The 576,716-nt window shown below is 32.3% G+C and overlaps 11 protein-coding genes across 16 annotated transcripts; 3 read left to right on the forward strand and 8 right to left on the reverse strand.

Moving 5' to 3' along the window:
- Nucleotides 1–55,396: 55,396 nt before the first annotated feature.
- Nucleotides 55,397–62,444, forward strand: LOC126856808 (uncharacterized). 2 transcript variants are annotated; one of them, XM_050605685.1, is made up of 4 exons: nt 55,397–55,689; nt 57,422–57,962; nt 58,277–58,458; nt 58,755–62,444. In XM_050605685.1, exons 1-4 carry the CDS (start codon nt 55,631–55,633, stop codon nt 59,194–59,196), a joined length of 1,224 nt encoding a protein of 407 aa, XP_050461642.1. In that variant the 5' UTR covers nt 55,397–55,630; the 3' UTR covers nt 59,197–62,444. The 2 variants fall into 2 exon arrangements, with proteins under 2 accessions (XP_050461642.1, XP_050461650.1); XM_050605693.1 differs by having other exon boundaries at nt 58,779–62,444.
- Nucleotides 62,284–68,350, reverse strand: LOC126856626 (dynamin-binding protein-like). Its single transcript, XM_050605314.1, has 9 exons — nt 68,116–68,350; nt 67,851–68,028; nt 67,541–67,659; nt 65,997–67,445; nt 65,745–65,894; nt 64,859–65,479; nt 64,565–64,747; nt 63,891–64,490; nt 62,284–63,826 (listed from the first exon to the last, which is right to left on the reverse strand). Exons 1-9 carry the CDS (start codon nt 68,203–68,205, stop codon nt 63,614–63,616), a joined length of 3,603 nt encoding a protein of 1,200 aa, XP_050461271.1. The 5' UTR covers nt 68,206–68,350; the 3' UTR covers nt 62,284–63,613.
- Nucleotides 68,351–69,597: 1,247 nt separating this feature from the next.
- LOC126856701 (G-protein coupled receptor Mth2-like) lies at nt 69,598–75,720 on the reverse strand. Its single transcript, XM_050605459.1, has 6 exons — nt 75,611–75,720; nt 73,167–74,867; nt 72,642–72,720; nt 71,337–71,515; nt 70,989–71,154; nt 69,598–70,337 (listed from the first exon to the last, which is right to left on the reverse strand). Exons 2-6 carry the CDS (start codon nt 74,788–74,790, stop codon nt 70,127–70,129), a joined length of 2,259 nt encoding a protein of 752 aa, XP_050461416.1. The 5' UTR covers nt 74,791–74,867; nt 75,611–75,720; the 3' UTR covers nt 69,598–70,126.
- A 1,151-nt stretch (nt 75,721–76,871) lies between these two features.
- On the reverse strand, nt 76,872–84,213 carry LOC126856706 (G-protein coupled receptor Mth2-like). Its single transcript, XM_050605472.1, has 6 exons — nt 84,084–84,213; nt 81,641–83,375; nt 81,069–81,147; nt 79,439–79,617; nt 79,101–79,251; nt 76,872–78,474 (listed from the first exon to the last, which is right to left on the reverse strand). The coding sequence occupies exons 2-6, from the start codon at nt 83,268–83,270 to the stop codon at nt 78,273–78,275; spliced, it is 2,241 nt and encodes a 746-aa protein (XP_050461429.1). The 5' UTR covers nt 83,271–83,375; nt 84,084–84,213; the 3' UTR covers nt 76,872–78,272.
- Nucleotides 84,214–88,283: 4,070 nt separating this feature from the next.
- LOC126856694 (G-protein coupled receptor Mth2-like) lies at nt 88,284–94,439 on the reverse strand. Its single transcript, XM_050605446.1, has 6 exons — nt 94,307–94,439; nt 91,841–93,568; nt 91,289–91,367; nt 90,477–90,655; nt 90,137–90,299; nt 88,284–89,432 (listed from the first exon to the last, which is right to left on the reverse strand). Exons 2-6 carry the CDS (start codon nt 93,465–93,467, stop codon nt 89,135–89,137), a joined length of 2,346 nt encoding a protein of 781 aa, XP_050461403.1. The 5' UTR covers nt 93,468–93,568; nt 94,307–94,439; the 3' UTR covers nt 88,284–89,134.
- A 2,107-nt stretch (nt 94,440–96,546) lies between these two features.
- On the forward strand, nt 96,547–98,764 carry LOC126856787 (putative GTP-binding protein 6). Its single transcript, XM_050605642.1, has 3 exons — nt 96,547–98,070; nt 98,167–98,356; nt 98,446–98,764. The coding sequence occupies exons 1-3, from the start codon at nt 97,045–97,047 to the stop codon at nt 98,670–98,672; spliced, it is 1,443 nt and encodes a 480-aa protein (XP_050461599.1). The 5' UTR covers nt 96,547–97,044; the 3' UTR covers nt 98,673–98,764.
- Nucleotides 98,765–145,727: 46,963 nt separating this feature from the next.
- Nucleotides 145,728–361,510, forward strand: LOC126856600 (plexin-A4). Its single transcript, XM_050605251.1, has 12 exons — nt 145,728–146,064; nt 182,944–184,274; nt 293,981–294,163; nt 354,501–355,232; nt 356,459–356,584; nt 356,849–357,310; nt 357,541–359,219; nt 359,302–359,515; nt 359,592–359,775; nt 359,866–360,576; nt 360,656–360,801; nt 360,893–361,510. Exons 2-12 carry the CDS (start codon nt 183,069–183,071, stop codon nt 361,064–361,066), a joined length of 5,817 nt encoding a protein of 1,938 aa, XP_050461208.1. The 5' UTR covers nt 145,728–146,064; nt 182,944–183,068; the 3' UTR covers nt 361,067–361,510.
- Nucleotides 361,511–364,944: 3,434 nt separating this feature from the next.
- LOC126856638 (NPC intracellular cholesterol transporter 1-like) lies at nt 364,945–370,945 on the reverse strand. Its single transcript, XM_050605341.1, has 10 exons — nt 370,787–370,945; nt 370,446–370,595; nt 370,113–370,359; nt 369,937–370,013; nt 369,217–369,661; nt 368,351–368,590; nt 367,960–368,262; nt 366,853–367,420; nt 366,128–366,610; nt 364,945–365,571 (listed from the first exon to the last, which is right to left on the reverse strand). The coding sequence occupies exons 2-10, from the start codon at nt 370,559–370,561 to the stop codon at nt 365,204–365,206; spliced, it is 2,847 nt and encodes a 948-aa protein (XP_050461298.1). The 5' UTR covers nt 370,562–370,595; nt 370,787–370,945; the 3' UTR covers nt 364,945–365,203.
- A 3,155-nt stretch (nt 370,946–374,100) lies between these two features.
- On the reverse strand, nt 374,101–377,610 carry LOC126856861 (uncharacterized). The gene is made up of 2 exons (XM_050605780.1): nt 377,402–377,610; nt 374,101–374,582 (listed from the first exon to the last, which is right to left on the reverse strand). The coding sequence occupies exons 1-2, from the start codon at nt 377,534–377,536 to the stop codon at nt 374,211–374,213; spliced, it is 507 nt and encodes a 168-aa protein (XP_050461737.1). The 5' UTR covers nt 377,537–377,610; the 3' UTR covers nt 374,101–374,210.
- A 1,570-nt stretch (nt 377,611–379,180) lies between these two features.
- LOC126856794 (PI-PLC X domain-containing protein 1-like) lies at nt 379,181–383,760 on the reverse strand. Of its 3 annotated transcripts, XM_050605663.1 has the most exons (7): nt 383,177–383,760; nt 382,928–383,080; nt 382,179–382,361; nt 381,352–381,583; nt 380,664–381,017; nt 380,099–380,286; nt 379,181–379,617 (listed from the first exon to the last, which is right to left on the reverse strand). In XM_050605663.1, the coding sequence occupies exons 2-7, from the start codon at nt 382,974–382,976 to the stop codon at nt 379,256–379,258; spliced, it is 1,368 nt and encodes a 455-aa protein (XP_050461620.1). In that variant the 5' UTR covers nt 382,977–383,080; nt 383,177–383,760; the 3' UTR covers nt 379,181–379,255. The 3 variants fall into 3 exon arrangements, with proteins under 3 accessions (XP_050461620.1, XP_050461612.1, XP_050461629.1); XM_050605655.1 differs by having other exon boundaries at nt 382,928–383,760; XM_050605672.1 differs by lacking the exons at nt 382,928–383,080; nt 383,177–383,760 and having other exon boundaries at nt 382,210–382,353.
- A 2,650-nt stretch (nt 383,761–386,410) lies between these two features.
- LOC126856719 (palmitoleoyl-protein carboxylesterase NOTUM) lies at nt 386,411–413,217 on the reverse strand. 3 transcript variants are annotated; one of them, XM_050605517.1, is made up of 8 exons: nt 412,636–413,217; nt 390,060–390,429; nt 389,367–389,427; nt 389,046–389,275; nt 388,022–388,231; nt 387,637–387,928; nt 387,151–387,473; nt 386,411–386,941 (listed from the first exon to the last, which is right to left on the reverse strand). In XM_050605517.1, exons 1-8 carry the CDS (start codon nt 412,651–412,653, stop codon nt 386,613–386,615), a joined length of 1,833 nt encoding a protein of 610 aa, XP_050461474.1. In that variant the 5' UTR covers nt 412,654–413,217; the 3' UTR covers nt 386,411–386,612. The 3 variants fall into 3 exon arrangements, with proteins under 3 accessions (XP_050461474.1, XP_050461464.1, XP_050461455.1); XM_050605507.1 differs by lacking the exon at nt 412,636–413,217 and adding an exon at nt 396,361–396,477 and having other exon boundaries at nt 389,367–389,424; XM_050605498.1 differs by lacking the exon at nt 412,636–413,217 and adding an exon at nt 396,361–396,477.
- Nucleotides 413,218–576,716: the final 163,499 nt, after the last annotated feature.

The following is a 576,716-nucleotide window of genomic DNA, read 5'->3' on the forward strand; positions in this document are numbered from 1 at the left end:
AAAATTTAGGCTTTTTATTAGAAGGTTCTACGATTTTCTTCCGAAAGATTTTTCACATTTAATTTAATAAGTAAACATAACTATGATATTTGCAATGTTTATTACATTTTTGTATACACAAAATTTGATGTAATTAAATAAAAAACATAGTTCTTTGGAAAATATGTGTAAGAACAATATTGAACATATTTAGCATATAAATACAACAAAATCTAAAATTGTAAGATTGTCAAAAATTCACTAATAAGAGAAATATGTTAAATAAAATCTAATTTTTAAAAATAACTTTTGAAACAACTAATGTACATGTTAATCATTCTTTTCGTTATTTATATTAATTATATGTATATAAAACTTTTTGACAAATTCAATATATATTTTTTTAAATACAATTTATAAATATATTTTTAACATAAAATTTTTAAGCAAAAATATCAATATTTTTAGCGTGAATTAACTAAAATAAGTAAATAGTAGCAGTATAATTATTTTTTAAATTGATGAGTATGAATTTGCATGCGTGAAGGCGCGTAAAGATATGCATAAATACGCTTGAATATATCTAATTTTTCAAATAATGTTTTTCTTACAATGTTTGCTTTAATGGCAATGTATCAAATAAAATTCTGAGACAAATATTTATTTGTAATAAATTAATATTTAAATGCAACTTTATTATGATGTTTCAATATCTCATATTTATTTAAAATAATTTAGTTAAAATAAAAAAAAGAAAGAGATTCGCATCTACAATAATGTTTTAAAAAACTAAGTTTTTACAACATACATATACATCAATATGTACATAAGTAGTAGTTTTATTTATAATATATCAGACACTTTAATAAAAGTTTTTAGTTTTAATTTATTTTTAGACGATTTTCTTTTTTAATGACAGATTTACGGATTTAAAACGAATTTTTAATACTTTAATGCTAAATTTAATATTAAAATATAGTTATTTATATCAAAATGAAATGTTTAAGAAGAAAAATTTTAAATAAAAATTATTTGAAAAATAAATATTTACATAACATACTATTGGGAGATAACATAACATGCTATTTGGAGATTTTTTGTATATTAAACGCTCGACATGATATGACACTGCCATTCATAGATGTCATCTGAAATCAATTTTTCGGCGTCGACACGTCAGCATTTTTGCTTCCGGTCGATGCTTCGCACAGAAAAAAAATAGAAGAGATTGGTTATTTTTGGGAATTCTGCTGATGGGCATCAACACGTAGAGAAAAAAGAATAAAGTGCGATTGCATTTCTGTAAATATTATGTGTATATGTATGAAGAGAATAGAATAAAATTAAATTAACGTTATATATATGTATACTAGGAATTGAAATAGTTTATTATCAAATTAAATAAATATACTTACATTCTTTTTTACGTAATGTAAATGGAAAAATGTTTGTTTTCTATATCTTATTAAAAGAAAATTAAAATAGAAATATTTTTCTTTTTAAAATAAATAACACAAGTAGCATCAGATTTTTATTCTTTTTGTAAAAATATTTTTTATATTTTTTAAGACAATTTTAACTCAAACTAGAAAAATTGATAATTTTATCTATTATATTTCAAAAATATCTTGTTGCTATTATTAAGAAAAATATAATTTTTTTATTGATTGTTTTCATTTATTAAATATTAAAATTGTACATTTATTAATTTAAAAAAATAAAACAACAATAGATATAATAGATAAGTAGATAAAAATATAAGTATTAATTATTTAATATATAATAGTTTTTTGTGTATATAGTTTATGAAAATAAAACTAGAATTTCTTTTTACAAAAGTGCTTAGATTAATAAATGTAGAAAAATTTAAAAAAACAAGAGAACATGATATAATGAATTTGAAAAAACATGAAAAAATTTATATCTAAATATATATTTAATATATTTATATCCATTAAAGTGACACAAATATATACAAAGTCTGGTTACGTCAATTTTAAAAATATTACTAATGACAGACACTCTGTAGTAAGTAAAACTAAATACATAAATAGATTAAATATATATAGAAAAAAAGTAGATAGAAAAACATATAGAGATAGTTTATTTCTCTTTCAGAAAAATCTTTCTTTTTTTAAATCTGAAAATTTCTAAGGAGAATCCTGCCGGCGCTTGCGTCGGCGAATACTATCCGCTTGAACGCCATAGGGTACATAAATCAAACTCGAGTGTCTGCGTAGGGCGAAGCCGCGTGCCAACTACGGTCGACTGTGAGCATGACGTAACGCACAGCCCTTCGAGGTACGCGGCTGCAGCTGAGCAACATCTCAATGGTGCAACGCTGAGTTAGGGTAGGTCAATGCGCGGGTGGGTGAGATACATTGAGGTCGCGATGGAGCGCGTCGAGCAGGCGGGCGGCCTCAATGTTTTTGTTTCAATCCGTGTGTAATCGGATATCTATAACATTTCGAACGCTTTACTTGAGATTAATCTCTGATATTCGAATATTTCGATGAGCATCGATGAAAAATATGTGATAATTTCATTGAAATTAAAAATTATATATATAATGAATTGAATTTCAAAAAAGTAAAATTTAATTCTCTCTCTTTAATTTAATTTTTTTTCAAATATTATTTAGTACTGTTATAGAATACAGATATCAAGTAAATGTAAGCAAGATTAAAAAGATTATTTTCCCGTAAATATCACGTGAATAATTAAATTTTATTTTTTTTAACTGCTTTAAATCAAAACGGTACTTTAATAATGGTTCTCATATTATTGTTCATAAATTTTATGCTTTACTGCAAATGTAAATTTGAGAAGAAAGAAAATATACTACTGCGGTAAAGATCAAAATAAGTAGTAAAGCCGAGATTTGGTCAGACCATTCTATCATTATTTTACATATACAAGGTGTCCCGTACACCTGTACATCTCTTTTCTTTCAAAAACTAAGCATTTTAGAGAAAAACGTTTTGAACAAAAATTGTATGGTTTTGAGAGGAACATAAGTTCCTCTAGGAGGAGCTTTTTATTTTTTTTTTTTTTACATTATAAGGAACATAAGAGAGGTACATAAAAGTATTACGATACAATTATCGAACACTAAATAATTTTCGAGATATTTTATATGTTATATTAAAATATGTCAGATTAAGTTACAAAATAACTCAAAAAAATTCTTAATGAAAAAATATTTTATTATAATGTTTTGGAAAGCTCTCGACATAAGCTATAAGAATATGCAATAAGAAATAGGGGATTCCATTTAAGAAATTAAAGGTGTCCTTGACTTGATCTTAACGATGCCATCCAAGGATAAACCAATGACACCATCTTATGTTCCTCTCAAAACCATGAAATTTTTGTTCAAAATGTTTTTCTCTAAAATACTTAGTTTTTGAAAGAAAAGGGGTGTACGGATGGTCTAGGACACTCTGTGTGTGTGTGTGTGTGTGTATATATATATATATATATATATATATATATATATATATATATATAAAATGTTTGATTAATTTATTTTGCACATTTGTCCTTTTTTTATTCTGATCTGATTTACACTAATAAGTTTGGAAAACTTAATTTCTTTAAGACATTTTGCGGTTTAGTAGATTTTAAACCAAAAGTAAAATAATTTATTTAGTAGAGTTTTATTCAATGCTATATTATATTATATAAATTATAATTGTGAAGTCGTCAACTAATACATGGAGATTCCATATTTTCTCTAACATCGTATAATTTGCTGAGTCAATTGTCCGACGTGAACATTTAAACTAACGCTGCCACATACATAGCGCGCTATCTAATACCGGTATCATCACTGGGATATGCCATGTTTGCTTGCTACACCTACCGTGTCCCTCTATCAGCGAACAGGTTCTCCAGAACGTTATAATTACGACTATTTTGGAAATCCGTGTCGAGATAACCGACCGACTTGTGTGACAAGATTGTCTTTGCGCGAAACCGCACTCGCATTCAGAAGAGACTTCCTTATCTTCTCATTCTAACTATCAATGCTATCACTACAGAATACAATATGTATAACTTCGATATACATTGTCGATGAGAGTCTTCCGTTCAATAATAAAATTATAATATACTAATATTAATAATGTAAATAAATAAAATAAAACATTTTTTGACAGATTCTTAGTCAAATATAAGGTATATAAATATATATATATATATATGTTTAATGTGTGATAATGTTATGATAACAAAAACTATAAAAAATATATTATAATTATATAATATAATTCCGGTTTATCGACCCAATTTATACTATTAAAACATTTCTCGTAAAATTCCTTTTGTTTTCAGCCATTAAATGAAATACCAAGCTATACTATTTATGCAAAATAAACACCTCAGCGTATGTCGTATAATTTAGAATTTATCATCCTCTCGCATGATTCCACGCATTCCATAAAGTAAGTAACATAGTTTATGTTACGAAATTAATCTTCCTATATATAATCGTACGTTCGCAATTTATTTATCATATTGATACTTCTATCTTATGGTCTGTTAATATGTCTTATAAATAATATTTTGTTAATTTTTATTAAAATTCTATTTTTCAATATCATGTTAAAACCATCTCTCTATATATCTCTATATAAATAAATGTTTTTATAATCCTATAAGCCCTCTCTCTCTCTCACACATAATTTCATGCGATACCACTTCGCAAAGTTAGAGTAAGCCGGTGGAGATAAACAAATTTCAACAGTGTTTCTGGTATCGGAATTGTTCTCGGAGGGTAAAACTTTCGAGTAGACTTCTGTCAATGGTCTCTCAATTCCGCGTCCACTAAAGGGTTGTTCCCCTCTGAAAGCACAACTTTCAAGTATGGACACCCATTGAGGATCACTCTCAATTCTGCGTTGAACGTGAAATTTCTGCGACTAGGAGTTGGTTGGCGAGAATACACGCATTCCGCTCTCGGGACACGTTTCTATATTAACGCTTCGTAAATCGTCAACGCGGAGCTTCTCTTATTGTTAGTCACGGCGCTATGCAAAGTATTTTCAATTTTCGCGTACGCACAAGCGGCTATAATACGGCTGCGGTTGCAGGATCATGCGCCTCTTTTCATGCCTATCCAACCTTCTTTCTTCCGGCGCGGCGCAGCTTTTCCGCATCGGCGGACTCCTGCCTCGCGTTCGCTTTATTACGCCGCAGACACCGCGAAGAATAAATAGTTTGCGCGCCTGCACCACTCGCATCTGACTGGCGTATCTCTACAACACGAAATACCCGGAAATTGGCGAACTCTGTCTTTACTCGCTACGAGACTACGTAAATTTACGCTTTCTTTGTTGAAAAAAAAAAAAAAGATACACGGTGTACTTATTGCACGTGTAATTATTGCGGAATATTGAAATGCTCACATTATGAACATAATCGTGTAATCATCAGTGAATATTAGATAATCGGGAGGATTAATATTGCTACAATGAACAATATATCCTCAATAATCATCAGTATGACAATTGACATATACGTACGATCGATGTACATGTGATTATTGTCGAAATTGGATTACTCATGATAATATTCTCATGGAAACACTTCAACTAACACAATATTCGATGTTATCCCAGATGAATTATTCGATGTAGGTGTGCGTAAAGCTAGTATCTCATTTCGTGGAAATTCATTAATTCTTGAGAATTCTACCTTTATTTTTAATAATTCTAGAGTTCTTGATAGATTAAATAAATATTTCTGATCATTAAACCAAACAAAATGGCTCAGAACAAACTGAGACACCACGTTCATCTTACTTGTGCTCCGAAAATTTTTTTACCACTTCTTGTCCGATTTTAAGCACTTGAGAATTCTACAATAGGTCTATACACAGACTTCTATGCGTAAAAATGATTATAATATTTATTAATCAAATTAGATTACCGAGACGTCTTACTTATAAGTATCGAAGTGAGACACTGATTCTATTTCGATTATAAGTGAACCGCAGAAATTATAAACGCGATTAAAAAAAAGCGTTAAACGACGATGTTATTAATAGAGATGTATGCTATCTACTACGCGTAATACAAATTTTCTTTCGTCTTATATACATAGTTGAGCGTTCGTATAATGGTGAGTACATATCTAAGCGCAAAGATCCATGCGAAGTTAACTTCCCCAAATTTTTTTTAATAACAATTTTTTTAGAAGAGTGTAGACAAAAAAATGCAGACAAATATATGCAGACAATCACTGCAATTAAATGACGTATAGAAAATTAATTTAATTTTTTCGAATATTGAAGGGCTAACTTTATACCGGGTAGCGCGAGGTGCATTCTGGGATGGCGGGGAAACAATGGACAATTAATGCATGCCATTCGCTGGGTACATTCCGTGAACTCTGAATTCTCGCGGTAGACCCCGTTGTCGTTCGTGTTGTCCCAGAAGTTGCACAAAGGCTCGGTGAAATGCCTCGCCGTCACTTAAGGTCTTAAACGATCCTCTTTGACTTGTTTCGCGTTTCACATCTCTGCCTCCAAATCAAGATTGAAAGTCGTATTTAGACCGCACATTCGGTATTAAACGTGAACGTATAATTCTCGGCTCATGATAACGTATTCCTCATATTAAATGAGCAATACATATTCATCTACATTAAAAAACATCGCTTTAATTTGTATTTAACAATGTGTCGTTTGCATTTGACACGATTAAATTTTATTGAATTTGAAAAAATTAAAATATCACGATTTTTTTTTTTAAATATATTAACACTTTAATTATTATTATGTTTAATTGATGTTTAACACTATTTTAATTCATTAATATAACTTGAAAGAAATATTCAAATTTTTATGTCTTATCGAATAAAATATTTTGATTACAATCTTATAAAATATTTATTCTTATAAAGTAACATTCCAATCATAAATGTAAATATGTAAATATAATTATTATCTTATAATATTAAAATTTCAAAAATATTTTTTTTTTTCTTATCACAATGAAGCAGGTATTCATAAAGCATTGGATCATTAATGTAAACACAAGCATTTTGCAAATCAAATATGAATAAAACATGAACATGTTTAATGTCTTATATCGCTCAACTCTATAACATTTTTAGTTTAAGATAACAAAATAATAGTTTCTTATTTAGAATATTTAATGTTTGCAAACATACACTTTCTTGATATAAGATATTTTGGCGAGATGGAGAATTAACGGCTGATATTTAATACGCACCATTTGCCGGCTTTGAACTTTCGTAAAAGTACAGATCTGCTTATTCGTAACACGAGACACTTCCTTTAGTGATACTACAAAAACCTTTCTTTAATTACTTGGTCTTTAAAGAGCCCTTCTCGAGAGAAAGAAAGAGAAGGAAATAAGCTTACTGCAGAGTCAGAAAGAGCTGCAATAAAAATAACAAAAATGCCGAGGAAAGAAATAATGGTAACGTCTCAAGAATCTCTGCAAGTATCTTGTAATCACTCTTGAAAAGAAGTACATATTTCATCACTTTTTTACTCTATTACTATAAATTAATAAATGGGCTGGAAAGAGAAATAAGAAACTACTTGATGTGTGTCTTTCAAAGAATTTTTTTAATTTTCATAAATAAAATTATGTTTGAAATTAACAAATATTTTATATATGTATGAGATGTTTATCTTAAATTTATTTATTTCATCTAAATCTCTCATATTAACTTTATAATTATGATAAAGGATAAAGAGTGTGTATATAAAGTGAGTGTTGTGTATAAATAAATTAACATAAAATTAAAAGAAAATTTTAGAGAAATTTTTGAAATTTTTGAAAAATTTATAATTTATAGTTTATAATTTATAATTTATAATAATCAATAATATTAATTAATATATTTATGTATTGATTAAACTTTCGCGCAAATAAAATAAATCCGCGGTTTAAAACTAACTGCCTTAAGTTCGTACTTTAAAATCCTGCTTCAAACTCACGGTTTAAAATCACGTTAACCTTCCCTTTCTTGTAGCGTTAGGATGCAATATGCATGTGTAACGACTAAGCTAACGGAAAACCGCATAATAAGTAGTGGTTCGGCCGCATGTGTCCAGTCCCATGAGGGTCGCCGAACATTTAGTTTCGCGGCGCGGCCAACTTTACCGAAGTGTTGTCAAAAATTTACATAATCGTGTAAAATCTATCCGATGAGATTTTGCGCCTGCCTGCTCTAGAAAGCGCCAACTTGTCGTCGGACTTCGCGTGACGCCGCGTCATCGTCCTTCGACATCCCGGTCTTTTCTCCTTCTAACTATCGAGTATCGTAGTTTGGTTGCCGGCGAGGTAATTCGTGCCTAACTTGATGAGATAGGAACGCGATTATTTAGGCCACGACCCACTAATTGACGAAGTTTCCCCGAGTACACATTATCCTTGCTTTAGACACAAAGTATTCCATTGTATCGAAGAGCAAATGCTTCTTCGCACTGCGCCTTTTTAGCTGGTCTTAGAAATCTTTGAGTCTACACTCGATCAATATTGTTCGAACAATTAGAAATGTCTATTCATATAGCAGCAGTTTTAAATTGGCATTCTTATGATAGAATAAAAATTGAATTTATCAAATTTTGTAAATATTATATTTATAAAAAATTACATTTATTTATCTAGATATATAGTTTTATTATTTTTTTTTTTTAAGGACGATATTAAATTATATATACATATGTATATAATTTTATTTATACACATATAATATATACATATTATATATATAAAATATTATATATTATATTATAAATATATTATATATATATATATATATATATATATATATATAATCTTTTTTTTGCATTGAAAAATTTCAATTAATCCAATCTCCATTCTCAGATATAAAAATTTCAAAGCAATAAGAAGTGCTATATTTAATGCATTTTATATTTGCATTTTTAATTATTTAATTTATTAAAATGAATTTCTTGTAAAAATTAAAATGCGTGTGTGTGTATGCTGAGTATATAAGTATTAATACATTTTCAAAGTTTAATTTAAATCCTGTCATTCTTTAGTAAAAATTTCGATGCTGTAGAAACAATAAATTTCGAGACATTTTAATTTAAGTGTGCCTCACGTATATATCAGTGATAGTAATTTAACTTTCAGAAAACGATTTGCTATCGACTACGTATATCTCGTGACTCAGCGTGCAATTTTTTGCACGTTGCGATATGCGAATCCAATTTTCTTCCCACTATTACAGGCGGCTTCATTGAATTAAAGCAGATCGAACCGCACTGCAGCTGCGTCACTGGACCGTTAATTCCCGTTTATTGCACTCTAACAAGTCAGTTAAATGCCGTCAGATCATGATCGTCTTAAGAATTTCCGATTTCTAAGTGTCTTTTGCATTTTGAAATCAATCTACTCGCAATTTAACATTGCACGCGCGGTATAGTTTCCAAAATCGCAAACCTCTTACGTGCAAATAGGAGGTATAATATGGGGAGCGTGGTCTCCAATGAGGACGTACACGCGCACTCGTGCGTGTAGATTTACCGAGACGTGTACATAGAGGAGATCCGTGTCTAGTGTATGAATGAGGAAAGCCAGCTACCACCACGGAAAGAGAAGCACATTTTTGCAAAGCCGTTTTCTTTCACAGTTAGTACGTACTTTGCATTTATGGCATTTACACACCGGATACGCGTCCACCTTAATATAATAAGGAAAACGTGCCTCCGTCCCGGGTAATTAAGACACTTGTGCGACTCTCGTTCTACGAAAATGCTCTTCGTGTGTATATAAGGTGTGTAAAAATCACAGAAATCAGTGGAAGTATTAGAACTTAAGAGTTTAAGGACAGTGCTATTTACGAATCAGTATATCAACGATTTGATATTACAGGAGGAGATGCAAAATTTTACGATATTAGTAAATAATGAAGTCTCTCTAATACATTTACGTTGTATTTTGCTTTTTTATAATATCTAATTTAGAACAATCAATTATATGATAATGATAAATAATAATTGTATCTAATTGATACGATTGTGAGATGTGGTTTTTGCTAAAAGTAAAACCAAAAAAATTCAACTGGTCAATGAATTATAGCTAGCAAAAAGTGCGATTTCTGGTACACCCTATAGCAACATACATCCCTTTCACGTACGCGACATATATATATATATATATATATATATATATATATATATATATATAATATGTATATACGGGCTTGCCTTCCAGCAAGCGAAATCCGGCATTTTTGCAGGCCATATTCGCGTGTTCTGAGCGCACGTGCTGACGTAAAACGAATAATTACTGCACGTCGCTAAAAGGCGGAAGAATATGATTCGTTAAAGGAATTATTGCATGTTTTAATACTTCGTCCGCCGATTACCAGCCTGCTTCTCTTTTTCTACTCTCTACTCCACATTTTTACTCTCTTCTCATATATTCGCTTCCCGTTATTCTATTTTGCTCCCAATAAAATTAATAGCATTTTTTTTTTTATTAAGATGATATTTGTGTCGAAATTATTTGATGATATATAAACATATTGACAATAGAAGAATTTGGAAATTTATTGTGAAAAAAAGGATTGACTTTTTTTTGTATAAGATACTAGTTTATAATTATATGTATAGTTTAGGATTTTTTAAATAAATCAATTCTTGTTGGCAGATTGTATTATTTAATTTCGATTATTATAATAATATCTAATATGAGGGAAGGGAGGAGAAAAGCGATATAAAAATATATCACTCATATAATGTGTATCTTAATTATAAAGCAACTCTGCATTGAACTTGAATAAACTTGAATAAATATTGCAACGAAGTTATTAAAGATACGTACATGGAACTCTCTCTTTCTCTCTCTCTCTCTCTCTCTCTCTTTCTCTTTCTCTTTGTCTCTGCTTATATGCCTCATGCCGAATATGTCCACGCTTTTAATCACTGCCGAAAATACGACACGCCGGCGTCGGTATTCATAAAGGAGCATGTACCATGTCGTGTTCTCGTTAATCACCGACATATCCCGGGACGTTAATCATGAATATTCAGTGTGAGGATATGTAATCTTCGAGGAGACATAACAATTTAAGATCCGATATGCGACTGTTTGAAACGCGATACGTGCACGATGATAGTCACTCTATGTATATACATTCTGAATTATGCATATCTATTGGTAACTAATCGGGAGGATTTTTATAGTAATATTTTGAGGATATTCTTTGAAGATCGCAACAAATCTGGTGGTCTTCGCTAGAAGGGAAATCTTTACGATTAAAAGAAATAAGAAGATATTTGTTTCTATAAATTATATATATGAAATTTACACACCTTAATTTAGTCTGAGAAGGTGCACTTCTAAAGCACTATCTTGATTTTCACAATACATTGAAAGTTTCGGACGCTTATCAGGAATGATTATCAGCAATTTGAACCTCTTGTTGTACCTTATTATAAATACGGTTTGCATTAAATATGACGAGAGTGTGAAATTCAGTGGAGATGACGTTACTGGAACACACCGAGACGTCATTAAAGTTGGATACGCGAGAAATTCAGGACGCTTTATTGCAAAATGCACCTCTCGCATACAGCGCATTTGCAATGTGCATACGTGACAACTTCGCATAATTTTTTATGCTTTTTATTGTCATGCACTTACAGAGCGCCGCTTCTTCATCCACCACCTTTTAACGGTGTACATTTAAGGGAATATTATTTTTTTTTTCTCCCCACGCGTGTGGGTCCGCGGAAACTTCGCGTGACAGTTTGTCCCTCGTAGACATATAAGATTAAATATATATCTCTTTCACGCGCATTAAATTGTGCCATGTACAATAATTATATTATAAAAACTAATTAAACATTATATTTGTTAATGCGAATATATTTATGTAATTGAAGAAAAATAAGCGCTCACAAAAATTGAATAAAAGCGAAATAAAATATTTTGCTACATTAATCGAATGTAGATCCTGATTTATCAGAAAATGGATCAACAAAATTATGGATGCAAATAAAATAAAGCGAAGTTTAAATCATTGTACGATATAACATGTAGATTTCTAATATAGTTATGTGCATATTCTATTTTCATTGCAAATCAACGCGATGCATGCATTAAAAGAACGTTGTCATATCACGTTTTATTTTTGATATTAAATCGAAATATACTATACAAATATGATTAAGTCAATCATTGCCAGAAAACTATTCTACATAATACAATTGAAATAAATTCAATATTTAAACTGATTTTTTAACAGAATATTTAGATTTAAACTGATATGTGTTAACGAGAGAAAAAAAATTTCCTTTCATAAAAATAATTTATTAATTAAAATATCCTAGAATATATGCTTGGTTATTCTAAGTAGATTCTATTAATAATAATAAAGATATCATTGAATACGAGAGTTATTGGATATTCTGATTTTATCAATCAATAATTTACAGTTTTTCCGATTAACATTTAATAATTAAACCATTAGATTTATTGCACATATCATTGTTTATTTCCATTAATTTTCTCTGTCATAAGAATCATTTATTCTGCAATTAAAATGCTTATCAATAATCCATTTGCATAAAATGATATCAGTCGTCAGTTAACGACGAAACATTTGAGCAATTCATATCGAATCTTTCAATCACGTGCTCGTTTACGTGCATAAATTTTTATATCACATTATCACCTTAAAAAAATGCGAGCTGCACGTCGCAGACATCGTGATATCGCGATCGGTTGCGAGATAGATTATGAAAATTTAACGGGAGGAAATTGCGAGATAATTAAAACCTTAACGGCGCGATCGCGACCCCCCGCTGCGTCGTCGTCGTCGCCGCACTCGAATTGAAGTTTCGCACAGCACATATTATTTAATGCGGAACTCACGCGAATTGTAACGCCAGCTGTGCCGCTGCCGTTGACTCGCAAATTGCCGCGGATTTTACGCGTGAAACTTAAATGCGTCATACATCGACGCTTTCGCACGTGCTTGCGCATCACGCGCTCGCTCGACCACATTTGTTTACAACGAAAAAAAAAAAAAATTAATCTTCTAGTAGACCGAATATCAGAGATTTTCAACACATGAATAGAACTTATTTTTACATCTGTTCTTTAGATTGATATATCATAGATTATGCTTGCCTATTTTTATAGATAATGACATGATTAGTCTTAAATCAGATAACATTTTTTTTTTTTTTTCCAGAAAATATCTTAATAATAATTGTTATTATAATGTAATATTAAAAATAATTGTTAAAATGTAACTGTCATTAAATTTAATTAATTCTTCCACAATAAAAAATTCGATGGTATATATTTAAATTTTCTGTTGTACCTGCTATCTGAAAGCAGAATATCTATACTTTGGCATGTATTCTTTATGTCAAATGTGAAAGGTACGTCATAAATTGCGTCACGCGATACGCTGCAACCATAAAGAACCACGATTTATCGCCATGGGAATCGCGCGCGCGCGCGCGTTTGCCCCAATTTCGCTACACCCAAATTCTTCGAGATCGGGCTGTTTCGAGAAGCCGGGCCAAAACCACGGAATGGATATAATTATTTTCGTGCCATGCAGCCGGAAGGGAAGCTGTGAGAGAGATATTAATAATAAAGCGGCGGTGCGGGCGCATAAACTCCGCTCCGGGAAAGCAGGTGCAAATTATCCGATCGGTCAATTGCAGACATTTCGGGATTTTGTGCCAGCAGTTTTACACCTCTTTGAAAAAAAGCATGACTATTTTTAACTATCACAACTTCTAGTTGTGGACATGCTGTCTATAGTTTTTGTACGATTTATTAACAGAATGCAATTTGCAAATCACCAGCTGTTTTATTCAACTTTTTGACCGGAGAGAGTCGCGGTTGTTAATGTTAACGCAAATAAACTTGCATTATTATTTAAATTATTTGATCAAAAAGTGCTGCTCCCAAAGTGAGTACAGAATATTTTAATATGAATTTTGAGCAAAAAAGATGGGCTATTACATGTCTATCTGTCAATTTCATCATCATTTTTTATTATCTTGGAATAATTTTATAAGTTATAAAATAGGAATATAGCCTGATCAAACATGTTTGATTAATAATTTTTATTTGTGAAAAAAATGTTTTCCATTAAAAAAATCTTATATAAATAAATGTTGAAACATTACTGTGTTAAGATCATATATATTATATACATATGTTATTTAAATCAATAAAAAAGCTAAATGGCTATAGCTAACGCTTCAATATTTTTTTTAATAATTAAAAATAATTAAAAATATTTAAAAATAATTAATTTAAAATAATTAAAGGACTACATCTGTATGTGACTTTCAATTATTTTAATATTCTATAATGGCATTGAAATCAAAAGTATTCGCAAATGTATGAAACATAAGAATTAACGAATAAATATATATGTGCGTGTGCATCATGCGTACGTGTGTGGGTATGTGCATGGATGTGTTTAAAGAATATTTCCTGAATAAAAATTTTGTCTAGATCGATCGTCAATATGTGGCCAGCGTGAAAAATTGAAAGGCAGCTGTGACAAATCGACATGATAAAATGGCGAAATGCAAATCACGGACATTGCATTGTCGACTTTTTCCAATTCTATACGAATAGGAAAAGCGGAAAGGTTTTCGCAAGAAGTCAATTAGCCATTCGTTCGTGAATCTCTGTACTGAAGCACGAAAGCGAAGCCAAAAAGTATATAATGTTATATATAAATATTCGTGTGCACTTTACAGATAAAAACAGTTTTACAGCGTATGCCAAATTTTAGCTAATGTTTCTCGCAATATTTATTTATACGATTTTTTCAATTTTTAATATTTATAATTTTATTTATGCAATTTAAAAAAATAGTAAAACAATTTTTTATTTGTAATTTTTTTTTAACTCAAAACTTAACGTCAAATTGATACAAAAATTCTCATTTTATGGAATATATATATGCTAAGCTAATATATCTATTGATGTTTTTTTTTTTTTTTTTAATATCTGCATAATCTTATTTCTCAAAATAAATATATTTATCTTTGTGTTATGCAAAAAAATATTTATTTTTAAAAGCTCAGTTATATAGAAATGCAGACTCTACATATATTTCTTAAATAATTTCTTTTTTCGTATTCTGTCTATAAAACTTAAAATGATGTCGCGAAAAAATCTTGTTTATTAAAGTGACATAATAGCATATAATGTCATTTTTAAATTTGAATGTTTGAATTATTTTATTTTTCAATTTTGATCAATATGTTCATTGCATTGGCAGAAATACGATAAGACGAGAGAAGTTAGGAGGCATCCGGATTCGGGGCTGCTTGAGAATGCACGAACGCTTTCGTAAAGTTTTAGCTGCAAATTTCGTCGACTCGTGCCGATGGCGTGCGTCGGCTTATCATCACTTTATTGCACTGGCAAGCCCTCTCATCGGTGATGTCTTGGAATAAATTTCTTCGAGATAAATAGGAGTTCCAGTTTGTTTGGGATGAGCAGAAGCGACGGTTAAAATCTAACGATCCTATAAGATTTTACTTGGCAGAAATTTATCTTTAATGAAGAAGTAAGCGAAGATAAAGATGATGACGTTTATGGTGTTAAGATCATCTATTAAAGCTGACCTAATGAAAGCTAGAACACATCTCCAATTTTTGCTTGCAATTTTATTTTATTGAAAGTTACGGCTCTATTAAATTAATACGGAAAATAGTAGTTAGAAATTTAATCTCTCTTCCTCTTTTATAATCCTAAGCATCTTATATTATTAAGTTAAGATACTCAACAGTCAAAATATACTCTTTATAAATGAAGATTTCGGAAATCTATATAATTATAAAACAGAGAAACAACTTTAAAATTATCTCAATCATGTATTGAGAAACTCATGTATTGAACTCGATGATTTATGAAAGAAATCTTTATTTTCAACATCCATGTTTTCAGTTTCTTCTAATTTATTTGATCAATTCATCAATGACAAAACCTAATATTTGAACAAATCCCTAAATTCGACTAATGCGTTCTTCACCTAAAATATCAATATATACTTGCACTGATAATATATATTATAATATATATTTCGATAATATACAGGGTGTTCTAAAAATTTTGACACACCCGAAGTGTGAAGGTAGATTGGGCCAAACTGAGTCGAAAAGTCCTATACTATTTTGCAAAATTCGCAATAGTTTTTGCGTTATTAATTAAAATATGTGAGCTAATGAGCGCGTTGGAAAGCAGTAGGCCGATATCGGCAGGCGTGTACGACGAATTACTTGTGTACGTCTCTTAGTAACAAAAGCATCATCTAAGCGAGAGGTGCAGTCACGCTGTCACCTCTTGCTTAGATGATACCTTCGTTGCTAAGAAACAAGTAATCCGTCGTATATGCCTGCCGATACTGGCCTATCGCTTTCCAACGCGCTCATTAGCTCACATATTTTAATTAATAATGCAAAAACTATTGCGAATTCTGCAAAATGGTATAGGACTTTTCGACTCAGTTTGTCGACCCAATCTACCTTCACACTTGGGGTGTGTCAAAATTTTTAGGACACCCTGTATATAGTTGTCATGGACAACTCAAGATCCAAATATTTAAAAGACATGAGAAGGAGAGAAAAGGCAACATGGCGAGAAAATTTAAAGCTTAAACGCAAGTTTCGCGGAATTCTCGACTGCATATCGAATACGCGCGAGATTGCCGAGGAAAAGTTTCTACCTACCTGGAATCTCGTTGTCTCTCGCGACGAGATCTTGCCGTTGGAGTTTCATCGTCGATGTCCACATGTATATATTTTCCCTGCGATAAATAAGGTTGACCCATTTAACGGGAGGCGACTCTACTGAAGAGGGTGGTGTTGCAAGGGGTCAAAGTGCATTGTGTATTCCAACGCAGTGTCGGCGCAGTTTATACAACGGGGTCGCAGCAGCAACATACCAATTAGCCGTTTTGCATGGCGACTCACGCCGGGTACGCGTCGCGTCCGTTTTCCGTGTTCGTTCGCGAAAAAACAAGTGCTTGGCTAGAAAAAAAAAAAAGTTGGCTAGCTCGCAACTAGTGATACCGCTCACACCGAACTATCGGAATCCTTCTTGTAGCATGCGTATCGATCTTCCCGAACTTTGCCGGCGAGCAATCTCGCACGAGATATTAATTTTTATATGTTGCATATATGTTTCTTGATGCAGGGTATATATCAATGAATGTCACGTCGCGATCGATAAGATAAAGTATCAAATAGCTTAGGCAAGATATATCAAACTAGTAAACGCTTGTATTTTATTTGTTTTGTGACAGATTGATTTCTTACTTTTATTATGAATTACGTAGTATATACATATAAAGGAATCTTGCAGGAAACATTTTAAAATTACACGGTACAAGTTATTATACAAGCAAGAAATAATTGAATTTTTTAATTATTATTTTTCCTACTTTTTAAAATTTTTGCACAAAATGCATATATAATATTAATATAAATAATATTAATAATATATATAATATTAATATTAATAATATTAATATAAATGATATTAATATATTATATATTAATATATATAATAATAATATAAATAATATTAATAATATATATAATATTATATATATATAATATAAATAATATTATAATATATAATATTAATATAAATAATATTAATATATATATAATATTAATAATATTAATATAAATAATATTAATATATTAATATATTAATATTAATATATATAATAATAATATAAATAATATTAATAATATATATAATATATATATATTAATATAAATAATATTATAATATATATAATATTAATATAAATTCTGCAATCTTAAACCAAAATATATATAAATAAATATTAGTTTTAAAAATATTTGCATTATCTCTAGCGCTATCTCATTTCACGATAAATATTATAATTCATAATTCTAATCTACCTTGGGTTTCACATGCGTATTACTATCAGCGCTCTCGAACATCACGCAGAGGTCTCTGAATGGGATTTTTATTTTTAGTTGTCGCGACCGATTTGACGAACGAAGAAGAAAATGATGGTCGGAAGTGCAGTCGCTTCTCTGTGTTTTGCGCCCGACAGGTTATCGATCTTTGCATTCCCGCGCTCTAGCTTCAATAAATTGACTGACAGTAATACGAGACATCATGGTTTCAATCGTTAAAGTTAAATATTAAGGAGAAAAACAAGTCTAAAGTATTTCTACTTTAATAAATAAATAAAGATGCAATATAAAATTTTTATGTTTGCTTGCAAAAAAAATGCGATCAGGACTCTTCAGTGTTTTGACTCCTCAAATATTTTATAGAATAGCTTAAAATAGGAGACAGCCCATCGAAGCTCTATCTCGATATATTTCATATTGATGAAATATCATGGAAACCCCAAGATACACAAGGAAATATTTCAAATAAGAGTCTTATATGATATATATAGAAAGCACTTCGCACAACCATGTATTTCAATTTTTTGAAAACGTCAAACATGTTAAATTCAAAAAGAAAACACTCGACTTTTCCAAGATTCAGTCGAAATGTCAAGTTTATTTCGAAAAAAAAAAAAAAAAAATTGTCTTTTGATCTTTAAATCTGTCAAGAAGCACATAAAGGACATTTCTTTTTGTTTTACTTTTACTTATCTGTTTTTATTTTTAACTTTCTGAAAAATAATTAAATTTTATCAAATTATTATTGTAATTAAAAAGAAATATTTTTTGGGAAAAATTATAAGTTTTCTATTTAAATATAAATTTAATTTTCTGTCACAGTACAGCTACTTGTCAGTACGCTATATTTTTGGCGCGATGATTTTTTGAAAAGATCAATAAAGGATAAAAATCTTGTCTCCGTGTATCGAATTGCTGTACCGATCGGTGACGGGTTTTAATCTTTTTGCAAAGTAATTAAAGACTCGTTGCACAAAATGCGCGCCTGTGTCCGAGGAAGGAATATTCGGTTTCGCATATTTAACGCGCAAGAAAATCTTGATGCGCGTGCTGTGAAAGCGAATCATTTGGAAGGATATTGCATTACAAGAGGTTCTGTTCATGCAACGCGAGAGATGGCTCGATCTTCGGTGAAGTCTCGATACGTTCGAAGAGTGAGAGAAAGGGAGAGGGACAGAAAGAGAGAGCGTTGGTAGGCTACGGAATGCAAAACTAGACGATCTAAAATGCATGGAGCCTTCGAACGCCGTTCTAAAATATTTACACCATCGGAGCACAATCCCGAAGCCACTATTCACCGATCGACTTTCTCGTTGCAAAACTCATAGTTCGTAATTATGCAGCGTCGACTCTATCGTTCTATGGTGTAAATATTTTAGATATTTAAATAGACGACGTTTATCTTTTTTTCTTGTGAAATTTGTGCGAGGATTGCCTCTGTAATATAGCGAATAATTTTTATAATTTTTATAATAACTATATGTATTGTGCAAACATTTAATCACGTATCAGTAAAGCTAATCTCAGAAAATCCACGAACAAATTTATCGGATAAAACGTATAAATACAGTTGAAAATAATGACTTGCAATTAATTTTATTTTTGAGAAAAATAAAATATTTGATTAATATATTTTTTTTTATTTTTAACATTTTATTCATATAAAACTTAAATATTTTTTTTCATGAAAAATAAATGTAGCGGGATGCGTATTATCGCGTGCATACACAGAAATACAGTAGAAATACAGAAAGCTTCAACTCTGATATAAAATTCTCTCAGTTTCGCTAGAAAACCAAAAAGAATTTAATTGTCTTCGATTTCAGTGGTAAATTTCAAAGCTTTTAAGTCTCGGATGGGAACAACATCGACGATCAGATGCTGTCTCTAAATAGCTGTGATGGTCACGTTTTTGGCATTCTCGCACAAGAAAACTCTCCTCTTCTCGCCGGGAATATTCCCCGCAAAATACATATTCCTCGTATTTCGTGTACCGGCGCAAATGTATCCCGCGTGCAGGCTTCGGGATTGACAAGTCGGGATGCTGCGCGGCTTCCCCAGGCGCCCACACGGTGTGCTTATCCGTTTTCTTCTTCCCAAGACAATTTTCACTCTTCCGGCAATGTGATTTAGCGGACCAAAACCACGCTTCCTATGCATATTTATCGGCAGAAAGTTGCGGGGGAGAGCTTTATCCGCGCAACGTTCAGTCGCTGAAAATTAAAACAGCTGTGTAGGATTAGGATGAAGCGCCTTGAGCAAGTGGGGAACAGCTTTCACGAACCTCCGAATAATAAAATATCTGTTTTTTTTTCAATTACAAACGATTACAAACGATATAAACTGTTTTCTGTCCTTTATAATTGAAAATAGAAAAATATTTTATTTTCTCGCTCTTATATTGTGTAATTTTTCTATTCATTTGTTTTATATTGCTTTATTTCGCCCCTAATATTTTATATATTAATTGTGAATTGTGCCGGGATTAGATTTCAATATATTATTTCGCTAAAATTGCGTTATTACATGAAACATCGTACAAATTTATAGAAATTCTCTTCAGTATTTAATTACATTTTACAAGCGCAAAGGTTCTAAAATTTAAAAAAAAAAAATTTATTTTTTGTATAAAAAATGATTCAAGTGTCAACTCAGTTACTCAACATTTAAAGATTTTTATATCAGAAAGTATATAAGGATTATTACATATAAGCTAATCTAGGATATAAATGTAGATACATATGCGTTATTTATTTTAAAATTGCTGCATAAATTGCAAATTTGAAAATTTACAATTAACTAAAATCTTAGATCATTAATTTTTATCAAATATAATTTTTTTTATACTTTTTCATTAGACAAATGTTGTCGTTATAACTTTTATTTTTATAAATATATCTACACTTTTACACATATAAATTAATTAAGAGAACAAATTATTTAAATAATTTCTCGGACTTCCCCAAATCTGTAAATACGGCGCTAACCTAGTTCGCTCTATACCTTTGGCAAAAGTTTTTATGCGACATGATGCTATCGCTGCGAGCATTTCGCCGCGGTGCCCCGTTAGCCGCTTGCAAACGTAAAAGTTTGCTCGAAAACAGCGAGGCCAAGATATAAATGTCGCCGCGAAACGAAGAAGCTGCATTCGTATCGGCGATCGTGCTTTCGCGAGGAAATTGTAAAATGCAAATGGCCAAGAATTTTAATCCGCGAGAACCAGCGTGGCAACATCTATAAGCCTCCGCTTGTCACAGAGAAATAGTGAAAATGCGACGTAACAGTGAAAATGGAATGGTAAAAATAAATTTTTACGAAGTAGCTTTGAGTAAAATTTTATATTTTAGATATACGAGAGAGAGAGAGAGAGAGCAGCTTTTCTTTTCCAAAATAACGCAGGCGCTTAACAATATTTAATAATTAATAAAATATAAAATAAAGAGAGAGTATCTCGAAGACACAACATGTATTTTCCATTGAATTTTTAACTATGCAAAAAGTTTATTATAAGTTTTTCTTCTATGAATATTTAAATAATAGTTGCGCATGATAGTTTTGGAATATTGTAAGTAATTAAAAATGTAAAACTTTTTACATCACTTTTAAGTATCTTTTTTTTTTTTGCATTTTGTTCTTTAAATTATTTCCAAAAGTTTTACGCAGTCTCTTCTCTTTTCATTTAAAAGAAATGAAGATGAAAACTGCAAATGATCGAATGCACGCGAATTGAAGTGCGCACACATAATGATCGCATGAGAAAGCCTATGTATACTTCCGCGTCAAATAAAACAGACTTGATGTTACTCTTCGGGGGAGATTTGCTTAAGAGCAGCGACGTAAAGTATTCCGGCTCCTCTTTTTCGTTGAAGCCAACGGGAAACAACGCGGACGGTATAAAAATTCGCGTGCGGGCTGCAGCTTCGGTCGTTAAATATTTATGAGACCTGGTTCTCTATTTCCCCCTTCTCTTTTTTTCCCCGACCATAACCCGAGCCCGAAACTTTACAGTGGCGGCGTGGGTATTTGTCCGTGCCCGTCCGGCACAGCATCCGGACCGACGGGTCATCTGTTATAAAAATGGCGCTACGTTATAACAGGGGGAGGATGAGGACGCGAGGGAGTGTTCCCTTGCCCTCTGTTTTTGCTGTCGACGCGCGACGATTTCGTCGAGTGATGAACGCGCTCTTTACTTCGCGCGGCCTCTAGCCATTCGACAGAAACGGCTCGCTAATTACGGCCGCCGATGATCACGATATTTCGTCGCTGTTCGATAAAAATTGCTAATCTATTCCGACCATCTTATTATCGTTTCTTCTCGAAGAATCGCGAAGATCGAATGAAGTTAGTCTTAGTTAATTGCAATTTGCACCCTCTTCGATTCTGTCTCTCGCTAACGTGCCCTCTTTCTCTTTCTCCCCTTTCTTAAGAGTATCGGGCTGCCTGCTTAATTTTATATTCCGGGCAGAAAGATTTCAGTAATAGCGCGCGGCACCCCCTCATCAGAGCATACTTCACTTAATGGGTTGCTGACTTGGTAATTGCCAGTAGAGTACCACGTAATTTAGTCGTCCGTAACAAAGAGAGGAGAATATATTACCCCCTTTAAGTTAGGCCCTGCCCTCCAGTTTAATGGAAATGCGAGTAAGAAAAATAAGTGCACCCCTTAGTAGCGCGCGCTAGAAGAGGAGGTAATGGTTGTTTGCCTATGAATACAAATGCACCGAATATCGCGCGTGCATCTCGCATTTTCTCGTATGAAAGTCCAAATCGCAGTAGTGTAGCTATATAACCGCTGGGCGAACCTTCTTTACCGCGAAGGAATCTTCGAACAAAGTCTTTTAAGTCTTTTAAAAAGAGACAAAAAGAAAGAAAAAGGAAAATGCATACACATTCCAACATCGTTTATATGATATAAAAAATTATTTATGGAAATCTGACGCCGAAAAATATGTTGTAATAAATGTTTAATAATTTTTTAAATAACTTTTAATATAAGATCTGAAAAATTTATCTTTTGATCGATTAAGAATCTATTTTTCTTATAGACAATGTTAAAGAATCTAGCTTTACTCAAAAATAAGCTTTAGTGATAGCTGATAATGCAATCTTATCTTTGATTTAACTTCAAGTAAATCTTATTTTAATAGAGTTTTTATTTTAAGATAAATTAACAAAATATTTAATATTGAAAAAAATTGCGAATAGAATTTACTGAAATAAATTTTTATTTAAATTTATTGTGAAATAATTTTGACATGTAAAATAATGTAAAAGATTCTTTGAAGGGTATTTACTTCTCCTAAACATTAATTTAATTTTCTAGTAATATAATTATGTAAATTCGGTCGTGTTGATGACATGAAAAGTATTCTTACAATCACAGAGATTGTAATGATTTTTATATCTCCGAAGACTTTTTTATCCCTCATATACACTCTATAAACTTATCAATTGTTCACGAATGATCGAATGTGTAGTCTGAAAAATATATATCCAAAATAATTAATATAAATACAGGGTGTCTCTCTGGAAAAACCGGAAATTTTTGGGGAATTTTTTTTTACCTTGAAAATCCGGGAATTCTCATGGAATTTTATTGAGACTCAAGGAATTTAAAAAAAAAAAATTGTGTTTTTAATCATTTTAATCTTATATTACAAGCAGTAGATAATCTGTTGATTGATTTCTTACGTTGATTTCTTACGTTCATGGACATAAGAAATTTTCGTCCATGGATTGGTCAAGTTTTTATTAAAATTTTATATGATTTTATTGATGATTTCTTTTTAGTATCTATCTTTTTAGGTATCCATAGATCTTATATAAGTTTCATAGAAAATTGTTTAATTTTTTAAAATAATTTTAAAATATTTTAATAAATTAGTATTCTTTAAGACGTGTATAATAAATTACTTTTTTATTTTATATGTTTATTTTATACTTTTGCATATCTTTAGCGTTTTGATATAGTGAATATTGCTTTGTTATTGTCCAAATTAATTTTGCGATTAATTAATCAATATTAAATGCTAGAAAAATTGCATATTTGGTAACTTCTTTTGTAATCGTATATATAGAAAACATTAGAAAACACATTATAACAAAGAAACTTATTTTAAAAAGCTGCATCTATAAATTTTCTTATTTTACCTGGAATTTCAAACAAAAATATCTGAAAAATCAGGGAATTTTCAAGGAGTTTTTTTACAAGATTTGAGTGGACATCCTGAAATATGAATCATATTTCCGAAATTTCATGAAACTTCAAAAATAAAATGAGCAAAAAAAATAATTTTTCTCGTGCTCTTTAAATTTCACTTGTCTCTTGATGTGTCTCAAGTTATTCTTTTCTATATGAATTTAGCTTGATATACTTTAATAGGAAAGTCATATATATATATATATGTAATTATCGTGCAAAAATTTCAAGTTTCTATCAGAGCAAGTTTGTATCTTGCGCATTCTTGCGATGCGCAGCGTTTCAGGATGGTTGATTAATCGGAGAGCTCCCAACTTCCGATACGGCAAATACTATGGGTCTACATACCGATAAAGCAATAAATGGTAATTAAATCCGACATAGGAATTATGTTGCGCGATTCGTAATTGGATCGCATTGAACATGGAATTTCTCGTGAAGATAACGCAATGTAACAAGAAAAATACGATATAAGTACTACGAGTAGTAACTACGAGTAACAAAGTTATTATAATTACATAAGAGTCTGTTTTATATTATCTATATTGTTGACAAGCGAATTATCTATGTAGAAATTGTTTAAAAATGCAGAAGATAGTTTTGAAAATGTTGATATAAATTAATTGAAAATTTTTGAAAATTGACGTCACTAGTTTTAACTTGGTTATGTGTTTTTTGTTAGCAATTGTAGCAAATTGTCTTTTTGATCATTAAGGATAGATCTCTCAACGAAAGATCTCTCAAAATTAAAACTTTAATCTTGTTCTCCAGTTCTTGTTTCTGTGAAAGAAATAAAGAAATAATTAAATAATGTATAGATAATAAATAAGATATAAATAAATAATTAAATGAATAAATAAAAAAAAACAAAAGAAAAACTCTTATTAAAATTAATATCTTTATTTATTCATTTAATTATTTATTTCTAATCATATAATATATTATATCACACATATTATCTATATATTATTTAATTATTTCTTTATATCTTTTTTAATAAATATTGTTATATTTTCAAAAAGCCATTTTAAAAGAAAATGTAGGAAGAAAATAAAAAAGACAAGAGTTTCCTTATTCGCTCTAATTGCGTCGACTCTTCGCATCACCTTTAATTTAAATAAAAAGTTATTATCCGTAGTTATCATCTTCATGTATAAAATGAGATACTAAATAGCGCAGTCAATTCCGTACCAATTTAATTATTAACAATGATAGTTTCTCCGCTGGGAAACGTCTATTCTATACACGTATGTGACCACCGGAAGATTAATAATAAAGATTAGATAGCTTTATCGGTTTATACCACAAGCTGTTGCATATATGTTTATTGTACATCGTGCATAAATCGGGTCTTTTCTTTTTTACATTACTTTTCTCCTGTTTATGTACAATTTTCTTTTTTTGTTTCCATTTTTATTAATTTTTAATGTCCATGCGCCGTATCTAAGGGTAAGTATTATACTCTCCGTGTCTGAATTATTTGGAGAACATGTCTCATCATAATTTTCTTGAATAATTAATTATTATGTGTAATGAATGAACATATGCAAGAATTCGCATGGCATGCCAGAAATATAAATATGGCACTGAATTGCATTATTGAGCTATGCTATTAATTGCATAGCAATGAATTTTTGAGTGATGGTAAAGACAAAAGAATTAATCTCATTTTGCAAATATTAAATTTTACACATTTTCTCTCTCACTCTCTTTCTTTTTCTCTCTTTCTCTCCTCCGCTTTATTTCTTTCCATTTTCCCCTGTCTCTCTCCCTTCCGCTCTTAGAATATATTAACATTTAATCACGCATTAATGCATGCGTGCATGTATGTAATTTACATTTCAAATCTAGCGTACATTTACGACACATTCGCAACGCCTTTATTGTGTTCATTGATAACTCTTTTAGTATTGTTTTGTCCTTTTCGTATATGTGTCGTGCTATGAAATTTAATTAGCGTTTAACATCCTGCATGACGTTTTTGTCAAATAAGAAAGCGGAGATGTATCTTTTTTTTTAACACGATAAAATGCGAATATTTGGCATGCAATTGATACAGATTTGAAACATCAAACCGGCAATTCTATACTATGGCAAAAAACTATACACGAATTATTTTTTTCTTAAAACTTTCATATATACTGGGTGTTTTAGGTCAAGCCAATGAAACTGCAGGGTCTTATAGGAAATTGAATTTAGAACAGAAAAGTTCCTATAAACATAAGTCCGGAAATGCTTCGCCAAAAAGTTATAGCTAATAAATTCTCTGTAAGTAATTAGTTATGATCAAAATTAAATAAGAACGTCTTTATGTTTGCATTTGCAATATTTGCACTACGGATGTAGTGTTTACACGAAGATCAAAAGAGATGTTTTCACAAAGATCGAAAGAGGTGTTTCAAGTTTCTGCTTTTTTCGTTTTTTTGAGCTTATTTTTTTTTAATGTCTTATCAAAATTAAAAGAAATTGATATAATTTAAAATTTGTTATTTAATTAGATTTATTTCTTTTATTTATTTATTTTTTCAAATAAATGAAGGATTTTAAAGTTGTTTTCAAAAATCATTAAAAATATGTAATTTTTTACAATTTATTATTTAAAATTTATTAGCTATAACTTTTTAACGAAGCGTTTCAGATCTATTGCCATTGTACATTATCATATAACTTCACATATTATTGAAACATTTTAGAACAAATTAATAAATATAATTTATATTTTTTAAATTTCTAAATTAGTAACACATATATGATATCAAGATTTTGTTGCCACTTTATTGGCGATCTTTAATTTTGCATTGCATCATATCAGAATTTAATCATAACAAATATATATGTATACAATGGTAATCATTAATTCATAAATTTACCTGATAAAAAATTTATTGATAATTACTATCTGTATAATATTTTGTTAAATAGTTAACAAGACATTTATTTTTATTTTTATTTATTTTTTGCCGTATTGTTTTTGTTTTTATTTTAAAGTTTGCAAATATTTTATTCAAGTTCTCAAACATTTTTAGAGGATTTAAAATTTAAATAATATTTAAATCGCATATTTATAGTTCTTGAATGAATTTTTGTTGTAATAAAATAAACATGATTTGTTACATGAGTACGGAATGGAACACATAGTATTCTCGTTATCCAAACGATTCTTTCTCGAATAACTACTGGTACGATGTAGCACTCACTCTTTAAACGTTGTTGAAATAATACAGGTTGAAATGCTTGATAATGTAATACTATCATTCTTTAAAACGTTTCAATTTGTATCATTTAGCCTATATTCAATTAACTGAAACGTTCTTTTTCTGAAAGCAATTGGAATTTTTCAAATATTTAATTCATAATACTATATCAGATTTCTTACTCATATAGAAATAAAATTAATATTTTAAATTATAATTACCATACTTTTTAATTGACACAAGCTTAGGTATTTTCAATATATTTTTATTCAGAATATACTTACAACAATAAAAGTTTATACCAGCATTATATTTAGCTCTTATTAATCTCGATTATATTCTGTTCCATATTGTGTGTAAATATCAAGATTGACAATTGCTTAGAAAGTGAGGGACCATAATTTTCTCATAAATTTATCGTGTATCTTCTATCGACCTCTCGGCGCGGAGATGCATTTATTGTTTGTAATATCGCGCGTACACCGCGACGAACCCGCTGCGTCATACAGGAAGTGCTTCGCTTTTCCCTTCCTTACTTACGGAGGAGGAGGAGACGGCACCATGTGACGCGTATTCCATGCAAAGTCATTTTCACGGAGGCTTAACGCGTATTTCATGTTTTGTCGTAACGACGAGTAAGCCCTCTCATACTACCGTAGTACAGTCGCGCTTTCGACTGTTCATTCCGCGTAATCCGGGTCTGACTGGACGAGAAATATAGCGCTCCTCTTGAAAAGCGCAATGAATAACATCGCTCGCGGTTTCAGCTGGTCTCGTTTAGCATTTCGGCCGATCTGCATGCAGTTTATCGTTGTAGAAAGGACCGGAGACAGATGTAACAATTTTTTAACATTAATTGTTTTTTAACGTTATATATAGATGCCGCTATTTTTAAATAAAAATAATATTTTATCATACTTTATAAGCATTTGACTAACAAATTTAATGTAAAATAAACGCGATATTCTGGTTTACGCTTGGCACAATTTTCATTGCATTTATGTAAAAATACGTCCATATATAATATATATATATATATATATATATATATATATATATATATATATATATACATATGTACAAGGTGGCCCCGAATGTTCCAGCCAGATTTTGAGATCTTTTAGGAAATTTAATTCTGAATAAAAAATTTCCTATAAACATGGGTCGAAGAATGCTTTTTTAAGAAGTTATCGCTCAAAAACCTGTGAGATTATTTTACATATTTTTCCAAATATCATGGAAAATGTGCGTCTTTAAACAAATGGTACCAAAACAAAAGTTGTAGAAAATTAAATTATCATTTTAAATGAGATTAAAATGATTGTAGTACGTTCCATAGGTTTTGAGATAACCAGTTTCAAATGTACAAAAAAATTTTTTTTTTTTGCTTTCGACATAGCATTTTAAAGATACTATCCATTTAAAAAATATTCTGCTATTTTAATTTAAAAAGAAGAATTACTTTATTTTTATGAAAGAAAACGATTTTTATTTTTTATTTTTATTGATTTTGCTCCCAGAAATTTATTAAGTTTCATCTTCTTCTTATTTTATTTCTCAAAACTTATGGAACGTACTATAATCATTTTGATCTCATTTAAAAGATAATTAATTCTCTACAACTTTTGTTTCGGTACTTTTTATTAAAAAACGCATACTTTTCTTAAAATTTGTAAAAACATATAAAATAATCGTGATTTCAGGTTTTTGGGTGCTAACTGTTTAAGGAAGTATTTTTTGACCCATTTTTATAGGAAATTTTTTATTCAGAATTAAATTTCCTATAAGATCTCAAAATCTGGCTAGAACATTCGGGGTCACCCTGTATATATATATATATATATATATGTATTTATATGCCTCACAAATATAATCATTTAATACGCGCATATGTGTACTTTGCGCGTGTGTTTGTATGTGTGTGTGTGTGTGTGTTTTGCGCGTGTAGAAAATTGTAATTATTTATAAAATCTTAAAAACTAGAAAGGCCAAGCCGCTTATGAAAATAATTTTAAGATAAAAGGTTATATATATATACCTCTTTTCACGAAATTCCCAAATTCTATAGGCTTCACAATTTGTTCGGCTTCTGAAAATTAACTAAGACACTCTTAAACTCTCTTATGGCAGTCTTTGTAATCACTTGGCCACAAGAGAGCGCAAGCAAATTTTAGATAATTATAACGCCCCACCTCTCTTCCAGTTATAAGCTTACCGCCTTAATCCTCGCTTACGACCGTAAGTCCCGCTTTAACTTCTGTATGCCGTCTGGAAAAGGTGGAAATCAAGTATTACGTGAAGATTAAATTTTGTTAACGCATCGACTTTAGTTCTGATAACGAAGCTCTGCGAGTTATATATGTTTCTTGAATTAACAGTCAAAGCAGAAATTTATCTCTTGAAAAACCGAAAATGCAAATCTCTTTTGTAAAATTATTTCAAATTCTCGGAAACAAAACTTTGTATTTTTCAATTTAAATAAGTTAAATTTTAGAGTCTATTATTTTATCATAATATCTCTCTCTTTTTCCTATATACATTAAAGTGTACAAAAATCCAAGAGTAAACAAATTTTGAAAAAAGTATTTATTATTATTATTATTATATTCATTTATGATGAAAACTCTCTAGAAATTTTTATATGAAAATATATCAGTACAAATAAATCATGTAATAAAATTTTATTTTCTATCCAAAGAAGAATATCTCAAATAAATAACACAAATAAAATTATATTAATACACACATATTCGTAAATATTGCAAAATAATAAGATCTTTAAAAATAAATATATTATTATATACATATATCGACTTTTTATATACATATATCCTGCACGAATTCTTATACTTTTCAAAGATTATTAAAGAACGTGTGAGAAAATTCGATAATCCGCCAATTGAGCCAAGCGTCAATACCAGCAAATAAAATAGCTTCAGGATAATCGCACGTTATCGCATTGCGACGGAAGTATTTTCCGCAAGATTACCTTCGGAAATTTTAGGAAACCAACTGCCGCGGTGCTTTCAAAGAGTGCATCCACAATGTCGATATACGCTGCTTTTGGCTGCAAGAATTCTCGCTTGAATGCACAATTTAGTATATAGCCAGTGAGGACGAATGAAAGCGCACTTTAGGCAGCCGTATTTGCATCCTCTGATATCGATCATATATAACAGCAGTCGGAGGATGATTATGCATGTCTTAGAAACGATATTAAATGCGGATTGCACGTACAGAAAAATATGTTGGCGCGTATTGCATTTTATCAGTTTGCTACGGAAAATATTTTTTTTTTGAAAAAATTTATTTTCACATACACATGTATAAGTATTATAAATTAATATAAAGTCTTTTTTTGTATTGTCAATTTTCTTTAATTCTAATTAATGTAAAAATAATTTAAAAATGTACAGCAAAGTGATTATTTATATATTTTTGTTTACATTTATAAATAAAATAATGCCAGTTTCTATATTTATCCAAATCGTAGAAAATTTTTAAACATCTTTTTACCTTTTCTCTCCGTGATTCTTTAATTTGTTCTTTGCTTTATATTATTATTAAGGTTTGGCAGAGTTTTCTTGCACTATCAAATTATTTTTGCTTTATTTAGCGTCATCAGAGTTTTATTATTCATTAGAATTGAATGCTATTTAGATTATCTAGATTATTTTTGCAGACATTAACAAATGTGCTTGAATCATACAATATCTTATTAAAATTATGTCAACAAAATTAGAATATTAAATATTATATGGCTATATTTATCGGTTGATAATCGAGTAATAGATAATTGAAATGAATCATTGTAAATTATAAATTATTACATAACGATAATATAATAATCGTTCGCCGAACTTCACAGTGTAACTCACAACTCACCGCAAAGCCGATCGTGGCTTTTGCCAATTTGTTTATGTCAGTAGTGACAGATAAATTACACGAATAAACCAAAATTAATTTAACAGAGATTCAATTAAATAGTATAATACGCGGTCAATTTCTTTGTCTCTCTCTCTCTCTCTCTCTCTCTCTCTCTCTCTCTCTCTCTCTCTTTCCTCTTTCTCGATGAATGTTTACAATAAAAGATTTCGATAACTCGTTTTTCTAGCGATGCGCATCTATTCTTTTTTTTTATATCTGCAAATGTTTGTTTTATAATACCGTTACGCTAACAAATAAATTGTATTACATCGCGCGCGTTATTCTCTTGCTTGAAACATAACGGAAAACATTCGTAATATTGTTACATTTGTTGTCTCCCGTCGTGGAAAAGCTGCAACTCACTGCACGCACTGCTTTTAATTTCACCCGCTTCGCTGTGTCGACGCTTTCAGTTTACCTTTTATTCATTGAGTAAATAACTACGATACGAGTATAACGTATGGTAGATCAAAGGATGCGCTCACGCATGCACATCATCACGTACACGCATAAACATTATAACCTCTTGCCTCGAGTAATATCGAGATCTGGCGGTTTTTGCTTCGACATTATTGACTGCATTTCTCCGCCAGTCGTCTCGTACCGTTTAACGAGAGCTATGCGAGCTTTCAAAGATACGCTCGGAGTATATATACGAACTCCTTTGTAAGGATCTTTCATACGATGGAAACTGGGAATGTATGCATTTCGGTATACTTGTGTACATCATTGTGTACAACGTTAGCGTAAATATCAATTTAATACCGTCAGAATTCGGCGAAGATCGCAAAAATATTTTCCCCCTATGTCTTTTTTGTCTTGGAAATCCTTCTCCATCTTCAAATTGTCACTTTGTTAATTGTTTAAGTATTGATTCGACATTATGGCTCCCAATATTTTTTATAGATCGACTTTTTATCAGAATATTCACGATTATATATAGGGTGGCCCCGATGTTCCAGCCAGACTTTGAGATCTTATAGGAAATTTAATTCTGAACAAAAAGTTTTTGTTCAGAATTAAATTTCCTATAAGATCTCAAAGTCTGGCTGGAATTAAAAATACTGAATAAATATAGTTGATTATAATAAAGAAAAATAAAAACATATAACTTTTATTAGAAATACTTTTATTGGAATACTATATTACGATAAGTCAAAGAAGGGTAATAAAAAAAATTTCAGAAGAAATATATATATATATATATATATATATATATATGTATAAGTATATATAATATATATAATATATAAAAGTAAAGTATATATAATATATAAAAATATGTTTATATGTATAACGTGGCAATTATTTTTTTTTTAAGAGGGGAGAGACTTTTATTTTAAATTATTAGCCTGTTTTTTTTTAAAAGAGATACACACTATTTTAAAAATAGTTTTACTTTCTATAAAGTCAATTTTCTATTTTTTTCAACTGCAATCTTTTTTTTTACATTTATTTCATGTAGGAGCTGTCAAATATAACAAGTTAATTAAACCTTCTTGGCAATGTCATTCAAACATTAATATATTAAAATTTTATACATTATATTTTATTAAAATAATACACTCAGAAATGACTGAATATAGATGCAACATGAACGCGCAAAGAACATATACATGTATATAAATACACATACATATTACGCGTAGATATTGAGAAATTAAACAGCTGATTTGAAATTCTCCGCGAGCATTGAATTATTAAGTACCTGACGAATTAAATGGAAAGGAAAGAAAAGAATGTCGTGCCATAATTCGTCTTCGGCGGTATTATCAATCTTATTCCATCCGTGAAATGTAAATGTAAGTAACCGCATCGTGCGTGCGTTGAAATCGAAAGAGAGTCAATTCGGCACGAAATAATCGGTGACCGTACTCTGTCACATCCTGTCTATCTGCGTTTTCTCAATTTTCCTGCCTTAACTGTAAAGTATAAAAATTGAAAAGCGACGAACCATGTGAATCCTATCTTATCGAAGATAAAGAATTCCAGATACACCGAATAATCACAATCGCACGTTTGTTCGCATTTTTTTATTTTGTTTCATCAAACGGCGTATATTTTATGTATCTAATTCAATAGAGCATCCCCAAAATAGGATAAAGAAAAAAAAATAATAATATAGCAAAATTATATTTTCTATCAAATTGAGATTTTTTTTTTTAGAAATTTTATCTAGCTACCATTATTTGTAAATTTTTATCACTAAACCATATATATTAAAAATTAAAAAAATATAATATTTTAGAGAACGATTATATAATAAAATAATTTATAAAAAAATTCATTCTTTTATTTTTAGCACGCTATATTTGCTTGTTATTAATGATGCATTGCATAATAGTATTACTTCTAATAATATTTACTGAATAAACAGTTGAGAGATTTTATATTGTGATCTATATGTGATCTTACGCTAATTAAATTTTATTTAAAACACGTATTACGCGTCTACGCAATTCGCTAAAAACTAAATGCATTTGGCGCATGCTTCTCACAATGCAGGAAGTTACAGAAATGTCATGCATTCGTTGCAATCAATACACCATTATTCTTGTTGGTTATCCTCCCGGGAAAATTTATTGATAAACAATAGCAACCGTTGGTTGCGGCGTTGATCCGCGAACACTATTGCCAGAGCGCATCGTCCCGATCGACGACCAAGCCGATTTCATAGCGTCCATGCGAATTCGGTATTGCTTAAAATTGGCAAAAAATAGAGAACACTTTACCCGTACGCGCGGACCTTTAAGCGCATTTCGTTAATCTGTTCATCTGCCAGTCCCCACGCGCGAAATAACCGGCCGTTGACGATTCCGCGCTTTTAAAACACATTGTTCAAGTTTATCGAGACATATCGTGAATTTTTTCTTTTTTTCTCTCTCTCTCTCTCTCTATATATATATATATATAAAGCACTGAGAAATTACGAGCTTGCGTATGAAAAAAAACATATGGAACCAGAATTGTATAATAAAGAGTAGAGAAGAAAATAGCTTTCACATTACATGAAACTTTAAATTGATTGTATATACTTTTAATTGGAAATGATAGAAAGAGAGTATCTTTTTCTTTTGCTTACTGCTTGAAAAATTTATATTTCTGTGGATATTGATTTTTTGTCCCGCATCTATATTTTTTAAAATAGAAGAGATAAATTCAAATTTATATATCCAAGAAATATAGTCATTCTTCACACATTTTCTTTTTTAATAAAAAATATTGAAATAGTCCTATATTGTATAAAATAATTTTATTATTTTACAAACTTCTATTTGTGTAAATTTTTTTCATATATTTATATTTGTATTTATTTTCTTTGTATATAGATATTTCTACAAATTTTTACTAAAAGAACTTGTGTGCATATGTTGAAATTTATATTCTTCTGTTTTTGCGGAAATACTTTTTACTTTTCCCTTTTGCAAGTGAGACATTTTGCGAAAAATTGCGCAAAATTCCGTCGTGTACAAGTGAAACGCGGCGAAATGAAGAGATGATTCGGAATACGTCGAATAATCGGCGTTCCGGTACAGCTCGTTCATTCGTACTGCGTTTCTTCGTTTCTATTCCCTTTTTTTTGCTGCTCTTTCTCCGCGCCATTGGATGGAGTGCGAACCAGGCACGTAGAAATAAATGCGGCGATCGCGCGGAATAAATGCCTCACAAATCACACTCATCCCCGTTAGCTCGCGTTTTCAACGATGGCAAACTCGCTATCCCGTGTTTTTTTTCGTTTTATAAAGAAGTAACTATATATAGAAATGAAATTTTGGGAGAGGAGACATAAACGGACGAGATCAGTTTAAAATCTTTGCAGCTATTGCAGATTATATATTAGTAATATATTATACAGGGTGGGGCCCCGAACGTTTCAGCCAGACTTTGAGATCTTATAAGAAATTTAATTCTGAACAAAAAATTTCCTATAAATATGGGTCGAAAAATGCTTTCTGAAGAAGTTATCGCTCAAAAACTTCTGAAATCGTGATTATTTTATACATTTTTCCAAATATCATGGAAAATGTGCGTCTTTAAACAAAAAGTATCGAAACAAAAGTTGTAGAAAATTAAATTATCTTTCAAATGAGATCAAAATAATTGTTGTCCATAAATTTTGATATAACTAGTTTTAAACAGGAAGCAATTCTTCAAGCGACTACATCGGTCATTACTTGATGCCAAAAGTGTATTGGAGCTAGGGAAGGGGAGGACATTTTAAGAACATTTAGTTTTTTCACGTCTTTATTCATTTTCTACTATTACGTGCTATTCTAGTTTAAAAAAAATTATTGCGTAAATATTCGATCGTAAAATGATTAAATATATATAAAAATTTGCGAATGTCCTAGTTTTTTTTATTATTGTTTTAGTCGCATAAAAAATAGTCGTACTACAGAGTTAGTACTTTGGAAATAGAAAGGATCTAGGCGAGAAAAATTCACGTCCATTGCTGTGAAACGAAGAATGATTGCCGATTACCGTGGCGGCGTCCTGTCTATTTCTTACCTCGCCATCCTCGAAAGTATCCTCGAGTACCTTCTCCCTTTCCAGAATTCAATGCGCTTTCAAACCTTCTTCTGTTACCAGCAATCCGATGCATTCTGTCACATCCTGACAGAATTACGGCGATTGGTCCTCTCGAGGGAGAATCGATACGTTATCTCTAAAGGGACGCAGTGTGCTGGAAACGTTGACATAATTAGCAACAATTGCGTCAGTAATGGATACATTATACTCGCCCAATTAATAACGTAATTCTGTCACCGGCTGCGATCGTGATAATCGATATGCTGTCATATATAGTATAAATAAAATTCGAATAATATATATGATAACATTGACTCGATCGATATCTTGTATTATTAATTGAATCCTTTTATTTTAGATGTATATAAGAGAATCATCGATAGAGTTGCTTAAAAATTGTAACAATTAGTTATCGAATAAAGTTCTTTTACAATGAATATCACCCTATTATTTAGAATTTGTAGAGGGTAATGAGATTTTCATTAAAAAATATAAAGAGATGATTTGTATATTGAAAATTTTTATCTACATGTCATATTTTCAGATAGATAGCAAACTTATTTTGCGAAATTATATTCGATATGATAATGTGATAGAGATTCACCATTATTTCTATATATCCTGTTGAAAAATAAATTTCAATACATTTATTACTTTTCAAGTCGCGCATTCATCTCGCGATATATTTTATTGTATCGGAAAATAATAACGTTATCGTTTCTTCTCGAGAAACTTCTTCCGAAAGAGCAAATTACCATAAAAATATGTAGTTATGTCAATGAAGCATTGCGTGTTTGATTAAAGAAAATTCTCATAAAGAGAAAGAGATATTTTCTAGCAAAAAACATATATTATTTTAAATTATATTTTAAATTATGTATTTTTATAAAAATAGAAAAAGAGAATATGTAAAATCTCTCTCTCTCTCTCTCTCTCTCTCTCTCTTAATTATTCTTCTGACGCGATAATTGCACATTTTTATTAATTATATTAAAATACATATGTTAAAATTATTTTTAATAATAGTAACATAAGTACACATTATTATGTAACATATATATATATATATATATATATAACATATATTAATTTTACTCTGAGATAATATGCTTAAATACCGAAATATCAGAAATCAAAGACAAAGAAATTGAATTATATCTTTCCAAATGCACCAAAAAAAAATTATGTAATAATTTTTATTGTCTAATTTAAAATATCAATATTCTCAATAATCTCACAATCATTTTTAACATTAAATTGTCTTTCAAATTCAACTTCGTTTTAGAGGTGATTTAGAAATAAGCTCACACGATTAGAAATTTTGCAATGCTGCGGAAAGATCGCAGGATGGATGAGCTTGGGACGAAGGAAAAATTAAGTGATTTTACCGAATAATCAGTATTATGAAATTTAATAATGATTTGGTAATCAAATTTCGAAAAATTTATGATTACTCATCACGCATTTCTCTTCGTAAACGAGAAACGCTTGAATTTTACGGCGACCCGACTTTACGGGCGTGGCTTACTGGTTACGCATATTTCCGTCGAGAATCGGCGAGAAAAATTATGCAGTCTAATCTTTTTTATGCGTTCGTATTTTTGCCGTAAAGCCCGCGGAATATCAGACCTATGCCATTTGAAGTACGTGCGGACGAAGTACGTGAGCGTATCGCTCGTTGATGCATTCTTTCGATTGCATGATGCATCATGCGTATCTTATTCCTCTATGAGGTTGCATTAGATTGTGTGCTACGATAAAAATGGGAATGGTTGGTAGTAAAGCATATTTGCGAACGGATCGACGAGAGTCAGAATTTTGTATCAGTGGGTCAGTATTCTTCGTCATAAATTCTCCGATAAAAATATCGGGTAGATCGGGAAACATAATACAATCGAATAGAAGATAATTTTTCATGCAAAAATAAGTCGTTTCCCCTGTGATCCATCTTTTCTATATAAATCGTCAATTTTTCCTTTTTTTAATATTTATACAAAGAAAGTATATATACACATGTATAATATTTATATTAAATATTTATTTTATTACACGTATTTAAACCGATAATAAAATGATTCATAAATAATGTCATTTTTCAAGATATTTTTAAATATTAAAAAAAAAACAAATTTGTTAATATTAATTATTTTTTATAATTATTTTTATTAATTATTCTTATTAATAGTAATTTTTTTTTATAATTGTTTCTAACAATATGTGCGCTATCTATCTATTAATTTTTCAATTATTTGTTTAAAAAATTGATTTTAAAAACTGTTTAATCCATTTCAGAAATCGATATTATATATAAATATGATTTGATATAAAGAAAATATTGACGATAAACTTGACATATTTATTTCATAAATAATCTTATCAAACAAGTGTCACGAATAATAGAGGTATTTTATTATATTTGTAGATGTGTTTTCATAGAGTAGAATATTTTTATGCTGACTGACTGCAATAACGCTGAAAATGAGATTCGACTTGTGAACAATAAAGATCTTTATTCCGTCGACACAAAAGTTTGCACTATTGTGTTGCATAATGTTGCAAATATGCAAAAGATTGCAAACAAGTCTTAATATTGAATCAAGCATTCTTATTGAAGTTAACTTCTCGTTAAGCTCGTCGATTGTAAAGTTTTTCTTGTCGTTTTATTGCGAGGAAAATTGCGAATTTCTAAGAGATGCTGTCACTAAAGATTGCATAAATTAGATAGCATATAATGGAGAATAATACCTTTAAACTGAAAGACTTCTTTCAATTTTCTCGTCTTATTTGCTTTCTATATCGCCTTATTTTTTTTCTAATAAAATCTTATAATGTTATAATTTTATTATAATGAAAATATAATTATGTTATATGCCTTGCATGTTTTGTCCTTTATAATGTTGCGTCTGTAAATTTTAAATATTACTTATTGTTAACAGAAATAGAAGCTACGAACACAGTTTATTTCATTGCAATATACTGATTAAATCTATTGTCAAATTTCTGATTATTTTATTCGTCTATTACTATATGCAGGTAACTCCTCATTAATATACATATTTTTTTAAGTTTTAAAATATATGCACACACACAAATTGAGATTTATAATTCTTTTAATATATATATTTTTGTTATATTAAAAATATAACTAAGTGTTGAATAAATATCGTAAATTACTTATCGCTTGGTATGTTTAAGAATCATATCTCTAACATACCAAACGAGAACTCGGTCGGAAGTAGGTTTTCTCTTTTCTCTACCATCGCTATATAGTTTGTATATAAAATCTATCTTTGGTAACTTATCATTATAACGATTTATCATTGCTAAAATTTATTGTTTTATCGAAAGTTAAGTTATAATCTACTGTTGTTATAAAATCATGTACTTCTACATAAACATCAATAAGATATATCAATAATGTGTGATAATTTGTAAAAAACCTATGAAGATTTAAACAGTATAACAAATTTAGGTGAGCAAGTAAATTTTATATTTTTCAATAAATTCTATAAATTAAAATTTTATAATTTAAATTCTATAATTATAATTTTATAAAATTCTATAAAATTCTATATAATTTAATAATATAATTCTTTATTTCTAATAATTATTCTATGTTTAATCCTATAATTTTTATAATTTTATAATTTAAAATTATATAATTTAAAATTTAATTTGATAAATAAAAAGTGACATGTGTCAAAAAGTTCTGTCAAATTTATTAGAATTTTTTAAAGATGAATTAAATAAGTTCAATGAACATTCAGCAAATAATTATGATTTTATATTTTTATATTAATTAGTAGTCGTTATTATATCAACGTGCATTCCATGAAACCGTCAAAATAAAAAAATTTTTTTTATAATCTGTTACTTTAAATTTTCACGTTATCGTTATAATCATCTCTAATTGTACATATTATATCCACGACTTCTTCGACGATTCCTATTTTATTTTATATTTTTCCAGTATTTCTAAATTGCTTCTCATCATTAATGACATTTTATCTTCTTTCACCAAATTAAAACCAATTTTTCTTAGCAATAATTAAAGTACAATATAACAACTTTCCTCAAATTTTTTTCACATTTAACTTTAGATATTTTTATTTCATTAATTAACAAATTGAATTCTCTAAGATGAGTGTAACATTTATCTAGAACAAAATAAAAAATATAATTTCGCGACTTGTTTATATTCCGAGAATTTAATTTACCGTGGAAAATCCTACCTAGACTTTTCACAACCTTAATCTAAAAACTATTGATGCTCTCATATTTTTATTAAGGAAAAATTAGCTTTAAATTGGTCAAAGGATTCATGGATAGAACAGAAAATTTGATTGATAAAAATAACAAGGAAACGATGTTTATGTTACCTATATTTGCCGCTAGAAATATAAGTTCTCGTATACATATGAGGAAAAGGGATCTAGTAGTTAAAGGCCGTAGACCTCACCTTATACGAACGATCGATGGTACATCCCTTCCATGGGACATCCGCGAACCAACATCAGCTTTGCAGACTTTTCGGAGTCGGCGCGATGGTGCGATCCCCTTGAGGCGCCCTCATCTGGCTGACCGTCCTCCATCAAACCCATCAGAACCCCACAAAGCCTGTTCAGCAGCAAGCCGACACGCAGTTAACAATTTTCGCGAAGACGCGCGAGCTCGCTTCGCCGAGTGTGACGTATATCGCTTTTCGCGTACCGCTTCCTTGTGGTCATCGTTTACCACCGGCATCTTTAACGTAATCGATATTCAAGGTGAGAGCTCGACCTTGATTTCTTCTTTTCTTCTTCCATTCGCTGTCCGAAAATGCTCGACCCTCAAATGACATTTGACATTTTGTGAAAAATCAGCTCAATAGATGCTCGACTTAGCATGACGCATGTTTATACTGATAGGATTCTTTTGAGTACGCTCGCGTATAAATGTTTTATTAAAATGAGTCTGTTTATGTATACAAATTGTCCGACTATGAATTGTTCAAAATTGAGAAATTTATCTCAGAAGATTTGTAGTATAATTTTATGATGGAAGAAAAACATACATATGTGGAAGTATTTTTTAAAAGAGGTAGAAAAATTTTTAAAGCGTTGTTACAATGCAAAAAAAATATTATTTAGATTATCAACTGTACAATGATAATGATAATCAGTATAATTATTGTTTATTTATTAAAAATAGCAATTGATTACTATAAATAATAATATGTGTACTGATTACTAAAAATAACAATTTATTGATATTATTGACATTATTATGTTACGATGAAAATGGTTGCTTTACGTGTTTACAGAATTTTTTATTGGATTAGAAATGAATTGGCTTAGCGTATCTTGGATTAGAAAACTGATTTAAATTTAGGTACCAAGAAACTTATCAAGCATTAACAAATTTTTTATTATAATACAAACTACTAATATGTTAATGTATTATTAGTATTATTTTGACAGCTTTTGATAGTCAGTTGTGATATTAATAACCTGATAAGACTTATCGCATGCATTTATAAAATCTCTGCGATTGTGGAAGAACAATCAAGAACAATCATTCTATTTTTATCTGAGGATCATTTCGGACATTATTATGATTGCAAACATTTTTTAATAACGTAATTATTACACTTTATTATCTTATTGTTTAATAGCTGCGATATAAAATCTTGATTAACGCTAAAGGATTTCTTTTCTCGTTGACGAACCGACGCAATATATTGAGGGAATAAATATTGACAAAAGTGGACGAACACTTTAATTATGTTATTCTGTTACGTTACTTAGAACACAATAATGAATCGCTAATAGATGAGAAAATATTGTTTACATTTTGCGCATAACGTCAGAGGTATTGCGACTTGGAACACTTGCCTGTTGTCAGTTTGCGAACAGCTGACTGTCAGACTCGCACATATGTGCGCAGTGCATGCGTCACGCATCAGTTAACGATCGATACGTATTACCTATCTACTGACACAGAACAGAAATACAGTAAACAAGGAAAATAAGGCTACTACTATGATTCCCAGATAATTTTTATCTCCGAAGCAACAGTTTTATTATTTTGAGCTGTCTAGGCATATGTGTAAACAGTGGCCGGGCTATGACATGCGCATTTGATTCACTTCTCAAGAAAATAATTCGATTGACGTAATGATTGATATATTTCTATATTTTCCAAACTGATTATCCTTTAATATTTACATAATTAAATTTGTGCATGGCTTATTTATGATGAGATATTAATTGATCTTGAGATAATAATATACATATAATATTAATATGTAATATAATAAATAAATATATTTGTGTATATATAGGGTGGCCCCGAATGTTCCTGTCAGACTTTGAGATCTTATAGGAAATTTAATTCTGAACAAAAATTTCTTATAAATATGGGTCGAAAAATACTTCCTTAAACAGTTAGCAAAACCTCTGAAATCACGATTATTTTATATGTTTTTACAACTATCAAGGAAAGTATACGTTTTTTAATAAAAAGTACTAAAACAAAAGTTGTAGAGAATTAAATTATCTTTTAAATGAGATCAAAATGATTGTAGTACGTTCCATAAGTTTTGAGAAATAAAATAAAAAAAAAGATGAAACTTAATAAATTTCTTGGAGAAAAATCAATAAAAATAAAAAAAAAAATCTTTTTCTTTCATGAAAATAAAGTAATTCTTCTTTTTAAATTAAAATAGCACTATTGAATATTTTTTAAATGGAGAGTATCTTTAAAAAGCTATGTCGACAGCAAAAAAAAAATATTTTTTTGTACATTTGAAACTGGTTATCTCAAAACCTATGGAACGTACTACAATCATTTTAATTTCATTTAAAAGATAATTTAATTTTAATACAACTTTTGTTTCGGTACTTTTTGTTTAAAGACGCACATTTTCCATGATATTTGCAAAAATGTGTAAAATAATCATGATTTCAGAGGTTTTTGAACGATAACTTCTTAAGAAAGCATTCTTCGACCCATGTTTATAGGTAATTTTTTCTTCAGAATTAAATTTCCTATATGATCTCAAAGTCTGGCTGGAACGTTCGGGATCACTCTGTATATAACATTAATAGATTGGGAGAAATGATATTATATAATTTTCATTTTTCTTACTAATATATTATCAATTTAAAAAATATATATAAAATTATGGAAACATTCGAAAATATTATAATTTTTTAAATGAAATAAGAGAGTAGTTTTTCGGCATCTACACAAATTTAATATTATCTATGGGATCTTGCTATATTAATAGATATTAATAGTTACACAATACAATGCAAATCTTCTGTACTTAATACATAACAATAATTGTTATGTATTAAGTACAGAAGATTTGCATTGTATTGTTTTCTCTTGTACCTAATACATAACAATTATTATGAACGAATAATGATACACAAAAATTAAACAGTGAACTAAGTATTCTTGAAATGGAAAAAATCTGATAAGTTTTTATTTAAAATGACTGGATAAATAGTTTCACTTTTATTCAATATCTGTTCTTGATATTTAAATTTTTCATGATTTTTGCTTTGTCTAAATAAATAAATTATTATTATACATTTTATAAAATAATAATACACATAAAATTATTCTATTATTTTGTAAATTAAATATATATATATATATATATATATATATATATATATATATATATGTATATTTGAAAGTATATATATTTATTGAAATCGAATATTTTTATTTTAAACTTAATACAATTTAAAATAATATATTTAATTTTTATATCCAATTAAAACATATATAAAATATATTTTATTTTAAATATAATCAAAATGTATTGAGAGAGAGAAGAATTAAATTATTAAAAATACGATATTTATTTAATTTAAGATAGCACAAAATAACGTGCACAACATTAAGTATATGTGCGTGAGATCAACTGAGAGAGAGAGAGAGAGAGAGAGAGAAGCTCCAATTGAACGTAACTGGTACAAAGTTCAAAAGCAATCATTCAACAAGCTTAAAATTGCTTATTATAGTCAAACTCGCTTGTTACGTCATTGTCATCTAATTGCTTACTGTCTCCTAAGAGAACTGTTGTTTCAGAAAGAAATATACATTCATTCGTAATTACATCACCAATCAATTGATTCTTTGATCGATTATTATCGGTGAAAGTACAAAAAATTAACATCATAAAATAATTAATAATTATGGCTTGCAATATTTTTATTAATCACTACATATATAATGTTTAATAAAAACTTTTTAAATCATGATTATTAATTATTTTAAAATATTTATTGCTATATTTATTTTTTAAATTATACATATATATAATTTAAAAATTAATATATAGTAATAAATATCTTTCATTTCAGTATCAGTAAAAATGATTTATCAACTATTTGAAAATTACTTTAATATTTATTACATTTAATTAAAATAAACATGAATAAAAATTATCTTTTTCGTCCAATATTGGCTACAATTATGCGTGTTGAATGTATTTAATACAAAGATAATAAACATTAATACTCTCTTTATTAAAAGAACATTATATTATTTTTTTAAAAATATGAATATTCATGAAGGTCTTCTTTAAGCATATTTTGTAATATTGGTTTCAGTCGAATTCGACAGCACGTGTGGAAATAAATAGATAACACAATTTGATGGGAGTGTTTTGTAATTATTACGTATACGTTAATGTTCTTTCGTCTATTATTTTCGCATGCATGTCACATGTTTTCCAGAGATATTACAATATTGATATAGCCTACTATTGTTGCGCCGAGTTATTTTAGCTAGCTTATTATCTTATCAAATAAAGTCGCAAAATGCAACAGACAAGTATGCAAAGCGGTATTCAATTCAAGATATTTTTTACGTGTTAAAAACAAAAGAAAGTAATGAAATTTATTCGTTCATTAATTAATTGTTCCTTACAAACTTTGTTATTATCAAAACAATATTTTATTGTACACATTTTATCAAAATTCTTCTTGTTAATTTTTTAGTAAATATTTTTAAAACATTTTAAAAATATGTTTAAAAATAAATCAAGTGATGAAGTGTTTTTAAAATAAAACATGAATTTTTAAAATATCACATTTATAATTAAAGAAATTATAATAAAAATATATAAATGAAAAAAAATCTTGTAGATGGATATATAAATATTGCAACTTTTCCTTTCTCTTACTTTTTCTACGAGCTATAAATTCAAAACTACATAAATATAATATTTTTTTATATAAGATGTAAAAAGTATTGTGTATAATATATAAAATATGTATAATCTTATAAAACACACACACATACACATAAAATTATTTATAAAATATTAAAATAAAAGATATTAAAAATATCAAAAAATATTAAAATTAAAAGTAAAAATTATAGGAAAATTACCGCATATATATTCTTCTAGAGCAAGCTTGGCCAAGACTTTGTCGCGTTACGATAGGTCATCAACCTCAAGATATAGAGTCAACAAAGGTGAAGCGTAATGATGCTTATAATGAAGCTGTTTCTCTCATGTTTTGGAATTAAACTTTATTATCGTACCGCTATATAAAGGGGTCGATATCAGTTATTTAATACGTAATGGAGAATTTATACAGTACGTGATCACTGTCACAAGAATGCTACGCATAGAATTATGTGTAGAGCTACATGTTGAAAAAAGTTTAAGTTCTTTGTCGACATCATTAAGAAATGTGTATCAATAAAAAACATATAAACAATACTATTCGTTAAACTGTCAATAAGATCATTATGGATAAACTGTGAGATGTGATAAGATTAATTGATTTACGTGATATATAACAAATATGAAATATTTTAAGAGATAAATATATTACTCGAGAATATTAAAAATTAATTTAAACAATTGATAGAAGAGTTTGATGAAAGATAAGAATTGATAAATTCAGAATAATTGATCATCAATAATTGATTATCGTATTTAAAATGGATTATTTATTTTGTATAAAGAGGAACAATGTCATTTTTATCTGTAGCATGTGAAAGAAATCACACTCGGCTATTATAATTTTAACATTCTTCGTCTTACGATGCTACAAATAGCTATAAACATCTATGGTCTTGTTCGAGCTATTGATTAGTACACATCAATGATATAAGCAGCATTCGTCAAGCTGTTATAAATGTGACGCACTTTGTTTTGATGTCTCATTATCAGAATAAGTAACCGGTATTTATAAAATCATTTATGAACTTATGTAGTAAATAGATATTATAGCTTATTGTCTATATATATATATATATATATATATATATATATATATATATATATAACATTCAGCTTTTGCAATAGTTGCAAAAAAAAATAAAAATAAAAAATACAAATAAAAAAAAGTTTAAATGAAAGTTTACGAGAAGGCGAAAGGTTACGAGTTTACGTTTTTCATGTCAACGTATTTCAAACTAGAACTGTTTTCCATTATCAAATTTTTTCAGTTGACAAGTTCAAGAGATCATCTGTTTATGCAACGTTAAAAAAGATTTTTATTTTTTTGCCAAAATACTCGCGTCTAAATCTCTGAAAAGAAAAATAAAGTAAAAAATATATCCAATTAAAGATTCAATTATCTTAATTGTAAAATAGGACAAATAAATGATATCTCTTTAAGGATTAATTGGAATTCTATTTTAAAATTATTTTAGCTCTTTACTAATGCAAACGCTGTTCTTGCAACAAAGACGCGTATGCAACTGTACGCGATTATCATCATTCGTTTCTTTATCTTGTAAAATGAAGAGGCTCATGACCTCACGCTTCAAATTCAGCGAAATCGTCAAACTCTTAGACTCGTTGTCAGCAATTAATACGTTCTGTTACACAGGGGATCGTGCAAACGAATAATGGGTACAAGGTTAATAATCGATGCAAACAGTGATACAAGCGCGCATTATTTAAGAAGCTATAGATTTATCATGAAAAAGAAAAACATGCATCATCTCTGGACTTTGTTAAAGGCGAGTCGTCAGGTGTTGACGCCGTGATCATAGCCTTGACAAAAGTCACCGTGTACGGAGAATTACGAAACGATGCACGGAGCAACAACGTGAGAAACAAGTGCTTCTTTCAAGAATGCCTGACAGTGCACCATTATCAAATGTCAATGTCCCTGCAATGCAACCGTAATTGGTACATCGTTTATGTAAATAGAGTGCATGAAACGTACACTTGAGATATACACCTGTTAATTATTTTGTTATGTCAAACGCTAATATTTAATCGTCTAGGTCTCTAGACTGTGCCACAATTTCGAAACATCATTTTCTTTTAATATATATATATATATATATATATATATATATATATATATATATTAATATATATATATTTTCTTTTAATATATATATGTAGTATATAAATTTACTATATTTTTATATATAAAACTTATTATAGTATTAATTTTTGAGGAAATGTGACGAGACTTATCAACAATTCTTTTATTGACAAGACTTTTATCCCTTTTATATTTAAAACTCATAAACAGTGTTGAATGATTCAAAATGTGACTCAAAGCATGACTACTACAATAATGCTATCTCTAGCCAGTCATACAAATGCTTGCACATTTCAAAATAAGAAGAAGAAGCATGTTCTGAAAATTCTGTCAGAAATTTAATCCAAGTCTTAAATATGCAACGTATTTCTTCGCACTGAAGATATTGAGATGGTGGGGGTTGTATACACCCTAAAAGATCGCGAGCATCATGCTTGGAGAAGCTGAGAGCTTGGTGCTCCGAATGGATCGGAACGGCTGAACACGCGGATGTCTGCTGATGTGCACGTGATTCCAGCGTGCCACGGTTCCGCGGCATCGACCGACTTCCCCCTCTTTTGCGCACCTACACAACTGACGTATACACCCACCGGTTTGCCCAACACCTGCGACAGTGCATGAAACGTATCGTCTACAGATTTCTTCCTGAGAGACGCTATTCGGGCTACACGGGATAAAAATCTATAGCATTTTGAAAAAAAAAAATTGTATAAATATCAATCTAATAAATAATTATGAACAATATCGCTTCTGTGATATTCGCGACAAAATTCGAAACAGAAATCTCTTTATAAATTTATATATCTTATTATTATCTTAATGTATGTGTGCAATGTGATTTATGATTTATATTTTATATATGTGTATCTTTTGTTTATTTAAATGTTCTCTTTATATTAAATACATAAAATTATAAACATGATGCTGATATTTTGTCAGAAATCATAGATTGTTTAAAATATACTTTATGATGATTTCGATGAGGATAGATTATATCTTCTCGAACTATTCTATCCGTAGCCAAAATATTTACATAGAATTTAATCAAATATTATATATTGTATTTTTGCTCACATTATCATATTAATCGGAATAAAATTGTTTTGTAGTTATTTTATTTTCATGTTTTATTCTTTCTATCAAACGAAAATTAAAAAAATTAGAATTAAACAGTGGTTTCTCCTTCCATTCATTATTTATCATGGAATTTTAGGAATTAACTCAATTCTAAAATTGGATCTCCGCAAGCGGATAGCGAGATCGCTTCGGAATATCTGTGACGTATATGCAGCGTAAAAAGGGGTCGGTATGTCCTCGAGAGAGGGAGGGGGAGGGGCTCTCGTGCATGTGTAAGATTACAAAGTCAGCGTATGAAACTGTACTTTGCAATGCTCAACCTGCAACATTGTGCAATATTGCAATATATGACGAACAGAAGTACAGTAAGAAAATTTTATTTAAACGTTATTTGAAATTTTAATTAAAATTTGTTTATTTAAAAATTTAACTTAATATTGCCGCAATAATTTTTTTTTAATCAAACTTTGTAATACGTGTTGTAGAGTTTAATATACATACATATTTATTAAATATTATTTATTTTATAAAATTATTTATTAAATACATATATATATATATATATATATATATATATATATATATATGTATACAATACATATACAATACAAACCGATACAAAAATAATAAATAATAAACCTCTTAAATACAATATTAAACGCGAAAGCTTTCAGAAAATGAAATCTTGTCAGTCGCGCGTCGCGAGCGTTTTCTCCTCTTGAGCATTCACCATAAGGCATTGTGCTACACAATCAGCTGATTCTAATACAGCGCACTACGAACGAGCGAACAAAGGCTAAGCATCGTTACGGTGGGTGATTTGACCTGCTTTTGGGCGATGAAATTATGTAGAAAAAAACAAGAATATATACAATCCAAGTTTTTTACAAATATTTAATTTTTTTTAAATCGAGATTTTTAAATTATTATTTTTAAGAATTTTTCATATACAAGAAAAGTACAATAAAAAAATTTATAACATACATTGCACATATTTTATAATATACTCATTACAATAATCGTTTGTGACAAAGCATAGAATATTCAGATCAATTTTTTTTATAATAATAAATTTGAATTCAGGTAACATAAACACAAATTTCGATTATATTTTATTATAAGTTTTTATTTATCGTAATTAATTACAGTTTTCAGTTTTTTGCATAAGCATCCGGCAACATTCTTGATTTTTGCATGTCTACCCGACGAAATACAGCGATCTATTTTTGAAAAGCACCAATACGAATCGAATATGCGCTTCACATGTCGTATGCTCTACAGGAAAGTCTATAGCTTTGTATTCAACGTCGCTGCAGACACTGCATGAATCTCTTTGTTTGCTGCACCTGCTATTGCATTGTCAGTTCCTTTATATTTCCTTATGAAATGCGAAGAATCAATTAAATTGATATTAATAAAAATAGGAAATGTTGTATGTAAAACTCTTTTTATTTAATGTTAAATAATAATAAGAAAATATATTATTTTTCATTAAACTTTTTAAGCAAAATTATTTAAAAAATCTATACATGACAAAAATAATATAAAATTGTGCAATATGTTTTTAATCAAATATACATAACATTTTTTTAATTTTAACCGTATTTTCTGCAATGCTTTAATTCTTTTAATTATATATATTTTTTTTTAATTTTTATGTTGAGTTCAAAGTTTATCACGATTATCTAAGCACATAAATTCTTTATTAAAGGGCTTACTTATCACTAGTATTTTTCATTAAAAAAGGTCAAGTGATATAAGAGCTTCTGAAGGCTATATCTATTTGTTCATCGTTAATAGAGATAGTTCCAAAAGTGACAAAGAAGAAACATAATGTAACGCTTGCACGATATTGCCAAAGATCAACTTTGAATAAGATTTAAAATATTCGTATAAATAAGTAATCAGAAAACAATTATTCATCGCGCTTGGAAATTCTCAATACAGTAATCGTTAAATTACTTTGATAATTATCAATTACAACATTTTTAGCAGAAAATATTAAATTATTATGATCAGATTTTCAGTAGTATTTGTGATTATCAAGTGTTATCTTCAATAGTATTTGTTATTGTTATGCGATATTCAGAAAAACATACGAGATTTGCATATCAAAGCATTTCTTTCGAATTATTAATGCAGTAACGCAATAAAAAATTTTAAAAATAATGAATTATGCATTTAATATATAAAATATCTCAACATACTTAAATATGTGTACTATTTAATCAAGTTTCTTCATCAAATTAAAATTGACTTTTTCTTGATAAAAATATTAAAATTATAAATAATTTCAAAATTACAATAATATTAATTTTATTGATTAATGCAAAAATAAATATTTAACAATTTAATCTGTAGGATTAATAATAATATTATTATAATATTATTAATAAACAAAAATATAAACAATAAAATCATAATTTTCAATTTAATGAAAACAGATTTTATTTTTGAGGATTTTAATTATGGTCCTATTACCGATATTTAAAATTGCGAAAAGGAGTTTAAACACATTATTCGTTAAACATTAATCTATAAATATTTGAACAACCTATTATTGATAACATCACGGAATGTGGATGTATTATATAAACTATATTACTCGTTTAATAGGCATAATTAATCTGTATTATAGCTTTTATACACATGATTAATTAAAATGAAATGAATAAATCAATAATATTATCGATCATACTTATACCGCTAATGTTTTTCTCGTCGTTGTTGCAGAATAAATTTTTAACGTATCATTGAATTACTGTGCAAGAAATTTTAAACAGATTTTAGATTAATTAATCTTGCACATTCAAAGGATTTTAATTGTGTGTACTTTCCATAATTTAAAACATTTCGAATTTGAAAATGTCCACATGTGAGATGAATATTCCTGGACATTTATTGAAAATATGATAAGAGCAATTTTGTTTTCGTAATAAATTAATTCAAGCCAAGGTGGGAAAATCTGATGACGTGCGCTTAGAAATGTCAAGAGAGTAATTATTCTCAGGAAACAGAATCCAAGATCTTATGAGTAATGCACGTATCTCTCAGTATTATCACTTGTTTACAGATAATTCACGTGATTATAGAATACATAAATAATTTAACAAATTAAATTTTTGTAAACACCGATAATTTTCATACTTTTACTGAAACATTCAAAATAGATTTGAATTGCAAAATAAAAATTTTCTTTAAAATTGTTTTAATATAAATAAATAACTTGTGTACTAACTTGATTATCGCAATGCTGTGCATTGATCCCTATATCATTTAGATTGATGATAGAAATATATAAAAAGTATTTTCTAACTGAGCTATCATGATATCATGATATCAATTCCTCCACGAGTTTATTTTAAATTTACTTTGATATATTGAGTCTAGGTTTATCGCAAATAGCTACCAAGATCTTGTAATGACCGTGAGGCAGTTAATAACAACTTGTATGTGTTTTTCAATTGCAGTGATAACATTAATTACCTGTTATATAGATAGAAAATCGTATATATATATAGATAGTTATATAGATAGAAAATTTTTTAAAAACAAACAATAGGTCTATTCTTTATAGCTGAACTGGCTGCATTAGTTTAGAGCTTATCTTTATTCTTTCAATGTGAGGAGAAAAACTTTGAACTAATGCAGCCAGTTCAGCTATAAAAAACAGATCCAATATTATAAAATATGCATGTCGCAATCAATTTTATTAAATTATAAATAGTAAAGTCTTCCTCATTTTTTATTAGACGAGAAAATATATAAATAACAATCAAAATAAAGAATAAAATTCATCCTTTATCAAACATTTCAAAATTTTACACATTGCTAGGGAAGAAACGCAAGTATAATTCTATAATGTCTGCAGAATAAATTATTTGGATTTTATTAGATCCCGCTTACGTACAGCTTACGTCAGATCGTAAACAGGATCCTCATATAAGGGAGATTGAGAATTGATAGAGAAGAGAGGAGTCTTTTTTTGTTCCCCTTCAGTAATATTAATTCTACAACACGAAGCGTAATTATAGTTAAGTATCTTCACGCAGTACATCTGTTATTTAAAACATTTTAAACTGTGTATAAAGAAATCTTTCCTTGTCAAAACTTAAAAAAGGTTCCTTTCTCTAATATTCACTGTATATAATTTAAATATATTATTTTGAATACTTTTTTTGATTATATTTAAACCTTCAATGTATATGAAAATATGATGTGAAACATTTAGATAAAAGAGAAAGGAAAAAGTAAAAATTTGAATACATATTTCTCATTATGTTTATAGTTAGCCTCGATCAAAGAGAATTTTTTAGCATGCTCTAATATCGAACATAGAACGAGTAGTAAAATAACTTTTATGATATATACATACGTACATAATACGTATAAATATACAAACGTGCACACATAAATATATACAAATAAATAAATATATATGTGTTTTTATTTTTTATGCTACATATAAAAAAATTTTGCCAAACATTTAACTTGTTAAAATTAAACATAAGATGTCTTATTGTTAATATTTTCGGTGTTTGAAAAATATGTATTGCAATGTATCTTTTTTTGCGAAGATATTCAACAGCTGTCTTGACTTTTCAAATATCTTTATATGTGATTGCGTGCCTTAATAAGATTTTTTTTTATCACACTATTAATTAATGCCTGTGAAGTGATCGTAAATTTAGAATTTCTCTTTATATCTCGAAATTTAGCACGTGATAACGTTAACAGCCACACTTCCACCAGAACTGATAAATGTGTTTGTTGTATGTTTAATTTCTATTGAGGTCAAGCTATGATCACAAACAGTGATTCGATCATTGCATAATGCTTATATAACGAAAAAACGCTATATTTTTTATTTTGCGGACGCCTTTAATATTTGCTCGAATAATGCAAATCATCATAAGTGTTATAGTTATCAATTATATATACTAATTATATATATGTATGTATGTATATAAAATTTATACGTATATAAAATTTAAGCAATAAAAATTATTATTTTGCAACGTTTCTGGAAAAGATATAATTACATATATCGTGATTACTTATTTTTTCCCCCAAAAAAAGAAATATAACATCTTTATTATTTGTATATTGTCAATTGTAAATTTTTGATTATTCAATATCTCTTTTGTTAGAAATACTTCTTTATTTTTTTATAAGATATTATCATTTGTTTATTTGAAAATAAATTATATATATATATATATATATATATATATATATATATATATATATATATGTCATATGTATATACACGTATATATAAATATATTTTTAAATTGTTTTTAATTTATGCACACAATTATTTATTTAAATATTTCTTCTAAATTTGCATAATTATCATATTTCAATTATATTTTTATTTATTATTATTATTATATAAATTCGGTTTTTTAGCTTTCCTAAAAATTAACAATTGTAAATATAAAATGTATATAAAAAACAATAATATAAATTGAATTTTTAATTAATGATATTCAAAGTATTTCAATCGTTTTAGAATTGTAAATATTTTATATGTAATCACCGTATAACTGCGATATAATCATGGATCTTAATGCTGACCTCAATTCATGGTTATTTTAATAATGCGTTCAATCATGCACTTCCGGAATCTCAGACAAATCGCCTATTATTATGTGCAAAACGATGAATGTTTTATATAATCAATCTAAATTTATACGAGTAAATTTGTAAAAACTATTAACAATTAGCTTTCGCATAAAATAATAATAACAGTCGATGTGTTGAAAATAGCGCATTGCCCTTTTCCCAGGAGGTTTAAATATCCAGCAAAGATAAAACTTGGCATTGAAGTTAGTATTTTCTCGATAGTATAGTAAATAAATGTTATCTGTTGTGTCACGCACAGATTAAAAAAATTATAGATAAACCATGAATCAACAAATGAATTATTATAGCCAGATAGAAGCTGTATCTATAGCCTCTCTAATGAAAAATGTATTAAAGTAACGAGGAAACTTCGTTTGTTTTTGTATGCAAAGAAAAAGACCTTTGACGTGACGACAAAATGATCTCTGTGTGTGTGTGTGTGTGTGTGTGTGTGTGTGTGTGTGTGTGTGTGTGTGTATATATTTTATAAAATTGAGTAACTTTTATTTTTTTTTTTTTCAATAATGTTTATGATTGATATCTTGCTTAGATTTGCATTTTATTTTTTCAATCCTGCTTAATACATGAAAATGAAAAGATCATTAATTCCATAAAAATCTGAGAACAGTTTCTCATTGAAAATATTTTTTAATATCATATTTATTATTATATTTTAATTAAGATCACTATTGTAATTAATTGATCCCACAATTTTATTATCATCGCTATATATTTTCGTATGAGACGCGTAATTAGCATTCATCTTTTCTTATCGTTAAAGAAGTTAAAGAATGACAGCAATATATTACGATAAATTGGAACTAATTGATGCTATAAGCAAAATAAAAAACAATTAAAATATGTAATGACATATATTTGTAAACACATAAATATTCTTTATCTTAATGTCGTTAAAAAGATAAAATACCTCTCGCGTTAAAGAGTCATTGTTATTCTTGTACTATAAAAACATATTTTAATGTGCGTAGACATGTGCATGCTAGTTGAAAAATTGCGCGATTATATGCCAAACAATCATACTGCAAAATAATGTCATGTCAACACATGTCAAACAGTTAACGAAACGAATGACTGAATAAATCGTTAATAATTCAAATGATGAATGTACGTATGATTCACTATTCTTTCGCACGATATAAATTTTAAGGAAAAATAAAATAAAAAAAAAAAATAAATTTATAAACTATAACGCACAGAATATTTTACAACGATCCACTAGATATTTTCGGACATATCATATCTATATTTTGCATCATAATTATTGATCAAATAATTTAAAAATTTTATAATTTTATTTATTAATTAAACATTATTATCCGTAATAAAGTGTACAGTGGTATATTTCTAGCATTACATATAAAAGCTTATCTCGTCATTCATCTCGTTATTCTCGGGACAAACACGAGCGATCCCCAGCAAGGCGATCGTGCTTCAAAGACGAGAAAAACAGACGTTGTGCGTGCACGTGGTCTGCGAGTGCTGCGCGTGTCTTCCACTATTCTCTGCGTTCACTTTCCCTACCACTTTGCCCTCGGCTTGCAGTATAAAAACGAACGCGCGCTGACGTGACGAGTTAGTGCGTCTCTCGCGTTGTATGGGATAAATAAGTCGAAGTTGTTTTTGTTCTTTCCTATTCTCTATTGTATTGCAATCTCTTTGCAATTATAAGATTTAAATTTATATTTTCATCGCAAATTAAAAAGAACAATATATTTGATATCAAGCGCGATCTCGTGAATCTACGTAGTGCCAAAATTTTTTGGGTGAATAAAACTGCAGTGACTTTGACAAATATATTTAATTAAAAGATCTTGTTATGCCGGTGGAGTTGGAATCGATGGCGCCTATCGCTCATAAAACCATCTCTCATAGCGGGTAGGCAATTATAAGATTTTTATTTTTTGATATTTGCTTTAATTCTTAATTATTTGTTTGTATAAGAAGGAGTAAGTCGCGTCAATTATTTATGAAGATAATAGTGCACACTGTTATACATCTAACAATAAGATTTAGCAAATTGAATTATTTATTACGATAAGAGATCATATTATTTTTAAAAAAGGATTCTTGTTTATATTTTATTTATAAATTAAAACAATTATTTTAATTATAAATTTAAACTTTTTAGAAAATTTTTATTGTAACAAGATTTGATAAAATAAATAATTTTAATAAACTGTCATAAGTCAGTCTTTTATAAATTAAAAAACGTTATTGACAAATTTGAAATATAAATATTTAATATATCTTAATTATATAGTATGTATTTGGCAATTTCAATATTTATTTTAATACAATATTAAATATGCTACATACGTAGACTTAAGGCTATGATGATGATATTATATATATTAGTGCCAACAAATTTTGTATGTTATTCATTTTGTGCACATTGGTATATCTACAAGGATTATTTAAATCCACTAATTTGCTTTTAATGAAAAAAATACGGTTATATATTATTCTACCTCTTACACAACATTTATAAGCACTTCATGCGAAAACATGCTTTCAAGTATCTGACTAATAGAGATTGAAACAGCTGATTCACGTCTGACAGGTTTCCAGCCCCAGGCACATTAGCACTAATGACATAGTTCCGTTAATTTTAGCATCAGCATCATACTATTGTCTACGTAATTTTAGAAAAATTCATCACTGTTGGTTAAGGGAATAATAATTATTTATAACTGGTTTATTTTGTTACTGGAGGAAATTACTTTAATAAAGACAAATCATATATCACAAAATATATTATTAATATTCACTCCTTCATATACACTTTCTAAACTCTTTCTTATTAAGTTCTATCTATTAGAATTAAATATAATTAATACAAAATATATATTTATTTAATACATAAATTTTAGAAAATTAGAAATAAAAAATTATTAAGAGAAAATCTTGTGTTTAAATTTGCAATTTCAATTTTATGTTATTATTATATCTTTTTCGTGAAAAAGAAAGTAATGCTTACTAATGCTTTTTCTCATTTAAACATTCTGTAAGTAATGCCATAATAAATAAATAAATAAATAAATAAATAAATAAATAATAAATTTCTGGATGAAATACATATTTTATCTCTACATAAAATTTAAAAATAAGCTTTATAAAGATTATTGATTTAATAATTATTATTTATAATTATAGTCTGTAACATCAAATAAATTTGCATTAAATGTATATTTTTATTTGAAGATATTTTATAAAACGGCATCTCTTTTTTTATCTGCTAAAAAAATTTAAATCAGATATTTAATCTGAGATGATGTCATTAAAAAATCAATAAAACATTCTAGCAAGACAATATTTCAAAATGGAATTGAATTTTAATCACAATAGATTTTTTATATATTATAAGTTTGTATTACAAATATAAATATATTGAAAACATTGAGATTTATGTGGAAAATGTTTAAAATTTTTGTTTTGTTTTTAAATGAAACATAAAGACTTATATCCCTTTTGCATCAAATATATTATATATAATATCTTCAAGTAGTAACAAGAATAATACAAGAAAATAATTATAGGAAAAATAGCTCTCTCCCAGATTTCTTATATATGTTTTGCCAATACAAAAGTTGCCAATTTTACGTTACAGAGAGAAGATGAATAAGCTGTGTCGTCAACTCTCGATCGAGAGCCCGAGTGTGACCGGTCGGGAATGCGTCTTCAGCTTCGATGTGCCCGTACCGGATGTTCCGGCACACGGTGCCCGCATCCGGGTGATGTGCGCCGGTGCATGTTACCATCCCCGACGATCGTCAAGTCTGACCAGTTTGACCTCGGTCTCGAGCGGCAGCAGCCTGGCCGCTGACATGTCAATGGAAAGCGACTACCCGGTGTCCCTGCCGCATCATGGGGTGCGCGATGCTGCCCTGTTCCCCGGCTATGAAGTAGCCGGCGTGATCGAGTCGTTCGGCACTGAAGTGCCCGAGGATTGCGGACTCGCCGAGGGCGACCGCGTTATTCTTTATCCCTACGAGGGCATTCCCAACGGCTACGTCGAATACCTGGTGGTGTACGATCTCAAGTACCTGATTAAGATCCCGGATAATATGTCGCTGAGCGTTGCAGCTATGCTACCAGCTGGTGCGCTCCTCGCTATGAACACCGTCTTCGCTGCGCACGAACACGTGCAGGTACGATTAAAATATAGATTATTCTATGTATTATATTTTATTATCATTTATTAAACACATAAATATAAAAAGGTTAATAAATAAGCCAACAAGTTAAATAAAGAAAGCGAATGCTTTAGAAGCAATGGCCTTCTCTTTAAAGTTGGAAAAAGGCTTTTGATATGATTATAAGTCAATTTGACTGATTGATTAAATTTAAGTTAAGAAAAAAAAAGAAAAATTAAGAAAAAAATTATTTCTAAATTAAATCTAATTTTATATATGTATTATAAAAAGAGGAAACAAAAACTCAGGTATGTGATAAAATGTTGCAGGCATTATTGAAGGAGAGAGGAGAGAAGAGTGTGTGCAAGATTCTAGTAGTTGGTACGGGTGGTCTTGCTTTGTGGGCCCTCAGAATTGCGTCGTATCACTTCAGCAACATGAGAGACAGAGTCACTACCACGGTAGCCACTCTTAAAGATGACGGTCTCCTCATAGCTCAAGAATTCCAACGGTAAGTTTCATTCAATTATATTCACATGCATGCATTAGAGGTCAAATAGAAATAATCAATTAATTAATTAGCCAATATAATTGATAAATTGTAATTCAATCGAATGGATGAAAAAAGTAAAAAATTTTTTATTATAAAAATTAACTCTCCCTGCATATTTGATATCAATTTAAAAGAATTTTTTTTTTTTAATTATATATCAAAGAAATACATTTTTTTTAATTTTAATGTTCTTGTCAAGAATGACTTGGTACGTGTGTATTAAATTCATATTCATCATTATTTGATTTATTTAGAAGTAGTCGGCATATCGATTACAGGGTAAACGTAGTACAGTGGAATGAAGATCTGTACGAAAAACAGCTGATCGAGCGCACGATGGATGCTTGCGGCGGTCAGGTGGACGTGGTGATTGATTTTGGCACAACGTCGCGTAATCTTCATCGTAGTATGCAATGCCTCAGCAAAGGCGGCGTAGTATTCGTGATCAAGGAGGTCGCCGATCGGCTGTTACCCAAGTTCAGTCGACGAGCCGAAGAGCGACAACAGTCCATCAAACCAGTAGAATTGGGCACGCTAGAGCAATTGCGCGAGCTCGTGCAACTGGTCGCTTCCGGCGAGATCGAACCGCCACCGCACACCGTCTATCCCGCCGAGGAAGCCATCGATGTCGTACAAAAGCTTTGCCACTCGGAGATCCAAGGCCGTGCGATTCTTCGCTTCTATCCCGCAGATTAGAGGACTTTCCGCTAAGAGATTCTCCGCAATCGCGCGGATTAGGAGATAGATTCAATGACGACGACAGAAGAGTCAAGATGCCGGCCCCGGGTGATAAGAATTGTATGGTATTAGTATGATTGAAGTCTGTGCGTTTAACTTGACAAGTTGGACTATCGTGAAGAAATAATTATTATTTCGTATTGATGGCCGGAGTTTAGATTAAGCGTTGACAAAATGCGTACGTCCATGCGAGACGATAGTTCGCAAATATAAGAATAGGGAAGGTCTTCACTGATTGTGAGTGAAAGCGCAAGTCGATGCGTTAATTCGAGATTCTACCGTAGATCTCACAGGAGTCACGCAAGAGTTTATAGTACATCTTATTACGTATGAGAGTTGAAAAATGATCTCCCGGTTTATGGTTGATTAAACATTGAACCATTATCATTAACTCGATAAATTATCATTTTATATTAATAATGACACGACATAACACGCGACTTATTTTTGACCTTGTCGAGTATTTCGCGTGTCGTTCTTTTTAAAGTTGCTATCATCTTTAAAAAATACAGATCTCATCATATAATGTGTGAACCAAAGAGTCTTTCTCAGAGAAATTTATTGATGAATGATGAAATGAAGCAGAATACAGCTTTCGCTTATCATTTAAATTGATGCTTGATTAACGTCTTTTTTAAGCAACGAGTAATTAGCTCTTATAGGTAGGCCAAGATTACGCATGAGTCAAGCCGAGATAACAATTCACATAAAAATATGAAAAAACAGTATGAAATCACCGACGACAAGAAAAGAGCATCATTACCGAAGAAATAATACTTTCTATGTCTTATTAATGAGTCTCTGATTGAATATTTGTTGTCTAACGTTTTTTTGCGCAAAATCAAGGATGACATTATGATTTACGTGTGTCGAGCACTTTAATGAAGTGTGCGAGTAAACAAAAAATCTATCATTACGGATTTTTAAGCAAAAATTATTAAACACGGAAACAAAGCAATGCACTCGGAAACAAAGCAATGCGCTCGATGTGTGTTTGTTCAATATGCATATAAAACTTCGGCATTATGCCAAAAATCTTTGAGTTTGAATAACACGCACGATAAACTGATTTCATTTCCATCGATGTGTATTGAAACTTTTATGAGTTTCTTTGTAAGTACCGGCACTTGCAAAGAATCATATTATAGCTAATATGAGTATTTAAAGTCGTTCATGCCTAGAAATAATGATAGAAGAGTCACAGAATTAGGATGACTTTAAATAATCATATTAACTATACTATTCTAATATTTACATTAGCTATAATTGTGGCTATTTAAAACCGCTAATATATCTATAAAAATGTCAACAGCATCAGAAGGATTGAAGCGAATATTTTTTCTTGAAACAAAACGAATGTTAGAAAGTTTTTTTATATAAAATGCTTTTCATTGGTATCACTGCTCCGTGTGCGTTAAAGAAGATATATATTTCTCGCATTAGAGTGTGTAATTTCAAAAGAAATTTAAATAATTCTAAATCTTTGTTTACATTAAATGTATACCATATCATTAAACAGCTTTGTTGTATTCTATATATGAACGCAATAAAAGGATTAGTTTATATGTATATGTTAATATATAAATTTGATGTAAACAAGGAATTTTTAATTTAGGTAACAATTTAACGATTTAATTATTCAATAAGACCGCGAACTAGCGATTTTTATGCTCGAATGCATCATTTATTTTAAGCGGTAATCTTTATATTAGCCGGCATTTGGTAATATTTTTTTAATTATTGTCTAACATCGTGCTTCTTACAATTATTTGAAATATATAGAGTTACTACTTTATAATTGTTACAAAAGATGTTTTTTGATAATTAAACAACGCATCGACGAACACCGCTAATGTAGTAAAAAAATCAAGTCCCAAATAAGTTCGATATTTATGAGCACATTTCAATACATACTGCAGTGATATCATAACACAAGATCAAACATATGTGTATAGCGTTAATTCAGAAATAATAATCGGGGATATCTGTATAAGCTTAGAATAAGTTTTCCGTTAAGATAAAAACAAAATACTTTCTCTGCTGTAAAGTGAAATGTCACTGTAATAAGATATAATCCTAAAATGACATAAAACTTGGTAAATAAACGTATCTAAAGCTAAGAACGTGAGAGATAAGACACGAAACTGTTTCGTAAGATGTGAGAATATAACAGAAATTAAATAATTGTTTCGTAAAATCTCGTATCTAGACTTTATTCCGATTCTAAACTATAGACATTATTAAAATAAACTTCTTCATAATATATCTTTTAATGAGTGCACTTCTTCAGGTATTGCTAGCCTTAAAAACTAGAATTTTTTTTATACGTGCTCATGCAAGTTAGTGAATTAAATAATATTGGCGGTATGTTTAATTATGCGCAAGTATGTTTTCTAAATCGACTGAATAAAAGCAAGTTAATTATTTTAATACATTATCTTTAACTATATGTGATTTTTCTATTTAATCTTTTCTTACAAGATCTTTCTAAATGCGTGCTAAATGATTATAACATATATGGTTAATGCGTTATTTTATGTTACTGTGGAAATATTTGCATAAAAATTATATTATTTCATTAAGATTATACCTGATACATACTAAGATCGTATTTAAATTATAGTTGCGGAAGAGTTATATGCAAGAGTGCATATTGCATTCCGAGGACAAAGAAAATTTGCGATGTTAAATGGTGAATGATTCTATACTAATCCAGATCTTACTGTCACATCTACCGATAGTCGTGTTTTGCTAAAACTAAAGCACGAAATTGCAGAGCTTTATTATTAACCGACATAAGAGCATAATAAAAGTTTGTATCTAATTCAACATTTACTCGCGTGAAATAAGATCAATTTCAGTGATCTTATCTCACGCGAATTAAATATATAGTCGCATCCGAAATATCTCGTTAATCGTTAGATTAATATTCGCTTTTCGTTTAGTATAAGTAAATTCATTCGCGTTAATTTGCGCGAGCGCGAACAATGATAGCAATGCAGTTGCAAAGTCGTTGCATCTCAAAAGACTGTTTTGTTTATTTCGAACGTATCTTCCCTTATTTTGTATCGTATATGTTTAGGCGACAGTTTAATATCATAGTACACGTATCCCGTGTTACATTATTGTATCTACTGTTGATTGTAAATGCATTATATTATAGTAATAATATAGTCAATATATATTATCTTTTCTTTTTTAAATAACTTGTGTTCTTTTAACAAAGTATACTAATTTGTATTGAATATTTCAGGTCTCTCGCATACGTAACTTAAACTGTTGCTTATAGATTTGATAACAGAATGTTAATTAAAAATCACAAACCATAATTAAGAGATTATAGTTAAAATATGGCGCTCATTGTGATACTAATTGTTTAGTTTACTTTAGAACAATTTCAAAAGAAGTAGTATGATTAATAATTTATTCTTCATGAATGGATTCCATGAATAATAAATATTAATTATTTTGCAGAAATCATAAATATATTTTATTAATAACTAATAATGATGCCAACAAGCTAGAAAACATTAAGTAGTTAATCTTAATTAAAAAATTGACTTATTTTCTTTGTTGTAACATTTTTATTAATCTCTTTATCGTAAATTAAAAATAACAGTTTTTGAAAAATTTAACATATTAACAAATATACATTAGAATAATACATATAAAAAATCAATACAATTAAATAATAGAAATATGATAATGAAGTATAAAAATATATATGAATGAAATGATCACAATATATGTATATATCTCATGTGTATAGGCAAGTTATATATATTAAAAGTTGTAGAAATGTTCCATTGAGACATGATTTTGTTTTAAGAATAAATGTGCAACTTTCTGTACTATAATATCAGCTTATAAAGCTAATTAAGCTTATACAATTGAAAATAATTTAACTATCAATGAAGAAAATATTTTTTCGATAAAGCATTATGTACATTTATATACACATAACAATTACATAATAATATTGAACTCTGTCGAGTATGTAAAAATTTTTAAAAATGTATAAATCCTTTAAGCGAGTGCAAATTTAAATATTAACAACAAATTTAAGAAAGTCAGTTATCTTGAGTATTTCTATGATTATATCCTAATAGATCAACCTTTTTTTTTTAATTCGAGACTTAATCATGCTGAAATAGTTTCTTTTTGTAAACTTCAATTATATAAAAAGATTTTGTAAACTATTATTAAAACGAGCTCGTTACTAATATATATTTTCTTATAAAACAAAATTCTCAAATAATGACAGATCAGTATTATATAATCAATTCCTCAGATCCTTAGATCCTTAGATCAATTATCATGATTTTACAATGAAAAACTAATATAATATTATAAATGTAAAACGTGTGGCCTAATTTTATTTTATTTCATCATTATGGCTTTGATTTAATCCACGAGCTCTTAAATAAGTCCGCGGGACGTAACCTTGTTTACCGTCGCGATTCTCTACAAGCCACCATTCGTCATTTCCTTTCTCATCATGATGTCTAAGGAGTCGAAGGGCTTGGCCGTTAGTAATGGGTAACGTGCCCGGCATGTTTCCAGCAAAATCGTACATCGCGTAGTAAAACTAAAAATCAAGTTTCATTAATAGAAAAAAGTTAGAGCGCATTCGAGGATATTAAGATACTAACTTCGCTATATATATTTTGATAAACTTGAACTCTCGGCCTTTCTGGCACGTTGTCATAATTATGATTTATTTTTGATTCTTGTTCTAACGAGAGCAAATCTTGCAGGTGCGATTGAGACGCTTTCTTGATCTCTTTCTCTGGAGAATCTAGCGACATTAAATTTGGAGGACTGGAGCTCTTTCTTCCAGTAGCAGCGATATCCATCACATTTTGATCATAGTGCTGATTTTGCCGCTGAACCGGTCTCAATTTTTGAGAGGGTAGAAATCCTTGAGTGACTCCAGTATCGACATACCATCTTGCCGCATTTCCCATTGGATCCTGTTTCTTTATAACTGCGATTAATGTACCTCTCGCTGCACTTACGTCGAGCGTGGAGCTACTGACAATGTCCTCAATCACTACATACAATTTGTCCATCGTATATTTCTCTCTAAGCAGAAATTTCTGCTGTTCCGTTTGCTCACAAAATTGCGATTGAACCTCATCTATTTGAGGATTCGTGCCAACAAATACGAAACGCGTTATTTGATTCCATATTAAATTATGATTTACGAGAAATGATTCCAGCACATCTTGCGACGATAGATGCGGCGATGTCTGACAAATAAAAAAATTATTTTTTATTCACATACTTTCCTATTCAAAATTAAAAGTCAAATTTATCCAAATACCTCGCAAAGAGTCAGATATTGCTTTGTAATTTTTCCATTTAATAACTTTCGCGCGCTTGCGAAAGTATTTATGCAATTAACTAAAATATTCGTCGCCGCGTCCAATAATATGGGTAACTCCTCGAGCAATTGTTGATTCAATGCTTCGTAATTATTCTTAGCAGTAAATAATTCCTCTTGTATCTGAAACAAAAAGTAAAGACAAATCATAGTGAAAAAATGTGTAAAAGAATCAACGCGCATCGTGCTCTAGTCGTTTACAACAGATAAATACTAAATTATATAAACAATTACAATTTTTGATTCTTTATTTTTCTCACTCTTAGAAATAGCAGCATCATAATCCAGTAGCTTATCGTGTCTCTTCGCTACCAACATAGTCGGTCCTTCTAATAGCGTCGCTAAGGAATGCAGCGGTGCGCTGACTCTTTTTTCGATACAGGATTTAAATTCCTGGATATATTGAGACCAAATTATGGATCTTATGTTTTGGAGTTTTTTCACCTCGACAGTCGGAGTTTCTTGATAATAATGTACCAAGAATTCGGCTATGACTTCACCGGATATAGCTTCATCGCTCAAATATGCGGTACATTGTTCAATATCTTTAATTAATTGCCATGTACATTTTTCTATAGATCGAAACTGCTTTTCAAGCTCCTCAAACTCGGAATCGCTCGCAATATTTGTCAATCCCAGACTCGCCGACAATCTTGTGCTTAGTCTTGTAGACATTTTCGCTACAGAGTGCATATTTAATTTCGACATTTTGCTAATTAAAGTATTATCATTTTCTAAATATTTTGACACAATATCTCTTCTGCGTTTATATTCATTGATATAACTGGCTACATTTGTCATAGCTTTCCATGCTTCTTCTATAGCTGCTTTATCTGGATGATTATCTTCTGTACACTAAAAATAATTTTTATATGAAATGTTATGATATAATTTTGATCGTATACATATATATACATGAGCATCTATTTTTGGAAAGTAATCTGTATTATTTTTGCTAATCTTTAAGAAATTGATATTGAGTTTATTAATATCCCATTAAATGTGTAACATTTTAATGGGATTTTATCATTCTCTATAATATTTACTTTACTTTACTTTACTTTCAAAATAATTTTCATACATTTTCTTATGCTTTATTATATTTAATGCAATTACTGACCTTTATTAATTCATATAACATTAATGGATATTTCAAAATTCTTTGAACTGGTTTTATCAGAATAGAGCTCATATCAAAGCAAGCAACTTGATGGCGCAATGTCTCAATACCTTTGTTAAATACTTTCATGATTTCTTCATTATTTTCATACTGAAATATAAATGATCATATAAATTTTTCATATATATTATATGTCGATAGATAAGCTTAATTAATTAGAAAAATTACATTTATTTTATAAATGTAAAATACCTTTTTTAACAAAGCTAATGCTGCTTCATGATTTCCACAATATTTAACATAAACATTTTTTAATTTTTCGGACATCTTCACAAAACAAGGTCCAACTGTTTGCAAGTTTTCATCGCAATCTTTCATAGCTTTCAAAATCATATCCAATAACTCTTCGGCAACATGAATAACTTCCAAAATATTCCCAAACAAGGTTGCAACATCAATGCCTTTCAATCCGAGAAAACTTGGATCATGCAAATTAAACGTTTCATATGTTAATTTTAAATCGCGAACATATTCTTTCTCTGTTATAACCAATTCCGATATTACATTTTGTCGTTGATCTGCACGTTTTTGTTTTATATCGATTGTATTATTAATTGTAGATAGGTTTTCTTGAGCAGACACTTCTACATTTGCAATAGCTTCCTTCTGTAATGGCATTCTACCTGGAGCTGGAGCTGGCGGTGCTGGTCTGTGCGGTTGCGACATTCTCTTCGGCTTTTGTTCCTCATTTACAACATCGTCCGTTTCTTTGTGTCTAATTAAAACAAAATCTTCGAATTCTTCCAAGTTCGATTCCTGCAGATCATCTGATGAATGTACAGACATTGAGCTTAAATATTCTCGTGGACATAAACCGATTAAGCCACTTTTGTTCTTCACATTAACCCAATCTTCATTAGCCATTTCTACCACAGTGACAATTTCATTTTCGTGAACACTCAAATCACCATCCATTTGCGCGTCAAAAGTAAACAGTACTTTTACAGTAACGCCCGGTTCTAGAGCATCTTTTTTTGCAGGCATAACTTCAGACTGAACTTGAGTCTGCTTGATTTCTGCACAATCAACTATAATATTAACATAAGACGATGGAAATATGCCTTTAGTAGTATCGATCATACCCTCCATCCATTCAGAATCAATGTGTCTAGTGAGATGTACTACTTCGCCCACTCCAAAACTCAATTCGTTTGGAAACTGCGCATTAAATGGATATAATGTTATGGCGTACGGTTTAACATCGATAAAATTCGCATAAGTGTTGCACTGTGTGTCTTTTGCATTACTGATTGTTGATAAGGCCTCTGGGAATAAATCAAAATAGCTTGGAGCAGGTTCCTCAGGCAGATTCATGTAAGAGTTTGTGATAGAAGTTTCACCAAAATCTTTATAAATTGTATTATTGTAAGATGTCGAGGAAGATGCAATATTATTCTGTGTTGTGCATGTCGTTTCCCTTTGATCAACTTGATCTTGATCTCTGCCTATGTATGATATAAATCCTTCTGGAAATATGCCTTCTCTACCATCTTCTGTAATTCCACGACACCAGCCGTCATCTAAAATTTCTGTAACAATGACAACTTCTCCTGCATTTAAGTCCAATTCTTCGTCAAGTTGCGCTTTCAGTGTTGTTTTAACCTTTGCTTTTCTTCTTATTGATTTCTTTTTTAATGTTTTCTACAAAAAAGATATTTCTAATAGTTAGCGATATGATATATTCTATTAACTGATATATAGACAACATTGTGTATAAAAAAATTTTTTTAAATTACCTTTATCAACGTTGTATCTAGTTCCCATGTATGTGTTGTTGGAAAAATACCATTTTTGGAGCTTGTCCTGCCCATACACCATCCTGGACTTATATCTCTTGTTCCAATTATAATTTCTCCTATTTTAATGGAAAAAAAATGTTTTCAATTGTCATTGTCAATCACAATATATTAAAAATTAATATTAAAAATTATTGCTTTTAAAGTAGTCGTATTAAAGATTCCTAATTAAAAATTCTTTAGGAAATTTATGATTTTATAATAATATTGAGAGAGAGAGAGAGAGATACAGCATCTTTGTCAATTTTACCTTGCGCAAAGGACAGATCTCCAGTTTCCTGTCCAGGAAAGCCAGCTACAGCGATAAATAATCTTTCTGTCTCACCAAACTCAGGGAGTTCCACTTTATGTAAGTGACTCAAAGGAAACTTGCCGACTCTGTCTTGAGATTGACCAAAACACCAATGCTTGTCTATAATTTCATATACCTGAAACAAGAATGACAAGTCATTCTATTATTTTAAGCTGTTTATTTGATTATTTATCAGGTTATGTGGACAAACATTCGCAAATACCAAGAAATAATGTCCTTTGGAAAGGCTCAGCTCTCCATCAACGGTGGTAAGGAAGTCGTGCAGCACCCTCGCCAATGTTCCTGGTTCCATTTTCGTTACGAAATAGCAGTCGTTGATCTCACAACATTAAAGTTACTACGTCTCATAAGCGTAGGCGTACAGCTTGTCAGTCGCTGTCAGCTGAGCCAGTGCCTCCAATCTCCGATTTCCGATAAGTCTGGTGGCTGGTCCGCTGGTGGCTGTCAGCTGTCACCTATCACGTGGCAAGTGGCATACTCTTGTGTGTATTCTATAAGCGCGTTCCATTTAACGACCACAACGCTCACGATATTATTTCATACTTGTTGTTCACCGAAAGTTAAACAAAGACAAATGAAACGCTCGCGAGCGTTGCAATCGTTAAATAGAACGCTCTCTATGTATGTGAATCAAATATCTATTTTTTTACAATTTTTTTTTGTACATTAAGAGAATGAAACATTCCCTTAAAAGAAATCGATTTTTAATTTTCTAAGAGCCAATATCGTCAAAATAACGAAAGATATATATGAATATTTTATAAACAAAAATTTTACAGTTCAAAACGAAATTTTTTATAATAATGTTATAACTAATATTAAAACTTTTTAGAAATGTAAAATGTTAATTTTTTATAATTATTTTTCTTTTTGTTTTTGTTTGAAAAATTCTGAATACGTCATTAAAAAAATATATTTAAAATCATAAAACATTTGTCTTTTTAAGGGGAACATTTTTGATCTTTTCTTTGTAAATCACAGATAAAAAAATATCATACGAAATAAATATCAAACGAAAAGAATACCATAGCCATTTTTTTATGGACGCTATCATCCATTATAGGCGATATCGAATGTTCGTCAATGTCGTAGAAATGGTATGTATTAGATTTATATATTTTAATTTTATTATGTCTATAAAATATAATTATATAATATAATTATATTTCTTAGGTACTTTAAAATCAATCGCATATAAAATAAATATTTACGATTCGGTTAAAAAAGAAGCATATTGGCCTGTGGACTGTCAAAAATTATTTTATGATGAATCTACTATTATCTCTGACTCTTCTTTCCCGAGAATAGGTATAAACTAATTAATGATTACTATTTATGTTTTATGAATAAAATTTGATAATATTACTTTTTTCTAAGCATTTAAAAAACGCAGCATTAGAAAGATTATTTTATAATAAAAAATTATATTTTTTTATAGAACACTCAGATTGTCCTCGAGGAAAAATTGGATCACAATGTTCAATTTCTTGCGAACATGATCTACAAAGCAATTCTGAATGTCAAAATATTACAATGTATAATAAAGATGGTTGCACATGTCCTTTAGATTTACTGGGACCTTCATGTTATCAGCGTAAGTAAATTACAATGTTATTAAATTATTAATTCTATTTGATTTGTGAATTAAACATATTTGATTATGGTTGTGATATATAGTATAATATATGGTTAAAAATATATATGTTTTATGATTCAACAAAAACTTAATGTATGCACAAAATTTATGTAACGATGTAAGTAAAGTATGTGTTTGTAATGACAAAAGTAGAAATCAACTCCATAGTCGATTTGAGCGCTCAAGCATACTACCAAACGGATCATTGATGTGCGTCCAACTGAAAGTTGGTGCTGATTGATCAGATTATACTCAATAATAACTCCTATGTTAAACATTATACAAAAAATGATTTAAGAGTTTTTGACTCAGTTTAATTCAATCTACATCTACCTTTGATTTGTTTACTTAGTTGTCGGACATCCTGTATATATGTGTATGGATATCTGGCGACTTTTGACTTACGACAGAATCTTTTTGCCAAGCATAGTAGCACTGAAGATCAATCAAAGTAAACGAATTATCTGCGTGAGCGTTTGTTTTTCCGTAAAGATTAATTTCTTTCTTCATAGAGAAATTATCCTTGATGTGTAATTGTTTAAAGATGTGATAATTTGCTGAATTTCGAAAATATACTTTAACTGTGGCAACCAAATCGCTTCAGTAATAACTGTTTGATCTCTTTCTTCCATACAAATATAATAAAAATGGAAAATTGCTGTAAGACGTCCAGCATGAAAAGAGTATATAGAAAGGTACATGACTCATCGAAGTTCAACACATTCATGGGCGATTTAATGCAAAAGATGATAAATAAAATTTTAGTTGCCTTCAGATATAGATTGAACCTGTAAAATAATAAAATAATAAAATAATTAATTAATTAAATAAAATAATTAAATAATTAAAAAAATAAACATGTTTTTGGTAATTATGACAATTGATAAGTTTATGATTGAAAACATTTCAAGTTATTTATGTTTAATAAAGATAAATATTTTTGAAAAATCCTAAATATCAAAGTTTCAGATATTTTTAAATAATAATATAAATATTTTTAAATGCTTAGAAATTAGACTTTAAAATTAATAATATTAGTTTTAATCTTAAAAAGTAAAAAAAAGGTCAAAAAAAAATGTGCAGTAAATTTTTATTAAAAATATTTAAAAAATGCAATTATTGCTATTACAAAATAAGAAACATTCACACTTTAACTTTATTATTACTATTGTTTATCATCTTTACGAAAATTATAAATTTCCTCGAGAAAATGCTGAAAATTATTGAAGCAGAAGTGATGTATGCACCATATTAAAATTAATTATCAAAACACAACAAAATTGCAGCACAGAAATATCGTTTCAAAATGATAATCTTTTTCTTTCTGTTTCTCTTTTCTTGAAAATGAATATAATTTGTTGGTAAATGTTTTTTATTGATGTCTCGGTATATATCATTAATGACATAAATTATGACATGCAAAAGTATTGTTTAAATACCATTGCTTGTTGTTTTTATAACGGTAGCTCTCCGAATCTCTCTGATGATGAGCAATATCTTTTTCGTAGTGTGCGATTTTTCGTGCCGAATGGATGCACAACCAAATAATACTGATAATACAAATAGCTACAATTCCGTAAACGTATAACATGCGAGTCATATAACCTGAGAATGTAATGCGTGAAATATATTTTTTATTATTTTTTATATTAAATCGTGTTTTGTAAGTGCATAATAAATATATTCAATTTTAAAACAAAAAAATATTTTGTTTTATAAATATATTATTTTTTATTTTAATATTGCTAATATTAATTAAATTATTTGTTAATTTTGCATTTACTTACTATCAAACCAACATTCTTTATCAAATTTTGGTCGAAAATTTTCCGCTACACCAGAAACAAAATCCATGATGCCACAAATGATAGCGAGGATAAAGGGGCTTCCCCAACCGTAAACAGAATAATATATTAACTTCTTTTTTTCTTGTTGTTTCACATCTTTTTGTAACGAACGTAATTGACTGCAAAAAACAGCTTACACTTTAGATTTTATCGGTAAAAATAGAAACAATCGCGATGCAAATGCATTAAAATAAATGCGTTTAATAAAAAATTTTAAGATACTTTCTCATATATATATATATATATATATATATATATATATATATATATATATATAACTATAGAAATTAATTTACATTATTACCAATATTACAACGTGACAAAAATGTGCACATTACAGATCCTACAGTAGCAACTTCGAATTTAAATTTTATGTAGCAGATCAAATTTTAATAGAAAAAGAATTTTAATGTGTTCACGTTTGTTTACGTTGTTATGTTAAAAATAAAAAAAAAAATTAAAAAGATATTAACTTTAAGTTCCTCAAATACTTAAAAAAAAATTGAAAAAAGCATGTAATGTAATATCATGAATGAAACAAAAAATGTTAAAAATAAATAAAATTTAAATCTAAAAAAGGCTTTATATGAATCTTAAAATCTATGCCTTCAAAAAATCACTATTGTTTTGAGTAAGTTTGAGATTTTTATATATAGAAATATGCGAAAATGGGGAATTTTCTTCTCACTTTATAAACTTGTCACGTGTCCAAAAAAAATCTGTCAAAGTTTATAACTTTTTAATGCGAAAGCTTAAAGTTGTCTCTATAAAATCCATTTTTTTAAATTTTTCTAAGATTTTTTATTTTAGTAAATTATAATCGATTAAATATAAAATGAGAATTTTAATTTTGATTGTTAAAAATTATTAATTATAAAGTAATTATAAAGTAATCCAAAAATTGATACTTAAGACTAAAATTTTTCTCTATCAAATAGTATAATTGCTAAAATTATTTTAAATATATGTAGACATGATGCAAATGCAAATATGTAGAAATAACATAAAAATTAGCCAGAAAACAATTGTGTAAAACAATAACAAATTATTCTTTTATTTGTATATTTAAGTAATAAAATTGTATATTTAAGCTGAATTAAAAAAAAAAAATGCTGTCCAGCTATAAGATTTTTTCATAATAGTCTATGATTTTATTGAGCAAAACATACAAGAAAATTGGCTAATTTTAATGATAAAAAGAAAATGAAAATGAAGTATTATAATATGAAATATATCGAAGCTTACCTAAATGTAAGCCACATATCGATACTCATTACATTTAACCAAAACCAGCTTGCTATAAAGAAATAGTATTTGACAAAAGCTGAAACAATAGAATAAATAACATATTAATTAATAAATTGCTGCAAAATACGGATGAAATAGATATAATATATGTTTGCGGAAAAAACTTTACGTTTGTGCATTAAATATTATATAAAAAGAAACCTTACATTTAAGAAATATATGCTAATGTTAAATTTAATATTTTTTTAATTTCAAACATAATTCTGTAAAAAATCTTTGTAGCAGATAAATATATAGATAATTTTAACTCGATGTTAAAGTGCAACAAAAACTTAGACTTTAACTTTAACTTAAAACTATAACTTTATTTATCATTAAGCCTCGTCTTTTCGAAGATTTAAATTATCGTATAAATTAAACAGCTAACATTAAGATATCAAAAAGTATTAAACTGCCACACATTAATAATTCAAATAGATGTAGACGATGCATTGGTTGTTTTGTTATACAATTTGAAATTACCATATGCAATACAGATGAAGTCCCCTATAGCATCCCTTTTGATGAATGTCTTTACCAATTCAATTGTGTTCACGATAGCTATCGAGCCGCTATATCCACGCAATATGAAACCGTGTATATTACGGAGCTCTGGTATTATGGAATACACTATAAACATCATCAATGATAACAGTAGAGATCCTAGAAAGCCGCACATAGATATGATTGTACTTGCACGAAAAATGGCACTTTTATCTTGGTTTATCGGGATATTGATATCTTTTATGAACTTGTTCGCAATGTCAAGGCAAACGTTCACAGTAAATTCGTACACAGGATTATCTTTGTTGGTTTCCACGATCGCGAGACAATAAGATGTTGATTCGATAGTTACGTTGTGTTCATTTAGGTACCAAGAGCCATCATCAAAAAACATGTTCTCATATTTGGGATAAAAAAAATAATGTCCAGTCTTCTGACATGGATCGTCAGCGATTAGAAGAAATTGTTTGTTTACGCTTTTACTTTTGTTTTGCGATGAATCACTAACGTATCCAAACATATTTTCTAGAAAAATAAAGTTACCCTGTCCAGCAATGCATTTTTCATTAACCAGGCGATTACCGAAAGGACAACATAGGCGTATGCAGGTAATATTGTCGCACATATTTTCCGAAACAATAATGGTTTTATTATTATCTCTATTGGAATTGTCTTTGGTATATAACCAGTTTTTATTTATATATCCTGGATCAATTGTATTTTTATTGTGGTTTTTGGCCTTATTCATGATTTCTTTCATAATATCAAAACAAACGTTCACAGCAAATATATTGCGATCCACAACTGCGAGGCAATAAGATGTTGATTCGATGATCGTGTTATAATAAGGTAGATACAAAGAACCATTGATGAGAAAAGTATGCAGATCGGGACTAAGCAAATAATGTCCAGTCTTTTGACACGGATCGTGAACGAGCAGATAAAATAGTTCGCCTACTTGTTTACTTTCGTCTTGCAACGAATCATTAACATATCCATACATCCTTTCCAGGAAAATAAAATTACCCAGCTCGGCAATGCATTTTCCGTTAACCAGACGATTACCGAAAGGGCAGCATAACCGAATGCAAATAACATTGTCGCACATCTCGTCCGGAATGATATTGTATCTATCGAAATTTTTAAAGAAATCGTACGTAGAATTATTTTCGCCTTTGATCTCTTTCAAGTTTCCATAGATTTTTCGTGACATGAAATTTTTCTTTATGCTAGCTTCTGTTAAGTTTATGCGAGACTGCACTGGCGTTTGACTATAATTCTCATATTTCTTTGCGGCATGTATTTGAAATTTATATCGTATCAAGTCGTCATTCTTGCGGTTGTTATTCGTAAAATTGATACTGTACTGATATGTGTACTGCGTGACATTGCCATCTTTGGTAGAATTTTCGTGCAAATTATAACGTATCGAATCTTCTTCATTGTCATAATTTTTCATGGTGTTTGCATCAAAATGATATCGCATCGTCGAATAATTTTTTTTCCTGTCGTCACTCGTGGAACTTGGCCAAAGTAACGAAGAAGATGAAGTGATGAATGGAAACATGTAACACCAAAGTGCGAGACTTTTCCCGTACATCATCGATTATTTGGCACGTTGAATTTACTTGGGACAAAATTCCTTTGGTTTCTTTTTACGACATTTTCATAGATAAATACCTAATGATCACAATAATAATATTCACAAGCTTTGAAAATAAGAAAATGTGATTTTGATAATTGAGAAGATTTGACGATGTTTTAGCTGTAGCTAAATATACGAATGCATTTTCAAATAAAATGTCAACAAACATATTTAGATTATTTTTGAAGCATTTGAAATGATGACAGTTTAGTTATTTTAGTTCGCTTCCGTTAGGCTCGCAATTTTGAAATTAATGATTTGTAAAAGCTTATGATTTATGGAAGTTTATGATTTTTGAAATTTATTATTTAAAATTTAAATAATGCACGGCATGATAAATGCTCTTTTCGATTTATTTGGCTAATTTGACACATTTGATAATTTTTTGATTATCTAATAATAGCTTAATTTAGACAATGTGCATCTAATATTTCCAAATAAGTGTTTTACATTCTTATTTTCAATGAAATGTAATTTGAAAATTTTGAAGATTTAACGGTATTAAAATAATTAAACATTCAAATCAATATAACTTATAATTAATCTTAATCATTTCTACATTATTAATTATTATGTATATTTCCAATATTATACAGTTGGATAGTTCTATATTAATTTTATGCGTATTTATCTTGGAATTATGTTAGTTAAATGAAGAATGCTACATTACGCAAATGTATGAATGCAACAAAGTCAAGTTATTGCGAGTTTTTTTATTCTAATAAATCATTGAAAGATTTTTTAAATTGAATTCAAAATTGTTTACGTTAACACTTACGAGAACATTGCAGCAGATTTTTAGTTCTTTCACTAAACTCGATAAAATCGATATTGTATATCGGTTTTGTAGCCGAGATGTTTTTGTTTTCGAGATGTATGAGAGCGTAGGAGAAACGTGATGAGACTATCGGACGAGTCGAAGAAGCGCTCTATCTGCTGCTGTACAATCATGTATATAGGGTGGTTCGATCAAAATGCTTTATTAACAGTCTTCTACAAATAATATCTTTTTTAATCCAATGACAAATTTTTAAGTTTTTAAGTTTTGTTATTTATACTTTGTTGGTAATCTTACGTTTTCGAAAATCTACGGTAATTAAAAGTAAATTTAAATACACGCTTAGTTAATGCTCAAAAAAAGATTTTTTTATATTTTTACCAGATGCATATATATATACATGGTGAAAAACTCTTATAAAAAAACAAAAAATTTATATTATAAATACAACAAAAAGTTTATTTATTTCGCCAATTTTTTTTTATTTAGTTTGTTATTTTTTTGATTTACAAAAAAATATGCATGAAGAAAAAGATGAAACTATTTCGAATATATGAGTTTATCCATTAATATTTTTATTCAACTTTATAGATAATGATTTTTATAGATATTTCTGATCTACAAAGAAACGCAATTAATAAATGAAATTATTTCAGATATATCAGTGCTTTCGATAATATTTTTGTTCAACTCTGTAGATAATTACTCTATAGACAATGGTTCTGTTATTATAAAACCTGTTTCCATTCTTTGAAGTCTTATTGGTTACGTCATTGACATTCAAAGAAACATAAAAATAACTTGCGCTAAGTTCCAGTAATAAGGAAGAATCATATATTATATCCATTATATTATTTGTTGTCGCAGTTTATTTTTTAGTTAAGTAGTATTTTATTGATTGCACATATTTATTTATATCCACATGCATGAATGCTTCAAATAAAACTATTTGTTAATGTCAAAATTCAAATTTTGATCAAGGAGTAATTACGCGTCTGCTCCAAAATTATATATAATTTTGATATATAAATATAAACGGACAACAATTTCTTATTTTTTCGAAATAATAAATAAATAACATTTGTTATTATAACTATTAATTATTTCTCTATAAAATTATGATTCAATTCAATAAAATTTGCAATCAATATTTGAAATCTAATGCCTACTAACATTCGAAAAAGAAAAAGAAGTATACAGTTTTACAAAATGCATTTTTCAGGGAAAAGTAGATAAATATAGGCATTTGTTTATGCGACATGATTTATTTATTCTACGATATAAGAAACAAGATCTTCATACGACGGAATTGGTAGAACATTTTGAAAACTTAAAATACTGTACGGCTTGTACAAGATTTGTTGCAACATAATTTCCAGAATATCAAGTAAATAATATATGATATATGTTATTAAATAATATATGATTGAATAAATAAGTTATGAATTTAAAATATATATAATTGATTGTCTTTTTATCTTATTACATAATATATTATATTTTAAGTATAAAAATAATTATTGTCATTTTGTACTATCATGCACAAATAATAGTTTGCTTTTTGCAAAAAACGATAAAATGCTTTATAAAAAAAGAAATATTAGGAAATGCAAAATATAACATAGAAAATTAATTTTATGCTAAATAATTTGCTAAATTAATTTTTATTTTTTTCTAAATTAAAATAAAATCTTTTATTGCTTTTTATCTACTTTTATTTGTATTGTACAATGCTTTCTGTAATATTTCTTTTTGCATGGCTTAATAGCTGACAACTTCAATATATCTTTACAAAAAATTAGTATGATAGTTGATTGACGGAAAAATGCCAAAGTATATATATATTATATTTTGCTATCTATATTATTTACTAATATAAAAAAAGTGTATCTCACTTTTGCAACTAGTAATATTTGTAAGATATTATTGTAATAATTGATAATTTAAAAAATAATAAAAATATTTAAGAAAAATAAAATAAAATAAATAATTATTGTTAATAATAATATAAATAATAATTTTTAATTATATTATTAATATAATTAATAATTATTGCAAAAATTGTAAAATGATAAAGAACTTTTTTGTTCAGTTTATTGTGTTCTACCCGGTCACGAGCCGTGGCTATAGTACTTTGGGACCCTGTATATGTATATATACATGTTATTTGCCTTATTGTTAGAGATGATCATAATAACTAATGATAACATGCAAATATAGGATAATTCAATAATATTGGTACAATAAATCAAGGACATGTTTCAACAATTTTTGATAATGCTAATAAAAAATGTTATCAAAAAATTAGAAAATACAAATTGTAAAAAAAAATTTAAGAAAAGTCTTACAAATACATATTTGAGTAGAGATCAAGACCATCATTCCATCAAACAAAACGATCAATGTAATGTAAGGATAATATAAAATTAATCATTGATTAAAAATTATTTTAGCATTGTAATTAATCGTTGAATACTTGGCGACTTTTGACCTATGATAAAATTATTTCACCGTGTATAGTAGCACTAAAGATCAATCAAAGTGGACGAATTATTTGCGTGAGAATTTGTTTTTCCATAAAAATTAATCTTTTCCCACAGAGAAATCATCCCTGATATATAATCTATAATTTAAAGATGCGATAGCTTGTTGAAAATATATCTCAACTAAATCGCTTTAGCAACAACAGCCTTATCTTTTTTTTCCATACAAATATAATAAAAATGCAAAATTGCTGTAAGACATCTAGCATAAAAAGAGAATATAAGAAGGTACATGATTTTTTAATGCTTAACACATTCATGGGTAATTTTATGCAAAAGATGATAAATAATATTTTAGTTGTCTTCAAGTACAGATTGAACCTGCAAGATAATTAAATAAAATAATTAAATAACTAAAAAAAAACATTTTTTATATTTTCGATGGTGATGACAATTGATAAATTTATAATTGAAAACATTCGAAATTATTTATGTTTAATGAAGATAAATATTTTTGAAAAATCATAATTATCTCAGTTTCAGATATTCTTAAATAAATATCTTTAAATGCTGTATTAATAAATTTAAACTTTAAAATTAATAATGTTAGTTTTAATCTTAGAAAGAAAAGAAGACAAAGAAAAAATGTGTGTGTGTGTAGTAAATTCTTAAAAATATTTAAGAAATGCAATTATTGCGTTTACAAAATAAGAAAAATGCACACTTTGATTTTATTTTTACGATTATTTATTACACGAAAGTTGTAAATTTTTTTGAGAAAACGCGAACGTTATCAAAACTGCAGTGATGTATGCCCCATTTTAAGATCAATTATCGAAATACAAAAATTGCATGAAAACATAGTTTTAAAATAATAATATCTCTTTGTCTATCTTTTTTCTTCAAAATGAATATAATTTGTTAATCATTTTTTTTATTAATAGCTTGATACATATCATTAATGATATAAATTATGATGCATTGATGCAAAAATATTGCTTAAGTACCATTGCTTGTTGTCTTTATAACGTCGTCTCTGATAAACAATGTCCTTTTCGTAGTGTGAGATTTTTCGTGCCGTACAGATGCATAACCAAATAATACTGATAATACAAATAGTTACAATTCCGTGAACATACAACATGCGTGTTATATAACCTGAGAATATAATGTGAAATATATCTTTCATTTTTTTTTATATTAAATCGTGTTTTGCAATAAATATATATTTAATTATATATTTAACTTTAAGACCAAAAGAACATTTTGATTTATAGATGTATTTTTTTTTTATTTTAATATGCTAATATTAATTAAATTATTTGTTAGTATGGCATTTACTTACTATCAAACCAACATTCTTTGCCAAATTTTGGTCGAAAATTTTCCGGTACACCAGGGACAAAATCCATGATGCCGCAAATAATAGCGAGCATAAAGGGGCCTCCCCAACCGTAAACAGAATAATATATTAACTTCTTTTTTTCTTGTTGTTTCACATCTTTTTGTAACGAACGTAATTGACTGCAAAAAACAGCTTACACTTTAGATTTTATCGGTAAAAATAGAAAAAAATTGCGATGCAAATACATATTAATATAAATGCGTTTGATCAAAATTTTTTAAATAATCTACCATATATGTAACTATAAAAATTGATTTGCATTAACATTGTGACGTGATAAAAATGTGCACGTGACAAACATTACAGTAACAATTTTAAATTTAAATTTTATTTAGTAGATGAAATTTTAGTAGAAAAAGAAGTTTGATGCATTTATGTTTGTTTACGTTATTAAAGAAAACGAAAAAAAAAAAAAAATTAAAATGATATTAACTTTAGGTTCTTCAAACATTAAAGAAAAAAATCAAAAAGGTGCCTGTAATGTAATGTCACGAATTAAAAAAATATATATGTAATTATATTTCATAATTAATTTAGTAATCAATTTCATAATATTATTTTACTTTTAAAAATTAAATATAATTTCACAAAAAATTAACTTTCAACAATATAGAAATTTAAGAAAATATATAAAAAACTATACACATTATAAAAGTCTAACTTATCATTTCTACTGTATTAAATTATACTGAGTACTAAATTATAGCTTCTTACAAAAATTAAAAAAACACTCAATTTTTCTTAAAAAATGCAAAGTTCAATAAGCTATAAGTTTGTTATATATATATATATATATATATATATATAAACAAAATTTAAATCTAAAAAGAAAGTTATGTAAAGCTTAAAATCTATATTTTTAACAGATTACTATTGTTTTTAAGTTTCTGTAAATTTCAGATTTTCATATATAAAATTATATGTGCTAGATAAAATGAAAAATTTTTTTCTCATTTTGTGGATCCGTTGTAGACATGCCTCGAAAAAATTTTAAAAAATTTACAACTTTCTAATGCAACAGTTTAAAGTTTTCTCTACAAAATCCACTTTTTTTCAAATTTTTCTAAGATTTCTTATTTCACTGAATTATTGTCGATTAAATATAAAAGGAGAGTTTTGACTTTGATTGTTCATAACTCAATTAAAAATCATGGTAATTATAAAAACAGATTCTTAAAGCTAATACTTTTCTCTATGAGATAATATAATTGTCAAAATTATTTCAGAAACATGTAAACATAATGCAAGTGCAAATGAGTAAAAATATCGTAGAAATTATTAATTTTTTCTTTTTTTTATTTTGAGCCAGAAAACAATTAAATAAAACGACAAAAAAAATTATTCTTTACTTTTATTTGTACATTTATTTATTTGTACATTATTCTGAATTTGAAAAAAAATTGCCGAATAGCGATGAGATTTTTTTCATGGTGGTCATTATGATTTTATTGGATGAAACGTAAGAAATTGCGAAAATGGCTAATTTCAATAATAAAAAAAAAAAAAATTGAAAATAAAATTTTCATTAACATTATAACTAAAATATAATATGAAATTCTTTGCAGCTTACCTAAATGTATGCCACATATCGATACTCATTACATTTAACCAAAACCAGCTTGCCATAAAGAAATAATATTTGAAAAGAGCTGAAACAATACAATAAACAACAAAATTAAGAACAGAATAAACAGAATGTACAACAAAGTGTCAATTAATAAATTTCTGCAAAATACCGATAAAATTCAGTTATGTTATATGTGTTTGTGAAAGAAATTCTACATCCGTGATGACTTTCTGCAAATTTATAAAAAAAAAAAACTTACATTTATAAAGTATATGCTAATGTTGAATTTAATAACTTTTTAATTTCAGACATAATTCTGTAAAAAATCTTTGTAGCAGATAAATATGTAGATAATTTTAACTTGATATTAAAATGCAACAAAAATTTAGACTTTAACTTTAACTTAAAACTATAACTTTATTTATTACTAAGTCTTGTGTTTTCAAAGGTTTAAATTATTGTATAAATTAAACGGCTAACATTAAGATATCAAAAAGTATTAAACTGTCACACATTAATAATTCAAATAGATGTAGACGATGCATTGATTGTTTTGTTATACAATTTGAAATTACCATATGCAATACAGATGAAGTCCCCTATAGCATCCCTTTTGATGAATGTCTTTACCAATTCCATTGTGTTCAAGACGGCTATCGAGCCGCTATATCCACACAATATGAAACCGTGTATATTACGGAGTTCTGGTATTATGGAGTACACTATAAACATCACCATCGAAAACAGTAGAGACCCTAGAAAGCCGCACATAAATATGATTGTCTTTGTACAAAAAATTGCATTTTTATCTTGGTTTATCGGGATTTTGACATCTTTTATAAACTTGTTTGCTATGTCAAGGCAAACGTTCACAGTAAATTCATATTGAGGAACATCTGTGCCGGTATCCACGACCGCGAGACAATAAGATGTTGATTCGATAGTTACGTTGTGTTCATTTAGGTGCCAAGAGCCATCATTCAAAAACACATTGTCAGATGTGGGATAAAAAAAGTAGTGTCCAGTCTTCTGGCAGGGATCGTCAGTGATCAAAAGAAATTGTTTGTCTACGCTTTTATTTTCGTTTAGCAACGAATCACTAATGTATCCAAACATATTTTGTAGAAAAATAAAGTTACCCTGTCCGGCAATGCATTTTTCTTTAATCAGGCGATTACCAAAAGGACAACATAGGCGTATACAAGTAATATTGTCGCATATATTGTTCAAAACAATACTGTTTTTATTATTAATTATATTGGAATTGTCTTTGGTAGACAACCAGTTATCATTTATAGAAAACTGGTTGAATGATTGAATAAAACTTGGATCAATTGTATTTTTAATGTACTTTATAGCCTTATTCATGATTTCTTTCATAATATCAAAACAAACATTCACAGCAAATATATTGTGATCCACAACCGCGAGACAATAAGATGTTGGTTCAATGATCGAATTGTAATAAGGTAGATACACAGAGCCATTAACGAGAAACGCATTCTGGTTGGAACTAAGCAAATAGTGTCCAGTCTTCTGACACGGATCGTGAACGAGCAGAAGAAATAGATCATTTATTCGTTTATTTTTGTTTTGCAACGAATCATTAATATATCCATACATTGTTTCCAGGAAAATAAAGTTACCGTGCTCGGCAATGCACTTTCCGTTAACCAGACGATTACCGAAAGGGCAGCATAACCGAATGCAAATAACATTGTCGCACATCTTGTCCGGAATGATATTGTACCTATCAAAATTTTTAAAGAAATCGTACGTAGAATCATTTTCGCCTTTAATAATATTGTTCCATTTTATATGGATTTCCCGTGACATAAAATTTTTCTTTTCGCTTATCTCCGTTGAGTTAATGCGAGACTCCACTAATGTTTGACTATCATTGTCATATTTTTTTGCGGTATATGTTTGAAATTTATATGGCATCCAATTGTCATCCTCGCTGTTATTACTCGTGAAATTGATACGATACGCATACTGCGTAACATCGTTATTTTTTGTAGAATTTTGCAAATTATATCTCAAATCCTTTTCGTCGTCATAATGTTTCATGGGGTTTGCATCAAGCTGATATCGCAACGTCGTATTTTTTTCTCTGTCGTCATTCGTGGAATTTGGCCAAAGCATCAAAGATGAAGCAATGAGTGGAAACATGTAACACCAAAGCGCAAGATTTTTTCCATACATTGTTGATTATGTGGCGCATTGAATTTATTTGGGAAAATAACTCTCTTGATTTCTTTTTACGACAGTTTCATAGAGAAATAATGGCCACAATGATAAATTCACAATCTAAAAATATAAGAAAACAGGTGATACTGTGTAATTGCAAATATTACGAAATGTTTTATGCATTTTCAAACAAAATGTCAATAAATATAAATTTTGATTATTATTTGAGCATTTGAAATGATGACAGTTTGATTATTACATTTGTTTACTTATGTTAGGTTCGCGATTCTGAATCTAAGAATTTATAAAAGCATGTGTTGTTTGTAGAAACTTATGATTTATGGAAGTTTATGATATCTGAAATTTATGATTTAAGTAATGCGCAGTATGATATGACTACTGATTTCGATTTATTTAGCTAATATAATACATTCGTTTACGTTTAGTTTATGAAATAAGAGCCTAGACATTGTGCATCTATCTTCAAATAAATATTTTACACTTTTTTCAATGAAATGTAATCAAAAACTTTAAAGATTTAACGATATTAAAATAATTAAGCATTTAAAACAATCGAGCTTAATCTTAATTATCATCACATCATTAATTATTAATGTATATTTTGAATATTATAGAGTTGGATAGTTCTATATTAATTTTGTGCGTATTTATCTTGCAATTATGTTAATTAAATTAAAAGTGCTACATTAAGTGCAAATGTACGAATGCAATAAAGTCAAATTATTGCTAGCTTTTTTTTATTTCATTGAATAATTGAAAGATTTTTTAAATTGAATTTAAAATTCTTTACGTTTATTTAACACTTACGAGAATAACATTACAGCAGATTATTTATCACTGAACTTGATAAAATCGATATTACAGTTTCGTCGTAACTTTTGCTTTCGAGATAAGAGAAGACAAAAATTGTGAGAGAAGATCGTAGGACAAACAGGATTAGACTATCGGAGTTGGCAAAGCGCTTGAAGAAGCGCTCTACCTGCTTCTATAAAAGCATGTATATAGGGTGATCAGTCAAAATACTTTATTAATAATTTTCTACAAATAATATCTTTATTTATTCCGAAAAAAAAAATAATTTTAAATATTTTAAATATTTATATGCTTTGTTGATAAATTTACGTTTTTAAAAATCTACTGTAATTAAAAATGGATTTATATGCAGCGTTTAACTAAAGTTCGAAGAAAGAAAATTTTTATATTTACACCAGATGCAATCATAATCAAAAAATTTTTTTAAAAAGTAAAAAATATATATTATAAATGCAGAAAAAGTTTATTTATTTCGGCAAATTTCTTTCGATTTAACTTATTATCTTTCTGATCTACAAAAAATACTCAATTAAAAAATGAAATTATTTTGAATATATTAGTTTATTCATTAATATTTTTATTCAACTCTATAGATAATGATTTTATAGATCTTTTTGATCTACAAAGAAATACGCAATGAAAAGATCAAATTATTTCGAATATACCAATTTATTCGTTAATATTTTTATTCAACTCTATAGATAATGACTATATAGATTCTATTATTATATAATACCTGATGAAGAAATATGATTTGAAAACCTGTTTGCATCCTGAAGTCTTACATGGTTACGTCATTAACATCAAGAAACACGTAAGTAACGCATTAAGTCCCAGTAATAAGGAAAAATCATATTATGAGCGAGTATTTTAGATTCTCGAATTTTATCTATTAGACTATCATAATAAAAAAAAATTATGATCAACGAATGGAAATGTTGTATTAATTAACAAATATAAATATTGTATTGTATTAAATAATATAAATAAGTAAAATAAATGAAAATTATTATAGCAGTATTAAGTTTTTTGATTTTAATTTATTTTTTTTAATTACTTTAATCATTTATTACTAAAAACAGCAATAAATCAGATATAGAACTCAATCTTATTTTATATTCCATTCTAACTTTCATCATAGGAACTATGTGTGCAATAAAATCACATATGCGACTCCATATGTCTATTTATATTTCATATTAGTCAAAGAAATAGAGATAATGGCCCGTATTCTGAGCTCACATTTAGAGGTACATTTAAAGTGCCACATTTAGAGACGCAGATGTGCTAGTAACACGACTAAAGTTGGTCTTATTCTCAGCGCACATTTATAGCGCCTCTAACTTAGAGATACATTTATGACTTTGTGTTATATATAATGCTTATTACGCGCCTATAGCATTGTGATTGACCGTCAAATAGTTCATTATATCCATATGTTAAATTAGCAAATTTCATTTTAATCTCTTTTTTGATGCCACTGCAACACAAAATGCAAACGCGCATATAATCCCAATAAACAAACAATATTATTAAAAATGTTTTCAAAAATGTTTGAAAAACATTTTTAGAAATATTATTTTGCTCATTGAAATTGTAACAGCATTTTTTAATTAATCGATATTTTTGTCAGAACTCGCAATCATTATAAACGTCAAAAACAACTATTCTGTTTTGAAATACTTGTAAGTTACGATTACGCACACTGCATTTGCTTCCCAAACTTTAATTTTTTTATCAATGATCTAATTTACATCGACATATTTTAATATATAAAATAAATACTATATTATTCAATCACAGCTGTTCCATTCTTTGGAGAAATAGTTATGATTGTGACCAGTAATACGTATTAAAGTATATCGGTGTAAACTATATTGTCAAATACATCCATAATATTGCAGTTGATTGTGCTCATTTAGGCTAATTTCACTTCAAAGTGCAAGATTTCTTGTCCTAATTAACTATTTGGATTGAAAATAGTGTTGAATAATATGTATATTTTATTGCATTTTATACAACTACTTTAAAAAAAAATTTTAGGATTGACCAAATATCATTAATATTATTATGTAAAACAAGTTCTATTATTTATAAAAACTTGATTTATAATAATTTTATTAATAAAATTAATTATATAACAGTGACAGAATTAATCAAACTTGCGTATAAATGTGCCCTCGGGCACATTTATTAGTACATTTATCGAAAATGAGATAAATGTGCTATAAATGTGGTTCAAAATACGATTTTCACTAAAAATACGATTTTCACTAAAGTTGTGCATTTAAGCTAAAAATGGAGATGTGCCTCTAAATGTGCCGCTAAATGTGCTCTCAGAATATGACCAGATTTATCGTCACATCTAAAGATAGATGTAAGCTCAGAATACGGGCCAATAATTTTTACGATGTGATAATGTATCTTTATATATTTATTTGATCAATTCAGCTGTTATTGAAGTATTTCGATAATGTAAAATGCAAGATATTTTTAGCTAGCCAACTCGTATGCAGATACAAGAGATGCCTCGCTGTTCTTGACGCGAGATACTACCGTCTATCTTGACTGTTGTTTGCAGATGCTTGTCATACAGATAATTTATTTCTTTGGTACTACTTTCGCGGCCAATTTATATTTTTTATGAGAAATCTCATCTTGTTTTTTTGTATAATTATAATTGCAAATCATTATTTATTTAATCAAAATGAACGAATTTGTATCATAAAATTCTTTGCTTGTAACAATTATCACAATTAATTTCTCAAACAATATCACAACTAACTCATTTTTTTAATAATTTTAAAAAATTATTTTAATTGCTTATCATAATCATTTAATAGCGTGCTAAAAAGAAATTGAATAAATATAGAAAATACTTCTTCATATAATATCTAATCAAAGTTCTATAGCAACAAAATACTTACAATTTTTTTAATAATATTACAAACAATTTCAAAAATAATTTTTTTATTTTACTTTTGCTTAAAATTATAAACTTTTTTTTTAAACAGCATTACTTGAATGATGTTAAAATTATATTTATATTTGAAAGTTGACTATAAAGCTATACTAGTAGCACTTTCCTAGTTAATTCCAAATTGTACAAAATTTAAATGAATTGTTACAACGTGTTTCTGTCACAACTTGCTCCGTTTTCCCCTTTTTTAATATCTAATAACAAGAACAACTTGACAGAATGAATTAAAAAACAAGTAAATAATGAAGATTTTTCATTTATATTAAATACATATTCCATATATAATCGAAAGATTTACATCGAAAAGGAATTAATCAAGTACGTACGCAAAAAAAATCTTATTTATTCTTTTATCTTATTTTATAAATGTTATTATAATGTCTGTTAAGATGGAAATTAAATATTATATAAAGCCCAGTTTGCAATTTCATTCTCTATCTCATATCACGCGTATCAAGAAATTTATTAACTCTAGTCCACTGCAAACGCGCGCTACGCGGGCGCCATTTATTTTATGTGTAAGTGCATATAATTTTTATAATTGCTTACATATTAATTCTAGTTTTTCACTTTTTCAAAATAAATGAAATAAAAATTACATACCCACTTAAGAATGTATGTGACATATATCGAAATACTAACAAAAGCATTAAAATTTCATAGATTGTTCTTCTATTTCTTCTGAATATTTGTGCAAAAACTAAGCACAAATTCTCAGCAATTCTCTTAATGGTTTGGAAGTTATTTAAATTTAAAGTTACTATTGATTTTTATGGAAAATTGCCTATTGTAGCACTTATTGACAAATTTGACAAAAAAAAGAAAAATATTACCAATTAAATAAAAATTTTCACATATATTAAGGAAATTCTAATAAATATTTGTTCAAAACTTGACTTATATCCACTAATTTGTTTAAAAGTTATTTACTAAAAATTGTAGACAAATATTATCTGTCTCTTTTTCTCTTTCTGCAAATTACTCGTTTTTCATTGTTTTTTGCAGTTGATTTTAGAGATTAATTTATTTATGATCAAAAGTTTTTGCCATAAATTAAAAATATTAATTACAACTATTTTTTTTTATGAAGACGTCAAAATCCATATTATTTTGTGATACTTTAATTTTTTTCATAACTCGAACTTATTTTTTTAATTTTTTAAACAGTATAAACAATATATAACCGCTCCTCGATTCTTATTTCTTCACCTAGTGTTTTTTTATATCAACGTGTTTATTATATAATATATACATATATACATTCGCTTATAATTCGCTACAATCATAAAACTAACATATATAGTATGTATATTAAGTCTGCCTTCATTTTTATTAAAAAAAAATTCACATTAAGAGAATATTCAATGTGAGATCATATCTTTCATGTTATATAAATTAAAATTAAAGTAAGTTTTATTACAATAATTATCAACTTTTTCTCTTGCTCTCTCTTACACACACATGCATGCACACATACTTATGTTAAACGATTTCAACTATTCAAAAATAAAAAAATTTAATTTATATGAATTTGACTGTATATATGTATGTATGTTAACAAAAACATCTTGTATACATATATATAAATAATATCATGTACTTATTGTTAGCAATCGATACGCTTAACATAAATGTTTCCATTACATTTCTAATAATAATTTTGATAATGTTAATAATGTTAATAAAAAATATTATCAAAAAATTAGAAAAAGCAGATTGCAAAGAGAATTAAAAGCAAAGACAAATACATCATTCAAGAATAAAAATTAGAGGACAAAAAAAGAGATGAGAAATAGACAAATAGACAATATATAAGTTTATAGACGATAATATAATAGAGACGAATATTTGACAAGCGGAAAGCACGATCATATTCTGTTACACGAAACGATCCAAATATGATACAAATATAATATTAAATTAATCATTGATTAAAAAATTATTTTAATACTGTAATTGTAATTAGTTATTGGATAATTATCGACGTTGATCTATGATAGAATCCTTCTGTTGCACACACTAAATTGGACGAACTCTCTGCGCGACGGTAGAGATTGACTTTTTCCTATAGAGAAGTTGTTTCTGTCGTATTGATGCAACTACTTAAGGATGTGGAAATGCGTTGACCTATTAAAGACAGACCGTGATTTTGGCAATTGAATCGTTTCAGCAACAATTGCCTAATCTTCTTCTTCCATACAAATATGATAAAAATGCAAAACTGCTCTATGACTTCCAACGCAGCATACATATATCGGAGAGAAGGTGTCCATTCCTCACAGAACGATTGTGTAGCGTACATAAAATGTTTTACGCATATAATGATAAATAGGACTTTAATTGCCTCCAAGTACAACCCGAACCTGAAAAATAATTGAATAAAATAATTTAATAAGATAATAAAATAATTGAAAAAGTAAATAATTTACATTTGATAGTTATGATAATTATTGATAAGATTATGATTGAATATATTCTGTTCTTTTTATGTTTTAATAAAGATAAGTATTTGCGAGAAATCATAATTATTTAGATATTTATAAATAATATTAATAAATACTATATCTATATTAATCAAATAAAGTTTAAAATTAAAATGCTTTTAAACTGAAAAAGAGGGAAAGAAAGAAAAAGATAAAAAAAGAATAGTAAATTTTTATTAAAAATAAAAAAAAATGCGATTATTGTCTTTATGAAATAAGAAATATTTATACTTTAACTTTCTTTTTGTTATTCTTTATTTTTAAAATTCTAAATTTTTTGAAAAAGCAAATGCCTTTGAAGCAGTAGCAGTTTTTGCCTTTTTAGATTAATTATCAAAACACAATAAAACTGCAGCATAGAAATGCCGTTACAAAATGATCTCTCTTTCTCTCTCTCTCTCTCTCTCTCTCTCTTTCTGTTTCTCTCTCTCTCTCTCTCTCTCTCTCTCTCTCTCTCTCTCTCTTTCTGTTTCTCTCTTCTTGAAAATGAGTATAATTTGTTGTTAAATTTTTATTTATTAATATTTATATATCATTAATGAGATAAATTATAACGCATTAATGCAAAAATATAACTTAAGTACCATTGTTTGTTGTCTTTATAACATCGGCTCTCCGAATCCTTCAGATAATGAGCAATGTCCTTTTCGTAGTGTGCAATTTTTCGTGCCGTACAGATGCACAAGGAAATAATAACAATAATACAAATAATTACAACTCCCAGATAGTAAAATAAATATGGATAGCCTAAAAATATGACATAAGAAATAAATTTCTCATATTAAATCGCATGGTGTAAGCACACATTTAAGCTCATAGTACACATTTAATGTTAACAAAGATACATAGAATTATAATCATATTATTTTTTATTTTTATCTGCTAGCATTAATTGAATTATTTATCAGTATGGCATATACTTACTACTAAGCCAGCATTCCTCGCCAAATCTCAGTTGAAAATTTTCCGATACACCAGGAGCAGAATATATGATGCCACAAATAATAGCAAATATAAAGGGGCCTCCCCACCCGCACGCAGAATACATGATTAACTTTTTTCTTTCTTGTTGTTTCACATCTCTTTGTAACGAGCGCAATTTTCTGCAAAGAACAGCTTATTATATTAGATTTTACGATAAAAATAGAAACAATCACAATCGAATGCACATTAAAATAAATGCGTTTGATCGAAATTTTTTAGATAAATTTTTAGATAATTTTTTAGGTAATCTACTATATATGTAATTATAAAAAATTGATTTACATTATCCAACATTACGACATGACAAAAACTATACTCGTATATTCATATATGTGCATGTAACAGATACTACATTTTGAATTTAAATTTCATTTAGCAAATGAAATGTTAGTAGTAGAAAAAGAAATTTGATGTGTTCGCGTTTGTTTATCCTTTTCTATTATCTCTAAAAAAGGAAAAAAATTAAAATTATATTGACTTTAGATTCTTCAAACATTAAAAAAAAAAATAAATAAAAAAGAGTCTGTAATGTATTATAATATCACGAATTAAAAAATGTAAATATATTTCATTAATAATTTAGATTTTTTAGAACTTTAGAGATCATTTTTATGGTGGCCACTATGATTTTATTGGATAAAACATAAAAATATTGTAAAAATGTTTAATTTTAGTAATGAGAGAAAAAAATGACAAATAAAATTTTGTTAACGGTATGATTGAAGTATAATGTTAAATATTTTGAAGCTTACCTAAATATTCGCCATATATCGATACTCATTATACTTAACCAGAACCAGCGTGCCAAATAAAAATAATATTTGACAAAAGCTAAAAGAATAAAATAAACAATTAATAAATTTCTGCCAAATACCAATGAAATTCGCAATTATATTACATGTTTCCTTAAAAAAAAAAAACAACTCGATATACGTGAATTAACTGTAAATTTATAAAAATTTAGAACATTTAAGAAGTAAATGTTAACATTAAATTATTTTTTAATTTAAAACAATTCTATAAAGCTTTTATAGCTTTTTAGATAAATATATAGATAATTTTAAGTTGATGTAAAAGTCTAACAAAAAGTATAATTTTATTTATTATTAACTCTTGTTTTTAAAGTTTTAAATTTTAAATTTAATTAAATTAATTTAAAAATAAATTTTAAATTAATTTAAATTAAATTAAATTAAATTAAATTATTTAAATTATCAAGAAATATTAAAACGCAGTATACATTAATAATTCAAATAAATATAAACGCTGCATTGTTTACTTTGTTACACAATTAGGATATGTACCATATGCGATACAGGTGAAGTTATCTATAGATATAGCATCCTTTTCGATGAATATCTTTATCAATTCGACTGTGTTCACGATGACTATCGAGCCGCTGTATCCACGCAATATGAAGCTATGTATATTACGAAGCTCTGGTACTATGGAATAAACTATAAACATCATCAATGCAAATAGTAAAGTGCCTAGAAAGCCGCATATAGATACGATCGTTTTTGTAGGTATCGGAACATATACATTTTTATTTTTATTTATCAAGTTCTTAATCTCGAAACAAATATTCACAATAAATTTGTATGGAGCCACACTAGCGAGACAATAAGATGTTGAGTTGAGAGTAATGTCGTGAGACTGAAGATATAAAGAGCCATCAATGAAAAACACATTCTTTTCTGAGAATGAAAGCTGATCGTGTTTAATTTTTTGGCACGGATCATGAACGACCACAAGAAAAAGATTGTCTATGCTTTTATTTTCCTTTCGTAACGAATCATTAAAAAACCCACCAAACATGCTTGGTAGGAAAACAAAATTACCATGTCCGGTAATACATTTTCCATTAACCAGGCGATTACCGAAAGGACAGCATAATCTAATGCAGGTAATATTATCGCACATTTGATCCGGAACGATATTGTTTTTATTATAAACTTTATTGGAATTTTGTACCAAATCATGCGATGTGGAATCATTCTTGCCTTTCGTCGGCTTCCAATTTTCAAGTATAAACTGTGGATCAATTGTATTTTTATTGTATTTTATAGCCTTATTCATGATCTTCTTCATAATATCAAAGCAAACGTTCACAGCAAATATATTGTGATCCACAACCGCGAGACAATAAGATGTTGGTTCGATGATCGAATTGTAATAAGGTAGATACACAGAACCATTGACGAGGAATATATTTTGCTGGGAACTAAGCAAATAGTGTTCAATCTTCTGACACGGATCGTGAACAATCAGAAGAAATAATTCGTCTACTCTTTTACTTTTGTTTTGCAACGAATCATTAATATATCCATACATGTTGTCCAGGAAGATAAAGTTATTCTTCTCGGCGATGCATTTTCCATTAAGCAGACGATTACCAAAAGGACAGCATAACCGAATGCAGATAAAATTGTCGCATAACTTCTCGGGAACGATATTGTGTCTATCAAAATTTTTGAAGAAATCGTATGACGTAGAATCATTATCGCCTTTGATTCTCTTCAAGTTTTCATGGATTTCCCGGGACATGAAATTTTTCTTTCCGCCAATCTCTCTTGAGTTTATACTAGATTGCATCAGTGTTGTTTGATCATCTCTTCTATCAATCTCATATTTTCTTGCGTATATTTGATATTTATACGATATCAATTTATCATACTCGCTGTTATTACTCGCGAAATTAATACGATACGCGTACTGCATGACATCGCTATCTTTGGTAGAATTTTCGTGCAAATTATACTGTATCAAATCCTCTTCATAGTCATAGTTTCTCATGGAGTTTGTACCAAGCTGATACCGCATTGTCAAATTTTTTTCACTGTCTTCACTTGTAGTTCTTGGCCAAAACATTGAAGATGAAGCGATGAGCGAAAGCATGTAATACCAAAATACGAAACCTTTTCCATACATCGTCGATTATTTGAATTTATTTGGGAAAAATACTTCCTTGGTTTCTTTTTACGGCAGTTTCACAGAGAGATACATAATGGCCACAATATTAAACTCACAAACTAAAAAATAAGAAAACAAGTACACATAATTGTGAAAATTTGACATTTTATTTGCAACAAAATATGCGAATGCATTTTCAAACAAAATGTCGATAAACAGATATTTTGATAATTTTTAAATGTTTGGAATAATGACAATTTGAAAAGATATATTATATTTGTTTATTTCTGTCAGTCTCACTATTCTAAGACTTATGATTTATAGAAGCATGTAATTTGTAGAAGCTTATGATTTATGGAAGTTAATGGATTAAGTAATGAGTGGCATAACATGAATGACCATTCTGGTTTATTAAGCTAATTTGACACATTTATTTTCTTTTGATTTATTTAATAATAGTATAGTTTAAGCATTCTAATCTGTCAAAAAAAATATTTTACATTCTTATTTTCGATGCAACGTAATTCAAAAACTTTGCAAATTTAACGATATTAAAATAATTAAGCAATCAAAGCAATTGTAAGTAATGTTAATTATTGTCACATAATTAATTTATTATGTAGAATATATGTATTTCGAATATTATACAGTTAAAAAATTTTACTAAATTTTGCTAATTTTATGCATATTTATCTTGTTGCTATGTTAAATGAAAAATGCTTAAACAAAAAAATACATTAAGTGCAAATATACAAATGCAATAAAGTCAAGTTATTGCAGGTTTTTTTATTCCAGTGAATCATAGAAAAATTTTCTAAATTAATTAATAATTTAAAATTGTTTATGTTAATACTTACGAGGACAATTGTAGCAGATTTTTAGTAGCAGTTTTCTTACTCAACTCGATAAAATTGATATTATTTACGGTTTTGTCTTCAAGATGTATGAGAGTAGATTGCACGAGAAACGTGCTGAGACTATAGGAGATGATGATTTGTCGAAGAAACACTCTTTCCTCTTACTATAAAGCTATGTATACAAGGTGATTCGAGCAAAATGCTTTGTTGATAATCTTCTACAAATAGTATCTTTATTAATTCATCGACAAAACAGTTTTAAATATTCTGTTCTTTATGCTTTGTTGGTAAACCCTTACGTTTTAGAAAATTTATGGTAATTAAAAATGAATTTACATACAGCACCTCGCTAAAGTTCAAAGGATAAAAATTTTCATATTTACATCAGATGCATATACACAGACAAAAACTTTTCCGGAAAAATAAAAGAAAAATTCATATTAGAAATACAACAGAAGATTTATTTATTTCGGCAACAAATTTCTTTCGATTTAACTCATTTTGATTTTCAACACTTTTTGATTTACAAAGAAATACGTAATTAAAAAGATAACATTATTTCGAATATATCAGTTTATTCGCTAATATTTTTATTCAACTCTGTAGATAATGGCTATTGTAAAATCGGATAAGGAAATGTTATTTAAAAACCTGTTTACATCCTGAAGTCTTACATGATTATATCATTACTCAAGAAACACGTAAGTATTCGCGATAAATCGCAATAATAAAGAAGAATCATATAAATATACGAGCATCATATGAGTATTTTAAATTCAAATCTCACAGATCTATCAGAATAAAGAAAAGTTATATTCAACATACGTATCATATTAAATAATATAAATAGTAAAATAAGTCAAAATTATTATACCGCATTCTATTATATCCAATATACCCGTGAAATATTAGCTAAAGAAATACACGCTTCTCGTGTAAGAAACTTTAGAATTCTTTGACGATAAATCATCTCGCTTGCTCTTAATTCTCGCTTTCGCTTTCAATGATATCAGAGACCCTTATTTATCTATAATAATTTGTTTATAATATTTAAAAATTTTATAAAATAAAAATTATAACATTTTTTTTTATTTTGGAAAGTAATTTTTTGAAAATAATTTTATAGATTATTAAAATGAACAGATAAATAAAATGAATGATTTTTATGATTAAAATGACATCAAACGCATAATACGGATAATTTTTATTATGATAAAGAAAAAAATTTTTATTTAATTTTTAGATTGATATTTAATTAAATTTATTCAAATAATGTCGCGTTTAATGTTATTTCATTCATAAAAATCTTATTAATCAAATAAAAATATGTTAAAAGAAATATAAAAAGTATAAAAATTTTATGAAAAGTTTATAAAAAGTTTTTATTCAATAAATGTACTTTGTTTGACACTATTTTTACTCTGAATCAAACATTTGGTGGATAAATGAGGGCGAAGAATCTCGTATTCTTCGAGTGAAAATTGCGTTAAGCGGAGCATATGTATTATTATTATTATATTGTGCATATATGTTTTCAAAAAACTTGTAATATTAATTATTATAATATATATTTTTTATTGTTTTAATTATTTTTGCATATATAAATTTATAAATAATAGCTTTTAATGTGCATCAGTGCTCACTCAGTATCCAACTAAATTTATAAATTCAAAAATTAATTAAATAATATAGTTAATAAAAAATTAATTAATAATAAAAAGCTATATAAATTAAAAACTTTATTTGATATTAAAATGTTACTTAAAATGTTTGACACTTTTGCAGAGAATAAGAATTAAAAAAAAAGTGAAAGCAATTTATTGTAAATGTCTTCTACATATTATATTTAAAAATTAAGAAAAGATTATTAAGAAAATAAATTTAAGAAAATTTATTTTATTTTATATGAGCGCATGTATGTAAAAATATACTTCAATAATAAAACTTACTATTGCTATCCATATTATATACTAAAATGACAATGACATTACGCGCAGTTAATAAAGCATTAATCATTCATAATAGTTTTCCGCATTCTTGATCTGCAATTATGAATCTAGCACGGACATGCACCAATCGACCGTTTTATTACCGTAGCATCAAAAAGTGAATTTGGCCATGTAGTTCTGCTGATTCTAAAATACATCTAGTTAGCGCTACTATACCATCTAGAAAAAGCATCTTATGAAAAACGGCCTCTCTCAGGCTTCTCTTTCTCTGCAACAATCAGCTGTGTTTATGATACAGAGATGCCGGAATTGGTAGTGCGGAAAAATCATTTATATATGTATATTTTTATTTATATGCATAAAGTACTATTAATTTAAACGAAATACAGTCACAATCAATTGCAATTAACTGATGAAAGAAATATTAATCGCCTTCTAAAATCTTCTCATTATTGATCGATCGTGCCAAAAATGAAGTTGGAACGATTAACATAACCTTGCATAAATAAACGTCAGAGGATAACACAATTGTAAGTGGCAGTGTAATTTCCTACTATTTATAATTCTCTAAATGTACTTAATATAAATTATTTATATTTGGTATGTGTAATTATTATTTGCTTCTATATGAATAATAAAAATGAAGTGAAATATTAATCATCATCAATAAAGTTAAGTGATTTTATATAAGATATAATAAAATTATACTAATATTGAATATTTTGTATAATTTATACAATTAATAATTATTATATTAATTATAAAATCTAATCACTTTGTAAATGTAAAATGCATTGCATACGTAAGATTTTAAATATTGCACAGCACAGTTTACAAGTGCATAACAAAGCCAATACAATCTGTAAAAGATCAGGAATATTGCTCCAAGATATAGTTTGCCGCTTTAATCATGATTCCGAAGAGTATATACCTGCAGATGAAGAGAAAGACCAAGAGGCGTATACACAAATCTCCAACCATTATTTAGGTATTGCAGTTGGAGGACATAGAACATTTATTTTACAGCCATACATAAAATGGGGTAAAGACAAGAAGAGAAACACTTCGCCAGAGTTACAAATGGCTGAAGCCATAGCACTCATAAACACTCTATCTAACTGGTGTGTAGTTGGAACAAAGTATGCCCCATTACTTTCATTGCAAAAAAAAAGTTTGTTAGGTACTGGTGCGATGGAAAACCTGAAAAAAGAAATAAGTAAATGCGAAAATCCAACTGCCATATTCGTCAGTACTAATCTGTTAAAGTTTGTTCAAATTGCTGAATTGGAAAAAATTCTTGGTCTACCAGTATATGATCGTTACTCTATAGTTATTCACATATTTCGTCAGCATGCAAAAAGTGTAGAAGCAAAATTACAAGTAGCTTTAGCGGAAGTACCATATGTTCGAAAAAAAGTGCTTGAAACATCTGTGACTCGCAATGGCATTATAAACTTGACAGAAAAGGCAAAACTAATCTTTGACAGTAGAGAAAAGAAATTAAAAAATGAATTGAAAAAATTACAACAACATCGAAAAAATATCAGAAGTCAGCGTAAAAAACATGGTTTTCCGACAGTTGCTGTAGTTGGTTATACAAACGCAGGAAAAACTTGCTTAATAAAAGCACTTACAGATGACAAATCTCTTCAACCTAAAAATAAATTGTTTGCAACTCTTGACACAACTGCGCATGAAGGGTTTTTACCCAACAAATTAAAAATATTGTACATGGATACTATTGGATTCATCCAAGATGTGCCAGAAACTTTAGTTGAACCATTTGTTGTAACATTGGAGGATGCTATGATTGCTGTACGTATTACATATATACATAAATTTATAATTTGACTTATCATTATTATTATTTTTTTAAAGGAAAATTTTTTTTTAATTTAAGACTTTTCCTAGGATGTTATAGTTCATGTATATGATGTCAGTCATCCTGATATGAAAGCACAGTACCAACATGTTCAGCAAACGATAAAACCCATGATAGACGAAACTCGTCCGATAATCGATGTCGCCAATAAATGCGATCTCGTTCAAAACGATTGCATACCAAAAGATGCAATCGCCGTTTCTGCTACGAATTTAACAGGTGTGATTAGAATTTATTATTATTGTTAAAGAATGGAATAAACACTTTTTAAGAAGGACAGTTTCTGGAGACTATTTAAATATTTACAGGGATCGATTTGTTACGTTTGAAAATACAGGAAGTTCTTTTGGCCGTCACTGGATTATTACGCACACGTATAAGGGTAGAATCGGGTAGTCTTGCAGCCAGCTGGTTGTACAAAATGACGACAGTAACGAATGCTCTACCAGATCCTAATGATGCTCAATATTTAATTCTGGAAGTGCTCGCTACTTCGGTCGATATACAAAAATTCAAGAAATTTTTAAGGCAATAAAGTATTCTATATTATATATAGTATACTTTATTTGCAATGTTTTGTTAATGTTTATGCATTACTTATTTAATAAATAAACATAAAGCATTTTATATGATTTAAAATATTTTAATATATGAAAAAATATTTTTTTTTTGTGATCAGTCTGATTCATTTTCTAGGAAATAATTTTTTCATTGTAAGAAAGCATTTTATATTCTTATATATCATATGTATGTATGTATATATATATATATATATATATATATATATATATATATATATATATCAGAAATTTAATATGAAATAATTCATCATTTTTATACATGCAGATAAATAAATTGTACATAAATAAATTTTCCAAACGGAAATTGTTTCAAATGGAAATTTCAAATTTGCTTGATTTTAATTAACGAAATATAGAAATTATTATATTTTATGGAATTTTTTAAGAATGTATAACAAGAAACCATTATTATTCAAACAAGCATATAAATTTGCACGTAATTATTATTTTAAATAGTTTTAATTATAAGATTATTTTAAATAATTTTAATAAATCAAACATACATATTCAAGGAAAGAAAATTATCACTCTATATATACAGAAAGTACAATACTTAAAAATCTGAGGGGTATCCTTGAGCACGGCATGCTGCCAAGAATCATTGCTTTTTACGACCTAGCATGCACACGTGCTCCACATGTGTTTCCCTATAATCGGCGTTTCTGAATGCCAGATGCACGAGACACGAGTTAAAATTTTGACTAGATATTCGTTAGGGTTATTAACGAGATTAAAGACTTTATTTTACGGCGTCAACGAAGCAAGTATACAATTTATAAAGTGTTTACTCACTCTCTAAACAGTATTTTTTGAAGCGACAAGACTAATCGCTTGTATTTTGAATTTCGTATTATATTTATAAACTTATCATTGATTAGAAAAGAATAAGATTTATGAAAACTTTTTTGTCCCACCATGTTTTTACGAAAATATAAATAATTATGCAGAAATGCTGAAAATAAATTTAATATCTTGAAAATATAGGAATAACTTCTTTTTTTTTTTCTTTTAATATAGTATATTCTTTTAATATAGTAATATAGTATAGTAGTAACTATATATTATATAGTTTAATATAGTATATTACATTAATATGTAAATATTTGTAAAAATTGCAATTTTCATAAATTTAAAATCTAAGCAAAATACCATAAAGCGTTTACTTTTATCTCTAAAAATTTTTGCTTTTCCATGATTAAGAGATTTCCTTTTGTGAGATTTTTCATGATTATATACATATATGTGTAAATTTGTAAAAATGAAATTTGTCAAGGAAAAAAACAAACATTTTTAATAAATAATATTTTTATCTTTTTTAAATAAAGATTGAATATTATTAAAGATGTATTCATCATATCTATTAACTCCTTTTTTAAACACAGGAAAATATGATTATTTCATTCACAGATGTATAAAATTAAAAACATTAAGTTGTGTATTGAGAGAAAAGGAAAAAGCAAAAAGCTTTTAAAAGAAAATGTGGCCTATTTGGCAAACGATCAACCCACGTTTAAATCGTTGCACAATGAAAGAAGTCGCCGCTCGTTGCTCGGTATTTAATTGTATCTTTTTATTAAGAATTCCGTTTATTTGTCTTCTCTCTCCACTCGCGTGCCATCGATTATCCACCGAGGGAGAAACTTTGCGATGAAACCATATATTGTGATGCGATGTATAATTCATAGCTCGATAGCTCTCCACTTTTCTGTATATATGAAGACTGTTTCGGAAAACCTCCATGTAAAACAATAGTAAAACAAAATATTATATATATTTTTTTCAGATATTTCCCTTCTTATATAAATGAAAGATTTATATTGTCCACATGTCCAATTTAATTTTACTTCCTTTATCGAAATTATTAATTTAGTACAATTATCTCGCCCAAAATTCAAAAGTCAAGGGAACATGAGATAAAAACAAATCAGGTGAATCATGCGAACGAGTCTCGATAGTTACGCTATTATGCGGGTGATTTCCCGACCGTAAAACTTTTTAGCGTTCGCTAACTCGAGTATCATTAATATCCGGTGACACGGCGGGACACCCTGTGTATAGCTTTATAAAGTATCCCGCAGAATTAATCGCGTTGCGCACGCGGGAAAAGTCCTGGACCGCGCATCGTCCTTCGGCTCTGGGAATTAATGAAGGATTGATATCGCGATTATGTTGTAGCAATAGCAGAGAAGAGCGGTCCGACGGTGTGTACCGTGTGGGCCGATTGGCAGTACGGACCGCGGCGATAATTAATTGCAGGCGTGACGGCGCTTTAACGTCGTTAATTTTCATTATCTCGATCGGAATCCGCTTGTAGCGCCGAACCGCCGCCGCTTTGCAGCTCGCTAATTTCGCGCGCGCGTTCGCCTCGTAACCCCGCTTCCGGGAAACGCATTAATAATTCTCTGGACGAGAGAAGCTTTGCGGAGAGAGGGGACAGAGGGTGGGGGAAGGGGGGTAGCTCTTGCAAAATTTGTCACCCGCTCGCGGCTACGGTGACGCTAATGTCACGGCCGCTCTCATGCGGCCGGGATTCGCGGCATGCAAGGCAAGGATGCGCGCGATGCACTTTGCGTACTGTTTGGATTATTAAAGCGAGTCAAGTTAAACCTAATTATCACGGCGTTTGGTTGAACGACAAATTTCGACATCACTTGCCGCACTTCCTATCCGCTCTATTGCGTATCAAGGCAGCCTAATACAACCAAAATGCCGCCATTCACTGTTTACTCTCATGACCCGCATGACAAACTTCACATGCGCATAATTTTTTTATTTTTCGAGAAACGCTATGTCACTAATTTCAGATACAAAAATGCGCTAATCATAATTTTTATATCTCGAATAAATGTCAATTTAATTTAATTTTTTTTATTAAATAAACAATAAGCTAAATAATTAAAACAAAAATGTATATGATTGGATTAGGTGATAAAATAATATTAAAATATATAGCTATTTTATTCGATTATGTAAAATATGTATTTTTAGAGTAATTATATTAATTATATTAAATTTGTTTGTGTAAATTGAAAAAAATTTTTATATTCTTAAGTTATATAGAAATAGTTCGTAGTTTAAATATGCATAAGAATTCTCAGGCATTTAATTCTACAAATATCACTATTTGCCCATTGTATCTCTTATCGTGAAATCGATTTAAGAAGACTGGGCGTATACGTGTGTAACATCACATTCCTTCTTATTCCTCGAGCAGAGATCCGTCAGGAAAATAGCAATAATAATGAAGGTTTATAGCACAATGGTCTATTAGATCTCGCAGTTATCGGGTCAGCGAGGCCAGGCCCGCGTTTACTTAACGCTTTAAACACAAAGCTGCGGCTTAACCGGGACCTATTGTGCTTGCCCCCGGCAATTACACCAACGATTGGCTAACGAACGCCGATCGCCTCGTCGAGTGTGCGACTCGTGTAACGTAATGATCGCCGCGCTGATTTGCTCGCTGTTACAGATTCAATTATGGACCGCGCCACGCGGCATGCCCCGCTATTTCGCACGACGCGGCACGGCCGAATGTTCCGAGATCAACGACGGAAATTAAATTAAATCTAACGCCGACGCTGTTATTTATACGCGCGCATAAATAACAAAAGTGACACCGCCATCAGCCCCGGCGACCTAACGAGCCTAATCCGATACTACTTGCATTGTTTTCAGCGTCGTTTGTTCGCCGCCTGCATACACGAGTTTCCGAACGATAAGTGTGGCGAGCTGTGTGAATCTACTAATTTAAAATCAAGTTTAGACCAAACAAAGGCTAAATTGACTTTGACTGAAAAACAGACTGATTATTATCAATACCTTCTGTTCAATGTAACTTTCAATATATGTATCTGTATTATTATTTCATCGTATTGCATCCTTTTTTGCATTCTTCCGTTCGCGTTTGTCAAGCATTACATTAGAAGCTTTGAAATTATAGAAACTCGTTTCTTTTTGTAGCTTTTTCAAAGATAAAGAGAGAGAAAGAGGAAAGGAGAAGGAAAGAATAGTTTTATTACTTAATTTATTTAAAAAAAAATTGTATAAATTTTCTTGTCTTATTACATGTATATTTCAGATTTCTTAAGCCCTTCACACAGATAAAATTTAAATAATAAATGTATAGAAAATTAAAACATATGTGAGATAAAAGATGACAATATTAAAATTGATATTTTTGAAACTATTACTTGAGAAAATTAATTTTTTTTTGAAAATATAAGTATTGTACATCTCACAATCAGAAGAATGCAAAAAATGCAGTGGGCTTAAAAGCACACGCACACACACACACACACACACAATACATTTCATCGCATAAATTTTCTTACATCTAACTGTCACATCTGGCAAGTGTGTATTTGAAAAAAAAATATTAAGTTCAAGAATTTGACATTTGCAAACGCAAATTTTCTTTTCAATTTCTTAGAGGCGACACATGTCTATAAGGTGTTCAATTGATAAAGCAAGGTGGGGTCTCTTTTGCAGCCGATATTCGCGGCTCGGTTAGTAGCTTTCGAGTTTTAGCGGCTTGACTTCAAAGGGATGCGAAAAAATTTCTACGCGACCGACTCTCTACACTCCGCATAGGAGAATACCTTCGCGAAACTATCAACGCGATTCCCTCCGTCGCGAATTATCCTTTTCTCCTTTCTGCACGTGTTCCTCCCCGTTTCTTTCATCTTTCTCTTTCGCGTATCTACTCGTGCAAGAGGTCGAACGTCGAGCAATGCGCGCATTTGCATACGCGCGCCCGTTTCCCCTCCCCGCTTCGCTCACATCCTCATCATTGCGCTTTAACGCGTGTCATCTCGCGCGTGCAGTCATTTATCGCCGAGACTTTATAACGGGTGTCTCCTGCCACTATCGCTCGTTAATGCTTAATGAGATTCAAAACCGGTCATTGTTAGTTATTCAATAATTAACGACTTAGGATAAAATTATGTCTGAGATTTATCTCTCTCGTGAATTAAACTTTGAGAATGCAAATAAATAATAACATTACTTTATTATTTGTAAAATTTTCATTCGGAACTTAATTATAAAAATATATAAAGCTGAGAATATTGGAAAATCGCGAAGATAATGAATAAAGTTTTTTGATATTCCATTGAGGAAAAACTAACTAAGGAATTAATTAATTAATGTAAAAATGGAACATTTTGTGTATGCATATAGTATGTATACATTAATAGTTACATATATGTATACATTAAAAGTTATAGAAAGTAATGTTCCAAAAAAATCGAAGAAGGATATTAAATCAAATTTTTTATATAACGTATATTCACATAATATTTGTGTATTTTTTTATTCTATCCATTACTGTCTAAGATTTCTATTTTATACAAGTAAAATAAGAAACATTACAAGAGAAATAAAGAATTTATTCCTAAAAAAAAAACATGTAAAAAATTACTTAAATTCAATTTTAAGATTTTTTCTACAATGAATAATAATGATTGAATACTTTATAATAGCAATGAGAGAAACAAAAATATACAATATTCATGTATATTTCCAGTCTATCTTTCGAATCGCAGAGCTTTTGTAATTTGTAGTCAGCTTTTTCCATTTCCCATCATTGTCGGTCTCGACTGCGAAACACGTCGTATACAACCCTTCTAGCCTTTTTATGAGATACATCCCTGTCACTGGTGGATCGCGCGATTGGGTGTCCCGCGGGCGTGGGAGCTCCGTTCATGGTATATTGTACGGTTAGTACAACTGCGCTGGGGGTGAATCGAGGCGCGCGAGACGGCTAGTAACCGTCATAGAGCGAGAAGGGGGTAGAAGCGATAGCCGGTCGGCGCAAGCGCGACGGGGAGTCGGCGGGGGTGAGGGGCGTATCGCGGCCTGGCGAAGCCCAGTCGAGTCCCGTGAGTCCGGGCAGGTACTGCTATCGTAGGTGGCATCGTGGTGGTGGTGGTGGTGGTGGAGGTGGTGGTGTTAGGCGTCGTCCGGGACCGAGGAGAGAGAGAGAGAGAAATTCCTCCGAGAGAGAGAAAGAGCCGCCATCGAGTACCGCCGCCGCCGCCGTTGTCGTCGTCGTCGTCGTCTTCGTCATCGTGTTTATCGCCACTGTCATCCCGTGGCTGTCAAGACGGTGTGTCGCCGTCGCGTGTTCGGTAAAAGCCCAGCCCTGAAAGAAGGAATAAACAGCTCCCCCTCGTCTCTTTCGCGTCGCGTGTCGAGAGAAAAGCGGAAAAAAAAGAGGGATAGAATTAATGCAAGCGAACGAGTAAGAGTGTGTAAATGAGAGAGAGAGAGAGAGAGAGAGAGAACGCACGGTGATGTGAATCGAGAGAAAAGTACGAAGCGGGCTGCAGAGCGTTCTAAGAAGCGGTAAATAAATATTCGTCCCGGTTGTTATCGTAGCGAAAAGGGAGAAGACGCGTCTACCGATCATACGGCGCGTAAAGTCTCGTCGAGCTGAACCTCGCCGGCAAACGAGAAGACGGTGATAGAGAAGGAGGAAGAGATGGAGATGGAGGAGAAGGAGGAGGAGGAGGTAGTGGTGTATGAGGGAGAGGCGACGGTGGCGAGAGCTGTCACTTCGATCGCCATTTTAGCGCCGAGAAACGGCCGCGTAGAATACGCACGCCGGGGCCAGTGCGTACCGCGATGGATGATGCGCCCCCTCGCCTCGCATTCCGTGCCGTCCTCGCCGTTTCCGAGCATTCGCGAATGCTTTCGACCCCTCCTCTCCCTTCTCTCTCTCTCTCTCTCTCTCTCTCTCTCTCTCTCTCTCTCCCGGGGGAGAGCGCGTGCTAAAGCCAAAGTCCGAGAAAAGCGCGCCGCGCCGCCAGAATCGCGATATTTTTTTCTCTCAACCGTTGGTACAATTGGATTTTAATTCGAGAGTCGATCGCTTCGCTCGCTATCTTGAGGGAGAGGATTGATTTCGCGTCCATTTGACGTTCCTTTTGATAGGCGAATTTTTTGGTACGATGAGAGTGCTTTATTAATTCTTAATTTTTTTTTGCGCGAGTCTCTCTTTCTCTTTTTGTATGTGTAGTGTGAGAATTGTGATTTTGCATGCTTGGAAATGTAAAATTCTAGGCCGTTGCATATTGCGTGCAATGACAATCAATACAATCTTACAATTGCACGTTAGTAATTCGAATAATATTACGGATTATTAGTCTCAGTTTCCGGAGTCTCGTCGGTAAGGAGCATGAATTTCATGCGCGCCAAACGATTCGCGCGCTTTTCGCGCGACGGACTCTTGAAGTACAAGAAAGTGCAGATAGGCTATAAAGCGCCGTTGACTAATTGTAAGCACTAACTTCACTCGTTAGCGATTCGAATCGGGCGTTTCGTTGCGTGTCGCGTACGTTACGACGCGACTTCTTTGCAGTTGTTTTACTTCCTTCGTGACGATGCTTAAAAATTTTGAACTATATCGCGAATAGTTGAGTGATGATTAGATTTCCAAAACAGCTCTCTATGGAAACACGCGAGTGTGGCTGGTATATATTCTCAATTTTGCGCGAGCAATGTCGCGATGGCAAGAATATACGCGTGGGTGACGAAATCATCGCGAGAAAGAAGTATCGAATAAAGGAGGAGGTTACAAAAGAAAGAGAACGACACTCGGACATGCGTGAGGAACGCGCGAGCTGGTGAGCGAAAGAGGAGGAGAGTCCGGAATGATGGAATATGTCAGTGAACGAGAAAGAAAGAAAGAGAGAAAGAGGGAAGAAAGCGAGTGAGCAAGTGGGAGGAAGGAGATGAAGCGAGTCAACGAGCGAGAAAGAGAGAAGTGAATGTGCGAACGCGATAGAATGAGTGAGCGAGCGAGTCGGAACGAAACGAGAGAGAGAGAGAGAGAGAGAGCATGTGTGTGCGTGCGTGCGAGAGAGAGAGAGAGAGAGTACGAAAGAAGCCCGGCGCCATACTGGCTCCCCGCAGTTCCACGACACGCACGCACGCATGCCGGCCGGCCGGCCGGCTAATGATTCCGTTCGCGATTCGATCCGTCGAAAAACAACATTGTTCTCTGACGGATGGCGAATATATTTTTTTCAGATGTCAAAGCGACCTGTCCCCGCGTCGAAATATCATTTTGCGCGTCACCTTCGCCACCCCTTCGCCCCTCTCCGTAGCGCACGTAAGGGACAAGCGGAACGCGGCCGAGAAGAATCGAACAATGATTCTGCGCGATTAAGACACTATCGTGTGAATGTGTGCGAGACGGATAGACACGACGGTTAAACAGTGAGTGAGACGGACAGATGTAATATACACATGCACGCGTGTACGTAGATTGCTCCGAGAAAAAGAAGCAGCTCTACAAAATTGCGAGGTTGTTTTGAGCTCCGCAACATCGTCGGGCTCGTCGTAGTGATCAAGTGCTTCGCTATATTAGTGCGTCCAGAGATACGCGAAAGATCGAGTAGTGCATTCGGGATCGCGAATGTGCGGCGTGATCGGAGAGTCACGAGACGACCCGGAATAACGATATAATAGCGCCGAGCACGCCGGCTGTATGTGAGTGTATATTCGCTGCTCGGAAACACGAGGAACGTATCGAGAACGGCGGATCCCGAGTGACGTCGGGGGGGGGCGCGTGCAGGACTGACTTTGCCCCCCCGCCCCTGCCTCCACAAACGACGCCCTCGGAGGTTCGGCGCGGGTCGAGGAAAGAGGATCGCTCGTTGGGTTTTGCAACGGTTTAGGTGAGTCTTAGATACTTTTTTTATTTGTCGATCTAAGGAAGTATCAATTTCATCCACGCCTAGTTTTTAAAGCTGATATGACAAACCGCAGCTCACACAATGAATATTATTTATCGTTGTATATTTTGAGATATTATATGATCGATATAATTATGAAGACGTAAAAACAATTCAACAGTACTTTTTTCAAAAATGGAATTAATAATCATTGCGAAACAATGCTTTATGATAATTATTAAATTACTGAATTAATAATAACTATGTTTTTAATAGTTTGTACAAGTTGTAAATTTCTTTATCATTAAAACATTGAAAGCTATTGCAATATCTTGCTTTCATGCATTTGTGGATTTTCTTTTTTAGCAACATGAAAGTTAATTAAAACGCATGATAACATAATAAATAGACTTCTTGTCTTGAAAGTCGTGACATCAATCGTCTAGCATCTTGAAAGAAATGCTCTTGAAGCTGAATATAATTTTTTTGAATTTAGTAATTTGTGAAATCTTAATTATAATATTTCAATAATAACAGATAATTTACATATACATGCAAATAATTATTTTATGTTATTTTATTTAAGAAAAATATAAAAATAGCAAAAATATGCTTTCTGTATAATAAATTTATATAAGATATATTTGCAAATTAATATAAAGAATACTTTAACTTGTAATATTTTCATAATTTTATTTGCCTCACTTGCCAAACTAGATGATTGAAATTATTTTTTGTTTTTTATATTAGGCGAAATGAATATATTTGTAACATATATGATTGGAATAGAAATTTAAGTAATTTTTTTTTCTTTGTGATACTTTTTTTTATACTGGGATTTTTTTTCTAATTTGTCTAAGTTTTTGACTTATTTATTTCTAATGCGGATGAAAGAATTTTAAATCTGAACAATATAAGCATAATCTTATAAAATGTTAATAATTTAAAACAAAAAATTTAAATCTATTATTTTATATTTATTTAACGTCAAATTTAGTTATAATGATAAAAAGATGGAATAATTTATTTGTTTATGAAATTCCATATATAGATAAGTATCTGAATTCTTCTAGTCTTTGCTGTCAAACATTTCGCTGACACGGTAAACGCAAATTTATCATTGTAATATATGCAAATTGTGTCAGATTCCTTTTCCTGTCTTCACGCAAATGAAGTGTTTTCTAGTCTTCAGGGTTAACCCTTTCGTGCTCATAGAATGAAATATACTCTTCCTACTTATCTTGTCGTAAGCCGTGTTCAGCGTATGATACTTATCGCAGTACTTATTATGATGTACATATTTTCGCAAATTTATTTCAGTTGTAACTTTTAAAAATACAAGCATAGAGCTTCTCAAAATGTCAGAATATATTAAGATTTCGACAGAGCATCATTAATACCAAAAAGTTGATTTTACATACATATATATATATATATATATATATATGATTATGAAATAGTAATTCTCAAATAATAGCAGATAGTAATCATATAATAAATCTTTATAGTCATATATACATAATTTATTATTAAATTAATAATTTTTGGGTAATAATTTTAATAATACATTTATTTTCATGTATAAGTTATAAATTTTCTTACAATTTACACTTTTCGAAAATTTAGCAAATAAAACATTGAGTAAAAGATTAGTAAGTAGCAATTAAAGAGAAATTAGCACACTAAAAAATTGATCAATAATTCACTCAAGTAATATCAATTAATTTTTATTAATATCTTATGTTGTTAATCTTGTACTAAAATTTCTATTAATTACTTTATCTCTTGAATTATCTATAATAATTTGTGTTTTCCTGATTTGTTTTCCTTCAAATTAGAAAGAAAGAAATAGATATTTCTGAAAAATTTTTATTCATGTATTTTTTGAGAAGAATTCGTGAACTTGTCATTTCGTTTTATCGAAATTACTTTGCGATAACGAATAGCACCAAGCATGTTATCGTGATAAAAAAAATTCATTATTCGCGCTTGTCATTTTACCTGAATTTTATTAAAATTTAGATTAATATCGCATCTCATCTATTCGGGGCCAAATATCCACGTAATCCGCCGTGCAATTGTATGTGCGATTTAACGTCATATTGTGCGTTTGTTGTATAAGTCGATGATGCTGATGATGTTCCCTTACTAAGGTGGGCCGTATAAGTACTTAATTTACGAAAAGCATAACATTATACGCGGTGTACAACGTCACTTTCCTGCACCATTTTCCCGCGCAGTTCAGCACCTCGATAATGATATTACGTTTAATGAAGTGCCTTAGCCAGTAATTTACTGTAATTCACTTGTATTCAATTCGTTATATACATTCGTACTACGCGGATTTATATCGTGTAATAGCAGTAATCGTTCATACGTAATTATTCTCATACTTCATTCAAGAAATACGACACGCATTTTGTTTTCTATTATTTCGCATATAATTGATATGTGAAAAATTAGTAATTTTACTGTGCGTGTATTTTGAATTATTACTGAAGTAATGATAAAAACAATATTTAATGGGACATAAAATATACAAATTAGCAATATTATTAAACTTTTAATATTAATAATGATCAAAAATTAATAATAAATATGATGATAAAAAATATCAATAACAATTATTGAATACACGATCAAGGGAATAAACTATAAACGAATGATGATAAAATGACGTTATGTAAAAAATATCTTCTAAACGATTATTAATTTTCTTCATCTTTTTTATTATTATTTTAATTGAGATAAAGATATATACAATCATTATTTTTTTTTATCAAAGTATTCGTTTCTCTCAACAGTATTTTACACATTTCTGAATATAAATATTATTCTAATTATACATATATAAAATCTATAAATTATAGAAAATATAACTATACATTATAAAATATCATTTTTTAATAACATTTATTTGTGCTAAACGATACTTTTGGCATCGATGATAATTAGTCCATCTCTTTCGAAATTGGAACAGAGTTTTCTCCTATTCTTTATCCTCGGACGGGGACGGATGGATGGTGCCGGTACGTAACGTAAACGACGTGTTCGACTCTTCGGAACGCGCGTTCTAATGAACCTCATCTAGATAACGCCGAGCGCGAGCGCTCCATTCTTTTTCGCCTCGTCACCCGATCGATCGTTCGTTCCTTCGCGTTCGACATTTAATAATCGGGAGCCGGCACTAAGGAAATCATTCGATGCGGGAGGTCCGCGACTTCGCTTGACTCGTCCACGTCCGCGATGATGAAATATCGTATTATCAACGCGTTTCCATCATCGCGCTCTTCGATGAACTTCCTCTCGCACCACATTAATCTGTCAAATGAGAGCGAATCGAAAGAGAATCGATACTTTCGAAAAATCATTCGAATATGTCGATCGTCTTTTGAAATAATGTTAAACGTATTGGTCGTATATTAAATGCTAATTATTTATTTTAATTATTTTTAATAATAACAGCAATAAGCTCAGAGTATTAAAATACTCAATAAAACAAACAATTAAGGAAGGGACTAGTGGCAAATAATATTGGTGCACAATCTTGTTATTGTTAAATTTTATTAACAAATGTGCATTTTAAAAATATATATTTTGGATCTTTTTTTTTTTATTTTCATAGATATAAATATGTAGAAATAAATTTAAAAATTTGATACATAATATTTGTTGCAATCAAATTTTAAATTAAAATTAATAATCAAAAAGGAAGACTCTCTATAAAACCCGCGTAGAATTTATACAAATTAGTGGAAAATGTCCAAACGCCACTGGTTTACAGTATAATCAATATAATAATAATTATATCGTAAACCGACGATGCTGCACATGCTATGGCATGTGGCGATAGCATTTGAACGTTATCTATTAATTTGTACGGACTCGACGTTGGTTTTGTCAGTGAACCTTTCTTTCTGATTATTAATTTTAATTTGAAATTTTGACTGCAATACTAAATATTGTGCAAGTCAAGTTTCAAAATTTTAATTTAATTTTTACATATTTATATCTATCTTGAAGATTGACCAAAAAAATGTTCCAAAATATACATTTTTAATACACATTTGTTAATAAAATTTAATAATAATAATAAGTTTGTACAATACCTGCGCCTCTTATCTGCCAATATTTTCACTTAACTAATTATTCTTATTGCGTATTCTTTTTTGAATTGTAGAATTAATATTTGGTTCACGGCGATTTTCATAAATAAAGCTTAAAAAAAAGAAAAGTCAAAGAAATTTAAGATAAAAAATAGCTGAGTAGAGGATGTAACTTTTTGTAAATGCTTCTTCTCTATCTATTTTCACATAGATTATATGTGTCTACAAATTTTCTCCTATATTTTTGTCTTAAATTGCTTTAGAATAACGCGATAAATTCGTAATGAATATAGAGATCCCTGAATTATCCTTTCGAGGAATGAATGAACAACAGATCTGCTTCCTTTTTTTTTCTCTCTCGTTCTCGCGCGTCTTCGTTTCGGCACTCTGGTTGAAGTTAATCGACGCCGCAAGAGAGTTGGTTGCCGACTACTACTGGCGACTTTAAAATACGGTCAGCTTTCGTGGCTCTGACCATTAACAGGCGGCGCGGTTAACCTCAAAAAGTCTACGGGTCGGCCTTCCGCCGGCCTTCCGCGGGCAATTTCACCGGCATATGATGAGGAAGGGTGGCAACGCGCGAGAAACGAGGTCGATCGTTCTTTTTCTCCGTGCCTTTTCCGGTCTCCGACTCGAAAAGAAACGATCTCGCAGCATTATCGGAGGATGACGACATTACCATCAACTTCCCTGCGTTATTTAAAAATAATAATGCGATTGTTAACTGAAATCATTTAACAACTTTTTAATAATGATAATAATAATAATAATATTGTTTCTTATCATATATAATTTTTTTTCTATTATTTATATCGAGATACATAGAAAAGTTTTGCAATTTACTTATATAACATTCTTGCATTCACATTTTGGGGGAAAAAAAAAAAAAAAATACGAAATATCAAATGACAGTTAACTATTTTTGTTTAGAAGTTTATCATAATTTCTTCGTGATTGTAAATCTGGCAAATATGCTTATATCAACCACACACTAAAAGCGAATCCCTTTTGAAATACGACCCAACTATAATCCGATTGCGCGAGAAAAAAAAAGGTAGCCAAGATTATTCGGACCTGGGAAAAGAGATACCTGAAATAACAAGGCGCGGAGGGTTTGCTGGATTACATCGTGTATTTGTTTAGAGGGGTCGATACGTGGATTGTTTCTGGAACCCGTTGGTGCTCTCGAGTTTGTTTAATCCCTTCATCGGTAAAGACACGCGTTATATGTTTAATTAGGATCAAAGGCTAGCACAACGTGACAATGGAAATATTTATAATACTTTAATACGATGATTTGGAATTCATATAATTTTAATAAATTAAATTATTTTTTTTTATTTCTGTTATTTTTATTTCTACAAGTACATAACTATTTTCTTACATGATTTATTTGTTGGCAATTTCGCCAACATACTTACAACATAATTGTAAATCCAAAATTCCAAAATTTGAGAGAAAAAGGAAGAGAGAGAAACATCTTAAAAAACAATGTGTTATAGTTAATAATAATAAAACAATAATAATATTTACTTCATGAAATTAAATTTAGAATGTAAAATGGCATTTAGGTAAATGACGCTGAAAATTTTTATTTATCAAAAAAAAAAAACCGTATATTTTTCAAATATAATGATGTCGAAAGATGATCGTATGAAATTTTGTATTTTTTCGCGATGTTCTTACTTCACTGTATTTGTTAATGCGACTTGCCACTGCCGGGTTTCGAGCATTCGTATACGCCACGCTTATTAATCGACACGGTACCTACGGTAAATCATCGACAAACGTAAATCAAAGGGGGAGGAGGAGGAGGCGAGAAGCAACGAGGAAATCACTCCGTTCCAAAGAAGAAGTCGCGAGATCCGAGTCGAGAGCTCAACCTGCTCGCTCGCGCGAGTTCTCCTCTCATTATCAGCGAGACGTGGATACATATTTTATGAAAGTCCAGAGGTGAGCTCTCGCGGTCGTGACGAAGAGGTAGAAAAGATCAACAGCGGACGAGGCGGAATTAAATGTAAGAAACAGGAAGAAAGGGAAAAAGAGAAGGAAGGAAAAAAGAGAGAAGGCTCACGGGCGGCGTTGGCGTTCCGTTGGAAAAGGACGGAGATGAGGCGAGCGAACAGACAGGCGGATGGATTCGAAAGGACTGGCCGCGAGAGAGAAAGGGGACTGAGAAGAGGATCGCGGCGCGGAGGTGAGGCCCCGCGCGTCTTTGCCTCTCTTCTACCCATCACGCCGCCCGGCCGAGATAACTGAGGACACCGAGGCCCCGTGGGACTGGCGAGCCACACGGGTTTGTTCCTTCTCTCCTCTCTCACGGATACGAAAGCAAGAATCTAGGACTCGACGTGTATACACGTCTGCACTTATATACACGGTGTCCCGTGGGTTTACTCGTCGCCTTTTCCCTTTAATACTGCAAGTTTAGCGAACTTAAAATTTATAGACTAGTTTTTTTTTTTTTTTCTTTTTTGTCGACATACTTATTTTTCAAGACTCCAAAGTATAATCGCATGTAAAAACAATAGAAGTAAAAAATTTGTGCAATCTATTGTGCTTTAGGATAATTATAAAGATAATTGTTAATTAAATAATGTTGATTAATATTTATGAGAGTAAAATAATTTTTTAGTTAGGGAGATAAACCAAATAAAGCGTGAAGAGATTCAAATTCTTATAAGGCATTAATAATTTCCAGTAGTAAGTAGCTGAATATTCATGCACACATACATAGTTAATTAAATTAAATATTAATAATAACATCTTTTATCTGTCTTTTAAATAATTCTTGCGATATATTCGTAAATAGATTTTATTCTGAGAAACTTATTTCGAAAATTCAATGGTAGATAAATCGCTGATCGCAAAACTTAATTTTCATTATTTTAACAATTTTTTCATTTTTTTTCTGCTTGAAATTGCAGGATAACATGATTGTATGTTTATCTACAAAATGTTTAATGGCTGCAATTATAAAAGTCATTATGCGCGAGAAGTAGAGCCGCCGAGCCGCAAATCGATTCAGCGAAGAACGCGGAACCGAGAGTAAAGGCGTTGAATACTCAGAGCACCCTGTATAGGCTTAGGCCGTCGAGGAGAGGCTCCTCGTGCGCGAGGCCGTGCCTCGCTCGTTCCTTCTCGTGCGCCACGTTTGCCATAAGGGCGCCATGCCCGGTTGCATCATTACCGTGCGCGCGCTCGTCATATAGCTCGTTTCATCTGTGAGCAGCGGAAAGATACATTTAGATTGTGCATATAAGAGAGATCTCCGCGAGTATTTCTCTCCTTAATTCGATTGAATCGTTCATTTTGGAAAGGACTTGATCGTCTCGATTCCACGAACGTCGAAAATGAGTTTTTCTTATATACATAGAGTCTTTCTATGTACATAGAAAAGGCTATTTTCAGCTTTAGTATCTTTCATTTTACTGGAATGACTAGCATTTTACTAAAATGGAGCGACTTTAATAATACTCCCAGATGTTTTCTGAATAAGAATTTTAAAGCTTGTAAAAATCAATATAGTTCGATTATATTACTATATGTAATTTGAAGTGACGTAATTTTTTACATACAACATAAGCAGGTGAAAGAGAATTTTTAACGGTTAAATATCAAAAAGATGATGGAGAATCGTCAGTTTCATGTTGGATTATCGGTTATCGATACGCAATGTATAAACAGAAAACTAGAACTGAAGTCTAAAACAGGTTTAATATATATATTGACTATTGTTGAGTTCTGTCGATGAGACTTATACATATAATAAGGCGTTACATAGCCACTGGATTCTAATATAAATTCTTGGAAAAATTCAAATATCGCAATCTTATCCTATTTTTGCTTATGTTTTCTTTTTACCCATTTCTTCTCTATCTTTCTCGAATCTAATATCATTTTTATCTAGTCTTTTACTTACTTATTTTTCTTTTTTCATGTGCCAATAATCATTTTCGAAGCGTCATGTCCTATTCATATTTTCTTTAAATTTGTCATTTAAATTACTTATAAAACAAGATAGAATATTTTTTTTTTATAGATATTAAAAAAATATTTTATAGATCAGAATTTCTCGCTCTACTTTTCTAAAATTCTAGCGGTCTTTATTGTCTCTTTTGCATAGATAAAATTGGCATGCTCGAGTCACTCTGCAGCCTTCAAGTATGAATTCTCGATTTGCCAGTAGTAGATAGAAAAATCGCCAGTCCAGCGGACTTTACTCTCGGCCCGGGAACGTTTCGGATCGTTCTCCAATATATGACTCGTGCGTGTTTGGAATAAATCCCGATCCCGAATGCGAAGGATGCTGTGGCGCCAGGATTCAGAATTTTCCTTAGGTCGGCGCGTAATGATCAAACGATGTATGCCATTTTAATCGCGGATTGCGTTCACGTAGCCGCTTGTTCCTATGCAGCTTGCTGATGCGCACGCGTTATCATCAGCCGGCGGGAGTTATCTCGTGTCAAACGAGTGGGTCACGTATCCGATAAGACGGCGATGTTCTCAGAAGCATCTTCGAGGAACTCGAGTTGACGCAAGTTGAAACATCTGCCACGATTGACGCGAGATTCCTTGTTTCTATCTCGATTTGTTTTTAATCTAATTCAGAGAAATTTCTAACAATAAGTAAGTAGATATACAGACATTTGTTGAAATTTCCGAAAACAAACAAGTTATATTATATTTATGGTAATTATAATTATTATATATCATGTGGCACGTGAAAGATAAGCGATATTAGAAAACTTTGTATATTACTTCAGCGAAAACATATTGCACTATCATCCATAGTTTAAAAAAGTGGCCATTCATTTCTTGCAACATTAGAGATATTTCTAAAGAATCAATTGCAAGAATAGTTCACATAATTCGCAAAAAATAAAAAATAAAAGCGAAGGAATATTAGATATAAGTATACTATATATATATATATATATATATATATATATATACATATATATATATATATATATATGTGTATATATACTGACAAATAATATATGCTACATTTGCGACAAATATAAATTTAATTCACTAGACTGCGTGCGCGACACGACGAAATTCAATGACACGAAATTCCAGGCGCTCCTGGTGCCGTCGGAAAATGTACGTCACATTCGAATTTCGATTATCCCCGGCGTAATACAGCGGAAGTCAATATTGGCGTGCTCCGAAGGAGTTACCGCGACAGCGGAGTTTAAAGGACGTCGCTCGGGCTCGCTTTCTCGGAGACTGCCGGCCGCCAACCGGGTTCCGCGCTTACAGTAGGACCGAGAGGTTTTCATTGTGATTTCGCGAGCGAATTCGTCGAATATCTCGGAATTCGGCCCCGAGCGGCATGTTCTTATATCCTCTCTTGGATGGTTGTCGGTATTTCTATACGAACGCTTACTATACCTCTTTCTGCCTCTTCCCCTCTCTCTCTCTCTTTCTCTCTCTCTCTCTCTCGCTTTTGCTTTCGAATCTCTCATCTGCCTCCTTTTTCACCGTATTCGTTTTCTCATTGTTAGTGTCCGTCTCTTTGTCTCTTATCTCTCTTCTGTTCTTTCTCCGGAGGCCCCTCTTTGCCCGTAGCACTCTCGTGGAACTTCTCTCGCGTTGTCCCTTCTTCTTCTCTCATACTCTTTTCGCTTCTACTGCGTTCTCACTCTTTCGCAGAAATTCTCTTCTTCTGCTGTCTTTCAAGTCGCCTCGAGCTTTCCAAACTTTACTATCGTCTCGTGTCTGAAAGACGAGAGAAGAGAGCTAGTACCCTCTTTCCCTTTCTCATCATTCTTCTTGCAATCTTTCTTCATCTCTTGTTAAATCTTTTAGTATTCCCCTATTCATTTCTTACATATATTGTGCGACGTGTGGATTTGTGCTTCTCCGATTGATAAGCCGAATGACTTGTGTTATTTTATTCTTATCTTTGTTCTGTCATTTTGTTTTTTTTATTTCTTTGCAAATTCCTTAAAAATTGATTTCTATTTGTTCTGTCATTTCGTTTTTTTATTTCTTTGCAAATTCCTTAAAAATTGATTGTTTTGAACTATATTTTGTAATTGAATATTTATTTTATAAAATATTTATACGCACGTCTTAAAACACTAAAGATTATCTCTCTCTTTCCTCATTTTGTTTTTCTTATTCTCCCCATATGACTTATAATTTGTTATTTTAATATACATCAAGTTTTGATCCATTCAATCAATAATGCATTACAGTTTTAAAATATTTGTATTTATTGTCAATGTATTCCGTTTTTGTTTTTATCACGTCGCAAATAGTATTTTTTTTTTCGAGGAAATTTTTCTAGAACATTATATTCTTTCCCCTTAATTTTTTATTTTTTTTCTGCTTGACTTCTGCTGATCTCTTTTCAAAGATTATGAATTTATATATTATACTAACAATTAACATATATATATAATGTACCCCTAAATTAAGCAAGATAAGATAAGCTACAGTCTTATATAGTCAAATAGAATAAATATACGAAGACAAAAATGTAACACATTCATTTTGATAAAGATTAGACTATGAATGAAATCTATAAAGAATAAATTACAAATATTACGATAAATTAGAAAAAAGATTACTCGAGTGAGGTATCATTTAATTAGTATTTTATTACTTTCTTATCTACGTAATAAATGATGGTTATTGATATATGACAAATTATTTTTGATTGTTTTATATATAGTTTCAAGAAGATTGTAAAAATGCTAAAGCATTAACAATAGTTCTTTCTTCATCTTTATTTGTGCATCTCTTTTCTCTCTACTTTATTCTTTTCTTTTTTCTGTTTTTTTTTTTTTTACTTTTTACTTTTTCGACTTCTTGATTCGCCTCTCCTTAAACTGCCTCATCCCTTTATGTACAGTACTAGAAATCTTTGTCTCTTTACTCTCCTCGTTCGCTTTGTTCATTATCCCTGGGGTCAGGGCGTTCCTCCGGTTCTTTCTTTCTCTAGCTCGCGTGTCTTCGCTTTTCATCCGACGCTGCTATCGTCGTTGTCGTCGTCGTCGTCGTCGTCGGTGGCAGCGTCGACATCGGCGTTGACGTAGGGCGAACTCCTTTTCTTAATTTTCTACGAAGAACGCGCCTCCGCGATTAAGACAAAGTACGTACAACGGATCTATCGAGCCATGCAGACGCTATCGTGCGCCGCTGACTTCTTTGTCGTATTCGCGACGGAAAAGTGCCTTTGAGATTCCTTAACGACGAAACTTTGGATAATTGGATGTAATGCTTACTTTTTATGAAAGAATTTCTATGCCGAAACTACGCCAATAATATCGCCCGGCCAAACTCAAGCCGAATCTTTTCGAATTAATATTGCAAGGAAAAGAGATTCATGTTTTGCATTTATTGTACCCAACAGAGCAAAATAAGCTGCATTCTTATATAGTCAAGTATATCAGGTTAATATTCCAAGTTAAATCAATGAAATTTCTGGGCTTTATATGAAATTGAATTTAGAACAAAAAAACTGATAATCCAATAGATAATTCCAATAAACATAGGTTCGGAAACACTTCATTAAAAAGTTATAGCTAATAAACTCTCTGTAAGCAATTAATTATGATCAAAATTTAATAAGAATTTTTTTTCTTTCATTTTCTTTTGAACGCTTTATCATAATTAAATGAAATTTATGTAATTTAGTTTATTATTTAATTATTCATCAGATTTATTTCGTTATTTTTTTCAAATGAATAAAGGATTTTAAAGTTATTTTTTAAAATTATCAAAAAAATATGATTTTTTGGAGTTTATTAAATAATAATTTTTTAATGAAACTTTTTCGGATATGTTTTTTATTCCAAATTCAATTCAATTCTTATAAGATTCTGAAATGTCATTGACCTTACCTGAAACACCTTGCAAATAAGGACAAATGCAACAACACATTTACTTTGGTAAAGATTAAATTAATAAAATCTAGAAAATATTAATCGAGTAAGGTATTATATTATTTAATTGGTATATCAGTTTTTTATCTAACGTAATAATCGATGATTATTAATATATACTAAATTTCTTTCTATTGTTTAATTTTAAGAAAAAAAAAAAAATTATTTAAAGCAATTTAAATTTACTACACAAATATGACAAAATTTATTTGACTATTACGAAGACGTCCAACGTTAAAAATTGAAATTATAAGCAATAATCATCTTTTAATAAATTTATCTAGCGCGATATTATGTATATAAACAATCTCATGCGACATCGCGATTCTAAAGACAAATTTACACAGACCACCCTTAATGTTTGTGCTGAATCAATCATCGAAAAATGAAAAGAAACGAATTGAATAAACGATGTTTCCATAAAATAATCACTTGAATCGACGGAAGTTGAGCCATCCTCTATAGCCATTCACTATGAAAGATCATACGGTATGAATCATTCAAAGTGAAGCGTGTAAACAGAGTTTCAACCTATAAGTGATTCGTGAAAGTGCATTAGAAAACTTCGTTTCGGAGTGGTTATAGAGATTAGATTTATATAGATGATGTTGTGAAATGAATTATGATTCAGTTATCGTACAAATAGATATTATATAGTCGTATTGTTAATTTCAAATGAAAAGAAAAACTTATCTACATTTCTCATTTACGATATTTTAATCTTTTCATCTATCAATGTTAAAACATAGTATTACTTTAAATGTCATTCAGCCATTAAATTATTATTATTCTTAATAAATTTGCAAATTATGAATAGATTTAATTAATATTAAAACAATATATATATATATATATATATATATATATATATATATATATATATATATGTAAATATATATGATATCCTAAATTGTTTAATTTTAATAGAATAACGAAAGAAAGAAGGAAAATATCTATGATAAATATCAGACAATAAGCTGTTTTGTTTATGAATTTATGATTTATCCTCGATTCTCACAGGACCATCGAGGAGTAACTTGTGTAAATTTCAACTTTATTTCACAAAGGTGGCAATAATTCGCACAACGTGTGCTCCCGACATTAACGGAAACGCGCCATCGCTCATCGGCAGCGAGAGGAGGCCCGGGATCGCGTCCCGGGGTCAATTCCTGAGATAATAAATCAGTACACGCGTTAGGACGATAAATCACGACGTTCCACGTCGGCGCGCCCGATGCCTCAACGTACGTCTTCGGCGTTCGCCGAAACCACTTCGCGATTAGGGGGTACCCAAGTTTCGTTTCTTCAGGACGCGACGTTATCTCGATATCACAATCGCAGAAGTTCGTGGCACGACCGAGATCCATCCCGCTCGGGCGATTTTATTTTTGCTGAAGAGTCGCAGATTGCATCGCAGACCGCGATGCAAAAAATCCGTCTGTTTTTATTCAAATGCGTGGGATCGATGTAATCTCGACACGGTAGTTCTCGCATCGCGTATTATTAACGATAACGAATCTCTGTGCTCTTACGATTTGCATTTTTTTCGCTTACGATACTTATGGTACTTCTCTTTATGAATATATTTACAATAAAATATTTCGATATTTTTTTTTTTTTTTAATGTAGAGTGTATATATAAATATATTTATTTGTTAAATTCGTTTCGTATTTAATGATTCGACAAATATTCGTTAAATTCGTTTCTATCAAAATAATTTAATATCTTTTTACAAATATGTAATATATGTAAAATAATGCAATGTGTTTCTTATTGTAATATTTTATATATATTTCTTTTCCCTCTGTTTATTGTGATGAAAGTTCATAAAATTAGAGGCATTTTCGCTGTGCTATTTTTTAAGATTTATTTTGTTTTTTTACATATTTTTTTTTTTTTTTATATTACTTTAAATATTGAATCGTATACTAAAATTAAGTTTAATTGTTCTGTAATAAATCATAAAGATGATTAATTACGAAATTCTAACCTAGCAAATTTTCTCTCTTGGCAAGGATCCATTCTCGGATGGTCGTTTTTGCCGATACAAGTTAAAATGTAATTTCCGTCTGGGTTTTCGTAATTTTGACCGAAACTGAGCGCCATATAGGACTGCGTTTTGTATCTCTCTTATCTCTCTGCCTGCTATCTTCTTTTTGCAAGCGTAATTATCCCGGTGCGGTGTGCAAAATTTAGAATACACATTGCTCAGCGAGATATATCAAACTTAACTTCAGACTCCCGAACTAATTTATCGTAATGAGGAATAATGAGCGGCAATTTTCTCCTCGCTGAGCATATCGTATCGATTTCTCTCGTTCTTTCTTTCTCTTTTTCTCTCTTCCCCCCCTCCCCTCCCCTCCCCTTCCTCTCACTCGCGCTCCTTCCATCGACAAAATCCCAAAATACTTCAATTAAAATCTCCAGTGATTATTTATTTTCTATTATTTTTGTCGTTATGAATCGGCAATCGATTGTGGATTTTGGAAATTAATATCTTTCAGAGATTACGGCAGATTTGTATGCATGGCTGCTTATATATAGTTATGAAAATTGGACAACAATTTGTTGACGGACAATGAAGAGGTTGATGTGACGTGGAAAAGGATGTAATAACTTTCTCACACTGCGTTTGTCTCTTTTCGTCTATCAAACTCCGCCTGATGGTCAAAACCGTCAATTACATCATAATTGGGGGGGTGGGAGGTAACGTCGATGAATCGCATCTCGCTTTATGGCTTTTCGAAGATTACTTGCCGAAAGTTCATCGACTTCCTTCCCGCAGTCGACGAGTCGATGGGGCGAGACGCGGTGGAATTTAATCAGCGTCATCGCCCGTCGTCATCAAGAATCACAGATCGGCGTAACGTGAACCTTTGCAGGCATGTAAAAGAGATGGGTATAAGAGATAGAGGGATGTGATTACAGAGACTTCAGTTCTTTCGAGAACTATAGGAAGGAGTACAATATCGGAAAGTGAAGAATAATTATAATTAAAGCACAAACTTGATAAAGATAATATTCGATTTATACAGAGACTTGTTAAGAGATTGATATAAAGTATGATTAAAGATAAAAATAATATAAAAAAAAAGAACAAAAAGATGATATTATAGTTATATTACGTGTGCCAATGGCAAGAATTTCAAAGATAATCAAACGCATGTTCTTTCTCCAACCTCATTGACTTATGATATATTACATTACAGTTTCATAAATTATGAATAGGAATTTAAATTGTTATTATGTAAGCGAATTAGAACTTTAATAAATTTTATTTTACTTATTTTAAAGCAAAATATAGAAGCATTATAGTCATCTAAAAATATTAAAATTAATATATGTATGCAAATTATAATTTTAATAAATTATATTAAATTTATTAAAACAAAAAATAGTATTCTAATATGTGATGAGAGATTAGTGTATCAAAATACATATATATATATACATATATATATATATATATATATATATATTAATATATTGAAGCATAGTAAAACGAAAGAGAATAAAAAATTGAGTGAGAAAAAAGAAACAAGAAGAGATAAGAGAAAAGAATCTGTTGGAGGGAGTAATTTTTGTGAAACATTCGTTTGAGAGAGAGTGTCTGTCGATCTCCTTGGTTCTCGATGGAAGAAAGGAAGGCATATATCGAGACTGCGTTATCTCTCCATCGAGAAACGTTGCGTTCGGTGAAAAGAAAAAATCATCCTGATTAATTTGATGCTGCTCACTAGTGCGTAGTCTGATCGACGTTCCGACAGGAATCTATCATCGCTGACGCACGATTAAAGTCGGTAGATAAAAGTGATAGCGTCGAATTTATCAGATATATTATTTCAATATAATCATAAAAAATATGTATGAAGAAACATATATATATATATATATATATATATATATATATATATATATGTATGTATTTTTTTTATATAATAAAGATTAATATTAAAATAGAAATAAATACGACATATATTATAGCATCCATGTGATAAAATAAAAATAAAATGTTACTCGATGTGAGAAAAAAGGAGAAAGAGAGATAATTGTTTTATTAAAAATTTTCTAAAAAAAATCTATTTTTCTCTACTCAAGAACCCTACTAAAATTTGCGCTTGCATTATTAAAGATTTGTAACATTTCATCACAGATGAAGAACAGAAAATTCCAAAAAACATTATTCAAAGATGTATTAAACTGATTTCGCATTTATCCTTTAAACTTTAATGATAAATTATAAAAGTCTAAAGAAATTTGCTCTATAACTGATGTCATGAGAAATGAAACATTATTCCATCCATGATTTTAGGCTGACATTGCTCATGTTCTTGTTATATGAATTTTCTGACCTCCTCTCGTTCTCCTTATTAAAGAGCAACAGCTCTCCACACTTTGAGCTTGCACGAAACTGTACTCGACCTCGTTGCGTTCACAATTCTCCTCTTTGAAAAAGAGATTAACATTCAATGGTCACCGAGCTTCGTATTTTGTTCAGCGCTCTTTTTCTTTACCGTGATACTAAATTCTAAAATTTGTATTCAGCATTTAAATAAATGTTTTATTTTACAATTTGCTCTTACAAATACAGAAAATTGATACTAGCACATAGCTTTTGTAAAATGAATAAAATATTTTGAAGTATATATCAACAGAGTTCGAGGAGTTTCAAGAATATTATTTGCGACAATTATTCAGTACAATTAATGACAAATAAAACAATGCAGAATTTTTTATTTTAGAGTCGATTTTCCGTAACACGATAATCGTAATTTCCCCCCAAAAAAAGATCAAGATATGCAGATACCAATCTCATTCCATAAATGTTCTCGATGATTCATTCAAGAAGCTTTAAAATGTGTCACACTATATCACTATAACGCGCGGCGATAGCGCTACCGTGATATGATGATGCACTAAAATCAACAGTCGACAACGGTGTCATTATATGACGATGTTCCTGTCGGTGCCGTAAAAAGAAAAAGCGTTACATATATTAAATGCCACGCGGATCCGATCGTTTGTTTCCTTGTAAAATCTGTCGACTTGTCTTTACGACGTGTAGCGACACGCGTTCTTATCCGCGCGAGAAAGATTCGCCTTTTTATTCTTTTATTCCGCCCAACATCATTCTTCACATTTATAAGCTCCTTCAACCATGCGCGTTCATAATGACTCTTTATGAAATATTGTAAAATGAGATTATATTAAAGGCAACTTTGCGCTGCGGTGAATAAAAAATTGTAATGTTGTTATCAAGATTGCTATTTTTTATTCGCTTATTAAAATAATATATATATATATATATATATATTCTTTTTTTTTTCTTTTTTTTCTTTTTTTTCTTTTTTTTTAATAAGATACACTTATGGTCATGTGCAATATAATAAATATGATAAGATCTAGAAGAACAATTTGCACCAATAGTACACAGTATTCATGGGATTTTTATTATTTATTAATTAATATTCAAAACACTGAGTAATCTTGGCGAATAACGTTATAGAGATCATTGCAACTAGAACCAGGAAATTTTTAACTTCTGTTTTCATGAATTTTATTTTAGCGTTATAAATAATGAAATATATATAAAATTTTATTTTGTTATTTTGCTTATTTTTCTTTTTATCAATATTCGATATGTCCAACTTTTGTAAAAAGAGAACGATATCAGGTTTTCCTTCTGTAATCCCAGGAATCTGTTCGCGTGCGGTGCAACAAATTTCATCACGTGCACACACGTGGGCGAGTCCGAGATTTTTTGCGGGAGAGAGAGAGAGAGAGAGAGAGAGAGAGAGAACTAACAATTAGAGAGAAAGAGAGAACAAGAGGAATGTCCAGCAATCCCAGCAACTCGGGCGATGTAAACGCGCGTCAATCCGTGACATCGCTTTGCTACGTTTTGTTTATTTTTCGAGGAAAGCGTTCACACAGACAGCACGTGGCGGTTGTCGCTTGCGAATGACACGTGTGCATACAGCACTGCACTTCCTTGTCCCGCGTTCCCGTTCCTCCCTTCGTCGTCATTCGCTCATTCACGGTGGCTAATCGCCGGCAACATGCGTTTGCACGCAGGAGAAAAAAAAAGGCGCGACATCTCGCCGCGACAATGGAACGATAATTCGCGCGAATAATAACGTTGTAGGGAAACAGGACGAAAGTAGACGTTAAGGCGAGATCGGCTTGTCTCACATTAACAAATTGAAAAGAGAAATTTACTTCTTCAAGTAATCTTACTTGAATATTAAAGAGTGAAATAGTGAAAAATTGTTCATTTTTTATTCTTGTATCTTTAATTATTTTAATTAGTAAAAATATTTGTATTTTATTTGCACCTTTAAATTTGTCAAATCTGAATTTATATAAATAACTATTTATTGTTAACTATTTATAATTTGTGAGTCTGAAAAAAAGAAACCGTTCACATTCAATTCTCTTAAAATTTATCTTTTTTATTTTTATTGTGTATTTTTATTACATCCGTTTATTCAAGTTTCTATATGTGTATCTACTTATAATATTTACGAAGTAATTACAATCTTCTTCTCGATCCTTTTCTTCAGTGTTAACTAGGTACTTTATTATTTACATTCCACATTTAACGGTAAACATATTAGCACATCAGGATATCACATTTAACGGTATGTGCATGTAGCTCTGATTTTGATTTTTATTGACCTAATGTGAGAACAGCGTGCAATGTCATAATGGGTTTAAGAATTATATGACGACATAACACTTGACCTTAACATTATTAGAATCAAAGAACCAAGCGAGTGCACGCGAACATGGGAGAGATTAAACGACGTTGTTTATTGATGCTTGCTATTAATGACGTTGCGACGCAAGAATGTAATGAATAATTGCTACTGCTACTACTAATCCCACGATTTCTCGGGACTTATTGCTGCACACCGCGAAACTCCTAGTTCCGATAGATGCCACGATAGTTTGTATTACTTAACGGATAAATAAGGTACTGACCGAGAAATCACTCTTCTTCGTCTCTCTTCTGTAATAAAAACAAATATTATATCATAATTGAAATATGAAGTAGAAGACTTGATTTTTATTTTGAAAGCGTTTTTATATAATCTTTGATCTTGTAACTTAAATTTTAATTGCTCTATTATATTTATAAAAAAGGCATATTTATTTACATATATAATAATTTATACACTTGGAAGATTTAAAACTAAATATTTAGATAAAATATATATTAAGATTTTCTCAGTACAATGATTTTTTTCTAAAAAGATTTATCGAACATTTTTTATTTAAAAATTTTAACACGAGAAATATTTAGAATGTTTGTTATACAAAAATTTCTTGGCATCAAGTATGTGAGAAAAAGTTAATAGGTATTGGTTTCTATTTCTAATTGCTGTTAAAAATATATGATCTTGAAGATCGGTTCTAATAAGAGTGTTTTATATTCATTATGAGTCTTTATGAAGTGCAAATTCCGTAAAATCAGGTTACCAAGTTAAACAGATACGTGATTCGTCATCTGATTCGGTACCTGTCGACACCCGATTCTTTATCCGGTAGACACTTTCCTCGAATTATGCTTATTCGTATGAAAAAAACAGAAGAAGAATGAGAGAGGGAAGGAGAGAATATCAAGTCTCGAGGGGAGGGGTTTTAAAAGTCAACGAGTTTCATTGAGATAAGAGTCTATTTGCTAGCGCAGTTCTCACATTATTTTCCGTGATTATTATGTTCACATTGTTCTCGTTGTATAAGTTTAGGCCATATTCATTTTATATTCGTATCTCGCGTTTAACATTCAATATGCTTCTCAGCTCGTGATCACTGAATAATCTTTACATCGCAAAGTTCATTATTTGATGATAATTTATGTAAATTTTATTTAATTATATATCTGAAAATATATTTATTTACGAAATATTGTAATGAAAACAGATATTTCAATAGTGAATCTTATAATTATATGCGATAAAAGTAGTACAATATTTTGGGTTTAATACATCAGTCTAATGAGTCTAAAGAAAAATATATCAAAAGAACAGAAAAAGTTTTAATAATTATTCAATAAAAGAACATTGTATGACAAAATAGTTTAAAAAATTTCAATAGAAAAAGATTCTTTTAAAGATATTTGATAAAAAGATTTTTGATAAAAGATTTTTGTACTACTTATCGAAAATTTTATAATTTTAATAAAGAAAATAGAGGAAAATATGATATAATTTTAATGAAAGTAAACATATTTAAAATTTTTAAATCCTAAAATTAAATGTTTTAAATATACACATTATTCGTATACATTATTGTTTTCTTGAATTGAGAGATAAATATCAAGATTTTTCTCTTTTTGCACTTTTTGTACTTATATTGCTCCCATAATCATCATATTCCTCAATTTTGTAATATCATGATTTATTTATTCAAGAATTGATGTGAAGCCCCCCTTCGTCTCTTTGGACACTCAATCTTTTCATCTGATCCTGCCAGAGTTGAGTTTCTCGAAAATTTCTCACTCTCAATAGAGCAATTACGCGGTGAGATATCTGGATTTGCCAGCTTCCTCGAGCTGCTTTTTCTTTGTGCCGCGACGTGGCGCGTTAATCTCTTTTTGAAGGGCTGTTGCTGAATTGGATGATTCAGGTGGAGTTTGCCAGGGCTACAGCTTTCTCTCTCTCTCTCTCTCTCTCTCTCTCTCTCTCTCTCCCTTTCTCACCTCAAGTTGAACGGAGCGCAAGCGAGGAGAGACAGAGAGAGGAGAGTTATCTCCTCTCTCATGAAAAGGGGTTGGAAGCCCTTCGGGGCGCTTTGGAAGGGAGGGTTCGAACCCCCGTTGCGCGTTAAGCCTCGTTTTCAGGGAGAGAGAGAGCCTGCCTCGTGCCTCGTGTGCAGTTGACAATAAACGCGATGCTCGCCGTAATTCACAGCGGGAACGAATGGGTCCGCCGCCGCGTTGCAAAGTTAACGAATTTCATCGAACCTAGGGATACACTCACTATATATACTCACTGGCAACAAGTATATGCATGTGCAAGTTTGGCAGGCGCGCGAAACTTCATTATGGTTTGCGCAGCTGCACGTTGGAAAAATTCCGCACAGCTCCATCAATTCGCGCAGTCTATCTCGGAGATTCGGTCATGCGATGAGATCTGATTGGATGAGACTCAATACGAAATTCGGCAAGAACCGAAAAGCTTGCCGACAATCGCGTTATCGACTTTTGATGGAATATGTACATTGCGCATTTAATAGCGAATGCTCAATCATATTGAATCAGTTTTCTTCTTTTTTTTTCTGAATAATAAAATATTTTTTTAACGATTAAAAATTATAAAATCACGATAATACACATGTAACATATTTAGTTGATTGACGTTATTAATTAACATAAGAAATGAGAAACAAAGAGAAAATTGTTTCTAGTAAAATTATTAGAATTATATATTTTTCTTAGTGAAAATTTTAAGTAAATTTAATTAAATAATTAAAGCTGCTATTAATTTATCTGACTGAAAAGTCATTATGTATACTAAATGTTTTAAGTGTACTAACAATAAATATAATCGAAATAGAAATCAGGAAAGACATTTGAAAGTTGAAAGTGGAGTAACGCCAGGTGTGGTATAAATTATAAATAATAGTTTTGTAAATAATAGAATTTATTTTTATTCTCTTTTTTCTAATTAGAGAAGTGAATATATTAATCTATAATATGTTTGCGAAACGAATATTTCCATTCTCATTATTTGACTCACGAATTTACTTTTTTATTGAATTATTAACTTATATATAATCAAATTAAAAATATTAAATTTAATGTAATTATTAAATAAATATGAGAGACTGGAATATTTTTTTTCCCATTTTTACAAGCACAAAATATTTCACATATGTATATAAAAAATTGCGCACAATCGAAAATTAATATTATCTCCTACAAGAGATTTATTACTAAAAACATATTACAGAATTTAGATATTTATTAAAAACATATTTACATATATATTATGCTTAAAAAATATAATAAGTAAATTTTTAATATAATTCTTATATGTATAACTTGAATACTTCGATCTTGTAAAGATTGTGAAGAGTATCAGTAGCCTTTTATTGTTTTCCTACTTATAGTTTCATTTTAAATTATCATTGTTATGATGAGCAATCAATAAACATTAATTATCACACTTTGTATAGAAATGTCCATCAGAATTCAACATTGTCGTTAACTTTACGCAATGATGAGCGAATAATACCAGGCCTAGAAGGCAGACAAACGTAACAAATATTCAATCATTGCGAGTGTAAATTGTCAACCCGCGTCATATCAACGTCATCATTGTCGTTACATTTCCCAGCGACAATGATATCGATCTATCATTGCGTAACATTGCGCGATGCGCCGACGCGACATTGTCGGCGCGTGTTCGCGGCTCATTTGCCGCGAACGTCACCGAAAGATTATCCTGTTAACTACGCGATTCCATCGACGACGGTAATTGGCATAAACATATCGCAGGACCGGGCGGAAGTATACCGGAAATAATGGTAGCCTGATAATCATCCTGAAACGAAGCGGGCACGGCTGGTCGACCGGCCGGCCCCGGTCAGCTGGTAATTGAAAACCTGAGCGGCGTAACGAGACTGCACTTTGCTGCACATAGTAGCAAACGCAATTAGCAACTCCGCGGCTTCGAGCCGCTCCAATAAATCTTCCATCCCTCGTTTCTCTTCCCTCACTCTGCGTGTCGAGTATCCGTGCAGAAAGCGAATTTTTAGCACACTCTCTAAGAAAATAAAGCGCATGTCGGATGCGAATGCGTTATCTGCCTCACGCGATATCTGTATTTATAACGTTCAGTCGCGAAAATATATACAGTATGTTCCAAAGTTCGTACATTTATGTTTCATACATGTCTGCGACGCGGTAAGGTACTTTAATTCGGAATTTATTTATCTATATTCAAACTTTAAGTTATTTTTTTAAATAATATTTCCTATTAAAGCAACAGTAAGATTTAAAATTTATTTTTGCTGAAATAAAATCTACTTCAATAAAAGTATAAAATATTATCAATTATTAATAATACGAAAATTTAATTTGTAATTGCATTTATAATTTACAATATATTAATTCTGCGACATTTTTGTTGCACAAAAAATCTCACATAGGATACAGATATGAATTAGTGGTCCATAGGTTTCAAACTTCCGTACTGCATTTATTCTGAAAGCGTTTAGTTTGAAAGCGAGTAATCAGCCATTAGATTAATGATAAAGCGATGAAGCAATATTGAGCTTATTGTAACATTGAATAGCATATCAATCTGGCAGTCTTTTGCAGGAAATTAATTCCGAGATGACTGGCGTTTTTCTTATATTGATGTTAACGTGGAATATATTCGGTTTTCAGATAGAGAGACTAATCTAATTTACTATGTCTTTGATTCGACAAATAAAAGCCGCGTTTCAAAATGAGCAATTTAGATTTTGATCGAATAATGAATCAGAATGATTCCGATTTTTAAAAAGAATAGTTAAACCGATTATATACAGTCTCGTAACAAATAAAACGTGAATGATTTTAGGTAGAGATAACTATAATATTATTAATATAAAAAATAGCTATGTAAAAATTATGCTTAATAAAAATATATATTTATATATATTTCTTACAACGTTTTGATTATAATTTTCAATAATATATATTTATTCTATAATATAGTACATAATAAGTACATAAAAATATAAAATTCTAAATTAATAGATGAGGCTTATATACACATACATACTATATACAATCGAACAATAAACAATGAAAGGAAAATGAACGCTATTTTCAGTGAAAGTAACTAAACTTTCGCTTTTAAAGAAGGCGCATAAGGACTATGTGTAATATGTAGCGGAGCAATGCTATATTTGCACGATATATTTACAATTATTATATAATTGCAATATTTGGTAAAATTGCCACTATGTGACAATGAATCGTTAAGTTTTGTAATCCCTGCTGTCGAGCGATAAAAACTGAAAACTGCGTTAATTACGAAAAGAATATTAGATTGGAATTAAATGAAAAAATATTAAATGCGTATGTGAGGCACACAAACAGCGATATTTGGTTATCAGTTAATTATCACCATGCATTCTTTTTTTCTGAAAACGGACTCATTATATCGGATTAATAATATCGTTAATATAATGCTATATATTTATCATATATATATATATATATATATCATGCTATATATTTCTAACGATCGACTATGTCGATGATATTTTTATTGTATATATCGAATTTTTTTTTCTAAATTTTTTTTTCCTTACGTTGCTTTTGCATTCTCTATTTTTCTTTATTTACTTATTTCTCTATTTTAGTTTTAAGATGAGAGAGGATCTTTTATAATAATGAAATAATTATGAAAGAAATTCAAGACATTTGACGTTAAACATATGTGCAGAAGATACAAATTTCGTAGAAATGAGGTTGACGAAATCTTTTGTTGTGAGTTGAGTGGTGTGATGTAAATATTTGACCGTTCTCTTTTTTTCAATTATTTCTTCCCTATTTTATAGTTTCGACATAGAGTTTATACGATTCAGGTGAAAATGGCGAAAGTTGAGCTTACAGTCATTTTTTTTTGTTCATGCATTTCTGTGTGCGCGAGATATTCCGCGCTTCAGATATTCCACGAAGAGACTTTGGGGCTCTTCACTTCATGCTTTGCCTTTATGATTCCGTCTTGCGTTTGCTTGCAAATGAAAAGTGAAAAGCGTAAAGTGAAAAGAGAAGTAACTGGAATTTTCAATGAAATTCTGTCAAAGCTTCTTTTCCGATATCAGGCTAGATTTGTAAAACGTCAAAAAAAGCAAATATGTTTCTTTTGCGCAGATAGCAAATTTTTTTTTACTCTTAAAGAAAGAAAGAAAAAGTGTAATACAAAAATTTTTCTTTCATACATGTATATTTAAAGTATGTTAAAATTAATATCTAAATATAATTATTTTATTTATATATAAAGTAATGTTGAATTAAAAAAAAAAATAATAATGTATCGCACGGAACACAATATACCAAACTAATAAGAACTTTTATAAAAAAAAAATAATAATTATGAAACGCACGTTAATAATATTAATATTCGTAGAATTATATCATGAAATAAATGCTGAATTTTATAGCATTTATGTGTTAAAGATTTTCTTCGAAATCATTTCTCGCTTCAACTACATGATACCGGAATTATTTCGAATTATATTCGAATTATTCTTTTGAACATTTAGTAAGTGTATGTTTTAAAAATATGTACTAATATAAGCAATTCAGAGTTATTTTGGTCAAGTGTCTATTATATTGCATAGCAACCGGTTACGGAGGTTCAAGCATTTCCGTTCGTGGGAGAAGATAATTTTCTTATCGCTTTATAAACGCCTGTTCTCTTTCGTTGTTGCATCGATGGATGCAGTTGTCGGTATTTATATCATGCTGTACAATATCAATCGATATTCCAAGTTAAAATGTTTGCTAAAATGCGTAAGATAAAATACTTTCTTGTAGTACAACATGCCACGTATAATCAGTTTTTTCATATATATTTTTAACAAAATTTGAATTTTTGTTATGAGATTTTATTTTGTCGCAATTTATATTTGGATTGATTATTCGTTCACAGTGTTTCATTGGCTATAACATTAAATGTGATTCATTGAACGATATTGGCAGACTATCAAAAAAGGTCAAGAATACTTGTGTGCGATAAATTGCTTATGAAATTACAGACATATACAGTCGTTCACAAAATCATTCGAACAGTTTTATTTTATTTATGAATACAATAGAGGATACAAAAATGTTTAGAATCTGAATTGCATTGTATATTGTTTACATATTTAGAAAATACTGCTTAAAATTTATGATATTATTTTTTATATATTTTTTTTATTTAAATAGAATTTTGAAATTATTTTTGTCTCATCCTGTACTTTGGTCATTAAACGTAGCTTACCAGACAGTATTGGCAAGCGTTCAAATGAAGTCAAAAACTCGAACATGCGATTAATTTTCTTCTAGAGAGATACCGCACGTTTGTTTATTTCAAATATTTCTTTTAAAATTAAATTATTAAAAATGTATTTGTGAGAATTATTATCAAACATTTATTTCGCGTATAATTTTATAATGCTTTTACACGAATTAATTTTTTTCTTTCTTGATTCGCCTCATAATTTGATACAAAACGTTATTTAATAAAGAAAATAACTTAAAATTTATACAACACGCGACTCTCTCTCTCTCTATATCTCCTTATTTGAGTTAATTTTCAGAGGGCCTTTTAGGTGCTGCCTTCGGTGCGGCATTTAAGTGAGCGCGACTTACCGGATAGTATTGGCAGGCGTTCAAGTAAAGGTCAAGAACTCGGGCGCGCGATAATTTTCTTGCGGGAAGATATACCGCGCGATACCGCGGTAAGAACCGGCGCGGCGGCGCACAATGGGAGCCCGAGCCCGAGCTATCGCGCGCGCCAATGCCATGAATCCGGCGGTGCGGAGCGGCACGCGTGCAATAATTTGCCCAACAAACAATAGCGCCTCCGTGTCGCTCCGGCGATCGATATTAAGCGCACGCCGGAGACACACCACGTTGGCGGAAAACGGCGCGGACACCCCGAGTTATCGAGTTTTGATTGGTGTTTTCATCGTCGATCCGCCTTGCCTTCGCGTCGCGCGTGCGACTGACGTTCGCGGAAATTGAAATAATAATGCAAAAAAATCAAGATGAAGAATAGCAACGTCGCGACCTGACGTTATTGCGATGCAAAACCATCGCGCGAGCAACCGCGGAGAAACGGAGAAACGAGAAGGAATTCTCTCACTCTTAACGGGACTCTTCGTATGCATGAGAGTCGGCCAATATTTATGGCTTGCCTTTAAGGGAATACGCGTGTGCGCCCGCGTTTTACGTTCTCCTTGCGATTCCCATAATCCGCGGCGTGTATCAACTTAACTTTTTTTTTTCCATTTGTTTTTTTTTTCACTTGTTTCGTTCTTGTGTTTCAATAAAATTATCTTATTCGATTATGGCTAATTTTATCTAAAAAGAAAATAAAATAAACTTTTAATACAAATAAAATAAAATTGTTGTATTCTCTTTGTTGTATCTCTACGATTATCTTTATAACAACATTATAATATTTGCAATTTTTGTTTAATTTTTGTGCATAAGAAAAGCCTGTTAGAATTTAATTAAATAACGAAATTTGATTATTTGAGATTCAATTAGATTATTTTTTTATTCCAATCAAGATATTTAATATTGATATCGCGAAATTTCACCGAAGCAAATCGATGCTAAGAATCAGAATATTAAATATAAATCATCTCGTACATATTTTTCATTTTAACTAAAAGGAATGTGTTTCACAAATTGCCACGCAATTTGGCGGCATAAATACAGCATAAACAAGATATGCAATTGTTTCACGACAATGCATTTATCTATGATGTGAAACGCATTCTGTGTGCGTTCGATATTTTTATCGCTTTATCGCAAGCCTTATCTTCCGTTCTCCCCTGCCTATTAGGTGTACACGCGTCGATAAACGCGCACGGATCGCTGTTGCATAATTACGCGTTGCAGAGAGGATATAGAATATCTCCTCTCTATCCCCGTTACCGGCGAACTATATCCACTCTTGCGGAAATGATGCGACCGATACGGCGCAAAGTCGTGCTCGCGTCACACCACACTGACAGACCTAAAGGTTAAAGACATTAAGAAACGAGCGTAAGCGAGGATGCTATTGTTGTACCCACCATAGTGCATACTGTGGTCGGTATATTCGTGATCGGAAAAGTCAAAGTTGGATGGTCGATTCACAGGTATGTCGTCAATGGACACAATCTAGCCTATCATGCTCACTAACTGAACTCTGACGCCAGCAAACTTTGATTTATCGAATCTTACCTTCTAGCTTTTGTCTTTATATAATTTACTTGGACACCACAGTGCGCGATTGGGGATCTCCTCGTACTTGATGTTCTCGATAGTTTGGAAATTATATCATTGAGAAAAATGTGTTCCTGTTCAGCACTTAGCATTTTAATTCGAAAAAAAAAACTTGATATTTGCAGCAACAATAAGTTACGAAATTATACATAAACAAGTAAAAAATTAAAATCTCGAAATTTCATTATTTTTAGTTTCGATTTTACAATGGCTTTCGTAAAAATAAAATTATTTTAATTCTTTGTCTTTTTCTCTTTTCCTCTCTCGTCATAAAATTGTGATTTGCACAAATTGTTTATTGCAAATTATCGCAATTATTTGAAATGGTATGTGGGGATAAGATATAACTGTAATTTGAAAAGAAATGTGAATTTACCATCTGTCTATACTTTTTGAAATTCAAAAAAAAAAACTATACCACTGATTAGCTGATTCACGATAATAAGCAGATGATTATTCTCAACAGTATTTTACAGCCGTAGAATATTAAATTAAACACTTTGTGCGGTATAATTGACCGTAAGTTATTCAAGTAATCGTGCGGTATAATTTTGCCATAACTTAAGTAATCTTTTTTCTAGAGTCAATGAGCAAACCGCATACTAATCAAAAATTTCTTTGCTAATCCCTCTTAAATAATCCGTTAATCTTCCAGCGATTTATACCAGCGTCGTAACCTCTCAATTTCCCCTCGCTTATTACTCCGAGACTCTCGATGCCTCCACGCTATCGTCGGGGGCCTGTACTTGTACGTTTGTTCTCTCCATGTATACGGTTGAGCGATGCGAAGTTACACGGGGCACCCCGTGTGTATCCTATTGTTCCTTCAATTGAGGGTGGTTCTCGCGGAGAGATAGGTGGGCTCGCATTTCCACATGGCGCGCGCGAGTGGGTGGAATAATTTAGCGAACGAGACGAATGTCTCGAACCCGCCGGGCTCGAAATCGCCGGGTCGCGCCACGCCATAAAGAGGGATCGATATGGGTTTTTAAGGGGCACGCGAAGGTTCTATTTCCGAATCCGTGCCGCGACCCGACGTTGTTTTGCGTTCTCGGAAGTGTGTCGAGGGGCGGTAAAGAGCGAGAAGGAGAAAAAGGGAAAGATCTTCGACACGTGACGTCTGGGGAAATTTTCAAACGACCCCCGATGACTCGAAATAAATTGCTAGAGGAACAGTCTAAATTTAACGGAGTATCGATGCTCTTACTCGAAGAGTGAATCGCTATAAGAATATCGTGATTTTTCGTATAGATGATATATTCGCTGATTTCGCTCGATTCATTCCATTTATTCGGAAAATCTCTTCCACATCTGTGTTTTTCTTCCTTTGTCATTATATGTTACTAACATTCATACATCACCAGCTGTAGGAAGATTTAAAATTATTATTTGAAACAAAATGAGCCATGTGAAGTTTACTTTACTCTTAGAATCTCGTTTACGTGCAATGTGCAGTTTGCTGAAAATGTTACGAGCTGCTTCTCCGCGAGCAATTCCCTTTTCTTGTTATGGAGAAGGACCGTTTCTTGATTTCGACTCACTTGAGGAAATTGCAAAGGGATTCATCTCCTTCCCAACAGCGACACAACTGACAACGGGGCTTTGTTACCGTCATTAAGCAGATGCAAGTATTATAATGCGAGAGAGGGAAGGGAAAAATTTTGAAATCGTAAATTACCGCTTGTTTTTTACGAACAAAATCGATACTGTTTATATTAACTTTTTATACAAGTTATAAAAAAAATTTGACAAGTGACTAAAAAAAAATTTTTAATTATTTAATTTCAACTTTAAATTAATTATTTTTAATGTGATTAAAAAACTTAAACATATATATTTAAATATATTTTTTTTACTATTTTTTTTTTTTGTCATCTATAAAAAACAATAGCAGTCTCTAATGAAAAGATAATTTTTTTTTATATCATATAGTTTATTTAAATATAAATGAATTTTTTTTTTTTATTTTTATTATAATATCGTCGAAATCCTTCAGGATATATGTCGAAAGCATCTTTTTTAATTTTATTATTTGTAAAAATCATTACAATAGCCGATCATAAAAAGACAGAGATTTTCCTCGAGATTCTTATATACAATAAGCTAATATTGAATACAATGTTATATGCGTTGTATCATATCGATATTAAATATATTAATAATACAATTGAACGCAAATTATAATTTGATAAAGCGAGCATCCTACATCTCACTGCGCGTAATAATGAATGTGATGTTTCGATTCATTGTTCATTCGCGCAAAAGCAGATGCAGCATCTGCACGAATTTCGAATCAAGCATGAATAATCTATTATATCCGTTCGCTGACAACGACGCGGCACGGCGTTTTCCACGTAACGCAATTTTTAATTCACGAACGCGAAGGCTATTTATGTTCATGTCCGTGAAAGCGTTAAGCTATAATTAGCCCGTGCGGTGCTCGTTTCTCGCGCTTGCACGACGAACGTGGCGTGTGTGTGTGTACCCTCGAGGATGGAAAGGACCTGATATCTCATGCTTGGCCTCTTCGCTTCTTTCTTCGCTTCTCCTCCATCCCATCGAAGCTCGGGTTGCTTTAAGTTTGCGGGGCGCGAGTTTACGGCCGGGCAATGAATTTATCGGAGACGAAATTCGCTGGGGGAGGGAGGGAGGGAGGGTTAAGAGGGCTCCCAGAGAGTATAAAGATCGGATCGTCCCCGTCGGAGGGCAGATTGTGATTCCGATAATGGAAATTCGCGACACGATCGACGCACGCTTCGATACTTTGGATCGTCCGCACGTGCGCAAGATCGTAATCGAGCATTGTTATTATTTCGTGTCCCGGCGAGACGCGCGATAGATAATTATTCTCAATTAAATTTTTTTTTTTTTTTGGCGGACGAATGTTCACTCTCACCATTGTGTTGGTGGCTTTTATGATAACTCGTTCTGCGCGCTACAATTAGCCGTTTATTCAGCCGTTTATTTATCGTCGCGATAATGATTTCGAGCGGATAAATGGAAGAATTCTTTCTCTACAGGCGGGATTGAAATATTTTGCTATAATTCTAAATTTTCAAATTATACATTTGACTATATATATGTTCTACTATCTATGCTTGTGTATGCTTGTGTGTTCGTTCTTCCATCTTGATGTTGAAATTATTTCTGCTTCGAGTGTAGGGTATACATACATGCGACACCCACGAATGCGTCAAACGAAATCGCATGACTCGCGGAAATTAGATGCCATGTTTCCGTTCTCCGTGTAAGTATCCCTCGCATTTGTCATACGCAACAACATGTTCCCGACGCGCGCGCCGCATATCCGTTCGATTTTTCCATCGGAACGAACCCGCCCTTTTCGCCGCACGCCAGTCCTCGGCATTTTTATCCGGTGACGTGCGAGCGCTGCTGTCGTCGTCGGTCGTCATCGATTTCATCCTAGCACCGAGATGCCGTCTTCTTTAAAGATGTTTACAATAATAAAACCTCTCTCTCTCTCTCTCCACAATCTCTGTCGCACTAGTCGATAAATTGAAAAGCTCATTTCTCGAAGATGGCAAGTATCTCTGAAAGAACTTGTAATTGTACTCAGTATGAAAGTCGACGAGATTTCATCTCTATGCTGGTGAAGCTTAAAAGTCGGTTCACGCTTGGGCGAGTCCGTTGATCGGTCTAATCGGTATGATGGCTAAGTGAATTCCATCTGTCATCGACGGCACGAATGCGGGGCGGGCAATGTAGCATCGGAATGTCCCCGCGATTTCGACAAACCTTCGTCGTTTTGACGTTTCTAGGTCAGGCCGATATTGCGCCTCTAGGTCGCCCTACAGTTCCCGAATGCCTTTATCGTTGAAAGTCAAGCTCGAACGAACTTCGTCAACGTCGTCGTCGCCACCGCGTCAAGTTTTAACCGGTGTTGTACCTTCTGCGATACCAGAAAATTAGTCGTTGCACGCGAGAGACAACAGACACCAGGCAAGGACGAGAAAGTTACAGACAAATACGAACAGATGATAATTGTTTGCCAAATTTCCAGCGGTAACTTGCGTCTCACATTTCTCGACAATAGCAATTATTTCCAGAATTATATTTTTGGAGACTTTCATCTTTTATAATTTTCCGGAAAAAAATACCTCAGAGTTTTTTTATATTTAATTACAATTATTGTAATGTTACCATTTTATTTTGTAGCGAACGAAAAGATATTTTAATCAAGGTATATAAATGTAAAAAAAATATATAAGATCAAGGACGATGATTTTAAGATTCTTTTGGTACATAAAATATATACATAATATAATGGATTATCAATGATAAAAAATTAAAAATTAATTCTTTTAATACGTATATATATACATATGTATATATGATTTTATTATATTAATTAATTTTATTTTTAGAAACGTAATATACCGTCTCATTTATCAAAAATATTCCTAAGATTATTTTACTATACTTGAACAATAAATTTTTTTCCAATATCAAATTTTATTTTACATAATATAAGATTACATCTGCATTTATTTAAAAAATGAATTTATGTTCTACATATGTAAATTACATCTATATATGAAGAATATTTGAATTCGATATTATTTCATAAATTAATATATAATTTTATATTATATATTTTTTATATTATATTATTTTTTTATATTATATATATGTATAAATGTTTGTGTAAATTGGTTAAATGAGAAAAATATTTTTTTCTTTTTTCCGAAAAAAGTTTATTAACAAACCGATGTATCCTGCAGCAAAAAATTAATTATTGTCCGATATTAGTATTTGTTGAGAAAAGAAAGAAAAGAAAATACAAAGGAAAGAAAGGCGTGCTTAAACATGTTTTATTCGATTGATTTATTGATTGGTAACTTTTGATCTTAATGTGATAATTTGATCCTTATTCGATATACGAGCGTAATTCGTATACATATACAGATATTAGTCCTTACAACGCTTTCGCGCGATATTTCCGCCTTCGACCGTGTTTTCAATCGAATTTCCGCGTTTGTAATTTTGTTACATTGCGGCACAAATAGTAACGGATTCCGTAGTGTCAAGCTACAATGCGAATTATCCTTTTGTCCTTCGAGTTCCTTTGTTCTGATACTTTGGTACTTGCGATACTCGCGTCCCGAACAGAATTCCTCGTCTCTCGGAATTATATGGCGAAACGGCAACAGGGAGTTGTTCTCAGGGCTGTAATACGAACGGACGTCCTTTAAACGACCATTGTTACGCTATACGCCATGCGCAAGTGAGATTGCGTTTTATTTCGGAGATTATTACGTGATGCCGGAGTAAGTTTTACAGAAAATGTATTGAAATCTCGTCATTCTCTCTCTTTAAATTCGTTTCTCTTTTCAAAAAATACACCACATTTTCTGCGATTTGAAAAACAATAGAAAAACATTGTCCATTGCTTTCGTGGAATTTTGACTGTGAAATAAAATAGACGCGAACTGACATTTTGAGCAGCGAACGAATAATACAGGTTGCGCAATTAGAGCAACATATCGTCAAGTCGTAAATTGAATAATTAATTTAATTGTATACCTCACCGCTGATAAGCATTTATCATCGATGAAAATGCCGCGGATCGTAGAAAAAGAGACGCCGGATATGCATTTAACCGACGACGAGACGCGCCGTCGTGGTTAATAATCGGAGTACGCCGATAAGAGGAACCAGGCGTGATTAATACCGAGAACTCTTATCGCCAAGATGTGGATATGCTTGCTTACGGTAGTATTACCCTCGTGCGTGTGTAACAGTCACTCACATTGAATGCGAATCATTTCTCGGATTTCTACGTGTGAAAACATCCAATCGCGGTCGGCACGTTCATTGCAATCCCTAGATGCAGATCGTGCCATGTACCATATGTTTCTTTCCAGAGATAAATAGTGGAAGATGCAATAGTCTTGTTTATTTTAAAAGTGATATATGTGCGTAGTGTTTTAACATTAGAAATTTTAACGCAATATTAATATAAACTTGCGTATTAAAGATCGAGTTTAACAAGATTTTCAAAATAGGATCCAAGCTACATAATTAAAATTACATATAATGAAATAATCGATATAATATATATTTTCCAATAATATTTTCTATATCTCCTTTTTATATTGCAGTCTCTTTAATAATATATGGTCTCTTTAATATTTTTAAAAATACGCGTTTTAAAGATAATTTGTAAAGCATTAAAGACGGTATTAAATATTTTATTTAATATTATATTTAATATTAATTTAAATTAAGTTATTTATTTGATTTAGAGATTCATACATATTACAAGATTTAAATGTATCCGATATCTGTCAATATACAATCACAATAATATTAATTTGGATGCAAAGGCTTAATGAGTCATTTAATTATACAAACAAATATGAGTCTATTTTATTACCAGCGAGATGAAAAGAATATTCTTTTTGATTCTTATGAGAATATTTTTATAGCTATTGCAAAAAAGTTTATATTTTAGTTTTAGAAATAAGTGTTTCGATCTTCAATAACATGTTATTTTATATCTTTTATATATTGTACGTTCTTTTAATCATATTGTATATATATATATATATATATATATATATATATATAGTAGATTTATATGTACATATAAATCTGATTATAATTTCTGGATGATGGAACGAGCTTGCTCCGAGATAACACTTTATTTTCGCGGGCATCGCATATAATGCATTGGACCCTTTTTTTTTTTAAAATCTGAAACTGGTTTACAAGTAGCGCGCCGGTTTAGGACTCCTCGGCGAAGCTGAACGAACGAGGGCCGAGGGAGGGACGATTCGCATCTCTTTTCTCGTACGCGCCCCGTTATTATAGGCGCAGCGGTGTCGATCGAGGTGTGCGCCCGTTTTCTTTATTTGTAACTACAGCCCTGGTTCTCCTTGCCAGCAGCCTTGCCCGAACCGGCCAACGACCGTATCTCTCCTATCCTGTTTCCCCTCTCTTTCTGTCCCACGTTACCTACCTACCTACCTATCTCTCGCCTTCTCCTTGTCTCTTTCTTGCCTTCTGTCCGTCTTTTACACTCCTTTCTCTTTCGCTGAACAAACTCCGTTCTTCCACGAGGTTCCCTTTGATCTCCACGTAACCTCCCGCTAAACTTGTACGATCTTGCACGAATTTGTAGAGCTGATCGGCTAGACAGATTCGAAATGTCACATTTGAAATGAAAAAGAGATATTTCCGATGATAAGGATTTTATATCCGCGACATTTTACTTTGCATTGAACGACACGTTATAAAAGGAGGAGAAATTTTTCGGCACGCTATTACGCTCGTAATCTCGTGTGGCATGCGATTTTATATTTTCGATGTGATTATCGTTACGTGTGGCTTTACGACTTTGCGTTGCGTGCGTCAGATTTGAAGATTAGCGACGCGTTTTCGGCATAAAAATATGAATTCTCTCTGTATAATAGCAATATATATGCATAGAATATCTCCGACCTATTATTTTATATTCTTTTTTATGCTTCACATGAAGGATATAAAATACGTAATATTATTAATCCGAGGAATCATCTTAATTAGAAATGCTGATAATTAATATGCAACACAATATAGTAGAAATGAAAAGAAAAAATATAAACGAACCTGCGAAATCGATAAGCGTAGCGATTAATTTATGTTATATTCAAACAATAGCGTGCGTAGACGCTATTTTGAATCTCGCTGTAAGCGTCGATTGCGCTGTTGGACTCGGCTTATTCGAAAGAATGAGTGGGCTAACTTTCGTTCTGGTAAGCGTGGGTGGCGTGGGCCTATCCCATCTTATCAACTGCAGCAGCCGAGGCGGATGTCACGATAATGCGTTCCACGGAACGTTTTCGTCATTATAATGAGGCTTGTACCAAATATCATTTAATGAGGAACCGAGAAATTACATGTCATCTTGGCAATGCTATTTTCAGAATCATGATTGTCATATTTAATTAAGTGAGAAACTTGACTTTTTTTAAACTGCAGTCAAATATTATACGTGAATGAAATTAAATATAAGACTTGAAGATATTTTATATGCCGAGACATTGAATTTCATAAGAATATGAGTTATTTGAGAATGTATATGAGTATATCTGAGTTACAAGAAAAAAATCTAATTTATTTTGTCGACTGTTGTAATATTTTATTAAATTAAAATTAAAAATTTTGCGATTTTTTTCAGAAATTTTATTTTATGAATTTTCGTATTTAGAGAGAAATCAATTTAATAATCTACTTTTCAATTTATTTCACTCTTATTTATTATTTCATGCTCTTATTTATTATTTTATGCTCTTATTTATTATTTCACGCCCTTATTTTTTATTTCATGCTCTTATTTATTATTTCATGCTCTTGTAAACATTTGAAAATATTTATAAAGATATTTATATATTCGACTATCGTATAACTATGTTCTTTTGCATCGATGCAAATGCGCGTAACCAACGCTTACTGGCTCGGATTTCGAGCCACTGCATGCACACTAGATCGTTCAATCCTAGTAGCAGGAAGGAAAGCTTGACGAAAAATGATATGTATTTCTTCGCTTCGCGACTTGCGGAGTCGCTCGTTCGACATCGTCCACATCGCACCACAGTATGCGCAATGCTTCTCGCCCGTTGACGAGGAAGCTATCGTATTTCGTCGTCCGTATCGTGTGACACCTGGACGCACTAATGCGGCGGTATACATTACGGAATAGAGGTGCACAAGCGAGCGATTCGCGCACAGTGACCTAAGTGCTCACAGATCGATGGCGAATTGCATTTTCGAAGAATTCGCGTTGCCAAGTAGCAAGATGACGTCAAATAACATTTTAATAACGTCTTGTTGACGTTAAAAACGTCTATAAAATGTTATTAAGATGTCATTTAACGTCACCTTGTAAAACTCGCGATCAGCTGATCGGCGCTTGGAATTGCTTGCGGATTTTGGAATAGACGTTACGTAGAAATGTAGAGCTTTAATTATTACGCTGTTAATTTATAAATTCCATCTAAATATTTTATAAAATGTCAAAAAGAATGTGCCATTCATTTCTTTACAATTTCACTTTTGTATATAGTGACAGATAAAAAATATAATATTAAAGTTATATTTTTTAAGTTATATTTCTTATTGTCATTTAACTTAATTTTATTTTTAATACTGGAGCCTTACTTACATAATTTCCATTAATTTAATTTTTTTATTCATAACAAAAAAATATCGTTAGTTCAATAATTGTTTCCAATACTGCTATTAACATAGATTATCATCGTAGTTATTCTCTCACTTATTTCTACTGTCAAGACACGATAGTATAAATAATCAGCTGTATAATAAATTGAGCGACTATACTCGTGATCGTGATCGCATCGTTTCGACGACTCGCGCCTGTTACTTCGATTCGCGAGGACGCTCATACGACCGTCGCAAGGTAACATCGATACGACCGACTATAGAGGGAATTCCATTGAAGTCGAAGCTTTCCCCGGGGCAGGCGCAATAAAAATGCGTGAGAACGCGTCGTCTCGTCGATCTGCCGTTGCAGGAAGAATCGCGCGCGCAGCGCGATGTTTTCTCCGGAGAAACTCGATACGCGACGAGGGGGGGAGTCACGTGTCACATGTTGCCCGAACGTCATTTTGCAATAGCAACGTCCTCGCTCGCAGGAAGGTCAGCTCGCGTCGTTCAAAAGTGCATTTGCTTCGCTGTACGATTATGAGGGATATTGTAAGTCTTCTGACGCGCTCTTTTTTTTTTTTTTTATTTTTGGACGAGTAATCTCTGGCGTTTTTCAGCGTCATTATTCGCAATGAGTGAAGAAAAGCGACGATTTAAACGTTTCGGAGAAGAGAGCAAAGAGCTACCGCGATCGCGCACTCCCGATCACGCTCTCGTTTCTTCTTTCTACCTGCCTGTCCGGCCTACGGCGAATTTCACGATCGGGAATGAGAGCAAAAAGATAACGAGTGTAGCCTTCGTGCCAGACGGTGTGCAGCGCGTTCCGCGACTTCTCGCTGTCACGCGACAGTCCTCGAAGTAGCACGAAGCAACACACGGTGCGTCGAGACTAGTTTGGGGATCGTTCATACAAATTTTCCTTAGGGGTGAGAAATGTAAAGAAATTCCGCTATAGAGAAATTAATGAGAAAATCGTTCACATTTCGCATTTTTAGCCTCAGGTAAAGGATCCTGCGCGCGTTCGAACAGGGTTGGTCTCTCGTGGTGGTGGGGCTGCGCGAGGTCGGACGGGCTCGCGCGAGTCCGCGCATGTTCGGAGAGACTCGGGCGCGCTCGGCTATCTCCGTAGCCGAGCTCGCGAGCCCTTCGGCCGCCCGCCGTCGCTGTAGTCGTGATTCACAGTCCGGGTCAGTTTGTCGAACGATCGTCTCTCCGTACGGGAGGACGCGTGCGCGAGTGCCTCTGTGTGATCACGTGAGAGTAGTGCAGAGCAGTTCGATACGATTAGTTCGGTGGTGACTAACCGCGTTCGTCGCTCGGTGGTGTATTGTATTCCTTCGAAATATCTTGGAAAACAAGTGATAGTGATTAGACACAGCGGAGCGGATATAGGATTAGTGACGTGCCGAGGATAATGTGCAGGCGTGTCGGCGTGCGGGCCGTCATCCAAGTTCCACGGAGAGATACGAAAGTCGCCGATAGGCACCAACACGCGTGACAGGTAAGACTTAACCTCCACCATCGGCGCTGTTGGCTCGGATCTGAATTTTCCGACCGAACGATGCTCCGAAACGAGTCTCTCTTGTTGCGTAGGCGTGGTTTTTCCTACACCTCGTAATGTCGAACGATAATCGCTATGACTATCGAAGCTTTTTTCGAACGGATATCGGGAACAATGGAAAGTACGTGGCGTAGAAAAATGTAATAATGGACTCGAAATTTTTGACGGCTCAGATCGTTAATCGATACAGCACATAATTAGAAGTCACTCGACTTTATCAGTATATTTCAGAAAATTTGTAAACTCTTTTTAAACACAATTTCGAGCGTGTGTTTGAGATTTTAACCTTGAGTTTCATTCTTGTCGAGAGAGAGAGAGAGAGAGAGAGAGCTCCGATGAACACGGGAAGTTCTTTATTTCTGGCCCTTTGTTCAAGTGTCGATCTCACGGATAAGCCGAGTGTTTCGAGCCGCTATAGAGTTTAAATGACTATTGCATTCCGGATTGCATTTTCGCCGACGACCTCGACTCGCTTCGCCTCGACGCGGATGCACTAAATATTGCGGTCGCGTAAAAAAGAAAGCGAGTCCGATTTCAGAACATTACTTCGGAGCAATGATTCTTAATCTTTTCACTCTGATGGACTGCTGTTGCATCATTACTGCATACCAGATTTTACCCGAGCGTTCCAGAAAATCAATTTTGTATTCTGTTTTCTTACATTGCTGTGGGTGTGCCAATTTAATTTTCCTTTCTATGGATTTTCCGATTTCTTATTTACAAAAAATTTCCCTTAATTGATATTTACAAAAATGTCGCGCAAAGTCATCAAGCAATATCAGAAATCAGAAATTTGACAAAATAAAAAAAAATTTACAGATAAAAGAAATGAGAATTTCAAGACACTTTTGTGTATTAATTTCTTAATAATTTCAATATTCTAATATTTCGAATGGAATTTGAGAACCGCTGTTTTAGCTACACCATTGAATTCTAAATTGGAGAGAGGAAAGGAGGGTGTTAAGAAATTTCAAGCGTGACGTAAAGTTGTCTAACGGGTAGATGGAAAGAAAGTGATTAATGTGAAAAGTAATTTTTAAATTTATCAAGCAAATTTCTTTCTCTCTTGTTTGCTAATTAAAAATAATTCTACAGTGGACATTAAAAGTATCATTCCGTTATTAATAAAACGGAATTTAAAAAGAAAGGGATAAAACGTTTTTGCATTTTTTTTTATGCGCATTATATGCTGGCGTGTTGAGATATACGGAATCTTTCAAATGACTTAACAAGATTCACTAAAGGAGTGTTGTAGAAAGAGTATGCTTTGGCGCTTGTTCAAAGAAAATAATGGCAGACAATTATTACGGCATTGTAGACGTGAAGCGTGCAACACAATGAAATCAAATGTCGTTCTTGCATGATATTATCTTATCTTATATATAACTTTATATTTTTGATACGCGAAATGTTTCTTATAATTATTTGTACTTATTTTTGTTTAGAATCCCCTTTGGAATATTTATTAGATATTTGGTAGATTTATAGACATATAAATTTTTTTTAACTTATTATTTAGTATCTTTAGTATATAGTTACATGAGTAATAATTATAATTTTGGTAGATATGTATTAATCTTATATGTTTATTAAAGGATGCATATATTTCGTTCGCAAAAAATATTTAAAATTTTTTTCTGCCGTATTATAATAACAGAATATATTACGCAACTTATTCACTATGTGAATAAGTTGCGTAATATATTCTGTTATTATTTTTAATTGTAACTGCAACTGTAATTATCTTTCATATACAAAAAAGAAAAACATTTTTAATTATAATTTGTAATTATCTTTTACATCCCAAAAAGTATAACGTAATTTGAAAATTGAAATGTAAAAATATAAATATATATTTGAGCGTTGAAAAATATTTATGCATTTTAAAATGCAACGTGATATATTTTATTTTTGTAACGAAAATACAAAATAAAATTAATAGTATGATATTATTTATTATTGTTAAAACAGACGCGAGTACATAATAAAATATACGAATATTGACAAATCCTTTGATCCGTTATACAAAGAGAAACGTATTTTGGTATTTGTCAAAACATCGCTCGCGATGTAATCGGGGTTTATAATAAAATGATACATTCAACGATTTATGGCCAAGTGTGCATACACGACACGATTTTCCGGAATCGAAAACAAAATATTCACATACTGGACAAAAAGAAATTTGGTGGAACTTCAATATTTTAATATTGTTTTAGAAAACAATGGGTGAAAGCCGGAATTTTTTGGGATATGAATTTATTGATGCAATTTCATACATGTCAATGCAACTTTATTATAAATTAAATGAGTGATTGACAATTATATGACAATGAAAAATTCCACAATCCAATGAGACATTTGTCATAAATTTAAAAGAAATTAACAATAGAAGTACAGATTATTTTAAAATATCATAAATAATATTTCGTTATTTAATTAATTTTAAATAGACTTTGTTTTATTATAAATTTTTATATAAAATTGATTTTCATTTGATTACGAAGACATATTGAAAATTATCAAGCTAATGTAATATCAATAACAAGTTTGATATAACATTAAATAAAAATATTTTCGATTTAAATAGATTTCTTTTTGCATATAAACATTATTTTAAAATTAGAAAAATTATCTATATTTAATAATAAAAATGTACGCGCAAAAGTTATGCATGAAACAAACAATTCTAATAAAAAATCAATTGCGATTCCATTCAAAAATATATCGTTAAAAGTGAAACATCCGATGTTTTTAAGACATCCTATATATACTTGTGTTTTCGAGATTCCTGCATTCGTATATGACTTTTTGAATCAAGCCGAGAACAAACTATTCAGATGCGAATAGTGAAGCCGTTTCTCTCCCCCTTTCTCTCTCTCTCTCTCTCTCTCTATCTATCTATCTATCTATCTATCTATCTCTGTCTCTCTTTCTCTCGATCTTTAATATTTTAATATTCTTTGGTAGAGCAAGACCCGGGGAATTTTCCGAGCACACGTGAATGTTTTACACGTTCGTGTTTCGAGGCTTGCGTGGTGAAATAATTTTCACGCTCGTGGCAAAACAACGTGGTGTTCCAAATATAATGTGCTGCGCGTGTTTCGCGGAGTATCGAAAACGCGGAGGATCCAAATAAACGGGACAGAGAACAGGACGAGAGTACGGACGTTCGCCGGGACGCTTTAATACTTGAATACCGTTCCGGAGTACAAACGCGAGTCCGGGAAATATGTCGCTTAGCAGCGTCCTCGTCGTCGTCGTCGTCGTTGCGACGACTCGCGCCCCGAATTTATGCGGTCAGTATTCTTTCCTACGGAATTCTTCGCTGCGTATATATCATTTCCGAGTCTCGTGCGGTGAATCGTGTGTAATCCATCGTTCTTGTAACGGCCACAATATGCTCTTTGTATTCCTCCGACACGAAACTGCAGCTTTTTCATGCGGTTTGTACTACTTCAAGCTTGAGGGCCCATCGTGAAACATTAGACCGTTTTCAAAATAGATAAGCTCCGTCTGTATCAACAATCATTGTGTAGGTTATATTTCTGTCAGATCTTCATTCACGAGATAAAAGTAATGTCATTATCACTACTTTTTCTATTCTATAAAGAATAAATTTTTGATATAATTAATATTTAAGAAATTTAACGATTTTCTCATGCTTATTAGATTGACTTTAAAAACGCTGAAAATTCTAAATTTTTATTTTTAGACGTCATTCAAATAAATAATCGTTATATAATAATCTACAATATATAATAATCTAAATACATATATAATAATCTAAATATACATATATAATAATCTAAAATTATATAAATGGCTACAAGGTATTAACGATTGGTCAAATTAAGCGAATAAATTCATAATTTTTCATTTTGTATATAAATATTTCAAAAAGAATTTTGAAATATATTCGACAAAAATCGTAAATGGACAAAAATATATTTTCACTCGGGCACTAGTAATCGCAGGCTACACCACTGTCCACCAACTATGTCTCACGATGGACAGTAATAGAGAGATACGTCATTCAGGCATGTACATACTCCGTATGTACGAGCGAGATGCGTTTTTAACACAAAGTCGAGGCGAGGTAGCTCGGCGTGTGTGTGTGTGTGTGTATGTGAGAGAAGAATCTGTCGCGGGAATCGACTGTACTCTGTATTATACCTGGTATAAGCGTCTCCGTGGCTCGTGCATTTTCGTGCATGGCGGAAAAGCTAGTTCTCTCGTTAGAGGCAACGCGCGCGACGCGATGTCGCGGTATTAACGGCGCGGTCGTGCTGCATGCACGTGCGTGTGTGTGTGTGTGTGTGTGTGTGTGTTACAGAGAGGCACGGGAACAATGTCGTTACAATCTCGGGGAGTATGGCGCTTCTACCGGTTGGATTTCGTCTTGTCGCGGGAAGAATATTAAGGAGCGACGCGTCGTTCATTCGAATGGATAGATAGGTGTATTAATAAAGCGAAAGAAGCGAATGTATCACATTTTGTTGATATGTATGATTAGATGGAATGTAGAATCAAACACGCGATTAAATTAAAATAAAATAATTCATTCGATACAGACAACTTTATGAAATTTGTCTTTCATAAAGATTTTTTTTTTGCGTTTTCAGGATGAAAATAAATAACTAAATCTTATTTTTTGCTTTAAAGCGAATTTTACACAGAAATTTTTGATTAGATATTTGCTTTTGCAAGAAATTGACTGCATTTTTAAGGAAAATGACATTTCTTGACATATTATTATATATCAAGAAATATGTTTATCATACTTGTTTAAATATCTTAAGAGCATTGATATCTACGAACATTTGGCAAGCAAAAGTGTCGTCTAAATTCGGCTTCATAACGGTGAGGCGCATAGCCGTGATGAATGAATAAAAGGAGGGGATGGTGAGCTGAAAGTATGAATGGACTAATCAATTTACAGGCGTAGTCTTTGCCCGCATCCCGACCTTCGCGCGCATTCGTTCACAGTGATATTAACAATTTTTAGTTACAAACGACGAATATATATGAGAGATAAACCATATAAATACAGAGAAAGAAATAGCGACCATGCATTGTTAATGACAAGTGATTTAAATTAATTTCTATGAAATTTTCACATAAACTTAGCATATTAAATCTAAAATTAAATTAAAAACTAAATATATATACATATATATGATAAAATGAAATTATTCAAAAATAATTGATATAAAAATTAAATTCTCAAATATATATATAAAATTTCTATTTTGGAATTAAAAAATAAACTTGAAGATGTATATTATCTGCAACATAATTATAATTTAATATCCGAGCGGAAGATTTTTTTATTTACTTTTTTTTATACAGTTTAATATTATATATTGAATTCTTCCAGCTATAAATATTTCAATACATCTTTCGTACGTAAGATAATATAAGCATCGATACATATAATATTTTCAGAGCACGCTCTTCGATAAATGAACTGTAATGGCGCAGGGTCAAGCGACACATTGCCCTAATTGCATGTAACACGATCTCTATCTCTAGTATCCCCCGTACTCTCGACCGATTTGCTTAATAAGAAAACTTTGTTACGACGAGCTCTGAGCATCGAGATTCCGTCGTGTTGCGAGAATCGCAAATGTATATCGCGCCAACGATACGTGAGCATAAAAAAACAGCCGCGAACTCGCGCGACTGACTGCTTACTGAATCATTCGTGCAATAATCTACGTCTGTACGCCCAGAAGGCGCTCGACCGTCTTGCTACGCGCATCTACATGCCTCCTGTTATGCGCCGCTTTACACGTGTATATAGGCATTCGTGCACGCCCGTAAAGCCGCCCGTGTCTCGCTCTCCGCTCTCGTCGAATATATTTTCTCGCTAACCCGAGGCGGATATCGCATCATATGGGTGATGTAAGATATGTGATTAGATAGTCGTCGAAACGCGCTTAACATGGAGTATTTAAAGTTTCTTCCATATTTCACGTGTAATATTTCACATGTAGCGAGCAATTTAATTATCTGAGATTTCCGAATATTTTCTATCTGTAAAAAAAACTGCAAATATGAAATATTGATAACATGTCGATGATAAAAAAGATAAAAGCAGATCTCGTACAATTCTCGAACGCGGTGTTTTTATCAGATGTGTGATTCTCTCTTCGATGTATTTTGTACAATTGTACAGAATGTAAATCTAAAATGTTAATGTTATTAAAAGTGTATCATGTAAAAAATAATATTAAAACAAAATTGTTAAAATTAAAATTTATTTAATTTGTAAATTATTAAAAAAAAAATTATAATTTAAAATTTAACAATTTAGTCCGTTTATGTATTAATATATTTTTTTTTTTTTTGACATGATGCACTTTTATAGATATTGAGATAGAAGTTCTATGTACATTTTGTGTAATCGTACAAGATGCGTCACACGAGGAGAAATCACGCGTCCGACAAGTGCGTCGCGTTCGAGAATTTTCTGTATGGTCTGTCTTTGTTCTTTTCATCATCGACATGCTAATCGCCAGGTAGGCATGACTCCTTCTTTATAAATAGATCGACGATGTTACGTGCACGAAATTTTAAATGAAGTTGTTCACAAGTCTGCGAATTCTTCACGACAATTAATTGATTTGAGAATAAAATCGAAGAGACACGCTTCTTTATAATTCTTAAGAAAAAGATATGAGTTGAGTGCTGTCCAAAATCAAACCACATGACACTCCATTAATCATAAATTATATTTTTTGTTACTAAAAATGTAAAATTGAACTATTTTACGATGGCCATTTTTTCGTCCATTATTTAACTCGATACAGATTAAGATATTGCCTTTTCGATGACTCAATCTTTTTTGCGAAGAGGATTAACTGATGTAGAAGACGGATCCATATGATAGCGTAATAATCTTTTAGTCTACTACGGAGGCGGCATTCTTGGAATTAGATCCTTCCTTGTAATTATCGCATTCCGACTCGTTTATCATTCTGGCATCGATGAATATTCAAAGAGATTACGTAAGCGATTCGTCGTTTTCATTTCAGTGGTGCACTTCAATTTCATCACTGCATACATCTCGCAACACATTAAATACGCATTAATAAATGTGCGTATATCAGTTTTAAGCGTGATACAATAAATTATATACCTCTTAGGCACGGTTTTGATGACAGATATATTATTATCTCATATAATAACATGTAATGTGAGAATACATATTATAAGCTACAAAGTAAAATTAAATCTAACAATTTTTTCATTTAACATTTCTTCTTCTATTATTTAATAATTCTTTTCCTTAAAATTTCTTTTTTGATATGTTACTATTTAATTTTTGATAATACTTGTTAAATAATAAATTTGAAGGAAAAATAATAATATGATATAACATTTCAACACTACTGGTAATAATAATATATATTATTTATATAATATATAATATATATATTATTCATAAATTCATAAAGTCAAATTATACAAAAATATAATATATATATATTTATCATAAATACGAGTTTTTTATCATCCTACTTTTACAGAAATATTTCTTAGATTTAATAATATTCTTTTATCACATTCAACATGCGTTCAAATGTATTTCACAAGCTATTAAGTTCCTCTCATATGAATTTCTAAGGAATATGATACGGTGCACTAATTTAGAAATAAAAATTAAAAGTGGCACTTGTCTCGCCGAGAATTAACGCGAAACATAAATTCTCACGCGTCGTCGAATCTCTACATTTTCGTGCAATTAGTACCATGTGTGCGCGTATTTTATTTTTTTTGTTTTTGGTCTTTGTGAGGAAAGGAGAGAGAAAGAGAGAGAGAGAGAGAGAGAGAGAGAGAGAGAGAGAGAGAGAGAGAGAGAGAGAGAGAGAGAGTAGTCAGAACCATTAATCTTCGAGCAGACCAAACGCGCCACAAGTGGTTTAAAATTCAAACGATTTCAGAGTCTTTTCGGTTTCGCGTTCGAAGATCCCCTGGAGGTAGTAAGCGTGCCTCTCGCTCCTCCGTTCCATGTATAATGGCCGTCGGACTTCCTTTTCCGAGGCCTTTCTCCTCGAGGCAGAGAAAAAGAGGATGTGTACGTATCCGCGCGTTTTCTTTTGTCCCTGCACGTGACTTCAGCTCCGACGATTTCGCAATCGAAATTTGCTTTTGTCAGGGACAGCTCTCTCTTCCTCTCTTTAATATTTTTCCATGCATTCCGTTTCACTATCATTACAGATCCTTTGTCTTTCTTCCTGGAACTCGTTTCGGGCTCATCTCGATGAGAGCGGGACCCGCGAAAACGATCGCATTCCTGATCTCGCTTCGGCCCGTCGAGTCCGATTTTAAATATAGATTCGATTCTGTGTTGAGATAGAAAAGTTTTGAATTCTCAGATTTATCCAATCTCAGGAAATCTCGAGAATTTTTATTTATATTCTTGCAGGCATTTTCTTGTATTGAATGAATTATTTTTCCCAAATTGATTTAAAAAATACGAAGCAATGCAAATTATTTTATTGCACGCATATGAAGAAAAGAATTGAGGAAAAAAATATAGACACATGTATATGACAAAAGGGATATAATTTTTATTTAAATATAATAGATATTTCTCGGACATAAGAAATAAATATAGGAAAAAAATTATCGAATAAAGAATATAAAAATATTCTTTTCGCACGTGAAACAACGCGTCAAATTTATATGGAAAATTGAAATTGAAATTTTTTTTTTTTTTTTGTTTTTAAATGGGGTATTATCAATATCGCATAAATATTTTTATAAAAATTCAACAGAAATTCAATCTGTGATAAAAATCTGTGTAATGTAAAAATTTTTTCGATGCATGTACATAAACTACATTGTACTATTATGCTTCATATGTTTTTTATCTTAGCAATTTTGCGCTGATGGACAAAAAAACCGACATGTAGAAATATAATTATCTTGCGCTGTTCCCGTGTAATGTGATTCTAGTAACGTGTCCAACCTAATCATAACTCTTTGCTGTACGATGATTATTTTTAGAAGTAAGCTTAAGAAATGTTAATCGACTCGGGATCTAACATTAGAGCAACCTTCGTCATTGACATGCTGACATCGTACGATGACGGTGATTTAAAGAATGTAACCATCGTATTTGACATTTTCCAAACGACATTTCTTAAGACACGAACAGTTATTATTGTATTGCTAACAGTTTGGTGAGAAAGAGACGACATGTAATTTTAGTCATCAACTTCTTTCGCTCTTTAAAATAGCCACGATTTTATCCTATGATATCTCTTTTAAATGAGTCTGTGGAACAAGTTAAGTTAAACAAAGGCAAAACATAAATTGTGAATATCATGCATGTCTATATATAACAAGGATAACATCAGCTTTCTAAAACTTCTTTTCACACATTAAATTATGATAAAATAATTGGTTATTCCGGTTTAACAGCATTTAAATTTTTAAATAACGTTGGTAATGTGTTTCTATATTTTTTTGGTAGTTATTTTTTTTTCTAGCGAAAAAATAAGCTGGTTAAAGAAATAAAAGGTAATTCATGTAACGCTACAAATAGCGTTACAAGTACAAAGTACAGCGTACAAAGAACATTATTTATTCTTCCTTGTGTCTTTTTTTTTTATTTTGTTTTTATTTCGAACAGTTTGAAACAGCAATTTAATATCGGTTAAAAAAGCGATTCTGTTAATTTTTGAGACAATTTAAAATAACCAATAATATATTTAAAAAATATCGTTTGTTTCTCAAAACTGTACATTTTTTGAATTTTCGAAATATTAAAAAAATAATAGATTACTTTAATAGCTATTTTTTTTATTTTGATACCTTTGACAACTACATATTGTCAAATTAAAATATTGAAAAAAATTATATTTAAAAAATATAAAAGAAAGGCAGTTTTGAAAAATTTTTAATATATTATTTCAAACATCTGTTTTGTATCAAATTCATAGATGAAAGCAATCAGCTGTGTTTCTCAAAAGTCGAAATAAATATTTTTCATGTACGTCATCAACTATGTTTTGCTGATGAATTCTTTACGGACATATTTAGTGTTTCGTTCTTTAATAAAAGTTGACTCGGGAAAAGTCGGCCTTTTTAATTATTGACAGAAGGAACGAGTTGGGAGAAAGGTGTTTCTTGGCAACGTGTTTTACGTGTTAATCAAACGGTGTGATCGGCTTCACCTGTCGCGCGGAACAGTAGCCGGGGACAGAGAGTATAGTAGAGGTTGTCTTTCCATTCGCGACACCAGGCGTTCTCCATCTTGGCGAGTTTATCCGGGCGATAAAATGGCTTCTCGGCGTGGCTATGTCGAGCAAATTGCAGGATGGAATGTTGGTGCTGTTTTTCTCTCGGGGAAGAGCCCTATGCTAGAATGACCTCGGATCCTTCCATCCACGTGGATCTTCGAATAAAAGAGTCGACCAGCTGTAAAACGACGAACCGTTATTACGAGGGGAAGCTTGGGGAGATGGAGGGGTGGAATGGCGGTGGTTTTTGGGCGTTATATCAGAGTCCCCGAACGTTATACTTGATATATGTATAATTCACAATCTGTGACCTTTTTTCATTTTCCTTTTTTTTTTTATTTGTCAAAGGTACATAACGAAGATCAAACGGATCGCGATAAACTGTGCGATTATTACAAGACATTAGGAAATAATAATACAAATTTTAAATGATATAAATAACGTTTAGATGTATGTGTGTGTGTGTATGCGTTACTAGCATTATAATACTTATTAAATTAAATTATAAACATGATAATTATAATTAAAATGAATAGAGTTAATAGAGATTGTGGATAATTAAAAATAAGGAGAATAAGAATAACAAATATAATATAAATATATAATAGAATACAATATAAATTTTATCAATTGTAAATATTACATATTTTATAAATTATTATATTGCGAATATCACGCGAGTGTAATTATAAAAAATATATTTTTAGATATGTTTGTCAATAAGCTTGTAAAAAAAAAATTTGTAATTATTTTCTGTCAATTATTTAAATATTCCCAATATGCATAATAGGAAATTTATTTTAACTTATGTAAATTTATCGGAAAATTGCGATTTTATATGAAACGATTTTATATTTGTGTATGTGTAATTGTATCTCTTTTATTCTTTGTTTGATCTACGTATAATAACGATATAACGTTACGATAAAGGATCAGCTTACTGTGTTTATGATGCCCTGGCTTTCATTGGATTTTATTCACTGTGAAAGAATACTCTTTTGACATCCTTTTGCCTTTCATCTCGCGTTGTCGTGTAAAGAGAGAAAGGGAAATTGAGATAGATGAACAGGGCGAGAGCGCGAGGATCAAACGAACGCAAATTATTTCTACTTCCAAACGAAATAATCCCGTTCGTATCGTCATCGTGGAAACAACGAAAAGCAATTTTCTCCGCAAGTACGAAATAGGTACAGTGGATCTATACCGGGGTTCCATTTTAATACCACCACTGTGTGTGCAAATGAATTCGGTTGCACTCCATGTTGCCTCAAAGAAATCATTCCACGAGTTTACTTTATCTACGATCTCTATCGATATCCATAAATTGATATTTATGTCGATTATAATCTTATATATATATATATGGACGCAATAATTTTTTTAGAAATTTAATAAAATGTTTTAATATATTCTGATTTTATAGAAATACTGTAAATAATTGTCACGTTAAAAAATGATAAAAAAGTAATTATGATATGTAGTATCATTATAAAATAATAAATAAATACATTATAACACAAATTTTCTAATATGATTTTATCAATAATAATTTTTAAAAAATAATTATTTACGAGTTTATATTCGAGAATATAGATAATTAATAAATAACATTATATAACATGATAAATAGCATTACATGTAAAAAATTTTTATTTGTTTATTAAATTAACTTTATTTCTGTATTGTTGAGTTTACTTATTTATTTATTTACATACAGAATTTTTAGTTGAATTTCTGTGCTGTTGTTCTCTCTCTCTCTCTCTCTTTATTATCTTGATTCTGCGTAACCGAGATTGCGACGAAATATTTCTAAGATTACGTCATGCGCAAAATAAGTGAAATTACTTTGCCGTTATCAGAGTTGTAATTAACACAAATTTTCAGTATACGGACGATTGTTTTTGCTCATCATAAAGTTACGCGATTAATTACATTCATTATTTTCCGAGCTAGTCAAATAATAGATTTGTAGATACCGATTACGTCATTATCGTAATATTTGTTATTTTCTCCCTGCCTCTGCCTCTATATGTTTAAGAATAAATCTGTAAATTACATCTTGCAATATTTCCTTCTCTTAAAAAATTCTCTTTTTGAGATATTTTTGGATATAAAATGAATTTATACACTAATTGGATCGATCGAAAACAAATTATTTTCTATTATGCAATTTTATGCATTTATAAGATTTGAGTCGATTTCTAAATTTAACAAAGTTAATTTTTGTTTGTGCTATTTTATTTTGATTGTTACCAATACCAATTGTAGATTGAAGTGTGAAATTATTCTAATTAAATTTTATTCCATTCGGCTATTAATACTATAACATAATCTACAGGGTGTCCTGCAAAGATTGTGCCAACGCTCGTGAGCGGGTAGAGCACAGTAAACTGAATAGAAAAGTCCTTAATCATTTTGTCCTATAACGTTTAATAAAGGAGTTATTATAGAGTAAAGTCTGGTCAATCATCGCCAATCTTTAGTCGGGCGCATGTCGGTGAGCCGCACTGTGACAGCTGAACGCTCACGCACACTACAAGCACGCGGCTCACCGACATGCGCCTGGCTAAAGATCGGCGATGATTGATCAGATTTTATTTAATAATAACTTTTTTATTAAGCGTTACAAGACAAAATGGTAAAGGACTTTTCTATTCAGTTTACTGTGCTCTACCCGCTCACGAGCGTTGGCACAATCTTTGCAGGACACCCTGTAGATTATTTTTAGATGTTCAGACCGTGTTAATTCTTTCGTATTGAAATTGTTGGAATTTTTATTTATTAGATATATAATTATTATTATTTTTTGTTTTATTAAAATCTATATTTTGTATTTACATGTAAATAGTTTACATTTATTATTTTATTTTTATTTTTTCGAAAAATATGTTAGACATGACAGAATTAACATGCAGCGAAAATATATGTATATACAGTCTATATAATCCATTATGCGGTCTCGTTTCTCTGCTCTGCTCTGCGTTACATGGAACGCTTCTAGACTAGGTTATCCTAATCGCTGATGGGAAGAATCGCGTGTCGCCGCTTCCGTCACGCGCTGATACCTCTGTGAACGTGCCATAAGGGCACTAGGACGCCGGAAGTGAATGTAAATACCTGGCGCTGCTGGTTGCTATACTAGAAAGAGAAGAGGAGGCTAAGAATATTTTAAAATAATATTCGAACTCTGCAGTTGATTAATATCAACTATTTATATTAATAACCTTTATTTTTATTTATTATATGTATGTCGTGGATAAATTTTCTCTCTTCCTCTTTCTCTCTTTCTATATATAATTGCTAGAATTCTTTTTTAAATATATTAGACATTCTCAAAATTCTTTAGAAAATAGTTGGAATTTTATTAGTTATATTCGTTTTCAGAAATTCTGAAAATGAGGTGTTAATTTCACAAAGGTAATAAATTTGATATTCTCTCCTGTTCACACAATGATAAAAATATTTGGATACCGAAGAGTTAATGACCCTGAATGAAACAGGTATTTCCATATGAAGCCTGCATATATACAGCATATATGTATGTTTCTGCATCAGCGCGAATTTGCTGGAAATTCTCTGCGTTTATCGATAATACAGGAAACATTGTTGTAACCGCTGTCTGCCAATGAAATTTTCAATTTTGCTCAATCTTCTGTTTCGACTATCCTCGCGCCATTTTTTTTTTTTTTTTTACAAAATATTACCGAGAATTTCTTATATCCGCGTCAATGTTATTTCTTATGAGTTTCCAGTATCAAGAAAATCAATTAACGAAAAGCTGTAAAGTCAAGGAAATAGTAATCTATATTTTGAGGCTTTAATGTATTTTTTTTTTTAATATAATCAATAATTTATTTATAATATCAGTAATAATAATTTAATTACTAATTTATAAATTGACAAAAATTTGGAAGATTTTCTTTACTCTTATTTTTTAACTGCTTTTTATTGGAAATTTTTGCTAATTGACTCAAGTTCGTAACCGCTTGCGAGATTTGTGTTTTTTTTTTTTACCACGCATCACTCGAACGAGAGCTTTCTAGTATCCTGTTTTCTAGAATGCAAAAGTATTATTTTGTCGTTGATTGGCTACGGATGTGCTCCCCTATTGAAATAGCAATCAAAGAAGCATGTAACGTTTCGCATCTACATTTATCGGTCTGTCTTAATTAACTTTTATCTAAGACGAATTATTTAAAAAAATTTTATATGCAATGTCTAACGTACACGCGCGTTTTTCTCCACGAAAAAAATTAGTTTAAATAGAATTGCGTGATAAATGATATTCTATTAATAATGAATAAATACATTTTGATTATATCCGAAAAATATTATTTTTGGAACATTCCCTTTTATTTTATTCAATTTTATTAATTTTTTTTAAAAAAGATGCATTATACATGCCATATATATATTAAAGTTTTTTATCTTCTCTTCTTTTCAAGATTTAAAAAAAAAATACACAAATGTAATCACATACGTTACTTTATGTTAAATTACATCACGTTCGCAAAGTAATTTTTTTAAGACTTTTGTTAACGGAATAGTAAACTGTAATTTCTGTGGAAATATTACGTAGGATTTTTTCATGAATCTTTTTCTTCCCGTTGAGATCTTTAAAAAAAAAAAATGTGTGGGTGTACATATATTCTGTTTCGAATCTTCTCGAGCAGTTTTTATTGAATCGTAGAGGGATTCGTGGGGACTTAATTTTTGTGCTGGAATCCATCGGGATTATCGTGAACAGATTTTCCCAGACTTTCACAAATCAAATGCAAATCACAGCTTTCCAGTCTCGGGTAAGAAATAATATCAATCACTTAGATGCGGTGGAAAGCCGTTACTCGATTCTTGCGAGGCATTATTTTGCTGAAAATATTGGATTTAGAAGAATTATATATCGAAAGGCACTGAGACAAATATCAGAGTTCATATAGCAAATCGAATCACGCTTCTTCATTCCATCCTCGTACGAGACCTTCGGGTTAACCGGCGAGAGGCCATATTTAATATTCGTGTTGAAAGGAGCAGTAATGTTTGTTATTCTAGCATACATCAATGGAATGCAAATGGCAACAAATGTTTAGCTTCATGCAGTTCATAGTAACAATCGTTTACGGTTGGTTGTTGCATGATGCCATTACTCGAGTATGCGCGATGTCTACCAGAAAATACAGCAATCTATTCTTGAAAATTATAAGCTTGAAAACACTTTACGAAACAAAATATCGTGTAGCAAGCCGAATCGCTTCTACGGGTTCTTCTCGAGATTCTCTCCAGCCACCTTCGGCTTAATTCGTGAGAGCTCGAAGCGAGAAACGGGAGATTTAATGTCCCGGTTGAAGTGTCGTGTTTGTTAATCTCGGAATATCAATCGAATGCAAATTACAACAAGTGTTCGGTAAATAATAATCGGTTGACGGGTATTGTACGAAGTATTAATGATTCGAAAAAATTGTCAGGTACAATGACACTTTATATATGAAAAAGAGAATAAAATATGGTGGAATGTTGAAAAACTTATAAATCAAGTTAAACCTCAAAAATTTGTTTTAAAGATTTAAGGATTAATTGAATCGATTAGATAAATCGAATAATACAATGAATCTCAAATGATAAAAATTAATAATTCTCTTATATTTAGTAATATAATATTATAAGAAAATATGACATGTCTTTCATTGAGTCTTTGACATATGTATGTGAATATAACAGATATAATTTATTTTCATTTTGTAATAGATATTAAATATGCTTATTACTGGAAGATCGAGATAACGGAAGGAAATTATATATTTCATTCATCGGCTAATTTCAATTACCCTATTTCAGCTTACATTGTTTTAAAATGAATTAAGGCTTTGAATATAGAACGTTTTACCGAAGTTTAGCTGGAAAGTTGGAACTATCACTTTATTACCATTCTGTCCTGCGAGGTCTTCGAATTATTCTTAACTCAGGAAGATCCAAGGACTTAATCTCCACCGCAGAGCATTATAATCTGTCTTGTTCTCGGAATATAAATCGAATGCAAATTGCCAAGCGATTTTCCGATCCAGGAAATAATACGTATCGATTAGCGGCTTTGAGTGCCGTTGCGCGATTATTCGAAGCCTCCTGGGAAAACGAGGGACTCGCGCGTTGTTACTTATCGAACGGATCGATCATCCATCGTCGTTGCAAAAGATTCGATAAAGCGGATATGAGAGAGATAGTCTATCTTGGCTTAACCTTGAGAGAGTCACGTTACATCGGACAGTGCGCTTCTTACGTATGCGCTTGCGGTTACCTTAGCCGCCTGTTATGCGAGAAAATCGACGCACGGGAATTCATCCGTTTCCAGCCTGTAAAGCGAAAAACCAGTGTGTCCTGTCGTGAAACTATTACGTCGAGGCGCCGCGTTACGCCACGGTTTCTTTAGCTATGCTGAACTGTTATCGCTAGGAAAACTGCACGTTACGAAATGCTGCAGGAATGCGTGGCGGTATTTTTACCGAGGATAATGCGGTGACTTGAATGTATGTGCGAAAAACGCGTATCTGAATTGTTTGGAGAAGAGGGGCATAAGTAAAAAGATCATAAATAATAAATGTGTGAATGTATATTAACACAGTAATGTCATATGCTAATAGAGAGTCTCAAAGATGTTCACGCTTTAATGAAAACTTTATTATAAATTATCGTTTCTTATCACCTACCTCGCTAGTTAATGCCAGAAAAAAATTTTGAATAGATTTTACGTTGAAAAAGATATAACGAGACAAAAATTTATAAATATACATATATATTCTTTTATCTTAATAATCAATTTGAAAAATTTTTAATTATGATTTATATTTTTTTCATGATAATTGGGTTGCGTCACATATACGACGTGATAATTCCGCGTTTAAATTTAGAGTGTGACATTTTCCAAGAATCTCACGGTCGAATTGTAACGAGGCACTTTGTATTCTTTCGGGAACTGACGAATGAACTTCAAACGTCAGATATGATAATTAAATTGAAAAAAAATAACTGCAATCAATAGCTAGGACATGAGCAGATATATCCGTCAGTACCGCATTTTTTTGTGCCTCTTATTCTTGTATCGAATTTTCTTTTTTTTTTTTTTCACATTTTTTCGATGGACCTTGGTATGCATACCGGACGGAAATTTCGTTCACAATTCCAGATCTCGCTTACAGTTTTAGATCGCGTTCTCGCGCGGCGTGCTATTTTCATGAATTTATTTCTTGAGACTAAAATCTTTCTCGCTGCACGGATTAATTTTCTTCGCTCGTAGAAGATTATCTTGACATCTTGAATTCGAGTATGTCGAGAAGCACTTTGTGGTGCTTTCCGTGACATCCAACCTGTTAATTAGCGTGAATTATTGTGGACGGGGGGATATCATAAGCGCCGCGAGTAATATAGAACAGTATAAAGATCAGACGGAAAGATAGAATGAAAGGAACTGAGATATGCTTCTAGACTTTTATGGAACGTCTGCATAAGTTTTATTTTTATTATTTTAATAATTTTGTTAAGATTGTTGACTAGTCATTAATTATTATATCAAATCGGATCTTTATTTTAAATTCTCCATTTATTTCAGTTATCTTCTAATTTGTGTGTCTTGACAAATTGATAACATATATTATCATATCTAGGATATCAGATTAATTAAGTAACCTTAATTTCCATTATAGGCTCTTTTAGTATATATTGTAATAAAATATTTAAAGTTGCTATATAATTCCTTATATAAAAAAAAAAAACCATATGTGATTTAAAAATAAAATTATTTAAAAAAAAAACAAAATTCATATTTACAGAAAATTATATATTTTTCACATAATTAAAATTTGTTAAAATATTACTTATTTGTTTCATGGAATTAACACAATCAAGTTTGTAAGGAAAATGAACAAAGTGTCACGTGTCGAGATATCGTGACGTTTCCTATGTCAATATAGTTGATCTCGAGCTATCTGGAAAATCGTTGGATCTGGCAATGCAACTCATCGACACAGAGAGCGATGGTGTGCGATGCGCGAAGCGAGGTCATTCGACGTTCCCAATAATCGATCCGTTACACGCCACTGACAAAGTGCACGCTCACCATGGCTCGAAGCCGTTGAACTTGCTGAAGAATGAGATTTCGTTCACACCGTCGTGCCGACATCGGAATCAATAAAGAGCCCCGGCGTACTGAACTAGGTTAATACGAGAGTAGAACGTTACAATTCGGTGCGAGAGAACTCTCCTCCACCGTTCGCTCCGTTCCGTTTCACGTGCGAGCCTATTCTACGTTTCTGCTCTTTTTACCGGCACACGTAATGGATTACACAATTTAATCCGCTTCGTATCTCGCGTGTGCAACTCTCAATCGATGTTTCTCCTTTCTCTCTTTCTTTTTTTTTTTTTTTACCGCTTTCCACTATTATTATCATTTGCGTATGCAATCTATACGTATTCGTAAACAAGTCATTACCTGAATCATTATATTATAAAAGTAGCTTGAGTCACAATCGGCGTCTCTCATTTTTATCATTAAAAAGATCATTACCTTGTTCCATTTACGCAACAATCTCAATTATCAATTTAAACTTTATAATATTTTTACTTAATATTTTTTGTTAAATAACAGTCTTATCTAGACTTATTGACCTTTAATTGTAGTCCAATATAATATTATTAAATCTTTGTATAAATTACTAAAATTAAATTATTTTTTAATACATACATTTAAATTTACTTAAGTGTTTCTTTTTTAAAAAATTTAATAAAATTTAATAAATTTATTAAATTTTTTTTTTTGTATTCTTTTGCGTATAATATATAAAGTTTTGGCGCGTTAAAATAAGACAATATTATGATAGCAGTTCTGGCCGATGTATAATTAGCATATTTAATTAGATCATCTTTTTTATTTTTCGATAAAGTCGTTTCCTTCTCCGTCTCTATCCTATTCTATTTTGTTCTCTCTTCTGCTTTTCTCTTTTCTCGTCGACCTAGCCAGAACGTATAACGCGGTCATGCTATTAAATCTAAGTGGCTTAAGGCCTTAAAGTCCGCTTCGCGCCAATAAAAAGTGGATGAAATTACATTGGCCGGCGAGCTTGTGGCTTACTCTGCCCTCCGATCGTCCTCTCTTCGCCGGCACTTTGGCTTGGAAAAAAATCCACCCCCGCTACCTCCCGCATTCGCGAGTTATCGCGCGGATATCGCACCTTTATCCTCGGAAATGGTTCTTACTCGTAAGCAAAATGACGCGCTGGTGGCGACGATACTGCCACGTCGCTGGCTGGACCGAGTTTTGTGGCGAACAATCTCGTCGAGAGATAGTATCGCCGCGTATTTTCCCCGGGAAAAAGATTACGGGACAAGTCGCACGAGTCGCGTTTCTAAATATGTATATGTATATCCGTGTGTACATGTGTGCCGTTGGGCGTAGGTCGCGCGTCAGCTTTTACAGCACCTCCGTGTATGTACAGGATGGGAAAATTAGACGGCGAGAGAGCGGGACTTTAACTCGCGCTCCCTTGGAAACTCGGAGTATTTTTATATCCATGCAAGAGAGCGGCTTCTTTCTCATCTAACCGTTTCTTCTGACATTGCGCTTTTCCAGATGAAGCTGTATCTATGACTTATTACGCATGTTAATAGGTCTGCTCGTTTAAAATATTTTAACCATGGTTTAATTGTTTCTTCTCTTCATTTCTTTGCTAGCGAGAAGCATTTAAAAGAAAGAGAGAAGGCTGTTGAAATACAATTAAAATTTTAATCGATAAGTTTCGTAATTTTAATTGACTTTAATTTTTGATATCGACTCGATGCTACTTTTGACAAGCTTTGTGCCGGCGGATATGATGTTTCAGCGAACGTCATTCTCGCTGAAAAGTGTGGACTCTGCTTCAGTGCTCGTGCGGTAGATTCGAGAAGTCGATAGTACGACGTCTCGTTATATACGCGCACAGCGGCTTCTCGCTCGTCTTTGTTTGCGCATAACGATCGCAATTATCTCGGCGCGATGTTATCCGCTATGAATCACCTGCTAACCTGACGTAATGCGCGCCTGTTGCGATTTGATATTGCTGCGACATGTTTAGGAAGAAGAGCCTTGCGCGATGTATCATTTTAGATAAGTACAAATTGGCTTTAACTCGCCGCTCGGCAAGGCGATTTACTATGATTCAGTCGATATTAACCCATTTGATCTCACGGTACCATTTTTGGAATGCTCAATGTTACATAATACGCTGGATACATTGTACGTTATGTAGGTTGGAAGTGCAGAATGTTAGAAATATAATAATAATTTTGAATGTAACGAGACTCTCCAATTGACAGATAATATGTCACTTTTACAAAGATTTCGAAAAAAAAGTATAGATAATAAATATATTATATAATAAATATATAAAATTTTATTTTAATTCCAAGACAAGTTCTGATCGAAAAATTTACAGATTTCGAAAAAAAAAGTATAGATAATAAATAAAATTTTATTTAAATTCCAAGTTCTGATTGAAAAAATCATTAATAGAAATTACAAAAATATATTTTATTATACATATAGGCAAAAGAAACATAAGTAAAATCAGTGATAATAAGAATTATTAAAAATATTGCAAAAATAAAATTATGAAAAAATACTATTGTTTTGCATCAATTTGCATTATTAATTTACACATTATCAGAAGTAAATTATATTTGTTATTGTAAAAATAGAATCGTATGACAAACGGATTCATTTGTGACCAAATGGCCGAACAAAACATGCACTATTATAGTTGCTAGTTAATGCAAATACGCTCGGGTAGCATCTGTGCGAAAGACACGACGGAAATAAAATCAATAAAGTGCATCTCGATGGGTTTAATTGCATCGACAGGCCGGCCGCCTCGTTAACCCTTCCTGAAAATTAATTTAACAAAGTTTTGCATAGCCTTTCTCAGGATATTTCCCTTTTTCTTTGTTTATGAAATAGGTTTGTCGCCCGCTCCCTGCGGATTAATGCCGCTTTTAGTTTTAATTTCTATTTAACAACACTTTTGTTATAGACTATTTTAATAAAAAGTCATTTATTAATAAAAAGAAAGCATATAATCAATAATATTTCTTTTTCTGCTTTATAAAGTATTAATATATTTATTAGACTAAAAAGTTGGCAAGAAATTTACACGAGATATATTAAAATTTTGCGCTTATAATGAGATATTTTTAAATATTTTCTTTAAAAAGAGATGTCCTAAATAGTGTATTATAAAGTATATTTTTAAATTTGCCAATATCTCTATTTTTTATACATTTTCTATTGTTTTTGCATATACTTTTTACATGTACAAAATTAAATTGCGAGTAAATATATTCGTGCCATCATATTAATAGCATTCAGCATGTCGTAAATCATAGCAGCCCAGAAATCTCGTTTCGTCTTTTTTTTTTTCTTCACGGACAATGAATTTGCGTGCGTTTTATTGCAACATGTGACGCGTAGCTCTAAATATAAAAGCACGCACAAGACGATGTTATAGAGAGACGTAGCAATTTGGCGGTGCTTCGTGTTGCAGAGTTCATTCTGAAAAGAAACGTAAATCAACGTGAGATAATCCCATTTAAAATCGGACACGCCGCCGTTTCAATTTGTAACCGCATCTCGCATAAAATTACGTTTCGTAGTTTGATTTACGTCGTCTTCGCAATGAACAGCACATTTATCACGTGACGGAGGAATTGATCGACAGAGTTGATATAATAGTAGAGGTAGATAAAACCTCGGAATCTTCTCGGACAGGATAAAAAAAAAAATTGCCTTTCTCATGCCCGTCTACATCTGCCTTTCTCTCTCTCTCTCTCTCTCTCTCTCTCTCTCTCTCTCTCTCTCTCTCTCTCTCTCTCTCTATTTCTCTCTCTCTCTCTCTCTATTTCTTTCTCTCTCTCTCTCTCTCTATTTCTCTCTTTCTCTCTCATTCTCTTTCTCTCTTTATTTCTCTCTCTCTCTCTCATTCTCTCTCTCTTTTTCTCTACGCGCAGCGCTTTTCTAGATAAATCCTTCAATTACGTCGCGACCGGGCAAGTCGGGTAAACGTGAACGCGACGCGACGCAGCCTTCGAAAACTTCGTTTTGCCGTCTCGGGACGGCGGCTTTAAGTGATTTATAATCAAAACTGGATTAGAGACGGGTTGGAAAAGCCTTAAGTTGCCCCGCAAGCTTGGGGGCAAGGCTCGAGAGCTTTATGCGACAGGCTTCGCCAGATGATTTAAAAGTCGTCTAAAGTGTATTAAACGTGGGATTCTCGCAAAAGCACGTTCGATGTTTGCAGCAACGTCTCCTCCCCTACCACCCCCCCCTCCCGTCTTTACGTGGTTTACGGTTAAAATATAAAGTATATAAAGTATCCCAGAAACTTCAAAGCTCTCAAGCTGAGAGTCATAGATTTTTTTTTCACCCAACATAAATATATTTTTCCATGAAATGCCTCTTGTAGCATCAAATAGTTTTTGGAATAATAAAAATGAAACCTTTTATGCTAATTTTTGCAGAACAATTAGGTAAAATCTTACTGTTTAATTGCACAAATAAATTTCATTTTTTCAAAATAAATTGACTTGAGATTTAATTATATACATATATATAAAAATCTAATGTTAAATATTAAAAGTAAAAAATATAATACATATTATAATGCTTTTTTTTTCCTTCAAAGAGAAATCGATTTGAAATCCATGACATATTGTGTCATTAACTTTCGGAGCTTTCTACGTACATATATATAACTCGTAATGCCGATTTATGATAAGTATCGTGCAAAGATTTGAGCGATATTTCCTCATAACGTGTTGCTTCTTTCACAGAAACATAACTTTTTTATCATCATTAATTGCATGACGGAAGTTGCACGATAATCATGGCAATTATTAAAATGATTAATTGCAGAAGTCAATGTCTAATGGTGTGATTTTCACTCTAAAAATTTATTCGCTGCAGATTGCAATCAAACCGTTCCAATGCACGTTTATCACGCGGCCTGTAATATACAGCTGTGCATTTATTGTGTTATACTATCGATGTAATCGATGACATTCGTGCTTCGATATAACACTTGCAGACGATGAGTATCATTATATTATAATCGTTTCTAAAGTCTTTATTACTTCTCTGTAGAAACGAGATTATTTTCTTTCGGAGAGAACAAATTGTTCAATCTATTTAACAAAAATAGGAAACGATAGAAACATTTTTTAAATTTATTTTTATGAATTATATCATTTATGAAATTATACATCTTATATATATATATATATATATATATGTATATACACGTCGAGTTTAAATTTACAAGTAGATTTGAAGATAAATTTCAAAAGAGGATAATAGAGAAAAGTGGATTTTGCAATTGACATAAAGAAGCAGATATGATTTATCATTTTGACTCGTTTTGATATCTAAAAGTAATTTATGGGATGATACATTTGAAATGGAAGCTCTACCTGATGACACATCGAAAAACAGGAATGATTTGTCGCTATACAATGGTAACACACTGCTACTATTACGTACGATGGGAAAATGCTGTACGAATTCTCGCGGTGAAACGGAAAGTCGTCGAAAACCCTACGTTGGGTGACAGGTGTGTCTGATAGCGATATCTCGATGTTATATAACACATGGACGTATCTTCCCCGACTTTATGACCTCGGGATCTGATTCTTGAAATAACCTTGAGTTCAAAATGTCATATTTAAACATGGATCTAAGTCTGAATAATTATATAATTTCTTTGCAGATTTTTTTTATTTTGAACACGTAACATTATTGTATTTTTCTTTTCAAAATTTAATTTAATTCTATATTGCGAATAAAATATTTTATATGAACTTTAGTTTGATTATGAATTTAATTGCGAAAAAATAATTCTGAAGATAATTTTGAAGAAAAAACATTCTTTTTTGATTATTTAATCATAAAAAAGGGATTCTGATTTTATATAAGAAATTCTTTTATATTGATTATATATGTCTACATATTATTTTTTTTTTCATAAACATAGTTATTTTGTTATATTCTAAGATACAAATGATTTCATTTTTGTAATTTGAGAATTCAGCGAGCTATATTTTATATAAGATTTTTCACTCATAAAAATCAGATTACGAAGCTGATCACAATGTTGCGGGATATTCTGTGTAACAAAAGTACCTCGTAGCGGTTTTGTCGAGCTCTTTTCTTGGCGTGACAGCTCGCAAATATGCGTCCATATGGTCATCCGACATGCTCGCGCATCTCGTTGCATTATTTCGGCTACGCCGATTCATCATGTTTTGACGTATCACCACCTGACTGTTGCATTATGACGAATGTCATGCAAACACTTTTCTTCGTTTTTTCATCTGTTACCTTGCGTGATAATAAACGATGAAATGATAAATTAGATGAATAGAAAATAGTAAAAATAAGGATAAGAATAAAAAAGTAATTTAATTTAAGGGAGAGACAGAAGAGAGAAATATGTACGCGATTAGAAATATGGATTTATTAAAAATAGGATAGTTAAAATGTTTCGAAATTCAGAAAAAGATGCGATAAATATTTAATTATTCTATACAATACGGTAGATTAATATCTAAGTGCCTGATATATTTTATTGCTTTATGAAGTTAAATTCGTCACTTCCATGGACGTCAAACCACAAAGAATCGTTGACCTATTTACTTTGATATCACAATCGTTATGGCTGATGTAGTTATTATCTTTAACTGCTTAATTTTGTCCTTGGTTTAACGTCGATTTGTCACGAGAGTTTGGATAGTATAATAGAACATGATAGAAATTTCTTTCTGTCATACTTTTCTCTCACTTCCATTTCTGGGAAGTGTCAGTCATTTTTCTATCAAATAAGCGATTTTCTTGAACTTTTGGGACAATGATGTATGTCTTATCGGATAACTTTTTCTGTCTAATGCGATGTTCGTAAATACAAATATCAATTTTTCTAATGTATGTAGTAAAGCAGTATAGAGAATCGAGCTAAATACAGCATATCTTATATTATATATATGTCATATCACTATTTTTAAATCGATCAAATAAATATGTGTATATGTGAGCCAAATATTTCGAATATGTGAAATCGCTATTTCATAAGTTACGCTAAAATAGAAATCTGACGTAAGTATATATATTTTTTCTTTTTTAAAATATATGACATTGCGAATTAAATGATACGAGTTTTTTTTTTTTTTTTTCAAGAAAATTGTAGCTTTGTGATTTATAGATTTTTAAAAAGTTACTTAAATTTTTTTTGAAAAAGAAAAATTAAATTAATTATCTCGATGCCACGTGCTTTTTATCAGCATCGTATTTATGACTCTCTCGTGCGCTTTTGGCGATCTACTGCATTTTATTACAAGTTAACACTATGGAGCGACGAGGAGAAGAGGGGGGGGGAGAGAAGTCTCCATTTACCCCTCCCATCTCTCCCTGCCCATTTCCTAGGTCGGTTTAGGCCAGAACGACGATGAGTACACCCCTGGGTCGATCCTCCCGGACAACCAACCCCGAAGCCCCAGCGTCCCTCAGGGGGCTTCGGTGCACGCTATAATACTCGGGAAACTTAACAGGCATCCAGCTTACCGGCAGCCCTGTACAAGCAACATCCCTCTTCCTTTTCATCCCCGACCCTCTTGCAACCGCCTGTATATCTCCTCTCCCTTCTCCGATAAGTCGCACCGCTATACTTTCTCGTGACGCCGTATGCCCTTTCTAACATTCATCTATGCGCCTTTCGCTTTTCTGCGAAGCATAAGTTTTGTAAATTGCAAATTGTAATTCTCGAATCCGATCTCGCTCTGGTTTTTGCATTTCTAAACCAAGTCTCTACTTTTCTCATGACATAAGAACAGCTGGCAAGCACTCACAGCTGACTCGTATTTTATATCAATTATTTAAACAAAGAATCTATGTTAAATCGTAATTATTGGTTAAGATTTCATTTATATATTTTAAATTTATTAACAGTTTATTTAACATGATAAATATCGTCTAAATTATAAATTATTTTTTCTTATCGCGCAAGATACTATCGCGCGTCTTTCTTTGCAAAAGAAGATTTTTTTAAGATTTCTCATATTTACCATTTATTTAATATCATCACGCATCTTTCTTTTTTCAAATAAAATTTTCTTTTTTTTTTATTTAAAAATTAAGCAACTAGAAAATATATCCGAGCGAACAGACGCTATAACATTTACTCATTTTATGAAGTGTCACCCTTTTCGTACTCGAAGAGCAAACTTGATCTTTTGCTTTATGCTAGTGCATTTCTACTAATGCAATTTCCAACGGGATTACAAATTCTGCAATTTGGTAGCCATTCGTTTACAACGGCGCGTGGATCACTATTGATGATGCGCGGCTGTAAATAACATTTTGATGTCGACCGAATATTAATATTGTGTGCGCGCTCGCCTCGGAACTGCGCTCGTTAGCCCTACGGATTATGAACTGCAATTACGTTCGGGGCGTGTGCAAGGTGGCTCCGAATTCGCTGGGGACACACTGTACAGGACATTTCGACAAGGACCGAGAACAGATGGACATCGATTACATTTAGAGCCCGAAACGCACGAACGAATTTCCATTAAATCTTATTGGTTTTTATGCTAAATATGTAGGATGTTTCCAAATTGTTTTCCTCTTAATTAAATTTTCGACAAGCTTTGTGTTGTTTTCTCACGAAGAATCGTTATCAGTTCTAAAATTTATTTTATAAAAATGTATAAAAAAAAACATATTTTTAGTAAAACTCTCTTGAAGAGAAAAAAAAGAATTTATAATTTTTCAATATTTATTTTATGAATAAATATTTAAAAAAATATATTGAAAAAGAAAAAGAATAAATACATAATTTGCGTCCATATTATAATATTATCTTTCTTAATAATATTATAGTCGAATCATATCTCTAATAATTAGAATTGCACGATTTATTTTGGATCACTCTTATTATTTTCAGCACGCATACGCTGGCTCAGTGGATAACGATTATAGGCGACTTTCGACAGTAAGCGAGCATCGTTATCTACTTCGACCTATGATAGGCGGTTTATATGGGCGATCGTATAATACGCAACGAGCGATCGCTCGCACGCGCGTCCATCGTAATCGAAGTTTATAAACCCACCCCGTTATCAATCGCACCCGATATTAATCCACATGTATGCAAGTGCACACATACGCATTGTACCTTGGTCCTTTCGAGTTGCAAATCAGGGAGCTATCTCCGCTTTTAAATGCGTTCGATCAATCTTTTTCGGATTTAAATAAGAATTTTTCACTTTAATATAGTAATAATTTTGAATTACTCGTAATAACAAAGCATTTACAAGTATATCTATTAAAAGGCATATATGATACTTTATATACATATACATAACTTTGTTTTATTACGGAGAATTTGTTTCTTCTATGAGAACTCGTTTACTCGAGCTATAGAACGTTTGTCACGAAATTATTAAAAGAGCACGAAAGACACCCGCAGATCGAGTCGTAAAGAGCACATCGTGACGGAATTCATTCTCGTAGTGCATTCTCGCGAGCTTCTTCGCCCTTCCTCTCCTGCTTCGTCTAACTAGACACACGCAGAGTCTCCCTTTCTCACATTGGACCCTCCTCCTAGAACTTACCTGGTTCTATTTGTCTCTGTCACCAGTAAATGGCCTTTGCCGAGCATTACGAGCCTGTCTATTCCATCTCTCCCCTTTCCCCCGCCCCTCTTTCTCTCTTTCTTTCTCTCTCTCTGAGCCCGCAAATTCTCACAGTCTTCTCTTTATATCTTTGTATCTCTCTCTTTCTTTTCGTATTGTTGATGCATCTCTTCCTATACTTTTCTTCTTCTCTCTTACTTGGTCTTCGAATTGGGACCTATAAAAATTGGTCTGAATGGCACCATAGGGATGACTCTTCTATTTCTTATTGGCTATCTAACACAATTTCGTTTACTCGTATTTCTTTGTCTCTACTTGTTTGCTAAATAAAGTTTTATCTGGTTAATTCCCAAATATTTAAATTTTTATGATATTTTGAAATAAAATTGAAAAATTAAAAATTAAAATTAATAAAATTAATAAAATTAAAAAATAAAAGCTGACGTAATAACGGACTTTGAAAAAAGATTAATAGCAGGAATAAAAACAAGAAAATTTATATGCGAGATAGAGTTTTCAAATTATCGAGAATATAGTTTCTTTGCAAATCGTAAAATACAGTACGTCAGTAGTATATATTTTGCATTTTATTAAAGGATGGAACTTTTTAAGCAGCAAAACGTGAAACTAGTACTCGGTGAAATTCATGTTCTCTCTGTAAAGTGTTTGCCAGTTTTAAACAGTTAGCAGTCGAGTTTGAAGATAAAAAAATTAAAAAAACTACACTTACAGAAAAAGTTTCAAACTTTGTTATTTATTTGAACCCAAAATTCAAATACAATCGCATATAAAAAATTTAACATGAAATAATTTATAAACATAGCTGTAAAAAAAGTATACTTCACATGTATCATCATTTTATAATTATTATTATTAAGTGTGTTTTATTATTATTAAGTGTGTAATTTATGTGTGTTAAATTATAATATTTTAGTAATATGTGTGTTAAATTATAATATTTTATTAATATTAATAGTGATGAAAAATGAGAGTTTCATAAGATAAAAAAAGTCGTACAAAATAAAGAGAGAATTCTATGTTATCTTGTATTTATATCTTCTACAATTAGTTGTCAAATCTCGAAACTATTTTATTTATATATAACGATAATAATTTTTAAATACAATAGCGAGATGTTAATATAACCGAAGTATCAATTTTATGAAAATTGTCAGGAACACAATATTATTTCTTGAACGAACGGTGTCACAACGTGACACATTGTGCATTTAAGGATTAAGCAGTTGATACTGGCAACTTGCCAATCTTCCGTGAATGTCGCGTGCCTGCTGTTTGCCGGCATTGTTCCATTCACTATCGAGCAGTAGACAGTATCAATGGAAAAATTCATTTTACTCATCTGATATCTCATCGGTTTTTACTGTGAACTTTGACCGTCTCTCGTATAAGAGACATCTGCGAACAATGGATTGTTAGCCGAATCAAATATTTTTCTCTCCCAAAATTGTTTTATATGATTCTTTTTTAGCTCGAGCAGAATCTCTTTTAAAATAACTGAAATTTCTTAAGTTGATACATTTTTACATTACTGTATATCAAATTTATATTGACTTTTGAATATTGTTTCTTTTATTTTTTTAAGCATAATATTATATGTACATGATATTATGTATTATTATATTATGACATTAATAATGTAGTATATATGATATGTATGATATTATTAGTATATAATGATATAACATGTATAATATTATTAATATTAATTACAATTATATTAACAAATTTCAGAATTATTATACATTTAAATGTTTTAATTACATCGAATGTGCCATTTGCGTCAAATTACTCACATAGTTAAAAATTTAATTTTCTGCCGATTAAAACTTCGAACATTTTATCATTTCAAATAATTGCGTGAGACAGAGATTTTTATTTCTGGGAAATACGTGGTTAATGCACATAATCACGTGATCCTATTTGAGGAGATTAATTATTGCTACGATGAAAAATAAAATCAGAGAATATCTTTCAGTTAATCCTACATTTGATGCAGTAACGTAATGCTACTTAATTCCACCGTGTAACAGAAGTTATTAGACAAGGCTAATCAAAATCAGGAGGTACTATCGCTGATACACTACCGGGTAGCCTCTTACTTCTCATTAGCTTCGATGGACCCATGATCGTTCTCCTACGCCTTTTTTTTTTTACGTCCGACCTGATTTTCCCTGTAAGTGATCACCTGATACGTGATCATTTCCACGAGCCGAGCGATATATCACCTCGTTACTTTATGGATTGTACCTCGTTAGCTGACGGAACGAATAATCTTACGTTTACAACATGTGTCCGTACAAATAGCTCCGCAGAATTTATGCTTGCGCATATTTATAAGAGTTGATAAACTCAAACGATGAATTAGAATCAAGAGGTTGTTTTTAGAACTTTATATTTATTTATTTAATTAATTTTTTAAAGTAACAGTAGTTTCTTTAAATTATTATTTATAATATAAAAATTTCTTAGCGATATTTTTTTTTAAATATATAATTGAAAGATATATTAATTATATATTAGTAAATTAATATATATTAGTATATTAGTATATATAGTATATATTAGTATTTTATATTTTATTACATATATTTTATTACATTATATTTTATTACATATTATTTTTTTAAAATGAAAAATATTAATTGCTTTAAAATTAATTGTTTTATTCTATGTGGAAAAAAAGGGAAAAATTTTTACAACACCAAATATATTGTAAAATACACAGTAACAATGTACCATGTCGAATTATATTTGCATATATACTTTTTGCATATATATTTTCTCTTTTTCTAATTCATTGTCATTGTGAAATAACAACAAAAGCAAAAAAGCAGCCGTGTTGCAACATACCGTGTTTAGATATTAGTTGATAAGTATCTTAACTCTGCAAAATTATCCCTTCTCTTTAAATTTGAAAAAAAATATAATATGTGTAAATAAAATAAAATGATGATATTTTTTATCATAATAACAACATGAAATGTTTTTCTATTGCTTTCAATCATTTGAGAAAGACAAGCATTATTTTAAATATTACTTTCTCTGTGACAAATATTTATAAAATATTTACATATTTTAAATAAGTAAAATTGGAAAAATAGATAAATTTTAAAATATCTTATATAATTTAGAAATGTAAAATTATAATTTTTTAATCATATAACTCCAGTAGAATGTTAAACATTTTTTGTACATGTTCTCTTGAAACGTTTTCTCGTTCTCGCTTTCTTGAAAGAGCATTTAGTAGAATTGCATTTTCGGCACAAGCGCCGGAAAATCGACTGAGATAATGGCGACTTTGTAAATCTTCTGGAGACAAGGCGGAGATAACGAGCCAGGATGTTTTCGTAGAGCTCACTTTTCTTCTCACGGTACATATTTTGCGGGCATTTAGTTTTGGTTTAAGTTTGCCGGAGAGAGAGAGAGAGAGAGAGAGAGAGAGTAAAGTTCACGTTTCTGTCGCTGCTGGCAACTCGATATACCGTAGGAATCGGCCGTTTTTAAAAAGTCAACGACCGGACGATTGTTTAAACCCTTTAACGATTGTTCAACTCGTTAAGGATCCATTAGGGGCTTCGGACTCGGTAGACCGCGCAAATTTTCCGCCGCTTCAAGTTTCTCTCTCTCTCTCTCTCTCTCTCTCTTTCCCATACTTCCTGTGCTTTAGCAGTGGCAAATTAATTCAAGTTTTCCCATCCCGGTTGGTTATAGTAAGTTTTTGCTAACGGCCGTTCTCTCCTCGGAAAATTTCCCCGTAGACTATAATAGCTATTCCGCTATGTTTAAAGGCTTTTAGTTTGTTACTTTGGTAGTAGCAGTAAATTGCTGTTATCGAAAACAGTTTACTCGAGGCGAATTAGAATGTAGATTAACTAACAATCAATCTTAGGAGAATGTGTTAACAGATAGAAAGATGGAAAATCTATATTTAGATTCTGAAACAAATTTCTTAGGAATTGTATTAATGAAAAGCTGCTGAATGTTTCAATAAAGTTATGTTAAATGTGAAAACGAAAGCAATAGAAATAATAACAGTTAATATAAAATAACTTATAGATAATAACAAAGCAAATTCTTTTTACAAAATCTCATAAGAAAAATAAAGAAATGAAGTAATAATAAAAATAATTGGTTAATAAGATAAATAAAAAGAAAAGAAGAAAGCGCGGAGAAAAATCCAACAATAAAAAATAATAATAATAAAGAGAAGTTACTTAAGTTTTTTCAATAATAAGTAATTGAAATTGATCAAATTAATAACGGATTTGTCATCGATGTAATTATTTAAGTATACAAGAGCATTTTTTTTTTTTTGCCTTTTCTTCTTCATTAGGATTTTTTCGAGGATTAATTAAACATTGGAGAAGGCTAAGTTTATTCTTGCGTCGTGTATCTTTTTGAATTACATGAGGAGTTTCCGCGGCACGTTTTCCATGTCAACCATTTATTTAACGAGGAATTAGAAGGACCTTCGAGGCGAGGGAGTGGAAGATTTAAAGGATTGCAGAAGGAGAGCGATGCGCACCGTTCCTATGTTTCGATTTTCCTCCGGCTCCATTAACTTTCCTTCTCTGTAAATGTATTCTTTTCTATGCTTTTAATATTTGCACTTTTTTTCCAAGGCACGTTTGTAGCGCAATCGCATTCGTTACGTAAGTTTTTTTTCTTTTTTCTTTTTTTTTTTTTTTTTTCTTAGAAAGGCAGTTTGTCCCTATTGCTCTTGGCAGTATGAACGGTTTTACCTTCGATCTGCATTCTTTATGCAGGCGCCGTATGCAAGGACACGTTTACAATAAAGTCGAACGCATGTATAGTACGTGACGAACTGTATTGTTGCGCGCCATACTTGGTGTCGAACTATTATATACTGAATAGTCAAACTTTTTCGGTAATAAATCTTTCCAGAGAGAAATTGCGAATAGATGAAAAATTCACTATATCGAAATTTTGCGAAATGCAATTTCATATATGGTGTTCCGGAATTATTAAATCTTTTTATTATTAACATAATTTTAAAATTTGTTTGTTAAAATACATTTGTAATGTGTCGTAAATATTTTCATCAATTAACATCATTTAATTTTCGTAATTTATTTTTGCATTTATATTTATTTATTTATTTATTTTTTTTTGTTATTAATAACATGCCTAAAGCATGATAATTTTAATATATATTATAAATTATATTTCACATATATGTATATATATGTTACTAATTATGGTTTATAATTTTTTAATGTTTTCGTTGTGCTAAATTTTTTTTTCACAACTTGTACTCATTATATATAGTTCTCTATTTAGTACTTGTCATATCGATGTTGCAAAACAAGATTGTTGATACCGGATGACAATATTGGTGCCTTGAGGTATATATATATGTGTATGTGTATATATGTGTATATGTATGTGCGTGTGTGCGTGCGTGCGTGCGTGCGTGCGTGCGTGCGTGCGATGCGTGCGTGCGTGCGTGCGATGCGTGCGTGCGTGCGATGCGTGCGTGCGTGCGTGCGTGCGTGCGTGCGATGCGTGCGTGCGATGCGTGCGATGCGTGCGTGCGTGCGATGCGTGCGTGCGTGCGTGCGTGCGTGCATGCGTGCGTGCGATGCGTGCGTGCGTGCATGCGTGCGATGCATGCGATGCGTGCGTGCGTGCATGCGTGCGTGCGTGCGTGCATGCGTGCGTGCATGCGTGCGTGCATGCGTGCGTGCATGCGTGCGTGCGATGCGTGCGTGCGATGCATGCGTGCGATGCGTATGTATGTATGTGTGTGTGTGTATGTGTATGTATGTATATATATTTGAAATATCGTTATAGCCTTGAATTTCACATCGCCTCGAGTCAGCACGCTAATTAGCTCGTAGTTTCACGCATGTTTGACTTTCTCGACTAACATAGTTCGTCGGAAACGAGAGATGTCTCCGTCGTGTATCGCTTCGGTGAGATCGCGGTACAAACTGCCGAGAGCAATTAAGACACTCGTTAATTACCGTTTTAACCGACATCAAGGTGCGTGTCGCTCCTCCTTAACACAATGGGAATTCACGAAGAAAGGCACGCGTTCTGTTCATCAGATACGGAGTATTACCGGAGTTTAGCGTGTACGATAGTTGGCGTGCGCGTCCATCCACTTCTAAGCCGGAGATGCAACAAGAGTATACATCGTATTCGTTATTTTAAAATATATTAAGACATTAAAGACATTCACTTTTGCGCGATGCTGTTTCTTAAGAGGTCTGTCCACCCTGACTGCTCGACAAATAGGCTTATTTTTAAAAATTTGTAAATTCGAAAGTATAAGACAAAATTTATTTATTTTTGGCCACATAGTAGATTAGGGTTTTAAGAATGTCTCTTATAAATTTTAACAAAAATTATTTCAAAATGGCGGCGCTGCAACTGTTGTCGTGAAGGTCCGCGCGTAGCTGGCGGTTAGTTTATTTCAGTTATAAACCTAAAAAAAAAAAAAATTTTGCATATTTTTGTGAATTGTGTGGCTACAATGTAGCGTACAATTTTTGCGATGAGTTGATTAATTATTTTTTTATTTATTCCTTTCTTGTCAAATTTCTATGAAAAATACGATTTTTTTTTCTTTGGCTCACTGTTATTTCCCCGCTAATAAAAAAAAATTTGTACGGTATATTGTAGCCACACTATTTAAAAATAAGCAAAAATTTTTTTTTTTTTTTTTTTTCAGATTTATTATAACTGAAATAAACTTATCGCCAGCTACGCGCGTGGACCTCCACGACAACAGTTGAAGCGCTGCCATTTTAAAATATTTTTTGTTAAAACTTATAAGAGACATTCTTAAAACCCTAATCTACTATGTGGCCAAAAATAAATAAATTTTTTTTTATACTTTCGAATTTATAGATTTTTAAAAATAAGTCCATTTTGAGTCCATGAGCGGTCAGAGTGATTAGACCTCTTAAACAATTTTATCTCGGCGAATTCTTGCATCAGGGAAATTTTTCTTTGCATGAAACTATATACTCGCGGTTGATTCAATACTTATCGGTGCACGTGTCACCTGATCTACTTTCTTTGTAAGTTGTTACCTGCAATCGCACATTATTTATACTGCTTATTCACCGCGAATGGCTCATACAATCACGCGAACATAGTCATCTTTTTTTTATGGAATAAATATATATATATATATATATATATATATATATATACTGTTGTGCGATACTGGCCTCTCCGATTCGTCATTTAATGAATGACGAAGTTGCTATAGTCTATGAGACATACTTCGAAACTACGCCGCAATAAACAAATCGATAACATTCATTGTTTTTTTCCAGGCTTTTTCTAATGGAATGTGCAAAACGTAATATTGCTTTCTTGAGTCATTCATTTTTATATTAATTTATTATATTATTTTTTTGTATATTAGTTTTTTATTAGTAATTTTTTGAATGTAATTGAAAATTCTTTTCTATATAATTTTATTATAATTTCATATATATATTTAATCTTATTTTCATAAAAGTATATATATATGTGTGTGTGTATATGTGCGTATGCGTGTGTGTGTGTGTGTGTGTGTGCGTGTTGAAATTTTCTGCTACTGTTCTGAATTATTTCTATAGAGATTGCGCAAAGTATGAGAGATTTTCGCACGCAGATGTTTCTAATCTACCTTGGTACCCGAAACGCTATAAACCGAGATTGACATCGAATAAAATCGGTGGAGTGTAATTCAGGAAGTATAGGGGAGGGGAAGGAGGAGAAATGGGTCTTCGGGAAATAAGAAAAGTTTTGTTCTCGATCAGCCGTTACCCTTCGCGTTGCGATAAGAGATGAGGGAGAGAGAGAAAGAGAGAGAGAGAGAGAAATAGATGATTGCCGCCTCTTTTCTCTTCCTTCATTCGCCCTTCACTCCACCTTCTTTTCCCTTCGCTTTTCCCAACGCGCTCACTCGCCGGCTGCACGAAGTCGGCCGTTTCATTTTCTTAAGAGGGGGCCGAGAGATGCGTCGGGGGGCACGTTTCAAAGGCACCTGGTTTTCCTCGCTCGATAAATCGCACATTTCCCCCTCCCTCCCCCTTTGCTGCCGCCTCATTACTTTCGTCCTGGTACGTAGTCTCGTTCGTCGAATCTTGCAAGTACGTGAACTGCCGAACGATCGTTGAGGAGCACTTTTGATCGCATAAAAATGTTTACGTTCCATTAACGAGACGTCATTTAAATGTCTTTTCCTTTTGATGATGCACGTTTGTTACTGAATCGAGATATGTAATTATTTATATATGTCATTATTTATTTTTTATCTCTTTTAAATTTTTAAAAGTACGGTACTTAGTGCGTTTTTCAATGCGCGTCGCGTGTTGTTATCTTCTTTATTATTACACTTGATTGCTATCGTAGGCATCTGCTGGCAATAATTGTTCCGTTGCATTAATTGCACCTTTCCCTCTGATCGAAAGTAGATTACATCGCGTGCGAGAGGTGCTCTCACCTTGAGTCGGAAGAGATAATAGTTACACTTATGTATGGTGAATGCTGCTTCATACATATATAATATTTCTAAAATTAATTTACGAAATTAAATATCATCACCATAAATGAAAAAAGAAAATGAAAAATTACTTTTTTTTTGTGTCCTCAATTTAATAAATCTTATTATAATTGAGAAGAAAAAACTTTGTCATCATATATTTTTTTTTTTTATAACTTATTTTTTCCTATGTTTGCATTACATACATAATCTCATTTGTGTTGTAAATGGATATAATTATATAGTTTAATAAAATTAAAAATTGTTATGTTTGTTTCTTCGTTGAATTTTTCAAGTAGGTTTCACGTATAATAATCGCCGATTTGTATTGTTTTATTGCAGGCCTGGGCGAGGCTCAAGAAGGAGGCCGCCTCCGCCAGGATCGCCGGGCAGAGCGGAGGAGGAGGAGGAGGAAGAGGAGGAAGAAGAAGTCGCGACGGAGTCCATAGTGTGGAAGTAGAATAGATATGTTGTCAGTCTTCCCGGCAGCGACGACGGGGACGATGAGGGCGGTGCGGCCAGTGATATCGCGGTCGCGCCGACGAAGCTGTCGTCCGCCGCTGCCGCTGATCTTGATCCTAATCCTGACATTGTCGTTATCATCGCGATTGCCGACAGCGCGCTCGCTGCCGGCCGATATAGTGCAAAAGTTCCACGATTCGGAGGTGGAACGCATGAACCATCTGGTGGTTGACAAGAATACTGGCCGGGTGTATGTGGGCGCGGTTAATCGACTCTATCAGCTGTCGCCGGATCTAGTGCTGGTTGTCAAAGAGGTCACCGGACCGAAGGGCGATTCCACGGCGTGCTCGATGCTGGACTGTCCCCGCGAGGCGCAAAAACGGCCGGTCGACAACGTGAACAAGGCCCTGGTGATCGATTACACTACCACGCGGCTCATCTCCTGCGGCAGCCTCTTTCAAGGCATGTGCACGGTGCGCAATTTGCACAACATATCGGATGTGGTGCAGGAGGTTAAGGAGGCGGTGGTAGCGAACAATGCCACCGCCTCGACGGTCGCGTTTATCGCACCCGGTCCGCCGAATCCACCCGTTTCTCAAGTCATGTACGTCGGCGTCACCTTTACCGGTAATTCGCCATATCGTTCGGAAGTGCCAGCAGTGAGCTCGCGCTCCCTCGACAAGGACAAGATGCTGAACATCGCCGAAGCGGCGGTCACGACCGGCACGCGGATGTACGTCAATTCTTTGTCCCGCGAACGTTATCCGATCAACTACATCTACGGCTTCAGCAGCGGCGGTTTTAGTTACTTCCTCACCACGCAGATGAAGAATACGGAGACGCCGATCTATCTGTCGAAGCTGGTGCGCGTGTGCCAAGACGACGAGCACTATTACTCGTACACGGAAATACCGATTAATTGTACCAGCGACGAACGTATCTACAACCTGGTACAGGCCGCCTACGTTGGCAAAGCCGGCTCGGTGCTGGCCGGTGATCTGGGCATCACCGCCCAGGACGACGTACTATTCGCTGTGTTTGCCGAGAGCGACGGGCCCAACAGCGATGTGCCGCGTCCGCACTCGGCTTTATGTGTTTACTCCCTCAAAGCCATCCGCCGCAAGTTCATGAGCAACATACAGAAGTGCTTCAGCGGCGAAGGACAGCGGGGTCTGGAGTTCATCTCGCCGAGCCACAAATGCATATCAACGGTGAGTCATTTTCAACAATTTCATTCAACCGTTGCCTTGCCTTCGTATAAGAAATACATTTTTTCAATCAATATCTGCAATTCTTAACGAACTGGAAACTTCACGGTAAGTTTTTCCAGAGAAATTTATCATGATTACATACATACGATTAGAAATATATTATATTATATACTGGATAACGAAAATTACTTATCTCGTGAATAGGGTTTAAAAAATAGAGCTTTAAATACTTTCTTTTAATTTATTAAGGGATAACATATAAAGCATATATAAATTGCAGCTTTTCTCGTGCAAAATCTTAGATATAATAAAACGAAGCGAATTGATTTATCTTACACCTAGAGACGTTTACAGCCATAAATATCTACTTTATTCACTGCCTCGTTAAAATATCTTGTTATTTCGTTCGTTCCTTACTTACGATGTACGCGGTGAATTAATAACTCGTTTAAATGAATTGATATCTCATAATGAGGCTGTTGCCGGCCAACAATAGCTCGCGGAAGGTACCATGTACGGTACCTACGGTACTTGATAGCTCAGCGTCACCAAGGGGGTATCAATGCTATCGCTGGCTGGAATTATTATAATCATATGGCGTGGCGCACGGTGGTACTTTCTGTTGTCGAGTGGCTGAATGGCCGTCAGGTGGGAAGACCACGTTGCAAGAAGGACGTGAATCGTCCTCTTTGATCATTACAATGCGATTCGATCGACCGCGTCTCTCGCGAATAGGCTCGCGGGGGTCCTCCTCCCCTCGCATTTACCGTAACAGGTGGCGTCGAAATGCTTTAAAAGAAGACAAGATGCAGGAGGACTGGTCTCGTATAAAACGCCATATGTTCCTTTCACGCGCGTTCGCGTCATTCGTGCGTGCGAATGCCCGACTCGTGCGCAAGAACAATCTTTCTCCGCAGCATCCGTCCGTAGATTGAACTGAAAAATCAAAGTAAAGCACATATTATATTACGCGCCATAAAGTTTAGATACGAATAAATGAGTTTTCCAATAGAGATTTATATCACGATTTAAAAGACATATATTACTCGATAGCGAGAATTTTCTTACGTATGTTACCTTAATACAAGAAATGTTATTATTTGGAAACGTCATTATGTTTACTCATCGTGCAGTAATTTATTAAATTTTGCGAGTAATACTGCATTTAAATCATTATTTGCATTATTTCGGAAACATATGTATATGTGCATCAGAATATTTCTTTGTTTACTTAATTGCATAATTTCCATCAAATTGCAATTAAAATATGTACACATTATAATCCGTATAGCGATTATGAAGTATTTATATTGTATATTTAACAACAATTATATAGAGAAAATACGGAACACTCACGGGTTAAGTATATTCTTCAGGAATCCGAGCTGACTCGGTTATCAATTCTCAAAGTCATTATTATTTTCCGGGAAAGTGGCTCGAATTCTTATTCGCCTTTACGACTTTCCGTGATCCCGCCTAACGCAATTAAATTTTCTAATGAGAGTGTGAAGTCAGGCGAAGTATTTCTTCGGACTCGCATGCATGACTTGCGCGCGACGGATACCATAATTTATTAGCATGGCAAACTGGTCGTCTTATTGCGAAAGGATTTTATTGCGAACGGCAATCACATTCCACGACTTTTTTCCGCGCTTCACAGACAGAAACGCGACGAACATCATGCGGTCCTTTCGCGTTCACCGCCGTCATCTCTGTCCGCAACCACCGAGGCTATTTCCTCGCGATCGATTACTGTCGATCGTTCGTCAGCGGTTAACCGAAACTTATAGAGAGCGCCGATGAGTAGTCTTCGATTTCGCCGTTTGCTTTCCCCGACATACCGTATATATGCGGAACGTTCTCGCGCGTAATATATACTATAATAAATACATTCTTTGAATTTGAAGTTGAATCATTTTAATAAATATTTGATTAACGCTACTGAAATGTGCATGCAATTTATTGAAATTCTTTTTCTTTAAAATCTCTAAATTTTTTATAAAATAAAGATTGATGTCTCGATTAATTTTAAATTGGTCGGGCAACTCGATATGAAGAGAAACCTGAATTGTGCTTTGTGTATTCTTCTATTGCGAAAATTCAAGCGAATTGATTTTGCACGGATACATGCAACTTCGAGTGACTTTCACGATTCATGCTTGTCTCAATAAACGATCAGGAGGGACGTTTCTTTCTATATAACTGTATTGCGAAGTCATGGCTCGAAAAGGAGCGAAATGGACTCGACATTAAATTGGATGGGGACACTCTTGCTATTCAACAATATCGAGAGTTGATTTCACTGTACTGACAGAAATAAGATTAAAATAAATGATACATTTGATACGTTTGCATTCTAAATATATATATATATATATTAGTTGTTAATGAGTACAAAAATTAAATTAATCACACATGCAGTCAAAATCTTTCGTACAATATGTTGCGATTATTTATCACGCCTTTTTCATTCGCATTAGTATTTATTAGACGTACAATTTTAGGTCAAATATGGCGAATTAAATTCTGATTTCTGTGATTTATTCAAGTTCCCGACATAATATCTATGTCAAATGATAATGAGATAATGAGATTGCTGTATATTTAGCAATTTTTTTTCAAAATTATATAGAATTATTGAAGTAGATTAAAATTTAATAGCAAAGCATCTTTATTTTTTATTTTAAAAAAGTACTTATTATGTAATATATTTATTTAGAAAATGTCATGTTCTCTCTCTCTCTCTCTCTCTCTCTCTCTCTCTCTCTCTTTGTTTGATATAATTTATGAATAATAAAGGTGTTTCATTAATTTTTTTTATTTTGTCAGCGAAAGTTTCTGTTGAGCAGAGAGAATTTCGAGATCATATATCGCATTTTTCCGCATTTGAAGCCTTTAGAGTTTTTTTTCAAATTACCTTTGTCCCTTCTCGTAAGGAAAGAATATTAGTGAATTGAACAATTTATCGTCATTTGTATGTCGCGAACGCTCGATCTCTGTTTACTAGAAAGTCTCACGACTATCTCACGACGCGTGTCGATTTATATAAATTTAGCATTCGCACATAAACATGGTATTCACATTGATTGCACAGGAAACGCAAAACATTTTTAAATCAAACAATAGATAAATAAGAATCTTCAAAAAAATTGATTGGAATTGTTGCAATATTTTGAGAGGGGTGGGGCAATAAGAGAATATTGTGAAAAATTTCGCACGATTATTCGATCTAATTCTCTGTTAGTCGCAATATTCTAATGAATACAAGCTAATGTGCAAACATTAAAAAAACTGATATATAAATATGTGAACACAGATTGAAATAAAAATTGTTTAAAAATAAAAACAATTTTTGTCACTCCATCTATTTTAAATCATATTACTAACATTTTTTCATTCATCCTACTTTGGATGAAAAATATTGCGACTAACGGAGGGTTAACATACATTTATCTCAATTCTTTTTCCGATTTATTTTAACAAATTCGGGACAATTATTTATAGAAACGATTCATCTTCCATATCGGCGCGATCATTTATCTTCGATATCGGCTAAACGATATAAGACTTTTTCTCTCTTTTTTCGTGAAAAAAAAACGATCAAAGGTTTTTAAACGAAGCAGTTATAACGAAGCTTGCCCTGATTATCATCACCTGAGATGCACCGGCACGGCTTTCTTGAAACTTTATCGGAACGGTACTTAGGGAACTGTTTTCACTTCCTCCTCCTTCGCTTAAAGATGCGAAACGCTCCACGAAGCCTAGCGAAATGATATTCACGACGTGGTGCGAAATTTATTCAAATTTTCTATGTTTCATCTCGCTCTCTCTCTCTCTCTCTCTCTCTCTCTCTCTCTCTCTCTTTCTCTTTCTCCTTCGTCCCTCAACTTTTCCTCCATCGTGAGAACGTATGCCGGAACACAAAGGATTTCTTTACGTAGGAAGGCGAGAAAAAGTTGCGCGACCTGTCGCGGCTGGGAATCAGTCGCTGGACGGAGATAAGCGGGCGACCATAAAGGAGATAAAGATTGTTTGTTTGGTCTAGCTAGAGACGACGAGCTGTCGTGGGACAACGTTTTCGTGTTTTTGTTCTTATGGTCCCCCCTTTTCTTCTGTTCTGCTCGGAGCTTCCCGAGCCTCCTCCTCTTCCTGTTCCTCTTCCTTTATCTCTCATTCGGATAAACAACCACAAGATTCCGGTGAAACGAAAACCACGAATTCACCGGATGCGTGTATCTTTATCTGGTTAATTGAAGAGATCGTGTTTAGTCTTCGTGAATTTTATAGTAAGAGATACATTATAGGCCGAGAAATGTAGAAAGTCATAATAACGAGAGAGAGAGAGAGAGAGAGAGAGAGAGAGAGAGAGAGAGAGAGAAACATTCAAAACCTTGCAAGCTATGTATTCTCAAGATATATTTATGTAATACTATAAGAATATTTGTATTATATTTTTTTTGTTCATATTTATATCCATATAGATTATTAAAAAATTATTTTTAATTCTATAAAGAAGTGGCATTTAAAATAAAAGAAATGGTTGAATAGAGATATGGATTTTGAATAATATTTGCATATTTGAAAATTATATTTATTTTATATCTAATAGATTAATCGTAATTTCGTATTTAAACTTGCAAAAATTCTCAATGGCAATTGCATCTAATCTATAAAAGAGAAAAAATATTAAAAAATTAAAATGCGTAAGAGAGAAAAGAAAGAACAGCTGAAGAAAGAAAGAAAAAAAAAATACACGAGAGGGAGTTGATTTTTCCTCCGAATTCTGTCGCTTGTGCACGACATGTACGAGCATGACATGTTCACGTTCGTGAATGTACCGTAGCTATGTGGATTCAATTTTTACGTCACAAAAGAATCGCGGCAAAGGGATCGACGCAAGGGCAGGGCGAGGAAGGAAAAGCGTTCGAGAGAAACCCATTCGCACAAATTGGATGGCCTCCTCTCACCTCGGCCATCGGAATGAGCCTCGCAATTAAAAAGTTTTGCACGGCAAAAAAAAAAAGAAACAAAAAGAAAAAAAATTTCGCGACTCGTAGGTGGTGTAAATGTGCTGCAGTTTCGTGCGATTTTTTTTTTCCCTCTGTCCGGAAAACGAAACGGCGGCTGTGTGTGGAAAAAATCGCACGCGCTCTCTCGATTGTCGTGAAAGATAGAAAGATAGAAGTTCAATTCATTCGCATCGAAAATGGAAGATGTATAGATGGACCGAAAAAGAGGAAAACAGATACTGAAAACATGCAAACTTCTATTTTTATTTGTACGTGAGCTCTGCTGTATTTTGAAAATACGAGTAGCATAACATTTATTAGAAGTCAAATTTTTTAATTCTTCTCATCTTTTTAATAAAAAAATGAATTATGGAAAAAAAACATGTATATCATAAGTGCTTCTTTAATAGTTAATAATTATATTTTTAACAATCATAATATATATGTTAATATGTATTTATTTTATCCTAATAAGTTACATACATAACTCTATAATTTATGTTAAATATTTTTTGTTATACGGAATAATAGAAATAACTGTTTTTGTTTATAGTATAGCTTATACCTACTATTCACTAAAGGGAATATATTTAAAGCGACAGACGTCAGATTATTCTGCAGCAATGAAATAAAATTGCCTTGGGATGAATTTTCAGCGGAGATTGAAACCGGTGAAATTTCAAGCAAGTTTAGATTTTCGTGTTGCAGACACTCGAAAATGATTTCTTATGCGCTATAATGGAAACGGTGCAAATGATGTAAAATACATTTTGCATAAATGTGGAAAGTTGTACTCACTGACATTATATTGCTTATCTACATTGTGTTTTCTTGCTTTCAATCTCTTTTTTTTATTCATTGTAATTTTTATGAATTAAATGAAATGTAGGATAGATTTTGTCTATTTTTGATTTATTTAGTTTCTTGTTTGCGTAGTTATGTGTATGTGTGTGTTTACAGTTAGTGTGTTTTTTAAAATTGGCTTGTAAAGCTGCAATAGTATTCTTTTTTGCTTTATTAAATGTTTTGAAATGTGATATATATGTGTGTGTGTCACTTTAAAAGTAATAGTGCACAATTTGGTACATCAAACTATTTTACTTTTAATTGTTCGAATTTTTGTAGTGGCTTTTTTTTAACTCACAGTTTATCAATTGATGGACCAGACACATAACAGTGCAATTGCAAATGCTCCTGAAACCAAATATATGTATTGTATATAAATAGCACAAAATACGATCGCATAGATTTCTATTTTATTGATTTATCTCGAGATAGATTTACAACAAACAAAGTTATAATATTTTTAATTTCAAAATAAATACATAAAAAATATATATAATGATAACAAGAAAAGAAGAGAGAGAGAGAGAGGGAGAAGGCAATTGTTTTTTCATCAAATTTTGGGATTTTTTAAGAAAATTTGGATGTATATGAAATATTTTTCCCAGATCATTTTTTTTATCATTGTCATTTTTTTTTTTTTTAACTTTCAAAATTAAACTCGTAATAAAACAGTTTTCTTTCTGTTGATCTCTAATTCGCTCTTTATTAAATAAGGAACACTTCTATTATGCAGATAATTTTCGGAAGCTCGCATCACAAGAAGTCATTTTTAAGTAATTGAATAATATTTAGATCTCAATTTCAGTCTTGACAAAGGATAAATTGCTTGAGGATTTAGTCGAGAATATCGCTTTACTATCATTATACAGAGGGGCTTCTTGAGACAACTTGTATACACTTAGAGAAGCCAACATCAGCGGCATCGAAATGGATCGATCGAATCTAATCGTCGCGATTGAAGCCTCTATTGAGAGCTCAATTGAAATCCGATATTTTTGTTTTTTTCGTCAATAATTTATGAGACGAAATTGTCGACGGCGCTTCTTGACAAGTGATGACAACAAAATCGATTCGGATTTGACGAAATGCAGGACACGATTTTTTCCGATTAGCTGAAGAATTCGATAATATTTTTATTGTTTTTCTTAGACGATCTCTTCTCTCATCCTCTTGTGCTTCTTTCTCTCCTTCTTTTCCGTTCGAGTGTAACTTCACTTTCGCATCTAGAAATAGTTAGAAATAATATTGCGGAATATCGCATAAAATCACTAGGGAGTGAAATAATAATTGCCGGATGAGACGATGACGCGTATAATTGTGCCGACATACAAACCGTTGTGATAACGATTTGTCGCAGGTATAAGAGATCGAGAAAAATAATAGAAATTCGAGAAGCATGGGAATCTTCAAGATTAATATCGTAAAATTCAAAATTATGATTTCAAGACTCGCTTAATTTCCCGAGAAAAGATTTTAAAAACAATGATTTTTGTACTTTTGCAAATTTAAAACTTTAAAGTGTTCATATATTTTTCGATATGCGTTTAGTTATTAAAAATTTTTAATATCTCTTTGTTCTTTGCCTTTCATAGATTGCATTTAGATTTTTATCAAATTCTTATTTCTACAGAAACAGATTTTTTTTTTTAACGGAAGAGAGTTATAGAAAAAATTTTTCTGACTTATTAAAACTATATATATATACGTATAATTTTCTATTATAATGAAGATCTTATTGATTTTCTAAATCTAAATAACTTAATCTCCACTTATACAATTAGTGACGTTCGAGAAATGATTTAATTATCTAATAAATATTCGATATTTAGACCGTACGACTTGCCAATCGTTGAAATATGTATTTTAATATATAAATTGTGAAAGAGGACGTTGACCCTTCGTGATTGAATTTATAAACCGATGTGACTTGTAAAAGTTATTTCTAATTCAGGTGGCGGCGAGCGCATGTGGCGCATTTAATTTTGCAATAACGTCTGACTTCGAAAGATCGACTCGGTGCACTATGCATAGTCATGAGAAATTGGTGTTTCTCTTTCGTACTACATTTACTCATGCATTTTGTCTGTGTACGAATAGACCGAATTTAAAAAATGTAAACGCTGAGTAAGTCGAAAGCAAAAACGGGTTATCTGAAAATGTGGCAGAAAGAAGTAATGGATATCTGATATTATTAATAGAAATAATATAGAAATAACAGAGTTTTTTTTTTATTTGAGAACATTTTATTAATATTTTTACATATTATTACAATTTTAATATTTTTAATCTTATTACAATTTAATACAATTTAATACATTCTATATTAATATATTTCTTCCTCTCTTTTTTCTGTCTTTCCTTCTTTTTCTAATTTTTATAATTATCATTCAAATTAATTTTTTTTTTATTACGTTTCTCATTTTTTAATATATGTTTTAATGCGTGCGCAATAAATTTTTTCATCTATTAAGCCAGATATACACACACAAATTGCAAATTTAATTCTTAATCTCTTAAAATTTTTTATTAAAAGTGTGATATATTAAATATGTTCACGATAATGGAAGAAAACAGTTAATGATAAGCCGAGAGAACATAGTCGATCTGTTTTATTGATTTCATTGTAGTTACGGATGAATAAACTCCTTTCTCCATTAAAAATTCCGGCGAACCGGGACGATCTTCCGGAAACACCTGGCGGAAGCTTTTTGCAGACTCATCGATTTGCGCGAGCATATATTGAGTCGATACGCGTCATATCCGGCTCGTATTAGACTTGCACGGCAATAAGAAATATTTTCTCTCTGAGCGATTTCTACTCAAGCAGCCGTGGAACACGGAGGTCGGAGCACGGAAAGCACGTCGCGCTTCGATAGAGTGCACATTATGCAAGTGCATCGCAAGAGCATTCGCGTCGCGCTCTTAAAACGTGCGAGTGCTCGCCTTCGCGGGTGGCTCGTTATTTTACGGTCATTGCATTCCGCTCGCCTCCGCTCGCGTTACCTTATCGTTTCGGCGACGAGAAAAAAATCAGAGAATTCTTTGTTATGGTTTTTATACCATACTTCTAGGAAGCACATATTGACGCTTGCGTTTATTAACAAATAAAATTCTAAGCACGCTAAGTTTCAGCCATCAAGTTTGCGAAAGAAATGAAAAAAAGAAACCTCTGTAGAGTTTAAAGAAATAATTTATGTTAATTTGTAATAATAATGTTAAATAATTAATATATATTTGATAGTTCTTATAGAAGCAGTTAGAAAATATGTTTTCTGATAGAAAATTCTTAGCACAAGTTAATTGAATATATATTAATTGAATATTGTTTTAAGTCTGATTTTAGATATATTTTCGGTTCCTTTCCATTTACATAAACAAGCGCAAATATGCGAATCTTAACAATCTAATTGCACATCTCTAGATATCTAAATTTAGATTACGGATAATTTATGAGGAAAGAGAAGAGATGGAATATGAAAGTATTATAATAAGATTAGATAGAGAGGAATATAAGATTATATATAGAAGAGAGAGGAAAAGAGAGGAACAATAAAGGGAAGAAATAGCAGAACATCCGCGATTCGTGAGAATTTTTTATTTATTTGAATGAAAGAGAACTCTCTGCCATACGCGAAGTTCTTGATGCGTTTTTAATGCGTTTTAAGTATATGTTGAGTAAGTCAATGATTAGCCTTGCAGTTTTTTTTTTTATGAATGGTGTGTGCTAATCGAGATGCTAACGATGCCACGATATAATATCAAATAATACTGATAATACTTCCATTTAAATATTACAATATATACGCTTTTCGCTCGATATTTATAAAATTTAAATGATTTTATAATACACATTTATGCAGAATTGACAACCTCTCATTTGTTAAAACATGACATTGGCCATTAGTAGCGCTTATGAGAAACAATAATTATTTTAAATTAAATTGTGTAAAAAAAAAAAAAATTTAGACGTTTTGCTTTAATCGCTTCCTATTATTTGAAAGATTTAAAAATGTTTATTATAAAGAGAAAATTCATGGGAATTTATTGACCGCTTTATTGGCTATCATAATTCATGTTATCACGTTACATTATTATGGCGCGTCTGTGATTCAGACATCTACTCCGCGTATCCGAGTATCCGATTACAATTCCGTGCTTAGCTGCGTTACTTGCGAGATCCTCATCGTCAAGGTACGTCTTTGTGCGCCAGCATAATTGACGAAGCCGCGGATAAAGAGAGTATGCGTTATACGATGGACGGCGGAAAGAATGAAATTGTTATACGGCAAGGTCCACGAAAGACTGGAAAACGCGAAACGATAATGACGAACGCGTAATGACGCTAACAGCACGTACAAAGAATAGCTCTCTCTAAAGGGAGAGAGAAGTTGGAGTGAGAAAAATATGTATAGAGAGAGAGAGAGAGAGAGAGAGAGAGAGAGGAAAGGAGCGAAAGAGTTGAGCGCGAGCCAAAGGCCGTTTTATGTAGCTTGTGCACGACGTCAAGTTAAAGAAAGGACGGAAAAAAGTAATCAATGTAGAAACATGTGTTCGGGAAGAAAAGAGGGAGGAGAGCAAAAGGTGAAATCTCGAGTTTCAAAAGTTTCGCGCCATCTGACCCGAGTAGCAAGAGTTCTGAAAAGTAACTGAAAGCACCATTTTTTTTTTTCTTTTTTTTCTTTTTTGGTCAAGAAAGAAGGTTAATGAGATGCGTTTTCCGCAAAATTATGGGGGAGCGAAATATTTTCGCAAAGTATGAGAAAGCAGTACAGCACTCTTCTGTCAAAGAAGTCTATTACGCTTCATCGTCTCATTAACCTTCTGACTTTTTAGCATTTGCGACTCGACGGATCCATTTGAAAACTGAAAAAAAATCAAATGAGATTTAAGTGTTAATTTAGTACCTTATTTTCGATTTTTAATTGCAATTTTCTGATAGGTAGAGAATTGCGATTGAAGATAAGACAATATTAGTTTTCATAATACGAATCAAAATTTTTTTACGTATGATTCATATTTTTAAATGATTTTATTATAAATTTGCATAATAGCATATAAATTTAATCTATCAAAAGTGCTTCGTAAAAAAGACGCGTGATGAATACGGTTTGACATTTTGCTCTTGGAAACGGGATTCGCGCTTTATATTCAATAGAATCGAAGCAAGCAACAGTGCCGATGAACCGATGCGAAATATCGCCGTTCCTTTCTTATCTGCTTTTTAACGGGAAACTTAATAACAGATGTATAGAGATATTGAGATATTGAGTGTTAACGGTAAACTGTAATTTTACTTTATAAAACATAAGGATTTAAATCACCGATCTAAATCACCAAAAGAATCATAATTTTATAGCAAAAATACTATAATAAGCTTATAATTTTTTTTGCGTTGCTCATTACTCATTCATTAAATAAAATTATTTTTTCTAAATTTATATAAATTGGAAAAAGTATTTATGTAAGATGTAAGATGATAGAGAGAGAGAGAAAAATTTAATGATACATTATATTTTATAAGGAAAAAGTACATATTAATTTTTATATTTTATAGAAAATATATATGAAATCTCTTAATATTAATCCCGATTGAAATTTTTCATAATTTGTAACAAAACAATTAATATGCTTTTTGAAACTTGACACTTATGATAACGGCCGAATGAAACTGTCTTAGTTATCGAGATAATAAAATCATATCAATGTCAGATTATTGTAGTTTCATATAGTATGATTATAGTTCCATATAAAATGATTATAGTTCCATTTTTATGATGCTATTCTTAACGTAAAATTTTCTTTCTTCTTAACAGTTTCTATTACATTGTTTTCGCAAAAGATATTTCGAAGTGAAAAACTTTGTTCCAATTTCTCTTTCAATATTTACAGTTGCAACGAAAGAATCAATCGAGTATTTACGTCATCAGTTAAGCGTTAAGTCGTTCGCAGCAGCCGGATTGTTGGGAGACTTACTGTTTGAAAAATTGAAAGCCTTAGCTACTTATAAATTGCACTCGAACAAATCATTTAGAAACGAAGATATATTAATACAATCCGCGAATAAGAAGATTACTAAATCGTTTTGCCGGGAGATGCAATTTTTATCAGTTTTCAGTCCATGGGAAAAAAATTAACCAATGAACATTAATTTTCATACACTTATTTAGCTGAAAAAAAAACGAATGATATTTATTAAAGGATATTTACTAAATTTTTAGTAACATTTAAGTAAAGAAAAATATCACGCAAAAAGCAGAATTTAATTTATTTAAATATGCATAACAAGAATGCACTTATACAATACAATACAAATTATATAATATATGTAATATTAAGAAAGTTAAAAAAATGAAATTAAAATTAAAATAAAAAAATAAATAAAAATTATGTTTTAAAACTATTTTATTGGCGAAATGAGATTTATATAATAATAATAATGAAAAAATTCACTGAGAAAATTTGAATTGGATTTTAAAATAATGTGCTTTGCGTTTTAGTGTCATTGTTCATTTTACTGTGTCGTCAAGGTATCGATATACTTTAACATTCAACCAATGTATTTTACACGTGGCACGAATTTTTAAGTTTATTCTTTTCTTTTTTTATTACATTATTTCTGTTAACATCTTAATTTTATATTGTATTGCCGAAAGAAAATATGCCTCGCGTATTACGCCTCGGGACAAATAATCGTTACAAAGATCGTTTCGCGTCAAGCGAATTTTTTCTCTTCTTATCGATCGAAACGTGACTCGTTTATCTCTCCTTTTATCTGGCACCGATCTTGTCGCCTCGAAACGCCCACGATTTCGAGGTCACTTTCGAACTTTCAACAAATCATTTTCCGTTGTTTCTTTCTATCCTCGGTAGCTATTTTTATTTCTATCATTATATTAATCAATTTCTATTATTGATTTAGACTAGAAGCTTTTTAAAAATCTTTATGCATTATTATATTTTCCATACATCAACTGTTAGCTTGCGCTTTATCTATATATTCTATATATTCAAAAATTCTTTATATATTTTTACAATAATTATGTTTAGTTTATATATTAATTTTTCGCAGTCATTTATTATTGAATTTTTTCTTTAATTTTTGAAAAAGCTTATAAAAATTTTACAATAAATATATTCTGTCCTGCTTTCCGTTTCTCTCTCTGACGTTTTCAGCGCATTAGGCTGCTTGAAATAATAATCGACCGTCTCTTCCTTCCGTTCGTCGCCATCGCATCGAATAATCCGACGTGCCGGTGAAATTCACGCTCCGATCCCCGCGAATCCCGTCCCGGCGTTCAGTTTTTCGTCCGACCGACGCTTCGACGGGCGCGGCTCAAACAAATGCAAATCCGTTAAGCTCGGGACTAAGCTCGGGGCTTTTATCGAAAAAAAGCTGTGCCCTCGAAATCGGCGGCCCTTCGCGACGCGACGGTGAACCGCAAGCTCGGTGCCATCGAGGAGTAGCAACGTTTTTAATCCCTGCGAACTCGTTCCAGCGCCGCCCCCTGCAAGCTTTTCTGTTCTAAACGACCACGTAAATGCGCGGGCGAGACGCTTTGCAAACGCGGAAAAATGTGCTATTATATGAGATGTCTTGTTAATATATTTCGTGTTTGTGAAAAAAAATTTTTGTTTTAATTTGGCAAATCTTGATTATAACTTTGTGTAGTTACACTTATAAACTGATGATATAAAAATGATATATTTCGATTATAATCATATATATATATATATATATATATATATATATATATATATATATATATATATATATAATTTATTTGATATACTTGTTTTTTTAACCCGTATAATTTTTATAAGAAAAATATTAGAAAAACATTTTGCATTGAGATCACTGTTGATATTCCCAGCAATAATATATTTTACCTATTTTGTTTCATTATTATATATATTTTTGTATTATTCAGATATTCTTTTCTTCAGGAAAAACATTAATTTAGTTAATAATTATTCAATTATTAATGACTATTTATGATTATTGATATATGAATGATTATTTATATATTAACGACTTAAAATAGAAAAATAAAATATATAATATTTTAGAAAGAGTGATAAAATTAAGACCATGAAAAAACGAATGACTTATTAATGATTTAAAATAGAAAAATAAAATATATAATATTTTAGAAAGAGTGATAAAATTAAGACCATGAAAAAACGAATGACTTATTAATGACTTAAAATAGAAAAATAAAATATATAATATTTTAGAAAGAGTGATAAAATTAAGACCATGAAAAAACGAATAAAAGGAATCTGTATATAATAAATATAGATTTTGCTTTTTTTAGTTTCTTTTTAATTTCATATGAAAATAGAAATATTGGGAATCCGATAAATAAGGATTAAGCGTTCAGCTTTTATTCGCAATCTATTAAAAATCGTTTCTATTTTGAATAATTTGAACATTTTGAATGGTTTTGACATTGTTTAATCATCAAAAATAAAATATAGAAATAAATCATCATTTGCCAATAGACATCGTCTCGCTATTATGTCTTTGACATCGAGCACTGTTAAATTATTCGTTGGAAAAAATTCAGAAAATGTCACGACATTTAGTTCCCTCGATACAAGTAACATTCCTCTGAAATACCGATCTATTGCCTGACACAACGAAGGCCGCGGCGTAATCTCGTAGCCTACAATTTTGTAAAGTGCGAAACATAAAGAGGCGAGTCATCTGATTTGCATACGGTCTTGCGTGCAAGAGGGGAAAAGAGAACACGCTTTTTTTTGCAGCAAAGAAATAACAAGGTTGCCATGTCTCTTCTTCGAGAGATCATATCTTCAGGTTAATATAAAATCGTGTTTTGTAGATCGTATACTAAGATTCTTTATTAACGTAGCTAAATTATCACGATTATCATTATTATGATTTTATAATCTTTTAAATAATTTATTAATTTTTTTAATTAAAAAAATGTTTTTATCATCATATAATTCCATTTTTTTTTAATCTTTGGCTTTTATACTAATTTGTAATTTGATTAATATATTTCTATAATTTTCAATGAATGGTGCTTAAAAAAGATGAGAGTTTAAAATGTTTAAATAAATAAGAGAGAAATAGATAAGAGTTTAAATAAATCTTTTCTTTATCTTTTTTTTTGAAATTTTAAAATAATTTTTGCATAATTGACTGTGTATCGAATTGAGATTTTTTTCTTTCCTATAATCAATTTTTTTTTTTATTTATGCATTTGCTTGATTTATTATAATTGTCATATTTTTACGTCTTACATATTACGTCTTATATATCGACAAAATTTTTATTTTATATGATGTTTAATAATTTTGTCATTCATTTTCCACATAAGTCAGTATTCTTAAAAAAATCGGAACCAAATCGAAAGGAATCTTATCAAAATACTTAATAAGTACTCTTCGATATTTTTTATTTCCTTTTCTCTTTCTCTTTTTCTCTGCTTTATTTATTTACTATGCATTGAACCCATAATCACGCTCTCGATACAACTCTGGCACGTTGCCCTGATACCATTCAATGAATGACCTTCTTTCGTTGCGGCACTTTTTGCTGAAAGACGAGAGACCAACGAGATTGCTCGCTCAGACTTTAAACAACACGCGTGCAATGCATTCAGTATATTTGAAAACGCTTGCCGTGAGTTCACTCCGTAGAATACATAAGATATGACATCGTATGCCTGTGAGTTTGTTGATTTTTTTTTCTGGGCTTCCCAAGCAAAAATATTTCGCACTATGCATGGCGTGATGCTAGCTCTCTTGCTGTTATTTAACGCGGCTCTTCTCGATAGATATAGATATGCATCCTGAAAATAGATATCTCCAAGTTGATTGCCATAGCATGTATTTCGCAGGATTTGGCAGGATAATCCTGGATTTTGATTTCATATACTAATAGATAAATAAATCAAAATTATAATTCTTGTAGCTACGTGTATATTTGTTTGTTGTTTCATGTAAGTTAGTGTCTCTGATAGGTAGCATGTTGCATAGATAATGATTTGTAATTTTCTTGTAAATGTCATTGTGCAAATTTGCGTGATATTGGAATAAACGCATCTTATTTAAATTGCCTAATAAATTTAAGAAAAACTCTCCCTTATATATATATATATATATATATATATATATATATATATATATCTCCTTATATATATATATATATATATATATATATATATATATAAATGTATATATAGATAACAATTTATAGATATAATTTTAGAAAAAAATTATTTACTATGTCTTACGTACAAAATTCCAAGCATTACTATCGCAACTTAATAGTAGTATATTTCCACGTTTTAACGGGCAGGATTATCTGGGCATTAAGGACTCGGGACTGTAAAAATTTTCGAACGACTCTTTACTTTGCGCAGTTTACACAGCCTCCTACAGTTTACATATCGCTGTTTACGCGTGCACACCTTAGGGAACACCAATTAAAAGCATTCGAGCGTGGCGCGCGGCGGGAATAATCCCAAGGATAACGGTTAATGGGGCGGCGGGCGGATAAGGACAGTGGCCCCGATACAGCGTTGCTGGCACATTGCCGTCGTGCCTTCGTCGAACATTCGCTTCTTCGGAGTTTCTTTTTTTCCGACAAGAGGGAGTTTCGACTTCCGGCCGGAGCGCGGATAGAGCGGCTCTGCTCTATCTCTAACTGGGTTACCGCGTACTCGTGCGAGAGCAGTGACGTCAGTAGGGCTTCCCTCTGCCCTTGGAGATTGAGTGTGCTTTGCACAGAGTGCGTCGCACCCTCTTTTCTTTCTATCTTACTTTCCCTTCCTGTATTCTTTCTTCAATTTCTTTATCGTTCCCGTTTCCCTATATGCCTCTCCTCGCTAGGTCGGTCAGCGTGACGCAACGGTATCATTGTTCGAGCGTAGAATGCGCTGGGAACGACAGCACTCCTTTCCCAGAGACGGCACCGCGGAGTGCATGCAGTCGTTCTCTCTCTCTCTCTATATATATATATGTCTATCTCTCGCATTTTCTCTTGTACTCTCTATCGTCATTCCGGTATCGTCTCCTTTCCCTTAGCGACGAGATGCCGTGATACACTGAACGAAAGTGAGATGGTCTAGATGCAATCTGTCGTTCAAAGCAATGCTTCGTGAGAATATCGTTATGGAATAATGCTTAATGGTAATACAAAATGTCCTGGGAGCGGTATGTTTTATATGAGTATCTTGGCGGTTTCCTGCACGAATAATATTAAAATAAATTTGTCTATAAATTACTTAATGGTGTATCGTTGAAAAACGTCATTTTTTTAAAATTATAATATTATTGATTATTATTTAAATTAATGTTCTGATAATCGAATTAAAGTTTTATTAATGTTGAAATTTACTTGAAATGCGAATAAAAATAATTTTCTGAAATATATATTTCTGTTAATTGTTTATATTAAATAATTTTATAAATTTTTATTTCTGTTCGATTAAGGCGAAAATTATTTCTGTAATTGAATTATATAATAAATTATTTGAAATATAATATTTTAAACTTTACATGTATTTTGGAAAATTTTCTTATTAATACAAATATTAAATACTCAATTTCGTGCTTGCGAGGAAAAACGCCGCATTTGGAGAGTGTAAGTCAGAACGTGTAGATTAAACGCTGTTCGGGTCGTGCTAATCTCAGCCGACTAGAAGAGACTCTATCACAAGGAGGGTGTACGGTACGAACGTGAAAATTCCACACGGTCCAATGGGCATCCGTAAATCAATAGAGCGTTTACCCTTTGCCCTTTCGAGTTACCCTTGCTACGAGCTAACGACCACCCTCCTCCGCGAATTACTATGAAGAAAGCGGTCTTGACTTCTATAAATAAGGATTACAAGAGTTGTTGTTACTGCTGTTACCTGCCTACCCTCATCGCGCGACCAATTTTACTGAACACCTGATTACCATAAGCGAGTGCAAATTTATTTTTTCAGTGAATTAAATTTTTACAACTTGCTCAAGTGAATAGAAAGAAAGAATTTTCACATACATTCTACAAAATTCCAATTGCTCCGAGTATTATATGTCGAATCATAAACGATATTAAAAATTATTTATTACGATTGATTTAAGAATCACTCATCACACATTATAATTGACGTAAGGATAATTTATCGAGTTATGCTTGACATAGAAATCAATTAGCGAATGAAACTAGGATATGGACTTGTATCTTTCCGTCAAGTATTATATAGAAAGAGATTTTGAATCGAAATATTCGGAAAAATTATCAGTTGGCATTTTGTCTAAAGAATTAAATTTAATTCTTGATGTGAACGTGTTAAAATTATAAAATACTATAAAATCTGTTATATGTTTTAAATGTGATGCAAGAACTATCCATGTTTCTCATTATTCATATTATTTCTTTTTTTTTTTTTTTAGAAAAATATGTAAAATAAAAATTACTTTTTACATTTATATATATATATATATATATATATATATATATATAAACTCTGAAAATTTTTTTACTAACATATGTACAAAAGTAGTACTTTAAACGTAAAATCTAAAGCCTTAAAATATTTCTGTAACATTAAAATTTAACATTAAAATTTAAATTTTAAATTACAGACGCCACAAAAAATGTAGAGCTTGAATTATTCAAAAAAGTCAAACAGAGAGAAAGAAATGTGTTAGTAAAAATAAAACTTTAAAAAATATTCTAATTAATGTTGGACCTTTCTGTAATGGAAATAAGCTGCTTCCTATGTGCTTGTATTTAGAGTTTTAATTAAGACTTAAGTACATAGCATAGAAAAAACGTAGTGAAATCTTGTTAGTCAATTGAGTTTGCCGTTATCGGCACGTGGTTACTGAAATTTCCTTGAGCAATCTTGCACAGTCATTGTGTACTTATTACAGATCGGATTGGCTGGAAAAAGTGGAAGGAACATTGGCAGAAATAATATGAAACGGATGCAATTTCAGTTGTAAGACTATGATTTAATTTTATTTCAAATCTCTTTCCGAGTCTTCCGAAGAAATTTGCTTCTCTTTCTCGCGTATTTCCCTCCTTTGAAAATACACTCGAATGTCTTTGACTCCTGCGGGATTCATCTCTCCGGCATCCACTTTTCCTCTCGGGAATGCTAATGCATATGTCAGTATTACCATTATTCGATTCCTCTTCGGGATGTTTCTCCGCTCGAAGATGCAACGTTTTGTTTGGAATATTGCATATTACGTTCTTGCTTTCCATATATATCAGGGTTTTTCCGATGTCGCAATAGAATGCGTGACATGTATTTTTATTGATCAACTGCATCGAGGGGAATTACAGTACATTTTATTAATCAGCGGATTTCAAAATATTTTTGGTTATATTTAATAATCCTAGTATATAGCTTGGATTAAAAGCGATCAATATTTTATTTTATTTCTTTTCTTTTTTCAAGCACATTGAATACATGATATGGAATTTTGATACTTTAAAATATAATTTAAATATTTAAATAATTATTTTTGTTTATATATTTTTTATATAAAAATAGAACAAAAATTGTAAACAGACAGACTCTTGCATATGTCAAACTATAAAATAATATTCATAATTTTTATTTACATTCTAGGATTAATATCGTATAAAAGCGATATAATTTTTTACTTCGGAATCTTGAAACCTCTTAGAAAATGGAAATTAATTCTAATCGCTCTTCTTTTCTTCCATGTCCCAGAATCTGATGAAGGAAATAATGTAGCGAGGTGGCAGGTGGCGGTGAAATTTTATCGGGAACACATTGTCTATAGATGTCTTGCGCTTGCAACGAGACAATCAATTCAGATCGCGAAAGATAATGCGAGAAACGGCGGAAACCGTATAATCCGGCAAGCGAAAGCCGATATGGAGGAAGCCTTCGACTTTCGAAGAGAGATTTTTATCAAGGTGTAGTCGTGCCGCCGTCGTCGCCAGTGGCGGCGTGAAATCTATCGGGCTAACTTTAATCGAACCTCTCCGCTAGTCGCATAAAACGCGTTGAGAAATGTCGTCGTTCAGCGATCGTCTTTTAGATCGAGAATATCACGAGAAGCGTTATCGCGCGATAGAAACGTTTCAACTTTTATGCGCTTTGCGGTTTCACACGATGCATTTACCTCGAGTGTGACTTTTCTGCATCGTCTAGCTGGAATGAGTAATGGTGAGCCGCGACGTAAGCCATTTATGAGGTCGGTATTAGTGAGCTGCTTTGTGCTCTCGACGTGTCTTCATTTATTTGTTGAAGCATTGCGTAGAGGTGACAGAAATTTATAGCTGTATCTCTGCGTTTTAATTTTTATGATATTTTTTTTCGGAGAGATAAGTAAATAAGAGAAAATATATATTGTTACATTTTAATATTTGAAACTCAGATCATTTTGCAGATAGTATCGAAATATATAAACTTGCACAAGTTTGCAGATTTACTGACGGAACTTCTCTTGACGAAGATGCCAGTATTTTTTTGAAAAACATCGATCGTATATATGCAACTTGATCTTATTGATAAATCACATGGGAAAGACATGGTACAAATAATATTGAAACACTACTACGCCTGATAATGTAACGAGGATGAAAGTAAGATAGAACTATAATAACATTTGTTCTTCTATCAAGCTTACATCACGTGTTCTTTGATCTTAATCTTTCAAAGTCGATCTTATGTTTCAATCTTAAATTATAGTTTTCTTATTCAACAGTTTTTAATAAATTTATTTGGTTCGAAAAAGTAGACGTCAGCTTTCACTTCCAGAAATCCATAGGCTCCTAGATATATATTGCGGTTAGTCTTATGCAAAATTACAGTCAATGGCAAATTTGCATATGTTTGTGGCTCTTGCTGTGTGTCAATTTATTTCTGAATTGTACAGACAAGTTTCTTTTGTGTCAATGACAGGTGCGATTCTCCCGTCTTTTTTATGTAGACACCCGTTGCGCATTTAACACAAGGCGGAATGCAGGTCGGAAAACAATGAAATAGATAAATTACGATAAGAGAACGTGATTCAATAAATGTTGTTTTGTTACTTTGAACACTATTGTTTGTCGACTTTGCACATATTTTATACTTAATCTTTATTTGTATGTTTTATTTTATTATCATTATATTATTATTATATATTTATCATCATTATTATATTCGTAATATTTTATGTATATTAGCTCAATTGTTATTAAGAAGTAGGCAATTTTTAATTTTTTAAACGAGTATCGATTTGAATAGATTAATTATTGATAAAAAAATGAAACATCTTGGTCAGCTTTAAATTATACGATTTTATTAGTAATATATAATAAGATTTTAATACTAAAAGTTAATAATATACTATCATTACATTTTTAGAATACATGTCTGATATTCTAATAAAATATTATAAATAATTTATTAGAATTATATGTATTCATGCGCGATTGGATTTATTGTATAATAATATCCTTCAATAAGTTAGTATTTCTAAAACCATGTATGTGATAAGAAATTTATCAGCAGAACAGGAAATCCCTGATCTTTGTGAAAGATTGAGCGAAGAATAGTGCCAGTCTTTTCACAAGCACACTACAAGACATACATACTGATACAGCTCGATATCGTTTTTTTTTTTTTTTTTATATGAAGATAATTTATATTTTTATTTCAGTTATTATATACATAGTTATATCTTATTTCTAAAGATTTTCTTCCTCTTTTTTTTAATATTTTTATTTCAAAACTATGTTGTCTCGGTAAGCTGTCAATATTATTCTCCACGTGTAAGTTTTTCTATTTTTTCTATTTATAAAAAGTACACAGTGTTGTTTATGTCAAATAACATAAATATGATAGAAAATTGTCTGTGTAAACTGAAAAAAGATTGAAATTGCTGCTAAAAAGATGGTAAATTATTAGAAATTAATATGGATCTTTGATTGAAATTTACGCAGAAACTTTTTCTCTCCGAGTATATTACGGCCAACTGGTTGGTAAAAATTCACATCGCCGTCATCGAAATGTATAATACCTAAATCTCACTCAGTTTGACGAGCCTCTGCTCTCAGGTTTGCTCATGTAAATGCGACGAAATTGGAGTTTCTGCGAGAAGAAAAGCTTTCGAAGTGTCGCAAAGCGCAATCCTCGGAGATTCGACGTTCTCTCCCTTTCCTTCTCTCCGTGTCGCATTTACACTTTTCTCTCGATGTGGCCGCTGAGAATTCAGCCGTGGGCCTTTACGCAGGAAGGGGGAGAAGGGGACGATGGTGATGCAAAGGGATGAGGCAAACGGGAATAGATGTGGAAGAGAAATGCAGATTGAAAATCTGCGGCCGCCCCCTCAGCGAGAGGGTGCATCAGCAAGAAAATTGGGGCCGGGCGAGAGAATAATACGATCCGCGGGGGATGAAGGAACGAGGACGGTAGGCAGTCTTTTTCCACCCCACGCGCCCGAAATATGTTAATTACATTTGGACACCGCCGCCGGCGACCCTCCGGCATCGGATTGCGCAGGATATTACAATGCCGGGATTCGTGTAAATAACGCGCCGTAACTCATTTCTTTCGGCGAAGCCGTGATTGTCTCTTTCTCTCTTTCTTCCTCTCCCTACTCCAATTCTCTCTCTCTCTCTCTCTCTCTCTCTCTCATTATCTCGTTTCTCGCATGCGCATCGAATATAATAAATTTTAAATTATCACAGCGAGAGGAAGTTATCGAGGTGTGAATGACGATGGTATCACACTCTCGATCACTGACGTGCACACAATCAGCTTTAACCTGAAATTTCTTCCGCAAATATAATCGTGATTATAGGATATAAAATGTATGAGAATGTAATTTAATTTGAACGATTGTGCGTAATTTTTAATTGGAACGTTGACAAATTTTTCAGAATTTATTTATTTATCGTGAAAAGTTTAAATGTTCGAAAATCAATTACTTGCCGCTTTTTATAGCCAGCAATAATATTTTAGCATGAATTATAGCTCTTCGAACTCGTCTAAGCCAGAAAATAACTATAAATTTTTTTTCAGAATATATTTCTTAACCGCAGATATTTCTTAACCGCAGGAATGCAGTAGAGAAAGTTTCGCAATTAAGCTTTATTTTTTTAAAATTAAATATAAAATAATTATGATCTGTAAATTTAAAAAATTTTTTTTAACTCTTTGCTATTATTGTATCGTTAATTATTAACGCCAATTTGGTTTCATAAAGAGAAAATATAATGTTAAAAATCATCAGCAGTAAAACATTATTTTTCTCATAAAATTATTATTTTCATATATGCTACATATGACAAAATCTCATGTTTGCTCGCTTACGAATTGCTTCTTTTTATGTTCGACATCATCGCTGATGAAGAACGTACTTTTTTATGGACTATGCGATGATCGTAGACATTCCATTGTGTCGACGTAATCACGTGGGACGATTGTAACATTGAGCAATTATACAGGATGTCGCAGGAAAAATCGGTTAAATGTAGCAAAACAAAGCGCATTAAAAAAAATTTGGAAAAATAAAATTTAAAAAAGAAGCAGAGAACTTTTATACTATAATTACGTACTATAATACTATAATTACGTTTTTTGCAAAAATTACTTTTAATTACTTGTAACTTGAAAATCAATATCTCGAGTAACTGAAAAGGAAGATTAATTTTAAGTTAATCAAAGAAATCTTTATTATAACTCAAAAATTCTTATTTAGCTTTTGATTTCGCTTTAAATCTAAATATGTGGACTAATGATTATGCTAAATAGATAAATGCAAAAATTAGCGGGCTTGTTAAGTGAGCTCGCGTCTTGCGCTTTCGACAAGATTTTCGAATGGCAGTTTTATCTTGAAATTTTGCTAAATTATATCAGACCGCGTTTCACGTTCGTGAAGCTAAATAATTAATTGATTTCGTATCATCCTAATAAATAATAATGCTATCGCGATCAAGAAAAATTGCGCAGCAAGCGCAATTAAAGCGACTACACTTTACGTACTCGATAGTTTACGCAATGCGAGTAGGAAGCTGCGTGTTAGAGTCGCGGCGAATAATTTAATCTTCGTAATGAATCGATGGTATTGCACGGTATTGTGAAATCTCGCAGAGTTATTACCTCGGCGATTCGTGTATTATCTTGTACGACCATCCCGGTTACTTTCGTAAAGTTTAGGTTTACTTACAATAATATATTCTCAAGTATGCAAATTTCATTCTCAATATTGTTAATAAAAGGAATATTCATGGAATAGAAATGTAGTGAATATAAGAAATTAAATATTCTATAATTTAGCAAAAAAAAAAAAAAAAATTATACAATTGTTATTCATTTACAGTTCATGGATGAATACTTAAATAGATCGATACTTAGAAAAAGAAAAAGATTTGCAATTATATGCGAAGCAAGTTGCTCTTTAAAAGAAAAGAAAAACAACTTGCTTATATTTATATATATGATATAAAAATTTAAATAGAAAGTTTGCTTTTGTTATTTGTTATTTAATATGCCAAGGGCAAATAATTAATATTATTCTGATAAAACTTTTTTTATATTTAATAATATACGAATGAAAATACACCGAATATATGCAGAATGCTATAATTAATTAATTTTGTTTAATATCTATTGTTGGAATACAATAAAATATTATAAGAAACTGTATATTGTTGAAACTAAAATAATTAGACGTAATACTTAAAATATATCTATCAGAAAGATGTACATTGTATTGTCTATATGGATGTATGCGATTTTCCAAATTGATGAAATTTGACTTGGATGCGAATTACAATTTGATATGCGTGATTAGATGCTGCGAAGCATCTGCCGTAGTTTCGTATTATCGAATTATCAGATTAAATGTAGGAATTAAGGTTTTAAATCCACGGCTCAACTCGTTGCGCTGTTTAAGCCGCAGCTCATTAAAATTGAAGACGCGAGACGCCTGTATATCTCTCTTTCTGCCTCCTTCCCCTCCTCTCTCTCTCTCTCTCTCTCTCTCTCAACGACTTGCCAGATTTTCGGAAATAATGATATGCGCGGTGAATAACAGAACAGCACGAATTTAAATCATTACGTACGAGTGGAAGGAAATGACATAAAATCGTGAAGATTAAATCTGCTATTAAAGATTTATTTATGAATATTGTTTAATACATAAAAGTTAATGATTATTTTAAATTAATTTTAAATACATTTAAAATATATTAATAATTAAATTTAGAAACAATTTTTCTCATATTAAAATGCAAATTTCTGTTTTTGCAATCTTATCGCTACATCTTGCTATAATAATAAAACGAATGACTGTAAGAGTAAAAAAGATCTATATCCAGATAAGATTTTACAAAACATTTCGGCATTACTGAAGTATCATGGAATATTATTTCTCTCCCACGAAGCGAGGAGAAATTTTTCGAAACGTCAGTGCAACGAGGCAGGATAAGCTAAGGCAGACAAGTAGGAACTACTTCTCTACGTCTAATGGAAAAAGAAGCTTAGCCGGACAATTAATTAGTGCACGAGTTGGTTGAATCAAGGAGAGAGAGAGAGAGAGAAATAGGCTTTGCTTCTCTCCTCGAACAGCTGAGAATAAAAATTAACTGCAAACAATATGTACAACAACGCGGGTAGTTACATTAACCCATTTGCCCGCCACGACCGTCATAAAACGTCCGTAATACATCCTGCTTATACGGCGATGCGAATCACCGACGTCGACGGGGTGAGAAAAAGGGGCGAAAAAATGAAAGAAAGGGAGGAAAGAGAGAGGGTGACGTCGAGGTGCTTCGACCAGACGGCGTTCGTGCTTTCGAGCACTGAGCGTGCCTCGCAATTGTTATCTAAACACACGAACATACGTTACGAGAAGAACGCCGGCCAACGGGGGGTCTCGAAGGAAGCTCGAGCTTCGGGGCGAAGGAAATGGCGAAAGTTCCGGGTGAATGGGGTGAGTACCGAGCGCGATTCGAGGGGGTTGAGAACCGAGAAAAGTTTACGACGCCGTCTCATAATTCTCTCTCTCGGTATTCATTTAAAAATTTCGCATCGATCATGGCACTCCCGTATTAGGGTGCAAGCATTATGGGCGGCACGGTTATGGTTGCGAAAAAAAAAAAAACATTATGGGAAACTACGTTAAAGGAACTTAGTGGCCTTTGTTTTCCGATAAAGATACTTTTTTTACGCACACTCGTTACGCGAGGAACTTATTATTAGGCGATACATTCGAGTATGTCTGTTACGTGACTTTTTATATAATCACACTATTTGTAATTTTTTTCTATTATGTAATTACTCGAACATGAAATCGAATATATTTTTCGCTTTCGCAATTATTTGCTGTAATGAGTTTGGCCAGATTTTTTATTTGGTAATGATATCTTGGGAAAGCAATTCAATCTACCGTAACATGGTGACAATGCCATAACTCTTAAAACCTATTATCTAATCTCTCACACATAGAACCGTTATATAGATACGTGACATTGTAACAGTAATAGTAAGAAAACATTTTGGACCTATGGTCTCACAGAAACTTTTATTACGATATTGCTATTCCCACACAAATACATTCCCAAAATTTCGAAATAATATGTAAAGTTAATATAAATAAATTTAAATAAATTTAAGGCGAAACATACGGGCGCTTAAGACAATATTTAAATAAAAGTAAAAATTATTTTAAATATATTTTATTGTTTAAAAATTATTTTAAATATATTTTATTGTGTTTAATATAAATAAGAAAATAAATAAATAAAAGCGCAAAGAAAATGTATGATATTTTTAATGAAAAAATAAAATGTTTATGAAAAATAAAAATATTTTTTTTTAAATTGATTGAAATGATTAAAAAATACAATCTCGAATTTTTGAAAGCCCGTTGCCTCTTTTGCATTTATCGCAGGATTAAAGGATCCCCCATCATCGTATCCTATTTACTTCGTGTTTATCACGCCCTTTTTTTTTCAAAACGACGACAGAGAGTGACGGGTTGCACGATACACAAAGAGTCCTCGTGCGATAAAACGGGGCACGTGCTTCGTGAAAGCACGCCTCTCGTCACCCTTATCTAAATACGCGAACATACGTTAACGGAAGATTTGCGCGAGGGAAAAAAGGATGGGGGCAAGGGGAGAAGATAGGACGCGAAGGAAGACTCTCGAGGGTGTCCGTAAACGAGGAAATGGCATGGGTTCTGGTGTGCGATTGTCGACGGGGATATACGATCAGGACGCGGGGAGAGAGAGAGAGAGAGAGAGAGAGAGAGAGAGAGAGAGAGAGAGAGAGAGGGAGAGGGGGGCGAATGCAGTTAAGAGCTGAGCGGGAAAAAAAAGGAGTCCGAGAGGAAGAATCGGAAAAACGCAACAGGGCGGAAATACGTCGTGGCGATAGCATTGTGCCGTGGCGGAGTTGAAGTCCGCCCTTTGTTGGGTCACCATCCTACATTTGGCAGGGTGTGTGTTGCTTTCGCGCGCAGAAAATATCGAAGATGAGAGTGGAGGAAAGGGAGCGCTGTTCCGTACCACCCTTCGGGAGTGCTCCCTTCTCAACCCCCACCCCCACCCCTCCTCCCAAGTGCTCTTTCCTACGGCGCGCGCGCTGCTGGTGATCGTAAAAATTTACCGAAGTCCGTCGATAGGAATTGCGTATTGTTCGATGATTTACAGCTCTCGGAACGCCCCGAAGTATTCTTACTCCGACAGAGTCCCGTGGTCCTTATTTCACTTGCGAACGCGTATACTCAAACCAGATTGGTAGCTCAAAAGTTGCACTTAAGATGGTATAAATGTGCGGATAAAGTACAATTTTATAAAACTTCTTGAATGATTAGCAACTATAAACAATTAATATTAATCATCACAATATTAAGTCTATTATAATCTATTATTATTATTATTATAATTATATTTAATGATATTTTAAGGAAAAGTTTCATTAATAACAATAACATTTTTTTCATTGCGATGATAATTTTCATTTTAATATTTGTATTACATGAATTTGTTACACAATATTACAAAATACATTCTAAATTTTCAAATATTTTAAAAAAAAATTACATATTACATTATACGTATTATTACATTGATTTTTTTTATCAGGAATCTCCGTTTGTTTTATATTTATACGACATAATTATTCCTGTGATTGTCCCAACATTAAGAATCTCCGCGGCTAATTTGACTTCGCGTGCAACAATGTGCTACGTTATGTCGTCCATTATTACGTTACGTATGCGTGCACGCATACGTGAACTTACGTATGCATCGTTGCAATCAGTATTGGTGCACAGTACCGAGCACGTGCACTCTGCTGGTACGAGAGATAAATTGATAGATAGCTTAATGCACCCTGGGAATCCGGTCTTTCTCTTCCACCACCTAAGAGAAGTTTGCCGTATTGCTGCGTAAATACGCACCGATGAATACAACGCCGGTCAGATAACACCCTAATCAAAAACGGATGAGATAGGCGTCAGTCAGGGTGAAAGCTCTCGCCAATGATTGCTCAGGGTTAAAGACGTTCGTGCATCACGATTTTAACAAATGTGCATTATAGATAGTAGGAGTAGCAGGAGTTTATTGAACGAACTCTATTAAACTATATAAATTCTGTAAACTTTCTACATATCTCACGAGTTAAATTAAATACATATTCACGTTTTGTGTATAAGATATCTTGATACGCATTTAATAAATTGGAGTATATTGAATTTTTTAGTTTAGCTACCTTAAATAAATAAAATAGTAATACAACATATTGTTTTAATTTATTAAAGATGTATGCGAAAATATTATATATATGTTCTATATACACACTTATTTTTAATTACTTAGAAAAAGAGAAATTAAATTTCTTTAATGTTTGATTTCAGATAAAATGTCAGGAAATTCAATATCGTATATTTATTTAAAAAAGAATTTTTACATTTCATTTCAACAAGAAAGATAATTATAAATAAATGCGATTTACTTATCCAGAGAAACTCAAAATCTTCTATTGATAAATAATGGAATTTTGAAAGAAATATTCTGTGTATTCGATAAGAGAAATATTATTCGAGAAATTATATTATATATGTCATTCATATGCAATCACATCATAGATACAACAAGATAGATAACAACAATGTAAACACAGTGTATAGATGTGCAACCGCTGGTGTAATATTTTGAGATTTGCCGCGTAGATAGTGCCACAATCAACGACAAGGTTCGTGCTCCGACTAAGAATGGAAAGGTATTCTTATAAGAAAAGAATTAACAGTGCTCGATAACAATATGTCCGGAATATATCGTAATCATATGTATGTACATTTCTTTAAAACATCTCTTTTTTTTCGATTCTCCGCAGACAATTTAATCTAAAATTTTAAATATTATTGTTAAAGATATTTATTGTACATCTTTTTATTGTACATTTATTAGAGTTTCAGATATTTAGAAAGAGTATTTTTTTCAAAATTATTAAAATATTCATATTTATAACGTTTCCAATTTTTACTGCAATTAAAGGACTATTACTCATAATTATTAGTTGGTAGAAAAGAAAACACTTATGAATAATCTTATTTATTTCAAGTACAAGAATTATTTGTCTTTACAACGAATAAATAATAAGGAGTTTTATCTTTTATTCTGGTTTATTTATTTCATTTGTTAAAAGTAAATTAACCTGCATTTAATTTTATCAAAAACACTTTTATTCTATTCTGGCTGGATAATTTTCTGCATTTTTGAAATTCATTTAACAATTAAGAATAGCATCATTATCGAATATTATTGAACAGATTAAAAGCAGAGAATGTTTGATACGACTAGAGGGTTTTTAATAAATTAAAAAGGAAAATATTTCTCTCGCGCGTGCTCTGCATGCAAAAATCCAGCAATTTTGTTGCCCATCTGTTTATATTTCATTGTTTATCTGTTTGTCAATATATATAGGAACTTTTAACAAAAAAGACGTACAATTATGAGGGAAAAAAATCTACAGAATAAAATACACATGTATCCATAAATTTTATTATTTCATTTCGCACAAAAGTTGTGCGTGGGATATACCTGCCTGCCATGCTTTGTGTCGGATGTGTTCTAAATCTATTACTATGGGTGGTTTAATTCACATTTATTTTGCCGTCAGGAATGTCTTTATCCTCTTGGACGCAACATAACCCGCGCTTGTAACCCCCTTTCAATTTCCACGATACCGCGATTAAAGGGCCGTTATTCGGGATTGGTGGCTGCGATCGAAAGCAGGACATTTAATCTGTTCTCCATTCACATACATACATATACTCGTCTGACATTGTAGATAGTTGTCACGTATTGATCACTGGGCTAGTGAAAAGCACAGAACCGTTCGCGTCTATTAGACGATCGATGAGTACCTTTGGATTGAGCCTCTGAAAATATCCTCTTAAAGAGAGAAAAGGTAGGGTCAAGCGATTTAAACGGACGCCGGAATCGGATCGCGCCGGAAGTCTTATGCGGGCCCGGAAGGAAAGACGGAGGTGAGAGATAACGACGCGTCCGTTATATCGTCACCCTCGGTATATATCGCTCCCGGGGAGCGGAAGGCGAGTTTCGCAACGCAGGAATAGGTCGGAGGGCGAGAACAAAGATATCATCTAGAAAGGTAGAGAGAAAGGAGTAAGTAAGATCGCATCCGAGCACCTTTGTTATTTCGTTTCTTTGATACTCGGCACGATAGAGAGGGGGGGGGGGGGGGAATTAAAGTCGGGAGAAAAGGAGGGGAGTATCAGACCGAGTGTTCCACACCGCACACTGTCAGATGAAAAAACATGGGTGTTGCGCACCTCTTTTCTCGATGCCCCCTCACCTCCCTCACCACGTTCTGTGAATCTGGCTGGAGGGACTGGGAAAAAAAGGGGCGAGAGGGGAACCTGGGCACGCGCAGCTCAAAGGCGTTAACCGGCTCGTCGCCGCGGTAGGGGCGGCGCGACACGGCGCCCACCAGGATATCGACGAAAGTCTTCGCCGTGGGGTCTTCTCTACGAAACGAGACGTAATAACGCCCTCCCATCCTGCCTCTCCGTTTCCGTTCCGGCTCCCTTGAAGCACTGGCTGCAATAACCAGCTCTCGACTATGTCTCCGTTAGCCTCTCCAAATCCTGACCTGGTAAAGGACGCTCCGAGTATTGAAAAGTATCGATATATATCATGGGTTTATTGATTGCAGGGAAAGTTTGACAATTCAGAAAGTAGAAAAAAAATCTATTAAAAAGTTTTTTTTTTTTAATTAAATTTTTCTATCTCGAATATAATTATTAGTATTATAAAAAATAATAATAATTTTTATTTTTATTATTTATTGTAGCCTTTAAAGACTCTACAAGTGTTAAATTTCTAATTATTCCCGGCTATGAAACTCTGGATACACACACATAAACATTTAACGAATTTTATCAATTTTGTAAAACGTTCTTGCAAATGCGATTTTTGAAGGAACTGAAAGAATTTTCTTTTTACTTCATTTAGAAATTAAATTAATTTGAAAATTATATTTTCTATTGTAGTTTGGAAAGTGAGTGTTTCTTATATTATATAGCCTGATAACTTTCATGCAAGTCTTCAATTAATAAAATTTTAATTTTATTTTATGATTTGTATTCTTAAACTTTATCGTTACTTTCTGTAATTGATAAAATTTTCCATTGCTATATTGAATTAAAAATTGTATTTCCATGAATTCAATTAACGGATTTTCAATCGATAGCTTTGATTTTTTTTTATTAACATATTAAAAAAAAATTTATTATTTCTTAAATTAATATTTTAATTAAATATTTTTAAATATCTTTGTATGTGTGTAAATTGCATTGCGTTGGCAACAAGATAACACGCAATTAGATATTCAATAAAATTATATATTAATAAAATTATCAAGATCTCTCTTATATTTATAATTTATAATTATTAACACACCAATAGTCAGACACATTTAGTGATTACTGACTAAGTACCTTAGATTATTATATATTTATAAAATAGCTATTTTGATTCTCTGATTTTTATTAAAGCTTCTTATTGCAAATAACATTATTTTTTTGTAATTTTTAAAAATTTTTTCTTTCTCTCTCTCCTTTTCTTGTATAAGTAGTCTTCAATTTATAATGTACAAAAGGTTTTATACCTCGCTACATTATGGCTTTGCGCGAAATAAAACATGTATGAACTAATGAGAGACGTACTTTTATAAATAGCGTATAAATTTACATTAGAGGGAAAGTTTATAAATTAGCGTTCACGTACGGGTGAGAGATGAATTTGAGCTTATCGCAGGGGTGGTAGCAGTGGGCGCGGATAGACGGACAAGCATAATTGTTTGCTCTGCTAAATGTCAATCCGATAGCGGCGGCCAATGAAGTCCGTGATTATGCTACCGATGTGTTTGCGGCGAATCGAAGGGAAAATTAATCTCGGTTTATTGTTGGGGTGTAAAACGCGCACCCCAATCTCGCACAAGAGATCAATGATGAATTAGTATCTATTGAATGATAAAATTCTTTATTACACAAAAAATATTTTGTTGTTTATTATTTAATTTAAACAGTCGTGTATAAATATAAAATGCAAATGAGAAATATTGTGTTAAAGATTTATTTTGAAAATGTATGCTGGAAAATTTATGTCGGAATGATATTGAACACACAGTGTCTCGATCCTAAAATGTCATTTTTTTTTCTGCCTATAAATTCTTTTAATTTGGAATTTATTTTACTGTTAGATATCTGACAGAATTTATTTATTTGTGTCTTCAGCTTTTTCTAAATTTTTAAACTTTTAATATACATTTTAGTTTTTGTTAGTTTAGCCTAATTTTAAATTTAAGCTACTTATTTTTAGACAATAGAACTTTACAGTTTTGAAATGTGTAATTAAAGTAAAATTCACTTAAATTAAAATTTTGTTATGCACTTATGTTTCTCTTAAAAAAAAAAAAAATGAAACTCTTAAAAAGTCTTTTTTATTATCTATCAATTATAATTATAAAATAATATATGTTTTGTTTCTATTGAGTGAAAGTTTGTAGACAAATGAGACGACGACAGTTTTGAAACATCTTATTCTTTCCACACATATTTCAAAATTTGAAAGACTTGATATGTGATTAGAGTGCAGACGAAATCGATCAATTAAAATCTCGTCGGATTCCACTGCAATTTTTAGAAAAGATGCTGAAGAGAGAGGAAAGAGAAAGAAAGAAAGAGAGAGAGGGAAAGAGAGAGAGAGAGAGAGAGAGGGGAGGGGGAAGGGAGGGAGAGAAAACGTGCTCCTCTGAAAAAACAATATCGTTACACGTCGTCGCCCGAATCCCGTGTCTCCCATTGGCCGAATACGCTGCGATGTTACCGACGATTCCCAGGCGAATCAATAGCGTTACAGAAACTCGCTCTCGCGTTGTAACACCGAATATTACTCGCGCCACGAACGAACACCGTTACATCCCCTCTTGACAACCTCTCCACCACTCACCGATATTACACATATACACGGTTGTAAATTTGTAACTGTATTAGCGCACTGCACTCGAAACGGTCCAATGATGCGCTCGATGGCGGCTTCATCGGATTTTGACGTTATTTCGAGAGAGAGAACGAGAAGAAGAGAGACAGATAGAGAGAGAGAGAGAGAGTGAGAGAGAGAGAGAACGGGCGGACACTTCGTCGATAACGTTTTCCAGCGGCGGCTACACGGTAATGTCCGACGAATCGATATTCGGTGCACCCCCCGGGGAGGGAGGCGGCGGCCCGAAGGCGCCCGGGCGATGAGGGGCACTGCCGTGGTCAGGGTGAAAAGGGACGAGACGACGGGGTTGAGAGGGGTCCGCTTAGACGGCGAACGTGTGTTACGGACGGCGTGTCGTTGTTCGGAGACGGCGATCACTATTCGATTAGGTTTCACTTGGGGCTTCGAAGAAAAAACGATTGGATGATATGCGATTACTCGGTGGAGTGAATCGCTTTCTTTTCTTTTTCTTTTTCTTTTTTTTTTTTGTGCGAATCGAAAGAGCGTGAACCCTTTCATTTTCAGCGCGGCTGTATGACTGTACAGCATAGACATTTAAAATAATTGTTTGTATTACGAATCTCAAGCGCGCGCTAACTGCAATTGTTTAAAGTCAAAACTGTTTTAAGACTTTTTATTTCCCACTTTTCTTATAAGAGGTGTACTCTCTCTTTCATGTATTTAATTAAAGCATATAAATATAATAAACTCGTGTAGAGGAGAAGCATGTGTGTGTATGCATGCGTATATACTATATATATATATATATATATATATATTTATTTATTTATTTATTTATTTATTTATAATGTAATGTGCGTTCATCATCCGTCACACAAGAGCCGAATATATAATAATGCTTATTTACAATTTATACAAATATATAACAACTTTATAATATAAATATGATTATATTAGGGTATTAAAGTTTCTCTTTTTTTTCTCATTTTATTTTTGTAATATTTAAGGACATACAAACGAAAACAGTACACAATAAATTTATAACATAAAACACAATTTTTTTTAAATAAAATGATTTTTTAAAGAAATTACTTTACTAAACTAAATCTTTATAATTTTTATATGAAAGCAACAACACAAGAATATAGGTATAATGTTTATATAAATAATAATATAAATATATGTAAGTTTATTAAATTTTATATTTTATAAATATATATAGCAAGCACAATTTTTTACACTGTTTTCTCAACATTTTATTTTTTTAGATTTATTATTAGCACTTTTATTGAATTTAATTAGAAGCATCCAAACGATTTATTAATGGTGTTGACTAATCGATGATTCGCGCATTATAAAATGTGTGTCTCTCGTTGTGGGGAAAACTTCATCCCTATTTCTAGGGCGTAGCTTGCAGTCGAATGCATTCTACCCTTCAGTGAATGACGTCATAGGTTGTTACGTGGCATTGGTGTGTGTTAAATATGTAAGAGCAGCGTATGCTTTGGCGTTGTGATTTATCGGCAGAGTTCTTAAAGGCCATATCGAAATCTCGCGAACCCTCGCTCATAATAAATGTCGACGCGAGAGATTACGAAGGAAAAAAGAATGTCCTCGCGAGTGAGCCCCGCGGGATTATCCCGTGCTCGTGTTGCCTTCGTTCGCGTTAAACGTCGGGATTTATAAATCCGCTGTCGTCGGTTCATGCGACGACGGCGAATTCCGGACTGAGGGTCCATGGGGGTCCGCCGCGGGTCTGGACTTCTCGATCGAGTCGAGATTTATCGGGTCTACGGCTTGACGAATTCGATCCTGTGAGGCAATCCGGCTCACTGCCCTGCACCTCATCCTCTCTTCCTTTTCAGACTTTTGTACGTGTCTGTCGCTTCCCTTGGGAAGAGGACTCTCTCACCGATACATTCTTAGCGAGATTTATTGAACGGATAACTCCTGTCATCGACTGTATTGCCTCGGAAGTATCTTTTTCGGCCAGCACCAACGGGTTCGAGCTATCTATTTTATAAGGAAATGAATTAACTGTTACTTTCTTATTATTGATTTATCTATTTTATGAAAAAAATATATAAATCAGAATGTCTGTGTGTGTTAATATCACTTATGATTAAATTAATTAATATAGTAAACTTATTTTTTCTTTTTATAAATTTTCCATTTGTTGAAGTAATAGCGATTGAAACATTTATTTGTTTGACACGAATTATTTATAAATTTATTTATAATTTATTATTATAATATAATTTATTATTATTATAAAAATTATTTATAATAATTATTTTCTTTAAAGTTCTATTAGGTGTTGTAATTACGATTTTTCATTTTCTTTCTAATCTAATTCTCTTCTTTGTATGGAAAAAAATTTCTCTTATGGTAGCCACTCGGAAAGTATCTGAAGAATTTTTGCAATTTTTCAAATAGAATAATGATAGAGAAAACGTTGCATTTGATATCGTTTTATTAATTTTTAATTATCGAAACTGGCGTTGTGTAATTGCTCGCTTCTTTTTTGACCGCCTAGGCACGGATGCGTTTTCAAGATTCGTGATGAAACTCGTCGTGCGCATAGCGGCAATTAAATCCGAAATATTTCTAACGTCAATTAAACGCTAATGTTTGCGAACAACGACTGACGATGGCAATTTTAATCGCAATGTCGCATGCGACATCGTATGATTCGAAACTACGAGAGTGCATTCTTGCTTTTGCAAGACATTCATCCTGTCAGCCCCCCGAGCCATAGAATGACGTTGAATATTTTATCTCGAATATTAATAGTAGTAGTAGTAATATATACGAATCATTTATTATAATGCAAGATAAATATTTATATCGCAAATATATATGCGATATAAATATCTTTAAGAATACATTTGTTTTTTATTACATTAATTTGCATTTTTTTTTGTTCCTGCAAAATGTTGATTTATATTTAAAAAGTTGACATAATATATATATATATATATATATATATATATATATATATATATATGAAATACATCATTTTTAACTATTTAAATTTTTTAAATTTATCATTAAGCTAATAATAATTAATAAAAACAGTAAATTTATTTGATATTAAATGAAATTTACATTAAGTTTGAAAAGAATGAATATTTTGTATAAAAATACGCATAAAATTCTCTTAATTTTTTTCGGCATTAGATCAAATATATAAAAATTAGAATGGCTAATGTTTCTTTTTTACTGCTTTAAAACAAAGATCTCTATTTTGAGCTGCATTTTGTGTAAGAATTCCATGGACGAAGAAACAATTTTTAATAAGCGTTTCGTACTTTACGAAGAATTCTGCGCTCGGTGGAGATTGAAATTCTCGTTCCGAAACGGTTTACATTTTGCGGTTGTTGCTCGCGAGTAGCCGCAAGCTACGCGAGATACAGAATCCAAACTTTCAGGAAAACTTTTGAATTGGGCATTAATCTAATTTGTTGCGCGAAAGTTCTGAATCAAGAATTAATGGAGGTGGGCGCGGTAGAGTATGCGGCGGAAGTACAGATTTTTATTGTTTTCCGCGTCGCACTGTATGCGTAGAACACAGCTCCTCGTTATCAGAGAAAAACAAACGGCATACTTTCATTCTCGTTAAATTGAAAGAAAAATATAGAGAAATATTATTTTCATTTCTTAACTCTCATCTAATATTCTCTCAGTCATAAAAACAGTTGATGATATTTTGCAAGTAATAAAAAAATTTAGAGCAATATATATTTTTATCTGTTTTTATTATCAAAAATCCAATTTTTCGTATAAGATTAAAAACGTATTCTATGTATTTCTACGTTCCTACGGGGAAGCTAGCGATTCCGAAGCAATCGCTAAAATGATCGCATCCTTCTTGATGTTCGAGACATATTGGAGCGCGACCAGTAAAAGAGAGGCTGAATACTTCGTCGTGGAGAGGATGAAAGAGAATCGAAGAGAGCTATGTGATTGATGGAAAGTTAAAAAGCAGGATCGCAAAATAACGCTGTTAGTGAAAACCGCTTTGACTCTTTCTAACGGATTTTATTGATATAGCGATTCGATCGCTGTTATTTTCATCGACGAGAATAAGTGCTCATAATATCGGGTAGACAGAGGAAATTCCAGTCGGCAAAAATTATGGAGAAATATAGTGACGATGAAATGTGTTAAAAAAAACTCTCTTTAATTTAATCAATGCAAGATATTATTCATATTTTTATGTATACATTTGTGCTTCATTGATATATAATTGTTGAAATTAATCTTCTATCATATTAAGGGGTCTCACCATCCTGACTGCTCGACAAATAGGCTTATTTTTAAAAATTTTTAAATTCGAAAGTATAAGACAAAATTTATTTATTTTTGGCCACATAGTAGATTAGGGTGTTAAGAATGTCTCTTATAAGTTTTAACAAAAATTATTCCAAAATGGCGGTGCTGCAACTGTTGCCGTGAAGGTCCACACGCGTAGCTGACGGTAAATTTATTTCTGTTATAATAAATCTAAAAAAAAAAAAAAAAAATTTTGCATATTCGTGAATTGTGTGGCTACAATGTAGCGTAAAATTTTTGCGATTAATTGATTAATTATTTTTTTATTAATTTCTTTCTTGTCAAATTTCTATGAAAAATACGATTTTTTTTTCTTCGGCTCACTGTTATTTCCCCGCTAATAAAAAAAAAAAAAAATCCGTACGCTACATTGTAGCCACACTATTCACGAATAAGCAAAATTTTTTTTTTATTCTAGATTTATTATAACTGAGATAAATTTACCGCCAGCTACGCTCGTGGACCTCCACGGCAACAGTTGCAGCGCCGCCATTTTAAAATATTTTTTGTTAAAACTTATAAGAGACATTCTTAAAACCCTAATCTACTATGTGGCCAAAAATAAATAAATTTTGTTTTATACTTTTGAATTTCCAGATTTTTAAAAATAAGCCCATTTTTCGAGCGATCGGGCTAGTCAGACCCCTTAATGAATGTCCGATATAATATTTTGCACGGTGCTAAAAAAATTTACATGAGGCATCATCATTGACTATGTATATGTCGTTACAGTACTTAGCAATAAATAATATGAGCTCTTATTTTGAAATAATATATTTGATTTACATGTATTGATAATATGATGAGGCTTAAATATTAATACGAACGAGAGCAAGAAGAGAAAGATTGTTATATGATATTATTTTTTGTGATTTGCGCTCGAAAACTAATATTATTCAATAATTCCGCTAAAGTAACAAAGCAATATCGAATTGTAGTCAAATGACATAAACACATCGCAATATTGACCAAGAAACATAAATACGTGTCCAACATGGTCAGACTGGTAATTCTCTGTCCCCTCCCCCTTCTTCATACGAGTATACGACGAGGAACTAAGACGGTTAATCAAATGATAAGCACGTTTGGAACTGATTCAACTTAGGATTTATTCTCGTAGCTGCGTTGTGTGCACTGCCCAAAACAAGCAGTCACCGATATATATATATATATATATATATACATATATTCCAATATACACATATATATGCAAATGACCATTGTTTTACATTCGGATTCAAATGTTGGTTTACTCTCAATATTTATTTCTTAAGAATCTGTCGTGAAATTGATAACAGAAAATTAGCCATCGGATAAAAATAGCAATTCATCTTTGAGTAAGTAATAATAATCCATAAATATTTCTAATTTATCAATTTAAACGATTGCATTTAGTATAATAATATAAGATTAACTTGAAATATACTGCGTTAATAAGAATGTCAACATTTATTATAATTTAGTCTAAATTTATTAAAAATTTATTATTATTATAAAATTTATTATTTATTAAATATTTGTTATAATTTATTAATTTAATTTAAATTTATTAAAATTTAGTCTAAAAATATGATGTCTTATGCGAATACTTTTAATTTAATATTTTTACTTATCGTACGACTGGTTAATAAATAGCTCGGTCAGATGTTCTTGCTTTCGCAAAGTTTCCGAGTCGGCCTACCGCGGCGTTAATCGTGATAATTTGTAACTGTTCGCGTCACGAGTCTTCTGCGATGCAACCTTCTCATTTACCGGCATCTCTCTACGAGATTGTTACTTATTCATTGCTGGTCGATGCGATATACTCAGCAACACGCTCAGCTATCAACGGTCGACTACCTACCGCGCCGTTTATTCGTGCCCATGTGCCTTGTGTGTCGTCGTCGTTGCTCTCGTCACGGTATATCTCGGGCCTATTCCCTATTGCGTATTCGTTCTTTGATGCGTGCTCTATGGACGATTTCTAGCCGATTGTCTCTTGGCACTGAGATTCTCGAGGCATTCGGCGCGCTTTTCCCGGTATTAACGAGCAATCGTAACAGCGAAGAACGGAGAAGATGGAGACCGAGGTGATGTCGATGAAGGAGGAGCAATACGAGCAACGGCAGCAGCAACGGCAGCATCACGATGCAAAGAATCGTATATGCGGAGGGAAAAGGGCAAGAGCAGAGGCCAGGCATGTTACAAGAGAAAGAAAGATCCGGGCGGGAAAGGAAGATGAGGGAGGAAGGGAGAGGACCCTATACCTATCTACGAAGAGCGAAGGAGAGATCGAGGACTGGCTCGGGCTCAGAAGCGAGCCAACGTCGACAAGATAGGAGGCGGCAGCCTGCAATTACTAGCTGGAATGTCTGGGAACGCGTGGGACTCGATCCTAAAGGCCCGGCCACGACAAAGTCCTCCTCCCTCCTCCTCCCTCCCTCTCTCTCCCTCCTCCCTCCTCCCCCCCCGGTCTTACTCTTCAGCTTCTCTTCTCCCGACTTTCATCAACGGCTATTCCGTGAGGCCCCTACCTTGTACACAAGGTGACCCCGGGAATACATCGAGACTACCTGATCGCGTGGCTAGATCGCCGTGTGATCGCATCGCGTACTTAATCCATGAACGACATTGACGAGAAATACGTGACAACGTAGACTTATGTTAGGCGAATTGAATAGCGCAGCGAGGGCAGACACGTGACAGAAAGAGAAAAGGAGAAAATTTATTAATTAATTTTTTTTCTTCTTTTTTTTTGTAAAGAAGGAAAATAACATTTTTAATTAATTTTTCTATTTTTGCGCGTCCTTGCGACCGCGCCTTCCCCCTTCATCCTCCTCCCTTTTCCCTCGCGTATGCCCGATCTGACAGGGATCGAAATTCAATCGGGGAATTATGCAAATTTAATTTTAGCCGGAAATTTAATTAATGCTGTTGACTCTTAAGGCTGCCGATAAAAAAGAAGCCGGCTTACTCTCTCTCGCTCGCGTTTCGATGGACGAAAGAGTAATCTCGTTACTTCATTTTTCGCAGCACGCGACGCGACGTCCCGATGTCGTGATATCGTGCGGCGGTTTTAATGAATATAATTAACGTGTACTTATACGCTATATCGTTCTCAATCATTATCTATTGTGGCCAGCGCAGTTTCTTTCGCGGCGCGTTAAATCCGTTTAATTATATATTATTATCCGTGTCAGGATCGGTAGTACTCGTTATTGTGATACTACGACGCGCGGTTTATAAGAACTTGACCTTACTCACACACACATACATTACAATTTTACATTGTAATTATTATTTCTTTCAATATGCTTTGAATAAATTGTATTTGTTTAACTTTATTAATTTCTACTATTATTTATCAAATTATTTGCTTATATTTATTCTTTTTATTACTATTATTAATTATTATATTAAAATTTTGTAATATCGATTTTATTTTTATATTGTTAAAGTAAAATAAGAATTTTTTAAACTTTTCTCGTATATAAACCACTACTAAAAGTTTATTTAATAATTTCATATTTAGATAATAAATAATAATATCTCCTGTTCGCGTTGTGCTCAATTTATTAATACAATATTTGTTTTATTTTTTTTTCGAATAATTTTCGCATAATTTATTAATGCGCAGATTGTGTTCCAAGTAATAGTTTTGCACGCTTGATTGCTTTGGAGAATGTAACGAATAAAATATGAGTAAAAATATTAGTTTCATTTTTGAAAGTTTTTACATTTTAAGTGGATTGCGTGTGTGTGACATATCTAACACATACACATTCTTAAGTAGGGTCGAATATTTTCGACATTTTTCAAGAGCCGAAGTTACTAGTACAAAGACGACCTTGCCTAAATGTAGATTTCAGGTCAGGATCGAATTTCGCTGTTCGTCGTGTCGGCGCTGATACCGCGAGATACAGGCTCGACTACTTGTCGGAGGAGAAATTTGGAGAATCCCTTTGTTGCGACGCCGTATGTTAGCGTGCCGAGTGGCCGGGAGATTACCAACGGGTTTCTCGAGTGACCATGAGAAATTGCTTGCTCAGGATGTCGGATAATCACGAACACCCTATATGTGAACTGCCAGGATTATGCGAGCTTGTGCATATAGGTATTCTCCCCCTCGTTCTCCACTTCCTCTATCTGTCGCTCTCTCCTTCTTACCAGAGTATCTATTTGTTAGGCTAGACGAGAGAATAATATATCAAAGTCTTTGTTTGTATTTTGTGGTATCTTATTATTCGTTTATTTTATTTCATTTTATATATTTATGTGCTTGAATTATTCAATTGTGCCGGATTTATTAATAGCTGTTGTTAGCTTTTCTCAGAAAACTCTATTTAGGACAACAATAAATGATTTATCCCCTCTTTCTCTTTCACGCATATGAATTATGTTCTATTTATATGGAATTTATTACTTTATTAAATCATATATATTCTGAACTTATAAATATTCTTCAAAAGTTGATTGACGTTTTAATTGATCGACGAAGAAATCTCAGTTAATGCAATTTTATCTGTCATGATTGTAATTTATTTTCGTAAACAGAATGGCGAAAAATCCATTTATGTTTTATATCATCTACTATAATATATACTATTTTATATTTTGTATATTTTTTATATGATCGTATCTAGAATCTTTTAATATCTCTTTTGCATTTTTGGGTAGGGCAGGTAGAGAGATCATACCAAGAGAGAATAAATTTTCTTCCTTTTCCCTCCCTCTCTTCGAACCTCGTTTTCCTATTCCATTCTCCCCCATATCGTTGTCTCACAAATCTTCTCTTGTCTCATCTGTTAAACCCTGAAATACTCGAGCGTAATCAATGAGACAGAACAGCACAAGCAGGGAATACGTACCGCTGTGTATACATTGGCGTCACAGCCGCTTCTGCATATGTATATATCTACCTATACGTACTGGGCTCTCTCTCTCTCTCTGTCTCTCAACTACGTTCATCTACACACAGGATGTTTCCAAAGCTGTCACGTAGCGGCAAGATGGCTGGGATTCTCAACGCGGTTAGGTGCGATGTCTTGACCGCATACGATCGGATCATAACGAATGCATCGCAGCTATCTTTTGCGAAAAATTTTATAAATCGATTGCAAAGAGATTAATGATACATGGGGATAAATGTAACATCTTCTAGTCTTTCTTGGAGGGAATTTGAAGATTCCTTTCGGAGACATTTCTTGAAGAGAATCTGTTTCACATATTTATTTTACATTAACATTTGTATTGTATTTATACGTCGCGTCTCTACGCATTAAGATATAAATATCCAATGTTTATAATTAAATATTAATTCATGTTAATTAAATTACAAATTTAAATTTTCTCGAGCTAAAGTTTACTTCGAATTAATAGGGAAATGGAGTTCCAGTACTCATCTGCATTTTTGAAGCTTAATTCGTCAGGTTCTTTAATCTCCAATGTAAAACAGCGCGCTAATTAAGCCGCTAATTAAATTCACCGAAGAAAAATCGATTATGTGTGAGTTACATGGCGAGAAAAATCCTATTATTCTGTGCATCTTCAGCTCTACATGAACGATGTGTAAAATAATACTTATTTTAAGCGGCAACAACTTTTAACTTTTTAACATTTTTAATTAAAAATTCTTGGCAATTCAAATTACCAAGAATTAATGCAAAATATGGCAGGTTCGTAAATTATTAAATATGTAAAATGTAATCTAAATGTAATGTAAAATCTAATTTTTAAACTCTATACAGGGTTGGGAACGTTACTCTATAAAAGTAACGCGTTACCGTTACCGTTATTTTTTGTAAAAAGTAACTCATTACCGTTATTTGTTACTGATTTTAAAAGTTACCGTTATCGTTAATTAAAAAAGTAACGATTCGTTATTTTCTATGGTCACAGGACAGAAAAATATATCTCTCTTTGTCGATCCTCCTTGCGTGCGCCATGGCTTCTCCATTAGTATAAGCTCTATATTTTCAGCGCTTTTATATCGAAATAATTTTATCCAATCAAGAATAATGCGCATGATCAGCGCGCAATTTATTGAATAAATATAAGGTAGTAGAAAACCAAAAAGTAACGATAAAAGTAACGACTAATTCATTACCGTTACTGTAAAAATATAACGGCGTCACAAGTAACGCGTTACTTCCCAACCCTGACTCTATATATATTTCTTTTTCTTAAAATTTGTTATGTGCCTAAGTTATGTGCACATCAGTCAAGTTTAAATGAATAATAAATGAACGATAATAAAAAAATAATAATAATAAATTTCAGCGGAATAAATTTCACTTATATTGACAACTGGATTCGCATAACGCACTTGTCAAGTATAAATTTCAACCATTATTTATACCGCACAATGTTTTCTAAGCCATTGCGTAAGAGATTTCTGGATAGAACATTTGTCGAAACGGTCACATAGTGTAAACGCACGCTCGCGGACAGCACAAAAGAAATCAATCACGTTTACAAAAAAACATACTACGTACGAAATCAATGGATGACATTAATTTCATGCGTTCTTGAGGCGATTATCGGATAGTCTTTCCGTATGAATAAATTTTTATATACTTAATCTTTTTAGACGAATGTAGCCATCACGGTCTAGTGACTAAAGTTGTCGCTTCTATTTCCAAAGCACAAAGATCTGTTATTTTAGTTGGCATATATTTTCATATCGATTTTAATACGCGCATATAATAATTAATATTTTTTACAATTAAACTGCACATTTTATTTTTATTTATTTTTTTTTCTTTTTTTCTTTTGCTGGAAATGTTAGCATTATTTTTACGAGATGATCACTGTTAATTTGTGCAAAAATAATTAGTACAAAGACATGAGATATAAAAATTGAGTTCTCTATATATTAAAACTTTCTCGCGAAACCCCGATGTGTCTTTTTCAGTTACTGAAAACAAGCGCTGTTGTTCGATATAGCGCGAAATCGCTTATGCCACGTGTGAATCGAAATGAGTTTGACACGCCTGTCCTTACGACGTAATAAATGTACATAGTGTTGTAAAGTGCGCAGGAGAGGCGCAATACTTATTAGCGCCTTGTGTTCAGCGTATAAAGGCCACTCTTACCTTAAGTGCGCGCAATGACGACAGCTTTCGGCGCGTTATACGGCACACAACTGGCATGTTTCCATTTGTCTTAAGTTACAGCGTGACGTAATCGCGGGACTTCTTGTAGTACGTGCACTATAATAATCATCGCCGTTACGAAACGTAGCGCGACATGCAAACTGCCCGTAACGTGTGCTACATTGCGTTTTTTTTCAAAAATAGACTTAATAAAAACACAATTGTCAATTACTTTATCTTGGCAACATTTCGGAAATCTTCATAAACCTCGGTTATATTTATAAAAAGTATATCAACGACTTTTGACAAAAATCTATATGAATGAGTAAACTGCTAGCACAAATATTTTTCGCAATTTTTATATACATATAAATATTTTTATTTATTTATTGGATTATTATTATTTACTTTGTATTTTGTATAGATTAAGACTCTATATATGTAAATGTGCAATATGAATTTTATTATTTTTATGAAATACTTTTAGATCTCCTCTGTTTTTATAGTAAATTTCTTTGCGTGCTGATTTGATTTCTTTTATATAAAAATCATTATTATCTTCTTAAGATTAAGATTTTTTTTATGCCAACTGCAGTTTCATCGTAATTACTCATCACATTAATTTTATTAAATAATTGATCGCGCGCGCATGATTATGTCATTTTAAATATTATATAAATATTTTCATCGAATGCTTATTTAAATACGGAAATTAATCAACTTTGTGGAGGGAAAGAGAAGGAGAGAGAGAGAAATATGTATTTATATACAATATTATAATTTTAAATTATTTTATAACGTATGTATAACAAAATAATATCAAAAAAGGTATTTAAATTTTAGCAAAATATTGATTTTAATTACAGATTCGCATGATATAATATTGCTATAATCCGAAATAATGAAATATATAATTATACGGTTATATAGAATTCTAAATAGAATTATCGCAGAGTATTTTGTAAAGTTTATATGAAACTTTCAATATCGCATTGCTTTGGCAATCCACTTTTCCTCGCATTTCAACCCTCGACATAGTCGATGTGATTAATCAGGATCAAAATATAATTCCAGATATTAAAACGATACTATATATGGACTACTTTGTATTAACCCCGTGCAATCAGCGTAATGCGCGATTGCTCCGATTAACATCCTCGATAGCCGCCGATAATGATATCCCTTGAAGTACCGCGCTGCCATGAAAATAAAGTAATTTTCAAGCGCGATTGACCTATTCACTCTTACCCGTAATGGCGTAATGTTGTTATTTGATCAAATGTCTGCTAAATGTTTCTCGCCGTGTATAAATTGCGCGGCTAAACTTATTCTGAACCGTAAATAGTGGCAAGCGAGCGTCCGTGGAAGCTCGAGGTAGCGACAAAAATCGGGGATTAAGTCACGGGACAGGTTTCTCTTTAGCTGTTTAATCGCCGCGCCGTTCGACTTAACTCGGATTACTTGCGCGAATGCATCGTTAAATTGCATAATTTCCCTAGTCCTTCCGGCGGCTGCTGTTTTTCTCAGTTATTACGAGTTATAAAGGTATTATCGTACACTAGTTTTCCAAAGAATTTAAATATGGAATTGACGTTTGAATTTTTACAGTTATTAAATTAAATGCTAGTTTCTTTTTTTTCTTATCTCGAAAGTTGTTTTGACATGGAAAAAAATAGAGGAAAAATAAGGGAAAGATGAAAAAAAAAAAAGGGAAGACTAACTCGATAATGTAATTAATATACATTTTTTTGTCCTGTATTATTTTATTTCAACAAAAGTAAATATTTTTTAATAATATTCCTACGTAGATTAGGCAAGAATTAATCTTCCAAGATGGATGACGGTGCATGAGTTTGTCGTAAAATATATGACGCAAATAGAATTAAATATAAGCACATAAAAATGTCATAGGGTCAGTGGTTAATAAAGTTATTATGGAGAGTTGCGGTTACAATTTATCTTCTTTGCTTAGTGAGACTAAAAATGTATCATACACGTCACATTAAATATCATACACGTATATCGCAAACCTCAATTAATTTTAGGATTATGTAGTACCTTTTACTACATTATAAATAATTATTATAATATATGTGTATAGATTTAAAGTCCACAGCGCAAAAATTATTTAACTTTAAATATACTTTACTCATAAATTTCCCTTAAAATTGAGGATCTAAAAAATTTAGCGAATAAATTTTTGATTAAAAAAGATTAGTATATTATTTGAGAGTATTATTAAAATAGAAATTAATACATAAATTAAATATATAACTTTATTTAAATATATTATAATACTCATTAAATTCTGTGCTAATAACTCACACTAGCAAAGTTTCCCAGTTTTTCAAATTAATCCATTTTTTTAATCGCTATTCTTCCAAATTCTTTTGAAATTAAAGATTCCTCTTTTTTTAAAACAATAAAATCTTTTAAATGCAAACGTGCTAATAAAATAATAAAATACAATTTAAAAAGTCATTCATCAAGAAACGCGAGAAAGTAATTATAAAACTAAGAAGCTTTTTTTAAACTAAGAATACGCTTGCATTTTCTATAGAATTAAATTCCTCGGTCCTTCTTCTTTCTAATGTCGCGAATAACTGTGTCGTTACATGAATTTTTGTGATATCGATCCCCTGCTTGCAATGTCGTGGTTCGCGTCCGTTCATTCATTCCGCAGGGAATGGTAGATAAACCAGAATCTCCGGCCGCGAGGTTCAATTTTGTCTCCGAGAATGAAGGAGGGCGAGAGCGCAAGGGAGAAGCAAGGAACGCGCGCCAGTGATGAGAGAGAGAGAGAGAGAGAGAGAGAGAGAGAGAGAGAGAGAGAGAGAGAGAGAGAGAGAGAGAGAGAGAGAGAGAGAGAGAGAGAGAGAGGAGAAGGAAAGAGCGAAAGGTGAAAAGGCACGGGGGAAAGTAAGGGATAGCTAGAAAGCGAACTCGCTCGGAAGGGAATATCGCGTCGGGGTTGGATGCTAATTAGCATTTTCCAATTAAGGCGCCGAAGGCGGCGGAATCTCGCGCCCTCCGCCGGGAGATAGAGAGAATCGTTTCGAGCGAATTATCTTTCGCGCGCCGCCATGCCAGCGAGAAATCGCGTTATCGTCCCCGTAATTCGCGCCTCGAATTCTCCGCTGTTGACTCGCTCAGCATATGAGATTCACGGGCTGATTTTCGCGGCGGAGACGCGCGTAAATCCTCTTGCGACTCGTGTACGCAAGACATCTATCTTTCTCGAAGAGGTCATCTATTGTCCACTTTGTTGAAATGGATATTCTCAGATTATATATATATATTTTTTTTTATATTGTGTATGCACGCACATATAAAAGCAAAATATGAGGGAGATGTGTGAACTTTACACATATATGTTTTAATTAATAATTTAAATTAAACGATAATGTATTCTATCAATATTTTTGTAATTCCTGATACTTGCAAGCGTTCCCTCAATCATCTATATTATATTAATAATTATTCGCACTATGCTATATCGAGTAAACGACGCGATTTATATCGCGCCAGCTATTTAGATTGCAATTAGAGTGGAGTTACGACCGCGTTCTGGACCGGCGGCGGCGGCTTGAGCTTTATCTTCGACTTTGCGCCGCTACTTTCCTCGCGTGTCGCTACTTAATCTTAGTGGGCGGTAAACTATTCGGACCCCTCCTCTTTTCTCGCCGGTTCTTCTTCTTTCCTGATTTCTTTCTTCCGGTTGACGGTGCACAAGGCCGAAATCAAAGGATCCTACTTCGCCCAGCTATTTCCGCGTGTCCAATTACCATTCGCCAATTAAAAGTTGGAGCGGTGTTCCGGGCATGGCGGGTACCGTAAAAAGAGCTTCCCCTTCTCGACTCGAGAACGCGACTCGATTAGAGGAAAAAAAAAAAGCACGTTTACCGATGCTCAGGGGATGCGTCAGGGGTTAGAAGAGGGGCGCTGAAAAGAAGAGGGTACGAAATCAAGTGGAATTTTTATTATTTATACAGCGTTAATCAGATCGCAAATGCCTCGCGTTTTGTGCGTACGCACGCACATATTCCATCAATTTCTCATTATATATATATATATATATATATATATATATATATATATATATATATATATATCAATAAAAGCTACTAAGTATAGCACCATAAAAGAAGGTGAATCTTTCATTATTAAATATATGAATAAAATAATATATATATATATATATATATATATATATATATATATATATCGATGTGAAATAATGAGACAAATGAAAGCAGCAGCTCGAGCGAAAAAGGATAGGCAGGGAAATATAAACGTGAAAGAACCGATAGTCTCTAAGGACGTCGACGTCCTGAAGAATCCTCGAGTTGCCGAAGAATGTGGCGGCGAGTCCCATAGAAGCAGACAGAGCCAATTACAATTTTCCAATTAAAACGTCCGTCGAGAAGACGCCACTCTCGACGTCGAGAAAGCTTCCGCTGTAAGAGGGATCGAAGTTTGGCCGTTAAAAATGTCCGTCGATGTCGCGGCTGCTTGATACTAGGCAAGACGAAATTCTTAACGAAAATTTTTTACGCCAGTTAATACCGTTTATATTCAACTATTAAATATTTAATATAAGCGAATTAAGTTAATCAATCGAAATAAAAATAGAAATAAAAGTTAATCGAATGCTTGTTCTTTCTAGCATTAAATCTCGTCGCTTAAACTGAGATTCTTATGTCGAATCTGGGGACGCTCTATATATTTTCGATTAAACATCTCGATTTGATGAAAAATAATAATAATAAAAGTATATTTTTATCGAGCGAATAGCATAAGCAATTAAATTTAGATCAATTTAAATAAAAATTTATATTGCGCGATGAATTAATGAGTTAATGAAATTTTTGTAGAGTATACGTTTCGTTGTAAACAGCTGCAATAGTGAAAAACAACTGTATTTAATAGTTTATTAACTGTATTTTATAGTTTACCAGCAATATTTTAGGACTTGGAGAGATCTCGACTCGATCAGCGTCGTGGGCTGGATTAATTGCGATTTCCCAATTAAAATGCCAAACGGCCATAACATGTCGCAAATGAACGGCTTTAATCGAATTTCCATTATCGTTCTAACACAGCGATAATTTGCGACCAAATTCTGACCGATCGTCTAGCTCGCTATCATTGTTACTAACTATCGTTAGATCAGCGAGAATATTCGTGTGAATGATGCATCCATGCATCCATTTTGTCAAACACTTTCGATGTTCTCTTATTAATCCATTATTTTTGTACATCTCTGAAAAAAAAGCCACGTCGTCGTGTTGTCAATTTTATCGCCGTCGGTTTAATTATTAGCTTAGATAATGTATCTACACAAAGAGCCTGAAATAGAAGTCGACAAATGCGGAAATTTATGTACGTCGTGAAATTTTGTTCGTAAACACCCCAACATTTATTGATTGCATCGTTTAGGGACAATTAAATTTTTTTTCAAATGGTATCAACATTCATGCGCTCATTATTTAATATAGATTGTAAATCGGCTCACTTGTCGTGCGCAGTTTTTTAATCATTATTTGTATAATTTCCCCGCTGGTCTCTAAAACGGGAAATTTTTTCTCTAGGCTATAAACGACCTCGAGAAAAAGAGAAAGAGAGAGGTCGAATGTGGTTATTAAAAATTTATCTCGAGCAGCGCGCGCGCACCAATAAAATGTAACGTCGTCGTTTCTTTGCTACAACGGCGTATCTTACATAAAGAATTAATCAAAGCAAGCGAACGAGAAAAGGAACGATGTTTGTGGAGAAATAGGTGAATGTTCATCGCGGATCTGGGATACGCTTCTCAACAGAAACAATTATAACGCAGTAAAATTGCAACAAGCAATTGTCTGCAGAAATGCATATTTTACAGGAATTGAAGGAGGTCAGAATGAGAAAATGAAGACGTTTGAATTTCATTTTTTTTTTTATCGTATTCTTCTTGTTAGGAGAAAGATGTTTTTGAAAATTTTATGTTGAGCATCCGTTGTTTTAAGAATTTTCAAGTGTCATGAAATTTTATTCGTTGTTAATAAACGAAATGAATGACATGTATTATTATATGTATTATACATTATTAAATGATATTTAAAAATTTCTTATTTTTTAAATAATTAAATATATAATTTGTAAAAAAATAAATTTTTTTTAGCTTATTAGTGAAATATTCCAAGTTTAACGAAATATTTCGATACTTTTTTTTTAGTTGTTGAAACACGATAAGAAACAGTAACAAAATGGAATCAAATTTTTTTCATTCTTGTCACATTGCCAATTTATTGAGAAGAAGCATCGCGATTCGTTGCATCATTGTAAAAACAAAGCGGCCGCAATTCCGAAAGGATCTCGCTATCCCGTGCACGCATAACCGACTTTATATCGAGGGCTTTCGGCATATCATTTGACTGCGAGCAGCAGAAAACTACATCGATTACGTCTGAATCCATGCGCCGCGACTGCAAGGCGCGCCATCGAAATTGCAAAGCGCTCTTTCACCGGCGATGAACGAGAAGAAGACGAGATGGAGGAAGAAAAAAAGATAGAGACCGCTTCTGCCAGAACGGCAGAATCATCCTCCCTTGGCCTATCACGAAGTCCGTGTCGGCCGTTGCACTTATGCTAGCGGCAAGGTAGCAATCAAAATATTGCGCAAACGGTATCACGCTGCATGCCGTGCTGGAACGACGTTTATTCTAACGCGGCGTGCACAGTGCGATTGTTGGGCTAGTTAGGCTGGGTGAACACCCGACAGTAACGAGCGTCGCTTTCTCTCTTTCTCTCGACTCTCGCTCGCAAAATATATTTCCGCCAGGATATATCCCTATGGTGTGTTTGCGTTCAATATATTTATCCACCATAAACACATGCTAATTATTAACGATTCATTGTGATCGATTTGCCACAGCAGTTTTAAACTGTTTAATGCGTTTAAAATGATTTACAAATGCGTAAGAATATTTTCTTAATGAGACGACAATATATCTCTTTGATTTCTCGGAAGAGAAAAGTGAATATCTTGCCAACTATATTATACCATGATAACATTACTAGACACAGTAGCGTATGGTGTATATCCGGAGGACTATTACTTTTTGCTTGGACATTCTGCGAAGTCGTGCAAACCAAGCGCCCGATGATTATTTTACCGTGTATGTGAGTAATATATGTTGCGCAGCTCTCAACATGACGTTATGTTGTTTTCTGACTGGCGTTTTCTCGCTTCCTTGACTAATAATGGAATAATTGGACGCGCGTCTTGAGATGCACGTTGCGGCGAATATAATGGCTTGTAGCGATTACGAAATGGCAAAGTGCTTCCGCGCACGCGAACGTCATAGGAAGAGGCTATCGAAATTACATTGATATTTGAACGCGTGATCATCAGCGAAGCATCAATTAAGTAGAAAGTCGATGAAATTAGGCTAGCGAGAAGTATCGATCGGCCAGCTCATTTTTATCGATCGTGATGATACTTCAAGTCAGCAATGATTTTAACCAGGTAGTTCTAGTAATTGAATCTTTAGCCAATTAAATAACTGACTTAACTCGCTGATTATGATAAGCGGGTAAATTGCGCGCTGATTGATTTGGTTATACCAAATTCGAAAAATTGTCATTTCACTACGATTTTATCTATTAATTCTCTGCTAGTATTACTATAGTCGAGGAGTTCCAGCTAACTAATTATTCTAACTAATCAGTCAAGCGATCTAGCTAATCTAGGATAGTAACTCAGTTACCTGGCTACTTTAACTGGCTCAACTAAGCGAATTAACCAATTAGGCAAGTTAATGAGCAGCGCACTGAACTCAGGAAAATTCAGTGAAATTATTAAGCGTCGATTAAATTGCTATTGTTCGCCGCCCATTCATTATTCAGTCGAGTCAAGAATTTCGCAAACGATGTATGTCGTCAAACGACACGTTCGGCAGGAAACGCAACCGGTATACCACCTTGTGGAGCGAGAAGCTGTAACGAGAATGTTTCGCGATTTTTACGGAGGTATTACAATCTCGCGAGGCGTAATTTCGGCGTAATTTCCTTGGGCATTTATGAGCTTTCCAGTTGCCCCTAAGGGCCTCGTCGTTCTTCCCCTCCTGCCCTCTCTCCTTTCCGTTCACCTGGGGATCTCTTTCGAGAAGCGCGGCCCTCCCAGTCTCCAATGTCCCATAAGCGATGGCACTCATAGTCGGCGACATTTACGATCCTAAGTGGGCGATGGTCATGCCAAAGTAAGTAAAGTACGATCCCCTCGTCGTCCTTCATCTGCTCGGGTGCTCTCCGTCTCCTTCCCCCTCCCCTCTCCCCCGCTTTTCTATCTTCCCACGCTGCGCGAATGCAATATTTTTTTGCCTATAAACTCGCTCCCCCTTCCCCTCTTCCCTTCCAAGACGCGCATTCGCGTAGTCGTTTTTCACGAATATACCGCGATATATTCTACGCGCGATTCTCCGGCGGAAAGTTATGCGCTCGCAATTCACGATGCATAACTACATGAGAGATACTATATACGGGCCGAATCGAGTTGCCTTCCGCCTACTTCCTTCCGCTCTCCTTCATCATGATCAATCTTATTGCAAAACCCTGCTAAATTTTGGAACGATTTTGAGCTATCCGTTTCCGATGTTGTCATTTATGAAATGGATTTAAAGATGTTCGGGCTTCCTATGAAATTATCTTATGATAAAAATAGCATCTCTCTGAAATCTAATTATATATTCTACGTTTTCAATACATTTTTTTTTCTATTTGCGAATATATTTTACAAATTTGAAATTGATTTTTTTTTTTTTTTTCTAATAAGGATGCCGCAAAAGACGTCAAAAATTGCTTCTATTGATTAGTCAATTTACAAAAATAACGTTGACAATTTATATATCAGTTTATATTTTTAAATCATAAATTAAGCACAAAGAAAAATTAATTCAACGATTCGTTTTGAAATGATTAAACGTTGACAGCTATTTTAGTAATGATAGAGTCACTCGCTCAATTTACGATTTCTATTTCTGTTTTATCTATCTATATGTCCAGGCGATAATTGCAGGTCTCGAAAGATCACTCGTTTCCATCGTGGATGACTGAAAGTTAAAAAGAAGGCTACCATTTCACGCGAGCCTCGGTCACAATTTTAGGGGCGCAATCGGCTGACGATTTGACCAGCTAACACCGCTTTCGTGCGAAACGTTCACCATCAACAACCACCACCTTCTCCCCCGATCGATCGATCTTCCACGAGTATGCGTGTCACAATAGTGCCTTTGCGCCGACCAACGTTTATCGGTCGTTCGAGGTCGGCTTTTCCCTTTCGTGTTTCTTTAATAGCAGGATAATCCACAACTTCGCTGAAACGAGTTAGGCCAACCTGTTCTTTCTTTCCTTCTCTTCTACGCAGTTCTTTTTTTTTTTTGTAATTTAATATCAGTGCTTAACTTACTCACACACGTACTATATACAGTAGTTAGTTTGTTATTTTTTTCATATATTATTTAAATTCTTTTTCCCTGACATTTTTGATGAATAATAATTGGAGCGGTGACTGGAAAAAAGCATGCAGAAAGAAAGCTTGTTTTGAAGGAATTATATTCAAAGTTATTATTTTTTCTTTTAAAATAAAATTAAAATTTTATCTCAATTATTCTTACAATTTTAATTGGTTTATAAGCGTGTTTATTCTTTTTTACAGAATGATCGCTAATTAATTTTTTTCCATGAAACGGATATATAATTTAAACGCGGAAGAGAGAGAAAAATTGAAGCTAATTGTTCTCAAATCGTCGTTTTCCATATTTTATTACGTTCGTCTTAGGGAGCCTATGTAAGCGCTTTTCTGTTTCTGTCTCACTTGTACGCTCTTTACAACGAACTTGCAGGCCTCGTAGTCGGCGGCTAATCTGTGGATTAACGCGCGACACTATAGGAATTTATAGCGCGGAAAGACAGGAGAGATGGTAATCGCGCGCACTCTAAAACGCGGTAAAGCGCGCGAAATTCTCGCCGGGAGACAGCATACATTACGCGGCATGTCGCACGCACGTTAAGGCGAATTTACACGGGTTCGCCTTTGACGATGTTTCGGATGAATCGTCCGAAGCGGAGAAAAAAAAAAAAACCGCACGTGAATGATTGCACGTGAGCATCGATTCGTGAGATCTTTGGATGGTCTCATCTTACACGCGAATGTGTAATTTACATAGATTTATACACAGGTTACGCGCAATAATTTATAATGCGATTTGATATTTAAATTAGCGTCTTACACGTGAAATTTTTTGATACATAAAATATTTGCGAAAACGTTCCACATCGAATATCAAATAATTTCGTCTTCGACAAAGGAAACCTCGTTCGAAATCATCCTCAGTTTCATCCGGATTGATCGTGGCGAAGGAATTATATAAATTCGCCTTTACCGTAATACGATTCTGATCGATCGTGAAATTATTTCGATTCTTCACGATAAGTGAAATCGACTTTGCGCGCGCGCGCGCTTCGTTTCCGATGCAAATATCGCTTTTTGTGTCGCCCGACTTGTTTACGGCAATGGGGACTACCGGACTATATGCCGTCCCGGATTGCGCCGGGTCGGTATTTTTCGTAATTCCCGCGTGGCACAACGCTCGTAAATCGAATTTCGACTGGCACGCGTGAGATATAGATGCGGTAAACAAAGTCGAGAGCGTGCGCACATACGTCCCCCGCCGCCAACGCCGGTCGACGAATATTAAAGGCCTTCGACGTTTCGGAATTGGACGTTTGCCGCTCGCCGAATACCGATAGTATCGATACCCTTGATAAATACGCTTTCATTAAGCTGTACATTGCCGTTGAAAACTCTTGTTCTTTTGTATATGTTTCACATTATGATGCCAACTCTTATTAGAGTTATATAGCGGAAGGTCTTAAAAATCCTAATAGTTTATTTTTTTTTTTTTTTTTAATGTACGGAGGAGGGACGGGGAAATATATTTATAAAAATTAAAAAAATTGTGCACGTATATTTTTTAACAAAATATAATACAAAACAAAGATTGTGAAGTTTTGAGTCGAAATTCTCAATTTATATGGATCTTTTTTTTTTTTTTTTTTTTTTTTTTTTTCATGTGAATTTATGTTTATCTATTCGAATTATGAAATTGTATATAATTACAAACTTTCCATTATTACTCCTAAGAAAATTTTAATTAGGGAAAAGTCTCGATTTATATTCACTATTAAAATATAAATTAATACATATTTAAAAAAAAATGTTAAATTCGCTCTATTTTATGGCAAAGTATATTAATTGATTAGAATTAAGTTAAAATCCTCATAAAATCACTAAAAATAAAAATTCTTAAAATTAAAAAATTATCTAAAAATCATCTTAATAACAAAGTTTCTGGTAGTAAAAATAAATATAGATTAGGAAATTCTTGCATAAGTTTTTAATATTTAACATCAAAATCAAAATATGAAAACGATCTCGATTCGCCTTTCGATTTTCTCTTGTTAATTTTCCATTCAATTTTACGAGATTTTCGATAATTATCTCGATCTGAAGGCGAGCTTCGAGGCCAGCTATATAGCGTCATCATCCGGTATGTCGGAGAGCACGTAGACCGGTGAAAGGTTAAGTGTAATTTCGAGCGGGTACGATGCGAGGTGACGACGACGACGACGAGATACAGCGTGGGCTTGTTGGACGGGACCTCGCTTTAACGGAGGTCGACGTCCTCGCGCGGATCTTTCGAAACTGCCGTGGAAGCCGCGCGCGCAGTCTCGTTAATTCTCGTGGCGTCCACAACTTCTCGCGCAATTGCAGTCTCTTCGTCTTTCCGTGAGAAAAAAAACAAGACCGCCACCCTTGCACACACGATGATCTCAGAGAGTCGGTAATCAACTGCATAAATGTATGTATTCGTCGTCAAATTTAATAAATTTATGAATTTATTTACATTTACGCGAGCAAATTCAATTCAATTACCTTTTTGCTAAGAGGAACATAAACAATTTCAAATCCACTCTCCTGTAATGATATATATTTATCTTTTCAAACTTTGTTTTTTTTCTTTTTTTTTTCTTTTTTTTTCGCAACACCCCGTGTACAAGGCGAAGGCGATTACGGTTTTTGCGTGGCTATTTTGCCAGGAACCCGCGTCATGTTTTTGCGATCGCGGGTATCGCAGTCAGCACTGCTTCGCAATCTAATCAGCAAATGAGCGAGACACACGTGATGTCAAGCGATTATCCCTGCGCGTTGCTCTCAAAATGAACGAAAGGCAGACGTGTTTGCCAATGTAGTCGGCATTCAACGTTGGGTTGTTGCGGTTCTGTCAAAGTTCAGCCACTACAAGCGCCGTGCCGCCGTGCCACAGTTCGATGATTAAACGTTCGAGTTTTCCAGCGGTTTCAGCTGAAATATCCGGTAATGGTCGCGCACTCGCACTTGCGGCGGCCACCATTACCGTAATTATAGTGCGCTTTTAATTTTCTCGTGGCGCATTTGCCGCCTCCCCGCACAAGCCAAGCGGACGTTTAATTAGGCGCGAACTAATCGCGAAGGCGCGTGAATTTTTGCAATAACCTGAGCGACTTGATATTTCCTTCGTATATATTTTTTACGTATATTTTCGCTAATCTTTTTTTTTTATTTTTTGTTATTTTTATACATAATATTTTTAATTTCATTTTTTTATTTAATATTTTTTTATCTCTCCACAAGTATAAACGCAGTTTAACGCAAAGGCATGTGGAAAGAAATATCTGTGTCGCGTAGGTTATCAAATTATTTTTTATATTTATATTATATTATAAATTATATTATATTATATATAAGAGAGAGAGAGAGAAAAAAAACGGGGAATGATATCTGTATGTAATTAGTAGTTTTTCATAATTAAATTTGATAATAATATTAAAATTTTTAAATGAGTTTTGTATGTTTCTTACGCATAAAACTGATACGTATTACACATATATCGGTCAATATTCCTTTATCATTTGCGCCATGCTGTAACGGCATATTTTTTATAATTCCAGTTCGCCGCAAGTACAGGTGTGGGATTTTAAACTCACAACGTCGCGCGTAACTCGAACGATAGCGAACATAATTTGGCCGCAGCTCGCGCGTTCGCTGGAAATTGGTTTTATCGAATATTGGGCTTGCGCGAAAAATATTACATTCCGTTACGTTGGGTGAGATAGCGACGTTTTTCATGCCCCGAAAGTTTGCGATGACGTTTCGAACGACGCGACGCGCCGGCATATCGGCGTTCAACACAGTGTGTGCTATTTGCCTCTTCTCGTCAGTGTCCACTGCTTTGTTTGACGTAAACGTGTAGTAAACGCGCGGCATATGTCGAGTAAGGGGACATTGGCGCGTTAGCACAAAGAGTTGCATATCCTAGAGATTAAATATTCACGTCGCTCGTGCAATTCCTTTTCCATTGGCTACTCACACAGTAGACTAAAATTCCAGTAAAACGTTTAACATCATCGATATTCTATCGACATTCGCCACGCGGCATTACGCAGTATTGCTCAACTCCGTGCATTCAATCATATGCGCAAGATATTCGCTGCTTACGTTGTCAAAACATTAGGTACACTTAAGTAGCGAAATAGGAAAGTAAATAGCGTCCGTAGCGGTTAAAAATAAACTCGACATACGTTATATAATGCGCTGTATTTAATCTTTTTTAAAATGCTAACATATATTTTATTATATCTCATATGTAAATGATTGATGTACAATATTATAAATTATAACATTCTAACAATAATATAATATAATATTGATAACAACATAAAATGTTTCTGCACTCTCAAACTACTATATTAACTAATATTAATAAAAGTGAAAATGGTTTTTTTTTACAAATATTTATGTTTTTTTTATTGACACAATTAGATTTTTACAATCATTTTTACGATAATTATATTTTTTAAACGTTTTAACGAATAAAAGATTGGCTTTTATCGATTTTAATACAGACTGGAAAATGTATAATATATTAATGTACGTATGAGAATGATATTTTTTTTACGCGCGAAACACCGTTTATATTATTTATATTTTTGCTCGAGGCAATATTATACGAATTAAATGTGGTTTATATTAGTTGTTTGTTAAAAGGGAAACTTTCATATTTAGAATTATTCTCTAATATCAAATTTTCTCTATTCTTTTAAATATTTGTATATAAGTTTCGGAATAAAAAGAACAAAGAAGGCGACTGCGGATGACGAAAGAGAAGTTATGTCACGTTGTTCGGCGCAGCATGGGGAGGATGACTTTTAGCGCGGGTTACTACCCCGTCTCAACGTACTACTACTCGCGGCTCTTTAAGGCCTTGTCACGCCGTAAGATCACTCTGGATTATTATGACTGTCACGTGCGCGCCGCGCGGCTTTTGTCGGCCCTCGTCGTTATGACGTCGAGCAGCCGCGATTTTTCCGGCTTACGTCGGTACACGCTATGAACTTGAGAGTCTTAAGGAGCTTGGAGGGTGTTCTGATTTATTCACAACGCTCGATTCCGAATATTTGTTTCTCTTTTTCACCGCCTCGGCTCGATGCAGAGTACGCGAGCGGTTGTGCACGAAATAAGGCACCTGTTGTTCTCTCGATAAGAATTATACTTGGATTTTTAATTGGAAGCTAAGAATGAAATACAAAAATTTCGAAATCCTATAATGTCGATTATTTGTACAAAATAGAAGACATTAAATTTTATTTTTAACTTAATATGTGGAATATTTTTGGCATAAAATGACGTAATGTGTGTTTCATATTCTCTCCTTCTCCCTCTTTTCTAGTGTTGCAAATAAAAATATTTTTACGTTGTATTATATTTAGTTAAAGAAAAAACATTTAAACTTTGGACGATATTGGAAATGGAATTAACATCTTGACAAATGTTTTGTCCTACGCACGCGCAAAAATTTAATTTAATCCTTTATCCTCTACGCACATATTAAAATTACAGAATAGTTGCGAGAAAAGAGACTCGTTTATCAAATTACAATATTATCTGTATTAAAATATATTAAAATACAATTTTATCTGTATTATATATATATAATAATTATATATTATAATTGATGTAAAAGAATTATTTTGCATGGAAAACCATCGATCTCGCGTATGTGACAATGTCTCATCGAGTGTAAGGGAAAAAAAAATTCCTTTCAACTTGATAGATTTTATCGCGGGGAAAATCATCCTGGCTATTCTGGCAATCTCGTATGGTTTAAATTTCTTCCAACTGAAGTATGCGAATTCGACGTTAAAAAATAGCGTGGCCGGTCTAGAAGCCTCGGTAAACCAATCATGCGCGGTACGCGCCTGTAAACCTATATGCCAATTTCATTCAGAGCTGCCGTTCCGAAGAATAGCGTTGGGAAAATTGCGAGAGAGTCCCTCTTTTACCCTAAGTTGTACGATTTCCGGCCGACCGCGACGTACTAGATTATTATTCGCCGACATCCAATTCACATCGCGAATCTCGATCTTTTTTTTTGTTATCGATTAAGCGCACGCGACGAAAGCAGTGGAAACGTTATCATTGGAAATGATATCATAAATATTGATAGCAATGGTAATAGAAATTGACATATTATTCCTGTTATTATCAGATTAGAGGGAGAGAATCTATTTTATACAATTTATTATGTGGTGATTAATTTTTAGCATGGAATAATCAATATCGATAAGATTGCAATTTATTATTGATAAAAAAATCATGTCATACATTCAATTTTATATAATAAAATTTGTTTTATATTATTCTCCCTAAGTTCTAAGAAAAAACATATTTAAATTTGTAGTCTGGTTTATAATATTAATATTATATGCACTTTTAATATTTTTTCAATATGCAAATTTTTCTCTAATCAAAAGAAAATGTTTTACTAATTTTGAACGAAATAATATTGAGAGAGACAAAGTAACACATAATACCGAAGTAGTTACTTAAGATACAATAATTTGATTACATACCTAAATCTTAATTAGAAATAAAAACATTAATTAAGGGCATCACCTGGAGGAGGATGATACTTTTATCATCTAAATATCTTGGTATGGAATCGCAGCAGCGGCAGTGATCTCGGACAAATTAGAAAATAGCAAAAGCGGAATTCTAGCATTTCTACGTCGCATAGCGACATATCAATATCGGTGAATAATTCAGAATACCCGAGACGCGACGATTGTTCGCATACAACTCTCCTCCGCGGGGACGCAATTTTCGGACGAGCTTCCGGAGCTTGTGGTCGCATGGACCGTCGTCTTGTAATTAGCGTTGTCGAAGTTGTCGAAGGTGGTGCTCTCGAGCCGTTGAGGCCCCGGAAACACCCGGGCGTATCGCGCGTGGAATCGATACGTCGGTTATCCCCGCATCCCCCACGCTCTCGTTCCACCCCTCTACTTCTCTCACCTATTCTCTTTCTCCACCTCTCCCTCCCTCCCTCCCTCCCTCCCTCCCCCACACATATATTTTCCATTCTTATGCGAAACCGTAAACGCGTTTCATATTCTGCATTCTTGTGCTTTTGTGCTATACAAATATTTCCTTATTCGGGCATACTTTTTCTAATTTACTCAGTTTTAAATTTTTGAATACATTTTGAATATACATATCTTTAGAAGATATTTTATTGACAAGCACTGTGTTTTACAAATTATATTCATATTACTCATATTATTTATTATTATTATATTATGTTATTATTATATATTATATATGATTATATATTATTATTATTATTATTATTATTATTATTATATACATATTATTATTATATATTATTATTTATTATATATTATGTTAAAATATTATTTATAATAATATTATAATAATATAATAATATTATTTATAATATACTTTTCTATGTGTATTAGTTGATGTATTATTTACGTAATTCTTTTTTATATATTTTTACTTAATATTTTACTTTCTTTTCTTTTCTTATATATCTATTTTCTTAATTTCCTTATACACTATAAATTTTGTTTATATATTAGACTTTAGGGGCTTTGCCCTCGGACGAAAATAAGCCCTTTTTCGATCTTCTCTCTCTCTCTCTCTCTCTCTCTCTCTCTCTCTGTTTCTTACTCTATCTACCTTCGCCTTTAGATGTACGTATAGCTACGTGTATTTGATATTGTGCATTGTGTGTGGTGGTATTACGGGCAGATGTACACTAATTAGAAATTTACAGAAGAGGCCTGCTTTTACGAGCGATATAACGACCGGCCAAACCCTCTTCATCCCCTTCTCTCTCTTTCTCTCTTGTTCTCTTTGTCTCTCTTCCTCTCGGTCTGAAGTATCGACTTTTGTCGACGCGAGTCATTCGGCTCAGCTCGCGGCCATATTTTTCGCTGAAAATGGGCCAATACCTATGTTGCGAACAATTATACGCGCGTTAGAGGTCCATAAATTGCGCAATAAAAGCTCCACTGTCTTATTTTGCTTTTATGAAACACGTTGGTGTTGATACTACACGATAATTGGTATCTGTTACATTTTATATAAATCCCGGGGAAGTTTGATTGACGTGTCGCGATGATCGTGAAAGGAAAAGCGGATGTGCCGCGAAAAATGGTAAATAAGAATCATGCGTACGATGATTGCACGAGCTCGTATCTCCCCGTTATATTTCGAGGTAATTCGATCGAGCTATGCTAAATATGCTCCAATAGCTTTTGCAGGGAAAGCAACTGACCGCAATGATCGCCGTGCTTTCCTTTCTTTCATCGAGTATTCGAGCGTTATCGAAAGTATCTGTGCATTTGAAAAGCGACGTAGAAAGCGGCTCTCTGATTTACTGATATTCGAAAGGAGAAATTAGAAAAGTATCGCAAAGCTAGTGAAATTGTGTTATAAACACACGAATGTCGAAGTTTATTCATGTGTGTGAGATCAGGAATGATATTTGCTCTGAAAACGCATCATTTTGATTCATCTCTAACTGAATTACTTTAAACAATTTATATATACGTATTATATATATTTTAATAATAATATTATTATATATATTTTAATAATATTTAAATATATATTTTAATAAAATATATATTTCTCTCAATAAAACTTAGTGTTATGTTCAAAATATCTATAATTATTCATACATATAATCTTATTATGTTAATGGATTTTTATGTAGTTGGAGGATATGTGAAAATTATAAAAAATGTAAAATTTAAATAGTCAATATAAAATTGCGAAATGTATAAATTTATATAATATATTATATTTATTGACATTTGATATTTGAACATTATAATTATTTCAAAATGCAAAGAAAATTTAATTCTTTTGTTAACTCATATATATATATATATATATATATATATATATATATATATATATCACTTTTATATAACATATTTTGAGTAAACCAAAAATATATATTTTTTAAAACAAGTAATATTTTTAGGCCGCATTTTAGACCGGGATTTTTTATAGATTTGATACAATTATATATATATATATATATATATATATATATATATATATTTTTTTTTTATTTCTCTATGTGATACATAATACTCCGTGTCATATATAACTTTAGTACATGTAACCATTTTTTATGTGGACATTATTTCGCCAATTAAATTCATTCGGCACGAACATATTAACGAAAATTTTGAACCTCGAGATCTTTGCGTAATAATATTAGTGCTCGTGATCTTGTGCTCGTGAGACATAGCAAACACATGGACGATATTCCCGCTTGTCGTCTCGCGTTAATGATCGATTCTGATCCAGGTAACGTCCGCACCTATGATGACGCGACGACGGGACGACGGAGGGTGGAGTGGGAGGGGGAGGGGAAGAAGAGGTTTCCTGTCTCTAAACCACTTTAGCGCGTAATCTCGTAAACCGACCGCACGTTCGGGTTATGCTGAAGGCTGCGGCTCGACGACGGCGCGAACTATCGCGCCCGAGGAAGTTGTGAGTCTCTAACTGGAAATTGATTTTGTGCCCCCGTAGCTCGATTCTGCGCCCTGCACCCCCTCCAAAAATTACGGGGTTCACTGCTGCGGGGTTCGTGCTCTCGCCCACCGCTATTAGACCGGCGCCGTGTGCTTGCTCCAGAGTTTTATCGCGCTCCCATCTGCGTTCTCTCTCTCTCTCTCTCTCTTCCTTCCTTTCTCTCTCTTAAAAAGTGAAACTCCTTGGCGCGGATATTTGCCACCGTGCAAAAGTTTGTGTTTGTCGAAAATCACTCGAAGAGCAAATGTATGCATTGGAATTGACTTTTATCACAGAATAATATTCATACTTTTCGCATCATTTTTATAAAATAATAGCATTTCGGAGTGATCGCTCTTAGAGCGTTTAATGACGTCATAAACTTCGTCTTATGTTACTTAAGGTATTTTAATTATTAGATTAATACGTCGAATAAGCATTTGATTGATTAGATCAAGGAATCTTGTGCTTTAAAGTCAAAACGGAATGAATTTTATATTATTTAAATAAATAAATAAATATTATTTAAATATAATAAATTTATATTATTTATATGATTAATTTATTATTTATATAATCAGATTTAAAATATTATTATTTTTGTTCGAATATATGTTCATGAAAAAATTCGATTTAATCGCTCTCAGAACGATCAAACTTTGCTTCTCTCGAAAACACCATAAAACTATCATATAATTTATTATACTGAAATCTTTATGTGGAGAAATTGTATCATTGAAGAAATATATCAAGAACGATATCAAAAAAGTAAAAGTCATATCTCTGAGAAATCCATCTTACGTTTAACCGCAAAACTACGTGCTACTTGATCTCTTCAATATTTTATATATTAATACCTGAAGATCCGTGTTTATAGCAAAGTCCTGTTATTAAAAGTAAAACTCATGCGTATATCCATTAAAAATATCAGATTGAAATTTATTCTTTTATAAAATATTATTTTATCGAGAATAAAACTTCCCTTTGGATATGTGTAATTTTGAAGTAATTAATCATGTTATTATGAATTGCTTTTAGAGTAAAAGCCTCACGTGGACATTTATGAGAAATCAATTTTAAACTCAGTATTTATGGCAAAATTATAGAATCGAGAGAATTTTAAAGAAACTCTTTTGCAAATCTCAATATCATTGAAGCATCGATAGTGACTCTCGATGAATAAAACTCAAGTGCGTGCATTGGATTTTATTTGCGTTCGTTTTCGCGAGAGCAGCGATCGAACCTACGATCATGGAAGACGATAAGCTGGCGAAGAAAGGGTGTTGGAGATAAAACGATATGGAAATTCTCGCTTTGCTTTAACACGCTTTATTGCGCTGCATCGTGTTTTGTGGTATGTCGGTGCTGTGGATATCATCGTAATTAGAAAACGATCAAGCCGGTTCGCAACCGGTGATGCCAGCTCGATTTAAATCCTTGCGCTCGATGTATGTCACGTGGACCAAGCAGGTTCTGTGACATTGTATGTATAATTACGATCTGTTCCTCATCAAACATGAAACAAGATAAATCTAATAAAAAGGAACTTGGAGAATTTATCTGCTCATGACGGATTTATCTATCGATTTGCATCATAATTTGATTATGCCATTAGTGCATAATTCAAAACTTAAAAAGATTGGGAAAAAAGTGAATTCGAAATTATCCAACCGTAACATAACATCGATAGTCTTATTATACCGCGCATCGATCGCTTCCCGTTACGAGAGGAGCCTCCTGTCGATAATTTCACTTATTTTTCTCTAACGCGGAAGCCTGATGAAAAAGCGGAAGACCATTTTCCCTGCCGCGATCGTATGCTACGGCGAAATTCGCGGTCGACGTGTGATCGCTTTGAAACATGCGAGGGACCGAACGGTATTTCGGGCAATACGACCGTGTCACGTTATTCCAGTTGGAGGTAACCGCGCGCCAAGCCGCCAGTCTTACGGTTTCTCTGCCGCCATCGTGTCGGGACACTATACGCATGCGAGCGTAAATATATGCGCGTGTTCGCACGCACGCACGCATGCTTGTGCCGTCTGCTTTCGTCGTTAAAGCACGTTGACATGACGCCGCCGTAATCGATGTCCGCGGCAAAGTTCCTTCCCGTTGGCTACAGAAATTAATTTCAGACATCGCCGGCGTCAGCAACACTACAATTATCGAGTCCGGATATCACCGTCGAGGTCGAAATAGTAACATTAAATCTGTACTATAAATATTAATTTAAAATTCAATATTATTATCATAATATATTATGAGATTGTCTCGTAGTTAGACAGGAATAAAAAATAAAAAATATCTTGTCACACACATACGCGCGTGACTAAACTGATTTGTAAAATAAATTTTTTTTTTTAGAATACTTGTATTTTTTTATAGCGCGCTGAATTTTGATAAGCCTTTATGCGCCATTAAATATGCATAATTTATTTCAGAAGTTGTAGAATATTTGTATTGTTTGTTTTAACTCAAAAAAAAAATATATTTAGTTTATATTTATTATAGATTTATGATTGTAATAATTTTCTGTCGCCCAAGCATAAGTATTATTTTGAATTTTTCATCATAATTCTTATCAAACAGATATATATTTTTTATATTTGTTTGTGCGAATATAATTTTAGTTCTTTTCTTTAATTTTGTTAAAATTGAGTAAATATAAATAAATGTAAAAATAAATGTATGGAGAATTTTGATTACTTACATTTTTATTATTGACAAGAAATTAGTGAACATCTCAAATATGAAGTAATTATGATGAAAGTAACTAGTTGCATGTTCATCAAACTTTGGCGACAAGGTCCTATCGCTCGATCTAAACCTTGCATCTTGTAAAACGACCTCGAACCCTGATGACACTGTGTCAGAGACATGGCCAACATGCGCGCATCATCCGGATGATAATCCGTAGCATATACAGAGTGTCTCGGATATTTATGCCATGTATTTTACTTTCTCGAGATTTTAAAATTATTTCTTCTCGCAATAATTATCTCCGATAATTTTATCGGACGCTGTCATTGTTCATATCTTACGTCTTTATTTTCAAACTGTAAATTAAAAGTCAACATTCATTTAACTATTAAGTGAAATTTGAAGATTTATCTTTTTACTAAAGTAGAAAACCTTCTAGAACATTTTCATCAATAATCGTTCATGATTTGTAAATCATTCGCATTTGGAAGAAAAAATCTTATCAAAATCGGCCGAAGAAACGGCGAGACGAATCCGCAGCGATAATAGTTCCGGGACACGCTGTATGTACATGCGTATTACGCTGACGAGTACCCCCGACAAAGGAGCCTCTCGAGCGTAAAGCGTGTCAGAGCGGTTGGGCTTGACATGCGAACATGATCCAAGAGAGTGAAACGCGGAGAAACGCACGCACGTATGCGGGGGTGGGCGGATCGGGCAGGGTGATCGAGCGGACGAGAACGGGGCGCGGGTACATCGATTTAAGGGGCGAGAGAGAGGGAATCGATGAGGGGTTGGGGCAGGTACGTGTGGAGCAGATTTATTGGATCCAAGGGGGCTGCAAATCCGGCGGGATCAACGTAACCAAAGAGCGGTGCCTACTAGTGTACTGAGAGCCAGAATGAAAAAAGAATGATGAAGGGCGGGAGGGAGGAGGGAGGGGAGGAAAAAGAAAAAACACGGGGATCACAGTTGAAAAAGATCGCGTAGTATAGGTGCACCGTTCATTTGTTGTGACGGACCTCGGCAGGAAATGTTCTATAAAAACCGGATATTGTGAGGACTGAAGAACGGCACGCAAATTTGATCTTTCCTTTATATTTATGAAAATTTATAAGAGATTCTGTTCCTTTTTCTAAACAGAATAGAAAATAAATACATTTTTTAGACTCACTTTTCCCTAAAGTAGTTATTTAAAAAAGAAAATAGCGAAGTGCTCTTTAAATTATTTAATTTACAGTGAGGAAAAGAAAGTTCAAATAAATAGATTAATTTAAAAATTTTAAGATGTAGAAATTGAAAAATCATAAATAATAATAAAATAATAATAATAATAATAATAATAATAATAAATTGAAAAAATAATAAAGCTGCACTATTTCTAAAATAGAAATTTTTTTAGCAAAATGATATTAATATAAACAAAAATAATATTGCAATGTGAATATTACACAGATTTATGTATGTTTTTTTTTCACGTAGATTGAAATTTTGCATTTTTTTAATGCGTTTTAATTTTAATTTTAATTTTTGAACTTTGTGTATTGTTTTGCGAGCTCGAAATCGATTTAAATACTTGTCCTCGTTATTTTTATGTTTCTTCTGCATTACAAAATTTGAAAGTTGATGTCTTTATATTATCGTGAATTGAAATTATGACTTAACATGAGATTTCTACTTCATCTTATTAAATGTTTCGTCCAGTCGCAAACATTCTGTCTCAATATTTCGTTTATTGAACCGGTATTATCAACACCATCAAGGTTCCACTGTTCCGAGGTCTCCGAGGGGAGACCAAATGCAACATCGAGGGGCATGATAGAGGGTCGTTTTTTCATTCTCAAAGGAATTATCGCACACAATGCTACCCTGCACTACTCTCTCGTTTCGGCGAATAACGCTTGCGCTGTGCTTTGACTCTCGCCATAAAGATAGGATGAAGAAAAGAATCCTACTGGAAAGAAAAAGAAAGAGAAAGAGCACCGACAATCGATGAAGTTTCCCCTGAGAAGATCTTGCTCGACGTTGTAGTACACTGACCTCCGACCTAATTTCGATCCGATTGAGCGATCGTGTGATATGCTCGCGACGTCACACATTTTCGGATTAATCGGTAAGGAAAGTCCGAGAATTTTTACAATGTCGAAGACGATGCTATCGATTAATGATGATGATGATGAAGACAACATGTTCATGTTTGAAGTGATCTCGACTTTCTTTAGCGTGACTTCTTACGAGGAAGTTCAAAATTAAGGATTGACAAGAATATTATGATTCGATTCTAATCTCGATTCGCAGAATAGAATAATTGAAAAAAATTAAATAAATTGACGATATTAATGAGCGGAAATCAAATTGAAGAAGCATAAACTGATGAATAAATATTATACTTTTGCAAATTTAAGAAATTATGTTTCTATATATTTTAATATTCGAATTAAGTAATAAGAAACAAAAATTTTTTGTTACTTAACTCTATCTCAAATTTAACTGTTATACGTATTTTTATATTTATGAGAGATGTGTTACAATTATATATAGCAATAATATTTCATGAGATTATTAATTATGAGCAACATAATGTGTAAATGAAGGATTTGTAAAAAGGATTTATAAAAAAAAAAATTATAAAAAAAGAATTGAAAATATCTAAAAATAACTTGTTTTCTTATAACCTGCATATAACTATCAATATAAATATCAATATTGAAGTATAGTCTATAGTGTGGAGATGTGAAACCTTTACGTATGCGCCACGTACGTTTCTGGGGGTGGGGGTGCAAGTGACTCAATAACCTCCCGCCGCGTTCTGCTCTCAGACTCGTCGTATTTACACAGTGACCCGAAACTATCGCCGCCTCTTCTGCAATATTGACAGGTTCTTCGATCAATTTGGTAATGAATCTTTCTTTAATAAAAATCCGTGTTAATATTTGTTGAATTAAAGACAAATAGATAATCACACAGTCTTTAAATAACTTTAAATAGACTTTTTTTTTAGCAAAAATTTAATTAAAAATATATTTCTTGAGTCATTTAAGTAATTCTTGAATTCTTTTTCTTTTTTTTTTAAATTTACAATATTTGTAAAAAAAAATATTTAATTATTATATACATTTTTTGTTAAATAAAAATATATGTAGACACTGAATTGAAAAACTTGTGAAAAAAATGGCAATAATTCTGATACACCCGGTATATATCATCTTAACTTGTATACTAAAAATGGTACAGCACAACATAGTATATTAATAAAATACGCGGTGCAGTGTATATATATATTCTAAATAAGTATAGAGTAAAGTATACTAAATTTGTGTGTTTCATCACTCGCTAGCATATAGATTTTGCGTAGCTCGTATTGCGTGCAGCAGTTACGCCTTCTGACGCGGTATTGTGCGTGTATCATGCGTAAATTTGCATAAATGCGGGCACGAAAGCGACACTGTTGAATGTTTCAGAATCTCTCTCCACTAACAAGGTTATATTTATTTATACATATTTGAATACGTTTGTTTTTCGACATGATAATATCGATTGTTAAATCATGCGAAATTATGTGCTGCGTCATACATCACGATTGGAGAGAGAATGGCAATTTTATTTATGAGCATTTTCAAGTTTTAAAATTATGTATACAGAGATTTATGCATAAACTGTAATAATATTCACATATCGATAATGCACAGTATGTTTCGCAATAAAATAATACATATATATATAATTGCAATGCGCTTATATATCGCGTGGTCATAATTAATTAATTGTATACACCGGGTGTTTTTGAATAGAACCGTTGATAACATATCCAGCAGTCATTTACTTTCATTTTAAATATCTGCATATGACTTATTCAGACAATTAATTTATGATTTCAATTAGCATGTATATTCAAACAATCTCACTCAAATACAACTGCTTAAAATCAGGCTATATAAAATTGCGTATAGAGATGCTTGAAAAATTATTAAACCACCACCAAGAAAATAAGAAGATTCGTTGAACGATCAATCCTCTTTTTCACTTGAAACACATCCGAAACCGCGGTAAAATCGCGGATCTAAGGAGGATATTCTACGCGAGAGAAAACACACGAAAGCTTTCTCACGCAACTCGCTCGTCAATATCCGAGGGTCGCGTGTGTTAAGTCGCGCGATACATCGGGAATCCATTTCGCGAGCGGCTGATTCGCCGCCTACCATATCGCGCTTCGTGTGACATCGCGCCCACGCGTGCGTACATGCGCGTGCGCCGTGCGTAAGCGCGCACACAAGCGCACACCGAATGAGACCGAATCCGGTCGACGGATCGAGATTTATGCAGATCTCCGCGATATCTATGTGCTGCCTCTAGCATACAGGGATGCTGTTTGCGATTTCACGGCCGTAACAATAGGCGCGCGCCCCCGCAAGGGGCTCTCGTTTTCTCGAGACGATCAACGATGGTGATATCCATGGTCCCGTAACGGCGAAAGTGGATGCTGTAACACGGCCTGATTTCCATCGAACCCACGTGATTCCATCCCGAAATTCTTTGCCGTGACGACGACATTAAATAAGCAAGAGGGGGTCGAATTAAATTGCCGATTTTATAATATGACACTTGAGTATAAATTGCTGTAGTAAATATTAAATTATGAGAACGTGTTTACACACATATGTTACTCGATCGGCAATTAATGCCGGTATAATATACCGCGTAATATAGCGCGTTCTAGATATCAGATTTTCAAGCTTTCATATGCAATGTAGATGCTTATTATACTCTATTATTCTCTCATAATTGTATGCTGATTAATATATAATTATATAGTACATTTAACCGATAAGCCTTTCTATTTGAATTTTTCTGAACTGCTATTATTCAAAACCTGTTTTATAATAGTACAACATGTGATAAGTGAATACGTACAATGCATCGTAAATGACACATTACGTTGAAATATCATACCTAAATTGTATTTATCGGGATTTACGTGCCCAATAGCGATAATATACTTCTCGTTTACAAAGTTTGACAGAACTAAGAATAGGAGAGAGTAGGTAGAAATGGGATTTCGACATATTCCCATTAACCTCCCGAGACCGTATATATGAGATACATGACGTGTTTAAATTTTTAAACGTCGAGCCAACCTAATTTATGTTAGTTATAATGCGTCTTAAATTGAAATTTATACGCTTTACGTTTATTGAACAATCACTTACTATGTTTTTCTCAGCTGCGGGGTGATAATTGACAGTAAACGTTTGTAAACATGCATTTCGCAATTGAAACACAATGTTGAAGATCATATACATTTGTGCGTGTATATGTATCTGCGCGCTTTAATTCTTATGAGTAATAATAAATTAGACATACCCTTCTCATAAGACATCTTTAATTATCTGAAAAATATATATGTATATGTTAAGTCATAGACATATTTTGTTAAAACTTTGAATATATTCATTTTATAAATATTTAATTTTTTTATACTAACAATTAAATTACAAGATTCTATTACATTTGTATGAAATGTTCCAAATGTAAAGATTTATTGTTATTAATTGGGTAAGAACCCGGATATTTTCTACTTGATTAACATATCTAATTTGTGAGAATTTTTTATGAGAATGTATAAAAATGATTTAATATCATATACTAAATTTCGGATGAACTTTGCAATTTGTATGTGTACTATGTGATAAATAATTATTTTTTTATAAAAATTAAATATATTTATAATGCGAGAAGTTCTAGCAATTTGATAAAATAAACAATATCCTTTTATAATAGCAGTACATAAATCAAATACACACAATATAAACTATCGATTTATAGGATTTTATAGAAAATTAATAATGTTTTAAATTAAACAATCTACGTAAGACATCTTTCGTATGCAAAATCGTTTTTATAATGAATATTAAAATTATAAAATTGAATATTAATTTGCATATATTTAATATCATCGATTTTTTTATTTATAAATTTTTCCTTTATTTTTTTTTTTTAATGTTCAATACTTCGCGATCGCCACAGAGTTCTGCTAGATGCAATTATTACGATTCTATATTATCAATAGACTCAAACGAGACTCTGCGAGAAATCTGCAACGTACCACCACCGATGGTACACGCTGTCCCGAACATGTTAAAGTCAATGTCCGGAGTATGCCGTGTTTGACTCACTCCCCCGCAGTTGAAGAGACTAAATACACTTACGGGATTATTCGCCGACATATTAACGACGAACTATCTCACTAGCCAGCTCAAAATTCTCCGCACGAACGTCCAAGTTATCCCGAAGGACGTCGCGTCTCAGTGCTCGTTTCCTCACTGTGTGACATTCTAGTTGTGACTAGAGCATCATCAATTTAGCCAGCAGACTAACTCGCCATGCCGTATCCCATACTGAAGACATTAATTTGGTGCAACAACTGCATAAGATGCTGCACCAAATAATGTATACAGCATGATGTATAAAATGATTTATTTATACTTTACACAAGAAAGCAGTACCGTATATTCTCTTTTCTCAGATGAATTATTAATATATTACAGAATAAATCTCAGTAAAAATAAATAAAATGAATAGATTTTTATTTCATTTTTGAGTGAAGTAAAAAGAAAGATTTTTTTATTATTGGGGAAAAAAATCTTTACTTAATCGGTCTTTAATTGGCTCGTACAAAATTTGATGGATTTGATGGATCTCAGTAACGGATGAGTAGAATTTCCACGAAACCAGACATGCTCGTGGATTACATTTTACTGTAAACATCAAGAGAGAAACAACAGTGGTACTTTGCTAAACTGTTGCACTGCGGTTTACTGAAATCATCCGCAAAAGCTCAAGCAGCACCAGCAGTATATCAGACCATGTTATCTTGAAATAAACAAACGCATGAGCGTTTGAAACATTCTAGCAAAACCTCAATAAATTGTCTATAAATAATTGTACTAACATAAAGCTCTTTTTGCTCAATTTATCAGCTTTGTTTAAATCCAGCAATTAATTCTCACAGATTTCAGGCAATTAAAAATTTATATTTATACATATTAAATTATAGATATTAAAATATGGTACATAGCGAATGGAGAAATTTAAGCAATATATAATACAATACAAACAGATTTAAAGTTAATTAAATTGTTATCAAAAGAGAAAGATATCTTTTGACGATGTATTTTCATCCACTTCATCTAGCAAATGACAATGAGATACATGCGGCTGGTTTCTTCTGCTGGCTCATGCGTTAGAATGATGCGTTACATTAGATAATAGAAAGAGCAAGAAGAAAGATGGAGAGAAAGAGAGAGTGTGATGTGTGTGTGTGTGTGTGTGTGTCAGAACCGATGTATCGTTGTCCCTTGGCAGCAGCCACGTTGGACGAAGAGGGCGCATCGCCGTCCCTGGGTCCCTGGACCACCCTGAAAACCCTCCTCATGCCCGTCGACCTTCCCTTACTCCACTCCACCCGCCTCTCACCCTCATTCCCGTGCGAATCAATAGTGCGTAGTCGCGGCGCCCCCTGGCTCGGCTTGGATACTATAAGAGGGGGGTAGTTGCTTGTCGACGCGCGGGGGTTGACAGAGGAGATTGCGACGATGCCCGAGCAGCGACGGAGAAGGCCGATTCTCGCGAACGACAACGGGGTTCGGCGATCAACGAATCCCTACGTCGAGAGCGCGTTCGTTTCTTTCTCGCCTTTTCCTCACATTCCTTGTTTTATCCTCGGTTTGCATGGCAATATTGGTTCGGTGAATTTATCTTTTATGTATACATGTATGCTATGCCTAACTATATTTATTCTCTGACACATTTTGCCCTAAAATGATATTGATAGATTTTTTTTTTTTTTTTTGTTTTCTTTCATTATCCTTTTTTGCTCCCGCTCATAGAGTATTGATTCTTGTTTCATTTCCAAGTCTCTTATTTTGCTTTTTATTTTTGTTTACAATTTTTGAATTATTAAAGTACTTCCTGGAAAAAACACAGAAATCAATTAATAATTATTTATTAATAAACATTGAGAGCTGTTATTTTTTTGATGTTGTTATGCATCTTTTACGATATCATATTTTCCCATCGATATAAATGCAAAACTGAAAATCAATTAATTAAATTGTATAGAACAATACATCGTTTTCCTGCGTGCGCGCGAAAAGTAAATAAGCTTCAATTTTCCATAAAGCAACCAGACTTTTTAGTTTATGCTACGACAATAAGGCAAAAGCGCAAAAGTAAAACCTCCAATAGAATAAGTAAAATCTTGAAACGAGCGAAAGCCTCCGCCTGTCTACTGACCAAGTATTTATCTCGTTTATGCAGCATCCTCGCCTTATTCTATTGATCTTGCGTCTTCCGCTGGACTTGGAAATTCCAAGTACACGGAGAGAGAGTTGAAACTTTGCAAGCCAGAAGCATCCTGCGTACAGCATTTCCGGAGTCAAAGTATGCTGTCTTTAATTACTATCACTTGGACTTTTATAAATGTTTGAACGATGTTTTCTTTTGTATCCACCAATTTATTGGACCATTAAACGGTCTTCGCTAAGGAATTTTTACAGTGGAATCCATTATTTCTCTCTTCTATTATTTCTTTTTTTTTCAGATTTGTTACCAACATCTTTTAAAAATTTGAGAATTGTTCTGGCTTCTTTAGCTATTACGATTACGTCTGAGAAATGTTGTCCTTTAAAAATTTGTTTGTTGTAATTAATTAAATTATCGGTAATTTTTATCGATTTCTAAATCAATTTTTGTTAATATAGCATATATTCTGTATTATATTTTTTCTAATTAAAAAAGAATTAATATTTAATTTTTATTTTTATATTTTATGGACTCGCAAGTGTGAGTGTATAAAAAATGCTTTTTTCTACTCAATCTAGATATATCTCTTTCAATTCGAGTTTAATTTTTATTTTATGTTTTTTAAAACAATTTTTTGTTTATTCCATTTTCATCATATTATCAAATATCAAATTTACGTAATTTTTTATATCTTAGTTTTCGATTGCATTTCTATCGACTTTGCAGCTTACGCTCTCTCTTTCTGGCCATTCTGACTTATGTTAGGTGAGCCAACGACTTCCACCTTTTAATTTATCGCCGTCTAACATCCTTTTTTTGCTCCGTCGGTTGGAATGCACTTGTCCGGGTTAGGTCACGGGATCATATGTTTGTAAGGGACCGCAGCGGGTCAGAGGATTGACACCTCAGTATCCAATGGGGTCAGGACCGTATCGATAGGAAAAGCGACCGGAAAGACATGCCGTTAGAAAAGGTTAACTATAGCGTCCGGCAATGTCAAATCTCTTCAAAGAATATCGCGTGTCTATCATCTTATCTTTAAAATTTTACAAGTTTTTGAAAAATTATTTTTTATATCTCCTTGTAAACAACTTAACAAGTCTCACGAAAGTTTTGTCTTATTAAAGTATTTATATATTTTTATTATATGAGATTTTGCGTTGACAATAATTTATATATTCCCGCAGTTATTAATATTTATTAAAAAATTTTTTTATATATATAATATATAACGATTAAATATGCTTTGATCTTATGTTTAACAAGAAACAATTTTTCATAATCTAATAGCAGTTACACAATATGTAAAAAAAATATTAAATGCTTATGTACGGCAACAGCAGTACTACGTGTTGTCGAAAGCAATAATGTGAGAGAATATTTCTTCGAACGCAATCTTGTCGCAGAATTGTTGAGAGTTAAACACGACGCGCTCAGTCATCGAGGCCTTTCATTTCTCCGTCGTATCAAGATTTCGCAGCCATTGTTCGCGCGCCGTGATTACCGCGCGCGATAATCATTAAGAAATGGCGCGAAGGTCTTAACGAGGGCGAAGGCATTCTTTCTAGAAATTATGTCTTGAAATGCTCGCGGAAGCGAGCAGCACGTTGGTTCGCGGATACGGGAAGTGCATTACGCACTCGAGAGTCACATTACTCAATGGATGGAAGATGCTCGAGTGTTGTCGTCGTCCGATGCAGCTACATTCAGATGCGCCATAGTTATACCGGGCGGCACCATTCTCCGCGCTTCTCGAGCGCATCTTCCATCCGGTTACAGGGATTACTCCAGCTGGAAACACTGGATGATGCATACGGTTAATCCTCAACTTGGACGCATACGCGGTATTTCGGTGTAGCCAAGCATCCGTTTTCGGAGATTGCGGAGGTTAACCGACTACTATAGTTATATTTGATCAACTTAACTATTGCGGAAGATTAAGTTTTACTTCAAAAATATACAAGCTTAATGTCCGCGTATGTGAACGATTTAAATATGCAGCTTTTATCTCGTTATTTGTTTTTTGAAAAAAATAAAAAAAATAATGAGGTAGAAGCAAGATGAATTTTTTATTACTGTGATGAAATAATTTTTTATTTTAATAATAGATACGGAATGTTACTTTTGATTAATCGTTTAAACGCAACTTCAGATTTTTATTTTAATATTTTATTTAATAATTAATAGGAAAGATTATAATATTATAAAAATTAAGCGTTCATTTTTATCATTTGAGATATATATATATATATATTTAAGTTTCGGATATTATTATTTATTAATAAATTTAATTCAAAAGTTTATATGGAAAATATAAATTGGATAGATAGTCTTATTAATTTTTTTAAAAAGCCGATACAGGATAATGAATATTTACATAAATTGTAAGTACAGTACGAAAAGCAAAAATGGAATGTTTCTAAAAATTAAAAATTCTAAAATTAAATTTATATTTGCATTTATTTCATCAAATGCCCTTTTATTTAAACGTTCGAAAAATCGCGTAAACGCGATATTTTAAGTAATTAGGGCTTAAACATATTTCACGACGCATACGTAACATCGAGTAGGTGAGACTCTCGAGAAACTTGTTGGCAACAGAGTCTCGTCGAGCTCCGTAAGCCGAAGAGAGAGAGAGAGAGAGAGGGAGAGGGAAGAGGGGGAGAGATAGGTAGGGTAGACCGGTGGGTAAGGGAACAAGCTGACTAGATGGTAAGAAGGATAGAGCGAGCGAGCGAGTGAGTGAAGTGCCCTAAAGCAGCAGCCAACCCCCGGGCTAAGCCTGGCGAAATTCGTTTGGTCCGCGCAGGAGCGGCTGCGCCCGTGAGAAGGATGGCGTGTTACACGAGGGGGTGGGGGTGGTCTTCGCGGGTAGTGCGGAAGGGCCGACAAGGCAGGATAAGGCGAGACAAGAGAGATCCCTGCGGGCTATGCGACCCATTGATACCTACTCCTCGACCTGTACACTGTCTCTCGCTCATTCTCCAAGACTCGCCCTCTTAAACATCCGTCCTTTTACGTCCTGCCGCCCTCTCTCTCTCTCTACGGAACGCAGACCCTTTCGATGGCAATGATGATCGCCGTCGCACCGTTCTAATAATGGCTGGCATACTGCCCCGTTGAACCCGGCCGCCGAACCTTATCGTCGCAATTAGAGAATATTAGAATCGATATTATGAGACATGTACTTTATTTTTATGGAGTTAATATTTACGGGATTATAGTATCTCCTCATCTTCGATATTAGCATATCAATATTTCATGGAGCTTCTTTTGAAAAATGTCAACGAATATGCTAATCGTAATTCTTTTTAAATATTCATTAATTTCTGTTGATTGATTATTGTAGAATATTTGGTTTCTTTATCGTATTTTAATCTCTTTTATTGATTGCTGTTGAAAAATGTAAAATATGAAATATAAAATATGATATATAAATGTTTCGCATCAAAATTTTGATTCGATAATTATAAATTATTATTTGTCTATCGTATTTATCTCTCCATTAATTTATCTGACTATTAAATTAAATTTAAAAAATTATTTAACTGCGACGATTGCATTTGCAAATGAACTTTAAATGCAAGTTTTATCGTCAATTCGATATAGTCGGTATTCTCGTTGAACGTGTTGAATAGTGCGCAGACTCGTTGAAGGATTATGGCGAAAATCGTGGCATATATCCTCGAAGACATATGTCCTTTTAACGACACGTCTGGCACGATGCCGTTCTTAGAGATCTAAAATTCGATTTTAAATCTTCCATCTCGCCACTGTCGTTCTAGCCGGAGATGCTTCTTTTTTCAGTTAGTTTTATTCCGGATCTTGCTTTTGCTCCTTCTCGTTCCACCTCTTCCTCTCGTATCGCATGACCGAGTTTGGACCTCATCGATAAAGCCAAACGGCCGGCAATGATAGAGTTTCTTTTTAATGGGCATTGGCAAGCTGCCTTCGGCAAGATTATCTTCGTATATCAACAATCGTTCTGGAACGAATGCTTAAAATCGTCCCGCTCGTGCCCATCACCGGTTGCTGGATGGACGCAGTTGATCGTTTCGATCGCGGCTTGTAATTATACTTGCAATCGCTGTCCCGATACAGATTCAAGCGTGAAGCGATTAGTCGCATAAAAATGATATCGCAAAACATGGTGATACATTGCAAAAAATTTCACTACATTGTTCATTATAGTAAACTTTGAAGTAAAAAATAAATTGTTATATTTCTTGGAACAGAAAGATATATATTTTATGTAAAAGAAAGCACATATTTTTAAATTTTTTAAATTCAAGATGTTTGCTTTCTCAATTTTTTGCTAACTTTTTTCTTTTAAACTATAAGATGATTATTTAAAATAGAATCTTTTCTTTTATTTTCAAAATGTTTATTATCTTCAAAAATATGATTAAACAGACTTTGAATGATGAATTTACTCGCGTATAAATTTTGTTCGATTTATTGCGGCATTCTTTCACCGCAAATGCGCGCAGATAAAATTTCGGCGTGAATGTATTTATGTATTTGTTCATGATATAAATTACAACGCGACAATTATTTTTCTCGTTATAACGAGCGGACGAAAAACGATTAAACCAAAACGCATCGGACGGTCGCAGTGACATTAATTTGGCGGACAGTTTGCATTGCGTCGCGATTGCGATGGCCGCGAAATATTTTTCAGCGACTTTTCCGACCGAGCTGCGTACCATCGATACGTCTCGTAAAACTTTTTGTGATTTATGTTAAATACGGGAACGCCCTTCTCTCTATGAAGGAAACCCGACCGTACTCTTTTGAAACGGATAAATAATTCGAGCGTGACAGCCCGCCGGCGCTTTTGATATGCGCAATTTTAATTATGGAATTAATGAGATCGCTCGTTAATAAAACTACCAGTATTATTAATTTTCCGATTATTCCAGCACGGTAATTATGAGACCAACGATCCTGTACGAAATTTTCACACTACAATCAACCCTCGGATGAACGTTGTTGATTTTATTCTATTCGAACATGTATATTGATGCCAAAAATAATAATTTATATGCAGTTATATGCTTTAGATATGCTAAAATATATATTTATTTAACGGTTTTATACAAATTTGTGCAAAATAGATTCTCAAACTACAAATAAATGTCGTGGAGAGAAAGAAAGAGATTTTCTGCGATTTTAAAAGAATATATTTATATCTTTATAATATCCTTTTATAAATTATAAAATATCTTTATTGTTTATTAATTTTTAAGCATCTTAGATTTTTATTAAACCAGTCAATTAATATTTTGTAACGTACACAAGATCAATTAAAAGGCTATAGAATGTTATTTTTTAATCTATTTTTAATTTCTGAAAATAAAAATTTAATTTTGATAAAAGGGACAATTCAATAAAATATCGTTTAAAAAATCTTTGATGATTTATTTTTAATAAATGAAGCTACACATGTCCTTTCTTTCTCTCTCTCTCTCTCTCTCTCTTTCTCTTTATCCTTGCCTCTTTCTCTTTCTCAGCAGGGAACTAATCGAATTGCGGAGTTAAAGTGTACGCTTGGCCTTGTGAGTAAATAAAAAACGAATTCTGTTTCAATCGTAAATTTTCGAGGTTCTTGCGCAAAGTTTGAAGGCACTGCCCGAAAACTTTGACCTTGGATGAATCATTCAGCCGAATTCTTGTCATGAGTTCCGGGGCAGACTCTCGTGGGACGGGGGCTCTAGAAAAAAGAGGGCTCTAAAAAGTCCAAGGCGGAAAGATCGGAGATATCGGGCGGCGAGAAAAGCAATTTGCGAAACGTCGCTTCACTTTCTTGTTTCGACGCGCCGGCGTTTAATTGGCGTGCCGAGTGAGTTCCTTCGACGTGTTAACATCGAGATCAGAAGAAGAAGAAGAAGAAGAAGAAGGAAGGAGAGAGACGAGAAAGAAGGATCTCGCTATGACCATGATTCTCTTGGCTGCGTGCCCATTATTATTGAATGGTTCTAGTAAATAATTAGTATAATAATTTTACGAAGCTTTTGGGGATGGCGATAAATTTTTGTGATGTACGCGTTATGTTCTTCTGCGACTATCATAATTTTGAAAGTGTACAAAATGTTTCGTTTAATAATCGTAATTTATACATTGGTATAAAAAATTTGACTATTACGGAAATTTCTGTGCATAATTTTTATGTAAAAATTGAAAGGATTATAAATTCCAAAAAAATAAATATGTGCAGAAAATATCTGTATTCTTATATAAAATTGAAATTCGACAATTGATTAAAATAGAACATCTTTCATAATTTTATAGTCTACCAAAGAATGATAGAATAAATTATGATACTATAGAATAATCATATTTAATAAATAAATAAACAGATAAATGACTAAAAAAATTCATTTGTTGAAATACTATAAATAATTACGAGAGTGTATCCTTCTCCAAAAGTGTAAATAAATGGAGGGGGGGGGAGGGGGGACGTCCACTACATGACTGCGTAATTGCGCTTTTGACTTTTTTTTTTCACGATACTATTTTACTCCAATACATTTTTATTATTATTTTTTTTTACGTCTCTCTCCCTTCTCTCGGATCCCCTTTGACGTTGGATTACGTGCACGCGCACCTGCACCCGTGCCACAGACCGAGAAAATCAATAACCGCGAAAATTTCCATCGTTCCGGGCCATTTGAACCGTAGATTGTGCGAGTCTGCGGAAATTCCGGCTCGATTATCCGCATGGCCGTGCTTGCGCGAAAATTTTTGGCCGATGGATATGTAACACGACAAGGCCATATACGCGACCAAAAAATGGCGCCTGTTAGGCTCTAGCATCAAGATAAAATTAAAAATAAAAATGAGGTATGCATGAAAATATAGGAATTCAAGGAAAATATAGCATTGAATATACTATATATAATTCTCTATATTATGTACGAATATTTGCGTGTGCGTATTTTTTAATATTTTTTTATCTTATTTTTGATTATTTGCGATTATAATTCTTTAATACAATTCTTGAGAGAGCTAACGATAAGAAGATGTGGTATCTCTGGGACTTATTTAATCACTAAATTCAAAAAATATTTTTAAAATTATTTTTCCTTCTCTCAGTCTACCATTAATTCGGCTATGCTTTAGCTTTCACAATTTTCCTTTATAAATTCTCAAAGAGAGGAGAGTAAAAACTAATTTTTTCTACAATTTAAATAGTACATTCACAATTTCAACATTTCTAATTTCGAAACAAATCTCATTAGGGACGGGCAAACAACCCCGAGGAGTTCGTACAAGAAAATTAACAATAGTAGCCAGTAGCGTTAATAAACGTCATCCATGCTAGTGGGAAGCGTAACAACGAGGAGATGTTGACCTTCTCGTTTAAGATTTCCACGCTCGAATCAATCCCAAAATACGCAATAAACGGGTCGATCTCTCCGCTTGCCGGACCGAGAGCGAGCGCTCGTTACGACCCTTCGCCGCTTCTCCGCACAACCACCGTTCCTTGACTACCATCCCCGCCACTTGTTTCATCCCTTGTATGTACATAACTGCCGCCCCCCCAACCTCGCTCCGTTTTTTCCAGCACCCTGCACACGTAACCACCCTCTGCTTTCTTGCCTCTACTCGCTCTCTCGCACGTATCTCGGGACGTGGGATGAAGAGAGAAAGAGAGATACAAACATAGGGCGCGTCGGGAGCGCGAGAAAGAGAGAAAAAATGCGGTCTAAAGACGCGAGCGCGGTACGGGAGGAGTCACTGGAAAATAGTCACGTTCCGGTTAATTTCGAGCAACCCACGTCCCGTCATCCCCTTGTGTGTGTGTCTCCCTTCCTTTCCTCTTTTGTACACGACGTGTAGCTGCGACCATCATCCTGCTATTCCATCTCTGCGCCATCTCGCGCATTCCTGCTCTCGTTCGTCGTGAGAATTTTCGTTCGTCCCGCATTGCTATTCGCGTTTCTTCGTTGTATTACAGCTACATTTTCATGTTCTTCGTATTATTTTTTCCTTGTAATTCAAAAGCCAAAAACAATTGTTTAGATATCAGTGCTTTTTTCAAATATATGATACAGAGCATAATATTTTTCTTGATGTATCACATTATTGATAGATTAGAGAAATTGTTTAAGGATCTATAATTTTTTTAAATTGCACGATCTTTTACCGATTTTTCTGCCGATGCAATATATAATACATAATTCAAAAGTTAAAAAATGAAAGTCGTGATAAATTCAGAAAATTATTCTTTCTTTTATTTTGATATTTTCTGAAGTATGCATTAAATCAATTTTTACAAAGAGTATTCTTGATAGAGAAACATACATATAACACTACAGTCTACTTTATATTTGTATTAAATTTTTCAAAACTGTCCCGAATTATTGACAATAATTTTGATAAAAATTTTTCGATGACTTTTTTTTTATCAATTTTTTTTTTTACAATTTTCTGATATGTTTAATATCACATATTTTTATAATTAGGTTTCAAATTAAAATTTTATTAAGATAACATCTCTCCGCTGAAGATGAACAGAAAAATTTATTATAGCCTCGTATCCTTACATCTTACAATTAGCATCTAAATTTTTTTCAATAAAAATATTTATGTTTTGACTGGAAATTAATTGAAGAACTAGATAGTAGATACTAGGAAGTAAGGATATCTCGTATTTTCCGATACTCTTGCATCATGGAGGGGGTGAAGTATATAGAGAGGGTGCCGACAGAGCTATTAATGCGTCGTACTGTACGTCCTATGCACCTGTACATACGTGCGCTACTCGTAGAATAAAGGGCCATTGTCAGTTACGAGGACGCCTCCATCCAATCGATTATCGCTTGAATCGAGTCCTGGCATATGCCTCCAGATAAAGGACTACGTAGGATAATAGATATACACGTGGGCAAATGCATGTGCATACAAACACGAATAAACGTAATGGTTTCTTATATCTAACCACGCTATGTCCTAAAGAAAATTAATATATTCGAAATTAGTATATCTCTGAAATTGACTTTTGGATATGAAATTAATTAACCAACGTTTGTAAATATTGCACGAATATTGCATCGACTAATCTCGGTCTTTAAATAACTGCGCGTTGCATTTTAATGTAAGAGGGATTAACGTATATATGTCACGTGAATGAAGATAAAAAAGAAGAGAGATACATTTGTGTAATCTGGAATTAAAACTGTGCGATGAAAAAAATTTTAAAAATTGCAGTTGATCTCAGTATTCCAAACATAGTGGTTGACACAATGTCAGTTTGACATTTCGATTTTTCTCTTTCTACTTTTTAATTATAACTTTCACTTGATAAGGACCAAAACCATATGGTCGAAACGTCGTGATATAATAATCAAACAATAAATTGCCAGTTTGGTCGTATAAACACTTGTTTATTAATTTATTTACTGGCGACATTTTTAAAATTAAACATAATATATTAAATTATATTTCGCGATTCATTTATACGTACATAAAGAACAAATTTTTATATCAAATAAATATATCTGTTTTATCTATTCATGTTGTACTATGCATGAATTAAAGAATTTATATCAATTATAAGTGATTTGTAAGCGACAAAAAAACAAGGTATAAAAGTTAAAGATGTAAATTATCTTGCCGGTAATAAATTTAGTTGGTTCTGTACACTCACTATCTCCTTTGTAGAATTATTTCCTAATAATTTTCAGTTGCTCTGTAAGATTTAAATGAAATAATTATTATTCAAACTGCATAAAAATGCAGTTTGAGTAATAGTTTCGATGAGAAAAACTTATATTATTTAAATATTTACGTAAAGTTGTAAGATTTTTTTTTAGTTTAATGAACAATTTTTAATTTTTTAATAAAAGAAAAATTTACTTGAAGTAAAAATAACAGTCTTTTTATATACAGAGATCTTTACATTTAATCTGTGAAAAATATACAAAATTTTTATTAACTCAATATGTTTAAATTTAATATTACACTTTTATAATTAAGAAAAGTATTAGCATAAGAGAGTAATATAAAAAAAAATTATCATATTTCCGGAAAATTATCTTTTATACAAAGTATTTCTTTTTTATGTTTATAAATACCATATATTTGTACCGCAAAAAATACAGCTACTAATTATGTAAATATTTGCAAATAAAAGAAACAAAATATAATGTTATTTTATTATTTTTATTAACTTGTTTTATAAACGAATAATTTTATCTCTAACACAAAATATTTTTTTCTAAAATTTTTGTTATTTTATTTAACAGAATACATAGAATATTTTGATTGCAAAGTGAATGAAGGATCGAGAAAGAGACTTCGTTTTGTGCTAAAGATTTCATATACTTTGCAGGAAGAAAGGAATCGCGACGGCATGAAAATAAAATTGGTGTTTATGTCACCATGTTTGTTATCGAACAAAAGCAAAGTCGAGCTGGCTAAAATCAGATTTATACATGGCGGTACGTTGTTACCGACTCGTTTCTAGATGGGGTCTTTATAATTCGCATCCCTTATCCTCGAATATCGGCGAAAAAATCTTCTTACCGTGATTGTAATGACGTTTTAGAAGTCGTAATAATAGCGCTCATTATTCTTTTTATAAAAATACGACAAGTATCATCCATCATAATAACGGTTTGATAAAAATGGAAATACACGAGTATCGTCGATCGATAATGGTATTTCTCTCTTCTTTAAATATTTTATTATCAAATTTTTCAGCGTAACCAAGTTTCTATTCTTTTACATTTTTTTAACGAAGATAACATAATCAAGCAGAAGCAAAAATTTCCCTGGGGTGGACGTCAGAATTAGCGAATAAATTTTAAGAAGACTGTCGGATAGAATTTAAGATTTGTAAAATTAAGTGCTGTTAATTTTTAGACAACGGCAAGAAGAGGCATACACAGAAGAAACGTTTAGCAAATTCTGAGAATTTTATTTTATGATATAAAATCATCTAATCTGTCACGTGTTTTATGTTTATTATTAAAATATTGCCACAAAAATATTCCTAATTTTGCGAAAGTTAAAATACATGATATAATATTTTAAATAAATATTAAATAATTTTAGATAAATTTTAAATAAATATTAAATAATTTTAGCGTAAAAAATTTTTAAAGCGTAAATTTTTAAAGGGATTAAAATAATACTATTTAATAGTGTAAATTTTTAAAGAGATTAAAATAATACTTTATTATTTGAGAGAATATTTAAAAAAATAAACACTTGGGAGAATCATATTATGATGATTATTACACGATCTCTCGTTTGAATCTGCTTCTAAGAAGCTTACGATGGCTTCGTATTTAGAATCTTAGCAACAGAAATTTCCTCTTTTCTTTGATCGTACAGATTCATTACAATAGCGAAGCAAGTGGTTTCGAGATAATTTTCACTCTCGCCTTACTCGCCCCTTTCAGATCTTGAACACTGAGTGCCCCTTTATTTTTCCCTCCTGTTTTCTGCAAAACTTATCTATCCTCTTTCTTTACCGGACACGAATCTTGCGCAATGCAGTCACGACTTTTTAATTAGCTGGCTAGGAGTCAATTAATTTTTATCGCGGGCTCGATTAATGCTTAACTTTCTTAATTCTTCGTGGCCTCTTCTCGTGAAATAACCGAAGGACATTGCACCGTCTATGAGAGACTTCAGATCTATCTCCCGAGATAGAAAAAGAGAATACCGAGCGAGAAAATAATTTCATTATCATGATAACGAATCTTTGAATACCGGCGAACTCTTGATTACTTTCAACGTTTAATTCTCATTCCATTGAATTGATCAATTTGATGACTACCTGTGAGACGGGGTAAATTGCACCGACGGGGGTGACTTTATGACGAGAAAATGTGTTTTACGATCGATTAATGTCTGAGAGAATAACGTATAAACTATTAATTGAGTTTTTATATGATAATATTATTGATCAGTATTATAATGATATGTATTAATGACGAAGTGTGTCTATCTAGCATCTCGCATCCATAAAATTAACTATTCAACATTGTTATGCAAATTTTCTTATTATTTATTATTAGACAAAATAATTTGTAAGTCTTACAAATGACTCTTACATACACATTGTATATTAAAAAAGATTCTTACGTCATCGTGTTATTTAAGTAATATATTTTTTTAATAACGTCGATACAACTTTAAATCTTGCGAAATATAAACGAATAATTCAGTTTTTTTCCTGCGATAAGAATATACGGTAGTTATAATTGATAAAGGCTGATTACAACAGATGGCAGAACTATTTGAGTCCGTGTCGCACGCACGGGATAAAGGACCTTTTTTCTAGATTACGTATCTCTCGACGTCAATGTTCCCTACGAACCGTGCAATTTTCCTGACCGGTCTTATCGCTGCTCTCATCGTATTCCCTAAATACATATCGGACTTATATATATATTTTTAATCAATGTCCGGATCGAATTTTTTCCCAACCCTGCCCCATTCGCTGTGCTGCCATTCTCTTCTGTTCAACTTGCCACGCGATCGTTTTCCCGCGGGACGAATTCGCCGCACGGGCACCTCCCCGACAAAACTCGATATTCGCAATTTCGCCTAACTGTCGCCGGAATCGAGAGGCAGAGGATCTCGTTCTTTTTGTCCTTTACCGCCAATACATTTCACGTCTCTCTTCTCACATCTTGCGAATATCGTCTAATCTCTCGCTTTAAACTCAATTTCTCTTCTTTCCTCGTCTTTTGCCGTACTCGATCAACTAGCGAATAAAATCAAATGGCTATCAAATCGATTAGTATTTGTGAAAGCGTTCTCGAAAATGCCATTTTAACAAGAGATGTAATTTTTTAAAGCGTTATAAATTTTTTTTTTTTTTTGTAGTTTGTTGAAGATAAATTTGAGTATTATTATTATTATTATATTGTTGGAAATTATGTTGAAAATCGGTAAAGTTATAAAAGACACATACACTGAGAAAAAAAAGTTGTTCATTTGACTAAATGTGTTCAACTAATTATTATTTTTTTAATTGAAATATTTAAGTATTTAAGTCAAATACGTCATGTTAAATTTAATATGTCGTATTTAACTTAAATGTTTCAATTAAAGAAATAATAATCAGTTGAACACATTTTATCAAATCAACTTTTTTTTCTCAGCGTATGAGAGAGATGTGTACTTTACATGATATATTTTAGAATGCAAAATGTTTTTTTTATTTTTTAGTAGCACATGCACTTAAGAAGATATATATATATATATATATATATATATATATATATATATATATATGCATAGTTATTAAAGCGTTTAATTAATTTTTTTTTAAATTGCAATTAATGCAATTAATTATACGAGAGGCTTTACTATTTCTAAGCGAGATCTCCGCCCGTCCAGAAACTAGCTTTCACTCTGATTTGTGAAATGCGATATCCGTTATTTGCTTCGAACGCAATCTTGGCAACCCAATACGTCGCGTGTTTGCTTCAAACATCTCGAATTCACAACTCGCTCCTGAAAAGAAGCAATTCATCAAGCAGACACACTGTCGATCGAAACCCTGTAATTAGCTAAACCGTACAATTTGCGCTGATGATAAGTTGTGAGGAACGTATGTAGATGACAAAGAGCAAGTCTATCACTTGTCACTTTGCAATGTCTTGCAAGGTGATTAAAAAACGGCTTCATCTTTTTAATCACATCAAAATTTATTTTTCTATTTGTAGTTGAAGTCGATTTCAACTATTTCAATTTGTTTATAAATATCATAAATGTGTTTAATCGTAATCAATCGAGATTACTGAAGGAATTTTATTTTTTCTTATTTTTATTTTACATTATTTTTCATATATAATATTTTTTTTTTCGTGTATAGTATTTTTCACATATACATTACGGTATCTTAAGCTGAATATTCATTTCCGTTACAGTAAAGGATGTCATATCGATACAGGATGCGCAGACCGCCTTTTCTGTTTTTCGATTCATTTCCCGTCAGTTATCCGGTTGTGTCGGCGATAGCTCGAATCATTCTCATTTTGTTCAGATTTCTTTCGCGTCAACTGCGCTTTTATTTGTCTTGTATTAGAATTATTGATATTCGAAATTAGAAATTGAAGAAAAATATTTTACAGACATTTCCTTCTATTTTTATTATTGTTTTAAAATTGATTATAGATGAATGTCAGATAATCATTTCTTTTAATTTGACATGTAAGGGTTTTCAAATAATCGTTTCAAATATTCAGAATTATGAATGTTAAATCTCTACTCATTTTATCCATTATTTGTTATACGTGCTTGCTTTATTGCTATCATCTTCATGATTAGTAATTCATAATTAATCAATATAACAGTAACATATATTTATTTAAGTTAGCGAAACGAACATAGTTTGAAATATACAAATTAAGGCAAATTAAACCTCTTTTATATATATATATATATATATATATATATATATATATAACAAATAAAAAACAAAATATAGACGTGAAAAATTTTAGATGAGAGAAAAACATAGATTTATAATATTTAATTTAAATATGATTTTGTGTAGTTGAAGTTAAGCTTCAGTTACTGCTCGTATATTACAATATTCTTCAAGCTCTACGATGCTACATATAAAATGTAGCATTTAGAAAATACAGTAATACACAAATGTAACTTTAGCTGCAGCTTTTATTTGGGAAGGGAAATTTCAAGAATTCTTGTTCCAAGTGTCAATATACACACACACACACACACACACACACACACACACACACACACACACACACACATTTAAAACCAACGCTGCTTGCAATCTGGCGCAATGGTTGTCGCAAGGGAAGAGCGCTGTTTCGCACCGCGGGACGGATATTGGAACGGATTTTCGAATATAGCGCGCAGGACATGGGAATCTCTGCCTTTACAACGGTCAAAGTATATTTTACTTTATTATGCGCTCATGCATTATTCAGATCCCCATCCCAAGACCCTTGCCGCGCTATCATATTTTGTCACGCGCTCTTGGGCCGACCGGCACGTTGCAAACTGCAACGCTTTAACGAATCGCATCATCTCCTGGATCTTCTCGAACATTTGTTAAATATAATGACGAGGTTCTTTCGCGCATATCCTCATAATAATAGAGATTTTAGCAGGCGAAATGTCGATAATATAAAAAAAAAAGTACAAAATAATCGGAACGTCACAGCTTTAAAATGATGAGAATTGTGGTGGTAAAAAAGAAAATAAAATCAAAAATATGATTGTCAGGAGTAATATTAAAATTTAGTTAAAATGTAGAAAGAGAAATGTGTTATTTGTATCAAGTGACGCGAATCATTTATATGCTTTCTAATTATAGAATTCAAACTCTTGGTTGTATTAATTATTAGAAACTATGAACCTAATGAAATTAATAGGACTTGGAATTTGCTCTTTAATTAAACATGTTTGTGCTGAAATGAATTTAATATATATTTATATATATTAATTATATATATATATATATATATATATATATATATATATATAAGTTACATAAGAATAATATTGAAGTGATTACACTCTCTCTCTCTCTCTCTCTCTCTCTCTCTCTCTCTCTCTCACTCTTTCTCTCTTTCTCTTTCTTACATAATCATGAAATGAGATATTTATTTGATCGTATAAGCAATTACAATAAAATGATTTATATACATATTGAATTTTTAAACTTAAATTAAAAAATATATATACATATATATCTACGTCATTTATCAAAAGAGAATATTTAATTCTATAATTTGCGATAATGCTAAAAAAGTAAGTTGCGAATTTACATATGTTTAAAATTATTGTTATATTATTTTTAATTGGTATTTTGAATATTCCTTTTTAAATTTTAAATATTCCTTTGTTCTATATAAAAAAAAAAAAATCCGGTTATGAGTAATGCCAACCATTCGACATGACCACTTTTGCATGGTGACGAGTAAAATGGAAAAAAAAACTGCTGCAGCAGACAGATTGTAAAGAGGAATATGGACGCGACAGAGGAAAGAGAAGGAGAAAGAGTTGAAGACAATGAGCTGCAGTTTTATAATGTTCGACTCTTCAGAGTCCGTCGGAGGAATCATTCTCTTGTAGCCTCCCTTCCGACTAATTAAATTGGTGGATACTCCGTCCTTTCCCCATTCCTCCCCCACTCCCTCCCTCCCACCCACCCTCCATCCGCTCCGCCAAGTCGATCGATCAAAGACGAAATGAGCTTTCATTATCCGATCGTTTCGCATTCGCGGCAAGCTTCGGGCGATTTGAATATTTTTCCTCCTTGGGGATCTAATGGATCCCGAGTGCTTCTCGATTTTTCGCGCGTCCCTCGTCGTAAATGGGGAGTTTCTCATAATGCGAAAAATAGAAAAGATGTTTGAAGGAAAAAGCATCGCGAAGTGATATTAATGCGGGGAAACGATCTCCTCTCCTTGGACTCCGGGACGAATTCACCATCCAGTTGACTCTATTAAACGCGATTCTGCTCCTTCGACAAAGAAAACTCTTGAGGGAAGGATGCGACTTTCTCGTCGGTGTTCCATCTCGAGCGAGTCGCTTGTGGAATTAAAGCGAAATCTTTTCGATTGAAGGAAAAATCGGATCAACGAAGCTTGGGTGGATAAAAAGAAGAAAGAACTCGCGAATATTTTGCAAAGAGTTATTGCACAAAATTTATATATAGTTACGCTTTTCTCAATGTATTATTTCAACATTTTATTCTTTCTATTTCATAAATGATCCGTGCACAAAAAAAAAAATAAAAGAGAGAACTATAATATAATATATATTTTTATATCTATATATTTATTTTATTATATTTCTTCCTCATAATATCTTTTAATAGACTTTCCAGTGCTCGCGGCTCGATCTTCTTTCAGGGAAAATTTTATTGAACGTAATCGCCATAAGAGTAGTGGAAGAGCAAGTACAGTTTTTAGAATTTCTTTTTACACTTTAATCCCATATTTTTTTCTAGAAATCTCTGTACGTTCCGGATTGCTGTCTTTGTGCGCATTAATGTAGTCGGCAAATTGCATTTTTTGTGTTCCTAGGATTTTTGGAAACTTTGCTGACTATGTGCGATCTTATCGCAATTATCCTCGACCTCATTCACATTTTGTGCAGGATCGTTAGCAAATATTATGCCCAGAAAAGAGGAAGTGTAAGGCATTAATAGGAAAAGAAGCTTGTGCGCACGAGCTTGCAAATCTCTTTCTACTGATTCCGTAAAGCATGATTCTTGCATGGAGGTGCTTTTCCAAATCATTGCTTCTCATAGTCACAATCGGGAATTGAAGAAAGAACCTTTCGATAGACGAATAAATGACCGAATATTCTTTTAAGCGCACAGTATTCTCTACCTCGCTGTGATAACGTAATTTTCTTTTATTACTTTTTTTTTTGCGCGAGAGTTTTTCCACTCGCATTTTTATTGTTTATATTTTTGTTGAAAACTCCATAAATTCGATCAAGTAGCTGAAGGAGAAATATAACGGTTCTACGAAAATTAAGTTGTCGCTATAAATAAATTATAAAGACTGTACAGTATTTTTATTTCATTGAAAGATAGAGTAATTTTATTGCAAAAAGTTTACAAATGAATATCATTCAGACAGTGATTCGATTTATTATTATTTGTGTCTATACCATTTATGTCGAGAATTTTAAATCACATCTAGTTTTAAATTTTGAATACATAGAAAATTTACGTACTAATTGTACAAGTGATTGTTCTGCTTTCTTATTTATCTTTATATAAACGGAAGTTATTTTATAACGATACAATGCTTACTGAAAATAATTCATACAATACATCGTAAATCTTTCATCTGTTTCTCACTTACTTTATGGCTTTTGATACTTTTTTTCAATTTTTAATTTCAATAATTTTCAATTTTCCATTTTAATTATATTTTTATTTTAATTCTGTTTTTATTTGAATTCTATTTTTATTTCAATTCTATTTTTAATTTCAATTCTATTTTTAATTTCAATTATAATCAATGGCGCCAGATTTACGTTCACTTCTTCCGAGGGCAAATACATTTTGCATATTTTTATATTAAAGAGTGCGCCCATCGCGTGCGAATAACGCGCGAGAAGTTCGAGAGTTGCGCGTACATTGGATGAATAATTCAGACGTTCGTACGACGTTTAAGAGTTCTCGTAGATAGCGGTGAAAATCGGCACGTCCCACTTTTCCATCGATCTCGATAAATATTGTCCCGAGAGAGAGAGAGAGAGAAAGAGAGAGAGAGAGAGAGAAAGATGTATCTATCTTAAGTTACGCGTCGCTCGATGAACGGTCGGTCGAGGATTTTGCGTAATTTATATTCCGAATCTATTGTCGGTACAATATGCTACAAGGCTTCGGAAATTATAATGCGCTCGTGAAAATGCAGCTGCGGATATGTAGATTTATATCTCGATCGAGGTAGATATGTCGGCCAAACGTGAATATAGATTTTCTAGAAGATCTGCTTTTGACGCCATTTATTTTCTGTAATCTTAATGATTTTATTCTCTTTTCGATTATCTCACTCGTCCCATTAATTCACTTCTTTTTCATCCGTCCTTCTATTCTATTCTGATGAAGAAGCAATTTTTTTATTAGTTCTTCGGTAACCTCAATCTATGGTTTAAAATTATAAGATATAGCTGTTCGATATATGCGCACTCGTTCAAATTAATGCCGGATCTTTTAAGCCGATCGGACTTGATGAGAACGCTAGCTGATACGTTATTCATCGGTGAGTATCGATTCGCGTATATTAGCACGGCTCTCCTCCATATGACATCGAAAAGCAATTTGCGAAAGCGGCTCGGTATATTACAAAAAAGTCCGTCCTTTCGTCTTTTCAATCTGTTAAGTAGTTCTGTAGTCTTAAGAAATACGTATACAAAAAAGTAATAATTTATATTTATATTTCGATATATAATTTATATTAATATTTATATTTCGATATACGAGAAATATTTCTAAACTAGTGGAGATAAAGTTGGGCGATTGACGCAATTAATTTGAGCATAAATTTGAGAAAAAATATAATAATTTTTTATAATTGAGGGAAACTGTAAATAACAAGGTAAGGAATGTTGTTTCAAGAAAAATTTTAAATTAAATTTTATCTTGATAAAAAAAAAAGGAGGAAAGTGTAAAATTAATGTATAAATATATAAATGCATGAGAATATACATGCATGTGTCTGTCGTAAATATGATAATTTAATATATGTTTATAAAACATTTTGGCAACAACTCGTTCGTTGGAGTATATGTCATTATAAACTTTTTTAATTATATTCAATTGTTTCGAATAAATTGCAATAGCTAAGTTATATTAGTTTTCACTTTTTCATAGATTGTGCAAGCAACAATAATTTGCTATATGACAGTTGCGATGACGTTATTGCGCAGATGCAAAATTTGACTTAAGCATGTTTGCACAGCTTGTCGCTCATTAAAATTGCGATACAAATTTCGACGAGGGTAACTGGTAAAGCAACATCAGCGATATTGCAGAGATCGGCGAAACTTTACGTAACTCTACTCGTTAGGAGCGAATGGAAACGAATGCTTACACGGATGAATCATTACGCTAATTAATTAACGCTGAAAATCTGAAAGAGACACCCCCGTTAGCAAGGGTATTTCTGTGGTTCTGTACGTTTGCATATACGTGCACAGATGTAAGTCGAGTCAAGCTTGAATCGAAATTGCAACGTGTTAAAATTAAAAATTTTAAGCAGCGTTTTGTATAATCCCAAACGATGTCAGTTGACGTATCTAATATAAAGTATACTTATGTGTGTAAGAGAGAAATATAGACTAATAAATTAACAATATAAACTTAAATATAAAATTAAATAAAATTAATAATATAAAACATGACTGGAAATTTTTTTATAAATACAATTGATCATCTAAATTTTCTAACGCACATATATATTGACATAATTTAGTTTTCAACTTTAAATATATTTTTTAAAAATATATGTATTAGATCACATTTATTATATATTTTTATAGGCATTAGAATTTATTAGATAGGCATACACGGATTTAATAACTCTTATTTTTCATTTGTTAAAAATAAATTGGAATTAAATGTGAAATATATATGTTATACAAATTGGTTAATTTGGGAAGAAAGAGAGAGAGAGAGAGAGAGAGAGAGAAACTGACGCAATTATAAACCAAGTATCATAGAAATATAATAACAGTGGGTCTTCGTATATGTCGGAGTTCCTCGCAACCGTAGATGTGAATTTTAAGCGAATTATATTTCTTGGTCCTAAGTTGACGAAACGTTTGTGAGATCTCTTCGCCAGTCGCTTTTGTATCCAGCTTTGTCGCAAACGTTAATAAATTTAGCAGCAGAAATATTTGTATCTGCTTGTATAGCGTAGAAATGAGTAACAAAATTAGCGAAGTTAAGACGATATTGTATTATTAAGATTCATGTATCTCTTCCATTTTCTCTAATGAATCATAGATTAATTTTTGTATTATTCTTTACGGAACTTTTCATTAATCTCTAGATTTTCTAGATTTCTTTTATACTTTTCTAGATTCTCATTTTTTTATTAATTATATTAATTTGAATTTTCAAGAAAAATATAATGTTTTACGACGGTACATTTGAAAAAATTTTATTTACTTTTTAATTAAAATAAAAGAAGATCTCTCTTTCTATTTTTTTTCTTTTTTTTTTAGAAAAAAAAGATGCTTTTAAAATTCTTTGCAGCGTACACGTTTAAAAATCCGACGAAGCACTTTCTTTATAACCACAGTTCCCTAGAAATTATCTTCATAGTGTGTTGACACCCGTCGAACGTGTTTTCCTTCAGCAGCGAGACGAGGGAAAAATGCGAAAACGAAAAGGGCAACGTCTCCTCTCGAGGGAAAGGGGTTTTCTGAGGGATGGCAGTGAGGAAGGGAAATATATAAGAGGAGAAAGAGCAAGAAGGGTTGAAACAAACAGAGTGGGAAATCGAGTGGGAAGAGGGAAACACCGATGACGGGCAGTGAGGCGGTGATGGTGATGGTGGTGGCTTGTGTAAGCGTTATGCGATTTCAAACAAATGGCGAAACCGTGAGCGGAAACGTGACCAAGGCTGCCGTCCACTCGGATGCCATTGGTAAGTTTACCTTGCACACCGCGGTAACTTACCAGTCGAGATCCCGCAACGAAACGAGGGATGGCAGCTGTCCTCGGTAGAGCATTCCGGTAGAGCGGGTAGTTGCGGCGTCGTCGCGGGGAGAGGAGAGACGGTCGTCGGGGGAAATACGACGACGAAAATCCGACGGAAGCGCGATTTTCTACGTGGATCTCGCTACGGCGTCCCGTTTTATACTTGCGTTATTAGATACCAGTAGTGTCTATTTAGACTCGACGCGATCCATTTAATTAAACCTTCTCTAAATAACTAAATTTGCCTACATCTTACAATCTTTGAGAGAGAAAATTACTGATTTATGTTTGTAATTACATTGCTAATGAGATCGACATTTCGATTTACAACTAAATTTCACGACTTGATGATGAGACTTTAGATTTTAAATTTTAAGTCTTTTAAGTGTGTTTTATCATAGAATTTGACATCTCGATTACAAAACGGACAAGAAAAAAAATTAAGATAAATAATAAAAGCGTTTAAAAAGTCAGGTATTTAAAGCACTTTTTCCTTCTTTCTTCCTCCATCATATTCTCGTAATATTTATTTCATAAATTTTATATAATTTTTCTATCACGATTTATTATGTCAAAAATATGTTTTACATTTCAGCGATACGAATTTATGTAATCTAAAAAATTTCAGAATTTATCAAATGCTCAGCATGCAATTCTTTTGAAAACACGAGTAATAGGAATGTTTCGGAAATGTGGCGAATACGTAATTAAATATTTAGTGCGCGAAATTGAAATTACAATAATCTTTGGTGATTTTATTTCTTATTTATCAGTACGTAAATATTAAATCTTTCTGTAATATGTTTTGTTTTTCGAGTTTTATCAGACTGGAGACATCACGAGCTAGGAAATATATAGTACGAAAAATGGTTTGGTGCATAACGAGCTATTTTTTACGAAGGAGAAAGAATGAAAGAGCGATCTTCCAGGTTCGAGTAACATTATCCTCGAAGGAAAAATTGAAACGAAGCACATTTTTTCCTCTCTGTGTGCATCGAGAAGCGCGCATCGTGCACTAGTCGATCTGTCTATTCGACGGCAAATTTAATTGCCGCAGATATCCTGGACAAGAGCGGGAAATCAGAATTTTTAACGATCGGATAGATCGTTTCTCGTTATTGCGACGGGAGACAACAGAGTTGGCAAAATTCCACATTTTTTTTGATAAAATCAATGTTAGTGGCATAAAATGGTATTTTCCGGAAAAAAAAACAACAAAAACTTTTTATTAAAAATATTAAAATAAATAAATTTTTTTTTATCTATACCGTCAATTGAGAGGGTGTTTTTCAAGCTTTATCCAAAATGAAATCTCCGTAATAGATCAGGAATCGACGTAGTAAATAAATGAATTTTTTGTGAAAATTTAGGAAATGTTGAATGATAAATACAAACCAGTTCTGTATTGATAAAAATTGTTAATTTTGTTATTATTACATTTTTTTTATTTAATTAAAAATTAATATAACATTAATAACATTTATATTTTCAAAAGTTTTTATTTAAAAAATTTTACATATTAATTTGAATTACTTTCAAATACTTTATTATTATATTGATTACATCTTTTTAAACTATAGTGATTGGTATAATTTATTAACTGAAGTAAAAATATTCTTTGCATAAAGTTATATAAATATATTTTAATGTTAATATATATTATAACTATTTTTACAGTTTTTGCCAGATTATTTTATTGCATAAAGTTTGGGATAGTAAAAATTAGAATTTTATCATATTTTTCTATTTACTATTTACTCTTCCGGCCAAACTTGGGAGTCAGTAGATTCGATGTCATTTGCAATTGCTTCGTCGCAGTAATTAAATTGCGCATACACGGCACGACGCGCTTCTGCATCGACGACGATGACGAGTAGTATACATGTTTGTATACGTTGCCAATATCGCAAATGCATTCGAATATAGACAGTACTTCGAGAATTAACGGATGGAACGATATTCATCGTGTCCGGGGGAGACGTGAAAACTCGTCAAATTTAAATTATTTTACAGCGGTTAATGATTATGTGCGCTTACTTGACCGGAAGCAAGTTTGGAGAGCAAATTTAAGATAACTATAAAATTTCTTAACGATTAAATACAACAATGATTTTGACAGATAATAGTCTTAGGTCGTAAATAATATCTTATTTTTTGTATAACTTTGAAATAAGTTTAATAATATTTTGATTTATTTATTTTGCTAAATTATTAAGATATATAACGTTGACAAAACTTGTTTTATTTTAATTATTAAAAAATTTGCATTTTGAGAAAATGCCTGGTAGATATCGTTACAGTAAAGATCTTAAATTTTGAATAAAACAAGGTACAATTAAAACTTCAGCTATACAAACCGTTAGAATTTTTATTTAATTTTATATAATTTGTTATATAATATTAAGAAATTACTTTGTTGTGGAGTAATTATGCATTGTTACAATCAAATGCAATTTGAATAATGTAATATCATGAAAGTATATTCATTTTTTAATAAAATACGGATGATACGCCATAAAGATATATCTCTTTTTTTTTTTTTTTTTTGTAATCATACATCTTTATTAAAAATTGAAATAAAGTGGAACTACGGATTAGGACGATTTTCAAAAATTAATCAACTACACGGTGTTTTTTCACAAATATTACGAGCTTCTCGATATGCCGAATACATGCCAAATATTTGGTGCAACGGATTGAAAGCACAACGAGATGGAGCAGCAAACCACATCGAACACATTCCACTTGCGCTTTTTATCGGAGCACTTTTATTTTATAAGCAATTCAATACTAATACTCGGATCGAGCTGATTATAGCTTCGCTCGAAATAGCAAATCACTGATGATATTTGTTTAAAGGAAATTATAAAATCTCGATTTTTCTCTAGCGATATAAATATAGTCATGAGATATATTTACTTTTTTCATTGCTTATCAATGAAAAATTAGCAAATTGTAAGTTTGTTTGCATCGCAGTAACGTTCTTATTCATATTCTGTACTTAAATTGAATAAACAGGTTTTGAAAGTGCAATTAACAATAACAATTTTAACTTGCATTATTATAAGTATTTAATATAATAAAAATTATTTAACTTTAAAGATTTCTTAAATCTCTAAATTTGTTAATTGAATTTAATATTTAAGTGATTAGAGAATATTAATTCTTTTAAAGAATAAATATTCATAATATTACATACATTCCGTTTCAAAAAGAAGATTTTTATAATAAATTAATGTAATCTTGTTAATATTGTAGGAGCATAAATAATCGTTGATAGTATATGTGCGCGATGGGCGATGTTTTTTAATGCAGCGATATTCGTTTTTCTCTTTTATGGCCTCATTATCGTGCTTGAGGAGAGCGACGACGTTTCGCGTCGAAGCCGAGCGTGCGAACCGCGCATAAGGACACCGGTAAAATGGAAAGTGGGATGAGGAGCTTTAGTCGTTAATGTGCGATGCACCGCTAAAAGCTTCGGAACGAGTGGACCATCACGTCGCCCTTGCGAGGCGTTGGTTTTCATCGATGCCCAGCAAAAAGCAAAAGAAAGATTTAAATCCCTACTCTTGTTAGCAAATAAAATTCTTTATTTTTATACACAGAATATCTCTCTCTCTCTCTCTCTCTCTCTCTCTCTCTCTCTCTCTTTCTTTCGAAAATACATCATTTGACTTGAGTAAATTTGCAAAAATTTTAATTGAACAAGATTCAAAAAAAGCAGATAAGTAAAAAAAATTCACAAATTTTAAGCAAGAATTTTTTAGTACATAATAAAAAGATTTACACTGTGCTTATCATTCTATTTTAAATTCAAGTTTGAGATTTTTTTTTATTAAGACAAAAATATCTGATCTTGAAGAGTGAAAAGTTTTTTTTATGAGTAAATGAAATTTTGCAATTAAATTTTTTGTTAAAAAAGAATTGGATTTTAAAATGATCAAAAAATTAATGAGATAATTGTATGATATTTTGCATAATTTTTTACTGCTGTTTATATTCTGGTAATTTTTTTATTTTTGTCAGTATTTACAAAATTTAACAATGTCATCGTTGAGTTATAGTCACCATCGTGCGCGTTTATATTTAATCGGAGAGAGAGAGAAGTTTTATTAAATATTTTGAGTGGAAAGCGCTTGCATCTCACAGTATTGGGTGACGATTTCGATATGTGAGGAAGCTTTTTATTAGAAAAGTGCTATCAAATAAAGCATAATAGAAAAAGTGAATCGACAGTGATTTATATGATTAAACAAACAAAATTATTATATTTATAACAACAAAAAATTGTTTGCCCCCGTCCCCTTTCATCTTATTATACATAGCTTCTTGCATTTTCACACAAATTTCTTAATCGGAAAATATTAATGAAATATAACTATTAATAAAGATTTTTATAGAAATAATTTTTAATATATATTAAATGTAAAATTTATAACACACACATATCAAAGTAATAAACTATTGTAATGCAGGAAAAATTAATGTACATCTCTCTAGAGTATGTCATATTTTTTATAAGTTATTTTTTTATTCAACTGTTTAATTATTTAATTATCGTATTTTGGAAATCCTAGAGTCGTTCAAACAATGAATTTTTTACATGATTCCTTTTTTCAATTTTTGCCGCAAAAAAAAAATGCTTTAAAAAGTTTCTGCATCAACAAAAATTGTTTCTTATTCAATTCATTTTATGAGATATCGTACACGGAATTTCACGACAAAGTAACTAACGTGGAACGGTTTGACCGGCTATATAAGGTGTATATATCCTCCTAACTGTCCTTTATTAGAGATGAAGTGCGATGTATCGGTAACCGAAACAAAATCGCTCGTTTCGTTGCGAAAGAATGTTCGCGCGCGTGTGCATGCTTCTCTTTTTTTTTCCATTTTTTTTTTTGTGTAGGAAAGCAATAAAAGCACCAACTTCCGACTCGTTACACGCTATTACGACCGTGCGCAATAAATCGTTATAAAACCACGCCTCCTTTCTTTCAGAAGTTTATAACCCGAGGAGCTCGTCCGCCCACGTTTCACCAACGATGAGCTAGAAACCAGCTCGTATCTGTTTTAAACAATATTGCTTTTATAAATGGCCAGCAGTCTACGCGTGTGAAAGAAATATGAAAACTGTCATTTTATTCATGACCTCTCTAAAATGAGGATAAGAGCAAAGTAAAATCAGTTGTCGGAGAATAAGATTAGTCAGTTCTTTTCTAAAGTATGTTAAATTTTTAATATCACCCTTGGCGAGTATTATTTGAGATAAGTTCCTTAGAAAATCGTTATGGAATCGGATTAAAGTTCAAAATTGGTTAGGAAAGGTATAGTGGTCGAGAACAACTGGCTGTGCTGGCTATCATGCCACACTGGAAGAGATTTAGCTTCTAGTTTAAAATCGGATTTTGCTTCAGATTATACTCGATATTATGTAGTTTTTATATAAAAGAGAGCGATAGAAAGAGAGAAGTTAGGCGTGTTTATTTTAATTTACATTTTTCTATGCTACAGTATAATTTGTACAATGTTTATTATTGTTTATTATTTTCTTATCGAGTATTATTAATTTTTGTTCTTTTTTTACACACGCGCGTAAATCTATTTATATATTAATTAATAAAAATAAATATTATTTTATATCTTTTTTGCTCTTTTCTCCTATTAAAAAATTATGAAATTCTTTTGGCAATTAAATTTCAAACACCTAACAGCAAGTTCTAAGTTTGCCAAATAAAAAGTTTATATAGTGTGTGTGTGTTTCTCAGTTTGTTTATAAAAGCCACCTCTATACAAGAATACAACTCAGCATCTATATCCGGAGTAATAATGTTTACGAGTTCAACGAAGATTTCCAATATTCGTTTATATCGAAATAAAAACACAAAGATACAATGCGAAGGTGAAGACTTGCAAACTCGCTTCTTTAAAAAGGATATATCTCGAGAATGATCTTATTCTTAGCAGTGTAAAACCGTATAAAGATTACATCTTTTTTTGTAATATTGCCTTTTACGGATAAATCTGCATAAAAAATAATTAATGTCACACAAAGCTCTGTTCTTGTCGCGTTAAAAGAAATTGATATTCTCCTTACTCTTCTTGATGAAATCCTTGCGAGAAGTTAATATCATCCATAATCGTTTTTATCACAAAGCGAAAGATGTAATAACGAGAGAGGACAAATATCGAATGCAACTTGATCACTGAGAGAAAGATAAATCAGCCTCGAACTATTTTTGTTTTGTTCTGTCAAGCACAGGGCAACATCGAAGCGAATCAATATTCCGTGCTTATTGACAAAAACGCGACCGTTGAAATAAAACGAAGAGTACAAAGGAAAGAAATTGAAACAGACATGGAGCGAAAATTATCGACAAGAATAGATCCATCGCGTTTCGCTCGTGTTTTGATAACACAAACATCAAAGATGTCACTGTTACTTATTAATGCGCTCTACAATTTAAGATTGATGCGGGGAAAAAATCATTAAAATTCATTAAAATTGCCCAAGTTTGTTAATATAAAAAGCACTAATAAGATAAAATAAATAGAAGGCAAAATTTTCTCAATGATATAAATGTAAAGTTGTTATAAAATTTTTTTGCCGAACAATTTAAAATATTTTAATTACCGTGTAATGTATTTTATTTGCATAAACGTATAAAAGTAATTGACGAATAATGTAACGCACAAGTAATAATGGTGAATTTGCATTTCATGTATCGCACATCTGGGAACCTCAAAAAAAATTACGTCTGCAAATTATATTCTATCCAATTACTTTATGGATGCAATGAATTTTATAAACGAAGGTTAATAATATTATTATGAAGAATTTGCGTATAATATTGGATCTCGATTGAAAAGAAAATGCAATTAAAATCTATTTTGTTATAAAAGAAATTTCATTTTGTGACGTGAAAACGACACACAACGCGATGTCAAAAAATTCAATAGAAAAACAATGGGATTGAAACGGTTTTGCCAGACTTTTGTCGCGGATCGACAAGTGAACCAATAAATTCGATACGCGCTCGCTATTTCTCGCTGTCGATCACTGACTTCTATTACTTATGGGTATTTCCCTAAATCACGTCGCTTAGTATCGTCTTGAAAAAAGGCATCCGGTCGTAAAAAAAAAAGAAAAACGTCGCGGAGTGCTCAGCAATGCAAAAATGCACACTCTATTGTGAGCGACGACAGTCACACATTGTTACCGTTGCGACATACAACGTCGTTAAGATCGTTTCGCCGATACTGTTACGACGGCGAATGTTACGGTAATTTAGCGTGGCGCGTATTTTCCCGCGGATTATACGACGCTTATTGTCCGGTTGCCATTTGTTATTCACTCGCGAAAACTTATTGCATCGCGGTAGCGGCGCACGAACTGACGCTGATATACATATTATTGCGAATTATGCGAAACATGCCACGAATAGAGGGTTAATCGGGGAAATTGTGCCGGCGTTCCATGTGATGCATTCCTTTGTAGCATTGATGTTTGCATGAATAATTATGAGTTATGAATAGACTTCTTCATAAGTGATGCGATATTCGCGAGAAAATATTTTTCACTCGATCGTGACCTAACTACATATTCTTTACGCGACAGTCACGAGATACATGCATGTATTCAATTTTCAATATTTTTTCTAACGATATAAAATTTTGCATTATTACCGAAGTTTTATTACTAGGTTTATACACAGAGAAAGAAATTAGATTTAATTTTTCAAAAAATGGAAAAAAATTTCGTTTTGTTATTAAATTTTTCGAATACTTTATAACATATTAGTGTGTATGTGTGTGTGTGTAATTGAAAAAAATATAAATTGATTAATCATTCTTTTTCAAGTTTGAAATATATGCATATTATTTTATTCGAGATCTTATTATCTTTTTGAGATGTCAAATTGTACTCAGAGACATATTCCGTAAATTTCTCAATTTCTGTCAATTTATTATTGAACAACAACTTTAATAATAATAAATTTAATACTAATAAATTACTCAATTTTTGAAATCTCAACTTATTCGTCTTACATAAGCATATTGAAATAAGATGAACATAGCCATAACAACTGGTTGAAAATATTTGCTTCACATATTGGCGAAGGCGTCGATTTATGTCACCAAAAGACCTTCGTGTCACGTACTCGACGAAAAATATCGTCAGGTGACTGACGACGGCAGTGAGATGCAGCAGCGCTGTGCACGAAAATCGAAATTGGCGGAAAACCAAGATGGAAGAGAGGCGAAACGATCGGAGGGAAACCAAGGTGGAATAGATGACGAGGACGGGAATTACGACGACGACGTCGACGTCGGCTGAAGGATCGAGGAAGAGAAAATGCGGCGATCGTGCCGTTGCTGCCGACACTCTCGAAATCGGTACCGTCCGTCGTCGCTCGCAGATCGACGCGACGAGTAAATCGACGGGGAGCGTTTTTTCGGAAAATGAGATTTCGGCGGGAATTCGACGACGACGCGAAAAATTGCTGCAGCGACAGAGAGAATGGATTGTCCTCCTTAATCGGATTGCCGAACGGGCGAAATATGGTGCGCGCGGGCACGCGCTGCTCGCGATTTCATTGCCCGTCTGTTGTCGACATTTTCATATTTTCAAAAATTGGGGAGGACTCTCATTCGATTTCGCCGCCGGACGGGATTAGCGTAGCCGGGCGAAGCTTTTATCGCACGACGGACGGCGAGATTTGTCGAAAACCGTTCCGGGTACTGATTCATTTAGTTACACGTGGACGGAACTTTCGTCGTATCAGTTATTTTATTCGACAGCGAGATAGTGTGCGCTCAATTAAGATTCCTTGATTTCAGAGGAATATAAAATATAATTCTTCGATATATAATTATTTCTTTCATCTTTTGTATTCCTTTATTTGGTAAAAAAATTATTTATATGATTTAATTTTAAACTGCATTTGAATCTATTTTGACACGCGAAATAGTAAAGAATAAAAGAAAATCGTTTAATTTAGTATATCAACTGTAGACACTTGTAGAGAATTCGGTGACAGGCAATTTTCGAAGCTCTGGCAGAGAAAAACGTATTTGTGAAAAAAAAGAAAAAAAAAATGGTACATATCTTTTTATCAGATTACAACAAACACAAAAGTTTTGAAATTTTTCGTCGAAAAATATTTTATCCGGTGACAGAATGGCCTGTACGTGCAAAATATGTTTACGTTTTCGGAAATGATTGCGCGTTTGTAATAACAGCCGTGGATGCGCTTTTTTATTGCTCAACGATATCGTTCAACGGGAAATACATTTCAAACATGAAAAAAGCAAGGCAGAAAGAGAGAGAAACAAAACGTGTATCCCAAAGTTATTCCCGTCTATATTGACTTTGCTTATCGTTAGTGAATATAGATATATCTATACATATATATACATATATGTATACGTCGGATCAAAGTGAGAGAAGAGAGAGTTTGGGGGATCGATAATTAGTTCTGTTGACATAAGCCATCTAGGATATCTATTTTAAATAGATATATTTCGTACGCGTGTATATTCACGCGTATTACGATAAAGCTGTCGAAAAACGAATCGTTCAACGGGGCACGTCCTTTGATCTCGATATTACGCATCGATTCGCCATTATTAAAATTATTCAACCGCGTTGCTAACAGCCATGCCGTGCTGTCGATTATTTCATATCGTTCATTGCGACGTACTGTCTCGGCTCGCTCGCGCGCGTTTAAGCTGTTTATCTCTCTCTCTCTCTCTCTCTCTCTCTCTCTCTCACTCTCTCTCTCACTCTCTCACTCACTCACTCGCTCACTCACTCACTCACTCACTCACTCACTCACTCACTCACTCACTCACTCACTCCTCACTCACTCACTCACTCACTCACTCACTCACTCACTCACTCACTCACTCACTCACTCACTCACTCACTCACTCACTCACTCACTCACTCACTCACTCACCCCAAATTAAACGACGAAGGCAAAGTCAGATGAGAAATTTCGAGAGCGCTCTTCACATCTCGTCCCGGAATAATTCATTACACTCGGTTTTTCGCCAGATAACATATGAATATCAAGTGTGTCAAAGCATTGACGCAGCGGCTTTGTGCGTGGAATATGAAAAGCCGAGGTAAAGTTTTGCATACTATGAATTTTTTAAGTCTCGACCACCCCCTTTGCATGGAAGATATATAAAGAGTATAAATCCAGCGTACTCGAAGTCTCGTGCGCGTATATTTAAGGTTGAATATTAACATCGAGCATTAACATTTTTTATGTCCGGAATTAAAATTAGAAGAACGATGCATGGTTATACTCCTTACTAAATATGCAAATTACTGCACGCGAGCAAATGAACTCCGCTCAAATTGCTATTAATATATATTATTATATATATGCTATTAGTGTATATATATATATATTATATATATATATATATATATATATATATATATATATATTAATGTATATTCATAATAATATTGTCGATCAGGTACTTTCAAAATTTTCTGGTAATTCGATTCTTTATATATGACAATGCAAGCAAGATAGATTAATAATAGGCGAGATTAATAATAAGATTTAAATGCGCCTAATAAGAAAAGATAATTTATTTAAATATTTTATTTTTTATTTTTTTTTATATATTTTTTTATATATTTCTAACTTTGAAAATATATGATTTGTTTTCATATAAAATACATACGACATATAAATCTTATTTATTTATGCTTACCTATATACGCGTGTTTATGATAATATAATTAATATTGAAATGATTAATTATAATATTTTTGAATTGGCAAATATATATTTAATATTTTAATAACTATCATCACACGTATCTCTTCGACTCTCGTATTAAAAAGAAAATTATTTCAACTCATATTATGCTATATTAGCGTATGTTCGCATTATTCGTGAATGTTTGCATGATTGAATAGAGTTTATTGCACATACGTATAGATGTAACATCAGTCAGGCGCAATTTCGCGCAAGTACATCACTGATTTTCCGCAATTGTTGCCGTCGCGAAAATGCATCTCGACGCTTCCTTCCGCACCGTCGGCGCCGTATTAGTACCGGGAATGCAAATAATTGTTCGCCGCGGTAATATGGTACGCGTGTGCGTGCGCACGGGGTGGTAAAACCGTGGACCCTGGAATGTAAATAGACTCGACTTCGCGCGATGCTTTCGCCGGGAACGAGCTTGATGGTTTGTTCGCTCTGATGTGGATACATATGCTTTTGTATGTGCAACGCACACATAACACGCCCAACCGACGGATCATCCTATCTGTCGACTCGCGCAAGACAACCCTTAGTTTTCTGCGGTTAGTATTTGGTATGCTTACGTAAAGGAAAAAGAGAAAGGATACGTGATCAAACAAACTCGAGCAGTGTGAACAGAGTCTGTAATTAGTAACTGATTACCTAGCAAATATTTGATTAATTAAAGAAAGATAAAGAGAGAGCATCTATCGTTATTTAATTTTGTCAGATATCAAAATTTCACAGATATATATCTCTATACATTATAACATATTTTAATTAAATATTACATTTCAATAAAAGAAAGAGAAATTTTTTATTATAAACTTTAGAAAATAGCGACCATCTCTTTATCTAGCTGACAGAGATGATTGTTAACTTTAAAAATATTTGGGCCGGATTAGATGATGCATTAAAAATATTTTTGTTCGCTGCCTTTCTCACGACGCGGGTGTTTCAAGTTTCACGAGGAGGAGAGGAAACGTTCGGTAAAGGACAATAAATAATAAAACATAGCATCCCTGTGTCGTGGGACACGATTAATTGCTGCTGGTCCAGCAACAATTAATCGTCGGCGCTGCGATAATTTATATACGACCCGTCTCGCCGCGATATTTTAGCCGCGGATATTCTTCGCGCCCCTTTTCGCGCCTCGCTAACCTACCTGCTACCGCTTTTCCGCCGGAAAAGGGAAGCGGCTTCTCCGATTCGGCGAAATCACTCCTGCAATTCTATGTCCATCGAGATTTGTTCCACATGGATCATTTTCCTATGTATCCTTCCTACGTTAATCGCTTGAACGTAAAACTTTTATATTTCTGATCTCTGCAAAATTATTTTATTATAATATTCTCTCTAAAGATTCTCTCTCTCTCTCTCTCTCTCTCTATATATATATATATATATATATATATATATATTTATTTATTTATTTATAAATATGTTATTTATAAATATGTGACTTTAAAAATATTGGCTTGTATAAAACTTTCTTATATTTTTTTTTTATATACCTATGCTGGTGTATAAAATATGATAAAGTAAGCATAAGAACATTTCATCTTAACTGTGATAAAAGATAACAATTTCACGTCTGACGAGAGAATACACTCACAGAAGGAACAACATCCTTCGCAGAAAATTCAGATTTTAATAATACTTTGCACACACACACACACACACACACACACACACACATATATGTGGAACTGTCCGAAAGATGAGTGATTTTACAATTCTTCGTTAACACAGGAAAATAGATTTATGTTGTCATACTTAGTATATTCTAGCTCATGAAGTTAAGAATCTGCAAGTAAAATCAGCCGTAAAATGGCCTATTTCCCCAGGCGGTGAATTAGTTGTTCTAAAGCGAGCGTTTAATCATTAATGCTAGAACGCTCATATTTTTCTTGTAACTTACTTTATATATTCGATGAATATTAAATATTACATTTGACATAAAGGATAACATCAAATGAACGTGATTACGTAAAAAAGATTTAATTATGATTTACTTGAGAAAAAATACACATAAATATTAATTAATTAATTAAATAATTTACAAAAGATTAAAGAATGTAGAATTAATTTTCTTTTTTGAACAATTTAATAAAAATATTGGCAGATAAGAGCCAAGCCGTGGATATTGGTGCGCGAATTTATTGTTAAATTTTATTTAAGAATGTGCATTCAAATATACGCTTAAAATTGTTTTTTGGTCCATCTTTATCATGGATATAAATATGTAAAAATAAAATTGGAATTTTAAAACTTGCATAATATTTGTTGTTGCAGTCAAATTTCAGGTTAAAATAATCAGAAAGGAAGATCCATTAAAACTCGCGTAGAATCTGTACAAATTAGTGGAAAACGTCATCGACGATTTACAATTTAATGATGACCAATGTTGGTAAAGTCACAAAAACAACGGTCATGAAGATGATCATAAACAAAGATCAAAAAACAAAAATTGTGAGAGACAGGCTAATGCGACAAATTTAGTTAATTTTTAAATCCAATTCAAACTTTAAATCAAATTCAAATTTAAGTTTTCAATCAATCAATCCTTGAATTTTTGGCAAATTTCTCATTATAGAGAAAATATATAGGTCACAAAAACAAGTTATTTTCTTTTTTCGTATGTTTATTTAATATTGTTTTCGCAAAACTTGTGATTCTTCAAATCCATAGTATTAAAATTGATTTAATTATTATTGATTGTATTTATTATTACCATTAATTAAATTTGAAGTGAATTTTTATCACGAATGATATAGATATTATATGATATAGATATTTTTATATAAATCATTTTTATATAAATAATTAAGATATTTTTTCTGTTTTATTTAATTTTATATATAAACAAAATCACGTTAAAATTTAAAATAGAACTACGACTGCTTTTGGAGTATGCAAAATTAATTTTATATATGGATAATCTACAATTTTATTTAGCTAACTTATAGATTAATAATCTATAATTTTATTTAACTGTTATCAAATTATCATCGCCAGAGAACATCTCATCATATCTTGTTTATTTCTGATTACAGAAATTGCAAACGATCGGCGAGGATTTCTGCGGTCTCGACGTGAACACACCTTTAGGCGGTGAAGAACCCATGGGTGCGACTGCAGTTTTGACATTTGAGACTCATTTGACAGCTGTAGCAGCTACTTCGACCGGTGATTACACCGTCGTGTTTGTGGGCACCAATAAGGGACATCTGAAGAAGGTTAGTGCTCGAAATTATAATATTTAATTTGATAATTAATTCAATAATTAATTCCTTAACAAGACACAGCCATTACTTCTGCAATATTATATACGGGCTGAAAAATAGTTTTGAGGATAAAAGAATTATATATCGAAGTTACTAAAGAAAAATTTACAAGATCTGATCAAGTATTGATCATGATTATTTATGGTTGCGATCTTATTCTGGCAAATAATCCAAAGTATTTAACATATAATTAAAATATGATTTCGAAAATAAAAAAGTCTATATCTTAGAATCAGAAAAATTAATATTAATATATTTTTTAGTTGAATAAATAATACTAGTTTATAATTTTTACATAACTATAAACTGAAAAGATATTTATTATTCAATGATATATTACAATTCTGACAAAAAATCGATGGCGTATTTTTAAAATTTTATATCTCATATTTATATGAATTATAGAAATATTATAAAAAACAAAAAAATAATGTTTCAACTCATAGAATGTATAGAAATATTTTTAATATTTAAATTTAATATTTAATTATATATATATATATATATATATATATATATATATAAAATTATAAAATTTATTAATTAATTAAATAAATTTATATATATATATATATATATATATAAATCTAATGTAAGACTAAATTTTATCTTTCATTTTTAACCATTTTCTAATCTTTTATTTTAAATTTTCAATTTTTTATACCTAACTTTTATTACTAATTTCCTAAATATTTATTTTAATAATATGTTTTATATTTTATAAATAGATATTTATATAATCGTTGTTATCTTATAATCGTGATAATAGAAAATTTCTACATCAAATAATCAATTGCGATAATTAGCATTATAAAGTTATCGATTAACGAAACGTAATTTGATCACTAATGCCTTCCCTAATCTCTTCGACGCTTGAGGCAAAGAGTTCAGCAACCCTGAACTTAACGGGGCGAAGCAGGAGATCAAATGGCAAAGTTCAGTAGTCATGTACAGACACATGCACACGTCATCCCGGTAGAGCACACGCCCGCATATGTATCAGAATCTTTCCCGATCATCGTGGGGCATGATCGTTAAATTAATCGCGATCACTGTGCGATTACCACGTTCGTGCCTCAAACATCGTGCAAGCAGCGCGGCGCATAAACGTTACAACGGGCCATTTAATTGGCTTCGGGATAGATGATAGAGTCGACGGCCCGTTCAAAAAAAAAAAAAAATAGCAGCGTATATTCGCAGGATTAGGGATAGTGGATAGTGCATTTTATCATGCATCGCCATTAAAATAATACCTATGAAAATAATCATAAAATCTTCATAGAACAATTTCATTGATAGTTGGATTTCTGAGAATATATATGAGAACGAATTCTCAAGTTTTCTTTCGATCCGTTTTTACGGATTATTCATTTACTGATTTATACATTCTACTTATATACTTTATAAATATCATATATATATATATATATATATATATATATATATATATATATATATAATTCATATAATTCTGAATATTTTCTCCTAGTCTTAACATGTAGATTTTTTTATTCATAATCATTGATATCGTTTTCATTAATTCATAAAAAATGAATTAATGAGAACTCTTATAATTATTTGCAGATAGAAAACGCGTTCTCTCTTACTCGATTCCGTGCGACAGTCATTGTCCTTTCGATAGAGAAAGTAATGACAAATATAGCTAGCTATTCTATTGTAGATAATAGTATTTATAGAGTAATAACGTATATATATATATATATATATATATATATATATATATATATATATAGAAGGGGGGGGGGGAAGAACGTATATGCGCTTATATGTGCGCTTCTACAACTAGCCACGTTTTGTACGATACGACATCATAGATGTATCTCGTTATAAATTTATATTATTTACGACACTGTAAATGTGAAATCTCTATCCGCGACTCGTAGTACTCTTCTGAGATTTATCGGTCTCGTAAAGGATGACGTGTAACTCTGCTTCGGACGTTTAACGCTCGGGTACGGTGCATCTAGGACCGGATGGCTCGTGATTCGCTTTGTGAGACTCGCGACTCGTAATATTATGCCTTTTGCCATTTCAGCGAAAATGGATTGTCTCGGCGAGACCTCGCCTCGGGCGCATCTAGCTAATGTTCCTTTCGAGCATTCGATCAGTTCGTTTGATAGATCAAGTCGATTTGCGCGCTTATTATCGCAATGAAAAGATTTATTTAAATCCGGGCAGAATAGACCCAAAAAATTATTAACATTAATTTAAGAATGTTTTAAGATAGATGAAAATGTTGGATGAAGAAGTAATTATAGTAACAATAAGAATATTAATATTAATACAAAATTCCACATTTTTTCGATAAAATCTGTCAGTAGTAAAAGATCGATATTTTCTCGGAAAAAAAAAAAACGGCAAAACACTGATCTTTTCTTAAAAATATTAAAATAAATAAAAAAGTTCTTTATCTATATTTGTCAATTGAGAATGTATTCTCTAATCCAAGCTTCATCTCAAAGAAAATCCGTAATAAATCAGGAATCGATATAGCAAATAAATAAGTTTTTGTCGAATGATAAACGCAAATCAGATCTATATTGATAAAAATTGTTAATTCTGTTATTATTACATTTTTTATTTAATTAAAAATTAATATAAAATTAATAACATATATTTTCAAAGCTTTTGTTTTAAAAATTTTACGTATTAATTTGAATTAATTAAAAAATACTTTAAAAAATACTTTATTATAATATTGATTTTATTTTTTAAACCATACTGATTAGTATGATTTATTCATTAATGGAAGCAAAAATATCTTTTTGCATAAAATTATATAAATATGTACATTTTAATGTTAGTTATTTTAATAATTTTTGCCAGTTTATTCCATTGGATAAAATACGGAATAGTAAAAACTGGAGTTTATGGTTTTCTCCATTTCATTTTTCCAATTAGCTTTGACTAATTATAAGTGATATAGTAGAAATAAATTTTTTTTCTAAATTTATTTTTGAGTTAAAATTTTTGCATCAAAAATTTTTATATAATATATTAAAAGAGAATTCTAATGACGTGATGATATCAACGTGTAATGATAAAGATAGTAATATTATAATGAATATTGCATCGTGATAATTAGTTGAAAAAATTTTGCATCTGTAGAGTTATCATTATCCGTATTGTGATGAGAAAAAGTAATTTAATTTGGAAATTTTCATTTTCGATAATGCCGCATCTTGTACTCTTCCATTTGCATGCTGATTGTTTTGCGATATCTCGCGAAAAATTTGATTTTTGCAAATATAGTGAAGTTCAAATGCAGTAGGTTTTTGCGCATATTAAATATTTTATACTCAGTGAAAGCAGCTTTCGCGTCCATTTCGACGAGATGCCAGAATATCGTTACCAGCAAGTTACAATATCTCCGTTTTATTTCTATGCAAATTTGTTCCATTAGTTACATGAGATAATCTCATCATGAATTGTTCTTTTAGCTGTGTAATATTATTGGAATGTTTATTATTAGTTTTAATAATTAATTAAAAATTACTTTTAATGAATATCGCGTGGGAAGAGGAGGGAGAGGCGGTACCTTTACACATTTAATATTGAATATCACAATATTCTTGATATTTTATGATATTCTTCGAAAAAATGATGACGTTTTACAACATCGATGTATGTCACATCTGACAATTAAAATTTCTGTAATAAGAAATTAATAAAATTAATGGAATTGATAAAAGTATCAATATTACCGAGTGAGTAGTTGAAATTTAACACGCACATGTTTCTATTTTTCAGATATATATGTACCTATTTAATATCAAGAGCGAAATACAAAAAAATGATGCCAACAATATTTAATATCAAAAGCAATATCACAAATGTGCTAATATTATCAAAATAAATTGTATCACACATTGTAGATATGAGCAATTTTACAATCGTATTATTAAACGATCAGTATCGCAAAACCACGAGCACGTGGCCGGGAGTTGAGTGACAGCTAAATAAGGAAATAGGCAAGAGTGATAAAAAAAACGTGTCGTGTACGAAAATCGACGATGCTAAGAAAAGGAGACCGAGGTCATCCCACGTATCGAATATATAATTTAATGATTGATCGATTTCGGTTCATATCGTCTTGTCTACATAATCTAATAATGCAAGGGCTCATCCTCACGTGTGACACGTGGCGATATATGACACGTGTCACACGTGCTTCTTATAACTATGTTCGATATAAACGTTATTATTAATTTGATATAATTAAATTAGTAACTGATCAGGTAAATAACTCTATTTTCGCTAAGCAGGTACTGATTTTATGAACATGATGTCTTTCCCCAGGCGGAGGAGATGGAGGAGAACAGATATGAACATAGAAAAAAAAAATATAATAATTATAATAAATCATTAATCATTATATACATGTATATGTATATTCACAAATGTGTGTATTACAGATTTGTATCTGTACATATAATCAAATCTCTCAAATTTAATGATTATTGCTCTTTGAATTGCGATTATAAATGTAAATGAAAGATTTGTTAATTTTGGGATAATACGAAATTGATATGACTGATTATAAAACGCCCTTTAATTCAGTTAATGTGTTATTGCGGAGTAATTTTATTAACGATTATACGCGCGCGCGCACACAACACACACACACACACACACACACACACACACGTGTACAAATATACACACATTCCGCACTAATAACATTTCTCAATATATTATGGTTTATCAATTATCGGTGCAGTGTTATTGGAGATATAATTACTGCGCAATACTATTAATGTGAACACATGTTTGTAGAATATCTCAGAAATTACGTTGGAAATTTAGATGAAAATGAGGACGTTCTAATATCAACAAGTACATTTCTGTACATTAAATATAAAACTTTGTAAGCAAATAATAATAATAACATATTATTTTATATATTCACTTTTGTTAATCAATTGTTTCTCGAGTTCGAAGTGAATTCTTTTTTAGAGACTGAACTTGTTGCTTAATTAGGAACATATTGGTAGCTTAGAAAGTAATAATTGAAAATGATTATTTGAAATTAATAGAAAGTACGCGATTTCTCATACCTCACTACACACAAACCGACGCCAATTTTCGCACGCGTTGCGGGTAAAATTCTTTCACACGAGTGCATCGACTCGCGCAGGCTAATTGCGTCGGATCGGTAGGTCGGTGATTAATAATCGCACCGCATTGTTTATCATTGCGATGATCATCAGCGCGGCGGCGAGATATTTCGTTCGCGATCCTAGCATGACACGAGAAGGCGCCTTTACCGTGCCGTTGAGGCGGCGGGCGTTGATTCATGACTCTTTCTCTCTCTCTCTCTCTCTCTCTCTCTCTCTCTCTCTCTCTCTTTCTCATCTCACAAGTCCCGGAAGATATTAATTAATGATCGCGTCCACTTATACATATATATAGATAAAACGTGCGGCCGAATACGAACCGGCACTGCGCAGGTTGTGCCGTGAGGTCATCCTGAGATATTTACACATGCAACATTAGCAATCATTGTGCGAATGTGCCGGTAAATAATCTTCTTGCTTCAAAAAATTAGAATGTGTCGGCTTATAAATTTTTTATGACACATGTGTAAGTCTGAAAATATTGACTTATCGACATTTTATATACGATATCGTTAAACTAATAGAGGCGACGTATTCTTTGATCAACATTTGCAATTTTTAAATTTTATTATTATATATCTTACTTCTTTAAAATTAATTTCACACTTTTAATATATTGGAAAGATTAAAAGATGCTTCTGGATGCTTTTAATTCTATAATTTTAAATCGTTTTTAGAAAAGGTTCTGTTTAACTAATTTAAAGTAAAGAAAAAACGATTTGAAAAACCGGAAGGCTAACTTTGCGATGTTCCGCATTATGTAACAATTGCAATTCGTTGAAGTTCTGAGAAAAGATTTAAGATAGTTTTGAAGTTCTAGAAAAGTTTTTAACAAAGTTCTGTTGAAAAAAACCTTCAAATATTAATTCCCAATATTCTAAATCAACAAACTTCTTTCGAAAATCGGACGTTTTATCGAAAATTCTGAATAGATATCACGAGTTCTAATAATTATTCTTAACGTTCAAGGAATTAAAAAATCAATACAAAAAGAATTTTTGCAATTTTTTATCTCTCGTGTCAGGAATTTCGAAGTTTCTAGGATGAATGGCTATTTATGAATTTTAATAATTATTCTTTCCAGATGTTACAAAATTAAAATTTGAAAAATTCTTAGAAATCTAATAATAGCTTTCATATTTTAAAAAACGTAACTATTAAAATAAAGTCGAATAAATAATAACTATTAAAATAAAGTCGATTAAAAGAAGAAGATAATTTTTGAAGCTTAAATTAAATGTATTTTATTTTTAATTGTGTACACTTAAAAGATTAATTGAAAATCTTATTCTCTATCATATAGATATTGTTTTGAGTTTTAGACAAAATAAAAAAAATTATTGGGTTTTTTGGATTAATTGTAACTACTGTTTATTTTGCATTTTATTATTTGTTTTTCGTTGCAATGTTTTTTTTTTTTTAATTCTGATTTTTACGAGTTTTTTCCAGTAATATCTCAAATAAATAAGCATACATATGTTCACGATGGAGATTTCGATATTGAAGCCCACCGATGTGCAAAACTTGGCCCGAGCTGTTAATGAAAGTTCCACTGCTTATTATATACAACCATATGGGAATCCGTGACTGAGGGTCACGGCGAGAGGTCGTCGCTGATATATTATACGCATGCCCATCGACATCCCTTCCGGTAGCGCCGCGCAAATATCGCCTCAGGCCTCTCGAGCGTAGTACGAATCGTGGGACTGACCAAAGTTTTAAATCACATATCTCTCGATTTATCCGAAAATATCTTTAAAGCGTAATAAAAAATACTTAACTGAAGGCTCAATATAATTCCATGTTAAAAATTTGAAAATTAATATAATTGCAATTTTTTATAACGTCAATATAATTTTAATCAATTATTATTTATCTATCTTCAAAAGTCTATTTTATTATGTGGAATATTTTATGATGTGGAAAAATTATCTTGATGAGCTTTATGCAATTTATTCAACAAAGTTTAGCAATCCTTTATAATCTTTTTTATTTAATATTTGCTTAGATATGAAGAGATATGCTTAGCGGAATTTACTCTTGTGATTAATCAACGCAGCTTTCCATAATTAACAGGTCTCGAAGACGTATTCGACGTCATGGGGTCTCTCTGAGTTTGGTTACTCCGTTATAATCTCCTTCAATGGAGGGTTTTCCGTGTTTCTCGGTTCTGTTTGCTTGCTAATTGCCGACGCATCCGATGTCGATCTCTTAATTAATACGCTGATCTTAGATTCTCCGTGATCCCGCGGTGGCTGTGAGCTGACAACGAGCCGACCGATCGATCGATCGTTTGAGGCAGTTCGGAGAGACCGTTGCCGCTTCGTTGATAATTAACCATCTCATGCCGGTTCTTGCGTTTAACAACGCGCGATTGATGTTTATCATAGTGGTAGCATATCATCGGGAATGATCTTCATAAGCTTTCGCCACTAATTGTGGGAATATATTGAGTAAAAATATTTCTTTTATGGTATAATTATTTGAATATCATTGAGAAATTTTGTATGAACTTACAATTTATAATTTTATGTCAATTTATAATTTATAATTTTATATGAATTTATAAATATAATTGATGAAATATAATCTCGCTAAATCACACTATGTATTTAAGAATTGTGATTACATATACAATATCTGAACAAAAGAAATTAATGCACTATTTAACTAATGATAATTAAATTAACACAGTTATAATTATTTTTATAATAATCATTTTTTAACTTTAATCATAAAAATTTGAAAAAGGAGAATAGTTTCTCAAAATTTATTTGAATAATTTTTATTAAAATAAAATTCAAATATAGATAGCTTTATAATACTTGAAAATTTTAATATATTAATGTTGATTACAACTTGATTAATATTTCCTGAATGGATTAAGGAAAAAGAATTTAAAACAGATTTAAATCTCTCTTTCTATCTTCTTGTAACTGAACAGAATCGACTATGCATTCTGCGAGCAAACGATGTTTCATCGTCAAATGGTAGTTCGATTCGGAAGGTCTTCAGGTCGAAAAGTCATAGAACGTGATTGGATAAAATTGTTTGATTTTCCGATATCCGATATAACGGGAGTTAACGTCAAATTTTGCCGAAGTGCATACCAGACGGTTATATACGCTTCCATTATCTTTCTCTGCATTCGATAAAATGTTCATTTACATTTTTCTTTCTACCGCTTCAATTTGTAATATCCTGTAAAATCTAATTTTGACATTTATGGTAGTTGAAAATTTACGTCTCCGATAATCTTCATATGCGATCATACATCTCGTCTCTGCATATTACTAGTGTAGGCTTATTGAAAATTTCTGCAGAATTATTTTTGACAAACGAATTGACTTGAAATGATTTAAAATGATGAAATAAGTTTAATGTTAAAAACACTCATCTCGCTTTCGATCGATATCGCGGCTCTGACTTCGTGAACGATAAAATCGCACGAAACTTTATTTTCCGAAAGTTTCCGCCACATGTGTGGAATTTAGGTTACTACGTAACGACGATTTAATCGGTTATAGGCTGCTACGAGGATAGATGGACGTAACCGCGTGGATCGTAGATTAATTCCAGCGTCCATCAATCGACCGACTCTATGCAGAGGATTACGATTAATAACGGCTGTGCTTAGGGTATCGCGATATGAATAATCGTTTATGGGTGCACGTTTCTATTCGGAGCCTGGGAACGAGAAAAAGGGACATCGGTAAAACGCATCAATCGATTGATTAACTTTCCATTAAAAAAGACTCAAAAGCAATCACAGCGATAAATGCTAAATCGAAATGGAAAATCAGAGAATGATATTATTCATAGTGTGAAAATACGATAACACACAGCAGAATGTATATATAAAGAGAGATATTACAAGCTAATGAGAAAATAGTTATTATTATTGTGGTAATATTATTATCGTCCAGATTTTCGTATTTTCGTATATTATACGATACAATAATAGTAATATATTTGCAGAAAACTAATAAATGTAATTATCTCATAATAAATTGCAATTTTGTGCATTTATATTTTCACACATTTACTCGGGATTAATAGTCTCATATTTCTTGTTTTTGCATATTTCTTTTTATAATACTGACGTAACAATGCAACTTTAATATACCGATGTGCAATTAGCCATAATAGCGAAAAATATTATTGTCATTGTACTAATACACTCTACATTCTAGATATTTTGATGTGTTACATAACTAAGGAAAATAACAATATTTTATATTTTTTATATGATTTATAAATTTTTATCAAGGTGATCCAATTTTGCGATATTTATTTCCATCTACTTTAATTTGGATAATCAAATTATTTTTATGGGGAATTAATCCGGCTAATAATTAAGTTGATCAATAAATAAATGGTCTGGTAATTTTAACAAATATTGAAAAGCAACTTTCATGTGATTTTTCACTATTTTTATTCAAAAAACAAACACAGTAATATGTAAATATTGAAATTAAAACTACATATTGATGATAATTAATATATATATATATATATATATATATATATATATATATATATATATTCTATTAATGTTTCGCCTTCTCTCGAGACCGAACAGGACTTATTTTATGTAACACAAACATGAATAGATAGATTCAGAAGGCAGCACTAACGCGATGCGACCTAAGCCGCAAGATAGTGTGGATCCGCGGTGTTATTAAGTGTACCAGTTTCAATTTGCTTATGATTGGCGAGCATCGAGAGAGGGATCACCAAATACGTTTTGAAGGATGTGTTCGCGATTATTGCACGCATGTTGCGTTTCGCGAACGTGTGCGCCAGGACGACGACCGTGGGTCGTAAGGGGCAGTAATGGGTTAAACTCAGGGATTCCCGGTTAATTAATTGGTATTAACGTACGGCTCGATGGGAATAGGCGCAACGCAAGACCGGGGATCATCCCGATATTCGAAAGGGTTTGCGTCACACAGACCGCCCATAAACAGCATGAATTATACTTAAGCTGGAATTATACGAGAAAAAATTTACTAATCAGCCACGAAAAAGAACAGAAACGAGGTAAATTTCCATGTGTCAATATTATAACGTTCTATTTAAAGAAAGTAAAAGTGTCTCGTATAAAAGAAAAAAAAATCTGTTACTCATTTCTTTTTCCTCAGAGATAAAATTTTTCGATAACATATTTCTCGAATTAATTTCTAAATAAAAATCCATTGTAGATTAAAATTTGCACATATTTTATATTTCATATTTCCATTTTCTCTCTTCGATATGTAATACGAAAATATTTTATTTTTAATTAAGTTTGATTTTTCCACGAAATTTTATTTTATATATTTTATAACAGATATACAGATAATGTTAAAGTTAAATATATAATTTAAAACGTTTCTGCGATTAATTTTTCTTAGCATATTTAAAAAAAAGCAAAAGGTTTTATTTGAAAAAAAAAAAAGTGAAAAATTGCTTGCTAAATCTGAGCTCGCTAAATAGAATGGTTACTTTTAATCGAGGATTTAATGTGGATTCATCGCTCAATCGCGTTAAACACTCCGTCAAATGGAAAGAATTCCGGCGCATCACACGTCACATTGCGCACGTAATCGCGACGTGCGGATCGATCGGCCGTAATTTATTATTCGCTCTCGCGTCGCGACGTCCGATGACAATAACGCGCAACAGTTCGATGATAATAACGCCGGGGGGAGGGAGGGGAGATGGACGAACCGTAAACGCGACTAATGGGGGGGGGGCGTCCTCCTCCTCGCACAGTTTCATCAATGCGCAATAATAGGCTGCGGCGAACCGCGTTGCAACTGCAGCATCCGGAACAATTGGATTACCGTATGTTCGGATCGCGTCTGAAAATTCCAATCAGCCATAACGATCTTATCTTGCGGCGGATGTAAATGCTTTGCGCCGCGAGAGCAATCGATCCAGCTGCATCGATTGCTCTCGCGGCGGCGAACTCGCGAAATCACGACCAAGATTATAATCCTTCGTGTTGAGAGCGCGCGCGCGCGCCACACGATGCCGGGTAATACGGGTAAATTAATTAATCCGTCGGACAGAGAGATACTAATGAGAAAAGCGGCTATATCTTGCCGAGGGACTTGCCTCCGGTTAGGTCGATCCGTGGATCAGTATCAAATCCTTGGAGGGTTCAATTTGTCCGGCAATCGCGACCATCGTGTATCGGCTTGAAACACTTTATTAATTTATACGCTTATTATACGTCGCGTTGAGAGAGGGAATACGGTTTTCACTAGCGATATTTTAACAACTTTTACATAGGTGTTATTTTTCGAAATTTTTAGTACACATCAATAGAAAAGAATGATCATAGAATGGTCGCTATTAAATTCTAAATTTAAATTAGACTATAGTGTGTGAATGACATGGCTAATTTTAGAATTTTATAGATTGAATCTGTGTAATATTTATTAAATTAGAAAACCTTAATATCAATGTTTAATTAATATAACGTTATTTCGACATTTGAATATATTGTATCCATCGTTAATTAATTTATGTGGCTAATTAGCGACATATATCCTCGTGTTTTGATATCTAATTTAGGATGTTTATCGAGCTTGTCACGCGTGTGATATCGCGGTCAGTGCACGAAAGCCGTGCCGCAACGCTGTTGAAAGATACGAAATTAAGTACGACATAACGGCAGAATTAATCGGGCTCGCGATTAGGGTGAGAGTCGACAGACACGGCCGCGAGCATTAGTTCGGTACGACGGTTCGGATCGATCGACTACCGGGCCGAGCAACGTCGTGTTTCCACGCCACGAATTATTAACACGCTTTCGCGAAGTCTTGTCGGAAAGAGAGTATCTTCCGCCATATGGCGCTGCTCTCTGGACGTTTATTCACGGATATATTACTTCCCCTCCGCCGCCTTTTATTATAAGTTGCAAGCATCGTAAATATTTACCGCGCTCACGTTACTAAAAATACGCTCCGCACGTTAATTAACAATATATTTACGGACGATCCTATTGAGCGATAATACAAGCGGCTGTTCACGATCAAATGAATAGATGAATCAGTCAAATTGTGACAAATAATTTGAGAGGGAAATAAAGAGCGATGAATAATTAAATGTTGAAATTATTAAATTTAATATTAAAATCAATTACGCATTTTTATGTAAGCGTATGTATAAAAATGCGCTGTCTTCTCCTTCTTATATATAAATAAATATATATTTTTATATGTAAAAGAAGCAACTTTGTTTCAAGAAGAAATAATGAAACCAAGATGAGTATTATTTTTAATTTCCTTCAATTTAAATTCGATAAACGATAAATATAAACATTTTTAACATGTCTAAATAAACTTTATGTTGATTTATTAATTTATGAATTTGTCCGCCTCGAATTTTCACTGCCACAATTAACAGAGATGATTTATCCGCTCATCGTTTCCCACATTAAAATCATCTCGTGCTGTCTCTATTTTTACAGGGAGAAAATGCGACTGTGATTTCCTCACCATGACCGATCGATTCTCACGCGCCTATTAATCATCTTAATCACCATTTCTTCCGCTTCTGCCCAGTTCTCTTATAGCGTCGAGATCGTGTTTTACGATCGAGTCGCAGAAATAAAAGAAATTTGACGACGAAATAAGTGGTGGGCAATGGACACCGTGAGGAGCGGTAGGGGCGAGGGGCGGAGAGGGTAGAATGTGGATTCAGGCCAGATCAGTAGGGCGGGGGTGGCGATAGGAGGCTTTCGGGGCGGAAAGCCCAGGGTATATCGGGTCCCGACCCAGAACGCCCCGGGAATAACGAGAGATTGGGACGACGAGGAAATTTCATCGCTCGCTCGCGCGGGCGGTCGATGTGCGGCGAGACTGAGAGAGGTAGGAGACGAGGGATGGCAAGGGGGAGAAGGAGGGGGAACGGAAAGAAGAACGGGAAGTGGGGAGGCGGGGGTGAGATTTATCGAATTTTCGAAATACCCGTGCACTCGGCAATGTCGAACCAGACGCCTCCATTTCTCTATTCCTTCTATCTATCTCTCACTCTCTTTTTTCCATCCACGCCTTACTTTTCGTTCTGGCCGCCTTCGTCTCTTCTCCGTCCTTCGATCGACATCACCCGCACTTTCTCGTTCGAGTCGCCGTCTCTCTGTCTCTCTCTCTCTCTCTCTCTTTCTCTCGTTTCCGCTCGAGCGCCGATTCTATTCGACAATGATTCCCGATTTCTCAATTTCGCGGCTACCTGAAAGCAAGGTACTTTTCTGAGGTGAGAATTTAGATTTGCGGGAAGAGACAGTCTTCGAGATTGAAAATTATATGGCTAAAATAGCAAGCTATATTACGATGAGACTTTACATTTTCTGGAGACTAATATTTTGAATTTTTATAAATAATATTAAAATGTTTATTTATTAAGAGATTGAATTGAAAAAAATATATTTATTTGTATTTATAAAAATTTATCGTATTTTAAAATAGGATTTTATTATTTTACTAATTTTTTTTTTTTCTTTAAGCTAGACATATATAAAGCTTATAGGATGACGAATTAATTGTAAAATATATCTAAATATTATTTTAAATCTTAAGCAGTTTGAGAAGATATTTTTTCATTTATAATTTTCGTAGCCTTGAGATTTCCTTTTTTGAAACCCCCAGTTGTCTCTTTCGCTTTAATGCTCGTAATATAATTAAAAAAAAGCAACGAGAATTATTACGCACGATATTGTTAGATTTTATTGCAAGAGGCGAGTCATTCTCCTGCTTGAACAATCGAGAATCGAAAAGAGCTGTGCGATTGTGTTTGTCTTCGGAACATTTTCAAACTCGCCTGATTTCTTCTGCAGTTTTTTGGCTCTATTGTTTGCACCTGGAGATTGTTTGGCTTGTGATAGTTCCTTTAGGAGAATTGTCTTTAGTAAATTAGAAAAAGAGCGACTATTATAATCGACTCGAAAAAGGATGGAACTGTCGCGATTAATTTCCGATCGACAAGCCGACTCCGTTTGATAAAGGAAACAGGAGGATTACCATTCCCTCCTATTGATTCGTCCCATGCGTTTTTAATCTACCGATTTCCGATGTAATCATTGATGTAACTCACAAAGTTTTCAAACAAATATAAAAATAAAACTAAACTAAAGTTATTTATAAAATTGAATTAATGCAATAGTTTTTTATTTTAACAATGCAATAGTTTTTTATTTTAATAATGTATAATGACTGCTTATATATAGCAAATTATAAGATAAAATATTATTTAATATATTGTATATATTATTTAATATATTGTATACTTCTAATGAAACAATTTTTTCATATTAATTTTTTTATTTTTTTTTTTATTTACATGATTGTTTTTATCTTCCCATCTATGAGAATGGATTAATATTAATTTATTATTTTACCTGAAATTAATCCACTATTTCATATTAATTATATTAATTTACTATTTTATCGGAAAAATCAATATTGTTTAAAAAAAAATGATGCGATCACAGAAATAACTATGTACTGGGTATCAAGATGAATAATATACAGGGTGTCCTAGACCACCCGTAGACCCCTTTTCTTTCAAAAACTAAGCATTTTAAAAAAAAAACGTTTTGAACAAAAATTGTATGATTTTGAGGGGAACATAAGATGGTGTCATTGGTTTGATCTTAGATGGCATCGTTAAGGTCAAGTCCAGGACACCTTTAATTTCTTAAATGGAATCCCCTATTTTTTATTGCATATTCTTATAGCTTATGTCGAGAGCTTTCCAAAACACTATAATAAAGTATTTTTTCATTAAGAATTTTTTGAGTTACTTTGTATCTTAATCTGACATATTTTAATATAAAATATAAAATATCTCGAAAATTATTTAGTTTTCGATAATTGTATCGTAATACTTTTATGTATAGAATAATAAGATGAATCAAATGGTGTACAGAAAATAATTGTTTTTAAAAAAAAGTATGCAATTTTTATTTGCAATATATTTTTCTATAACAATTATTTATTTTTTCTTTACACCATTTGATTCATCTTATTATTCTGTACATGAAAGTATTCTGTACATAAAAGTACAAAACGTTTTTCTCCAAAATGCTCAGTTTTTGAAAGAAAAGGGATGTACGGGTGGTCTAGGACACTCTGTATACTGAAATGAGAATACGGGAGATGGTGACGCGAATGCGCGAATAAGAAATATGATAACAACTTTCCACGGTCGTTGGAAATTTCGGAAAGCATGAAAACTTTTGTATAGCGAATTACATTATTCGTTCTCGAGCGAGTACCGCAAATATTCTGGCGGCGATACCGCGGTTTTTATTCTCTCCTTGTTTCTATCTGTCTCTCTCTCTCTCTCTCCGTCTCTTCTCTATCGTTAATCCTAGTCGGACCCGCGGATTCCCGCATGTCCATGTTCCCAAGGGCCGCTCAGGAGAAATTATGAACGAGACGAGTGCCGGGAAAGGAGAAAGACCAAACGTATTTCAAATCCGTCATGTTCTCGTTTCCGACCGGCGTCGGCACAAACGCGCGCAATAACGTCAATAATGAAAGGGTGTGGACTATAGAATTTCTCGATTGTCATTAATTGTTTGTTAGAAAATAATATGGGATTAATCGAACGCTGCTTTAATCGAATCGCGCGTACGCATAAAATTTTTAAACGAGATGTATTCGCGTTAGAATTTTTCTCCAACAGATGATAAACAAATTGCTTATTGATCGCGCTCTTGCGCACGCAAGCAGACATAAAATTTTGCAGCCATAAAATTTCCTTCACGTTGTCGACGAATTTTCAAGAGTAATAAGCTTCTTTTGACATTCTGCCATCCACGTGCGTCATGGACGGGATAATTAACGTGTCGGAAGCGTGCGTGGGGGAAGGGGTGGAAAGAACGGGTTAAAGGACGACACATTAGAAAATAAGTTTCCGCGAGCGAGCTGGGAAAAGCAAGGCGGAAATTGTGTCTGGGACGCGCGTCGCGTCGTCGTGCGCTGCTTTTTCCGGCTATCGTTTCCCCCTATATCCGCCCGGCATCTCTCGCCCAACTCGGAGGAATAAATATCGCGCAAGTTGGAAATGAAAAAGGTGAGGTTGACAGCTACGAGAGTTTCTGTTTCCCATTATAACTGCTTTAAGTTGCGATTCGCACAGTCGCGGTTATTGCAATGCGGAGGTAATATTGTGGAGTTTTGCTTACGATGCACCGGCTTATTGGAAGCGAGATGCACCAGCTAGCTCGCGGAGATATCCACGTGATATCTCTTTATTCGAGAAACGGATGCGATATCTCTTTATCCGCGAGAGAAACGGCCGCGATTATTCTTTATTCGCGAAACGTATGTGACGTCTCTTTATATATTCGATACGAAACGGATACGAGATGAGATATCGGAGAGGAAGACGAAAACTGTTCAAAGAACGGCTATCTTCTATATAACCTAATCCGACTTCAAAAGCAATATAAACATATATATATATATATATACACATATGTCTGTCTGTATGCATATATTCTTTCATGTAGTTGTAACAGTTGAACAATTGTAAAATATAAATTTTAAATGTCATTTTTTAAGTATAAAGATTTTCTATTAATTGTAAGCTTTTCCCGGATTTTGCTGTATATTTATTTTGTTTTTTCTCTCTCTTTTGTTTTCGTTATCTCTAGCTGCTAACAACAAGCTGTTTTTCATGACTACAAACACATCCATTTCTTATCCATTTCTTGAACATAAATTTATTGAAACAAAGTCACGTTTTATTATTACTCAAAATTTTTTAATTTTGCACAGAATTCTGATCCATGTTTAAGAACGCGAAACTCTCGGGGAAGTATTCCGAGAACGCATTAGTTTCAACGATAAATTACAAGACGGCGGAGGACTCTTGTCTCGCGTTTAGGCCATTTCAGAGAAAACGTTTTCTTCTCGGCACGTCGAGAGTTTCGTTGTTGCGAGAGGCCGCGCCCGCGAGTTAAGCCGCCCGGCGATATTCCGCCGGGAGAATTTCCGCGCGGCGTGCAAGTTAAGCAAGAAACTTCTTGCTTTCGTTATCGGGGTGAGAGTACAGTAACCCGGTGACACGGGGGAAATCCTGCGTGGCAGGCTACCGCCGCGAATTCCAGGCGGAGGCATAAAACCACCCTGTTTCTTGTGAGCTATTGTCAAGTGTCAGTCTAGCGGTTTTTCCTTTTTTTTCTTTTTTTTTTCTTTTTTTTTTCTTTTTTTTTTCCCTTTCTTTTCCGTTGCTCGTAGTACGAGCACCGTTATTTTTCCGCATCGATAATGAGGTTTTTGCTTGATTATAAGCTGGAAGTGATTAACTCGCGGAATTGTGAAAATGCAAATTGTTCGTTCGATTATTCGGCGAGCAATTCTGCGCGCTTGTTTATCATTTTTTTCGTTAGAAGAGAAATGAAATTTTAGTCCAGGAATTTAATATACGATGTAAAATTTAACTTTATATATCGATATCATTCATTGATGAAAATTATAAAAAAGATAAAAGTTCCAACGATTTAATTAATAGATTTTAATTATTCTATCTCTCAATTTATTTCATTATATATATATATATATATATATATATATATATATATATATATAATGAATTTTACATAACAACTTTATATAACAATAGATATATAAAATTTATTTATATCTCAAGCATTTTTTTATTAACGAGAAAAACAAACAAAAAAAATTCTAAAATTGTAATAAAAAATTTATAATTACAAAGACGTGCCCAAGTAAAATATTAAATGTTAAACTTTCGTAACTTTTTATTTAAATGATTGTCATGATTTAAATTCTCATCACGATCACATGGTACTGCATTTTTGCTTCTGCCACACGGCTCATATCGCGGGGAGGAAACGTATTCCTCTCGCGTAGAGGATATTTTCTAGGGTAAAACGATATTCTTCCCTCGCGTTAAAACGACAAACCCTGCCATTATTGGCTGATCTACTCCCGGTCGATTGTAACTCCGACAACGTAACGCAGAACGGAACGGGAACTGCGATCGGAGAGGATCGGAACTTAAGTCACCCAGCTACATTCGTCTAACTGAAAACACGTGGAATTTACGACGACTGAACCGGTATTAATGCGAACCCCGGACGGGTAGACTGATGCTTCATCGTCACCGGAGATTACACCCGTAAATAAATCAGCGTAGGAACTTCCCAGCTGATCGTTACGTAATCCGAGTCGATCTTAACCCCGCGCGCGCGCTGCTACCTATCTACTTCCCGAGCCAAGATTTGCGACACCGTTCCACCTGGGGGATCTTGCCGGGCGATTTGCGACGCGCCACCTCGGCGGTTTGTCTAACCGCCAAAGAGTACCTTACCACCTAATGCACAAGTGAGAGGGTGAGAGAAAGATAGGGAGAGAGTTTCATCGTGCCGAGGTCGCAAAAAAAAACAAAAAAAAAAAAAACGATGATTCTCTTCTCCACGAAGCCAATTGATCTCACCCTCGATCCCTTGATAAACGTATATTACGATCTTTTTACATTACGGTGAGACCACATTAGTTTGCCGATGCGTCACATTTTCGAATTGGTTCGATTCGAGCGGTATCAGTAGTAATGAAGTCATTATTAATTGATTGTATACATATGTGTATTTAATAATAATATGTATATGTTAATAATTTATGAATTAGAATTTAGTTATTAATATAATATTTAATGAGGCAAACATATATTTTTAAGTACAATAATATGTTTATTCAATACAGTACAAATATGTTAAGCTGAATCTGCTTATATTTTTGAAAAAGAGAAAGAGAAAGGTTAAATTCTCATTACACATTTATTAAACATAATTATGATGTGATTTATATAATATGATGAATATATGATTTAAATATATGATGGGAAACAAATAATTACATTTCTTGTCATAAATGTTAGAATTTAAAATTAACTATTAAATTTTTTTCTTTCAAATTAAATTAAATTTTCTAAATTTAAATTACTTAATAATCTTTCTTTTTTTTCATATATCTACATTTTATTTTGTTTTATTTAATTATTATTTAATTTGGATTCGAGGATGCATTATGTTACAAATAAAATATTTTCGGAAATAAATATTTGAGTCGTCCAAGTGTAACATCGTTTTCTAACTCTTATGTGATAGCATCCAATTTTTCCAATCTTGAAGAGCAATTTTATTTCTTGCTTGCATATTGCGGCGGTTGTCTCGTGGCTGGCCACAGCGTACCCTTAGGAATTTACGGAACGCACTAAATGGAAAGGCCGAGTTTTTCCGCGAGTTTCTCCTTCGATTTTATCACGACTTCTATTTTACAACACGCAATATTCATCCGATATTTCTCTATATCGATAATAAATAATATATTGGAAGAGGGAATGATGAAAGTTAATTTCTAATTAAGGATATACTGGATGTACAATAGTAGCAAAAAATTGTCAAAATTAAAAAGAAAACATGTTCCTTACGTTTATACTGTTTGAAAAATTAAAAAAATAAATTTGAGTTATGAAAAAAATTAAAGTATCACAAATATAATATGGATTTGACAGCTTCATAAAAGAAAATAGTTGTAATTAATATTTTTTCTAATTTATGGCAGCAATTTTTGATCGTCGAATATCCTCTGAAATCAATTGCAAAAAACAACGAAAAACGAGAAATTTGCAGAAAGAGAAAAAGAGACAGATAATATTTTTCTACAATTATTAGTAAATAACTTTTAAACGAATTAGTGAATCTAAATCAAGTTTTGTACAAATATTTATTAAAATTTCCTTATTACATGTGAAAATTTTTATTTCATTGTTAATATTTTTTCTTTGTCAAATTTGTCAATAAGTGCTACAATAGGCGATTTTCCATAAGAATCAATAGTAACTTTAGATTTAAATAACTTCCAAACCGTCAAGAGTTTTGTGCTTAGTTTTTGCACAAATATTCAGAAGAAATAATAGAACAATCTATGAAATTTTAATGCTTTTGTTAGTATTTCGATATATGCCACATACATCCTTAACATTAATTCAACGTCAATTGCTGGTAAAGTAAAAATTTGTGCATAAAAAAAACATTATTTTTAATGAAAGCAGAACAATATGAAAATGATTTATGCAAGAGAATTATTTTAATAACGCAGATTATTTTAATAACATAGATTATTTTTAGAAAAATTACATTCACATTAATTAGAATTATACATATATGCGAGATAAATAATGAAAATCACAGATTGTGCAAGGAAGATAATATTTTACGTTAATTTTTAATCGGAATTCAAAAGAAAGCATTCTGCAATTACTCATCTGCAATTTTCTTCGTTGATCATTTAGATTATATAAATGGTAAACAAGCTAGAGGAACAACGTTGATGCAAGTCATGATGCAGTCTGCAATTACAATCCTTTCTCCCGATTTAATTGCGAATTACAAAATTCTCGTCGATCATGCAAAGCGAATATTGCACGCAATAACGACCTATGAATACTTAATTCAACGCGACATCAAACAGCCATGTAATGACGTTGCAACTAAACTCTCTATAACTAATTCTTAATTTCCTATATCTTCTCAGTTTCTTTTATCATCCAACTGCGTAGAAATGATTTCAATTGACCTTTCTTGACCACCCTTGCTTATATTTTCAATTCAATTCAAAATAGGAACCTTTATTAACGAGACTCTCATTTTAGCGATTCACTTAATGATCTACTAATTTACTCGATAATTTTCAAAATTAATAATTAAAATATATAATTAACAATTAATTTGAACAAACAATTTTTTATTTTTCATATAAAATTTTCTGCGCTAATTGCTGAAAATATAAATAAATAAGTATATGTGTTCGCGTATGATTTGCAATTATTTAAATTTAATAAAACTGAATAAAAACTATTACGTATTCAAATAAAAACTATTACGTATTAAATCGATAATCAATATTTAATTCTTAATGATTAACTGTCAGAAGATTAATTAAAATTTTGCCAGTTGAAGCTCATATATGTTTTCGCGAACAGCAAACGCGAGCCTCTTTCGCAGCAGGAATCAAAGAGCAAAATGCATTGTTGGCGTTCCTAGCGGCAATCGGTCGTCACTCACAATCAGTTGAGTTAGGTCAGGTTCAACACCGCACCGTGAGCACTGTGAGTCCAGTGCCCTGTGAGAACCGTTCCGGCCGATAAACTACCTCGTTCACCGTGTAGAGGATTCGACGCGGGTAGACGTCGTGAGGGTTAGGCCGGGTCAACCGAAACACCGGACACGATGGAACGAACGCACGCGAAGAAGACGGCCGGCCGAGCACAGGCAGTTAGTTAGCGTTACAATGCCCTCGGTACGGCTACTCAACACCTCCTCTTCTCCCGCCCCCTCTCCCCCCTTCGGGTGTGCAACTCCGCCCGCCCGCGCGCATTCGATATCCCGATTCAATTTTAATTCCGCTTGGAAAATTGTACCCGATCAAATTTACAGAGACGATTTAATTTCCACGTCATTCTGTTGCGCAGCAGTTCGCGATAACTGTATAATGGAATGGGAACTCTCTGTACACGGCATGTCGATAGAAAATTACACGCAGCGCACGGGCTCGATTTGACCTCCCAAGCGCAGAAGAGGGATGATTAACTCTTAATTGAAAAAGTCGCGAGTCTAATATGGTAGAATTATGTGAACGTAGGATTGGATGTTATTAGACATAGGGATTTCATCGATAGAAAGTAAAAAATGAAAAAAAAAAAAAAAACTTTACTCACAATAATAAAAATAATGATGTTTGTTTTAATTATTAATAATTGAAATAAATAATTTATATCGCGTTTTTAGTAATTTTATAACAATTTATTAATTAACGAAAAATGTCACACTGTTTTCTGATGTTCCCGATCTGAAGATCCCGCTTGACGTTATCAATTTTTCCGCTTTGCCCAATCTGTTACGAGTCTACTCTTTTCTTGTCGCCCTTCTGATAATGCAACAGCGGACGAGTTGAAGATAAAAGAGAGAAAAATTTGAAGGGGTATGATAAGAACCTTCCCACCCAACGGACGCCGCCGCGATTCTGTGCGTACGTAGGGGATACAGTGCATCTCTCGTATGCTGCGGTAACGGAAACTGAGTACAATTCCAGCGGGCAGCGTGCAAAGGGTAAAAATAAGGAACACACAACCGGCTGTGTGCGGCTCCACCCACGCAGTTTCCCCGTGAGAGATTGTACGTCAGCCGTACCAACTGTGAATACAACAACAGTGAGCTGGGCAGGTCCAATTTGCCGTTTGCTTGCCGTAAAGGCGGCTGAGTAACACGTAGGGATGGAGGAGAGATGGAGAAACGAGGTGGGAGAGAGAGAGAGAGAGATTGGATCAGCTGCAGTGAACCCGCCGGCGAGAGCGAGACTGACTACTACTCGTGGAAAGTCGATTTTCTGGCTAAATCCGATTCCGCTTGTAGCCCGTCTCTGCTCGATTTGTCAGAAGGAATGATATATATATCAAGCTTTTTGTCATTTTCCGCGACTTCGAAAAATCGTAGATGACCCGAGACAATCTCGATTTTCAGCTGTCAATTGCGAGTTTTCACGTTTAGAGTTGAAATTTTGGCTCGATTATATTTTGGGAAATCATTTAATTGAAAGTTTGAAAATCTATTATAAGGATTAAATGTATGCATTCCATACGATTAAATCTAATGAAAATAGCGATTTAAATTTCCACGAATTTGAATAAATCGAAATCGAGTTAATCGATCGATTTTATGAATTATTTATTTCGATAATGATCAATTTTAGTTCAGAGATTGAATAGAAATAATTGAGGAAAATCAAAAGTTTTATTGCTGCGAAACTTTAATTATGATACTACTTTGTAGTATCCTGATTTATCTCATGAAACTTTATAGTTTTATTATAACTGATATATTATTCATGGAAATAGATTTTATTTTAGAGATAATAAGAAATAATGAATAGGAAACAAAAAAGGAATAGAAATAATGGAGAAAAATTCAAAATTGTATTATCGCAAAACTGATTATGATACTACTTTGCAGTATCCTGATTTATCTCATGAAATTGATGAACATTATAGTTTTATTATAGCTGCTACATTATTCATGGAAATATATATAGCCTATTTCTCCGTAACAAAGTTCACAATTATGGCGAAATGGATTAAAAATTCTATGATTGCGCTCTTTTTTTAATCTGTTTGAGTAGCGCTAAAGCGATGTTAAATTATCGATTTTATTGTACATTGAATTATTTACGGTCGATGATGGCTTCCATTTCTGTCGCGAACAATTATATTACGGTAAAAATTTTTTTCTTATAATCACGCGCTGACGAAGGTCGCTTTGTATATTGCGCGTTCTTTAAATAGTCAATATCATGAATAATCTAATTGTTCTATCTTGATACCTCGTCATTTCGCGGCCCCCATTAGCCATGTCTGCGACATGGCTATTCAAGGGATTGGATCAGGTCGTTGTACTATTAGCAATCAGCAAAGTAGCAGTAGGATATTAATGCCACTATCAGCACGATCATTAACAGCACTATTTGATAGATAGGAGAATTCATTTTCTTCATAATTAACAGTGCAGATAAGAATGGTTTATCTGAAAAATTGTTAGAAAATTTACAAGTTTTTTAAAACCACATAAAAACACACAATATGACTTTATAAAAATTAAAATAAGAAAATAGAATAAGATAATATAATTTATATTATCTTATCTCATTTAAAAAAAAATAACATGAAAATGAATAAAGAACATTAAATATACTAGAATACAAAAGTAGTTTATATTAATTAAGTTGATTCGTGAAAATTATTTAAAAGTGGAGAAGGAAAAATGTAAATGAAAATAGCAGAGAATAACAAGAAAGAAAGAAAGAAATGTGTAAGAGTAATGCAAAATTTCTCAAATATCTAGTAGAAATAAAAATGTAATTAATGAAAATTTTATTACATTATGAAAAACAATTGAGTCTCGCGGACTTTGATTGAGTGTGTTATCCGCGCAATCTTTAGACGTCATAAATTTTAATTATTATTCTAGCGGTTCGCCCAATAATTAAGGTGCAACATATTCCGCGCGTAATGACAGCGTGCACTCATTCGCGTAATACAGCCTACGACAGTTGCCATAGAGATCGATCGCGCACAAACCGACATCGTGTAATCTGTCATTCTTAAGTGTGGAAAAATGGGCGAGGAAAAACGTTTGAGGGAGACCTTGAGAGTCTTGCGAATGAAAGTGGGTCGAAAGGCAAAACGCGCGCATATAAACGCCATTGTCATAAATCGGTCATCGGTGGCGGGTTGGAAAATTGGTCGGAAAGTATTTCAAGGAAATCGCCTCGGGAGTAAAACACATGAGAGCGAAAGACAAACGTTACTCAATGTTTTTTAGCGCAATGTTTGAGCGCCTGTGCACGCTCACGTGTTTATGTTTACTTATATATATATATATTTTTTTTTGTTACGATACTCTGGATATAAATTAAATGAAAAGACGAACATGCGCAAAGTTGGTTTGAAATATATATTTTCTGAATTAAAGTAGTTATATATTCTAGCGTGAGACAATTATGTATTGGAAAAGTAGTATAGTTTCTGATAACTCAAAGTATATAATCATATTTCTGAAAATTAAAATTTTTTTCTCCATTTTCCGGTTAATTATCACTCTATGAGATTTACTATCTGTTTAATAAAAATCATATTTTAAATATTTATTATATAAAAAGAGAAAAAGTACATAATAACAACATAAAAGACACTCATTTATTTAATATACAAGAAAAAAATTCGTGCCTGATTTTTGGTATTATAATCCAACGTAATTGTCATAACAGAGTCAAACTTTTAAATAAATAAAATAAATTTAGGCGTTATTTAAAAAAAACTTTTAATTTCAAGAGAATCACGAAAAATTTGAAAAAAAATATGTATACTAAAAATACACCCATATACAGTCGTGTTTGTCGAATAGCGATGCCTTCCAACACCTGCGGTGCTCTATAGGGTTGTAGCCCATTTAACTCATAACTCTGTTAAGTGACCCCGTCGATGCATTATTCGACGTACGAGCCTTCCGACGAGAGATGAACGGCAAGAATTCGTCGTGAGAACTGTGGACCCTTATCGGGGCTTAGCTGGCGAACACGTCTCAAAGATTCAGCGGATTACATCGAGTGAATCGCTCGACGAGCACTCGCGGTAAATGTTACATGACGTTCCGTTCTCTCTCGCAAGATCCGCAGCTTTCGATAAATGGCTCTGCGAACGGGGAGCATTTGCTTGAGTATTAAAAAGATGTGCAGCACTGACGGGAGATAGACGCCTTAAGGCTACGTTATAGTGTTAGTGAGAATTTTTGTTAAATCATGTGTCGATCGTTGCACATATATTCAATGTTCAATTCTGTATTATAAATGAAATGTCTGATTAATTTAATGATTCTGAAATGGAATTATTCAGACGTGTGAAATGCACACAATTCATGATCGATCGATCGATTTTTATTGACAGTGTGTTTGATATGCTATTCAGGATTCTCTCGTTATTTCGATTATTGCAATTATAAATAAATAAGAAAATAAATTAATTAATTAAAAACATTTTTAATTTTATAATTTACACATGATATGTGGAATATAATTTCTTTTTGGGAGGGGCGGGAATATAAGGATTTCATATTGAAATTATATATTATTTAAAATGATATTCTATATGTATATCCATTTATAATATCGGAAAAAATTTCCTACATGAGTTAATTATACAATATATAGTCGCACATCCATAAAATTTAAATTACCTGAATGGTGGCATCAAGACGACGTCTGATTTAATTTATAGCTACTTGAAATGTTTTGTCCGAGAGACATTTTTCTAATATAAAAGTGAGCACATTAAGAACTTAAATGTAATATCCTCGGAAGTTTCTTGTTAGTTTCTCGAGGAGTTCCGACGTCTACGCTATAATGGAGAAGTATACTTTTATATAATTCATTCTCATGCTCTGCTAAGATGTTTTACCAACCTTCCTAGACCAGATTACCCAAACTTTGACCACATTCGCTGTACGAGAATTCATTATACGTAAAATAAATAATACATCGTTGCAATAAAATCATGCAGACTATGGCGGTTTTTTAATTTTTTTTTTTTTTTTAACCGAATTACTTATACTGTAAAAAAATAATGTACATTAATCGCATAAAACATTATGTAAATAAAAACTGAAAAAAAAAATTATTTTAATTTTTTTCTCTAAAAAAAAAAATCTTTTTTAACAATTTAATTATTGGATTTAAAATTGAAATATTAATAATTTCTACATATTAAATACGACATATTAAATATGACTGTAAAATAAAAAAAATGAATATTTATTGTTTGCTAAAACTAAATCATAAATTATAAATAATACTTATAAAGAAACCGTGCTTAGTTTTTTTATAAATGTTTTTAAGGGGGAGAAGGAGGTTTAAACATTTCCAAAGTTTTTATGTCAACGTATAAAATTAAAACTGACATCTATATTCTTTATTGCACAGAACAGTTATCTGTTTGAAACATGAGAATGAGTGTCGATGTGTAAAGTGTCAGTAGTTAAATGAATGTGTTAAATGGAAGACTATCGGAGAAAAAAATTATACGTTTTCCTCTACAGCGGAATCGATCATCTCAAAGTTGCAGTATTCTCGCAGAAATATCGGTGCAATAACATGCTTGAAGAGAAACTCTCTCTCTCTCTCTCTCTCTGTCTCTCTCTTTTGTAACACTTTATCATCTGTCATTTTTCGTAAAACAATTTGAAATACAAATATAGTGATAGAGAAACGGAAACATACATATATCTTAAAAGTCCATAGTACAAAGGACAGTATCGCAATATAGTTATTTCTTTAATCTGCAAAAAAAAAACGCAATAAAAATATATAGGAAAGAAACCATAAGTATGAATGCGATGGATAACAATCAGAAAAGTATCAATAATACTGCTTCGATGAAAATATCAGTAATTTTAATCGATTTTAAACGATAAACAAAATTTAACAACGGTCACAAGCAACTAATATATAAATTATCAAGAGTATCTCATTTTTTAATATATCTTAATCATACTATATTTTCTTTTCTTTATTTTTTTGTTATATTTTATTATTAATTACAACTATTATGACAAAATTAAAGCATAAAAAGGATAGTAAAGATATTGGAATGAAATGCCAGCTGTTTCCAGGACGAATGTTACGATCCGAAAATTCAACAAGTATTCGTCTTTTTCTCAAAAATATATCAGTCTCCAATTTCGTCAGTTTTTTTAATCGTTCTGCGTGTCGCGCGCACATGGACATATAAGTACCGATTCGCTGTTATATCGAAATGGCGGAAGGGAGAGAGCAGGAGAGCGAGAAAACGGAGGTGCGGGAGTCGCAAGAGGAAGAAAAAAATATGTTGAGAGTCAGTCGTGTACACACCGACCCGTAACACGGTGCATTTTGTCCAAACTCGGCGAGAACGGACTTTCACACCGCACGCGTGTCGCACGCGCTTTCACGAGCCTTCAAACTAACAGTGACGAATTGTGCGACCCGTCTCACACGACCCCGTAATACATAACTAAAATTTTCTTCTCTTATTTTTTAGACTTAAGCGACAATTCATTTTTTCAGATCGGTTGCATATTCAAAACGTTTTTTATTTTTTTTTTTTTTTTTTTTTTTTTTATTCCGAAATTTTGATTACATTATTTATTTTTCGGTATTTTTAATGCATTTTTTTTTTTTTCATTTTTATTCGGGCTTAAATGTCAAATATGTTTTCAAAAAATTAAATTCAATACCGTTTATTTTTACAATTAAAATATTGAGAGAAAATTTATGAATAATATAGTGGAAATTATCGTCCAAATTTATGTTTCTCTTCAGGACAATTGACTTGGAAAAAGAATCATATTTTGAGTCTTTGCTATCGATCACATACTAGCAATAGCTACAATGACCGAAAACAATTCCCGTGGAATAATCAGTGAAATTTGCAAAAGGCTATTTTAATTTACGCGTTCTCTTTGCGCTCATGTCATGTTCAAACGCGAATATCACGTTATATGTAAACAGCGTCATGTTGTTGGCGTGCATATCAAATATTCACTTGGGGTTTGTATTTATGAAACATTCATAAAATTTATATTGTTGCTTTGTTGCGCCTCGATGTACGAGACACGCGTAAATATGCGTAATACATCATGTTACCTACACTTTGCTATCATTCCTCAAAATGTGACCACAGATTATCAGATTATCAGACACCAGATAGTATAATGGAGAAATGGATGATTGATATTCTGTCAAAACGCGTTTTTGACGTGTACATGAATCGAGTTTAAACAAATATAATTTTTTGAACTATGTTCGAATCGTTAAATTTGCCTTGCTATTATTATGGTTTATTATAGAAATTCTATAAAGACACGTACATAAGTAGCTAGTTACTTTTACAATCCAGTTTATTCATTAGAAATTTGATTTATGCAGCTAACATGCATGAAAAATCATTTCTGCGCATAAGTTATACGGAAAATATAATTTCAGCAATTTAAATTTCTTCGTTAATGAAAAAAGGAGAGGGAAACATTAAAAATTTCTTAAAATATTAAATTCAAAAATTCAAAAATCTTTTGTTTTAATGTCGATAAAAAATGAAACATTTTAGAGATCTTTAACAATAATAAATCAACGCGTATTAACTTTTAGAAAATTAAACAGATTAGTAAATAAAAATTTTTCGAGAATAAATTAGTTTTTATTAATAATTATAGATTGTATAAAATTAACGTTATTGAGAATTTAAATTAATTAACTTCATTAATTTAAAAAAAGAATTTTAAAGGTCGAAAAACAGATGCGCATATTATTAAAGCATTCTAATAAAGAATTACATTGTTACTGATACCAACACTTTTAATGTCATGCGACTAACAATAAGTGTAAACTCTTGAAACACTCGCCGCGAAATTTTTCGCGGAAGAATTTTTGCCGTGCTAAAATGACAGCATAATCGAGAGTTAACGTTATAAATCCGCATAATGGCGTCGTTAAAAATGAGATCGGTTTGCGATGCAACGTGAACGCGCGTGAAAGCACGTCGCTGGCCGCGCGTCGTCATGCTAAATGAAAGCCATCCGTGAAAATCGTGTCATTGCGCTAAAGCCGGCGGGACACGCACGGTTGGCCGCACGCGGCGTGCGGTAATTCGAAAAATCGAAGCGAGATTTAATTAACTCGGCATCGGGGCTAACGCGTTATCTATTCCGCTGCCGTTGTTTATGAGATACATTATGATTTGGTTGACCAACTCCCGATTAAATTAATTCTTTTCTTTGTTAAAATAGTAATAGTTTTAATTAAATAAAACGAATGATTTGCATACCGGGAGATTGCATCATGAAATATGGTTTAATATAAAATATCGTGAAAAAACTTATGACATTTGATCGTAATAATAAATATAATGTTCAGTATTTAATATAAAACTAGAAGAATATAATATAAATAATTATATATAATATAATATATATATAATATAATATAATATAAATATAGAAAATAATATAATATAAATAAATACAATAGAAAAGTGTACGTGTACGTGTGGAAAGAATAAATATTAAAAATAATAAAATTAGAAAATTATATTGATGGCATGTTAAAAATAAAAAATTTCGGTACATGTAAATAAATGATAGATTACAGCTACAAAAATATTATATCACATATATGGAAACTAATAGAATTGCTTTATTCCTATATTCATATAAGATCGCAAAAATAGATAAAAGAAGAATTGTTGAAGCGTATTCTGACGATACGGGGTGATTAATGTGGAAATAATGCAACGAATAATACGATAAACAACGAAATTCGCGTATGTGTTAAAAATGAAACTTTACAAAATTAAATCGCGAAAATATATATGCGAGACGGATTAACAATGCGGCTGTTATCCTTCAGGAAGCTTGAAAATGCGAGATATTTAACAGAAACGTCTCTCTGCGTTGTTTGTGTCGAAACTACATTAAAAGTAAGCTTTACGAAAGAGGAGCGTGGATATGTCGTACATGGGGAGCGCAGAGGATTTTATCTCGATGCTACCTCATTATATACATGCACAATGCATGCATGGCACGCATGCATTCGGACACGCGTATCATGGTGTCCTCATAGCGACAATCGCGTCACTCGCGAGAGTGCAGCTCGCCGGATGCCGGACGCGTGAAGTAATTTCAAAAATCCGAAACGAAATTTAATTAAACTGGAAATGCGGAGCTGACCTGTTAACTCGCCGCGCGTCATTCGCGCGTTCGCATCCGCTGGATCGCATCCAGTGCGTCACTTTGCAAAATGCGCCGGGGTAGTGGTGTCTCGAAACGATTTTCCGTACCAAATTACCTTTCCCGGATCTATTTGCAACTTAAAAGCCTCTCGGACCGCCCGCAGCTGAATTTTACATTTTACGCTAACGCTATCGACCATCTCGCGCCGCGTTGTTGGTGGCGCGTTTACGAAAAACCCGTCGTAATTGGGAAAGCCGAGAGAGACGCGTTATACAACGAAGTGAAAATTGTACGCGGCGTGTGGCTCGCGAAAAATATTCGCAAATCGGCGTAACAATTATTTCGGCCTGCGAAACGGATTACGATACTCACGTATTTTCAAAGTGTTGTGACCGATGTTTTCACTTGTCAGATATTCGAAATTTATCAAATAATCAAAACCAACTGTGTCGCATTTGTTACACGAATTTTAATCACTTATATCTGTAATTAAAACATTTTCAATATATTTACGTCGTTTACACATGATACTTTTATCAACTGGAATATCTGTTAGATGAATATATCATATTTGGAATTATCTTGCATTGTTGAGCCTAAATTATGAGAGAAATTGAGACGCAGTCGAGCATTCTTTGCGATAAAATATATAATGATTAAAAAATAATTACCGTTAATTATATTATGTGAAATAACGCTAACGCAACATAACAGACATGACGTAAGAGTAGAGACACGTTATATATGATTAAAGACGAATACACCGTGATTAAAAAATAAATAAATAATTTCTCTCGACACGCACCTATATATCCACGCCATCGTCGAAACAATAACTCGTCACGGCCGTGCCGTCGGGTTCTCACGTGCGTGAAACGCCTCGGCCTTGCCGTCGTCCGCGAGCACCGTCGGTGCTGGGAGATGTCGCCAAAAATAGCCGACCGATTGTAACATCGGCACGCACGGATAAGTCCGTAACCCCTAGTACGAGAACGACCTCACCGCACGCCGCAATTCCCTTTTTTTTTATCGGCGGAATTCGCTTTCGAGCGAAAGCTTGGAATTCCAGCGGCAGTGAGAACCGGTTTTCTAGCTGCCACAGGACGAGGACGAACCCCCGAGGATCAGGACGGATGGGGAATGAGTGGTGAGCGATCACGCTTCTCTCTCTCTCTTTCTCTTTCTCTCTATCTATCTATCTATCTATCTCGTTCTCTCATCGGCAACCGGATCGGTTTCTCTCGTGACCAATAAATCTGTGCGATCCGGTGCGCTAGCGTAATCGCGTGGCTCTTCTGCGAGAGCGCAAGAACGAGCGACAAATCGCTCCGATTAGAGCGATATTAGCGCTTCGCGCCCTGGTGATTTTTGCGACCACGTCGACGCTTTAAACGAGGCTATAAAGGATATCGCGCAAAACATTAATTAATGTAATATAGTAACATATGATTTATGTTATAGTATACAGCATAGTAATATAGTAGTTTATATTACTATATTATGGGCCGTATTACGCACACCGTGCCTCGTAATATGCGATTAATTATTGCCGCCAAAGATTGCATACTGTTTTGGAATTATTATAAAAAAAGGTGGAAAGCTGTTACGTACATCGTTATGAGATTTTTCACGAGAGTAAAAAAAATGTGAGCAAATTATGAGCGAGAATAATCGAAAAGACAATGTTATCTATTACGTTCATGTTATATTATGCAAAAACGTACTTATTTTTGCAGAAAGATTGATGATAATAATGACAAATAAACCATAGGAACCATTACTATTGTGTTGTATGCTTGAATTCTTTTTGATAATTTCTTTTTTATATTTTTAAATAATAATTCAATTTTTTTAGTTTTTTTATTTTTTAAATTCTTTATTTTCTGTATTATATATAATATGTTTATATGAAATATATTATTTATAAAACTTTTAAAAATTGATATGTTAAAAAGAGAGAAAGAGAGAGAGAGAGAGAACAATTTATTTTAATTTCAACGTTTATATTTTTCTTATTTAGAAGGTTTATTTTGTATATTAATGAAAAGAATATAACAAAATTATAAAAATATCTTTTCTTATATCGCTTTCTGATAGTAAGATAAACCATTTTTCATATCCATTTGCGTCTTGCCGTTTTTTTGTTTTTTTTTTGCCATTCCGGATATAGGTGTTTGTGTCGTTTCATACGAAAGAAAAATCTAAAAAAATAACGAATATTAAAGATCGCGTCACGTACGGTTGTGCGTGAAAACGTGTACCACGATATTCCTACGATAATGGAACGATCGGTGCGGCAATCGCTCTTAAGCAATTTCACGGCACAATTTTAATTGACTCTCGCCGGCTTATGTGCGGATTGCATAAATTATTATTCTTTGCATTATATGTACGAGTTATACAAGTGTGTTTTAATTTACACAGCTCGAACGATTAATGCGCTACATCGCGCCGCGCTTCCGATAAAATCACGTTTGCTGGTTAATCCCGATTGGTTGATGCAGCATAGAGCTTATAAATATGTAATTAACGTCAGAAAGAAATTGTGAAAAGAAATTTGTTGAAAAGTATATTAATATAAGTGAGTAATATAAGTGAGATTAGAATGAAATTTGCAAACAAATTCAAAATTGGTTAAAACGATTTCATTTGGCGCACGAAAATATCTCAAGATTCTCTTAAATTAACTCTAATAATTATCTGTTAATTATGACAGAGAAATAAGAGTTGATGTTAGTCTTTTATGTCTTTGAAGTTTTTTCCAATGAAATTTTTATCGAACGAAAAATTAATTCCTATAATTTATTTTATTTTTCTCATAGCATATATAGATTAGAGGAAACGCGGTGGAAAATCGGTAATGTTATACACGATAATCTACGCCCAATGGTATTGATATCATATCGGACGAGTTATAGAGCGATTCGCCCGATGGCGCGTTTAGAGAGAAACGGCGGAGACGACGAAGCTGACGATGTTGTGGTAAAACTTGCTGGCCGGTCATCTCGTTGCGGGATCGTTCCACCGGGCAGGCAATGTTCGGCCGATAAATCTGCTTGTTCGTATACGCGCATATAATCGCGATCGTTTCACACGCGTCTGCCGCAAGCGTATGCTGCGCTTACCTGTATTTACGCGACGCGGTGACAAAATGCGTCTCCTCCGACTCGCGCCAATACACATACGCTGTACGGGAGAGCGGCCTTCCCTTGACAGAGTTATAACTAGAATATATGTCACCATATATCATCTACATGTTTTGCAATTTTTCGCGTGAATTATTTTAGTATGCTTGAAATTCAAAATGCAACCTTCAAAAGTGCTGTTTTTCTATAATAGATCCTTTCCTTGGCCAATATTAGACCTGTTTTTCGTTTATTTCGTATTTATCTGATTACGTATTCATCTGATTACATCTAGCTTGATCTCTATTAAAAATCGAAGAAGAAGAGCAACTTTTTCTATTGTGTTTAATTATCATTGACGGTAGATATGTATGTAACTGGTAAACGTTTTATGCTCCTACGATCGTTCGCCAGACATTTATTTTAACATAATTTTAATGCAGATAATATAGATCCAAGCTATCAATTAAAATTGATTATTATAAATTTTCATAATAAATAATATAATTAGTAATCAAATGTAACTTGTAATAAAATACAATTAATTTATAAATATTAATATTAATTTTATAATTATAATTTATATTAATAATAAAATAAATGTTTATGTCATTTATTATCATATTATATATAATTCAATTAATTGATAACTTGGTTTTATATCGGTTTTCTGATAATAATTTCTGATTCTGTAAATATATGAGACAGATGGGTTATAAAAAATTAAAATCGTGCGCGTCATAAAAATAAATTATTATATACAATTAATAAAATTACTTTAATTTTATTTCTGTCGTATCGAGACAAATTTCTGTTATCCTAAATATTCTCATGACATTTCATAAAGCAGTTACGATGTTGCGACAGACAGAGCGCAACGTTATTGGCAAACTATTTAACACCCGCGAAAAAGAAAATAATTCCTCGATCGACGTACGAGATCGTATCTGCGTTATGGCGATAAAATCCAGCGATTGCTTTTCGCGCTATGCGCGCGAAAGGCGGAATAAAGCAAAATGTATCGCTCGATTTTAGGACGGAAATTGAAGCGCGGTCTTCTCTTTCTCCGCTATCCGCTTTTCTTCGCGACAAAAAGACGACCCTCAATATTTGATTAATGCGTATACATTCTCGCGGGATTCGAGAATTTGCTGTGCCGATGCGCCGGGCCGACCATACTATATCATCACGTTTATAGTAACGCGGTAATAATGTTACACACGTATACATACATACGCTACGCTACGTGTTACGCCGTTGGCGCAGAAATAACGTAACGGATCGCCGGGACTCGCGGCACGCGGCCCATAACGCTATAACTCGCGCGAAATTATAGGATATATATATTTGCGCGAGTATTTAGTACTTGGACGTGAGCGCGACAAATAATGATGTCTTATTGTGACCAATAATTCGTTATATTCGCGCACGCGCGTATGTGTATTCGCAATGTAAATATATGATTTATATGAAATGAATATGGAAACTTGGTCGTGCGAACGTGTGGAATAGGAAAATTATTTATAAACTATGTGTAAACTTGTGCTATTGATGTGACGTGCAAGTCTAACGTGCCACATATACAACGGCTTTATTGACGGTTCATTTATTTTATTAATTTATGTTATGGCTTTTGTTCGTTTATATTTATTATTCATCGTTCACAGAATAATTGATTTGTGTATATAGTTTATTTCTCTTTATTCTGTTATTATATATTTCTGTTGATTATACATAAATATACATTTTATTATTTTATTTATCTATGTATTATATGTATATACTTATAAGATTTTTATTATATTTTCTTAAATATCTTTTATTTAGTTATTATGATTTAATTATTTTTATTTGCGCTTATTTTCTCGTTCTTTTTATGATCATTATTTATATCATATAATGATTATTTAATTATTTTATGATTTTATAATGATTAACGATTTTATAACGATTATTTATATTATTCCCTTATTCTCATTTACTGTAGTATTATATTTATTTTACGAATTTTTTGTAATAATTATCACGTTAACTTAATTATAATGCAGTTTTAGTGTATTCATTTATTTTATAATTATATTCATTTTATTTTCTCACTTTATATATTTATCACGATAGTGTGGCTTTATTTTCTGATTTCGCTTACATATTATCGTGCGTATTTGTGGCGCGTTTATAAAGGTATATTATGCTTTGCGATTAACAAAATGGAGTTAACGAGTCGCTTCGGCTCGCAGTCATTACAGTTTGCCGGTGCGCGCGGAGTCGCGAGACAATTTTGCGTTTCAATAGCGCCGTAATAGAAAATCACATCTTGATACGCTCCGCACGAAACGAACTGGCGGCGCTGTCTCTGTAATTGCAATGTAGGGATACCTATATGCCATATACTATACTCGTTCCTTCATACATACATTTGGTCGAGTCACGCGCAAAATAGCGCCGCCAGTTCATCGTCCAAGTCATCCTGCACCGGAAATATAATTACTTCTTCTCTCACATGTAACTGACAGATTCTTTAAGAGTCGCGGAATAAACGCGATGGAAAATTTACGCGATTAATACGCGACGTCAAGATACGCGACATGGATGATGTTTGATTCGTGCGACTCGTTCGTCCATTTGTTATTTCACGGCAAATTGTAACGACTCGAGAATATCTTGTGTCCGGACAACTATCGCGAGATTCTTTTTTCCTTTCATGAACGACGGCATTTTTATTAAGCGCTCTCGAAGATTGCCTCCGAGACTCTCGTCGAAGCTGTCAGGGGGAAGCGGCGATCATCTGCCTTGGATAACAGCTCTCGAGAAGTCAATATTGAACGGGAAATCTCGAATCGATGTTCAAGAAAACGTACGACGGTCGGTCGAAAATATTTTAATTGGTATTTGCGAATTTTGTATGCCAATCATCTTGATTATAATTTCTTAAAACGATGTATACGATAATATTTATAGAGAGACTGCTAAAAAATTAGAGTGCCACTGACAGTTTATTAAATAGTATTTTTATATAATTTTTGAAAAAACTCGACATTGATTGTAATTTCTTTATATTTCTTTAAATTGAAGCTAAATATTTGAATGAGGAATATCAATTTATAAAAATGCCAATAACTTCTATTATAAGATTGATATTGCTCTTTTATATAAATTCTGTGGGAGAGTTGACTGTTCCTTGCTTCAGAATAAAATAAAATAAAATGAATAAAATCGTATCGGATGTCTATTAGTTAATCGAATATCAAAAATAGCAATATGTTGAATATTCTAGTGTAAATAATTCTGTTTTCAAAAAATTCTTTATTTTTTAAAATTAGAATCAAAATAAAATATATTTTTTTTTTTAATTGAAAGAAGAATTCTGAAACTATCGTTTAACAATATCGAAATTTGATAATTGACAATTATTAGATTTTGATTTGGTAATCAGAAGGGAGTGAAAGAAAGGTTAACGCATTTTTTCTATTACGAATTATTTATGAAATAATTAATTTTGTTAAAATTTATATATATTTTTTAAATATTTTTTTTATAAAACAAAAATATACTTTCAATAATAAAAAAGATAAAAAGGACGTAAATGGTTTTGTTATTGAATTTACAAAATGAGAAACTATTATCAATTCTTGAAAGATAGGTTGTGCAAATAACCGGTTATACATTGAAATCTTCGATTTCACCTAATTCATGACACATCCAGGACATTTTGATATCAATCGCTTATCGATTCTTTCGCGATCGCCAACAGCTCGACTGCTCACCAATAGAACTATGACTCAACATTTAATCGGCATTTACCCCGAAGTGACGATGATGCCTCGAGCTATTTTCGCTGTGTTTGACGATAACTTCGAAAGGCAGCGACTGAGGCTCAAGTCAGCATCCATTACGTTAAATCACGTATGGAGAAGCGCACTTCGGGGCACGTAAGCGCGCTGCAATTTATCAACGTGGTTTATTTACACGTGGATCCACCCGGGGAGATGCCGAAGGGAGGAGGGCAACCCTTTCATCTCTTTCATCCGCCGGATGGCCGGACGGATGATAGCGGCCGAATTCGAAAACGTCATTTAATTCGCCGCCGAGGACATTTCACTTTCTGTCCGCCTGTCTGTCCATCTGTCTGTCCGTCCATTCGCATCTCTTTTCCCTCGTTCTCGCTTTTTGCACCGCCGACCAATCGCGCCATGTCAGAATACCACTGCCGCGTATCGATCATACAACGCGTACAGAGATCGCTCGACGAATCGACGAGATTTTTTTTTTTTCTCGATATCCTATATCCGTGGTCCGCGCTTCAATTAGAACTCGTGGATGAATGGTACTTGGGAGGAAAAAAAAAAAGAAATGGACGGACAGAAAGATCGCGCGCGCAAGGATGAACTACGTCATGATAGAGCCGTATATGTGTGAGGAAGGTAGATAAGAGTGCCACGAATGGCAGATGACCGTAACCGGTAATTCAAAATTTCGGAGAGATCGAGATTTCCGGCGAAGCATCAAGGCTGCTCGCGTGGAAAACGAACGTGTTTGATACGTACATTTTTTCACGATGTGAGACTGTGAGCAAAATAATCTAGCTTCTAGGAATATTTGCTCTATTTTGTAGAGAATGATGTCTAATATATGTGTTATTCATAGAATTTGGTATTATTTAAAAATGCCTGCAAAATGTTCTCGATGTTGTACGCGATTTTGAACATTTATATAATTAATTTGTATAATTTTATATATTTGCTCAAGCTTACTAATTTTATTTGACATTTAGTCCATTAATATTGAGAGAGTTTTTTTTCTCTCAAATATTTTTTGAAAATTAGATTGGGAGGATTAATAAATTGATTTTCATTTACGAACGCGCTGAAAATAAATTATTACATATGCTATATATGTATATGTGTGTATATGTATATACATACATACATACATACATACATACATATATATATATATATATATATATATATATATATATACATACATCGATAACAACGTATATTCCCAATAGTATTATTAAATGGAGAAGGGAACTGAGAGAGAATATAACGAATTTGAGAGGATTCGCAATACACATTCTGAATTGAATTGTTAATTGCATATGAGCCGCTTAAAACAATCACGGTTATATCAGAATTCCAACATCGGTTACTGCTAATTCTTTTGAATTTAAATTTCTTTTCTTTGCTTATATTACATATATAAGATTATGCTCTAAAAAGTGAATTATTCACAGAAAATTCAGCGCTTTTATTCATACATTTTATTCATACAATATTTTAGGCAATTTTTTTTTTCTTTGTCAGAGAAGTTTTCTTTTCTCCAAATATAAATTAAATTTGCTCCAAAGAAATTTTTGAATGGTGAAAAAAGTTGATATAATAACTCACCTTTCTCTTGTTTTTGAGCGACACCCATAATACATAATGACGATGATAATAGGAACGCCGATGTCATAATATTCATCTTGTCGAATTATTTCGTCCGCAGCTCATTTAAACTCTGCGCATGTCTTTTTGCTTCTGAATCTTGGAACGCACTATAGACGACGAGAATATAATAGCGCGCGTCATAATTCAGAAGTTTCTTTCTGAACAACTGAAAGGTACACGCGAATGACATAGTTCTGTCGTATCTTACTTGAAAGCAATCGTTCACGTTCGACAGAGTTTATATGAATCCTATCTTTCAGAAGTCAACTTGAAATCATACTTTTTATTGCAAAATTAAATTATTAAGAGATATTTTTTACGATTCTTTTCCTGTTCGTCTTTATTTATTATATTTGGCAAACGAGTTTCAAAAGCCGCAGGATTGAATTTTTTTGTCTAATCACCGGACATATATTTGTATGATATAATTTATATTATTCTTTGCCATTCATTTTTTTTACTATTATTATATACACAATCATAAATTTTTAATAGAAATTATGAGCGACGCTTAGTGTTAAATATCTCGATTATAAGTTTTATTCGTCTAACATGTTTTAAATGCCAATATGATAGGGTATGTAATTTCTTTTATACAAAAGTCATCCATGAATATTAAAGCTAACTACCAATCATAACGAGTGAATGAACTTCGACATTTACGTTTTATATGAGATGTCGTTTCGTTGAAACTCGAAGAGTAAACTTTGTCCCTTTTGCCCTGTGCTAACTTATCTCGGTAGTGCAGTTTCCAACGGGACTACAATTTTCAGCGATTTGGCAAACATCCATGCCTATTACTCGCGGCTACTTCAACATCATTAAATATGATTTCCCTATTCATTAAAATAAATAAACATTATTATGGAATATTAATATGATATTAAAACTTTTTTAATTATTTTTTAATTTATTTTGTGAGGAACTAGAGGAATTTTTTTTAATTTATTGCTTACAGAATAAATTTAAAAATAATTAAAAAAGTTTTAATATCATATTAATATTCTATAATAATGTTTACTTACTTTTTTATATACTAATATCCGTGATTTATTACTCATAAATTCGTAATATGAAGTAAAAAAAGAATATATTATTCACTACTATAAATAAAAGAATTATAAAATTGTTATCTGCACAAAATCGTCCGTGGGAAAGAGTCTCCTATATGCGTAAAAGTGTTTTTCACGACTTAAGTATTTCAACATTTGGTACAAAAGAACGATGGGGCTAATCTCATTTCGTGAGGATCGCAATACAAAGACCGTCATCGCGATATAGTAGTCACGCTATATAAAGGACCTTTTAAGTTAATCTCCTGAACGATTTAAGAGAGACTCGGGTATAAATCACGCTCAAAGAGCGTGCGCATGGTGGAACAGCGATTGACCAAATAGGAAAATCGCCGTCGCGCGCTATTGGAAAATTTCCCACTCATTGTCGCATGCGGCAAACGGATCTCGTCACATTTGATAGTAAAGCGAACAGGAATGAATATTAAGTGGGAATTATTCTTATACGTAGTAGCGAGTCCGAGAAGCGAAGGTTGAATGATTATAACGTAGCACGAGTTGCTACCACAAAATATGCATCTACATATATAAAAAAAGTTTGTATATAATTATATTTAAATTTTATATATATATATAAAATTTAAATATAATTATATAGAAACTTTTTATATATATATGCAATTTAAAGTAATTTTTTCATTCAGATTATTATAATAAATATTGTTGATTTTTATCGTAAATATAAAAAAAAAAACTTGTGATTTATAGAAAGAGAGGGAATCGAATTTTGTTCGTGAGATATTATGCGTGAGAGGCAAGTTTTGCTGATACAGATCTATGATCGGCAATGCGAGCACATAAAAAAAATTTCTTACTTGTTGCCGTTGTGTAAAGAAACTTCGTCTTTATATTTGGTATCGAAGTGCCAGTTCATCCTTACCCTTTTCGAAGGCTGAGTAAAGATGGCTCCCCGAACTTTTCACTCGCCGGTTCGCAAGAAAATTTTCACGTCGCGTCGCCCGCGTAAGAGAAACTTGACAGAAATTGGATTAGAAATTCCTGAGGAAGGTCGGGTCAATTTTCATCACCTCGCGTCGTTCCCTCGACACGGCGTCAAAAATCGTCAGCTTTCAACAAAAATCAAGCTACCTGGAAAGAACAACAAAGAAGGGCCGCCGTTTTATCAGGAAAGAAAACGCGATCTGAATTGCGCTTGTCACAAACGTGGTTCTTCAATCAAAGTTAGTCGGGAAATTGTAAATCTTATTTGACATTGAAGAACATTGTCTCTTTGACTTTACAAAGTATACAAATTGACTTTGACGGCATTTCAGAAGAAACAATTCTTATTCTATGTATATGCATTACCACGTAGTCTGAGATTGATTAAAAAATATATAAATATTTCTTTTTGTAATCATGATTCATATTTCCGTCATTTTTCTAATACCACATATGCTTAGCAATTATACATAATATTCTCAACTGTTGTTACTATATTCCCGATCACAGATCATTAAAATGCTACTGTCAATACTATGAAAGCACTAATACGTAATTATAACACTAATGTAATTAATAATTTTGTTCTATATTGTTGGAAAAGGGCTGGCAATATTCTATATTCAAAATCTACGAGCCCTACGAGCTCGATTAATTTGATTAACTTTGTCACAAGTTTTCCCATCGCTTTAATAATGACAGATCTTAGCGAATGGATGGTCGCGAGATTGTCTCATTAATATCCACATGCCAGCGAACCGCTGCAAGAATGGCAAAAACGACTTACGCTATACAATGTGAGCGCAATTGTCCCTAATTATCGTATTGTGGAGGCAAATAAGACATCGTTACGTCGTCATAAACAGCTGTCCAAACGCGCGCCGCTTGATTAGATTGATGCGGCGCTCATGGTTAGGGTTTCTTAATTATCATCATCTTTGTTCGATAATTACAGTATTACGGCATTACGATATATATCACGGCGAGATAATGCCGACATATCTCTTCTTTTCTACGAGACCTCCTCTCTTTGATATAGCGCGTTAACGTGTATGCGAAGGCGCGCGTTAGAGACGAATTGCGCTAATGTACAAAGACAAGAGTCCCTTTGTCATCGAAAGGACAATGCCAGGACGTCCTCAAAGAGAGGCGCCTTCGCGTCTTCTCGTCCTTTCGGAGACGAAGATTTCTCACGGTGGTACAAATTATCTCACTTTTATTTCGCATCGTCGTAACACCAAAACTTGACGTCCTTCCCGAGACGAGGTACGATGAAGATTATTGCAGACTGAATGATTGATGAACGCTGCTTATGGATTACCTTTAAGCGTAAAATCTCAAATGGAGCGAGACGTGACTTTAACTCTTTATATTCTTGACTTGAGAAGCTACTTCAAAACTACTCGAATATTCAAATTAGTTTTAAAGTAAAGTTACATAATTAATTTTGCGCACACGCTACGATACAAAGAAAGAAAAGTTATCGGAGCATCCTTATTAATGTTACTTGCAGGCTTGCACGTATCTGTAAGGCACTAGCCATGACAATCATCACGAGAATCACGAGAACGTATAACGGTGTTGGTTGTTTTCCGAATCAGCCATAGGACAATCGTCATTCTGGTTCTAATTATGGCGCTGTACTCGTCTCATTCGTGAACCGCGTCGATTTTTTGACAGGTTTTTCCTTTCTCTCTTTTTTTTTTTCGGAGAGAACACGATCACGATTGCGAGCGTTCGAATTGAAGGGGAAGCTAGATACCGTTGTACTTCCTGTAATTTAGTTCACTGACATAGCCGGGATACACACTGTATAATCTATGTTACGCTACGCTTCATTGGCAATTTAATCGCCAAGCACTACGCGAGCATTAATCGTTCACAATGGAGACAAGTCGAGAATTATTGAAAATAATTTTTTAGTTATATATTCAATATCTACTCAAGAATATAATCGAATGAACATATTCGAAATATTATTATTCTCTTTGTTTTTTTTTTTTATTTTAGTTTAGATACATTAACCAGGTAATTTGAATATTCTCTATAAAATAAAAAAATATTTCTAATGATTGTCTGATTAGTTGTTAAAATTTTGTAATATTCTTTTTTTTTTTGTAAGTTAACATATTCAAGACAAAAATACATACTTACAAATTACTGATCGCTAACTCATTGTAATTTCATTTTTATTTTATACATTCTTAAAAGATTACGTTTTATGTAAAAATATAATTTTTTTAAAAGACTTGTCTACCTAATCCGTAACATTGTCCGAATGGAATTAGATATTTTATGCAGACAATCACACTATTTTATTATTATTATTTTTTTTTTTTTTTGTTGATATATGTCTCTTATTCGTTTATCAAGTCAAGAAAGCTATCTAGCCAATAAAGATTATACATTGATAACTTAGAATTCCGCAGAATGGCGATAATGGCGATAATGGCGAACGTCCAAAGCACGCGAGCGATATTTCTCGAAAACGAGATAGCCGATCATTCGTCGCGACCTTTCTCGAGGGTTATTCGACAAGTACCTCAAGGCAGGCAACGCGACTTACTGGAGGGCCTCCCAGGCAGCAGCAGAGGGGAGGAGGGGAGAGGGGAGGGGGGGGGAGGAGATTTTTAACATCTCGTCGAGACGCGAAAGGATACGTGGGTGGATATAGCTATATACATTGGTTCTAGAGACTTCGGTTGGAATGATGAAAGGAACGAAAGAGGATGGAAAAGAGTAAGGTGGTCTAGAGTGAACGGTACGGAGTGTGTAAGTGCGTCCCTTTACGTCTGCTGGAGGGATAAAAAGGCAAGCCTGCCAAACTTTCTTGCACTCGAGCTTCGAGACGATCCTCGGAGCTCGTTGGTTGCGCTGCATTTACACCAGAGTATTCTCTCTCTCTCCCCCTCTCTCTTTCTCTCTCTCTTTTTATCTATCTCTATTCCTCCCCTTTTCTTTTTCCTTTTCTTGCTCTCTGTTTCTCTCGTTTTTCGCGTCTTCTCAAAGGGCCCCTTTGAACGAGTATTCGTGTAGAAAACAATTTCTACAATCTGCCGAGACAACCGAGAATTTGTACAAGGAGAAATTTCGAAGAGAGATAGATGCAATCTCGTTGAAATTGGAGTCTGGAATAAGTGAATCTTGCTAGATCGAAGAGAATAAATGATTCTCGAACAAAATCGAAGGGTCGAAATCGAGAATTTAAAGAAGAAAAAGATTTGGGAAAAATATGTGTGTGACTGACATTTAAAGATTTAAGATAATTCTGTGAATTGTTTAATTTTGATATCTATTCTCGTCCAGTTTCCTGTTCCTTAGATTAAATCTCTCATATTATGTTGAATTTTACATAATAATATATATTATTGAATTCTTAATGAATTTTATTTATTATCCATGAAAAAGATGCTTAAAATTATATTTTTCATAATAAATCAAAGTCGACGATGTTTCTGTGACTTGAACAAAAATAATTTATTATTAAAATATTTATATATTTCTTCTCTTTTTCTTTCTCACACATTTTTTCTCTTCTCCTTAGTATATAAATTTATACATATATAAATAATAAATTATAATCTTTAAAAAGTAATTTCTTTTTTTAAAGTTGAATATTTTTCTAATGTTAATGTTACGTTAGAGAAATAATTGCATAACAAAAGAATTACGCAGATTCCATTATACTTTTTTCGTTATATTCATGTATCATGACGGAAATTTCATAACGAGCTCATACTTGCAATTTCTTTCGCGTGCACATTATACATCGCAAATATTGTTTTACGTAATGAAAGACACCGTAGAGATATTAAACAGCTCCTCTGTATCCTATGAATTTTCAGAAATTACACTCGTTCCCTGTTTTGTTTGAAGATCGATATCGAACCGCTGATATCACCATCGCCCCTCGCATTCCTCGGCAACTAACTTGTACAAAGACTTTTGCTATCGCAAAGTCTCGAAGAAAGCCTTTGAAGCTTTCTCCAGACTTTCTGATTCTCTCTTCCCATAGCCCTCCTCCTCTTTCATTTCCCCGCCCCCTCTTTCATTCTCATTCTAATCAATGTCAATTAATTTTGTGTAACGATTATTATGCAATTCTTTCACTAAAACTTAAATTTCCTTACTTTATAATATTTTTTATTTTATATAAGTTCATAATTCCTTCAATGAAGAAAAATGCATCGCAAGATTCTAATTTAAGAGATAAAAATATTTACGCAAAAATAAAAGAAATCCAGTTTTGAAGTATTGCTTACTTTCCCCATGAAAGTACACTGCCTCATGTCAAGATAATAAAATAGAAAAAAGAGAAAAATATCTAGCCAACTATTATAAATTTTGATGAGTCAGCAAACTCTCTCTATCTTGGCCTAAAAATGCACTGATATATCTAATTACCGTTGTTAATTATTCCTTTGCACGCCCGAAGCCACTCTTTCCTTTTTCTCAGGTTCCAAAGTTCCATTAATCAAAACTCGATCAAGTCTCCATCCATTTCCTTTACGTTTCGCCGAGAAATACGAGACGACATTGCGCGACCGACGGAAGCGAACATATCTTTCGTGTAATTGACGCCGAGGTATGCGGCTTTCGATATTAAATCTCTGAGCGAGCTCGACGTTAATTACCGATCTATCATATGCCGTTTGATTAATTTTCGCAAGTGTGTGCCCTACTTCTTAAAAGTCGATTTATAGCAATTCTTTTCTCTCTCTCTCTCTCTCTCTCTTTCTCTCTCTCTTTTTCTCTTTCTCTCTTTTGTAAGCGCAAAAATATGACGTCCAGTAGAAAACATATAAGGTCTGCGTTAAACGAACTTTATACCTCTTTATGTAATAAAGAGTCGTTTCTTGGCAGTTTGAGTTATGCACATTTAGTGGTAGCACGAGAAGGAAGTAGATTGGATATTATGCCATATATCAAAGAAGTTTACTAATTATATCCTTGTGCATTCTAGGAAGCGCATTGTGATATCATGCTTGATACTGGTATAAAGAGCATAAGTCAAAATTCTACTACAAAACCTAAGATATAAGTCAAAACGATAGTAAATTTTAGCTTGTAGGAAAAACAAGAGAACACTTTTAAATAGCTATTATAAGTTATTACAGCTATTATCTTTGGATATAGTGATAGTTAGTACTTTATGTTTATGATAAGTCTGCTGGAAAATTCACGAACCATTTAGCGCACTTTTTGTCGAATTAGAATAAATTTAATCCTATATGAAATCAAAATCTAATCGCTAAATCTAATTTAAGTTACTCGACACTGAAGATATGCTTTTCATTTTGCATATTAAATCAAGAGAGATATACTCAATTCTCTTAAAATGATTTAATATGATTAATTTTATTTTGTGTAAAAAATTCAGAGTTTTTTAATATTCAATTCTCATTTCAAGAAATGATTCGAAATAAACGTCCTTAATTCTGTATTATGTATAAGTAAAATTAGTATATAAATACATACATTTATAATTAATGTATACTTATTGGACTTGTCCATGATTTCAATATGCACCTTAAATATTTATTTTATTCTACTATAATTTTTTTCAACATGTTTTAGATATGATTAAGATTTTATATAATTTAGTATGTATCACATATTAACGTTAATTAACATTGTATAATCTAACATGTATTTTTTTTTAAGCATCAATAGTTTTCATTACTTATTACAATTTTCGAGCTAATTTTTTTACAATTTATTACTTTGTTCTATGTTTTTAAGTTTGATTAATTATTAGCCTTTTCCTCTAGATATTTATTTGATATTTAAAAAACTGAAGATACTAGCAGTTTTAATATACGGCGGTAATTATTGCTAAGTATAGCTATAGCTGATTTAAATTTATAGTCTGAAGAGAGAATAATAGTATCTTGATGTTAATTATTATTTAATTATTGTTCAATTGATAATTTTTTTATGTTCCATTCTTTTTGGTATTTTTATCGCGTATTTAAGAAAAATATGTGAATTTGCTTTCGTACGATTTCTATTTTGAATATTTTTATCACATTGTTTCACAGCAATTACATAAATCAAAATATATCATCCGAGCTTTAATTTTCTTACATTTTTTGCACTTTTTTTATATTTAACACGAATCCTTTAAATCTAAATAAAAATAGCAAAGACGGAATCTATTAAATGCTAATTTAATATTTAGCATTTTTATTTTAATTATAAATTTTGAACACTGGAAAAATTTTTTTAAAACGTTTATTTCATAGATATTTTCATAGTGTTGATTGGAACATATTTTTAATATTTCTGAAAATTTATCAATATGTGTTAATCTAAAACTATTCACAGTCTTTCGTACTTAAAAAAAAAAAGGAAAAAAATCCATGTGCTATTGATTCAAAAAAATCGATACTAATGGAGCGTCGTTGCACATTAACAACCACTCGATAGGATGCAAACATGACTGTCTCTGTATCTCTTTTTCACCCCCTTTTTTTTTTTAATTTTTGATAGCCCATTTTTCAAAATTAGTTTGAGCTGACCCGACAGTTCACATTTCATGCGAACGCTTGACCAAAGTAACGAACTTTGGCATAATTGACGGCAAGCGCGCGTGTAAAGCACGATTTTAATCGTAAATCTTTGGACGCGCGCAATCGACATTTGTACCTATCCTACCACCATATACATATGTATACAGCTTCATCGGTCCAATAATTGGATCACTACTCTCGTATTGTTGGACCTAATATACATATCTCCTTCTCGAATTAAAATCTTTTTAATTATAAACTAGCTTTAATTTTATTTACAGCAAGATAAAATATAGTATTCGAATATTTTGTTGATAATAATTGAGTTGATAATGATATTTTTTAACACGTTCAGTATATAATATATATATTGAGTAGTATATATGGAGTTATTGATCAATTTATTTCCGAATCCAAATTTCAAATATATCCATATTTCAATGAAGTACTATATTACAATGAAAAAATGTCAAACTGTGATTTGTGTAATATCCTACAGAAAAATTTTTATATAAATAGATTTTTATATTTAAATTATATTTAAATTATATCTAAATTATATTTATATTATATTTATATTTAAATTATATGTATTTTTTATTATTATAAATTTATATAAACATATACATATACATATAATAATAAGAATTATACATATATATATATATATATATATATATATATATATATATATATATATATAATTATTCAGATTGCTTGAAGAACAAAATAATATTGAAAAAGTCGTTTTCTAAACATTCAAATTGTTTACGTTTTCAATTTATATGCAATGCGTTTGTTTTAGAAAAGAATAAAATTTAAAAAATACGTTAGATACATATGCGCGTGCTCTATAACACTAAAAAAATACTGTTGAAAGACATGGTTAGATATAAAAAAAAATAGAGAAATAAAATTCCTGTGAATTGATTTTTTGTGACCTTTTGACTTTATGCACTCCAAGTTGGACAAAATTAATGGAGTAATAAATGCAATAAATCTTTTAGGCTTCTATATGAATTGTCAATGTGAAACATCTCGAATAAATTGACAAGACATATAAGATTATATTTACGAAGGAATAGCGAAAAACATCGCAAAATTATTTTGAAATCCAATCATTCTTAGTTTATACTTGTTATAAGATAGAACAGTTGTATCACTAAGATAAGATATTGTTAAAATAACATATGATTTAACGGAAACGTGAAACAACGCGAAATCTAGTTTTCCGGTGAAACATTAATCTGAGGAAAATAGAAAAGACGCAAAGGATATATACGGTTTTATTATATAACAAAATTTAGCAGAAATGTGCATGCCGTATATTGGAAAGTAGGTTACAGAGAGACGTGCTTTCTTTGCTTATTCCGGTCTTGAAACATTAACGTGTCACGAGATGTCACGTGCACAACTGAAATATGGAAAAGAGAGATAGGAAACGAGCTTGCTTTCCCGTGTATATTAAATCATTTCGTATCGTCATAAGGAACAGTAAGCTATGTCTCATCTTGCTTTTATCCTGCATTGCTACAGTTCCGTTATTAAAGGATAATACGCGACAAGATGCAGGCAGGAACAATATAGAAAAAAAAGACGGAGAAAAAGAAGAGCGCAAGTGCGCTAGACTATTATTTAAGAAAAAAATTTGCGGCAAAGAACTTAAAGCGCTATCTCATTAATTTATTCTCCTAGTCAAAAATAAAATTGCACGACGAGATTGCCGAAATCGCAGCGAAACAAGACAAAAAGTTTTTATGATATATCGAACTAGCAATCCAGCTTGCGTCGAAAGTAAAAAACGGAAATGACTGAATATGAGGTGCCTACGGTATATCCATAAAAATACGGGATATGAATCATAAAATAGCGAACGAGGGCAAAAATATGAACTAGCTGAAAAGACGAAAGAGCGGGAGACTAGACAGATAAACTAGATGAAACATGGAAGTAGTAAATGATGGAGGGAAGAAAAATGAAAATGGTTAGAGATGGAATAGGAAGGAAAAAAAAACGAAACGAGTGATGATAAACTTGCTAAGTCCTAAACAGAGAAAAAGATAAGAAGAAGGAAATGAAAATAGAATACGAATTTTTATAGCAATACATTAAGGTTTGAAATTATTTTTAAAAAATTTTAGTACGAAACTTTTTTGATTACTATAGTTGTATAAATTTATTGCATTTATCAAAATATCGAAATATTTTTTAAAGAGTTTTCATGATTTCAATTAAATTGTAGCCTCATATATTTATTATTTGCATATGATATGATAGGGATTTGTTTTCTTATATTTATTCTTTTTAAGGAAAAATTTAAAACACTTATAAGAATATATATATATATATATATATATATATATATATATACACATATATAATATTCAAATTTAATTAATAGTCAAATTTAGCTATACTTAATTATTTGCAATTTAATGAAAAATAAAAAATTTAAGCATATATTGAAACAGAATGGATCAATTCGTAGTTTTAAGATGCATAACACTTGATGTTAATTATTTGATGAGGAACCATTTTACTAATTTGAAGAGAAATCATTCTATTAAATTTCAAAAAAATGATATTGATAGACGGCGCATTATATACACCGTTCACGATCGAGAGACCAATAAACCGTGGGTGCATTAGAGGTCCAAGCACAAAGAAAATATAGATAACCATAGCAGAGCGAATGTACGAGGGAGAACAAAGTAAAGTATGTCCATAAATACGGCAGAAGTCGGAACGTGGTACTGTATGAGTTATAAAAAGAAAGTGAGACAATAAGCGGAGAAAGCAACCGAGGAATCGGACGGGCAAAATAAGGTGAAAAGGAAAAATCGTCGGCAAAGAAAATATACTCGAGAGAAACTCGAGGACGAGAGAAAGAAAAGCGCGAAGGGTGTTATTAATGTTAGCCCTTAGATGGCGAGACCAAATCTGATCGCTTTCTGATCGATCTTCGAAAGAATCAAAGAAAATTCATTTTATCTGTAAATTCTCAAGATAATGCATTTATTATTTATAATAATTTTATGCAGCGTGTTTTCCGTTACGCCCGTGTGTGAGAACAGATGTTAATATAATTACAGTCACTCAGAGAGAGAAGAGAGAAAGAGGAGTTACTTATAAATAACTTTTAAATATTATAAGTTATATATAATATATAATAATAAAAATAAATATATATATATATATATATATATATATATATTTATATTAATTATATATATTAAATATATATAAAAAATAAATATTATATATAAGAAATATATTCTATCTATAAAATTTAAAATAATTATAGTTATTTTTGTGCATATTGCAAGTACTATTTTCTTCTCAAGATGTTTTTCTTCTCAAGAAGATTTCTTCAAATGAGTCGTTTATTTTTGAATGAATGTAAGAGCATTTTCCAAAATCCACAGCTTGTAAAGAAACTCATAATATTAAAAAAAAATTCATTAAAGCTTCACTGAACTCTCTTATATAACTTCCGAAGTAAGCTGCTTAAACATATCTCTTACGGTAATTGACATCGTTTCATCGCGAAGCATAAAAATTTGAGCGACACATGGCTGTTAGTAGCGCTAAATTATTTTTTGCGTACGATATAAAAAACCGGCGCTCATCTCGAAACGACGGCGGAGAGAACGGGGGTAAAGATAATTATAAAATAAATCTCCAGAGGAAAAGCGGAATGAAGTGTGTTAATAAATTGGGTGGAAGCTAGTAGATGGTAGTAGCAGCCATAAAGATGAAGCGGAGAAAAGGTATGAGGCGAGACGGTAGATAGGTAAAGGGAGGACTCGACGAAGGCAAAAGATGACGAAGAAGAGAGGAAGAAGTAAAAGAAGAAAGAGAGTAATAGAGGAAAGGGAGTATACTGTACCGGAGACGCTTCTATCGGTGAAGACGAGCCATTGTTTCTCCATGCCAGACCTGTTTCGAGACTAATGAATTGCATTATAGGAAATCCGGAATATAAATTAGATTCTGCTATTACGTCGTCCAATAGATAATTGCCGGCTTTATGCGCCACCCTTTCCACCCGATTTATCAATGCAGGAATATATTATAAACACCATCAAATAATCTGCCGACGTTTCATATTGCTAACTTTACGATGCAATAATATATATTTTCATTATTATCGAAGAAATTTCATTGATAATACCGAAAGAAATTTTTTAATTTATAACTATGCGGAACACATAAAAATTCGATGATTAGTATTGTATTTATACATGCCTGTTGTTCATATTAGCATGACAGCGTTCTAAAATTTTATATATTACATTGCAATCATTGTAATGATATATATCCCCTTTATTATACACATATCGTATGTAGAAAAAATTATTTATTTATTTATATAATTATTTATTTAATTATTTTATTTTGTATATAATCTTATTTCCAATATATAAAGATTTTTTATTTAATTTAGAATTGAAGATTTAGAATTTTAACTTAAAGATTAATTTCATTGAAATACAAAATTAAATATTAATTATTATACAGTTGTTTAAAAATGCGACATTCACAAATAAACAAATTATTAAAGAAATTATTAATGAATTAAAAAAATTATTACAGACAAGAAGAAATACGGCGAGATCATAGCATTCTATTGTACACACATACATTGTGTACGTATATATTTTGGAGCATGTTGAAAGATTAATTCAACGATATTTGTCACTGCAGTTTCGACATTTTATCAAGGAGAGACTCAAACTTTCCCTTCAGAAAGCTATTTTTTCTAGATCGCCGTGTACAACGAACTTGAGAATGACAGCAGAGTGCGAATATGAGTTTGCAATCGCGCATTGATCACACACACTTACCGGCAAAACGTTTATTTAGCGATCATTCGGGCACGGCTCGTTGAAAAACCATTTGCATCGTACTCTCTGACGCCGGCTTATGAGATTCGCCGACCATGCTTTTTCGCGACACGATTTTTGCGAGACCATCGTATGGTCGTTAGCGCCCGACGACGAGATCGAAGGCTCCCTGAAATGCGTTAGCCGCGCAAAGTATGATTTATAGGAAAAATCCGATTAGCTCCACTCTCGGCTTCGGTACAGCCCTTTTCATCATAACCACCCCCCTCCCCCTCCCCCCCCCACTTCTTTCGCCGTTTCCCCCGCGACTTGCCTTTACTTCTTTCTCATCCGCTTCGCGCAGATTCTAAAGCGAATTTACTCACGGTTCATCTCTCCGATCATCTCGGATGAATGATTCGTTCTGTCCTCAATGAAAATTTCATCACGCCGTTCTTGCCGCAGATTTATATCATTCTCCGATATTAATATAAGATGTATTATGAAGATATAAAATATATTACTGTGAATTAAAAATTCTCACAAAGAACCGATGTCGCGAAGATACATCGAAGGACACCGTGTATAAAAGTGGCGCTCTAGCACGATGCGAACGAATCGATTGATCCCCTCGAGAAGATGTCGACCGTATTAATTTCGCTCACCCCTGCGGCTTCATCGGGGAATGAAATCTCACCAGTTTCCCTCCCTCATATCGGTCCACCTCTTCCCAGTATCTCGTTCCGAAATTGTCATGCCGCTTAATTAGAGTTTGCGAGATGAGACTTTTTCCCCGTGTTTCAATAGCGATTCCATTCGACGATTCGATGGCAATTAATCTCGGACGTTGTTCAAGAATGGGCGAGAGAGCGCAGGTAAATAGTGGAGAACCCTTTATCCGTGGAAAATCCGATGAAAAGTTCGCACACAGCGTTATTCCGGATTCTTGTCGTTATCCCGCCTGCCATCCATCCCTCACAATTTCCACGTGTGTGCCGAAAAACAACGACAGATTTGAATAATGAAAAATTGTTGCGTCGACTATCCCCGCGTAATACCGCGGCATACAATCGCATTAAGTCACTTCGCTTGTTTTATATTCGTGGTAGATGAGGAGAGAAAGGAGGAGATGAAAGGAGGAGGATGAGGGGATGAAACGCATTATGCGCGCGCGCGCTTTTACCAACGTCGTCGGCGACCTGGTTATTACATATACCGCAAGTTCATTTATCAAATTGTGGATAGCGAGTTCTTGCGTTTCCATCGCGGAGGCCGACTAAAAACGCGATACATCGGTCGTAAATGTGTGTGTACTGCCGGCCGTCGTTTCTTATCGGCGACGATTATCGCGGGAAACGATGATTCGCGCGTGCAGCATTTTAATGACACCCTTGGATGAATCTCCTTCTCTCTCTCTCTCTTTTTCTTTTCGAACTTCTGTTAATTTCAATTTAATGGATTTCTCGGATTTGTGATTATTTTTTTATCGCGTCGTTATCGCGAGGTATACAATTTGGTATATACTTTCGACGCCCCGATCTTTCCAAAGTCCATCAACATTAACACTTTTGCTGTTATATACGTGTTACGTATGTATTACATATAGATAATCTCGAGGATATTTAGAAATGATAGCGAAGAGGAATAACGGATTTGAAATGATCATCATACAAAAATCGTCATATAATACAGTTCTATATAAATACTGTCATCAACACACTGTGGAAGCGTGATATAAAATTATCATATTCTAATGTATTTCAATATCTAATGCGATACCTTTTGGTGTTTTATACAAATTTTTTAATTGCATATCACTACGATTAAATGCTACAATAAAACTTTAAAGCATAACATTTTTCTCGATGTCCCCTTTATTTAGAAATGGAGCATTGCAAATTAAAAGATTATAATATTTTCTATTTTATGCTATCAGTTCTTTCGTCTTATTGTTAGAGAATACTATGTATAGTTCTCGCGAAGATACGATAATTTATCGCCATGCTGATAACACTTCGCAAGATTCTCGGTTTCATCAGTTTCTGTCGAATCACTATTTCAGTTTGACATGTCGCGAGTCCCGATCTGTAACTCAACAATGAATGAATAATGTAGCTGCATTGTACCTGTACGTATATCAGAATCTTATTCTATAGATGCGATGACAATCCGTAAGTACAAGTTTCTCCGATAATCTGCTTTCACTGGATTAATAATTCAATTTCTTATATAAATCGTTCTGAATTTCTCAAATTTATGATTTAGCTAATAATGGAAATTTTAATAAGTCTAAATTTTAAATAGTCTTATTTTCTTTAATAAGTTAGAAATTATATCACCTTTATTTTTTATTTACTTTTTTTTATAATTAATAGAAAAAGTAGCAATATAAAATCATTGTAAATATTAGTAAAGTGTACAATAAAGACCATAGACGATCTATGCATAAATCACATTTAAAACAATTTTAAATTAAGGTAAAAGTATAATTTTGATTTGTTGAAAATTAAAAGCTATAAAATTGTTTTATAAATATTTCCATCATAATGTCAAATTAGAAAGGTTTAAATTCTCTTATTAATATTAGATAATATGAGAGATAATAAAGAGTCATAAATGATTCATAATGATTAATAATTCGGATTTGATAGACAAAAGATAGAAACACAAGGATATCGAGATGAATCCATTATCATAAAACGTATTACCATGTTATTGATGCAGAATTAATTAGAGCTAATTCCAATCGATTTCGCTGCACTCAATTCCTGCTGTATGAATGCGCATCCGATTCACTGGATAAAATCGATGAGTAAGGTTTATAAGATAAGATTCTCTTGGAATCTCTCAGCGGCAGAATACATTTGTGCCACTGTTGAACGACTCTCGGGGACATCCTCAGGGAAATCCCTTTCTTCCCACAGATGTATTCGCGAAAGAGAAAATCCCGGCGATAGTGCGGCGAACCGCGTCGAAAGATGCATTTAAATATTCCGGAAAGATGTGCCGGTGCACGCTAGTCGGAGGGGTACGTGCAGCAGGCTAATAAGAGATAGAGGTACATACGTAATGCATAATCACTGCATCGAAATGCATCGCGACAGCGAGAGTACCTCCGGATTTAATCGCGTCGTGCTCGGCATCGGTTCCGTCGCCTTCTCCCTGAGACATTCTGATAGACTACAAGAACGTGCTTCAAATCGAATTCCCATTATGATCGTCCTTAAATCCCTTTCACATCGTCGCCTTTACGAAGCAGGAATTTTGTATCAGACTTCAATTGGTCGCTCGAGCTCGTTGAAGCGATCGATGTGTATTGCGTATGCGTATATATGTATATATATATATATATATATATATATATATATATATATATATCTACATATTTATATACGATGCTTAAAGAAAACATATAAAAAATTGGTTCAATTTATACAAAATATTTAAAATTTCCTAAATAATTATATTTTCTAAAAATTATTTTTTATGACTTATACTTTTATGTGAATTAAATATATATCATTTTAGTACTTTAGTTTGTAATAAAGTTGAAAAAAAAAAAAAAACTATTAAATCTGCATACAGAAAGCAAGTATTCTCACGTTCTCGTTAATTAACATAAGAAAGTATTTATCAAACGTTTGAATAAATCTAACTTCTCTGGCGACGTTGTTTGCGAATATTATACGATATCCATAATGCATTATCAATAATTAATATTTGATTATTCCGATCGGTTGGTAATTGTCGTTGTTACGTGCGTTAACGGAGACAGAGTGAGTTTTATTAATCGCGTTCGATCGCGTTCGCTGTGCAACTTGAGATGTCGATTTCGCTGTGGCATTAATGCGCGAGCACTTTACGTGGGACGCGCGAACACGCACGGTTCGAAATCGATTCAGGAATGTCGACGTTCGCTTTTTTATCGCGATGCACCGACCAACAGCGTTGCCCACGCAATGCAAACGCAAGTAGACGCATATGCAATAGCGCATGCCAGGAAAGCAAGAGTGCGATCGACTCGCTAATTAAGATACGTCTGGCTACCTCTCGCAATTATTATTTTTCTCGCGGCTAAACGTCATCGATGGAATGTCAAGACGCGAAGTGAGATGATATCTCATCCTCCGCCGTACGCTTAATCTCCTTCTTATCTTTTTATCGTTGTCCTTTATTATCTCCTATGTACGTTATTTCTCTTTTACATATTCGCACCTGCGCTTGCCTTGTCGCTTTAAAAAGATCTACTTCGGTGTACCTCACGTAAAAAAACCTAGTTGAAAAATACCATCCATAAGATTTCTCATTTTGATAAAAGCTCACTTTAACAATTCTTATTTATCGTTAAAGAGAGATGCGAAATTGAACGCTAATTAAGTAATACTTCAATCAAGTAACATTCACTATTTTCTATTAATATCTCGATCTTATGAAATCAGATACTTTAACGATACTTTAGTTCTCCAAATTTATGTACGTGTATTACATATTTAAGTACAAGAGAGATTAATAGCATATATGCATGGAATTGAAATAATTAATATTTGCCTTCTTCATGATCTTAATTATAGGGAGTTTTGAAAAAATTTAAATTTCAATTATTTGTTTATTACTGTATTCGATGAGATTTATACATTATATTATTTTCATAAAATTTTTCTATGTTTATCACGTTGATCACGTTTTTCTTTTTCATTTATTCCCAAAAATTAATTCAAATTTTTTTTTTCTTTTTTTTTTTTTTAATTTTTATTAATATTTTTATATTACATTCAATATATTTGTGCTTGTATTCGTCTACACAAAACTTATAAGCCTTTTGCCTGCACCCTGTCCCCTTCTTCTTCGTCATTACCTGATACTCCCTTTGCGTTTGCGCCTGCCTCACGGTACTCCTTCTTCCATTAAGAAATAATTTCTATCTGCCTTGGTCCCTCTCCCCTTCCCCCTTAACCCTGCAACCGGCTCATTCTCGACCTCGCCGACCTTGCCTTTATCCCCGCGCGTTTATTAAAGCCTCTTTGTGCGTCGACTTTGGTTGGGGATTTGCCGAGGCCGAATGACGCGCGAATAACTCGCGTTACCGTATATACCGATGCGAGGGAAATCACGCTAAAAAGCCCAGCCGCAGATATACGGACGAACCTTAGAATTAACCATCACTCGGTAGCCTTATAATTATTATTATTATTTCTTTCCGTCCGTTCCCCGTCTAGACGCAAGGATTGTAACATAGTTACCGCGCGCGTGATTACCTGTCTTAAGTAACGACTCATTATCTGGCCAGAGGTCGAATGCTGATCGGTACAGGGTGGACAGCCCTTGGCCCTTGTCTAGAATTCTACTTAGGCCTCCGCCATCCTTCACTCTTTCCTGGTATCTTCTCGCAAGGCTGTTGCATCGATTAACGATGCAACAGTTTTTAAGATAAAAAACGAAGATTGACGTGAGACATTGAGTTTCAATTAGATGGTTTTAAATGTATACCATAGAGTTGGCAAATCTTTTGGAGAATGCCAAGCGTTATGTAAAGTGTTTCTCACACAAATATTTGCTTTACAATATTACAATAAATCTTTAAAAAAAATTATCATTTAGACTCCTGATACATTTATGCTTGAGGTTGTCGACATAATGAATTATAATCCATTCTTCCATTTTCATTAAAAAGCATTAATTATTGTTTTAATGAGCATTGTAAAATAAACGAGGAAATGTTTACGAAATTGCAGTAAATTACATGTCGGTTGGCTCGATTCGTGCCGTTTATACGTACGACGCGACTTAATTAATATTTGTTAATTAAATCGGAATAGTGACTGCACGCTACGCGTTTGTCACGAAAACTTCGCTTTGCTCTCTCAATTCAATTTGTTGTAAATTACACACAAATGCTTAACTATTCCATCTCTGCCTCGGCAAAATGGCTTGTTTCCAGTAATATGTGTGTCTTTTATCATATTATATTACATTATCATTAACAAGCTACAATTCTCGAATTATTAATATATGGAATTAATATCTGTGCAATCCAAGATCAAAGAATTTCTGAGATTAATATTAAATTTCGAGAAATCTTCCATGAACGCTTATGGAAAAGGAAGAATTTGAAGGAAAAATTATTGATCTATGGAATAAAAAGTTCATGTAATTAAAACTGTAAAAAATTTGCCGATTTAAAAATAAATAAACTTGCTTAATTAAATATGTAAATTTAAAGATTCACAGAGTTAAGAAAATACGATCGATATATAACAGTATGACAATCGTTTTGAGGAATCTTCAGGACGATAATAATAACTAATGTCTTTCAACAGCAAATGTCTTTCGTTCTCGAATAACTTGGGTACGGCAAAACTAAACGTCACCGAGATTCACGTCGTGCTTTGCTGCGATGATTACTGTTATTACTATTCGAGAGAAGGATCTTTTTATTATAGGCCCACGAACGATACTAGTCTCGGAATCTTTCCCTATCTGCCGTCATCATTTCACTGTCGATTGAAAGCCCGACTTCGTCGCCGGGCTGGGATTTAATTTGCGACCTCTTAACCACGCGACCGCGAATGAGGCTCGCGGTGAGGTCTGAGAAAATGAATGCTGCACAAGTGCACCTGGCAGACATAATTGTGTGAGCCATACTCGTTCGTGGAAAAGATGGGACGCGCGCACAACTTTAACTTCACATTAAAATAATAGCGTGCAAATTGCAGCTACGCTGTTACTTTCGGTGACTGCGATTTTATGTCGGGACGTCCAGCGACCACCAGAGCCGGCAATTGAAGTTACAAAAACTCTCGCCTGCGACAGTAGACACCTGGGAAATTTGTTGCGACGAATCCGCGCAACGACGTAAATATTCATGTTACTTTATCCGTAATACGGATATAAAATAGCGAGGGTCGTTATAAAATTCACTCTTCTCGGATGCGTTACCGCGCCGAATTATTATACTCGTCATTATTATTAAAATATATCGGTGATATATCGCGAGAGTGATGGAGCTACGTATCAAATATTTTTGGGAAATATTCACTTTTTCATGACAGTAGAAACGGAATATATAATGAGTGGTTGTCGCCGAACTAATATCGATAATTAATATCCAATAAATATTTAAACGGAAGTAATATTTATTCCGCGCTAACCGAGCTAGCAGTTGTTCATAATTCTGTCGTGAATATTTAATTCTTCATTCCGCTCGTGTTATCCTCGTTTCGTTATAATACGAGAGCACTCCAGCATTACGATAAATTTATTATACAAGTCTATTAACTGTGTGTAATCTACATCAATGACTACGACTCTCTAATTTTGCGCAAATTCGACGATAAATATGTGATTTTTTAATGAACTGGCGAATAAACTTTTCTCTTCTCTATTCTCTATCGACAATTAATTAAAGCATTTTCAATAATTTATCTTTATCAAATGTATTACATTTTGCAAGCAACCGTTCGTTAATTATTTACAATTAAAAACTAAATGTTATTAAATATAATTTATTAAAATAATATTAAAATAATTATATTTCAATAACATTTGTCATCATTTTCTATCATTAGACTTTATCATTACTAATTGACACTATATAAATAAATTATATTGAATTATATTGAAATTATAAATATATATGAAATGACTTGGAAAATTAAGAAAATACAATAACAAAATTTGGAATTATACATGATAAAAAAAACCACGTCAAATTTTCTTTGCATTTATCCAATACTTAATTCTATTTATTTCTTGATATACCAACTGCTTGTTATATATTATCGAAAAAGTTTGATTACTTTTCTTGTAATTGCTTGCAAATTTCCATCTCCCTATCTAAAATAATTTGATTGTTGGAATTGACTACGCCAAACAATCTATATAAAAAGACATACGCTTTTGTTTCAGGTGGTGGTAGAGAGTTCGACATTAGCATTGGAGTATGGTGATCTCGAGATCGATCCCGGTTCTCCGGTGAACCCGGATCTGCTGTTCGACTCACAGCTGATGCATCTCTACGTGTTGACGGAGAAGAAGGTCTCGAAGGTCAAGGTACAGGAGTGTTCAGTCTATAAGACCTGCTGGGACTGCCTGGGCGCTAAGGATCCATATTGCGGATGGTGCTCGTTGGAGAACAAGTGCAATTTGCGCAGCGATTGTCAGGATGCGGCTAAGGACCCGCTCTACTGGATCTCCTACAAGAGCGGTAGATGTACGACAATCACCACCGTCACGCCGGATCAACTGCAACGCACCACCGCCAGGACCCTCGAGCTCGTCATCGAGAATCTGCCGACTCTCTCCGGGCAGTTCCTGTGCGCCTTCTCCGCTCTCGACAAGACTCTGATCACGAATGCCTCAAGAAAGTCTTACGGTGTGAATTGCACCACACCGAGGACAGATCTGTTGCCGTCGATACCGCCGGGTCGACATCACTTCACCGCCAAGCTGTCCGTTAGGATGACGAACGGGCCCGATTTGGTGGCGACAAATTTCACTTTCTTCGATTGCAATACGTACAGTTCGTGTACGCAATGCGTGTCATCGAGTTTTCCGTGCGATTGGTGCGTCGATGGCCATCGATGTACGCATGACACGGCGGAGAATTGTCGGAATGATATTCTCGTCACGGGAGTCAGCGTAAGTCTACTATAAAAAGTTGTACAAAGAAATATGTAGCTTTAATATATATTTTAGCAGTCCAAAATATTTTATACGAAATATGTTATACAAAAAATTATGGTTTCAATAAAAATTTTAATGCTCAAATCTGCTTTTCCTATAAAAATAATAACACCAGAAAATTACGCCAAATAATACGATTAAAAACTGTGCACAATATAAAATTTTTTTTCTTTTTTTTATTACGTGTGCATAACTTTTTCTTTATTTGACGCAATTTTCTGACATTATTATTTTTCTCAAAAAAATAAATAGAAAAGCAATGACATTATTAAAGTTAACAGTTTTTTGTATAATAAATTTTTAAACAGATGAAAAATATACATAAAAACACAAAATTTTAATACAATTTTTTTTTTTTAAACAGACACATGAACCTAATGCATTCTTTTTACGTTTTTTTAAGGTAATTTCCTAACAATCATATCATCTTTCTTTTTTAGTACACATAGGAATTATTAAACACACATACACATATATTTATCATAATCGAAAAAAGTTTAATATTAAAACTTGTATCTCTAAAACTGCATCTATAAAATTAATATATATTGATAAGTCACATCATATTAAAAAGTACTTATATCATTTTTTAAGGTATGAGGAAAGTATAGCTATATGTTATATATGTATATCAAAACTTTATTCCGAAAATAACAAGAGTTCAATTTTAAAAACCCTGCTAAAATCGATATAATTCGTTTATATATATATATACCCATATTTTATTAAAACACATTAATATTTCAAAATTAAATTTACACCATTTTCAAGATAAGCGATTCATATATGATGCAAATTCACAACATCTAGTTTACAAAATTACAAGTCCGTTGTTGTATTACATATGCATCCATTAATTTCATTTTGACATCAATTCGATTCGTTTTGGAGTTGAAATGTTGCATTCACTCTATGAATATTAATGTGTTATTATCAATTAGCTTATAATTTTTGATGAAAATTTAACGCTGAGAATCTCTCTCTATGATTTGCATCGCATAATATTTGAAATAATCAAGGGGAATACAATTGAATAAAGATACTAACAGTATGATAATTAAATTGAATGGAAAAAGAAAAATAATGAAAAAGTAGAATAAAATTTTTAAGTGTATGTAATACATATAGTGCTATATAAAACTTTAAATAGTTTGCGATAATTTTTTGCGCATATCTTTCAGAGAATGGGACCAAGTTATAGAAGTGGACCAGGTTTTTGTCCTACTATAAACGCCACCGAATCTCAAGAGATTCTCGTGTCTTCCGGTATTAAAAAAGCGATAAGAGTTAAAGTGCATATCATTGGGGTATGTCAAAAAAAGCCACATATACTATGTATTAATTATTAAATTTTTTTTCTGATCGATGTAAAACTTTTTTTTATTCTTTTCAAATAATTCTTTTTTTTAAATATATTTATGTTTTATTTAATATATTTATATTTTATATTTTTTTTTACATGATCCAAATAAAATAATAATTAAATGAATAAGCAATTGAATTTTACAGTTTGATTTTCATAATTTAAACACTGGTAGTTGTATCGTTTCCAATAAAAACATTTTTTTCAGCAATTCATCATACAAACACGCTTTGTGTGTCAATTTAACATTGAGGGCCGTGTTACGAGCGTCAACGCGCGTCTGTTGGCCGACACGATCTATTGCGAGGAGACGGAGTTCTCCTATACGTCTCGTGCGCCGAATATTACGGTGCCTTTCGCCGTGATCTGGGGCGGTTCTAAACCCTTGGATAATCCGGACAATATACATCTGGTGATATACCGATGCCGCGACATGGCGGACAACTGCGGCATGTGCCTGGCCCTACCGACGAAGTACGGCTGCGGCTGGTGCCAGAGCTCAGATAGATGCGAAGTGAAGGATCAGTGCGACCGCGGTTCTGGTATGTGGCTGAATAGCAATCAGACTTGCCCAAATCCGGAAATAAAATCGTTTGAACCGGTAATGGGCCCCTGGGAGGGCAACACGAATGTGACGATACGCGGCATCAATCTCGGCAAAACTTTTAGGGTAAGAAAAATTTTCTTTATCTATCGTTCATTAATGAAGCGATGTATATTCGTCTTCATATACATTATCGTCATTCATCATTTGAATATTATAAATGATTAAAATATAAAAAAATGTTACAAAATGAGTGAGATAATAAAAATAAAAAAATATACAATAAGATTTTTTAAATTATGGAATTAAATGTGTTGAATCTAATATATCTAATGAACGTTTAATCTTTAATACAGGATATAGTCGGTGGCGTCACCGTGGCTGGTATGCGATGTCTACCTTATGAGGAACTTTATATCCGAACGAAACAAATCGTTTGCCGAGTCGATGGACCTGGCACACAGGAAGGCAGAAGTGGACCTGTCATCGTCAAGATTGAGGATTTTCGCGGCGAGTCCGACTACAATTTCGAGTTCGTGGATCCACAGATTATTTCGATATCACCTAAATACGGACCATTGAGCGGCGGCACCATTATCAAAATCACTGGTAACTACATGAATGCCGGCAGCACCATCCACGCTGACATCGATGACTTGCCGTGTTCCATAATAAGCGCCGAACCTAACGAAGCTCTTTGCATGACGAGTCCAAGCAATCGGAAGAGAAGCGGCATGCTCAAGATGTCCTTCGACGGTGGTAAGCGTTTATATGATGGTTTCTTCGAATATGTCGATGATCCGACGATCGAGAGTGTGGAGAGCGGTGTGGCCGGTCAGATGAAGGTCCCAAAAGGAATTCCAGCGGGTGGAATAAAGATTTCGGTGACCGGAAAGAATCTCGGCTATATACAGAATCCGCAAATGTATGTCTATTACGATGAAAAGATGTTTGTGTCGCAGTGCGAAGTGCACAGTCAGGAGAGTATGATGTGCAAATCACCGACTATCGAGGTGCCCGAACACGTGGTATTAGATGCCGAACGTCCGCTCTCTCTAGAGTATGGTTTTCGCATGGACAACGTCACTGGTGTACAAAATCTCTCGCAACACGGCTTTAATCATTTCCTTTTGTACCCAAATCCAATCTACGAAGTCTTCGATGAGGAAGTTAAATATTACAAGAGTGACTATTTGACAATTAATGGTCAGCACCTTGATCGCGCCTGCCAAGAATCCGATGTAGTTGTGCAAATTGGTAATGCCTTTTGCAATGTCACATCTTTGTCGCGGCAACAGCTCACTTGTCGACCGCCCTTGACGCAACCGCCGGCTATCGACGCTCAGGGTCTGCCTAATAAACAAGAACTGCCGGAAGTAGTGCTGATAGTAGGCGGTACACTTCGTTACAACATCGGCAAACTCAGCTACGCACTGCCAGCTGGACTCAATGGACCATTGTCGAAACCCGCGCTCATTGGTGTGATCGCCGCGATCGTAATCTTAGTAGTCGTATTTATAGCATTCCTTATCGCCTATCGCAGAAAATCCACAGAGAGCAATCGAGTATTGAAGAACATGCAAGAGCAGATGGATATTCTGGAGCTACGTGTCGCTGCCGAATGTAAGGAGGCTTTCGCCGAGCTACAAACGGAAATGACAGATCTCACAGGAGATCTAACAAGCGGTGGCATACCATTCCTCGATTATCGCACTTACGCGATGATGATATTGTTTCCTAGCGACGACAATAGTCCAGTGCTCCAATGGGATAGGCCAGAATTAGTGCGAAAGGAGAAGGGATTACGTCTGTTCGGTCAACTAATAATGAACAAAACTTTTTTACTGTTGTTTGTACGCACCCTCGAGAGCAACCGTTATTTCTCGATGAGAGATCGAGTTAATGTCGCCAGCTTAATTATGGTTACGCTTCAGAGCAAAATGGAATATTGCACAGACATTCTGAAAACCTTGCTGGCGGATCTTATCGAGAAGTGCACAGAAGGCAAGAGCCATCCAAAATTATTCCTAAGACGGTATGTATATAATGTATTCTTTCATTGTTAATACTCTATGTTGCAACGAAAATATATTTTAAGTTGTATGTTTATTTTTTAGAACTGAGAGTGTTGCTGAGAAAATGTTATCTGCTTGGTTCACATTTCTCTTGTATAAATTCATGAGAGAATGCGCTGGCGAACCATTATATGTACTATTTCGTGCGGTAAAACAGCAAGTTGATAAGGGTCCTGTTGATGCGATTACTTCAGAAGCACGATATTCCTTGTCCGAAGAAAAATTGATCCGACAATCTATTGACTTCAAGCCGATGGTAATGAAGCGTCAATGCTTCAGTAAAGAAAATAAATTGATGCTTTGTAATAATAATGTTTCTATTAAAATTTCAGACGGTCTATGTTTCTATATCCCAACAAACTGTGTTTGTCGGCGGGATGGATCCTAACACAGAAAATGTGCCGGTCAAAGTGCTTGACTGCGATACAATATCTCAAGTGAAGGAGAAAGCATTGGATACTATCTACAGAGCGACTCCTTACAGCCAAAGACCTCGAAAGGAGGATCTTGATCTCGGTAAGTGACTCGCACACTTGAATATCCCAAAAAATTCTTTTACGTAAAGTCACGCGATTCTCACGTTATTCCATTTAATGAATATTGCAGAATGGCGAACTGGCGCGTCTGGTAGATTAATTCTCTACGACGAAGACTCAACAACGAAGACAGAGGGCGAATGGAAGAAGAGGAATACTTTGAATCACTACAGGGTACCAGATGGAGCGTCGCTTAATTTAGTCTCCAAACAATCATCTATATACAATCTTTCGATTCTATCGGAGAAGACGGACAAGTCGCACAAGTACGAAACATTGAATCTTAGCAAATTTAGTTCGGCCAGTCCTCCACTTTCCCGCGCTACTTCGCCGCTCAATCAGAACCATGAGGGCGGTATGAAAGTTTGGCATCTTGTTAAGCATCATGATTCCGATGCACGGAAGGAGGGAGATCGCGGCAACAAAATGGTTTCGGAAATTTATTTGACGAGGTTATTGGCAACGAAGGGTACGCTTCAGAAATTCGTCGACGATCTATTTGAGACCATATTCAGCACTGCTCATCGAGGCTCGGCGCTTCCTCTCGCCATTAAGTATATGTTCGACTTCATGGATGACCAAGCTCTGCAACATGGCATATCTGATCCTGAAGTAGTACATACGTGGAAAAGCAATTCCCTTCCTCTCAGGTTTTGGGTTAACCTTATAAAAAATCCTAATTTTATTTTCGATATACACAAGTCCAATATCGTAGACTCGTGTTTATCCGTCGTGGCGCAGACGTTCATGGACAGCTGTTCAACGTCGGACCATAGATTAGGTACGATTTATTATTGTTCTACCTGTATTGATTAAGATTCAGAAATGTGTAAATAATTTTTCTTCTGCTTTATTTTTAGGTAAGGACTCTCCGAGTTCGAAGCTATTATATGCAAAGGACATTCCAGTGTACAAAGAGTGGGTAGAACGTTACTACTCAGATATCAAAGTCATGCCAGCCATATCCGATCAAGACATGAATGCCATGCTTGCCGAAGAATCGAGGGTATTTATCTGTTTCTGTATTCGCAACGCATGAATCTTAGGATAAAAGTTTTCACTAAATATCAACTAATTTTTGTTTAATTTTATTTCAGTTGCACACAACAGAGTTTAATACGAACTGTGCTTTATACGAATTATATACATATGCGGGTAAATACAACGAACAACTAATAGTCACTCTCGAGGAGGACGAATTCTCGCAGAAACAGAGACTGGCATACAAGCTCGAGCAAGTGCACAATATAATGGCGGCGGACAACCCCTGATGTACCATGAATTCTATGAAGCATATGACGAAGCCCGCTCGTCAAGAGTTACCATGCTGAGCGGTCACACACATACATACACAATTGTGGTCCGATTTAATTCTCGATGGCGTGAACGAAGAGGACTGGCCTATCTTGTAATCGATTATCTCAGGTTTCGTGCAAAAGCCAGTTTTTCTCAGCATAACGTAAATCGCGAGTGAACTTGGGAGAACTCCGAATGGGGTTGAACGCCGCGAGTTAACTGGGATATAATTAAAGGATTAAGTGTTAAAAATATGTGTCGAAGAGAAGTCTTCTCAGAGGTCGCCGGTTCGTACGTGTGGCCATAATCATAAGCATATTGCCGCATAATTGTACATAAGATATCAAAAAAAAAAAAAAATCATTGTAATAGAATATTAAATGTACGATCACACCTCGGCGGCCAAGTCGAGTGCAAAAGCGGGGCGAGACCGTTTCCCTCGTCGCGTGGTGGTCGCACACCGTTTGCACCGCGAGTGATTTTAAAAATGAATATATAATAATGACACACATTAGTGATAAGAGAAAAGCGCGAGTGAGGGAATCAGCCGTGATATCGATCGATAATTTGTAAATGTGTTTAAAAAAAAAAAATGATCGATTGCTGACGCCGATTAACGGCGATCTGGCAATTTTTAACGAAGAAACATTTCCATCCACCGCTACTCTAGCTGAAATTTTTTGAATTATGTGAACTGACGAATTTTATGAAATAATGATAATTACTGATAACGATGAAATAATTAAGCGATATGAATATATATTATATATATATACATAATATATATATATATATATATATATATATATATATATATATATATTTATATACATATATGGATGGTATGTCATATGTATATGTGTACATATATACACTTTATACTGGCGCAAGCATGCCTGTGTGTGCGTGTGCGTATATCTAGTATCCGAGGAGGCGCGCGTGCGAGCAGTAGGGCGGTATCCCGCGTCGAGTATTTTGCCATAATTTTATCACACAAAACGAGATGTAAACAAATCTCATTCGCTCACACGCTTATAAGCGCGCTATCGCTCGCCCCATAGCTCGGCAGCGCAATACCGCGCGCACGCGCGTATTTAACGTGGTGTATTGTATTACGTATACTTACACGGCGCTCGAGAAAGAAGGAAGGAGAAAAAAAAAGAGTCATCCGCGCAACGGAGACAGACTGTGTATTAGTTAATAGGTAATTAATCTATGGACTATGGCCACGCGCGAGGCCAGCTCGATGTGACGGTTGTGTTGAGTGTGCGTGCTTCCCCTCCTTAGTCTCCGCGACTCATCGTTCCATTTCGCCATTTAATCGTTCATTCCTATCATCGTGCATCCATCACCGATGTCATCGTCACTATTTCATAATCATTGTTAACTTCATCCTCTTCCTGCCTTATTCGTACGCCCATCCACTATCTCTTTCTGTCCCCCTTTTCTGATGACTAGTTGTAACATGTTCACTATCAAAACTTTCCTGTTCTTCCTTCATCCTCCTACGATTCATCTTCACGTCATTTTTAATCTTTCTCTCTCCCTTCCTCCCTTTCTCCCTTGTAATGCTTCAACGCCTCCGTCGTCATATTGTTGTCACTCTTAATTATTGTAATATATAATGAATAACGATCACTGTTGAGTATTGTCTGATTGTAATACATTGATATTGAATTGATATTGAATTGATAATCATTAATTAAAAGCGTAACATTAACTCTGTGGATGTAGCCATATTGGTGTGCGTGAAAGTGAGCCGCGCGAATGGCGTGTGTTTGATCGAGAGCCGAAAGCATTGCATAGTATCGACAAAAGGCCACGTATATCACTTTTGAATTTCATTTCCGAGTGCTGACGTTATCGGAGGTTCGTTGTCTCGATGAACAAAGTTGTTGGAGATCAATTTATTATTCTCTTCGTAATCTATAAATCTATAATATACCTGATTCTAATCTAATTTTTATATACTTTAAAAAAATAAGGAGCTTTAAACTGATTCGAAGCTAAATGTTCTCGCGCGACGCGTGTCTGCAACTCTTGCATTTAACGTAATGTTCTATCAATGCGTGCGGCTGAGCGAATGACTGTCCGACGTGTATGCGCGTGTGCGTGTGTCCTGTGCGTCAATTCAATGTGCAGTTGTACGTGGAGAAAGTATTTATTGCTCAAAAAACATCGGAAGACCGTGGTGGAAAGGTAAGAAAGCGTAAAAAAAGATACGGAATCGTTGGGGTAGGCTCACGGAAGAGGAATTGGGGGGAGGGCGGGGTAGAATGTCAGAAAAAGGGACAGACGGTGGAATCTACGCGGTGGCGAAGACACATCGCCAGACAGGGTAATAATTGTGCGACACAAGAAAAGGTGAGAAATTATATGATTAATGATGGGTCAATCAAACAACCAATGGTTTCTCTCGAGGATGAAGTATGAACATATGCTCGTCGTTCGCCCGCTGTTCCGCGCAGGAGGACGGGGCGTGCGGTACCCTCCCCCGCGCACGCCGACTTCAAATGGTACTAATAAACCCAAAGTGCCTCTGGTAGATTTTTGGGCATAAGCTTGAGTAATAAAGACTACATAGCGTTTACTATAAAAAAAAAAAACGAGAGAAAGAAAAAGAGACACGACTACGACGCGATCGCTGATTATAATAAAACAATAATAATGAAAAGGACCGAGAAGAAAGAGGTAAAAAAAGAGAAAAAACGAAACATAGCGAGAGCGCTTCTTCGATGCGCCTCCCGCAACCGATTGTACGCAAAAAACGGGCGGAGAGAGAATGTTTGCGTACCGGATGTGTACGCGGTGCGTACGCTAATTACACGTTTAGATAGATATTAACGTATAGTCGGTAGCCTAGTCTCTATGTCGATGTCTGTCTGCCCTGAGTGTCTTTCCCACGGTGTATCCCCTAAGTGCGTGTGTACCTTGAAACCCTGGTGAGCAGACGTGCGACTTCTTCACGGTCCACCGCCTTTGGTCACCGTCATCCTCGAATCCCGCCTCTTTCCCATATCTGTATATCCCCGGCCGTGTATACTATTGTGAGAATCCTCGTCGTTCTCCATCACCTAAGCCCGATTCCCCCCTCTCCCTTTTTCCCTTCAATCCCTTCTTCCAATATCCCAATATCCCATCTTTTTAACACGACTAACTGTGCTCACATCACGCGTCATTCGCCACAATTACTGATCGGCACATTTTGCTAAGTAAATATTATTATGATTATTATTATTGTATCGATGGTTCCTCAATCAATTATGAAATGTACGAATCCCGATTTGTAAAATTCGACTTAAATAAGAAGATGTGTAATAACTTAATCACCGTATCGTTCGTGCGTGGCTTGCTGCCCCGGCAGTCTAACTACCGTCGTATAATTGAATATGGAGTGCGCGCCTCCGAGAATGTTTCCGGTGTACGCTGATGTGCGAGCGAATGTACGAGTATCTGTGTGTCCACTATGTCCCTGCCTCTCTGTGTGTCTTGTTCGAGCCGTGTATGCGTACTCCGTCCCCTCTCATTGTCATTTCACGGATTCGTCTGACTGGGCTGAGAGGGGTAAAAGGAACGAGTTGGAAGAAGAGACAAAGAGGACGGGGTCGAATGAATGAGAGATCGGATGAATGTCAGATGGACTGTGCAAGACTGAGAGAGGCAGCGGAGGGAGTTCGCCAATCAATCCCGAAGTCACTCCCTCGCCGCTCATTTTTACGTCATAAATATTAATTACAATTATACATGAAGGATAAAATGCATCCAGCAAAACATGATTACGTTACGTTTATAATAGTCATGTTCCTTTCCGATCAATGATAATTGATAATAAATCTATATCAATCTTGCTACATTATTTTGTACTTGTTTTTTTTTTATTTCTTAATTTTTGTATAATCTAAATATATATATATATATATATAAATATATAAATCTATATAATGCTGTTTTTAAGTTATCCGACGTATTATTATTATTATTAATTATTATTTTTGTATAAATGTGTGATTACTAGTACGGATAGTGTAATAATTTTGTATGTTTATTGAACCAAAAATAAATATTATTGATAAAGAACGAGATTGCTGAAACAAACTATCCGTATCTCTGTTTCAATCTTCATCGTCAACCACAGCGGCGGACATTGGTTGTGGTCGCTGTGTCACGCGTAAACTTGATGGCCCAATAATGCTTAACACTACCGGTAGCATGATCAATCCATGCCAGAGCCCAAACAGGATCACCAAAAAGAATATTTTAAAGAAGGCTATGAACACGTAGGACGTTGAGAATGCTAACATCGATATGGCGAGCAACGTCGACCCCGCGCCGTGTGCAACTGCCGCACCGATATGTCTGACTGCGATCAACGCTCTTGTTGTGCGAGAAGCATCGTCATCCTCTGAAGTCTCGGTATGCAAGAAAACGTGTGCAACGTGCGCGGCATAATCCACGCTTAAACCGATAGCCAACTGGAGACCTACACATGGAATTCTCATTTAGATAACAGTCGACGCGAAACCATTTAATCGACACTTGGACATACTCGCTCTTAACAATATTGAAGAGAAATCGCTTTAGAGCGACTACTCGGGAATTACTCGCGTGTGTTTTAAGAATAACGTAAAAATGCACTAATACACAATGAGATTTCAATTTTATAAACAAAAGCTAATGGAAGTTGGTAAGTTTGTTCTCAATTATTTCCTGTAGATATTTTTTATAAGCGATTTTTCAATCTTGCGATACAAGTATTTCATTATGCGATATTAGTTTTTAAATAATAGAATACCTTTATCAAAATGATAATGACAATGACATTCATAATGAACTTTTATAAAGAATTTATAAAGAATTTGTAAAATTGACATGATATTATAATAGAAGTTGGAATTTTGTTAAAAAGCACATTTTCTTTGATTTTATCAAATAGTTTTTTTGCAATTGATCATATTTACAGAGATTTTTATATTTCATAGTAAAATAATGAAGCAAAACAGTATTATGATTGAGCAGAAAGTGTGAAATATACTTACCAATGCTGGAGACCATGTCTATCGATTGTCCCCAGAAATACATGAAGCCACAAACGTTTAGCAGTGTGAGAAGTATACAGAGTAAAATCCAACAACAGGTGTGCATTTCAGCAATGAGTATTATTGTAGTACCCATGACGCAGATCAATACTAGTATGAGATTACGTGATATTTCTTGAATGATCATTTTATCAGAGGTCCAAGGTCCAAATAATTTGCTCCACACTGTGATGTAACCCTCAATTTGTGCTTTACTCACTAAATGTTTACTATCATCCATTGCTGGAATCCACTCGGAGGGACTCACAAATCGTATGAATTTAAATTCAATAGTTGTTGCTATGATTTGTGGAGCTTTTTTACCACATATAAAAGTTTCATTAAAAACGAAATTTCTCTGATACTTGCCACCAGTTTGGCTAATAAGAAATTTCGACAGATAATGGTAAAAATGGTCATTTGTAATTTTCGTAGTTTTTAAATCTAAAACAAGAAAACATTGTTTCATTATTTTGCGAAATTATGCGATTAGTCGACGAATAAATCGTTTGTCTTAAATATCATAAAAAATCTATAAAAAATATATTCTTCTATAAATATAAATTAATTAATAACAGTTTTCAATTTTAAGAATATCTTCTTTCAAAATTAAAATAAAAAAAATTTATATTTTATCACTTCAGATGAACTAAATAAATACAGAAGAAAATGTTACAGCAAATAACCTGTGTCATAGTACGTCGATACGAATTTTGCAAAGTTAATCGGCCAAGGTTCTATATTTTGAATAAAAGACTCATTCTTCAAGCGTTCTGTTAGAGATATTATCTTAGAAAATTCAGAGGGATAATCAATGTCGTCTCCCATAAGAATGAAAGCTTCAACTCCTTGCTCGGAAAATTTTTTACTGTTTATGATTGTGTACTGATCCCAGTATGATCCTTTCGGTATCAACAATGCTGGATCAAACCCCTGTTTCAGTTGGAGCGTGCCCGCGATACTTATCAACATCATTGCGATCGTAGTTATTATTATTATAATTTTGCCTGGCATAGTTAATATTGCGCGCGAGTACAAAGCATGTATGCATTTCCAGGAGAATACTTTGCTTGGATCCGATAACTTGAGTGTAAAATTTTCATGCACGATACATGGTAACGTTCCATTTCGTTTTTGTTCTATTCTTCTGGCGTCTAAGGTAAAACAGGCAACGAAAAACGTAACTTGTAATAAATATGTCATAAATATGCCCACCGCAGCATAAATACAAAATGATCGAAGCGATGGTAATGTCTAAAAAGAACGATATATATATTAAAAAAAGAGAGAAAGTTGTTTTTTTAATCATAATTATTTCTGCGTAAAAGAAAGCAAAGAGAGCAAAGAATGCATGACATAAATCAAATGATTTGTACGTATGATACACAATTGTTGTATATACATATATTAGTATACATGATGAAACTAACTTTATCTAAATCAAATCGAGAGAGAGAGATTATTAATTTTTTGTGGAAATAAATAAAAAAAAGTAAATATTCTATATAAAAAAAAATATTTTTATAGAAAGATATATTCATAACATGTATGATGAAAAATTGTTTCGGAAAAAAATTAAATTAGAATTTTATTACAAAAAAATTATGAGAAGGAACAAAATTAAAAATTAATAATCTAAGAATGGAATTTCTTTCCTGATTCAATACAATATTTTTATTTTTTAAATCTAAATGCCAGAAGAAATGAACAAGAGTTTTTAACTTCATAAAACAGTCAATATATGATAAAACGTCATGCATTCTTCTGCATATTTTAATTAATCTTATACGTACTGTGGTAGCACTAATGATAAAGGCTATAATATCGGTGAACGAAGTAACAGTAATAGCAGAACCGGCACGACCTAACGTAAGCCCGATCCTTTCTGTTAGTGATTTACTTAAAATTAATTCATCAGTATGTATCTGTTTCCAAAATGCATTAAATACAAAAATATCATCTACTCCGAGACCCAAGAGTAAAAATGGCAAAGATGTATGTATTGGCCCATAAGGGATGCCAATTAGAGAGCATATTCCCACCGCAAGCAAAAATGCAATGCCCACACAGAATAGTCCAATACTAGTAAGACAAAACTGCATAAAAAATGACACAATTTCAATAAATCATCAAATCAGAAGAATTTATACGATATATACGCAACAATCGTACTGAAATACATACCCGCCATTCCACCCAATTATGATTTGACAATATCGCCAAAATGTAGAAAAACATTAATGCTACTCCTACAATCAATTTGTCTATATCTTGAAACATAGTTGACCCACTAAGATCCCCATAACTTCTGCCAGCTTCATAATAAAATGCCAGATTATTATTTTTCTCACTTTGCAATTCGTTTGAAATCTTTGTAGCAAGTTTCAAAAAAGTCGATTCCCAAGTCAATACCTCATCTGTTGCCTGTGTAAAAATGACCGACTTTTATTACTTTTATAAATTATTTATCGTCATTTTATATTTATTATAAAAACTGGGAATAATATTATTAAATTAAAATTCTGAAGAGATAATTTGCAAATGTAGTGTGTGTGAAGGATATTATACTGTAATCAAAGAACATATATTTAAAATAAATTCATATAAATAACATAATAAATAATATAAGTAATATTATATAAATATATAAATAATATAAATAATATTAGTGATCAGATATTTTTAATATTGAAAACCAAGGAAAATTTAACAAGATATAAATAAGAAGCAATATAAATCATAATCTTCATATAATCTTAATTTTGATATTACAATTTATAACTTTCAGTCAGATTATTTTTATTCTTATAAATTGGATGAAAGTAATATAAGGCCTATGTCACATATAAGTAACACATCAAAAAACTTAAAGGATAATTTTTTCTTCTTTTTTTTTGTTTTCATAATTTTATTTCCGACTTTTTTTAAAGCAATTAAATACAATCTAATTTATAGTAGAATTTAAGATTTTATATATAACAATCATTCAGTATTAAGATGTTTGATTAATTGATATGTTATGATTTAGGCCTTAATCTAACTCACCTTACCCAATCAGCAGTTCCCGCGGTGTTTCCACTTTTATCCATATCCACATTGACAAACTTAATCTGAATCATCAATTCCGTCTTTATAGCTGTCGCAGCAATAATTCTACCTTTTTCATCCAAAGTTACACCTCCCAGAAGTTCACTAAAATTCATGGTATGACCCAATGTGGGACTGACTTTTACTGTATTTATCTTTGCAATAATTTCTTCTATGGAATCTTTTTCAATTTTAGCACTATCAAAATTCCATATATCTAAAATACTGAACATAAGACAAGCCATAGGAAGGCTATTTAATATGTCGCAATAGAATTTAGTATCAGTATGAATAGCGGGTTCAAACAATGTTTGATTAACTTTTGAAGTAAAATCATCTTCAAAAATATCTTCTGAGAGAGAGCTTTGTCTCTTTGTTCTACGTGTAAAGCCAGCAATGGAAGGAATTCTAAAAATTTGAATATATTAACATGACAACAATAATTTCTTTTTTTTTTCAAATAAACATATTAACATTTTATTATAATATTCAAATAATAAAATAAAATGAGACATTTCTGCGAAATATTAATTAATATAATTGTATATTAAATAAATCTTTTTGACATAAAATCTCAATTTTTCTTTAAATAAGTTAAATTTATAATTTAATATATAAAATTTTATAATCTTTAATAAAATTTTATAATATAATTGTTTAAATATTATATCTCTGATGCTTACTTCATACAAACATCTCTCCAAGAAATTTTCTCAATTGATGTTTGAATAGAGATTATTTGTTTAGTTATTTCATTTAACTGCAATGTAAAAAAATATTTTGTATAATTACTGATACCTCTTTATAATTGATTGGATATAATAAGTGAGAGTTATTAAATAAAGCATTATATGTTTACCTTAATAAGTGTTTGCTGTTCTAAAACGTTATTACCAGTCAAAATAAATGTTTCAATTCGTAAACCATTCTCAAAATGTGACATTATCCAGTCAGTATCTAACGCAAAACTAGAATCTGGTGGAGACCAAAGTTTTACAGGATTCTTTTCCTGTCGGAAACAAAACAATCCCGAAAGGCAGAATAACACTATGATAAAACATCCTAATAACCACTTGAATGGATTTTGAGAAATATGTATTCCCAGCCTGTATAAAGATAAAAGCATCATTCTGTTATTAAACTGATTATTATATCATTTGAAAATATTTTTTACTTTAATATAAAAGTTTACCGATAAAAAAAATGTTCTATTCCCTTGGATATGCGTTCTGGTATGCTACGCCACAATCTGGGGTGCAATTGTGTTTTAGCAGGATTCTCATGCAGCTCCATCCTTTGCTTAGTCATAAAAAATACTAATAATTAATGTTGATACTGTAATCTGTAATCAAACAAAATAAAACAATAGCGTAAATATATTTGATGCAGATGATAATTAAATTCTATTTATCCATTTAAAATATGTATGTGTGCGTAAAATTTTATGTATGGCATTGGGATTGTGCATTGGATAAATCACAATTTATTATGTGTCATTGTAATAATTAAATATTTTTATATGCAATTAATCACCGTTTTTCAGTGCACTTAATATTCCATTATAACCTCCAAATGACGATGCGCAGCAGTCGAGTCTTTATAAAATTATATTGAGATCACTGCGAAAGATAAATATATAGTCGCAGAGAGACTGAAAAAATATGTTGCATCATTACTTATTCATCGTGCACAATCTTATCTTATAAGAGTATCTTATTTTTTTCTTCGTTCGCCTTTATACTCTTTCGCTCTCTCTCTTTCTCCAATGCACAAATATATGTCTATCTCATTTCAGATATAAAAAATTTTACTTTTTATAATTTTATTATACAGCTGAGTACGAGTAAACCGCATAGATCTTATAAAAAGTCATAATATCTTTATAGTATATATATATATATATATATATATATATATATATATATATATATATATAAAATTTTATTGTGATTTTTTTGTGATAAGTGTAACGATTGCGTCCAATCCTCTGCTTAATGTAATTAAATATAATGAGTCTAAATGAACTATAGAAGAATTGTTGCATTGCACTTTTTAATTCAAAGATATGTATCGTTTAGTGAAAAACTTTTTTCATCTTTTAGGATTTTTTGGGAACTTTTCATCTTTTTTATTTCGATTTTATAGATAATTTTTTAGATATTGATTTAAGACACAATTAATTTTTTGAGAAAGAGAATTTCTAAAAAAAAAAATATATTTATTATCGTATAGAAAAGATTATTTTTGAACACTAATCAATGAAAGAATATCAAAATAATGTTTTCAAAAATATAATTGTTACATATATTTATAAAAAACATAAAAATATTAAATAGAATTAAGAGAAAAATTGTGTTTTTTGCAACTTATTTCGAAATCAGTTCGATTGAGTCGCGCTGAGGAGACTGAGGAAATACTGATAAATATCAATATATAAAATGAGGCTATAAAATAATCAGTTTAATATTATAAAATTTTTTGTTCAACAAACGTAATGGAAATTTTATCATTTTCAATGTACTCCCCTTCCCAACTCTTACATTGCTCTAAGCGATTTTTCCACCGTTGAAAGCACCGACTATGTTTAGCAGAAAAAATGCTTCTAAAAATACGAACCAATCATGTTTGATTGCTGTGAGCTGTTTTCTTTGCTGAACGCAACTAATGTTGCAGATTCTCTTCTTATAGCTTATTCATATATATATATATATATATATATATATATATATATATATATATATATATATATATATTTATCAGTATTTCCTTAGCTTCCTCAGCGGCGCAAATCATATATACTATATATATATATATATATATATATATATATATATATATATAATAAAAATATTAGAAATATTAGGGTATTTTTTATGTTATATATTTTAATAATTCATTTGACGCATAATGTGATATTTCTAAGCCATTTTTGGTGCGTAGATAATTAGATGAATATCTAATTCAGGAATCTCATTTCATTTAAAGAACTCATGGTTGTGTACTATTTCTTATACCTTTAATTTTTTCTGGAAATAATTGATCTGTTATATAAACACAATACGTCATTATACTCGCTTATTATTTTTCTTATTCTTATTTTACATCTTATTGTATATTCTTATCTAAGAACATCTCACAAGATAGTAATTCTATCTGGAAATAATATTTTTAATATCTATATAATATTAGTATTATTATTATTTTAACAGTTTGTTCATATGTCAAGTATTAAATTTATGATTAACTCATATCAAAATTTTGTTACATTATTTTTATAGACAGAAAATTAATAACAAAATTAGTTTCGTGTAGATGATTGCGATAACATTTTGTTTCCACATTAATATATAAATCACATAATGAGATAATAATGCACGTTTTTATATTTTTTATTTTGATAAAAATATTTAAATTTAAAATAATCTAAACTCATATTTATATATTTATATATAAATTTTATTGAAAATAAATATTGCGCGTACATGCTCATTGATTTATATAAAACAGATATTATTTTTTTATATAAAAAAATTTTTCTTAAAGAAAAAGTCAATTATTGCATATATATATTCAATGTTTAGATTTATTTAAAAAGATATTTAGATTGTTAAAAAGATATTCTTATTATCTTATATTTTTGAAAATAATTAATCTATAAACTTAAGCAGACATCATAGCAAATGTATATTTGTAAAGAGAATTATTATGATTATTGATTTTGTTTGTGAGATTTTTATTGCGGAGACTAACATAATTACATATCTTCGCGATATAATTATCAAAATTCCAAGTTCTGACAAGAATTTATTGAGTGTCAGACATGAAAAAAAACCGTGTTACATAATTTGTTTTTAAGTCACATCGGAGCTCAGTTTCTATATAAAATAGTTTAAAGTATAATAATATCAAATTAAATAATCACAATATTAAATTAAATAAAATATTAATATTAAACAAGATTGAATCGAAAAAAGAGTAAACAGTTACAAAACTAAATAAAACTAAAATAAATAAAATTAAAATAAAAGGTAAAATAATAAAATATGTAATAGGAAGTATATTTAAGAGAATGTGTATATATTTTTTAGCTCAAATTAATGACATGCTATTGCTTTTTTTGAAAATTAAAAATCAATGCACGAATGTTTGTCATAATCCATAAAACTTGTAGTTTGATAAGAACCTTAAAACAATATAAATTTGAAATAGTTTTTTAACATTTAACTTATCAAAAGCATTAAAATTTATCATCGCGCTTTAATCATGAATAAAATTTGCATAAAAAATTGTGACAAAGAATATATCAAAAATTTTGGTGATTATAGAAATCAAATTTATTATTAATTGTTTGCAAGTTTTCAAATCGCAAACTAACATTAATTAAAATATATAATAAAAAATATCGATATCTCTTGAGCAACTTAAGGAAATAAGCACGTAATTTTGATGACTCATTATACAATTGAATTCTAAAATACATAAAACAGGATATCAAATAGTACTAAATATAATATCAAAATTATAAATAGTATGTTTGTCTTATCAATTAGAAAAATTCAGTCACATAATTGACTCATCTTTATATCAATTTTACGCAATTGGTCATTGATAATAAGGAAAAAGATAATAAGAAATAATAGGTTTTAAATGACAGATAACAGTGGAAATTTGTCATGTCAAAAGCTATACATTAATTACACAATATAATCATATGTAATTTAGCCAATTACATCTCTTTCTCTTAAATATCTTTTTTTTTTAATCTTGTAATAAAATGAGTATAATATCAGTATAATATGTAATGTATAATATATAATATAATATATAAAATAATAATATAAAATATAATTAGATATTATTTTTATATGCATTTATTTTTCTACAAAAATTATTTGATAGTATAACATAGTATAACATATTGACATCATAAATTCGTTCTTTTCATTTTTGTTTTTAATCAATCAATCAATTTTGAGATAGTAATAGTGTATCTGACTGCAGCAATTGCACATATATAAGTTAAAATTAAATACAGAGTCATAGATAAGTAAAACTTCCAAGAAGTAAACATTCGTAGAAGTTGCATATGTACCAAAGTATATAAGATACTGATTAATGCAAAACTCGGTATTAAAATCTTTACCGTAGAATTACATGTTTCGACGTTTAACCAGAACGGCGTAAAAACTATAAAAGGAAGAACTGTCTCGAGATCTTTTCGATGAGCGCTCCGTATCCGAATCACGTCAAGATGACCATTGCCGGCTGGATGTAAAATTATATTTGATTTTTTTTTCATCCACATTCTGTCCTCTTCGCTGTGGATCACCTATGCAAAATCGCAAACAAAGCTGATTAAATCGGAATGTAATTTTGATTAACCAATGTAAATAATAGACATTTTTTTTATTATAATATAAAGATTAGATTTATTTATCACATTTCTATGATGATTTTTACGATAACATTTTAATATTTAATAAAAAAGAAAAACATATGGCGCGTGAAAGAGACGTGAGCTTGACAGAACAACGAATGTGAAAATTTATCTTGAACAAAAATGTCCCATTTGTCATTCTACCGAGAGTTTTACCGCGAAAGAAAAAGATTTTAATTGACTGCGCGCTTGAAAGCTTTTAGTTCATACACATAAGCTGTCCTTTCATTGTTTTTTATTTTATTGCGTATATCATAATAAAGTACTATATTTGAGAAAAAGATCTATTTTTAGATTATAGCAAAGTTTAATTTCCAATTTTCCGAAATCGATTTAATTTGCATTCCAATCTGTGTATCAGATCATCTCTATGCATTGGGACAATAATTCAAAAGCCAATTGAAACTTTAGCACAGAATTTCGTTGTATTTATAATTTTTAAAAGAGAATTACGATTTAGTTTAACATTATGTTTGTACAACTTTATATGTATGTGTATAATTAATCCAAAAAGAAGTTTGTCAATATTACACTTTAAAATTTAATAATAATGATTTGTAAGCACTCTTAAAAAATAATATTAATAGAAAATTTTATCTTTTAGAAATGTTATAGTTATAGAATATTCTTTTTATATATTAAATATATTACATATATATATATATATATATATATATATATATATATATATATACATGTCACTCGCTTAATAAGAAAATGCACTAATGCATAGACAAATTATACAATATATAGGGTGTCTTGTAAAGATTGTGCCAATGCTCGTGAGGGAGTAGAGCACAATAAATTGAATAGAAAAGTCCTTTACTATTTTTTCCTATAATGCTTAAAAGTAAAAAAGTTATTATTAAGTAAAGTTTGACTAATCATCGCCGATCTTTAGCCGGACGCATGTCAGTGAGCAAAATTTTTATAAGTCACCCTGTATAATTATATATTTAATGTAATTATAATTTATCTATGTATCAGTGCATTTTTTTATCAAGCAAGTGATATTTCTTATATGCTATTATCTCTTAGAGTTTTCAATATATATATTTCTATTTTATATATATTTCTCAATTATTGAAAGCCATATTGATATTTTTATATGAATGCAAAATTTGGACACTTTATTTTAAAGTTTGATGTAATAGAGATCTCACAATGATTGAAAATGTGTACAGGAACTAAGAATAACCACATTTAACATTACATGGAATTTGCATATTTAAAATTTAAATATTTTTATTGGTTTTATTTTATTTTTATTTTATGCTTAAAACAACTAAAAGAAAAAAATAAATATATACTTAAATTTTATTTTTGTTTAAATAAGAATCGAAATCTCAGTATGCAATGTGCGATGACATTGTATACTCCACAAACTCGAATTATGCTGATTATGTTTAATAACCTTTAACCTTGTATATATCTTCAAGATTAGTCGACACATTTGTTTCGCATTTCCTGTATATTTCACAGTCACTAAATGAGAATATTGTGTGCAAATAAATATCAAGAATATCAAATTTGATTATCAAGTGATTAATTGTAATTTGCAAGCATAATTAACTACTACTCCCTTTATTCCTGTTTCTCTTTTTTACTCACAAAAACTTTTATTATATATCTAATTAAATTAAATTTAATTTAAATTAACTACAACTAATACTTATTTTCCTTTTAATAATAATACATTTTATGAAAAAAATAGTCAAATAATGATATCATGATCAAAACTTAAAATTAAAACTAATTTTTGATTAAATCATTATTACAATCATATATTGATGAGATTGGATCGAATATGTATTAATGAACAACTTTCACAATTAACGTACACGACAGTAATTAGCTGTCAACTAACAGCTGTTTATAAATTAGATAAAATCGTGTCATTTGTATTGCAGATTCAAAATGTCGATAGTATCGAGTAATATGCGGCGAGTAATATATTGTCATAATGTTAATCTGTGTGTTTAATTAATTAATATAATTAATTGTAGTTTTTGATACTTATAATTTATAATTTGTATTTATTCTAATATTACTATTTAATCGCTTTGCACGTCCTCGCGCTTGCGCTGACCTACACACACATACACATATACGAAGTATATTTTGTATCGGAAGTAAACTCATAATTATCATATTTACAAACACCGCAAATATCAAAATTTGATTGGGCATGTATGTTAATTTTCATGATTATCCACTATTAACAAATATTGATAATGTCAAATAAAGTTTCCTGCAATCGACAAATTGGGCAATATTAATGTGCGTGTAAAAATAAAAACGACCTAAATCAATTACGTGCCGAGAATATCAAATCGAGTGATATTAATTAATACATTATTTATATATATAATAAATTTATTTATTTAATATTTGGTCTATTATTACACTTTTTTTATTATTTTCATATATTCTATTGCATTAAATTGATTAAATAATAGAAGATTGATTGCTAGTTGTCAGAGATAAATATATTTAAGCAATTTGCGCGCAAAAAATTTTTAAAACTGTATATTTATAACAATTGCAATTTAATAGAATGTTATGAATAAAAAATACAAAGTTGTTCTATTTCGTATTAATAATTAATTTCCTAGTCTGTTTATCTTCTCAGAGAATCAGGCACAGATCAACAAATAAATTTAATGACACATAAATAAGAAAATATTCCGTATTCTTGAAAATTTTTTTACCTGTTTTCTATATCGTATTTGTCCAGTGTACCAAGTCAACAACATCATCTTACACACAAGCACACACGTCCACCAAGCGTATATAGACCACCAAAGTTCGTTTTTCACCACATTTGCAGTTGCATTCGTTAGCATTGTTTCTGTCGCGATCTTACTTATTGTCCTCTCGACGTACGTAAGAAAAGCTAGCGCGTCTGTTGATTCTTTCGTCTGACTAACCGGTTAGGTTTCATTAGCAAATCAAATGAATGAGATGGCAATAGGTAATGCGAAGCAAGCAAGCGGGAAGATTTAAACCTAAGCATTTTTGTCACGAAACACGCGTTATTTAATTGAAGAAGAAAGCATATGTATAAATTATTAAAAATATGTTTTTCAACTCTATCAGCTGCAACATTATATTGATAAAAATATATAATAATTTTATAATAATTTATATTTTATATTTATAATAATTTATTATAAAAACTTAAAGCTTCAAAAAATTAAAACATAGTAATGAATATAAAAATGGCAAGTAGGAGTCAGCCCAAATATTTTGGCGCTGAAGATAGTCCAAAAAAAAGGACCGAAGCGTTCATAATTTGTAACATTAATAATTAAATAATTATTTACGTTTTATATTTACGGTGACTTCTAATTGCCATTTTTATATCCATTACTATGTTTTATATAATTTATTCTTTCTTAAATGGAATCAATGCATTATCATTGAAAAATAGTAAATAGTCACTGACGATTTCAATTATGAATATATACTGCAAATCAGTAAAATCTTTTTTTTACTGAAAAAAAAATTAGTCTATAGTAACGGTTATTCCAATCAGAGATATTTCAAAATGCATTTGTTTATTTTTTATTATTAAAGAAATATTTGAGTTGAATCAAGAGTTCATTTTTTTAATAAATAGATCAATGAAATATTATGATGAAATCTTATGTCACTGATGTATCTTATATCACTGATTTAACTAATATAATTTCACTGATTTAACTAATATAATTTCACTGATTCAGTTTAAGAGAGTTCAATAAAACCGTAAATGAAATTTTTTTTGAAATTTTTCTTTGAAATCTCGAAAGGCTTTATTTTAAACAAAAATTCTGATTGGTTATAAGATTTATCCTTTTAAAAACCAAGCAGTTTCTTTCTTAGATACAATTTATCATCAAAAACAATGTATGTATATAATTACGACAATAAGAATCATGATAATAAGGACATTTATAAGGGAAAAGTTTTTTTTTTAATTATACCGACAAAAAAATCATGATTTTCCACAATAAAGAACATTGCATCTCGTTAATTATATTACAAGTTTATTCTGGATAGCTTTTATAATAATGTTTAATTTTGCGAAGAATAAGTCACTAATATATTAATTTACATATTAATGACGCTTTATTTAAATAAAATTTAAATAAAAATTGTGAAATTTTTATTTGCAAAGTCGATGCAGATTGCTTTGCATGCAATATAAATATTATGCATTCAATATCTAGCATTAATTTGTTAATATTTTTTGCTAATATATTATATTGAACTCATTTAAATAAATTGTATTTATAATGTTTAATCATTTTCCTTCTCTTTCTCGCTTTTTTCTTTTATTTTTTCTCTTTTTCTTTCTTTTTTATAATTATATAAATAATAAATGAGCGAATAATTATCCTGTTTTTTGTAAATTTCGTATAATTGAATCAATTTGTTTATAAATATCAATTTATTTCAACATACATTATATATTTTATTTTTAATTTAATTTATTAGAGAAGAAGTTTAAGGGAAACGATTGTTTAATTTATAATTACACTTTTTCGAAACAAAGAGTGATTTGTAATTTTATATATTGATTATAAACGCCATTGTGCAATATTACTTTTTTTTATGTTCGACATTCTCGATACCCAAATCAAGTCGTTTCCGAGAAAAAAATCCGTAGCAACAATATTCGTTTCTTTCCACCACTCCTCTTGAAACTTGACAGTGAGATTTCGATTAACGGAATCGGCCATCTGCCGAAGTCCACCAGATAGATTAAAGAATATATCCAATGGGAATGGTGTCAGCTCTGCCATTACTGCCCACAATGGATTCTGACTATTCTTGCGTTTCTTTGATCCCAAGATCTCTTCGTCCAAGTACTCGAATAAACCTTCCACGGTTTGTTGATTGCCCCATACTTGTGTCAAGGGTGGCCACAGCCAATCGTAGTCTAGATTTAAAAAAAAAATTATATAGAGACTATTAATTAAATATACTTGACTTTATTAACTAAACTTGTTAGACGCATATTAACAGAAAAATCTTTATTTAAATTTAAATCTTTATTAAAAATTGTAGGTCACAATTTAGTGATTTTTAATTTTAAAAGACAATTATTTTGTTAAATTTTAAACAATTTTGTGAAGAATATATATTTAACTAAGTTTTTATTAAAAGAATGATTGCAAAAATTAGTATTTACTATATATTTTATAAAATATATCATAATTTTTAATATAATATATACTATTATATAATTTTAATTTCATAATATAATAAAAAATAATCTAGTCTCTATTATATATAAATGTTGATCATATTAAGAAAATTTAGTGTTTAATATACATATTAAAACAGTTATTAAAAAAAAATATTTACATGATTGTTTCTTTGTATACTTTTATACATTAAAAATGGCAAAAATCTTTTACCATTTACTACATGCTTATCTCCATAACAAATAATTAATCGCTTCCCGCCAGTCCAGATATCATTCAATGTTGGCCCCAGGCCTTCGACCCCTCTGTCTGGTTTCAGAATTAACCCTTCGAACTCTTGATGTAAAATAGTTATTAATTTTCGATGTCTGTTTGGCCTACCTTCGAAGCCCACGGGAAATCTATGTATTAATTTCTGCATTAATTATTATTATTACATAGATTCCGAATATATAAAATATATTTATCAGTAAAATAATATTTTTAATGACATTTTAACAAATAAAATTGAATGGTATGCAAAAATAATTTTAAAGAATGTGAAATTTATAATTTGAACAAAGGCGACAATTCAGCTAACATTATATATTTAATCATTTTTGCCAGTTTTTCATAATATAATTCCTTGAACGACTTGAATCACTCGAACTTTACAAGGAATAACGCGAATTCCATTTAAACATATAATCCGAATAAACGCATGCTTCCGTGAATTTAAAAGGTACAATGCAATATTCTACACAACTGAGATAAAATCTCGTGTACAATTGCGATTTACCTATGAAAATCCATAATAACAACCTCACCCCTCGCTGCGTCCAAAAAATTTCTCACGTCCTTTAGGATCTCTGAAAGAGGTGTAATGCGAATAACGTCGTGATTGACCCAAAATCTATTTACATGATTGCCCTCTTCATCGAGTGCGGTGCCGTTCGGTATCGATGGGTAATATCCAACTCTGATATCCAAATATCTTATGCCGTGCACCAGCTGCGTCCAAACGTCGCGATCTTGCGTCAGCAAGTATCGTTGAAAGGCATCCCGGCGCGTCAGATCGCCGTGCTTATAACAGCCGGAATTATGTGTTCCGGGTATCATTAGAGTGCCGATAGGAAGCATACCGATTTCTCTCCTTTGGTAACATGAATCATTTTGTCGATATTAATAACAGACATTAAAGAAACTCGTGCATAATTATTAGTGATTATTAAATTAGTATAATGATATAAAATAATTACAACACGTAATTAATATTTATGTTACTAATTAATATTTATGTCTGATATTAGAGATTGATATTTGTAATTAATTCTTCAACTTTTTACATATTATTTCCTGCCTTATTAATTCTTCTTGTTAATAAAGTATTTATTAGCTCGTTTGAAAAGATAAATTGGAAACTTAAGAAAGATAATGTCGGTATCTCGCGCGCGTAAAATATGCTTAGAGATATACAAAGTAATTACCTCAAATCATACATCCAAGTCGGCCAAATTTGTAAACAAGTCATAGAGAGCATGTGACCATCTTTGTAAAGGACTGCATAATAATCGAGACAATGTGATCCTGGAAGAGTTGCCCCGTCCTTTGTATCCCATCCTCCTGGCAACGGTGGCCGACCGACTGTAATATTTGTCCTGTAATATCCTCGCGGACGTTGTAAGGAAGTCAAGGTCAATTCAGGCTTTATCATTTTATCTGGAATAAGTAAATTGGATCTACAATTTTTTTCTTTATCCAAAACTCGATAGATTTATCATGAGGAAATATGATAAAAAACATTGATGCGCTCGATTTCATGACGATTCATTCTGTAGAGATAAATCGGATTGAAAACGATTTGAAACTATTGAGGAATTCACTTCGAGCGGATCAGTGTTTTCAAATTGAATGCGATAGGCGGAAGAGAGACTTAGCGAACAAGTTTTAAACGACGAACTCAAATCTTCAATGCGCATAAGCTGGCGATTTGTATTAAGCAATCAGTGAAAGATGACGGCAAGATGAACTTATAAATTTCACACTTTATTTCACAGTACTTCTAAAAAAAAAAACAAATTAATGATTTATATTTGCATTAATTAAAAATTATTGTACGCTGTGTATCGTATGCGTTATGCTTTTATATTTTTTAATAAATTGTGAGATACTAAAGAATGTATTTTGAATTTACAGAGTTAATACTTAATACAATTAAATACAATAAGAGATATGTGTCAGTTTTGATTTTGTTCAATCGTCATCTTTTAGCAACGGAATACAATACGCAAGAGAAGCAAACAAAATTTATTACTATGTGCTGCTAACGGGTCAGCAGTGAACACCTTGATCTGGGTATCTGAATATCTTGTGTCCGCTAGACAATCGAATTCCCAATTTATTTCTAATTCTGCGTCGACCACTTTATCGCAAGCAGCAATTGGTCTCCATAAAGAGGAAACTGTGACCCACACCTTTCCACATTGTCCTGCCAATACTAAAAGAAAATAAAAAAGATAATTTGACAAACACAATACAATATTGCTCATCATAATTTGATGTTTAATAATATATTAAAAAAAAACATTAAATTAAAGAATATTCACATAGAGAGTTTTTAGCAAAAAAAGCAAATATAAACAATATTAATACACAAATATTAATAACAATTAATACAATATAGGCATACAAATATTAATAACAATTTTTTTATCTTTATATTTTTAATATTTTTAATATTTTTTTAAAATATTTAATATTTAAAACAATAATATTTAAAACAACAATATTTAATATTTAAAACAAGTAATATTTAAAACAAAACTAGTATATTTATTTCAATTATAAAAAAATGTGACCGTAAAAAATATTTGCTTTTTATTTATATATTTATAATATTGTATAATTTCAATGGTAGATATATGTGTAGACTCTCTTTCTTTCTTTTTTCTTCAATGTATTAAAAATGTAATATCTGTTTAAAATATATATCTTTTTTAATTTTAAAATAATGCAAAGCTAAAAAATCATGTTATATAGGCAAGATAATAAATTTACTCTCACCAGTGTCGCAGAAGACATGGAGAATCAATAAAACAATTCCTTTCTGCATAATTGAAACGATGGGATTTTGATCGAAATTAGCTTTCTAACGCTTTCAATATTCCGATATCAGCAATCGTCGTGCACTCGTGTTTTAATCAGACAGTTTCTGATCTGTTCGAGCATAACGATTGATACGAGACTCCTTTTTGAGAGAGAGAGAGAGAGAGAGAGAGAACAATTTTTGAAATTCGTGATTTATTCACTCACCAGCATGTCGTATAAGTCATTGTTAAATAACGATAAATAAATTTTTTATTTTTGGAAAATTAAAAATATTTTTTGTTTAAAATATATCAAGAAAAAAGCGCAAAATATAGAAAAATTGAAAAATATAGAAAAATCTTTCCCTATCTTTATCTTTATCTTTCTCTTTCTCTTTTCCAATTTTCACTTTTATATTTTTAAACCGTTGAAGTTAAGCAAGGATGGAACTCGCCATCAAATTTATCCACATCATTGATAATAGTGTCGTGTTCCGTATCGAAAATTCATTCCAATCTCTCCGCGAGAGAAAAATTATCCGTGTGCAATGGAACGTGCGGTTTAAGAAATACAATTCTCCTCCACCACCGCATTTAACGACGATAACGATCGGTTTTTTTTCGACGCTTCCGATCACGTCTCACTTTTGTCACGCATAGAAGGATCTCTCGATCGGATCGAACATTATCGTCGCATTGGGAAGTGCCGAAACGCGCGAAATGAAAATCGCACGAAATACGAATTCAGGTGTCAACAGGCGCGATGGACAACCCAGTGACTGAACGATGGACAGTCGAACGAACTACCGGTAGCCGGAGTAGTTTAATACAGAGCTCGCTTATGGACATTCGAGTACATTGCGCTTCCATCATTCCGTCACTTCCTCGGACACATTAATTGAAGGGACCAGGGTTCACTCGTTTTCCTTCTCTCTTCCCTCACGTCCGCCTCTCCATCACATTGATTATCAGCTACATGCATGTACTCGGGGTCGGACCCGGTCTGATCTGTCGACATTAAATACCATTTCCTGCATACGCCCTCGTAAAATATATAGTTTCGAGGGAGAGCCGCTGATGAATGCGAGCTCATTCGACCGATCGGTGGGGGTTGAGAGAACGGATTCAGTTTCTACATTGAATTATCGCCCTCGTAGATCGGGTGTAGGGGACACCGCGTGTCAGAAGGGAACGCGTCGTGAGAACAAACAGACTAATCGTTACAGGTATAGAGGCCGAACGTGTATAGAATGCGATTTATCGTTCGACATTTTAGGATATTTTATGGTGCGTAAAGGTACATTTGGTTGGGTCGATCGCAAATATATTACAAATTGCATCTGTCGGTTTCGCGTTGCAATATGCATATACAATATTTTATAATGTTGCTCGTAGAACTTATTGGGACTTTCCATTGAAATGTTTCGATAGTAAAAAAATCCTCCTTTATAAGCTCTCCATTACATTCATAAAAATAATTAAGGATGTATATCTTTATCTAAATAATGCAATATAATAAATATGAAATATAATATGTGGATTTTATTAAAAGTTATTGATCTGTACATAAAGTAAAAATATTAATAAATAATACGAATATGAATAATCATCAATTCAATACAACAGATATACAATTTATTTACAGAGTGCCATGCTTCTTTAAAAAATAGCATTACATATTTTATGATGTATTCAAATAATAGAAGAAATATAGAAATATCAGTTACATTTTAATCGCATTTGTGGCCGTGGCGCAAATGAATGCGTGGTCATAATTTAAAAACAACGAGAAAAACAGAGAGAGAATAAATTAAATTTCAAAACATAATTTTGGATATTAATATCGATATTATTCGATATCGAATATCAATATCAATGTCACCAATAAAAAGTATTGTAACTGCATTTTTGGACATTTTCAATTATTTTTCAAAGTTATTTTATGAGTCCTATATATCAAAAAAGTATTGTGACTCTAATTCATGTACTTTCGATATTAAATTAATATTTTATTTTGATTTATAACTAAAGTTTTAAATAAAATAATTTCGAGAAGAGAATTATTGTACAAATAATTCTCCTGAAAAATTATAATTTAGTAACTATGATACTTTTCATTAATACTTTGCCAATGTATTATATATATATATATATATATATATATATATATATATATATACACATATATATAATACATATAATATACGCACACGATGAAAAATTATGTGTCGCAGCAATCGTGGACTACGCTACATTAAATAAATAACACATTATCTGTTATTTACATAAGACATACATAGGTACAATATACATATTTTCCGCGCATTAACTTACAGTAAATGTTTTTATCATGATGCTCTAATTGTAAGTTGACGATTATAGTACATGAAGGACGTTAATACAATTTGATTCGTTGAGGTAGATAATTTAATCAGTCTATGAAGCTACTTTGTCGGTCGTTTAACCGTTGTTGTTTGCTGGCAAATTTCCGTGCCGATATTACATAAGAAAATCGGTCCTGTTTGCCATTGAAAGATTCTTCGCGTACAGTCTTCGAGATACACTTTAAGAAAAGGACCTTTTTTTAACAAAAGATGAGAGAAAAAAGATCAAAATGAGAAGTATTGCATTTGAACAAATACAAGATTGAAAAAGTTCTTTTAAAACGGCATTCTTGTCCGAATTCAACGATAAACTGTACGCCAAATTAATTTGTAGAACCTAGTTTACGTGCTTGATTATTTTTTTGTCTAACTCTATAATAAATTAAAATATTCGTGTAATCGTAGAGTTACAAAGAAATATACACTTTCTACACGTCAGAATTCTTGTCTTCCTTGTTCGTCGACAATAAGACGAATCAGAATCTTTCGGCTTTCTTGTCTTTTCTGTAACACGAGTTCTAGAAACGCACCATCAAAGATTCTTCTAAAGTTATATATCTTATGTACATAAGTTATGTACATTCATTTTGGTTTGTACGCGTAACGTATCTTTAATTCAAGCGTGCCGATATTGCTCCTTGAATTCTGCCTTGCGCAAAAAAATTATACATTTAATCTATTTCTGAACACTGATTTAATATTCATCGGCCATGAAATGACAGTCTCCATTTTTAGTCTGTGATATACAAAGATATTCAATATAAAGATATGCAAGATTGTCGTCAAAAGAAATATTTTTTCGAACTTTGTCTAAATATATATCTGACAATAATCAAATCCATTATTATTTTTTACTGCCGTAAAACTGTAATGCGAATATTTGCATTTTAATTTATTCATTTTTAATTTGTTGTTATATTAGAAAAAAGATAGGGCAAGAGTTATTTTATTTTTACATATCTATATGTCTAATTTTTTCACACATATTTTTTACACATTATATTTTGCTTTTAACTCCGGAATTATTAGCTGTATAGATAAAAAAAAAAAAAAAAATCTTTTATATTTTATATATCTTTTCGAATTTAAGTATTGTAATATTGATGCCCTTTGACGAGACCATTGGCACAAATCATTCCACATCATGAAACATAATATGTACAACATTACGGATTGTACGTAAATATCAAACTCTGACTTTTCGGATATGCCAACAGAGAAATCGGTAAAGCAAGAGCAGGAGCATCCTACATAGTTGTTACGACAGAATGCTTTTCGCTAGTTTGCACGTTGTGTCAAAAGATTCACCAACTTCTCTTGATCCATACTAATCAATGTATGTATATCAATACCAAGAGCGTTTGCAACGCTTTTCATGTCCAGTCCAAAGCTCTTGAGTAATTCGATAAGATCCATTTCTTCGCCTGTGAAAGGATTATGTAACTTGGGACAGCTATGGTTACATTGAGGCCAAGTACAGCGCTCGATCATGCGGAAATGGCAGTCCTCGACGCACTTCCGTTTGTTTGACGGTATTACCGATCGCTGCGGTCTGGTGCCATTAAATATGACTGTATGATTGTTGCCATTAATTTGTTTGCGACGACCTGCGAGAAAATATGCATGAAAAAAAATGTTCGTTAATGGGAAATTAACAAGAAATTTCGAGATTTTAATTTTATCACGGATAAAATACAAATGTATATTAGATTAATTTGTTTTTATAAAATTGTATGAAAGATCGTTAAACCATTCAAAGAATGTCGACTGTTATTGTATGAGATTGAAAACATGTTTGCGCACTGCTAAACCGTACCAGCGCCTTTTCTTCGCTCGTGCTTTTCTTTCTTCTTTAGCCTCTCCTCTTTAGTCCTCTTTCTCTCCTTCCTATCTCTTCTGCCTTTGTGTTTTCTTCTTCGCCTCTTCTTATTTTCCTGCTCTTGAATCGAGCCGGATGCCGGTCTTCTCTTCAGCGTTTTGCCAACGACAGACAATCGTGCTTTTTGCGTTTCTGTAGAAGATCCAGCTTTGCTTTTTCCGCCTTCGATCGAGGTACCATTTCCCTTTCTGATACCAGAACGCAATAGCTTCTTCAGCGACTTCCCGCACGGTTGATTGGTTTCGATTTGCGAGTGAGTGCTATAGCAGAAACAAAAAATATTATACCTTCGAGGTCTCATCGATTGTTATTAATTTATTTGTTGAAACGAACTCGAAATAACAGCACATATTTTTTCAATAAACAATGCAATATTCCTTTGTTTTCGATCGATGATACATTCGCACCATAGTAGTTACTTACTTGTTGTACATATTGTTCTTGCGATGATTTCCGATCGGCATGTGATCCCAACAGAACAAAGCTTGTGCAAAGGAAACTTCGTCTATCTTAATCATCTTCCAATCTCTCTTCGTTAGAACGCTATGACTAATACAGCTCGGGGCAAAGACTGCGGTAACATTTTCTAACGTATGTCGTAAACTGTCGCCCATTTTATGTATATAATCCCATTCCTGTCTCGTCAACGGTGCAGCTACATTGTAGGCCCTCATTTGGGCCTCATCGAATATCCATTGAAAAACAAACAACGGTGCTGGAATATTAAAAAAAAAAAGTGTAAAAATTTCTCTCAAGATATTTTAGTTTTAAATTCTTGCAGTAAATTCTTTATTATACATAAACTCACCGGACAAAGTAGGATAGAGTCGATATCCAAAGAAACATCTCCACGGTTCCTTAGGATATTTGAGCACGCAATTGCGAGGCATCCGAGACTTCCATAATTCCATCCCATTTTGTATCGCATCGACAGGCGACAAGCCTTTCGGAGGGTAAGGTGCTTTATCGAGGAACCATCCGGAATCCGACACACCGCGTATAGCAATGTGCCTCAAACCTGCAAATAAATATATCTTATCACTTTTAGATATCGTTAATCACAGATAATTGAAGTATCTAAAACAAATTAAGGACCTCGTACACCGAGAAAAAAAGTTGTTAACTTGACTAAATTCGTTCAACTAATTATCATTTTTTTTTAAATTGAAACATTTAAATTAAATACGACATATTAAATCTAACATAACATATATTTGACTTGAAAATAAATATTATAATAAATATTTCAATTTAAAATTGACTTAAAATAAATATAAAATAAATATTTAAATCTTTAAATTTAAAAAATGATAATTAGTTGCATGGATTTAGTTAAGCGAACAATTTTTTTTCCCAGTGTATATAAAAGAAAAATATTTATTAATTATCTTGAGAATATTTGAGTTATGAAAACTATATAAGTAATATAAGATCTGACGTTTTATAAGTCACTTTTTCCGTTCAATATTAAATTAAAAAATCGTACATATGTAAAATATCGAAAAAAATTATATCCAGTGATTTATAGATATCAGAAATACAGAAATTGGCGTACAAAAAATCAATTTTACCTTAATAACGGTATCAATTAATAAATTAATATAAAACAGGCTACTCATAAAATATGATTCGTTTTAACGATAATATTGACAATAAATATTTACGACTTATAATGATTCTCATTACTGATGCTGACTCGCCCAGCATAACTAATTTGCTGAACAATAAATATTTATTATCGGGAAAATTACGATCATTATCAATAACGATGTCGAGTTTCCCGCTTAATCGGGAGGATAATTAATTGATAAATAGATCGGGACGCGTCGTACCCAATTCGTGGTGCACTAGATTCTGAACACGATCCAGATTCAACATGACGCCGGTACCGCCCGCGCTGCTGCCGGCCAAAAGAAAAGCGCTCGCGTTTTCGAGGCCAAGGGGAACCAAATCTCGAACGACTTGGACAACGATCTCTGCTCCCATAAACGAGAACATGTCGTCCGGTGCTCTGAATGCCCTGGTGCCGCTCCAGCTATCGCTCGTGCAATAAGGAACAAAACTGTGAAAACGACAACGAGGGCATTGTTACGGAAAAATTTTGCTTGTGAGCAGGGCAACACGAGATCGATTATGCGATGGACAATACCTACACGTGATTCGCACCCCAAAAGAATGGATTCTCATCGGGATTCGGCGAGAGTATTCCACCTACTGAAAATAAATTGTGAACAATTTTATTTCCGCTCATTGTCAGTGACAATTTATATTGAGAAAGATCTCGATTATTACTGAATATTAAACATTAATTTTACAGAGACAAATTTAAATTAAATTTTAATATTAAGAATAAAAAGATCTTATTTTTCGATTAATTTTAATTCAATCTTCTCTAATAGAAATTTATTTTAAGACTCAATTGCCGTAAAAGATATTTAATGCTAATTAAAAGCAGATTATCAAATTATAAAATCAATAATTGTGAAAGAACATATAATAGTAATTAGATATTTACATGAATTCTTACATTTGTATCGATAGAAATTGATATGTCTGATGAACATGAATTGGATAAAAAAAAATAAGATTTACGTCATCATTACAATAAATTACATTAAATTATCCATAACAGAACATATTTTTACATGTTAACCTGCAGCGCAACATATATTATTGAAATGAACCATGCGAGGTAATGCGAACGTTCAAGAACGCGCATTTATCATCAGGAGGATCACGTAAATTAATTTACGATGCAGCGCGAGCTTCGATGCTCGGATGCACGAGCGGAAAATTATTTCCGTTCCGCGCGACGTATAATTATAAGCGATCGAGCGATCACCCACCATCGCGTGTCTCGGGCCACTGGGTTGATGTCATCAGATGCCGTATTCGCATCCACCTGGCTCTACAGCTCTTTTGATCGTAGCAATACCAGCCGCCTTCCAGGTACATGATCCAACGCCTAGAGCCGTGAGACTTTCGTAGGTAAAAACCGGCCTGCGATCCGTCATTGCAAGTAATCGACCTGTTGCTTAAGTACACTCTCTTCAGGCCCCTCTGATCATCTAGTCCATACTTCCCCAAGATGCTCATCAGCTTCTGTATCGTATTGCTTTGGTATTCCGCCGGCGAACTCGAAGAAATCGAGACCGTATTTGTGAATTTATCCTCGGCAGTTATCGTTAGGATCAAAGCCACTAGGTACAGCATAATCTAAAACATATAAGAGAAGTATCGATAATCGATAATATGTCAAAATTTATCTGCTTTCTTTGTTTTATTAGAAATCTTAGTTGATCAAACTCCCCTTGTTGCGAAATAAATTTTATTGGGAAAAAATTTTTTTCTTGAAAATATAATAATAATATAATATTATAATATCAGAGAGAAGATGCATATACAAATGTAATTATTTTTTCTATTTATTAATATCTAACGAGTAATGTGAAAAAAAATAGTAATAAGTGATTAATAATTTTCTCATTAAATGAAATTTTTAAGTATCAAGAATAATTTTTTATCCCACAAGATTTTTAATTTCCTTATACTAAAGCATCAATAATTTAATTATTCGAAATTGAAATGTCAAAATCAAAAGTTGTATTCAGAGCTGATACATCTTTAATATCAATTCAAATTCATAGATAGGTGACAAAGACTTATCAATACTGATAATCCTTTAATGCTAAATTTTTAGATATTTGATGATATTGACAATATATTTATAATAAATTTTTATGATTTTAAGCTTCAGGGCTTAAAAAAATTACGATTGTCATTAAGTGCAAACTACTTTTAAATTAATTATTTCGCTGTGTTTTGTTCGCATAAAAAATACAACTTTACTTGTAAAATTGCCGCACACATACACATAATAATTACGTATTTGATTTCATTCCCAAATATTTTATTGAATAATTAATATTCATCAATGTTCCTCAATTCTTGTGGATGGATTTGTCCTTTTTTCGGCGATTTTATACGTATCGTTGATATCGGGCCAACACATCGGGCTACATAATAAACGAGCAACGGCGAGATAATTTAAAAAACGATGATAACGACGACGCTGAGCTACACGGCGCCACTCTCTCTCTCTCTCTCTCTCTTTCTTCCGTCCGGCTACCATCTCTGTCGGTGTTCTTGGCGTGTTTTACCGCAACGACGTTTCTCCATCGTCCCTCGGCCTCCTGTCTTTCTTTCAAGCGACTACTTAAGATCAAGTTCCAGCTTCCAGAACGGTAGCCAGCGGCGGAAACACCTCGGAAACAGAAGCTCGGCCTCGGTCTCAGACCAAGATGAAAGGCCGCCGCCAACATTGCGGATAGTAGGAAGGAGAAACGTTGTTGCGACGCAATTATGATCGAGCATAATGGGCCGCAAACGGCGAATTGGGTTCCGCTCCATACGAAGCAACGGAAGCAAAAAGGAAAGGAAGCTCACTACTCTTTCGTCTTTGCCTTTGCATTGCGTCGATGCCGCGAAAAGAATGCGCGCCGCGCGATATCGTGATTTTACCGCGACCGCCGATCTCGTTGGCCGAGAGTATTCCTCGCGGTTAGCACGAAAGGCGAATGTCTAATTTAGAATCTTATTGATCATTCGATATAATCATTGAAATTGACGGCCGTCCTCTCTGCATTACACACTTTTTTCTCGCGATAAAACTTTTAATTATATATTCACAATACCGGAAGAGAAACTGAGTGAAATTTCTCTCAATAAAGTCTGATTAATTCAACATAGATTTTTAAATAATATTTTTTTTTTTATCATGGACGATTGGTAAATTAAGAGTTTTTAAACAAATAAAATTTGAAAGGTATATAAATAAAAATAATATGAATAATAAAATTCTTTTTGTTTAATTTAAGGAGAGTTTTAATAGAGAAATATTTCAATTTTTAATTTATTTACAATATTGAGTAGTTTTCATACATCTCTAGCATCTAGATTTCCGAATAGTCTATTTTTTATTCTCTCTCAAAAGCAATTAAAAGTAATGTTATCAGATGCAGTTATTTCTTTTGGCCTTTGCATACACATACATTTTTGCATATTTACATACTTAATATTCATTTTGGAATAATTATTTTATAAGAAAAGTTTATTAAAAACACAGAATTGATGTTTAAGAATTAAATGTTTATAATTTACAATTGAATTATATTTCTCATTTTCTTAGATATTTGTAAAACCATCTGTTTTTAATAGAATTTAATGTTACTTTTATGGGAAAAAAAATCTTTCCGTTACGCAATTTCTTATGTAAGGCGACAAAAGAAATTTTCCGAATTATAGCCTCATTTTCTTTTCATCCATCCATAGAAAATTCTTCAATTGTTTAGCTCAATCGCTAGAAATATCAGCATGACGTAATATTTCAGATTTCTTAAGAAATTAAGGACAATTGAGCGGAAAACGGTTCACGGTTCATCGATGTTAAATATCAGGGAAAACCTCTCTGTTATCATAAAAGTTAAAGCTAACCGAAAGTGACATGATTCCTTTCCATCGTATATTTTTCGCATAATCATGTATTATCGGGAAAACGTAGCAACAGACTCGAAGCGATTTCAAAAATCCGCGTTGAATTGGAACTTTCGGAAAGGTTGTAAATAAAGTAGACGACTCGGACGGGCGAGCTTCCATTTTGCGCTTAACCGCTTTATTATGCCGTAAATCAGTTCGCTGGGATGCCGGGCTGGGTGTGAGTTGCCGGAGGGTAGTTCTATGTTACGTTCTGAGCGAGGGTATTCAAGAACTATCACGAAAGAGGGTTGAAAAGCCGTTTTGAATTCGGCGAGATGGCTCGGCAACATTATATATCCTGCCGCAAATGTTTTCATTTTTTGTGGTATGTTATATTTCTGGTTTTTTTATGGTCTCAAAATGAATTATGAATTATTTTTTATAATGTAAATTTGTAATTGTAAATAATATCTTATAATAATATTTTTCTTTAATAAATTGATTACAGATTTCAATCACAGTATTAATAGCTTACTGATTTTTTTTTTTAAGTTATAAGTTTCATATAAATAGGCAGAGAGAGAGAGAGAGAGAGAGAGAGAGAGAGAGAGAGAGAGAGAGAGAAATTCAGATAATATGCATTTGTTACTACTATAAATTTGATATAAATTGTTATACAACAATTGATATTAATTGTCTTCATAAATAATTCCTACATTTTTAATATTTATCAATTTTTAAAATTTTGCTTTTCATTTTAATTTTGTGCAAAATATGATGAATTGACTTTTGATGACAAAGTTTGCATTGATCATTTCATCAATCGCATTCAATTATCATTTAATCATCTTTTTTTCCCCGAATATAATAGCGCTTATATAAAATATTACATACTCTATGAACTACTTTTGCATAATTTAGAGCTTCCTCTCAGGGAACACGTACTATAAGATATGTTAAGGACCCTCGCAATCCTCCCTCTTTCTCTCTCCTTCTGTTTCTCTCTCTTTCTTTTTGCCGGCTCCGTAGCCGGCGCATTAGAGGGTGTCCTGGGCGTGAAGGTGTCCGTCATAATTTGCCACCCGGCGCATAATCCCCGTGACAAAGGCCGACAAAGTGATGGCTGTTACTTGGACCGGCGGCACATCGTATACTAGCTGCAGGGAATCTGGTAGCAGGTAAAACGTTTAAAGATACCGTGCGCCGCAGTCAAAGAGATGAATCACGCCGTAGATAAATGACCGCGATCTGAAGCGCTTTTTACGGCGAGGCGAGGTGAGGTGCGAACGCACTCGTGGCATTTGTGCAAGAGCTCCGGGTATTTGCGCATCGATCGATATTTTGCTATCGCGGGTACAAAGTGTGATAGCGAGAGAGAATCAGGATCGAGAGAAGCATCGGAAGAAATTTTGGTTGTCACCTATCTTAACAAAGATATTTTCTTAACGATTTTTGAAAGATTTCATTAAGGATAACTTTATATTAGAATTTATTCTTCTCAATTTATCAATTCTCTCCTTAACGTAGGTTTCATATTTTCTCGATTGTCGATTTTTAACAATCCATATTTTTTTGAAAAAAATGTAGATAGAATTCTTATTGATAAAAATATATATAATATTGTTTTCGTCTGTTTTCTCTTTGCAGATTGTGTATTTAATATATTATTATATAGCTGAAATTTAAAGATAACAACTATTAAAAATTTGTTCATTTAAATAATATTAATTCTTCTACACATTAAATATACTTTTTCCTGTTGACAAATAAATTTTACATAGTCATTTTTATTTAATTTTTGTGATAATATGATATTTATTATGATTTCAGAAGTTGAAACAATCATATAGTAAATTTAATTATTAATGAATAATTAGAAACATTTTCCATCGAAATCATATTTTCGCGATCTCGTTGTTCACAATATTAATAAAACTCAGCTTCACTGCCCGATTGATACGATTCTACTCGCTTTATATTTTTATTTTATATACAAATACACAAATTCTACTTGAAAATTCTGTATCTATGATATACATTTTTTAAATTCTCTGCGATTTAATATGCGCATACTTTTCTGAGTTTTTTAAAAATAAAATAATAAAAGTTTTTTAAAATAAATAAAGGTTTTTTTTTTATATTACGAAATTTTAACTTTATTTTTATTAACTATCGAATGCACGGAATATGTACAAATATAAAAAAGTTTTTATATAAATAAGATATTAGCAAATTTTCAATTTTATTAATATGCGTATTATATATGTATATTGTTGGAATATTATTTTGTTTATTTAAAAAACAAAAGGGAAAAAAGAACCTAATATTTTATTTATATCAAATTCTTTTATATTCGCACATATTCCGCGCGTTTAATAGCAAATAAAAATAAAATTAACATTTTTAATTATATATATATATATATATATATATATATATATATATATATATATATAGAAATTTAGTTTATCATTTTTTTTTTTGATAAAAAAGTTATGTTTGCATCTGCAAAATATCACACATTTTTAAGACTACTTTTAAAATTGACAACGTCAAGTTTTAAGAGAATGATTATTAATGAGTATTAAATAAATGATTATTAATGATTAATAATAAATATTATGAGCAATAACGACTCATATTTTTCGCAAGCATAAATAGAAAGTTTAACAATTATTTATAAGTCATATCAATATTTTGCAAATAGTATCAATTTTAATTATAACAACTAAAATTTAAACTCCATTTTATCGTTTCAAGATACAAGAAAAGGGCAATCGATCCCTTTAATCTTTACGCGCAAAGTAAATCATCTCGTATTTTAATATCGGGACAGAAATGGCAATGCCCTGCTTTACGATTCCGTTGTCGACAAAAGAAGCGTTTGCTTCCGCGAGATTAAGGAGCCGGCTGATCCGTCTCCGCCGTCGCGAATTCATTTGTTCCACACCTGATTCTCCCTTGAGAGGTTGACTGACTCTCGTGGCTGGTGATGCGTGGCATTCCATCGATGCGGCGTGCGCGAATGCACACGCACGGAACGATGAGGAAAGAAAGGGACAGAAAAGGAAAATTTATTCATACTCTGGGATATGTGTTCCCTAAGAGCATTTACGAAAGAATGAAACTGTGAAAGTATATGCATAATTCATTGATACGTTTAAACGCATTACCCCCTCCCCTCCACCCTTCCTCACTTCTTTCTCTCTCTTTCTCTATCTTTAAGATAAGATGTACTTTAAATGTGCAATAATAATGAAGGGATGAGGGAGACTATTAGAATTTTATTGCATAAATGTGCAATTCTTAATTACTTATACACACAATGTATATATAGATGTGTAAGCGTATAATATTTTCGTATAATATTTTTTTAAAATAAATTTTGTTTTATTTTGATTATTCATTTGTACATAAATCATAATTAAAATGCTAGTTTTGGGGAAGAAGGCAATGCCAAACGTGTCATTTCTTTGATTACTAAAAACATAATACAGCTACAGCTAAAGAATGCGATGAGGGAATGTAAAGAGAGAGAGAGAGAGAGAGAGAGAGAGAGAGAGAGAGAGAGAAGAGAGAAAGACAAAAACACTGAGAAAGATAGAAAGAGAGGAGTACAAGGGAGACGAAAACAGGTTAAAAATAGCCCAGAGAGCGGATCGCGGTCGGCACCTTTGAGAGAGAGAGGGCCGTGCGTCTTACTGGTCGGCCCGTGGAGTCGTTGATCGTTCGCATCGCGTCGTCTGGATGTTGATGATGATGGTGAGAGACCGTCTCGTTACCATTACGAGGGCCGGCCGGCCGGCCGGCCGGCTAACACGCACCGCAAACCACGCATTACCATAACCGCACGCGCATGTGGCGATGTGTTGCCGCGGCTCCTTCCTCGAGGAGGTTGGCGAAAGTAAGCGTCAGCTTTCGGCGCTCTCTCGCGACTTAACGAGCGCGCGTTTCCGTGGGATGCGGTAGGAGGGAGCGGGGGAGAGAGGGCGGGAGGGGCCTTCCCTTGAGGATGCACTGAGAATTACATTCTCTCTTCATACGCTTCGACGAGTTAGTTTTCATCCTCGCCGGACTTATCGCGGGAAATGGAAGACACGTTGCACGACTTCCACGATTTTGGACGCGTGCTATGGATTTTATTAAAATTATTCAAAAAATACATGGACTCGTTTTCGCTTGCTGAATTAAATCTCCCTTGTCGGTCTCGTATCGCTCCGGTATGATTTATGCTACGATAAAAACATTATGTTAATCCACATATTGATAATTCTAATACTGATTTAATGATACGTTATGTATAATGAATGGTCGTAATTACGGAATGAATATTCATTATTTTTTATTATTATCGATTTGATCAAGGAATTCCCGATTGCTCGTGACGGAGAATAATGTAGCATGCAAATTTGACATTAAATTAAAAACGCGCGAGTGAAATATATATTGCCGCTTCGACATGTGAAGATACATCTTTCTGGAGAACGAGATCTCAACGTTGCTTCTATTTCCGCTCGAGTAACTTATTAGCGATATTAATGTTTGAATATGTCTGTCACAGCTTTCTTTTTCCTATAATAGCTGACAAATTGAGTGTCAAAAAAATCTTAAAAAAAGAAACTTCTTTCGCTTCTTTATATTTTGTATTTGAACACTTGTGCATTTTTCGCACACGAATATTCATGTCGTTTTTCTTTCATCGTTTTATCGCGAATACGGAAATCGAGGACTGGTGCAAAGTTTTAGCTCGCGAGACTCACAATCAGATCTTTCACACGGATGATGGCGCATTTGAAATTCTTCCGCGATCACCTCCTTCTTCCGGCGCCGCTTCGTCGGCAGATCGGTTTCTTTAACGGAGCACGGAAGCGTCCGCATGAAGGTGAGACGAGATATACGCTCGGGCGATTGAGCTGTCCATGGGGATAGATGTCGGAAAGACTTTGCTATGCTTCGGCTTTATTATGCGTTTGCGCGCCGACCGCGGCTGATCTCTAGACAGAAGCTGAGGCGTGTGATATTCTCCGCATCTTTGCGATTATTTCTGCGCAACGGGGCATTTATTTACTCAAAATTGAATATTCTTTTTCATATTTTATTCTTAAGATAATCCTTAAAGCAGAAATCGGTTTTCCTCTGTTATTTTATAAAATAGTTGCTCGGACTATTTTTACTTATTATATAGTCTCGGACTAAAATTTCTTTAGCATAATCGATTGAAATGAACAGTTTTTCTATGCACTGTTCCCAAACTCATGGAACAATATTATTTCGTATACGTTAATCGCGAATTAATTCTGAAACTTTGCATACGTGAGAAGGAAGGAGTATGTGTGTATGTGTGTGACTTAATACAAAATACATCTCAAGGCAAATATTTCACCTATATCTTAGGCACTTGTCTGGTGGAAGCATGCAAATGTTTGCATGTGTACCAGCTAAGACAAAATCCAGTAATTAACATAATATCCCGCCATAATCAACGACGGTAGACATATATCACTTCTATTTAGATCCGAACCCGTAAAAAAAGAAATACAACGGAAGAGGAAAAGACGCGTAAAGTATCTGCCGTAATTTACGTCGATAGGCCTAAAAGAAAGAGAAGACAACGGAATCGAGCGCAAAAGGAATAGAGAGAAAGAGAGAGAGAGAGAGAGAGAGAGGGGGAGAGGGAGAGAGCTGGAAACAGGCGTGCATAAAAGGGTGCAGGGAAGGAAGAGACGAGGAAGGAAGAGATGAGGAAGGAAGAGAGAGCAGGTGGCAAGATAGGGTATATGCCAGTGGATTAAGGCACGGAGCGGCGAGTCAAAGAGATTTTCTCCCCGGCCCGTCTCGGCAGGGGCCCCTCGTCCTAACAAGGGCTGAAATATGACTGCCTTGCCCTGCCTCGCCTCGCCTTCGTTCGTTTGGCTCGGCTTCGCCGCATCGTGCGCGCCTTCCGAACGCCGCACGAGGGAAAAGTGAAGGAGATATCTCCTGGCAACTAATTTATCGGTCGGCCTGCTTGCCAGCGACCCGCGGGATCAACGTACTTCCCCAACGCTAGGGTTCGTAAACTAGCTGTAACATAAGTCGCGCGATTCTCATCGGCGGTAATTATTCGTGTGGCGAGGAGATCTAAGCGAACTTTGGCGAACTACGCAAAAAAAAAAAAGGGAAACAGATTACTCTAAACGGAATCGTCAGACTGATATTAATTATTCTTTATAATTCTCTAGTGTCAAATTCACAGATGAATAATTTTTGCAGATGTTATCCCCGAATTTTTTTAAATAATTTAATATCGAATATCCTTCAATAAAATGACGACGTAAATTTGCAATATGAGATTAAAAATGAATTCAGTCTTTGGTGAATTAATCTTTAATTGTGCAAGTGGACACATTTCGTCTCTCAAATGAGTTTCAACAGAATTTCAATTTAAAAGATTCAATCAAAAGATATTTAATATCAAAAATTATATTTAAAGAAATTATATTTAAAAAAATTATAATTAATGTGAGAAAAAAAGACGAAGTATCTGATTAACATTGCATTGCAAATACATTAAAGGCTTATATTAGTATTTTTAAATGCTTCATTATCAAGATATTTAACATTAAAAAGTAAGAGAGAAAAATTGTGCACACAAAAAGATATGATCCGATGAAAATTATTATGTACACCACATCATATACCATTATCACCAATAGATATTCAAAATGTACGGGGCTTGCAAATTGTATTAAAAATTGAATTGTATTTTCTCGAAATGATGAGCGATGCAGAAAATGCAGCGAGTTGGTTGCTACCGCGTTTTACTCTCGTGGTCCTTGTATTTAAAACTGTATTTCTGTCGCGAAGCAAAACTGAATAACACGGTTGAATCACACTGACCGCGGACATCCGGCAGCGCAAAAGAAAACTTTTGGATTATCTAAAGAAAGCGAGAATAAAAGTGCGGAAAGTTTTCCAGTGTTTTCTTTTTACGCGTCGCTCTTTTATCTTTTTTCATCATTCAAAATACATCATAATGAATTGTATATTTTTATGTAACATAATTGCTTAATTCTGTGTTATATACAATGATCTTTTTAGAAAAATATTTCAGTTTCAAGACCCGGTAGCTCTGTCGTTTTTTGTTTATTTATTATGTCTTAAATATATTTTAAACTTTGTATTATATATTTTAAATTTCATATTAATTTTGATAATATTTGAACACGCGTGACATATAATATCTTTTACTCGGCAAAAATGAAATCTCTTTACATAGAAATAATTTTTGTAATATTTAATTAATATTTATGTTTATATATAAGATATTTATTTATATTGTCACCTTTTAAAAATAGAATTTCTTACAAGTTTCATCGGTATTATAGATCGCAGAAAGGAGAAATATTCGAGAAGAATTTCTACAATACTAAAATTTCTTTTGATATCGCGATAAAATTAACAACTGTCGATGCGAATGCGGAACCATAATTTACGATTTATAAGATATATATTTTGTGGCGAAGATTAATAGATGAAAGAGAGAGAGAGAGAGAGAGAGAGAGAGAGAGAGAGAGAGAGAGCAGGGCTCGGTCAGGCTGGCGTACCGCGAACAAAGTATCTGCGTCAAGCGTGACTGCGCGGTGTGGCGGTTACTCGATGGTCACGGCGTGACTCGGTGCAGTGGTTGCGGCGACGACGATGATAGCAGTGACAGTGATGTCGGTAGTAATAGCGATGGTGGGTAGTGGTGGCTGATAGTGATGGTGGTGATAGTGGTGGTAGTGGTAAGTGGTGGTGGTAACGTTGGTGGCGATGGTGGTGATGGTAGCGGTGGTTCATCGGAGTAAATATATTGGATGGCGGTAGGATTGGTGGCGGTGTCTTCCGCTCTCTACTTGAGCCGCGTGCCCGCTCGCTCGTTCACGCCCGAGGTGCGCCTTTGATGTGCCGCCTACACCGCGTTCTTGCTAACTCCTCTCTTGCGCGAGCCATCATCGTAACTCGTTGGAAGCGCGGCGGAACTGAGAGATTGCGCTTTTTTTTTTTTTTCCCTCCTCTACCGAACGGCTCTCCTCTCGGCGGCGCGTTGTGAAAAAGCAGCTCTTCCGCACCGCGGAAAAATCGTGGTTCCGTTCTTCAGGGGCCGTGGAGTCGCGTCGCGGTGACGAACTTTGACCTTGATTCGTCTGAAGGATCGGGGAGGAAGCGAGAAACGCGGAGGCGCGAGAGACGGAACATCGATTATGGCCGCTCGTTTCGAGGGTTCGACCGCGCGCGCTGGAAATGGTGTTTTTGCACGAGCGAGAGAGACCATCTGCCCTTCCACCGATATTAGGGCGGCTTCTTTGACAACGGGAAAAGAGGCTAACGCGCAACAATCCTGAGTGTTACTTGTCGTCGTATTGATGTCGCTTGAATGAATGAAACTGTACTATCTTAAGAGAGAGGAATTAAAAAAAAAAAAAATTGAAAAAATTGCAGCATGTAATAAACTAAATCATAACAAGAAAAGATTATCATTTTTATTTGTAAAAAGATAATCTTATTTTCAGTTATAAATGCGATTCTCTGCCAGAAACTTTTGCCAGAGTAATAGTACACCATAAATAATAAAAAAGAAAGACAATAAAAAAGAAATAATCTAATTAATAACTCGATTAATTATTTACGATCGCTGCACGGAGTCGCACATCTTGTGACCATGTTATCATTCAAAACTTGCTTACTCAAGATGAAACGCGACCTGGATCCGAGAAGCGTAACTCGACAGTCAGCTCACGCCGCGAAATCAAATTCCGGCTGACATCAAACGAGTTAGGCGAAATCGGACATAACGGCGCGGTAGCGGACATAGGTAGGCAATTTTTCGGGAGCTTATTTCGAAGATCTTTCTCTCTCTCTCTCTCTCTCTCTCGCGCGCGCGCGCGCGGGGATCTATCTTTCTTCTCCTTTTCTTCTCCGTATTCATCTCGCGGCCGCTTCCTCGGCAGGAGATTCTTCACGCGTGCCCGAACCAAACTTGTGCGTATCTCTCGGTATATATGTTCTTTCCGGAAGTCTCGTTCGCGAACTTCGGCGCACATCAAAGGTTCCACTCGGCTGCTGTCAATCAGCGGTGCCGTACAAATCGATAATACGATTCATAGCTGTCCCGTAACGAGGTTCTCGAGGCGCTCCTCTTCACCCGAGGCTACCGAGAAACGGCTGAGATATCGAGAAGATTCGTAACGATCGAGGAATGGACTTTACGGCGACGACGCCGACGTCTGCTGCGTTTTTTCGAACCGTAAATGGAAAATTGCCTTCGCGCGTTCGCTGCCGCTCATCTAGATTGCTAATTAGACTCACCAGGGATATGAATCTGACGCATAAATTTGTAGCGTCAAGCTCGTCCATACTCGTGTTATACGATGTGTGTATATCTTACCAATACCTTTGTGTGTGTATTAATCATTAGTGATTTTTCGAAATCTAATAATTTTTAAGAAACTTCCACAACAAAAATAAGCCAAAATATGTTTAGGAAAATATCATGAAACTTCACAAGTTAATTTAATTTTTCATAAGTTAATTTAATTTTTTTTCTGTAAAAAAGAAGGGGCGGACTGTAATTTAAAAAAATAATAAATTACCAGAAGTAAAATTAAATAAAGTAGGACAGAATATATTTTAAAATAGAACAAATTTTATTTGACGCATTAATTTTCATTTTTAAGTCAAGTGTATTTCTATTTCTGTATTTCTATTCTATACTTATCTGTACATTTATGAGTGCATATGATCAGTATGAAACATACATTTAAATTGGATATAATTACAAGAATTGAGAATCATATTAAGCGCTACTAAATATATAATGTTAATATGATTAAATCATTATTGCTAAAATAGATGGCCATTGGTACTTACGAGTATATCGACCAGCGTCGAAATAAATAAATTAACAAAACACTCCATAATATATTGATTGTGACATATTTTCGGGTTGGACAATTTTTGTATTCAAATATATTTGGCAACAACCCCGTGTAATCTCCGAAGAGGATCCGAAAATCAGCACGGCCAGAAAAATATCAGTTTTATTTTTATTACCGTGCGCGATCAGTCCGTTCGGCAAGAGCGGTATTCATAAATATCTCCCAGAATATCAAAAATAAAAAAAAAATAAAAATAAAAATAAAAATAAAAAAATTGATCGCGTTCTCGATCGGTCAATGGGACTAGCCGGCCATGTCTCGCTGATGGACAGCCGCGAGGCCGAATCTCGAGGTCGGACCTCAACAAATTTGCGATCGGTTAGCGGGGGCACGCGTATTTGTTTAGGTGCCTTCCCGGGGCCCTTTCCCTTTCCTTCGCCGAACCGAGGATCTCTCCTTTCCCCATTCGAGCGTGCCCTGTTCCCTTTCCTCATCCGTCCTCTTTCTCTTCATACGAGTTTCTCGTCCCCTTCTCGCAACCAGTTCTTTCCTTCCTTCTTCCCTATCGCCTTCTCTCGCCCTCTCTCGCTCTACAGTTGTGTGTATATATCTATGTATATCGGCCTGAAGCGGCGCACCCGCGCGCGTAGTCGGTTCACCGTACGGTGGACCGTGAAACGTTTGATCTCACCGCCAAGCCAGATCGGCAAAAGGCCTTTTTCTGCGGGCTCGAGAAAGACGGAGAGCGAAAGAGAAAGAAAGAGAGAAAGAGAAAGAGCGGGAGGGGGAGACAGCTTGAAGCCGGCCTCAAAGACTTGACTGATGACTTGCGGCCACAACTCGGGTAGAGGAGGCAGCCGCTAAGGCCTAAGCCCGTCGGGCGTTACGACCTCGTGGAAGATCGGCGACGTCCAAGAGAACCGCCGCCGCCGTCGTCGCCGCCGCAGCACATCGGCCTCGATACCCGCCGGGTTTACCGGTCCCCGTCGATTTCTCGGCGCGACGCGTGCCCACTCGTGTGTCCACGCTTCGCGGGCCCCTGCGGGACGCACGCCAACCCACAGCCACGGCGATTCGTCGTCGCCCCTTTGATCGTTGGGCCGCGATGCCGACCGCCATGCCGCCGTCGTCTCGCTTTCCTTCACCAGCACGGAAAGCCTCATCCCGCATGTTGTTTTTTTTTCGGGCATATTAGATTTGGATCTTCCCTTTGGACGGGATCAGTCGAGCCGTCAAGCGTATCGGAGAAAATTACGCTTTGATATAGCTGTATTTTCTCGAATTATCTCCCGCGGTGGAGAAAGCGCGCGAAGCGAAAAAGGAGAAATTCTTGTTTATTTATTTTGGAAACGTATCGATACGTAATTTTATATATTCGACTTTGCAATGACTTTTGTGTGTAAAATGAAATTTAAATTTCATTTTACACACAATTAATAATTTATTTGATGCGGTGCATACATATGACCAGCACTCGCTATTTATAACTTTTATCCTTGAGGCTTTTATTTTAAAAGCCTTTTAAAAGGACATTTTTCAAGAAAAAGTAAATTTTTTGGCCACGCATATATCAAAGTATGTAACAAAGAGAACACGCGTATAAAACCTTTTACTGAAATTCGCCGCAAATGATAAAACTAAAAGCAAGACTGAAAAATAAAAAAGGGTACAGAGAGCATATTATGGGTACATCTTTTTCTCTCTCTTTCTCTATTACTAGTATTAAAAATTTTATAAAAAAAGAGTTAAAAGCAATAAAAGTATACCACCAAGTATATCACCATTCGATAAATTTTTCTCTTTTTTTCTGTTTTTTTTTTTTTTCTCTTTTTCCGTATCTGTTTATAAATTACTAGATATTAAAAAACATAAAATATGGAAAAATCGAATTTTAGACATTAAATGTGAAAAATTATGTATTGTTTATATTATATGTAATGAAAAAAATATTTCGACAATTATGCATTTTGTCCATGGGATAAGACGTAAATAAAATTCACTATTTCAACTATTCACTACGTCAACTATGACGAATGCGCGTGATAATCTGATAATATAACGATAATGCTTGCGAACGAAGCGAGTTTTGCCACCGCGAGTGATCCCGCGATCAAAGAGAGCAAGGAGTATTCTCGTAGAGCAAAAGATGGGTAAGAAGAGGAAAGGAAGAGAAGAGAGACGAGAGAAGGAAGAAGAGTATCGAAGGCATAGTCAGGTCTCGGCGTCGGCCGCCTGAGCTCTGGGGTATACGAGGAAGAGGAGCGTTGTTCTCGGGCCGGCCATTCGGAGGGGATGGTTCGGAGAGGAGAGGAACTGTCGGCTCCTTTGAAGTCGGTCGGTACCGTGTGTAATTAGGCCGCCGCTCCCCACCCCGCCCTCGGCCTCTGATCTCGCCGCGCTGTGTCGCTAATTGCTCATCGCCTCACGGCAGAAGCATCGTCGTCGTCGTCGTCCTCGTCGTAGTCGTCGTCTTGATCGTCTTCGTCAGTTGTGCATCAGCGTCCAGGTCCAGGCGTTCGTCAAGTTCTTTTCTCTTATCGTTGCCCTCATTATTTTGGAACTTTGGGCAAAACGCAAAACTAGACAGTCTTTTCTCTAAAAGGATGATGTCCAGTCGTTAACGCTGGTTTATTCTGCCAAGAAAAGCACGGATTTCATCTTGATTTCTTTCCAATTCTATTTTCTTGTAGAGAAACACAGTACCAATGTTTTAAATATATGTATATGTAGGTATATATATATATGTTATAATTGCAGAAAATATGAAAAAATAAAAAAGGATTTATTATTAACAAAGGAATAATTGTATACACATAAAAATTTGTTTTATTATTTATCAAGGATTCTCAGGATGTCTCTTTAGACATTTTAAGAGTTGATAAATAAAATTTTTATCACATGTATGCAATTATTCCTTTATTAATAATAAATCCTTTTTTGATATTTTTTGATATTTTTCCACACAATTATAACATACAATATAGCATAACTTGATCTTTTTTTTATAATAATTTAATTTAAAATAATACAATTGCATAATATTTAATTATGCAATCAGACAACAATCAATACAAATCTATATCAACTATAAATTTGATTATCGGTACACGTAATTATTTGCTAGTGAACGAAAAGATTAAAATATTTCCCGCTCGTTCATCTAAGAATTTCATGATTTCAACCATTATTTGATGAATTTTTACGAGTTTCCAGTCGTGCGGATAGAACGACGAGTAAGATTGTTCGCGGTGTGTTAAATATACTTTTGCCTTTCGTCTTCAAGATTAAATCGCCCATCGCTCTGTAATCCAAGTCGCAATTATCCTCATCCGTGTCCACATCGCCATCGTTATTCATCTCCTTTAATGTAGATGTTCTTAAGTAGACGCGCGTACAGTCACCTTCTTGGGTACACATCTCCGTCTACTCTCGGTAATTGCTACCGCTGCTAATTGCTGCGCTGTATTATGACAGCGATTCATCCCAGTCCATTCGAGATCTCCTTTCATGTATATATATATATATATATATATATATGATACGCGTATCTTCTCAGAAAGTAAAATATCATTAATAATGATTTATACATCGAATCTGTTTTACGGGTGTCAACGCAACCAAGCATGTAGCGCCAAGGTATTCCGACATTTCCCATGTCGCTTGTAACAGCCTTGTTGTTTCGCCGAGAGTACTGTATCTTAGTCTGCTTGTATAAACTACTGTCCACGCGTAGTTTAACGAAGTCGTGTTTATACTGTGTAATTGTTATTCCCGCGATGCCACTGCTGCTTGTACAATTAGCATGTCACACATCACAAAGTAGAGTGCCCGACGTGTTAATTAGTCATTGTTATGTAGAGACTGCAGTTTTTATAAATTTTTAATAATTATTAATGTTTTTGGAAAATCGGATGATAATCGCGATAATTCTCACAATATGTATATGAGCGCATTATGAAATTATGAAATTATTCATATGGGCATATTTTTCAAATTTTATGTTGCATATTTTAATAGAGAATTATTTGTATAGAGAACGATCTTTTTGAATTCTGAAAATATATATTCATGATATACATATTATTTCCATTACATAATACACGACATTTTTTTCTTGTATTTTTTTTAAATTTAAAATGTTTTAAATTATATTCTCTGGCGCCATTATAATAGGAAAAGTTGCTGGAAGAAAAATCGCAATCGAGATAAGACGTGCTGGCTATTCTTCGATGTAATTAATCAAGGTTACGCGATACGAAAAACGATTATCAATTTCGTTGGAGGACGACACTTTCTTCGTCGTATTGGTCGTTTCACGCAGATTCCCTTAAATACTACAAACTGAATATCTCCCTCAATTCTCGTGGTAACGTCGTCCTACTAATTGCTGCTTTCTGCTCGGTACAATGCCCCACTATCCGTTTACAGCTTGGTCTCTGCCGAGTTTGCGAGCACAAAAAGGCACGTAAGAGATAGAAGAAAGATTCCGAACCAGCATTACTCTCTAACGGGGCATTGTTTCCGCTAGCGTCTTCGCCTTTGAGAAGCGCGCTCCTGTTCTTATCGCTCTCCTCCACCCAAAAGTCTCTCTCGCAAACGTTGTAAAAGTTTCGCGTTAAATCGCAGCAATCTCTCGCTCAGTGCGCCGTTTCTTCGCTACAATGAGATTTTATCATTAGCACGTTAAGATCTCTTCCACGCGAAAGGCGTTTAAGTAAATGACGGCGAGTGAGCAACGCGTAAGCAGTCTTCTTATACAATCTACATCGTTTATTATTATGATCGTTAATATTGCTCTCATATCGCGTAATCTGCAATAGCTATTCCCTTCGTTCATAAGTAGACTATTAATGGTGAACCATCAGCGTCATCGCTACTTTCTTTCTACTGCCGTCTCTTCCGCTTTCGTATTCATGTCGTCGAGGTGCGCGCATTACCATGAATATGTCTTATGAATATTTTGCTTTCTCATTCGCGTGTCGTATTTTGAACATGATGGCTCAGCTGTCTAACTCTATTTTAATTACGCAAGCTTCTCGCTTCTGTATAACGAAAGTATAACGAAATATGCATAATCGTATACGAGATATTCATAATTTATCGCAAGATTTTAATGGCGTTGAGCATTTAATCCCTTGACAAAGACTTGAGAAAAATTTCTAAGGTAACATTAAATTAAAATAACTTAGCTGAAAAATAGAATTTTATTGACTTGCTCAACGAGCTTAACTTAAATAAAATAAAAGTTAATTTCTTTTTGACGATAATAATTTTATAATTATGTGTGAAGGATTTATCATTAAATTTTATTAAAAGTCAATTTTTTTTAATTTCATATACGGACAAAGTAAAATTTATATTCATGCTCGCGCAAAGAGTGCATTTATATTTTACTTCATTTTTTAATGAAATAAGTTGAGAGAAGACCCACAAAAAAGACCTAAAGATATTTTTTATCATCATTTATCTTTGTTTCCAAAACACGCATCTCAATGGGGCGATACGCGGATGTTTATATTTCGGAGCAATATCGAGGCGCGCGAGAGTACATTGAGGAAATAATCTCGAGTTGCTGGCGCGCAAAGGAGGCAACTTGGCTTCAGAGCAAAGGGCTAAAACGGGAAGAGGCGCGGTGGAGAGAAACGCCGGAGGAGACGGGATTCCGAATCGACGCGGACTATGCGTGGCGCGCGAGATCACAGAGACGGAATCCCGACGTAAACAGGCTTAAATTGTAATCTCGGGCTTTCGGTTCTCTCTCTCTCTCTCTCTCTCTCGCTCTCTCGCTCGCGATACGATACTTGTTGCTCGTGTCTACTCCTTGATGTCCGCTCGTGCGGTGCTCGAGAGATCAATATATATACGCTCGTTAACGAGTGCGGTCGCTCGCGGTGTTCAAAGGGACACGCATATTCATACACAGGGGATATCGCGTTAACGTTAACCTTGATAGGTGGCATGTACGATCGATGCTGTAATTATCCGACCTTCTTTTTACGGACGACTTACGCGACTTATCCGCTTGTCCCTGTCCAAAAACAACGAGAAAAATGTCACTTTCGTTTCGAAATCGCGTTATTTTCAGTCGCGATAACTATTATGTTGAATGAATGTTCATTACGTATTTTAAATAAATTATCAACTATATTGTTTGCACACGGAAACAATATTGTTGTAAGCAATATTATTTCGCCAAAAGAAAAAGAATGATAAAATCCTAAATACTACTATTAAAGAAAAAGAAAGGAGGAGAGAGAGAGAGAGAGAGAGAGAGAGAGAGAGAGAATGTATACATGAATACGAGTTTATGTATACTTGATTCATTTTTTATATTTACAATATATAAAATATCTATTATGTTGTGAAACAAAACAGCTTTTCAATAATAATGTTGGCTTCAATACATTTTTGCGTGACAAATGGATATTTCACGTGAATACAACATATACATTTTGTTAATGATAAAAGTTGACTGATGACTGAAACATTTGTTGATTTAATTTCAACATATTAAATTAATCTTGACATTCAAACAATATCGTCGTAAAAACATATTGCGATCACAAAACAACTGTTTTGCGATATATCTGTTTGCTGTGCCATTAACTGGATTTATTGGAGCGGTTAAAGCCGCATATTGGATTGTATTCGAAATGCTCATAATTCAAATATACTGCATCATTGTAACGGGTAACCATAAAACATATCGATGCTTCCACAGAACAGAAGAATGCATCTTCATTATATACCCATTTTTTGAAAAATGAGATATTAATTAAAATGAGGTATTAAGATATTATACTATATTATATTGTACTATATTGAAAGAGATTATATTATATATAAGTTATTATATATATTTTTTTAAATGAGATATTAGTATGCCTTCTTATCCAAAGACATATGAAAATTCCAATATACAAAATTCGAATTTTAGAATGTTTTTTCCCGTTCCTGTAAATGCGATTTTATGCTTATATCCTCATGTGATGAAACCTTCGATATACATATATGTTGAAGAAAATTTACCTAAACAATTTTTCTTATACAAAATTTTGAATTTGAAAAAACCAATTATGGATTTATTTAGAGCACTAAAGATAAAGAAATTCTGTTAAATCATCATTATAAAATAATCATTAAGAAACAATCAAAATTTATTCTTTAATTAATTTCAACTAAAATTGTAGCAAAATATGATAGAATATTTGTAACTTGTTGTTTTTACAACATTTAACTTCAGAAATTAAAAATATATATAATTTTCAGAAACTAAAAATATAATTTTTATTATATGTGTTAAGAAAATATATCACTTTACTTTCATTATATATATACATATATATATATATATATATATATATATTTGTGCATATTTTACATTTAAGAAAATAAATAAAAATATAAATAAAGATTATATATTGTGGAATTTTGTTTGAATGTTATTAAAATTCATAATCGGAAAAAATCCGAATATTTTCAGTAAATGCATATTAAAAACTGCATATTGTTCAACTAACCTAATCAAAGCGCAAAAACGATTTTTACTACGATATTTATTTGACAAAAATGCACAACAAATAAAATATTCTGAATGTAAATTGGGTTCAATAAATACAGAATAAAATAGCGTTTCAGACTATCTTGAATGAAAATGCATGAAAAGCTATATTTTACAAAATTGAGAAAAAGTAAGAGTTCTATTTTGTTTATAACAAATGTTACATGTTTTTGCCATTTATGTCCATTCACGCGAAAAAGAGAAATTTTTGCGCACATATTCTCTCTGAATTGCAATTCTCTCGGAGTTTCCATTCCTAAATCATCGTGCGGTTACTGTTGGAAATAAAAAAACATAACATATGTTTCGAGGACAAAACCACGGCTTGAATTTTGAAATTTTTTATACAAAATATAGCATAATATAGCAAGTATAGCTGACAATCAAATATATTTCGCGCTGAATTTTTCCCAAAATTTTAATAATTGTCGTTCAAATATCGCGAGAGACGCAGCGACAATATATCAAATGAATGAATTTATTTCTCTTTAATTTGGAATATATCTTGCATTAAATTTTTACCAAAATTTTAGAAATTATGACATCGTTCAAACATTGTGAGAGATGCCACAATAATATATCAAGTGAATAAAATTCCTCCTTTTTAATTTCGAACGGGCCTTTAACACAAAAGTACGTATCATGTGGCTGTCAACGACAGACGGCGATAAATTTGCGGGAGAGAATCGCGTGCGATTCGCGCGCGAGTTTGTGGTTTATCCTACGCGGCTAGCTACCGCGATGATTTATCGCGTGCGGCGAGATCGCGTGCGTCCTCGCACGAATTGTTTACGCCAAATCAAGCGCATCGTAGTCGATTGTCCAAGAAGTCGTTCGGTGATGTCGTGCTTGCGCTCGAAATAGCTTCTCATTTAATGAGATTCAATCAACGCCGTAATTAATGATGCTATTTGCATTAATATTTATACCATATCCACATATTGCTACATAGGAATGACAATTATAAATTTAATTTATTTATTCAAATAAAAATTTTAATTATGCATAATCTAACTAATCGATAAATAAATAAATTAATTTAAATAATTTAAATAATTTAATTTAAATAATTTGAATATGTCTTGCAAAAATATATTATATCATCTTTTGTAATTAATTGTCTAAAAACGATTCACATCGCGTGTTTGATGGTTCTTGATTTTAAGTTTTGTCTGATGGAGATTTAATAAGTATAAATTTGTCTCAAACTGGCAATAATACGACTGCAATACATAGCTTTAATTGTATATGAATTTTGGTTCTAAGGATTTTTCTTCAATTATTTCGCTTGACATCTTTGTAGCGTGACAAAAATTGACGAGCGATCCGTATAATCCTTTATGAAAGCGTTATTATTGTCATTCGCTGATCTATCACACATTTCCCGCGCTTTCGCGACTAACAAAGAAGGCGCCGCATACTTTGACGTGCGTAAGCGTTCTTGTCACGCACGAAGAGGATTAAAAATATCAAAGCGAGCGCGGCAGCAGCAAATCGTTGTGTGCAAGGGGACAAAAGGGCACGGAAGCGCAGAGGGTAAAGGAGGATTTCCGAGAGGGCGGCGGGGGCCGCTGAGGTCAAATAACCTCTAGGGAATCCGCGACCGGTACCGGGGAGTTTTCAGGCAGGCGGGTGTTCAAAGGCTTTCGTTAAATCGTACTTAAAAGTTAAAGGCCATAGGTATACGCGAGATGTCTGCTCGCGCACGAAGATGTCGGTGAGGGGGACGAAGGGGGCTGGAGGAGGGCAACCATGAAGGGACAGCGTGGTGAGAAACGGACGGTGGGTATATCCGTGAAAGCAGAATCTCCAGATGATCAAAGAGCGTTAAAAGAGGATTGGGTTGCCTCGGCGCTACTCGTCTTACGAAGTATCCGTGGAAGCGCGTGTGTGTGGTAAGGAGGAATTAACGCAAAGGACATTCGCCCCTATTCTTAATGTATTAGCGTATTTCTTCTTAATCGCACGGAATATGAGATCTTTCGATTGTATTTCGGATTATTTATGATCTCTTTTCTCTTATATTTCGTATATATGATGATCTATTTTATTTATAATTTTATTTATATTTAATTGGTCTTTATCTTTTTTTTTTTACATAAGCAAGTTTTGTATGTATAACGAAAGTTTTTGATTACTTTAATTGTCATTAAACTACAGACTAGAGTATAGTTCTATATTTTAGAATAAAAAGATAAATCTTAATTATGTATATGATAATTTTACGTAAAGTAAAAACAATAACAATACCTTTCAAAAATTTATATACATAATAAAGTATTAATTTATAAGATTGAACGGGAAGATTTCTAAAAATTTATGTAAATATTACGTAACTAATATTTTTTTAATTCCAAGTCGGACACATACATCAACATGTAATGTTTGCAACTCGCTGTTGCTCCAAATATTAAATATTTGTAAAGCTGCAAAATAAAATTGCGAGGGAGAGACACGTTGCTTAAGTGAATTCAAAATTCGACTTACCTGCAACACCGTCCTCATCTTGAATCCCCTCTCCAATAATAATAATACAATCGCTGCTCACGCGACAAATCTTCGTGTCTTTATTCACATGCGACTATCGCAGTCCATGTCGATCACCTTCAATCCATGCACGTGCACCAGCACAGGCTTATCCTCACGTGGACCATCCTAGTCTCGTAAAAAAATCACCAAGCACCGTGTCCTTCCATTGATCCATTCGTACCATCGATATGGCATCAAGTTGATGGAAAAACTATATATTTCTTCGATTGTGAATATGCCGTACGATGACGATGCAATGACAATTGATAAATGTTCAAGAAGGGGTTGAAGATATCTCGCGAGAGTCACGTGGTACAGTACGCATCCGCGATACGCGCCAGCTCTCTTCCTCAGCGTGCCGCTTGACGGTTCGAAGCACACTGCCGTCACTTTCTGCTTCAGCCGCTTTTCCTTTTCTTCCTGCCTCCTTCTTTGCTCCTTTCGCCCATGCACCCTTCTTCTTCGGAAGGCACGAGGGACCGAGTACGCGCACGTGCCGGGCACGATCAACGAACTAACAGCGACTCACACCTCCTCTTCTTCTCGCCCGATTTTACTTCCTTTTTTTTTAATCTCTTCGCTTGCTTTCGAATTTTGAGGCGTTCTCTTTAAATTCGCGATTCTTATACAAAATCAAACGTCAAATGTAGAAATTTTAAATAGCGCTCATTATAGCTTGGAGAAATTTTTGAGAATGTGGCAGATTGTCTCATCAAGAGAATTTAATTAAACAGTCGGGATAATTCGATTAATGGAAACCAAAAGGGAGAATGTTTCTTTTTTTTGCTTTCACGTGATATGATCTGATATGAGATATCGCTGCGAACTATTCGATGCTCCTTGCACTGTCGGAGTCGGGGACCGACTGACAATCGGTCCAGCTTAAACCGCGCGAAGTAAGCAAGAGCACAACAGCGAGAGGGGGTAGGATAGAACGAGAAGGAGAGAGACAGAGAGAGAGAGAGAGAGAGAAAGCGATGATGTAGAGTAGACTGGAGGGTGGTGGAGAGGAACGTGGTTCTCACTACCACGTGTAGGATTGTTTTGGTTGTGACGTGGTCGCGCGATCATTGCGGTCGCTTCAGTATCGATTCCGTCAAATATCTCTTTCGCATCGCGCCTTTGTTATATTTCTTGATTCTATTTTATATTTATTTTATTACATTTCTTATTTATACGTTATTTTGATTATAAAAATAATCCTCTGATACTTTTCAAAGTTTTCTCATTTTTCATGTGTTTAGTATATTTTAAAATTAATGAAATCTATTATTTGAAAACATGATTGGCTTTCCCGTTATTTTACTTAACAATATTTGGATTCAATAAATTAATCTTTATAATTGATATGGAATGATGTATGGCCAATTGAGATGATTATTTTGCAACAGAATACAAATGTGCGACATCGCGATTTCAAGTAAAATTTTCAATAAATTTTTAGTAAAATTATTGATTCATGATTGTTTATACTTGTTCTTTAATTAATGTAAGATTATATAGTCAAGATAATTATATGACCATAATGAAAATACACATTTTGCAGGAGATATCGAAATATATTCCAACGACAAAACAATCATGTTAAAGTCATAAAAAAATGATAATGTATCTGTTTATTTTATAATTCACTTATCAGAATTATTCCCTGCATTGTTCTCTTTTTCCATACAGATACATAATATATCGTAATACATCATAAACATATCATGAAAATATGACATAATATCAATTCCATCATTATATGTAAGAAAAACCGATAAATGTCACAGATAATTTCTTCCCTGATTTATTTATTTCGATGAATTTATTGATTTCTGCGGATTTAAACATAATTAGATTCAATGTATTTGACTTTTGATTGATAACCCATTCGATTGAAATAATTAGGATCGGTAAAAGTTCGATGATATTATCGCATCCCATTTTCCGCATATGCATTTTGCGTAGCTTTGAATTAATTTGTTATTTATTCATCGCCGCCAAAGAAGTTATTATCCGCGATATGATATTGTTGACGTTGCACGTTGTGTCGCACAATGTTTGCGTGCAATATTACATAGCGGTGGAAAATTGTCGAGCTGGTATATTGTTAGAACCACTTTTTTTTTCGCGTAATTGCGGTTTAAACGTTTTTATGGTTTATTTTATTATCGCATTATTTTTGTTGAACGCATCGAATATTCAATTAACAAATGGTGCTGTCAATAGAACATAGTCCATATTTGCCGATTCTTTCATTCAATTCTCTCGCTAATTGAAATTTAAATTCACAATTTTACTCGGCAAAACATTACAACGAGTATTGCGGAAACAACACGTTCCTTTTTTTATATCTAATAAAAAAGGCAAGAATTCTGATTCTGATTCATTAAATGAGTTAATTTATTTCTATAAAAATAAGAGATATGTTTTTAATAATTAAATGTTTTGCATTATATGACTGTGTGCCAATCACACATTGTAATTTTTATGCAAATTAAATATACCAAAAATTTTATATGTTTTATTCTCTCTTATACATATACTAACAAGCCATTATTAAATATATTCATTAATTGAAACAAGTAAATTTCTTTAATCTTACATTGATATACGCGCGCAATATTTATTACTTCCTAATAAATATTTTTTAATATATATGTGAGTTTAACAAAGTATGAAATTATAAATTATAATAAATAATAGATCTTTTTTTGTTAGAAATGGGACCTTCTGATTTTCCTGATATTCGAATCCCGGTTCTCAATTACGTTCCTATCTTGCGACAATTAATTCCCGACACGTCTCGGCAATTAACAATCTAATCCACGCAATTCATTGCTTTAGCAGCGCAGTCTCTTTTTCGAAGAGCGTTACAGATGACCACCGCAAATAACCATAGCGCACCATGACGCTGTCTTCTTCGGCATTGTTTGTCCCGAACATCGTCGACGAAAGATCAAAGCTTAAAGTATTCGAAATCGCCGACAAAGGCAGCCGACGACAGCAGCCGCGCTGCTTTCCTGAACAGTACCTGCAATTCTTTTTCACTGCCTTCGAGATGAGAAGGGTAAACCGATCGATCTGCTATTAGGTCACGGTGGACACTTCTCACTTGAAACGGCAGCATGTAGTTAGGGAGTCCCCGACACGGGGTTACAATAGCGGTCCCTTGCCACCATCCCGGCTGACTTCTCGTCGTCACTGTAATCGGTCGGCGATTAATCTTAACGATAGGGTAGGTAGGAGGTACCGACCTTCGTCGAGGTCGCGGCTCGTTCATGGAGTTAATGCAAATTGCGCGCGGAAATCTTGCGACTTGTAATGAGCAGGCTCCCTTGATCGTCGGTTATTTAGCGATGGAGCGATTTGCAAGCCGCGTTATTAGAAAGCGGCACACTCATCCAAAGGGATATTTCTCCTCTTTGCAGTCGCGAGATCATGTGACTGGCAATGATTGACCTTTGAGCACATTCTATTGCGGAATTACACTTAAAGGTGCATAATCCATTTCCGCCTGTTACTTTTCTTTTGTAAACAATTGTGATAAATGATTTTTAAATTGTCAATTTCTTTAAATTTACTTAATAGTATAATTATGTATTATAAATACCTGATTTTATTTTTTTATTTGAAAAATATTTAATTTTTAATATATATGTAATAATCAGGAGGTATATATATATATATATATGATTAGATTGTATTAATATATAATACATATTATATTTTCTTATATTATTATTTTGATTAAAATTTCTAAAATATAAATTGGAAAAAGTTTTAAAAATTATTACATTTATCATCATAATCATGATAATAAATATGATCTATCCTATTATTTTTTTGTTTAGAATTTATGATGTTTTAATTATCTGTTATCAGTTTTTGTAATTCATTGCCAAGTAGATTGAAAGTTAACATCCACGAAATAATTTAACTAATTAATAACTAATAAATCTAAGTAAGCAATATATAATAATTTCATCTAAATAAATATAATTAATGTTTAAATAAATAATAATAATATATAATTGATCACATATTCGATATTCGATATCTCATAATAAATATTTGATTAGCGGTAAATTCTTATTTTCACAAGATGCTTACAGTTTAAAAAATAAATTAACAAAGATTAACAGAGAAGAGAGAAGTCTTCATTCAGTGGAAAAATTCAAGTTTCGAGACTTACGATTTATTTGTTCCTTCTTTTTTTGCTTGATTATTCAAAATTGGGAATAAATCGATGATAATACCAACCATTAGAAATATACTATATGTGATTCTAAGCCATTTCCGTTCAGCGCGTTATTGTTATCACTACGTCGTTAATGTTCGCGTAAAAAGAGCTCGTATACTTTGTTAATGACATAAGGTGTAACGAGATAAGGTATATATGCATACTATGAGCGCTATAAAAGCCGGTAGTCTATCGCGATGGTGTTTGTCGAGCGTTTGTAGCGCGCGTATTCGTTGTTAGATACTTACGAGCGAGCAAAGGGAAGACGGGGAGAGGAGAGTGTGAGGAAAGAGAGAGGAAGGTAGAGGAGCGTGAAAAAGTCCATACTCTCTCGAAAAACGGGTTTGCGGTGCCGCGGGTGCTGCCGGGTGCGTTGTAGTTTATCGTCAGAATCGTGTAGCACGTTACGGTACACCGCGATCATTAGCAGCTAGAAACCGCCTGCTGCCGGCGGGAAGGCTGCACGATACTCTTCTTTGATATCTGCTCGTCGTGCTGACTCTTTACGCTGCGGCCGATTCACGGATCCTCCGCGGACTCATGATTCCAAAAGGGACAAAGAAAGAAATAAAAATTTATCATTTTTTCGGAATAATGCCTTTTAACATGACAGAAATATGTATAATAAACCAGTAGTAGTAGTAACGAGAAGTACTAAAAACGGACACTTTATAATGACAATTTACAAACCTGGAAAATTGTAATTATATTCTGCGAAAATAAAGTTTTCTAAAAATAATGGACAGTGGAATATAAGAGAGGATATAATAAAACTCCGACAGAAAGAGTAGAGTAAAAATTTATTATTTCTCACACAGAATAATTACTTGCATAGATAAATATGAGAGACTAATGCATAAATTTTAAATATGGACAGCATGAAATAACAATTTATAATGCGTGAAAAGGTTTTTAAAAAAATAAGCAGTGCAATATATACAGAGAATATGATAGCACAATTAAATAATGTTATGATTATAAACAACAAGAAAAATACGCATAATAAAAAAAGTCTGATAATTTTACAATATTGGATAAGATAATGAAAAGATAAAAAAATTAAGACAAAAAAATTAAAATTATACTATAGATTTTTAAATTAAAAATGAATTGATAGAGAAAAGAAGAAGAATAAAAATCCATTTTCTAATAATTCAGTTTAGCTGACGCGGATTCATAAATATAAGACAGATAAATGTAAATATGAAGATGTAAACAGAGAGATGTGTGGAGAGAGAGAGAGAGAGAGAGAGAGAGACCGAGAGAAAAGAAATATATTAATAATATGCTCTAATAAATGCGTAACAAATATACTAATTATAAATGATAAGAAGTTTAAATCGTTATACATCAGTCCCTTTTTCATTGCTTGAACATTTTCTTCGATTTGCTTTACACAAAAACAACGTGTTGTAATAATTATATATAATAATTATATATACATGATATCTTCCAGATACTACACAAGCATCTAAAATGTTACTTCATATTTTATTAATAAAAATAAACAAATAAGTTAATAACTCAAAAAAAGATAGAAAAAGAAGTGATAGAAAATGAAGCATTATTTCTACCAATAATTAAATAAATTAATAATAAAAATTATAATTTATTTTATTATTGCATTATATTAAATATTTTAATTGATTTTACAAGCTAATCATTAATGAAATTGTATCTCCGCATTATATTTTAAATATAAGTCAAGTTAATAATTTTTATTTATTGTGTTCTTCAAACTCCTTGTAAATGTATGAGCCTCGTACTTAAACTCACATTTTAAATTATTGATGAACTATCTATTTTCTATTTTTTTATTGGTTCTTATGTTCTTTCAAGTTTATAATAAGTTTAATTTTCTAGGGAGTTTTTCGTAGAACTTTGAAAATACACACTTAAAATACAAACGAATAATTCCTCTTCCTACCTCTCCACCATTTTCCGTTTCAGTATCTGGCGCCGTACTGTTTCCCACTTACATTAGAATTTCAGTGGAATTTCGACCGTGGCTTAACATGGTATCTCCCGACTGACCGAATCTGAATTTCAGTTTTATCCAAATTTGGCTTTCGCCCGGTAGCGGCAACCGACGACGACAGTCCGTATTTGCGTGCCGCAAGCCGCGCATAAATAAATAAATGAATATGAGAACGTAATGGCCGATAAGTAAATTTGCGTAGAGGCTACGCCGTGTATAACATCGAGCGCGCCTTCCTTCTTCTCACCGTATCTTTGAATAGTCGAGAAGATCGAATAATACACGATATGTAGATAGGCGGCGATCAAAGCGATCAACGTGACGTTATTAGCGAAGAACGTGTTGTCGTAATATTACCGTATCGAATTAACGATAAGCAAAAGATTAAGAGTCGGGCATCGGGACTCTTTTTTGTGAGTCATCGTCGAACCGGTCGATACCAATTTAGACCGATTCGGAGTCGAAAACGATTCGACTTCATACTCAAAAGGCGCCAAGGATGTTCTCGCCCGGCCACTCACCATCTTGTTTTATATTCATAAATGGCAAATTCGTCCAGATTCAATGAACATAGTTATATCTTGTGTGGTTATCTTCTTGAAGATAACATTACAGAATTACAAGTTAGAGAATACGACACATATACATACATATATATATATATATATATATATATATATATATATATATATATATATGTACACACACATATACACATTTAAATACATTTAAGAAGTTTTAATTTAGAATAAAATTAATAAAATTAATAAATAATTAATTTTTTATATACATATGTTGTATCTCTTACAATAGGTAATTGCCAAATCAAAATTCCATGACAAAACTGATTATTTAATAGATGTAACATAAGGAAGCGGAAAAAGGAACACTGTAGTTTAAATATGCGTTATACGGTGCTCATGTGCACAGACACGCTTTTCAAGAGACCGATAATCCCGGCCTATTCTTCTGTTAATGACGTACACGATGCAATTACGCGGCGAACAATATCCATTTTACTGGGATAATAGGCAAAACAAATTATGATGTTGGTGCGCCACTGTTCAAGCAATAGTGTCATAATTGAGCTGTAAGAGATCATGATTAAACGTTAAAATCACATTTGAAAAAAAATAAAATAATTTGCTTGTTTTACTGATTCATTTGCTAACTTAGATGCAATGACAATTGTTTGTATTACTTATACTTTCAACGACAAAATAAATTTAATTATAAAATTTCTATTCACAAATTTTTTTCATTCAGTAGTTTTCCTATTGTTTATGTATATTTATTTTTTATATATCTAATAATTAACGGTAGAAGTTATAAAAATGCTATCTCCATATCCTCTTGATAACCAATTATAGATATGTAAGCGTATAATGATATAATATAAAATTTAAACAATTTTAATTAAAAACGTTTATTATGAAAATAAAATTTTCTCGTGTAAATTATCTGGATATATAATTTAATAATTCTAACGGAAATATAATATAATAAATAAATAAACAATTATTTCTGCATGATGGCAATCATACGATTATTCTCGTAAAATTTTGATAGCAGGCTCAGAATATATACATATACATATATATGTATATATATATATATATATATATATATATATATATATATTATATATAAAACGAGGGAGTTGCGACCAGGTGTATAGTAGTGAAGAAAAGAGGGGGGGGGGAGGGGGTCTCTCGTGGAATATAGGAGGAGAATGTCTCGGAGGGAAGTCGGCTTCTTTCATCCCTTCCTTGGCGTCCTACCTCTTGTTTATCTCTTTTTTTTCTTGTTCTGCCCCCTTGTTGCTTCAGCGATGCCGTCGGTACACCGTGGCCGAACCGTCACAATCGCGGAGAAGTGATAGCGACCTCGCGATATCCTCTTCGACTCAAATCAGAGAGAATTATTAGAGCAAAAGTCAGAGCTCACGGCGAATTTTCTTCAAATGCTGTCAATCATACGTGCGTATTCTTATAAAAGGAGCTCGACAATGCTCGTGATTATCACTAATTCTCACGATTAGAGCGCAACTATTATTGCAGTGAAAATAATTGATGATAATAATTTGCTTTTATAATCTTGATGTAAACGTGTCTGTCAGTATCGCTCGTAAAAGCTTAGAGATATTAACATGGTAAAAATATTATATGATTGTCGCGCAGGTGATTTCCCAAAATTTCCTTGTTAGTTTAATTTGCGCTTCCGCTGGAGACTAGCAATGATTTTTACGTTACAATTAATTTACATGTCTGTTTTAATTAAAAAGTTTGTTTAATTGACATGCTTAGTTTTTGTGAGTTATTTTGGCTACCGAATTGATTAATACGGTTACAGATACAAAACTGGACACTGCAGACGTGCAGTGTACAAATGCAGCTAAATTGGCTTTTCACTGTTGTTATCCTCGTCCATCGGTGAAGACAATTGTAACTTTGCACGGCAAAGCCAGGCAGCGGTACCGTAACAAAACACAATTATAAGCTCTTAATGTTTAAAGTATCTCCTCATTGCGCCGCACATTTCTAGTTAATTAAATTAAATGCAGGATGTGAAGTTGTACATATATATATATATATATATATATATATATATATATATATATATATATATATAGAATAAAGGATTTAGAGGAAATGACAGCGAAACACGAATAAACGAAGCACGAAAGTCAGGACAATAACCGTTTGTTCATTTTACTTGTCACATGCAAAATGTAAAGTAAGAGTAACATAAAATGTTCAATGTAAAAATAATAATAGGATTTATTGTGAGAATTCCAGCAAATATCTTTTATTAAATTTACATAGATTATTAACAAACCAACAATTTATTTATAAATCAACAAAGGAATTTCTTATATTTTAATATTGATAAATCTAGAAACATTTGATACAGAGAGGGAGAAAGAGTTAGCAAAAAGTTATTATTATTTTAAAAGTACATTGTAGCTGAATACTTGTTTGCGTATATATATATATATATATATATATATATATATATATATATATATATATTGAGGGCTATATTATATATATATTATTAATATAAAAAATATCATTAATAACATTGAATGCAATCTGTTATCAACAAATACAATTACATTCAGATTGCATTCAACGTTATTAATGATATTTTTTAAAGGTAATATTCTTTTATTAGTTTTGAAAAAAAGAATCATAGAAATTCAAAATCTTAGAATTTTTTACCAAAAGAAAGCTGGATTTTTAAAGAAAGAATATATTTGAATCACACATACATACACACACATAATTTATTTCAAGATAAACTTTTTAAAGATATTTAACGATGTCTGACAAAGCCGGCGTTTAATTTTTTTTTGATATAAAATTAATAAGACGATTCCGCTTATGCATGGATGAACAAATAAAGTACAGGGTGATGAGTTACCGAGACACGTCGCTGCCAACGAGGATACCCGGGCTGCCGGTAGGGGTAATGAGAATATTCGTGAGGGATAAGAGGAGGAAGGAACGAGCCGTTTACTCGCGCGCCTGACTGAGGCAGGTGTACGTCGTAGCTGTCGGCACGTTTGATGTTGGCCACGCAGCTTCGTGAAGAACGGGGGGATGCGTATGTCGCGCTTGAATCGGTGATGCGTGCGCATGCCAGGGGTGCGGGGGTGGAGGGGGAGGGGCGAGAGAGAAGCAGTGCGGTCAACGAAACGGAAACTCTCGGGAAGGACGAAGAGAACGGGAGATGGGAAGGGTTGGGAAGAAGGGGAAGGCGATAAGAGAAATGTGGAATCAAAGAAACAGAAAGAGAGGAGAAATAAAAGTGCAGCTTGCGGGAGCCAAGAGAATTTGAGGTGGGGATGAGAAAGGGGAAAAGGCGCGATATCGCGGGCCGATGAAGAAAAGGAATCTCGGCGAAAAAAGGATGGGGCCGAGGAAATTAAAATGACGGAGGATAAAAGGCGATCGGGCGGAAATCAAATGGTACGAGAGCGATGGATGGATGAATCTCGATGAATGAATGAGATAACGATGGCTGGTTGTGATGACGATGCGTCGTGATAAGTGAGCGAGTTATTGGATCGGAGAAGTTATTATTACACTTGAGTTGTGTTCCCAGATATAAATGATTATTTATGATAACGTTTTGTAAAATTGATCGACGGTTCAATGAACTACGTTACTGCTTAGCCTATAAAAGGTTAAAAATGATATACGTCATGTTTTTAATAAAAATCGCTGGAATATGAAAATTGATACATAGACTCAAAATACATATTAATGCTTTATTCGTGCAAATATGCTTTTTAAAATTATACGATAATAGTAATAATATAGTAATAATATAGTAATAGTTAAATTAAATTAAATAATTTAATTAAATTAAATCTGTAGAAATAAAATGAATCCGTAGATAAAAAGTACAAGTTTTGACGAGACCAAAACAGTGACAGAAATCGGAGGGACATGAAGAGGAAAAGCGAATGCTTGCAGAGAGAAGCCGAAGAGAAGAAAGAGAGAGAGAGAGAGAGAGAGAGAGAGAGAGAGAGAGAGAGAGAGAGAGAGGAGAGACAAGAAAGAAAAAGGGAGAAGGCCGAGGAGTGAAAGAATATTGAAGAGACGGTGAGGCGAGAAAGGGGAAGGGAAGAATTATGGTGGACTACTATTATGTAAACATCGGAATAGCTTTCATCTTGTCGCCGTATGCCTGCCACCGCAGAGCTGACCTATAACTCCAACTCTGAATCGGGGAACCATCGAAAACGGTCCATTCGCGAAATTACCACGGGACGCCGAATTGATGACCCCTTGCCCTACGTGAAAAATACATAAGTCGTTAACGAGGCCGGGGGATGCTTATTCCCCGTATTATTTTAGAATTTCTTGATCCGAGATAAAGATAGGATCACTCATTAACTTATCATGACTATCTATTTTATTTTCTAGATACAAAGAGAAAAATGTTTAAAGGCTTGATATAAAAAAGCTGTAAATGTCATGTTTTTGCATTATCTTTTCGTTGAAAGAGATTCCATTTACCAGAATTAATAGCGTTGTAAAAAGCTACAGCTACAGCAGCAAGTAGTATAATAGATATTTATGAGGCTCTTTATGAAATATATACAAAATAAAAATAAAAGAAGTTGTTTTTTTTTTGTATTCTCTCAAATAATTATAAACATAATTACAAATGTGGCTTTTCCCTTCTCAGATTTTTCGTTGATATATTTCCAGAAAAACAGTATAGAATTTATTACAAACTATACGTACAGATAAAATGTAGCACTTTCACAACTCTAGAGACTGTTATGATGTAATTATTTTATTTTATTATATTTTTATAATAACGCAGAAATAATTTATCTCGATTTACAAAGTAAGAATTTTAATGGTATAAATAAGATTATGAGCATGTTATCAATATTAATTAATGTTTATTTAATTTATGATAAAGGCACGATAGCAGGTTTTATGCAATAATGATTTATTTATTAATAAGTTTATTTTATTTATTGAAATTACATTTATATGATTGCATAATTTCAGCATTACTGACTGAATGTGTAAAACATTCATCGTAATAGATAAATGGTTTTCTGTTTGTACAGTATTGCCGAAACGTTAGCGATATAATTATTTACGTACACAGGATATACATTTATTAATTTAGGATATTTATTTGTCGCACTCGATATTATAAGTTGAATATTGCAAATATTATCGTTATTAAATATTATCGTTATTAAGTGTGTTCCTTTTTAACACAATATTTTATTTTGCGGAAAAGTTGTTAGTTTAATCTGTATTGCATATTCGAAAATATTGATACAAATTATAGCTATTATCAGAGAAAGAGATAGAAATTGATAGAAACAGCTGTTCCGATCTGCCACGTTCGCAGAACACAAAAAAAAGCATCATAAATCGATTTGCGAATAAAGTGCCCTTTGACGCTTGCTGTGTTTCAATTAAATGTTTAAGGAAAACAACAATTTCGTGATGGTTCGCAAATTTCGCAATATTGTATAATTCTTGATTGTTGTTTCAAATCTTGCCGAGTGATTCTCCCGACTTGTTACAATTGCGCTGCAGCGTGCAACAATTGTCATTAAACGAGTTACCTTTTCCCGATTTTATATACGATCGTAAAAAAATAATTTTCTATAGAGACTACGGCCTCCATCGAAACACCGCTTGCATATAATACAAGTTGAAACGAGACTGCCTATCGAAGTGAGAGAAAAACGGCGAAGGAAAAAAAGTGATATTAAAGTCGGCGCGATCACCAGCGCCGACGCGCCTTTAATTATTATTCCATAATTATGCGCGCGCGTATATGTACAGAAATTTCGTCGGATGCGCAGTTGAACACCGGTCCGAACCCTGGCAATCGTTCCGAATATTATGGGAGGGGGGGAGAGAGCAGTTGTGTGTATGTGTATGTTGTGTGCCAAATAAATATCGATAATGCCTTTTCGGTGCCTTTTCGCGAAAACGAGTCCGTCCATGGGGCCCATAAGCCTCTACTTTATTGTTATTACGATGGCCGACGCCGACGCCGCGCCGCATCGTTTCTCGGGGCAAACGCCGCGGTACACAAGCACCCGATAAATTAATGTAATGCTCGCTGATGGTTAGAAGTTACTGCGCGGGTGTGCGTACACGTGCCCTTCCCGGCAATCATCCACATATGCAAATATGGCATGGCACGCGGTTCGTCGAAATTAATGCTAAGGATTTGGAGGAAGCGATATTGCGTCCGTTTTCGTTGTAGGACGGCGTTCATAACAATCTGTTCATTGATAGAATTATTTATCTCTTGTGTTGTTAGGAAAATTTGCATTATTGTACTAAAAATGTCTTCGATAAAAGCGGTTTTTAAATCTGTATAAATTGCCGGAAAAATTCGTGAGAACTGCCTCTTGTGATTTTTTTTTGTCGCTGTGAATCCAAATAGCTTCAATATAAAGCGGAAGATCCGGAAAATTGTTCGATTTGCATGAGAATGCTTTCCAGGATATTTTTAATACGGATTTTACTGTAGATTCAAAATGCTAATTATCAAATTTAAAATTTCCTCCTCAACACGATAATTAAAAATCCAGAGGTTTGTAATGAATTTTATTCATTTTCTTTTCATGCATGTATGCGCATTGATATTTTAATAAATCGTAATCTTTCTTTGCATTTAATTATGAAAATAATTTGAAAATATCATAGATTACAAATATCAGTTAATATTCTAAACATTGATACAAAATGCTTATACTGCTTTATCATTAATTATTATTAATCAATTAAGAAAAATATTTATATTTTATAAATATTTAGATATGTGTGTATGTATGTGTGCATGTACATATGTACATATATGATTATGTGATGTTCAATTAACAATCTGATCAAATACTTGGATCATAATAGATTTATTTTCAGTGTTCATTAAAATCTTATTAATTGTTCTTAAAATAAGAATGGAGAAAAAATAAAATGTTAGTTACATACAAATATAATAAAAAATAATAATCTATAAAATTTAGGAAGATATTTAAGTTATTGAAGTTTCTAATTTTTGTTTGGATTTACAGTTAAAAAATTACAGAGACATAATTTTCACGTATGAATTCAAGAATTCTGTTATTGAAAACATTTTTAGCAGAAAAATACATATATTCATACATATTGATCGTATTTAGTTAACCATAAATTTTTAATACAACTCTTACGAATAAATGTAAACTTTTTTTTTAAATTTTTTCAAATTTGTTCCTCACAATAGTTTTTCCATTTTGATAAAGGAATTCTATATGGAAAGTTGTTATGGGATTTTAGCAGCTTGAAAAACGTGTTTTCGCTTTTCGCGAGCATTTAATCTCATTGTCTCTCGTAAAGAAGTGTGGAATATCACGCGACTAATCGAGGTACGTGCGAAGGATTCGAAGGATATGAAGCTCGAGGCGCGGGATCTGATGTAATCAACGTCGTAGTACAATACGATGCAATCAAACTCAACAACGGCATTTCCCGTTTGACCCGCGCCCAAATCCCGGCATTATACCGCGGCCGGAGATAATCAAAATATGCAGTTCAATGGTGCACCTGAGTCCGCGCGGAAACTTTACGCAATAAGTTCGATTAATTAATTCTAATCCCGCGGATTAATGCAGCGTAATATAATTAGCAGCCGACCGAATATTACTCTCCCTCTGTATGAATAAATCATCGAACGATATCGGCCTGCATTATTACGATATGGCTGTAATTAAATTGCGGCAGTTTGTTAATTCGACATTCGACAGAATGAACATCGGCAGTAAAAATGATATAATTATTAATGGCATGCTTTATCACATGTTCGATTTACAAATTTGTGTAAAAAAAATGTAAAAAAAAAAAACGAAAATTCCAAATTTGATATCTATTCTTTAATGTTAATATTTGTTTTAAATAATTCTATTTTATGCGCGATAAATATTTCAAAACACCACCCATATCGAAAATCTTTTTCCCAATTTCATTGCGTAACTCAAAATATTTGCAAATTAAAAAGCAAATATTTGCATTAAAAACAGATGAGAAAAAGATTATTAAAATAAAAAATGTACAAAGTTTTTAAAAAAAATTTCTCCGCATCGCAATTAATGCTTTCTCGTTAATTGGAATCCGTAAACAAGAGAGTTTGCAAATTTCCGCAATAAACTTTGAATCGATACGACCTTTATCTATAGTTTAGAATTGTCAGACTCTTCTCTCTCTACCCTTTCTCTCTTTCTCTATCTATCTATCTATCTATCTATCTCTTTGTCCTAACTATTATACAATTAAACATCTTTAACTTGATACAAATCAACCGCGCCAAAAGTACAATGCCTCTTTGTTCTCTCGGATAATTTCTCTCGCATATCTGATCTCGTATTTCTCCACGATTTTTTGCCTTTATTTTACTTTATTTCGCATGCTTTAACTTAATAATTTAAACGTATGATTCATAACATCTCTATTATTACATTAAAGTCTTACATTTATAATTAAATCCGACATATATTATTCGATATATATTAATTGCATAAAACATTCAATTTGCGAAATGTTTTTATTAATAATTGATGAAGAATAAACGTAAACATAATATAACTAGGAAGTCCAATTGGAGCGCGTGCGTTATCATGAACGGTAAATATGTATGCTTTCATATTGATAATGCGAAAGCTTGCGTATTGGCGTGGTAAATTGTATCGTAATCGTTACAGACAACGGTCGATTAACTAAACCGATTGTGAATCTATAAGCAGTTCTCTAGCCTCGATACGGCAATAGTTCGAGCATCGATTTGGAAAATTACGAATTTTATCATCGAACGATGATAAGGGGAGAAAAGTTCAAACGGGAAAAGGGAAAGCGTGCGCGCGCACACTTTATTAAACCTTCGCTTAAATTTATGGGGTGAGCTTTGGTGGTGGGCGCGGCTCGCAGGAAGCGGTACTTACAATCAGCCCAAGACACAATGCGGCTAGATAAATCCAGAGATAAACGTGACGAGGACACACGTGTCCGGAACACGTGTCCTTTTCGTGGGCTTAGAGCTACGTAAGATCGACCGCTGCGTCTTCAGATCGTTGCGATACGCGCGTTCCCGGGAGATCCAAGCCGCAGATCGCTCCATCGGCCCGATTACTTTTATTAGGGTTGTTTTCGTCGCGCATAATGAATATTCATTGTATTGAAAAATGATGGCTTAAATTCACGAGAAAGTAGTTTTGTATACTTGCGTCATATTCGAATTGATGTATTAAGCTTTAACGTAATGTTATAATATTATTAAATTATATATGATTCTTTTAACAATAATATTTTTAGATATGTTTTTAAATAATATTATAATATTATATTAAAGCTTAATACATTAATTAAAATGACGAAAGTATGTATATATAAACTTTATCGCGAAGAACATTTTATATATATAAAATGACGAATTTTGCATGCGTTATCAATATGTATAAATTGTATAAATGGCATGGATTATATAGTTTCTGTGTATGAAAGATGTTACGCAGCATCCAGCCGCGATAAAGTATTTACGCCGAGAGAAGAGAGGGAGTTTTCAGGGTAGCTTCGAAACTGGGTGGAAGGTCGGCCGCGTCGGCGAGCCGTCAAAGCAAGCTCGGTTTTATCGCAATAGAAAAGCGTATAACCACATGGCATAGAGAGGCTCCGGTCCTCACAATGCCGGTCACATGTCACCATTGCTTTGAACTATGCCGCCACGCTCTTTCTTCTAAGCTCTCGCCGGTACGCATCCCTCCCTCCCTCCCTTCGCTTTACCTGCATGTCTCGCTTGTCGTTCAGCCATGGCAAATGAACACCGCTGTATGCTCGATTTCGGATCTAATCGGTTATATTCGCCCACCTGCAATCGCCCGTTTCAGCCTCAAGAATGAAATCACATATGCAGGTTGTTTGTTCCGTCATCATGCGGGTCTTTTCGCGTGTTGTGAGTCATGATTGATCAGTTTCGCGTCGATTATCTGTAACGTTTACTTATTGTTAAAGAGGTGAGGTTGACTATGGATGAACCGCGGGTTCATAAATATATGAATTATAAAAAGATTTTTAATCATTTCTTCAATCGTTTTTAATCTTGTAATTTTTATTTTATATTTTATATTATATATGTGTATTGTATAATATATTTAAAAAGACATATATAGATTATTTCTATAATTAAAATATATTTTACTAGTGAATTTGGAGGCCGTCTCAGTTTTGATTCAAGATACTTGATTTTTTTGAAATTTTCTTGCGTCATAAAACTCATAAAATATCAAAGATAAACACATACATGCATTCATTTGCAACTTAAATTACATGGAAACAGTGATATGTATTTTTTCCGAGAACGGTACAACGAAATAATCAGTTCGCTTAAATGTAAACAGCTTATAAGGAGGGACTGTAGTTGTAGACACGAGGGAACATTTGAAAGATCGGAAGCTTCCTGTGATGTCCCGGCATGGCCATGCTTGCCGAGGATTGCACGAATACGGTGTGCGCTGATGGATCTTTTTATAGGCAAAAACGACGTAATCGTATACGACGACCGATCATGTAATGCTCGTGAGCGCGCATTACATATCGAGAAGTCTGTCGGCGCTTAATTAGCCATCGTCCACCGCGCGAAATCGCGCTTTGATCAGTAGCCCCGATTACTCTATCTGCGCGTAATTTTTTTTTTTAATCGTTTTCGTAACGTGGATAGAGGACTGTCGAAACTAACTCGTCGGAAATCTCATCGCGATGAAATCGAGCCTTTGACGAGCGATTTTAGCTTTACGTGAGCATATAATCTAAAAATTATTTATTTTATATAATTTTAAATGATAATGTGATTAATTCTCCGTAATTCTCTTAATAACGTAATAAAATTAACATAATTAAATTAAATTAAATAATTTAACGGGAGTACAGAATGAAACAAAAATTCTTAAATCGGTATTGTACAAAATATTTCTATAATCTCTGAAGTTTAATCTACATATACATCTATGAGAATAATTTCAATACTAATTTGAAAAACTGATAATTTAATCGATATTTCTTTTTGTCTTTTATGTGTATGTATGGATAATGATATCTTATAATTAAGTTCGTAAAATAATAATAATAATAATAATAATAATAATAATAATAGCAACAATAATAATTGATAAAAAATAAAATTATTATTATGTAAATAAATTATTATTACTTATAAAATAATAATAATAATAATTTATAAAAAAAATATCGTGCACAGATCTTTGCAATTAATTTAAATGATAATATATATTTTTTCAAAAATCTAAATACTTCTATATATGTATAAAAATATATATGAATTATGTTTACTTGCTTTGTATAATTCTACTTGTGTCATTTTCAAAACACGATATTGCGTACGAATGATGCATATTTATTAATGTACGAATTAATGTAGATTAAGCCATATATATGTATATACATTTCTATTCATTAAAAAAACCGCATATCTATGAGGTAATAACGTCGATCCTAGTGAAACGTGATGTAGTTGAGGCTAGTCGGTTTAAACGATACTGCGGCTTTAATTAAAAAGTCTAGAGATTAAATCCTGTGAAAGTAACGAAGATAAATTGTATTCCTCTCCATCTCGTCGAGATTACTTCGGGAAGTGGCGGGCTAATAAAGGCCGCTTGACCGTTTCATAAAAGCGATGAGGATGGAGCTCGTTTTCAGACGGTGACCGGCCCGTTGCCATGGCGGCTTAAATGCTTTATCCATTTCTCCTTGCGATCATTACCTGCCGTACCGAAGGAATAGTATTCGCATTTACATACACATCGTCGAAAGCACATGGATGCGCATCGCGACGTTTGATAGGCGCCTGATGTGGACGGAAGATAAGGAGACTGGAAGACCTGAATCTTCTCTCATAAGAAGAAAAAAAGGAGACCGACGAAAAAAAGAAAGAAAAAGTGAGAGAGAGAGAGAGAGAGAGAGAAAGGGGAGGGGAGGGGGAGGGGGAGAAACGAGGAAGACAAATTACGATTGTCGCAGCTCGAGGCTACCCCGTGCGGTATCCAATTAATAAAAACTACTCGGCCGATCTTCGTAAATGTGATAAAGACTCGTTCTAAGAAAGCGTCACGATCAGGAAGCGTCCGTCCGCGAGACTGTCATTGGCGGACTGTCTCGGCCCGACAAATTCGGCCATAGGCGACATTTGCATTCGCGTGCGCCAAATCGGTGGTGGTTCGTGCCGGGAAAGAAGAGATCGTTAAAAGGCATTTATAAATGACGGAGATTTACAGGCGGAGATCGGCGGATCGATAGGATCGCCGCCGACCGCGCGCCGGTTTAAACCGCAACAAAATCAAATAAGAGCCGCCGCGACTAACTTGGATGAAGCGCGCTAAACGTCGTTGATTTTCGGCACGGTTTCTATTTCGAAACATTCGAGCTAAAATTTCGCTGAATTTCTCATTATCGGGCAAATAAATCCAACATGAAATTATAATGATGATAAAATGATCAAATAGTGAATAATTAGATGAAATCGATAAATAAAAAAGCAAGTATTTTTTATCATTAATTTATTTAATACAGTTATATTCAATTACGTACTCGATTGAATAAATCATGCGCGTTTTATCGTTCAAAATTTTGAGATAATTGTTCTTGGTAAAAAATTAATGGATTTTAAAGATATTATTGCAAAATCATTGCGACTTTCATAGATAAGATGATACATGCAATTAAATGTAAAATATATTCTCTACATAAAAAAACTATCATCTACTTTCTTCTACATTATCGATGAAATAGCAAGAACTGAATTTTATTTGAAATAAAAAAAAAATATATAATAAATTATTTAAATTCCAATATCTATTGCTTAAAATCGTAACATGCAAACTCGCCTTGTCTAAGCCTTGCCCGAGCGATATTGATCGCATCATTAACGATCACTTGTATCGGGGTTGCATGCGCGATTAACGTACGTTAAAAGAGATTCAACCGGATGACTGCGATAGAAGGTGCGGCGAGAGCTTCTTTTTCGGGCGGCATCGTCATCGCGCGTAAACTTATTAAATTACGCACGGTGACGAGGTTCGAACAGGGCGTAGTAATTATGGCGCCTCTTCGGTGGGATTAGGGCCACGTAATGCCCGCAAAAACTGAGCCGGCCTGGCGGCAGTCACGTGGCGGTGATTATCTCTCGATGCTCTGCGCGCGTTGCCGCTTTTTGCACCGCGCGTCGCGTACGTAATGCATCGCGCGGCCGCGGCCAACTGCACCGGGGGCGGCTTTCACGAGTCCGCAAAATGCCGGCACGGCTTTGTAATTACTGCAGTAATCGGCAGATTTGATCCGATCTCTCCTTCTCCCTCTCTCCTCGGACGCTCACTGTGGCACGTCATTTTACTTTTTATTGAAAGAGTACGCACAAGAGAATACGCAATTTCTTTCGTAAATTAAAATCGGCATCCGGATAACGGAATAATAGCGAGAATTTCTATTAAAGTGTATTTATTCTATTCTACTGTATCCAAATTATTAGTGAAATTTAAAGTTTTTTTTTTGGTTTTATATTTTATGCGCAAGTTTTATATTTTTTTTCTGCTCTCTGTATTACGTTTCTTTTTTTGCGATTTTGTATATTTTGAATATTTATTACTGTTTGGTAAAACAATGTGAAATTAAATAGCGTCATCTGTATTACCTGCCTGTCGGTTTGTATACAAAATAAACTGTTTGTTAAGTACACAAATAAATTTGAGATTTTGTATTGTAAAATTAATTGGGATAAATTTTAAAAATTTATGAAGATATCTGAAGACACTTCAAAAAGGAAATATATATACATTTACATATCTTTTTTGGAATTAGGACGTCTTATCAAAATGGTGGAGTAAAAGGGTAAAAAAAGCTTGATGATTAAACACGTATATGTTTTAGAACAAAAAAAAAAAAAATTGGCAGGCAAGCAACCCATCAAGATGCTGGCGACTTTACACTCGCCATGGAAAGGCTCTGTGAAACGTCACAGTTGTCGCGGGCACATGAGCGACCGCGTTACTTGCACCGATACGCTCGGAATTCGCTGAGGAATGCTTTTTGACCGAACCGAAAGCCTTCTCCGAGTGCGAATGCAAAGGCGACGATGACGATGACGAAGATCGTGTGGTTCGGATGAATAATCTGTCTAAATCCGAGGACCACCCACTAGTCCTGTCACGTACGTAAAGAAGTCTCCCGTGATTTATCTTTAAGAGAAAATAAAAATCCCCGATTCATTCTCGAGATAACGAGCTCGATCTTTACACAATTTTCTTTTACGTAGAAATTGCCAGAAATATTTTATTTCTTCTCCTTGGCAAATATTAACACAATCTGAAAAATTGCTCTTCTTTTTCAAATAATATTTTTTAAAGATATACTTCTCTCTTAACGTTTACGACGTTATTAGACAATAATTGCGTAATTATTTCAAGAAAGATTTCAAAATTTATGCAATATGATTGCGTTTTATGCATACGGGAATAAGTAGGTAGATATAATTATCTCCGCTTTGTGATATTTATTTCCGGTAGAGTTCTCTCTTTTCGTATAGCCGACGCGATTATTGTCGGTAACACACATAAAGGCGAAATTAAATCGAAGATAAGAGCGCAGCTCCGTATGTAGGCGCTTGTAAACTCGTACAGTCGAGTGGCTCGTTCCGCGTTCGTGCAAACAAGTAGCTCGTGTTAGTTCGTGCAAGCTGCTCTCTAACAAACTACCTTGTCCCGGTTCTCTTTGTAGTTACCGCCTTCAGGCCGAACACCGGTAGAAATGTGTTTTCGCTGCCCCTAATAAACATAACAGATTATAATATATACGTCTAGTAGGCGGGCACATGGTACAGCTCTAAAGCATACGTTCGAGAGTCCATACGCGTGTTGCATATATTGTCATATGTAAACTTAATCTTTTATAGTATAAAAAAACTTGAAAATTATATTATATTATATTTAAAAGTTATATGCATATAAAAAAATTGATCATGATTATATATATTTAGATTTAATTCGGTATCTATATATATATAATATTTTTATCGCACATGTACCCTTGTCTTATCAGAAATTAAATTTTCCTTCGAGTTATATAAAAAAAAGATCGGGTTAAAAGTGAAAAGAAGTTTTTTCTTAGCGATTTCTCTACTAATTTGAAAGCTTTCTTCTTCACTCTATCAGTTTTTCTATTTGAAGAAAAAACAATCGATGTCAAATTATATCGAAAAACGAAATTTATGTAGAAGTGGTCACATATTGTCTATGAGATCACACAACGATACAAGTCCTTTACTTGAGTGCGTACATTACATACATTTAAACGGGATGTTTCGTTTCATTGAGACGGCTGACTCTCTTGGAATTCTTTTTTTTTTTCTTCGGAGATCGGTGTGTACGTCGTTATAAGCTTCCCCTTCCCCTCCCCCTCCCGCATCCTCCTCATCGAGCGGTAAACCATGACGCCACTTTCGGCATGGAGCCCCATTATTTCTCTTACTCTTTAACGATCCGTCTGTGGACACGCGGCGGCGATTCCGAGGCCGAAGAGGAACTTCTCGGGATCGTCGCCGCTCTCTTGGTGGTTCGCCGCCGAAGGAAGTTCCCTGCTGCGATAGTCTGAAATCGTTTTAACAAGCGCCGATGGCATCCTATGCGCCTCTCTCTTGTTCCTTGATCCGGTTGTCTTCGCTCAACATTGACGTTGCTGTTACGCCTCGACGCTGCTATATCAACGTACCTCCTATATTCCAAAATATTCTGACAACGGGCATAAAACTATGAATGGATCTCATTTTTTTGTACGATTCTGTCGATTGTGGCTGTGAGTCACCACGTTCATCAAAACTTATGCTTGCCATTCGTTTTCCCAAACGATGATGATGTAATAATTATTTGTTTGATCTGAGAGATTTTATTTTAATTATTTTTTTTTTTCAATTTAAATATATACAATGAATTTGATAAATTTAATTTTTATTATAAAACAAACAATATATCGTATTTATATTTCTTTGTGAGAGACTTTTCATAGATATATTACATTTTCAATAAATAATCTTTTTTTTTGTATTTTATGGATATTTTATATATATAAAATAAAATTTTTAATTGGTATTTTTTTGAAAAGAAAAAAGTTAGAGTTTTGATAAAGATTCATAAATTTGAAAGATAAAAGTTGACACAACTTGATGTGTAAATTATTAATTTACCGATTGCATATTAAACATTACAAAATGTAAAAGCGAATAAAAAAGATTATCACAAAGTAGTTCTATGCGAGATAAACACGATATCCATAATTTACATAATCAAAAGACTTTGCAATTTACGATTTGATATTAAAGAATCTGTTCATATTCTTACGGATATAAAAAAAGATTAATTAATCTTATTCGATAATTTTTGCTTGACAAACCAAAATTCTTTGTTGATTTTTAAATACACGCCATTGTCACGTTGCATCCGAATATTCGATATTACAGGGCTAGTCAAGAGTGCCATGCAGGATTGGAAAGGAAAGTCCGCGATTGCGTTGCTCGAAGGGAATCCGGAAATGTCTAAGTGGTACCTATCTACTGGGTGGTCTACGAGAGAGACAGGACCGTCGGTCGTAAAGCACTGTCACACGCGAATGACACAATGGAAAAGCTGACAAGTCCATCCGGAGTAGAATGGACGCAGCGTGTCGGCATCCTCGGCGCGGCTTTCAGGACGTCGACATGATTCGAGAGCACTGATCGGCGCGATGCGGCGCGACGTCTCGGCGTCGGCGCAAGCAAAAGAAGCGAATCGACGATTCCCTTCTCCTTTTCTCTCTCTCTCTCTCTCTCTATCTATCTATCTATCTTTTTCTGGATGGTTGTTGGTAAACGCGCCAGAAATTCCTGGGGCCATGGCCGGATGGAACCTCTTGCTCGTGTCCAACCGGGCCAACGTCGTGGCCTCGGGCGGCCTCCAAGCTCTTATCTTTGTCTTGATCGCTCCTGCAACTTTTGTCGGTACGCGGTGTGTGCCCCGGTCCTCTCCTCTTGAGTAATGGAAGTCGGCCGAAATCAATTTCAATTCCCGCCACTGGTTCCTTCTCTTTGAGAAAGAAGTTTCGCGCATGCTTGCGCTCGCTTAACACCTTTCGCGTGTATCGTGTTGCTTCAATCCTTTGCCACTGATTTGTGCCCAAATACATTCCGCATTAATCACTCGTTGAGTTTATATATGTCAGAAATTTAGGAAATCATAAGAAAAGAAAAAAGTTTGCTAATATCTATTAATTCTTATAGTTTCATAATTTTTTTTTTTTTATATTTATTAAAATTATAATTATTTGAAATATTCTCTTCTTTCTGTCTTTTTAAATATTAGAAATAAATAATTCTTTAAGAGAGAATTTATATACATATTTATATAATTATATATTTACATATTTATATAATATTATTTTATATTTAATATTATATATAATATTAAATTTCAGTATTTTAATTTTCTTCGAAATTATTTAAAATAAATATAATGCATATCCTTTAGTAAGAGGAGATGCATTAATGAAATTTAATTGTAATAGTTACATTAATGAAAATTTTAATAATACAATCTCTTGGATTATTTCAATAACTCTCTCTCTCGCTCTTTCTCTTTCTATAATATTTTATATTAAAATTTTTTAAATGAAGGTTTTGAATAATATCTTTAAATCTTCACAGATCTCTGGAAATGGAATGTACTAGACGAGATTTCAATATACATTATGTTTTCGATTTATATATATATATATATATATATATATATATATATATATATTATATAAAGTTTATGTTTTTAATTTTTTTTTTGGAATGCCTGTATTCATAAATTATACGATAGTTCTGGAGCATCCTATAATAAAGTATGTAAATAGTTCGTTATACATTTCACGGCTTATTGATATTCGCAATTATCATCGAATATCATTGAAATCTCGTTAAAGTTACGTTATACAACTTACGTTATTCGCGAATCTCGTTAACGTGTCAATCGCAAATGCGCGGCAACACACTTTTACACGCCATGCTCGATAATTATATTCGCCGATCCGCAACGGTAACAGCAAATTTCGCGGATTAGCATAATGACACCGACATTTTTGTCCTAAATTCTGGCAAGGGACAACGTTACAGCAGCCGGAACCGGGTGGATTTTGAAGCGACAGCGGGGCGGTCCGTGATTTCCTGCACCTGTTGTTTTCGTCGGGGGGCGATACAATCGCTCGTATACAAGTGCAACCGAGTGTATAAGAGTGTCAAAGAGAGGAAAAGAGAAAGAGAGAAAGAGAGAGAGACAGAGAGTGAGAGAGAGAGACAGAGAGAATGCGCGCACTCCAAAATCGGTCTCGCATATCTCACGGAGATGAAGATGTATCATAGATAATGCAACCGTATGCACCTGCATAACGCGGCGGCGGTCGTAAAACTTAATTAACCTCCTTGTGCGAACGATTTATTTCCTTTTCGATTAAAAGGATTCTCGTTAATCTGAATAGTCGCGTCTCACAAAGAGAATGGGAACCACGTAACAGCATCGCGATGTGAATCTAATCTTCGTTGAAAAAACGTTAATAACGTATGCGTGGAGACATACATATAGAGATTCACAAGATTACTCGGTTTGATAATTTAAATTTGCAATGGCTTCAGTGTAATCATCGTCGTTTGAGGATTTATGAACGAATCGTTTATTTTATAAATATTGAAAAAAATTTTATGAAAAATATTGAAATTATGATGAATAACGATTACTGCTAAATCCTAAGTGAAAAATAAACAAGTTTTCAAAATACCATGACAGCCTCATCACAAATTGATACGTTGCCTCTCTCTTTCTTGCATTCTTGCACTTCTTTATAAAGAAAATTTAACATAGTCAAATAAAATTTAAAGCTTGAATGGTGTTTTTAAAATGCATTGACTATATATATATATATATATATATATATATATATATCTATCTTCAATATATATTATTATATATTATATATATGTCGGAGCTTGATCTTTGCAACTTTAACATTTTGTAAAATATTTTATCTCTTTAAAAGAAATAGTTTGACAATTATTAGAAATTTATCTCCCTCTTTATTTTGTCTTGCATTTTTTAAGAATGATTTCAAAGTACAATTTCTTCGTCCTTTTAAAAAAACAATTTTATCTTATATCGGCGATATAAATACATGCACTCATCGTGTTCGTACGCGTGCTGGCTAATTATGTATCCTCCTTTAGAAGAGGCATTAAATCTGCGCGACTGCCCCCACGGTCATAAAAGATATGTCAAAATAACCGTGAGAAAAAGAAGCTTTGGTTTCATAAAACCGTGCATGATTACGAGCCGTTTGCTTGTGGAAACAGTGTCCAGTTAACTCGTTTTGGCCGCAGTAAATGTTGCTCGTAATCATGTTTTGCGCTTTTACTGCGGCAATGAAAAGAAGTATTAATTGATATCCTTACACCTTTATCACACTGAACTGCTAGTAGACGCGGTACTTTGCATTATGAAGTATTTTAATTCAAATCGCGAAAATTTAACTGTATTTCGTGTTGATCGTTTCCTTTATCGCATTATCATTAAAAAGTTTAGATTTTATGTAAGAATAGTTTTCTTAACTAATCAATGTCAAATTCGTTATCTTATCTGCCTTATTATAGAAAATTTATTAAAACTAGAGAACAAAAAAATAAAAAAAATAATAGCTTTATTACTCAACAGAATATTTCAAACAGTCCTGATTATTTTTTATGTTTATATATATATTTCGGTTTTGTGATAGAAATTATTCTATAAAATCTAAAAATACTGTTATAATAACGCTTCTTTTAATGTTTTAATTATTTATTAATAAATTTTTTTAAAATTTATGAATTACATTTAAAAATTGGAAATAAATTGTAAGAACTTTAATATTAAAAATATTTGCATTACAATCATCACATAAGTAACTAATAATAAAATAAAAATTTAAATTAAATATTTAAAATATTTAAAATTTAAATAATAAAATAAAAATATTTAAAATGGAAAGCGCACCGTTTCTATTTTATGTCGCCGACTTCGAAGATTCTATAATACTACCAGTACTTACAATAAATTTTATAGGATTTCTTGGAAACGCGTTGCCATTCTTACCGAATTTTGGCGGCTGCTCCGATCGTTTACGCGAGGAATCTTGCGCAATTGATGTAGACGGCTATACACGGAAATAATGATACAAAGATGCCGCCTTGCTCCCAGGGGAGGATGATGTCAGGGTAGCACCAGGTGATTTCTCGGGATGAAAATCCCCTGAGCGAAGGGCACGGTTCGTTAGCGTCATTGTGGCCAAGTCCAAATATTGTTGAATTCTTACACAGATCTACAGCGAAGATTTTGAGCTTTCATGCCGATGGCGTATTGTGTGCCGGGTGACAAGAATGACGACTTCATGCGCAACTGAAAAATGTCTATTCTCCCCGACACATTCACAGTTTCTTGAGAAGACCACCCTGTATGTGCGGCAATATTTCTTGCGGAAAACGAAACCGACCTTTTCTTAAAGAAAAGTTTCGAATTACGAACTATCTTTTGACTATGATTGAGGAAGACCGACTAAAGATCAATTAAAAAAGATTTTTTTTTTTAATCAGTTTTTTGGCAAATCACATTTTAATAATTCTTTGCGGTTAATTTAAAGTAAACTTTATCCTAATAGAATCTTCATTCGAGACATAATAAATAATGTCCATAATTAATTTTATTAATTAATTTTATAATACGAGTTGTACATAATTAAATTAAATTATCGATATCAAATTATACCGATGATTTTATTAAAGAATTAAAAAAAGTTTTGCTATATGATATTTGATGCTGAAAGCCATACGCGTATGGTGATCTATCTAGATATGATTCCTAGCCGAATGTAGGTTCGCATTTATATTCGGCTTCTAGGTAAGAACGATTTGACCGTAAGATAAGACAGCGCGACGGAGATACGAGGAGAAATAACGAAGATGGAGAAGAAGAGAGAACTCTTCTTCTCCCTCACAGTAATCTTTCGTATATTCTAGACTAGAGGAGCTTGTAGATAACAATGATCAACGAGGCATCGCATATCAGGACGAGAGAACCCCAATCTCGTTGATATTGACGCTCTTTTATGCGTCGTTTTTTTTTTGCACAATCTACCGCCTATTTCCTATTATCATTTCTTCTGCAATATCTTTTACATTTTGACAATTTTTTTCTTTAACGTCAAAATCGTAGAGATGTGTAATTGTACATGTAATTTGAGCTCGTTAAAGATGAAGGAGAAGCTTGATAATCGACTTATTAATATTTTTTGGCTTAAAAATTTACAATATAAAATAATATTTGAAAAAAAAAGATATTTTTCTTCATAATTTCCATCATTTGTTCTGTAATTTGCAAAAATTAAAATAATTATTATTTCATTCATACAAATCATTTTAGTTTATATTACTTAAGATAATTGTTTTGACTTCTTTGAACAATATGTATAGCAATGAAGATAAACAAAGAGGTTCTATGCTTTCTTTTTTCCTCTCCCTGCTTCCATTAATGCGTAGATTAAGAAACATACATCTTCTTTTAAATCATGAACAAATTTCGCTTTATTAAAACTTCGAGATAAGGTAAAGAAAGACAAATTGGATGTACTTTGGATAAAATATTTCCATACAGCTTAATTTTATCTTACGCGGTTTATAAAGCATAGCTCTACGTGAGAATTACTGCACGACTGTTTTTAAGCTGTAATAAGTGAAGGAACACGATATGAGTATTCGGTAGCAAAATATGCTTCTCGAATTGTCCAACATTTTTACTCCCCCAGAAGGCCAGGTGAGAGATTGAGAGACGACAAACTGAGAAGGGTAGAAGCCACGGCGCGCGAGGATCATGCGTCACGTTCCCCTAATTAAGCAAAGGCTGGAGGAGCCGCGTATGTAAATGACGCTTGTTTGCTCACTGTCGGCTCGCGCGTGTACGCACGCACGCATACGGATGCGATTCTGCGCGTTACGAGCGGGTTTAGGAACCGCCGCGTATTTTCTAATCGTTGCCTCGCCGTCCTCGGCCGTCGTCTTCACCGGCGGCGAGAGCAAACACGCACGGATCCGCACGGGCCGCTGCGGAGAGTTTAGCGCCGTGCTGGTGCTAATAAGTGGGAAGCCGCCTCAAATACATCCGGCAAACAGTGCCTCGTTAAGCGTAATTGTCGCGAAAGAAGACGGCGACGACGGCGAAAGGGAAGGGAAAACGTCGCCGCCGTTGTCGCGACTCCTTTTCGCACCACCGCCGGCAAGAATTTTCTTATTGAATAATCCCGTCGGCGACATTTTTTTCTCTTTTTTTTTTTTTTTTTCTTTTTTCTTCCTTCATCGCTACGCCGAGAAGACGCGTATATCGACTTTTCCGTATAGACAGCGCCCATGTTTCGGTTTTGCGAGAAAGGGGAAATCTTACGGCACCGCGCGAAAGGCGGCGAGAATGGAGAGCCCCGCGTGCGCGGGGAATGCGTAATTAAGGACGGTCCCGGTCGGTCGTTAGCCAGGTTTTGCGTGTGCAAACGAGCGCGCGGTAGAATTTTTATCCGCCGCTCATGAGTATTTCATGGGGTGTACGTTAGCCGAAAATCAACGTTTTCAATACCTTCGATGAGCAGGGGGGTGGAAGGGAGCGAGGAAAGCGAGGAGAGAATAATAAATTTGAAATATAAAGTGTTTTTTTTTTTTTTTCAAAATCGATGAAATATCACTTAAGGATGTATGTGACATATATCGAAATACTAACAGAAGCATTAAAATTTCCTAGATTGTTCTACTATTTCTTTTGAATATTTGTGCAAAAACTAAATACAATTCTCTTAACGGTTTGAAAGTTATTTAAATTTAAAGTTACTATTGATTTTTATGGAAAATCGCCTATTGTAGCACTTATTGACAAATTTGACAAAGAAAAAATATTACCAATGAAATAAAAATTTTCACATATATTAAGGAAATTCTAATAAATATTTGTGCAAAACTTGATTTAGATCCATTAATTCGTTTAAAAGTTATTTATTAAAAATTGTAGAAAAATATTATCTGTCTCTTTTTCTCTTTCTGCAAATTACTCGTTTTTCATTTTTTGCAATTGATTTCAGAGGATATTCACGATCAAAAGTTTTTGTCATAATTTAGGAAAAATATTAATTACAACTATTTTCTTTTACGAAGACGTCAAAATCCATATTATTTTGTGATACTTTAGCTTTTTTCATAACCCAAATTTATTTTTTGAATTTTTCAAACAGTATAAACGTAAGAAACATGTTTTCTTTTTAATTTTGACAATTTTTTGCAACTATTGTACATCCAGAACATCCTTAACTTACGTTAGCATCGGGCGAATGTTTTAGATTAGAAAAGGAGTTCATCTCTTATCTGCTTGACAAATATTTTTCCAGTTCAAATTGTTTCAATGAAATTTTTAAAATATGTGTTGAATTATAAATTTTATTGAATTCTCTTTATTTCTTACAATTCATCGCACACAATCTACTCTATCCACAAAAACCTTTATCTCAAATGAAGGATGCAAGTAAATTTGATAAGACAATAAGTGTGTCGGTATTGCGTAAATATATCCTTGTATAACAGACAGTAAAATCCATTTATAACAGTCAATCGATCGGAAATAAAATACTTTTATGCATTGTCCATTTAGAATTTCGCTTCTCGATCCGATAAACTCGATCAGTTTACATGACATGATCGTAAACTGCCATTGCTCGTTTCCCGTTTCCTCGTTTCGCACAAACTCGTTTATTGCTTCCTTACCGCTGCATTAATGTATTGTATGCGCCTACTTGATGCACTCGCATGCGTCGCAACGTGTCAACAATGTTCTCAAGAGTATCATTTAATTCCATTAGAGCAAGATCTATCGTACTTGAGTTTCTCTGTCGGGATGATATATCAATCGCTCAGAAGTCAAGCCGATCAACTTTATTGCCTCTAAATTGTTTTAAACTTTAATTTAGTACTATACATATAATGCAGAATACTAATCATACACATATAAAGCACAAACACACGCACACATATATACACACATATTTACACACACATTTATATACACATACTATATATAGGCATAGATATTGAGGCTTTCTAAATTAAAAAATTTGATTTTTTTTGTTAAATTGATAATTGATAATTATAATAATTTGTTTAAATTTATAAAATATGTATACAATTTTCTGATCTAATTTTTTAAATGCCTTTCAAAAATAATAATTTATTAATTATATAAATTTTTTTTGAATTGATAATTATAACAATTTGTGGTGAAATAATTATATCATGATTTTTTTTTTACAGGAAACAAGAAACTTGAGTATATATGTGATGCTAGCTAATTAATGCTTAATAAGTCTTAGATAAATCTGTGTGCATTTTAAATGTATTAATCTGATTATATTATGTATTTTATATAAAAATAAGAAGCGAGTTGGTTCTACATATTTAAACACTATATTGTTTGACTCTATTTTTTTCTTAATGGAAAATTTTTTAAAACTCGAAATATTTTATATATGCGATTTAGAATGCGCTTGATCGCAGTCTTTTAGGATCGCATTCTTTTTCTTGTGTTTTAACTGGTTTTGTTTTTATCTGTATTTTTCCCTTTTTTTGATTATAGTTTCCATGCAATCCATCCAATACCAGATGAAAAATCGAAAGCCGATAAAGCTTTGTTTGATCCGACTGATGTAATAGTCTTCTCTTTCATATACGCTTTTCATTCATTAAAGTTTCACGTGATAATTTCCATTGGTCACTTTCATTACGCCTGACGCATTTTGGATGGGGTAGTATTATACCCATCATATGCCTCATGTTTATGTTCAATAGTTTTATCGGGCTAATTAAAAATCTATTTTTAAAGTAATTTCTAAATCAGACACACACTGCACTCGAAACGTATTTTTCTACAGATTCTACAAACCTTATTAATAAATTAATTACAAAGAGACATTAGAGTTATGTAAAATTTTTTTTTGTATTAATTTTTTCCAATAAATTTATTGGAAAAAATTAATACAAAAAAAATATACTATGTCAAATGTTTCACGTCCGAAAGTTTTGTTAAGTCGATAAGTTCTCTGTTATGCATGTCTTTCGAACTTGCACTTTCTCTATCAAGGAAAGAAGATCAACACAGAATTTATCTCTCACATGATGCTGGTAATGCTGGGACCTGCTTGATACTTCTGACTGACGTCGCAAGAGAGCGGTATCAACTCGTTATCAATGTTTTCCTCCAGGATTTCAATGTATTCTCTTTAATAAGAAAATAATGAGAAATAATACTGTAGCTGAAAAAACAGCTGAGTTTAACGATTTACTGAAATTGCATATAGTTCAAAGAAACTTCAATGTACACCTGAGAATTTCTTGGAGTAACAAGAACTATCTCTTAATAAGACGAATAGTTCTATCGAATCATGGTAGCTCAGAGCAGCGTGAAATTCTTTATACTTTCCATAAAGATTTTTAGGCTGTTATTGGACACGAGGAATGCACAAAAGACACAAAGATAATGTTAGAGGAAATTAAGAAAATGCACTACATTTTACTAAAAAAGATTTTAAAGGAAAAATCTTGTTTGAAATATAATTTTCAAACATTTTTAAAGACAGATATCACACTCTCTTGACTATATGCCAATTTCATGAGCTCTTGAATTTCCTTTAACATATGCAGGAGCTTTAATTATTTTACTGCATTCAAATATGATAGTATAACTAAAAATAAGATTATGAAATCTAAAAATTTTTGAAATCTTTTGAGATCTTTTAAAATCTTTTAGAATCCCTTAAAATTTTAAAATCTTTTAAAGTCTTTTAAATTTTTTACGTAACTTTTGAAAAACTTATAATACCTTCACCTTCATTCTTAATTAAAACAAAAGGACGAGTTTCTTTTTTTTGCAAATATTACGATTTTGTTTTCACAACTTTTAGTTATTTATTTAAATAAAAAATAAAAAAAATCATGTGATAACAATTTTAATAAATTTATTCTAGGTAACTTTGCGTGCTCTCGTTCGTATTTTCAGATCTTCAATTTTATCGTATTTATTTCTTGTGAGATGTTTTGCTTCCAATGTCGAAGAGCATGATACAAACTGCCAGTGGTGGCCTAATGAAACGAAAATTAAGCCACACCGTCAGGTGGCCTTAAGTGCTGTGTCGCGGCTAGATTGTGCTGGACGAGCAGTTCGTTGCACGCTTATGAAAGAGTATTGCTCCATTGTGCTGTGAGGTTAATGAAGAAATTAGCCCAAGTGGTTCCACCGCTGAGCATTTAGATCATTCTTCTCGCGGCTTTTGCCGTAAACGGTTTTATTATGCTATTGGTAAGAAAATCATGATTAAAGTCCACCGATCCAATTTGTCTCTATATACGTGCAATAAAAGTAAAGAAAATTTATCTTCTTATTAAAAGTAAAATAAAATAAAATAACTGCGAAAATATGGTCGCAGGAGATAAAATTTCATATTTACATAAATGTGAAATACGTATTCAATTTATAATTAATATTAAATATTTATGAGAATCAATTTCACTCAGATAAATATTTTGTAAATTGAAACGCGTTAAGAAAATACGAAAATATATGTCTCGACCAAAGTCTCATATTTTATCTTTTTAAAATACTTGAATAATATTATTGCATTGAATGCCAATTTCATACTTTATAATAGTTTAAATGTTTTCTTTTGCTCTCTCTACAACTTCGATGAAGAAATTATTTCAAAAATTGTATGTAATCCTTACTTGTATTTTTAAATCATCTGTCATACACACAGAAAGAATAAATCTTTCTTCTTCTCTTCTTCATTATTTTTTATTTATTTTAAATAATGTAAGTGTCCTCACAATATGTTTTACAAAAAAAAAGTAATTTATCATTAATAATTTATCGTTTTACGCAACGAAACACACAGATTAATTAAGTCATTAAATTTTTGCGTGTTATTTTTTATAGTCTTAATTATTTACATAATATTATTTTAACTTTTTTTTTTGTATGCGCAATACATTCACTTTACGTATATTCTCTCTGTTATTTATATAAATAAGAAAAGTTAAATTGTTGAATAATTTGAAGAGGCGTGTTCAGCTGGGCAAATGTAAAGGGTAGCGGCTAGTGTATAAAGGGATTGAAAGGGATAGAGGAATTCTCGAGTTTCCTGGATATCTGACTGTCAATGTTCTCGCTTCTGCCTCGAATCTCGTCTGTAACATTACAACCACGTTTATACGGTTTTGTCGACTTCCTTTCGGAATGTTGCAATCCCGAAACACGAAATGAATGTTACTTGTGTCCCGTGCCTTTTGCATATCATGCATACCGAAGCTGCGAAGTATGAATCTCACTTGCGATATTTTGGATTTGACTTTTCTTAACTGAATCAAAAAAAAAATGTGCACGATTACTTCAATGAATTTTAGCAGAATTTTAATACGAACAAGAAATAGATTTAAGAAATGTCCAATTTTCCTTTTATTTTATATATAAATTTTTTATGTTTCCTTAGAATCTTTAAAAATTATTTTTTTTTACCCTTAATACTTTTATTATGTCTTATTTACTACTGTTACTTAAAATGAACAGGTTTAATCTATTTCTTAATATGAAAATATATTTTATTATAAAGATATATTTTTATTGGACGAATAATAATAAATATTAATATATTAGTTGTAATCTCTTATTCAGATTCTTGGAATAAAATATTTTGACCTCTTTTATTATATTAATACAAAATGCGCGTGCAACGTGAGATGTAATTGTCTTTCGTTCAAGTTAATTATGTTTTCATATAGTATTATTATAGTGAATTATTATTATACTAATGAACAAATTAGAATCATTAGCATTGTAGTAATTGTACATTACAATTATTGTAATTTAGTTATTTTACCTCCTAGAATATATATTACATCGTATGTATATCATGGATGCATATATTATTATACTACATTTATACGTTTAGTATAAAATAATGAAAGTTATTATTAGTTAATTATCTGTTTAAAGGGAATGTGTGACAATAGTTTTCACGACAGTAGAAACACATTACAATACTTTTGCGATATTTTAAAGAATTTTTTGAAACCAGATGTATCAGAAGAAAGATATTGAAAAATATTTATTGCACGTCTCTCATCAAAATTTTATTCGAAAATCAGTAATATAGCACAAAATGAAACTCTCTCTTTTTTTTTTCACTTTCTCTTGTTTGTTTCTCCCGATTGAAAATACCAATTTATATTAAATTTTTAGCAGAATTGGCAAGATAATAGGAAGCAAATAAACATTTAATTAAAATATATGTAATGTATAATATATATTTATTATCTAATATATAATTTTATTATTATATATGTACGTTATAATTATATTGCATGATGAAATAATTTTGCAAATTTAACTTCACCCGATGTGTAGGATATTTATGAACTTTTATGACATTCATAATTACATTGTAAATCGCTAAACAAAATACATTAGACAATGGTTTTTGTTCATATAAGGAGAGCTGCTATATTGTAATATTTTTTTCCTTTTTGAAGGAAAAGAAATTAATCTACATATTCAAATTCTGCGTTTACAATTTTTATTCTCTTTCTGAGACTTACAACAATATCTTAAATAATGCAGTTATTAAAATTAATTTTGAATTTTTATATTATTGCCAGTATGTTATTCTTATGATGCTTTTAATGCCTTTACAATAATTTATTTGCAGATATATTATAGATTCTTGGAAGATATGCATTGACTAAGATTAAAATTTTTATGAAGAAAATCTATATGTGTGTCATATACGCACATATACACATAGATTAAATGATAAGAAATGCAATGGATTAACATAGAACACTTCGTGGCTAGGATTTAATCGCTTATTTATATATGTATATTAAGAATTGTTTTCTCTTTTCTTGAGGTAGTTTTGTATGTGTATACGTGCAGATTAAGAATGTCATATGAAAACAATTTAAAAAAAAAATTTCTGCAGATATATCTGATCTTGTGGTTGATAAAATCAATTTTCGTCCAGTGAGATTGAAGCTTGTTATGACCAATGACTTGACCAATTATCTCATTTTCCGGAAACACATTTATGATTATTGACAGTGACAGATTCCTGGCTGTTTCATATGGGATTGCCAGTTTGGTAATTCCTCACTTCCTGCTAAACATACTCGATATACGGTATGTCGTATGGCGCCGCAACACTCACGACTATTTCACGAATATGCGGACCCAACAATGGCTATCACGCTTTACTCGAAGAGCTCGCAGATTATACAGAAAGGAATGCAATCAAATATGCAGACATAAATCAACAAACACGGCCTGAAACTAATAGAAAAGTTTCTCAAATTTATAGTGGAACTTCTCTCATACAGAACGTACTATTTTATATATTCGCATACTCTAATAGCTATTGGTATCAGTTTTTATATGTTCAGTGATACAGGAAAAGAGAGAAAGAGAAAAGAGGAGAGAAAATCGGATATCAATAACTCGTATTTCGTCTCGGAGATAACTATTAGGAACGCTGATATGTGATCTTGTTTTGCGAAAAATCACATTTTTAAAAATAAATATATTATTTTGTGATCTATAAATTTGATTAGATAGCGATGTGAATCATTGCACTTTTTTATTGTTTTAATGAAATTGAAAAATTTATTATTAAAACTAATGTTTATGTATATAGGATATACATTATACATGTCAATAATAAATATCGCCGTATTGTTATTAATTAATTACATTTACTCGATTTAAATACTCTTTCCCAGAATATTATTAGATACATTATTTAAAATTTTATTTCTTGAATTCTGTATCAATTATTTTTTTTTTAACATTTTGTAATAGTCTATAATGCATATCAAAAAAATAATAAACATTTTTTTTTATAGTCACATATATATATATATATATATATATATATATATATATATATATATATATATATATTATTCGTACAATTCAGTATCCAATAAGAGATACGAACGGTTCTCCAGCACATGCAACGCTAAAATTCAACTGGTGTCCCATAGGAACTAACTTTAGAGGGATGCAGTTAAATTAATCTAAACGCAACGCGGCTCGTTGTGATCGATTAGAATTTGGTTTCAAAATCATATATTGGTTTTCAACAATGCACACTTTTAGGCGCGACTACTTATGTACACGGCAGATAACTCTGTACATTGATATTTTGAAATCAGACCAACTATTCTGTAACTCGATGACTTATATACTTGATGATTTTCTGAATTATAGAAAATACATACATTATTTGTTTGCTCTCTATTCTCGAAATACTTATTAACATTCTATATGACAAGATAAGAGATTGATGCTAGTTTTGCATTTGCAATACACATCGAATGCTTCTACAGGAAATAACATCTCGTCATTATAACGTTTCATAATTTTCCAAAAACTGTCAAGACATATATATATATATATATATATATATATATATATATATATAATTTAATCTTATATCTTCAATTACAATGAAATATTGATGTAATTTATTTGGAAATTTTATCAATAATTATATTTAATATTAATAATTATATTTAAATTTAATAATTATATTTAAATTTAAGAGAATAAGAAATTCACTCGGAATGCTTTTATTTGAATATAAATAAGTTTTTTTGGAATTTATTCTTTATAATAAAATAAAAAACGCTCGATGAAAGCACATTATATGAAATGATTAAATCTAATTTATACTAAACTTACTCAAACAATAAACTTGAAGGTACAGGTCTAAATAATGAAAAATAAATTCTGCCGCCACGTGGTCGAACATTATCGGACATTTATGTGCGATCGTTAGTCTATTTCGTTCTTGCGCAGGACTCCGTTCGGCCATTTCGAACGCTACAGAATTGTACAACGCGAGGAAAGGGTCAACCGGCTACCGTAAATGTTCCTTTTAACGTCCTTCTCGCAACGCAACGGCCATAGTTTAACGGCACAATAAAGCCGTGACATCGCAAATTATAAATTGTCGCGTGGATTGTTTATCGGCCTCGCTACGCTTTACGTTCGCGCCCGTATTTCCGTTTCCGAGATCGCGGAAGCCGTTGCGATCGCAACGGTAGTTTCCTCCGCCAATAATAGCCGTTCCACCGGTCATTTTGAGAAGCCGAGCACGCAATCTGCTTTAACGCATATTTTCTCTCATTATGACAGAAACAACCTCAAAATTCAGATTTTAAATGCAACGATTCAATCATTTCAAGACATATAATGTGTTGCATAATGCATTTGATATCTTGGTTTTCCAAGAATCTGAAAATTCTTACAATCTCTGTGTGCATAAAAATAGATGTATATTCTTTTAAATTTTTACTCTACATATTTTATATCTGTCTTTTTTTTTCTCCCTTTCTTTATATTCAAAATATCGAATCATAAAAGAGATTCTATTCTCGACTCTGGAATGTCCAAAATTCAATGTTCAAAAATATTTGTAAAATAATATTATTTACAAACATTATATAATTATTTATGTATAAATATATAAAATTTTATTGTTCATAAATTGTAAGTTCTAATCAGAGATGAAGTTCAATTTCTCCACTCGTATTTAATTTTATGAAACCATCGTTGTGTCATTAAAATTATTGAGTGTCCATTAATGTCATGCGCGAAATATTGCTCGTAATTATTATTCGAGATGATCGATTTATCGTGTAGCTGGCATTCCCTAGGATTTTCCGTGAAAATATATGATATTGGGTAGGACCAATTTCCATAACAGAGACGATGCATCGAGCTTTAGATATCGATTATTCGACTTTTCGAAGATATCTCTTCACGTAATATTGTCTGTCTAATATCTAATAGAAATGGAGATAAATTTACGTTCGTCTTATCTTATTCAGCTTTAAAGTTCGTCTAGTACTTTTTCGTAATTGTTAATTGGAAGTCTTCTCCCTAAGATTAAACTCTACGATCTTTTCACGAACCTTCTTGTTATGCTTATAGTACATCCAATATAGCTTCAATAGAGGATAATTGTCTCTCGAAGAAAATTGAAAACAAAGCCTTCATTCGGTTGTACGATAAAGTTTATAAACGAATTTTCCCGCGCTCTTATGCTTATGACTTTTCATTGCACCTGAAATAAATGCTAAATATTATTATAAATAGTGTTTAATAATTTATAAAGAACTTTCAATTAATAAAATGTAAAAATTTTAGTTATTTTTGTTAATCTTAAATAGTGTATTGTTTTTTAATTTCTTAAAAATTTTTCCTCTATTTTTCTGCATACGTTACTTTATAATAAAAAATAATTTTATATTATCTGATAAAAATAAATTTGTCCAAAAAATAAGATTTATAAAGACTTATAAAGACTTATCTTTTTTTTCTTATAAATACATATATTGTAATTTTCAAATTTCTAAGAATTATATATCCGCATTTGATCGCATCTAATATTTTCCAAATTGTTTTCGCACAAAGGAGCAATTGAATTTTGCATATCATTATTTGACATATTTCTAAATTTATCAGCGCGCTGTCATTTTTTTCAAATATAATAGAATTCTATTTTTTTTTTCATATTTGTTTTAAACCAGCAATTTTTTTGAATCATTAATTCTTATACTTTGCACCTGTGGTGTCGTTATATATGTGTTTCATATCTTGTAACTATCCATATTTCTTCGTTATCAGCGGGAGAACGCGGTAAGCCGGCCGAATTAAGTGCGGAATTGCCGGGAGAGTTTGCTTTAACACGAGATGTAAACTCTCGATATATGTATACGTATTTCCCTCTCGCAGTTTCTCTCGGCGACGAAACGAGCGTACAGGGACTTTTAGTAAATCTAAAAGTTTTCCATCACAGGATAAACTCTTCCGGAGAATTTCTGCGTTTTTCGCATCTTTTGCTCCTTTCCCTTAACCAGCTTTCGTATAGACGTCGCGTATAGATGCCGTTTAGAGATTGGCCAAGTTTCGTTGAGTAACGCTGCTAATTACGAAAGAACGAAAAGAAACCAAACTCGTTGGCGCTATTGCGGGAACCATTAAGACCTGTTGATCTCCCAGTGGATATCCGCTCTGATCAGATGCTTTTCTCAATGGATAGATGCGATCTCGCGAGAGAGTAAAGGTGCATTTCGTGTCAGACAGGATTTTGTTTCAAATATGCTTTCACGTAAAAACCAAACAGTTGTTAGAGAAACGAACGAATAAATGCGCTTCTAAAGTTTATTCTCGAGAAAATGATGCAATAATATTTTTTTATATAAAAACAAAATGCATAATAATATAATATATAATATATAATACTTAATAAGATAAACGTATATATATTTATATATATATATATATATATATATATATATAACAAGATAATATAGCATTTAATAAACAAATAAATTAACAAATAATTATTTAACAAACAAATTAACATTGGCCGTAAAAACTTTCCGGAGTGTATTGTATCAGTAAGAGACACTAAGGTTTTCTAATATATTTCCGGCTCTCAAAAGTTTTCTCGATTTTCCGCAACGAGATGCACTCTGTTCGACAAGCATAGATTTTCCATATCGCTTCACTCTAGCTCAAACTTTTGTTTCAACGCAACGCGATATGGAAAAGTTCGATCAATGTGTAAGAAGGAGGGTAAAATAGTATCGTGGCGGGATAAAGCGCGTTGAAGACAAGGGAAAAGAGATCGATTACGCGGCTCTATTTTCGATTATGCAGCATCTGCAACGCGCGGAAATACTGCCAAGATGTTTTATTAAAGTGGCGTGGGCGTCGAATTTCAGAGCAAACGCGAGAAATTGTTCGAAATTACTGACGGAGATCGAAAGTTAACGAGGTATCGTGTTCATCGATCGATCTAAAGCCTCGCTTAAAAGCGCTGCCTTCTACTTTCATTATTGCAATTTATCTCTCGGCGATGCGGTGTGCAATCATTCTATAGAGAAAATTCTCCTAAAATCAAACGAGACAAAGTCTGTCTGCTGGTTGACTGCTCGAATAAAAATTCATCATATGCAAAGATAAGAAAAATCTCACCTACCATGTTTTATTGTTAGTTAACTTATCATTCTCCGACGTTATCTATGTTATATATTAAAAGTGTATCTTTTTATAATTATAAAAGATTTATATCAGGATGAACTGCAGAACGGAAGAAGTTGATGGATTGCCTTGTAGTATCTATGATTAAATATCGGATATTACAAGACGCACATATGAAATTCAATATAAGGGAAAATAAACAAGAGTATCCTAACAGCAACATACAGCGCAGATAAAGGTCATGAAATACTCTTGAAAAATTGTAGTCAAATTAATTAGTTTTTATATAAATTAAAAAAAAAATATATATATATAAAATAAAAGTATATTGAATTGGGTAATTTTTTATATAAAAAAATAGAAATACAAAAATATAATCATCAATAAATTATTTAATAAAATTATTGCATTTGAGCTGTTCTGTTGAATCAAGAAACTGAATATTATTTCTTCAAATATATGAGTGTCTTTATATTAATTATCTGATTTTTCCAGATTCTATGATAATAAAAACAAGTGAATAATCATGAAAGCAGACTTGAAGCAGATCTACAGATTTGGAATTATATGACAGAAATCTTTAATCATATATTGCTTTTCTTTGTAAAAATAAGAAGCTTTGCAAGTTATTTTGTCACATCAACTTATCTATTTAAATTTAAATTTATTCGTGCACATGCTGTGGAGTGCAAAGAGATCAATCTTTTGCTTACATCGTCAAGAGAGAAATCGAAAATATGAAAACGCATGTTCGTCTGAATTTTTATGCAAAATTCTTATCGCCACTTATATTACCCAAAGAATGTATATTGCACACACACACACACACACACATATATATAATAATTTCTTTTATATTTAAATTTAAATTTATGTATCTACAACATTTCTTTATATATATAAATAAAAAAAGGAAAATTTCTGAGATTGTGTGAATATAATATTTAATGAAATAAATATAATATAATTTATATATATTATATACATTTATGAAATGTCTACAAGTAAATTTAAATACTTTTGAAGAAAATATATTAGAATATTATTGATATAATTATATTTTTTAAATAATTGCGTTTAGACAAATTAAATAATTTTAATTTATTACTATATCTTTGTCATATGATATCATTATTTATATTTTTATTATATTAGCTAATATCGATACATCGATACATATCCGCATTAATCTTAGAAAGCGAATTATTCTATCCAATTTTGTGTATGTGTGTATATATATTTCAAATAAATCCGTTACATTTTACACATTCCATGTTATTAACTGATAATAGCTTTGTGGCCGGACAATTACATTTTATTATTCAAATAAACTTGATTGTTAGAATCTGTGAATTGATTATTTAAGTGACTAGATAAATACTTAATAGTACAATCAGATTCTCCTAAATGCATGAAAATAGATATTTCATCTATCGATTATCATCTATGGTCTATCGTTGTTTATTCCGTTGCAATCGGAAGCTATTGTTACGACGAATATGTTACACGGATAATTGCAATAGTTGATGCAGTATTGTGGAGTAATATGTGTCAGGATAAAGCCAATTTGAAATGGTTGCCAATCGGTTGAGTCTGATTAATGATTGATCGGTTGACTGTGTAATGCTACGAATCTCGAATTGATTGAAGTTACCTTCTCGGTCGACGCAATGCGATACGCTGCATGAAACCGTATGCATCAAACTGTGAGGCAAGGGTGAATGTTGTTTGGAATACATGTGCATTCCGATTCTGAGAGCGAGTTATATCGATAGCCTAGGGTTAACCAATCCTACTTTAATGACTTGCTGGTTACCCTTTCTAGATTATTGGCATATCTACGATACAGTTGACTAACTAAGATCACCGATAATTAGCATTAGTATTATTGGATTCACTTGAAGAGTGAAGAAATAAAAAATTAGATTCAACAGATTAATATATATATATATAACGAAGAAAGATTGTTGGAAATCATTCAAGTTTAAAAAAAAAATATATATATATATATATATGTTACATATTATTTTTTTAAATTTTAAAATATTTTTTGGAGAAATAAAATCTTATCCAAAAAAATTTTATTTTATATTTTCAATTAATGTTGTTTTTATAAAAAGCAATCTTTTCTTGTTCGTTTTGAACTATAATTTATCTTGTACAAAATAATATCTGCAATGTTAATGCAATCATTGATTTTTTATAATATACGAAAGTAATAACAGAAAATGTACTTACACACACACACGCACACACGCACACCACACACACACACACACACACACACACACACACACACATTTGCTAAGCAGCGGTATTGTAAAGGTTCTAATGTAGCAAACTAGATTGATTGAGTTACAGGCAATTCGTGGATTTTCCCTGCACTATAATGTAATCTCGTCTGCGGAAATCAACAGTCATGTCAAAGTTTAAATTTCTCCCGCTTGACATTACGAATTGTGGCCGTACATAGTCTAAACTAATTCGTGTTAAATCGCTCTCTGGCACTTGATTTACCTAGTATAACTGGTTGAGTGGAACGATTGGTCAAACTTCCTTCTCTCGATTATGATTGTTTATTAACAATGCGAGCTGAAATATATGTAGTGAAATGCCTTTTTCAGAAAAAATATTGATAGAGAGGGAGAGAGAGAGAGAGAGATTTTTTTACACGCGTAAAACTTTATTTCAAAATTTTAAATGTTTTTATTGTGGTAACATTTTATTTTGTTAATAACATTTTTTGATATTTCATATACGCTTATACTTACGAGATTTTATTTCTTCACTTATGCCATTCGTCGGCGAAAGCAACATGTCGAAGAAATTTTATTCATTGAATCTGATGCCAGTTGGTGCAGCGCATCACTTGAAATTATTCAGGATTCCGGCATCAGAAATATTGTCCAAAAACGAGGTGTTTAAAAAATATCGCGGCTGAAAACATTAAGAAAATTGCGTTATTAAAATTGTACAAGTGTTCTGCGGAGAACACATGCATATAATTATAAAAGTTTACGAAAAGAAATATATTTAAAATTATATGCATAAATGGTTTTTAAACAGCACTCGTATAGAATGATTATGTATCATAATTTTATTCGATAAGAATTATTCCGTGGATTTTATAAGGGCAGAATGTAAGTATAAAAAAATTCACTTGTCGTCGTTCCCACGAGAATAGTACGTGTGTTTAATGAGTCAGCCATATTTTCTGCAAGAGACTTCAATTTCACGCTACGACAAATTTACAGCAATTTCGTTTGCCTGACCAGTGAACATCTCACTTTGGTCAACTTTACTGCTGATAAAGAATTTAAATTTCTTTTTTTTTTTTTTACACGAAGAAAAGTGAAAAATGCAAATTGTTGGTTGATAAACGATCGTTTGAATCAACTTGAACACGAATAAACAGAGTAAACAAGAAACGAGAATTTATAGTATGCATCGACTCATGCATAAACGTGTAACATGAAAAATATAAATGCGTCCTTTAGAATGCGCAAATATTTGTATTTTTGTTATTTTCATTCTCAAACATTTATTCAAATTCTTCACGTAAAAATCCCAATACCCAATCTCCCAACCTTTCCGATTACGTATAAGATCTTTGTTAAAATTCGATTGAATTTTGATTTGTTTATTTCAATTTGCTTTAATAATGTTTTGCATTTATTTTAACTTTAATATAAATATATATACATATATATATATTTAAGGATGAATGTGACATCCTTAGATGTCCAGTTATTTTTTTTAAATATTTAAAATTAAATAAATTAGACATATATCGAAATACTAACAAAAGCATTAAAATTTCATAGATTGTTCTACTATTTCTTCTGAATATTTGTGCAAAAACTAAATACAATTCTCTTAACGGTTTGAAAGTTATTTAAATTTAAAGTTACTATTGATTTTTATGGAAAATCGCCTATTGTAGCACTTATTGACAAATTTGACAAAGAAAAAATATTACCAATGAAATAAAAATTTTCACATATATTAAGGAAATTCTAATAAATATTTGTGCAAAACTTGATTTAGATCCATTAATTCGTTTAAAAGTTATTTATTAAAAATTGTAGAAAAATATTATCTGTCTCTTTTTCTCTTTCTGCAAATTACTCGTTTTTCATTTTTTGCAATTGATTTCAGAGGATATTCACGATCAAAAGTTTTTGCCATAATTTAGGAAAAATATTAATTACAACTATTTTCTTTTACGAAGACATCAAAATCCATATTATTTTGTGATACTTTAATTTTTTTCATAACCCAAATTTATTTTTTTAATTTTTCAAACAGTGTAAACGTAAGAAACATGTTTTTTTTTTAAATTTTGACAATATTTTGCTACTATTGTACATCCAGAACATCCTTAATACTTTGATAATCTTTTGCATTCAGAAATATGTACACTCAAGTATAATATTTACAAAGAGATATTAATTATCAGTTTTAAATTAAAAATATAAAAACTGACATATGTACGTTTAAAAATTGTTCATGTATTTTAAATTTATTTAAAAAGTTTTCATATCCTAGGCATACACGTATAAAACTGAATAATACTACATAACAAAATATTGTTTGAAAAAGGAACTAAACTTTCTTTGGTGGCAGATGCTTTTAATCAAAAAGTCGCGTTTAGCGACTTAGTAATTCGCTCGAATGAAATAATACACAATTATTTAATACACAATTTCATACTAGAATACTATAAACGCGCGCGCCATTTATTTTATGTGTATGTGTATGTATATAATTACTTATATATTAATTCTACTTTTTTACTTTTCCAAAATAAATTAAATAAAGATTACACACCCACTTAATATTTAAACTATCAAATGTGTCGCTCAGTTATGACAAGCTTTGATATAAAGTAATGTTCAATGCATTCGTCGATAAGATAATAAATAAATAAATAAGATAACCAATCAGCATTGCGAAAAAGAGGTAACAATATTGTCAGTATCGATTCAATATGCATTTTTAAAAGTAGATCTCAATGAAGGCTGCACAGCACATTATTAAAATATTATATGCGTGTGTGTATGTGTGTATTATATAAAATATTACAAAATTTAATTTTTATAAATAATAATAGACAAAAATAATAAAAAAATCATGATATTTTTTGAAACATTGGTTTGAGCATAAAAATGTTAAAAGTTTTTTTTATATCGCGATGTGCTACGCCATCGCGACAAGAGAAAATAATTTGATATAATTAATAATTAATTCTCTCTTTCTATCTATCTATTTATCTATCTATCTCCTCCTCCCTTCTCTCTCTCCTCCTCCTTCTCTGTCTTTTTCTCTCTAAATAACAGTTATTTTTTTAAAATATTTAAAATTAAATAAATTTTGTCCGATGCTTTATCGTTCGACTTTTCGATGAATAAACACAATTCGAATTAAGGACGCTCAATAAAATAATCAAAATGATCCAAATAATTAATGATACGCTCTCTGATATATTAATCTTTAATTTAATAATTGATCTATAATTCAAAATTTTTATATAATTTAATATTCCGTTTGTACATACGTCACAATATGGAAAATATTTTGGCAGCGAATTAACAGTAACTCAATATTCAGCCTTGGCGACGTAAATATTCGCTATTGTTTACGTTTTGTTATTACTCATAAGGTGACACTTGAATAATTTTGTAATAGTGGGAGAAACATTCCTTTGAATTCCTTTCCCACTTATCATTCGCACGGCGACACTTGAATAGTGATATAGTTTGTTCGAGACGTTCCGTCAAATTCTTTTTCTAAACGCGATCGCGACAAGGATCGAGAGATAATTTGATATAATTAATTCTCTCTTCATCTCCCTATCTTTTTTTCTCCCTTACCCCACTCCCCTCCTCTTCATCCTCTGTTATTCTCTAAGTAACAATTATTTCTTTAAAAATATTGAAAATTAAATATATTTCCTCCAATGCTTTATCGTTCGATTTTTCGACGGTTTAAATATGATTCGCGCAATAAAATAGTTAAATTGTAGATCCGAGTAATTAACGATAAACTCTGTGATATATTAATTGTTAATTTAATAATTAATTTATAATTTAAAATACATGTATAATTTAATATTCCGTTTATATATACGTCATAATACAGAAGATATTTCGGCAACGAATTATCAAAACAACATTATATACGGCTTTAACGACGTAAACATTAGCGCGCTATTGTTAACGTATTATTAATGGTTAACTTACGGCTTTATTATTCTCACGGCGACACTCGAACATTAGGGAAGTAGAACGCGAGACACTCCATCAAATTTCTCTACTCAACGCAATCGCGAAAAGTATCGGGAAATAATTTTATATGATAAATAATTAATTATCTTTCACACACTTTAAACTTTAAATAATACGTAATTATATCATAATGGATAAATTTCGCGCGTGACGTTTTAATCAAGAATCTAAATGATTAAAATCAAAATTGTAAATTATTGTTTTGTCGTGATTTTTCTCTCTCTTTCTCTCTCCTTCTCTCTTTATGAATAATAATTATTTCTTTAAAAATATTTGATGTTTAATTATATTTCATCCGATATTTTATCTTACAATTTTTCGACAATTTAAATATGATTCGGATTGAGGACGCATAATAAAATAGTCAAATCGCAGGTTTGAATAATGCATAACATAATAATAAACTCCGTGATATATTAATCGTTTATTAAATAATTGATCTATAATTTAAAATATTTGTATAATTTATTATTCCGCTTGTATATACGTCATAATACACAAATATATTTTTGGCTGCGTCAATAATATGGTGTTCGGCCTTGGTGTAAACATTAGCGATGTAAACATTAGCGCGCTATTGTTAAGGTGTTGCGACTTTCAGTCTTGTTATCATTCATACAGCGACGCTCGTGCAGTAAAATAGTTGTGCTCCAAATGCCTTTTCTAAACGTGATCGCGACAAATATTAAAATATAATTCGTTATGATTATTATAATTAACGATTAATCAACTTTTAAAAATAAAAAATAAAAAATATAATAATTTAATAATAGAGATAGCATACTCTTATGAGTGGCGCATGATTTTGGCATCGTGTAAATATCAAACATTTTATTCTTTGTGTTCTCTTTTACGATACAATAAAGTATATGTTTCGTGTAATTGTTCCGCGATCATGAGTCCCAATGTAAAGTATGCGATTGTCGCATATTCGATTAATCGTAATTAACTGTGTTTTCGCGAGTGAATGTGAACATAAATGAGAAAACGACAAGAGATAAACAAGAAAAGAAAAGAAGGTCCTGAAAAGTATCCGACGATGGATGGAGCTGAGGTATGTGTGATAAATAATTTATTTCTGTTTATCGTCTATATTAATTTCCAAAAATATACATTGCACTGTTCTTTTTTCGTTTCTTTAATAATGTATAAAATCCAATCTAAATTATCGTATAATATATCATTTGTTTTTTTCAAAATTTATCTACATCGCATCTCTTTTAAGAGGTTCGAGAGAAAATAGGGATGCGATATAGATAATTTACTTTAAAATATAATCTCACGTTATACGTATATCATTTTACAAAATTACGTATAATACCCTCCTAGGGTGTAACCTTACCGCGGTGGGAGGATTTAGTACCTGGACGGTACCTTAAGGGCTTTAAGGTCTCTAAAGGTTTACTGAGAAGGGGAAAACCATGCACCCAACGCCGTCGTTGCTGTCATCGCATCGCGAACGGCTCGTCGTATCATTAGTGCTGTCATCGTGCCGCGGATGGCTTATCGCGGCGTCGGTCCCGTCATCGTGCCGCGAACGGTTTTCGCGTCGCGGAATTCGAAAGTACGGGAATGTCGTTGAAAGTATCGCGCGTACAAATGCGGAAGTATCTTTTAATAAAAGTGCGGTAGTGCCATTTATAGTATCGCGCGTGTGAATCAATCTGAGAGGAGGAGGAGGCCTAGGAGAGGCATCGAGCTCTGGTGGAGCAATCCTGTGGTAAGTAATTTATTTATTTGCATATTAATTATTTATTAATTGCGTACGTGCAATTTAAATTGAGCAATTATTTACGAAATTTGATTTTTTATTTATATAATTGAAACAAGAAAGTATTAAAAAAAAAATTTTATATAAAAGCTATAATCTTATAAAAGTTTTTATTTTTAAATTATAGTTTTTATATGAAATTATTAATTATTAATTAGTGTCTTTTTTTAAAATTTATAATATTATTTTATTAATCTGTTTTATTATTATGTGCATCAAATATAACATTCAATGCGTACAATAAATTTTTTGAAATATTAATTATTTTAAGATGCTATAATTTGGATTTTATATTTGTGTGTTGCAGACAACGTAGCCTCAAGACCAAATCTCCGCTGTTGCTCATCAGTGCCGGTGAGTGATAAATTTTATTTTATTTTGAGATGACGGATCCGTAGATATTGTAGATGCAAATGTAGATTGTAAATTGTAAATAGATCCGTTGTCTCAAAATGGATGGGCTAGAATAGATGAAATCAAATAACTTTCAATAGATTTTTTAAATATACATTAAAACATATTAGAAACATAATTTAAAATATAAATTAAAACAAAAAGTTGAAAAAAATATAAAATATTTTTCATAGCCCATCTATCTTTATTATTATATCAATGAAAGCTTTGACAGTTTGTCATTCATCGTTTTATTATAATAATATTTATAATAATATATAATTTATATTAAAATAAAATTAATAAAACGTTTATGTGTCATATGGATAATTTGACGATAATGTTTAATTGATTGAAGTAATAATATTTAATTTTAATAACATTAAATTAAATATTATTACTTCAATCAATTATTAAATTTAACTAATAACTCGGCATTAGTTTAAAGTAAAGTTATATTAAAACGATGCATAACTGTCATAAACGAGTATGAAATTATGTTCATGTACCGGTGACAATAATTAGCCGGCAACGGAAGAAATTTTCTTCCTTCATTGACCTCTGATAAGAGTCGAAGCTATATTTCTGGCTAGATGTAGCCAGAATCAATATGGCCAGGATCAACGAAAGGTAGGTTCAACTGACCCAACGGCAGCCTACGATGCATTTTATTAGGGCACTCAAGTAAGACATGCGAGTAGGGCACGCAAGTAGGGCATGCGGTTAGGGCACGCGGTTAGGACATGCCGTTAGGTATACGTTCTTCAAATCTCGGATTTTTGCTGGTTCAGCCAGCAAGTAGGGTTGTTAGAGCTATAGGGATTGTTAGGCATGAAAGAAAAAGTTAGAAATAAAATTACAATAATAATAATATCCAACTTAAATTTATTCTCAGAAAAATTAAAAAAAAAAAAAAATTACAATAATATTAAATATTTTAATATGTTGTAATATATATTTTATGTTAAAAATATTACTAAAATATTGTGTAATTAATAATATAAATATGTATAATATTAAAAATGTATGTATAAAATATGTATAATTGTATTACATAAAATTTATTATAATTGTATGTAAATTATATAAAATAGACATTTATTTGTGAATTACACAAAAAATTATCAAAAAGACACATATAATGACAATATGTAGAAAGTTCAATTAACAATATACGATATATGTGTTTCTAAAGTATGTATTGCAAAAATATTCTTATACACATAAATTATATCGCATATATTTTCATATCAAAAAGTCATTGATAAAATTAGGAAACTTTATATATATATATATATTTTACAAATTTTACAAATATATAATTCTTTAATATAAAATTTAAAAAATATCGAATAAGAATATGAAGGTTTGATGTTAAATTAACAGTTTTATATTAACAGTTAAATATTAGCTTTTTATTTACGAAATTTAACGATTTTATGATTTTATTTTCAATTAGAGATTGATGTATTTATAAATTTCATATAGCAACTAAATATTGATAAAATAAATTAATAAATTACACTTTGAGAATACCATATTTTTCTGCGTTCTTTACATTCTTTCTGTTTTTGAACGCGATTGCTGTCGTCAGGTGAACATTAATAAAATTGTCTGGTTCGTACCGGCAAGTAGTCGAAACGATCTTTATCGTGGATAATTATTTTTTGTTGATTTTTGCAAGATCCATCCGCGACGTCTATTTTGGTGCTCTATTGAAAATTTGGGATTTTCGTTGCTGGATTGAAATTAATCCTAGATTTTTCTGACGATTTCTAAAAATAATGATTTTGGTACTAACACAACGACGAATACCACACGCCTTTTTAAAGTCAAATTGAGAAATTAATTTAAACAGTATATATTTTTTTAGAAGAAAAATATATTTTTTTTTGTAAAAAATGTTTTTCTATCATTATTAATATTATTAATATTATTGTTTTTATATGAAGAAGAAAGATTTTTAACACGTTTATAGTAGATTGATTAAACATGGATATAATTATTGTATATAAATTTATATTTTTTTAATAATTTCTAATTGCTATTAATTTATCTGTTTTTGTTGATTTTATTGATAAAAAAGTTAAGGTTATGAACGAACATATTTTAATAATTAACTATTAATTAATATAATTTTTAATTTTTTTAAGAAACTATTTTTAGGCACTTGGGATATTAACATCAGTTTTTGGTTTCTTTTAAGAAACTATTTACAGATGTTGGACATTTCGCCACTCTAGGACAGCAGTCCTAGATTAGTGTTTTTAGATACATATATTATTCTATATATATAATAAAATACATATGTAACATATCATCCTAAAAAAATTTTATATTTTTTTGAATATTATATTATATACGAAATTATATATGTATATGAATATAATGTAAAATATGCGGATATTTAAAAACTTTGAGACAAATCGAATATCCTGATATCAGTAAAAAATTGACAAATTAAATTTATTTAAACGTTACAGAAAAAGTAACTTAGAATTATTAATTACTTGAAATTATATCGATTTATCTTGCAAAGTATTTAAATTAAAATATTTTAATTTTTGCTGTTATCGTGTTGGATTCGTCTCGAACAATTGGTATTTGAAAATTATTTATACTCGCAAATTTAACAGCTTTTTAGCTACAATAAAAATACATGTATTTTATTTTCTATAAATATAGTCATTCGTAACCACATTTTCATAAAAAATTTTTATGTCCATTTATTTTTCAATAAAAAGATGTATTTCTTAATAATAGAAAAACATGTTTTCTCGCGCAATTTTCAATCTTGTGAAATGAAGATAAATGGTAACTGTCGTTAATCATTACCGTTGTCATTACCGAAATCATTGTTATCGGGAGCAGTCCGGAGGATGCGGAATTCCCTTCTGCAGCGGCTCTAACGTTCAATGGATCACTTAAATTTTCTTCGCGAATTGATCTCGCAGAAATTGATATAGAAACAAGATGTTGGTCGTTTTGCCATCTTTAGGATCGTTCTTCTCTCTGTCGAATATTAACTAGCGTGTCACTCGGCGGAGGGAATGTCTTGTTAAACTCATTGAGTCTGTTATTCTCTATAAAACGTAGCGATTTTTTTATAATTATATTTAAAGGCTTATAAGATCCATTTTATTCTGTCAAAATAATTATCCGCGAGATAGAATATATATTTTATTGTTGATCGTGACATTCGTATAAGGTCACGAAAAATAAATCGAGCGGTAGATACTATATTTCGAATATCTGTCGAAATATATCTTTGCATAAAATGATAGTAATTATATCGCGCGCGAAATTACGCGTATCACAATTAAATATTACTAATATCGGTTCATTTATTTGTCGCATTTGCTCGGAAATTTTAAATCGCGATTTATTTTATAATTTAATCGTTGATATATCGAAATTGTTTTTTTTACGTTTTAAATTTTTTTCTTTGAAAGTCTGCGCAAAATGTGCCAGTGGTTTTTTCTTTTACAATTAAAATACGATTAATAACTTTATGAATGAATTCTTTTGGCCGCGATTATTCATATTAAACAAAACTATAAAGCTCTTTTGTACATAAAAATATTAAGCTCTAATTTTATGTCGATTATTAATAATAAATATTGCATAATAAATTGCTAAAAAGCCTTGCTTATTCTAAAAATTTTTAGTAAACTTTTTATTATAAGCATATTTTGGACATTTTCATGTAATTTCGTATAATAAATTATTTTTTATTAAATTTCACATTAAATACATGTAAAAGGCGAAAGATTTACGCGTTATTTAAAGGGAAATCAGAATAAATTATATTTTGTATATTAAATTTATTTTGTATATTATATTTATCATTTTGTTTATATTAGAATAAAAATAAAAATAAAATAAATATCCTATTGTGAAAAAATTAGAAAGAGGAAAAAGCCTATCTTCACACATTTTTCCTCTTCGATAATATCTCCACTTTAACAAAGGCATTTGCCGGATGAGAAGGTTTGAGTACTCTAATGAACCTAAGAGCTATGCCGGCAGTAACCTATAACGTTCGAGTAAAGCAAATTTGATCGTTCTGAGACCGATTAACGATAAACGACGTCATATATTCCACCTTGGTTATTAAAAGTATTTGTATTATTAGATTAAATATTTCATTAGATTAAATATCAATGAAATATTTCAAGTAAGCGTTTGATGATTAATCAGGACAAAAAAATCTTGTGCTTTGAGGCCAAAATACGTCAAAAACGGAACGTGAACTTTATATTATTTATATTATTATATTATTATTATTATATATATTTATATTAATCAAATTCTTTTAAAATTTATTTTTGATTGAACATATATTCATGGTAAATTGGTTTTTAATCGCTCAAAATGATCAAACCCGCTTCACTTGAAAATAGTTATCGGTATAATAGGATCACGTATGCCGGACAGGTCGAAAGAGAAGAGTCAGACTGAGAGAGATACCATAATTATTACATATTTATTATATCAATATTTTTAAATAACATAGAAGCAAAAGAGATAGTAATCGAGAGAATAAATGGCTTCCAAAATATTTCCAAATCCCTCTCGGAACTTTTAAATACATCTTGATACTTGATACAGCATACAAAAAATTTATTTCTGAGAAACATAAATCTATTCTATTTTAATTTTCTTATAGGCCAATCCTATAGTTTTGTAATCTTTCATTTTTACAGAGTTTTTATTATTAGCAGCATTAAATAATTCTTTTGCGTCAACATAATCGCTTGGTAATAGGTCAGATTTTTGCAAAACATTATACGAAAAATCGAGATATCTCTTGCAACATTGGTTGGAGCGTAAAAATTAATAGTAAAAATTAAGATTATTTTTTATATTTTGTGGCGTGCTACACAAGACTTTAATTAAAAAGCCGGAAATACAAAAAAATCTACTCATCCATACTTTTACTTATTCATATATACTTATCCAATGCTTGGATGTATCTTGATACGACATATGAAAAATTATGATATCCAAAATGCGGAAATCTATTCTATTATAATTATTTTATTTTTCTATAGTTCTAACCTTATGTTAGTTTTAATCAAATCCACGGAGTTTTAATCATTAATAACGTTAATTTAATTTTTTACATACACACACCTATTTATAAAATTAGTTATATGTAATATAATAATATGTATAATAATATGTAATTATTATAATAATATTATATAATATTATATAATAATATAATAATAATAATTATTATTATTATTGTAATAATATGTATATATAATAATATATAATTATCTGTTTTTTAAAAATCAATTAAATCAAAATTATATACATATATTTAATATTTGAATTGTCAAATACACAGCCATGACAAGCTTTTATTAATATGAAATAATATACAGCATAGTACGTAGTTGAGATAATCAATCAACATCGAGGAAAAGAAGCAACAATATTTGCGAACATCGATTTAACATGTTCTTCTTAAGAGTGGACACGTAATAAAATTGAATCCGCTATGTTCATTTTCTCAGCTTTTGCATTTTGATAGATTATTCCAATGCTTTGCTTTTAACTTTTTCTTTTAACTAGATTCTTATCATTATGTTGAATAGAGAAAGACTATCGAAACGCTCTATATTTCATGGCAACTCATTACGTATTAATGCCAGCTTCTTCTTGTTGCGTTCGAGTTTCACGGCGGAAATTTCCGTAATGGCATGCTTCCGATTTGCGTGAAAGTGAAAATATATTCGCCGGCATTTCTGTCCGAAACCTCGTTGTTTCGCTGCAATGCTCATAATATTAAAGTACATTGCGGATGCTAGTAACGCAACGAGAAGGGTGATAGCGGTGGGGTTGACTCCCTTTTTGCCAGCAGCGCCGGCGGCTTGCAAACAAAATTTGCATAAGACTGTTAATAGCTCGGAGGAGGATAATGCAGCCATGGAAAATAGATTTTGGAAGGGACGGGGCAGTGAAATTATACATATACACACACTAAACACACACACACACACACACACACACACACACACACACACACATATATATACATATACCTATAATTTCACTGGTGGCATATATATAATATACTCGCGGTGTGTACCGGTATACGCTGCATTAACACTTTTTCCGTAAAAGACGCTTTAATATTTAATGGAGGTAAAGCCTGCATTCGATAGGATCGCAATATAAGAACCAATAATCGTTGTGTCAAAATACATAATGTTATATGCAGTTCATTTTCTATATTAGTTGAGAAAAATTTAAGTGAGTTTATAAGATACCTGAAAGAGTTCACAAATATTAATACTGTATCAAATCCTTTGATACTTTTTTTATAAATAGGTACTTATTTTCTCTCTCTCTCTCTTTCTTTTTGTCTTTGTTTTTTAATTTAACTAAATTTAATGTAACTGAAAAAGCTTGCGTAGAACACATATATGTACTTTTATAAAAGTGTTACGGCAGCAATTGTTCTGACATCATTAAAAAAATATAATCATAATTCTTTTTCATAATAAAATTGCTAATTAAAATTTGGATTTGATAAAAATGAAAAGATAATTACCTATCACAATACATTCTTAATATTAAATATGTATTATAAATGTAATCTGATTGCATTGTACGATATTGTAAATAAAGTAAATTGCGAATTGTTTGAGCTTTAAATAATTTTCGGATTGCAAAGCACAGGTAATAAAACTTCTGTCATTGCTGAACACGATTGTAATCAAATCTTGATAAAAAATATATTGCGTGTATATTGCTAAAAAATATAATTTTTTTTTTTGTATATCGTCGCACGCATTAAAACGTCCATTTCCATTTTGCGGCAGTAGCACCGCATTTGCATATATCTGTTTCAAAAAAAAAAAAATAATTAACGTTGTTTGTTACGTTCGCTGGAGTATTTCAATGCTGAAAACTGTCATTCGCATATGCTTTTTTTCTCAAACGATGCGTGCAAGAATGAAAATACAATCGTGTGTCGATCTTTAAAAGTTTACAGATGGATAATAATTAGAGTTACTCGTCTGTTATAACGATTATTACACGTTGATTATAATTATAATTATATATCGAGTGATGAGATATACCACCTAAACGTGCATAATGATCCTTTGAATGCGGCAGTATGGTACAGTATGGTGCAAAGTTATATAGCGCTTACATAGGAAATCGCGTAAACAAAATCCTCAGAACTCCTATAACAGTATAGTCGTCACGATCTCGTACTTTGACCACGAATCTAGGCTGCATATTCATTGTAGAATAGTTTACGAGCTACGGATTATGTTAACGTATATCTATAACTGTTCAGGCCAACGTCGTTCAGTAAATGATAAATAATGGATTAAATAAAATAATGATTAGGTCAATTTGGTTTAATTTATTTTAATGGTTGTTTCGATATAACTAAAAATGCTCAATTTTTTTTATAAATATAGAATTTATTTTCAAGCTCAATATTTAAGTTTGTTTACAATTCTTTTTTTTTTTTGGAATACGTATATATTTCACGATTTTAAATTCACAAGTGGAGTCTTAATATATCTAATATCTAAAGCAGTGTATTTTTAGCTAATTAAAAAATAGACAAAAAGTGACTTTGGATATTGTGATAAATATTGTATATGATAACAATGGAATAAGATAATATTCGGCTCCGTATATCGCGAGACAAGTTTTCACGCTATAATAATTTTTTTGAATTAAATGCCAAAGATATTTATTGTGTGTATATAACGGAGGATGAAAAAACTTTTCTGGAAAAAGAAGAAACGCGGCCGTGAAGGGATGAATAAAGGATGCTGGAAGAAATCCCCGAAGTAAATGGCAGCAGGGTGTCTTCATTATCCGCCAGCGAATCTCTCGGCCCTATTCATCGATTCGTTCTTACACATTTTAGCCGTTAACGATAGAATCGATGAATAGGACAGACTTGGTGGGCGATAAGATGGCCTGGCGAGAGAGTTAGTTTGTCAGAAAAGTCAGAAGAATAGCCGTGTTTTATGTCGGATAATGAAATGTAACGGTGGTGCAAAAAAAAAACTCGACAAACTCGGCTTTTTTTCATAAGACTACGAGCGCTTTGTGATCCACATTGTATTCAAACGATGTTATTTTACTAGCCACGTTTTTTTCGGAAAGATCTTGATGCACAGTTCTTGAAAATTTTTCAATAGTTCTTGGATATCCTCGAGAAAAATCTTTCAAATCTTTGAAAGAAATATTGTCCTGAATTAAAACGATTTCGGTTGCACATAAAGAGCTTAAAGGGGCAATGTCTAATCGTAGATGCGTGTTTTTAATTGCTGCCTTTGTTTCCCACAGTCTTCTCTTCAATTCCATATATGCGGCTATTTCTAGTGCTATGAAACTTTGCTGAAAAAGTTTGTCGAAAAAAAGTCGTGCATTTGTTTAAGGCGATCGCCTGCAGACTAAAAAACTTTAACTTTCTAGGAAAGCCAAGTCGCTTCACAGCTCGCTCGAAGACGTTGTGGCATTTTAAACGCTGCAAATTATACAGTTGGATGCTTTTCTAGAAGAGCTTCCGTCGGTTTAATTTCATTCGCTGGGAAAAATACCACTTCCGCTGCGACGGCATTGTATTGAGTTTCTCGGTACGTTTGGAAGCGAAAAAAATATTCGCTTGCGCATTGGTGTTCAAACCTTTTGCAAATAAAATCAACAAAAATAACATTCGGTTTTCAATATTCAGTCTTTTCAATCTTTTTTTTTTGTTTATATGTTAACAGACATATGATGCGCAATTTTCATGCATGTATATAGCTTTGTAGATAGCGAAATCAAAATATAAAAATATTCTATTATAATGTAACTTAATGTAATAACATTCTATTATAACATTCTATTATAAATTCTATTATAATCTTGTTTCTCACATAAATTGTCTTTACATAAATTATGAATTTTAAACGTAATGCTTAAGGATGTTTCGTACCTATTTTTGAAATATCAGAAATGTAATCAAAATTGTACGGAATGTTCTTACATATGTTCAGAAACTTATTAAGAAATCCTGAGTCGATCAAAAGTTATGAGAATTTTAAATTGTAGAAAAATATTATCTGTCTCTTTCTCTCTTTCAGCAAATACTCGTTTTTAATTGTTTTTTGCAGTTGATTTTAGGAAACATTCACGACCAAATTTTTTGTCATAAATTAGAAAAAATATTAATTACAACTGTTTTCTTTTTACGAAGACGTCAAAATCTATATTATTTTGTGATACTTTAATTCATCTCATAATCCGGATTAATTTTTTCGATTTTCCAAACTGTATAAATGTAAGAAATATGTTTCTTTTTTTTAATTTTGACAGTTCTTTTTGCTACTATTGTACATGCAAAACATCCTTAAATAAGTAAATTTTTTAACAGTTTCCTCTTTTCATGGCAATTTTTATGTGGAATGATTAATTAATATACAATTTATCACTGTATCATAAAAAATGCGTTATAAAGAATATTCCTAATAATAAATTTTTATGTATATATTTTGTATATTAGATTATACTTGTTATTTTTTTATTCTTCATTATTTCGACCACATTATATATCGAGACAAGATCGTCGCTTCTTAACTTGGCAAGCCTTAGTTTGATATCACTTCTCGTATCATTCTAGTAAACAAGTCAGGTTTAACAAATTTCATAACTCTCTCTCAAGAGGGACCCGAGAGAGTGGTTTTGATTCAAGCGTTTCTCGTTATTTTTTATTTGTACAGAATGTTTGTCTGGTGCTAGCAGAACTACCTTGTTTTCCCTCCTTCTAGGTCGTCTTCCCGACCGAGCGTCTTCCTTAAATCTTTTATTAATACTCGCCCTACGTTGCTTAGTATTCCGCATCGTCCTGCGAAATTATTTCGCGCATCCTTAACTTCAAAGAAGCTAGGAAAATACAGAGCGTCTAATTCCTATCTCTTCCTCGGCTCTTCGCTGCTCTTCAGCCGTCTGTCTGCTCCGTGCTTGATAATGGCGTAGCTTAAGCTCGACTTTGTGGATAATAGTTATAAGTTTAATTAAAGCGATCCTCCATGCCAGCCGCCGCTTGGCATCAGGCCGGATATTTCGATGCCAAGCATGATTCTTGTCTAAAAGAAGCACAATCACAAGAAAATGAAAGAGAAACTTTGGCGGTCAACGATATTAAGAAATTTGGTGAAAAATTCAATCTTGCTCGAAAAAGCAGCCTTCCTGTTCCCGCAACTTCGTGTAACAGAGGATGCTTGTTATGTAAACTTTTCACTTTCGCAACTGCAACGTATTATACTAATTAGTGAATCATATTGAAATTCTATATAAAATTGTTGTTGCATAATTCTTAAATTTATAAAATAAAATAATATAATTGAAATATTATGAAGATAAAATTCATAAAAAAAACAGAGATTTTATTTTATTTTTTTCTAAAAGTCTTTTAAGTTTAATTTAAATTTAATTTAAAAATCTTTTAATGACTCTTGCACTTTAACTTTGTGCAAATGAAAAAAGTAGATATTAGATACATTCTGGGTAATTATTATTTATTTTCGTGCTTGCCACGATTGCTTATATATATAAAATCTTTCTATTTTCTCGCCGAATATTAGCTAGAGACTTTCTTCATTGCATTAGCTTCTTGAGTAAATATCCTGTGTGGCGCAATCCCAGAAGATAACAAAAGCAATTCAAAAGGCAACTATCTGTAAGACAATATCTGAAGTAATTTATTGTATTTCAGTCAGAGTATCAAAAATTATAATTAAATTTTATGTAGTATACGTAAAAAAATTGCATATTAACGTAAGAAAAAATTTTATTTTTGAGGATGATTCTCTTATATAACAAAATTTGTCGATAAATTGGTATAGTTATTCCCAATCATATTCATTGGAATTTTCAACGATTTCGAAAAAGAGAAAGTTAGACAAATAAAGTTAGACAAATTTATTATTTTAAAGTCAAATATGTGTGTGTGTCTAATCTTTTAAATTAAATTTTAAAACAAAGAATATCACTTTTCGATCTCTTTCCGTTCTTTCCGTGAAATAAAATAAAATAAAATAAAATAAAACAAAATAAAATAAAATAAAATAAATGATAGGAATTTATTTTATTTCAATTCCGTATTACATTTTTTTTTCATGTATTGCATATTTGTTTTTAAAATTTTTAATTGCTTATGGTGAGAAAAATTAATTAAGCAACTAATAATCGAAAGATATAGAGAAAAGAATGCAATAATTGTGTAGTCGTTCTGAAAATAAAGCAATTTACAACTTCATAAAATGAATTCTTATCATTCCATTTAATTCGACTATTTATTTTGACATAATAATTAAAAGCATCTTGATTACAGAATTCATAATATCCATTCGTTTAAGAGCAGAAAAATATGAATACAGCGCGCGTAAAGGGTATGCCTTTTCTCCCGACTGGAGTATCGTAAGAAAATCGCTTCACAGCGATATTATTGATCTTTCGATCTGATTCGCGTTGATCCAACGAGTACGCTCTGCTTTGAAGCGTTTCCTCTTGGTTCCTTTCATGCGCGATGGATAGCGGCTGCTGCGCGGATGTCATTAAACATCGCTGCATTTCCGCTGAATGAATGACCCGCTTGCTCGTTCCCGGTTATACGGCATCTGATGCGATAGTTCCCTTTTTAAGAACATCCGCGTATCTCGGGTCGAAATAGGTTTTGCCTGCGAGCGGTGCGTTGACCTTTAGAAGTTTTCCGATGTTGCTTGCGCTTGTGTCATCTTTTTCTAAACTGAAAGAAACTTTGCGTCTGTGACTCCCTCGACCGGATAGTATATTTTATTAATATTTCATTAAATATATATTTATATATTTTATATACTTTTAGAGAGATTATTTTTCGATTGGTTATTTCTTTTTTACGATGCTGGCGTAAAAATTGCTTTAATCAAACTAGATGATATATACATACTGGTTATACTTCTAAAGAATTATTATGTGTAATATTAAATAATAATAAATACATTTATTATTATTTTTTTTTTATAAATAATACGTCTAATTTTTTTTTTATATGAAATATGGCTTTCTTAAAAAGTAAAATAATGTAAATGAGAAGAAAAAGGGGAGAACATTATATATAGAGAAAAAACGCGCTATTATATTTCTTGAAAAGATTCTTGCCAATGATGCTTGTATCTTATCAATATGATGCTCTATAGAATTATTTCAAATAATGCTTTTATTCTGTAATGTTTTTCTTTATTTTATTAGCTATAGTTCTTGTCATTTTCAATGAAGCATATTGAAGATTATGCATTAAATCTTGACAAACTTATTTTTGTTATTAATATTATATTTGTTTTATATTAAATAAATATATGCAGAGGAAAAGAGCGACAGTTTTATATTATTCATTTATGAGAAAATTATTACATTATGTGAATAAAAAGTTTTTTTTTGAACTCTATTAATAATTTTATCTATTTTTAAAGATTATCAAGTATTAAAAATTTCGGTTAAAATTGAAGTGAGTAAAATTGAAAGTAAAATTGAATAATCATTTATATACTGATAGAATTATCTCTCATAAAAAGTAGTTTGATTTAAAAATGGTGCTGTAATGGTGTTGCGGATTTGATGGTCATTTATCATCATCTCGTTACGAGTTTATCTCATTACGATATTTCAGCCGATTGTTTGCGTCCGAAATATCGTTACTTTTGGAAGTGATTTATGCAACAAAAGCGATTTTATATGTCCGCGGTACTACAAAAGTGAGATACATCGAGTCAGCACACTCGTAAAAGCGCAAACTGAAATTGCAAATAGTTATTTCCATTACAAGATGTCATTGTGATCAATGAAAATGCTGAATTTTAAACAGCATTTATTGTTAGTTGCTTTTTACTACTGAAATTTGCGCTATAATACGCGCTTTTCTCTAAGTCTCGACGTAGACATTTATACGCATTTGCAAAATGGAACGACAAATCATAATAGAATTGTTGTCTAAAAGTAAGTTGTCTAAAATGCGTCAGTTAAAACGATGCATACAGCTACATTTGTATCCGTAATAATTATACCGCTTATATATTGTCGATATCGTATGCAAAAAAAAAAAAATCAAATTAATTGATTTTTAAAAAAGAATAAATTATAAGTGTGTATATAAAAACAAATAAATATAAAAATATAAAGAAATATAAAAATTAATATGTCTAAAATATTAAAGCAAAAATAATCTTTTACAGAAATGTAATTAAAAATATAAATAAGAAATGTATAATAAGCTCGTATAAACTAACGATTGGAAAACGTGCTATTTTTTGAAAATCCTCCTTCTGGCCTTAAAGATAATGTAACAAATAATAAAAATATAAAGAAATATAAAAATTAATATAAATCTAAAATATTAAAGTAAAAATAATATTTTACAGGAATGTAATTAAAAATATAAATAAAAAATATATGTATATTAAGCACGTAACTACAAACGATTGGAAAACGTGCTATTTTTTGAAAATTCTCTTTTCCTAAATATTATCGAGATAAGATTAAAGATAATCGCGAATAATCAGGGATGCGCCTAATATTAATAATTTCAATTTTTCCAAAGAAAAATGAAACATTTATAATATAGTTATTGGAGTCGTTACAAGATGTATGGTTCACGGCGCAGGTGCGTTCCCGCAATCTGAAAGGTTTCGATAAGATTACTGAGAATAGACAATCTGTATGGTTGTATCCAATGAAAATGTGATGCGAAAAAAGCTTGCATCTCAGATCTTATCATGCGGAACTCGTCCTATTATGCATATAAAATGCGTCAAGTAGCGGGGACACGTATACGTAATACGTTTCGAGTTAAAACACATTCTCGGCTTCCGTGTGCGTACGCTAGCACTTCCGTCTATATTATTTTCGCGACACGCGCTTCTCTTAGATCTTAAGCTCGGCGCCGTGATCAGCCATAATACGCGCGGTCGATGATGAAAATATATGTGATCCTTATTAAGATCTATGGATATTTTCTACATTGGAGGCCGCACGGCGTCGCAAGTGTCGGCTGATGTATTTTCCGAGAAGCGACTTTACAGATGCATCTTTTTATACAGAATACTCGTATAAGCCATTTGTCTAAAGAGAGAGGGAGAGAGAGAGAGTGAGATAAGCCAACTTTTGAAGATTTTAAAATAGCAGCCTCGTATAAATTTTCATAAAGCGTAAGCAGAATCATGAAATGCAATAAATTTAAACTTTCTTCATTTTCTTCACTTTTCGATTAATAAGCAGTTTATATACTGTATGTAGATTATTTTAATTACAACAAACATCAAGTATCAATAACTTTTGAATATAAATTGATTGTATTTTATTAGCTTTTCGCGAATTAAACTTAAGCGATGCAAGACATTAAAGTTTTATTTTAAACAACTTTTTGTTTTATATCAGAATTTTAGTTTAAAATTTATTTACAAAAACTTATTTAATTTGTCAGATTTATCAAAAATATTTAATATAATTTATAACTAAAATGGAATAAGTTTAAAATAAGAAAATCTATACTTTTGCAGAAGCAATTTTTTGTATCTTTGCAATCAGATATTTTGTCTGATTCTTCGGTCTCTTTGCATCTTGTATTTGATTGTTTTTTGCTTCGATGTTTTCTTTGCGGAATTTAGGGATCGCGCAGAATTTTCATTCGTTCAGTTTTAAACTCGCCGGCATTCTTACTAGCCATGCTACATTTACGGAAATGTAAGTTTCGTAGATGGTGCATAAAGTATGCCGCTCCAATTTTCATTTAGTTTCTCCGTTAACTCGTCGTATAAGTACTCTACGGTAACGCTAATGCATTCAATCCCGGGCCGTAAATTAACCTTTTTAGCCATTCATTCATTACCGCCGCCCATTCTCTTTCCGCCTTTTCCACGGATTTCAAGCGGGTTCGCGCACTGCTTCAACCCTTCCTACACTATTCTGTATTACGTATGTGTGATTGTATGTGAGCTGTATACCGAGTGCTCCAACAAAATCATTTTGATATGATTGATATGATTTTTTCTTTTTTGTGATTCATTATGCACACTTGAAATCGATTCGTTGTTAATAAAATCTTAAAAATAATTATTAATCTAAAATTTATGAAGTACATTTCTCTTTTGTGTGTGTAATTTTTTAAAATAATTAAATAATTTTGTAATCAAGATTTTTATCATATTCAAAATTCAATCGCGAGAAAATTATCTATTAATATTCTTGAAGCTGCTACTAATTCGTACTAAAATTTATTCTTTAAGTTACTATCACTTTTTCGTTGGAATCTAAGTATTTACCATGTTTTCGAAACACCTTATATTTGTTCGTAGTTTCCTAGAGATGAGCAAAGTTTCATTCCGTAGTAGAATCGCCGGATATAGCTTCCTCGTGCAATATTTCGCGCGAAGACTTCCGGAATTGCTGCTGGCCGTTTCGACCAGTAATTTCGCACGTGCTTACGTGTATGCGTGTGCGTGGACGCGTATATCCGCCCGCGGTAAGAGCTTTCCCATTCGTATTTCTGCCCAAATATTTGGACATTTTTAGTAAGCGAGAGCCGCGAGTGGCACGAGCTCGCACAAACGCACTTGTATTGTATTTTGTTGGTAAAAAAGTGACGTGAATGCATGCGAGCACGGTTGCATAATTTGCCGATAATGCGCGCCAGTTGCATCGCGCACGTAGATAGACGACTGCATGGAATTTACGTTATGTGTACCAGATGAATACCGAGTGACGGACGGCAGCTTGAAGAGCTCCGTTGAAGCTGGAAAAATTTTTGTCGCAAATTTTGGTATACGCGAACGCGTACGCGCGTTATCGCGTGCAAAATTGGTTGCTGCCGAGTCAGCTTTAATCCTAAAATAGGCGGCTGAGAGTAAATTTCTCGCTCTCTTCGTCGAGAAAATTCACATTACGAGAAATCCTCTCTCTCGTTGCATTTAAATACATATATATTGTACTTGCGTTTTTTATCATATAGTAAAGAAAAGCAATGTGACTATACTTTTTATATTTCACTTTTTTCTTAATCTATTTTTAAAATAAATACATTTTTTTTCTATTTTAAAAAATTTTTTTCTATTTAAAAAAAAAATCGCAAAAGATTGCTCTTCTCTCATCAATAAATCTTTTTATATATTATATATTATTTTATATTTTACATTATAAAAATTATGAGTATGTGTATATATATATATATATATATATATATATATATATATATATATATTGCAACATCTAATTTTTATAATATATATTATATTATATTATATAAAAGTATTATATTATCTCATAATATTATATTATGTTATTATTTTATTATTCATATAATATATTATTATATTATTATGGTCGCTAATTTTATTATTAAATAATTATTTTTATTAAACGTACGCATTTTATAATAAGAAAATAAAATTACATATAAAATATGTTTTCTTAGAATATATAAACAAAGTTTATATATCTTCGAAAACAATTATACTTATCAATCCTTTATTAGCAATTCAATCTCATGACATTGCATATTATCAGTGCCAACGGAATTAACGCACCTGAAAAAAAGATTAAAACGGCGTCGTGGATTCATGATATGTAAATAATGACCTGGAAAACATAGAGACGAATTTATTCAGTGCGAGTTGTTGTATCCGTTAATTACAGTACAAAGCTGCAATGTGATGTCGAATGTTCGTGTGCATCTGTACACGACGCGGTCTCATTGCTGCAACGCTTTGAGGTAATTATGTTGCTAATTAACCGGAACGGTAAATCGACTAAAGCAACTTATAAATTACAACTAGTATACAACGGCGAACGTAGCTTGTGTGGTCGAAAAAATTTTCTGTTTATATACGAGGACATAGAAAACGCGTTCCAATCAACTTTGTTCGCGCAAAGACGTAATGTTTCAATCGTTACAAAAATATCGTAAACTTGCTAAACAAACACTATCACATTTGCATTATCTCAATCTGTCACATAGCTAGCCGAATGCATTCAAATATGTAGATGCTTTTTTATTTCCTTTCTTTTTTTCTTTTCCTTTGTTAAATCATATTCTTAAATTATAAGCAATATTGAAATATTTTTTCTTAAAAATTAAAAAAATGCGCGTTTTATTTTAATTATTATTAAATTACTGTAACAAATTGCAACAGTCATGTAAATAATTTATCATTTATCGTGCAAGCTATTTGTGTTTGAAAAGAATGTATAATCGAACATCGGAAAAATTTGGCAACAGTTTTACTCGATGCTGATCGATACTCTATTACAATAGAATGAATTGCACATAAAACGGATGCTACCACTGGCCGCATTTTGCGCGATGTACATTGACGAGCGAAAATTCAACGGATAAAACTACTTTTCCTCGTAATTTTGCATAATACATGATTAAAACGTACGAACAAATTTTCGAAGCAATTTAATGGAGAATAAAATATTCCTATTATTATATGCATGTTATTAATTGATAAAATTATATCACATGTAATTGATAATCGTACAATTAATAAAAACATATGCTGATAAATTTGAAGAATTTGTACATTGCTTGCAATATTAAATTCTGTGTGCAGGGCATTATTTACATTTAAACTTTTTATTTACATTAACAAATTTATAAATAACAAGATTATCTATTACATGTTAAGAGGATAACACATTAGTTGATTATTTTAGTAAGTAAAATATTTATTTTGATGTATTTATGTTTTCTTGTTTTGTACATATAATATGTATATATTTTATCAACAATAATATTTTTTTTTTTTATTTAATCTGATATTTAATTAAAATAATCATTTTAAACTCTACCAACGTCTGTTTCAATAATATTGATGATTTATATTAAAATGCTTCATCAATACAAGTTAGGAAATTTTTTTTCATTAAATTTGTAAATTTGGATTACGTTTATTACCAGAGTTACGTTTATTATAAAATTGACGAATTAATCAATATGAGAGCTAAATTGTTAAATACAGCATAAATAATAATGGAATATATTAAATATATATTGTACATAAAATAGTTTGTTTTTATTTGCATTTTTCTCTTTCTCTTTTTCGCTCTTTTCCCCTATCTTTCTTTCTCTTTCTCTCGTGTAACACCTGCGAGGTAAAGATACAGGTACGTACCATCGCAACTAAAGCTGCTTAATCTTGCTTCTCTCTTGGGATTCGTATTCCGCCATTATCGGTCTGCCTGCTAGCTGATAGGTATCTAAACGTTCGATAATCACGTCTTAATTTAAATTGTCGTTATACCGAATCATGTCGGATAGAATGGAAATCGGAGATACTAACATGATGCAGATAGAACTTTCGCTCGATTTCATCTCGATAATGAGATAACGGTTTTTAGTAAATTAAGATTACGCATATATATGTTTTACAATATTATAGAAATTATAGAAAGAGAAAAAAACAATCAGTTTTAATTTATTAGTCATGGATATATTAAGATATAATAAATAATTCTAATGCTCCTATATTTTGATGCCATATATCTATCAGACCTAATAAAATTGAATGCTTTTCTCTGCGCTATTATATATAATTAATTTGCGACAATAATACAAATAATAAATAATTAATGAATATGAATATTGTACATAAATAGTAATATATTTTCAATCGTTTTAATTTATTATATGCGCGCGATTTTTATTAAAGATGTTTTGCGTGTACAATAGTAGCAAAAAGCTACCAAAATTAAAAAAAAAAACATATTTCTTATATTTATGCTGTTTGAAAAATTAATCAAACAAATAAATCCGAATTATGAAAAGAATTAAAATATCACAAAATAATATGGATTTTGACGTCTTCGTAAAAGAAAATAGTTGTAATTAATATTTTTCTTAATTTATGGCAAAAACTTTTGATCGAATATTTGAATATTCCCTAAAATCAATTGCAAGAAACGAAAACGAGTAAGTGGATCTAAATCCAGTTTTGTATAAATATTTATTAGAGTTTTCTTGATATATGTGAAAATTTTTATTTCATTAGTAATATTTTTTTTCCTTGTCAAATTTGTCAATAAGTGCAATTTTCCATAAGAAAAGTAACTTTAATCTTAATTAATTTTCAAACTGTTAAGAGAATTGTGTTTCTGCACAGATATTTAAAAGAAATAATAGAACAGTCTATGAAATTTTCATACTTTCAATATTTCGATATACGACACATACATCCTTAATTCGCTGCAAATTAAAATCCTCATAACCTTTGATTGTTTCAGTAAATCGACTCATGATTTTTTTATAAATTTCTGAACATATGTAACACTTTTCTGTATAATTTTGATTAAATTCTTAATATTTCAAAAATAGGTACATCCTTAAATTGAGATGTTCATTATAAGATTTATTCAATGTAATATATATATATATATATATATATATATATATATATATATATATATATATGCTGAATAATCGCAACTGGATATATAAATACATTAATTCGATTCAGACATTGCTTGCAACGTATTTAAAATTCTCGAGTAACATAAACATCTTGGAATTTACTAGATTTCTCAAAAACATTTGTACATAAAATTGTTTATAGAATAATTCGAGAATTGCGAATGGTCAAGATCGAGCACGAAAGTCGGAGAAGGCGGCCGCGTTTCTTGCGGAATCGATCATCTTCTCGAATTGACGAGATATAGGCGTGCGGGTCGCCGTGAAATTCGCTTCCCGGTTGAATTCTGGTCGAAATTGTCGGCGACCGTCGACGCCGGACGGATTCCATTGGCTACGAACGACGCGCGAGTAATGCGCTTTGATCATCGTGTACGACGACAGCGACGATGGTGCACCCGCGAACAATGACCAACGCGACTTGCCGTCCGTTCAACTCGATGCAATCTCGTGAGTAACCGGCGGAAAGCACCCGTGGCGACGGCGAGCGTTGCCATTTAAACGCTTGACACGTTCTCCGATTGTCAATTCGCACTCCGGCGAATGTCTCCTTTATGCAACTTAGTAGCGAGAACCGATGCAGAAGTTGAACCGTTTCTTAATTTAATGCTATTAATCCTGCAATAAATGTGGCACGGAAATAAAAAAGAATTAAATATCTTCGCTTTTTTTTTTGCATTAAGATTTGCTCAAAATAATAATTTTGGATAACTTGGTACATATTATTGTAAGAATTGCAAATATCATATGTGAAATTGGACGCTTGCAACATTTTACCAAGGGACTTTAATTTTTAGTTTATTTTTATTTATCTTTGTACGTGTTAATCAAAAATTATATTGTGATTATCTTTGAATTTAAATAAAATATTTCTGCTTATAATGTTTGATCACAATCTCAATTTTAATGTTTGATAAATTAACAATTATAATCGAAAAGCTTAGTATAATTTTATAATGTATGTTTTTAAAAATCCATTTCTTTTATGACATTCCAATTCGACCGAATAACAGAATAATCTGGGAATTAAAGAATGGATTTTTTCGCATACACACATAGACACATTATAAAATGTATAATTTATATGCGATCGCAACGAGTTGATAAAACCGTAAAATAATTATATATGCATATGGAATATTTCAAATTTTCTATACTATATGCGTCTATGGATTTTTTTTTATTTTTAAATCAATTTCTTTTTAGATATGAAATTTCATTAAACGTTATAATTTTTTATTTCAACATTCAACTTTAGATATATTTTTAGCTGTAAATTAAAATTTTCTCAGATTTAAACTTGAATAAAAAACTTGCTTCATTAACTATTTTCATTGTTTGATTGATATATAAAAATACTTTGTTTTTTAAATCTCTCGAGAAATTCTAAAGTGCGCAGTGCTTTATTAATGCTTAAAATATATTTGTCAAAAAGAAACTTGAAATTATTATTATTCAGAACAATTTTCCTAGATAAGAAAATTTATTAATAATATTAAATATTAATAATAATATTCTCAGTATCAAAAAATATTCTATGTTATCAGATAAAACAGATATTACACAGTAAAATCTGTACTAAACATGCATTTCTTAGTGGTGAGAAATTTCAGTTTTAGAGAAGACAATCTCCATATGACACTCTGGGGCGAATTGCTATTGTAAACACGCAACGATACCGTATCTGCATCAGGCATATGTAATATGTGTATTCGCAGCATTGTTCTGTTTTGAAAGGATGTCAGATACCGAGTCAGTAATTGGCTTCTAAACAGGATATATGTTACGGGTTGATTCGCGTTGTAGTGTCAAGATCAAATATTTTCGCATACTGATCTATATCGTCGAGATTAAAGATCAACAACGCGTTATGAACGTTTACGAATAACTTTGCAATGTTTTGTTGAAGTTACAAACTGGCAGTATACATACTGGCCAACGTGAGCTTATATTCTCTAGGTACTCGTCTCTGTTGAGTTATTTTTACTGCATGCGTTCGCTATGTTGCGCGAATGTTCCTGTTTCTGTAAAATGAGGGCAAACTTAAAAATCCCACCGCGCGCGTTCTTTTACAAGGAAAGCGTCTTAAAGATCCTCTTAACTGCATTTCGCAAAACCTAATGATATTACAAAGTTCTAAAAGAAACGAAGGCAGGCTCTAAAAACGCGCTGTTCGGCCGGCGAGCTAACGAGTCCGCTGCGATTTTTATCGACAGGCCTTAACGAGAATCGAAAACATTGAAACAAAGCTTTTAGATATTTCGAATAGCAGTTACCGTTTATATCAGTTCCAATAGCGTCGACGGGCAAGATTGTAAACAAAGTCATAAGACGGTTCGATAAAACTGTATTATAGAGTCATTAAATCGTTTCATGGATAACTCAAGAACCTTGATTAGGTAACCCTCGATTAGGTAAAATAAAAAATTATAGGAGAATAATTTTGTTTATATATAAATCTGATATTGTTAAAATTTCTACGATATTTTCTCGAAAATATTTTTGATTATAATCTAGATGCGATTAAATTACTGAAAAATAACTATTTCTTGAGTTAGGATGACTTTTATTTTTTATTTGACAATTTAACTTGATATATCAATATATATGATATAAGAACGTATTGTATATTTGCTCTAATTTAGATTAACTTTTTATTACCAAAATAAAAACTCACAGAGTTTTGTTAAGATTAAAATTTCATTTATTGTCAAATCGTTGAATAAACAAGTCGTTATTAATTTATTATGCAATTGCGATTATGATTATTTAATAAAATACAATTATTTCATAAGACTTGTCATTTACATTCTATTTTGATTTGTACAAATACGATCAAAATGAGAATACTCGATAGAATTTTTAATAAATATAAACAAATATATATATAGAATAGTGTAGATATTGAAAATATATATGTCAGTTTTAAATATTCTAGCATATTCGTATATTCTGTGAGTAAGAGAGATCATCGTAACGATCTACGGTATAGCGGATTTATTTCATTGATTTTTTCGACTGACAGGTTTTTGCACGGAGAATTAGAAAAGCTACGTTGAACGCAACACGACCAATCAACTGAGAATACAAAACAAACGTATTGACGAGCTACAAATTGAGCTCATATTATTGGATTTTGATTGCGTCATGCGTCAGCGATTCTATGAAAATCATTCTGTAGGAGATGAATTTTAATTTTACGAGACATGCGTTAAATGATACGGCAATTTGTAAAATGCACATAATGCGCGTTTGAAAGTTACTCAATTTTGCGCAAAATATAAAATAATCTTGATATTCAAACGTTATATTTATTTTAGAAAATAAAGAGAATATATATCCAAAAACCAAATAAAAATTATTCACAAAATAAAAATAGATATTAAATATATATATCAAGCATAAGAATATATTTAAAAAAATTTGGAAAATTATTAAATAATTACGACCTACTTTTCTGAAATTAAAACACTAGAAAAAATTGATATAAACATATATATATTCAAAATAGTCTTTTTCCCAAATTATGGACCTTAGATTATGCGCCGATTTTTCGAATTGCAAAGATTATACTTAATTAATTTAAGAAAAAAACCTAATTAATTTATACCTAATTAATTTAAGAAAACTTAAATGTGAAATATGTATTTTAAAATTTTCTTGTTCCAGCTTTAAGAGAATGATGTCCCTGCATTGATTTAACACCAATTTTAAAAAGGTTAAACAAAAGGATTTTTGAATCGTTTTATATCCTTATTAGCACAATAAGTTAGACGCATGTAATCTATTGATTGAATAAGTATGTGTAAATGATACTGATATATGTTCTGTAATTCAAAACCCAAATTATTTCTAACAAATGAGTGTGTAACAATTTGTTGAAACACAATTCGTTTTGGTAGTTTCATGTATTAAATGAAAATGGGCTTTTATTCGGACCTGGATACCACGCGCGAGAGATATCGATTTTATTATCCCCGCAGGTCTACTATCTGACAGATGGCATGTGATTCTCGCGGACATTAATGTACTACTAATCAGACTTATTGCCCACCATAATCCACAGTCAAAAGATAATTTTTTTGAAACGATAAAATCAAGCTTACTAATAAGTTTTTTTTTTTTTTCAAACGGTTGCTGGGCAATTTGTTTAGCAGAGAAGTTATTTAATCCTCTCTCCAGTTCAGGAACGTGATTTAATAGAATAGTTGCAAATTAGGTTTCACATATACATATTTTATAGCCTCTTTTTATTTTTATATTATTTTTTAAATCTGTGAATTCTCTTAGCAATTTTGAATTTTATATTTTTGGTAGTTTTTTTTGGTGTTAATGTTCTACTCATTTATTCCAATTCACACATATCATGTACATGTGCAAATTTACGTTTTACGTGATAAATATTTTAGGACGCGCACGAGACCAGTACAGTTAACAACTAGCGTTTTATACGAACGTGCTCATAAATAAAGCGAATAACAATTAATGCTTCATATGATTCGCACTGGTATAGAAGAATGATGGGACGTTGAAAAGGGGGTGGGTCGAAAAATTGCGTGGAAACGACAAAACGAATGCGCCAATAAAGTATCGTGTCGATTAATTTACGGGTGGGAAACCATATGCGTTCGTCGTATATGCGATTTGTTAAATTAATTAACGTGTATACGGGAGGGAGATGGTTGATGATATTTCAAAATAATACATAACGATAATCGGCATTATTGATCGCCGATTCGCAATTATCATACGGCATCATACGCAATTATGCAACCGAAGCATACCGAGCGGCGACATCGAAACTTCACGCGAGCATTAATTAACGTTACATAATTATCACAGTCGTCATTCTACATGCTTCTGTGCATCTTATCGACCGACTGACCGACCGCTCGGTTACTGGGTCGACAGTACGAAACTCGCTTATGAAATTGGATAAGTTATAGCTCTCCAAAAGTTAGTCTTTAATTATAGAAAGTTGAATTGAATTGGAAGCGTGTAACAACTTGAATGTCGTGCAAAAAGTATCGAGTGCGTTGATATCTTGATATGTTAGGTTGTAACGAAATATGCAATTTTTTTCATTACATTTCTTCAACATTACAAGTGATGAAAAGTGGAATTAATAGAGAAAATAAGTAAAATAAATATGGAGCTTTTAAATATTAAATAATTTGATAAGCTTAAAAGTTTTTTAAATTCAAATTCTTTGATATTTGTTCAAAGTATGGAATAATTTAAGAGAGAAATTTAGTTTCTTTTTTTTTATATTTCTCATAAATAAGATGAGATAATAAGATAAGATGGATTTTAAATGAGCATTAAATAAATAAATTACACTAAAATATAAAAAGGAGACCAGTGATTTTCTCAATAAAACGCAGTTTTCTGCATTTCAAAGCTTTCATTCTATACAAAACTCTTGGTTCCGCGCATGACATAAATAAAGCGTAACAAATTGTAAACGAAGTGGCGATTATCCGTGTAACTAAAAAGATCCGTTGTCCTGTGGTCGGCAATCTGCCTTTGTAGATTTTCTTTGCGTTTCGCCTCGGGACACGAGCGGTGCGCGGTTTTGGCACGCCAATCGATACCGTGAAACGTTACGCTCTGGGGAAATAAAAGGACCGATTCCGCCGCCGAAGCAAAGAGTACATTGGACACGGGATGTTAGCCAGTCATTGTTTCAATCGGCGCTCGTAATTTTCGAAACCGAGCGATATTGGTAACGAGCGGTTCTCGTTATTTAAAGGCCATGGCCAATACCCTTCCTGCATTTGCTTAAGATTGCGATTTGGCCGATTGGTGGTCCGCTCGTATCGATCAGCGCCATTTAAAACTTTAAATTGGCAGGTAACGAGCGCCTTTTGTACCGAATAAACGTTAGTCTGCAATACGTATCTCGCTATACATTTGAAGCGCTGGCTTTTATCGAGAGCCAATTTGACCGACTAGTAAAATTGGCATGAAGCACGTCGAAATTGCTCGTAAAAATGTTACGCGAATGAACATAACAAATCGATATTTGCAGTTAATACCGTGAATTTCGCGACTTTTCGCTGATAACGAGAAAGTCGTTTGAATTTTTATCTGACATGGAAATAATTAAGCTTAGAAAGAGTGAGCTACATCAATGTAATATTTTGCTTTTACATAAATGTTATTTATGAATTTTAATTTGCACTAATAAAATATCGCTAATTATAATACGTTCCAGTTTTTTTTTACAGACACATTTAAATATAGTCATTTTATTACAGTCATATAAATTTTCAGTTATTTAAACTTTACACATATCTAAATCCAGATTATATGTGTATACTATATGATAATAGATTATATTAAACTTTTTTTTATATTACAAATTTATCATTGTATTATCAAAGTAATAAATGTTTATAATTTTCAGAATTTATAACTATGTTTAAAAATTTTTCTTTTTAATTTTTTATAAATTTTTTACTAGTATATTATGATATTAATTTATATAATAAATTTATGAGATATAAATTTATATAATGTTATGACTCTTTAATTTTTTTGTAAAAAAAAATATAATTGAAAATATTTCGTACATTACCAGTCTATGCTTGTGTATGTACAGAGTGTCCCGTAAAAATCGTAATAACGTTTAAGGGTAAATTCTTGAGATCATTTAAAAATTTTCTTCAGCAAAAATGTCGGGAAAGATCATTATTTTTTGCAGGTTTTTCAATTTTTTTCGTTATATATCTTTGTAACTAAGCCTTAAATTAAAATTTTCTCTCTCTTTTAAAGTAAACTCTATCTGAAATTAATTAAAGACTATAGTTTTACTGTTTATAAAGTTTAGTTTGCAAAAAGCTCTTCTTTTTCTATTGCTTATAACACGGAAATTATTGATACCTTGATATTTTTGCTGAAGAAAAATCATCTTAAAATGATCTCAAGAATTTACTTGAGATTTACGCGACATCATATATATATGTATATAAATGAGAAATATACACATGTTACAATGTTGTGTATTTCTCGTTCTTCGTAAAAATGAGAAAAAAATTTTTACTTTTTCAACATTTATTTAAATTAATACACTATTTTAAATAATGCTTTTTATAATATCATTATAATAGCATTTATTGTTATTTTCTTAAATTCCAACAGCCCTAGCTATTTGCTGATTAAGCCAAAACCATCGATTACTTGAAGTTTAGAAAAAAATGTGACTTAATTAGGATTTTATTCACGAATGTATCAGTAACGTTTCTGTGTTTCCAGTAATTTTCCGTGTCTCTGTTTATCTTTTACACGTTATCGTTAATTTTACGCGTACCCATTATTTTAGCCGTTTATCTCACGCGTTTATTTTGTGTAGATTATGTGCCATTGCACATAGTAATGCATATATATATTTTCTTCATTCACGCCTTTGACCACAATATTGATCACCTATCCATTATAATTAGATAAATTATTCTTCGGGATCAGTTAGATCTCACTTTCGTTGATCTTGATTGCATTCAATCTGGTTTTTAACGAAAGATAAAGGTAATAAAAATCGACAACTTTTACATTAACTTTCGATCAGTTGTAGTTCACGATACGAAATCGTATTCAAATATAATAAAAGTACATGAGAGAATCATTAATAAAAGAATTAAAGCTTGTAAGTATCTATATATAACGAAGCATTAGTTAATAATTCTCGACTCTTATTACTTCGATTTCTACTTCGAATGAATAAATTGTGCAAAAATTTACTTTGAAAAATAGTTGTGTCTTCATACATTTATGAAGCTTTAATCATAAAGTTAATTCTTCGTACAAGCTGATAATTGCTAATTGTTATGATTGACAATTGAGTATGTAATTTGTAAAATATTGTTTGTTTAACAAAATTATGTGTAAGTAAACTTTTATGAAAGCACTTAAAGAGAATTTTTATGCACTTAGATTAGTTAGAAAGAATGATTATGGATAATCGCTGTAATTTATTTACGGGTTAAGTCAGCGTATTTTAAGGAATAGAAATGTGCGTTTCGTACGTGTATTGTTCAATAGAAACACTAGAAATTTATGTCGCTGTCAGCGAATTATTAAATAACATTCAAATGCGGTGCAAGCGTGCGCCCGATGCATTCTGTCGTGTACGACTATGTTCCTGACGTAGCTATTCTTGTTGTTTCATTTTGCCGACGGCGACGCACGCGTTATTTCCGACGAAATAACGCGTTTGAGTCTACGAAATACCCGCGTCCGCGGGGACAATTCCCGTAATAGTCTTGCGCTAAATTAACATCTCGACGACGGCAACGACAACGACGAGAGAACGATGACGTACGCTTCCTTACCAAGGTACGCGTTATCATCTACGATTATGCAATAATCAACTGCATCGTCAACTAAATTTAAATTTTCCAAACAATTTAAATTTGAATTACGCTTCTACGAAAAGAAATTTGTTATCGGGCTATCATCTTTACGCGATATAAGTGCACTCTGCGCTTTCGTTGTAAAAATTAATATTTATTGATTCCAATAAATAAAATATGTTAAAATTTATGTTACATGATATTAATTATAATTTCTATTATTTGCCTTAAAATAAATTGAAAGCAAGATTCTATCTCATCATATGATTAAAAATTAAAGAGACAACGACAACGATAACGACGAGAACGATGACGTACGTTACCTTACGCATTACCAAGGTACGCGTTATCATCTACGATTATGCAATAATCAACTGCATCGTCAACTAAATTTAAATTTTCCAAACAATTTAAATTTGAATTACGCTTCTACGAAAAGAAATTTGTTATCGGGCTATCATCTTTACGCGATATACATACAAGTGCACTCTGCGCTTTCGTTGTAAAAACTAATATTTATTGATTCCAATAAATAAAATGTGTTAAAATTTATGTTACATGATATTAATTATAATTTCTATTATTTGCCTTAAAATAAATTGAAAGCAAGATTCTATCTCATCATATGATTAAAAATTAAAGAGAATAGCTCTAGTAGCTTTCTAATAATTTATGGAAAAACTAGTAAATCGTTAATCCTATATTAATTCGAGTATTTAGAGGAGATAAAATAAGCTCTATTTTTTTACAATATTTATTAAATTAATAAATTATTTATTTAATTGGGTTTATTATAAAAAAATTTAATTAATTAATTAAGAAAATATTTTTAACGTCAGTAAATTGAGAATAGAAAGCCTTTTGATGTCAAATTCAGAATAAAGAAAAAATCTATCGTGTTTATCATTGTTTAATAAAAAGCATTTCTATCTTCACATTGTCATACTCTTTTTTTATTCCATCGCTTCATCAAACATTGCACACAAGTTTAATAAAAAAAATTGAATCTGCTTTTACGTGGAAGTCAATTAAACTTTTCAATTATTTTTATTGCTAGTTTGATATATGGTTTGCACAAGGGTATGCGTTTCATATATTCAAAAATATATTCAATGTTGATAAGAACTAAGGAATTAGTAATTTTTTATTATATGTTACGTTTTCATTATATCAATGAATAAGAGCTCACTAAAGTAAATGTTTAACAAAATACATTTTTGTTTAAAACAGATATTTTTTTGCAGTTTTTATACATAAAAATATGCAAATTTCAAATGCAATATATATGTTTAATCTGTGCAAATAATTTGTGGCATATAAAATTAAAAAAATTAAAATTTTACAGTATATTCTACAATATATGTACATATAATATACAAAATCATGATCCTATGTGGCGTGTTTTGTATAAAACAAGAAGGCAAGAGTTTATTAATGAAAATTTTCCATTTTATTGCCATGGAAAATACACATCCATGTAACTAAAAGTGTTTATGCCATAGTATGGTGTGGTATAGTAATCTAAGGAAACTTTCGATGAATACGTACAAAAATTTTGTCGTGACCATACGAGAGCACGGTTGCATCCAGATAATTCGCTGCCGTTCGATAAATGTTCAGAATTCTCAATACTTGGAGCGGAAGCGGAAATACTTGGGAAATAGCAAACTTTTCTAGAAAGTCAAAAGTTGGAGTTGGAAGAGCGATTTGTAAATATATGTATACTACATTAATTTTGCGTGATTGTGTCTATCTGAAATTGTCAAATTTGTTGTTGGTTTGCCAATTTAATTTTGAATAATTTTCGATAGTCCAATGGATCGATAATTCTACAAACTTGCTTGATAATTCTTGCAAACTGTTAAATATTTTTATTTAAAATATTACCCTGGCGAATATAAGATGTAAGAATGCAATATTTGTGAAATGTATTGCAGCACTTAGTTTACTAAGATAACATATGATAACATAAGATAACATATGGTTAAATGTTATCTCAGAATTTAGCAATATTAAAAAATAGTAATTTAAAAAGCTTACATTATCTTTAAATTGGAAATGAACAAAACGTAATTTGCTAAAATATAACAGAATTATATTTGCAAGCTCGTTGTTTTTATTCACAACAATAATTTTTGAAAATTTTTTGAAAATTTTTAGAAAGGAAGAGAGAGAGAGAGAGAGAGAGAGAGATTAGATTATTTTTTTATTAGTTACATAGACAATTAGAAGACAAAAGAAGATTTTATGAAATGAATTTTGCACGAAATAATATAGATATAAATAATAATAATTAAACAATATATATGATAAAGAGAGCATCAACATTTTGATGTAAATCCAATTTTCCAATTATCTTTTGCAGCAATTATGTCATTTTGCTCTGTCATGAGACGTAAAACGGCAGCCTTTTTTCGTGCATACGTATTTATACGGGTGTTACACGGTACAATTAGCCATATTGTTCCCGCCAGCTAGGACTTTTTCTCTTCCTACCATCCCTCTTTTCCCTTTTCACCACCATCCTATTCTCCCATCCCTCTCTTGAATCGAATGTACGATCAGATGGAATTGTTTGTATGCACTGCGATGGTACGAGGGTAATCGATGTAGTGGCGATAGTCATTTTGGAATTCGCGAACTCTTGCAAACTGCAGGCAGTTGCATACAACAATAACGACATGTCGATATCTGCGTGTGCCCGCTTTTTACTCCCGCACCGTACTGCGCCTATACGCCCGTTGTCCACAGCTATGAGCTTCGAAAAATATTCACGAATATCAGATCCTATCCTCAAACTTGAAAAGAGGAATCCTACCCGCAGCGCAACGGTTGCAAACATCGCGTCAGACACGTGCGATTCGCGTACGCGGAAATTGAATATCGCTCTCGATTGATCGGATGACATCGTTTCTCGCTGGTTCGGAAATTTCACCAAGTTTCCACCCAATGATTATCGATGCACGCAATATCTCGTGAGAGTTCTAGTAAGCCCTCTCAGATTTGAAAAGTACACGATGATTAGAAATTATTAATAATATAATTTCACACAAATATATTTCATCTTGATATCTACGTTATCATAGATATCTCTCATATCATATTATCTTCTCTATTAATTATTTTAAGAAAGAATTTATGTAAAAAAAAATAAATAAATTCTTCTATTTACTGACAATGAGATGTGTTTCCTCTTTTAGTAAAAAATATGTTTACGTTCGAAAAACACATCGCTAAAACTTAGAAGGGTATATCTCGTTGACATTTGACTTAACCGATCGTCGCTGCTACGATAAAAAGAAACTGTGAAATTGTTCGCACACGCAATTCAGTACCGCGTTAAACTGGCGCTTAATTGCTGCGGAACTCAAGGCGATTAGGAAAGCGTCGTAATGCACGACCGCGACGAGCAAGTTGGTTGTGGCAGTATGTGAAGAAAGGAGATAGATGCAGCAAGTTGTTTCACAGTAGTAGAGATCGGTGGATAGTGGAAAAAAGTGGAAATTGTAGGATGAATGGAAAGAAAAAGAAAATACATTACGATCTCTTGACATGTGATATGTTGTAAATCTCTATTGCACAAATCCAGTATAACAAATATAATATTTTTATCTCTTAGATAAAGCCTTCATTACTTTCTGTATAGATAGATTTTTATTTTAATTTCTTTCATTATTTAAGAAATTTTTTTAAGCTTCGTTTAATTAATTGTTGAATTTAAGTACGGTTTGACAGTAATTTTCTCATATTTTTGTACATCGAAACTGTACATTTTTTATAAAGCAATTATTTTCTATTATAATATATTTATTACTCTTACTTAAATTAATTACTTAAAAAAAAAGAATTTTTTGATGCAAAATATCTTATAAAGAAATGTGTCATTTGCACTATATATATGTAAAATCATATATCACGCTGAGAAATTGTAGGAAATTCTTGAGTTAAAAGTTCTTATATTTTGCCAATTGTAACGTTAAATAGCGGAAAGCTTTTAAAAAGAGATGTAAAGTTTTGCAAGTCGTGCGAAATGACTAGAATAAAATGCTTCTTCTGTCTGTATTTAACGATTCCTTTTGTCGGCTAACTATCTTCAAAGTTGCTACCAAAGTAAATCTTGTGTAGACAGTGTCACGACCAAGAGGTGTTATGTAATTCTATTATGCAAACTCTGTTAAGATGTGGAATGGAAGTTCTAATCGTGCGCGGAGACCTCAAAGTCGTGATTGTTTAACTTGTAATTAAGGAAAAGCTCGAGAAGAGAGAGTACAATACTTTGTTGCCTTTGTAATACGTTACATTCTCATCTGAAGATATATTTAAAAAAATATTAATTAAATTCGTAACTTTTTAGAGAAACGTACACAATTGTAAAATAAATTATTAAAAGTTATTAAAAAAAAAATTTGTTTTGCTATTTTTATGTCACCTAAAAACAATCTATATATCGTATAATAAGTTTATATTTTTCACAAATTATCAAGTGAATATGTGTGAAAAAAATGTGTGAGAAGTGATACAATAATGACAATTCATGCGTTTTGCGAAACGCAAAATAAAATAGAAATTATTAATTTAATAATTCGAAATAATTAGACGTCGCTGCATCATTTTTGTTTTAAGAATGTTGATGAGCTAGTTTTGCAATATTTTGTTAAAAAATTTTTAAATAATTTTACACGATGCGCGTAAAAATATTTTGTTATCTTTCTGAATTAATTTATCGTATTATATATTCCATCATATATATATATGTATATATATAAAATTTATATGATATATAAATTATATATATGTATATATATTATATATATGTATATATGTATATATATGTATATATATGTATATATATATATATATGTATTTATATTATATATATATATATATATATATATATATATACATATATATAATTTCATGAAATTATAAGATTAAAATTATCGTTAGTGTACTAAGAATTTTAGAAATATTTTACTTTCTTGCTGCGTATCAGCAACTGTATCCTCTCGTCGTTTCGAAGCGATATACTTTCAGTTAGATTGGACGAGGGAACTGAAAGTTTTGCTCGGTGGAAATTTCTCGTACCAGCGAGAGAGTGGTCACAAGGAAAATCGATTGCATCGTCCCACGAGAGTTTCGCGTTTGGTGGCTACGCACTGATCTGAATTTGGAGCGTACTATCCTAAATACATTCGGTTTGACATCACCGCCTTGAGAAACGTCGTAACGAAGTCGCGCGTCTTCTCTAAAGCTGGCTAAGAAAACAGAGCGCGACTCGAGGTGCCTGTGAAGTCTTCGATGAGAAAGTTCGTCGTGAGTTGACCTGAATTTGTTAAAAAATTTGGTCGATTTTAGGTAATAGAGTTTGGAAGACTCGCAGAAACATAAAGATAAAAAAAAAAAGAAAAGAAAAGAAAATGTATGAGAGATTTTAATTAAACGGATTCACTCAATGCATTTTATTTAATGGTAATTGAGAAATTTAATCGAAAAACGCGTGTACGTGTACGCGTGTAAATGTTAATTACGCGATTTTATTTCTTTCACTTATAAGCTTTCAATTTTAATTTCCGGGAATAGTTTTCTCAGAAATATTGTACATATCTTATTTTTTCTTTTTAGCAAATGATTGAAATTTGACCGAATACATTAACGTTTCATTTATAGATAATATGCACCGTGAATGAAAAATTTTACTAGAAGTTTTATTATCGCTCGAGGCAAACATGACGCGACGGTTTCAAGCGCGTACCGCAATCGAATTTGTCTGTTAAATAGCAATTAATATATTAAAGTTACGCGGATGCTTTGAGAAAATCGATTAAAATTCCGTTAGCAACAAGGAACTAATTATGAAACTGCCGCTCTGCCGTTGGAATTGCTTGCGGAAATTCCGAGAATTACCCGGAAGTTGCTGCCATTTCGAAGATTCGGTAACGCCGTGAAGGGCTCGCGAAGAACGAGTATAATATAATGCGAAGCAGTTAATTGCAGTCGTAATTGGTCGTGATGAAAACGACTGGGCGCGTTAAATATTGTTATTATCGTGAGAGAAGTGGCGATTGATTAATTGCGACTGATTAATTGCGATAGCGTGTGTACGTGCGTGCGTGCGCACGAGCGTTCGTTGCACATCCGCGGTGAATTGCGATAATGTAGTTAAATATTAATTATTTGCTGTTAGATTATTCCTCTTTGCCGAGAACCGCGTACGAGCTGTCGGCGTTTCCTCGAAAGCTTATAACATTTGCTTTGAAAGCCTATATCCGACATTATGCGTATATGTGTGCAAATTGCGTTACATCGATAAATAATCATGTGATTGCCAAAGTAAAGAGATGTCGCATTGACTTTAATAGAATGTTTTTAGGTATCTATATATATATATATATATATATATATATATATATATATATATATATGCATACATTTATGTATTTACTCAAAACAATATACAATTACTCTATATTGGAAAATAAAAAGAGCGACGTGATAATTAAGAACCCCTGTTTTGAAATAAAATTTGATTAAAAAAGCAAAATAAAAAAAATATAAAAATAAAAGAAAAATATAAAAATATATATAATTATTTATTGCTTCGTTTAAATACTATTGGAAAGTTTTAAAATATAAACTTTGTTTTTCATCATAAATCCCATTTTGTGCTGGATTTCTATAATATTTCTATAAATTAAAAAATAATTCTTGATTATTTCAATGTTCTTTCTTTCCCTTCTATATGTCTCTTCATATTTTTTAGTCATAATATATTACTTTATGTATAATCAGAACTTTCAAGCTGTTATTTGCACGAGTAGATCGTTAAAGACTTGAAGTTGATAGGTACATTAACTTCTTAAGTCACTTCAAAAAGACACTCCTATTATCTTTGCGAGGTTTGTGGATTTACAAAGTAATAATGAGGAATCATGAATCCGTCTCTTACTCTTGAGTTAAATACAAACTTGTTCCTGCCACCTATTGTCTCGCGAGCATCTTATTAATCCGCCAATAATCACTTCTTGCTTGTGATGCCACGTCGTGTGCTTTTAACGAAAAAGAGTTGGACTTTGATAAAAATATTTAATACTCCGGATGGGGAAATTAAATCTCGAATGAATGGCATTGCGAGGAAAGTCGAATTACTTCGGAGAAAGTTCTCTCCTGTGTATAGGAAGAGAAGGGAATTCAACTCTGCTGCGTGAAATTATACGAAACTGCGGAAAGTTGGCGAGCATTATTCCGTTCGTACGTACGTGAGCACGTAAGGGCGAATAACATGAGTAAAATAATTAGTTGCTCTCGCATTTCTGTTTACCGTAAAGCGTTCACCTGTAAAATACGATACTTGCGTTCATCATTCTTTGCGGATGATGCTAATTGGCCAATTAGAGAAATAATCGCGATCAAACGAGTATCCTACTTCGGCTCTGCTTTTGGGCTACGCAATTATACGCACGGTTACATGTAACTAACGCCCAAACGTGCTTGCATTCGTATAAATGCGCGAAGTTAATTTATGTGTGCCGAAATTGCGTTTCGAACGAATCGTAAACAGCAAAGCTCAACTGATTACGATCGTATAATTAATTTCCAAATACCGCGCTTCAGTTCGATCGATAGCCAAAACACACATACACAATTATGTCTCCGATAAAAATATTATCTTTGATATAAATATATCATGAATTACAATTGAAATAACGAATATCTATTGGACAGATGCAAGTATGAATATCGAAATAAATTTTTAATTTTTAATTTTTTTAAATTTACTCTTTTCTTTTATATTATCTTTTTTTATTAAACTTTTCAGAATATATATATATATATATATATATATATATATATATATATATGATTATTAGAATATACATATAAATGATTTGTTTATTTTATATTATTTTATATAACTTTTTATAATAAATATATCTTAAAGCACTATACTCGCCATTATATATGTGTATATTACAATTGTGTGCACTTATTTAATTATAAGATAACTATTTTAGCTATACTACTTTAATTATATTGCAATTTATTAAACATAATTTTTCTTAATACTGAAAATAATAAAAGAAATAAACTATTTACATAAATATTTGTTCATTTGGCGCAATTTTTTGATATCATTATTTATCTAGGAAAAAACAACTATTTTATACAACAGTTTTTTTGGTTAAATTAAAACTGTTTTGAACAAAGTTAAAATAACATAATTTTGTAGAGCAATTTTTTACAATAATTTAAAAATAAAATACAATTTTTTCTGTAATGTTTTTTTCACATGGCGCGTGCACTTGATGCCTTTTTTTACCTTTTTTTAAAAAGGTAAGTTTTCATAGAGTCGAAATTACATAAAAAAGAATCGACAATTTTTTCGAATATTTTTTTTTCATTGTTTGCACTGGTTCTTCTTCGTCCTTTCTAGTTAGATTAAAACTTGACAGCAGCACGTTCGACGGCATCATCATATGTCATATTTGTTAGGTTTCTTTTCTTTTGTGATATTGCATGCGCAAAAGGAGCGCGCAAGCAAAGTTTCCTACCGTTAACTCTCTTCATTCTCACGAACTCACGACGGATTCTTATTTGCGAAACTCGTAAATCTTCGGCCGCCATGTTTGTAAAACTCGTAAGTCTCGCGGTACTTTGTCGCCGCATTCGTCGTTGTCGGTATTTCGAATACAGAAAATTGCTGCGACGACACGTATGCGGTATAAAGCCGATATTCTGGGAATTTCCTGCATTTCTTCTATATGTATATAGAGAGAAAGGGAGTAACATATCGATAGAATGCTTCACAAAAATCTCGGCAATTTCTGACAAATTTAAAACACAGAATTATGTTTTAAATCGTACACACGAATTTTAATTAAAAAATAATTTTTTCTTCTTAAAATTATTATTATTAATATTTTATCTATTATTTATATTAATTATTATTAATAATATTTTATCGTAATATAAAACAAAAAATCACACACACATCCACACATACATACATATATATACATACGTAGAGCTTTTTGTTTTTATTGCTATTTATATAGCTCATTGCTACATGTATATATATTTTATATTATATTTTATTATTACTTATCTTATATATTTTCCAAAAAATATTAAAATGATTATTAGTTTTAGTTTAATATCTGTTTATTTGTGAATTTTATAAGATCTTGCAATAAAATAGAGATTATTTTATTATTAAAAAAAAAGAGATTATTTTGTTATCATTTAAAATAAAGATCAAGATTATCTTGCAATAATAATTAAGCACTTTTCCCGAAAATCTTCACCAACAGATTATTACGCTTGATTAACTATGATTGTAAAACTAGTAATTCGCCGCTCAATTGTCGCATTAAATGTTCACTCATGCGAATATTGGTTTTCATTATGTTCCCTATTATTAGTTTGCGGCGTACCATTGCACATGGCGAATGGTAACGACGATTTCAACTCGTAGGGACGAGTTGGCTGATAGTTGGTTGATTGAAGGGCCATCGAGCAAGATTGTGAAGGGATTCGCCGCGGCATTTTGGTAGATGTACTATCTCGACATAAATGTCCGTCGCGTCTAATTGCACAAACAGTCGCACTATCAGAGGAGTTAAATTCTTGGGCAATCCATGCCCTGCAAATCAGTGTAAGCTGGCGTACTTTGGTTCGTCGGTATGTCACACTTGTACGACTAGCAATACCAGCAAGAATCCTCTCAATCACACTCGGACTTTTGGTGCTCGCTTCTACCGACGGCATCTTTGTAATAATCCGCAATTATCCCTCGGCAAACAATGCGTTGTACAGTGATGACGAAATTCCTTTCAAATATTTGGCGAATATTTCTTCATATTTTCCTGTGCAAATATTAAGTTTACCTGGATGGCGTTGAGACTAGGATCGGATTATCTGTCGGAGCGAAAGCTTCTCCTATGAAATTCGCCTTATTCCTGTTTAGATGTTCTTTTCCTTCACTTTCTGCATTCCTCCTTTCTAATGGCAAGGTGGCGAAATATGATTCGACCTATTTCTGCTTGTTGAAAACTCGTGTATCGCGTATAACGTTTTATTGATAGTTGAAGCTGCTCGTCCTCGTTATTTCGCTTCCTCAGCGCTCTTGCCTCGCTTTAACGACTTTATCGAGCAGATACGTATGCGAATTTTTGGCTATCCATCATCGCATTGGTTTGATATTATCTTTTCAATATATTGTGGCGTTTTGTCAAAATTATGATCGATAAAAAGTCCAACTAATTTTAATATTTTTTTCTACTTTTTGCTGAAATTTTTCACGTTTCATAAACGTCATTATTTTTTTAATCAAAATTGTGCTTGAGAAACGCGCGTAAACGCGAGTATTTACGTTTCTTTTATTTGACCGAGGTTTTTGATGGTATATTATAAATTAATGAAGCGAGAGAGAGAAAGAAAGAGCGTTTGGCTCAGAAAATGAAACGCGCAAACGTCAGTTTATAATTTATAAGCAATATTTCCCGGAGCGATCGCGTGTCGGAGTACGAAAGGGCCAACAGAAATTGCAGAATGCGAAGCGATATTCGAAGCGTTTGGGAATCGCTTTAGTAATATCGCGATTTACGATCTTGTATATTTTAGATGGAGAAGCGTACACTATCCTCATGCGAAGTGTACTTACTCGGTCGGATAAACTTTCCGGCTTAAGATCCTCACCCATCTTCGCCCGACTTGTTTCGAAGAGGGAAGGAGAAAGCCCTACGAGAGCCTCGTGGAAAGGCTTTATAGCTTTTTCTCCATGTATCCTATGTATCGTACGACGCGCGTGCCGGTCGTACGAGATGTATGAACTCCGGTCTAAAGCGATAAAAATGCCTGTCTCGCGAAATATTCGACACTCGTCGCGTATAACGAGAACGTTTCTTTCAAAATAAAGTCTCTGATTCAATTCAAATGCAAATTTTTTTTTGTGTAACAAAAATGCTCATTCGCGTTTATGACGTAGAAAGAATTCCTGATATCAGATTTACAGATGGACTTATTTATTTCTGAAAGTAATTTTTAACAGTAAGTCCAATAAACGCATAAAATAATTCTCAGTGAATACCTATTTAAGTTTTATTCTTTATATATATATATATATATATATATATAAGAAAATTTTTATCTCTAATTAAAAAAAAAAAATATTTATTTATGAATTTTTCAAATGTTTATTGATTGTGTTATCATAGTTTTTGAACGCGCATTAATTTCTTTAATTATTTTCAAACAAAATAATAAAGTCTCATAATTTTCAGTGATTTTTTCTCGCCATAGACCAATTAATTAGATAATTAGTTTATAAAACTTCCAGACAAAGTAGCAATAAAATGGTACAGGTGATATTATCCATTCTCAGTATTGGACTTATCTTTTATCTTGCCACGTTCATTCTAGCTAGATTTTTAGTTAGAGATCGAGAATAGAGAGGAAAACTCCTTTTATTGCCGATAATTATTATGGTTTGCAAATAAGCATAATAAGTAAAAATTTTTCGCTTGTTTATGATCTTCAAGAAGCGTTCAGAACGCAAAAAATAATGATAATGTTCATTTAAATTTTAATTAAAAAATATTCTTTGCGTGATTTTTTGATCAAAATTATACTAAAAAATATATAAAATTTTAACTTTTATATCGAAAATTAATTACTTTAATAAAAGAAGCTTTGATTATGTTTTGTAAATATCTGGAATTATAAATATAATATAAATGTTAAGTTATAAACGTTTAAAAAACAATTATATTAAATATAAAATAAATTATATTTGCGGGAACAATAAATTTATATTTACATTTGTATTTGTCTATAAAACTAATATTTCATTGTTCGTAATTGTATATGTAATCTCTTTCAAATATCAGTTGAAGAGAAACATTTACAATAAATCATTCTGTTGTTCGTTTATGACTTTTTATTGAATTTTCTCTAGCTGTGAGCATGATAAATTGATCATTTACCGAACATCTAAGATAAAATATTTAACCTAATTTGTTCTAGTTCTCATCCATTTTAAAGACAATAAATCTATGATATGTTACACATTTACCTATGAACTTATAATATATTTTTATGTTGCTAACGGGGTACAAATCCAGATATATAATTTGAAATACATTTTTGATAGATTTTTTAATTTAAAATAAAATAAAACTTCATTCACCGATCAGAATTGGGGGCATTAAAGCTACATATGTTGATCTGTATATCTGTAACATATAAATATAAAATCTAGATTATAACAACGTTTAAAAGATTATTAAGATTATTAATTAATATTTTAAACAATTATTATTGTAAGTTTGTCAAGGTAATACACGATACGTATAACGATACATAAATATTTATTAAATTTTCTAAAAAAATTATTATTTTTTTAAATATAAATTTGTTTAGCATTATTTAAATTAACTGTTGTTAAAATAAACAAAAAATTAATATGCGTGCGTAATTAATTACAACTAATATACAAATAATAAATTACTCACTCTAAGGATATTCTCTTTTCGCTGTTCTCCTAAATATATTCTCCTCTTCTCAAGTTGTTAGCATCCGTTGATTTGCACTCATTTGCAAAAAGTTCATATAATTTATACAGTCACTCGCAAAAAATTTACACATTTTTATTACAATTTATTAAGTGACAGGATGAAAACGGACGCACGAAACTTTGCTTGGCACTCGCAATTCCGTGATCATGAATCAATATCCCATTTTGCATGAAAATTACACTTCCGTTTACATTTTTATTATTATATACCTGTTCATATGACAGATCTTGATTAAATAACTCCCGCGATAAGCAACAATAGATAAGAAATGAGCGCCTATACTTTTTAAGCATTTTCTTCGAATTTTAAATTTATTATTAATATAAATGATTGAATTGTAATGATTAGTCAATTGTAATTATTAGTAAGAGATAATATAAATGATAGCAAATTTTATTTCCTGTTATCGCGATTGCGTTTCAAAAAGACATTCGACAATATATTACATCTTATCAGAAATAGTAATTTTAATTTGAAGCATAGATAATAAAACAATTAAATTTCATTACGATATAATATCTCGATATTGTTATAAAAACTAAAAAAAAATGTTTATTACATCATGATGGAATATTCGAGCATCTTCTTAATAGCTTTTCCAAAAAATTACAAACTTAAAATATCTGTTCAATGTTTCGAATATATTATTCTTATATTTTTATGCGCATGTTGTTCAGAAAGATCGGTTTGCAAAAATTCAAATAAAATAATTTAAAAAAAATGCAATCTTATATTTCTTATATTTTTATGCATCGTTATACTCGAGAAAAATGGAGATTATAGAAAGATGGCCATTGTTATGCCATTAACAAATTTTTTCTCCGCAGTCAATCGTTTTCGAGAAAATTGCAATAAAAGATTTTGTATACATCTACAAATACCTTTGCGCAATACAGACGGTAAGCGCGATAAATAATTATGTAGTTTCCGTTTTTCTTCAACGGTACGTGCGACGCGAAGTTTTAAACGCTCGGAAATATATCGCGTAAAAGAGACATAACGTAACGTAGGCAGTAAAGGCGATTTAGCAGCACGTTGTGGACAAGATGATATATCGACAGAAATATGTAATAATCGCGATACAGAATTGATACGCGTTGTTTTATTCCCTACCCTAAATTTATCGTTTTCGTATCGGCACTTATGCGCTCACGATCGATACTTTACACTTTAGCAGCAAGTAGGCGCAATGGCTTTACAATTTCGTGGAGCATACGTGCGAGACGGGGTTAAGTGTTTCGCGACGACAAGTCGCGTAGGCGAGCAGAGAAATCGAAAGAAGGAAAGAGGGCCGAATGTGCGCGAGTGCCCGAACGAGAAAGATTTTATTAAAAATCGTTGCCGCCATCCGGGACCACATTTTCGATTCGTCTCATGGCCGACATCTAACTTTTACGACACGTCCCGACAGAGCACGATCCTCGTGATGAAGACATTGTTTTACTCTAATTTCGTAAAATGGACAAGCAGTTCGTTCAGAGTTCTTGACATTTGTTATATATGTTGGATAATATCAATTAGACCTCGCAAATATATATTGCTTTGATATTTTGGTCCTTCCATAATTGAAATTGTATATTAAAAGTCTTAGCTGTTAAAATATTAGTATATTATTAATTATCAGTTGTTAATCAATTAGTAAAAGCTTATAGTTTAATAAATTTTCACTAGATTGAGGTAATATTAAATTAACAAAATATAAATTAACCCATATTTTAAACAAAAATAATTTATATTTATATAAAATATTAAAATTTATATTATAACATTTTTGCTAATTATATGCAAAGAATTAATTATTTTTATTATTTAAAAAAAATATATGCCATTTAAATAGTCAATAATTAATGATATAATATTAATTTTGTGTAGACATTGGTCTATAAAGTAAATTTGATTTTTAGAAAACTCTGAATAATATTATATAACACATAATCTATGTCGTTAAGATTATTGTTGTTACATCAAATTATGACATTTATAGGAAAAAGCAATAAGTATTTAAATTAATTAATTTATATTTACATATGTAAAATTACATGGATTACTATAACTCTCGCATTAAAAATTATAACTCTTTAATCTTTCTAAGTCAAACAAAGTTTCTATATTACATAAGCTTTTCATCACTCTCATATTGATAATTTTCAAATAATATTTCTAAATGAAATTGGAGCAAAAGCGTGTTGTGCGCAGAAATGATATATATTGGATATAATTTTTATAAGAATGCGTGCGAGTACTTACACATGCTTCCTGAAAATTTTATCGCAAGAGATGTCATGAGAATGCAACGAGCTGAAATAAACAAAAATTTAATTAAAAGAATTTTTTCTCAATCTTCCTTGTTACTTAAGAATCAATGTGATCTTCTGTTAATATAAATATCTGCCTGCTTTCTTCTAATTATACAGATAGCAAGGAAGAATCAGCATTATATTACTAATTAAAATGCAATTTTTATTACTTTCTGTACCCAATCGGGAGAGATATGATCTTTCTAAATATAAAAACTCTCGGCTGAAGCAAATCATTAAAGAGAAAATTATCTTTCACATTAAAATAGACGAATCTACATAAAATAAACTCAGCAAATTCTCGCGCAGTTTCGCACTTTTTTCCCTCTCATCTTAATTTTATATAAATATTCCTGCTTTTTCTTTCGTTTGTTCCATTTTCTCTTCTGTCAGGGGTTTTATTCCTTTCAAGTTTTATTCCTTTTATCTTGTTCCTTCCGCGTATTCTTTGCCCTCTCTTCATCTCGTTTTTTTTCTATTCTTCTCTTTACCTTTTATTCTTTTTAAAGGAGTCATTCGCGCGTTTCTCATTTAAAAATAGATTTGATTTCTCGCTTTTCTCAATCCCTTTTTTGTTGTTATGTTCTATCCACATATCAAACGTGGATCGGTTTATCACGAATTTAACGAGTGAAAATAGAATATGTAATTTTAATTTGGAAAGAAGAATTTTTAATTTGCGTTTATGCGGGAAGTGTCTTTCATTTCTTTTATTCATCAAACGATATTAATAAATGAAAAGTAAAATCAAGATTTTTTATAAGAGTCGCATGATCAGAAAAGTTAATCATTAAATGATTAAGTGAAAAAGGCAATATATTAATTAGAGTACTTACGGGAAAGATTGTAGATCTTTCTCTTTGAAATGCTTGACATTTCCAATTCTTTATATTAAGATTTTATACTGCATATTAAATATAGTACTCTCAAGTTATTTTTATTGATAAATTTTTATAATCTATTGCCTAATTTCGCATGACAATGAAAATTGAGGCGACCCGAATTTTCTGCCCATAATTATAATTTGACAAAGTAAATTAATGTCTGATCGTCGATATTGCATTTTTCAATTTGATTCTATCCTGCTCCGAAATATTAAAGTTAATGAGATTAAATATGTAATTTAATTTAAACATTTTTTTCAGCTCTTTTGTACTTCTAAAACCTCTTTTTGCGCCATTCGGCATATTAAATGATATCATAAGATGAGCCAAGATTGCAATAATAAAAGCAATTTAATGTTAAGAAACGAGTAAAAGAAAAAGCTTTTAGAAGCATGCAATATCTAATAAGACAATAATCAATAAGTAACAGTCATTTGATGAACATTGACTCTAAAATTAAAGCTCGTGGATTATTATAAAATGGAGTTATATTGTTTTATAGACAACAATCTTATATTGACTGATTTTGGAATTATACAATAACGATAAAATTAGTCAGGTCTCTCTCTCTCTCTCTCTCTCTCTCTCTCTCTTTCTTTCTCTCCTTCTCTCTTTTTATAAATATCAAAACTATGAAGCTAACAATTTTTATTTTTTTTTTAATACTAAATTATATAAAAATTTTTCTCATTTTAGATAAGCATTCTGTCACATATTCGTAAATTCTCCTACTACAAAAAAAAAATTAATTGTTATAGATACATAAATTATTCATAAAATTATTTATTTTTTAAAAATGGATTGGAATTATTATTATTATCCATCTAAAAACATTAAGAATTATAGGAATTTAAATATATCTGTGACTAAATAAAAAAGAATAATAAAATCACTGCTTTTGCAACAGGATAGAAAAATAAGACGACAACATCTCGATTTGCAGCGCGCGAAAAAGAATATATCCTTCGAGAAACACCCGAGTAATACCTATATAAAAAATTTCTTTTCGATAAACAATTGCGATTTTACCGATGTTGAAACCGAAGCTCAAGATTACTTCCGTGGAAACTGCATTATTCATGACGTTCTTTTTTACCACGATCGAAGATTATTTCCGTTACCTATTTAATGATACCTACAATGTAGTAGAAGTTTAAATATTCTTTAACAGAGTGGGATTTCTTCCCGCCCCGAGGACTCGCGACGACCAAAGAAGATAAGACAACATTGTGAAATCGCCACGGGGAAGAATAATGTTTGAGACACGAAGTACCTGTTAATAATGCGCATTTCAATCTGCTACTTTGCCGCAGGAACGGAAAAAGTCAAAGCTCACGAAAAGATAAATGTGTGTGAGGCATAACATTACTCAGCTATCTCACTTCGCTTCTACTCTATTTTTGAGTTAAAATTCTACTTTGTGTATTAAAATTCCCGCGGCGCGCGCAAATGGGAATTTCAATATTTCGCGTCCAATTTGCAAATTGTTCGCAGATGAACCTTTTATATTCGGAAGACATTTCCGCGGAAGACATAGGCGCGTAGTCGCCTACGCGAATGCAGATTCTCAAGGATAAGAATGGTGCAGTTTTGTGCATGAAAAGTCCAGAAATGCATTCTCAAGCAATAGTAACACCACTTACGAATATCATTTATCCCTTAACCGCTATGTTTCTATTGTGTTTATAGCGCGATCACGCGACTCATGGGATCTGTTTCGCGAACCCGGTTGTACGTTTACGACATTATATTCCGATGTTAATTTTCTGTTTCGCGAGAAATCCCAAAACAACACACGAAGAAGAGCGCACGTATGATGTAGCTGTAACGACGTAGCCGTTCTTTTCCCCGTTACTTCTTTTTTCATGAAACTAATTTTCAGGTTTTCCGACCCCGTAAATTTCCCAGACCCGCTCGCGCGCCGCGCTCTTGGCTCTTGTTATTTCCCCATAGACCGCGCGAGAGCTCGCGCGTTTACGCCGTGAGCGAAATTTCTTTCGGATCGAAAACTCATTTTTATCATTTAAAACGCTTCTTCGTTCGTGCGCGTCCGCTGGGATTATGCCGATGGACACGATCTCGATAAATATAATCGAATGCGAATCACAGAGGCAAGGACGACGAAAGCGATCGCCGCGAGTAAACTGAGCGACGACGGCCACTTGACGGACAGCCCTTTTATGTTTCCGTTCTCCGCAATGACGTTTACTTTAGACCCACGTTATACTTGCTTAAGCAGCCGACGATAAATCAACCGGTGCATTTGCACCGGTCGTTTCGCGACGGAGCTTGTAAATAATTTGATCTTATCGTCGTCGCGGGGTACTCCGTCGACGAAGGTTAATGGCCGACTACCGTCATCCCCTTTGGACTTTTCGCTAATTCGCACAGTACAGAAGTTTAACGAGATTACATAGTACTGTCGTCCGTCTCGAATTTAATTCGAATCAATTCGCTCCCATTATTTTTCTTTTACCTCGTTTCACCTTTTCCTCTTTCAACCATTTAACGAGCTATGATTTAACAGCGTTGCGTAAAAAGACGTGCGTTTCGCAGCTCCATGTAACTATTTCTATTTATATAACACTGCGTTTAAAATATGCAGTGTGAGCAGTAAAAGACTATTCTGTTTTAAAATATTCACTAGACCACTATAAACGCGCGCTATTTATTTTATGTGTATGGGCATATAATTACTTACATATTAATTATAGTTTTTCACTTTTTCAAAATAAATTAAATAAAAATTACACTAAAGAAAAAATTAAATAACAATTACATATAAAGTAATGTTTATTGCATCGTCGAGATAGCTAATCAGCATCGCGACAAAGAGGTAACAATATTGCCAGTATCGATTTAATATGCCTTTTTAAAAATCGATATCTCAATAAGAATTGCACAGCACATTATTAAAATATTATACGCGTGTGTGTATGTGTGTGTGTTATATAAAATATTATAAAATTTAATTTTTATAAATAGTTATAGATAAAAACCAAGCACCCAACGCCGTCGTTGCTGTCATCGCGCCGCGGACGGCTCGTCATATCGTTAGTGCTGCCATCGTGCCGCGGACAGCTTATCGCGACGTTGGTCCCGTCATCGTGCCGCGGACGGTTTTCGCGTCGCGTCGCGTGTCAACACAACATTGCCACGAGTACAATGATTCATATGTGGCACGCACGTTAGGACATTAGTGCGTTGCTTCGTTGCCGTCATCGTGTCGTACGAGCAACGATGGGTCGCGTAGTCGCGTAACCGCGTTTTCGCGTCTTCGCGTTGGACTTTTATCGCGTTTTCACGATTCGAGGATCGTACTTTGTTGCCGGTTAAATGGGATGTCTCTCAGCGTTGCAATCGGTAATATATTAATATAATTAATTTTATATGATATTAGGTAGCATTAATACTATATTAATGTTATATATATTATATAAATATTTATGTATTAATAAATTTGATATATTAATATAGAGGCAATGTTAAAACGCCTCAGTATCGCGACTGAGGTGAATGTCGGCTGCGTAGCAACATATGATGTGTATAATATAGATGCGATAATCGCGCGGTTAATCTTGAACTTTGGTTCGAGAATTGGCTGTTGAGAGCACGCTCTGCTTCGACGAACGGTTCGGCTCGAATCGGTAAAAGTTCGGTCGATTTTGGAATCGTCGTTCCCTTCTCTTGTATCGTCTACCAGTTGTACTGTATCGCATTGAGGACAGTTGGCTGTGCTTTATTAGGTTCGATTTTCGCTCGCTAGAGAAGCTGATTTCTCATCTTCTAAGTGATTTAAATTGTGAGCACTTAGAACATGGGTATCTTCATTCTCGATCCGTCTCTCAGCTTTATGATAAGCCGGTTTCAGTCTGTATGATAGAAACTTGGTGGTTCGTATGAGATCATTCCTAATGAAATTCGAGTCAGCTCTCGATGAGGACAAGCGCGAACAAAAATTGAGAGTCGATTTCATCAATCGATTTTGTCTTCTTCCTTTGCTCGCTTAACCTTTGCTCGGAGTAATCGGTGAATTCTCGACTTGTCGACTCGCAGTATGATTCTCGTGTGAAACGGGATTCGATCGTGCCAAAATTCGAAAATACGGGAGTGCCGTTTAACGTATCGCGCGCGTGAATTAATCTGAGAGGAGGAGGAGGCCTAGGAGAGGCATCGGGCATTAGTGGAGCAACTCTGTGGTAAGTAAAGTGTTATTTGTATATTAATTACATACATACAATTTAAATTGAGCAATTAATTACGTAATTTGATTTTTCATTTATATGATTGAAACAAGAGAGAATTAGATTTTTATATAAAAGCTATAATCTTATAAAAGTTTCCATTTTTAATTTATAGCTTTTATATGAAATTATTAGTTATTAATGTCTTTTTTTTAAATTTAAATATTTAAATCTTTTTTTAAAATTTATAATATTTTATTAATCTGTTTTATTATGATATGCATAAAATATAAAATTCAATGCGTACAATAAATTTTTTGAATTATTAGTTATTTTATGCGCTAATCCACAATTTAGTTCTACTTGTGTTACAGATCAAATTAACGACCTCCCCTAACATCCTGAGAGAAAAAGGAGGCCTAGGAGAGGCATCCTGCACCGGCGGAGCAACCTAAGGATAAGTATTATTATTTTTATATTAATTATTGTAAATCCTGTACATACAACAATTCGATTTGATCATTATTTGAATAGTTTAAACAAGAGAGACTCATACTATAAAAGTTTTTATTAAAAAAAAATAGTTTTCTTTTTTAGAATTTATAAAATTATTTCATATTTATATACCTTCTTATTATTATACACATCGGATATAAAATTCGATGCGTACAATAATAATTTTTTGAAATATTAATTATTTTAAGCGTTGCTATAATTTGGATTTTATATTTGTGTGATTGTTGCAGACAACGTAGTCTCAAGACCAAATCTCCGCTGTTGCTCATCAGTGCCGGTGAGTGATAAATTTTATTTTATTTTGAGATGACGGATCCGTGGATATTGTAGATGCAAATGTAGATTGTAAATTGTAAATAGATCCGTTGTCTCAAAATGGATGGGCTAGAATAGATGAAATCAAATAACTTTCAATAGATATTTTAAATATACATTAAAACATATTCAAAACATAATATAAAATATAAATTAAAACAAAAAGTTGAAAAAAATATAAAATATTTTTCATAGCCCATCCATCTTTGTTATCATATCAATGAAAGTTTTAACAGTTTGTCATTCATCGTTTTACTATAATACTATTTATAATAATATATAATTTATATTAAAATAAAATTAATAAAACGTTTATGTGTCATATGGATAATTTGACGATAATATTTAATTGATTAAAGTAATAATATTTAATTTTAATAAAATAAAATTATAATAATATATAAAATTAAAATAATAAATATGTTACGCGTATCCTATATTATTAAATATTATTATATTATATAATATTATATTATTTATTAATTTTATTTTATATATTTTTATAATTTTATTTAATTTTATTTTATTAAAATTAAATATTATTACTTCACTCAATTATTAAATTTGATTGATAACTTGGCATTAGATTGATTAAGGTAAAGTTATATTAAAACGATGCATGACAAATTGTCATGTCATAAACGAGCATAAAATTATGGTCATGTACCAACGACAATAAGCCGGCAACGGAAGAAATTTTTTTCCTTCATCGACCTCTGATAATTGTCGAAGCTACATTTCTGGCTAGATGTGGCCAGAATCAATATGGCCAGGATCAACAAAAGGTAAGTCCAACTGGCCCAACGGAAGCAATACACGGTGCATTCTATTAAAGCATTCTATTAGGGCACGCAAGTAGGGTGAACGAGTAAAGCACGCAGTTAGGGCACTCGATTAGGGCACGCACCTATTATAAAATATATGTAACTATTATAAAATTATATGTAATATAATAATATGTATTACCTGTTTTTTCAAAATCAATTAAATTAAAATTATATACATGTATTTAATATTTAAATACGCAGCCATGACAGGCTTTTATTAATATGAAGTAGAATGTATAGCGTAGTTGAGATAATCAATCAATATCGACGAAAAGAAGCAACAATACTTGCGAGTATCGATTTTACATGTATTTTTTAATAGTGGATACAAAAAGAACATAGTTAAACTCTTTTTCTTTCTCTTTGCGTGTATTAATTGTAATAAGCGAAAATTATTTTAATATTCAAAATATAATTTATAGCGTTTTATTCGGTATTTTTAAACTCTTCAAATATGAATCTCTTGTGTATATATCTCTTTTTATAAAACCACGGTCAGTTAACAAATTTATCTATTGTCATCTGCTTATCCGAAAAATAATTCAGAAAACAATAGATGTTTTAATCAAATGTATCTATCAACAATTCTTATTTGCGAATTATATGAATAAGTATTATAAATATGTTTCCTTCAAAAACTTAGTAGTAGGCTTTTTCGACCTAGTTTCTAATATCAGATAATTGGCATAATGATATGCACGCTATACTTGATATACGTCGATAATATGTGGCAAATAATATACAACGGATCACGGTGAAACAGTACGAAGAGATGTGTTCCACGTGAGAAAATTAATATCGCATTTTTCCCATGAATTCTTCGTCGACTTTTTAGCGAAATACGCTAACTCCTGAATTTCAGTTACATCTTGCTTCACAAATAGTCGTAGAATTCTCGCTCGGTTTCCCCGTACGATTTTCCCCGCACGTTTAGATCTTTGATCCAACCTCTCTCGAATTCTGCACGGCGTCGCCATTATTGCAAGAGTAGTTCGCGAAGTAGAAGCCGAAGTGGTACGGCCGCGTTGTAAAACCCGATCGAAAATGGAAAGGAAGCTATAACGACACACATCTCGGCTGGCTGGTGGTCCAAAACCGGCGGGCTGAATGACAGCGGGAATTACGATAGCTTTTAGACCCAAAGTAACTGTCGCTCGTAACATTTGCTTTGGCCTTTCTTCCTCGCGTGAGGATGACTCGCTCATTATTCGTCAGTGTTTTTATACATTTGCTGCCGCGTATCTGTCCCATCTGATTTGTTAAAGTTTATCGCGAAGGATGTTACTGCTTTAGTCCCTCCGTCCCTCCAGAATGACCCGTAAATAAAAACCCTAAATCTCATCCTATATATAGCGGAAGGGAACGCTTGACGAGTTTTTGTAAAAAGAAAAATAAAGGAGGTATATATATGTATGTGCGTTATGTGTGTATATGTATAAGTATTTAGATGTAAAGCACTAGGAAGAATATAAATTTAAGATAGCAGAAAATACAAATAAACAGGTTTTGAAAAATAAAAAATATTACTTAAGAAATTTTATTATATCTTATATATAAAATAAGTAATAAATGTGTATATAAAATAAATAATTGATATTGCAATAATTGAAAATTTTCCAAGATTTTCTCATATACGTCATTTTGCATTAAGTCATTTTTCCGATTAAGATGTCTAAATTTGTCCCAAATATATTTATATCGTATTACGATGCTATTTATGAATCTCATTTTTATTTTAAATACGGATTTTCCATCTAGAATAAAATACAGATTAGAAACGATGTAATAATTTGTATGTTTTTTTTTTACAAATTATTAGTGCAAATCAGAGTATAATTCATTTATTAACACACAATTAAATGTTTCGAATTTGCTTTTTGTTCTACAAAATTCATTTTCTATTTAACTCAAGTTTGTAATATTCTCAGAATTTTATAGTAATTGCTAGCCACGCATTGTTACAAAGCTGTATGTCTGTGAGAGTATACTGAGTAAATGCTTAAATCAAAAGGCAACTGGGGGCGAAATTCTACCATGGCCACAAACGAGAATTTATCATGCAAAGCAGAAAGTTGTTTTATCTCGTTTCCGTTGAGTTCACAGATGAATGAATAAAAATTTTATAGATCGTAATACAATAATTCGTAATCGCGCACAATGCTATTAGAAATTTTTTGTACAATATACTAAACATATTACGTATGTAGAAGTAATTTTTAGAAATTATTTTTTTAATAATTATAAATAATTATAAATGAGATAATAAAATTCCAATAATATTAAAAATCCAATAATATTAAAGATATGTTATCGTAATAATAAAAAATGCATTAATGTTGAGTGAAAATCTTGCAATCGACATTAGTATGCTAATACAAAATTATCTGAGAAACGAGTCTGCTTAACTGCATTAACTGGCTAAGCAGCACTGGTTGAGAAATCCGAACGGAAGCTAGGTTTTCAAGCAAGCTGTGATGGAAACAGGATCCAGGCTACATTGTGTTGGGCGAAAATATATTCCATTTTAAGTATTCGAGCTAAAAGCATGATTAAAAAAATAAAGTTAGTTAGATCAAAGAAAATTCAAATTTTCTTTGCATCCTCATAAAGCTTATTATTATTAGATATTTTATATAGTTAATTCATTTATAAATTATAATATTTTAATATTACAATTAATGCCGTGAGAAATATCATTTTCTTGCATTTAGTGTTACTCTGCAAAATTTTGTCAGTATTTTAAATATTATTTAAATCTTCTGTAAGATATCATTAGTTAATAGTTTATCAATCTATGTGTAACATTTTGTAATATTAATTTATTATTTGCATATTAGTTGCAGTTATTACTTTTATAATAGGTGCTAAGCTATTATCTTTTATTGACATAGCATTGCAAGAATTTGTATGACAAGAAAAAATATGTGTATATCATTCAATCAAAATAATAATGTCGCAGGTAATAATAATCCAGCTGGATTGTATTTAAATAATTTACAAATTATATTTCGCATATATTGTAAAATCAAGAACATTTAAATATTCGAATCTGAATTAACTTTTAATGATTTATTGAAAAGCTACAACTTTAATCTCATTTAATTAAAATAAAATTTGGATTTACACTGATACCGCCGACATTGCGATCCTGCATTCCTTTGTACCAAGCTAATCTCTAAAAGAGATATATATTTCAGGAAGTAAACGAACACACGTGCATCGCGATGTAACATCCGAAATGTCCGAAATGCATAAAATTTCTTAAAACAGCCCGTCCACAGCATTTCATCTTGCTCGAGTCGTACGCGAGGAAAGTCACGGCCTAGTTGGTTCTCTCCTAGAGAGGAGAGAACAAGCCGCGCCAAATTGAAAACCAATATCACGAGAAGTAGCCTACGTTTGCAGGATATGGGATGTAATAATCCGCGAGCGTGCCGATTAGTCGAATCGAGACCAGACGAGAAATCAATCATCGTGTCGGGTCGTACACGCGCGGGTGATAAATCCTTTCTGCCTCGAGAAACTAAACTGTCGGAACACGACGTGCGATTCTCTCAGCGAACACACGAATATTAAAAATCTTGTCACCTCTCTCCACCCTCTATCCCTTCTTCCCTTTGGCGCGTTCTGTTTTGCGTATTCTGGTTTGACGTTTATTTCTTCGTTCGCCGATCGGCGACGATACAGAGCGCGGATTGCGCGATCTTACGTCATCATTGCTTATACCTGACGCTACGTTGACTCAGACTGTCACGTGAAAGCGATAAAAAATATGCACAACAACCATGATGTTGCTTTGTTCGACCTTTTTATCTACCCTGAATAAATGAAGCCCGACAAAGGAGGAATAAACAGAAAAGAAAGCCGACGGGAAAACGCTTACCTTATATTAGAAGACAAATTGTGTTCAGTTTTCTGTAGCTTGCGAGCTTTTTCTTGGCTACACATTACCATCTTTATATCATTATTAAGCTGTTCTTCTCTCTATCTTTTTTGACATATCATTTTAAATTCATATTTTTATATAAATTGTACGGGGAGTCTTACTTACTTCTACCGCATTACTTTGTAATTCTCTTCGGTTAATTTAGCTTCTCATTAACAAATCTGTTGAAACATTTATGATTTTCTCATCAATAGATAGAAGATACATCTTTGTTTCGCGGATACTGACCAGCTTAATTTTTTATCACGAATTGTTAAGCTTATTTTTCAACCATACCTTTCTATATTCTTTTGACCAAAACTACAAAAATTCTTGGCGGAAATGCAATCGGTTCATCCATCAAAATCTACGCAAACGTCGTACTGTCATGATGGCGTTTCTTTTCATTCGTTAGGAATCCAGTTCCAATTCAGGATCGAGCCACTTTCTTTCGTTACTCCGGGAGATGAATCGGATCGAATCCCGGAATGCTGGGAGAAGTGAACCGTGACTGATAAAACGTATGGCGAGATACTGCATCGTGAACCTTCCCTTCCTACCGTAACGCTTCCGTACATGTCCGATAGCATTCTTATCTTTTATTAACATGATGCGACAACGATGCGCTCGCTGCGCAGTATTACAGGAAATCCGTTTCTTTAGAGTAAAGCAGAGCTATCGCGGCGTCGTCGTCGAGAGGCATTCACGTGGATATGAATGCGGCGATACAATGTTGTAACTAACTTTGTCTTAAGTAGCCTTGTCTCTTATGAGCTAGGAATGCAATAACGCGCCACACAATAAATGTAATAAACCGTCGAGTTCTTTGCCAAGCTCTTATTGCGAGCTGGAATTTTACAAAGACAGTTTTAAGAAAGTGTAAGCTGTAGTACGTGCATTAGGACGCTCGAAAAGATCATCGACGGGTTATCGATTTTTCTGAAGTAGATTTTGAAAATCTAGCATTGCGTAAATGAGAGATTTTCTCTTTTCGATGAATCTAAGATTCTAGAATCCATGAATTATTTAGAGTCTCGTCTCATCTTGAGATACTTGCATATTAAAAGCAAAACATTTATTAATAATCATTTTATTTTAGAAGTATTAATTTTTTATTTTAATTGCAATAATTATAAATTTAGAAAAAACAAGTAAATTCATGATGTTAATTACGAGTTCTCCAAGCGAGTACTTATCGACAAATCTGTCACTTTGACAAGACAGAAAAGTGACACTCGACGTAACATCATTCGCATTTAATTTCATTTAATTTAATTAAATAATCTTTGTTTTTTTCTTTTCTTCTTTAAATTTTTTACACATTGTTCGATGGATGTATTATAACGTGCTCCTTTGGAAATTTGTACCTAGAATGCCTTTCTCGATAATTATTGACGTCGACGATTGTCGAGAGACTCACGTCACATACCAGAACGTCATCTCCCATATCCGCGGAGAAAAATGATAGCGTGTAAGGCGCGTCGGTTTTCTTACCGCATATTAGAGAGAGTGACTACTTGCGGGACAAGACTGAATTTATTACGATCAACTTCTTGGACTCTTTATACTAATAAAGGTGGGTGTCCATAAATCCGTATCGTAATTTAGATTCACTTTCCGGATATCCATGATTGATGAGAATATCTTACGGATGAGCGGCAGCCGGAAAACGCCGAATATCGACAATTCGGCCGAGAGATAAGAGAGAGAGAGCTTAACTCGGCGAGAGAACACATCTGACAAGTCGATTATCGCGAACCAATTACCTCGGCCACTGCGATAGAGCAATCCGCTAGGATTAGGCACGTTAACTTAATTTGCATGCGGCGACGCGGTCGCGGTAGGAAGGAGACATTTGCGGTGATGTAGGATGTGTTAATTTTCCTATGGAAGATATGAGATTATTTCTCCTCCAAGAATGACACCGATTTTGCTCTAAGTGACTAGTATTAGAATTAGTAAATTTATTTCTCGCCTTCATTGTCAATTTTTTCAAAATAAGTCGCAGCTCTCTATGGTGTTGCAATGTTTGGGATCAGCGTGAAAATAGACATATATAAATATATTATAGTTACATTTATTTAATGAAATTGCCAAGTCATATAGGTATATGCAAAGTAGCTTTATATTTCAATACGTTAAAAAAGAGAAAGAGAAAAAAATTTTCTCATAACATTTCCAAAGATGGAGCATAGAAACACAAGCAAAGAGGAATACACAAAATATTCTCTTAAGCTGAATCAGGCAAATGTCTGATCAAAGCAGTGACAAGATCGGGATGAAATATTCACTGATCTTCAGTAAAAACATCTACATTTTTTATTTTATATTCTTCTGATTATGGCAGTAAAATTTCATCTGAAAAAATTTTCATTCTGAAAAATCAGCCAGTATAATTAACTAATTCTTCGCAGTGTATAAGATTTTATAATACACTAATAATATATATTAATTTTATTTAAGAAACTAGGAGCGGTGTAAAAATCTCTCAAGTGATGAAATGATTTCGGCCGATCAATTACAGAACGTCATCCCGTCTCATAATACGTTACTGCTTCACGTTGCCACTTGCGGAAATCGTCGCAAACGACGAGAGCTGGCTCTCTCCTTGCGAGCAAACTCGGGTTCCATTAACCGCAAAGAGCCCCTGACACGTTCCTTGCAGCACGTTTCTCGGTTCGCACACCGGCCGATCCTGTCATCTGCCATAATCGCGGGCGTGCGAGAGAGATAGGGGGAGACGGGTGGGGCGGGGAAGGGGGCGAGGAGCGAGGTCGCCCGCTTATGCCGCGACACACTTTGCATGACGATGGTCGAGCAAGACGATCGACATTCTCGATTACGTCGAGGAATATAAGGAGAACTGAGCGCGCGATTATTTGAGCGATATTGAATGACGGAAGTCATTCCGCGCCGGGAGCACGTCGACGCGGAAGACGACGCGCGCCGGCCACGGATATGGATCCACCTTCATTACTCCGAAACGTCACGTATATGTATAGCCGGATCTCATGCGTTTCACCGCGTTAATGGATACGCCCGGGTAGTAATCCGAAACGCGAATTAAACTCAACTGAAACTGCGCGGCACGTGTATGGAAATCGCCTACACGTGGTTAATCAATCACGCTATCCCGAATGTATATTTACGCGCCGCTGTAACAGTAATCCGCGATTACGAAACTCGTCACATTTTGCGACGGCATTTTCGGATAGACGGATGACAATTTACGCGGAACATCGCTAGCATGGAAGTACAGTATTCGTAAGTTAGCAGAATGAAAGAATGTAAGAATATAAGAATAAAAGACAAAGTTTTACATAGCGAGGAGAATGAAACGAGGAAACTCTTAGATGTCAAACGTTTGTATGTTATAATAATTATAAAATAAAATGTTTTTGTTGCTAGAGTAAAAAATATAACTATTTTATTGAAAAATAATTTATCTATCGTCTGGAATTAATATTGTTCCTTAATAAAGATTTTCAAGGATTGAAAGATTGTTTTTGAGCGAGAAATGAATTTGATGATATAAAATTGTGAGATAAAGCAGGAGAAAAAGCGTGTAAAAAAGATATTAAAATATTAAACATGCCTTTCATGTAACTGTCACTTTCTGCAAAATTTAATCGACGTGTATATTTTGTTAAATAAATTATTTTATATGTATATAAGCATTCACACTCTTCATTTTTTTTTTATATTATGCATTTAATTTTTTATCTCGCAGTATTATTTATTTGTTCTTATTACCAGCAAAAATTATTTTATTATTTTAGATCGATGCACATACTTGTTATAATTATTAATTAGCTAATTTATTTTGATTAGTAAATTAATTTATTTTCAATAATTTATTATTATTATGTGTATATTTTAACTGCGTTATTACTTTAATAATTATGATGCAATTTTTATATTGCACAGGAAATCTGATGTGACTTCAAAGGATTATATATTCTCTATGAGAATTTATATTAGGCTATTGGTCGCGTAGTATTCTTTTACAGAGGAGAATAAAATTTTTATCACCATGTGAAACAACTAGTCAAGTTTTGCTGTGTATGATTGTTTCTGTCACAATTTATGAAGTTGTGTGAAATGGTATAAATGTTACCGGGTCGCGAGAACAAAAAGCCTGTATGGATCTAAGTGGAACTCTGCTCCAGTTAAGAGCAATATTTTCTATTTTAATAACTGCATTTATGGAGCATAGTAAATATAAAGAAAAAAAATATTTATCGTTATTAACGTATACTTAAAAAAAAACAACAAATATTGAAATCATAATATTCGAAAAAAAAAACCTCATTAATTTTTATTTTATAAAAAACAGTTTGTCATGTTCATTTTATAAGTAAAATATTAAGCTTTTGATTATATTATAATATTATAATATTAAGAAGTTTTGTAAATACTTAATATAAAAAATTTTTAATATAAAAATTTTAATATAAAAGCTGTAACTTAATGTATATTATACGATCATTGTTATACTGAAATTAAAATGGATTTTTTCTGTTAAATGATTTATATAGATTCAACAATCAAAATTTAATATTAGTCAAAATTATGAATCTGTGCAACAGAGAATGATATCGCGATCGAAACGCGGAAGGTGGCTTTCAGCACTTCCTTATTTTTTTCCAAGTCGCTTTTTCCCCCGTAGTAGCGTCGTCGTAAACGACTTGGATTTACAGCGGTAGATAGCTCGCGCTCGGAACTCTGTACACCGGAAGTTATTCGCGTCATCCGAGTTTGCCGCAGAGATCGGCTGAACTCGCCGAGATCGCCGAGCCGCGCGGTTTTCATCGCGACCGTCACCTCCTCCACCCATGTCGGGTTAGCATCGAGTCCACACCTTCGCGGCGCGATTTATGAAGTGCGATAACACGACCCAGGCACCCAAGGCCGGAAAAAGCTGCCAGACGCGCGTCTGGATCCGCCCGTTGGAATTTATCCGCCTTTTCCGCCGACGGCGACGGATGTATGATCTTTCACTTCTCGCTCACAAAGTGAGACGAAAAGATTTTCCACGAAATATGTTTTAATGACGTTTCCCTCAATGTTTGTCTTCGGCACCTTTTATTATTCCGATTATAAGGTTCTTCTTTTATTCTGAATATAAGATTTTCCTTTTATTACCTTTATTATATATTTTCTTTTTTTTTTCTTTTCCCTCCTTTTTATAATATTCCCTTTTATATTTATTAAAATAATTATGTTCTCAATTATATAAAATAAAATCTAGCTTTTTTTTATCTAAAAATATATACTTAAGGTAATATATACTCGTCTTCATATATATATATATATATATATATATATATATATATATTATATTATATTATATAGAATACAATGTTGATATTCACGTGTGGATGATCATAAAAATGTTTCCGTTTGACGCAGATTTCTATGTTTCGTGTGAATTAAGAGATATGACGTGAAACGGCGTGAAAATGCACGATCATATTTTTTATGCGCCTACCGGCCCGGAAGCGCGTTGTCCTCCATAAATCTACTCTCCCAGGACGAATGGTGCGGTGGAATATTTTTTCGCAACTTATCGCGCATACGTATATATATATACAAGACTTTCGTGATACAGTCTCTTCTCTGGGTTAAACGAATCGTATCGACAGAAAACTCGAGTGTCTTTAAAGCGTTGGAACATTTCCGCGGTCGCTTGTGGTCGTCGAACTGAAAGGGGAGATAAAGAAGGGGACAAATGCGAATGTCGGCGTGGAACGAGGGCTAAGAAAATTTACGAGGTAACACGAGAGAGAAAGGAGAAAAATGGTGAAAGCAAGAGCGAGAAAGTGCGGCGACTTAGGGGACGTGCAAAAAAGATTGCGATGGACGTTAAATAGAATTGACTCACGTGGAGAAGTTACGATCGGCGAATTCGGCCATTCTTTCGTACAAGTAGATTAGCAGTCATCTTGTTTGACTCACTTTATAGATAAGTGATTTCAAGATGATTTCTTATACATAAAAAGGATATAAAACTTTGATAAATGAAAAAATTGATTAATTTATCGTTGCATAAAATTGCAATGTTATTAATTTTTGGCTTGTAATTGTGTGAATGTTAAGCACAAATAAAATACAAAAAATAATGAAATAACTCTGAGAGAATAAAATTATTATTAGAATATTATTGAGTAACAAAATTTATTTTTTTAACGAAATAGATTATATATAAGTAATATTATTTAGAAGAAATATTTTATAGAAAAAAAAGTTTTATATAAATTTATAATAATTTATAATTCATTTTATAATAATTTACATTTCATTTACAAACATTTTGATAATTATAATTGTTTTATTAAAAAAAAAATAAAATAAAAATAACTTATTTCTCGTAGAGAGTATTATAAAAAAAATGATCGAGATAAACCTATAACAGTTATGCTACATAATATTAAACTCTCAGTTTTCAAATAAAATTTTTCAGCAATTATAAGATTAATGTAGCTCTGTAATGTCTAAAGATCCTATTTTTTTATTTTGTTTAACGTCATTATATTTCTAAAAAAGTGAAGTAACGTGAAACAGGGAGAACCAAAGGATAACGTTATTGGAGTAAGTCCTTGAAGTGACAGCAAAAAAGCGCTTAAGAAAAGAAGGAATATCGTTGAAAAAATAGATCTTGTCTAACGGGATGGTTACGAAGAGCTTACGCGTTTTCGCGCTCTCCCGAGAACAAGCGTGATCTACGATGTCGGTGAGAGGATATCTTCTTTCTTTCTCGCTAAAAGCTAACCGAAAAAAAATTTTGTTTGCGCGTCAAAGAAAAAAAATTGCAAATATTTGCGAGCGTGCGTGCGCGGTTTTTTAAGCCGAGATGCGCATAGGGGTGAGGGTTGACGGTGGTATCAGGGGAAAATTTACGGCCGAAATCGCGTAGCGAGAGAGCGGAATTGTTGATGGAGCTCTCGTCGCTTGAAAGTAACGAAGATTTCACGGGATGGATGGAGCAGATCGCCGCGAGAAGAATCGCGATCATTGGATCCGTTCCGTTGTCGCACCTGGGAACACGATGCGTTCCGTAATCTCACTGGAAATTTTCCTCGATATTCGCAAATGCTGTAAATTTTTTTTTTCTTTTTTTTTTTTTTTTACAGAGCATGATCGAGAAACACAAAATGTGCATACAAGATAAAGATGAGTCTTGCGTCAAATCGTATTGATAAACGATAGGAAAGAATGCAAATAGAATAAGAAAAATTGAAAAAAACTAACTACGAATTCTGATTTTTCGATTGCGGACAGTCAAAGTTGATTTCTTATAGGGATAACAAATTTAAAAAAAAAATTTAAATTAATCTTTTTTTTTATATACAATCATGTCTTGGTCTTATTTTTTCTTTAAATAATGAAAATTGTTTAAACTGAACGTAGCTCAAAAGACTCTATCTGTACGAACAAAATAAGTTTTACTCTTATTTAAGTTCGATATCATTTATCTGATATTTTAATATTTAATAAATAATATCCAATAAATAAAACAATTATAAAATAAATAAATAAAGAACATTGAAAAATATATTTGCATTATTTTGCAATTTATAATTAAAATTTTTATCCTTTTTACTTTTATTAATTTTATAATAATTAAAAATTGAGTAATTTGTCGCTAGTTTATAATTTTTTTAAGCTATATTTAATAAAAATTTTATTATAAATATATGACTCTTTTGGTTGATTCACCATCAAAGAATTGAAAATAATCCGAAATCAATTGATTTTTGTCGGCTTAATTTTTCACCTGCCAATTATCTGCCAATAAACATGTTATTGATTCTCGCATTGACTGATTGATTACTATCAATATCATCTATCTGCATCCGCGTTCGAGTAATCAAGCGATTGGCCCATATTGTTCGCAGCGGCCGTTGACTTTGTGACACGCCGATGATTTCCCCTAATTTCCGCTTACTTTTGAGCGCTGCCGGTTTGTATACGTATGGTCGCCGAATAGTTGGCTCCAATCATACTAATTGAAGGTTCGAGGATGCCTCTGTCGCATCGAACACACACAATATTACCACCCCGTATAGCCTACTATTCGTTCGTCTTCCTTTCTCAAATATCTCTCTTGGAAATTGACGTTGATTGCGCAGATAGAGCACAAAGCTCAGTGAAGCATGCGTCGAAGTAATTGTAAGTGAAAATTAAAACTTCGTTAGCCCATCGCTTACGTTGCCTCTGCCTACTTCCCCTCCCCTCCCCTCCCCACCCCTCCTTTCCCATCCCTTGGAAGGAGCCAAGGGGCTAAATATCACTCGATGAAAGCGCAGCTAAAATTGCAAAAGGAAACCGGCCTGGCGCATGAAACGAAGCGCTATTAGCGTGGTAATTAATGACTCTGCAGAAAGAAGAAAGGGGAGATTAATAATTCGTAATTAGAGGGACAATGAATGTACACGCGTTACTTCTACCGGTTACTTAATAAAACACTCCGGGTGACATACTATCCACGGTGATAATTACGCGAGTCTGCTGCGTAATTACGCATTTTTTTTTTCTTCTTTCAATTACAGTTACGGGCATCGTTAGGGATTATTTAAAACTCTTTTGAAATTGTTGCTTGTGTTTACAGAATAAATGTCGCTATTTGTATATACAAGAGACATTTTTAAATCATTTAAAATTCGCAAGCATATATCTGTCAAATAAATAGAGGAGTACTGTGACTTATAAAAGTAAAGTGATGATGATGAGAGAGAGAGAGAGAGAGAGAGAGAGAGAGAGAGAGAACCATAGAGTTTAATATTATTGTGAGATTTTCGCTTATATTTTTATTTCTTATCGTTCTTTAGACATGGAAAATGATTTACAATTTGCGCGAACATAACTGAGAGAAGATCGGATTCTTCACAAAGAAAAACTGATTTATATTTTTCACCCTACCGTATTTCCTTGAGCATCAGCGATACACATTTACACAATTACTTTACATCGTACAGATAGATGTATCGTTCTTTCTCGAAACGGGATAGCTGCAATTGCTTCTCAGATACGTAAATGGCAGCCACTCCAACAGACTTCTCGCGTATCGTTAAATATACAACGGGCACGCGCTACGCGATGTGTATTGCACATGTCCGTATCGAAGGAGCTGCATAAATATGGTAACCGGAAGGTAGCGCGAAGTCAATCTCTACTTCGATATTTGCACGTCTTCTCGTTCGCATAATGTTGAATCGCAGACGATCAAATCGTGATCTAGTTACTACTTGATCCAATATCTTTCCTAAATCATTTTCAGATCCTTGGAATATTTAAATATTTAAGGAAAATAATTTATTTAAATTATAGCGTGATAGCACAGTAATTTTTAAAAATTGCAACTTTTATACTTATTTCTACAATATATTTGGCGATATAATATATTTATCTCTCGAATTTTTAATGCATTTTATAAAATTTATAAAATAATATTTTTTGAAAATGTAATGTTACATTTTTTAATCAATATTACATATATTAAATTATTACAAAAAATATATTTTTTAAATAATTTGAATAAGTATTTTAAATAATTTATTTTTTTTATCTGTTTTATAGATCTCGTGTATATTTATTGTAACGTATATAATAAAACTTATTTTTTCGATTAATAGCTTTGATTAATTAAGTTAAATTAAATTGATTAATTGTAAACTTATTGTTAAAAAGTTTTGATAAAATTAAAAATTTGTAGAACTAAAAATAGGGGCAAAATGGAAATGCATGTTCAATAAACGCATAAAACAAAAATCTAACAATTTACAATATATTAAATCATTACTTCGTAGTTTTATCATGATGCGTGTACTAAAAGCAAATATGAAGAATTATTTCTAGTTATAGTATAAATATTATATAGATTTTCAACGTCAATTTCAACTTACATTTCTATCTTCCATTGAGGCAATTATTTGATTATCCAATATTTAATAAAGCAATATTTATATCCAGTTATATAAAAAAATTTCTTTTATTAATTATTCTTTCTGCTTGTGCGCGGTTCTCTATCATCATTTTAATGAAAACTGTTTGCATTTTTCTCAATATTACGCAGATGTAAAAAACGTTTAAAAACAAATATAAACGTAATATAAATGCACCACACAAGCGGCTGCAAATTTATAACATTTTTTAAAGGAGTCACTACGGATACTACAGGCGCGGCGAATATCTCATGAGAATAAAGTATATCCTTATCTCCTAGAAAGATACTAACAAAAAACTCGCTACAAGAAACTCCCAGAGGAACTCTCGTTAAGATGAATTTTTTCTGAAAATACATGAGCTGCGTCGAGAAAAAGAATCGACAAATTTTTCCCAGATCGTGCTTTCAATCGAGATTTTTTTTTCACTCTCAATTATAGACTCCAATTAATTCTGGGATTATAGCATTCGGCGAATATAGAAGTTTGCGCGTATCCGTCGTATATTCGGGGTACATTCAGAATCACTTCAGCGAGAGTAATATGGGGGTGAATCGATGAGAGCGTATATCATATCCGCAGGTAGGAAGCGATTGAGATCGCCTACATATACGATCTTTTTTACTTCTCGCTTGCCCAGTTTCCGCGATTCTACGCATTTCTCGTATTCTTCGCCATGCTGGCGCGTTATTTTTGCTGGAGAGTATCAAGTTGAATATGGTTAAAAGTTCGAGCGGAAGAGCGAATATCTTCGGGCTACAATTAACCCTGCACTAGAGCGTGAATATCACGTGAAAAAATATATATCGTTCAAGTGTTTAAATTTTACGATCTAGATAATGTGCCACAATACGCGACAAAATGCCTGTCAAAGCAATTTCTCTTCTCTACCACCGACGAGAGTAATACTTGCGCTCCATTTTTAATTATCGCAACATCTCGCTTTTGTAATTGCACTCCGCGTTATATGAAGGTTTTGTAGAAATACTTAGTTACGTTTTTAAGTTATAGCCATATCACAAGAACATTTCTTTACTTTTTAGAGCTAAAACCGTGACTATTTTATAAATCAATTTAAAAATTTAGTCTTTAATAAATTATTATTTTTATTTTATTTTAGAAAAGAAAAAATCTTATTTTAAAAAAATATTTTGCTAATGTATAACGTTTGCTCATAAATTTTACATATTAGTGTAAGACGTTAATGTATAAAATTTAATCACTTTATTGAATTATTTTAAAGATTTTATGAAAGAAAAAAGTCAAAAAATATTTAAATTTTTATATTATATCTAACTAAATAGTCGCGCATAAAAAACTGATATAAAACAGCATTTTACTTAGATTTTATTTAGATTTAAATTGCTACTATATTCATTTCTTCCCTCTCTTTTTCAAGAAAAGAAAGTCGAAAAAGAGCCAGTTATTATAGTTTTAACTCATATTTGCGCAGTCGATATAATACATTTGCAGATACGTATATTTTTAAAATAAGCTTGTTATGTAAAATCACTACTTTATTGTGTTTATTGTATATAAAAGCAGCCATTTTTCAAGCGCACGTGAAACATTCATATATCAAATACATATACAATATTACCAATGCTTCTCTCCAAGACCAATACATTTTGAAAATTTATGAGAATATATGAAAAATTTACTAGAAACCTTTACAAGAACAAACTTGATAATAAATTTTAGTCTTTTAATTTTTTTAGTATTTGAGAATATAGCGAGAAAGAGATTATTAAGGAAAATCTTTCAATTTATTTAATAGAATATGATTTTTTAAATAAGTTACGATGGACGAAACATTGAAAAACAGTATACCTTGCGAGAAAAGATGAATGAAGAACGTTTTTGCGCTAAACGTAATCCATTTAAAGTTTCCGACTGAATCCGAATCAAGAATTCAAGACACACTATTTTAAATAGTAAATTCGTTGATCAAAGATGAATTAGCGGAATTATTTCTGGAATAAAAATGATTGAGAAAAAATTAATTGCTATCCGTAAATTAAATTCACGAGGCTAATAAAAAATAATCTGACAATAATGTATAAGTTTGTCAAATCAAGTGTGTGTTATTTCTTTCTTATCATAAAATTGATATAAATAATTACAATATTTTAATAAGATTAAATACTTGCAATTCTTTGCAATAATAATCTCGACTTTTTTTACTTTTAGTGCATTTCTGCATAGAAAAAGTTAAATTGAATGTCTTTTTAATTTAATGAATTTTTAACAGTTCTTTTTTGAAAAATTCAATTAGCTTGCCGCTTGTTAAATCGTCAAACAATACGTTTCACATGTGTGACCATACAATTTGTACATTGTAATCACGATTAACGAACTCGAACATCGGGTACATGATAACCAGACACGATGGACCATCGCGTCGGTGTCGTCGGAAAGCAAAAGTTCCCCGGCCTCGAAAGCCGGGGCAGAGCAGCAAGTGGTCGTATTCTCAGTGGCGGGACAACTTTCTGCGTAGCATGCCGAAGTTCCTCGATCCGGCGAAACTCCCGAGGAATTACGACAGCGTCCTTCGGGCCATTCCTGTTACCGGCTCGTGAACTTTGCTTTGTAACAAAATTTCACAGACGACCCCGAATCCCGTCCCGATATTCGAGCAAAACAAGGCTACTCACCGATAGTTCAGAATTCTTCGCGTTATTCTCTTCTTCGATTAACACCCAAGCGACAGATGCTTCCGCGCGCACGATTTGAGGTTGATTAAGTTTTTTCTGTTAAGAAAAACATTAAGTGGTGTGATAAATATTGTTTAATTTAAAATTAATATTTTATTTATATATAGATAAAGAAAACTGTTTTTGTGAAGGACACATTTTATATCCATTAAATATTATGTATATAATATATGCAATATAAAATTGTTTTAAATAAAGTACTAAACCTTGAGAAAATTTTATTGAACGTGTAAAAATAGTTTTCTTTTTGATACTTTAAAAAAATTAAATTTTTAAATTACAAATCTGAAATATTCACTTATCATTAATTAATTAAATTATATAGAGATGCGAGATGATTAAATAATAAATAAAATACAAATAATTAATTTTAATTTAAAAAAATTTATGGAAGATTGAGCTGTACTTTATAATTTTTTTTAAATTAAAATAAATTATTTTATATTAAGTTCTGTCAAGTTCCGCATAAATTTGCCACGTTTATTAAATATTTTACAATACAATTACATAATCACTTCGTATATCGGTAATTGCATTTAAAATTTAAGTAAAATGCTCTGTTTTTATAGCGTTACCGGTGACAAATTTGCTTTTTGTATCTTCAAGTGCTACAGTGTATGCGAACTATTTTACATGAAAAGTTTGTCAAGGTAGAATATGAAGTTTGCAAACTTTATTACTTCAAAATTTTTGATATTTTATTTAGATTAGCTTTGATGTTGCTTATATCTTTTTCATTCTTTCTTCAATTATTATCGCCCTTGTAAACAATGTTAATATTTTTGTTAAAGTAAAATTACGAGATAAAAGAAAATAAAGGAGGAGACGCATAGACTAAAACTGCGTTTTGAAATGAATAAAATAATTATTTTTTCAAATAAAATATATAATTTAAAATTATTATTATATATAGAATTGTTTCGCATATTGTACATAATATTTTCTAAAAGAAAATACATTATATTATATTATTAGCCAAATTTTCCTTTTTTCCTGCACAAAATAAAGTTGTAATTTTAAATTAAATAGCAGTGATAAAATATAATTTAATTTAAAACATAATTTTCAACAAGAGAAAAATATTTTAATGTTTAATTTGTAATTAACGTTTCGTCCAAATCCCAAATCAGATACAAACCGTTGCATTTAAATTACAAACTGAGTTTGATAATTAAAATTTTGCTGAGTAATTTTAATGATTTAATGAACACCAAACACATTTATATTGGCAATATCCGATAGTAAATGTTTTTTTTAATTCTGCGCGAATTGTATTATATAAATACATCAAGATAACACATCAATAATTTCGAAACGACATCGGCATTCACAGATTACTAAAAAATAAACTACGATAGCAGTAGAGCACCGATTTAGGTTTCAGGTAAATCTTTTTCTTTCCATAATTCCAAAGATAATAATCTTGTTTTACGAAAATTCTTTATTTGCACGTAGATATAACGTTAAAGTAGGCATAATGTCTCGTTTTTATCTACGGAATCTTTTGAATAAAAACGAGCTCGAGCAATCCGCGTATTCTAACATATCGCTATCGTTGAAGTTTACTCTTTCTAGCGTAATGTGTTAGACCAAAATCTGATTGTCGAGAATAGGCCGAGCCGTATTCGCGAGTTAATGGTAGAGATTCGAGGTTACGATCGTCGAACTTTCCACTTCCGCCAAACTTTGGCGACCCTCTACGCGAATTCTCCTCGCGTCCCCGCGCTTCTCCCCAACTCTGTCTTCTCACCTAGGCAATGCCCTTCGTCTTTTGAACTTTCTTCTCGTGGAATTGAATTGCCACAAAATCGGTTTTGATTCCGAACTGCGCACGCGAAATCTTGGGATCTATACTCGGTTAAGGTCTTATCTATTGTTCCTGAGCCCTTCCAGTTGAAATCGATATAATACGTTTTTTTTTGTTCATTAACTGTTGCTTCTGCAATTATATCAATAAAATCCTCTCTGCCGGAAAAGGAAAATTATTTGCTTACTGAATAACGTTATAGGAATTAAAAAAATTATATTTTTGAATTTTATAAATTGCGTATATTAAAATAATCAAGAGAAAAAGTAAATTAAAAATCTTATTATTTTTTGTTGCAGAAATTATTGTGATACAAGAATAGTATCAAAGTTTTTCAGGAAATTAATTAAGCGATCAGTGAAAGCATATTTATGTGATAATTATAATCGGTTTTTATTTTCATAGAATATTAGAATTAATAAAAAATGACAAGATTATTACGATAAATTTATTATATTGTTCTCTTTCTAATAAAATATCATAAAGTTGGCTCATTTTAAATTACGAACATATATTCATAAATCATGTGATTAAAATTTTTACTGATATCAATGATCTATATAAACATTAAGAATTTATTCAACGATTATTTCAATATTAGAATGCACATCGTCATATAATATTATATTATATATATTATATTATATATTATATATATATTATATATCACAAATACGTGATATAAGTATTCATTAAAATATCTTTTAATAACGAGACAGTTGTTTTAACCTTTTTTTTCAACTATTCGTTTTCTTTTCCATCTTTACGTTTTTCGTGGACGAGACTGCACGAATTACACATCATGACGGCGTAAATCGTGCAGAACGTGACAGCGTGAAACGTATCCAGCGCTATTTCCAAGTCTATTTTATATCTTTTTCGTAAAACGTAACGGTGTTTCTTTTTGGAGTGACATCGACGGTTACGTGCCTCATAAAAGATCGATAGAGTCGAGTGTCGTACAGGTAGACTATCGCATTGTCGTGAGATTCGTCGGTTCATTTCACGAATAAAAATGGCAATACATTTGCGCTTCGCCGCGTTAACATTTCCCAACAAATTATACATACGATTTCACGGAGAGATGCAGATTTATCCGCGCTGATGTACGGTAATCAAGCGATGTCGACATAAAGTTTTTATTCGAGATGAAGGAAAAATAAAAAGTGCGCCGGCGCACACAAAGAAGATCGAGACGATGCGATACGGCAAGCAGGAGATGTGTGACTAGACTCGCTCAGCAGGTTCTAAAAGTCAAGATAAGCAATGAAATCGATAGACTTTCTTTCTGCTAGAATCTACTTTCAAAGGCAGCTGTGGTAGACACTTGCCTCTTACTCGCCATCCGTTCGAGAAACGTTTTTCCAGCACTAACTCTCACCTCAATATCTTCAACAGAAACTTTACTGCTATTTTAAAAGATTTATCGCGCCGAACGTTTATTGATGATATCGGCTATTTATGGTAATAGATAAATTAATAAGTCTCTTTGCTTTCTCTCTTTTCAAAAATATTTTATTTTGTCAATGTGTTTGTGTAACACAAGTTTTCTTATACCTACGTTATACTAAAATTTTTTATTGACTGTAATAATTTTTGCTGAAAACTAAAATCTGCAAAGCGTCTTTGATTACAAAATTTCTTTCAATCTGCTTCTCTGTTATCTATTGTTTGGAAAAGGTGATGCACGATGTATTATATGTACATCATCCATCAGAAATTTTTGCTTTAATATTTTTGCCGCAAAAAATTGCCCGCACTATAAAATCATAAGGTATATATTTGACAGTTTTTAGCAGGATCTTACGGCCGGTGTCTTATAACACTTAATGGACACATTATCACAAGATTTATCGTGGCTTACAAATTTTATTTGTACCGAGATTTTCCACATATAATTGCAATTTGCATCATTCTGACGTCGTCGCTAACGAAGCGCACAAATTTCTAAAAGCAGTTTTGCCAGTAAGTTTTGCATCTCGTGTGCCACCGAGGTGGCAGTGCAACACCTTTCCTAATTTGTCATGGCATTTCTTTTTTTTATCTTGCGAAAAGACCCATCGTAAATATCCAGGTATATTCACGGACAATTCAATGACGAAGAGTTTGGGCGATATTCCGGAGCGTTTAACATAAACCGGAACTTTAACATAAAAGTCTCGCTGTCATCTTTCACTACGGTCGTTCACCCTATTGTTGTGTCGGCTTTACCGGGCATACTCTTTTTGCATATGACTCGGCATAAAGACGTGGCGATTGATAGAGAAGGCATCTATACAGGGTGTCGCATCGCGATCAAATATTTCTCAGCCACACAAATACTCAAGAAAAATTACCATATCGTCGTATCATCAATTTCAATGGAATATTTTTACATTCAACTTTATATATTACATTCTATATATTTACATATGTATTTTACTATATTTTATAAACTAAATATTTATTTAAAGATAATGTTTTGTTACATATGTATATATGCTCGCATATGGATAGTATATCATAAATTATTTAATTTTGTTTGATGCATGTTCATCGGTAGAAAAGAAGAATAAAATGTTGAATAGTAAATTTTAGCTTGACAAATTGTAATTGAGAATTGATAAAAATCTTGAAAAAAAAAAAAATCGAAATTAAACTGCTTGGAATATACATGAAACCTTGTTTTCTATCAATTACGAATTTTGCATTTGTACGAAAAGTTCTTACATACGTATATTTTTTTAAATGTTGAAAAAATTAAAACATTTTAATAAAAAATATAATTTTGCTAAAAAAAAGATTGGTGTAAAATCATATCGAAAATCAACGACTAGTAAACTTCTGAAAAGGATGGTACACCTTGTATATGTGTATTAACTAAAGGCAGCGTTTATGACGATCTATAGTTTAATGAAGTATAAGTAACTCATCTTTTTTGTTCTTCTCTTGTTCAAAGTCCAACCGCATAAAGCGAGATGCACCTTTCCTCCGTGAGCTTTTTTATTCCCTTTTATTAATAGATGATAATATTACTTGCATATTTTATTCATGCAGCAATACGTAACATTTAGAAATGAGATAATTTTATGCAAATAATTTAATAACAAATTTAATCTCGATTAATTTGATATTATTCCGTATCATTTTAAATTGAATCTCAAAAATTTTACAATGCACGTTTTCGATAACTGTGACATACTGATATCATTTTAGGAAACGCGAAAATCCTCAAATTCATATATCTCCCTGCCCACATTACTATCCTGTTTTCGCGTGATGAGGCTCGAAATCTTCGGACCATTTCCTTCCTGTCACGATTTTTTAGATTTATTGATACCTAAGCAGCCAACCCGAAATTTTACGAGGGTGATCGTATCAACCATTGACCATACGTTCTGTTTCTGCGCAGAGACGGCTTGGCACAGATAAGATCCGCATATAGGTCATGCAGACATATGTTTGTCTTCTTCCGCCAATAGATTCGACAGGTCAATATAACTTACAATCGCGATAAACAAAAGAAAAAGGAAACAAATACTTTTCACATCTCTGTTTCGCCATCTTTTCACATAAATCAGAATGCTATTAATCAATATATAAAATTCCTAAGTTTTTTTATTTGTAGTTTTTAAAGAAAATTGCAGCTTGTTCCAATTGCGTCTTTTTTATATTAAATTTTTTCTTTCTATTCGTTTTTATAAAATTACATTTCAACAATCCAATCAACTCTGTTAAATTTAAAGAAATTTAACAGTCCAATTAACTTTCCCGCATAGTTACGCGCTATATGATATATCAATGCTATCAAAGTTGCATAACTAAAGCCAGCCGTCTCTCTCATTTTCATTTCCCGTGATACGAAAGGCGCGGCAAGGCAATCTGCTGTACGTGCACGTATCGACTTTAAAGGAACTTTTTGCGATGGATAGGTTTTTGAACTTTACTCCTGTCCAATGAAGAGTAATTACGGGAATTAAGTTAAAGTGTAACGCGTTTCAGACTGGTTGGTTGGCTGGCTGGTTGGCTGCATCTCACGACCGCGTCCAGCCAGCCGTCGTGTAACAATTTGTAGTTTTCACACAGCAGCGCGTTGCATTCTCTTCGTTTTCACAACTAGCGTAACAAACGCGACAGATTTCGCGACCCCCTTTGAAAGCTACACTCTCGCATAAATTCTAAGGATAACATTACAGTCTCATACAATATTTAAAGGCTCTCTCTCTTTCTCGCATTCTCTGGAATAGAATGCACATGTAGTTATAAAAATATGAAATATTATCTCGTTGTACGAAATGTAATTTCGTACATACAAATAGACGACATAATTCGTGTACATAAATCATGAATAATATTGAGATATATGTTCGCGGTAGCCACTGTATTACGCGATTTTAAATTCTGCAAAACGTTCAATATATTTTTTGCTTCTTTATAGAAGAAGCTTTGTTTTCATAATTTTTAATTTTTTTTTTCAAATCATTTCGATGTCAATGTATTCAGAATGTTTTAAAAATCACATTTTTACAAAACGTCCGTATGTGTGTATGTGTACAAAAAGGACGAGGTTGCTCTAATTTCCGCAAATTTTGAGATATTGGTCTTAATATTTTCACATGAATAGAATATCATTAAAGAATGATTGGTATTGAATTTGATGAGAATTGATGAAAGGATTCTGTATAAAATTTTGAATTTTTCTAAAAAAAGATGTAGATGCTCTAATTTCCGCAAATTTTGAAATATCGGGCTAAATATATATATATATATATATTTTTACATGAAATATTTTTCCTGATATTATAAAGGAAAGAAAATAAAATTATAAAGCAGCAATGTGCAAGTTTCTAATTTGCACAATTTTTTAAAAAAATTATCGAGAATATCGAGAATATAGTGTCAATATATAATCATGATGTTTGTATGGTATATAACACTAGAAATATCGATATGTCATTAAATTTAAGTAAATACATTAACGCGCGGATGCGTTGAATCTTTGTCGACAGTGATATTTTATTCTTTTTCTCTAGCAGGATAATCCGCAACGCCCGATGGTATTAGAGCACTCAACTGTGACATATCGACAGGTTGACTTGTGCCAATATCATACGAGAGAGAAAACTCTTGAAAACTACAGAGAATGACAGTAATCGTTAGAAATCTTGCAGGAATGCGGTTGATGTATGACGAATATGTAAGATTTCCATTAGTTCTCTTAAGTTGTAAAATATTGTGCTTTTTTACTCAATCTCTTCGAGAATTTTACGTTTCAGTGACATTTTTGGCAGCATCATTTCCCAAGAGTCGCGATAAATATTTCACAATCGGAAACCGCATTTCTCGTCAACGATAGGAGACTCTCTGTCACCCAACCATAATATCGATTGCAAAAACTCAAGTTTTTAAATTTTTCTAGTTTTTTCGTTTTTTTTTTTTTTTCAACAGATACACGTTAAAAAAATAATTTTATTTTTTATGCTGTTACTTTCGGCAAATCGGGAAAAGAAGCAATGTGTCAGAAAGTTCTCTCATTTTCACGTGATGCTAAAAATATGACATCTTGTAATTATGCAGTACTTTTGCAACTCTTGGAGTACTTGAAAATCACTTTATTCCGCATGACATTTCGCTTCGTTACGACCGACCGCAACATTAAATTTGCGCTCGTCGCAAAACTCACCGTTTTATCGCTGATAATTATTTTTCCTCTCGAAAACCCATTAGGACGAGAGTTTGGGAAAACTCCGTTTCTCATTCTGTTTATATCTAGCAACGTATACGATGCACAAACATTTCGAGTGTGGTTACACATCGAGTAAGATTCCAGCAATAAATATAACTTTTGTAGGGAAAAAAAAAAACGATTAGAACTTATGAATAATTTTTGAATCGATATGCGTATCTCAAAATTTTTTATTTTTTTTGTAAAATCTTTACAATTCTACAGCATATTATAGTCGTTTAAAGTGAGTTACGAATTTTAACATTTTAACGATAATGTACTAAGCATTTCGAGGAACGGTATAATTATTTTTGTTCGAAGCAACTTTGGTAACCGTATATTTTTTAGACGGACGACCGAAAATTGGATTAACGGAAATTCTGACGTTTGATTTCCTGCTTTTCTCACCTGCGACAATATACTACGGAATTTACTTCAGCCGCGAAGCTTTCGTTAACGTCAAATGCGCGTTCCTTCGGAAAATAATGTCCGCATTTCCGCGCGCGCACTTTCTTCTTTACATTTCGAGTTCTGTAACTCGCGATTTCTTCCGGTTAGAAACAATATATCTCGAGATTTACTCAACCGCGAAGCGTCCGTTAGCATCGAATGCGCGCTCCTTATGGAAATAATATTGCAAATTCGCCGCCGCCGCCGCCTTAACTTCGCGTTTCAAGTTCTATTTCTCTCTTTTTTTTTTAACCTGCAATTTTTCTCGGTTAGTAACGATATATTTTAGAATTTACTTCATCGCGAAAATTCCGCCGGCATCGAATGCGCACTATCTTAGGATAGAATAACATTATGGTTTAACTCTGTATTTTTTCTCTCCTACTTTTTTATTCCTTTGTTAAGCTCGAAATTTCTTTAAACTATAACAATATATTTTGGACTTTACTTTGCCGTGGAAAAATTTAATATTAAATGTTCGTTAAAAATAATATCCAAGAAAGGAATTCATGTTTTTTCCATATACTTGTTTTAGTTTTCATCCTCAGTCGTTTTACACTTCTTGCTGCAGCAATGTTTTATAATTTTTCTTTATCATAAAAAAAAATTTTCTTTGTATTATTAATTTATCTAGAAATTGTCGCAATGTTTTAATTAAAATACATGCGCTGTAAAGTGATCGCAATTAAAAAATTAATTATACTGCGAATTATTTATTCATAAAGCTCTGGCAAATTATAGTGATATATTGTATACATACATATATATATATATATATATATATATATATATATATATATATATACATCGTTATTTGGCATAATAAAATACAAAATTATTCAGGCATTTTCCTTAATTATATCTACTTAACTGCGAAATGGCGATTATATTATACATTCAGCCTAGATGATTTACATTCAGAATAATGATTTCTTAATTAATTTCTCTACACCCTCAATTAATTTCTATATACATTTGTAAAGTATCGTGCTTAATGTTAAATATGCTCTAATTCTGGAGTTTAATTTGCTTAACACAGGGACCGAGGATTTAATGCAAACGTGTAATGGAAATCGAGCGACCACGTGTAGCGTTAATGCACGCAGCGAATATGAAGATCGATATACATATGGCGCTTAGGTTCTCTCGCAAGCATATTATTGGAAAGTGCGCGTCTCACATTATAATACGGCAATGAATTGCTCAGATTCTGTAATTCTCGTGCGAGCATATAATCCGTTGTGACATAAGGCAAGTGAATTCTAAGGGCTACTTTCCCTTTCCTTTTGCGCACGGATACGCCCGATACATCTATTCCAGCTAGTCCAGTATTTCCGTACAGCAAGATATATAGGACATTTCGATAATGTAATTTTAAATCAGACAGCTGTATTTCTATTTCTGTAATATTTATGATGTGTCATGTGTGTTTCAACTGAAATTTAGCACACAAACGTTATTATATTCTAATAAATGTAATTTTAAGAATATTTTTATCTTTGATAGAAGAATTATTTTTTTCGAAGTCTCATGTGTGATGAATATTGACACGGAAGGGGATGTTTTTGTGTTGCAGTATTTCGTTTTTTTTTTCCATTTAAAAAAAAAATATCATGTTGATGCATGTTATCGATTTCATTCTATTACCCAGAATTGTTGATTCAATTTCTTATCTCTTTTTCTGTGCTCCATCAGGCAAACAAGGATACGTTGGCAATATTGATGGTTAATTCACGTTTAACGTATTTGTTTGCCGCATAAGCTTCTTGTAAGTTTATTCTCCTCCATAAATCGCGGCTCGATCCATTAACAGTCCAGTTTCTCGCGCCTCGAAGAACGAACTCAGTAAGGAGTTAAACCCGCCGACAACTATCTTCTCTCTTCCCCTTGCGATCCTCCTCAGCTTCTTGGACGACAATCCAGACGATCTACGCGAGCGCGATTTGCAGTCTCCGCTCGAACCAGGCAAATGGAACGCACCAGAGGGCCTCTCCCGTAGGATCGATAGAATAGTGGGGGATAGCTTTGCCGGGCGGTCGAGAAGGACGATGAAGGACGGGAGAGAGGAGGGGGGAGGGGGTTGAAGCGAGATGAAACGACGAGGAGCCGAGGTCGTAGGGGGTGTGGGAGAGATGAGGGCGCTCCGGCGGCTTCCGCGTCGTGCTATGGTTGCTGCGAGCGGCGTCGGCGTCGTCGTCGTCGCCGCGGTGGCCGTCCTCGTCGCCGGCGAAAGCGGCCGCCACCAGACCGAACACGCAGCGCAGCGCGGCCAAGAGCAGTCTCCGGCGCTCGGTCCAGTTTGCCCTCCGCCGTCGCTCGGCTAAGTACGTACGCAACCGCCAGTGCCGGTGGCGTCGCGACGCACGTCGTTTCGTGCCTGTCACTGCGTACTCGCGTACTCGTTTATTCTATATACGCGGCGACGACGTTGCACCGCCCTCGCGGAGAGCGTAGACCACGCGGATGAAGCTTGCATCCTTCGCGCGTTAACTTCCGGATTGAACCGTGACATTTCGCTCCCTCGGAATTCAGGATCAGTGAAAGGATAACGAGACGTATCGAGGGCATTGAATCAACAATTTAAAAAAGGTGCAAGAGAACAATTTCTTTGGAAAGTTTCTTCTTCTTTTTTTTTTCATTGAGAAAGAGAAAGAGACTAAGAAAAAAAAAAGGAAGAGGAAGAGAGAAAATCGAAAAGGAGTAGTAATAGCCTCCGGATCAAGTCCGTGGATCGAGATCGACTTGATACGAAAAGGTACAGGGATTTATTGTTTAAAAGTGTGCGTGCGTGTATGTGTGTGTGTGTGTGTGTGTGTGTGCGTGTGTCCGTACATGTTCGCGGGATGTTTTATTTGCGTTTAGGGAATTGTGGTATCTGAATTATAACGTGATGTTTCTACTGATTGGAAAACTAGTATAGAAAAGTACAGGAAATTTCGTTTTTTGAAAGTGTTTATTCTCCTATTGTTAAATTATAGTACAACGTTCTGTTCGCATCTGGAAAGTTGTCATTTTTGGCTTGTTTTATAATTTTTCCACTATTTACGAGAATTCTCTTCTCAGAATGACATATTTAATATATTTTTTTGAAGATCCGACAATATACGCCTCACAGTTTTTGCGCATTTATTTATCGCATTTATTTAGGCATGCATTGTGTCTGACTTATTACGCGGTCTTTCTACTGATTTTTGAATCAGATGATTTATGTTAGGAAACTAGTAATATATATTCATTTTGTGAAGACAGCATTAATAAAGCAAACTTTTGAAACTATGCAATTCTTTTCTTTATTCTGTTATAAAAATTATGTCTGATATATATATTTAAAAGAATTTTTAATGAGTCATTCTTGTTTGTGCGCGATGCCAGCTTCAAGTTGAGAATATATATTTTAACTTTTTAAGAATCCTGAAAAATTTTTTTATATTTGCATAATTCTTTACTTGCTTTGAAATGTGATATATCAGAAGATCTATTACGTAATATTTTCAGTAGTTTCCAAGCTAACCGACTTTAAAGTATTTTAAAGTATTTGTTTTAAAGAAGTGCCAGATGTTTTGATCGATTAATCGTTTGGATTTGTACAATAATTCATCACATTTGCAAATTTCTAATCTTTATCATTTTTTTACTGGTTTTAGAAAGATAGAAGCGATTAACTCTTTAAAAACGTGAATCTGCTAGACTTCTTAGAATTACATCTTTACACTCTAGGCTCTTGTCAAGTCTGATCATTTCGCGATGTTTCTACTAACTGAGAGATTGAAAAGATATATATTTATAACTTTTTAAGAATCCTCAACATTTTTTTATATTTCCATAATTCTTTACTTGCTTTGAAGCGTGATATATCAGAAGATTTATTATATAATATTTTTAGTGGTTTCCAAGCTAACTGACTTTTGAAATATTCGTTTTAAAAAAGTTCCAGATTTTCAATCAATTCCAGATGTTTTCAATCAATTAATCATTTGGATTGCAATAATTCATCATATTTGCAAAATTTTTAATTTATATCATTTTTTTACTGGTTTAGATAAATATTATAGAAGCGATTGTTTTTTTAAAAACATGAATCTAGACTTCTTAGAATTACATGATCTTTATAATCTTGTCAAGTCTGATCATTTCGCGATGATTCTACTAACTGAGAGATTGAAAGGATATACATTTACAATTTTTTAAGAATTCTCAAAATCTTTTTATATTTGCATGATTCTTTACTTGTTTTGAAGTGATATATCAGAAAATCTATTATATAATATTTTCAGTGGTTTCCAAGCTAACTGACTTTTAAAGTATTTGTTTTAAAGAAGTGTCAGATGTTTTGATCGATTAATCGTTTGGATTTGTACAATAATTCATTACATTTGTAAATTTCTAATTTTTATCCTTTTTTTGTACTGGTTTTAGAAAGATAGAAGCGATTGATTCTTTAAAAACGTGAATCTGCTAGACTTTTTAGAATTACATGATCTTTACACTCTAGGCTCTTGTCAATTCTGATCACTTTACGGTGTTTCTACTAACTGGGAGATCGACAGTTTTCGAGAAGAATGCGCGAGTAAAGTTAGTATCTGAGAAGCAGCTGAGATTCTAGAGACGTAGAAGGGAGTAAAGTTTTCGATTTACGATTCAAGCTTTGGTGTCGAACGGAACTTGCTCATTGTAAATTCCTTTTGTTTCGTAGAATCGCGATCCTGAAAATAGCCTTCGCTTTCCCGAGGCGTATTTGCAATTCCCAATGGACTTATACGTTGACGCCCGTGTATACTTGTAGCTGTATGTGTTCTCAAAAATAAGATTCTGATTTAGAAGGTATTTTTTAAAATTGAACCTCATTCAAATATCCATATCTTTTCTCTTTTTATTCGCTTTTGTTATATTCTGCAGTTTTTTAAAACTAAAGACATTTTATGTAATTGTGCAGCGATGATGTTTGAACGTTTCCATCAAACAATCCTTATCGAACCTTTAAAAAGCTTTTGCATAAACTGTTTGTTAATAAACGTGCTTTGTATTTGGAACGTGATTATCAAGCTATTAACGGTAAATTTTAAAAACTTGGAGCATAATAAGCCTCAGGGGTATAAACAAGCAACAAAACCTTACTCCTCGATAAACTTCTATCAAAGTTTTCTTTAACAGAATCTTAATTGTTAGTTGAAACGGAATACGTAATGTTGAAAATTCAAAAGTTGCGAAGCAAGCTAGCGCATCGAGGCAATTTTTTGTCGAGAAAAAATCGTAGCTAAATTCATTATAAGACATACTCCTTTTGAGTTTGTGGCTGCAAATCTCTCGTGAAACGCGCTCTGTGGTATTACGTGGGATGAACGCTCTCTCGTACCATCCTATATTTTTTCTTCGCTCGACGAAGGGAGTGACGACGAGAGCGCTTTAGAGAAGCCGGAGCGCGGAGTAACGTGGATCGACGTGTACTCGAAGCTTCTCGCATAAATAAGTCGCGTCGCGCTCGCGCGGATCTGAAGCTATTATCATCTGTGCGTATAGAGCGTGGGGAGAACTCCGGTGCCTCCGATTTATTATCCTCGTCCATGGCGGAGCCGTGGTAACGACAGGACAATGCCGAAAGTTCGTGAAAATGTCAGCTCACCGGTTCCCATTTTCTTTCGCGCGAGTGTGCGAGCGATTCGACCGCTGGACTCATCGCCCAACCACTTTGCATTCCAATGAATATTAATCAAATGCAATTATTAAACGCAAATTGAAGCTCAAACAACGATTGTTTTGTCATCCCATTTCTCCCAACTATGAGCCTAAAAACTTCCAGCTTCGTCCGCATGCGTATTTGGTTTGAAAAATCGCGAGATTTTTTTAAACAAATGTCTAAATTTTTGACAAAAAGTTCTCGTTTTCTTCATTTCTTTTCTTTTTTGATGAAACGCATCAAAAGTGTAGCAGTAAAGTCTTGTGAAATATTTAAATAGCTGCGAATCATGAATCTTTTAGATTGGTATAAATTTGTGATTTTTTTTTAATTATTAACACACACACACACATAAATGTGACTAACTAAGCAAACTTTGTTGAAGATTGAAGTTTGAAGTTTTTAGATTAAAAATTTGTTAATATGTAAAGTAGGCTTGCAGAAATAGCTGCAGAAATACCATACACATAAAACTATAAAAAAACTATGAGGAAAAAATTGATATATAAAATAAAAAGTAATTTAGCACTCATACCAGTACTATGCGCGACAGCGAAGTTATAAAGTTGATCTGTGACATGCAAATATATTCAAATTATAAAGTGAGTGGCCAAAATAATTAATATTCTAAAAAATAATTATTGCGCATAATTAAATTTTTTATTTATTCTTCTGAAATAGATATTTAATTTAAAAAACTTGCAAAAATTTCGAAAAAAATATTTTTTAGCTACAAACAATTTTATACGATACATTTTATGCAATATATTTTACAATTTTGTAAGTTTGTATCTAAAAAATATTTTTTTTTTTTGAAATTTTTGCAAGTCTTCCTTTCTTGTTCACACTTTGTTGCTTTCTCATGGCACTCGCCAATAAAAACACGATTAATTACACGATCATGCACTAATTGACAAAATACGACGGTCATACGATATTTTCACGGCACTCCCAAACATTAATTCTACGTGTGACGTACATTTTATTGCATTACCAGAATAGAATAATAACTATGTATCTGTTTAGCATTTGCAAATTACAAGACTAAATTCAGACACTTCTCACGACAATGTTATTTCCATTGCTAATGTATAACATTATTATTATTATTTTTTTATTATTTTATTATTTTATTATTTTGCAATAAATATAAAGAGATAAATATACAAGTTACAATTGAAGAATGCAAACTGCAAAATATTTGACAACATGTCTAAATTTGCCGACTATTCACCTGACAAGTTTCACATTTAAAAAAATTACAGCATAACAATTATATAAATGTTACACTTATAATACGCGATCAAACATTAAAGTATAAAGTACTTTATTTATTAATTAAATGCCTCGCGATGCTTTTTTGTAATTGACCTAATATTTAATCCGTATCCTTCCCCTCCCCTTCTCGTGAAATTTGATGGATGATTGAAAATCGAGTTAATAACTAAAGCGCGATAGATCGTTCAAACACACATATAAAAAATATTTAGTATTGTATGCCTAATTCGTTTCAAATGTAAACATTCAAAAAGTAAATGCAATATTAATATGATATGTCTATCTTGAATTGTTTGATCCAATAATTTATATGATTAATTTCCTCTTGATTTAAGAAAATGACGAGCAAATTACATTAAAATCACGAAAACGGGAGAAATGCGAGATATATTTAAATATAAATATTAAAAAATTGCTAAATATTTATGATCGAACAATTTATGATCGCTATTTCCTTCATAATTTTTATTCAATGAATAAATAGCACAATAAGTAAACTTAAGAATTAATTATCGCACAAATACATGTTATTGATAACATCTAAGTAATTGTAATTTAATCTAGAGCGTTTGTTAAAAGATATTGCGATACTCTGTTATCTTTTCGTTCGAGTCGTGCGACTGATCGACGTCCAAGCGTAAACAATAGCGCGCTATGTGACAACGAAGACCAAATGTAAACATTAGGCGCGCTATATGCTATAAAGAAAATACGAAGTTCACGAAATATTTAATGCAGTAAAGAATAAGATTATATCAAATATTCTATATTTTTAAATTCCAAATTTTAATTGACTACTAGCAAACGATTGACATATCATGGACTTTTGAATTACTTGATTCTGCGATTTGTATATTATTTTGCATTCTTAATATACAAAAATGAATAATAAATTATATTAAAATCGATGCAAAATTTAAAACCCAACGCAACATATTCGCATTTAAACACTGAATTATTATCTTCTTAAATATCAAAATAAATTCTATCGTAATCGATTCCTACTGCAAATCAATGTTTCATAATTACAATATATTTAACGTAGCATAAAATAAATGTACGTCGAGTATATATTATCTTGTATATCAAATTAATTTCGATAAATGGATATTATTGCATATTTTAAATTCGATTATTTTATTTGAAGAATAAAAGTTACATACTTTTGCTTTGATAAAAAACTTTGAAAACATAAAAAAATCGAAAACATAAAATATTATCTATAATAAATTAATATATTATATGCAGAACTTTTTTCAGTTTTGGTTTTTGAACAATTACTTTTCTATATTAAATGGTAAATTTTTAAAAAGGCTATATTTATGTACATTTTTTTTTCACAAAATGTAGAAACAACTGCCAGGAATTTCTAATCGAATATATAATTAAATATTTCGGAATACACGGAATCTTTCCACATCCGGATTTTTATTAAGCTATTTTCTTATCACAAAATATCCCATTGCATTCAATACTAATTAATTCTTGGCTGATTTTTCTTAGAAATTTTGAGATCTTAACATTCTTCAGCTTTTTATTTATCCATTTCAAGTTTTTTAATTATAATTTTACTGTTTAATTATTTCTGTTAAAATATATTAATAAATTTTTTAATTTTTGCTTTAAGAACACTTCAAACTTTAATCAAGTCTAAACAAAGGAAATCCTCAGAAAAATGTAATTTACACAAGAAATATTTTTCTTTTGTGTGGCATGCTGATTATAGGGTTAGTTTTAGCGAATAATTGGCACAATTTTCCAGCGATTACCGTTTGTCAATCATATGATCGATTAAAATGCATTAGCAAAGCAAATTTTATTGTATTTTGCAATATCTATGTACCCTGCGATCGACAAGTGTGATTAAAATAATTCTTGTTCCACAAGATTATTTGCTCCTTGATTTACGAATAAATGCAAAAGGAAAATGTAAGATAAAATATAAATGTAAGATAAAAAAATATATATTTAATAATATATTTTCTGTGACAAATTTTTTTTGCACGAAACAACATGATGACTATAACAGATCAATTTTTATGAAAATTAACTTATTTTATCTACATTTTATTGCCAAGGTACAGACTCGAAATATCTCGACCGATAACTGATGGCATTTACCGTTAACGAATTCCCGCAAAAATAATTCGTGCCTACTACTCAGTCCGATAACTCGATATTTGCATCTGGCTTGGGTGAAGATGCAGGATGGGCATCAATTAAGTTTGAATTAATTAGCCGCGAGGACGAACCGATTCGCTCCTACAGCAAGCTAAGACTGCCAACTTGGAATTTAACTTGCGCGTCGCATCATGGCTTTGGTATTGTCGACGTGAATTACTCGTGTCGAGATGGATTGCGCTAATGGATTAGCATCACTGTACGATGTTTCATTTGTGTGTATTTCATTAACAAAATTAAAAGCTTGATTAACGCTAGAATTCGCCGAAGAATAGCTGGAACAGTCATGATCGTATTATGTATCCACGAAAATTCATGGCTTTGCCGCGGCTTGGAATTTATTCTATTCGATACTTTTTTTTTTATTTTTCTTTTAGACGATAAACCTCCGTTTGATCGGTCGGACATGATATGAAAATTAAAACGCTTACAATTCTACATACAATCAATATTATTTATTTTGAATTCATTGCTGTAAAAAAATATTGCTAAATCTTTTGCATTTTTACGATACAGTATTTTATTTGCAGGATTCGCATATGGGACTTGTTAATGCGGATGCACTCGTCACGAATGCAATTGAGATATTCTCTGAGATAGATTTTTGCCGCAATCAGATTTTACTTCTTAATACATGCGCATTAAATGTATGAGTTTATGCTCTAGCAAACTTTTGCATGCTATTATTTTCGCTCTGGGATGATTAAGAATGCATGTATATTCCACAGTTGGATGCAATTTAACGAAATTGACAATTTGCGCGGAAATTGGCACAAAAAAAAGTAGAGCGATATATACGATAATTAAAGATCCTGCTTCACGTAATACTTTGCCACATTTTATTGCCAAATAATGCGATGTCATTTATTATATGAGATTGTTGCATTGCTAGTGATATAACAGAAATATTGTGACGGTCAAATAAAAAGAGAAAGCTAGAAAATAAAAAAAAAAGAAATGAAAATATGGCTTACATTCTAATTATGAGAGATACAATATATTGTTTTTTATTGTTTTTTTATTATTTTATTATTACATTTTTATTTCTCTCTATTTCTGCCTCTACCTTTCTCTTTAAAATAATTGCTTTCAATTTCAAAGACAATGTAACGTATAATTATATTAAAGAACATTTCAAATGTGTTATAATATCTTACTATAATTTTTTTTACAAATTACTTTACAATTTTTTCTTTACAATATTATTTTATATTTTAAAGTTAGTTTTTGTAAAATTTAGGATGAAATAATACTAAAAAAGCAATTAATTGAAATTTGTGTATTTAAGTTGGTGCGATTTAATATTGTGAAAATTAATAGTGCAACGTACACACACACACACACACACAACATATACTATTACACAGGATACACATACAATGTAATGACATTCAAAAAAAGAAGAGAAGTGCACGCAAAAAAGATAACAGCGGAGCTTGAAAGTTCAGTGTTGTATATCAGAAAAATTAATATTCTACCGTGGTATTTAATTTCACCAGTTCTTTGAATGGACCACCTAGCAAAGTTTGCCAAGGATCTCTTCTTCTTTCTCTTCTTTGAGAATGACATAGCGCTCTTCTATCGCACCTGTTTATTTCACGTCACGCTTTATATTAAAAGGCCATTTCAATGCATCTTTTCTCACAGTGATAACGTAATGACATTCGCATTATCATGAAATCGCGAGTGTAGAATGCATATTTGTAGAAATTAATTGAGCAAAACAGACATTTTTAAGCAAGATGGAATTTCTTCGCATATTTTGCATAAGTATATAATATTGCGCAGTTTTAATTGCCATTTTAGTTACCATTTTAGTTAAGCTAGTTAGCTGTACGCTTTATTAAATTTAATATTCCAAAGTAATAATAAAAAATTAATACAAAGTGTAGCGCTTGAGAAAATAAACGTGGACTTAAAGTTATCCTCGAATCAATGTTTGTGTTTGTGCCAGCGTCCAAATGAAGGGGCCGTATTTTACACTCGTATCTCTGCAAACTGACTTTGTCTAGTTGCATATCGCCGACGCGCGCGCGCGCTTTGTATCGCAGTGACGTTAACAAGACGTTTGTGTCTGTCACGAGTATCACCATTGCTTCAGACAGATTCGTCCGACGTGGCAACGTTTACACTTCCCTGTCAGTGTAAAACGGCCTTCATTTGACGCGAGAAATTAATTAATCCGTTGACGTTAAATTGTTTATGCAAATGTAACTAAAATCTGTATTTCTGTTTAAAAAAGAAAGTAGACACATAAGGGGAAAAATTCATAGCAAAGTTCAACAAATTTGCAATTTCCAACGATAAAGTTGTGAAAAAAATAGAGTTTTTTTAGCTTCCGCAACGGATTCCTGTTGGATGTTTATCCTCTATGTGGAAGTTGAAGATTTGACAGCGTGTTTAATATTTTCTGTTTGAAAGTTAATCTCTCCGAGAATTTCTCTGAGAGCGAGTTTCCAAGTAAACACCAAAACTTTCGACAACACTAAGAAACTAGGAGAAAAAATAGACACTAGTGAGAGTAAATTAGAACTATTTTAAAGAAATTTGTATATAAATGCAATATTCGTATGCAAACACGATAATGTAAAACTTAGAAACTCAGATTGCATTTTTTTTTTTTAAATATTAGCGTAGAACTTTAATAAATTGATCACGTTATGAATGTATGAATGCTTATACGTAAAGTATTTTTATGATGCAAATCGCTTATCTTTTATTGGTAATCGCTTCTTATTGTCGAGTGTAATTCGAATGGAATTATACGAATGGTAGTTACTTCGACTCGTACTCGACTATTAACAAGCCGTTTATGTTCCCCGAGTCCCACATTTATCCGCGAAAGTACCCACGGCCGTCTAAGGTAACGTTTCGATGCCAATGCAAGCTGACGCTCATGTTTTCGCAAACGGTGAAATTAGTTACGCGGAACAACTCAACGATGGCTCGGTCGCGAATGACGTTCCTCATTACACACATACGAATGGACGATTTGTTATGTTTGTTTCGAGCAACTGTTTCATCAACTGAAATATGTCGTTGCTTTTAATGTCCCTCAAGTCTCGAGGAACCCGTAAATTCAGTCGTGCTGCTATGAACACGTGACTTTGTATGAACTTAGTTAAACGCCAACTCATTGGTTTATTTGCCTATTTAGCGGAAAGATTGCTTTAACCATGCTACAAAATTTGATTTTCCTTTATTTTAAATCATGAAATTTTAATATTGAAGGTAAATTTCAAAAAATAAAAAAAAAAATTTTAATTTTAATTACAACATAAAACTAATTTTATTTTTTTTTAAGTATGTAATAATTAAAAACTAACACAGTATATATTTTGGCATTATATATTTCTATCTCTTTCTTTTTTCAGCTGGAAGAAATATAATTATAATAATTATAAGTAATACAATGTAATTATATTATTTTAGACGAAAGAAAAATAGCAGAAATAAAAAAAATAATCAATATTTATATATGTTTATAATGGTAAGTAGTTAGTTACTCATATATGTCCGACTTATTAAAAGCGTATATTTTTTTTGCATTGTCTCTATTTTTTTATTTTTAATGTTTCAAATCTAGGAACAATGAAAAATGGAATTATGCCATTATATAATATCTTTTTTGTTCAATCATAGTAATGATTTAAATTGTATGTTTGCATTGTCATTGCTGCAATGTAATTTAAATTGGCAAATTGGAATATCATGAGTTTTCCAATTAAACGTGCCAGAAGAAAGAATCATTATCGGTGGAACGTCTTCTTTCAGCATTTTCAGTAACTTTACGACATCAAGAACAAGTCCGTTTCGGTAAAAATCATTGTAAAACTGCGCGTTTTTCTGGTCACCCTCTTTCGTTTCTTCGTCGCAATGATGAAAAAATCGGCGTTGAACGAGCTACGTGCCAATTGAATCGAATCGTGGAATTAACGATGCTGCGTAGAAACGATAGAGGACCCGAAAAAAAAGGGAGAGGAACGGATTTTCTCGCGGAAAAATCAGCTTCGTGTCCGACAAGCGCACAAACTCGCGCCTCTCTTTCATTCGCTCGCACGTTAGCTCGCTCGCTCGCTCACGTGGCCGAAAGAGCTTAATTGAATTTCTCTTAATTAACTGGCTTCGCGGTGTTACGATAATTGCAACGCACGAACTCTCCCATTACCGTAATTGTGGATCTAATTAATGTAGTCCCGGTGTTCTTCGCTCTGTTGTCGCTCTCCCGGCCAGTGGATTAAATTTTTAGGGAAACTTTCAACGGCCCTTCAACTTGCTTTCCGCCCACACGAGATCATATTCACTGATATTACGTCTGCTAAAACGCTCTGAAAAGATAAGATGCCCTTTGAAGTAGATTGAAACTACCAACTTTCCTTTATCCTGCTTCCGCCTCTGTTCAGCCAAATTTTGATTTTCACAAAACAAATATTGTTTAATTAGATGATGAAATCAGTAGAAGACAATGCAATTAGCGCAAATACCAAGTTTTAAAAAAATTTATAAACGTGCATGATATTTTATATCTCAAATATTTACTAAAATAAATCTCAAATATTTACTAAAATAAACTAGGTAACAGTAAATGACACAAGAAAAGATAAATTTAGAAAAATAGAAATTATTGTTTAAACTTTTACACACCAGTGTTATAAATTTTTTTAAAACTTGATATCTTTTTGTTCAATTTGAAATATTTATTTAAAAATTCTTTGCCTAAATCAATAAATAAATATACATATATAATAATAACATAAAAGATAATGTATAATGAGAATATATATATTTATTCTAATAATATATTTATTATAATATATATTCGTATATATAGAATATATGATAAAAAAATGCATATGAAATCTATAATAAAAACTTGAATAATCACGCACAAAATATTTTGGTAATGGATAATTGATTTTGCATCTCTACATCTTTAATTTTTGAAATGATAAAAGTGTAAAAATCTAAAATTAATTCATCATTTTGTAATAAAATACTTCTGAATAAAATATTTTTTGAATAAAATATACATTTCTTTGATATATACGCGTGTAACACAGATTTAGTAACGCGAAAAAGACTCTAGTCGTGACGAAGTACTGTCACAGATTTACAATGTACACTGTCGCAGATACACAATGTATGTTTCTCCCCTATTTTTCACAAAAAGAAAGGAGGAGTGCGATATACGCGCGCGCCGCTTTCTATTTTCTGGCCTCGCGCTTTTTCTATCTTTTATAAACGAATGGACCCAGAAAACGAAGAAACGACGATGCTATCCTAGTGATACACCCGATACACTTTCACGGGGAGAACAAATGGAGGAACCATCGCCGTTCGACGAGAGTCTAGTACGTAATGGACGATTACACAGGGCGCCGTATTGCCGACGTAGAGCGAGAGAGATTTATGAGACCGCAGGAATTGTGCGGCACGTAACTGAAACGAAAAAAAAAAACGCGAAACTATTCGTCCGTTTCGCGACTTTAGCCATTTCGAGTTACTATGACCGGGGCGCGTCTACTGCACCACCTGACCAGGAGGCAATCGTTAAAAAGTCACGCGTATTGCAAAAAATACAAAATTTATTCTTTGGACCGGAAATGCCCGGCTGCATGTATTGTAATGTCGAAAACAAAATTGAAAATAAAAAGAATTTTTATTTGTAAAAATCAAATATTCAAAACCGTTTATAAAATGTTGTGTGCATTTTGATTTGATAATATTCTTCTCGATATAAAACGCCATGTTTTAATTTACCGTATGACAGAATGTTTACGAACGCTATAACTATTTTTTATACCGCGAGTGAATTTGAATGGTTTGAAAATCCAATTTATCGATCATAGAATTTAAAAATTCCATTAATTAATTACAGGTAATTATTGCAGGGAATGAAAACGTGATTTGAATATGTAACATATAATATATAACGAATATCTAACATATATTAAGATTTCTCAACATCAAAATACTACGGTGTGTCGTAACATTGTGAAATAATAATGTTTCATATAATAACATCACATCATAATTTATATTGTCGTTAATATTGGTCCATTTCGGAATGGTTCAATAAATAAAGTGGTACGATGCAGATTTTATCTACGCGAGCATCATCGTGCCTTTATCGCTGATGTGGCGCAAACTTTTATTACCCCATATATAATTGCGCGCTGCGACATATATACTTTGAGTACATTTGATATAAAATTTACATGTGAGACATTAATGATAACAGCATCGATAGGCAATATGAATTTATTTCGTATGTACCATTAATAAGTTTTTGTTTGCGTTATTCAATGTAAATTAAATAATAAAAATCATATCGGCTACAAACGAGAGATTAGATGAACTAAACATGTGGAAGTATAACAGATAATCATACTGGCTGTAAGTTAATTGTAGTCTTCATCTTTTAGCATAACAAAATTATTTTATATTATTTTTATCACACACACAATTTTAATAATTATTACGTTATAGATATATGTAAAAATAATTAAATAAAAAATAATTTAGATAAATAAAAGCTTTCCTTAAGAACATTTTGATGTTCTCTCTTTTTTAATAAGGTTTCATTGTTCTTATCTTCGTTGATTAAAAATTGATATATTTTAAAGGATTTTAGATACTTATTTAAAGCAAATGTGCGAATTTCAGAACAATAGTTAAACTTTAAAACAATATTTGTTGAGAGAGAACCTTGCTTTTACACTGGATGCGAAAAACGGCTTCATGGAACGTTTTACATCAAGCTGGTAGTTGAAACTTTGATGTTGCTAAATGGGACGGGCGTTTATGGTTATCACCGGCATATTGGTTTTGGTCTATAATGCTCAGTTTGCCATATCGATAAAATGTAGGCAGGTGCGTTTTTCGACAACGCGCGTGTCACATCGATCGAATTAAATGAACGAATACGTTCGCAAAATGCGTGCGACAAGGGTCAATAAGTGCGTTGGTGCGTAATTACGACAAGGCATTCACGACAAGGCAATTTCGTCGTTTGACAAAGAGGCATCCCCGATGTTATTGCGAAACGAGAGAAATATCGAGCAAATACGCTATACGAAATAAACTGACCCCGATCGTTCCTTTATCGGAAACGAGTTCCACTCTTATAGTTATGACTTGCAATATGTCATCGAATATATAAAGCCAATTGCTTGATTAATTCTTTAATTCCATAATCGATCAGAGCTCTACCGTGTTGCGCAAAGAGAGATTTCGATGGCCGGTTAAGCGCGATCGATTATTCACATTGCTTCTGCAGTGCAACAACTCTTTTCATCTCATTAAACTCTATTGTATTTTTGGTTCGCTGATGCAATCCGTTATAATGACCGTTTAATGTTTAATTTGTGCTGATGGGTTTAATATTTATCTTAAGCATAAAAAATATGTTTTTTAATTTAATTACGTGACCGAAAAATAATATAGTAATATTGTATTTATAAAATGTACCCAAGAGAGTAGCGTTTTCCCATCATGACAAATTCTATTTATAATGACATTTTTTTAAAATTTAATATTTAAATATCTTGGCAACAAATTTAATTAAATATTTAAAACTTTTGCTGATGCGAAACGCAGTGTGTTGTTCTAGTAGAGTGCTAATTGGGAAGCCGCCCTACCGACAAACGCAGCGGCCACTCTCGACCGCCACAGCAAATTCGACATAATTCATATGCTTAACTGAAAATTAATCCAACTGCCGAGTATTGATATTGGCAGCGAATCATCGACCCGATTCTGAAATTTTGCCATGGCGATCGAGGCGGCGAGATTTTCACGCCCTTGTGCAGTATATGTACTGCGAGCAAATATTTGTTGATGTTAGAACGCATCGTGCGCGTCTCTGTCGTAATTATGCTTCGTAGAATGGAATCACGCTCCGCGGTATCCTTGCGTACGGATGGGAATAGTCATATGTACAATTAAAATTTTTCCTGCGCCATCAAAGCAATAGACTGAAAATTGTAAAGAATGCAATTTTTTTTTCTTCCAATATGACCATTGTTATATTGATTAAATATATGATTCTTTAAATATCTTCCAAAATTTAAACAATCAAATCTTTTAAATATGTATTACAAAACTTTATATATATTTAATGCATGTTCTAATAAAAGTTTTAATAAAATTTTAATTATTACAAATTACCGAAATATTGAATATTAAAAATTAAAATAAGTGTAAATAAAAGAAAATGTTAATTTTTATTTCAAATTATTTCTGTACATGTTTTAAAAAAAAAATCGACACACACTTGTTGTAACGTTATGTAATTGTACGTATATTTCAATAACATTGAGAAAGTGTAGTAAAAGTCATATTTTCGCTTGGCGTTTTGCCGCTTCATCACTTTGGTAATTAACGCGATAAACATAGCCGGTTGCGGTGTCGGTCGCCACCGTGCCGAAAGTGCCAGTTCGATATCGCAGCAAGGAGCTAATTAAATGCGGGCGTAACAGCCGCTCGTTGCACGCTTTGATGCTCGTCGCTATCGGCCAATGTTCGTTCGTTTCCGCGTTCGACCATAAAGAATGCAAACTCTAATTGGAATTCCATTACCATTAGACGCGCTGGTGGAGTCCTACGCCGGGGCAGTCGCTCTAAGCTGCATATTTCGCAGATTAATTAAAAAGTGTTTTGCATGCAGAATGCAGGAGGAAAGGGCCGGTACACGCGGCGCGTGTTCGTTCGAGACTTTTTCATCCTCGTCAAAGGAGGCGGCCACTAGCCGCTCGGTCCACAGAGAAGCAAGCTTTATATTTAAAATTTAATTTCTTTCTTTTCTTTTTTTTTTTGCGCGCTAAAAGTATTCGAAGTCCTTTTAAGCGTTCTCCTCGTTAACTAGTCCATCTCCTGTACTGTCGTTCTAAAATTTCTTTTTCTTGAATAGGCCGAGAATACGATAAATTTTCAATGCGTCTAATGCTACAAGAAAATACGTAATGTTATGTATTAAAGATTATTTGCATATTTCTTGAGATGATCTCTTTGTCAAGCCGTTTTAACGGTTGAATGCGTTTATTATTCAAATGTATTCAGTGTCTGATTGCTTTATTATTCCTTTGTTATCTACATTATTTCCTCATTTCCCCCTTTTTTCTGTTAAACTCTTCTGTTAAGCATAGATATTTAAGAAACAACTTTTATGTCTTTACATTAATCTTTTTATGTTTTAATATTTTTCTATTAAACAAAAAAAAATTTTTTTTTGCAATGTTAATCGTCGAAAGTTATTGGTGTTACCATTCAACGAAACATTTTATGTACTCGCGTCCATCATCTCGCGATGAAACTAACATTCGACAAAATCACGGCATCATCGAAAATGCTTTCTCGTGCCGGGCATTTCGAGCTTTACATCGCGCATTGTTCCTCGTTCTCGTAACGACGCGTTCCCACCCTCCTAGGCGATGGGCCTCGTTGAATCGTTGAATTGTAGCTTTTATGCCGACCGCTCGTAAAGAATTTACCTGCAATTTTCGACCTCCAACCGCGACTGGAAAGGCGTTTTTTTCAATAAAACGAAGCGTGTGACTCGTGGTATGGCTTGACACGTGGCATGCTACGAGAGTACATTGAAATAGTGAGGATTAGGAAGGAGAAGAGATGGAGAGTGATTGAATGTATGTGACAAAGGGAGAGAAAGACTGAAATATATGCCCACGGACGGGGATCGCGAACAGCCCGAAACGGTATATTGAACTTCCACTTTAACTCGACAATTTTTTTTAACTTTCGTCCGCCCCAGCTATTTCGACGACCGTTATCATGTCGATGGTGTGAATGAGAAAAAAGTCGGCATGCCGCTATTTGCGTGGGTATCAGAACGGACGCATGCGATAAGCAATCGCTCGATAGCTTCAGAACCGAGGATCGATAACGCAACGAGCCCAATGATTTTCGACATGTTTGTGGCGATGATCAGCCGACCGGCAGCACGGTTTCATGCACTCGCGCGTAAATCGCGATGCGAGTGACATTAAAAAACTAGCTGTGCCGGGTTATAAATTTTGAGGAATTCCCATATACAGCTCTCGCATCTCCCGAAATCCTATCGCGCGCGTTGTTATTATAGATTGTACATGAACTATTGCAAACGGATATTTTTATGTATGTAAATTTGTTTGCTTTACCTGTCAAAATAATTGTTCTCTTAATTTCATAATTTTTATGACAAGAGATTTTTATGATAATAAGAGAAAAAGAGAAAGAAACAAAAACGATACGTTATGGCTATTAATTATTAAAAAAATAAAATTTGCAAGGGCTCTTCTATTTTCAAAATAAATAAAATAAATAAGATGGACTAAAGAGACTGTTATTAATTATTAATTATTAATAAAAAAAATAACAAATTAAAGTTTCTTCTAAAAAATACAATTTTTAATTTACTATATCTTTTTATGTCAAACGCCAAAAAATTATTTCAAAATATTTTTATATTTTTTATTAAGAGTTAGGAATATAATTTACGATTAATTAATAAGAGTTAGTGTTATTATAATAATTTATTTCATAGATTTATATTAATTTTGCTTCCTCATGGAGGAAGCTTTGTTTTCATGAAAAATTTTTTTTTTTCAAATTTTGATGCTAATGTATTCATAATGTAAAACGTCGAAAAATCACATTTTTACAAAATGTCCGTATGTGTATGTATGTGTGTGTGTATGTGCACAAAAAGGACATGGTTGCTCTAACTTCCGCAAATTTTGAGATATCGGTGTAAATATTTTTCACATGAATAGAATGATGTGCGCTCGCGGAATATAATACGCGACAATTAAAGCGACACGAGATTCGTTATTTAAAAACTTGTTCTTTGTTTTATTTTAAAAATAAAGTGATCTCGCCATAAAAATATTTTTATTTTTATTCTTGGTTGTTCTTCCGATTTGTTTCTTGTGATTTCTTTCATTTGAATCTCCCATGGATTCCACTGTAAAACTTGACAGGAAGTTGAAAGGAGGAGGAGAAAACAGTTATTTCATTACTTCTTGTGCTATACATATTCATTTTGTCGCCTCTTGATTGAATATCTAGTAGGATTGTTTCGTTACTGCAGCCACGCCTTTAGAATTATTCTAATTGATTCGTTCGCGCAGCAGTCAATTAGATATTTTTATTTAAATTGTATTTTTTGAATGGAAATATCACGAAACAAACCATCGAAATAAACCAAAATTTGAAGAGATTCTTCCATGATAAAATATTTTATTAAAATGTTTATATCATATTTTAATGAAAACTTATTATTAAAGTTTTAATAGATTAAAAAAAAAATTTACAATATTCAAAAAATTCAAAATATAGACCAGGATTAGGAGAGAGAAATTAAAGTATAAGAATAAAGTTAGAGAAGATAAAAAGAAATGGCGACAGAATACTATTTGTTTTATTTTTTTTTCTTTCATTGATTTTTCATCATTTTGTAATAACAGGCGTTTCATTTGATAGTTGAACGTTCGCTGATTGACTTCATCTAGTCACGGACACGACCTCGTCTGTCCCTTTCCGCGCAATAAAAGATATATAAGCGTCATAACGGCGAGGAGTCTCGCTACTGATTGCACCGAAAGTTTGCGACTTAATCCTGGAAAGGTAAAGAGCTGACAGAAAGAAATGGCAGAAAGAAACATAGACATTCTTTGTCGATGTCGTGACAGTGGAAAGAGTGGAAGGAACGAAGGGAAATTGCATTTTAACTTAATCGGGAGGCGGAACTCGAAACTTTTGCAACGAAAACGAAGCGGTAAAATCCCGTCGCGCTGTAATCGAATAATCGAACCGGCATTAAGTCAACTATCGGCTAATGGACTGGGAGTACTGGATGAAAAAAGAAACGCGAGATGAATCCCATGGGTCATTGGAAGAATGGTCTTAATGCAAGTACACTTGCTGCAAGTAGACAATTTCTTTAAATTGAATAATAACGTGATAGTGCACACATATAGTGTGTGCAAATTTCTGAAATAACAGCTATACAAAAATAGAAAAAAAATTAATATTAATATATTTATAATCCCGAGAGTGTGGAGAAAAATATCCGCTATTGATGAACCAATGGGAAATTTTGACATTTGATATCTGGAATTTAGGGATACTCACGGCTATGTACTATAGTATAATTTTTAACATGGCAGAAAAAGTTCAAAAAGATTTTAAAAATTTTCCGGAGTCGATTTTGACTCGGACTTAAATAAAAGATTCAATAAAATTATATTTATTTAAATTACTGGAATTTCTATTTTCAGTTTTGCAAAATAATCTTTGCTTTCATTATTATATATATATATAAATCAGTATTAAAATCAATTTGCAATTGGAATGTTTAAAAGATTTTAAAAAATGGGAGAGTTTAAATAATTACATTTATATCAAAAGTTATTATTACTAAGAATTTCTTTTGATTTTGTTCTTTTATCATTTTTCTGCTTATAACTGGATATTTATTTTCAATATTTTTAACTTGTATGTTAAACACAATATTGAATTTTATTAAGCACTTGTAAATTGATGTTCATTTAAGTCATCGTTCTTCTTCTGATATTTGTTTAGGAAATTATTTTTTTGATTTATGCCTGAATAATTTAACAGAAATGTAATCAATTTGAAATCTAGGACTTACAACACTTTACGCTGATAATACATTTAATTCGGATAAATGTAAAGTGGCATTTACTGTTCCTAATAAGCGGATTATTAAAGAAGATTACATTTTAAATGACGCGAAAAATCGACGATTTAGGAATGACATATTACGCTTTCTACTGCGATCTCAAATTTGTACTTTAAATAATATTTAGTAACATTTTTACCAAATAATTTTTATTCCAAGCGCATTTAATCATTGATTTTTATATGTATTTATATCAGCAGAAATATTTCTGTATTTGATATCAATAAATGAGGAATTAAAGCTGGTATAATCCTCCGTGAATTTTAGTATTGATGATGTATTTATACGAAATAATTTTTATGTTTATTTTTCTAGATAATAAAAATTTGGAATAAAATATTCATATATATATATATATATATATATATATATATATATATATATATATATTATAGATAAGTTTATTTCAAGTTGCTCAAGATTTTGGCGATAAAATTTATAAAAACTATTTATTTGCTGAGAATTTTTTTCTATTCGCAATTTCAAAAATTGAAATAATCTGAATTATGATTTCAATTTTCACTTTAAATGTGTTTCTCGACATAAGCCGCGGTTATTTGAAATAACGAAAACATTTTAGTTCGCCCACCGGTGATATTAAGACATTCCCAAATGCATCGTACTACTTCTTGACTGTTTATGTGTTTCCGTGCTTGTGCTTTAATATTCGCGACTAAGGTAGCGACCAAGATACTCTTGGCTTTTTCCTTTCATAAAGTTCCTCTGTGATAGTGCCGACTGTTTTGTACCGCTTAAGCGATTCTCCTGTGTGCTGCAAAGCTATCTACGACTCCTGTTATTTTACCTCACTACAACAATCGTTTCAGTAAATTTATGAGCCGTAAAATATACTTTCTATACGATTTATAACACGGATTATCACGATTATTACGCTTTCTCGATTTATATTCTGCAGAGTAAGAATTATTGTTGGTGAAAATAAGATTGTTAAAAAAAATAATATATATACATATATCTATATGTATATATATATATATATATATATATATATATATATATATATAAAATATGAATATTTATATTAATTAAATTATTTTACTTAATTAAATGTATAAACATATATAATATAATTTATAATTATATAATTAAAATATATAATTATATATAATAATAATATATAATTATATATAATAATATATAATTATATATTCTATCTATACAAATATATTTTACTCTATTTTTTCTTAAGATTATTTTATTAAATTGCAAACATTTTTCTAAAATTATTTTATTAATTTGTTGTAATTTAATACGTATGTGATCTGAATAACTGGTATAACATACAGACTTTCTAAAATATTTATTCAGCCACGAAGACGTAGGTAATATATTTCATGGCACAATTTCACCATTTGCAATAAACAAGTTATTCGCAAGATGTAAGTAAAATTGAAAAATGAATACAGAGTTCGCTAGTATATATCATCAAAAATTGTTTTATAAAATATGTCGTCTCTAACAGATATCCTGGATTTTTCTAAAGTGGATGAGCCTGCAGAAAGGTATAAACAAATATTTGCGGATCGCCTATTGATGCAGCATGATATTTTGATTCGATTTGACGATTCGCGTTGATGTTATGTTCCTCGAAATAATTTACACGTGCACTGGACGCACGCCTGACAAATAATAGGAGAATATAGAGATAGAGACATCAATGAAAGATCAATACAATACACGTTGCATTGTGCTCGTTTGTAAACAGAATGCCAGAATCCAATGCTAATCATCGAGAAGGAAATTCGGACGAAGCGACGTGCGCGCAGATATATGCAAGTGTATATATATATATATATATATATATATATATATATATACATTTATTATTAAAATCAGATTAATGGGCTTTCTCGATCAAACATTTCGGGAAATATTTCGAAATCATTTCAATAAATGGAACATCAAGAATGCTATCATGACGTGATTAAATAGGCTCGATTGGCAATCATTGTTTTTGACATTTTAATATAATGTCATTACGATTAATAAAATGCCATTGTTAATAATCCGACGTGACATCTAATTACATTGCTAAGAGGATAATTTATAATGAACAACGCGAACAATTGATCCGAGTTTACGAATTTGCAAATAGAGACGTGACATTGGTTCGCAATTCTCGCGATAAGTATATTCTCTCTTGCTTCCTCTATTCCGCGTGAGAGTGTATGTAAGTTTGGATTGTATTTGAATATATTTTTACACATATTGAGTGCATTTTTAATATAGTTTGCGAATCGCCAATATTAAACAATAGTATTATATTCTCTTCTTAGCAGTAAAATAATGCAATAGATGTAGAATATTAAAAGAATAAAGTTTGCGCATACATTCTCAGTCTCTCTCTCTTGCTTAAAATGCGATGCTAAAAATATTGAAACAATCGCCGAAATAAATAAAAAAAATAATAATTTGCTTCTTTTTTAACAAAAAGTTATATATAATGTAAATTTCATATAATATAGATTTGCATTAAGTATTTGTTTCAAATCATTGTCGCATTTTGTCTTATGCAAGTAATTAATCAATAATACGTATTTATATAAGTCGAATTTCCAACCATTAGGTAACGTCAAACAACGATTCGCGATATAATTCAAAGAAATTCGATCGGATTTGTAAGCATGTAGTGTAGTTGGCGGTGAGAATACGCTTGTCCTCGAATATCTATATTCAGGAACGGTTTAAACAAGATTATGTCTCTAATGGGAGGTCAGCCGACCGATTCGAGGTCACCGTGCGCAGGAAGTAGCATGATTACCTATTGAATTGAGATAATTATTCAGCGGATTACCGGGCGACGCACGGTATATATACATTATCTATCGTCTAAGCGAGCCTATATACGCGCCGCATACCTACGTGCTGGGACTTGGATGCGGACAGACGCGAAAGTGCTCCCAACGGGCTTTGATTCACGACTGGTACCGCGGCAAAATTGGCCAGGCATTGCCATTAATTTGAGCGATCGAGTGCCGATCGTGCGGTCCTCGCCACCTGTTTGCCCAATGCCCGTTATTCGGCAAGTATACCTTTTAATCCTGCCCTGCGATTACGCAACTGAATTCGAGACTCTTGATTTGCCGCTACAGTTAAATTTTATTATGATTTTAAATGTGACATATCTTGCGTTAAAATTTAAGCAAATAATTATTTTCTTATAATAGGATATTTTTTTTATTGTGAAGCAAAATGCAAATCGCATGTGTAATGAGGAAGTGAAATTCATATCGAATAAAATTAATTATTAAAGAGAGAAAGAGAGAAAATATATTCGTCCGTAATGTATGTGTTGCAAAATTGTTTTGTAATTTTAATACTTTTATAAAAAGGCTAGCTTATTTTTTATTTTTTATTCGCATTGTCGTGGATTTTTTGTTTTTTTTTTTGCAAATCTGAGTTGCGAGGATTTATTTATATTGATGTGCAATATAATGCAAGAAAGAATTATGTGTATGATTTCTCGCTTCTGATATATGTGTCATAATGCAGTATCATGGCTGCAATGACGGATCGGGAGCTTTAATGCGACGATACATGGCGTTTCGCGCGCTATGAACTGTGCCTTGCATGAATGTTGCAGCGATAAATCGTGCATTCGGGAGTCGTCACGTTCGCACTAGAGATGAATGTTATGACAACGTCGTGGAATTTCATGGCTCTGAAGTGCTTCGTCGAGGGAATATCGTGAGGGAAATACGTGCTTTACGCGAAATTTTGCAACAGATACAAATTATTCACGTTTTTCGCTTCTGGTGGCAGTAATCTTTAAAATACTAAGTGATGGCTTTTCTCCAGAGGATACAAGCGATCTTCAAGACATTAAATATTTAAATTCTCTCTAAGAGTAATAGATCAAAGCGCTTAATCCATCAATTAAAATAAATATAGTAATTAAAAATTCTATATATATTCGTATCGCAAAATGAGAATAATTAAGTTGAATGTACGTATATATTAATGGTAATAATTATTTTTCAGCTCTGCTTCTTGCATTTTTTGTATTTCACAAAAATATTTAACTATTTAAAATGTTAGAAGATGGCAAACGTGATTTTTAAAATGAAGGACATTAATCTATTAATTAATCAATCTTAATGATATTAATATCATTAATTTTTTAGAAGCATACATATTAATACGACACATGACAATTAATAGCAATGCATTAAAATAGTTTTTCTGACGTTAGTTTAATTTTCAATCGTAGGTATATTTTTAAATAAAAATATGCGACAGTTTATCTTTTTTTTTTTCGTAAAATGTAGTTTAGGCAAATACATTTTCTTCTCGTCCAACTTTCTTTAAACCGAGAGCTATGGTTACGAAAATGCATTACGATAAAATCTCCTCGTCTCCGGTATGGTCGACAATACACAAGCACATAATTTCTCCCGTCAATAACCAGAGTCGTGTCCTCGATATACGAATTCCGTTGCATATCGACGAATAAGAACATATTGAACATATGCCTTCCACGATCTATAGCCTACACCGTCCGTAACCAAAAATGAAAAATCTGTCGACGAGCAAGAAAAGCTTCAATTCTTTCATCGGAAAGAGAAAGATAGAAGGACGAAAGACTGATGGACAGATAGATGGAGAGATTTATTCTGTCCTGAGATTAAATCTTCTCTAAAGATAATCGGATATTGTAAACAAAAAATAAAAAAATAATATAACTGACAGTTTAATATAACTGCAATAAATAACATAGAATACTGTCTGTCAGAAAGTTAGAATTTAATAACGGAAACATAAATATATATGTAACGTAAAACACGAACATAAAAATTTGATACAAATTTTTAAATTATCCACTCTTAAAAAATACATGTAAAATCGATACTCGCAAGTATTATTGCTTCTTTTCCACGATATTGATTGATTAGCTCAATACTACGCTATACATTATTTCATATCAATAAAAAGCCTGTCATGGCTGCGTATTTGACAATTTAAATATTAAATACATGTATATAATTTTAATTTAATTGATTTTTAAAAAACAGGTAATACATATTATTATATTACATATAACTAACTTTATAATAGTTACATGTATTTTATAATAGGTGCGTGCCCTAATCGCGTGCCCTAACCGCGTACCTTACTTGCGCGCTCTACTTGCGTGCCCTAATAGAATGCACCGTGTATTGCTTTCGTTAGGCCAGTTGGACTTACCTTTTGTTGATCCTGGCCATATTGATTCTGGCCACATCCAGCCAGAGATATTCGACAATTATCAGAGGTCGATGAAGGAAAAAAATTTCTTCCGTTGCCGGCTTATTGTCGTTGGTACATGACCATAATTTTATGCTCGTTTATGACATGACAATTTGTCATGCATCGTTTTAATATAATTTTACCTTAATCAATTTAATGCCAAGTTATCAATCAAATTTAATAATTGATTGAAGTAATAATATTTAATTTTAATAAAATAAAATTAAATAAAATTATAAAAATATATAAAATAAAATATAATAAATAATATAATATAATATAATATAACATAATATAATATAATAATATAGGATACGCGTAACGTATTTATTATTTTTATTTTATATATTATTATAATTTTATTTTATTAAAATTAAATATTATTACTTTAATCAATTAAATATTATCGTCAAATTATCCATATGACACATAAACGTTTTATTAATTTTATTTTAATATAAATTATATATTATTATAAATATTATTATAGTAAAACGATGAATGACAAACTGTCAAAACTTTCATTGATATGATAACAAAGATGGATGGGCTATGAAAAATATTTTATATTTTTTTCAACTTTTTGTTTTAATTTATATTTTATATTATGTTTTGAATATGTTTAAATGTATATTTAAAAAATCTATTGAAACTTATTTGATTTCATCTATTCTAGCCCATCCATTTTGAGACAACGGATCTATTTACAATTTACAATCTTCAATCATTTGCATCTACAATATCTACGGATCCGTCATCTCAAAATAAAATAAAATTTATCACTCACCGGCACTGATGCGCAACAGCGGAGATTTGATCTTGAGGCTACATAGTCTGCAACACACAAATATAAAATCCAAATTATAGCAACGCTTAAAATAATTAATATTTCAAGAAATTATTATTGTACTCATCTAATTTTATATCCGATGCGTATAATAATAAGAAGGTATATAAATATGAAATAATTTTATAAATTTTAAAAAAGAAAACTATTTTTTTTAATAAAAACTTTTTATAGTATGAGTCTCTTTTGTTTAAACTATTCAAATAATGATCGAATGGAATTGTTGTATATATAGGATTTACAATAATTAATATAAAAATAATAATACTTACCCTTGGGTTGCTCCGCCGGTGCAGGATGCCTCTCCTAGGCCTTCTCCTCCTCTCAGGATGTCGGGGGAAGTCGTTAAGTTGATCTGTAACACAAATAGAATTAAATTGTAGCAGCGCATAAAATAATTAATATTTCAAAAAATTTATTGTACGCATTGAAATTTATATTTTATGCATATCATAATAAAACAGATTAATAGAATAATATTATAAATTAAAAAAAAGACAATAACTAATAACTAATAATTTCATATAAAAGCTATAATTTAAAAATAGAAACTTTTACAAGATTATAGCTTTTATATAATAATCTAATTTTCTCTTGTTTCAATCATATAAATGAAAAATCAAATTACGTAATTAATTGCACAATTTAAATTGTAAGTATATAATTAATATACAAATAACAATTTACTTACCACAGGATTGCTCCACCAGTGCCCGATGCCTCTTCTAGGCCTTCTCCTCCTCTCAGATTGGTTCACGCGCGCGATTTACACTTCAAACGGCACTCCCGCACTTTTATCAAAAGATACTTCCGCACTTGTACGCGCAATACTTTGAGCGACACTCCCGCACTTTCGAATTTTGGTACGATCGAACCTCCCGTTTCACACGAGAATCATACTGCGAGTCGACAAGTCGGAAATTTCTCGATTACTCCGAGCAAAGGTTAAGCGAGCAAAGGAAGAAGACGAAATCGATTGATAAAATCGACGCTCAATTCTTGTCCGCGCTTGTCCTCATCGAGGGCCGATTCGAACATTTAGCCGGCAACGAAGTACGATCCTCGAATTGTGAAAACGGGATAGAGGTCCAACGCGAAGACGCGGCGACGCGAAAACGCGGTTCCTACCCATCGTTGCATCGTTGCACGACACGATGATGGCAATGAGCAACGCATATCCTAACGTGCGTGCCACATATGACTCATTTTGCTTCTCGTGGCAAGTATTAACACGCGACGCGACGCGAAAACCGTCCGCGGCACGTTGACGGAACCGACGTCGCGATAAGCCGTCCGCGGCACGATGACAGCACTAATGATGCGACGAGCCGTCCGCGGCACGATGACAGCAACGACGGCGTTGGGTGCTTGGTTTTCCCCTTCTCAGTAAACCTTTAGAGACCTTAAGGCCCTTAAGGCACCGTCCAGGTACTAAGCCCTCCCACCACGGCAAGGTTACACCCTAGGAGGGTATTATACATATATAATTTTGTAAAATTATATACGTATAACATTATATTTGAAAATAAATTATTTATATCACATCCCTATTTTCTCTCGAATCTCTTAAAAGAGATGCGATGTAGATAGATTTTCAAAAAACAAGTGATATATACGTTATATTATACGATAATTTAGATTGGATTTTATACATTATTAAAGAAACGATAAAAGAACTGTACAATGTATATATTTTGAAATTAATATAGACGATAAATAGAAATAAATTATTTATCGCACATACCTCAGCTCCATCCATTGTCGGATACTTTTCAGGATCTTCTTTTCTTCTCTTGTTTATCTCTTGTCGTTTTCTTGTGATGTTCACATTCACTCGCGAGAACATAGTTAATTACAATTAGTCGAATATGCGACAATCGCATACTTTACAGTGGCACTCGCGATCGCGGAACAATGCATGAAACATACACTTTATTGTATCGTAAAAGAGAACACGAAGAATAAAGTTTTTGATATTTACACGATGCCAAAATGCGCCACACTAAAAGTATCCTATTTCTTTTATTGAATTATTTTTTATTTCTTATTTTTAAAAGTTAATTAATTGTTAATTATAATAATCATAGCAAATTATATTTTGATATCTGTCGCGATCGCGTTTAGAAAAAGCATACGGAGCACTATTTTACTGCTCGAGCGTCGCTGTATGAATGATAACAAGACTGTAAAGCGCAACACCTTAACAATAGCACGCTAATGTTTACACCGCTAATATTTACACCAAGGCCGAATACCATTTTATTGACGCAGCCAAAAATGTATTTGTGTACCATGGCGTATATGCAAGCTGAATAATAAATTATACAAATATTTTAAATTATAAATCAATTATTTAATAAACGATTAATATATCACGGAATTTATTATTATGTTACGCATTATTCAAACCTGCGATTTGACTATTTTATTATGCGTCCTCAATCCGAATCATATTTAAATTGTCGAAAAATTGAACGATAAAATATTGGATAAAATATAATTAAACATTAAGTATTTTTAAAGAAATAATTATTGTTCATAAAGAGAGGATGAGAGAGAAAGAAAGAGAAAGATTGCAACAAAACAATAATTTACAATTTTGATTCTAATCATTTAGATTCTTGGTTAAAACGTCACGCAAAATACGCGTTTCGAAATTTATCCATTATGATATAATTATTATTTAACGTATTATTTAAAGTTTAAAGGATGTGAAAGATAATTAATTATTTATCATATCAAATTACTTCCCGATATTTTTCGCGATTGCATTGTGTAGAGAAATTTGATGGAGTGTCTCGCGTTCTACTTCCTTATCGTTCGAGTGTTGCCGTGAGAATAATAAAGCCGTAAGCCGTAACACGTTAACAATAGCGCGCTAATGTTTACGTCGTCAAGGCCGTATACCATGTTATGTTTTGATAATTCGTTGCCGAAATATTTTCTGTACTATAATATATATACAAAAGCAATATTAAATTATACATGTATTTTAAATTATAAATTAATTACTAAATTAACAATTAATAAATCACAGAGTTTATCGTTAATTACTCGGATCTGCGATTCAACTATTTTATTGCGCGATCCGAATCATATTAAACCATCAAAAAGTCGAACAATAAAACATTGGAGGAAATATATTTAATTTTAAATATTTTTAAAGAAATAATTGTTACTTAAAGAGAAAAACAGAGGAGAGAGAAGGGGAAGTGGAAGGGAAGGTGGAAGGTTGGGAGATGAAAAGAGAATTAATTATATCAAATTATCTCTCGATCCTTGTCGCGATCGCGTTTAGCAAAAGAATTTGACGGAGCGTCTCGAACTAACTATATCACTGTTCAAGTGTCGCCGTGCGAATGATAAATGGAAAAGGAATTCAAAAGAATGTTTCTCCCACTATTACAATCCACCTAATCAAGTATCACCGTGAATGAATAATAACAAAACCGTAAAACAATAGCGAATTTTTTGTCGCCAAGGCTGAATTTTTATTATGTTACTGTTAATTCGCTGCCGAAATATTTTCCATATTGTGACGTATATACAAACGGAATATTAAATTAATATACAAGAATTTTGAATTATAGGTCATTTATTAAATTAACGATTAATATATCAGGGAGCATATCATTAATTATTTGGATCTGTATTTTAACTATTTTATTGCGCGTTCTTAATTCGAATTATGTTTAAATTATTGAAAAGTCAAACGATTGGAGCATCGGACAAAATATATTTAATTTTAAATATTTTTAAGAAAATAACTATTATTTAAAGAGAAAAAGACAGAGAGGGAGGGGGAGAGAGAGAGGGGGAGGAGGAGATAGATAGATAAATAGATAGATAGATAGAGAGAGAGAGAGAGAGAGAGAGAGAGAGAGAAAATTAATTATTAATTATATCAAATTATTTTCCGATCCTTGTCGCGATCGCGTTTAGCGATTTGGGTAGCACACCACGATATAAAAGAAACTTTTAACATTTTTATACTCAAACCAATATTGCAAAAGATATCATAATTTTTTTATAATTTTTGTCTATTTTTATTTATAAAAACTAAATTTTATAATATTTTATATAACACACATATACACACACGCGTATAATATTCTAATAATAAAATTCAAAACATTTTTTTATTTGTAATTTTGTATGCTGCATTTTTTAAATGTATATAAGTGTGTATTTTTTTACTTCTTTAAATGTTCTCTATATTATATGGATCACATAATATATATAGAATTGTTTTAAATTTTACCACAAATTATAGATTGTCTAAAATAAACTTAATAAATAAAGCGGTAAATAAATATAAAAATGAATATAAAAATTATAAAATTAAATGAATACAAAATGAATATAAAAATTATAAAATTAAATGAATACAAAATGAATATAAAAATTGTAAGGTTCTTTAATAAAAAGCCAGATCAATGTCTCAATTATAATAAAATTCTAAACAAAAAGTACAAATAAACTTCAAGATATAACTGTTTCGAATTGTGTTAGGCATGCATATATGTCCTTTGTGATCTGAAAAGCAAATGTTTCATTTATACGAGAGACAAGCTACACACATACGCAGATTTCTTCTTTTTTTTTTTTAATATTAAATAGGGGATGAGAGACACACTATGGAGCTCGTGGAATGTTTGTCATCGATAGTTCATGTATTCCTTTTTTCATATTCGATACTCGCTGTGCGAGAAAAGAGATTATCCCCAGTACGCGGATTTATGTCGATAAATAATTTATGTAAATCCATACTGCACTGTAGTAGCTGAATAGCAGGTCCCACGCGCACTTCTCTCTTTACATCGATGAAAGGTCGGAGAGCTCAAAAGCGCATGCTATCGACTCTTCATGTCGAAAAGAGAGAGAGCGGTAAAGCTGCAAACAAGTGGACGAACGTGCAACGCGTAGAAAGAGGCTTCTCTTTACGGTTGTATTCTCATCCTTTCGCCCCTAAATTCTGTTTCTATCCTCGAACTCTTCTCGATATCAGAAGCGTTAGCGACATAAATGTTAACTGTGTACGTTCGAAATGTTCTCGGATATATATATATATATATATATATATATATATATATATATATATATAAATCTACCTTTAGAATAGTTATAGCAAGTGAAGCAATTATAACTCATGCTTCTCGCACATGGCTCTTCCTTCCTTATTGTTCTATTTCTCCGTCAAAACGTATTTAAACTTGCTACATCTTCTATCTCGTATCTTGAATGAATTTCCTTCGGTAGCGTAATTCAAGTTTTATGAGCATGCATATTTCAAATTCAAGGATATTAAGGATTTTGCTAATAGCGGAAGAAGCACTCGGAACATGTAAATAAGAAATTTCAAAGGATTATCTGATTCCTTCCATTTTAAGTTCGCTCCTACGCATTCAATACATATGAACAATCACTTATGTTCATAAAATAATATTATAAAGCGTAACAACTTGTATAGGTCAACTGTTCTATTCATGAAACTATTTTATGCAAAATTTTGGACAAGATAGCAAACACGATTTGTTCGTCTTTTTGATTAAGAATGTATGTGACATATATCGAAATATTAATAAAAGCATTAAAATTTCATAGGTTGTTCTACTATTTCTTCTGAATATTTGTGCAAAAACTAAGCACAATTCTCTTAATGGTTTGGAAGTTATTTAAATTTAATGTTACTATTGATTTTTATGGAAAATCGTCTATTGTAACACTTATTGACAAATTTGACAAAGAAAAAATATTACCAATGAAATAAAAATTTTCTCATATATTAAGGAAATTCTAATAAATATTTGTGCAAAACTTGATTTAGATCCACCAATTCGTTTAAAAGTTATTTACTAAAAATTGTAGAAAAATATCATCTGTCTCTTTTTCTCTTTCTGCAAATTATTCGTTTTTCATTGTTTTTCGCAGTTGATTTCAGAGAATATTCACGATCAAAAGTTTTTGCCGTAAATTAGGAAAAATATTAATTAAAACTATTTTCTTTTACGAAGACGTCAAAATCCATATTATTTTGCGATACTTTAATTTTTTTCATAATCCAAATTTATTTTTTTTAATTTTTTAAACAGTATAAACGTAAAAAACCTGTTTTCTATTTAATTTTGACAATTTTTTGCTACTATTGTACATCCAGAACATCCTTAAGTTATTGCATCAATTGTACAAAATCGGCATATAAGATTACGTATCTCGTTCACAATTTTACGCGTTGTTGAAACTTTTGGGGCAACTTATGTTTAGAATATTTCTATATTCCTATCGCTTCTCGTTTTCTATGACAGATGCGCATGAATAAGAGAACGTGGATAAGAGAACGTGCCAAAACTATTCATGATATTAATATGTATCAAATATATTTTAGTTTCTTCAAAATTAAAAATTTCTTCTAACATAAATACTGTAAAACTGAATTATACATAATTGCAATTTTTAAATGTATATGAAAAATGCATCTATCATTTATCATTTTATTTTAATAACAATATACTTAATTCGCGAGAGTAATAAGGGTCGCGATATCTCTAAGCCTTTTTTCACAAATGGACCATAAAATATTATGATGACAATATCCGAACGTGGTGTAACCGAAGAGATTGCATGCTTTTAGATCTGCTTGTCGAGGTAGCTTATCAGTTGCGACATGCTGCCCGTGTTGCGGGCGTGACCAAAACGGATCGAGGTGCCATGTTTACGAGGCGAGAACGCAGTGCGTGCAACGTGCGTGCACTTACGACATCCTCTTACTCGCCACCTGCAGGATGTATTTACTCCGTTTACAGGCCGCCCGTGTATGTTTCAGCGCATTGTTAGGTACATCCATAGTAGTGGTACATTGTTGTTGCCAATAGGCAGATTGCATTCGTGACATTGCAAGTGAGCAGCGCGATGCACGTAGGTCGACATACTCGCTGTTTGATTCTCGGCGTTGCGGATGATCCGCCAAGTGCTCTACGCGATCAAATGAGCTTCGAAGTATGATGAAACATATGAGTATTTCTATTTGAAACTATTTTAGATCGTAGGATTTGTACTTAATTAAATTCAGTACATGAAATGATAATATAGTAAAAGTAGGGATATTTGCAAAGCAGGATTACGTTTTGCGAAAAATAATCACATATATTAAAATTGCGAATATAAGAAAAAATGTGAAATAAAAAAATTAAGAAATATACATGATGTATATTAGAATATTTATTTTTCTTCTTGTTTTAAATAGAAAAGAAATTATATATCACTAATTTTTTTTAGAATTACGTTTGTATGATATTATCAAAAATTTTTTTATTAATTATTTTATTATTTTTATTAACTCCTTTACAAATTTTAAATTTGCAAATATAATACAAAATAATTGCAAGTTTTAAAATCGCAAATATACGAAATAAAGAATACGCATAAAATATGTTTTATCGCATCATCGCATTTTACAGGCGAATCCGCCAGAGAATCGTGAAAAAATAAAAAATATCCAGAATTAGTAAACGATATCAGTCAGGAAAGTTTATTTTCGCGATAGTCAAACGAACATTCGACGATCTTTCTGTGGGGACTATCTCAAATCGCAAGATTTCCTGGTCGAAATTGCTGACGGCTAGATAAATTTATCGCGGAGTGCGAATCGTTCACCCACGTCCCCCATGTTCGCTCAATTCATCTCACTCCGATTTACCTCTCTCTCTCTCTCTCTCTCTCTCTCTCTCTCTCTCTCTCTCTCTCTCTCTCTCTCTCTCTCTGTGAAGGGAGTGCCACCTCCGAACATGATCTTATCGATGTTTCTTAACGGGCATTCGTATCGCATATTCGTATTTGCGGTTATCAACGGACAGGTCGTTCTTGCAGATTTATTTCGTAACTTTTTGACGCATGCACTAAAACTATTACGGAACGGTGTATTTTTTATATAACTACAAATGTAACACGTGTAAAATATTAAAAAGTCACAGAATAAACTTACATTAGAATAACGTTTAGAGAGAATCGCTATCACATTGCGCGCGATACATCATTGCCACTAATATAAGTCATTTCCATGTCGGAATTAAACGCCACGCCATAATTCAAGTTCCTGGCATTTCCCTTTATCTACAATTTCCATTTATCTACAATTCTTTGATCAATTTGTAATTCTTTCTTGGTAAAAACTCGATTAATCATTGCATTGTCTCGTAATTGTATTTGCAATCCTAAATCTCTTTGTATTTTCTCTTTCATCTTACATTATATGATTCGGAAGCAATTTATTTAAATGTCATATTTTACTCTCATATTTCAAATGCTTGTGAGTGTTAAAGTCAAGTTCGCATTTTTATCTTTACTTATCGCTATTATTATCACATTCAACGCTAAATGTAACCATATAATTTCTAATTTTATTCACCTAATATAACACGTTCGATCAACGTGATATGAGACTCGAAGAACTACATTTAGTTGCAAATGCGATATGAGAATGCTAGGCTACTCTCCTATTTCCGGCTTGCTCGTCCAGCATGCACGTGAGATGGCGCATACACGAGATCTAGCTCCAATGCGACTGAATTCGCCGCATTCCGATAATGCACGGTCAATCGATCAGAAGTTAATCGTCGGAGGGAGGAAACAGGGAGACAATCGAAAAACGTCACGTCCAGCGGGGCTGGTAAATGTCATTATAGTATGGTTTATTTGGTGATGACAGGAAGGGGCAAAAATCACGTATGGCGAATCTGTCGATCCGTTCGAATAAACGAGCCACGTACGAAATATCCCGCGTGAACTTTTTTTAATAAAAAAAAAATTCGAAAGTCACTCCCACATACATATGTATATCCGATCTCTGCCATTCGTTCGCGCTGCGTACGTAGAAAATCTGATGATTTTTCATTAAATTTCGCATGTATGAACAGCGCGAGTTTATGTACTAGACAGAGTAAAAGTGTCCTGAGCTCAATTTCACGTCAAATTAATTTAAATACAGTAACAAAACTGCGAATCGAGTCGCGAAATACATAAATACGATAATAAAACGACGCATGACATATTAATTTGCGAGAATGAAGTTACTGCACGCACATGTACGAACAGATCGAACTTTTTGCAGAATTAATTTAAATATAATATTCGCGCAAATCCTATAAAAGCACGCGTGAATTTGTTAACAAATTGAAACTGAAAATATATTCATTCTTAATGATTTCGGCACTGCGAAACGACAATGCGAAGTATATGCATATAGCCAAATTTATAAGCGCGAAATATTCAAATGCGATATATTTCAACACATTCGTTCAGCTGATGTCCGTAAAAGCTTTTTATAGTCAATCTGATGCAAAGTTTAAGAAAACGTAGAGCAAATTTCTTCAGCTATATAAATACCATAATATTTTTTCTATCCGATCATAAACAAATTGCAAAGGTCCAAAATATTATTTGAATCAATTGGAATATAATAATACTAATGAGATAAATGCGACTGCTCATGACAATTCTCAACAAGATCATTTGCGCTCTTCTTTTAACGATATTATAATGAGTATTAAACTAATTAATATTACCGTTTAGTAATTTTATATCAAAGTATTTTTTTATATGATAAAAAAGTCTTCCAGTGTTACTCCATTTATCGCGAATAATTTTATAAATTCGGCAAAAAAGTTTAAAGTAGAATTTATGCAAATCATCTTATTGCGTCCGTTATTCTTTTCATTATTAATTTGACATGTCGATGACGAATTTCAGATTGAAAAATATTATTATACCGGAGACAGAATGAGACGTTGGACACTCGGTGAAAAGTGCGATGAAATGCTGACCACGTAGCAAGCATCCCGATTGTTGAAGGATTTCAGCCAGCGTGAGCGTAGGATTATCGTTAAAGAATCTATCGTTGGTGTACGGTCGATTGACCGAACATCCGCGAGCCGCAAACTGAGCAGAGAAGAAGACGGGAGATGCGCACAGGTCGTAGCACAAATTGCCGAAACTACCTTCAACTTTCTCTGCTACTTTACTGACATCATAAGTTCACGAACAATATCGCTCAAAATTTTAATATCAATTTTATTTATCTCATTATATGCGCTGCGTATATATATGATCGCGCATTAAAATAGCTTGATGACATATGGCCCAGGAAATTTAGTCTAAAGGTAAACGCGCTCTCATATTTGTGATTTGAAACAATCAATCATGTTCCGTGGTTTGGAAATCAAAAGAGAAATATATGCTTTTATATATGCATAACATTTTTTTATTTTTTTTTTATTTTCTAGAAACAGAATGGAATTTAGAATTCCGATTTAACTTTTACTGACTGCAAGACATTGATTCCCGTGATATATTGTCTGTTTTAAATAAATATTTTCTAAACGAGATTACTTTTTTAAATAAAACCAATGTGAATAGCTTCCTGCCGTTGCTGATATCGTACATGAACTAAACTCTTGGGATTATCACCTCTTCGCGATAAAGATACTTTCAAACAATGCTATCTCTCGAAAATTTTTTTTTAGTGTTTCATTATGTTGAAAGTTTTATGAGACGACAAAAAGTTGCTTCCTTAAAAGAAGAGAAAACTATTTATTTGCGTATATATTTTATTTACATAATATAACTCTTATTTATTTAATAAATTCTAGTCTAAGTATTTTCTGTTTCTTTATTAAAATTTAAAGTTTTAATTTGAATTAAATATATCCTCAGGTAATAAAAATAAATAATTGTTAATTAAGAACTTATTCTAAAATTAGTTTTTTAAAATAGAGAAAGCATTCATCTATGTTTTAATTAAATATGCTTTACACATATTATCATAAATTTAAATATTTTATAAAAAAGAAATATTTAAAAATAATTCTCTAAAATAGGCATGTCATCGAGAAATTTGTTAATTTAAAATACATTTCGACAAATACTTATGATTAAGATTAATATGTTGAATAAGAAACGATTTTTTTTTTTTTTTTTGTAAAAAAGGTTAACACAAAAGTGATGTATTTATATTTCGCTGCTTTTGAGACAATTCGATATCTCACATGAAGTCGTACATTCTAAGATGACTATTTCGAGCTCTCTGCTGGAGCAACCATCTCCATCAAAAAATTCCTTCCGCGTCATCGACGACGCCGGCAGGCGACGTCGCCTTTTATTGCGGAAGGCGATCCGAGTTTGCTAAGGATTCGCAGCTGCGGCGCGCTGCCGCTCTCGAAAGAAGTTCATGCGAACGATCCAGCTGCTCGCGACAGTTCGTCGCTATCGAAGCTCTTCGTGATACCGGATGCGGAAGTTTCTCCTCCCTTATATCGCCTTATACCCTGGTAATTCGATCCCCTTGTCTATTCGTTTGTTCCCTAGTGACGACTTTCACCATCGATCGACAACGTTCGCACCCTTACGCGCGCTACGCACGACGTGCAATCGAGAACAATAGCCTATGATGCTTTATCATCCCCCAGCGTTTTCCCTACTTTCAATTTTTTTTTCCCCGACAAGATTGATTATCGAACGGAGCAGTCAGCATCGCATAGTCATGTAAACTTACTTCGCGTTCACCCTCCGTTTACGAAGAGCGTAGGGACGAATCTATTTGGTTACATACATGCAATCATGTTATGATTTGATGTGTATATTTATATAACGATTCATCAAATATACACGTGGATAAAGCATATATATCATGTTTGTAGAGATATGATATGTAAAGAATGCATCATGTTATATTTATAATATTTTATAATTATTTTACCCTTTTTTTTCCTTCTTTATCTCCTTTCTTTTACAAAATTTAAATTTATGATTACAATAATGTAGTTTAATTACGCGTAGGTTATTCATCCGTATCATTGAATCAATATCTGAATCAATAATAGCTGCAATATCATTTAATATAGAATTTATACATTTTAATCGCCGGCTTTACATGTCAACGCTTTACAATCTTTATATAAATCGCACAAAGCGAACACCATGTTATTGCGGAATGATACAGCCTTCTGCTGATTAATGAAAGAAGCAGCGCGGTTAATATGTATGCCGATGGCTTAATGCGGCTTTGTCGCGATGCTCCCTGCGGTGGCATGCAACCGGGAATGGAAAATGAACAAAGTTTATCTCGGCGTGGATGAAAACGAGCGAATGAAAAACGGCTAAAGTTTGGGTACGGCGCGGCGCCGCCGAGTTCCGGCGGTTAAATAGCTCATGAGTCTCTTGGAAGAAACAGCGAGCAGTAAGAATCACGGGTGCGATTTATTTATTAAAAGTGTTGGAATTGAGCGAAAATAGAAAATCGTGAGGAAGAGAGAAATGCGGCGACGAAAAGCCGGGGACAAGTGGGAAATAATCATAAAAGAAGTACTGCTTCAAAGCATTTGTCTTTACATTATTGTAGAATACAATGGAATGCAGTTTGAATTATGAAATTAATTAGCTTAGCCAATTAATGTGTCGAGATGTAATTCAGCAAGCAATAAAATTTTTCACGCGTTATTTTTCTTTAGCGTCGATGCCACAAAAACAGAAATTAATAACTACTCGCATAAAAGGTGAAACCTCTTGACTTTAAATTGAAATCGAAATAAAATTATTGCGTGCTTTTATACATCGCTATCAATTAATATCAATTTTTTTAAACACAATATTTTTGATAAATTATTATTTATTGCATACTTGATATTATTGCTATTTTTTTACAATTGAAGAAATTTGCTAATTGAACTTGATGTTCAAAAAAATTTTTTTTTTTTTGCTGGAGAAGCA

The sequence above is a fragment of the Cataglyphis hispanica genome, chromosome 2, assembly GCF_021464435.1.
Source record: "Cataglyphis hispanica isolate Lineage 1 chromosome 2, ULB_Chis1_1.0, whole genome shotgun sequence".
NCBI lineage: Eukaryota > Metazoa > Arthropoda > Insecta > Hymenoptera > Formicidae > Cataglyphis > Cataglyphis hispanica.

Bases quoted from the DNA above. Each gene is read 5' to 3' on its own strand.
- LOC126856626 (XM_050605314.1), bottom strand. From the start codon at position 68,205: ATGGAACCAGGAACATTGGCGAGGGTGCTGCACGACTTCCTTACCACC. The intron at 68,029-68,115 runs GTATTTGCGAAT...TTCTTGTTTCAG, and splicing joins CCAAAGGACATTATTTCTTG to GTATATGAAATTATAGACAA. The intron at 64,491-64,564 runs GTATTTGGATAA...TTTATTTGTCAG, and splicing joins AATATCTGACTCTTTGCGAG to ACATCGCCGCATCTATCGTC.
- LOC126856706 (XM_050605472.1), bottom strand. From the start codon at position 83,270: ATGTATGGAAAAAATCTTGCGCTTTGGTGTTACATGTTTCCACTCATT. The intron at 81,148-81,640 runs GTAATTTCAAAT...GTATTGTTTCAG, and splicing joins CTTCATCTGTATTGCATATG to CTCTTTTCAAATATTATTTC. The intron at 78,475-79,100 runs GTACTTAAGCAA...ATTATCTTGCAG, and splicing joins TATAAAGACAACAAGCAATG to GTTCAATCTGTACTTGAAGA.
- LOC126856794 (XM_050605663.1), bottom strand. From the start codon at position 382,976: ATGCAGAAAGGAATTGTTTTATTGATTCTCCATGTCTTCTGCGACACT. The intron at 382,362-382,927 runs GTGAGAGTAAAT...ATTTTCTTTTAG, and splicing joins CCATGTCTTCTGCGACACTG to TATTGGCAGGACAATGTGGA. The intron at 381,018-381,351 runs GTAATTACTTTG...ATGTTACCAAAG, and splicing joins ACTTGGATGTATGATTTGAG to GAGAGAAATCGGTATGCTTC.
- LOC126856719 (XM_050605498.1), bottom strand. From the start codon at position 396,423: ATGCGAACGATCAACGACTCCACGGGCCGACCAGTAAGACGCACGGCC. The intron at 388,232-389,045 runs GTACGACGCGTC...ATTTATTTGCAG, and splicing joins TCTAGTGCACCACGAATTGG to GTTTGAGGCACATTGCTATA. The intron at 387,474-387,636 runs GTAAGTAACTAC...TTTCTGCTATAG, and splicing joins AAGAACAATATGTACAACAA to CACTCACTCGCAAATCGAAA.
- LOC126856600 (XM_050605251.1), top strand. From the start codon at position 183,069: ATGTTGTCAGTCTTCCCGGCAGCGACGACGGGGACGATGAGGGCGGTG. The intron at 184,275-293,980 runs GTGAGTCATTTT...TTCTGATTACAG, and splicing joins GCCACAAATGCATATCAACG to AAATTGCAAACGATCGGCGA. The intron at 355,233-356,458 runs GTAAGTCTACTA...CATATCTTTCAG, and splicing joins TTCTCGTCACGGGAGTCAGC to AGAATGGGACCAAGTTATAG.
- LOC126856638 (XM_050605341.1), bottom strand. From the start codon at position 370,561: ATGACTAAGCAAAGGATGGAGCTGCATGAGAATCCTGCTAAAACACAA. The intron at 370,360-370,445 runs GTAAACTTTTAT...ATCTTTATACAG, and splicing joins ATAGAACATTTTTTTTATCG to GCTGGGAATACATATTTCTC. The intron at 365,572-366,127 runs GTAAGTATATTT...TTCCATGTGTAG, and splicing joins AGACATGGTCTCCAGCATTG to GTCTCCAGTTGGCTATCGGT.
- LOC126856808 (XM_050605685.1), top strand. From the start codon at position 55,631: ATGCCGGTGGAGTTGGAATCGATGGCGCCTATCGCTCATAAAACCATC. The intron at 57,963-58,276 runs GTACGATTAAAA...AAAATGTTGCAG, and splicing joins CTGCGCACGAACACGTGCAG to GCATTATTGAAGGAGAGAGG. The intron at 58,459-58,754 runs GTAAGTTTCATT...TGATTTATTTAG, and splicing joins ATAGCTCAAGAATTCCAACG to AAGTAGTCGGCATATCGATT.
- LOC126856694 (XM_050605446.1), bottom strand. From the start codon at position 93,467: ATGTATGGAAAAGGTTTCGTATTTTGGTATTACATGCTTTCGCTCATC. The intron at 91,368-91,840 runs GTACATATCCTA...TTATTCTTTTAG, and splicing joins CTTCACCTGTATCGCATATG to CTTTTGTCAAATATTATTTT. The intron at 90,656-91,288 runs GTAAGCTTCAAA...TGTTCTTTGCAG, and splicing joins GATATATGGCGAATATTTAG to AAAATTGCGCTCGTTACAAA.
- LOC126856861 (XM_050605780.1), bottom strand. From the start codon at position 377,536: ATGCTAACGAATGCAACTGCAAATGTGGTGAAAAACGAACTTTGGTGG. The intron at 374,583-377,401 runs GTAAAAAAATTT...GATTTTGCATAG, and splicing joins AAATACGATATAGAAAACAG to GTGATCCACAGCGAAGAGGA.
- LOC126856787 (XM_050605642.1), top strand. From the start codon at position 97,045: ATGCATTGCATACGTAAGATTTTAAATATTGCACAGCACAGTTTACAA. The intron at 98,071-98,166 runs GTACGTATTACA...GACTTTTCCTAG, and splicing joins TGGAGGATGCTATGATTGCT to GATGTTATAGTTCATGTATA. The intron at 98,357-98,445 runs GTGTGATTAGAA...AAATATTTACAG, and splicing joins TTCTGCTACGAATTTAACAG to GGATCGATTTGTTACGTTTG.
- LOC126856701 (XM_050605459.1), bottom strand. From the start codon at position 74,790: ATGATGTACGGGAAAAGTCTCGCACTTTGGTGTTACATGTTTCCATTC. The intron at 72,721-73,166 runs GTAATTTCAAAT...CTATTGTTTCAG, and splicing joins CTTCATCTGTATTGCATATG to CTTTTGTCAAATACTATTTC. The intron at 71,155-71,336 runs GTAAGTAAATGC...TTACATTCTCAG, and splicing joins TAAAGAATGTTGGTTTGATA to GTTATATGACTCGCATGTTA.